Source organism: Neofelis nebulosa, chromosome X (genome assembly GCF_028018385.1).
Source record: "Neofelis nebulosa isolate mNeoNeb1 chromosome X, mNeoNeb1.pri, whole genome shotgun sequence".
Lineage (NCBI taxonomy): Eukaryota > Metazoa > Chordata > Mammalia > Carnivora > Felidae > Neofelis > Neofelis nebulosa.
Window position 1 is genome coordinate 30525239 of NC_080800.1, and position 576716 is coordinate 31101954.

General features: G+C 38.0%; 1 pseudogene; it reads left to right on the forward strand.

The window, feature by feature from the left end:
* The first annotated feature begins 223337 nt into the window (after positions 1-223337).
* On the forward strand, positions 223338-224293 carry LOC131502043 (melanoma-associated antigen B16-like; annotated as a pseudogene).
* The last annotated feature ends 352423 nt before the right edge of the window (positions 224294-576716 follow it).

Here is a 576716-nt window from a genome sequence, read left to right on the forward strand (position 1 = left end):
CTTGCAGATGGGGAGAGAGAGAATCCCTGGGTGTCTCTTAAATATTGCCAATATTATTTTTTTAAAATAATAGGTCTAGGGGCAACTGGCTGGCTTGGTCAGTAGAGCACGTGACTCTTGATCTCGAGGTTGTAGGTTCAAGCCCTACTTTGGGCATAGATTACTGAAAAAAAAACACATCTATAAATAAATAATAGGTCTATTTGGTTGTATACATTTTTTGATGCTATTGAATGACAATTGACTACTTGAAAAGTTATGAATATGCTTTAAGCAAAACAAGATGTAATAGTGCCATACCTCTGAGAGCTCATACTGCCACAGGCTTGAAGGATATGGAAATAGCTGTTTCAGAGGAGCTGTGGATTTCCATAGAGGAAAGCAGGCAATCCACATGAGTCTGTGGGAGGGAGGTTGGGGAGTGCACCAGGGAAAACAGTACTCTGCCCTCACACTGCTTTTGCCTTCCATTTTCTTGCCAGTATCTCTCACTGGCTGAACCCCACTGAAAACCTGAGGGCTAGGGAAGCTATGGATTCAGTACATAAAGAATGGACTTGGAGCACAGAGCAGAGTGTAGAAGTATCCAGAGTGGATCTTGGGGCAAACAGGAAGTACACAGTGCTCCTCTATTTGTATTAATTAGGCTTCTTCGGAAAAGCAGAACCAATAGGATATAGGTACTGGGTCACATAATTATGGAGACTGAGAAGTCCCATGATCTGCATGTACATTGGAGACCCAGGGAAGGAAGCTAGTGGTGTAGTTTGAAGCCCTGAGAAAAAATGCAACCTTTTTCATCATTTTCTTGTATTCAGACTTTCAAGAGAATGGCAGATGCCCACCCACATTGGGGAGGGCCATCTGCTTTACTAAGTCCACCAATTCAAATGCTGATCTCTTCCAGGAACAGCCTCACAGATGCACCCATAAGTAATATTTAACCAGCTATCTGGTCATCTCTTGGACCAATCCAGTGGACCTAAAATTAACTGTCACAGTGGTTTATCCATATTAACTCAATCCTCACAACAACCCTATGAGATAAATACTTCTATATTTATTTTATAAATGAAGAAATCGAGGTCCATTCAGGTTACATAACTTTATTGAAATTTCATAATCAGTGGTAGAGCTGGGCTTTTATTTTTTTTTATTTTTTTTTTCAACGTTTTATTATTTATTTTTGGGACAGAGAGACAGAGCATGAACGGGGGAGGGACAGAGAGAGAGGGAGACACAGAATCGGAAACAGGCTCCAGGCTCTGAGCCATCAGCCCAGAGCCTGACGCGGGGCTCGAACTCACGGACCGTGAGATCGTGACCTGGCTGAAGTCGGACGCTTAACCGACTGCGCCACCCAGGCGCCCCAGAGCTGGGCTTTTAATCCTGGCCAACAAATTGTCAAATCCATACTCTTAAACATATTCCTCTTATGTTTTATGTGATAATGGTGAAATAACATTAATGACATGAATAAATATTGCACTATTCTTTCATTACTAGGTGAAATTTTGATTAAAATTAAATCGGGATTATAAAATAATAGGGTATTTTACATATTTATGATATTGTGTCTTCCATATCACATTCTTCTATTCATTTAGGTTTTCCTTAATAATAAGCTTTGCAATTACCTCTAAAAAGACCTTGTAAAACTTTTGTTAGATGTATTCTTAGCTTTATTTTTGCTGCTATTGTAAAGTTTTTAGAAATAACTATAGAATTTATGTGTGTATAGATTGGGGTATAGTTTATTTTTTGTATATTATTTCCCAGCAAACTTGATAAACACTCATATTAATTGTGTAGGTTTAACTATAATTACTTTTGAGTTTCTATGTAGGCAGTTATCTTAAGTGAATAATGACAATTTTGTGTTTTTCTTTCCAACCATGCTATGTTTAAATTGTTTTTCCTTATATGTGATACTACCTGAGTCCTCCACTATAATGCTAAAGAGAGGATGTGATAGCAGGCATTCTTGTCTTATTCGTTGTCTTTAAAGGGATATTTCCTTTATTTCACCTTGACCTTGACATTTGCTTTTAAAGAAGTTCCTTTATATACCAAATTTGCTAGTAGATTTTTAAAAAATTAAATGTATTTAAATGTGACTGAAATTCATATGATTTTCTCTTTAATTCTGTCACTGGGGTGAATTATATCCCTGAACAAACCTAATTTAACTATATTCTATGCTTTTTCACATTGCTTGATGCAATTGTGTCTTAGTTCAGGAAACTAAAAGCAGACAGATGTTTGGTTACAGATGAATTATTGAGAGAATGCTCTGTAGTAGGGAAAGGGACAGAAACAAGCAAGGATGTAGTCTCAGCTAGTGTTGGTTCTTGGAGCACCTCTCCAGAGGCTTTCTGCTTTGAGACAAGTGGGTTGAGTTTTCTAATTTATCAGTTCCTCATTGGCTGCTCCCAGTAGAACAGCACAGGTGCAGGACAGGTAGATGGCAGGGCATGACCACAACCTGATTTTGTAAATAAAGTTTTACTGAAACACATCTCTGCTCATTCATTTACATATTGTTTAGGGCTGCTTCTGTGCTACAAGGGCATTGGAGACTATCTGGCCCACAAAGCCTGAACTGTTTTCCATTTGGCCCTTTACAGAAAAATACTGCAGACTCTTTATCTGGATTGATGTTGAGATTGATCATTTTAAAAAGCACTTTCTTTTGCTTTGTTGGTTTGCTTTATGGTATCAAGTTTATAATAATTTTGATTATCATAATCAAGTGGACTATTTAACATTTTCCAGTACTTGGGATATTTTTAAGTTGGTAAAAATTTTCTTAGAGCTCACCAGTAAACTTGCTAAACATGGAAAATTTTAAAGCTCTGATCCAGTTTCCTTGAGTGTTTAGCTATTTTGAAAAATTATTTATATTTCCCATATCATTTTGTGTCAGTACTGTTTAATATTTTTGTAAGTGTTTTTATGTAAGCTAAGTTTTACGTTTGTTGACATTTAGTTGTTTATTTCATCTTCTTGACTCTATTTTCTGTAACATTTTTAATGTCCCCCTTTTTTATTTTATTTTGGGTCTCTTATTTTTTTGGTCACTTTTATTAATCTTTTCAAATAATACTGCTGATGTTCTGTTTTATTCTTTTCTTATTTCTGATTTACTAAGTTGTGTTTATACCTGTATTAAGTCTTCATTTTATCTTCCTTAGAGTCTGTTTATTTTCAAAGCTTTTCAGTTGTATATTTGGATCGTTAATTATAGCCTATTTCCCAATACAAATACATGACTTACCGTATTTTAAGTAGTTTTCTTAAGTATCTATCATCTAATTGTCTTTCCAGCATGGTTAATTCATTTACTCATGAGTTGTTTGAAATATGTTGTATAATTTATAAATATACAAGGCTTTCCTAATTAACATTTATTGGTAATTTTTACTTAATTACTTTGTATCAGAGAACATATTGTATATGATTGCAATTTATTAAAATTTTTATTTGCTTCATGATAAAATGTATAGGCATTAAAGAATGTTTCATATATAATTGAATGACTTTGAGGTTTGGTATATTTCAACAATTCTGGAAAATTCTCTGTTAATATTATCTTGAATTGGATTTCCAGATGTAGAGTGTAGAGAAAATAGAAGAGCATTATTCAGAGATACTGAGCCTTCCTACTCTATCTTCCATTTCTCTTAATTTCTAATATTCACTACCTCTTTTCTCTATTATAAATTCTGGATAATTTCTTCATGTGTATCAGTTATTAGTTTTTCCTCATCTCCATTGAATATATTGCTTAGCTGATCTTGAGTATTTAAAGTTCAAATTGTAGGGGCTCCTGGGTGGCTCAGTTGGTTGGACAGCTGACTTCGGCTCAGGTCATGATCTCATGGCTTGTGAGTTTGAGCCCTGCGTTGGGCTCGGTGCTGAAGGCCCAGGGCCTGGAACGTGCTTCGGATTCTGTGTCTCACTCTCTCTCTGCCCCTCTCTAGCTTGCACTCTGTCTCTCTCAAAAATAAATAAGCATTAAAAAAATTTAAAAAAATAAAATTCAAATTGCATAGAATTTTTAATTTCTAGATAGTCCATTTGGCTGTTTTTCTATAATGTGTTGCATTACTTTTATAAGTTCCTGCTGATATTTTTTATTTCTTCTCTTATTTCTTTAGATATTTTAAACATAATTATTTTTATTGTGTATCTGATGATTCCTATGTATGAATTTTTTGTGTATCTAATTCTACCCTTTTACTGACTTGATCATGGTGCGTCATTTCCATGTGTAACATCTTATGAATTTTTATTATATGAACCTACTCTTTGCAATATTGTATTTGTGTGGGTATTTCTAAGGCTTGGAGTACAGTTCATTCCTCTGGGGAGGTTTTATGTTTCCTTGGGAGTAGTGCGAAATTCAGCTCTACACTCACCTGTTTACAATAAGTGTTTAGAAATTACAAGGGGGGGATATTTCCTTCTCCAGAAAGCAAAAGTTGAGCGCAAGGCCTCCATTTAAAAACTGCCCTATGAGGTTGCTCACCTCTCTGCAGTTCTTCCAATTTGTTTTTGGCATTTGAGGATTTATTACTTTTTTTCCTTAGCTCAGTGAGGATTAAGAAACAAAAATATTACTCAGGTTTAGTTTTCCATGGTAGGGTTGCTCACCATACTAATGGAAATGGAATCCTTGATTTATTTAACAGAGTGATACATGGGGAAGGGGAAGGAAAAAAAAGAAAAAAAAGAGGTTAGAGTGGGAGAGAGAGCCAAAGCATAAGAGACTCTTAAAAACTGAGAACAAACTGAGGGTTGATGGGGGGTGGGAGGGAGGGGAAGGTAGGTGATGGGCATTGAAGAGGGCATCTTTTGGGATGAGCACTGGGTATTGTATGGAAACTAACTTGACAATAAATTTCATATAATAAAATAAATAAATAAAATTAAATAAATAAAAAAGAATAGAGCGATACATTTGGTTCCCTAATATGCTATTTAGGATTTAACATTGTATTCCTAAATGGGATTGGTATAAATATTTTGTTTTCCCATATTATCTCTTAATGGTTGGAATATCATAATTACCCTAGCTTTAGTAAATTTATTGAGGAAATTACATTTTCTTTTGTTTTAAAAAGCAATTATTTTTCTAGAAAGGGTTTCTGGGTTTGTGAGTGTACTCCTCGTCTTCTGACAGGGACCTTAGGGTTTTCATAGTAGATGAGTGTTTGACATTAATGTCTAACCACGGGATTCCTCTATGTCACAGGAGATAAGAGTTTGAATCTCCACACATGAGTGGCTGAGTCTAGGATTTTCATTTCTCAAAGAAGTCTTAATTATTTCCTAGCCAGAAGATTGGGCAGATGACCATTTTGCTTGCTGCCTCTCTATTCCAGAAAGTGTAGTTTTTCCAATTCCCTTTATTACAGGGATTTATTTAGAGATTTCAGTTCCATTTCTTCATATCAGACTTCATACCAGCACAAGACTACATCCTCTGGGTGTTACAACCTTAGCCCCATGCTACCAGGACCTGTTTTCAGGTTTGATAACATCCTAAAGTACCTGTAGAGTTAACACTGTGGTTTCAACTTTCTTTTGCTTTTGGAAACTAGAAATATCCTTTTCTCTCTATATAGCTAAGCTATGAATTAACACTTCTGTCCAGGATTTTCATGTTCCTAGACTTGCAGGGGCATTGGGGCCATTCACCACACTGTGCTACAAGAAGCAGCCTTACATTTTCTGCTAGTTGAAGTGAGGCTGTTGAAATGCTGCTCAAATCTCTTCATCAGTGACATAGGGGAAATACTGTCATTCTACCTAATGGTATCATATAGGAGGATGACCTAAATCATTATAAAATCACATTATTCTATGCATAGTGCCCTAAATGGATGACAAAGGCATTGGTACTTTAATTTTCTCTTTTATGTTTTTTTTTTTCTCCCTATACTGTCTACTTTCGAAATGCTGGCTTAACACCCATAAATGTAACGTTTTTCACTTATGTCATTTTCTGATTATAGCATTTCATGTTTCTTAGTCCAGGGGAGATTTTAACACAAGATTTCACTTCAATAATATCCTCGTAAGCCTGTTTGCAAAGTAATGTGGTTCCTATTCTGTTTTGTCACTATAGATGACGGTCCCAGAGGGATTTTGAGTTTGTTCTTCACAATATATATATATATCTTGTGTTCTTCACTATATAGATAGATAAATAGATATAGATATAGATGTTTATATCTGGTCAAATTAAAATAATAGAAAACTTTCTGCATTATAATGAGAGCATTATCTCAGCCTACGCTTACTACTCTTCTAAGGACACTTTTGATCTTATTGCTGCTGGTCCAAGCTCTAACTTCTCACAAAAGAAATTCACAAGGTAGGATTTCTATATTCACTAACTTCTATTAAAAAAAATTTTTTTAATGTTTATTTATTTTTGAGACAGAGGGAGACAGAGTGTGAGTGGGGAGGGGCAGAGAGAAAGGGAGACACAGAATCCAAAGCAGGCTCCAGGCTCTGAGCTCTTAGTGCAGAGCCCGATGCAGGGCTCAAACTCACAAGATATCACTAACTTTTAAAAGGTCTTAATACATTAAAAAATATATCTACATGCTTGTTAATTCACCTTGCTAAGGTCACCTAGACATTCATATGGTCATGTGGTAATCATTTCACACTATATATGTATATCAAATCATCATGTTGTACACCTTGAATATATATGGTTTTATTTTTCTCTTATACCTTAGTAAAGCTAAAAAAATAAAGAAGTGAAGAGACCTTAACTTGTTTGATTAGATCTTGGCCTATATAACTCATGAGCCAATATTGGGTATTGCCCAATTTTTCAATAAAAATTATATTATCTATTGTATATGTATGTTTAGTGGCAGAAGACATACCCTCAAGAGAGGTACACCTTATAGTTTTAGATACTTTAATAGTGATTCATGACCATATGACTCTCTAGGTGACCTTAACAAGATGAATTAGAAGCATGTAGATATTTAGATATCAAGGCAGCCTCAACCCTTTATAAAACAGAAGTGTCGATGATTAATGCTTTTCCATATGAACTATATCTGTCGAGAGAAACATTAGTGGTGGAATACTAATAAATCAGCTATTCTTCAGAAAGTATGTTGTTCTTTGTTGCATTTATAGAAGAATAACATCCACATTAGGGAAGTGATCATTCCAGAATACTCAGTATTTGTTAGGCCATATTTGGCATGTTGGGTTCAGTTGTGGGTACCACATTTTATGAGAATCTTTGAAAGACTGGAATATGTTCAAAGGAAGCTGAGTGGGAGGTTGCCATGATGACATGTGAGGAATTAGTGAAAATTTTGAAAATGTTTAGCTGGGAGAGCAGAACATGTAGAAAGCACATAAAAACTGTCTTTAAAAATTGGAAGGGTTGCCAGTCATTCAGTATACAGTCCTTGAGCAAATATCCCACATCAGGTATCAACTACGGGGCTGTGAAGGGAGTAATTATGAATAAGAAGGGGGTGCTCTTTTCAAGAAATATGCATAATAATTACACTTCTTGTTATAATTATATAAATTCAACCAAAAATACAGCCATGAAAAGTGGTAGGAGGTCATATGAGGAAGGAGTTATTAAAATTTCATTACCTAGGGACATTGGGTTAAAGGAACAAGACAAACTTTCAAAAGCAGTATAATGAAGATCTTTCTGATCTTTCCATTTAAAGAGATTTAACACTGAGCTAAGTCTTGGATTAATTCAAAATTGTCACAACAATCCTCACAGTTGATGCTATTGTTATTTCTTTCACAGATGAGGAACAGGAGACTCAGAAAGTTTAAGAGACTTGCTCAAAGGGTACATAGCTAGCAAGTAACAATTATAATTTGAATCCAGACAGTCTAGCTCCAGAAAATATACTAAGCTAATACTGCCTCTCCAGATAGATTATTGGTCACCATCTCTGGAAATTTTCTTATGTAATCTCCATGGTTATCTGTTAAAAGTGGTAACGCCTGGGTTGAGAGAATGTTCTAAGTAACCTTTGACAACTTACTGTCTTATTATTATGAGTCTGTGATGCTTCTGAGATAAGCTTATGAGCACAGTCATTAGTTCACAAGCTAAGAGTAATACATGTGATCTTTATTTTAGGCCATATTAAGAAATTCTGTGTTTTCATTTGTATTAGGAGAGATATCTGTATATCCCTACTGCTGGCCAATTAGTGTTTTTATCTTCTAGACAGCTCAGTCTTTTCTTTGTTCAATGAAAATACTGCCTGTTTTAATATTCTACTCCCTGAGAATATATTCCTCATGCCACCCAACAATGCTGCACTCCTCATTGTTTACCAGTGTGCTTTCCTACAATTTCCCTTTGTCTTTCATGCCTTAACTGTGGTCTGCATGAGGAGCTGCTCAATTGGGTTCATGATATTCAACTCCCTTTTTTTAAAAAAAGTGTTTATTTATTTTGAGAGAGAGAGAGAGAGAGAGAGAGAGAGAGAGAGAGCAAGTGACAGCAGGCCAGAGAGAGAAGGAAAGAGAATCCCAAGCCTAATGTGGGGCTTGATCTCATGAACCATTGAGATCATGACCTGAGCCAAAATCAAGAGTCAGATGCTTAACCAGCTCTGCCACCCAGGCACCCTTTGTGACATTTATCTCCTAAAGGAATATGCTTGAAACTCATTGATCCTGGTAGCAACAGATTTTTCTTATACGTTGATGAACTAGCACTCTTCCAAGGACAAAGCATGGAAAGATTTTAGTCTTCAATGAGTACTTTGGTTTAGTTGCTTGGTAAAGTTTATAAAAGTATGCCATGTGATAGGTAACAGTGGTGGATCCATGTCTCATTTGCAGAAAGGATGACCCATCACTATACAGGACATTCACCAGTTTGTCCTAGAGCTTGATGTGATTTTGGTGCCATGGTCACCTTTTTGTCCACAATGACTCTCAGCTGAAGACCTTGCTTCCTATTTCAGTGATTCTCCCAGCAAAGATTAACACTTCCACTTGTGCAGATCTAATTTCTTTCTGCTATTCAAGGAGTTTGGTGCAGTAATCTCTCAATGTACATTCATTAATATTAGAAAGTGTTAGGGAGGAACAGTTATGGTAGATGGTGAAATCAAGAGTTCTCTTCTGGAATGTTTTGTGAAGTGTGTCCACAACCAGATATCTAATTTGACACATGAAATATCTAAGTTGATATATCACATTTGTAGATGCATAAATGACTCTGGTGTACCAGGCATGTGTCAGGCACAGGCATGTAATTTTGGGAGTCATAAGTACATAAGTGGTATTAAAAGCCAAAAAAAAGTGACTGTATGATACAGAAAACTAGAGGATAACCAATTGAGTCTTGGAGGCCTACAGAGAAGCCAGCAAAGTAGAGTGAGTTGGAATGGCCCACAGAGCAGAATTAAGTGTAATGAGACAGGGAAGGAAAATATTTCAAGACGGAGGGAGTAGTCAACGATACTGACTACTGTTGAGAGATACATAAAAAATAACAGATGTGACTGACTAATTTCACTTAGCATAATACCCTCCAGTTCCATAAGTGTCTTAGTGTCTGTTCACAAAGTCCAATTTTTATCCGAATGAGGAAAGGAGAAATTGGGTGGTACATGGAGGGGAATATCTGTTATCAAGGGAATGCTGAGGAATGAGTATATTTGGAAAATGCTTAGGGAACTGACAAAGCAGTGAGGAAGTTATATGTAGTATTCAGATGGTAAACCTTGATGGTCTTGTTAAAGGTAATACTGAAAGGGTGAAAAATAGTAAAGAAAGGTTAAGATAGCTTAATGAATCAATCTGTATAAAATTGACAGAATTTTTCAGATTTATGGACAGAGAAGAGCTCTGAGTAATATTCCCTAGTAAGTGGAGACAGACTTTTTTTTTCTACAAGGACAATCAATATTATTGATGCCACTAAAATCTATCTTTAGCATACCTGTTACTAAGAAATATTATACCCTTTAATTTAACTTCAGGAAGGGATATATACCTTCTTAGATCAGACATTTATTTCTCAATTTTAAAAAGATGCATTGGGAGTTTAACATGAAAAATTCATAGAATGGATTCTTCCACCACTATCTTCTTTAATGGAATTCTAAACAGGGATAATGAAATAAATTCCCACTAGTTCATGTATTGGAGTACAGAATTTGCAATGATCACCCCAAACTACTTAGGGTAACTGTTTTCTTTTTTCACTATAACCTGCAGTTATTTGCTGAAAACAAGTAAAAACTTGCCCTGCCTCACAGCTACAAATTAAAGCCACATCATGGGAAAAATCAAGATTCAGCAGATTCCAAGGTTAGAAGATAAGACTTAATTTTATCCTAGTTTAGCTGATTATGAACTTTGATGTAATAATCAGGAATTTACATTGTTTCTATTGTTAATTAACATTATTGAAAACCAACAGTGATGATAATTGTGTGAAGGGCAGTATTTTGTACATAATACATGAGCAATAACGATCTGTCACTTTATGTCAGAAGTGCTTAGAGCTCGTGGCAAGATATTTCATGTTCACTTAGTCATTTGTTTCAAGTTAGGCCTTTGTAACTAGATAGTGAGCTATTTGGGCTAACCTAAATATTAGGAAGCATTTGTATTGAATGTACAAGAGGTAGGGTGTAGCTTACTTTCTACTCAAGCTTGGAGAGACAGCTGGGGTAAATTTGAGTAGTGAAGGATGAAAGTTGATGAAAAGGTGTAATTGAAAGACTGCATTGTAATAATCTTGATCTTCCTTTTATTATCCTCTATTTCTATTATCCTTATAGTCACCCTACCTGGAAAATGGGGCCACTGTGAGAGCCTCACCCTCCTCTCTCGTCTTTAATCCCCACCATTAGAGGGTTTGTAAGGGTAAGTCACCCCCTTAGCATACACACATTACACCAGAATTTCCAGGAATATTAAATTTAGAGCATCTGTTGGGCATCTGTGGGCTTAAAAGGTGAATATCTAGGAGATGGGTACAGTTTCTTCTGGACACATTAATTTGGGGAGACAGTTGTCTATCCTTTAAAGTAATATCACAGTCAATTCCCTTGGTCTTTTATTTTTTTTTTTCTTTAACAGTGATGTGAAAAAAGTGAGTGTACTTGCAAGTAATTTCTAATAGGTAGATTGGAGATACATGATTACAACATTCCCTTAAATTCTGTTACAGTTTCCTTTTCTGGGAAAGAAGAAAACAGAATGATACAATTTTCATATTAGTACAGGTAATTCCATTCAAAGTTCTATAGCCTGATATTGATCATTGGATTAAATATCTAATACTAGTTTTTTTGTTATTCCTTTTCTCTTTTTTAACGTATGTACTTCAGGGAAGTTATGACATGTCTCACTTTCAGTTGCCCCATCTACGAAATGGAGATAAGACAACTATTTTACTTATGTCTCAGAGTTGTAAGGCTCAAACAAGTTAATTTATGAAAAAGCAGTTTATAATTTACAAAGCCTTGAAAACATAAGGTCCTATTTTTGTTAATACTAGATGGATTTAGCCTTTTCTCTATTCTATACATTGCTTTAAGACATTAATCTTATGAAAGATAAATTGGATGGTGTAAAACTTAAGCTAGTTAGTCCAGCTTTTCAATCCATTTATTTATTGTGAGGAAAGTGATGTTCCATAGAAGATATCTAGGGTCATTGCATTTTATAAAGGTGAGAACACATAATAAATATTAAAGAACCATACAAGATATTTGGAAGTATCTACTAAAACATTTTGTTGTGACTCTGAAATATCCGTTAGCATACTTTGAATAACTAATAGATGTTTTAAGAAAAATACTGACGGTAATGTGAAACTCATTCATGTCTTTGGAAACCTTTGGAGTTCCTAGGGATACATCAATATGATTCTAAAGAAATGTATTCCTTTTCATTAAAAAAAGGAAAGTAATTTATGCACTTTTCAATAAGCCATCATTCTGTAATTAGAATATTTCTTTTTTTAATTTTAAATATGAAATGTATTGCCAAATTGGTTTCCATACAACACCCAGTGCTCATCCCAACAGGTGCCCTCCTCATTACCCATCACCCACCCTTCCCTCCCTCCCACCCCCCATCAACCCTCAGTTCTTAGTTTTTAAGAGTCTCTTATGCTTTGGCTCTCTCCCACTCTAACCTCTTTTTTTTTTTTTTCCTTCCCCTCCCCCATGGGCTTCTGTTAAGTTTCTCAGGATCCACATAAGAGTGAAAGCATACAGTATCTGTCTTTCTCTGTATGACTTATTTCACTTAACATAACACTCTTCAGTTCCATCCACGTTGCTACAAGAGGCCATATTTCATTCTTTCTCATTGCCACGTAGTATTCCATTGTGTATGTAAACCACAATTTCTTTATCCTTTCATCAGTTGATGGACATTTAGGCTCTTTCCATGATTTGGCTATTGTTGAAAGTGCTTCTCTAAACATTGGGGTACAAGTGCCCCTATGCATCGGCACTCCTGTATCCCTTGAGTAAATTCCTAGCAGTGCTATTGCTGGGTCATAGGGTAGATCTATTTATAATTTTTTAAGGAACCTCCACACTGTTTTCCAGAGTGGTTGCACCAATTTGCATTCCCACCAAAAGTGCAAGAGGGTTCCCGTTTCTCCACATCCTCTCCAGCATCTATAGTCTCCTGATTTGTTCATTTTAGCCACTCTAACTAGCATGAGGTGATATCTGAGTGTGGTTTTGATTTGTATTTCCCTGATGAGGAGCGACATTGAGCATCTTTTCATGTGCCTGTTGGCCATCTGGATGTCTTCTTTAGAGAAGTGCCTATTCATGTTTTCTGCCCATTCTTCTTCACTGGATTATTTGTTTTTTGGGTGTGGAGTTTGGTGAGCTCTTTATAGATTTTGGATACTAGTCCTTTGTCCGATATGTCATTTGCAAATATCTTTTCCCATTCCATTGGTTACCTTTTAGTTTTGTTGATTGTTTCCTTTGCAGTACAGACGCTTTTTGTCTTCATGAGGTCCCAATAGTTCATTTTTGCTTTTCATTCCCTTGCCTTTGGGGATGTGTCAAGTAAGAAATTGCTGTGGATGAGGTCAGAGAGGTTTTTTTTCCTGCTTTCTCCTCTAGGATTTTGATGGTTTCCTGTCACGCATTCAGGTCCTTCATTTTGAGTTTATTTTTGTGAATGGTGTAAGAAAGTGGCCTAGTTTCATCCTTCTGCATGTTGCTGTCCAATTCTCCCAGCACCATTTGTTAAAGAGACTGTCTTTTTTCCATTGGATATTCTTTCCTGCTTTGTCGAAGATTAGTTGGCCATACGTTTGTGTGTCTAATTCTGGGGTTTCTATTCTATTCCATTGGTCTATGTGTCTGTTTTTGTGCCAATACCATGCTGTCTTGATGATGACAGCTTTGTAGTAGAGGCTAAAGTCTGGGATTGTGATGCCTCCTGCTTTGGTCTTCTTCAAAATTACTTTGGCTACTTGGGGCCTTTTGTGGTTCCAAACAAATTTTAGGATTGCTGGTTCTAGCTTTGATAAGAATGCTGGTGCAATTTTGATTGGGATTGCATTGAATGTGTAGATACCTTTGGGTAGTATTGACATTTTAACAATATTCTTCCAATCCATGAGCACGGAATGTTTTTCCATTTCTTTATATCTTCTTCAATTTCCTTCATAACCTTTCTATAGTTTTCAGCATATAGATCTTTTACATCTTTGGTTAGGTTTATTCCTAGGTATTTTATGCTTCTTGGTGCAATTGTGAATGGGATCAGTTTCTTTATTTGTCTTTCTGTTGTTTCATTATTAGTATTTTAATGTATTAAAATAAGTATTACTAATACTTATAATAAGTAATACTATACTAATACTTATACTAATACTATACTAATACTAATACTTACAATAAGTAATACTAATACTAATAAGTATTAGTATTGTATATGAATACAACTGATTTCTGTACGTTGATTTTGTATGCTGCAACTTTGCTGAATTCAAGTATCAGTTCTAGCAGACTTTTGGTGGAGTCTATCGGATTTTCCATGTATAATATCATGTCATCTGCAAAAAGCGAAAGCTTGACTTCATCTTTGCCAGTTTTGATGCCTTTGATTTCCTTTTGTTGTCTGATTGCTGATGCTAGAACTTCCAGCACTATGTTAAACAACAGCGGTGAGAGTGGGCATCCCTGTCGTGTTCCTGATCTCAGGGAAAAAGCTCTCAGTTTTTCCCCGTTGAGGATGATGTTAGCTGTGGGCTTTTCATAAATGGCTTTTATCATCTTTAAGTATGTTCCTTCTATCCCGACTTTCTCCAGGGTTTTTATTAAGAAAGGGTGCTGGATTTTGTCAAAGGCCTTTTCTGCATCGATTGACAGGATCATATGGTTCTTCTCTTTTTTTTTGTTAATGTGATGTATCATGTTGATCGATTTGCGAATGTTGAACCAGCCCTGCATCCCAGGAATGAATCCCACTTGATCATGGTGAATAATTCTTTTTATATGCTGTTGAATTCGATTTGCTAGTATCTTATTGAGAATTTTTGCATCCATATTCATCAGAGATATTGGCCTGTAGTTCTCTTTTTTTACTGGGTCTCTGTCTGGTTTAGGAATCAAAGTAATACTGGCTTCATAGAATGAGTCTGGAAGTTTTCCTTCCCTTTCTATTTCTTGGAATAGCTTGAGAAGGATAGGTATTATCTCTGCTTTAAACGTCTGGTAGAACTCCCCTGGGAAGCCATCTGGTCCTGGACTCTTATTTGTTTGGAGATTTTTGATAACCGATTCAATTTCTTCACTGGTTATGGGTCTGTTCAAGCTTTCTATTTCCTCCTGATTGAGTTTTGGAAGAGTGTGGGTGTTTAGGAATTTGTCCATTTCTTCCAGGTTGTCCAGTTTGTTGGCATATAATTTTTCATAGTATTCCCTGATAATTGTTTGTATCTCTGAGGGATTGGTTGTAATAATTCCATTTTCATTCATGATTTTATCTATTTGGGTCATCTCCCTTTTCTTTTTGAGAAGCCTAGTCCTACAATTCTTAGGTGCCTGTTCTTTTCTCATATTTTTTTCTCTTTTTATTTCAGTTTAGAAAAAAATTTATTGACCTATCTTCAAGATCACTGATTCCATCCTCAGCCTTGTCAAAGTTTAACCTGAGAAATTCCTAGAAGGAATTTTTCTTTTCTGTTACTATGGTGTTTTTGTTTCTATAATTTACTTTTGGTACTTTCTCATGGTTACTGTCTTTCTGTAGATATCTGGTTTTGCCTGATATCTACCCTTTCATTAGAGCCTTAACGTATTAATCATGGTTATTTTAAATTTTCTGATAATTCCACCATTAGTGTCATATCTGAATGTGGTTCTGCCGATTGCTTTGTGTCTTCAGACTGTTTTTTGTTTGTTTTTGCCTTTGTCATGTCTTATGATATTTTGCTGGAAGCCAGATATGTGGTATAGTGTGTTAAATACTGAGTTAAATAGACCTTCAGTGGGAGGATTTATTTTAATCCGGCCAGTAGTTGGGTTCTGTTTGGTGTTTGTTGTAGTTATGGGTACCAGAGGTTTCAAATTCCTCCAGCATCCTCTCTGTCCAGCTCCCCTTTTGCCTTAAGGGTTTCCCTTTGTACTGCTCTTCAGAGAGAGTCTGTCTCTGTTGTCCCAGGCATAATCCACTATTACTGTTCCTGGAGACCTTATTATGGTATTGGTGGGGTGTAGGCAAGGAGAAGCTTCGTCTAATCATCTGATTAAATTCTAGTTTGGGCATGTGCTATGGGTTGATACCTAGGGCACGTGGCTTTCACAAGTGTTGCTGTCTCTTCTTTAGACATAGAACTTTTCATCCCATGCCCTCTAATCCTTTGCCTACTCCAGGACACTTCTTGTCCTTCAGTATCCCCAGTCTCTGTAATTGACATCCTGTCCCCTATACATTTAATGTTTGAATTTTTTCTTTATGTGACACAGGGAGGCTGTGGTAAAGCACAGCTCCCTTCACCCATCTTTAATTGACTTTCCCTGATGCCAGCTGTCAATGTCAGACCTCTTGGAGATGAAACCTTTTGTTCCCTAAGAGAGAAGGGTCTGGGTGGATTTCACAATGGCTACTCTTTTTCTACGCCGGCTAGAGTCATGTGGTGGAGGGGAGTTTTCTCAGGAATCTTGATTATCTTGAGAGCCTGGTTGGCTTCTGGAAGAAAAACCTATAAACGTGTGGGTCCCTCCCCATGACTTGGGCTTTCGTGAGCTTCTCACTCTCATGATGGTCTATGCTCAGTCTCCAGGAGTTCATCAAAATTTCTAGTTTATTGTATCTTTCTGTCCACTGGCCTCTGCTCCAGATAATTATATGCCTGAGTTGCTTCCCTGGAGGAGCCCATCTCTTTAGATTTGGGGAAGGTAGTTTGGTCTGCAATCTCAGTTTTCTGATGTGTTGAAGAAAAGTTGTTGATAGCTTGTCCAGCTTTTTCTTATTGTAAGGATGGGAATTATGACTTCTAAGCTCTTCATATGTCTGAGTTGAAACCAAAGTTTTGCAATGAAGTTTTAATAAATGATGGCATCTTATTTTTAAATTATTAATCCATGATTACTTGTCTCCTAATTCAGATTCTACTATCTTCTAAGATTCAAACATTCATTATTCCAATCCCCAGTATAGAACATCCATTAAATATTTACCTATCATCAAATTAGTTATTATTATTTGAGAATTCAGATGGATTTAGAGATTATTTCCTCATCCCTTTCATGTTAGATTATTTTCCCCATCCCTTTCATGTTAGAGATTTTCAAATTGATTTGGCTGTATCACCCACTAAAGGTCTTTCAGAGTACATGACATAGGTGAGGGTCTCACTGCCTGGTTTCTTTACTGTATGGATGATAAAAAAACACATTACCTGCCATCACATTTATTCTCAGAAGTTGTCATTCTAAACATATTTATCTTTAACTGCTTTATTAGCCTTCTGTTGTACATAGTAATCATTTTAATAATGATGTCTTCAGATAAAAACACTTTTCTATATGTTATAGTTTTTTTTTTTATTTTTATAATCCAGTTGTATGGAATGATTATTTTCAGTGAGGTTTGAATTCCTACTGGAGTTTACAGAAGGTAAATGTTTTGTCCAAACACAGGGGGCTGAAACAGAGGAAAACATCAGGACTAAAACTCAGTTCTTACAGTTTTAACCTGCATACAGGCTCTTTTCCACTTGAGAAACCAGCTGCCTTTAGCATGATGCTGACAATCTGATATAACTGCCTGCACTATTCTTAGTACAAAAGAATGCACACCTGCCTCTTGGCTTCACAGAGTGTGCTTCCCAGAGCAACCTCCTGTACAAAATGAGTGCTCAAAATTGTGGTCCATTGATCAATTGCACCTTTCATATGCTGTTACTTTTAAAGACTGCATTGGGAAACGCAACAGGAACAAGAGGGAACATATTTTATAATATTTAATATTATTGGACTATCTTGGAGTAATAGGTGAATATTTATTGGAATTAACTATGTGTGCTAAGCTTTTTTGTTTCACAGTTTGGACATAATTACATTTCCTTTTTTGTTCTTACAGTATTTGCTTTGCTACTATGTTTGTTGTCTCTATTTTGAATTGTGGTTAATTGTGCACAGTCATTTTCTAGGACTGGAAACACTTTAAAAGGTATATCATGTCATATTCATCTTTGTTTCTAGGGCTTAATAAAAAAGGCTTATCAGCATGAGTATTTGCTAGTGCTGCGGCTTTGGGGGAAAATGTATTGTTTGTATTATATTTAGTAGATTTTATTAGGTTCTAATTCTCAAAAAGATGTTTCCAACATTGCAAGACCCTTTCAGCCTTAAATGCTCCAGTTAATTTCTGCTTGGGTAAATTCGGATGCAGTAGAGAAAAAAAAGTATAGAAATCTTAAAAGTCCTGTTTCCTGCATACCCAGCCCAAAGACTTAAGGGAATTAGGGTAAATTCACCAAAGCATATATTCAAAGAACTCTGGTTGGGTTCTTTCTTCTGCTTTAAGATTTTGTTTTTCTTTTTCCAGCTCAGACTATACCTTCCCTTATCTGCTCTCATCTGATAAAATACAGTGACTAAGTAGTCTTAATTAATCTTTTACTCTCCTTCTCCCCCAAAATATGTGACCACTTTTAACTTTGCACTTTACCTATACGGAGTGGGCTATTGTAGAACTGAAGTTTTCATACTGATTCAGTGGGGAAGAGCACCTGGAAATCACAGTGCTATCTGCAGAACAGCATGGCATATTCTTCTACTAAATTCCATTATAGGAATTGAAATAATCTCACTTTCTTAAAATATTACTTTGTTGTGTTGGGATTATTACTGATGATGACGAGACTATACAAAATGCTTGGCTAGCTAAAATGTAACATGGAAAATTCTGGTGGGCTGAAGTTAAGCTTGGGAGCCGTGTGGGTCTCTTGGAATGCCCAGGAAAGCATAACTGCCCTGAGTGTGGAATTAATTCCCTGGGGCCTGCCCTCCCAGGTGTTTCTCCAGTCCTTGGGAACTCCCTTATCTATACATTGTATACAAAGTTTAGTAAAACAATAGGACACAGGACTCTTGCTGTATATCTCTGATTTGATTAGTCTCTTGTGATTGTTGACCTTTAAGTCATGCACCCTTTGTTTTTGCATGCCTGAACTGTTATACACCCTCTGTACACAACAAGCCAACTGAGATTTATGATTGGCCTGACACTCCAATAAATGAGAGTACCAGTGAGGGTCTTCTGCGAATGTTGTCCCCCATGCCCTCTCCTCTCTTTCTTAGCCAAGTGTTGAGTAATCTTTCATCCACTGGCACAGGGTTTACTCCCCATTCCCGGCAACTTTCCATACATAGCACATGGTAAAAAGTGTTACTGTATATATTTGAAAAAATTTTTATTTTTCCAAAGTTTTGCCATTGATATACATTCATTATTATTTTTTTTTTCCATTTTCCACCTATCTTTGTAGTATGTTGCACATTTCAACCACACTTTATGAGGGAGTATAATTACTTGAATTGCCCCATCTACTAGTCATCCAAATCTCATTTTAGGAATCTTTATGTACAGTTTTTTAACTCAATGTTTATTTATCCCTGCAGAGTGAAGTTATATACACAAACGTATACACACACCAAACTATACAACTTTACATGAATGTGAACGATATCTGTTCTTACAAGGACTTTTAAAAAAGGTTTTGTTTTGTTTTGTTTTTGTTTTTATTTTAGAGAGAGAGCACAAGCAGGGGAGAGGGGCAGAGGGAGCGAGAGAGAGAATCTTAAGCAGGCTCCATGCTCAGCTCAGAGCCTTACACGAGGTTAAATCCCATGACCCTGGGATCATGACCTGAGCCAAAATCAAGAGTCAAACACTCAACCAACTGAACCACCCAGCACCCTTCTTAAAAGGATTTTTGATGCACTTTTTTCTTTTGATTTTTGTTTGCTTTTCCTTTCCTTTCCTTTCTTACCTTCATGTATTCTCCCAGAAAGTAATCCATATTAATAACTTTGAATCCATTATTTTTATCCACACTCACCTTAGCATATATTAGCGCATGCTCGCCCCCTCTCTCTCTCTCTCTCTTTCTCTCTTTAATTTCTATGGGAAAGTTTTCCAGAAGCCGGCCAAAATTAGTGGAATTTTAACTTTTAATATACTGTATGGGTTGAATTGTGTCCTCTAAAAAATACGCTGAATTCATAACCTGTCTTTGCAGATGTAATCAAAATAAGATGAAGTCATAGTGGATTAGTGGTGGGCCCTCTTGCAATGACTTCTATCCTTATAAGAAGAGGAACATTTATACAGACACAGAGAGGAGGCCGTGTGAAGACGGAGGAAGAAATTGGAGTGACCCACCAACAAGCCAAGGAACATCAGGGTTTGCCAGCAACCACTTGAAGCGAGGAGGTCTTATGAGGCCCTGTAGATACCTTGATTTCAGACTTGGAGCCTCCAGAACGGTGAGACAATACATTTCTCTTGTTTTAAGTCTGTTTATATTGTTTGTAGGACTTTATTATAGCAAACCTAGGAAACTAACACATCTTTCAAGAGTAGTTTCCCTAAAGACAGGTGTTTCTATTTCCTAATTTATAATGGCCGTTGTTTCAGTGACTGTCATTTAGTGTATTTTGTTGGTTTTTGGTAAGAAGCCTACCATAAGTAGTTTTCTTTTATTCCTGTTTTATGTGGTACTTTTATTAATAAGGCTATGAGTTTTATCAAATGATTACCACTTATTGATATTATCATGAGGTTTTCCTACCTTACTTTTAATGGAATGGATTCTGTTAGTATCTTTGATGATAATTTCCCCATCCTTACATTTAGAATAAGCCCTAACTGGACATAATGTGTTATTCTTCTGCCTTTATTTCCTAATATTTTATTTTGAATGCTTCATCTCTATTCATAAGTGACATTGGGCTATGCTATTAACTGTTGTTATCAGGTCTAGCATTAACATCTTGTTGGCTTCATAAAATGCATTAGAGAGTTTTTCATCTTTTTCTATTCACCTGGAATACTTGGGATCACATTAAAATTAACTTTTACCCCCTTAATACCATATAGAAATCACCTGTGAACCACTCTGGTTCTTGTGACTTTTTTTTTAAAAAAATGGTCATTTGAAAATATTTAAACTTTTACTAAAGTACGAAGTATTATATTATGAACCTCTTCATACCCACACCCAGCTTTATCTCACGTTGGAGTTTTGCTTGGGAGGGAAATTGAAGCACCAAGTGATGATTTGTGATTTTTAAAATAAATGTTACAATACCAGTGGATTTCAATTCCTTTCCCAAAGCTAGATATTTTACCCAAGTTATAAAGTTGAAATAATCTGTTACTTCTCCACTTGTCTTCCCAAGTAAGTTCATCAAACATTAATTGAGAGTAGTAGAATGCTACACCATGCCTTCAGCGGGTGTGGACTGAAGGCTTGAATTGGGCTAAGGTACTGGCTCCCTAAGTTACTAATGATTGAGTCTCAGTTTCCTCATCTGTAAAGTGGAGAAAGTAGTGCCTGCTTTGTGGGATGGTGGTGAGGATTAGGGGAGATAGTACATACAAGACACAGAAGGAGGCTGCTGAGGGTTACCATACACATAACCGCTTTAGGACTGAGGCACTCATTTTTAAAGCTGCTGGGAGTTGGCTGCCAATGGCTCACAGATGAGACCTTCTTTGGGACTTGCCCTCACATGAAGGGACTGCATTGAACAAGGTTGTGCCCCATATTGAGGGCCAGCACAAGGCCAAACATTGTTCAGTTTTGTCTGCTCCTCTTGCCTTGAACCAGGACAACTCTTAAGGGCTGTCCACCTTCCAAGCTCCCTGTGGCATTGGCTGTGGCCTTTGTGTAGCTGCTATGCTCAAATTCTCTTGTTGCTCAGTCCTGTTTCCCTCAGCCTCTCACAGGAGTTGGTAACAAGAGATGCTCTGGTAAAACTACCGCGTACAACTTCTGCCTCAGTGTGTTTCTGAGGGAGTATAGCCTAAGATGATACTTAAAACAGGGTCTGGTAAATATTCAATAAGTGCTGTTACTATGAACTACTGTTAAAATTATCATAGATCTCAGATAATGCTGAGCCTTTCCTGCTTACCTCAGATTCTGCCCAATTGTACACTGGTGGGGTTCACTCTCTCTCTCTCCACTGAAATCGCATTCACTTCAACCTAGTGCTTTGTGCTCTCTGAACAGAGTAATGATATAAGAAGTTTTACAGCTGCTAACAGAGAGGATTTTTCCACCTGAGCAGAATAATGGCGATTATTACATAACATCATTACATATTTACCAAGAAGGAGTAGAATTGGGCATTTGTGTTTTGTAATCCAGCACTATGTTGGTACAAGCCAGTCAGCAAAACTCATTGATACCAAAAGGAAAGAAATAATATGGAGTTAAAGTATTGAGAAAATATTGACTAACATCTTCTACAATTCTTATTTAGTCATGAACCTCCTCAGTCTGGCCTACATCGAAATCTGTGTGTGCGTGTGTAACATTGCCCTTTGTGAGTTAAGTGCAGACTATTTGAAATACATAAGCAGATATATTTCATTCAACATATGTACATCAAGGAAGTGAATAAGTCAATTATGTGGCTATTGTAGATAATTGAAGATGGTGATGGTGCCTAAATTTGGTTTGGGGGAGGGATTGGAATATTTTTTAGCAATTGACCTTTTTTCCCCCAAACTGTCTACAGAGCAGATTTAACATCTGTCCCAAAATACTCTCAACAGTAATTTACAGAAGGATCAGAAAAACCTGACTGGCTAACAAATTGACATCAACATGACTCTTTAACTTTATTATTATTATCATATTTAAGCTTTTAATTTAAACTCATCAGCATTAAGCTATGTGGTCCAATTATTCCATGGGCAGTGTTCAGAGTGTCTTTTGTCTATAGCACTTCTTTGTACTGAAAGGAGAACTTAGAAAACACACGAGAGCATTTTTCTTAAATCCTATTGAAAGCTCATTATTAAAGTTTGTTTGTCTATTCCTCACGCTTGTGCTGGAATTTTTTTTAAACGTTTATTTATTATTCAGAGACAGAGAGACACAAAGCCTGAGCAGGGGAGGGGTAGAGAGAGGGGGAGACAGAGAATCTGAAATAGGCTCCAGGCTCTGAGCTGTCAGCACAGAGCCGGACACGGGGCTCGAACTCATGAACTGTGAGATCATGACCTGAGCCAAAGTCGGTCGCTTAACCAACTGAGCCACCCAGGCGCCCCAAGCTTGTGCTGGAATTTAATGGTTTAATTATGTTACTGATCAATTAAATCCATATTAATATTCGTTTCAAAAATCCCTAGAATTCTTGGCAATGCTGAGAGAACAAGTGTGACTGATAGGGCAAAGAGGTTATATACTGACCCCAGGAAACATAATATTTGCATTTTGTATTGAGCATTTCAAGGAGAAAAAAAAAAGGTAATGCCTTTAATTATCTAAACTAGATGTGTATAGATGATGAGACAAATGGAGAACAGGTTCTCTAATCTCTACCAGAACCCTGGATGATATAAAATATGAGGTTCCCAGGTTAAGGATACTGCCAAAAACCCCACAAATTTATTATCTTTTTGCAGCCAATTTAATAATAAAAGCATTCTGATTTTTAAGAAGCCCACAAAACTTTTCAGTAATAATTCAGTATAGGTCATGCAAATTCCAATGTAAGACAAGATGATAAACATTATGTCTCACTTTTGAGACACATTCACATTTCCAAGGGGGGAAAAGAGTTGGATAAATTATTTCAAAACTCTCTCCTGGTCCCTAAAGCAGCAGTTTTATTTCATGAAGAGTGTGGGTGGGCCCTGGAGACAAAACAGACAAAATCTATCGCCATTGATAGATTTGCTTGACATTTGATGTTACAGTCATGCTCCAACTTGAGCACCTTCAAATAAAAAGTAAGGAGTCAAGAGGAGGGAATTATAAAAAAAATTTGGAACTGAAGTAATAGTGGCTTTAGACTGTTTTGCAAATATAATTTCAAGGCCAGGAAGTTCTTTAAAGGATACTATGACATGCGCCAAACTGGAAATTGAAGAGTCAAATATCATGTCCTCTGTGCATCCTGTATGTTCTTTGAAACCAGAGCTATAAAACTAGTGAACTGCCATCTCAGGAGTAGAACAGAAAGGTAAAACATATTCAGAATCCTCCCAAGGACAGTTCAAAATTTACCTTCAGATTTTTTTCTAGGTACATATTTTCCTGCAGGATTGTGGTCATATTTTTTAAATTTTTATTTATTAGGATCTGAAATGGCTTTAATAATAATTGTGGTACATGTTATTCTAAAAAATCTGGATGGACCCTACTAAGAATGATGAACAGATTATGATTACAAGTCAGCAAATATTCTGAAATCACTTGTTATAAACAGGGAGGAAGTAAAAATCTAATATTTATGGAGTATCTCTGCTGGGCCTTTCCTAAGACATTCTATATATACCATATCTATTATTCCTCACAGAAACCCATGGGGGCCTGTATACAGTTCCTAATTTTGACAACTGAGAAAAATGAAGTTTACAGAGTCACAAGTTGAGAAGCAGGAATCACTTTTAGTGTGATATGAGTACCCCTCACCTTCCTCAAAGAATCTATAGATGTATTGCAGAGAAGAGACAGATATTCAAAATAAGAAATTATCTATGTCAAAGTGAACATTTTATTGACAGTGCTTGACACATCATCTGGCGTACAGTCTTTATACTGTATTTGAGAGAAATAGGAATTCACAAAGAACTATTCTGGTGTTCAGCAAAGATACAGTGGACAAAGTGGGACTCAGATTCAACGTTGGTCCTTGAAATCATAGTAGAATTTAAGCAGAAAGGATGTGAGAGGCATTGCCAGTGGTGGGATTCTCATGTGCAAAGGCCCATAGGTGGATAATCAAAGGTGGTTTAGGCAGAAAATGCTTGACCACTGTGATTGTAAGGGTTTAGTCGGAGGAAAAGCTAAGAACATGAACATGAGAGAGAGATCATGGGCATGAGAGAGGAGACAGTGTGGGTGATGTCAGTAAAAATTTTATAAATCAGATATTTTTTCTGTAGATTTAAGATTGAGAGATTTTTTTAAATGGTTGTTGTGTTATACATCTAATTAAACTCATTCCATTTTATTTTTATTAGTTACATATTACCACTCTAGCAAATTACCATGAACCCTGGTATTGTAACACAATCTATAATCATTCACTTCTGAAGGTTAGAAGTTCAAAATGATTCTCACAAAGCTATAATTAAGGTGTTGGTAGAGTTGTGTTCCTTCTGGAAGGCAGGAGATAATTTATTTTCTTGTCTTTTCCAGACTCTAGAGGTTTTCTGAATCCTTCAGCAATCATACTCTGACCTCTGCTTCCTTCATCACATTTTCTTTTCTGACCGACTCTCTTGCCTCCTTCTTTCTCTTACAAGGACCCTTGTGATTGCATTGGGCCCACCCAGATAACCCAAGATAATCTCCCCATCTCAAGATCCTTAATCATATCTGTAAGTCCCTTTTGCTATATAAGTAAGACAACATATTCACAGGTTTCTGGAATTAGGACGTGGACATCCTTGGGTGACCATTATTTTGCCTACTACACCATCACATGGCAAAAACACCACTACTTTAGATCCATCCATCCATCGTCCATCCATTCTAAATGAGGAAACACAGCATGTGAGTAGATATGAATTGATTTTTCCTGTCTCTGCTTTGTGCCGCTCAGAGCATCCATTAAACCCTCTGAGCCTCAATACTATTGTTTGAAAAACTGAGGTATTTTACCCATCTCTGAGTCCTCTTGTGGAGATTAATGAGATAGTGTAGGTGAAAATATATGGAGCGGTACCTATTACAAGCCATTAACTAAAACTAGTAGTAGTAGTAGTAGTAGTAGTAGTAGTAATACCATTCTGTGGGGGTGCCAAAAAATTTTAAAATATTAGTTATACTAAGCCACATAATATGGGCCTGATTGAACAATCATTACTAATTCAAAGGGAATTAATCTGATACACCTGAAACTAATATAACACTGTATGTTAACTACACTGGAATTAAAGTAAAAAGAGAATTAATTGGAAATAAAATAAAACCATTGCTGAGAACAATAGGGTCTTTTTATTCAAGTTTCATATCAATTCTCTCTTGAGGTCATATCACTGATGAAGGTTCTCAAATTTCTTTTTAGTATTTTTGTGACAGAGAGTGGACCTAGATATTTCCAGAATTATATTAGATCATCAGAAATTCAGATTGATCCTGGCATTTGTATACTCAATGTCAGTCTTCTAAGGATGTCTTTGAGTGAATACATGTTGCTTTCAGTTCAGGCACATCCTCTTAAAATTATATCACATCAAGGGTTAAGGGGTTTGGTAGCTTAGCATATCCTGAGGCTTGAATTCAAAGACAGTCACAGATACAACATGATTCATACTCATAAATCCTTCAATATCTTCAAAAATTCTAACATAATTCCCACAAGATAGTTCTAGGATTCTTTAGAATAGGTGATTTCTTTGATCTCAAGGCAGTTTGATAATGGGAAATAAACGTAGTCTCCAGATGTCATCTCCATCCACATGTCCAATTTGCATCTATATACTTGCACTTCTGTGAATAAATAAGCATTCTCTCTTTTATTCCTGCATATTCTTTAAAACTTGAAGTTTTAAAAGTTCATTGTGTCCCACTATCTTATATCAGCAAGAAAGAAAAATCTTATAAGCCACAGGGGGTTCAACAAATTGGATCTTTCTGAAGTCCTTGATTTCCCCCAAAGACTGGTTTACTAAGTACCTTAGTAAAGCTTTTTACCTTAACATTTGACTGCATTAAATAAGCAAAATACTCATACTCTGTCACAACATATTTAAAAAAAAATTTTTTTTAACGTTTATTTATTTTTGAGACAGAGAGAGACAGAGCATGAACGGGGGAGGAGCAGAGAGAGAGGGAGACACAGAATCGGAAGCAGGCTCCAGGCTCTGGGCCATCAGCCCAAAGCCCGACGCGGGGCTCGAACTCACGGACCGTGAGATCGTGACCTGAGCGGAAGTCAGACGCTTAACCGACTGAGCCACTCAGGCGCCCCGTCACAACATCTTAAAAATAACCAGAAATAGAAAATGCAGGACACCTCTAACATCACTCCTGCAATGATTCAAACTGAAAATTTTTCAACACTAAGTTCTGTGACAAATGATTTGATGATAGCCAGGGACATCAACTTTTTCTTTTGGCATAAAACTTTATTTAAAATGTTTTTTTAAATTTTTTTCAAAAAAATTTTTCCATCTTTCAGTATAGGCATTAAGTCTGTGACCATTTGAACCTGTTTCTTCTTTGTTTAATGTAAACATCTAAAATTTTGCACCACCTGTGCATTGTGCTCTACTGAGTACTGTATCACGTGTAATACAGCATACTGGAGGGCCCAGGCCCAAAAGACAGAGAGTCGTAGCAAGTTAGGATGTATTTGGGGATAGGTGAATATATCATTTGACTGTATGGGTGAAATGAACAATTGAGCTGAAGATAATATGAGAGTTGCCATTTATTAACTATCTTATATGATGAGTCCTCTTCTAAGAGCTAACACAATTACATGATCTCTTCCTAACAATAACTCTTAAACATAGTTCTTATTATTGTCTTATTTTAAAATCTGTATTAGGTGTCTTCTATGTGCACCTAATTTATTGTGCAGAAGATAGAGGATCATTGAATAGATGACCAATGACTGTCATCTTGGGCTGCACATTGAATCTTTCCATACTATACCAGGATCCCATTTAAAATCAATTCAATCAGAATTATGTGAATTCCTTAGGTAATTCTAATGTGCATTCAAGGATGAGAATGCCTATGTTACTAGATGAGTATCATGACACTCTGTGTGTACACACACACACACACACACACACATCCTTCTACTCCCCAAGTTTCAAGGTAAGAAATTTAGGGAGTGGAGTTTTGCAGGGAGAATGAACAGGTGTAGAAAAGGTGAAGATGTTACAAATGGACATTCTCGTAAGTGAAATAAGCCAGACACAGAATGACAAATGCTGCATAATCTTGCTTATATGTGGAATATAAAAAAGTCAAACTCATAAAAGCATAGAGCAGGGTAGTGGTGATCAGAGGTTGAGGGTTGGGGGAAAAGGAGAGAAGTTCGTCAAAGGGTACAAAGTTTGAGTTATGCAGGACAAATAAGAGATCTGGAGATCTAAGTTAAAGCAAGGTAACTCTGGTTAATCATACTATATTGTATACTTGAAATTTGCTAAGAGAGTAGTTTTTTCCAGTTTTATTGAGATATAATTGACATATACCTTTGTGAAAATTTAAGGTGTACAACATACTGATTTGATATGCTCGTATATTATAAAATGACTACCACCATAGTGTTAGCTAATACCTTCATCTTGTCATATAATTACTATTTCTTTTTTGCAGTAAAAACATTTCAGATCTATTCACTGAGTAATTTTCAAGTATATAATATAGTATTATGAGCTATAATCACTATGCTGTACATTAGATACCCAGAAATTAGTCATCTTATAACTGAAAGTTTATATCCTTTGATCCACATCTCCCCATATTCCCCACCTCTTAGCAACTGGTAATCACTACCATACAAGAGAGGAGATCTTAACTGTTCTCATCACATGTACACACACACAAACACACGCACACACTTTGTGAGCTGATGGATATGTTAATTGCTTGGTTGTGGTTATTATTTCCCAATGAATATGTATATCAAAACATCACACTGTGTACATTAAATATACCATTTTTATTTGTCATTTCTACCTTAATAAGGCTGGAGAAAATTTTAACAATATACTATACACCAGCAACAAAAAAAGATGATAGAAGTGGCAGGGCATAGTCCTTGATGTGGAGGGCTAGTTAAGGGAACACAGGAATAAATGATGTCTTTCATTTTCATGGTTGTGGTGCCATTATTAGGTTGAAGAACACAAAAATGGGGAAAAGATTTTCTGAAAGAAAATTCTGAAAGAAAGCTCTCTTTCAGATAGTGAATATGAGGCCCCTCTAGGATATCTAGGAAGGAATGTTAATTAGGCAGCTTATGTACTAGGATGGAGCTCCTGAGACAGGTCCAGGGTAACAATAGATACTTGAGGGTCATCAATATATATGGTGGGAAAACCATGAGCATGGTTGAGATTGTACAGGGAACATGTGTATAGTGACAAATAGAGCCAAGGACATAATAATTTGGCAAATGACACTTTGGGTGTAGACTGAGCTAGTGAGGCCTGCACAAGGAACTGCAAAGACATGATCAGACAAGTAGGAAGAAAATGAAGACATACCGTTTTTGAGAAGGTTTCAAGTGGTGTTTAAGACTTGAGGGTTGGGGTGCCTGGCTGGCTCAGTCACTAGGGCATGTGACTTTTGATATCAGGGTCTTGAGTTCAAGCCCCAGGTTGGGTATGGAGATTACTAAAGAGAAATAATAATAAAAATAAATGGTTGCTAAAAAAAAAAAAGACCTGAGGGTTATTAAAGTTTTATGTATGGCAGGGTCTAATTTGTGTCCATAATAGACTAGTGGTTGAGTATTCAGGAAACCAAGAATCGTGGTGAGTAGGAAATTGGATAGAAGATCTGAATGGACATGGAAGCCCTCTAGGATGATGCTGGGGCTTGGCATAGAGAGCAGAACCATTACTTAAGTTCTGAAGTCCATATCAGGTCAAAGAGAATGACATAAACTTATTTAGATGTATCAGAAAGCATTTTTGTGCATTAAAGGTTTGCATCTTTCCCTTGGAATTGTTACAAACCTATCACTATTTATTTCACATTGGAGATAGAGAAAAATACTTTTCTCTTTTTTAAATTTTTTTAACATTTACTTATTTTTGAGAGACAGAGTGTGGGTGGGGGTGGGTAGAGAGACAGGGAGACACAGAAGCTCAAGCAGGCTCCAGGCTCTGAGCTGTCAGCGCAGAGCCTGATACAGGGCTCAAACTCACAGACTGTGAGATCATGACCAGGGCCGAAGTTGGACCCTTAACTGACTGAGCCACCCAGGCACCCCAAATCCAATTTTCTCTTGAGGAGAGTGATAAACATGAGCAAAGCAAGATTCTTTGCCTAGCCATTGGACGACATCCTTATAGTTCTCCAAGCCTATTTATTTTTATTTTTTTTAATATGAAATTTGTTGTCAAATTAGTTTCCATACAACACCCAGTGATCATCCCAACAGGTGCCCTCCTCAATAACCATCACCCACCCTCCCCTCCCTCCCATCCCCTATCAACCCTCATTTGTTCTCAGTTTTTAAGAGTCTCTGATGCTTTGGCTCCCTCCCTCTCTAACCTCTTTTTATTTTCTTCCCCTCCCCCATGGTCTTCTGTTAAGTTTCTCAGGACCCACAAAACAGTGAAAACATATGGTATCTGTCTTTCTCTGTATGACTTATTTCACTTAGCATCACACTCTCCAGTTCCATTCACAGTGCTACAAAGGGCCATATTTCATTCTTTCTCATTGCCACGTAGTATTCCATTGTGTATATAAACCACCATTTCTTTATCCATTCATCAGTTGATGGACATTTAGGCTCTTTCCATAATTTGGCTATTGTTGAGAGTGCTGCTCTAAACATTGGGGTACAAGTGCCCCTATGCATCAGTACTCCTGTATCCCTTGGGTAAATTCCTAGCAGTGCTATTGCTGGGTCATAGGGTAGGTCTATTTTTAATTTTGTGAGGAACCTCCACACTGTTTTCCAGAGCGGCTGCACCAGTTTGCATTCCCACCAACAGTGCAAGAGGGTTCCCGTTTCTCCACATCCTCGCCAGCATCTATACTCTCTGATTTGTTCATTTTGGCCACTCTGACTGGCATGAGGTGATATCTGAGTGTGGTTTTGATTTGTATTTCCCTGATGAGGAGGGACGTTGAGCATCTTTTCATGTGCCTGTTGGCCATCCAGATGTCTTCTTTAGAGAAGTGCCTATTCATGTTTTCTGCCCATTTCTTCCCTGTATTATTTGTTTTTCGGGAGTGGAGTTTGGTGAGCTCTTTATAGATTTTGGATACTAGCCCTTTGTCTGATATGTCGTTTGCAAATATCTTTTCCCATTCTGTTGGTTGCCTTTTAGTTTTGTTGGTCGTGTCCTTTGCTGTGCAGAAGCTTTTTATCTTCATGAGTCCCAGTAGTTCATTTTTGCTTTTAATTCCCTTGCCTTTGGGGATGTGTCAAGTAAGAAATTGCTGCGGCTGAGGTTAGAGAGGTCTTTCCCTGCTTTCTCCTCTAGGGTTTTGATGATTTCCTGTCTCACATTCAGGTCCTTTAACCATTTTGAGTTTATTTTTGTGAATGGTGTGAGAAAGTGGTCTAGTTTCAACCTTCTGTATGTTGCTGTCCAGTTCTCCCAGCACCATTTGTTAAAGAGATTGTCTTTTTTTCCATTGGATATTCTTTCCTGCTTTGTCAAAGATGAGTTGGCCATACGTTTGTGGGTCTAGTTCTGGGGTTTCTATTCTATTCCATTGGTTTATGTGTCTGTTTTTGTGCCAATACCATGCTGTCTTGATGATGACAGCTTTGTAGTAGAGGCTAAAGTCTGGGATTGTGATGCCTCCTGCTTTGGTCTTCTTCTTGAAAATTACATTGGCTATTCGGGGCCTTTTGTGGTTCCATATGAATTTTAGGATTGCTTGTTCTAGCTTCGAGAAGAATGCTGGTGCAATTTTGATTGGGATTGCATTGAATGTGTAGATTCCTTTGGGTAGTATTGACATTTTGACAATATTTATTCTTCTAATCCATGAGCAGGGAATGTTTTTCTATTTCTTTATATCTTCTTCAATTTCCTTCATAAGCTTTCTATAGTTTTCAGCATGCAGATCTTTTACATCTTTGGTTAGGTTTATTCCTAGGTATTTTATGCTTCTTGGTGCAATTGTGAATGGGATCAGTTTCTTCATTTGTCTTTCTATTGCTTCATTGTTAGTGTATAAGAATGCAACTGATTTCTGTACATTGATTTTGTATCCTGCAACTTTGCTGAATTCATGTATCAGTTCTAGCAGACTTTTGGTGGAGTCTATCGGATTTTCCATGTATAATATCATGTCATCTGCAAAAAGTGAAAGCTTACCTTCATCTTTGCCAATTTTGATGCCTTTGATTTCCTTTTGTTGTCTGATTGCTGATGCTAGAACTTCTAACACTATGTTAAACAACAGCGGTGAGAGTGGACATCACTGTTGTGTTTCTGATCTCAGGGAAAAAGCTCTCAGTTTTTCCCCATTGAGGATGATGTTAGCTGTGGGCTTTTCATAAAAGGCTTTGATGATGTTTAAGTATGTTACTTCTATCCCGACTTTCTCCAGGGTTTTTATTAAGAAAGGACGCTGGATTGTGTCAAAAGCTTTTTCTGCATCGATTGACAGGATCATTGGTTCTTATCTTTTCTTTTATTAAAGTGATGTATCACGTTGATTGATTTGCGAATGTTGAACCAGCCCTGCATCCCAGGAAAGAATCCAGATTGATCGTGGTGAATAATTCCTTTTATATGCTGTTGAATTCAATTTTCTAGTATCTTATTAAGAATTTTTGCATTCATATTCATCAGGGATATTGGCCTGTCGTTCACTTTTTTTACTGGGTCTCTGGTTTAGGAATCAAAGTAATACTGGCTTCATAGAATGAGTCTGGAAGTTTTCCTTCCCTTTCTATGTTTTGGAATAGTTTGAGAAGGATAGGTATTATCTCTGCTTTAAATGTCTGGTAGAACTCCCCTGGGAAGCCATCTGGTCCTGGACTCTTATTTGTTGGGAGATTTTTGATGACTGATTCCATTTTTTCGCTGGTTATGGGTCTGTTCAAGCTTTCCATTTCCTCCTGATTGAGTTTTGGAAGTGTGTGGGTGTTTAGGAATTTGTCCATTTCTTCCAGGTTGTCCAGTTTGTTGGCATATAATTTTTCATAGTATTCCCTGATAATTGTTTGTATCTCTGAGGGATTGGTTGCAATAATTTTCATTCATGATTTTATCTATTTGGGTCATCTCCCCTTTCTTTTTGAGAAGCCTGGTAGAGGTTTATTAATTTTGTTTATTTTTTGAAAAAAACAACTCTTGGTTTCATTGATCTGCTCTACAGTTTTTTAGATTTTATATTATTTCTGCTCAGATCTTTATTGTTTCTCTTTTTCTGCTGGGTTTAGGCTGACTTTGCTGTTCTGCTTCTATTTCTTTTAGGTGTGCTGTTAGATTCTGTATTTGGGATTTTTCTTGTTTGTTGAGATAGGCCTGGATTGCAATGTATTTTCCTCTCAGGACTGCCTTCGCTGCGTCCCAAAGCGTTTGGATTGTTGTATTTTCATTTTCATTTGTTTCCATATATTTTTAAATTTCTTCTCTAATTGCGTGGTTGACCCATTCATTCTTTAGTAGGGTGTTCTTTAACCTCCATGCTTTTGGAGGTTTTCCAGATATTTTCCTGTGGTTGATTTCAAGCTTCATCTCATTGTGGTCTGAAAGTATGCATGGTATGATCTCAATTCTCTTATACTTATGAAGGGCTGTTTTGTGACCCAGTATGTGATCTATCTTGGCGAATCTTCCATGTGCACTCGAGAGGAAAGTATATTCTGTTGCTTTGGGATGCAGAGTTCTAAATATATGTGTCAAGTCCATCTGATCCAATGTATCATTCAGGGCCCTTGTTTCTTTATTGACCATGTGTCTAGATGATCTATCCAATGTTGTAAGTGGGGTATTAAAGTCCCCTGCAATTACCACATTCTTATCAATAAGGTTGCTTATGTTTGTGATGAATTGTTTTACATTTTGGGGGCTCCCATATTGGCACATAGACATTTATAATTGTTAGCTCTTCCTGATGGATAGACCCTGTAATTATTATATAATGCCCTTCTTCATCTCTTGTTACAGCCTTTAATGGAAAGTCTAGTTTGTCTGATATAAGTATGGCTACTCCAGCTTTCTTTTGACTTCCAGTAGCATGATAAATAGTTCTCCATCCCCTCACTTTCAATCTGATGGTGTCCTCAGGTCTAAAATGAGTCTCTTGTAGGCAGCAAATAGATGGGTCTTGTTTTTTATCCATTGTGATATCCTATGTCTTTTGGTTGGTGCATTTAGTCCATTTACATTCAGTGTTATTATAGAAAGATACGGGTTTAGAGTCACTGTGATGTCTGTAGGTTTTATGCTTGTAGTGATGTCTCTGGTACTTTGTCTCACAGGATCCCCCTTAGAATCTCTTGTAGGGCTGGTTTAGTGGTTACGAATTCATTCAGGTTGTGTTTGTTTGGGAAGACCTTTATCTCTCCTTCTATTCTAAATGACAGACTTCCTGGATAAAGGATTCTCAGCTGCATATTTTTTCTGTTCATCACATTGAAGATTTCCTGCCATTCCTTTCTTGCCTGCCAATTTTCAGTAGAGAGATCGGCCACGAGTCTTATATGTCTCCCTTTATATGTTAGAGCACGTTGATCCCTAGCTGCTTTCAGAATTTTCTCTTTATCCTTGTATTTTGCCAGTTTCACTATGATATGTCATGCAGAAGATCGATTCAAGTTATGTCTGAAGGGAGTTCTCTGTGTCTCTTGGATTTCAATGCCTTTTTCCTTCCCCAGATCAGGGAAGTTCTCAGCTATTATTTCTTCAAGTACACCTTCAGCACCTTTCCCTCTCTCTTCCTCCTCTGGAATACCAATTAAGTGTATATTATTTCTCTTTAGTGCATCACTTAGTTCTCTAATTTCCCCCTCATACTCCTGGATTTTTTTTATCTCTCTTTTTCTCAGCTTCCTCTTTTTCCATAATTTTATCTTCTAGTTCACCTATTCTCTCCTCTGCCTCTTTAGTCCGAGCCATGGTTGTTTCCATTTTATTTTGCAGCTCGTTTACAGCATTTTTTAGCTCCTCCTGACTGTTCCTTAGTCCCTTGATCTCTGTAGGAATAGATTCTCTGCTGTCCTCTGTACTGTTTCACACACAGTGATTAATTATATGACTATTATTCTAAATTCATTTTCTGTTATATTGTTTAAATCCGTTTTGATCAGTTTGTTAGCTGTTGTTACTTCCTGGAGTTTCTTTTGAGGAATTCTTCTGTTTCGTCAATTTGGATAGTCTGTGGAGTGGTGGGGGACTGCAGGGCACTTCCCCTGTGCTGTCTTGAATAACTTGCATTGGTGGGCGGGGCCGCAGTCAGACCTGATGTCTGACCCCAGCCCACCGCTGGGGCCACAGCCAGACTGGTGTGTACCTTCTCTTCCCCTCTCCTAAGAGCGGGATTCACTGTGGGGTGGCGTTGCCCGTCTTGGCTACTTGCACACTGCCAGGCTTGTGGTGCTGGGGATCTGGCGTATTAGCTGGGGTGGATCAGCAAGGTGCACAGGGGTGGGAGGGGCAGGCTCAGCTCCCTTTTCCTTCAGAGATCTGCCTCGGGAGGGGCCCTGCGGCACCGGGAGGCGGTCAGACCCGCGGGAGGGATGGATCCGCAGAAGCACAGCGTTGGGTGTTTGTTCCCTGAGAGGAACTGGTTCCCTTTGGGATTTTGGCTGGGGGATGGGCGAGGGGGATGGCGCTGGCGAACACCTTTGTTGCCTGCCAAGCTGAGCTCTGTCGTCCGGGGCTCAACAGCTCTCCTTCCCGTTGTCCTCCAGCCCTCCCGCTCTCCGAGCAGAGCTATTAACTTATAACCTTCCAGATGTTAAGTCCCGCTTGCTGTCAGAACACACTCCATCTGGCCCCTCCGCTTTTGCCAGACAGACTTGGGGGCTCTGCTTGGCCAGCAGGCTGCCTCTCCACTCCGACTCCCTCCTGCGAGTCCTTGTAGCCTGCACCGCCTCTCCGCCCTTCCTACCCTCTTACATGGGCCTCTCTGCGCTTGGCTCCAGAGAATCCATTCTGTTCTTCTTCTGGCAGTTTTCTGGGTTATTTAGGCAGGTGTATGTGGAATCTAAGTGATCAGCAGGACGCGGTGAGCTCAGCATCCTCCTATGCCTCCATCTCCCCCCACCCCAGGTCTGTCTATATCTTTTTAAAATAGTGTTTTCATGAACTGAGCTTTAGTCAGATGCTTAACCATCTGAGCCACCCAGGTGCCCGTTTTATTTGTTTTGTTTTGTTTTTAATTTTTTTAATGTTTATTTGTTTTTGAGAGATAGACAAAGCACAAGCAGAGGAGGTGCACAGATAGAGGGAGACACAAAATCTGAAGTAGGCTCCAGACTCTGAGCTGTCAGCACAGAGCTGGACGCAGGGCTTTAACTCAGGAACAATGAGATCATGACCTGAAGTTGCACCCTTATCTGAGCAGATATTGAATCTTCTTATATGCTTTTTCTGCATGTTTTGAGACAACCATATGATTTTTATCCTTTATTTGATGTGGTGTATGACATTAATTGCTTCTGATTAACTTTCATTTGAAGAAAAGCTATCCCAGCAAAAAACAAAAAAAACAAAACAAAACAAAAAAAACCCCACATGTAATAGAATACATGTGTTTCTGTCCTACTTCTCTTCCTTGGCTTGGTTCTGTGTCTAAGAAGACACACTGAGGCTTTTGGGCACTGAGGATGCTGAGATGGGGAAGATGGAGGGGCTTGACTCTCTTCCCTAGGGGCAATTGGCTTGTGGATTTCTGTGTCCTGGGCCAGGATCAGATATGGACATAAGGCACAGTCTTTTGAAATCTTTATAGCCATTCTTAATAGTATTTCTCTGGAAATAGAAATTGCGAGTTATGTGTGTATGTGCGCACACACACATACACAGCAAGACAGAACAGGAGTGATCTCTTTGGTGTCTCTTTTTATAAGCTCTCTTATGTCTTTCTTTTGAATTAGAGTCACACACTTATGACCTCATTTAACCTTAATTACTCTGGTAAAGGTCCTATGACCAAGTATAGTCATATTGGGGCTTAGAGCTTCAACATAGGAATTGGGGGGATAGGGTCACAAACATTTGGTCCATAACAGATCATGATTTTGCAGGTTGTATATTTGAATTGGGTGAAGCTATGCAGTTCTTCTGGTCTGAGCCAGGCCTGGCTGGTTTCATTTGTCTGTGGTCAGCTGGTGGTGACTGGTGTTGACTAGTGTATGATGGCCTCATCTGGGAAGGCTAGGATGACACTAGTCTCTCCCTATGTTGTCTCTCATCATCTAACATGCTAACTCAGTTTTATTCACATGATTTTTGGAGTGCCCCAAGAAGAGCAAGTCCCAATACATAAGAACTTTTCAAAGTCCTTGCTTGAATTATATTTGCTTCTTTTCTGCTGTCCAGAGTAAGGCCACAGTCAGTGTAGGAGGACATTATCAGTGGACTACAGTATCTGGAGGTGTGAGCTGCCATCAGTCTATCACATATATGCAACATGCATATATTTGTTTCCCCAAAACAGGGACAAACTTTGCCTACTGTTTTGTAACATTTTTTACTAAGAAAATATCATATATTTCTATGTTTTTAACATTCTTTTGTAACCACATTTTATTGCTTTTATGTACAGAACATGGTCTTAAAGAGCATTATTAAAAGTTCAAAAAATGTTTTTCCTGAATCATTAGAATGTATTGACTTCAAAAATCAGTATTTGGAAGGGAACAAAAGTCTTTGGATCCATATGTTCTATAATATTTAAGAAATAATCTCAATCAGTTCCTGTAATTACAACTAGCACTAAGAGGTTGCTTGTGATTGAGAAAGGTACAGGGCCTGTGGAAACCCTTTTTACTTTAAGTGGCACTTTTTTATAGTAAACAGAATGGCAAACATGTTGATGCATTGCAGACCATAACATGAACTGATTGTGTGTGTAGATCAGCACCAAAAGGAATAAAATCTGAGATGAAGTAAAAGCCATAGAAGTCATTCTTGGCTCTTTTATCTTTCTCACACCTACATTTGATCTGTCAGCAACTTCAGTTGGATATACCTTCAGAATATATCCATTCTAAACATCTCTTCCACTTCTACCATTCTGGTCCCTGCCATCATTATCTCTTGCCTGGATTGTTAGTATATTAAATGATCTTATCTCTCTGCTTGTATGCTTATCTCCTTAGAGTCAGTTTTCACAATAGCAGCTAACATTATCCTTTTAAAACTTTCTTTTTAAAAAAATGTTTATTTATTTATTTTGGAGAGAGAGAGAGCTTGAGAGGGGGAGAGGGGCAGAGAAAGAGGGAGAAAGAATCTCAAGCAGACTCCATGCTCAACATGGAGCCCAATGTGGGGCTCAGTTCCACAACTATGAGATCATGACCTGAGCTGAAATCAAGAGTTGGATGCTTAACCGACTGAGCCTCCCCAGGTGCCCCAACATTATCGTTTTAAAACATAAGTTAGATTTTGTTACTCCTCTGCTCAAAACCCTCCAATGCCCTTCTGTTTGATTCTGTACAAATTTTGGTAGAGTAGAAGAGATTGCATATTCAAAGTATTTAACTGAATAGAATTTAATGAAGAGGCTATAAGAATTTATGAAATTAAGGAAAAACAAAGAGCACTGAAACAAGCAGGGGCCAGCAACAGCAGGAAGTCTTTCCTTGCCCAGGTCTGAATAAGGAGAATGGAAGTAACAGTTTTATGAGGACACCTTGAGAGTTAGAGCCATGGAACAAGGTTGCCCAAAGGGAGCTTCATCCATCTATGACCAGAACAAAGGTTCTTATTTCTCCACTCTCCTGTCAGTGCATCCTTCCAGTTGGTCAGACCCAAATGAAGGCCACAGGGCAAAGGATCCAGGGTGGTGTATCCTCTCAAGGCAGAAAGGAGAAGGGGGGTAAGGGGACCTGCAGACACAAATAGGGCATGCCATTTCCATAAGGGTAAAATCCATAGCCCTTTGTATATGTGCAAAGCTTTATACACACATCCTTAACTGTCCACTCTCCTTTCAATCCTTGCCCTATTTTCCTGCTACCCTTTCCCCGCACCTGCCAAACCAATCTTCTTATAGTTCCTGTAGCAAACACCAGGCACACTCCTTCTCCATGGACTTTACATAAGCTTTCCTCTGCATTCATTGCTTTTGCTTCAGGTATGTCCCTGGGGCTTATGCATTCATGGACTTTAGGGCTCTATTTAAAGGTAGCCTTTTCTCCCTGCCTACATTCTTTAAAATTGAATCATACCGCTTCCTTCATTCTTTAGCCCCCTTCCTCGCCTAACTGTTCTCTAGGCACTTAACTCCATCTAGTATAACAAAGGTATATGTTTTCTGTGTTTTTTGTTTTCTACCACAAACATGTAAGCTCCAGGAAGTATGTCTGCTTTATACACAGCTCCATGCAGCATCTGGAACAATGACTGGTTCACAGTAAGTGCTCTATAAATATTTGTTGATTGAATGAATGCATGAATTGAACCCAAACTCATTTTATAGTTGTCAAGCAACTATAACTTGATTAAGAGATAATCAAGATAAAGCAGAGTATCCTCTTATATATGTGAAGAAGAATCTTTAATTAGTAGCCCAGCTTCAGTGAGTTGGGATATCCTTGTCATCCTTACAATTTTGCCTAATACCACTGTTTTTGTGATACACCTGATCTGTTAGTATCTCGTGGCCTGCCTCTTGGACTGCAGGACAGTATACTTTTATGAATTCCTTCTTACTTGGCTAACTACCGCTTTTGTTTCCTTTCACTGGTTCTCCTCTTGTTCCCAAGACATCTAAATGTTAGAATGCCCCAAAGCCTTGTCCTTGGATCTCTTTTCTTTTCTGTGTTTAATTTTTAGATGATTGCATGAAATTTCATGACTAATGACTACTATGCTTATGCCTCTAGTTAGTATTTCTGCCTTGAACTCCAAATTGGTATATCCATGTTGCTTATGTGTCTAAACTTAGTGTGTCCTGAACCGAGCTCCTGATAATTCTCCCTAGTAAATAACAACTGCTGTAGTCTCCTCATCATGGTTAATGGAAACACCTTTCTTCTAACTTCTCAGGCCAAAACTTTGTTTATTCCTCTCTTTTGCTCATATTCCATATCTGATCTGTCAAGATACTCTGTTGGCTCTTTTAGTTTTGGAATACTAAAAATGTTATACTGAATGACCTGTTTATAAATAGTACCATTCTTGTAATAGATTCCTGAAAAGAATAACATGAACAAAGGTTCTAAGTTTATTTCACTGCTTTTGACAGCTGCCTGATTGCATTTCATACATTCATTCATTCATTCATTCATTCATTCACTCAGCACATAATTGCTGAGAATATGTGATGTTGAAGAAACTCTTTTAATTGTCAGCATTAGAATTGAGGCCTGAGCCCTCATGATGCTTAATCTACTTAAGTGGAAGACAGAAAGCTGAATTACTAATAACAAACTGGTGAATGTTAGAAAATAAACGAGCAGAGACTGATATAAAATATAACCAGAGGAACATTCATTTTATAAAGTAGTATTAAAGACCTCATTATCCTGAAACTTGTCCACCTTGAATATTTTAACTGATTGTGTCTTTTGCTTATTCCTTGTAATTTTTAATTGCTTTGTTTTTAATTTCAATATAGAGTATCAGTTTGAGAGATGAAAATTGAAAAAAAAATCCCCTCAAATATGGATACTTTGGCATTCTTCACCCTCAGTCTTGGTAATCTAAGATTTAGCCCAGAGTCCTAAAGTTACAAACTGATTAAATGCAAAACAGTGCATATAGTCTTATAAATATTGAGGCAACCATGCATGAGCCAAGAATAAACAGTGCTGCTATTCTTGGGACCATAAAATAAACATTTTCAAAAAATATGAATAAACATGAGAGGGAGACAATGAAACTATGGTGACATGTAAAAGTAAGTACTGAAATTGCTCGTGTTGTAGTGAAAAGGCAGGATCCTCCAGCCACCAGTGAACATGTGTCATTAACAACCTCAAATCTTCATATCTACCACTGCTGTTGTCTCGTAGCACGTGTAAAGGATTTATTACAGTATAGACAGGAAATGAAAATACCCAAAGAGAACACAGATCTAATTGTGTCTTCCCACGGGGTATATGATTTCACTGAGATAACAACTATATCCCAAAGAATGAAAGCTAGTTGTGTTTTCTGTTTCTTCTAACAATGCAGCACTTAACTAGACTATCAAACCCTAACTTGTCCTGTGTGAATATATCAAGTTTTAAACAAAGTTTTTTCGGGGTGCCTGGGTGGGTCAGTCAGTTAAGTGTCCCAGTTAGGCTCAGGTCAGGATCTCATGGTTTGTGGGTTTGAGCCCCACATTAGGCTCTGTGCTGACAGCTCAGAGCCTGGAGCCTGCTTAAGATTTTGTCACCCTCTCTCTCTGCCCCTCCCTCACTCATGCTCCGTCAGTCTCTCTCTCTCTCTCTCTCTCTCTCTCTCTCTCTCTCTCAAAAATAAAATAAACATTAAAAAATTAAAATTATAAAATAAAGTATTTATTTAAAATTACTTAAACAACTTTGCATCTGCTATAACAGGGATGTCACTTGGCTGAAAACATCCTTATTGTCAGATGTGAAACCTAAACTTGGCAGTGACTCAAGGAAGACCTGGCTTCCCTCATGACTCTTGCTCCCTTAGCTCAGTTTCAAGGGTGAATTCACAGGTGGGGACAGATTTGGTGCAGTCTAAAGTCACTTGAACCAGATGGTTACAAACAGGCCAAATGTCCTGTGCCTATTCAGCTCTTCATTTGGGTCTGGAATAGAAAGCTTGCTGGCTCAGTGCTAATAAAACTTTTTTTACTGAAAGGGAGGTCAAACACTCAGCCACACCACCTGGCACCATTAAAAGAATCATCTTGAGCTGACCATGATCAAATGAATACTTTGAGTGTAAAATAAACAGAACTAAAGGAGAAAGAGAAAAAAGTATCCATGTCATAAAAGACATAGTTAAAAGAACCTCAGTAGAGGTCGAAAATATTTTCCATTTGGGATTATAAATGCCAAAAAGGTGACTGCTTCTCTTTACATTTCTTTGTAGCAAGCCAAGGCAGGGCAGAAGTAGATAAGTCCTTAGTAAACAAATGAAAAAAAAAAAAAAACAAACCCAAGGGCGAATGGGGAAAACTAGTGTCCTTTGGGTGTGCACATCCTTCAAGGCCTGGTGGCAGCCATTGTTCTAGATCCAAGTTGGAATTTTAGTTGGTAGGGAAATGCAACACCAAAATGACTGGTATTTTCTTTTGATAATTTTCATGATATCAGTAGATCACCATTCTTTTCCAAAGGCTACATGGTCGCCCAGATACTAAATTGAAATAATCTATGACTCCCCACTTGTCTTCTTAAGTTCATAAAACATCAAGTGGACTGCTAACTTCTAGGGAAGAAGGAAGTATGTCTTGTGTCTAATTATGGGTAAGCAGAACTAGTATTTATTTTAAATGTTTTTTTATGATTCAAGTTTGAGAATAGGGGAGGAATCCAGGAAGCTAGATTCACTGGGATGTTTTGTTTTGTTGTTTTTTTAGAGAGGAGAGAGAGGGAGGGAGGGAGAGAGAATGCACTCATGAGCAAGGGTGGGGCAGAGGGAGAGAGAGAGAATCTTAAGCAGGCTCCATGCCCAGCCCAGAGCCTGATCTCATGACCCTGAGATCATGACCTGAGCCAAAATAAAGAGTCAGATGCTTAACCAACTGAGTCACCCAGGTGCCCCTCACTAGGATGTTTGGGGGCCAAATAAATGAGGTCAACATAGGGAATGTGAATTAATACAAAAGGATGCCCTCAGGGGCATGTGGGTGGCTCAGCTGGTTAAGTGTGGGACTCTTGATTTCAGCTCAGGTCGTGATCTCACGGTTTGTGAGATTGAACCCCGTGCAGGACTTGTGCTGACAACACAGAGCCTGCTTGGGATTCTCTTGCTCTCCCTAATCTCTCTACCCTTCCCCCCACTAGTGTGCTGTCTCTCAAAATAAATAAATAAACTTAAAAAAAAGGATGCCCTTATTGATAACCTGAAGGCCAGACTGGAGAAGGAATTATGATTAATGACAGGACAATTTCTAGTAAATTTGGGAGAAACTTTGTCATTAGTTTGTTTACAGAGGTGTCCTCTTCATTTTCAGACTCTTCAGTGACTTAGTATATAATCTCCACTTCAGTGATGGGTATTTTAGATAGAACTATTTTCTGTGTAATTTTAATTCCATGTGTTACATTTTACATAGGCTATTTCTATTTAGGGCTTTTGGTTCATCCCTAGACAATGAAAGGCTTTATGTTTGGTTAAAAAAAAATAACTAGATTTCTAGGGTCCATTAAAGAAAGCTCACTTTGAAGCTCAGAGCAACCTTACTGAATTGCAGGGGATTGGAAGGGAGAGTAAATGGCCTGGGTGGCTTGGAGTTGCTGACAGGTAAGTAGGTGGAATCATTGGGAACCCACTATATATCTCACATATCTACATCCTTGTTTCTCCATTCCCCATTTTCTTATTCCCCTCTCCCTAGCAGTAGACCATATTTAGCACAGAAAGTAGGTGTCGTGTGCATCTAATATTGTTTCTCTGTGTGAAATTGAGGAGGTGAAGGGTTATTTTCATAAAGATAAATAGTGTGTGGAGAAAGGAAAATTAAAATAAAGAAAAAGAGGGGCATGTGTGTGGCTCAGTCGGTTAAGCGGCTGACTTTAGCTCAGGTCATGATCTCATGGCTTGAATTCGACCCCTGCATCAGGCTCTGTGCTGACAGCTCAGAGCCTGGAGTCTGCTTTGGATTCTGTATCTCCTTCTCTCTGCCCCTCCCCTGCTCGCACTCTGTCTCTTTCTTTCTCAAAAATAAATAAACATTAAGAAATTTTTAAAAAAATAAAGAAAAAGAAACAACTAAAATTATAGCAGGGAGAATTAAAGAAGGAAGATTTCCAGAACCTTTCTGAACACTTCGTTGCAAATTTGGAATCATAGTTGCTGTGCAATAGTTGACTTTCCCTGTTAGAGTAGGGGATAAAATGCATGAAAGAAAGTTTGTGTCTCTTATCCTCAAGAAGAAGAATGAATGAGTGCTATCATTTTCATGTTTATTATGATAGCTATTTCTGGTAATTCTAAAGCTATTAAATGCTATGAAACATAAACTAGTTCTAATACACTGAAGGAGCAGCCAATTTACACAACAGCTGGGAAAGAAAATCAAAGCCACTCCATTGGACCAGCTGAATCTGGGAGAGAGGCATTTCATACCCTTCCAGCTGACGCAGCATGTAGATCAAACTGGCAGCTGTATTTTAGGGAAAATATGTCACAACAGACAAATGTAAGAAAAGGACAGATCCACAAAAAAGATTTTCTGCATATGAATCACACTAGTAGGAAAACTGCAGAATGAATAAGTTAAAAGTTAGGCATCACCCCCTCAATATTTAGAAGGCCCCTCATACCCACTGCAACCACCATAAGATTAAGTAAATTTTTAGAATTCTTTCTCATGGAAACAGAAATCATAAGCCAGAATCTCCTAAATATATTTACCATTGGTCTCTTTGAGCTATCCTTAGACGTAAAATTCTCATGGAACTGTCAATAATGAAATCTACATAAAAGCCAAAAAGATAAAGGCAAGAGAAAAACCCTATCAGGTATATATATTTTTGCATGTAGCTACAACTTGACACCTTAGAAACGTGCTAAATATAAACTGTTGTCAAAACGATCCTGTCATGTTTGCCACGTGTTGCAGAGTGTATTGAGCTTATCGTGTGGCAACCATTATTGCCTGTGAACCTGGTACCTTTTTTTCTTCCACTTGTATTGATGAGGAATGTACAGTGCTTAAGTAGTTTTCCCAGGGTCACACAGAAAGTGGTGAAGATTCAATTCCAGATCATTGGGATTTGAAAGGTTGGAGTCTGCCTCATTTTACTCTACCTGGTGGTTGCCTAGTTTTAATCCAGAATGTCCCCCTGTCTCCTCCACTCATTGTTGATGGCAAGATATTTTGGAGCCACAGAGATCCAATATAATGTGCCCTTTGGATGACAATCATCTGTACATTAGAAGGTGGCCATCAACCTGATTCCTTTTTGCATCCTTCCTTTTCCTTAATAAATCCTCCAACTATTTCTTACATGATGTGTATTGGATCTCTTTGACTTTCTAGCTATTGGGAATGTTACTTATATCTCTGTGCCTCAGTCTCTTTGACTCTAAAATTGGGACCATAATAGGTCCTACCACTCAGTTTTGTTGAGAAAATTTATTACCAGGTTAATACATGCAAAACTCTTAGTATCTGGGACATAGCAAGTGCTCAATAATGTTTGTTATTAATACTATTATTTCTGGTATCATGATTATCCTTAGGGCTTTCGTGGTGATTAGAATGGTGATCACATAGGTAAAGCCATTAGCACAGAACATGGAGCAATTTAATCACTTAATAAATGTAAAGCTCCTCACTTTTTCCCTAAGTATATAATGTAAAGGTAGGCTATATGATTCCTTGTAGGCCTGTGAGAGTTTATTTTCTAATTTCCCACATTTGATAGCTTGCTGTACAGTAGACCAGTCAGAATTCCATCTCAGTATTAGCAATAGAGTTTTGTTATGTATATTCCTTTCTTAGACAACTATACCTCTGACTTTAGAATGAATGTCATTCAATTCTATTGGACAGCAACTGCAGGGGGAAAAAAATCAATCTGTTTCAATGCCTTGATAAATGTGTCTTTCCATGGGCCAGTCATTATGATTCTGAAATGTCTGAAGAATGTTCTTGAAGACACTGGTCGACATTCTCCACACCCACCAGGAGGCTGACACCAGGGCCTTGGCAATGAATTTCTGTCACGGTATAGATGCTCTGGATTTTCATTAGGTTCCACAGCTGCAGCACTTTAAAGGGACATGTTCTCAGAATAAACATAGTGGTGTGAACCTCCATGCTGAATGGTAACATATCTCAGTGAGAATTTTCATAATATAGTTCTCTAGGCTACCTTTTCTTTGGCTTTCTTTATTGGCTTGATTAACTGAATAATGCCTGAAACTATGTCATAGACCTAATCAGCATGAGAAAAACAACAAAAAGTGCAGGGTATTTGCCTTCTGTATTCAATAACTTCCATGAATCATGTGCATGGTAGAAAGATAGGTAAAGCCAAGGGTTGAAAAGTGATCTGGTAGGACCAGGTGTAAGAAGGCCTACATCATGGCTTCTGTTAAGCATATAATTGCATTATAAATGGTCTTAGTGCAGATGAGTCATGGAAACTATGGGCATTTTTTTCTATGTGGCAAGAAGGGGGAATTCTATCACTCATTCTGAAAACAGAATAAAAATCATCATCTCTCTTTACCACTGCTCTTTCTGTACAAAAAAAATATCATATTTAATTCAATCCTTTCAAAGTCATATATATTTCTAAAGAGTAGAAAAAATAACTTTAAAATATTGAGCACACTGAGACATCTAACACTTAACATAGTTAACATTTAACAATGTTAATTAATACTGATTTTTGGCTCCTGGAGTATATATACCTGCAAACCTTTAATTCCTTAACATGGGCCATTATTTTCATAACTCTATAACAATTATTCAATCCTTGGGCTCAATCTAATCTTTCAAAGTACAAGTACTTTCAACTACCACCATTGGTACTTCATGACCACAGATATTTTTACCCATGCTCTCCAAAGAATGATTTCCGAAAAAATATTAAATAAAAATGATAAATACAGTCTTACCCATGTAGAGAAACTATCTCATTCCTTGAAATTTGCTTGGAAGTTGGCACTCAGTTTCATTTTTAATAAGTGCTTTAAAGTTATTGCCTTTAATACACTGGACATATATAAGATCTAGTTCTTTTGAATTTATTTCATGGCCTTTTCCATCCTGTACCTATAAAGAGTTCATAATTTATTTAGCTGTACGTTATAGATGCTTGCTGCCTTGGCCATCTACACTCATGTCTCCTACCAATCCTAAATTATCTCAGAGCCCTTAGCTGAAAGCAAAGGATGATTTGGTGGAGCTGTGTTCTAAGGGTAGCCAAGGTTTGTTTTAATTGGAAATGGTAAGACACACAGATATGGATGTGACTGTCATGAAGGAAGAAGTGTGTCCTACTCATGGATACCTAGAAACAAGAGGCACAGCATTGTTACACTGTGCCACATGGGGGAAGCACCAGGGTCAGTCAGGAGGCTGATGGAGCAAGAGGAAAACATGGTCAGGAGCCTATATTGTGGTTTCCGTGGGAAGGAATAGGTGAGACAGGGTAAGCAGGCTTAGGATTTGGGTAGTTTGAATAATTTCAGTGGGTTCTGGGGCCATAGTGGCTGTCCCTAGTTGTCTCGTACCTGGCTCTGGGGTGATTAGGGCAGGAGGATAGTGATCCAAAGGTAAGAGTCTGATAAAAAGGGATAGTTGGGGGTATGGGCTCTGGATTGGTTGGTTTGGATACGAAAGGCATGTTTCCCAGGTAAGTTGCTTGCTATCTCTAGGAATTAGCTAACTATGGAAGGGTCATTTCCTCCAGTAAGGCCCCAAGATGAGAATATAAAAAGCAGGAGAATATAAAAAACCAAAGTCATGTTTAACACAGGTTGGTGCCCATAGTGAGAGAGACACCTCACCTGTATGATTGATTTGTGAGCTCTTCGGGAGAAACTGTCTTATCTGTCATTACATGCATAGCCAGAGCACAAAGCCTGGCCCATGGGAAGTGATTATTGATATTTGGGGTATTCCAGGGCCTATGCTGCACTACTAGTAAGTTATGTGTGCCTCTTGAACTTTACAAGAATATGTGGGAGTAAAACAAAAGGCCAAGATAGAACCCTATTTTGTTCATCTAATAATAACAATATCTATAACACTAAGGTTCACTAAGTCCCTATATATCCTTCTAAATAATTGACATTAATTCCAAAAGACACATGGGACTCAGCTCTTTGATGAGCCCTAACTTCCTCCCCTTCCCTGTCTCACTTCCTAAATCTGTAAGCTTCTCCCTTTCAGTATCTGTGTTCTGTACACTAGTGCTTAAGAGATCAAACACATCTGTCAGTCCAATAGCAACCATTTATTGAGCATGCAGGAAGTACATAACCCACAGAGTGTATCAGAGTAAATAACAAAAACCAAGCTAAATGACTGTTATCAAAATGAGTACAAGCAACAGGCTCCTCTTTAAGGATGAGCAAATTCAAGTTTTTTTCACTTTTTAAAAGTATATGTTAGGAGTAATAAAATCGAAAGATTTTGTTAAGCACTGTTCCTTGACTTTTTAGAAATTAGATTATCTTTAAAGGGAATTGTGTGCATTCAATTTAAGTTGATTTCATATTATATGATCAACTTATAGGTGTATAAAAGCTGTTTCTTGTTCTGTAAAACCCTTTGAAATGTTTTAGTAAACAGTTTGCTTTTTCAGAAAAGCAAAAAAAGTTAGTAGAAATAAATGCCAATGTTTGAACCTTGGTAATTACTGAATATACCTCTTGTAGTTAAGGTCCAAGCAAATCATGTCTTTTCCAAGAAGGGGACTAAAGTTTGGGGTTTGCTTTGGGAAAGGGTTATTTTGGTTTTGGTTTCTGAATATAGTTCTTAGACCTAACAAGCTGGAATAAAAGTATATAATCTACATTAAATTTAATGACATAGTAATTACTTTAAGGAGTTCTGAGTCCAACATTTTTAATCTCCATTGTTTGAGATTGGTCTGTAAACCTTGAAACTAAATCAGGAGATAAGCATGTACAGCCTTGCTCTGTCCTAACTCACAGTGTGGTCTGGGGCTGATCATTGAACCCCTTGGTATCATTGAATGGAAGTGGCCTGGACTCAATTATCTCTAAATTTCCTTCCTGTGTTAAAGTAATGGTTGTAAGTAGCAACATTAATATAGGTATAAGATGAGATGTATAAACGGACTGAAAGATTCTACAGAAGTTAAATATATCATGATTTACATAGGACTGGTTTCTGAACTACACGAAATCATCAATAAACTACAAAAAAATGCTTCTTACATATAGTGTATTGATCTCCTGGAATCAGTGGATTCTAGGAATTCTCACCCAAGATTCAATATCTGCTTGGAGTAAAATGATCCATCAGCACATTCTTTAACTCACTGCATTATTATTGTTACACAAACACCTGGGAAACATAGTCATTGTAAGGAGAGAATGAAGCCAGTTTTACAAATAGTATATTTAAACACTTAGGCAACTTTAGCCACTTGCAAAAATGGGTTTGAAAATAGACCCTATATACATGTTAGTGTGTTGGGAAGAGAATTTCCACTCATTTGAAGATGGTGAACTAACCATGGAATAAAACCAGTTCATGTTGCTCTTCTACATTAAACCTTTCAGTGAGTCATCAAAGACTTTAAATGCTGCTTAACTTTCCCATACCTGACCTCTGATCCTCACCTAATTTCTTGCTATTCTCTTTGCTTCTTCTGCTCTCATCAGTATGCTGAGCATGTCATCGTGGGGGCCTTCTTTGAATCTCAGATTAGGTTACATCTACCCATTACATTCTCCCTTGGTGGTATTCTGTATTTCATAACAATCATCCTGGTTTCAATGAAATGTTCAATGTCTGTCTTCCCTTCTAGAATATAAGTTCAAGAAGTCATGATTAATGTCTGGCTTTTTTGAAGGGATCTATCCCAGTGGCTTAGCACAGCATCTGTTCTGTGATATGCCCTCAGAAAATGTACAGAAATAAATAAATTAGTGGCTGTTTTAAAATCTCATCTAGCTATGTAGAACATGCAAATAGTAGTACCTAATTATTTGTTAGTTAAAGCTAAAGAAGGGAAAATTTTTAGTTCTTATTCCAGTTACTCCCTAGTTCCCTAAAATTGGGGGATAAAAACATAGAGAAAAACAGGATTGGTTTTGTGTGTGTGTGTGTGTGTGTGTGTGTGTGTGTGTATGGGGAGAGAAGATATTTAGGTAGAAAACACTGTAGATCCCTATGACATTGACAAATGGCTAACATAGAGAAAATATAATCATATGCTATTTTTGAAAGCATATAAGCTAAACTTGGTGAGTTACACAAATAAAAGGCCAATTTACTAATGGCTGAAGAAAATAGGATATAAATCTGACGGAAGGAAAGATAATTACCTTACTTTAATTTGTTTTCTTTGCTGTTTACTCTCTATATGTTGTCTCTTGAGATATTGATTTTCTTCAGTTAGCAAGCAAGGTTAGCAAGAATAGTTTTCTTTAAACTTTGTCTGCAAAATGGTTTATCTCTGGGATGTTTCTCCCACCAGAAGTCTGATTGGTCACACTTACTTAATGGCAGCTGTTGGCTTTGGGAAGTGGCAAGGAGAATAGAAAATGGGGGCTGTTGATATTGGAGAAGAAGGAGCTGAGAGTTTGAGAAGGAAGAAAGGAAGGAAGTGACTCTTTCTAGTTTAGTCAAATTCTTCACAAGTCTTCATGGTACAGACTGAACTGAAGATGCAGCCATAGCCAATTGTGTGTGAATGTACACTGCACATCAGCCCATCCATGCTTAATTATTATGAATTGCCTATTGGTATCATTTAAATTTAAGACTCAGAGTATATCCGCATGGTGCCAAAACACTTTTTACAAAGAGAAAAATCCATTTCATCACAATTTTCTCTTTTCAATGATTCCCCAATACCTCTCCAGAACTAGGGGCATCAGAACCATGTTAGATGGTTATTAAAAATACATAACTTACCTTGTTGGAAACCTTGTGAGTCAAAATCACCCGGTATGTGACCTAGAAATATCCATTTTATTAATCTCTCCAGACAATGCTGATAAGCAGTAGGACTAACAACTCTTGTGAAGTGAGCAATATGATTGATTTTCTAATAATTTTTGGACCATTTATTGTTTTCAAACCACATATTAAAAGTCAGAAACCTTACTTTCCAGAAGTTTATAAAGTGAAAGATTGCCACCCTGAAAATGCAATGTAGTGAAATGGAAAGAGAACAGGATCTGATTTTAGAAGACTTCAGTTTAAGTGGGGTCTTTGGTTTGTTAATAACACTATGACTTTTGGCCAGCAAAGACTAAAAATGAAATTCTGGGTATTTGTGTGTATGACCCACAAAAATGGCGATTTTATATGGTTCAGCTTAATGGTTTAACTTTCTGAGCATTGTTTTCTATGTTTTAAATGGGATCATATTATTATCAGAAGGCTATATTTTTAGGGTTAAATTAGCTTTTACAAGTGATCCCACTTGAAAACTGTAATGTGAGCTGTTCTTTCATCTCCTTTGGAAACCACAGTACTAGTAAATGCCGGTCTTTATGTTTGGGCATTTGAAACATTGAAATATGGTCTGCAGTAATTTTTGTTGCATATACACATAAAACCTCCACACTCTGCAAAATTTAGGGGCGACCGTAAGCCCATGCCATCATATGAGAGTTCTCACAAAGAGCTATCACTTCTTATATGCCTTGGCTGGAATGGCTTCTTGGAGTTGTTGCCTTTCTATATGTCCTTATGCCATTCCTTCAGCCCTAGCCCAGTTCATTTTCTTAACTCAGCAGGCCACAGACCAGCTGCTTCATTATGTTGCTGGCTCTCGTGGTCAGCTGCATCCAAGGAACAGATCTTCAATTCCAGGAAGAGCTCCAATATTAGCATGCGGGCCAAATTCCAGGACCTCAGCATGGTGATTCCAACCAGCTACTTAAACTGAAAGGGGATTCATTGTCATAAGTTACCAAATTACTGCCAGTAATCATTGAGCAGCCATTGATAGAAAAGTGGTGGTATTTGAAAGAAGTAGATGTTCTGATCTTAAGAAATGTGAAGATTATAATCAGTCCAAGAAAAGACTGGTGGACAAGTTATCAATACCCAGAAAACTTTAGAAAATTATTCAGGCAGAGTTGAATTACAGGTACTGGTACCGGGAATTTGTGGTTTTGAGGGAGCCAAAATGAGTTTACCAAGAACAAGTTTAAGGAATGACCAATTGAACTTTCTTTTTCTGAGCAACTTTATTTGACTTTATAATTAATAATGTCTTTCATAATGTCCATCTGAAAAAGCTGGGAAAAATATGTGTTTCTGATTGAACAAGTGGAATCACAGCCAAATGAGTATTGTACCAAATGAGTATTGTTCAGAATGATCCTAAGTGGCCTCTGTGCAGTGATGTGCTGGAGCCATGCTAGCTCTTGAGAGGTTATTGTACACATCTCTTCCTAATGTCTCAGTCAGTGCTATTACATTGGTAGCTTGAAATTGGCCATGGTGGAACTATTCATACTAAGAAAATTGGTCACCGGTACAAACTGGGGCTTTATTTTCCTCTAGGGAATCAATTAAACATTTACCAGTACACCATTAGACCTATTTTTCCCCTTAGTTTTGAATTAAGTCAGTAAAAAAAAAATGCATTTATGAGTCAGTGTACTAGAGTTAGCAGAGAAAAGAATGTCATATGCCTTATGCTTAGGTAGCTCCTTGTCTAGTATGAGAGAAAGACATACGGCCAACAAAGCCCTTCATATTCTACTCCCTTGATTTCTTCTTTGCTCTCATCTTGTACCATTTTCTCTATTCATATGCTATATTCTTCCCCACACGTCTTTTTGCTATTCCAAAGCAGAATAGTAAATAGACACCACAAACTCATCCTTGCCTCAGGTTTTTGCATCTGCTGTTCCGTCTACCAAGGAATATCGTTCTTCAGAATTCTGCATTTTTGGCTCTATCTAGATTCAAGTATCACTTCTTCAGAAAAGCTTTCCCCAACTACCTCTGATCTAAAGTCACCAACATGCTCTGCCTCTCAGTAACTGTATTTTCACAAAACCCAGGTTTTAAATTTAAATATACTGTTAACTTTAGAATAGTTTTAGAATTACAGAAAATTTCCAAAGATAGTTCATAGTTCCTATTATATCCCACATCCAGTTTTCCATATTGTTAACACCATACATTACTGTGATGTATTTCTTTAAACAGAAAAACCAACATTAGTATATTACTATTAACTAAATTCCACATTTTATTTGGATTTCACTAGTTTTTACCTTATGCTCTTTTCTGTTCCATGATCACAACCAGGATGCCACATTATGTTCAGTTATCATGTTTCTGTAGCTTCCTCTCATCTTTAATAGTTTTTCAGATTTCCCTTATTTTCAGTGACCTTGACAAATTTGAGAAGTACTTGTGAGGAATTTTGTAAAATGTCCCACAATTGAGGTTTCTCGGAAGGTTTTCTTATGATTAGACTGAGGTTATACGTTTTTGGGAGGAAGACCACATGAGTGAAATGCCATTCTCACTAGATTATATCAAAGGTACATGTTATCAACATGAATTATCACTAAAAATACTAACCTTGAACAGCAGGCAGAGAAGGTTTGTCAGTTTTCTCCACACATTTCCATCACTGCTTTCTTTGGAATAATGCCATTAACCACAGTCTACAGTTGGGGTGGGAGTTAAGCTCCATTTTCATGAGGGGGAGGATCTATATAAATTATTCTTCTGTACCAGAGATTTGACCCCTCTCCCCCATTTATTTATTCAATCATTTATTTATATTAAACATTTACTAGGACACCATTGAGTCTGTATTTTTGTATAGACTCATGGATATTTTAAATACTTTGGCTATAATCCATTACTCTCATTTTTTTTATTGCTCAAATTGTCCCAGTTTTAGCCAATGGGAACTCTTTCAGATTCACTCCTATATCCCTTTGATATACTTTAATCTTTTTCTTTTGTTTTTTGAGTACTTTCTTACTTTCTGGTAATAAAAGATGCTCCAGGCTCATTTCATATATTCAGTGACCCAGCATTTCTCCAAGAAGCTCTAGTTCCTTTAATTCGAGAATGGTATTAGAAATCATGATCTAGGCATGGAATGTGCTTGTTGCTATAGAGGTATAGTTACTTTGAAACCCCCTTAGTGAACAGAACTAGACAGTGTATGTACACATACATATTAAACCACTTATACACGCCTACCTGTTTTTTTTTCTGTATCCATCTGTATTAAGCAGAAGATGAGTTTATACGGATGTCTGCAACTCTAGTCCAGTATCACAAGGTTTATTCTACTTCCTTGCTTATCTGTAACCTCCTTTTCCAACAGTGAGAAACCTGACTCCCATCATCTGCCATCCATTTACTTGTTTGTCCAGTCCAAGCATACAGGTGTAGCAACTTGAGAATTGTTAATTTGCACTCCCATGAGAAACAACTTTACTAAAAGTAGACTACAGTGTTTATATTCAGTTCCTCTTGGGTGTAGTTTTATATTTTCTAGTCAAAAGACCATTTTCCAAAGTCAAAACCCAGTTTTAAAGCATGATAATGCTCAACATACCTGGAATCACCATATTTAAGTATATATTGTTTGTCTTCCCAAATAGAATATAAACTCCAGAAGAGCAAAAGAACTTGGCCTGTCTTGAACAACATTCTAACCTCAGTTAGCATATCAACAGTAATGCCAAGCATAGTTAATATTTATTACAGGTAGGGATGAACTCATTCACAGTACATGTTTTTATCACTTGATTTTGTTCACTTGACCAAGTGTAATTAGGTACTAGGTGAACAAAACATTCCTTGAAAACGTGGAAAAATGTTTGATAAGTAAAATGTCAGTGAATTAATTTGTACTGAGAAATAAGACTGCCAACAAACATGAAAACCCATACCAAAGGATATGTCTCTTCCTTCTCTGTAGGAAAGTAATTTCTGACACATACTAATTGAGCAAAATCAAACGAGGGTAATGCTAATCACCAAGTGGCTGGAGCTATGAGGCAGAACCCTAGGGCCTGAGTCACCCAATCCTCTATAAATTGAAGTCAGTTTAAGAAAGTTATTGAACAGAGCCTGACCCTTCAAGTAGGTATGCCCCAGCCTGATTCAACTCTTCTCAGAGAGTATCTCTTTATTCCAGATGGATCCACAGTAAGTTTCACAAAATAATGTTCGACCTATAACCTTTACCCTTACATTGTTATTAATAGAACCTATGACCTGAACTAATGTTGAATACCTAATAGCTATATTCTAGACAGTTACTAGATAAAACAATTTTATGCTCACTACCATTCATTATTTGTTATAGGTTCAATTGAAAAAAAAATATTTCAGGGGCACCTGGGTGGCTCAGTTGGTTGAGTGTCTGACTTAGGCTCAGGTCATGAACTCATGGTTCACGAGTTCGAGCCCTGCATCAGGCTCTGTGATGACAGCTCAGAGCCTGGAACCTGCTTTGAATTCTGTGTCTGTCTCTCTTTCTCTCTGCCCCTACCCCACTCGTGCTCTGTCTTTCTCTGTCTCTCTGTCTCTCTCTCAAAAATAAATAAACATTAAAAAAGATTTTAACTATTTAATAAGTGTTGTTTGGATATGTGGTACATATGCTTTTCCAGATAGTTTTAAATGAATTATTAGATTGACATAGCAGAAGATCTGATATGTGGCTCTTATATTGCCTCCCTTCCTGATACTCAAACATGCAGAAATGTTTTCACTACCAGCCTTATTGAATTCAGGACAGTCTAAAAACAACCTTGTTAAAACTGTGTGGTGTTGTCACAGGAATAAACAAATCTATGAAATTATTTTAAATAGAGTCCAAAATTTCTTGTTTAATTAAATCGACATTTCAAACTGGGTGACAGGGATGGGGTAAAAATAAAGGGGGTATTTTTTATCTTTTAATTAATGTTTCTTCCTACCATTTGCTGATTTTTAGTAAAAAAAATTTACTTATTCAATTTAAACTGTAAGCTAGAAAGAAAAAGAAATATTCCAGAACTTCCCTGTGTCGTAACTGAAAAGATGTTCACTTACAATATATAATAACCTCTTTGTATAACTTTGCCCTGAAAGAAAAATAATTCTATTTCACTTTTTATGCTAGGAATAGTTGTACTCCTGGGTAATTGTTTTGTTCAATGTTATGAACCCTGTGAACTATGTAATTGCCTGTTTCATATTTTATTTTGGATCTTAAAGTAATTAGAGCCAAATTTGTGCCACATGTAAAATTTATGCTGCCTCTCCAAAGGATATATTCTATTAAACTTCCTCAAATCTTTTTAGAAATAATTTTGGGGCATATGTATATAACTTAAATAAGAATGATTACATAGTTCCATCAGATGATTGTATGTGGATATCCCCTGTCTCCAGCGCAAGAATATACCTGCCAAATTGTCTGGAAAACTTATGGAAGATGGTCAGATTACACTTTCTCTTAGTGCTGGACACCAACAGGATAATTCTTACTCTTTAGCTCCACATTTCATAGATTATATACAAATCACTTCATATTAAGGAAATATTATACAAAGCATGTCACCATTACCTGCAATCACATGTTGTCTTACATGAATTGTATTTCAGTGTCTCTGATAAAGACTTGAGCATTGCCTTAATCCTTGGAGAAAATAAGCATGCTAACCTTAAAAGGAATGTCTGAACAAGCTACTCTTAGGATCATTATCCTTGCAAATATCCTTATTTCAGTTTTCTATTACTGTATAAAAATTGTCACATACTTAATGGAGTAAAACAACACTAGTCATTTATTATTCTTACCTTTTCATCATTTTAGGTGTTGACTGTACTCAGGTAGGCAGCTCCTTCTTCTAGTCTTTCATGTGGTTGGACAGTAACAAAGACTGGAATCATTTTTTCCAAGTTTTTATTTAAATTCCATTTAGTTAATATACAGTGTAATATTAGTTACAGGAATAGAATTTAGTGACTCATCACTTACATACAACACCCAGTGCTCATCACAAAAAGTGTCCCCTTAGCACCCATCACCTATTTCAAAACCCTTCCCCTCCCCACCCACCACCCTCCAGTAACCTTGTTTGTTCTCTATAGTGAAGAGTCTGTTTCCTGGTTTGCCTCTCTTCCCCTCCCCCTACCCTGTGTTCATCTGTTTTGCTTCTTGAATTCCACATTTAAATGAAATCATATGGTATTTGTCTTTCTCTGACTTACTCACTTAGCATAATACTCTCTATCTCCATCTACATCATTGCAAATAGCAAAATTTCATTCTTTTTTAATGGCTGAGTAATATCCCATTATATATATATATATATGTGTATATATATATATATATACACACACACACACACATATAGATGTGTAGGTATGTATATATAACTGTATATATATATATATATATATATATATATATGTATATAAATAATCATTCTTCTTTTTCTTTCAATATATGAAATTTATTGTCAAATTGGTTTCCATACAACACCCAGTGCTCATCCCAACAGGTGCCCTCCTCAATACCCATCACCTACCCTCCCCTCCCTCCCACCCCCCATCAACCCTCAGTTTATTCTCAGTTTTTAAGAGTCTCTTATGCTTTGGCTCTCTCCCTCTCTAACCTCTTTTTTTTTTTCCTTCCCCTCCCCCATGGATTTCTGTTAAGTTTCTCAGGATCCACTGAGGGGGGAAAACATATGGTATCTGTCTTTCTCTGTATGGCTTATTTCACTTAGCATAACACTCTCCAGTTCCATCCACGTTGCTACAAAGGGCCATATTTCGTTCTTTCTCATTGCCATGTAGTACTCCATTGTGTATATAAACCACAATTTCTTTTTTTTTTTCAATATATGAAATTTATTGTCAAATTGGTTTCCATACAACACCCAGTGATCATCCCAACAGGTGCCCTCCTCAATACCCATCACCCACCCTCCCCTCCCTCCCATCCCCTATCAACCCTCATTTGTTCTCAGTTTTTAACAGTCTCCTATGCTTTGGCTCTCTTCCACTCTAACATCTTTTTTTTCCTTCCCCTCCCCCATGGGTTTCTGTTAAGTTTCTCAGGATCCACCTAAGAGTGAAAACATATGGTATCTGTCTTTCTCTGTATGGCTTATTTCACTTAGCATCACACTCTCCAGTTCCATCCACGTTGCTACAAAGGGCCATATTTCGTTCTTTCTCATTGCCACGTAGTACTCCATTGTGTATATAAACCACCATTTCTTTATCCATTCATCAGTTGATGGACATTTAGGCTCTTTCCATAATTTGGCTATTGTTGAGAGTGCTGCTATAAACATTGGGGTACAAGTGCCCCTATGCATCAGTACTCCTGTATCCCTTGGGTAAATTCCTAGCAGTGCTATTGCTGGGTCATAGGGTAGGTCTATTTTTAATTTTCTGAGGAACCTCCACACTGCTTTCCAGAGCGGCTGCACCAATTTGCATTCCCACCAACAGTGCAAGAGGGTTCCCGTTTCTCCACATCCTCTCCAGCATCTATAGTCTCCTGATTTGTTCATTTTGGCCACTCTGACTGGCGTGAGGTGATATCTGAGTGTGGTTCTGATTTGTATTTCCCTGATAAGGAGCGACGTTGAACATCTTTTCATGTGCCTGTTGGCTGTCCGGATGTCTTCTTTAGAGAAGTGTCTATTCATGTTTTCTGCCCATCTCTTCACTGGGTTATTTGTTTTTTGGGTGTGGAGTTTGGTGAGCTCTTGATAGATTTTGGAGACTAGCCCTTTGTCTGATATGTCATTTGCAAATATCTTTTCCCATTCCATTGGTTGCCTTTTAGTTTTGTTGGTTGTTTCCTTTGCTGTGCAGAAGCTATTTATCTTCATAAGGTCCCAGTAATTCACTTTTGCTTTTAATTCCCTTGCCTTTGGGGATGTGTCGAGTAAGAGATTGCTACGGCTGAGGTCAGAGAGGTCTTTTCCTGCTTTCTCCTCTAAGGTTTTGATGGTTTCCTGTCTCACATTCAGGTCCTTTATCCATTTTGAGTTTATTTTTGTGAATGGTGTGAGAAAGTGGTCTAGTTTCAACCTTCTGCATGTTGCTGTCCAGTTCTCCCAGCACCATTTGTTAAAGAGACTGTCTTTTTTCCATTGGATGTTCTTTCCTGCTTTGTCAAAGATGAGTTGGCCATACGTTTGTGGGTCTAGTTCTGGGGTTTCTATTCGATTCCATTGGTCTATGTGTCTGTTTTGGTGCCAATACCATGCTGTCTTGATGATGACAGCTTTGTAGTAGAGGCTAAAGTCTGGGATTGTGATGCCTCCTGCTTTGGTCTTCTTCCTCAAAATTACTTTGGCTATTCGGGGCCTTTTGTGGTTCCATATGAATTTTAGGATTGCTTGTTCTAGTTTCGAGAAGAATACTCGTGCAATTTTGATTGGGATTGCATTGAATGTGTAGATGGCTTTGGGTAGTATTGACATTTTGACAATATTTATTCTTCCAATCCATGAGCAGGGAATGTCTTTCCATTTCTTTATATCTTTTTCAATTACTTTCATAAGCTTTCTATAGTTTTCAGCATACAGATCTTTTACATCTTTGGTTAGATTTATTCGTAGGTATTTTATGCTTCTTGGTGCAATTGTGAATGGGATCAGTTTCTTTATTTGTCTTTCTGTTGCTTCATTGTTAGTGTATAAGAATGCAACTGATTTCCGTACATTGATTTTGTATCCTGCAACTTTGCTGAATTCATGTATCAGTTCTAGCAGACTTTTGGTGGAGTCTATCGGATTTTCCATGTATAATATCATGTCATCTGCAAAAAGTGAAAGCTTGACTTCATCTTTGCCAATTTTGATGCCTTTGATTTCCTTTTGTTGTCTGATTGCTGATGCTAGAACTTCCAGCACTATGTTAAACAACAGCGGTGAGAGTGGGCATCCCTGTCGTGTTCCTGATCTCAGGGAAAAAGCTCTCAGTTTTTCCCCATTGAGGATGATGTTATCTGTGGGCTTTTCATAAATGGCTTTTATCATCTTTAAGTATGTTCCTTCTATCCCGACTTTCTCAAGGGTTTTTATTAAGAAAGGGTGCTGGATTTTGTCAAAGGCCTTTTCTGCATCGATTGACAGGATCATATGGTTCTTCTCTTTTTTTTTTATTAAAGTGATGTATCACGTTGATTGATTTGCGAATGTTGAACCAGCCCTGCATCCCAGGAATGAATCCCACTTGATCATGGTGAATAATTCTTTTTATATGCTGTTGAATTTGATTTGCTAGTATCTTATTGAGAATTTTTGCATCCATATTCATCAGGGATATTGGCCTGTAGTTCTCTTTTTTTACTGGGTCTCTGTCTGGTTTAAGAATCAAAGTAATACTGGCTTCATAGAATGAGTCTGGAAGTTTTCCTTCCCATTCTTTGTTTTGGAATAGCTTGAGAAGGATAGGTATTATCTCTGCTTTAAACGTCTGGTAGAACTCCCTTGGAAAGCCATCTGGTCCTGGACTCTTATTTGTTGGGAGATTTTTGATGACTGATTCCATTTCTTCGCTGGGTATGGGTCTGTTCAAGCTTTCTATTTCCTCCTGATTGAGTTTTGGAAGTGTGTGGGTGTTTAGGAATTTGTCCATTTCTTCCAGGTTGTCCAATTTGTTGGCATATAATTTTTCATAGTATTTCCTGATAATTGTTTGTATCTCTGAGGGATTGGTTGTAATAATTCCATTTTCATTCATGATTTTATCTATTTGGGTCATCTCCCTTTTCTTTTTGAGAAGCCTGGCTAGAGGTTTGTCAATTTTGTTTATTTTTTCAAAAAACCAACTCTTGGTTTCGTTGATCTGCTCTACAGTTTTTTTAGATTCTATATTGTTTATTTCTGCTCTGATCTCTATTATTTCTCTTCTTCTGCTGGGTTTAGGCTGCCTTTGCTGTTCTGCTTCTATTTCCTTTAGGGGTGCTGTTAGATTTTGTATTTGGGATTTTTCTTGTTTCTTGAGATAGGCCTGGATTGCAATGTATTTTCCTCTCAGGACTGCCTTCACTGCGTCCCAAAGCGTTTGGATTGTTGTATTTTCATTTTCGTTTGTTTCCATATATTTTTAAATTTCTTCTCTAATTGCCTGGTTGACCCACTCATTCGTTAGTAGGGTGTTCTTTAACCTCCATGCTTTTGGAGGTTTTCCAGTCTTTTTCCTGTGGTTGATTTCAAGCTTCATAGCATTGTGGTCTGAAAGTATGCATGGTATAATTTCAATTCTTGTAAACTTATGAAGGGCTGTTTTGTGACCCAGTATATGATCTATCTTGGAGAATGTTCCATGTGCACTTGAGAAGAAAGTATATTGTGTTGCTTTGGGATGCAGAGTTCTAAATGTATCTGTCAAGTCCATCTGATCCAATGTATCATTCAGGGCCCTTGTTTCTTTATTGACCATGTGTCTAGATGATCTATCCATTTCTGTAAGTGGAGTGTTAAAGTCCCCTGCAATTACCACATTCTTATCAATAAGGTTGCTTATGTTTGTGATGAATTGTTTTATATATTTGGGGGCTCCTGTATTCGGCGCATAGACATTTATAATTGTTAGCTCTTCCTGATGGATAGACCCTGTGATTATTATATAATGCCCTTCTTCATCTCTTGTTCCAGCCTTTAATTGAAAGTCTAGTTTGTCTGATATAAGTATGGCTACTCCAGCTTTGTTTTGACTTCAAGTGGCATGATAAATAGTTCTCCATCCCCTCACTCTCAATCTAAAGGTATCCTCAGGTGTAAAATGAGCCTCTTGTAGACAGAAAATAGATGGGTCTTGTTTTTTTATCCATTCTGATACTCTGTGTCTTTTGGTTGGCGCATTTAGTCCATTTACATTCAGTGTTATTACAGAAAGATACGGGTTTAGAGTCATTGTGATGTCTGTAGGTTTTATGCTTGTAGCGATGTCTCTGGTACTTTGTCTCACAGGATTCCCCTTAGGATCTCTTGTAGGGCTGGTTTAGTGGTGATGAATTCCTTCAGTTTTTGTTTGTTTGGGAAGACCTTTATCTCTCCTTCTATTCTAAATGACAGACTTGCTGGATAAAGGATTCTCGGCTACATATTTTTTTTTCTCTTCACCACATTGAAGATCTCCTGCCATTCCTTTCTGGCCTGCCAAGTTTCAGTAGAGAGATCATCACGAGTCTTATAGGTCTCCCTTTATATATTAGAGCGTGTTTATACCTCGCTGCTCTCAGAATTTTCTCTTTATCCTTGTATTTTGCCAGTTTCCCTATGATATGTTGTGCAGAAGATCGATTCAAGTTACGTCTGAAGGGAGGTCTCTGTGCCTCTTGAATTTCAATGCCTTTTTCCTTCCCCAGTTCAGGGAAGTTCTCAGCTATTATTTCTTCAAGTACCCCTTCAGCACCTTTCCCTCTCTCTTCCTCCTCTGGGATACCAATTATGCGTATATTATTTCTTTTTAGTGTATCACTTAGTTCTCTAATTTTCCCCCCATACTCCTGGATTTTTATCTTTTTCTCAGCTTCCTCTTTTTCCATAATTTTATCTTCTAGTTCACCTATTCTCTCCTCTGCCTCTTCAATCCAAGCCATGGACGTTTCCATTTTATTTTGCATCTCGTTTAAAGCAGTTTTCAGCTCCTCCTGACTGTTCCTTAGTCCCTTGATCTCTGTAGCAATAGATTCTCTGCTGTCCTCTATACTATTTTCAAGCCCAGCGATTAACTTTATGACTATTATTCTAAATTCACTCTCTGTTATATCATTTAAATCCTTTTTTATCAGTTCATTAGCTGTTGTTACTTCCTGGAGATTCTTCTGAGGGGAATTCTTCCGTTTCATCATTTTGGATAGTCCCTGGAGTGGTGCAGGACTGAGGGGCACTTCCCCTGTGCTGTCTTGAATAAGTTGCATTCATGGGCGGGGCCGCAATCAGACCTGATGTCTGCCCCCAGCCCACTGCTGGGGCCATAGTCAGACTGGTGTGTGCCTTCTCTTCCCCTCTCCTAGGGGCGGGATTCACTGTGGGGTGGCGTGGCCCGTCTGGGCTACTTGCACACTGCCAGGCTTGTGGTGCTGGGGATCTGGCGTATTAGCTGGGGTGGGTAGGCAAGGTGCACGGGGGCAGGAGGGGCATGCTTAGCTTGCTTCTCCTTAGGTGATCCACTTCAGGAGGGGCCCTGTGGCAGCGGGAGGGAGTCAGACCCGCTGCAGGAGGGGTGGCTCCACAGAAGCACGGCGATGGGTGTTTGGTGCAAGCAAGTTCCCTGGCAGGAACTGGTTCCCTTTGGGATTTTGGCTGGGGGATGGGCGAGGGAGATGGCGCTGGCTAGCGCCTTTGTTCCCCGCCAAACTGAGCTCTGTCATCCCGGGGCTTAGCAACTCTCCCTCCCTTTGTCCTCCAGCCTTCCCACTTTCTGAGCAGAGCTGTTAACTTATGACCTCCCAGATGCTAAGTCCCGCTTGCTGTCGGAACACACTCTGTCCGGCCCCTCCGCTTTTGCAAGCCAGATTCGGGGGCTCTGCTTGGCCGGCAGGCTGCCCCTCCACCCCGGCTCCCTCCTGCCAGTCCGTGGAGCGCGCACTGCCTCGCCTCCCTTCCTACCCTCCTCTGTGGGCCTCTCGTCTGCACTTGGCTCCGGAGATTCTGTTCTGCTAATCCTCTGGCGGTTTTCTGGGTTATTTAGGCAGGTGTAGGTGGAATGTAAGTGATCAGCAGGACACGCGGTGAGCCCAGCGTCCTCCTATGCCGCCATCTTCCGAAAAGCCCTCTATATATTCATTCTTCTTTATCCATTCATCAGTCAGTGGACATTGGGCTCTTCAGATTGGAATCATTTCTGAGAATTCTACTCATACATGGCTGGCAGGTGATTCTGTCCTCATGCTGGGACCTCAGCAAAGGCTGCGACTGGGGCACCTACATGGTGCCTCTTCATGTGACCTACATTCCAGGGGTCAACATCATGAGAAAGAGAGAGCCAGGAGGGAACTATATTACCCTTTTAAAGCTAGCCTTAGAAGCCATGCAGCATCATTCTTGCCACATTCTATTAGAAGCTAGTCATTAAATCCAACCTATATTCCAGAAGAGAGGAATTAGATTTCACCTTTTAATTGGAAAGATAAAAGATAAGAGTTTTTTTGGACATTCTTTCAAAATAACCTACACATCATACTTTTTGCTATTAATTCCTATTTGTTGCAGATGGCTACCTTTCCCTCTCTAGGTTCCCCATTCTTTAGTGGGGTGGCCTCCACTGGGCCTTTGTCTACCCAGAGATTGATGTCACCATACAATGTGCAACATAATGGCCTGGGACTCCATGGCTTCCTGTCACTGTGTTCTGTCTCCAAAGTTTTGCATCATTGCTGGATTCTGTCTTTATTTCTTTTATGCTTAATGTGACAGTGTGTTGTGCTCAGGTTAATTGAAAAGAACTTTCACTCTTTACTGCTGATGGTAGTCTAAAATTTTAAGTCTTCTCTGGGTCTAACAGGTAGAATAATAAGGGATTCTGTACATTTGTAATAATCCCTGTGCCCTTAGTTAATTCAGCAAAGTGGAAAATAGTGTCCAGTGTGTTTTAGTGCCTTTATGCATCAGTCAATAATAGCACCTCATAGACTATGTCACATTCTATTCATTTGGTGAGCTATCTGGTTGAGTAGGGCTAAATCAAAAGACCAATTTATTCATCACACGATTCCAAATATTGAAAAGTATGTTGTTACTGTAGGCACATGGGGTCACTGGAGAGAATCAAAGGATTGGCTTTTGCCCCTATGTAACATGACACTTAGAAATTACTGCCTGGAATAGTATTCCTTGCCCTTTGAAATGTAAAACCTTGAAAACATTCCATAGCACAATATTGCCATTAGTCAAGGCAAGACTCATAATAGTTCTATACTTAGAGAATTACTGAGAATTGTGGAAATAATACAGTATTTTTGTTAAGTGGATATCTGTGGTATAATAAAGTGAATATTTTGTAGGTTCTTTGTGTGCATGTTCATGTAAGTAGGTTTAATGAAAACAGAGCACATGTGTTATATCAGCACTAGTCTATGGCATGTATGTACAAATCAGTCATTTCCAAATGCACGTAACTTGATCCTTCAACTGATATTAAGATGGTTATCCTATTTGTTACTCTACAATCTAATGTTTTATGTGAAACAAGACTGATTTTTAACCTTTGAACTATAAATTTTTAAATCAGGTCGGTGTCCTACAGTATGGGATTAATTTACTTTAGTTAAATTAATATGTCCAATTTGAAAGACAACTCAACTTCTTTTGCTCAGCCCAGCTGTATTGAATTTCCAACAGAGAAGAAACTTCCCACTGTGTTTAAACTTTGAATATATTTACAGAGGATTAAAAATACCAGCACTTTATAGTCACATGCTGGTGAAAATTGCCTTTGAAATAATTCATGAAGTAGGAAAAATGGAGTTTTAGTAATGTAGAATATAAACCAGTTTTGGTTAAGATTTAGTATTTGTACAACATTAAGGGATATTTAGTGTGTAAATATGTTCAATAGCATTTTTTATTACAGACCCCAGAGCATTTTAAATAGACTTATTAAAATCTTCACTTCTCTGTTTTGATTAGGGAAATGCTCCCATCTTATGCTTGGCATTTTCCTCATAGTTCTAGAATAGTCACAGTAGAGAATTATAGAGTAAGTGAATCAGATTATAGATTGGAAAAATGGAATCATTCATTGAGATGACTAGGCAAAGTATTTTTTCACAAATCTAAAATATACATATAAAACCTATATTACCACCATCCGTTGTGCTCACTGACATTAAAAGAGAGAGTAAATCTCTTGGAATATAAAACTTTTATATACTACTGTCTCTCTCAGAGTTATCTATCAATCCTTCCCAGCAACAGAAAAAAAAATCAGGAATCCTTCCTCCACCCCCAAACACTCCAACCCAATATAATATGTCAAGATACACAATGTGAGAAACTCTGGTGCTCTCCCTGGTTGCCATTTTGCTATCACAAATTGATCCCATTATCATAATTTCTTTATCAATCAGTTATCCTGAACTAACATGTTTCTTTTTGACTCCCTCTGTAAACTACATTTGACTTAGTTTTCCCTAGGTGTCCATCTGCGTGAGAGGTAAGTGGTTACAGGAGATCTCGGTAATACTTAATAATATTCTAAATTAATAATGTGCCACAAGGTGGCACTCTTGCAAGTCCGGTGTGGTCTTGAGCAAGTATTTTTCCAAATCTTAGGCTATTGTCAACCTAATCAGTGAGCTTATAGTTAGTTATTCCTTGCCCCACCCACATAGGACTTTAAGCTCTTATACTTCCAGGTGGGACAAGAAAAAATAGAGCAGAGGGGATCTATAGAGAAATAATGCCCACTTCTGGCTAGGAAATGAAGGAAGAGGAAAATGAGGGAGAGAGGGAATGAAGGAAACAGTCTCCAATTTTCCCACTTGGGACTGTAGGAGATAGAAAGAAGGTACTTTTGATGAATAAGGATAACTTTAAAGGCTGAGAAGGAGGCTAATTCTTTTATTCTCCATTGAGAAAGTTAGGAAAACATTACTTTTTAGTCTGCCTCTCTCCACCAACTTTCAACAAGACTCTAGGAACTTGGCTTATAATGGGACTTGGCAGAAGACCTGACATTTTCCTTTCCTGAACCAACCCCAATTCCCAATGGAACAGGCACTGGATTGAGATCTGACTAGCCTGATAAAGCGGGGCTCATTGTACCTGCTGAACCAGAAGATGCAATGGGGGATCAGTTATAATCATTAATCTGCCACCAGTGGAGAGCAAGTTGAGGTCCAATTGTTCTGACCAATTTAAAAGAGACCAGATCACTAACTGAACCAGTCAGAGACTAGAGCCATACTGTCAGCAAGGTCAACACCTGTCCCAGAGACTAGAGGAATAGAGGACATCATACCCGAGGACCTTGGATCTTTATCATGGCAGGGAGATCCTTCTGTTTGTATACCTGGCACCACCTTAGAGAGTTAAGCAGGGGAGACTCCTCAGGGAGGCTCTCTGAAAATTTAAGTATTTTATTCCAAGTCTGATAATCTGCATTTTCAAAAGATGTTCCTCAATATTATTTCATCAGAATAAGTTTAAGTCAGATTGAATATTTAGTGCTTATTATTTCTCCATTGACAACTTGCTGGTTAAGGGTGATATCTAGATGAAAAGTGAACTTCATTTAATTTGCATTACCTGACCTTTTAAGAGTGGAGACAAAGTGATCCACTCAGCTTGCTTCTTTGGACAGGGATCCTCCTTTTTCTTCCCTACCATGTCAGTGGAGGAGAAGAGAAAACACTATAGCATCCTTGTGTTTGTAGCATTCTCTGTGAGTCTGAATTGATGAGCAAAGGTCTATTCATATTTAGATGCAAGAACTTATTCTAAGCCCCATCTTTAAAATAAAAATTAGTCATTAATTAAAGTATAGTCTACTGAGTGCAAGAAGCTGTGCTTGGAGCTATAAATAGTAAGTTCTCAGTACAAATTGTCATCATTCTAGTGAAGTCTGTCTTTTCTTTATGTTCTCTGTCCAAAATCTCATACACACTAAACCAATTCTTCACCCCTGTTGTTAGTTCTGTCCACATCTTTCAATCTATTAGAAGCTTTCTGGTTTCACTTATACCCTCCCAGCTTATATTTAGGATTAATTGTGCTAATGATGAAAATGCCAACTTTTGTGCCTCATGTTACTGTCCTCCAGTGAGAGACCACTAGAAATACCTTCTTATCAACAGAATTAACTTTATTTTTTTACAACAAAGGAGACTAAACCATGAGGAACAGTGGAACATGCTGATAAGGAGTTGGGGGATTATTCTAGGATTTGGGCCTATGCTAATTGATTTTAGGGAGGCTCCAAGGAAGTGAATGTCATGTTCTGGAATGTATACTGTCAGAAAGCAGGAGCAATTTTTTTCTAGATGACAAAAGGAACTGAGGAGGGATAGAATTGTCACAATAGCAGTCACTCAAGTTAGCAGAGAGAGGAAAGTGTTTGTTCAGTTTTGTGGTTGCACAGGGGCTTTATTTTTTGTTGTTGTTGCTGTTTAAATTTCTGTTGCAGCATGGTCATACAGTGGTCTTTGTCTCGTTTTGACACCATCACAGAGAATCCTTGTCCAGTGTTGATGTTCTATGAAATGATGTTTAGCAAGTATGTATAGCTTATCTGGCAGCAACAAGGCCAACTATAAATTGGTAACACTCAGGCCTCTTATTTTCTTTCTCACATAGAAGCTTTCTCACTCTGCACTGACGGGTCTGCCATGCCAATTACGAACCTTTTCTGTCAAGAGTTGATCTGAAGAAAATTATGATCATTTGCTTTGACAATCCACTACAAATTAATGTTTTCTAACACCAAGTACTCCTTCACTGCTCCTCAACAATAAAAAAATACATACTTCTTGTTGAATTTTTATTATAAGGACTGTACAAGCCAATTCACCCTCTTCATGTACTCCTCAAGGGTAAAATTTAACCACAGCATCACTTTCTCTTAATGAATATATTCTTAAATGAATATATCTTACAAAGTACTTGAAAGACTGAGTCCATATAATTAGAAAATCCACTTTTTAACCACCTCCCTTCTTCATTACCTTTATATAACTCTCAATTTCAGCCCTCTCTCTTGTTCCAGAGGTTTCCCACTTTACTATCAATGCTAATGCTCCTGATTCCTTGAAATCTAATAATATGATGTTGTCCAATCCATCCTTTCCTCTGCCATCAAATTTTTTAATTTTTCATGTATTAAATTTCAGTTTCCCCTTATCTACATATATTCCCATCTTTTGCCAAACTAGGAATAAGCTAACCTTGTTCCTCCTTGAGCTCTCATTTCTTAACACATTCATTTACTTACTGTTTATTTTTTTATCTTGAAAAATAAAAAAATCATAAAATTACAGAGAAAAAATATAACACCTGTTTTTTCCAACCAAATATTATCAAGTATTCATGTTTTCTATGTAAAACACTTTTTAATATAAAAAATTTCACCTGGAATTGACAGTTTGTTATCTTAAGATACTGACAGAATTACTCTGGTTAAAAGTAAATATGTCATATAAAGCAAAAAGTTCTTTTCTGTAATTTCAGTTTCTCTCTTACTTCGATCCCCAGGTCACTATTGTCTGAAATTCTGTTCTTCTGACTTGTGTTTTTCCTTCCCAAGACGAGTTCATTAAGTCTTGATGACTTTTTCTTTCTCACAGTCTTTTTTTCTACTCTTCCCATTCTTTTAATATGAAATTTATTGTCAAATTGGTTTCCATACAACACCCAGTGCTCATCCCAATAGGTGCCCTCCTAAATGCCCATCACCCACTTTCCTTCCCTCCCACCTCCCATCAACCCTCAGTTTATTCTCAGTTTTCAACAGTCTCTTATGGTTTGGCTCCCTCCCTCTCTAACTTTTCTTTTCCTTCCCCTCCCCCATGGTCTTCTGTTAAGTTTCTCTGGATCCACATAAGACAGCAAACATATGGTATCTGTCTTTCTCTGTATGACTTATTTCACTTAGCATCACACTCTCCAGTTCCATCCACGTTGCTACAAAAGGCCAGATTTCATTCTTTCTCACTGCAAAGTAGTATTCCATTGTGTATATAAACCACAATTTCTTTATCCTTTTGTCAGTTGATAGACATTTAGGCACTTTCCATAATTTGGCTATTGTTGAAAGTGCTGCTATAAACATTGGGGTGCAAGTGCCCCTATACATCAGCACTCCTGTATCCCTGGGGTAACATCCTAGCAGTGCTATTGCTGGGTCATAGGGTAGGTCTATTTTTAATTTTTTGAGGAACTTCCAAACTATTTTCCAGAGTGGCTGCACCAGTTTGCATTCCCACCAACAGTGCAAGAGGGTTCTGATTTCTCCACATCCCCTCCAGCATCTATAGTCTCCTGATATGTTCATTTTAGCCATTCTGACTGGCGTGTGGCAAATCCATGGCAAAACGATCTCAGTGTGGTTTTGATTTGTATTTCCCTGATGAGGAGCAATGTTGAGCATCTTTTCATGTGCCTGTTGGCCATCTGGATGTCTTCTTTAGAGAGTGTCTATTCATGTTTTCTGCCCATTTCTTCACTGGGTTATTTGTTTTTTGGGTGTGGAGTTTGGTGAGCTCTTTATAGATTTTGGATACTAGCCCTTTGTCTGATACTTCATTTGCAAATATCTTTTCCCATTCCGTTGGTTGCCTTTTAGTTTTGTTGATGGTTTCCTTTGCTGTGCCGAAGCTTTTAATCTTGATGAGGTCCTAGTAGTTCATTTTTGCTTTTAATTCCCTTGCCTTTGGAGATGTGTCAAGTAAGAAATTGCTATGGCTGAGGTCAGAGAGTTTTTTTCCTGCTTTCTCCTCTAGAGTTTCTCCTCTAGAAACCCTAGGGTTTCTCCTCTAGGGTCAAAAAGGACCATTCAGGTCCTTTATCCATTTTGAGTTTATTTTTGTGAATGGTGTAAGAAATTGGTCTGGTTTCATTCTTCTGCATGTTGCTGTCCAGCTCTCCCAGCACCATTTGTTAAAGAGACTCTCTTTTTTCCATTGGATATTCTTTCCTGCTTTATGTAAGATTAGTTGGCTACTTTTGTGGGTCCAATTATGGAGTCTCTATTCTATTCCATTGGTCTATGTGTCTGTTTTTGTGCCAATACCATGCTGTCTTGATGATTACAACTTTGTAGTAGAGGCTAAAGTCTGGGATTGTGATGCCTCCCTCTTTGGTCTTCTTCGTCAATATTACATTGGCTATTCGGGGTCTTTTGTGGTTCCATACAAATTTTAGGATTGGTTGCTCTAGCTTCGAGAAGAATGCTGGTGCAATTTTGATTGGGATTGCATTGAATGTGTAGATAGCTTTGGGTAGTATTGACGTTTTAACAATATTTATTCTTCCAATCCATGAGCAGGGAATGTCTTTCCATTTCTTTATATCTTCTTCAATTTCCTTCATAAGCTTTCTATAGTTTTCAGCATACAGGTCTTTTACATCTTTGGTTAGGTTTATTCCTAGGTATTTTATGCTTCTTGGTGCAATTGTGAATGGGATCAGTTTCTTTATTTGTCTTTCTGTTGCTTCATTATTAGTGTATAAGAATGCAACTGATTTCTGCATTGATTTTGTATCCTGCAACTTTGCTGAATTCATGTATCAGTTCTAGCAGACTCTTGGTGGAATCTATCAGGTTTTCCATGTATAGTATCATGTCATCTTCAAAAAGTGAAAGCTTGACTTCATCTTTGCCAATTTTAATGCCTTTGATTTCCTTTTGTTGTCTGATTGCTGATGCTAGAACTTCCAACACTATGTTAAGCAACAGCAGTGAGAGTGGGCATCCCTGTCGTGTTCCTGATCTCAGGGGGAAAGCTCTCAGTTTTTCCCCATTGAGGTTGATATTAGCTGCGGGCTTTTCATCAATGGCTTTGATGATCTTTAAGTATGTTCCTTCTATCCCAACTTTCTCGAGGGTTTTTATTAAGGATGCTGAATTTTGTCAAATGCTCTTTCTGCATCCGTTGACAAGATCATATGGCTGTTATATTTTATTAATGTGATGTATCACATTGATTGATTTGCAAATATTGAACTAGCCCCCATTCAGGGCCCTTGTTTCTTTATTGATCCTGTGTCTAGATGATTTTTCCATTGTAAGCAGAGTATTAAAATCCCCTGCAATTACCACATTCTTAACAATAAGGTTGCTTACGTTTGTGACTGTTTTTTTTTTTTTTTTTTAAATTTTTTTTTTTCCCAACGTTTTTAATTTATTTTTGGGACAGAGAGAGACAGAGCATGAACGGGGGAGGGGCAGAGAGAGAGGGAGACACAGAATCGGAAACAGGCTCCAGGCTCTGAGCCATCGGCCCAGAGCCCGACGCGGGGCTCGAACTCACGGACCGCGAGATCGTGACCTGGCTGAAGTCGGACGCTTAACCGACTGCGCCACCCAGGCGCCCCTGTGACTGTTTTATATATTTGGGGGCTCCCATATTTGGCACATAGACATTTATAATTGTTACCTCTTCCTGATGGATAGTCCCTGTAATTATTATATGATGCCCTTCTTCATCTCTTGTTACAGCCTTTAATTTAAAGTCTAGTTTGTCTGATACAAGTTGGCTACTCCAGCTTTTTTTTTTTTTTTACTTCAGTAGCATGACAAATAGTTCTCCATCCCCTCACTTTCAATCTGAAGGTGTCCTCAGGTCTAAAATGAGTCTCTTGTAGACAGAAAATAGATGGGTCTTGTTTTTTTTTATCCATTCTGATACCCTATGTCTTTTGGTTGGAGCATTTAGTCCATTTACATTCAGTGTTATTATTTAAAGAAGTTTGTTTAGAGTCATTGTGATGTCTGTAGGTGTCATACTTGTAGTGATGTCTCTGGTACTTTGTGGTCCTTGCAAGATTTCACTCACAGAATCCCCCTTAGGATCTCTTATAGGGATGGTTTATTGGTGATGAATTCCTTCAGTTTTTGTTTGGGAAGAGCTTTATCTCTCCTTCTATTCTGAATGACAGACTTGCTGGGTAAAGGATTATTGGCTGTATATTTTTTTTTTCTGTTCATCACAGTGAAGATTTCCTGCCAATCCTTTCTGGCCTGCCAAGTTTCAGTAGATAGGTCTGCTACTAGTCTTACGGTCTCCCTTTGTAAGTTAGAGCATGTTTATCCCTAGCTGCTTTCAGAATTTTCTCTTTATCCTTGTATTTTGCCAGTTTCACTATGATATGTCTTGCAGATCGATTCAAGTTATGTCTGAAGGGAGTTCTCTGTGCCTGTTGGATTTCAATACCTTTTTCCTTCCCCAGATCAGGGAAGTTCTCAGCTATGATTTGTTCAAGTATACCTTCAGCCCCTTTCTCTCTCACTTCTTCTGGAATTCCTATGATATGAATATTGTTCCATTTGATTGCATCATTTTATTCTCTAATACTCCCCTCATCTCCTGGATTTTTTAATCTTTTTCTCAGCTTCTTCTTTTTCCATAATTTTATCTTCTAATTCACCTATTCTCTCCTCTGCCTCTTAAATCCATGCTATGGCTGCCTCCATTTGATTTTGCACCTCATTTATAGCATTTTTTAGCTCCTCAGGACTATTTTTTAGTCTCTTGATCTCTGTAGCAATAGATTATCTGCTGTCCTCTATGCTTTTTTCAAGCCCAGTGATTAATTATGACTGTTGTTCTAAATTCTTTTTCCGTTATATTGCTTAAATCGTTTTTGATTGGTTTGTTAGCTGTTGCTACTTCCTGGGGTTTGTCTTGAGGAGAATTCTTCCATTTCATCATTTTGGGTAGTCCCTGCTGTAGCTCCAAACTGCAGGGCACTTCCCTGTACTATCCCGAGTAACTTGTGTTGGTGGGCAGGGCTGCAGTCAGACCCCATGTCTGCCCTCAGCCTGCCACTGGAGCCACAGTCAGACTGGTGTGTAGCTTATCTTCCCCTCTCCCAGGGGCAGGACTCACTGTGGAGTGGTGTGGGCCCTGTCTGGGCTACTTGCACACTGCCAGGCTTGTGGTGCTGCTTCCATGGGATCTGGCCAAGGGTGTATTAGATGGGGTGGATCCGCAAGGTGCACAGGGGCGGGAGGGGCAGGCTTAGCTCACTTTGCCTTCGATGGTCCCCTGCTGGAGGGGCCCTGCAGCACCAGGAGGGAGGCAGGCCCGTTGGAGGGTTGGATCCACAGAAGCACAATGTTGGGTGTTTGTGTGGTGCAATCAAGTTCAGTGACGGGAACTGTTTCCCTTCGGAATTTCGGCTGGGAGATGGGAGAGGGAAATGGTGCTTGCCAGCACGTTTGTTTCCCCGCTGAGCTGAGCTCTGTCTTCCAGGGCTCAATAACTCTCCCTCCAGGCATCCTGTCGCCCTCCCCTCTCTTAGAGAGCAGAGCTGTTGACTTTTAACATTCCAGATGTTAAGTCCCACTGGTTGTCAGAATGCACAGAGTCCAGCCCCTCCGCTTTTGCAAGCCAGACTCAGGGGCTCTGCCTTGCTGGGTGGGCTGCCCCTCCACTGCCCTGGCTCCCTCCTGCCAGTCCGTGTAGCGTGCACTGTCTCTCTGCCCTTCCTACCCTCTTCCATGGGCCTCTTGTCTACACTTGGCTCCAGAGATTCCATTCTGCTAGTCTTCCAGTGGTTTTCTGGGTTATTTAGGAAGATGTGGGTGGAATCTAAGCGATCAGCAAGACGAGGTGAGCCCAGCGTCCTCCTACACCACCATCTTCCCAGGTCTACTCTTTCTCATAGTCTTTAACAGGAGTGCTAGCCTTTCTCTTCCATTTTCACCATCAAAACCCAAACCTTATGTCATGCATAATCTATTTCAGTATTTTTCTTATTGGCCTTCTGAGTCTCCTATTGATGATTGCTTTTTTTTATACTTCCAGATTTATTTTCCTGAAATACTTTAATGAAAATGTCTGGTTTTTTTTAAGTCAAATAAACATAACATGTGCCCATATTCTTTAACCTGATCATTAAAATACTCCAACAGGGCTGCTACTGTGGTGCAAGAGTCCTCTGAGGCCAGACTCAAATATTCACCCTTCTCTGATGACACATTTTTCTACTACATTCATTTCTGCTTCTGTGTTGTTTATCTTGTATACAATTAAATCTTCATCATTTCTCTGTTAATACCTACCCATCCTTAAGGCTAGTTGGCTGCCTCCACCTTTTTGACTTTCCTCATAACTACACATCTTGTTAATGTATGACTTAATGTGTACAAATGTATGGTCCTGTCTTATACTGTCAGATAGAAACAATTTTCTTCCTTTCTGATCACAATATTGGAGGAGACTGATTTTGCTGGTAAACATGATCTTACAGTCTCCATTTTTTTCAGGTTTCCCAGTTAATGCTCATAATTCCTTGGCTCATATGTAGTTTTATATTTTCCCATCTAAACTTGCCATTGCTATCACACGAACTCAAATGACTCAATATTTTTGATATTTGATTCTGTAATTGTGTAAAAAATGAGGTATACACAATTTCCTCTTTGTAAGACTAAAACAAGTCATCATTTCAACCATTATAATGCCTCAAAACATTGATGTTGGGAGATAATACAAGAGATTGAAGGAATCTTCAATTGCAGACTGGATCCCATCTCTCTCATTGTTTGGATGGTGTGTTAAGGATCAAGAAATGCAAAATGTCTTCTTGATGGTCAGTCATCATAAGTTAACAGTAAACTTAAGAAATTCAGAAAAACCATCTATCTTTCTGGCATAGCCTAGAGCTTATATGCTGTAAAAAAAAAAAGGAGAGCAGTGGGTGCTTAAATAACTAAGGTATATATTCATCAATAAAGATTATTAAGTTACTTCTAAGAAAAGTGCTACTTAACCACAAATCCCTGCTAAGCAGCAATCTTCTTTAATGTTTGGAATTTTATTGTGTGTTTCACATCCCAGGAATATGAGTCCCCATGCAGCACTGGATCCTCATCACAAAGATTTGTTGCTATTTCTGCTGGCCATATCCCAGCTCGTTTAGTAATTTTTCTCCACTGAACCACAATGAATAATGAAGTGTGTTCTCTGTGCTCCTACATATCTCCACCCACCTATCTTCTGTTCCCAATCAAAAATATAACCCTACATACACTTCCAAATATCTCATGGTGGATTTTCTTTAGAATCCTATACCAGGATTATATGCTCCAGTGCCAAAAACAGCTTTTCTCCTAAAAGTAGTCAGAAAATCACTTTCTCTTTGTAAATTAATTTAGTGTCACTATAAATATTGTTTATCACTTAAGATAAAATTATTCAAACACTGCAGGGTTTTACTGTTGAAATTATTCTTATTTTGAATACCTTAGTACCCAAAAAGAAAACAGTATACTCTCTCCAACAAGTCAGGATATAAAATGGGAAGCAATTTGCCATGAGTCAGGGAGTCTGAGTCACCTGTGTATGCATAAAATTGATAATTCTCAGTAGTTTAAAGATTTGAGCCACCTGTCAAGGACAGCATTGAGGGAGAAGCATTAGAAGCACTTGCTCTTTATAGAACAGAGTGAAGGAGGAAATTAATACCATTTCTCTAAATAGCATTTAGGAATAGTAGAGAATTTACAAGTCCAGAAACTATTAAAACCATCCTGGAGTAACCCCTGCAGGGACATAAAGATTCCTGTTCACAGGACACTAATATTAGAACAAATTTCAAAAGAAATACAGATTACTAAATCAGCACTGACCATCTGACATCTAAGGTGTACTGCCCTGCCCAATTACATACCTTTTGTTGCCTTACCAACAATTTCAACACAGTTGTATTGAGTGATGAGAGAATTAAACCAATGACAAACATTTGTAACACACTGTCATGCTAAAGGTAAGCAAATATCTGACTCCCAAGGAAAAATGAGGATCAGAATAAGCCCATTAATCAGATTTTCCTTTATACTCTTAGATGTTTGGCAGAGAATAGATTGAAATGTGTATGTTTATGGAAATGAACTCACTTTTTACATTTTGGATGGCACAGGCCTTGTCTCCTTGCACTCTGACATTACTGAATTTGTTGGCCTAGGGGAGACACACACCAGGCTAAGTATGATTTCTTGTGGATGCCTTTATTTTCAAATATTATGCCACGCCAATTCAGTTCAATCGCTAGCCTTGAAGGGTGGCAGGAAAACACTTTCCACTGCACAAGTCCAATGGAAAGTAAGTATTGAAGTATCAAAAGGTAGTGTTATTCTAATATGTTTTTTACAAACCCAAGATTATATTGGTAATTTTCTAATTTAACTTTACAGATGTTCTCAGCCCTTACTCTAGGTACATAATATTAACACAGTAGAACCAAAATTGAATTTTTGAAGGCAATTTCATTTTCTCTGCCCCAGAGACATTAAATAATTAACACCTTCATGGGCACTAGAGATCTGACATTCTTTTCTTTGAAATTATTAATAGCCTAAGGCTTACATACCCCTGGGTGAAAAAATACCTAACTGAAACAGTACTAAGCATCCCCTGTTACTACAACCAAGGATCATTGTGTGGTCATAGTTTAGGAACATGTTTGTTGTCTTGGTTTCAGTGACTTGCCATACACATCTGTGTCAAAAGGATCCCTTCCAGGATTGTCCTCAAGCCAACATGAAGGAAATTCTTGAAAATGCAAAAAAGTACAAAATTTGTAGTCATTTATTTAGTTAATCAGTTAAGGTGGGCATTTTGTGATAAGAATTAATTATCAGGGAAGGTATGGATAGGTAGGTGAAGAAAAATCAGCAAATGAAAAAAAAAAGAAATTTCAAGGTTTCAGCTAGGTAGAGTCATCATTTATTTTCCCCTTTCCAACAATGTATGTTCCATGATGTAAAACACAGTTAAAACTATCATATAAGAGAATGAGAATCCCATCGTTCCCACCTAGGGTCAGAGAAACAGGTCCTCAATACCTTAGATGGAAACTCTGTGAAGTTTTCTTCAGACTTAAAAAATCCAGAAACTGGTAGGGAAAGTGAAAAAATTTAGACTAAATGAATTTTTTATTGCCCCTGTGGGAGGGAGGCACAAATGTCTCAACTATTTTAATAAGATTTCAGATTCATTTAGAGAATCTTCATGATTCATCTGCATTTATTTTTTCCATCATAAAACCACTTATAATACTCTTCCCAAAGAGGAGACAGAAATAATAAGGAGGATACAAGCATATAAATATAATGACTAGGAAAATTATTTTTAACACTTAACCATGGTATAGATTTCAGACAGTAAATGTTAGTCTCAGGTTGTTATACATACATATATCTATATCTATATCTATATCTATATCTAATCTCTATATCTATATATAAAGATTGTCATTTTATGGCAATGACATATGTTGCTTAGCTGGAATCAAATTCATTTCTCAGTTTTCAAGATGGTAGTTTACCTTTACGTAACTGACCGCCTCTTAAAAATAGAGGCATTGTAAAATATTTTTAAAGTTGAGAAGTGAAAGTATTTTTTCCCAGTTCAGTGAGTAGACTGAAAATGTACTGGTTTTTATATTTTTCGTTTTCTTTTTTGATTATGTCATTGGACCAGAAACACCGATTCATTTGCTGCTGCTGATTGTGGTGCCTGCAAAGTGCCTCATGTCAACAGTCTGTCTCACTGTATTTATTTACAAGTGGGGACTATGGTATGTAGATGAGATGCTCTGTCATTGATACTTGGTGAGAGATCTTGACAGAACATGGCCAGTGCCTTCTGAACACAAAAAGATACTCCTGGTCATGGACACTTCCTGTTTACCCAGGATCATCAAAAGGAATCTTTTGGATTCTTTTTTTTTTTTTTTCAAAGAACTTTTTCTCATTTTACTGAGGCTGGAGAGCAACCAAATAGAAGTTGGTACATTGAGTTATTTAATTAATTGGCTTCCTAATTCCCTCTTTTTAAAAAAAAATATGGAATTTATTGTCAAATTGGTTTCCATACAACACCCAGTCATCATCCCAAAAGGTGCCCTCCAAACTACCCATCACCCACCCACCCCCCCCTCAACCCTCAGTTTGTTCTCAGTTTTTAAGAGTCTCTTATGCTTTGCTCTCTCCCTCTCTAACCTCTTTTGTTTTTTTTCTTCCCCTCCCCTATGGACTTCTGTTAAGTTTTTCTGGATCCACATAAGAACGAAAACATATGGTATTTGTCTTTCTCTGTATGACTTATTTGACTTAGTATAACACTCTCCAGTTCCATCCACATTGCTACAAAAGGCCATATTTCATTCTTTCTCATTGCAACATAGTATTCCATTGTGTATATAAACCAAAATTTCGTTATCCATTCATCAGTTGATGGACATTTAGGCTCTTTCCATAATTTTGCTATTGTTGAAAGTGCTGCTATCAACATTGGGGTACAAATGCCCCTATGCATCAGTACTCCTGTATCCCTTGGGTAAAATCCTAGCAGTACTATTGCTAGGTCATAGGGTAGGTCTATTTTTAATTTTTGGAGGAACCTCCACACTGTTTTCAAGAGCGGTTGCAACAGTTTGCATTCCCACCAACAGTGCAAGAGGGTTCCTGTTTCTCCACATCCTCACCAGGATATATAGTCTCCTTTTCTTCATGTTAGCCACTCTGATTGGCCTGAGGTGATATCTGAGTGTGGTTTTGATTTGTATTTCCCTGATGAGGAGCGACGTTGAGCACCTTTTCATGTGCCTGTTGGCCATCTGGATGTCTTCTTTAGAGAAGTGTCTATTCATGTTTTCTGCCCATTTCTTCACTGATTTATTTGTTTTTTGGGTGTGGAGTTTGGTGAGCTCTTTATAGATTTTGGATACTAGCCCTTTGTCTGATACGTCCTTTGCAAATATCTTTTCCCATTCCGTTGGTTGCCTTTGAGTTTTGTTGATGGTTTCCTTTGCTGTGCAGAAGCTTTTTATCTTCATGAGTCCCAGTAGTTCATTTTTGCTTTTAATTCCCTTGCCTTTGAGGATGTGTCAAGTAAGAAATTGCTGCGGATGAGGTCACAGAGTTTTTTTCCTGCTTTCTCCTCTAGGGTTTTGATGGTTTCCTGTCTCACATTCAGGTCCTTTATCAATTTTGAGTTTGTTGTTGTGAATGGTGTAAGAAAGTGGTCTAGTGTCATCCTTCTGCATGTTGCTGTCCAATTCTCCCAGCACCATTTGTTAAAGAGACTGTCTTTTTTCCATTGGATATTCTTTCCTGCTTTGTGAAAGGTTAGTTGGCCATACTTCTGTGGATCCAATTCTGGAGGCTCTATTCTATTCCATTGGTCTATGTGTCTGTTTTTGTGCCAATACCATGCTGTCTTGATGATTACAGCTTTGTAGTAGAGGCTAAAGTCTGGGATTGTGATGCCTCCTGCTTTGGTCATCTTCTTCAAAATTACGTTGGCTATTCGGGGCCTTTTATGGTTCCAAACAAATTTTAGGATTGCTTGTTCTAGTTTCGAGAAGAATACTGGTGCAAGTTTGATTGGGATTACATTGAATGTGTAGATAGCTTTGGGTAGTATTGACGTTTTAACAATATTTATTCTTCCAATCCGTGATCACGGAATGTTTTTCCATTTCTTTATATCTTCTTCAATTTCCTTCGTAAGCTTTCTATAGTTTTCAGCATACAGATCTTTTACATCTTTGGTTAGATTTACTCCTAGGTATTTTATGCTTCTTGGTGCAATTGTGAATGGGATCAGTTTCTTCATTTGTCTTTCTGTTGCTTCATTATTAGTGTATAAGAATGCAACTGATTTCTGTACATTGATTTTGTATCCTGCAACTTTGCTGAATTCATGTATCAGTTCTAGCAGACTTCTGGTGGAGTCTATCGGATTTTCCATGTATAATATCATGTCATCTGCAAAAAGTGAAAGCTTGACTTCATCTTTGCCAATTTTAATGCCTTTGATTTCCTTTTGTTGTCTGATTGCTGATGCTAGAACTTCCAACACTATGTTAAGCAACAGCAGTGAGAGTGGACATCCCTGTCGTGTTCCTGATCTCAGGGAAAAAGCTCTCAGTTTTTCCCCATTGAGGATGATATTAGTTGTGGGCTTTTCATCAATGACTTTGATGATGTTTAAGTATGTTCCTTCTATCCCGACTTTCTCCAGGATTTTTATTAAGAAAGGATGCTGAATTTTGTCAAATGCTTTTTCTGCACTGATGGACAGGATATTGTTCTTATCTTTCCCTTTATTAATGTGATCTATCACATAGATTGATTTGCAAATGTTGAACCAGCCCTGCATCCCAGGAATGAATACCACTTGATCGTGGTGAATAATTCTTTTTATATGCTGTTGAATTCAATTTGCTAGTATCTTATGGAGAATTTTTGCATCCATATTCACAGGGATATTGGCCTATAGTTCTTTTTATTTTACAGGGTCTCTGTCTGGTTTAAGAATCAAAGTAATACTGGCTTCATAGAATGGGTCTGGAAGTTTTCCTTCCCTTTCTATTTTTTGGAACATCTTGAGAAGGATAGGTATTATCTCTGCTTTAAATGTCTGGTAGAACTCCCCTGGGAAGCCATCTGGTCCTGGACTCTTATTTGTTGGGAGATATTTGACAACTGATTCAATTTCTTTGCTGGTTATGCGTCTGTTCAGGTTTTTCTATTTCTTCCTGTTTGAGTTTTGGAAGAGTGTGGGTGTTTAGGAATTTGTCCATTTCTTCAAGGTTGTCCAATTTGTTGGCATATAATTTTTCATAGTATTCCCTGATAATTGTTTGTATCTCTGAGGGATTGGTTGTAATATCCCATTTTCATTCATGATTTTATCTGTTTGGGTCATCTCCCTTTTCTTTTTGAGAAGCCTCGCTAGAGGTTTATCAATTTTGTTTATTTTTTGAAAAAAACAACTCTTGGTTTCATTCATCTGCTCTACAGTTTTTTTTAGATTCTTCACTGTTTATTTCTGCTCTGATCTTTATTATTTCTCTTCTTCTGCTGGGTTTGGGGTGTCTTTGCTGTTCTGCTTCTATTCCCTTTAGCTGTGCTGTTAGATTTTGTATTTGGGATTTTTCTTGTTTCTTGAGATAGGCCTGCATAGCAATGTATTTTCCTCTCAGGACTGCCTTTGCTGCATCCCAAAGAGTTTGGATTGTTGTATTGTCATTTTCATTTGTTTCCATATATTTTAAAATTTCTTCTCTAATTGCCTGGTTGACCCATTCATTCTTTAGTAGGGTGTTCTTTAACCTCTATGTCCTTGGATGTTTTCCAGATGTTTTCCTGTGGTTGATTTCAAGTTTCATAGCATTGTGGTCTGAAAGTATGCATGGTATGATTTCAATTCTTGTATACTTATGAAGGGCTGTTTTGTGACCCAGTGTGTGATCTATGTTGGAGAATGTTCCATGTGCACTCGAGAAGAAAGTATATTCTGTTGCTTTGGGATGCAGAGTTCTCAATATATCTGTCAAGTCCATCTGATCCAATGTATCATTCAGGGCCCTTGTTTCTTTATTGATCCTGTGTGTAGATGATCTATCCATTGTTGTAAGGGGAGTATTAAAGTCCCCTGCAATTACCACATTCTTATCAATAAGGTTGCTTATGTTTGTAAGCAATTATGTTTGTTATAATTATTTTATATTTTGGGGGGCTCCCGTATTTGGTGCATACACATTTATAATTGTTAGTTCTTCCTGATGAATAGACCCTGTAATTATTATGTAATGCTCGTCTTCATCTCTTGTTCCAGCCTTTCATTTAAAGTCTAGTTTGTCTGATATAAGTATGGCTACTCTAGCTTTCTTTTGACTTCCAGTAGCATGATACATAGTTCTCCATCCCCTCACTCTCAATCTGAAGGTGTCCTCAGGTCTAAAATGAGTCTGTTGTAGACAGCAAATAGATGGGTCTTGTTTTTTTTTATCCATTCTGATACCCTGTGTCTTTTGGTTGGCACATTTAGTCCATTTACATTCAGTGTTATTATAGAAAGATATGGGTTTAGAGTCATTGTGATGTCTGTAGGTGTCATGCTTGTAGTGATGTCTTTGGTATTTTGTGGTCTTTGCAACATTTCACTCACAGAATCCCCCTTAGGATCTCTTGTAGGGCTGGTTTAGTGGTGATGAATTCCTTCAGTTTTTGTTTGTTTGGGAAGACCTATATCTCTCCTATTCTAAATGACAGACTTGCTGGGTAAATGATCCTCAGCTGCAAATTTTCTGTTCATCACATTGAAGATTTCCTGCCATTCCTTTCTGGCCTGCCAAGTTTCAGTAGATAGATCCGTGACTAGTCTTATCGGTCTCCCTTTATATGTTAGAGCGTGTTTATCTCTAGCCACTTTCAAAATTTTCTCTTTATCCTTGTATTTTGCCAGTTTCACTATGAAACATGGTGGAGAAGATCGATTCAAGTTACATCTAAAAGGAGTTCTCTGTGCATATTGGATTTCAATGCCTTTTTCCTTCCCCAGATCAGGGAAGTTCTCAGCTATGATTTGTTCAAGTACACCTTCAGCAACTTTCTCTCTCTTTTCCTCCTCTGGAATCCCAATTATGCTTATATTATTGCATTTTAGTGCATCACTTGGCTAATTCTCCCCTCATACTCCTGGATTTTTTCTCTTTTTCTTAGCTTCCTATTTTTCCATAATTTTCTCTTCTAATTCACCTATTCTCTTCTCTGCCTCTTCAATCTGAGTTGTGGTCACCTCCATTTTATTTTGCAACTCATTTACAGCATTTTTCAGCTCCTCGTGACTGTTTCTTAGTCCCTTGATCTCTGTAGCAATAGATTCTCTCCTGTCCTCTATACTCTTTTCAAGCCCAGTGATTAATTTTCTGTTATATTGTTTAAATCGTTTTTGATCAGTTCATTAGCTCTCGCTACTTCCTGGAGTTTCTTTGGAGGAGAATTCTTCTGTTTCATCATTTTGGGTACTCCCTGGAGGGGGGGAGCGTGGAACTGCAGGGCTCTTCCCCTGTGCTGTCTGGAGTAATTTGCGTTGCTGGGCGAGCCGCAGTCAGACCTGATCTGCCCTCAGCCCACCACTGGGGCCACAGTCAGACTGGTGTGTACCTTATCTTCCCCTCTCCCAGGGGCAGGACTCACTGTGGAGTGCTGCAGCCCCTGTCTGGGCTGCTTGCACACTGCCAGGCTTGTGGTGCTGCTTCTATGGGATCTGGCATATTAGCAGGGGTGGATCTGCAAGGTGCACAGGGGAGGGAGTGGAAGACTCAGCTCGCTTTGCCTTCGGTGGTCCGCTTTGGGAGGGGCCCTGCAGCACCGGGAGGGAGACAGACCCATAGGAGGGATGGATCCACAGAAGCACAGCATTGGGTGTTTGCGTGGTGCAAGCACGATCCGTGACAGGAACTGGTTTCCTTTGGAATTTTGGCTGGGGGTGGGCGAGGGAGATCGTACTTCCCAGCACCTTTGTTCCCTGCTGAGCTGAGCTCTGTCTTCCAGGGCTCAACACCTCTCCCTCCCAGTGTCCTCTCACCCTCCCACTGTCCGAGCAGAGCTGTTGACTTATAATATTCCAGATGTTAAGTCCTGCTGGCTGTCAGAACACAGTCTGTCTGGCCTCTGCCTTGACAGGGGGTGCTCTGCCTTGCAGGGCGGGCTGCCCCTCCACCGCCCTGGCTCCCTCCTGCCAGTTGGGGTAGTACACACCACCTCTCCACCCTTTCTACCCTCTTCCATGGGCCTCTTGTCTACGCTTGGCTCCGGAGAGTCTGTTCTGCTAGTCTTCTGGTGGTTTTCTGGGTTATTTAGGCAGATGTGGGTGGAATCTAAGTGATTAGCAGGACGCAGTGAGCCCATCATCCTCCTATTCCGCCATTTTCCCCCTCTGAAGCTTCTTTTTCTTTCAAAAGACTGCCAAAAATAAATGACCCCCATCTGTCCTCAAAATTTCTTTATCAAGTACATACAACAAAAGTGGTGAGTAGTTTCTGACATAGAAAACTTTGGAAATTATTCTAACTCTAGAATACTTATAAGATAAATATATTTTTATAGGCTGCACTTTTATTGATTGAGAGAGAGAATGAGCAGAGGAGGGGACAAGAGGGAAAGAGAATCCCAAGCAGGCTCTGCGATGCCTACATGGAGCTGGATGCAGGGCTCCATCTCACAAACTGTGAGATAATTACTGGAGCTGAAACCAAGAGTTGGATATTTAATCAACTGACCCACCGAGGCGCCCCTGGGCTTTTTTATATTTCTATTTTTCCAAATTCTGTAATATTTTTACTATTAGTTTGGACACTCCTCAAAAGAAAACTTCCCAAATGTGGCATTGCAGCAGTGGACGTGTAAATAAGCAGAAGTGTGCTTAGGCTGGACATGTGTCTTCTTTTTTTATGAGAATTTCATTTTAATTTGTTTAAATTTACATGCAAATTAGTTAGCATATATTGCAACAATTTCAGGAGTAGATTCCTTAGTGCCCCTTGCCCATTTAGCACATCCCACCTCCTACAACCCCTCCAGGAACCCTCAGTTTGTTCTCCATATTTATGAGTCTCTTTTGTCCCCCTCCCTGTTTTTATATTATTTGTGTTTCCCTTCACTTATGTTCATCTGTTTTGTCTCTTAAAGTCCTCATATGAGTGAGGTATGATTTTTGTCTTTCTCTGACTAATTTCTCTTAGCAGAATACCCTCCAGTTCCATCCACGTAGTTGCAAATGGCAACATTTCATTCTTTTTGATTGATGAGTAATACTCCATTGTATGTATACACACACACACACACACACACACACACACACATGGACATTTGGGCTCTTTGCGTACTTTGGCTATTGTTGATAGTGCCGCTATAAACATGGGGGTGCATGTGTCCCTTTGAAACAGCACACCTGTATCCCTTGGATAAATACCTAGTAGTGCAACTGCTGGGTCATAGGGTAGTTCTATTTTTAGTTATTTGAGGAACCTCCATACTGTTTTCCCGAGTGGCTGTACCAGCTTGCATTGCCACCAACAATGCAAAAGAGATCCTCTTTCTCTGCATCCTCGCCAACATCTGTTGTTGCCTGAGTTGTTCAGGTTAGCCATTCTGACAGGCGTGAGGTGGTATCTCATTGTGGTTTTGATTTGTAGTTCCCTGATGATGAATGAAATTGAGCATTTTTTCATGTGTCGGTTGGCCATCTGGATGTCTTCTTTGGAGAAGTGTCTATTCATGTCTTTGGCCCATTTCTTCACTGGATTATTTGTTTTTTGGGTATTGAGTTTGAGAAGTTCTTTTTTTTTTTATAGGAATTATGTATCTTTATTTTTTTATTTATTTATTTATTTATTTATTTTTTAATATATGAAATTTACTGTCAAATTGGTTTCCATACAACACCCAGTGCTCATCCCAAAAGGTGCCCTCCTCAATACCCATCACCCACCCTGCCCTCCCTCCCACCCCCCATCAACCCTCAGTTTGTTCTCAGTTTTTAACAGTCTCTTATGCTTTGGCTCTCTCCCACTCTAACCTCTTTTTTTTTTTTTTTTCCCTTCCCCTCCCCCATGGGTTTCTGTTACGTTTCTCAGGATCCACATAAGAGTGAAACCATATGGTATCTGTCTTTCTCTGTATGGCTTATTTCACTTAGCATCACACTCTCCAGTTCCATCCACGTTGCTACAAAAGGCCATATTTCATTCTTTCTCATTGCCACGTAGTATTCCATTGTGTATATAAACCACAATTTCTTTATCCATTCATCAGTTGATGGACATTTAGGCTCTTTCCATAATTTGGCGATTGTTGAGAGTGCTGCTATAAACATTGGGGTACAAGTGCCCCTATGCATCAGTACTCCTGTATCCCTTGGATAAATTCCTAGCAGTGCTATTGCTGGGTCATAGGGTAGGTCTATTTTTTTTTTTTTAACATTTTTTATTTATTTTTGGGACAGAGAGAGACAGAGCATGAACGGGGGAGGGGCAGAGAGAGAGGGAGACACAGAATCGGAAACAGGCTCCAGGCTCTGAGCCATCAGCCCAGAGCCTGACGCGGGGCTCGAACTCACGGACCGCGAGATGGTGACCTGGCTGAAGTCGGACGCTTAACCGACTGCGCCACCCAGGCGCCCCAGGGTAGGTCTATTTTTAATTTTCTGAGGAACCTCCACACTGCTTTCCAGAGCGGCTGCACCAATTTGCATTCCCACCAACAGTGCAAGAGGGTTCCCGTCTCTCCACATCCTCTCCAGCATCTATAGTCTCCTGATTTCTTCATTTTGGCCACTCTGACTGGTGTGAGGTGGTATCTGAGTGTGGTTTTGATTTGTATTTCCCTGATGAGGAGCGACGTTGAACATCTTTTCATGTGCCTGTTGGCCATCCGGATGTCTTCTTTAGAGAAGTGTCTATTCATGTTTTCTGCCCATTTCTTCACTGGGTTATTTGTTTTTCGGGTGTGGAGTTTGATGAGCTCTTTATAGATTTTGGATACTAGCCCTTTGTCCGATGTGTCATTTGCAAATATCTTTTCCCATTCCGTTGGTTGCCTTTTAGTTTTGTTGGTTGTTTCCTTTGCTGTGCAGAAGCTTTTTATCTTCATAAGGTCCCAGTAATTCACTTTTGCTTTTAATTCCCTTGCCTTTGGGGATGTGCCGAGTAAGAGATTGCTACGGCTGAGGTCAAAGAGGTCTTTTCCTGCTTTCTCCTCTAAGGTTTTGATGGTTTCCTGTCTCACATTCAGGTCCTTTATCCATTTTGAGTTTATTTTTGTGAATGGTGTGAGAAAGTGGTCTAGTTTCAACCTTCTGCATGTTGCTGTCCAGTTCTCCCAGCACCATTTGTTAAAGAGACTGTCTTTTTTCCATTGGATGTTCTTTCCTGCTTTGTCAAAAATGAGTTGGCCATACGTTTGTGGGTCTAGTTCTGGGGTTTCTATTCGATTCCATTGGTCTATGTGTCTGTTTTTATGCCAATACCATGCTGTCTTGATGATGACAGCTTTGTAGTAGAGGCTAAAGTCTGGGATTGTGATGCCTCCTGCTTTGGTCTTCTTCTTCAAAATTACTTTGGCTATTCGGGGCCTTTTGTGGTTCCATATGAATTTTAGGATTGCTTGTTCTAGTTTCGAGAAGAATGCTGGTGCAATTTTGATTGGGATTGCATTGAATGTGTAGATAGCTTTGGGTAGTATTGACATTTTGACAATATTTATTCTTCCAATCCATGAGCAGGGAATGTCTTTCCATTTCTTTATATCTTCTTCAATTACCTGCATAAGCTTTCTATAGTTTTCAGCATACAGATCTTTTACATCTTTGGTTAGATTTATTCCTAGGTATTTTATGCTTCTTGGTGCAATTGTGAATGGGATCAGTTTCTTTATTTGTCTTTCTGTTGCTTCATTGTTAGTGTATAAGAATGCAACTGATTTCTGTACATTGATTTTGTATCCGGCAACTTTGCTGAATTCATGTATCAGTTCTAGCAGACTTTTGGTGGAGTCTATCGGATTTTCCATGTATAATATCATGTCATCTGCAAAAAGCGAAAGCTTGACTTCATCTTTGCCAATTTGGATGCCTTTGATTTCCTTTTGTTGTCTGATTGCTGATGCTAGAACTTCCAGCACTATATTAAACAGCAGCGGTGAGAGTGGGCATCCCTGTCGTGTTCCTGATCTCAGGGAAAAAGCTCTCAGTTTTTCCCCATTGAGGATGATGTTAGCTGTGGGCTTTTCATAAATGGCTTTTATGATCTTTAAGTATGTTCCTTCTATCCCGACTTTCTCAAGGGTTTTTATTAAGAAAGGGTGCTGGATTTTGTCAAAGGCCTTTTCTGCATCGATTGACAGGATCATATGGTTCTTCTCTTTTTTTTTGTTAATGTGATGTATCACGTTGATCGATTTGCGAATGTTGAACCAGCCCTGCATCCCAGGAATGAATCCCACTTGATCATGGTGAATAATTCTTTTTATATGCTGTTGAATTCGATTTGCTAGTATCTTATTGAGAATTTTTGCATCCATATTCATCAGGGATATTGGCCTGTAGTTCTCTTTTTTTACTGGGTCTCTGTCTGGTTTAGGAATCAAAGTAATACTGGCTTCATAGAATGAGTCTGGAAGTTTTCCTTCCCTTTCTATTTCTTGGAATAGCTTGAGAAGGATAGGTATTATCTCTGCTTTAAACGTCTGGTAGAACTCCCCTGGGAAGCCATCTGGTCCTGGACTCTTATTTGTTGGGAGATTTTTGATAACCGATTCAATTTCTTCGCTGGTTATGGGTCTGTTCAAGCCTTCTATTTCCTCCTGATTGAGTTTTGGAAGAGTGTGGGTGTTTAGGAATTTGTCCATTTCTTCCAGGTTGTCCAATTTGTTGGCATATAATTTTTCATAGTATTCCCTGATAATTGTTTGTATCTCTGAGGGATTGGTTGTAATCATTCCATTTTCATTCATGATTTTATCTATTTGGGTCATCTCCCTTTTCTTTTTGAGAAGCCTGGCTAGAGGTTTGTCAATTTTGTTTATTTTTTCAAAAAACCAACTCTTGGTTTCGTTGATCTGCTCTACAGTTTTTTTAGATTCTATATTGTTTATTTCTGCTCTGATCTTTATGATTTCTCTTCTTCTGCTGGGTTTAGGCTGCCTTTGCTGTTCTGCTTCTATTTCCTTTAGGTGTGCTGTTAGATTTTGTATTTGGGATTTTTCTTGTTTCTTGAGATAGGCCTGGATTGCAATGTATTTCCCTCTCAGGACTGCCTTCGCTGCGTCCCAAAGCGTTTGGATTGTTGTATTTTCATTTTCGTTTGTTTCCATATATTTTTAAATTTCTTCTCTAATTGCCTGGTTGACCCACTCATTCGTTAGTAGGGTGTTCTTTAACCTCCATGCTTTTGGAGGTTTTCCAGACTTTTTCCTGTGGTTGATTTCAAGCTTCATAGCATTGTGGTCTGAAAGTATGCATGGTATAATTTCAATTCTTGTAAACTTATGAAGGGCTGTTTTGTGACCCAGTATATGATCTATCTTGGAGAATGTTCCATGTGCACTCGAGAAGAAAGTATATTCTGTTGCTTTGGGATGCAGAGTTCTAAATATATCTGTCAAGTCCATCTGATCCAATGTATCATTCAGGGCCCTTGTTTCTTTATTGACTGTGTGTCTAGATGATCTATCCATTTCTGTAAGTGGTGTGTTAAATTCCCCTGCAATGACCACATTCTTATCAATAAGGTTGCTTATGTTTATGAGTAACTGTTTTATATATCTGGGGGCTCCGGTATTTGGCGCATAGACATTTATAATTGTTAGCTCTTCCTGATGGATAGACCCTGTAATTATTATATAATGCCCTTCTTCATCTCTTGTTATAGCCTTTAATTTAAAGTCTAGTTTGTCTGATATAAGTATGGCTACTCCAGCTTTCTTTTGGCTTCCAGTAGCATGATAAATAGTTCTCCATCCCCTCACTCTCAATCTAAAGGTGTCCTCAGATCTAAAATGAGTCTCTTGTAGACAGCAAATAGATGGGTCTTGTTTTTTTATCCATTCTGATACCCTATGTCTTTTGGTTGGCGCATTTAATCCATTTACATTCAGTGTTATTATAGAAAGATACGGGTTTAGAGTCATTGTGATGTCTGTATGTTTTATGCTTGTGGTGATGTCTCTGGTACTTTGTCTCACAGGATCCCCCTTAGGATCTCTTGTAGGGCTGGTTTCGTGGTGACAAATTCCTTCAGTTTTTGTTTGTTTGGGAAGACCTTTATCTCTCCTTCTATTCTAAATGACAGACTTGCTGGATAAAGGATTCTCGGCTGCATATTTTTTCTGTTTAGCACACTGAAGATATCGTGCCAAGCCTTTCTGGCCTGCCAAGTTTCAAAGGAGAGATCAGTCACGAGTCTTATAGGTCTCCCTTTATATGTGAGGGCACGTTTATCCCTTGCTGCTTTCAGAATTTTCTCTTTATCCTTGTATTTTGCCAGTTTCACTATGATATGTCGTGCAGAAGATCGATTCAAGTTACGTCTGAAGGGAGTTCTCTGTGCCTCTTGGATTTCAATGCCTTTTTCCTTCCCCAGTTCAGGGAAGTTCTCAGCTATAATTTCTTCAAGTACCCCTTCAGCACCTTTCCCTCTCTCTTCCTCCTCTGGGATACCAATTATGCGTATATTATTTCTTTTTAGTGTATCACTTAGTTCTCTAATTTTCCCCTCATACTCCTGGATTTTTTTATCTCTCTTTCTTTCAGCTTCCTCTTTCTCCATAACTTTATCTTCTAGTTCACCTATTCTCTCCTCTGCCTCTTCAATCCGAGCCGTCGTGGTTTCCATTTTGTTTTGCATTTCGTTTAAAGCGTTTTTCAGCTCCTCGTGACTGTTCCTTAGTCCCTTGATCTCTGTAGCAAGAGATTCTCTGCTGTCCTGTATACTGTTTTCAAGCCCAGCGATTAATTTTATGACTATTATTCTAAATTCACTTTCTGTTATATTATTTAAATCCTTTTTGATCAGTTCATTAGCTGTTGTTATTTCCTGGAGATTCTTCTGAGGGGAATTCTTCCGTTTGGTCATTTTGGACAGTCCCTGGAGTGGTGAGGACCCGCAGGGCACTTCCCCCGTGCTGTGGTGTATAACTGGAGTTGGTGGGCGGGGCCGCAGTCCGACCTGATGTCTGCCCCCAGCCCACCGCTGGGGCCACAGTCAGACTGGTGTGTGCCTTCTCTTCCCCTCTCCTAGGGGCGGGATTCACTGTGGGGTGGTGTGGCCTGTCTGGTCTACTTGCACACTGCCAGGCTTGTGGTGCTGGGGAGCTGGCGTATTAGCTGGGGTGGGTAGGCAAGGTGCACGGGGGCGGGAGGGGCAGGCTTAGCTCGCTTCTTAGGTGATCCACTTCAGGAGGGGCCCTGTGGCAGCGGGAGGAAGTCAGATCAGCTGCCGGAGGTTTGGCTCCGCAGAAGCACAGAGTTGGGTGTTTGCGCAGAGCGAGCAAGTTCCCTGGCAGGAACTGGTTCTCTTTGGGATTTTGGCTGGGGGATGGGCGGGGGAGATGGCGCTGGCGAGCGCCTTTGTTCCCCGCCAAGCTGAGCTCTGCCGTCCGGGGGCTCAGCAGCTCTCCCTCCCTTTGTCCTCCAGCCTTCCCGCTTTCTGAGCAGAGCTGTTAACTTCTGACCTCCCAGACGCTAAGTCGCGCTTGCTGTCGGAACACAGTCCGTCCGGCCCCTCCGCTTTTGCCAGCCCGACTCGGGGGCTCTGCTTGGCCGGCGAGCCGCCCCTCCGCCCCGGCTCCCTCCCGCCAGTCCGTGGAGCGCGCACCGCCTCGCCGCCCTTCCTACCCTCTTCCGTGGGCCTCTCGTCTGCGCTTGGCTCCGGAGACTTGGTTCTGCTAATCCTCTGGCGGTTTTCTGGGTTCTTTAGGCAGGTGTAGGTGGAATCTAAGTGATCAGCAGGACGCACGGTGAGCCCAGCGTCCTCCTACGCCGCCATCTTCCGGAACTCGCCGAGAAGTTCTTTATAGATTTTGGATACTAACCCTTTATCTGATATGTCATTTGCAAATATCTTCTCCCATTCTGTCGGTTGCCTTTTAGTTTTGCTTATTTTTCCTCTGCTGTGCAGAAGCTTTTTATTTTGATGAGGTCCCAATAGTTCATTTTTGCTTTTGTTTCCCTTGCCTCTGGAGATGTGTTGAGTAAGAAGTTGCTGCGTCCAAGATCAAAGAGGTTTTTGCCTGCTTTCTCCTCGAGGATTTTGATGGCTTCCTGTCTTACATTGAGGTCTTTCATCCGTTTTGAGTTTATTTTTGTGTATGGTGTAAGAAAGTAGTCCAGGTTCATTCTGCATGTTGCTGTCCAGTTTTCCCAGCACCACTTGCTGAAGAGACTGTCTTTATTCCATTGGACATTCTTTCCTGCTTTGTCAAAGATTAGTTGGCCATATGTTTGTGGGTCCATTTTTGGGTTCTCTATTCTGTTCCGTTGATCTGAGTGTCTGTTCTTGTGCCAGTACCATACTGTCTTGATGATTACAGCTTTGTAGTATAGCTTGAAGTCTGGGATTATGATGCCTCCTGCTTTGGTTTTCTTTTTCAAGATTGCTTTGGCTATTCAGGGTCTTTTCTGGTTGCATACAAATTTTAAGATTATTTGTTCTAGCTCTGTGAAGAATGCTGGTGTTATTTGGATAGGGATTACATTGAATATGTAGATTGCTTTGGGTAGTATCAACATTTTAACAATATTTGTTTTTCCTATCCAGGGGCATGGAAACTTTTTCCATTTTTTTGTGTGTGTCTTCAATTTCTTTCATAAGCTTTCTATAGTTTTCAGTGTATGTATTTTTCACCTCTTTGGTTAGATTTATTCGTAGGTGTTTTATGGTTTTTGGTGCAATTATAAATGGGATCCATTCCTTGATTCCTCTTCTTGTTGCTTCATTGTTGGTGTATAGGAATGCAACCGATTTCTGTGTGTTGATTTTATATCCTGCAACTTTGCTCAATTCATGAATCAGTTCTAGCAGTTTTTTGGTGGAATCTTCTGGGTTTTTCATATAGAGTATCAGGTCATCTGCAAAGAGTGAAAGTTTTATCACCTCCTGGATGATTTGGATGCCTTTTATTTCTTTGTGTTGTCTGATTGCAGAGGCTGAGACTTCCAATACTATGTTGAATAATAGTGCAGAGAGTGGACATCCTTGTCTTGTTCGTGACCTTAGGGGGAAAGCTCTCAGTTTTTCCCATTGAGGATGATATTAACATTAGGTCATTCATATATGGCTTTTATGATCTCGAGGTATGCTCATTCTGTCTCTACTTCCTTGAGGGTTTTTATCACGAAAGGATGCTGTGTTTTGCAAATGCTTTCTCTGTGTCTATTGAGAGGATCATATGGCTTCTTTCTTTTATTGATGTGACGAATCATTAATTGTTTTGCAAATATTAAACCAGCCCTGCATCCCAGGTATAAATCCCAGTTGGTCATGGTGAATATTTTTTTTAATGTATTGTTGGATCCAGTTAGCTAATATCTTGTTGAGGATTTTTGCATCCATGCTCATCAGGGAAATTGATCTATAGTTCTCCTTTTTAGTGGGGTCTCTGGTTTTGGAATCAAGGTAATTCTGGCCTCATAGAAAGAGTTTGGAAGTTTTCCTTCCATTTCTATTTTCTGGAACAGCTTCAAGAGAATAGGTGTTAACTCTTCCTTAAATGTTTGGTAGAATTCCTCTGGAAAGCCATCTGGCCCTGGACTCTTGTTTTTTGGCATATTTTTTATTGCTGATTCGAATTCCTTACTGGTTATGGGTCTGTTCGAATTTTTTATTTCTTCCTGTTTCAGTTTTGGTAGTGTATATGTTTCCAGGAATTTGTCCACTTCTTCCAGATTGTCCATTTTATTGGCATATAATTGCTTATAATATTCTCTTGTTATTGTTTTTATTTCTGCTGTGTTGGTTGTGATCTCTCCTCTTTCATTCTTGATTTTGTTTGGGTCCTTTCCTTTTTCTTTTTGATCAAACTTGTTAGTGGTTTATCAGTTTTGTTAATTCTTTCAAAGAACCAGATTCTGGCTTCATTGATCTGTTCTACTGGTTTTTTGGTTTCAATAGCATTAATTTCTGTTCTAATCTTTATTATTTACTGTCTTCTGCTGGTTTGGGGTTTTATTTGCTGTTCTTTTTCCAGCCCTTTAAGACATAAGGTTAGGTTGTGTATCTGAGATCTTTCTTCCTTCTTTAGGAAGGCCTGGATTGCTGTATACTTTCCTCTTATGACCACCTTTGCTGCGTCCCATAGGTTTTGGCATGTGGTTTTATCATTTTCACTGGCTTCCATATACTATTTAATTTCCTCTTTAACTTCTTGGTTAACTCATTCATTCTTTAGTAGGATGTTCTTCAGTCTCCAAGTATTGTTACCTTTCCAAATTTTTTCTTGTGGTTGATTTCGAGTTTCATAGTACTATGCTCTGAAAATATGCATGGTATGATCTCAATCTTTTTGTACTTGTTGAGGGATGATTTGTGTCCTAGTATGTGGTCTATTCTGGAGAACATTCCATGTGCACTGGAGAAGAATGTGTATTCTGCTGCTTTAGGATGAAATGTTCTGAATATATCTGTTAAGTCCATCTGGTCCTGTGTGTGATTCAAAGCCATTGTTTCCTTGTTTATTTTTTGATGAGATGATCTGTCCATTGCTGTGAGTGGGGTGTTGAAGTCTCCTACTTCTAAGGTATTACTATTGATGAATTTCTTTATGTTTGTGATGAATTGATTTATATATTTGGGTGCTTTCACATTTGGAACATAAATGTTTACAATTGTTAGGTCTTCTTGGTGGACAGACCCCTTGATGATGATATAATGCCCTTCTGCATCTCTTGATACACTCTATTTTAAAGTCTAGGTTGTCTGATATATGTATGGCTACTCCAGCTTTCTTTTGTTGACCATTAGCCTGACAGATGGTTATCTATCCCCTTACTTTCAATCTGAAGGTGTCTTTAGGTCTCAAGTGGCTCTCTTGTAAACAGCAGATAGATGGATCTTGTTTTCTTATCCATTGTGTTACCCTCTGTCTTTTGATTGGAGCATTGAGTCCATTGACGTTTAGAGTGAGTACTGAAAGATACGAATTTATTGCCATTGTGTTGCTTGTAGAGTTGGAGTTTCTGGTGGTGTTCTCTGGTCCTTTCTAGTCTTTGTTGCTTTTGGTCTTATTTATTTGTGTTTTTTAAAAATATTTTCTCCCCTCAGAGAGTCTCCCTTAAAATTTCTTGCAGGGCTGGTTTAGTGGTCATGAACTCCTTTAATTTTTGTTTGTCTGGGAAACTTTTTATCTCTCCTACTATTTTGAATGACAACCTTGCTAGATAAAGAACTCTTGGCTGCATATTTTTCTGATTCAGCGCATTGAATATATCCTGCCACTCCTTTCTGGCCTGCCAGGTTTCTGTGGATACTTCTGCAAACCTGATTTGTCTTCCCTTGTAGGTTAAGGACTTTTTCTCCCTTGCTGCTTTCATGATTCTCTCCTTGCCTGAGTATTTTGTGAATTTGCCTATGATATGCTTTGTTGATGGCCGGTTTTTATTGAATCTAATGGGGGGGGTCCTCTGTGATTCCTAGATTTTGATGTCTGTGTCTTCCCCAGGTTAGGAAAGTTTTCTGCTATGATTTTCTCACATAACCCTACTATCCCTATTTCTCTTCCTCTTCTGGGACCCCTAGGATTCTGATGTTGTTCCTTTTTAATGAGCTGCTGATTTCTCTAATTCTTAAATTGTGCTCTTTTGCCCTAATCTCCCTCTTTTTTTTCTAATTCATTATTCTCCATATGTTTGTCCTCTAAATTGCTGATTCTCTGTTCTGCCTCATCCATCCTTGCCTCCACGGCATCCATTCGTGATTGCAGCTCAGTTATAGCATTTTTTATTTCATCCTGACTAGATTTACTTCTTTCATCTCCACAGAAAGGGATTCTAGTCTATTTCCAACTCCAGCTAGTATTCTTATTATCGTGATTCTAAATGCTGGTTCAGACATCTTGCTTGTATCTGTGTTGGTTAAATCCCTGACTGTCGTTTCTTTGTGCTCTTTCTTTTGGGGCGAATTCCTTCATTTTGTCATTTTGAAGGGAGAAAAGGAATTAATGAGGTAGAAAAATTAAAAATTAAAAATTAAAATTAAAAAATATTAAAATTAAAAAATTAAACACCCACACCCACACATACAAACTGAATAAATGCAATAGATCCTAGGTATGTTTTGGTCTGGGTGTTGAAAGTGGTTTGATAGATTAGAGAAAAAAGGGGAAGAAAAAGAAAAAAAAAGGAAATCGTTCGAGAATTTGAAATAATGAATACACTTAAGTAGACTAAAATTAAATGATGGAAGTAAAATAGAATTTGGAAAAACACAGAAAAGTAAAGAATATAGCAGAAAAAAACTAAGAAAAAATATTTTTAATAAAAATTAAAAATAAAAATGAATTTTTTCTCTTTCTGTATTCAAGAAAAAGAATGAGAAAAAAGGAAATAGTTTGAAAATTTGAAAAAGTGAATACACTGTAGTAGACTAAAATGAAATGATGGAAGTAAAATAGAATTTGAAAAAATACACACAAAAGTAAAGAATATAGTAGAAAAAGGAAAAATATTTTTAATAAAAATTAAAAATAAAAATGAATTTTTTTCTTTTTCTGTATTCAAGGAAAAGAAATTGAAAAGAGAAAAAACGAGAAAAAAGGAAATCTTTTGAAAATTTGAAAAAGTGAATACACTGTGGTAGACTAAAATAAAATGATGGAGGTAAAATAGAATTTGAAAAAAATTTACACAAAAGCAAAAAATATAGTAAAAAAATTAAAAATATTTTTAATAAAAATTGAAAATAATTTTTTCTTTTTCTGTATTCAAGGAAAAGAAAATAAGTGAAAAAAAGAAAATTGAATAGATGTTTTCCCCTAGGAATCAGACTATGAATCCCTTTATAGTCCATAAACTAAGCAGGCGGTGAGCCTTGTGTTCTTGAAGAGCAAGGTTGGCCCAGTTGGGCGGAGCTTAGTGTAACAGCTCCATTGTCCACTAGGTGGCGCTGCTAGCCTACTGAGGTGGATTGTTGTGGTGCCCGTAGGTGCGTATGTGCATGTGTAGGAGCGGTGAAAATGGCATCACCCAGCTACCCAGTCTCTAGTATCAGAACTCTGTTCTCCCAGATCAGCAATCGCGCACCCATCCTCTGTCTTCAGGTTTCGTCCACTCCCTGCTTTTTCACTGTGACTCAGCCGTAGGCAGTACCCCTCTCCCAAGTTTTGTCTCAGATGCGACTGTTTTCCCTGGCCACTTACTTCTGAAGGACTGTGGCTTTGACCTGTTCCACCCCTCTGTAGAGGGTCACGCAGAGCAATGGCTGAATGTTGGCTGCACCCAGGAACGCTTGCTGGACCCTGCTGCTGCCAGTGCCCTGAGACTGCGGCTGGGTGACAGTCCACCCCAGAAAAAGTTCACGAGATAGTGTAGCAGCAGCATTTCAGGGATTATGGAAAATCACAACACACATCTGGCACCAGGCTTCACCCTTTTTTTTTTTTTTTTTTAAATTTTTTTTTTCCAACGTTTTTTATTTATTTTTGGGACAGAGAGAGACAGAGCATGAATGGGGGAGGGGCAGAGAGAGAGGGAGACACAGAATCGGAAACAGGCTCCAGGCTCCGAGCCATCAGCCCAGAGCCTGACGCGGGGCTCGAACTCACGGACCGTGAGATCGTGACCTGGCTGAAGTCGGACGCTTAACCGACTGCGCCACCCAGGCGCCCCTAGGCTTCACCCTTAATGACCTCGTTTCAGCACCAGCGAATATGGCTATTCTCTGGGGACTGCTGGGACCAGGTTGCCTTGCAGCCTCTGCCAACTGTCCTTCCAGCAGTGGAACTGCTTGTCCCTGTGTGGCCCGAGGACCTCTGGACCCACTCTTCTCCTGGGGATTCGCCCTTCCCACCAGAGCACTGCCAGGTATCAAGCTGCAGAGTTGCAGACTCTGCGCTCCCCTTGTTTAAAGTCTTAATGGAATTTAAATCCTCTCCTTTCTCCTTTCTCCCTTTTTAGTCCCTGTGGCTGCTTCCAATTTTCCACTTTCTCTCCAGCTGCTTTTGGGGAGGGGTGCTTTTTCCATATTCTCCCCCCATCCTGTCTCCGTCCTGTCTCCACCCGCAAAAGCAGCTCCCTGCCTGCCGCGCCTTCCCTTTCCCCAAGTTCACCAATCCACACTGCATACCTGCTGAATTCTGTGGTTCAGGTTGTGCAGATTGTTGTGTTAGTCCTCAGAGAAGTTTTCTAGGTGTTCAGGATGGTTGAGTATTGGTCTGGCTATATTTCATGGATGTGAGACACACAAAAAACTTCCATGCTGTTCCACCATCTTGGCTCCCCCCTGGACATGTGTCTTAATTATCAGACCATCTCCCATCTCTTCAAGTTCTTTGAATACCTATAAAAACAAAGATTGCCCAGGAAAAGAGCAAAGCTGGTGTTTGGCAGTGATTACACCAAATAAAACATCGATCAGAACAGAAATGCTAAATTATATTGCTTTTATCTATAATTCTTCCATTATTCTCTCTAGTTCTTCTGACACATTCTTTTTTTTTAATCTTTTTTTTAATGTTCATTTATTTTTGAGAGAGAAAGAGACAAAGCGTGAGTCGGGGAGGAGCAGAGAGAGACAGACAGAATCTGAAGCAGGCTCCATGCTCTGAACTGTCAGCACATAGCCCAATGCGGGGCTTGAACTCTCAAACCGTGAGATCATGACCCAAGCTGAAGTCGGACACTTTAACCTACTGAGCCACCCAGGTGCCCCTCTTCTGACCCATTCTTTTTTTTTAAAGTTTATTTATTGAGAGAAAAAGAGAGTGATAGAGAGGAGAGAGAGAGAGAAAGAGAAAGTAAGTATGTATGTGCACGAGCAGGGAAGGGGCAGAGGAGTGAATCCCAAGCAGGATCAGCACTGTCAACACGGCACCTGGCCTCACAAACCATAAGATTGTGACCTGAGTGAAATCAATAGTCACTTAACTGGGGCGCCTGGGTGGCGCAGTCGGTTAAGCGTCCGACTTCAGCCAGGTCACGATCTCGCGGTCCGTGAGTTCGAGCCCCGCGTCAGGCTCTGGGCTGATGGCTCGGAGCCTGGAGCCTGTTTCCGATTCTGTGTCTCCCTCTCTCTCTGCCCCTCCCCCGTTCATGCTCTGTCTCTCTCTGTCCCAAAAATAAATAAAAAACGTTGAAAAAAATTAAAAAAAAAATAGTCACTTAACTGGGCCACCCAGGTGCCCCACTTCTGACTCATTTTTCTCTCCTGCCTACTGTATCTCTCATCTGCAACCAGTCTCCTTTTCAACTTCTCCTGTCCCCTGAACACGATTTCTCAATTTTACTATTTCTCATATTCTGCCCAATTCTTAACACATATTCTTTCTCCTTGTCTACCTGCCTGCACAAGACAGGGATGAGTGACTGCACTATGGTTGTTCTGTTTTCAATTTATCACCTCTGAGAATTCTCAGTTCTGATCCACCCTCTGAAACAGGGAGGCTGCCTAGAGTCTTGGTATGCCAAGTATGGTCTGAGGACCAACAGCATTGGCATCTCCTGGGAGCATGTTAGGAATGCAGAATCTTAGTCCTCACCCCAGAACTGTAGAATTAGAATCAGCTCTTATGTATTTTAACAAGATTCCCAAGGTGGCTCTGTATAGATAGAGCATGAAAAACACTGTGCTAATCCACTGATCCCCAAACTTATTCTTTTATGTTTTACTTTTAATTCCAGTTAACATACAGTGTTATATTAGTTTCAGGTGTACAATGTAGGGATTCAACACTTCCATATGTCACTTGATGCTCATCACAAGTGTACTCCCTAATCCCCATCACCTATTTCACCCATGCTCCCACCTCCCTTCCCTCCGGTAACCATCAGTTCTCTATAATTAAGAGTCTGTTTATTAATTTGTGTCTTAGTTTTGTTTCCTAAATGCAATATATAAGTGAAATTATATGGTGTTTGTGTTTCTGTGATTTATTTTGCTTAGGATTATACTCTCTATCTCCATCCATGTCATTGCAAATGGCAAAAGTTCATTCTTTTTATGGATGAATAGTATTCTGTTACACACACACACACACACACACACACACACACACCACTTCTTTATCCGTTCATCAATTCTATGGACATTTGGGTTGCTTCCATGTCTCAGCTACTATAAATAATGCTGCTGTAAACATAGGGGTGCATATATCCTTTTGAATTAGTATTTTTATATGCTTTGGGTAAAAACCTAGTAGTGTCATTGCTGGATTATAGGGTATTTTTATTTTTAACATTTTTGAAGAACCTCCATACTGTTTTCTAGAGTGGCTGCATCAGTTATCATTCCCACAAACAGTGCAAGAGGGTTCCCGTTTCTCCATGTCCTAACACCTGTTGTTTCTTGTGTTGTTCATTTTAGCCATTCTGACAGGGGTGAGCTGATATCCCATTGTAGTTTTGATTTGTATTTCCCTGATGATGAGTGACATTGAACATCTTTTCCCATGTCTGCTGGCCATCTGCATATCTTCTTTGGGAAAATGTCTATTTGTGTCTTGTACCCATTTTTTATTGGATTATTCATTTTGGGGGTTTTGAGTTTTATAAGTTCTTTATATATTTTGGGTACTAACCCTTTATCAGATATGTCATTTGCCAGTATCTTCTCCCATTTCATAGTTTGTCTTTTCGTTTTGTTGATTGTTTCCTTCACCATGCAGAAGGTTTTATTTTGATGTAGTCTCAATAGTTTATTTTTGCTTTTGTTTCCCTTGCCTCAGGAGATAGATCTAGAAAGAAGTTGCTATGGCCAATGTGAAAGAAGTTACTGCCTGTGTTTTCTTCTAGGATATTTATGGTTTCAGATCTCGTATTTAGTTCATTCATCCATTGTGAACTTATTTTTGTGTATGGTATAAGAAAGTGGCCTTGTTTCATTCTTTGCCTGTTGCTGTCCAGTTTTCTAAACACCATTTGTTGAAGAGCCTTTCTTTCTTCCATTGGATATTTTTTTCCTGCTTTGTTGAAGATTAATTGACCATATAATTGTAGGTTCAGTTCTGGATTTTCTCTTCTGATGTATTGATCTATAAGTCTATTTTTGTGCCAGTACAGCTTTGATTACTACAGCTTTGTAATATAACTTAAAGTCCAGAATTGTGATGTCTCCAGCATTGCTTTTGTTTTTCCAAGACTGCTTTGGCTATTCAGGGTCTTTTGTTGTTCCATTGAAATTTTATGATTGTTTTTTCTCACTCTGTGAACAATACACTTGGTATTTTGATATGGATTGCATTAAATGTGTAGATTTCTTTCAGGAGTATTGACATTTTAACAGTATTTGTTCTCCCAGTCCATGAGCATGGAATATCTTTCTCTCTGTGTCATTTTCAATTTCTTTCATCTGCCCTTCATAGTTTTCAGAGTACAAATCTTTTACCTCTTTACCTCTTTGGCTAGGTTTATTCCTGTCTTACTATTTTTGGTGCAGTTGTACATGGGACTGTTTCTTAATTTCTCTTTCTGCTACTTCATTATTTTTGTATAGAAATGCAACTCATTTCTCTACATTGATTTTGTATATTGAGACTTTGCTGAATCATTTATTGGTTCTTATAAGTTTTTGGTGGAATCTTTAGGGTTTTCTCTATACAGTATCATGTCATATAAAACTAGTGAAAGTTTTACTTCTTCCTTACTGATTTGAATGCCTTGTATTTCTTTTTCTTGTCTGATTGCTGTGGCTATGACTTCCAGTAATAAAAGTGATGAGAGTGGACATCCTTGTTCCTGATCTTAGAGGAAAAGCTCTCACTTTTTTAGCCTTGAGTATGATGTTAGCTGTGGGTTTTTCATATGTTACCTTTATCATGTTGAGGTATGTTTCCTCTAAAGCTACCTTGTTGAGGATTTTTATCATGAATGGATGTTGTCTTTGCAAATTCTTTATCTGCATCTATTGAAATGATCAAATGCCTTTATCCTTCCTCTTATTGATGTTATGTACCATGTTGATTGATTTGCAAATACTGAACCACCCTTGTGTCCTAGGAATAAATCCCATTTGATTGTGATGATTGATTTTTTTAATGTATTGTTGGATTTGGTTTGCTAATATTTTGTTCAAGATTTTATGTCTATGTTCTCCAGAGATATTGGCCTTTTTCTTTTTCTTTTCTTTCTCTTTTTGTAGTGTCTTTAAGTGGTTTTGGTATCACAGTAAAGCTGGCCTCATAGAATAAATTTGGAAGTTTCCTTCCTCTTCTACTTTTTGGAATAGCTTGAGAAGAATAGGTATTAACTCTTCTTGAAATGCTTGGTAGAGTTAACCTCTGAAACTATCAGGCCCTTGACTTCTGTTTGTTTGGAGTTTTTGATTACTGATTGAATTTCAATGCTAGTAACTGGTCAGTTCAAATTTTCTATTTTTTCCTGATTCAGTTTTGGGAGGTTATTGCTTCTAGGAATTTATCCATTTCTTTTAGGCTGTCCAATTTGTTGGCATATAGTTTTTCATAATATTCTCCTATAATTCTTTGTATTTCTGTCATGCTGGTTGTTATTTCTCCTCTTTCATTTCTGACTTTGTGTATTTGAGTCCTCTCCTTTTTGTTTTTTGATGAGTCTGGCTAAAAGTTTATCCATTTTGTTGATCTTTGCAAGGAACCAGCTCCTAGTTTCATTGATGTATTATTTATTTATTTATTTCTAGTTTCTATTTCATTTATTTCTGCTCTGATTTTTATTTCCTTTTTTCTGCCGGTTTTGGGCTTTGTTTTTTTCTGACTCCTTTAGGTGTAAGGTTAGGTTGTTTATTTGGTATTCTTCTTGCTTCCTGATGTAGACCTGTATTTCTATAAATTTCCCTCTTAGAACAGATTTTGCTGCATCCCAAAGATTTTGGACCATTGTGTTTCCATTTTCATTTGTCTTCATGTATTTTTTTTATATCCTCTTTGATTTCTTGGTTGACTCATTCAGTATTTAGTAGAATTTATTTACTAGTAGCATTTATTTAGTAGGAGTAGCATTTATTTTACTTCCATGTATTTGCATTTTTTTTCTAGATTTTTCTTGTGGTTGATTTCTAGTTTCATAGCATTGTGGTTGGAAACAGTCCATGGTATGACTTCAATCTTTTTGAATTTGTTGAGTCTTGTTTTGTTGCCAACATGTGACCTATTCTGAAGAATGTTCCATGTGCACTTGAAAAGAATATGTATTCCACTGTTTTAACATGGAATGTTCTGAATATATCCATTACATCCATCTGCTCCCATGTGTCATTCAAAACCATTGTTGCCTTGTTATTTTCTGCTCAGATGATCTATCCATTGATTTCAGTGGGGCTTTACAGTCCCCACCATTATTGTATTACTATTGATTACTTCCTTAGTTTTTATTAGCTGCTTTTTGTATTTGGGTGCTCCCATGTAGTGTGCATAAATATTTATAATTGTTATATCTTCTTATTGGACTTTGTCCTTTCTGATCAGGTAGAGTCTGTCTTTGTCTCTTGTTACAGTTTTTTTGTTTTAAAATAAGTATTGCTACCCCAGCTTTTTTCTCACTTCCATTTGGGTGATAAATGTTTTCCATCTCCTCACTTTCTATCTGCAGGTGTCTTTAGGTCTGAAGTGAGTTTCCTGTAGGCAGCATATAGAGGGTTCTTGTGTTTTATCCATTCTGTTACCCTGTGTCTTTTGATTGGAGCATTTAGTCCATTTACATTAAAAGTAATTATTGATAAGTATGTACTTATTGCCATTTTGTTACTTGTTTTATGGTTGTTTTTGTAGTTCTTCTCTACAAAGAAAGAGAGTTCCTTCTCTCTTTTCTCTTGTGGTTTGATGACTTTCTTTAGTGATGTACTTGGATTCCTTCCTCTGAATATTTTGCATATCTATTACTGGTTTTTGATTTGTAGTTACCATTAGGTTTATATATAACATCTTATATATATCACATTCTTTATTAAGTTGATGGTTGCTTACATTTGAACCCTGTCTAAAAGCACTAAATTTTTATTCCCCATCCCCACAACGTATTAGATGTATAGTGTGCTACTTTACATTTCTTTATTTTGTGACTCCCTTGATTGATTTTTATAGATATATATGACTTTACTAGTTTTGTGCTAATTTTCTTACTCCTGCTTATGGTCCTTCCTTTCCACTCAAAGAGTTCCCTTTAACATTTCTTGTAAGGCTCGTTTAGTGGTGATAAATTCCTTTAACTTTTCTTTGTCTGGGAAACTCATTATCTCTCCTTCTATTCTAAATGGTAGCCTTGCTGGATAGATGGAGTGTTCTTGGTTGCAGGTATTTTTCTTTTCAGTTCTTTCAGTATATCCTGTCACTCCCTTCAGGCTGGTGAAGTTTCTGCTAAACAATCAGCTGATACTCTTATGAAGTTTCTCTTGCATGTGACTGTTTTCTTTTTTCTTATGGCTTTTAAAGTTCTCTCTTTACCACTACATTTTGCCATTATAATTTTTTACAAGGTGGATAATTGTTTGTTACTTTTAAATTTTTTATATCATTTTTATTATTATGTATGTTGGTGTGGACCTCCTTTGGTTGATTTTGTGGGGGGGGGGGGGGCTCTCTGTGTCTCCTGGATCTGGATTTCTGTTTTCTTCTGCAGATTAGGGACGTTTTCAGCTATTATGTCTTCATATACATTTTCGGCTCTGTTTTCTGTCTCTTCTTCTTCTGGGATTCCTAGAATGCAGATGTAATTTCTTATATTTGATGGTGTTGCTGAATTCCCTATGTGTATTTTCATTTATTATTATTTTTTCTCTCTCCTATTCAACTTTATTGCTTTCAGTTATTCTGTCCTCCAGGTCACTTATGTACTCTTCTGTTTCCTCTAATCTCTATGTATTTCCTCTAGTGTATGTTTAATTTTAATTATTGAGTTCCTCATCTCTGGTTTGTTCTTTTTTTAATATTTTCAATCTCTTTGTTGAGGGCCTGAGATCCTCAACTCTTTTATCAAGTCCAGTGAGTATCTTTGTGGCAATTACTTTTAATTCTTTATCAGGCATATTACTTATCTCCATTTCATTTAGCTCTTGTTGTGATTTTGTCCTGTTCTTTCATTTGGGGGATATTACTCTGTCTCTTCATTTTGTCTAACTCTCTGTGTCTGTTTCTATGTGTTAAGAAAGTCAACTACGTCTTCTGCTCTTGAAAGTAGTGGCCTTTTGGAAAAAAAGATCCTTTTTGGGAAAACCAAAAAAAAAAAAAAAAAAGAAAAAGAAAAAGAAAAAAGGTCTTTTAGTGCCCTGCAGTGCAAGGTCCCCTGTTCACTAGAACCTTGTGTTTCAGGGGTGTCTCCTATTTGTGTTGTATGCATCTTTTGTTGTGGCTGAGCCACATTTGCCCTAGTGCAGTCATCTGCAATAGCCCTCTTTGTTGTGGGTGGGGTTTGGTCCCTTTGTTGTTAGTGGACCAGTCTGGGGCTGCTTTGTTCCTGAGTTGGAAAGACCAGATGTTTGCCAGAGCTGCAGTCATACGAAACGGTATGGCATTCTACTGTGTTGTCCCTGGAAAGGCTTTCTTGGGTGGGCAGGGCCTGCAGTCAAATTAGATGTTTGCCCTCAGCCCACTTATCGGGCTGCAGTAGAACTGGTGTGTATGGTTATCTTCCCCTCTCCCCAGGGAAGGAGTCACTTTGGAGTGGTACTGGCTCCTGTCAGGACTGCTCAAACAATGCCATGTTTGTGGTGCACTTTGGAGAACTTATTTTAGAGAGTCATTTGGATGGGATAGATCCACAGTAGAATGTGGGGGTGAGAGGGGCAGTGTTAACGAGGTTTGCACTGGTCTGCTCTGGGAGGGAACTTGTAGCCTTTTTGGAGAACTACTAAGGATATGTCCACAGGAGAATGGGGGTGGGGTGGGGTGGGGTGTGTTCTTAGCAAGCTAGGTGTACAGTGTGCACTATGCAGGTTCCAGCACTTGTCCTTATATCTAGGCTGGGAATTAGGGGAGAGAAATGGTGTTTGCCAGCTGTTTTGTTCTTTGAAAAATCTCCTTAAGATCCCTGCCTCTCCAGCACATGTTCTGATATTAGTAAACACCTCTCCTTCTAATATACCCCAGGTATTTTTTTCAAACTGCTGCATTTATACTTTATCTCAGCAGGGCTGTATGTTATGCTGTCTCTTTAAGGGTGAGGACTCAGTTTTCTATTGCCTTCTCGCTCTCCCAGAACAGAGACTGCTGCTGCTGCTTTATAAAGTTCCATGTGTTAAGCCCCACTGATTATAAACACTTGAGAAGTTAAGTCTCTCTGGTTTTTAAAGCAAAATGTTATGGGAGTTCATATTCCCAGTGCAGGTCTGCCATGCCTGGGTGCCTGGTGTGGGGATCTGCTCCTCTCTTCTTCTCTGTGCTTGTGATGGCTCTCCTTCCTGTGGTCAATCTTGTGGTTCATTTTGGTTCTAGACTGCATCTCTGCCCTTCTTACCATTTTTTATCTGTGAAGAGTTTTGTCAGTCTTTGGGTTATTTTCTGGGTTATTTATACTCATGTGGGTGTCATCTAGGTGTATCCATAGAATGAGGTAAGCTTGAGATCCTCCTACTGTGCCATCTTCCCCTTGTTCCTAAATTTATTTTTAATAGCACACACTTTTTAGTAAAGTAAACATACTCCCTAATTTGACTGTAGCTGAATATCACCATGGGAGTTTTGACTGAGGCACCAGGACACGATAGATATACCCTAAAGTGTGGTTGTCATACCAAATTCAAATTTTCAATCTTAAAATTCACTAAAATTATTAAAAAGTTGAGATTTTGAAAAGTAGATTTGTGAGGATATTTCTTTGGAGGAAGTTGGTCCTATGCTGTGGTCTTATTCATTGCCTCCCTACTAATCTCAAAGTGTGAATGTCTGGATCCTACCTGAAGCTGACAAGGGGAAAGAAGGTGTGAATATTTTCCATGATACACAAGCAAGAGAGAACTGGAGTTATCCTAATTCTTGCCCAAGAATCCCAACTGGGAGACTAAGAGGACTGACAAATGTGGATTCCAAGAGTCCACCAGAAACATCTGTTAACTACTGAAAGCTAAATTTATTAGACCATTGCATTAGTGGAGAATGCCTGTGGATCAAGGAAAGCTAACTTTACTAATCTTATTGTAAAACTCTAGAGAGTCTTAATATTGTCTCAGAAGAGAATACAGGAGAGAATATTTATAGGAGTTTAGAGTCTGGCTTTGTTGAATTTAAGGTTATCCTTCGGAATTGGGGAACTGTCTAATATTGGACATAGTTGATAATATGAAAGGTTTGGGATATCTTAGTCCACTTACAGTCTTATATTCCAGGAAAAAACATTTCTTAAATCAAATACGTATGTTATTTTTTCTTGTTCTTAGTTTGTGGCCCTTTATGGCCATGTTGCCTAGGACTGGGGGTAGGTGGGAATGGGAAAACATTGAAAACAGGTATGGGTTTCCTTTTGGGGTGACATTGTGGTGATATTTGGACAACTACGTGAATAAGGTAAAAACATCATGGAATTACACATTTTAACAGGGTGAACTTTATGCTATGTGACAGATTAAATATGAATGTGTTTATGTCTTTAAATATTTGTGACGATAGTCACTGTTCATCTCTGAAAATATCAGCATGACACCTATTTTTTTTTTTCCAAAAGCACAGTAAGTCCAATTTCAACTATACTTTTTTTTTTGGTGCTTTGTCAGGAGTTAACCAGTGAACCTCTATAGGGGAACAAAATATTTTTGTGAAAGGAATTCAAATTCTACTGAAACTCTTCCTTTGGGAAAATTTAAAATAATTTAGAAAATCAAAGTCTAGTTTTTAAAGTGACCATATCTCAGAGTTTTCATACATGACATTTTTTTTCAGCAACAAATCTACCCAGAAATGGGGGGGAAATCACCCTCTTTTTTATATAATATTCTCTATGTAGCATGAGGTGTTTTCAACAAAACTACTGTCTCATTCTTTATAAAAACCCACTTAATATTAAATGACAGATTACATGTGAGTCTATGTGTCTAAATGTCCGCAAGGTAACAATGACTGAAAGTCACTGGTTATCCCTTAAAAGGTCAGCAAATTAACTTCAGTCATTTTGTAAAATAACAAGTTGATAACTAATTTCAACTGCTTTTTTTGTGCTTCATCAAGAGTTAACCAGCAATTCTTGGTGGGGGAAAAAAGATACTATGTTCATACCACATTCCAATAAACAATGTTTTGAAGATTCTACTCTTTAAGATGGTAAAAGCACATACCTGAGTACATTTAAATGACAATATGTTGCAGTATGTTGAAAGCAAAGGAACCAGTGGATGGACACCAGGTTTTCTTCAGGACACAGTGTGACACTTGAACATCTGGCAGACAAACCGAGTGTGAATGCCATATCTCAATTGTTACCAAGACTGAATACTTTGCATTTTTAGATAGAAGACTGCTACTGGGACATCTAATATTTTCCTCCAGCACACCACAGGGTCACATAGAATACCCCTGAAAGATATGTTTTGAATTTTGGAGACTTTCATATTCCCAAGAGCTACTTCCATCAGAGTATTATGTACCTCACTATAGAGTCCTGGCTCTGACAGTTAAGATACCTTATTTCTATATAAGGAATCCTGTCAGTGTCCAAGGCTGGCTTATGTGTCCACACTGCAACACTGGTTTTCCTCAGCAGAAGTTCAGCAACTCTTAACAGACTAAACATGATCACATGAAACAACAACAAAGGGCACAACCAGGAGAACTTCTCTGAAGGTTTCACAATTGTGTATTTTACAAACCATGAATTAATCCCACGAGTGATTAAAGTGAAGAATTGACGTCTGTGGAGTGCCCAATTCAAAGCCACCAGCACAAGGGTGCTTCTTAAATGGTTACTGGGTTTTGACACTTTTAACACTAATGAGAACCAAAAGGCAGACCGTGAACTGTTACTGGACTACTTTTACTATGCCAATCAGGAGTCTTTAATGTATGCATTAAGAAAATGAACTTTCCACCCCAAGGCTACATATGCATTCATACCAACTTGCACATCTTGAGATCACTCTGCTATTTTATTTTCCTGATCATTTAGTTTCTCATAATGGAGTGATTTCCAGACAAAATTTTGCATCTTCAAGAAATTGTATATATACATATATATGTATACATATATATGTGTGTGTTTATATATCCTTCTCAATTGATATGCTATAGAGCACTGTTTGCCAACCTCAGTAGTATCACTGACATCTGGGGCCAGATTTATTTTCGTTTTGAGGGTCTGTCATGTATATTGTAGAATGTATCCCTGCTAGCAGTATACCTGTTCTCTGCTCTCTAGATACCACTTGTACACACACCCTCCCCAGTTGTGACAACAAAAATACCAAATGTCCACAGGGGAACAATGGCATATGAATACACAAATAATCATCAAAGGAAAGAAAAAAATAAATGCTGCATAAATTAGCAGTAAATAATTATTACTTATTTTTGCTACATAAATACTTCCTTGACAGATTTTAAACTAACCCTGGTTGTGGGTATATTTTGAAATTGACTTACAAGACTATATTAAGCATTTTTTTCAACAATATACATTTGATCAGCTTCTTCTCTCACCTCTTCACTTCCAAAGCCTTTATAATGGGGCTGATTGGTTGTACCTTGAATTTGGCAGGGAGAAGCTGCCAAGGGAATAGAGTCTCCTAGAATAGTGAGTCTCAAACTTTATTGTACATGAACATCACCTGGAAAACCTTGTTAAAAGTCATGTTCTGATTATCAGGGTTTGGGGTGAGATTTGAAATTCTTCATTTCTAACAACTCCCATGTGATGGTCCTGGGAGCACACTGACAGTTGCAGGGTGCTAGCATACTAGCAGTAGAACTGGGCATGGATATAATCAGATATTGCTCCTGCCTTATTATAATCATCAATATGCCCCCATGGAAACATTTTCTTTTGCTGCTTCTGAAAGAACAATTTCTAACTTGATTCTATCCATTAAATAAACTGTACTGGTATAGAAAGGGCTGAAAGGGACAGTAATCCCCACCCTTGGATGCATGTGAGAATCATTTGGATCTTTTGAAATAGACCACTTCCCAGGCCAATTAAATAAGAATATTGGAGGGGGGGGACCCACATATCTGTTTGTTTAAATCTCTGTAGGTGACTGTCATTAATAAAAGGAAGGATCAGAACCATATGATCATTTCAATAGATGCAGAAAAGGCATTTGAAAAAGTACACCATCCATTCATGATAAAAGTCCTCAACAGAGTAGGTTTAGAGGAAACATACCTCAACATAATAAAGACCACATATGAAAAACCCGCAGCTAACATCATACTCAATGGTGAAGAACTACAAGCCTTCCCCCTAAGATCAGGAACAAGAGAAGGATGTCCCTTCTCACCACTTTTACTTCACATAGTACTGGAAGTCCTAGCCACTACACTCAGACAAGGAAAAGAAATAAAAGGCATCGAAATAGGTAAGGAAGAAGGAAAACTTTTGTTATTTGCAGATGACATGGTACTACGCATAGAAAACCCTAAAGACTCCACCAAAAAACTACTAGAACTGAGAAATGAATTCAGTGATGTCACAAGATACAAAATTAATATACAGGACTCTGTTGCATTACTATATACTAATAACAAAGTAGGAAAAAGAGAAATTAAGAGTCTCATTTACAGTTGAACCAAAAAGAATAAAATACCTAGGAATGAACTTAACCAAGGAGATGAAAGACTTGTACTCTGAAAACTGTAAAACATTGATGAAGGAAACTGAATATGACACAAGCAGTTGGAAAGACATTCTATGCTCATAGATTGGAAGAACAAATATTGTTAAAATTTCCATACTACCAAAAGGAATCTACGTATTTAATGCAATCCCTATCAAAATACCAACACCACTTTTCACAGGACCAGAACAAATAATCCTAAAATGTCTACAGAACCACAAAAGACCCCAAATAGCCAAAGTAGTCTTGAATAAACAAGAACAAATCTGTAGGTATCACAATCCCTGACTTCAAGATCTACTATAAAGCTGTAGTAATCAAAACAGTATAGTACTAGCACAAAAATGGACACATAGATCAATGGAACAGAATAGAAAATGCAGAAATAAGCCCATGATTATATAGTAAATTAATCAACAACAGAAGAAGTAGGAGTATGCAATGATAAAAAGATGGTCTCTTCAAATGGTATTGAGAAAACTGGACAGTTACATGCAAAAGGATCAAACTGGACCACTTTCTTACAGCATACAAAAATAAACTTAGAGTGGATTAGAGACCTATATGCAAGACCTAAAACCATAAAATTCCTAGAAGAAATCATAGGCAGCAATGTCTTTGACATTGACCATAGAAACATTTTTCTAGATATGTCTCTTTTGGCAAGGGAAACAAAAGCAAAAATAAACCACTGGGACTACACCAAAGTAGAAAGCTTTTGCACAGCAAAGGAAAGCATCAACAAAACAAAAAGCCCACTGAATGGGAGAAGGTCTTTGCAAATTCATATCTGATAATGGGTTAATACCCAAAATACATAAAAACTTACACAACACCAAAAAGTAATCTTATTAAAAATGAGCAAAAGACAGGAACAGACATTTCTCCAAAGAAGACATACACATTACCATCAGATACATGAAAAGATGCTCAACATCACTCATCATTAGGGAAATGCAAATCAAAATCACAGTGAAATATCACCTCATACCTGTCAGGATTGCTAAACCCAACACACACAATAAACCACAGGTGTTGGTGAGGATGTGGAGAAAAAGGAACGCATATGCACTTTTGGTGGGAATGCAAACTGGTACGGCCACTGTGGAGAACAGTGTGATGGTTCCTCAAAAAATTAAAAATAGAATTACCATAGTATCCAGTAATCCCACTAGTGGGTATTTATCCCAACAATATTGCAGCATGATTTATAATAGCCAGGAGGATATGGAAGCAACCCAACTATCCATTGACAGATAAATGGATAAAGAAGATGTGGTGTGTGTATATACAATGCAATATTACTCAGAAATAATAAAGAATGAAATCTTGCCATTTGAAACAACATGGTTGGATCTAGAGGGTATAATGCTAAGTGAAATAAGTCAGTCAGAAAAAGACAAATACCATATGATTTCACTCGTGTGGAATTTAAGAAACAAAAGAAATTTTAAAAAGAAACAAGAAAACAGACCCTTAACTATAGAGAACAAACTGATGATTACCAGAGAGATGAGTTGGAGGATGGGTGAAATAGGTGAAGGGATTTAAGATTATACTTACTGTGATGAGTATGATGGGTTTTAAATGAAAGTGTTGAATCACTATATTGTACACCTGAAACTAATATAACACTGTATGTTAATCATACTGGCATTAAAAGAAAAGAAAGAAAGAAGAAAGAAAAAAAGGATAGATCCCTTAGAAGATAGATGGTTGTGAAGTATTAATTTGGTCTTGGAAGTAAAGGTCTTCGTGCATTAAGAGAAAAAAGAGGGGTGCCTGGGTGGCTCAGTTGGTTAAGCGTCCGACTTCAGTGCAGGTCATGATCTCACAGTTTATGAGTTTGAGCCCCACTTCAGGCTCTGTGCTGATATCTCGGAGCCTGGAGCCTGCTTCGGATTTTGCGTCTCTCTCTCTACCCCTTCCCTGCTCATGTGCTGTGTATTTCTCTCAAAAATAAACAAACATTTAAAAAAAGAGAGAAAAAAGAAAATGTAGAAAAATGTCACAAGGGAGAAAATACATTTTCTGTTGAATAACCATTTCCAATGAATACTAACTGGAAAATAAGCAAGCACTGTGTGGGGGTGTGCATGTCTGTGGGGTGTCTGAGAGAGAGGTGGGTGGGTAGAGGGAATTTATTAAAGACAGACAGCATGTATGAGTTTCTTATACACAGACTACTAGAGCTTAGGGCATAACTAATAGTTTGGATGATAACATTTAGCATTCATGTTCAAAGGATCTATTATACAAAAAGGCAGAATTACCTTACAGTTGAAAGGCAAAAACCCAACCAAACCAACCAACCAACCAGCAAAACAAACAAAGCCTCCTGAGTTTTAGTTGCCTAAGAGATCAATATAAATCAAGTATAATTTGGTAACTGAGAAACTCTTAGGCTACTATCATAATAACATATAATATAAATTAGATAAGTTTTGTTGAATCTATCCTGGCTTAGAATTGGAGTAGTGATTCACTAGGAAAATGTTCGAGTTTTATTTCTATTACAATGAGTGTGTTGCTTTTGTTTTACCAATGTATAGGAGCTCATAGTTCATGTGTTTCTGCCATCACTGAGTCCAAAAACATCTTTATATAGAATATGACTTCTCCAGAAATATTAAAATATTATGCAAATATTTTTCAGCAAAGCACAACACAGAGCCTAAGTTGTGACCCAAAGTGTGTATTTTCTTACCCATCTTTAACTCAGTACCTTATTCATGTTTAAAATTTATTTTTATTTTTATTTTTTATTTATTTTTTAATTTTATTTATTTTTGAGAGACAGAGGGGCAGAGATGGAGACACAGAATCTGAAGCAGGCTCCAGGCTCTGAGATGTCAACCCAGAGCCCGATGTGGGGATTGAACCCACGAACTGTGAGATCATGACCTGAGCCAAAGTTGGACACTTGACTGAGCCACCCAGACGCCCCTAAAAATATATTTTAAAAATACAAATCTTTTATATTTTCTGATGATTGAAAGAAAACAATTACCTCTCATTAGAAAAAAAATTTTACAGAAGAAAATAACCATTAAGCCAAGCAAACATTGTAGTTTAGAAGCAGTATGAAATTGGAGGAAATGGTTTGGTGGGTGATAACACCATGAAAACTTGGGCATCCTATTAAGGGAACTAGCAAACAGCTACAGCTGCCACTCTTAAGTATATAAGTTTATGAGGATTTGTTTTCATCCATTTTTGAAGGTAGATAAATGTGTTTTCACTGTTTTGTTGAGCTGGTTTCCTAATTTCATAAGCACAGGGTGGTGATCACCAATGACTTTTGGATGATATATACAAAAATGAAAATAATAGAAGATATAAAAAGGATGAGGAATAGGAAAATTTGAGACTGAGAAGCATAAACCCATGATGATATTATTATCAAATATAACAGCTTTACTAGTTTTGAGCAACTATTATTTCCAGACATAAAGCCAAGTGTGGCTTTCCTTCCTTATTCTGATAAGCATGATCTCATTAAATGTTGCCTATACTATCTCCCCAATGCAAGGATCCTGTGTTTACAAGGTAAATTATGCTAGATGCCTTTTCAGACAAAACAAAGTAATAGGCCATCTTTTTAAAACTCTGTATTATAGAGATCTTTCTAATACTGATGAAAGAATAACTGATCACCAATGAAATGTCTAAGAGTTAAATTTACAAATAATTAAATGATTACAAAAACTGATTATAAAATCTACAAATGATTAAAATTAACTGTGCATTTTAAGTATCTTCCTAAATCACATGGCTTAGGAGAAATTATCTATGTACACCCACTGAAGAGCAGAAAAAGACATTCCCCATCCATGGTACTTTGGTGAGTTCACCAATGTGCAACAAGAGGTTGGAAATGGGAAAGTGATGCACTGCATGCAACACAACCTCGTGAGGTACATGGATCACTGAACTAAAAGTCAGGGGTCCTTGATACTTGATGTTTGACTTTGGGGAAGTTATTTTCCCCAATTTGAGACTTAATTTTCTTATTCATAAAGGAGTTTGAATAAATGATATTTGAGGTCTCTTTTGGCTCCAAAATACTCTGACTAAATAACTGTTAATTTTTATTCTATGCTTTGCATTCAAATGTTACACAGTTTGAAATCTTAATTTCTCAATTATAGAATTTTTGCGTATCCCAAGATGAGAGTAATTTAATTAATACATGGAATGGATTAAATGGTTTTAGACTTGCTTTTCATGCAGTCTTGAAACTTGACAGCAATATGTGCTCCTGAAACACACGTGGGAAGGTTTATCCCCCACACACCCCTCTACCTTCATTCTCCATTTCATCCACGATTACTTCCAGCAACAAGAAGCTGGTTTTGACATATATACTAGTCATGACCTCATATACTTTGTATTTGTATGCTGTTATGCTGCCCAGGAGTCAAAACCATGAAACAAGTCAGCAAGATTGTATTAAATGCCTGCTGTGGGCCCGGCCTGTGCCAGAAGATAGGAAAGACAAATATATCAATGGTACTTCCTCTTCAGGAGCTTAAGTAAAACCTAAGAGTTAGGTAAATCTGATTCCAAGGCTCTTCTTTCTCTGTGACCCCACCCCAACTCTCCAAGCATCTGATGAACACAAAGGTGTTGATGGCTCTGAAGACTATGGTAGACTCTGTGCACAGGGAGAGGGAGAAACAACATTCTCATCTCTGTACCCCTCATGCAGAGGCATCCAGTCACTGTGGGCACTTGGCAACCATACTGTGTTGGATTCTTGGCTTGAGAGAGGGGCACAGATCAATATTTTATCACCTGGAGCTGAAACTGAGCAGGCAGAAGATGCAGTAGCCCACAACTCACTTCTAAATCAGAGGTCTGTCACTTTCTGGAGCATGTTTATACATAATAAAATCACCATTTTATGCTGTGTCATCAGTGATAAATGGACTAATGCTCCCCCCTGACCTGGTAAGAGTGTAGGTAGAAACTATTCTAATTCATTGACTAGCTTATTGGATGTGGAGAGTAATACAATGATTCTGTATATCGGGAACAAACTGAGAGGCACTTTTTTTTTTCAGTTTCCCTGATAGATGACTTTTAACATAAGCCCTTAAAAATTAATGGAACACTTGCATAACATCTTATGTTCATTTAATCTTAAATCAACTTAATTTCTTCATCAGTGTAGAAAATGACATCTGATGAATTATGGGTCCAGTCTTGAAATAACTAATTTCACTCACCTTCCACCCAGTAATTTAAATGTTTATCAATTAGTTATTATATGCCTTTGATTTTAGTGAGATTTACTCCACATACTCAGATTCAAAAGAACCAATAAAAATTATTTGAGAATTATTTTAGTAACATTTTAGGAAATGTAATGGTTATTTGAGACATGATACATGGCTTATAATTTGAGTTTTCAGTTTATAATTGCATCTGGACAGGCACACAAAATATCTGACAGTAAAAATAAAACTTGTTAATGCAGTGTCATCAGCAGTTTTGTGAAAATAGCATTAGAGAGCAGCAAAACTAGACAGAGATGTAAGGTATTTTGCACCATCACCTAATACAGAAATGGCCAACTGGATTGTTTCAGTAACCTTGAGGAAATCTAAAAACTTCAGCATTCATCAAATGGTACTTTCACTGCAGCTTCATTAAAGCCTTGGGTATCAAAATGCGTGACAGTCAGAATTGGGAGTACCATTTCTTGGTCATATATTCCGAATTTTCCTAATTGTACTTACTACATGAAAATGTTTATATACCATTAGAGAAATCCACTATCCTACATGCTTCTATTAAACATTATCTACCAGTGTGATCATTTTAAAAGACATTATTCAACCCTAAATATTTTAACACTGTGTAACTAGCTTTATTTTTGTTTCCTTAAATAAGTCCCTTTTTCAAAAGAACTTTCTTTTATGTCCCTTCAATTACAAGCCACACAGCTAGCAAACAATCCAAACCTCAAAAACAATGATATGGAAAAATGAATTTATAGCAAATTGCCCAAAACCTGCAGAATTGGATCGATGTATAGGGGGGTGATAACACTTGACCTCCTTCTGATTTCCTTTTAATCATGACAAGGGGTTGGCAATTCTCTGCTAAAGTGTGCTGAGCCATGTTGGCAAATATTATCATTGATGTTTCCATCTGGTTTACTGTGTAACAAAGTTTCTTTCAAAGTAAAAGCAAGACCCTCTTGGCTGTAGCTCTGGAATTAATGTTTCCCATCATGGAAGTGTGAGGTCTGGCTTACTCTTCGTGCATTTGCCAAAATGCTGCTACTTCTCAGGTTTGTGTAGGGCAAGGTTCATAATTTGGTTCATAAAATCCAAGAGTTGGAAAGACCAAGAAATCATTTGGCTCAATATTTCATCTCAAGCAGATATCCATTATATAATAATAGCAGGAGGAAGATGCATGGAGAAGATAGGTATTATTGCTGTTGCTGCTGCTGTGTCAATTTGGTACCTGTACGAGGTACTGGGTGCTAGGTACATCCTTTTCCTACATCTTACTATCTCTATGATTTTTGTTGATTTCTTAGCTTTTCTAATTTTAGTTTGTTCACAGTCTAAATGTAGTAATTCCTAACTTTCAGGGTTGTTAAGGATTCACTGAGCTAGTGAGTATACAGTACTTTGCACATTTATTAGCCATGGTTATTGTTCAAAAAATGTTATTTGTGATGATGAATATGGTGATGGTGGTGATGAAGACTGGTGTTGACTGTATACTGAAGGAGCTCTGGAAACTTCATTTCTGATTATACCATGGTAGCTTGCTGTTAGCAGGTAAGAAAAGGGTACTACCAAGTAAAAGTACAAGTAGCCTCTATCTAGTACAAATTATTGGGGCTCACATAGTTTTTGCTGTGGCTATTAGATAAGTTTCTGGGGGAAAGGGCACTGTATTGTAGTTCAAATTGAAACCCAGTGACAAGATGTGCAAATCAATGTGATGCATCACATCAACAAGAGAAGGGATAAAAACCATATGATTATCTAAACAGATGGAAAAAAAGCAAGTGACAAAGAACAACATCCATTCATGATAAAAACTCTCAACCAAGTAGAGAAATGTTACAGAAAACATACCTCAACACAATGAAGACTATATTGAAACACCCACAGCTAACTTCATACTCTGGTGAAAAACTGAGAGCTTTTCCCCTAAGATCAGGACAAGACAAAGATGTCCACTCTCACCACTTTTATTCAACACAGTACTGGAAGTCCTAACCACTATACTCACATGAAGGAAAGAAATAAAAGAAATCTAAATTGATAAGAAGGAAGTAAAACTTTTACAATTTGCAGACGACATGATACTAAAGACTCCACCAAAAAAACCTACTAGAACTGATAAATTCATTGAAGCCACAAGATACAAAATCAACATACAGAAATTTATTGTGTTTCTATATACTAAAAATGAAACAGAAAGAGAAATTAAGAAAAGGATAAGAATAAGAAAGGATAAGGAAAATTAAGAAAATTAAGAAAAGGAAAAGAATAAGAAAAGGATCCTACTGACAAGTGCACCAAAAAGTATAAAGTACTTAGGAATAAACTTAACCCAGTAGAAGATGAAAGACCTCTACACAGGTAACTATTAAACACTGATGAAAGAAATTGACACAAACAGATGGAAAGATATTCCATGCTCATGGATTGGGAGATCCAATGAGTCTGTGCTCTGAGGAATTTGTCCCAGTGACCCATGGAGCATGGGGCACATTTGTCTCTATGTCTAGGTTGATCAAAATTGATATGTTAGAATCCTGGCTAAAGAAGGTAAAAGCACTCAAGAAGCTTCCTGCTATTAGATTATTGCAGACAGTTTTCTGCTCAGCACTATGATGAAGAAGAAAAGGACCTAGATGATTCTTTAAAAGACTGGGCTAGAATGAAATCATCACAATGTACATCTTAACTACCTTATAATTTCATTTGTCAATTATGTCTCAGTAAAGCGGAAAAACGTATCTTTTGGAAATGGCCAAAAATAGAAATAAATAAAAGATGGGCTGGAGTTTAGGCTTCATGATAAACCAGCTGTGACAGCTTAATCAGTATTCTTCTCATCCTTGAGCCTTAGTGTCTTCATCTGCCAGGAGATATTCCCAACCTCGCTATTTAAATTAAATGACAAAGATGGGCTTAGAATCCACAAAACTCCAAACAAACACAAAACAGGGCTAACATTTATGCTAGTGTTACTATGTAATGAGAGCAGTAAGCCAGGAAACAATAAAAGGAGAGTGCAAGGATATAAGGGGAATCAGAATAAATGGGTGATGGAGCAAAGGCAATACCTCAGAAAAAAAACTATATATATATATATATATATATATATATATATATATATATATATATATATATATATAATTTCATGGGAGTTGCATGTTACTTAATGTAAAATGATTCCCTACTCTCTGATTCTCCTAAGTGGATTCATTTAGCTTATACCCATAGACTTGGAGCATGACCCAGGTCCTGAATACAGACTTGTTGTAATCATTGCTCTTTAAGATCCACCAGGAAGTGGCTTAACAACCCTACATGAAGTTATATAATCACGGCTCTGTTATATAACTGATGTTCACAATGTAAACGCAAAGCAAGACAAATGCAATGACAACTAATTAGTGCATAATCAGCCACTAGGTGGAACCAGAGAGAAAGTTAGGAGCAACAACACTCCCCTAAAAGTTGCCTAGTCCATGGGATCATTAGCTATTTGCCATGATATCTGACCCAGGTTAACTAAATACTCTCTGGATATGGAGGTTCAACCAGCTGTAAATCTACGTAATTATTTTTACTGCATGTTTCTCTATTTTCTCCATAATGATTCTGTAAGTTATGTTTCTTGAGTCTTCTTGGAATCAAGAAATACTGCCAAACAGCATTCACTTAGAATACCAACATACTAATACAAGAAAGACATGAAATTATTTGAGTCTTACTTGTTTTCAGTGAACCCACAATGACTCCTTGTGGTCACCGTATTCATTCTATACAAGATTTGGCCAGTTTCAAAATCTTTTGTGTCGTTTCCAGGGATTTTACCATTTCAAGAAAATTAGAATAATGAGAAATGTCTTACTAAACATGTCTTTCTCTGACTTGTTTTGCTTTTCATAATCCACTGTAGTTCCATGCACATTGTTGTAAATGGCAAGCTTTCATTATTTTTGATTGCTGAGTAATATTCCATTGTGTGTATATGTGCGTGTATACACACACACACACGTCTTCTTTATCCATTCATCAGTCAATGGACATTTGGGCTCTTTCCATGATTTGGCTATTGTTGATAGTGCTGATATAAACATTGGGGTACATGTGCCCCTTCAAATCAGTATTTTTATATCCTTGGGATAAATACCTAGTAGTGCAATTGTTGGGTTGTAGGGCAGTTCTATTTTTAACTTTTTGAGGAACTTCCATACTGTCTTCCAGAGTGGCTGCACCAGTTTTCATTCCCAACACCAGTGCACAAGGTTTCTCTTCATCCTCACCAACATCTGTTGTTTCTTGAGTTGTTGATTTTAGCCATTCTGATGGTTGTGAGGTAGCATCTCATTGTGGTTTTGATTTGTATTTCCCTGATGATCAGTGACGTTGAGCATCTTTTCACATGTCTGTTAGCCATCTGGACCTCTTCTTTGGAAAAGTGTTCATGTCTTTTGCCCATTTCTTCACTGGATTGTTTTTTAGGTGTTTAGTTTGATAAGTTCTTTGTAGATTTTGGATAGTAACTGTTTATCCAGTATGTCATTTGCAAATATCTTCTTACATTCAGTTGGTTGCCTTTTAGTTTTTTTGAAAGTTTCCTTTGAAGTGTAGAAGCTTTTTATTGTGATGAGGGTCCCAATAGATAATTTTTACTTTTGTTTCCCTTGCCTCCAGAGACATGTCTAGTAAGAAGTTGCTATGGCCAGGGTCAAAGAGGTTTTTGCCTGTTTTCTCTTGTAGGGTTTTGATGGCTTGCTGTCTTGCATTTAGGTCTTTCATCCATTTTATTTTTGTGTATGGTATAAGAAAGTGGTGAAGCTTCATGCTTCTACATGTCGCTGTCTAGTTTTACCAACACCATTTACTGAAGAGACTGTCTTTTTCCATTGGATATTCTTTCCTGCTTTGTCAAAGATTAGTTGGCTTTATGTTTGTGGATTCATTTTGGGTTCTCTCTTCTGTTCCATTGATCTCTGTGTCTGTTTCTGTGCCAGTACTATAGTGTCTTGATGATTACAGCTTTGTAATACAGTGTGAAGTCCAGAATTAGGATATCTCCAGCTTTGGTTTTCTTTTTTTTTTTTTTTTTTTTAAATTTTTTTTTTCAACGTTTTTTATTTATTTTTGGGACAGAGAGAGACAGAGCATGAACGGGGGAGGGGCAGAGAGAGAGGGAGACACAGAATCGGAAACAGGCTCCAGGCTCCGAGCCATCAGCCCAGAGCCTGACGCGGGGCTCGAACTCACGGACCGCGAGATCGTGACCTGGCTGAAGTCGGACGCTTAACCGACTGCGCCACCCAGGCGCCCCTCGTTTTCTTTTTTAACATTACTTTGGCTATTTGGGGTCTTTTCTGGTTCCACATTCCCCATCTCCTACTTTCATGTAGTACAATTAAAATAATCTATTATTGTATTTAGGCACAGAATATAGAAGTGTTTTGTTGGCTCTAGAAATTGTGAATGAACATAGCATTGTGAACAATTTCATAATTAGATTTATGCATGATAATCACTTTTGTACTTCATGTAGACTCAGTCACAGGTCCCTTTGAGTCTATAATGGTTGGAAGGTACTCTGAGACTGTAATAGTAGGTAGATATGAATGAGCAGTAAATGTGTAGTGTGCTTGCTGGAAATAATGTCCAAAGGATCATGGCATACCCCAGCAGTGTTGAGCCTTATACAGTTCATGGATATAACAGGAATCTACAGGAAGAGGTCACATTTGTGGTGTGATAGGTATATCTTGTCTAAGGAAGTCCTTTTGTTTGAACTAGGAACAGCAGCTCCAACATAAAAGATGGAAGTCTAGATTTTGAGAATGAAAGATTATAGGATTTGGGGAGTTTTGCAGAAGTCAAGGCCCATGGAAGCATTTCTTACGCTGCAGAAATTGGAATGTTCTCTGTATACTAAGGCAGAAGACCTTTCAGGAGAATGGGCATAAATATAAGCGATTAGGTTATAGGTCACAATGTGGTGGGTATACAGGTGGCAAAGCATACTTATATATTCATTGTTTAGAGTATGAAGTGAACTCCTCTTCTCCTTACCCCCACCCTGGCATATATCCTCTCCAGATCCTTGGAAGAAAACTATTGGTACTGTTGTGCATGGGGTTTCTATACACTGACAGTCTTGTTTAGCTTTAGCTCAGCCATGTAAAACATGCCTCCCCAAGGAAAACAACTTGCACTACCTATAGTTGGGTGAGCCCTTGTGAAACATGATGATTTGCCATAAATGCTGCTATTCCTTACATGTGAATAATCCATATAACCTTGGAGAAGTTTTGATTTATATTCTCTTATCATCCATTCTGTTTTCTAGAAACACGTTAGTTAAATAATTATATAACAAGCAACAAATTCAAGCAACGTGAAAAAAATTTTGTCAGCTTAGAAATAGATTTATTTTGTGATATTTTTAGGAAAATAGCTCATTCAGCTGGGAATAGTCATGCCATCAGTGAAAGTATGGTGTTTGGGGAGTTCCATTTTCAGTTTTGGCAGAGTAACTAACATCAGAACAACTCTTTCACTGAGAGGAGCTATAAAAGCTGGATAAAATACAAAGAACAGCTGTTTAAAGCCATCAGAAGCCAATAAAAGAAGTCAGGGTTTGTGAGGCCAAGGTCCTGAGAGTAATAAAATACATTGAGATGGATCTGACCTCTACTGTTTCTTCCCCCTAAGAATCAGATTTTTTTATGAATAAACAAAACTTGCCGGGATTGTGATTAAGATAGAATGACACCACTAATTAACTTGACCTAGAAGACAAAGAATACTGGACCTTAAAGTACAAGATACACTCTTTTCAATATATACTTGGAAAGTTACCAGTATTAACTATATTATGGACCATGAAACAAGCTTTCATAAATGTCAAAGGAGATTATAGTCTCGGCAGAAAGTAGAATTAAACCAGAATTCTATAACAAAAAAATAGAAAAAAACTTCCTTGATATTTATTATTAATCTATATAGTAATAAATAAACCAATGACCAAACAAGTAACTACAATGAAAATCAAAAATGCTTGGAAATGAACGATAACATATTTGGCATATTGATATGCAGGATGCAATAAAGCCACACATTGGTAAAAACTTACAGGCTCATGTGCATGTATTTAAAATAGAAGGCTGAAAAGGAACACGGTATATACCTATCTCAAGCAGCTAAAAGAATAACAAATTAAATCCTAAGAAAACAGGAGAAAAAGTAATAGTGATGCATGTGAAAGTCCAACAAATAAAAAACAAACATACAACAAATCGACAAAATCAAAAGTTGTATCTTTAAAAACAGTAAAATTATAAACCCCTGGATCAAGTAAAAAGGCAAAAAAAATGTTACTATAAATGCTATACATGTTGAAAAATTAAACAATGTTATCTCAGTAATTTCAAAATTTAAATGAAATAAATACCTCGGAAACCCATTTAACAAAACTGTGTAAGAGTAAATGGAAAATGATAATTGTTCTATATGCAATAAAGAATTTGAGTCTGTAATTTGAAACCTACTCTCATAGCAAACTCCAAGTCCAGTAAATTCTCCCAAATACTTAAGGAACAAATAAATGACACTAATATAAACTCTTCCATAAAATAAGGAAGATTCCCAAAGTTCTACAATATAACCTAATGTCAGAATCTGTCAAGGATACTACAAAAGGACAATTCGTGCCCAAATTTATTAATGAATATAGATGTATAAGAAATAAACAGTATATAAGCAAATCAAATCCAAAGAAAAATGAAAGGTCAGAACCAACTGTATCAGGAATGCAAGTGTCAATTAACATTCAAAATTCACTTAATGTAATTCACCAAGTTTGGAGATAAAAGAAGCAGCATATGATCAAGCCTAGAGATGAAAAAGTATAACTTGATATAAACACTAATTAAATAAGTTTTAAAAAATAAAAGAAATATTCTTAGGAAACAAGTCATATATAAACCACAATTTCTTTATCCATTCATCAATTGATGGACATTTAGGCTCTTTCCATGGAAACCAATTTGATAATAAATTTCATATATTAAAAAAAAAGTCATATCAAGAGATAGATGGGAATACTCAAACTAAGAAAGAACAATTGTAAACACAAATCATGGAAACATCATATGTAGTGATGATGTTTTAAAACTTTTATTTTATCATCAGGAAAAACGGCTACTTGGAATTGCCATTTTTATTTAATATTATACTGGAGGTCTAGACAGTGAAATGAGGTGAGAAAATATTTAAAATACATGGATTGGGATGAAACAAATCAAAGTATAATTACAGGTACAGCAAGGTTATATACACAGAAAGTCTAAGAAATCTTAACAGGATTAATAAAGTCACTGGCTGCAACTCAATATGCAATAATCACTTGATTTCTATTTAGTAGTGACAAACAGTAAATTAAAATTTAAAAGTATTCATAATAGTTTTAATATATATCAACTACCTAACAATACTCTAATTTAAAATATGTAAAAATGTCTACTTTAACAACTACACAGTATTCCTAACAGAATTTAAACATACCCAAATAAAGAATCTTGAAGTAAACTCACAGTTTAAGAGACTAAAGAATGTAAAAATGTCAAAGGAAATTGAACCAATATCCCAGCAAGCATTAGTGTATGTGTGTGTGTGTGTGGGGGGGGGGGTGTGTCTTAGTTCATTTGGGCTGCTCTTACAGAATACCATAAACTGGTGACTTATGAACAAAAGACATTCATTTCTCACAGTTTTGGAGGCTGGCAAATACAAGATCACTGCCAGAAGATTCAGTGTCTGATAAGAGCTCCCTTCCAGGTTCATAGACTGTCATCTTCTTGCTGTGTCCTCGTAAGATAGAAGGGAAGAGGGAGCTCTCTGGGTTCTATTTTTATAAGAGAACTAATCACTTCCTAAAGGTCCTACCTCCTAATACCAATACATTAGGGATTAGGCTTTGATATATGAATCTGGGGTAGGGGAACACAAGCATTCATTCCATAGCAGGGGGGTCAGTGTGGCAAGCTAATTCTAAAATTTATATGGAAATGTAAAGTATCAAAAATACATCAAAATAGGCAGAGGATCTGAATAGACATTTTTCCAAAGAAGACATACAGGTGGCCAATAGATACATGAAAAGATGCTCATCATCACTCATCATCAAGGAAATGCACATCAAAATCATGATGAGAAATCACCTGATGCCTATCAAAATGGCTAAAATATAAAAGATAAGAAGTAACAAGTGTTAGTGAGGATGTGGAGAAAAAGGAACTCTCATGAATTCTTGGGGTGAATGTAAATTTATACAGCCACTATGGAAAAGAGTGTGGAGGTCCGTCAAAAAACTAAAAACAGAAATAGTATATGATGCAATAATCCCAATATTGGGTATATACCCAAAAAAACCCAAAACACTAATTCAAAAGCTATACACACCCCTATGTCCACTGCAGCACTATTTACAATAGTCAAGATATGGAAGCAACCCAGGTGTCCATCTATACTTGGATAAAGAGGATGTCATGTGTGTTTGTCACACAAATATATAAGGGAATATTACACAGTCATCAAAAATATGATTTTTTCTTTTTGCCATTTGCAACAACATGGATAGACCTAGAAGATATTATGCTAAATAAAGTAAGTCAGACTTAGAAGGACAAATCCCATATGATTTTACTCGTGTGGAATCTAAAAAATAAAAATGAATAAACAGAATCAAACCTATAAATACAGAGAACAAACCACTGGTTGCCAGAGGGAAGGGAGTATGGGCAAAATGGGTGAAAGAAACGGAGATTTACAGGCTTCCAGTTATAGAATAATAAATCATGGAATAAAAAGACGCAGCATAAGTAATATAGTGATATTGTAACGCTGGTGTATGGTGACAGATGGTACCTATACTTGTGAGGATAACATAACTTATAGAGGTTGAATCACTATGTTGTACACCTGAAACTAATGTCACATTGTATGTAAACTATATTCAAATTAAAAAAAATAATTAAAAATAATAAATAGTAAATGCTAGATTTAAATATTATATTAATGTTTTTTTCATTTTACCAAAAAAGAAAAAGAAAGTCCACTTTCACTATTAAAAGAGTCCTGGCTTGCATAATAAATTATATGGTCAACATATTTATGTATCTTTTAGATTTAGTATTATATAAATGTATTACCTCTTTAAAAAAAATACATAAAATACAACTAAATATAAAAAAGAAAAAGAATAGGTCAGGCAGTCCTGACAAAGAGTAACAGAGTTGGGAAATTTAAACTGCTCTTTAATTAGCACAGTGGGACAGACATATAGACCAATAGAACAGAAGAGAGTTCAGAAATAGCCACATGCATATACAGTCCACTTGATTTACGATAGAGCTGACACTGTATTGGATCATCTTGTTAATAAATTTTACTGGAATAGGTGGATATTGACATGAATAAAATGAAAAAAAAATGCGGGGAGGGAGGAAGTGTCTTGGGGCCAAGAAATCTTGGCCTCTACCACACACCATATATAAACTATATATTATAGATGGATTGTATTTAGCCCTAAATGTGAAAGGTACAATAATAAAACTTCCTTACAGTGACATTGTATAATAACTTCATAAATTGGGTGTAGGCAGAGATTTCTTCATAAATTTGGGGGTAAACAAAAAGCACTAATCATAAGAAAAGAAAGATAAAATATAATTAAAGCTTCTGTCCATCAAAAGATATGTTCTGAGGAGTGAAAAGTCAAGTAAAAAATGGGAGAAAATATTTTCCATGCTGGTGGGAATGTAAATTGGTACAACCATTCTGGAAATTATTTTCAATTATCTGTTAAATTTGGACTAACACAAACCACATGTTACAGCATGTTTACCTCTAGAAACATACCCAGAAGAAATGCAAATATGTCTTCCAAACTGCATCTCCAACATTCATAGTAGTATGAATGTTCTGCCATCAAATGAAGGAACCCAAATGCTCATAAACAGAAGAAAAGATAAATGCATTCAGTATATTCATATAAATGGAATACTATGCAACTATGAAGATGGATGGATCGTTGCTTCTTGCAACATGATTGAGTGAAGCCAGAGTCAGAAGAGCACATACTATATGACTCAATTTATATAAATTTCAAAAACATGCAAAGCTAATTCATGATGAGAGAAGTCCAAACAGTATTCACATATGGATAATTAAGAGGTTCAAGGGAGGCTTCCAAAGTACAGGTAAGATTCTGTATCTCTATCTGGGCAGTTCTTTTATAGTTATGCTTACTTGAAAAAAATACTTTGAGCTATATGCTTATAATTCAACATAAACTTTACTTAACAACAACACAAAAAACACCTCACAAGGATGGGAGCCATCAATATATATTACAAAAATAACTTCCCTGGTAAGATTGCTCTTGTAGTAATTCTGAAAATTAAATGTTTCTCATCAGTTAAAACAGGGAGGAAATTCCACCTCTATGAAATACTATCATGAAATGATTATTTCAACAAAATTATACCTGGGTAATATTATTCTCATATTTGTTTAGTGGAGAAAATTATTTTACTGATCCCCATTGTGGGAAGGTCAGATCTATGGCCCAAAGACTATTATAGCTACCCTGCCCACCAACCAAAGTCTTGCCATGACAGTTAGTGAACTCTGAGAAAGACATAAACCTAATTATGCCTTGGACATAATCTTATATAGATTTTGCCCAGTGTACTATCCAGATTCACCACTAGCCTATTGTAAATGCAATGTGGACATCCAATCTAATGGCCTTTTCTTTTTTTTCATCTTTTTTCCTAAATACATAATATGAATTTGTATAAAACTAAACACTATACAAATTTTGTTTAAGTTTTATTATTTTGAGAGAGAGAGAGAGAGAGAAACACATGTGTATGAGCAGGAGAGGGGCAGAGAGAGGGAGAGAGAGAATCCCAAGCAGGCTCCACGCTTTCAGCACAGAGCTCCAACAAAGGGCTGGATCCCATGAACCGTGAGATCATGAACTGAAACAAAATCAAGAGTTGGACACTTAACCGACTGAGCCACCCAGGGCCCCCTAAAACCTAAACACTATTAAAATCTATAATGTATATGGTGAAATTCCCTGGTGACTTCACCTCACAGATCATTATAAATAGTGTGGTAAAAAAGCCCACAAACTTTTTCTGTCTGTATATTGGTATACTGTGGGGTTATACATATGAAGGTCACACTATAATGTTCTATGATTTTTTTCATATAACACATCTGTCATTTTTATATCAGCACATATAGGTCAACCTTCTTCATTTTAATGTCTTTATGTCATTCCATTATATGACATTGAAAATTATTTGTTCTATTGATGGATATTTGGTTGTCTCAAATTTTCCACTATTAAAACCAATCCTATAATAAATATTCTTGGATATGTTTTTTTGTGAGTGTTAGAGAACATATCTTCCTATTGACTTACTTGAGGTAGAAATACTGAGTAAATTAAAATTTTTAAAAAATTATCATTTTCATACTTATTTCTTAGTTTTTGTAACTTCCACCTCTGATTTTTAATGTCCTTTCTGACAGTGGCTTTGTCAAAGTGTCTAGAAGACATTTTAACATCTTGCTAACACTTCCCAATTACATCCTTAATTGTAACCTTCACAGAAGTCAATTTGCCAGATCTCAGGCTGTGTCTTCACAGAGTTGCTGACAAAAATAATTTAAACATCAAAGAATTATTTTTCAAAGTGAGGAAAACTTTTTTTCCAGTGTTTATTATATACATGATGAATATGGGCATCCATTTTCCTGGAGTTGGCTAGAAATATGAATTTTTCTGTTGTAGATTATTAGTTGGGATTTTGAATGTTAAGTCATTACCCCCTAATTCATTTATTAAAGAATTTTCTTACTGCACTTTTTTGAGAGCACAATTTCTAGTAATGATGTAAGCTACATTTCCACAAGAATCAGAAAAAGGAGACAATAAAATCTAAAAGAAATAAATGTATAATTTAATATGGGAATTTTATGTTTGGTGAGAATTATAATCACTTTATTTAAATATTAAATTTAATTAAATAAAAAATTTGATTACAGTACCAAAATGTGGTTTTTTTCTCTATTCTTACCCTCTATTTAATGGGAAAATCTTGATATTCTCCATTGGTTTATTGGGGCTCAGATCCTACAATCAGTTTTTTGTGCATAATTTAACAGATATTATATAATATTGAACTTATATTTGATACATGGTGTCCTCGTCTACTTCCCAGTGACCTTCTACTCTAAAACTAGGTGCTCTCAAAGAGAAAAAGGGGAAATACCTAATGAATGGGCAGTTTCTACCTATGAATCCTCATTTTAGAGAAACTTATAGAATTGGATTGAAATCTGGTCCTTCAATGTCATCAAAGATCATCAGTAATCATCAATAAGTACTTAATGAATTTCCCTATGGTTACTAGTGAATGAGTTACTTATATTCACAAAAGTCTAAATTTCTGGTTTATAATACTGTACTTTTTTGCTGGTGAAAATAAAACAAAATCTGAATTACCATTCAAAACCACTATTCTGGAGAATGGAGTTAATTAAGATGGTGGCTTAGTAGGAGGATTCTAGGCTCATCTTGTCCCTCTAACACAACTAGATAACTATCAAATAATTCTGAATACCCCAGAAATTGACCTAAGGACTGACAGAACAAACTCCAGAACTAGGGGGACAGAAGAGGCCACATCGAGGAAGATGGGAAATGTGGAGATGAGACATGGTATGAGGGAGGAAAGGGATCCTGGTGCTGTTGAGAGAAGGGAGCCCTGGTCACAGAGAAAGGAGAGAGAGAGAGAGAGAGAGAGAGAGAGAGAGAGAGAGAGAGAGAGACGGACGGAGGGAGGGAGGGAGAGAGATTGAGAGAGATTGAGAGAGATTGAGAGAGAAGCACACAGGGGAATGCAAAAAGAGAAAACTTCCCCAAAGCCATTGGCTTGGGAAAATGAGAGGGGCTGATTTTTATGAGGTTTTGCAACCAGTTGGGCTTAAAGACTGGAGTTTAAAGGTCAGTGGGCTTGACTGCAATAGAGCCCTGAGGGCACTGCCCTGCTCCTGGAGAGAAGTTAGGCAAGCAACCCTGGAGCAGACAGCATGGAAACAGTGATCTGCAGAGCACCTGGGGCAGATGGTAAGAGATTATTTGCTCTTCTTGGAGGACATCACTGAAAGGTGGCTTTCATGAAGACACCTTGAGGAGACAAAGGAGATGGCAAGGAACATTTCCTCCCCACACACCTCAGCATAACCACAGAGCTGCCTGCTAAGGGCAGGTCAGCCCAGACACTGGCTGCTTAGCCTGCTTGCACCAAGTTCTACACCCCTGCACTCTGGTGCGATAGCCCTTCTTGGTCAAACCACCCTCAGTTCCAGTGCAGTGAGACCCTCCCCCCAGAAGACCAGGGCAGCCACCACCCACACCATATCCCTAAAGCCTGGAGTTTAAGAGTCAGCAGGCTTGGCTGTGATAAAGCCCAGACAGCACTGCATTGCTCCTAAAGAGAAGGCTGGCAAACAACACAGAAGTGAACAGCATGGCAACAGCAATCTGAAAAATGCCTGTGACACACAGTGGTGAGATTATTTGCTCTTTTTAGAGTGCTTCTTGAGGAGCAAGAAGCACGGACATCCCTCTTCGGGGACAAAGGAGCTGGCTGGTGCCATTTCCCTCCTCCTGCTCAGCATAAACACAGAGCCACCGACCTGCCATAAATAACACCGTGCCAGCTCTGGCTACCTAACCTGCTTATTCTAGATCCCAAAACCATGTGCTCTGCTTGTACTTGTCCTTCTCAGTCAAGTTTGTCTCAGTCCAAATGCAGTGGGCCTCTTCCTCAGAGGACCAGCAGAAGCCCCTGCCCACACCACAGCTCCCGACCAGAATGTTCAGCAAGCCTTCAGTTCTAAGAGAAGTAGTACCAGGTCTCATTTAATGAGCAGACCAGAGAACACCTAGTTAAAATTCAACACACTCTGGCCAAGGTCCAAACATTGCCTACTGCAGACAAGGATAGCTTCTGCAGATGACTGGCCTAAAGGATAGAGCAGCCAAAACATAGCAGCAGAGCACATACAGCAGACACCAGAGAGTCCCTGAAGCACTAGCCATGGATACTACATGACCTCTTCTTCATAAAATCATTAGTCTCAGGATCAGGAAACATAACAGGCCATTCTAACAAAGAGAAGAAGACAAATACTTAGACAAAATGCCAAGGCAGAGGAATTCATCCCAAATGAAACAAGATAAGATTATGGCCAGAGATATAAGCAAGACAGATGTAAGTAATTATGCCTGATGGAGAATTTAAAGCAACAATCTTAACGATACTAAATGGGCTTGAGGTAAGAATGGAAAACTTCAGGGAAGCCCTTACCACAAAGAGAAAATAGTTAAAAAACAATCAGAAATGAAAAATGTAGTAACTAAGATTCAAAACAGACTGGATGCAATGAACAGAAGGCTAATAGAAATAGAGGAATGAATAAGTCACATAGAAGATAAAATAATGGAAAATAATGAAGCTGAACAAAAGAGAGAAAGATAATGGAACATGAGACTAGACTGAGGGGACTCAGTGACTCCATCAAATGCAAAACAATTGTATTCAAGGAATCCCAAAAGAAGAGCAAGAAAGGGGGCAGAAAATTTATTTTAAGAGAGAATAGCTGAAAACTTACTTGATCTAGGGAAGGAAACAGACATCCAGATCTTGGAGGCATGGAGAAATCCCATCAAAATCAGTAGAAGCAGGCCAATACCAAGACAAATTGTGATTAAATTGGCAAAATATAGTGATGAAAAAAAATCCTAAAAGCAGCAAGACAAAACCCCTAACATACGAGGGAAGACCCGTAAGGCTAGCTGCAGATCTCTCAACATAAACTTGGCAAGCCAGAAGGGGGTGGCATGATATATTCAATGTGCTGAATGGGAAAAATCTGCAGCCAAGAATACTCTTTCCAGCACAGCTATCATTCAGAATAGAAGGAAAGAAAGAGTTTCTCAGACACACACAAAAAAGGAGTTCATGACCACTAAACTAGCCCTGTAAGAAATACTAAAGTGGACTCTCTGAGTGGAAAGATCAAAAGTGACAAAAACAAGGATCAGAGAAAATCTCAAGAATAAATGACAGAACAAATAATAAAATAGCACTAAGTACATATCTAAAAATAATTACTCTACATGTAAATGGACTAAACACTCCAATCAAAAGACACAGGTGTCAGAATGGATAAAAAAAGCCCCATGTATATGCTGTTTATTAGAGACTCATTTTAGACCTAAAGACACTTAAAGATTGAAAGTGACTGATGGAGAAATATTTGTCATGCAAAGAGCGTCAAAAGAAACCTGCAGGGTAGCAATACTTACATCAAACTAGATTTTAAACCAAAGACTGTATAAAGAGATGAAGAAGGGTGCTAGATCATAATAAATAAAGGGACTATCCAGCAAGAAGATCTAACAATTAGAAATATTTATGCCCCCAACATGAAACACCTAAAACAATTAATAAGAAACATAAAGGAACTCACTGGTAATAATACAATAATATGACACTTTAACACCACACTTAACATCAATGGACAAATCATGTAAGTAGAAAATTAACAAGGAAAGGGCACCTGGGTGGCTCAGTCAGATAAGTGTCCGACTCGATTTCAGCTCAGGTCATGATTGCATGATTAGTGAGTTCAAGCCCCATGTCAGCACAGAGACTGCTTGGTTTTCTCTGTCTCCCTTCCTCCCTCTCTCTCTCTCTCTCTCTCTCTGCCCCTCCTGTGCTTATGTGTGTGCATGCACATGCTCTTTATCTCTCTCTCTCAAATAAAGAAACATTTTAAATAAAAGAAAATAAACAAGGAAACAGTGGCTTTGAATGACACACTGGACCAGATGGACTTAACAGATATACTCAGAACCTTCCCTATTAAGTGGCAGAATACATATTCTTTTCAAGTTCATATGGGACATTCTTCAGAACAGATCACATACTAGGTCACAAATTAGGCCTCAACAAATATAAAATGACTAAGATCATACCATGTATATTTTCTGAACATAATGCTATGAAACCTGAAGTCAACCACAAGAAAAAATCTGCAAAGACCACAAATACATGGAGGTCAAACAACATGCTACTAAAGAAAGAACAGATAACTAGGACACCAAAGAAGAAGTTTAAAAGTACATGGAAACATATGAAAATGAAAACACAGTGGTCCAAAAACTTTGGGATGCAGCAAATGTAGTCCTAAGAGAGAAATATATAGCAATACAGGTCTACCTCAAGAAGAAAACTCTCAAACAACCTAACCTTACACCTGAAGGGGCTGGAAAAAGAACAACAAACAAAGCCTAAAGCCAGAAGAAGGAAGGAAATGATAAAGATTAGAGCAGAAATAAATGATATAAAATCTAAAAAAAACAACAACAATAGAACAGATCAATGAAACCAAGAGCTGGTTTTTGTTTTGAAAAAATTAATAGAATTGATAAAACCCCTAGCCAGACTTATCAAAATGAAAAGATAAAGGACACAAATAAATAAAATCACAAATAATAGAGGAGAAATAACCAATATCACAGAAATATAAACAATTATAAGAAAATATTATGAAAAATGATATGCCAACAAATTGGGCAACACAAAAGAAATGGATAAATTTCTAGAAACATAAACTACCAGTGCTGAAACAGGAAGAACTAGAAAACTTGAAGAGACCAATAACCAGGAAGGAAAATGAATACATAGTCAAAAATCTCTCTCTCTCTCTCACACACACACACACACACACACACACACAGATCTTCCAACAAACAAAACTCCAGGGCCCAGTGGCTTCCCAGGGGAATTCTACCAGACATGTAAAGAAGAGTTAATACCTTCTCAAACTATTCCAAAAAAGAGAAATGGAAGGAAAACTTCCAAATTGATTCCATGAGACCAGCATTACCCTGATACCAAAACCAGATAAAGACTCCACTAAAAAAGAGAACTGCAGGCCAATATCCCTGATGAATATGGATAAACAAATTCTCAATAAAATACTACCAAATCAAATCCAACAGTACATTAAAAGAATTATTCACCATCATCAAGTGGGATTTATTTATGGCCTGCAAGGGTGGTTGAATATTTGTAAATCAATCAATATGTTACACCATACTAGTAAAAGAAAGGATAAGAACCAATGATTCAACAGATGCAGAAAAAGCATTTGAGAAACTACAACATTCATTCATGATAAAAACCCTCAACAAAGTAGGTTTAGAGGGAACACACTCAAAATAATAAAGGCCATATATAAAAAACCCACAGCTAATATCATCCTCAATGGGGAAATACTAAGAGCTTTTCCTCTGAGAGCAGGAACATGACAGGGATGTCCAATCTCACCATTGTTATTGAACAAGTACTGGAAGTCCTAGCCTCAGCAATCAGACAACACAAATAAATGAAAGGCATCCAAATCAGCAAGGAAAAGGTAAAACTTACACTATTTGCAGATGATATGATACTACGTATAGAAAGTCCAAAAGATTCCACTAAAAACCTGCTAGAACTGATACATGAATTCAGTCAAGTCTCAGGATACAAAATCAGTGTACAGAAATCTGTTGCATATCTATACACTAATAATGAAGCCTCAGAAAGAGAAATCAAGAAATCAGTCCCATTTACAAATGGCACCAAAAAAATAAGATATCTAGGAATAAACCATAACTAAAGAGATAAAAGATCTATACTCTGAAAACTATAAAACACTGATGAAAAAATTGAAGATGGCACAAAGAAATGGGAAAAAATTCCATGCTCACGGGTTGGAAGAAGAAATATTAAAATGTCTGTATTACCCAAAGCAATTTACACATTATGCAATACCTATCAAATTAGCACCAGCATTTTTCACAGAGCAAGAACAAACAATCTTAAAGTTAGGATGGAACCACAAGAGACCCTGAATAGCCAAAGAAATCTTGAAAGAAAAAAAAAAGCAAAGCTGGAGGCATTACAATTTCATATTTCAAATTGTATTACAAAGCTGTAGTGATCAAGACAGTATGGTAAGGCACAAAAACAGACACATGGTTAGTAGATCAGAAGAGAAAACCCAGAACTGAATCCACAAGTATATGGTCAATTAATCTTTGACAAAGCAGGAAAGAATATCCAATGGAAAAAAGTCTCTTCAGCAAATGGTGTTGGGAAAACTGGACAGCAACATGAAAAAAAATAGAATTGGACCACTTTGTTACACCATACACAAAAATAAACTAAACAATGGATTAAACTGATTAAAGAACTAAATGTGAGATCTGAAACCATAAATATCCTAGAAGAGAACACAGTAACTTCTTTGACATCTGCCACAGAATGTCTCCTGAGGCAAGGGAAAAAAAAGCAAAAATAAAATATCGAGGGTACATCAAAATAAAACCTTCTTCACAGTGAAGGAAACAATCAACAAAACTAAAAGTCAACCTATGAAATGGGAGAAGATACTTGCCAATGACATATTTGATAAAGGGTTAGTATCCAAAATATATCCAGAACTTATACAACTGAACACCCAAAAAAGAAATAATCCAGAGAACTAATCACTTCTTTAAGGTCCTACCTCCTAACACCAATACATTAGGGATTAGGCTTTGATATATGAATTTGGGGCAGGGCAAGCATTCATTCCACAGCAGGGAGGCAGTGTGACAAGCAAATTCTAAAATTTATATGGAAATGCAAAGGATCAAGAATAGGTCAAAATGGGCAGAGGACATGAATACACATTTGTCTAAAGAGGACATATAGATTACCAATAGACATATGAAGAAGTGTTCAACATCACTCATCATCCAGGAAATGCAAATCAAAACTACAATGAGATATCACCTCACACCTGTCAGAATGCCTAAAATGAACACCACAAGAAACAAAAGGTTTTGGCAAGGATGTGGAGAAAGGGGAACCCTCTTGCACTGTTGCTGGGAATGCAAAGTGGTGTAGCCACTGTGGAAAACAGTATGGAGGCTCCTCAAAAAGTTAAAAACACAACTACCCTCTGATCCAGCAATTGTACTACCAAATATTTACCCAAAATATACAAAAATAATGACTTGAAGGGGTATATGTACCCTGATATTTATAGTAGCATTATCAACAATACTGAAATTAGAAAAGAGCCCAAATACCATCTACTGAGGAATGGATAAGGAAGTAGTGTGTGTGTGTATATATGTGTATGTATATATGTATATATATATATGTATATATATACACATATATATGTATATATATATACACACACACACACATATATATATATATATACATACACACACACACACACAATGGAGTATTACTCAGCAATAAAAAAGAATGAAAACTTGCCATTTGCAAGGACATGGATGGAACTACAGAGTATTATCCTAAGTGAAATAAGTCAGAGAAAGACAAATGCCATATAATTTCACTCACATGTACAATTTAAGAAACAAAAGAAAGGAACATGGGGAAAAAAGAGCAGAAAACCAAGAAATTGACTCTTAACACTAGAGAACAAAGTGAGGCTTACTGGGGGGGCAATGGGCAGGCAGATGGGTGATGGGGACTAAGGACGGCACTTGTGATGAGCACTGGATTTTGTATGTAAGTGCTGAGTCACTAAATTCTACACCTGATACTAACGTTACACTGTATGTAAACTAAGGGGAATTTAAATAAAACTTGGGGGGGGGAACCACTCTTATGGAGTAGGAATGTCTTCACACAAAGCCTGCCATCACTATAACATTTTAAAGCCAGCTGCATTCTTCATCCCTATTTTTACCTACAGCAAGCCTTTTTATTTAATATACCATCTTTTCTTCAAATAGGAATAATGTTTAGTCCTATAGTTTTCAAAATTTTCAAAATACATGTAACTTTTTCTATATAAAATCTACCACAATGAGATATAAAACATATGGAACTTTGTAAAGGTGGTGGGCCTTACAGCTCTTTTTGCCCTTTTTCCTCTCTTCTCCCTCACAACACTTAATCTCATTCCTCTCTGGTGGACTCTGAGACACCTTTGTAGAACTTGCAGAAAGCTTTGATCTTAGCCACAGAATAAAGGAAGTATTGGGGGTTAATAAACTTTGGCAGGTAGCCTCCTACCATTACCCTTCTGTATTTAGGTGAAATAAATCATAGCCTATAAGTAATAAAGAAATAGAAATCTAGACTCATCACCTGGGTTTGATTCCCTTTCATGGTTTATTAAATTGAGTTTAATTTCTTAAATACCATATTTCTGATCTATTGCCCATTTTAGTATATTGAAGAAAGGGGAAGAATGTACAAAATAATCCCTTAAATGTTTTAGTTATCTTACTAAGCTTATGAGATTTCACTCAGGAAATGAATTTTTCAGCAGAGTGATGATATCATAGGGAACCTTTCCTCTTTTGGGTTGATTATTTTAATGCCACTTAGTGTGTTTATCGATTGAACACTGTTATCACTAGAATGTTAAGAATCCATGTGACATTAATTGACAGTGTTGATCTAGCTGTTAACATAGAAAGTTCATATTATCAAAGCCAGCATTATCAGAACTAGACCCCTATATCATTTTATACAGACCACAAAGATTAATTTAACTGACTTGTTGACAGATGGTGCTCTGGCTGATAATGGTGGGTAAATCATTTCACTAGACTTCTTACCAACAAAACTGAATGAAGGAAAAAAATAATAAAGGTCTTTGTGGATCTTTCTATAATAATAGTTTGAAATTAGATTATGTAATTTCAGTTTACATATTTTCTAAAATCAAATAATATTAAATATCTTAGTACTATGATTTTCAATTTATGGACAAAGATGAAGGTCCTAAAAATAGTTATTAGCACCTATTCTAGTAGTTGTATCATATGACTTTTTTTTCAACAAAACATAATCTAAGCACATATGGATCATTCTTTGAGCTGTGTAAACAATGTTTAAGAAATAGTGTAATATTTAAAATACTAATAGCAACACCATTAACAAGTCATCCACATTTCTTCCACAGAGATAAAAATGTTGTAAATTATGTCCAATTGTTCATCTTAACTCAGGAGTGTCAGGAGTAAGTGCTTTTGCATAACCAGCTCAAAGGAATAACCATTCTTAGGACACCTCCTATCTTTACAGCTGCCTATTAAAATAATTCTATTATGTTGTTGCTTCAAAATCAGCAATATCTTACCACTTATGTTTAGGAATTGAGTTGTGTTCACTAAGATACCAGAATTGACCCTTGTGCAGTCAGTCCTTCTGCCTCCAATATGCTCTTCTTTAAAAACTTTAATTTAGAGACACCTGGGTGGCTCAGTAGGTGATGCATCTTTTTTTTTAATATGTAATTTATTGTCAAACTGGTTTCCATACAACACCCAGTGCTCATCCCAACAGGTGCCCTCCTCAATGCCCACCACCCAGTTTCCCCTCTCCCCCATCCCCCATCAACCCTCAATTCTCAGTATTTATTTTTTTATTTTTTTTGAATTTTGTAAATATTTTATTTATTTTTGATAGAGAGACATTGAACACAGGTGGGGAAGGGGCAGAGAGAAGGAGACACAGAGTCCGAAGCAGGCTCCAGGCTCCGAGCTGTCAGCACAGAGGCCGACGTGGGGCTCGAACTCACAAATTGCGAGATCATGACCTCAGCTGAAGTTGGACCCTCAAGAGACTGAACCACCCAGGCGCCCCAGTTTGTGCTGAGTATTTAAGAGTCTCTTGTGGTTTGCCTCCCTCCCTCTCTGTAACATTTTCTTTTGCTCCTTCCCCTCCCCTCTGGTCTTAAGTTTCTCAGGATCCACATAAGAGTGAAAACATATGGTATATGTCTTTCTCTGCCTGACTTATTTCACTGAGTAGAACACTCTCCAGTTGCATCCATGTTGCTACAAATGGCCATATTTCATTCTTCCTCAATGCCAAGTAGTATTCCATTGTATATATAAACCACATCTTCTTTATCCATTCGTCAGTTTATGGATATTTAGGCTTTTTCCATAATTTGGCTATTGTTGAAAGTGCTCCTATAAACATTGGGGTACAAGTGCCCCTATGTATCAGCACTCCTATATCCCTTGGGCAAATTCCTAGCAGTGCTATTGCTGGGCCATAGGGTAGATCTATTTTTGATTTTTTGAGGAACTTCCACACTGTTTTCCGGAGCGGCTGCACCAGTTTGCATTCCCACCAACGGTGCAAGAGGGTTTCTCCACATCCTCGCCAGCATCTATAATCTCCTGATTCGTTCATTTTAGCCACTCTGACTGGTGTGAGGTGATATCTCAGTGTCGTGTTGATTTGTATTTCCCTGATGAGGAGTGACATTGAGCATCTTTTCATGTGCCTGTTGGCCATCTGGATATCTTCTTTAGAGAAGTGTCTATTCATGTTTTCTGCCCATTTCTTCACTGGATTATTTGTTTTTAAGGTGTGGAGTTTGGTGAGTTCTTTATAGATTTTGGATACTAGCCCTTTATTCAATATGTCACTTGCAAATATATTTTCCCATTCCATCAGTGGCCTTTTAGTTTTGTTGATTGTTTCCTTTGCAGTACAGACACTTTTTGTCTTCATGAGGTCCCAATAGTTCATTTTTGCTTTGAATTCCCTTGCCTTTGGGGATGTGTCAAGCAAGAAATTGCTGCGGCTGAGGTCAGAGAGGTTTTTCCCTGCTTTCTACTCTAGGGTTTTGATGGTTTCCTGTCTCACATTCAGGTCCTTTGTCCATTTTGAGTTTATTTTTGTGAATGATGTAAGAAAGTGATCTAATTTCATTCTTCTGCATGTTGCTGTCCAGTTTTCCCAGCACCATTTGTTAAAGAGACTGTCTTTTTTTCCATTGGATATTCTTTCCTGCTTTGTCAAAGATTAGTTGGCTATACTTTTGCAGGTCCAATTCTGGAGTCTCTATTCTGTTCCATTGGTCTATGTGTCTGTTTTTGTGCCAATACCATGCTGTCTTGATTACAGCTTTGTAGTAAAGACTAAAGTCTGGGATTGTGATGCCACCCACTTTGGTCTTCTCCTTCAATACTACTTTGGCTATTCGGGGTCTTTTGTAGTTCCATTCAAATTTTAGGATTGCTTGTTCTAGCTTTGAGAAGAATGCGGGTGCAATTTTGATTGGGATTGTATTGAATGTGTAGATTCCTTTGGGTAGTATTGACATTTTAACAATATTTATTCCAATCCATGAGCACGGAATGTTTTTCCATTTATTTATATCTTCTTCAATTTCCTTCATAAGCTTTCTATAGTTTTCAGCATACAGATCTTTTACATCGTTGGTTAGGTTTATTCCTAGGTATTTTATGCTTCTTGGTGCAATTGTGACTGGGATCAGTTTATTTGTCTTTCTGTTGCTTCATTATTAGTGTATAAGAATGCAACTGATTTCTGTACATTAATTTTGTATCCTGCGACTTTGCTAAATTCATGTATCAGTTCTAGCAGGCTTTTGGTGGAGTCTATCAGATTTTCCATGTATAATATGTCATCTGCAAAATTGAAAGCTTGACTTCATCTTTGCCAATTTTGATGCCTTTGATTTCCTTTTGTTGTCTGATTGCTGATGCTAGCACCTCCAACTCTATGTTAAGCAACAGCGGTGAGAGTGGACATCTCTGTCGTATTCCTGATCTCAGGGGGAAAGCTCTCAGTTTTTCCCCATTGAGGAGGATATTAGCTGTGGGCTTTTCATCAATGGCTTTTATGGTGTTTAAGTATGTTCCTTCTATCCCGACTTTCTTGAGTGTTTTTATTAAGAAAGGATGCTGAATTTTGTCAAATGCTTTTTCTGCATCGATTGACAGGATCATATGGTTCTTATCTTTTCTTTTATTAATGTGATGTATCACATTGATTGATTTGCGAAGGCTTAACCAGCCCTGAAGCCCAGAATGAATCCCACTTGATCATGGTTAATAATTCTTTTATATGCTGTTGAATTTGATTTGCTAGTATCTTATTGAGAATTTTTGCATCCATATTCATCAGGGATATTGGCCTGTAGTTCTCTTTTTTTGCAGGGTCTCTGTCTGGTTTGGGAATCAAAGTAATGCTGGCTTCATAGAATGAGTCTGAAAGTTTTCCTTCCCTTTCTATTTTTTGGAACAGCTTGAGAAGGATAGGTATTATCTCTGCTTTAAACGTCTGGTAGAACTCCCCTTGGAAGCCATCTGGTCCTGGACTCATTTGTTGGGAGATTTTTGGTAACTGATTCAATTTCTTCGCTGGTTATGGGTCTGTTCAAATTTTCTATTTCTTCCTGTTTGAGTTTTGGAAGTGTGTGGGTGCTTAGGAATTTGTACATTTCTTCCAGGTTGTCCAGTTTGTTGGCATATAATTTTTCATAGTATTACCTGATAATTACTTGTATTTCTGAGGGATTGGTTGCAATAATTCCATTTTCTTTCGTGACTTTATCTATTTGGGCCTTCTCCCTTTTCTTTTTGAGAAGCCTGGCTATAGGTTTATCAATTTTGTTTCTTTTTGAAAAAACCAACTCTTGGTTTCATTGAAGTGCTCTACAGTTTTTTTTTTAGATTCTATATTTTTTTATTTCTGCTCAGATCTTTATTATGTCTCTTCTTCTGCTGGGTTTGTGGTGTCTTTGCTGTTCTAGTTCCTTTAGGTGTGCTGTTAGATTTTGTATTTGGGATTTTTCTTGTTACTTGAGATAGGCCTGGATTGCAATGTGTTTTCCTCTCAGGACTGCCTTTGCTGCACCCCAAAGGGTTTGGATTATTGTATTTTCATTTGTTTCCATATATTTTTAAATTTCTTCTCTAATTGCCTGGTTGACCCATTCATTCTTTAGTAGGGTGTTCTTTAACCTCTATGTCCTTGGATGTTTTCCAGATGTTTTCCTGTGGTTGATTTCAAGTTTCATAGCATTGTGGTCTGAAAGGGTGCATGGTATGATCTCAATTCTTGTATACTTATGAAGGGCTGTTTTGTGACCCAGTATGTGATCTATGTTGGAGAAGGTTCCATGTGCACTCGAGAAGAAAGTATATTCTGTTGCTTTGGAATGCAGAGTTCTAAATATATCTGTCAAGTCCGTCTGATCCAATGTATCATTCAGGGCCCTTGTTTCTTTATTGATCCTGTGTCTAGATGATCTATCCATTGAGGTAAGTGGAGTATTAAAGTCCCTTGCAATTACCACATTCTTATCAATAAGGTTGCTTATGTTTGTGATGAATTGTTTTATATATTTGGGGGCTTCCGTATTCGGTGCATAGACATTTATAATTGTTAGCTCTTCCTGATGGATAGACCCTGTGATTATTATATAATGCCCTTCTTCATCTCTTGTTACAGCCTTTAATTGAAAGTCTAGTTTGTCTGATATAAGTATGGCTACTCCAGCTTTCTTTTCACTTCCAGTAGCATGATAGATAGTTTTCCATCCCCTCACTTTCAATCTGATGGTGTCCTCAGGTCTAAAATGAGTCTCTTGTAGACAGCAAATAGATGGGTCTTGTTTTTTACCCATTCTGATACCGTATTGTTTTTGGTTGGAGCATTTAGTCCATTTACATTCAGTGTTATTATTGAAAGATATGGGTTTAGAGTCATTGTGATATCTGTAGGTGTCATGTTTGTAGTGATGTCTCTGGTACTTTTTGGTACTTGCAACATTTCACTCACAGAATCCCCCTTAGAATCTCTTGTAGGGCTGGTTTAGTGGTGATGAATTCCTTCAGTTTTTGTTTATTTGGGAAGACCTTTATCTCTCCTTCTATTCTAAATGACAGACTTGCTGGATAACGGATTCTCGGCTGCAAATTTTTTCTTTTCATCACACTGAAGATTTCTTGCCATTCATTTCTGGCCTCCCAAGTTTCAGTAGATAGGTCTTCTACTATCCTTATGTGTCTACCTTTGTATGTTAAGGCCCGTTTATCCCTAACTGCTTTCAGAATTTTTTTATCCTTGTATTTTGCCAGTTTCATTATGATATGTTCTGCAGAAGATAGATGTGCAGAAGAAGACTTCAAGTTAAGTCTGAAGGGAGTTATCTGTGCCTCTTGGATTTCAATGCCTGTTTCCTTCCCTAGATCAGGGAAGTTCTCAGCTATGATTTGTTCAAGTACACCTTTAGCCCCTTTCTCTCTCTCCTTCTTCTCGTACTCCTATGATACGGATATTGTTGCATTTGATTGCATCACTTAGTTCTGTAATTCTCCCCTCATACTGCAGGATTTTTTTTATCTTTTTCTCAGCTTCCTCTTTTTCCATAATTATATCTTCTAATTCACCTAGTCTCTTCTCTGCCTCTTAAATCTTCTCCATGGAGCTGGACCCAGTGGATTCCGTTTGAGTCGTCCTCACTGTGCTGGGGCATAGACGGGGCCATCCTTCCGCTCTGCTAACTCCCCTGACTCTGCGCTTGGCTAGGATTCAAAGTCCTGCTCTGCTCCATGTGCTCTGGTACTGGGGAAGCACCTCTCAGTGCGGCCTAATATGTGGTCCTGGCTGGCTTTCTTTGTCTGTGCGGCTGCACTTCAGGGAGGACAGACTTCTCCTACTGTGGACTGAGAGCTGCCGCCTTCACCACCTCAGGCCCCCCCCCCCCCCGGGGGTGGTGGATGCAGGTAGGCTTTGTCTTTTCCCACAGAACTCCAGAGAGACAGCTGCCTTTTCCTCCTGCAGACTGAACCCTTGGCCCAGCCACTGCGCCTGGGGGTGGCGGACGCAGGCAGGTTCTGTAGTATCACGCAGCCCTCCAGGCAGGGAACCATTTTTTCCAACTGCAGACTGAGCCCCTGACCTACCACCACACACAGGCCCCTGGCTCCCCTCCTCCCCAATTGCACAAACAGGGAGCTGACCCCAGTCCGAAGAAAGCCCCACAGTTAGAGATCGGATCCCTCTCAGTCTCAGTCCAAGGTCTATATCCTGTCCAGATATGGTCCCACACATCCCTAGCTGCTCTTTCTGTTCCCTTTGTCTCTCTGCAGAAGGGGGTCCCTCCCCCCTGTGCCCACGTGGCTTTTTTTTTATCTGCCCCAGTTCACAATCACCCACCTATCTTTTTTCCAGCTTTCCCATTTTCTTCCTAGTAGATTCAGACTCTTTTCCTCCCAGGCTCTGGTGTTCAAAGTCCTTTGGTTTCTATACTTCTTTGTTTGAGAGACGCAGGAAGCATGGATTCCCTCTGCTTCTCTGCCATTTTGGCCTCCAGAACTGATGCATCTGACTTTTGACTTCAACTCAGGTCATGATCTCATGGTTGTGAGTTTGAGTCCTGTGTCGGGCTTTGCACTGAGTGTGAAGCCTGCTCGGGATTCTCTCTTTCCTTCTCTCTGCCCCTCCCCCACTTTTTCTCTCTTTCTCTACCTCCCTCCCTCAAAATAAATAGACATTTTAATCATCAGGAAAATGCAAATCAAAACCACATTGGTCTGCAGTGAAATACTCTACCCCTGAGCTACATACCCCCTTAACTATAGGTTAAATAGGTGATGGGTATTATGCAGTACACTTATCATGATGAGCACTGGGTATGGAATCATTAAATCCCTACATTGTATACCTGAAACTAATAGAACATTGTATGTTAACTGGAATTAAAATAAAAACTTAAAAAAACACAATGAGATATCACCTCACACCTGTCAGACTGGCTGTTATCAAAAAGACAAAAAAAGAAGTGGTGAGGATGTGGAGAAAAGGGAACCCGCATACAGTTGATAGGAAAGTAAATTGGTGCAGTTGCTATGGAAAACAGTATGAAGGCTCCCCCCAAAAGTCAAAATAGAACTACCATATGATCCAGCAATTACACTTCTAGGTACTTCTCCAAAGATAACAAAAATGCCAATTCAAAGAGATATATGCACCCCTATGTTCATTGCAGCATTATTTACAATAGCCAAAACCAGAAACAACTTAAGTATCCACTGATAGATAAATGCATAAAGAAAATGTGGTATATGTGTACAATAGAATATTATTTACCCCTAAAAAGTGAAATCTTACCATTTGAGACAACACGGATGGACCTTGGGGGCATTGTGCTAAGAGAAAAAGTCAGAGAAAGACAAATACCATATGATCTCACTTATATATGCAATCTAAAAAACAAAACAAATGAACCTACAGAAACTTACACAGGAAACAAATTGTTGGTTACCAGAGTGGGGAGGGGTTGGGATGGGTAGAAATTGGTTAAAGGGATTAAAAGGTACAAGCTTCCAGTTAAAAAATAAATAAGTCATGGGATATAATGTGCACCATAGGTAATATAGTCAATAATATAATAACTTTGTATGGTGACAGAGGTAACAAAACTTATGGTGGGGATCATTTTGTAATGTATAAAAATATCAAATCAGTATTTTGTATACCTCAAACTAATAGAATATTGTATGTTAATAATACTTAAGCTTTTTAAATGTGGAAAACAATTTAAAGGCATAAACTATACAATTAAAAATGAAGTCTTAGAACCTACATATCGATTGACAGATAAATGAAGGAAATGTGGTATATGTATACAATGGAATATTTTTTGTCCCTAAGAAAGAAGGAAATCCTGCCATTTGCAATAACTTGGATGTTATTATACTAAATGGAGGGAGTCAGGCAAAGAAAGACAAATGCTGTATGATCTCACTTATAGATGGATTCTAAAAATAGCCAAACTCATAGAAATGAAGAAATAAAATGGTGGCTTTTAGGAGATGGGGGGAAATAGGGAGTCCAGCTCTCATAATGCATAAGTGTCCTTTATGCAGTATATTTAATGGCACATTTTTCAAATTTTTGTGCTTGTTGATGATTTTGTTGTTTATAGCAGCCTCTAAATGTAGCACTAAAGAGTTGTCTAACATTCCTAAGTTCAAAAAGGCCATGATGTGTCTTATAGAGAAAATACATGCATTAGATAAGCTTTGCTCCAGGATGAGTTATAAAGTGTTGTTGGCTATGAATTCAATGTTAATGAATCAACAATATATATTAAATAAGCTCTCTTGTCTAGATTTTTTTCATGTTCCTGAAATATACGGTTCTGTCAAAAGAATAAGTGAGTACTAGTGTTTACGTATACTGCACGTCTGTGCAAGTCTAAGAGAAATTTAGTTATGGCACTTAATTCCACCAGTGGGTAAAATTTTTGAGTTATACCTCACTGTTTATTATTTAGCTAATATTACTTAAGTTCATTTATTTCAAAACTACTTACAATTCAAAAACCCTGGGGTTTATGTTTATTCTTAAATATTGACATTGCTTTTCCATACATAGTTCATTTGGGGAGTTTGAGAACCTCAATGATTTGTGGGAAAGAGCTATCTCTGTGCCTCTAACCATGTATGTATCTGTATCTCTCTATCCATATGTGTCTATCAATGTCTGTATATTCATATTTATGTATCTCTGTATTTTTCTCTCTCTAGATTACTTCAGTGAGAATAATTTCATTCTATGAAACCACCTATGTCAATAATTACTTATTATAAATATATATTAATATGTAATACAATTAAGCATAAATTCATATAATATATGTCTATACTGTGTTTCTTTTTAAAAATTTTTTAATGCTTATTTATTTGGGGGGGGTGGTGGACAGAGGATCCAAAGTGGGCTCTGCACTGACAGCAGAGACCCTGATGTGGGGCTTGAACTCAGTAACTGCAAGATCATGACCTGAGTGAGCCAAAGTAGGATGCTTAACCAACTGAGTCACCCAGGTTCCCCTACACTGTGTTTCTTATCATGATCTATATTCCATCTAAACAGGTAATTAGTAAAATACTAGTCAGAAGTGTCTCATTTCTCTCTTGGCCTGTCTCATCTACCATCATTGCCCTGGCATTTTCATCTTCTGTGGTCCTCTTCTGGGTCCCATACCTTAAAAAAAATCAAAACAGAAGAACAAAAACAAAAACAAAAAAAACCCATGCTATGTTATTCAAATTGATTAACTCTTTATATCAGGAAAAAATATAATTGACAAAAATTCAAAATCTCTTGCATACGCTTAAATTTAGAGTGTTAATGTGCGCAATATTAAAAACTGGACTAATGCAGGTCTTGCTATATATTCCCATTTGTTACCACATGGAGCCTTAAAATATAGAACCTCAGAAATCTCTGTTTCCCCTGATAGGTAAGCATTCTGAAAATTGCCTACTGCAGTTGCCTGTTAATAGATTTTTTTCTGGGGTGCCTGGGGGCGGGTTCAGTTGGTTAAGCGACCTACTCTTGATGTCAGCTCAGGTCATGATCTCGCAGTTTGTGAGTTCAAGCCCTGCGTCAGTCTCCTTGCTGACAGTGCGGAAGCCCGCGTGGGACTCTTTCTCCTTCCTGTCTCTCTCTGCGCCTCCCCAGCTCGTGCTCACTCACTTTCTTTCAAAATAAATAAACTTAAAAAAAAAGAGTTTTTCTTTTCTCTGCATGGACTGAAAATGACAAAACCTTCAAGACTGACACCTACCTCAAAAAGTTGTCCTTAGGGCACCTGGGGGGCTCAGTCAGCTGAACATCCAACTTGGCTCAGGTCATGATCTCACCACTCATGGGTTCAAGCCCTGCGTCAGGCTCTGTGCTGACAGCTTCGGATTCTGTGTCTCCCTCTCTCTCTGCCCCTCCCCTGTTCACACACTCTCTCTCTCAAAAATAAACATTAAAAAGTTGTCCTCAACTTTCCCACTTTAATATCCTAATGTTAATTTATCATAATGTCATGTGTCCCATTAGGGGTGCACCACTGGGGGAATTGTGATGTTTACTTGTGGTGAGTCATTCTCTGTGCTTTATTTAAATGTTTAAGTATCTGTCCATCCCATCACACCATGAGTTTCTCAAGAGTAAGGGTCATATCCTGTCATATCCTTCAGACTTAGTATGATGATACAGAACAGATGCCAAGTTGGTTGAAAAAATTAATATAAAAGGCCTATCAGCAGGAGGAAAGAACCTGAATTCCCAAGGCCATTTCCAAATTCTGTAATTTAGAGCAAGTCACTTGTGGGTTCTGTGCTCCACTCCCTTAACTATAAAAAGGAGGCTGACCTACAACTAGAGAGTGCCAATATCCTTATCTTTTAATAATCTCCTACAATATTGGGCTCTGCAGGTGTTCAGTGAACACTTCTTGATGGATACATTATTACTCTGGCCTTTAAGTTTCTCCTGGTTAGGCAGCAACATTGCCTAGACACTATCCTTGATTGATACCATATTTACAGAGTCACCGATGAGCAGAATGTCATCCATGAGCAGAATGGGCTACTATATTCTAACTTCTTTTTTTGTGTGTATTTGTAGGAAAGAATATGTATTACTGGAACTTTTTTATTGTACTCATGTACTTTAGCATTTTGTTTTGAGAAATGTCCCAGAAATATTTTCTTTCAGAAAAAAATAATTTTCCCAAGGCCTAACCCTCTAATTCACAGGATACCTGAGGACAAAAAATAATATATTTAGCTTTTTTGTGCTATGATGGCAATGAGTGAGCTATGTGAAACGAACTCACTTTACACATGCAAGAGATTAGGGCTGTCGCTGATACAAATCAAGAGATATGTATTAAATATGGAGTGTTCATTATTCTATAAGACACAGAAGAGACTTCAACCATAACTAGGAGGATGAGGCACAAGCTGCCAGAGTTGCTATATGTTTTAATTTTTTAATGTTTATTTATTTCTGAGACAGAGAGAGACAGAGCATGAGTGGGGGAGGAGCAGAGAGAGAGGGAGACACAGAATCTGAAGCAGGCTCCAGGCTCTGAGCTGTCAGCACAGAGGGCAACGTGGGGCTCGAACTCACAAACCGTGAAATCATGACCTGAGCTGAAGTCAGTCGCCCAACCGAATGACCCACCCAGGTGCTCCCAGAGTTGCTATTTTTTAAAACAATTTTAATTCCGTTTACTTGAACAAAACCAAAAAACAGTTGACCTGTTTCTCCCATCAACCACCACTAGTCTCTAGCAACCACCATTCTGTTCTTTGTATCAACGAGCTTAGTTTTGTTTGTTTGTTTTAGATTCCACATATAAGGCAGATCATTTGGTATTTGTCTTTCTCTGACTTATTTCACTGAGCATAATGCCCTTGAGGTCCGTCCATGTTGTCCCAAATGGCAAGATTTCATTCTTTTTAATGGCCGAGTGGTATTCCATTGTGTGTGTGTGTGTGTGTGTGTGTGTGTGTGTGTGTGTGTATAGACAGATCTATCTATATCTATATATAGATATACACATACCACAATTTCTTTATCCATTCATCAATTGATAGAGTTGTTTTATTTTCTGACTTCTTGAAATGACAACTGCTAGGTACAGTCTTTAGTTGATAGGGACAAGCAGATTAAAGCAGTCCTACTTTCATAATGTGTATATGTAGCCATACCAGATGTAAAATTGAGTTCAGAAATCCTAAGAGAAAAGGGCTTACAAAGAATTGCATACGATGCACTAGTATTAAAAGGAAGTTTCACATAAAAGATCTAGTTAAGAAGAATAATTGCTTCCATTTCTTATTCTGCCTGGATGATATTCACATAGCATTCTTATCATCAATTGACAAACTCACTGGAGGTAACAAAATTGCCCAATTAACCAAAAGTATTTGCATCAAACAATAGCTATCCCATATAAGCAACCCTAAGTAGGTCATTTTCCCTGTCTAATTCTTTGAACATTATGCTTGAAATATTTAAATGTAACATATTTCTGTCTCATGATTATGGGTATTTCAGTAAAACAGGGCCAACAACTCTTTTCAATGGTACCCATGCCTATTTTGACAAAATATCATGGAGAAAACATCTTGCTTGATGAAGTAGACACTCTTCTCTAGAGACCTTCCTACACCATTTGTAGTTTTATAAAGTTTAATTATACTTTCTTTCCAAGCCTAACTATATTAAACCTAGTGTCAGATATTTTTCCATAATTAACTCCATATTTTATGATTTATAGATTCAGCTTGAGAAATAGATGAGAAATTCTCAACTGAGTCTATCTCAGTATGTTTACCTCAACTTAGCATGTAGATGCTTTTATTACATGTTTATAAAATGCAAAAAAAAATTTATAAATCCTTGTGAGCAAGAAGTATGCGGAATTTGTTTTTCTGGCTGATGGGTAAATGATAGAAAATCATGGAGCTGTTTTAATACCTATGGTACTTTACAGAGTATACAATTCCATTGTAGGTGTCCCTGTAATTTTCTCCCATTACTGTACCCTATCCTTAAACTTGCCATAGCACATAGCATAATATATTGATATCAGTCAGCTAATGCTCCATTTATTCTATTCTGCATACCAAATCACTCCAAACTCAGTGGCTTAAAACGTTAAATGTATTGATCCTACAAACTTATTTTTATATCAGCTGTGGTTTAAATAATGTCAACCATACTTGCTAGGTTCTGCTTCAAGCTGCAGGTAGGCTGAGCTTAACTGCAAGCAGTGGGTTAGAATAAGGTCTATTTTCCCTTGACTTGTAACCTCTGTCAATAACTATGAAGGGTCTGAGATTTTATCCTACTTATAAGCTAGTAAACTACTTGCTACAGTTCCACAGATGCTGTCAGAAGACTTGAGACTCTGGTCAGTGATAGGACTTTATTATTTATTATTAATGCTCTTATTATGTTAATGTTTTTAGCACATTGCTTGCTGATGTTTAGCAAATTGTTCATAGCACAGCAGACAGCATGAGATTCATGTTTTCCTTGGTTTCCCTTGCCCCCTAAATGGGGTAATGTGGAGGCAAGCACAGCTGGATGCTATGTATCTATTGGGTATGCGTCACTGTTGAGGAGCTCTGAGTATTTTAACCCAGTATTTTAAAAGGAGGGTCCTAGCAAACCTGTCCAAACATCACCCCAAAAGGAGAGGGAGATACAATCTCTAACTTCCAGAGCTGTTTGCTCTACAAACACGCAAGCAAAGATAGTTGAGAACAAAGCTGTTAGTGCCTTTTGCTCAGATGATAAATGCAGATCTATCAAAAATTGTTTCCCAATATCCTCCTTGGACCAATGGCTACCCAGGGTACATCCTTCTTGTGTTGGACAGCGAGGGCACATCTGCTAACATTACATTGGGTAAAATAAGTCACACCATGAAGCCCAAAGTCAGTGTGGCAGAGCAGTATATACCACGCCAAGTGAAAGAGAAAAGTTATTTGCTGAACAGTAGCTCAATGTGTCACTCATAGAAAGAATATTGAAGTTATTTAACTTCTCTTTTAAACTAATGCTAATTGTGGGTAAAGACTATGTTTTCATCACCACTGCCATTTTCTGCACACTGCCAAATTATTTCAGTCTGTGATCAGTTTGTTTTGTTTTTGCTTAGTGAATGAATGTACCTATCAGAATATGTGGTAATAATTAATGTAGTTTAAGAGGCTATCTTTCATCTGTCTACCTTCCAAATAAGGAAAATGAAATAATAAATAAAGTATATATATATTGTTACTCCAGTTGCTATATGGTACCAAAAAGACATTACAAGAGCACAGTCTGTAGGACTTTCACTGTCCTAGTCCCAGGGGTGCCATTCCCATGCCACGGTACTCAGCCTTAATGTACCTCAATTCCTTTATCTGTAAAAGAGGGTAAAAATGTGGTACCTATCTCATAGAGTAGTGATGATCATCAGTTAACATATGAAAAGCACTTAGAAAAGGTCTGACACATGTGCTATATGTGTTGGGCACCATGATTACTAGGCATCTGCTTAGGAAATTTACATGTATTAATTCTGATCCTAACAATTACTTTGAGATTGATATTATCACTATTTTACATATAAATTCATCAACTACCAAATATTTAGTAACTGAAATTTATGTCTCCTTCTACTACCAAGAAACTATTATTTCATCTAAGGTAAAACTGTCATATCTGAACTGGATAGATGTTCAAGGGTGAATTGTGGATATTTATAAATGGAAGCTAAATAGATTTTCAGTATTTGTACTTCAAAAATTTTAAGTATTCTTAGAAAATTATGGGATTCTTTGCCCTCTAAAGGGAGAATATGCTAGTGACAATAATGAGAGTAATAATTATAACAGTAATACTATGATGTTTAAAGTAACTAAAAACAACCTCAATGTTTTTGCAATTTTAATATGAATCTATTTTAGGTTAGTGAATATATACATATGTATTCACTATATACGCTATATTCAGTATATACATAATTTTTTTCTATAATTTGTGCTATCCTTTAAAGTTTTCAAAGTACTTTAAGATGGATTCTAATTTTGACAGTAAGGTAATGATAAAAAATAGCTGCTTTTTTTTTTTTCAGTGCACTGGACCCATTGTAGTGCTGGTTTTCAAAATGGATGTGCAGACATGTTCCTTGTTATTGCAAACGTCTATAAAATGCCAAATAAAGGCTGCTGAGTATGGGCTGCTACTGAAAGACTCTTAGTTTTAAAATCTGTCTTGTTTTTTTTTTCCTATCTACCATGTGAATAGATCATAACTCTTCCTCTAAGATCTCTGTGCTCTGTTGACTGTAATGAATCCAGACTTCCTACTACAACTCTTTCGTGCATCTTGTTAAATTTTAATCTGCATTTTATTAGGGCCAAATATGTATGTATCTCTCACCCAGTTAATTAGATTCGCTGCCAAGATGGTGAACCTCTGTTCTATCAAATAAGAAGTTCACAGTCCTCTTTTTTGTTTTTTTTAATTTCCTTCTTGAGTCAGATTATGGAGGTGAGTGGTTAGGAGTCCACACATGCTTCACTCGAGCAGAGCATGTGGTTTGGACTAGCCTGGGGGATACTGAAAGAGTTTCAATAATGTTCTGCCATCTGGCATGTAATACCCTCTCCATCAGTGCTGGAACAAAGTCAGATTTCCTATGTCATCCCCTCAGAAGATGCCCATGTATGTATATATCACCATGTTCTTTTTCGGTGGGCTGAGCTGAGGTTGCCTTCTGGGCAGATGTGCAGGCAAAGTGACATAGCAATGGAAGTTATTTTAAAACACCTTCGCTTTTTTACTTTAAAGGTTATATATGTGTGTGTGTGTGTGTGTGTGTATACACAGATATGTGTATACAGCAGATATGTGTATACACACACACACACACACACACATATGGTGAGATCACTCATGATCTTAGCATCCAGAAATGATCACAGTTAACATTTTAGGATTTATTCTGCTCTAAGCTTTTGTCTATGTGTTTATATACAAATAGTTAGGCATGGATATATGGATATAAATACATGTAGTGTACATACGTAGATGTGGATATAGATCAATATAGAATTCTGTTTAAAAATGGAATAATATATATGCATTCTGTTTAATATGCAAATTTTATATGTAATAATATGGGATTCTTTCTACATCACCATCTTTTGAAATGGCTGCTTAGTGTCCTCTTGTATGAATATAGCATAATTTATTTACCCAAATAGCTTATAAATTGGTTATGAAAATGGAACCTTCAAATTTCAATGATTTAACTCAATAAAACTTTATTTGTTGCTCTCGTTTCTACTTCATGAAAGTCTTTTTACTTGGTGATTTGTGTCTCTGCTCTCCTTCAGGGTCTTTCAATTTGCTGCATTCAACTAGAGGTTGGGAAAAGAGCATGAGAGATCTCCTTTGGGAGATTTTTATGGATCAGGCCTAGAAATAGCATTCATCACTCTTTCTTATAGTGAAAACCCCTTCACAATGTAAGACAGATGAAATCTGTAACACACAGCTGGCCATCTCTACCACTAAACTATATTGTTTTTTTTTACTAAAATTAACACCACTATGAAAAAAATCTTTAGTATACTGAGTTATTTTACCAATAAAAATAATACCATTTGATTTTTTACATAAATATAACTTTATCTGATACTAATTTTAGCATATTTCCTTTATATTTTTTGCCATCAAATTTACTTTTTAAATTTTCCATTATAATGAATGGGTTTATGATCTAATAATAAACCTGTATGGATTACAAATTATCTCCCGTTTTTTTTGTCACTCATGTATCAAAGATAGTCAATATTCATAATTTACTCTATTTCCTAGCATAATTTTTCTGTTACATTAAGCATATAAATATATAAAATTTTTATTAAAATTATGTTATTATACCCTACTTGGTAGCATACAAATTATTTTCTTTGCTTAACAATAAAATTAATAACATCTGTACCCCAAATTTGTAGGTCTACTTCATTCATTTCAACAGTGACCACCAAGAGTTTATGACATTTTTTTCTCCTTAAATCATCAAAAAACATTTTAGAGGAGGCCCCTTCTAATTAGTGTGAAATGATATCTCTTTGTTTTTATTTCCTTGCTTATTTGGGAGATTAAGTCATTTGAGGGGGTAGGATTAATTTTCCTCTCCTGTTGATGTCCTTTGATGACTTTCTTTTTTGTTGTAGATTTATATGTACTATTTATATAATCTGGATTTTATTTTGTGCTTTGTGTTTTGCACAAGTCTCTTCCCATCTGTCACATGTCTTTAATGTTGTAGGGTTTTGGTCACATAAACGTGCATTTTGATATGGCTTAATTTACAAAAGTTGTCTTTTATGGCCTTTACTTTTTCGATGCTTCTGGAAGCTTCTGTTAGTATAGTTACATTTATCTTTATGAGTTGCAATTATTTTATGTTTAATAAATCTTTTTCCAATCCTGAAGTCATGAAGTGATTTCACATTTTCATAATAGTTTTGATTTTTTTCACATTTGGTTTATTCATCTATCTGGCATTTATGGAAAGTCAGGTGTCCTTGTGTGACTGATTGAATAGTCCATTCTTCGCCCTTGTATTTTCCAGTACATATCAAGTTCTCAGATATGCTTGGGACTCTTTCTGAACATCTTATTGTGTTTCATGGACTTACATGTTTCTCTTTGCCAGTAACACCTGTTTTGGTTAATATTTGATATGCAGTAAGGTAATGTCTCCTTCTTTACAATTATCTTGTTTCTTTTTTGGAGTCCTCTACTTTCCATAATAATTTTTGAGTCAATTTTGTTGTTCCACAAAAATAACTTGTTGGGATTGTTAGTGGAATTATACCCAATTTATAGATTAATTATTCAGAAGAATTAACACTTGAAAATATTTTGTCCTTTATTTGTTTCTAATCCTGCTAAATACTTTTATCTGGTATAGTTCTGTTTGTCCTTTGGAATTCAGGGAAAGATGGAGGAGAGAAACACATTTCTGCCTTGAAACTAGCCTTCTAAAAATAGAGAACTCACTGTCCTTCAATCACAGTTTTTTGTCACAGGATAAAATATTCTATTAAAAAGCTTTGCCATCATTTGTGGGTGTAAGTATGAATCATAAACAACTATGTTCCATCTATGTCCCATACTGCCCACTCCTCCACTCCTCCTGCCACTCGGGCCTCAGTGAAGTCTGATGTCACACAGGCAGCTTGAAACTTCTACAGATATACCTACAAGTCATATCTTTCCAGACTATGTCCTAGAATCTTGATATTTAAAAAAACAGAGCTCTAGTACCTGGGATTTCACAGCTCCTTATTTGGGGCAAATCACTGTAGTGCTAGAACCCTTTTTTATATGGCAAATATACCTCTGGCGTGATTAATCACTGATGCTTCTTCAAAACATTGTATATATAAATCCTAGGATACCAGGCAATGAGAAAAAGACACAGAACAGGAGAAGTCTTATTTTGGGAAGAGGAAGAGAGATTATGAAGCTTCTACTTAGAAAAAACTGCATTGGATGGGGGTAAATGTGGGACGGGAGGGATGCACAATTTGGAGGAACAGCACAACATAGGGTTCACTGTCCTGGTGCACATTTGTGCACATGAAAAATGTGCACAGAGATTCAGAAGGGAAAGACTGAATAGCAGCAAAGCAAGCTTAGCCCCTTTTAATATTTGGTGTGATCCGTGCCCTAGTCTGCTACAGTAAACCAAGCTCTGGGCAGCCAGGTGAGGTCTATGCATCTGTGGCTTTGGCAAGCACAGTGAGGTGAGGGATTTGGGAGAAGTGAGTTGCAAGCTTGGGAGAAAACAAGGTGGAGGACATGTTCCCAGTCTTTCACCCAGAATTGTAGAAATATGCCTTTCTGCATCTATTAAAACTTTACATGCCATTCACTTAGTATGGAAATTCAGGAAGTTTTACAATTACGAATGGGGCATTAAGTAGGCAGAACAGCAACTCTGCAACACGAATTGGAATATGACACTGGCCTTACCACTTCTACTCTTAAAAATATGTGCAGGGAATTTTAATCTCCACATATCATCAGAATTGATTCTAATGTTGGCACAAAATCCATCTCTGACTTAGGTGAACGTGAAGAAATCATAGCAGTTATTTGGTCCTTTCAGTAAGTGTCTGAACTTTATCCCCCTAATGTTGGGCTCACAGTGAAGCCCGCTGGATTTCCCCTAAACGGAATCAATGATGGGGGCAGGAGGAACTTCACGTCAGGGCGGCAGTCCTTCAGCTGTGTAAGGACAGCATTCTGTCAGCAGGCGGTACGTCCTGTCTCCTGAAGCTGCATCCGCAACATGGCATCGCGGGACATCCTGATATTTCTATCTCTTCATTCCGCTGTGGGTTTACCTTTCATAAGCATTTACTGATACTGCAAAACTGTGTTCCTATCAACTATAATAAAGTTACTATAAATATACATCAAGTTTTAACTTTAAAACTTATTCAGAACTTATTATTTCCTAAAAAGACAAACTGAGGACACAGCTCTACTAGAAAGATTTAATTTAATCTCTTCTTCGGGACAGCAATGAGGAAACAGTCTTTTTCTGGTGCACAGGTACATATTCTCCTCCTGGCTTTCCTGGACAGCTTAGGGCTGGGGAAGAAGGACCCTCAGGAGTGGTGATGATGTGAAAACACCTGTAGTGCTGTCCCATGGGGTCATGTAGAGCTCTTGCTTGTTTTCTCTTACTCTCCAGGCAGGGGGCCCTGAACACCTATATCACCCTTCTTTTCAACCCCTCATGCAATCCAGAACCTTTGGTTCCATCCACACTTCCTAGGAAAGGAGTTGCTGCTGCCTGTCAGATTGCAAGATATGTGTCAGGAGCAGGAAGCACTGCGGGGCTGCGATACTGGAAAGCAAATTTCCCAAGGTTCTTTGTTGTTACAGTGAGTTGGATTACAATTTACTGTGCCTTAGGCACTGTGCTATGTCCTAGATATCACATCATTTGAAATTTTCATCTTCCAGGGTAACTTCACATGGTTTTAGAGACGTGAATTAATTCAGATGAGTTGAATGTTATTAAATGATGAGAATAACATCACAACCAAGGATAGGTGTTTATCATGCCCAGGCATCATGCTAAGCACTTAACACACGTTATGTAATTTCACCTGCACACAGTTCTATGAGAGGGAGATTTATGGCTAGCACTCAAAAATGTCAAATCCGCAATTTGAAGGTCACAGATCTTATGAAACTTCCCCCAAGGTCACACAGTGGAGAATTGGTGGGGCTAGAATTTGAACCCAAGGTTTGACTCTAGAGGCTGGGCTCTTAACCACATGCATATGGTCTCCAGGGTACAATGACCACATGTGTCCATCTTATAAACTGTCAGAGAGCCTGCACAGGTTTCTAATACAGCGTGAACTGAACTGTTTAGGAAGACAATTCATTCTTTCTTTCTACAGACATTTACTATGGTTACTCTGTGCCAGGTGCTGCTTTGGGCACAGGAGATATAGCTGCAAACAAGACAGAAAAAGACTGTAGCCTTAGAGATGATACTCTCTGGATGGATGAAAAAATGATAAGTCCCCCAGTTCACCTGGTATATTTTTTGGCACATTCATGAATTGTTTTCATGAATCAATGAATAATCTGGATACTGCAAATTTAGGCTGCAAGAATTAGTGCTTTAATCATCAATTCTCATCATCACTGTGACAAGAACTGTGTCTTATTCATGTAAGCATCCCCCTAACTGAACACAGAACCTTGGTATCTAGCCTCTGGTGGCTCCTCAAAACTTGTTTGTAAAATGGCGATTATGGACTTAAAAATTTTTATGTTACTCTTTCTTTTTAAAGAGAAGAGGGAAATTTGTTTTTGTGAGTAATATAAATGGACTCTGAGTCTTAATACTGGGCCATTTGTTTTTTGAATAATTTTACTGCCAGTCTTGATTGGGAATGTGGAATTTCAAAGCATTAGAATGTTTAAACAAATGCTAGAATAACAGAGGTGTCCAAATACTTTTTATTAACTAAAAGTACCTTATTAACTAAAAATACCTAGACTATAGTTTTATAGTCTAGAATCTAGACTATATAGTCTAGACATGGGAATAGTCACAATTTTTAGAGTTGGAAGACAGCTGGAGATGGGTATTCCTTACTAAGGAAATAGGATGCTTTTCCTTGCCTTCTCATAAATGTGGAAACTAGAGTGAAGGCAGGACTAGAATCTAGACAGCCTGAAACCAGTCAGGTATTCATTCTTCTCTTTATGCGACGAGCTTACTTAGGGATAGCAGATAAGTAGACATAGTCCTTGTATCAAAGAAGGCTATGATCCTGATAAGACGGCCAGTGTATTCTGGTGTGGGCAAGTGTCATAGCAAATGCTACAGAGTGCTAGGCAGTGAAGAGTGGGGAGCGACTAATTACCTGGGATGGGAGTGCCCAGGAAAGGAGACTGTACTGGAGCACAATAGAAAGGATCCTAACAACTGGACCCAGCCAGCCCTGTACTATATTTTGTATTGATCTGCCACACGCATGCGCACACACACACGCACACAGTAACTTGTTTTACTCATAGCTAAATGAATGTTACAACTTTAATCATGAGAAATCAATGTGATCAGGAATATACAGAGGAACAATAAAATATGTGTGACTTCATAGAATCATGGCTGCAGAGTTTCTCAGATCCCTTGGAACATACGGCCCAGAAAGATAAAGTATCTTTTACTAATAAAGCGGGGGGAAATTTACCAGAAACATTTCTTTTTAATTTTTAAAAAAATGTATTTAGAGAGACAGAGAGACATAGAACACAAGCGGGGTAGAGGCAGAGACAGAGGGGGACACAGAATCTGAACTAGGCTCCAGGCTCTGAGCTGTCAGCACAGAGCCCAGTGCTGGGCCCAAATCCATGAACCATGGAACCGAAGTCTGACACTTAACCAACTGAGCCACCAGGTGCTCCAAAAACATTTCTTACTTTCAGAAAACCTTGCATTTCTATCAAAGCACTGAACCCACAATGATAATGGTATGGGGCTCAGATACAAGGATTTCAAACCCACAACGACAAATCCTGCCTTCTCCTGGGACATTCTGTATTGTCCGAGGTCTCATCTACATTCAGTTTATCCCTCCAATGTGTGATGCAATTCCAGTAGAAGTCACCAGATGGGCTTGGGTAATATTAGGCCACCAGAATTCTTTAAAACATTGTGTTAGCTATTAATAACCTTTTACATTAATTATATTCCCACTCATTTTGACTTCTATTAGAAGTGCTTTCAAGTTACACAGATTTACTACTTAAAAGCATCTATTTCCCAGACAATCTTATGGGCACAAAAATATTTAGTAAGTCTTTTCTAAAATTTAATATAGTTAGAAAATCCATAAAATGGGACCAAGGTCCCTAAATAAATATGTAAATATGTAAACTATCTATGCCTGGCCTCTTAGCACACCACTATAATTTTACTTTTACTTTTAATTTTAAATGCTCTTTAATGAATCTATTATTATTTAATATAATAGGCCCCTGCTGTAATTTGAATCAGAGACCTTTCTTTCCTTATGCTGAAACCATTAGTAGAAAAAGAAAATCTGATACAAAGCTAAACCAGAATACAGTGATGTCAGGAATCACTTAGGCCATAACCTTCAGACCTTCTGGAATGTTCCACTCAAGCACTGAAGAAGGGGAGTCTGTGACAGGCATGGGAGAAGCTCTGGGGTGATGGTGGCAGAACTGCTCCTCTCTTCCAAGCCCATGTTCTTATGTCCATCCCTATGGGAATCTTCTTCACACCCAACCCCTCCTAAAGTTCACTGTCTCTTTTTATTTGATTCCAGATTGGAGCATCTGTTATTCCTCAGCATAACCCATGGTACAAATGAACTATTCCTGTTTTTAGCTATTGAGGTTTTGAGATCGTTTTTTTCAGGACATCAAAATTAGTTTATCCCAATGAATTCAGTCACCTTCCACGTGCAAAAGATGTATTAATGAAACTAGCATTTAAGATAGGGGAGGTTATATTGGAAATCTAATTGAAGCTATGGATTTTTTTCTAATTTTATTGCTTATTCCTTTCCGTGTCTTAAAGTATAGTAAGTTTAATAATCACACACATTAATTAGGCCAATCTGTAATAGGATATAGAAAGATTCTGATCTTCCCTCTCTAGGTCACTGCCCTGGATATCAAACAGACTGCAAGTCTCTGTGAGGACTCCTATAGTGTTATTTCTTCAAAAGGTTCTCAAGAGTCTGTAAGAATGTAGTCACTGGACTCATTCTGGGCACTCATGTCACAAAATTTGCTGACAAAATTGACAATGATTGGAAAACTTACTCGTAGCTGGAAATAGGGGAAAGAACTAGAAGCAAATGAACTCAATGATTTTACTTTATCCTTGCCTTTGTAAGTAGAAAGTTGTGACAGATCTACTCACTTGCTCCAAAAGGGAAGAATTCCTGACTTACTGCTTTTCCTATCTGAAATTCTTTTCTCAAAGTCAAGATCTGCTAATCGGGTGCAGAAGGCTGCTTTCTTTGAGGAAATACCAGAGCCTTTGTTCCAGTAGGTTTCTAGAAACCCAGCACAGCAAGGTACATGGGTTTGTAAGTAGGACCGTCTTAGCACAGTCCTAAATTGGGTCTTACTCTCAGCAATCACATCAGTATTTGTTTGAAGATGTCTGGTCTATATTGGTTTCTGCGTGGTTAGTGTTAGTTTTGTATATTATCTTCTCAATGGTTACATTATCACAGTGCTGGGAAATGTACCTTGTGGAGACTGTACTATCAAAAACTGGGAGTTAGCTAGAAAAAGGAATATAGGAAGACTATTGTAAGCAAAAGAAGCAGGCAGTATCAGGCTTTAAGGATTCTGCTGTCAGTGGTACAATTGAAGCTATGCACATAATTCCCACCACAAGCTGCCTGCCTTGGAACTCCCACAGGATCAGGTCTGTACCTCTCATGTACATACTATTTGTGGCTCTATATTATAGTCATTAACACGTGTATCTGATCTTTATTATTAGACAAGAAAATGAGAAGTATGCCTGAATTATTTTTTTAGCCCTAACATTTCCTTTAAAATGTCTTTCATTTACATAGTATGTGATTAATACATGCTTGTTGAATGAATGGCTAATTTTTTCTTTTGAAAATTTTTTTGAGTTTGTTTATTTATTTATTTATTGACAGAGAGAGAGAGAGAGAGAGAGAGAGAGAGAGAGCGCAAAGGAGGGGCAGAAAGAGAGATCCCAAGCAGGCTCCACACTGTCAGCACAGAGCCCAATGCGGGGCTTGAGCTCACAAACCATAAGATCATGATCTGAGCTGAAATCAAGAGTCAGATGCTCAAACGACTGAGCCACCCAAGTACCCCAAATGAATGGATAATTTTAGATTGAATTGTCCTGAATTTTCACTTCAGGAGTACGGAGCATTTGGACTCTTAACTATTTGGTTCATGACTTAGAATGAGGGCTTCCCAATATGCTATCTGAATTTATTATATCCTAAGGATATAACTTACTATATCAAGAGGATAGCTGGGAAGCTATTTAAATTTAAGGAAAAACCATTAATGCTCTGTTAACCATCATGACATATTTTTCTGACACTGTGATATTATACTCAGTATGTTATTGGCATATGCTAACAAAGCAAGTGCCAATTCCCTATCTGGTAATGCCACCCTTGCTCAGGCCACTTATAATACTTTTGGGCCCATAGCAAGACAACAAATAAAGATCCATGCACCATATATCTGTGTACTTAAGAGTTATAAATAACGCCAAGAAACTGTTAAGTAAAACGTGCTCTATGCTCCTGCCTTCACAAGGTACATTCCTAATCACCTGGAAGGGCAGGTTCAGATTCTAAACTCTCAGACTCTGGAGTTCTAGGTTTGAAGGCAGCAGCACAGAAAACACCATCCCTATGCAGGAGCTAGGGGCTTGCTCCCCTCCTCTTCTGCCTGCTTTGCGTCTTCCCACACTGAGAAAGTCCCTGCACTCATGTGGACACCCCCACATACAGGTTAACATCTTATTCATTAATAAATAAAATGTAACCCCCATTAATATCTGCCACTTGGTTACCCCATGGACCTACGGATGTACACACCTGAGGCAGGTCTGCATTCAGCACGATGGCCAAGGAAGAAGCCCCCACAGCCTTGGAAGTGGACTGAGTGCCAGCTAAGAAGAAAATCCTAGGACATGAGTATGCGGAGCGTGGCTAGAAGTGGATTGCTAGTTGTCCCACGGGGCCTAGTCAGAGGTTAAGAAGGGGCTTGTGTTGCCCGGGACTTGAGGCAGTATTTCTGCTCCCCAAGCAACTGCCCCTCAACACACTCTCACTCCCAAGAAGACATAATGACCATCATATGTAAACAGTAGTTCCATATACATTGTTAAGGAAAATAACATTTCTTCCTCTTAGCAAGCAACAGTTCATGAAGTACAAATAATAAACATGTGTAAAAGATTTGAAGTACTTGAAATATACAGCAGAATATTTTGTGAGTAGCTCAGGGATACAAGTAATCAAAATAATGATGATAATCATGTGTGAGACTGATTTATGTTAATGGATCAACAAGGAAACAAAGGATTCTGCATAAATTGTTAAGAAACACTGAGAATCTCTATAAAAAAACTGTAACCAAAAAAATCAAGCTGCAGAAAGTGCGGCACCAGGACAGCTGGTAAATAACTCAAATCGGTCTGTCAAGAATAGCTACAGTTTCCTGATGCATTAGAAAATAACAAGTTCTTCACCTGATAAGGTAAAATCCTTTGAGAGAAAGGCTGTCTCAAACTTCTTTTCATTTCATTCAAAAATAACCATAAAATGGAATTTGGGACACTTCCACTAAAACTGCCAATAGAGCTGTGAGTTTGAGATAAGCCTCTGCTAATTTATGAGGGCAGAAGATTGGTCATCATTCTCAATGATAACTATGAAACTATCTATGATCTAGGTGTCAAAGTACAAATGAATTTGATGAGACTTTTAGGGATAATAGAGCTCTGGAAAAGTGATGATTTGATGTCTGGATGGCAACTGCCACCATTGGGGAAACTACTGGGTTCAGAACTTGGCTTCATTGAAAGGGCAGCAGATGGATGACTTGAGGTGTGGCATGCAAACTGCATTACACCAAAAAACAACTTCTCAAGGTAAAGTAGGGACAATGGTATCTCATACAATTGCCGTGAAGATTACATTGTGCCACATGTGAAAGTACTCTGTAAGTGGAGTCGTGTTGTAAAAGTGTTATATACTAGTATTATTTGTCTTAACTTCTCTCTCAGTAGAATTTCCAACATATTCATATAAGAAGGGTATATCCCTTACTAGCTGATTGACTTCTTTTCAGCTTACTAGCAGTTAATTCCTCAAATCTGACTCACTATAGAGCTCTAATTCAGTCATTAAAATTACTGATCTGAATCAAGGTGTCATCTCGCTAGTTGTTGCTTTCATCTTAACAAGCAATTAGGATCGATTATGTAGTCATCTATTTGACTGTTTGACAACTGAGACTTTCGTAACTAAAATAATTGCTCAGCTATGCTTTCGGTCAATCCTGCATAATCTCTAACATAATTTTAATGATTTTTTTCTTCCAAAGAGAGTTAAAGTGTACATGATTGAAATAACAATACAAAAGGTAAGGAAAAGGCTTATTCTATATTTTACAATGTGTATGTCCTGAGGGAATAAAGGAGATATTTTAAATCAGCAAGGATGTTCTAGAAGCACTAATAACTCATCATATGAAGAAGTCATTCAAAGCAGGAGAAAAATACATTGTTAAATACTCAACAAGCAAGATTAATTAAAGCCACAAACAAACATATGAGTCAATTATGGATTTGAATTAGGACAAGGATTTCAAGGGGTTAATGAAGAGTCAGAATTCAAAAGGAGATCTGTAAAGTTGACATTAAATACAACTAAGCTTTTATCTTGTGTGACATTCATGATGATTACTGTGTGTTTAAAAGCCCAGTCCCACCAAAATCCATCACACAAATAAAGATCTTATTTGGCCTCCACTCAGCAAATTTATGTGGATTCCTGGTTTCTCAGGGTAGCTTAATGCCTTAGACTATGAACTATAAAAATCTGTCTGCCTTCCCTCCCTTTTTGGGGAAATACTTATTTCATTGCTTTTATGAAGAATTTTAAACACACACAAATATAGAGGGACTAATACAGTGTGTACATACCCATCCCTCAGCCCTAAAAACCACCACCCCATGGCCAATCCTGCCCCATCTATCCCCATCTACCATAAACTCTTTAGTTTGCATAACTAAAAAAAAAACTTTAAAAAATATATCACAATACTATTTTTGCACTTAAAAAAAGTTGATGTCAAATGTATAGTTCATGTTAGATATTATAGCGGATTCATACCTCATATTTTTTGGTATAATTTGTTTAATAAAGACCTAAATAATATCTGTATATTAGAATGAATGATATGCATTTCATGCTCATTTAATCTATATATTCTCCCTTCATCTCCCCCCCCCACCATTTTCCTATCATTCAGTAATAAAATAGCTGATTCTTAGTAAGCACCAAGTCCTGTGGGAAATGAATCATTCTCATGTGGCTTCCAATCCTTACAAAGGCACTGCAAATTGGACTTTGATTTCCTCATTTTCTCTTACCCATTACTGTGTTTCAAACGTAGAGGTGTCTTGACTACATGTTCGCAATTTTTTTCTATGCTATCATGAACCTTTTGATTTCACCTCACATACACACGATGATACCAATACCCTCACCTGTACTGCTCAGTGCCCTTAGCAGGCAATTTTCTCCCACAATAAGGCTTTTCAGCAGATAAAGGAGGAAGCTAACACATTTCTTAAGATAAACTAATTCCTGTCAAGAGCTTTAATGAGAACTTAGGTATAGAGTGGTACTTACGAAGCACCATTACGGATTAACTAATAATAAGTCAAGTCAAACTCAAATCACTTCATAATTTTGACAAGATTCATTCTTCACTGGAATAGTCGATGAGGGGAAGAGCACAGAAAGATAGTTCATGCACCTCATTAAGAAAGTTTATTATGCCTTTCACACTACCCTGTGGCACTAATAGAGAATCAGGGGTTGTACATTAATAAAATTATCTACATTCAAAGAGCCAAGACCAATAAAAACAAAAATATTTGAGAAACCAATACTGAATGTAATTACAGTGCCAAATATTCAGCTAGGTTCGAGAAATTGAAACAGAAAAAGAGAATAGGGTGTGTCAAACTTTGAACAAAGAGAGTGTGAATGCTAAGAGAACTTCTCATCCACTGTGGTGTGGCTGGTGTCTTGGAATTATATTCTCTATATGTACCATTCTTCAGGGCTCCCTACTGGTAATATGGTAGATGAATTGTTCATAGCTTCCTTAGCTTGAAAGGGAAGCCATTTTGAGGTTGAGATTCTTCAAGGAACAAGAGCCTGCATCTTGTGTATGAGATAAAATAATAATTTGATATATCAACACATGATATAACAGCATATAATATGTAAATTATAGAGCCAGTATGGCACAGTGGATAATGGGATAGGATTGTAATATTACCTGGGTTTATGTCCAGCTCTGCCATGTACTAGCTGTGTGACCTTGGCAAAGGTCAATCTATGAAATACTAGTGCCTAATTCACATAGTTGTGGGAAAGATCTCATGAGTTAATAAAAGTAAAAGTACTTAATGCTAGTACTCAGTAAGCACTGCATAGGAGTAGGTAATTATGGTTATTACTATCTGTAAGAAAGTGAATCTATGGATATTTCTGTTGGGATACATTCTCCATGGGTCTTTAATGTTTCTCTATACATCTTCCAAGCAGAGATACTTGTTCAGAAGTATTTTTCTAAGATACATTCAGAGTGAACAACCTTGTAAGATCGGGAAAATATCTCTTGAAATAATATGTGAATACCTGAATATTCACTTTCACAAATATGTGAACCTTAAAATTTTAATTTGAAGTGGAATTATCATTTTACCTGTTGATATTCTATTAGTAACTTGAGGTATACAGGTATGTTTATCACTAAAAGAAGAAAATACAATAATTTATAGACATAGTTACATAGTAGTTAAATAATAAGGAAAGTTATTTGAAAGTTAATGTAAAATATTGTTAATGTACATAAGTAGATTTACAAAGGACATTATAACTCTTTTAAGACATCAAACAGTTATAAGAACTTACATAATAATACAATAATGGTGACTAGATGATAAAATAATACTTCACTTTGTAGGGTTTTTTTGTTATACTAGCACCAATAACATTAAATAAGATTTAAGAGCCTTACTTAGCATTGAGCATCCTCAAATGTTGAAAGGATGCCTTAAACACAGAATGTTAACTTTACTACCACACAAATACATTAGTATGAATAAATCTAAAGTCATATGCGATAGTATTCATGATCAATACTGAATCCAGAAATAAAAATGACCATAGTGTGTCTTAAAGAGAAAGTGTTAGAGAAAAATGAGGTAACTCATATCCTTTTTATTCCTGCTAACCACATTTCAAAACAACAGACTTTAGAAGCTTTAAAGAGTCAGTTTCTGATAATAATATGCTTCTGGAAGCTAACAGTTTAAAATTTTATTAAGATGATTACTGTAGACTAACAGTCTTTTTCAGTAGTTGAAGATGAATGATTTTTTAAATTTACCTAAGCTATGAATTCAACATATAAAATTCCTTCTAGAATATATTTTACTGAAGAGCTTGTGGGATGGCTTTAATATAGTAGTAATAACTTCTCAATAACAACTCCAAAAGTAATACCCAACACTAGCAGAGTTATCCAGAAAAAAATCTTGTCTTCCATTGGCCTCGTGGAAAGTAAGATCTATCACAAATGTAAAGCATAATGAATGCAGGAGCAAGGGATAATCCTCAGAAATGGTTTCTACGTTATATCAAAATTTTCCATTTTAATTACTCATTTTAATAATAAAATTAGAATATTTTTGTGATGGAATTTTAGTTTTCTGTTACATCTCATTATTTCATCCCATAATGAAAGCATCAGCTTCAGCAAAATGAGTTTCAATAGTTGGCCAATTGGCATTTGGTGAAAATATGAATTAAAAAATCAATAGCACATCAATGTATAATATATAAAGACTATAAAAAATATTTTTAAAATACTATTAAAGGGGCACCTGGGTGGCTCAGTGGGTTAAGCACCCGACTTTGGCTCAGGTCATGATCTCACTGTTTGTGAGTTCGAGCCCCGCATCAGACTCTGTGCTGACAGCTCAGAGCCTGGAGCCTGCTTCGGAGTCTGTGTCTCCCTCTCTCTCTGCTCATTCTCTGTGTCTCTCAGAAATAAATAAATGTTAAAAAAAAATACTATTAAAAATGTCAGCCACTTACCAGACAATATCCTCATTAAAATTCCTCCATAAGAAGCTTTACTGAATATGTAACTTCATAGTTTGAAATATAGGTTCACAGAAAGTTGCAAAGATAGTACAGAGAGGTCTCATGCATACTTTGAGTTTCTCAAAATGGTAACGCCTATTATAATACAATATCAAAACCAGGAAATTGGCATTGGCATAATTGTAGATGTAGTTTTATGCCATTTTATCACAGTTGTAGATTTTTGTGCCACCAGTACAATAAAAAGATAGAACTCTCTTCAATTATTGTAGATATTGGGATTTCTGAATGATGTGGTAGTTCAATTTTTAATTTTTTGAGGGACCTCCATAGTGTTTTCCACAGTGTCCACATTATTCTACATGGCCACCAATAGCGTATAAGGATTGCAGTTTCTCCACATCCTCATCAACACTTTGTTTTTACATAGAATAGCCATTATAACAGGTATGATGTTATATCTCATTGTGGTTTTGATTTGCATGTCTCTGATGAGTGATGTTGAGCATCTTTTCATTCACCTGTTGGCCATCTGTTGGTTTTCTTTGGAGAAATGACTGTTCAGGTTTTTTGCCCATTTTAAAAATTGAGGTTTTTTTTGTTGTTGTTGTTTTCGTTTTGCTATTGAGCTGTAGGAGATTCTTATGTATTTTGGATATTAATGCTTATAATATAGACAGCTTGCAAATATTTTCTCTCATTCCATAGACTGCCTTTTTACTCTATGACTGCTTTGCTATGCAGAAGCATTTTTGATATAGTCTCATTTCTTCTTTATTTTTTATTTTGATGCCTGTTTTTGGTGTCAACTCCAAGAAATCATTGCTGAGCCCAATATCAAGAAGATTTTCCCCTGTTCTTAAAGAATTTATGGTTTCAGGTCATGCATTTAAGTCATTCATCCATTTTGAGTTGATTTTTGTGTATGGTGTAAAATAATTGTCTAACTTAATTCTTCTGCATGTCATTATCGAGTTATACCAACACTGAAGAGACTGCCTTTTTCCCATTGTGTGTTCTTGGCACATGTGTTGAAGATCAACTGACAGTATATACATTGGGTTTATTTCTGGGCTCTCTATTCTGTTCCTTTGAGCTATATGTCTATTTTTATGCCAGTATCATACTGGTTTCTGTTTTTGCCCAATTTTGTTGAGATATAATTTATTTATAACATTATATTAGTTTAAGATGTAAAACACAATGATTACATATATATATATATATATATATACACACATATACATATATATGTGTGTATAGTGAAATGATTACCACAATAAGTTTAGTAAAGATCTTGCTGATCTCACGCATGTGTTTTTAACATTTACTTTTTTTCATTATTCACAGTTCCTTTATTTTTCAATTTTTTATTTAAATTCTAGTTAGTTAACATGTAGTGTCATATTGGTTTAAGGCAGAGAATTTAGTGATTCATCACTTACATATAACACCCAGTGCTCACACTTGTGTTTTTAACATTTAAATCAATAGATCAAGTAAAGCAGACTCTCTTCCCTAATGTGGGTGGGCCCATCCAATCAGTTGAGGACCTGAATAGTACAAATGCTGACCCACTCCTGAATAAGAGGAAATTCCTCCTACCTGGCTGCCTTTGAGTTGAGACATCAGTTTCTTCCTGCCTTTGATTTGAAACATCAACTCTTCCTATGTCTTGAGCTTTCTCGCTTTTTTTTTTTCCTACCAGTTCTCAGGCCTTTGAATTTGGACTGGAACCATACCATTGGCTTTCTTGGGTCCTCAGCTTACTGACTACAAATCTTGAGACTTCTCAGTCTGCAAAATCACATGAGCCAATTCCCTACAATAAATCTTTTTGTATGTATGTGCATATGCATTGTTCCTTCCTAAAAGTATATTTACATACTTTATAGATTATTTTTTTGAGAAATTACTGGAATGTTGTATTTATATAAATTTATCTGAGCTGTTCCATTCTTTTAATCTTTCCAACCTTTAACAAGTTATTTCTAAAATTATAACTATGTGAGGTGAGTTACCTTAGAAAAATCTGAAATAAGGACAGAGGTGTCAGAACAAAAACAGTGATGGAAAACATGGCGTATGGTGGGGAGGGTCAAATTATTTCTCTTCTGTTAGTCCATGTGTAAGATTTGGGCCTTTATTATAACATAAATTGAAAACTACCACCAAATGGATTTAGGTAGTAGAATAATAGGTCTCCATCTGAATTTCAAAATTTTTAACCTGGAGAAATTACTGGAAGAGGGGAAAAATGGAAAAGAAGTGCCAAAAATAATATATATTCAGTATTTAAAATTTTTTTAAATGTTTATTCATTTTTTTGAGAGAGACAGAGCATGAGCAGGGAAGGGGCAGAGAGAGAGGAAGACACAGAATCCAAAGCAGGCTCCAGGCTCTGAACTGACAGCATAGAGCCCGACATGGGGCTGGAACCCACAAATCATGAGATCGTGACCTGAGCCAAAGTCAGACGCTTAACTGACTGAGCCACCCAGGTACCCCATATTCAGTATTTTAATAAACAGTTTAATTACAGAGAAAAAAACCATAATTGATTGAATTATGCTCCTGTTGATGCCTTTTGTCATACACATCTAGGTAAATCTTAGTTTATTGATTCATTTACCCATAACCTGAGGCATAATTTCCCTCAGCTCCTTGAAATGCAGACACAGTGTCTAGAAGCAAGTAAACCATTTCTGAAGCACCAACCTCACCAACTCAGACCCACACAGTGATGACAAGTGTCACATAGTATTAATAAAAGTACAAATCAGATATCTCCGTAGTTTATTCTCCAGAGGATCTTAGATTAAGGAAGCAAACAAAACAAGAAGAAAATTATAGCTTTTAGGAACTGCCAGACTAAATAGCTTTCTCTGAAAAGACTAGTGGTTTCTTTTGGATACAGTTAAGTGCCAAGGCTATAATTTTCCATTTACTTTCCTTTATCACTGTATATGTATTTACCCAAATTTGATGTCATTTGCTCTTTGTGAAAGAAAGCCCCCCTGCAGATTTTTATTCACCACATTTCTTCTCCTAAAACAGGCTATAAAAAGTATCTCTGTCACTCTTCTTTTGACATCGGCCATTTCCTCATATGGAACTTGGTCGTCAAATGATTGAAGGCCTGTGCAATTTAGCTCTAATGGATTGTGTTTTAAACTGCTCTAGTTTAAAATACCATAGGCCACATATCTTGAAGTACACACATTTCAACTAGAAAAGATCAAGTTCCACTGTCGTTACTGGAATAGCTATGTGACAACTTTTGATATATAGGGTTGGGATTTTTTGTGTGTGTCTGGTTGTGGGGAGTGCTTAATTTGAGTAAAGCCACATAAATCACAGGTGAGCTGAAGGGCCTAGATGTGAGCTACTGGAAGTAGGGTAGTTTGAACAGCAGTATAAGTTCAACTGCTTTTTTCTTGGACCAACTCCTTTTGACTTACTCAAAGCCAATTTCCTTCAATACAGTTAAAAAAAAAAAATAAACCTACTGCTTAAAGACTGCACCTTTTCCCAGAGAGATACGACCATACCTTGACTACAATACTAATTGGAAGTAGGTTGATGTAATCTATATTGTGGCTTTTTCCCATAAAGACCTCAATTATCTCAATGCAATAATACAGATCACTTGAATAAACAAATACTTAAAACACTCTGTACTGCTCTTTCATTCTTTGTCCAAAATACTGAATACGTATATTCTATAAAGTCAGCAATTTTTTGCATATTTTGTTCACTGATGTGTTCCCAGCATCTTTTATTTTTTATTTTTTTTTAATTTTTTTTTTACGTTTATTTATTTTTGAGACAGAGAGAGAGCACGAATGGGGGACGGTCAGAGAGTGAGGGAGACACAGAATCGGAAACAGGCTCCGGGCTCCGAGCCATCAGCCCAGAGCCCGATGCGGGGCTCGAACTCACGGACCGCGAGATCGTGACCTGGCTGAAGTCGGACGCTTAACCGACTGCGCCACCCAGGCGCCCCAGTAAGAGTCTCTTAATTAGTTAAGTGCTTAATATATGGTTCAATTATATAATGGCACTAGGTAGCCAATGTCATGAATATTAACAAGAGTAGTCAATTCATATATTCACATTAAGAAGTTATAAAGCTATTTTAATAAGGACTTACTGACTTTTCACTTAATTTTGTTTTTTTGTATCTCCTCTATTGAGATTGCCTTCAGGGTCAGACTTAGTTTGCAACCATGCTTTTCTGCATAAAACTAACAATACTAAAAACAACAGTGGTCTAATGTAGGGGAACTCAGTGACCTTTTTTTTTTTTCATGAGTTTTAACTCAAAATATGTTAAATTTCCAACTATAAAACTCCCTCTCCCCTAAAATGTTGACAGTATTTCATCATTCAGGAAATTCTAATGAGGGAATACAACTACAAACTCAAATTCAAAAGATTTCTTAAAGGTTTTGAATACTGGAAAATGTTTAACATCACAAATGATTTTTTGGTTGGAAAACACTTATATCCATGTGAAATGTTACATATATATGACTATAGAAACTAGTCATTCACATATTTCATAGTCATGGATCATGCATTTGGGGGAGAGGTTATGTAATTATCATAGTGTTTTGTTGATCTCAAAAATTTAATAGTGGATCTATGTTATTCATCCACTCTTACATAAGACAATTTATACACAGTGATTTGGGTTAGTGTGCTAGGCAGAATAATGCCCCACCCAAAGATGTCGATGTCCTAATCCTTGGAACTTGTGAATATCTTAGACAACATGCCAAAAAGGAAACAAGGTTGTAGACTGAACTAAAATTGTAAATCAGCAGATCTTGAGATGGGAAAATTCTTCCATCCCAACAGGAGGATTGCCCAGATAGGCCCAATGGAATCACATGGGTCCTTTAAGTGGAAGATCAAGGTAAGAGAGAGAACCAGTGAAATGGTAGCATGAAAAGGACCTGACCAAATGTTGCTGGCTTTGAAGATGAGGGAAGCAAGCCACGAGTCAGGAACATGTAAGGAAATGGATTCTCCCCTTGAGTGTCCAGGATGAATGCAGCTCTGCTAATACCTTGACTTTAACGCAGTGAGATCCATTTTAGACTTCTGACCTCTAAAACACCGAGGTAATAAATTTGTGTTGTTTTAAAGCACTACATTTTGGTAATTTGTTACAGCAGCAGTGGGAAATTAAAACAGTCAGCAGGCATTTTTGTAGTCATTATCCCATTGAAATGGTTTGACAAATGATTATGATGTTTTCTAATATCTTCACTGGTATTTGTACACTCAATTATGGTTTGTTAAAATACTTAACATGTCTTGAAAGTGATCAATATATCAGCCTATAAGAGTTTAACATTTTTTTTTGTCAAGAAAGCTCTTTATTTAACTATGAAAAAAGTATCTGATGGGCACACATCTCCCAGCTTTTTATGCTGTTTAGTTGCCTATCTAATATGAAACTTCTAAAACAAAATAGCATCTATAATAGTTGTGAATGTAAGATGAGGGATGATGTCCCTCAATCCACTGAACACTTCTAATTAAGATAAATGCTACCCAGAGCTGTAATTATGACAAAATACACACTGTGGAGAAACCATTCTTTTACTTCAGTAATTAGTTAGCCATGGGTATATCTTGCTTAATAGCTGTATCTAACCTCCGAAAGTTTAATTTTTTCTTTTCTCTAATTACTATATCAAATAGTAAATAGTTTGTATAATCACTAGAGATTTCTCACAAAATTAATATTGAACTCTTCCTTCTCTTTTGTGAATTTAGTCCTTAGTATTTACAATAAAGAGAACTCTAAATAATAAAAGAATTTCTGCAAGAGGACTTCACAGTTTTTTGCCTTTGCAACTCCAGCTCCATGAATTCATCCCTGCCTTGCCACTGGAACCATGCCAGCTAGCACCACTGCAGGTGACCCCACCCTAGGGTCCAGTGCAGCAACCACACATGCCCCCACAGCTGGTCCCAGCCCCTCAGGCCATGTTGCATGCATGCCACCAAAGACGGTCCCAGTGGCTGTGAGCATGAACACTACCAACTTCTGTCCCCAAAGCTGTCCATGCATTCTCAGTCAGCCCTGGCCTCTGCTGGTGGCCTCAGCACTTGCTCACATGTGTACATGCAGCTGATCCCTAAATCCAGATACATGCATACAATTGATCCTGGCCCCCAATACCACCTGTCCCGGTTTTTCACTGCCAGACATGGAGGTACTGCTGAAGACTCCAAAAGCCCTTGGAGCCACTATGGACCCCCCTGAAGCTCTTGCCTCCAAGAACTACAAAGTTACCAACATCAGAGACCCAGCTAACAGAGCTTCTGAGACATTACACCTCGTGGACCAGAGACATCTCATGCCCTCACACATGGCACCCCAGCCACTAGACCTGTTATCACAGTATCTCCAGCATACCACTCACCCCACATCACCAAGTGAAGCTCTTTCCTTACTGAAGCCAGTCCATAAAGCCTAGAAGAAACGATTGCTTCTTCTAATGCAGAGGCACCTATACAAGGCTACAAAAATGATGAAGAATCAGGGAAACGTGACATGACCAAAGAACACAATAAACTTCCATTAACCCACCTCTAAGAAATAAAGACCTATAAACTCCCAACAAAGAATTCTAAATAACTGTTCTAAAGAAATATAGTGGGCTATAAGAATACAATGACTGCAATTTAAAAATGCGATAAAGTTTCAAGAGCAAACCTGATCAGATAGTAGAAAGAATCTGTGAACTCAAAGTATATCATGTGGAATTATCCAAAGGGAAAAAGAAAACAAATGAAAAGGAATGAAGACAGACTATGGGATTTATAAGATGTCATCAACATAGCTAATATTTACATTATGAGAGTTCTAGAAGGAGAAGAGAGAAAGAGGTAGAAAGCTTATTTAAAGAAATAGTGGCTGAAAATTACCCAAGCCTGAGAGGAGATATGTATATCCAGGTACATGACTCAAAGGTCCCCAATAAGGTTTAATACAGAAAAGACTTCACTGAGACAAATTATAATCAAACTCTAAAAAAATCAAAGAATTTTTTAAGTTTTTAATTTAATTCTAGTTAGCTAACATACAGTTTTTTTTTTTTTTGGTTTCAAGTATAAAATATAGCAATTCAACAGTTACATACATCCCCTGGTGCTCATCACAATAGGTGCACTTCTTAATCCTCATCACCTATTTCACCCATCTCCCCACTCATCTCCCCTCTGGTAACCATCAGATTGTTCTCTGTAACTAAAAGTCTGTTTCTTGCTTTGACTTTCTCTCTCTCATTTTTCCCTTGTTTCTGAAATTCCATATGAGTGAAATCATATGGTATTTATCTTTTTCTGACATATTACACTTAGCATTATACTCTCTAGCTCCATCCATGTTGTTGCAAATGACAAGATTTCATTCTTTCTTATGGATGAATAATATTTCATTATATATATATATATATATATATATATATATATATATACACATACACACACACACACACACACACACATACACACACACACACACACACACACCACTTCTCTATCCATTCATCATTCATTGGACACTTGGGCTGCTTCCATATCTTTGCTATTGTAAATAATGCTGCTATAAACATAGGGGCCCATGTATCCCTTTGAATTAGTGTCGTTGTATTCTTTAGGTGAATGCCCAGTAGTGTGATTGCCAGATCATAAGGTAGTTCTATTTTTAACTTTCTGAGGAACCTCCACACTGTTTTCCACAGTGGCTGCACAATTTTGCATTCCCACCAATAATGCAAGAGTATTCCCTTTTCTCCACATCCTCGCCAACACCTGTTGTTTCTTGTGATATTGATTTTACCTATGTTGATGAGGGTATGGTGATGACACATTGTCATTTTGATTTGCATTTCCCTGATGATGAGCATCTTTTCCTGTGTCTACTGGCCTTCTGGATGAGAGACAAAGAATTTTAAAAGTGGCCAGAGGAAAGAGTCTCATCATTTACATGGAAATCCCCATAAGACTATAAGCAGATTTCTCAGCAGAAACCTCACAGGCCAGGAGACATGGGAAGACATATTTAAGGTACTGAAAGAAAATGACTGCCAACCAAGAATACTTTACCCAGTAACAATGTCCTTCAGAAATGAAGGTAAGATAAAGACCTTCCCTGACAAACGACAAACAAAAGCTAAGAGACTTCATCACCACAGACCTGCCTTACAAGAAATATCCAAAGGAATTCTTTAAGCTGGAATGAAAGGACACTAATGAGTAATATGAAAAAAACAAAAAAGGTTAAAATTCACTGGTAAAGATAAATATATATTCAAATTCAAAATACTCTAATATTGGGGCGCCTGGGTGGCTCAGTCGGTTAGGCGTCCGACTTCAGCTCAGGTCACGATCTCGCGGTCTGTGAGTTCGAGCCCCGCGTCAGGCTCTGGGCTGATGGCTCAGAGCCTGGAGCCTGCTTCCGATTCTGTGTCTCCCTCTCTCTCTGCCCCTCCCCCGTTCATGCTGTGTCTCTCTCTGTCTCAAAAATAAATAAACGTTAAAAAAAATTTAAAAAAAAAAAAAAAAAAAAAAAAAAAAAAAAAACAAACAAAATACTCTAATATTGTAATGATTGTATATAAATCACCTTTTTTTTTTTTTTTTTTTTTTAATTTTTTTTTTTCAACGTTTTTTACTTATTTTTGGGACAGAGAGAGACAGAGCATGAACGGGGGAGGGGCAGAGAGAGAGGGAGACACAGAATCGGAAACAGGCTCCAGGCTCCGAGCCATCGGCCCAGAGCCTGACGCGGGGCTCGAACTCACGGACCGCGAGATCGTGACCTGGCTGAAGTCGGACGCTTAACCGACTGCGCCACCCAGGCGCCCCTATAAATCACCTTTAATGCTAGTATAATGGTTAAAAGCCAGAAGTATTAAGAATAACTATAATTATGACTTATGAATAGATACAAAATATAAAAATATGTAAGTTGTGATATCAAAAACACAAAGCGTGTAGAGCATTTATATGTAATCAAAGTTGAGTTGGTGTCAGTTTGAAAGACTGTTTTAACTATAAGAGGTTTTACCTAAGCCTCATGATAACCACAAAACAAAAGCCTATATGTGGTATACAAAAGACAAAAAATAATCAAAGCTTACCATTAAGGAAAGTTATCAAATCACAGAGGAAGACAGCAAGAGAAGAAGGGAATAAAGATCTATAAAACAGAAACTGGTTAACAAGATGGTAGCAATACATCCTCACTTATCAATAATTAAATATAAACAGATTAAACACTCCAATAAAAATACACAGAATGGCTGAATGCATAAAAAAACAAGGCCCAAGTTATGTTGCCTACAACACTTTCAACACAGGATAGACCATCAAGACAGAAAGCCATTAAGGAAAGACTGAACTTGAACTACACTTTATACCAAATGGACCAAACAGACATTCACAGAACATTCTATCCAACAGAAGCAGAATACAAATTCTTCTCAAGCATACACAGAACATTATCCGGGATAAATCATATGTTAGGGTACAAAACAAGCCTAAACAAATTCAGAAAGATTAAACCATATCAAACATCTTTTCTGATCACAATAGCATGACACTAATAACAGGAAGAAAAAGGAAAAATTCGCAAATACGTAGAAATTAAGCAATATGCTTCTGAAAAACCAATTATTCAAAGAATAGATCAATACAGAAATCAGTATTTTGACAAATGAAAACAGAAATATACCAGAACATATGGATGCAACAAATGCAATTCTAGGATGGAATTTTATAGTAATAAATGCCTATATTAAGGTAAAAGCATGATCTCAAATAGACAACCTAACTTTACACCTCAAGGAACTAGAAAATACAGAACAAACTAAGCCCAAACTTAGCACAAAGGAGATAATAAAGATTAGTGTAGAAATAAGTGCAATAGAAACTAGAAAAACAATAGAGAAGATCAGTGGAACTAAGTTGTTTTTTTTTTTAAGGATAAAACCAACCAACTTTTTGCTACACTAAGAAACAAAGAAGACTCAAATAACCAGAAATGAAAAAGGAGACATTACATAGATACAAAGAAATGTAAAGAATCGTAAGAGAGTACTATGAGCAACAATATTCAAACAAAATAGAAATAAACAAAATTAAAAGACAACCTATGGAACGGGAGAAAATATTTGCAAATCATATGTCCAATAATGGGCTAAGATCCAAAATGTCTAAGGAACTCATACAACTCAATGCCAAAAAAAATAATAACCAGATTAAAAAACATGTAAAGGATCTGAATAGATATTTTTCAAAGAAGAGATACAAACAGCCAAAGTACATGAAAAGGTGTTCAACATCACTAATCATTAGTAAGCCAAAATCACAATGGGATAGTCCCCTCACAACCATGAGAATGGCTAATATTAAAAAGACAAGAGGTAACAACTGCTGGTGAGGATGTAGAGAAAAGGGAACCCTTATTCCCTGTTGGTAGGAATGTAAAAAGGCACAGCCACTAAGAAAGACAATATGGAGGTTTCTGAAAAAATTAAATCTGGATCTACCACATGATCTCACTATGGGAGTATATCTAAAGGAAATGAAATCACTATCTTGAAGATATGTGTTCATTGTAGCATTATTCACAATAGCCAAGACATAGAAACAACCTATGTCCATCAATGAACGAATGGATAAAGATGTGTGTGTGTGCGTGTGTGTGTGTATACACACACCTGAGTATGTATAAATATGGAGGTACACACAACTGAGTATTATTCAGCCTTAAAAAAGAAGGAAATCTTACCACCATCAGGATGAACCTGGAAGACATTATGCTGAGTGAAATAAGCTAGATACAGAAAGGCAAATACTCATGATCTCATTATAAGTGGAATCAGAAAAAGAAATTCAATTTATAGTAACAGAGAGTACAATTGTTGTTACCAGAGGCTGAGGGGTTGGAGGAAAAGGGAGATATTGATGAAAGGGTACAAATGTTCAGTTATAAGATGAATAAGTTCTGGAGACCTAATGCACAATATGGTGACTGCAATTAATAGTAATGTATTATATACTTGAAATTAGCCAAGGGAGTAGATCTCCAATGTTCTCCCCCACTTTGTGTGTACTTTGCGTTACACACAAAGGTAACTATGTGGTTGATGGACATGTTAATTAGTTTGATTATGGTTATCATTTCAAAATATGTACCTATATCAATACAATATATCGTATGCCTTAAATATATAGTTTTTATTTGTCAATCATACCTCAATAAAGCTTGGCAAAAAAGAATTCATTCAAAGTTTCTTTTTGATTCAGAATTTGATGAAAACTAATAAGGGTAGTAAAGAGATGAGGAGGAGAGTGTGACTTCCAGAATAATAATGTGATAGGCTTTGCTGATACATTCCCTAGTGACATAGGTGAAAAGTATATAAATCTATGTATCTACATCTACACCTCTCTATCTAAAACCCACAACCTTTAAAAGACTCTGGAAGTGGCCCTAAGGAAAAATAGCTAATAGAGAAACATCTATTCAAGGAAATTTGTGACAATTGGTAAGAAAGGAGGAAATCTGTGATATTTGAAGGAAGATCACTTCTTCCTTCACTCCTTCTAGTCACTGAGGCACAGACCCCAACTCCACTCCTCTTTTGGGCAGTTTATCCAGCTACTCTTCTAGGATCTGACTTTCAGTATAGACTCATCACACCACATGACACAGGTGAATATACCTTGGTCTAGATAGCAACACGCGAAAGAATGAAATTGGACCACTTTCTTACACCATACACAAAAATAAATTCAAAATGGATGAAAGACCTAAATGTGAGACAAGAAATCATCAAAATTGTAGAGGAGAAAACAGGCAACAACCTCTTTGACCTTGGCCGCAGCAACTAACTAGACATGTTGCTGGAGGCAAGGGAAACAAAAGCAAAAATGAACAATTGGGACTTCATTGAGGTAAAAAGCTTCTGCACAGCAAAGGCAACAATCAACAAAACTGAAAAGGCAGTCTATGGAATGGAAGAAGACATTTACAAATGACCTACTGATAAAGGGTTAGTATCCAAAATCTATAAAGAACTTCTCAAACTCAATACCCAAAAATCAAGTAATCCAGCAAAGAAATGGGCAGAAGACATGAACAGACATTTTTCCAAAGGAGACATACAGGTGGCTAACAGACACTTGAAAAGATGCTCAACATCACTCATCATTAGGGAAATACAAATCAAAACCACAATGAAATACTGTGTCACACCTGTTAGAATGGCTAAAATTAACAACATGGGAAACAACAGATGTTGGTGAGGATGTGGAGAAAAGGAACCCTCTTACACTGCTGGTGGGAAACCAAACTGGCACAGTCACTTTGGAAAACAGTGCAGACTCCTCAAATAATTAAAAATAAAACTACCCTGTGACCCATCAATTGCATCATTAAGTATCCCAAAGGATATAAAAATACTGATTTGAAGGGTCACATGCACCTGGTTGTTTATAGAAGCATGATCAACAATAGGTAAAGTATGAAGAGAGCCCAAACGTCAACTGACTGATGAATGGATAAAGAAGATGTGGTGTGTGTATACACACACACACACACACACAATGTAATATTATTCAGCCATCAAAAAGAATGAAATCTTGCCATTTTCAATGATGTGGATAGAGCTAGAATTTATTATGCTAAGCGAAATAAGTCAGTCAGAGAAAGACAAATACTGTATGATTCCATTCATGTGGAATTTATGTAACCCAACAGATGAACATAGGGAAAAGAAAAAAAAGAGGGAGGCAAACCAGGAGAGACTCTTAACTATAAAGAACAAACTGAGGGTTGCTGGAGGGGAGGTGGGCAGGGTATGGGCTTAATGGGTGATGGGAACTAAGGAGGGCACTTGTGTTGAGCAAAGGATGTTGCATGTAAGCAATGAATCACTAAATTCTATTCCCGAAACCAATATTACACTATTTGTTAGCTTACTAGAATTTAAATAAAAACTTGAAACATGAAAAAGAAAAGAAATACTTGGCCTTTTGCCCCACCTCAGCAATGCTTGTGTGGATACCATCAACAGGTTAGGGGGATCACTGAATGGTAATTGGTGATAACATATAGAATGGTATCAGTAAATTAGATGTTAGCAAAGAGATGTTGTTAAGCTGTAAGATGCTTTGTTCATTTAGCAGTTGCCTGTATCCAGCTTACGCAGTAGACCCAGTTTTGGCCCTTTGGCAGCCTGTTAAGAGTATCATCTTCATGCCCTCCAATAGCAACAAAGCAAAGCAGGTGTAGGACCCACTGACAGAGGAGGAGACGCAAAGTAGGTTATTCCAACCATTTTCATTTCTGCTGTTAGTACAAGCCTTTTACCAGTATTCCTCCAAGAGCATCTGAGTAATTCTGCTTTACTTTGCTAGAGTGCAAAACCTCCTGACTAATTATTTCAGTGTCTTCTTCAAGTGGGAATTGAACAAAAAGCAAAGAACATCTTTGCCACAAATTTCAATGAGCAAAATATTGGATTAGGCACAATGTTTGTAAAGTCTGTATTATATGTCTGCATCTTCCCCTGCTGCATTACAGTTTCTTTTTCCCACATCCTGTAACTCCTTATCTTCTAAAGCTAATGAAAACTGACACAAAGTGGGGTGCCTGGCTGGCTCAGTTGTAAGAGCTGCGACTCTTGATCTCGGGGTCATGGGTTCAAGCCCCACATTTGGGGTAGAGAGTACTTAAAACTAAAATCTTTAAAAAAATTGGCACAACAGATTAAGAATATATTTAATTTTTTTTAGAGTAAACATATTATGTTTATCACAGGGCTCTGGAAATTTTGCATAAAGTTAGGTCAGGCTTTCAAATTTTTTATGCTTTCTTAGAACTCTTAGTTCCTAATAGATGAGATTACGTCTGTAGGGCCAATGCTGATTGCTCAGAACTCATGAGCCAAAAAAGAATGTGTTTCACCTACAGATGTAGAGAATCCTTATCTCAGTTGGTGACAAGTGAAGTGGTGCACTCTCCTGTCCTGTCACCTTGGATGTCTGACTATGAAGTTCTGTAAGCTTATTCTGGTCGATTGCCGAAAAATAATGTCACTGAGGCACTGTTGCCTGGAACTGGACACACACCCCTGGTGGAAACATGTTTGAAACAGTGTTTTCTTTGTTCCAAAAAATTTTTAAATGCCAGTTCCAGAAACAAACTAAACCAAAAGAAAATTGAACAGCGCTGCTTATAAAGCAACTTGCAGTTGCTTTTGTGCCAGTAATTATTTGATTCAGCATTGTTTTATGATTCCAGCAGGCTCAGTCCTGTTGTGCTGTGGCTATCAGAGACCACAGCAAACACCTCATTTCCTCTTTGTAATTGTAGCCTGTTGACAACTAAGACATGGAGCGGGGATATTTAAGCCATAATTTTGCAAAGAGGTTGAGTTCTCTGCTCAGTTTCTTCCTACCCTCATGCAGTGACTGTTTTGCTACAGTTTCCTTTTAATTATTTTAAAAATCCCATGCTTTGTTTTGCTTACAAACTGATCCCAATTTGTATCATGTACCCTGAAGGCCGGCAGTGCAGTGCAAACTGGTACAAATGCCAGTAGTTCATTCTATGTGTTATGATGCCCATGTCCTGCCTGGCCATGTATAGAGTCCTTTACCAACAACAACACAACTCATCTTCCCTGTCCACTAACACCATCTTCTAGCTTCTTCCCCCTGCTACCAATTCAGCCTCAAGGGCAGGTCAATTCTATACTCTAAGTTAAAGACCCTTTCCCAACATGACCCTTTAAGTCCTCAAGCAACAAAGTTGGGGAATGAGAGAGATACTGTTTATCAGTAAAGTGAGCTGGGAGAAGATGCATTTATATTGCTTCCAAGAACATGACTAAGCAATACTTAGCTGGTGTGTGGCTCTAAGACAGAGAATGAATGTTTAATTGTCTATTGGTTTCTGAAGTTTTCTGTTGAAACAATGACATTGGAATTTAGGGGTGTCATGCTGCACAATGAGTAACTATCAAATATGGGTAATTTACATTATTTTTTGGGTAATTAAATTGAATAGTTTGCCCAGTCACCTTTCTTGAGGGAGAGCACAGAGCTCTTATTTTGTCTTCGGGCTATTTATGTGGATTAAAGTCAAGCATTACATTCCCCTGTTACTATCTCTTGCCTAATCCTAGGTTACAGTTGAACCATTTCTCAGCCCTCTCAGCCCTAAGCGACCCACTGTTACATGTCAAATGTGAATACTTTTACATGACTAGCATTTTGGATTGGACTTTGAGTGGATGGCTCTATCCTCTGCCCCAATAAGGGCTGCAAGGCAATGACAAGCAATTAGATTGTCTTTGAACACAGAAGTTCACAAGTTCTGAAATCAGAATGCAATCTTTGTGTAATACCTGGTAAATTCAGAGGTAGAAAGCCCAACTGCTTGACCTTAAAGTGCATTCTGTACCCTTGTCAGTCCAGGTAAATGGGAAGTCCCCGTTCCTAAAGCAAACCTGACAGTACCACCTCCTTTACCCTTTAAATCACACAAGCATTGAGCACTGCAGTGTGGTTCGAATTCTCTTCTACGTTAGTAGACAGCAGCAGCAGAGAGACATTTGACCTCCTTCCCTGGATCCCTGCAATCACAGTAGAGAATTTGCCTCTTATCCCCATATTTAAGTAGAAAACCCACAGACACTTGCGAACCAGGAGTAGAAAAATTCACTGAGTCGCTGAGGGGAGCCTTCCTTCTGCATTTATACCCGAGTCAGGACAGTGGAAGTGACTGAGGCAAACCACACACACTCATTTGGAATGTTCCCTGGATTTCGTAGTTATACTGCTTACTGTCAGTCCAGAGGTGGGGCTTAACGTAAACCCTATCAGATTTAAGAACACGAACATTTAACAATTATGAATCAAACTAAGTTTAAGTTAATGGCCCCAAAGAGAATGACAGGGAAAAGTGCATAAAAATGGATTTATGGCCTCAAGTTCTCATGGTGATAGTTCTTAAGGGATTTCTCTTCCATTCAGTTAGTAGCACTAATGCCCTGTCTTGTGCACAAGCCGGGCACCATCATTGTCATTTCCCCAGTAGCTGACAAGTTCCCTTTAAACCATAATGCCTGCACTTGTGACATTTCCCAGTGATTTCTGATTAAAGCCGCCTGGCACCCAGTTGTGTGTGTGCTTTGAGGTTTGATTATCGGGTGGCTTTAGAACTGTGCAGCCATGTGCTCTCAGCCTGGTTGGTGGTCCACTTTTAATGCCAACCAAGGTCCCTGGCTGTCTGAAAACTGTGACTACAAAGAGGGAGGAGGTGGTCTGAGGAAGCTGAGAAGAGAGACAAGTATCTTTCCAGACAAGAAAAGCCTGCCTCCCCGAAGCCCTGTGGCGGTGAATGCTGGCTTTGAGCTTCCTGAAGCCAATGTACAGCATATAATCAAACGTGATTTCTCCTGATTACCTCAGAAGTAATTAGGGAGTACCTCCCCACCCAAGACCTCTGCCTAATTAGAAGTATCTGGTAAGAAGGTATTTGCATATCTTCAAGTCATATTATGTTATGAGGACGTTTGAGCTGATGAAAACTGACATTTACCATACAATAAAAATGCATCCCATTGAAAGCAGGAGTCATGAGAAACTCACAGCTGAGGATTTGGGAGCCGGTTTTAATTGATGAAACACAGCGGCTCTGCCTCAGGAAGCAAATCAGAGCATGAAGTGGGAGGAAGGTAAATATGCAGAGGTCAGAATATGAAGCACAGAGCTGCAGATGCTGTGATCAGCGGAGGTCCCCTGACTTCAGGTTCTAGCTTTTCTCTTCTCTCTTCCCTTGGGATGTAGAAATCAGAACTTAGGGGAAATGCTTCTGTCTCCGGCCATCTCACTCTGTTTTATCTTTGCTGTGCCATTTCTGCTTATTAGAGAATTACCACCAAGTACTATGATTTGGGGACAACAGAGAAGCCTGGAGAAAGAAGCAATTCTGCATTTGATTCTCAGGAGCAGGCCATCATTTCATGTGACTGCATTTGCCTTTCAATAAATTACAAAGAGGAGTCATTAAAATTACAGCAATAACTGTTGCTTACTATATGCCCAGTATTGCCCTGCATCTTTCACATGAATTCATTCATCCAATCTTTACCAAAAAAAGCCTCTGAAATAGCTCTTATTATCTCCATATTAAGAATCATTGCCTGAGTGCTGGAATAATTTGTTCTAGATCACCCAGCTTGTAAATTCAAGACTTAAACGTGGCCAACCTGGCTTCAGAGTCTGAGTTCTAAACACCTGTACTTTTGTTGCTAGTTCCTCAGGGTAATGTGTCTACATTCACTCATACACACACACACACACACACACACACACACACACACACACACACAGAAAAGAGGATTCTAAATGGGTCATCGAGGGCTTTCAGTGATTCCCAAATACATTTTCCAGTTACTCTCACCATGTGTTGGAAAGAAGTCCCACTTCTTATCAGTGATCTAGATTTTGTGAAGTACTTTATTCACTATTTGATAGAAAGGAAAAACAGGTAAATAGGATGGTTACTGCATGTGTTTGACATACGTTACTTTTTTCCAGTTTTATTGAGTTTTAGTTTATATATAACATTGTGTACATTTGAAGGTGTACGACATAGTAATTTAATACCTGTATATATTATTAAGCAACTACTAAAATAAAATCAGTTAATATATCGACCACCTCACATAATTTTCATTTTTGCTGTTGTTGTGAGAACAATGTAAGATCTACTCTTTCAGCAACTTTCAAGTATGCAGTACTATACTGTTAACTACAGTCACTGTGCTGTACATTACTTTCTCAGACTTTGTTCATTTTATAACTGGAAGTTTGTACCCATTGACCAGCATATTTCCCACACCCCCCAGCCACAGGTAGCTGCTGTTTCTATAGGTTTAGCTTTTTTATATTTCACATATAAGTGAGTCATACACTACCTTTCATTCTCTGATTTATTTCAGTTAGAATAATGCCCTCAAGGTCCATCTATATTGTCACAAATGGAAGGATTTCCTTCTTTATTTATGGTTGAATGACATTTTAGTGTGTGAGTGTGCATGCATGCACACGGACACTGTTTTCTTTATCCATTCATCCACTGATGGATACTTTCTTGGCTATTGTGAATAATGATGCAATGAACAAGGGGGTACAGAAATCTCTCTGAGATAGTGATTTAACTTCTTTCTGATATACACTCAGGAGTGGGAGTGCTGGATCACGGATAGTACTATCTTTAATTTTTTGAGGAAACTCCATACTGTTTCCATAGTGTTTATACCAAACTATATTCCCAGGAACAGTGCCCAAGGGTTCCTTTTCCCCCCACATCTTCACCAGCAATTATCTCTTGTCTTTTTGATAAAAGCCATTCTAACAATATAAAGTAATAATCACTGGAGTTTGTATTTGAATTTCTCTGATGATTAATGATGTTGAGCACCTTTCCAGGTACCTATTGGCCATTTTGGTATCTTCTTAGTAAAAATGTCTAGTCAGCCCCTCTGCCCATTTTTGAATCAATTAATTAGCTTGTTTTTATTTAGTGACTAATGAGTTGTAGGAGTTCTTTAAATATTTTGGATATTAACCCATTATTGGATATATGATTTGCAAATATTTTCTCCCATTCCATAGGTTTCCTTTCATTTTGTTGATTATTTCTTTGGCTGTGTAGAAGCTTTCCAGTTTGATACAGTCCTACTTGTTCATTTTTGCTTTTGTTAAGCCATGCTTTTGGGATCAAATCCAAAAAAATCAATGCCAAGTCCAGCATGAAAGAGCTTTGTCCATATGTTTTCTTCAAGGAATTTTATGGTTTCAGGTCTTCTGTTTAAGTTCTTAATTCATTTCAAGTTAATTTTTGTGAGTGTTATAAGACAGTGGTCTACCAACTAGTGGCTGCCAGAGGGGTGGGGGCTGGAGGGAATGGGTGAAATAAGTAAGGGGATTAAGAGGTACAAACTCCTAGTTATAGAATGAAGAAGTCACAAGGTTGAAAGGTGCAGCATAGGGAATATAGTCAATAATATTATAATGGCATTGCACTGTGATGAATGGTGACCGCACTTATGGTGAGCATAGCTTAATATATGGAGTTGTTGAATCACTATGTTGTATACCTGAAACTAATATAGCATTGTATGTCAACTATAGTTCAATGAAAAAAAGATAGGGGTCCAATTTCATTCTTTTGCATGTGAATATCTAATTTTCCTAAAACCATTCATTGAAGAGACTACCCTTTCCCCAAAAAAGTATTCTTGGCTCCTTTGTGAAACATTAGTTGGTCATATATGTGTCTGGTTATTTCTAGGCTCTTGATTCCGGTCCTTTGGTCTATATGTATGTTTTTATATCAGTACCATACTGTTTTGATTATTGTAGCTCTATCATATGTTTGAAATCAAAACATATGATGCCTCCAGCTTTGTCCTTTCTCAAGAAAGCTTTGGCTCTTTGGGGTCTTTTGTGGTTCCATATTAGTTTTAGGATTGCTTTTTTTATTTCTGTGAAAAATACACTGGGATTTTGATAGGTACTGCACTGAATCTGTAGATGGCTTAGGACAGTATGGACATTTTCATAGTATATTCTAATCCATGAACATGTGGTGTCTTTCTATTTATTTGTGCCTTCCTCAATTTCTTATATGAATGTCCTATAAAGTTCAGTGTATAACTACTTATCCTTCCTGGCTAAATTTATTCCTAAACATTTTTTGATGCTCTTATGAATGAGATTGTTTATTTATTTGTTGTTAGTGTATCAAATGCAAGTGAGTTTTGTATTTTGATTTTTGTATCCTAAAACTACTAAATCTTTTTAATTATAACAGTTTTTTGGTGGAGTCTAGGTTTTTCTATGCATATGATCATGTCAACTACAACAATGTTACTTCTTCCTTTGCAATTTTCATGCCTTTGCTGTTTTTTTTTTTTCCTTGCCTAGTTGCTCTGGCTAGGACTTCCAGTACTATGTTCAATAGGAGTGATGATAGTGGACACACTTGGTTTTTCTCCTGATTTTAGGGGAAAAGCTTTCAATCTTTCACTGTTGAGTATGATGTTATCTATGGGTTTGTCACAAACAGAGGGCCTTCATTGTGTTGAAGTATGTTTATTCTGTATCCACTTGGTTAAGGATTTTATCATAAAATAATTTTGTATTTTTTTCCAAATGCTTTTCCTATATCTACAGAGATGATCTGATGACTTTTATCTTTTATTCTATTAATGTGATGTATAACATTTATTGATCTGTATATTTTGAACCATCCTTGCATCCCAGGGATAACTCCCATCGATCATGCTGTATGATCCTTTTAATATTCTACTGAATTCAGTTTGCTGATATTTTGTTGAGAATTTCTGCATCTATATCTATGAGGGGTATTTGTCTGTAGTTTTCTTGTAGTCTCCTTATATGACTTTGGTATCAGGGTAAAGTTGGTCTCATAAAGTATGTTTGCAATTGTTTCCTCCTTTTTTTCATTTTTATTTTACTCATTTTCTTTTATTTCTGTCATTTTTTTACTTTTCTTTCATTTTATTTTTTAAGAGTTTGAGAAGAATTGGTATTAATTCTTCTTTAAGTATTTGGTAGAATTCACTCACAAAGGCATTTAGTCCTGTGATTTTCTTTCTTGGGAAGTTGATTACTGATTCAGTCTCTCATTACCATCCAGTTCATATTTTCTATTCCTCATGATTCAGTATTAATAGGATGAGTATTTCTACAAATTTATTTATTTCTTTCAAGTTGTTAAATTTGTTGGCATATAATTGTTCATGGTAGTCTCTTAAGGTCCTTTGTATTTCTGTGATATCAGTTGTAAAGTCTATTCTTGTACTTATTATTATTTATTTGAGTCCTCTTTTTTTTCTTGGTAAATTTAGTTAAAATGTCAATTTTTATCTTTAAAAAGAACTCAGATGTATTAATCTTTTCTGTTATTTTCCTATTCCCTATTTCATTTATTTCTGCTCTTATTATTATCACCTTCCTTGTGCTAACTCTAGGCTTAGTTTGTTATTATTTCTCTAGTTTCTTTGGGTATAAACTTAGGTTGATTACTTCCAGTGTTTTTTAAAAAATTTTTTTAATGTTTATTTATTTCTGAAGTAGAGAGAGACAGAGTGTGATTGCAGGGGGCGGGGGAAAGAGGGAAAGAGAGAGAGAGAGAGAGAGAGAGAGAGAGAGAGAGAGAGAGACAGAGAGACACAGAATCCGAAGCAGGCTCCAGGCTCTGAGCTGCCAGCACAGAGCCTGACATGGGGCTCGAATCCACAAACCGCGAGATCATGACCTGAGCTGAAGTTGGATGCTCAACCGACTGAGCCACCCAGGCACCCCTCCAGTGTTTCTTAATGTAGGCATTTGTCATTCTAATGTACCCATTAGAATTGGTTTTGCTGCATCCCATGTTTAGGTATTTTGTGTTTTCATTTTTATTTGTTTGAAGATATTTTTTTTAATTTCCCTTTTGATTTCTTCTTTGGTCCATTGGTTGTTCAGGAGCAGGGGAATATAGGGGTAATAAATAAAATATATAGGGTTTATTTTCAAGTGATGAACACATTCTAAAATTGACTTTGTTGACAGTTGCACATATCTATGAATAGACTGAAGACCAATGAGTTATACATTTTAAATAAGTGAACTGTAATGGTATGTGAATTATACCTCAATAACTCTAGTTTTAAAAAAGAAATGAGAAACTTAACAGAAGACCATGGGGGAAGGGAAGGAAAAAAAAAGTTAGAGAGGGAGGGAGCCAAACCATAAGAGACTTTTGAAAACTGAGAACAATCTGAGGGTTGATGGGGGGTGGGAGGGAGGGGAGGGTGGGTGATGGGTATTGAGGAGGGCACCTGTTGGGATGAGCACTGGGTGTTGTATGGAAACCAATTTGACAATAAATTTCATATTTAAAAAATAAATAAAAATTTTTTAAAAAGAGTAAAAAAAAAAAAAAAGAAATGATTAGGATATCTCATGAATGTAAAAAGTTCCCCCAGTGAACTAGACACTACTGAACATGGATTAAGGAGTTGTCTTGAGACATAAACACCAAATCTAGGATCAGAAGACCTAGTTTCAAATACCAGCCAAGCCCATAATTATTTTTATAGCCTTGGGTAAACCATAAAACCTTCTTTTGCCCCACTATTCTCTTCTGTAAAATGGAAATCATGAGACTTGCCACAGGAAGCTCAAAAAGTTGTTTTGACAACAAAATTCATAGAAAACACCCACTTTATCAATAATAAACATATAAATTCACAGCCTTCTTATACAAATTTCTGGATTCTTCAGATATCCTCAAGATAAGAAAGACTGAGCAGCAGTATTTTTCAAATGTCATATATAAACAAATGAGTACTTCATGGTTCATGTTGTGAGAGACAGAAAATGAGTTTTTCCCCTTGTGGAGATACTCTAGCTCATCTAATTATCTAACCTCATTACTTACTCCGAAGCACAAAACACATGTTCTATGAGCATACACAGTACTCTCTGTTCATCTTTTCCTACTATCATAGTGTGTTTTTCAGAACCCACAGCAGAAAATATTTTCGCACTAGTTAAATCAAAGAAGACATGAAGAGCATACATGGCATGAAAAGAATGATATAAGCTATCTTCAGATATTATTAGATGCATCTGATCTAGGAGGTTGAATTAAGTCAATAAGATTCACCCTTCTGTTCTCCATATCTCAACTTTGCTTTTCTCTTTGTTGTATTTATCCCTAGATTATTTTTCCCTTGTGGATACAGAAATGCAGTTCTAAGTACACAGTACTCCTACAGCTAGAAATTCTGGACACACACAAAAAAAACACCTCCTTTCCAATAGTTGAAGCAAGGATACTGGAGTGGAATGTGATTGATCTGACTAGGTCAATCCTCTCCAACTCTGACCCAAACATTATCTGCACCTGAACATATGTGCATGTAGTGTGTGTGCACACATGCATGGATAGGCAGGGGGGAAATAGGATATTCTCAAAATTCAAATTTAATCATGTATCTACTCTTATAATGGCTTGGCAAAATAGGAAAGCAGTACTTCTTTAAAAAGGAGACAAAGTATGGACATCACCAATATGGTAGAGTAGTATATTCTAGCCTCCATCCTACTATAAAAAAAACAACAACTGGACAGCTATCCACAAATTAAAATAGCTTTGGGGGAACTGCAAATTCCACTTCAGAAGCTTCAGCAATACACTATAGCAAAAAATCCCTGTGAATAAATGCATAATAAGTATAGGAAGAATAGTTTCATTTTGCCTGCATCCTCCTATCCCCCAGGCCAGTTCTTCACAGCACTAAAAGGGAATTTTCCCTCCCCAAGAGAGAGTTCCCCTTGCTGGGAAAGGAGAGTAGAGTGAATGTAAGGCTCTAAGGATTATGAAGAATGATACCACTAAACATGACATCACCAAAGGAACACAGTAAACTTCCAGTAACTGACCACAAAGAAATGGAGATCCATGAATTGCCTGATAAAGAATTAAACACAATTGCTCTACAGATGGTCAGACCTAGAAGAGAAGGGAATCAAAGCATACCACTACCGAAAATCATCAAATCACAAAGGAAGACAACAAAAGAGAAAAAAACTAACAAAGATCTATAAAACACACAGAAAATTGACAACATGACATTAGCAACTCCTTACCTGTCAATGATTATTTTAAATGTAAATGGATTAAGTTCTCCAATCAAAGGCCTGGTGGTCAGAAGGGAGGAGTAGACTTCAAAAAGCTACTTGAAAGTGTAATATGAAAAGGTATGTTTATAGCCTACATTTGAAAAGGGTTGTGGTGTTTTCCCAGTAAAACATTAATGATCTTTCATTTTCTTGAGGTTTTAACTTTATTTGGCTAATTCGTGCCATGCATTATGATGGAAGCATTGAGTTTTTTATGAACTCCCTATCTGGAATATATACTCCTTAAGAGGATTATGTCTTTAAATCACCAGTTCTTCCAACAGTGCCCAGTACATAGTAAATATATAATAAATGTGAAATGAATAAATGAAATAAACTTACCTGGGAAATAATAGGTTTCCAAGGAGGTCCCTAATCTTCAATGGTTCTTCTTATAATATCCAAAGTCCTCTGAAAATGGCTCTGCAGTATGAATTGGTGGTATCTGTAATTAGACATAAAATAAAAGTGAATTCTAGGGGCAGACAGTTGGAGAAGAAGCAACAGAAGTCACTTAGAGGGTGAAAGGGAAACCACGAGGCCACGTAGACACGTGTAAAGATAAACTTCTTTCTAATCCAGTAGTGCTTCCGGGTCTGGTTCTTGTTTAAGTTTCTCATGTGCATCGGGCCTGAAGTGTATTAGTGGAAAGCAGTGAAGAGACAAAACAGTCTGCCTGCTCATGACGGATTTGTACGTGGACATCAGTGGGCTGGAAAGAGTAGCCATTCGAGAAAGTCTCAGAGCAGTGCGACTGACCTTCTGTCTGTGATGGGAAGCACTTAGGAGCCAGCACTCCTAGGTTTTGATGGGGTTGTTAATGCGGCCCCCTCATGGACCTAGGGCCATGCAGGTGGTCGCACACAGAATAAAGGGCGTACCTCCTGCAGTTTGCCATTTTTGAGTGAACTTGTCCCTGCACCGTGTTGTCAGCAAAGGGTAAACGTGTAATAGGTGGTTTCTCCATGACAGACTTAGAAAAATACATAAATGCTGGGCTCCACAGAGCAGGAATAGTTCTAGAAAAGCATCATTTCACATACTTCATCCCATGTGAGAAAGACCTAGAGACAGGATTCCAGTCTTATTCCAGGAAACCTCCTCCACGTCAAGAGTGTGGGTGCTGGTCATAATGACTAGTGGGGCCAATCATCTGATACTGGATGTGGGCGCTGAAGCGGTAGCTGACTTTGGATTTGCTGGAAGCAGACCTGAGACCACACTGAAATGCAAGTAGTTACATTTGGGGTGGGATTGATCTCAGGCCACCCAGGAGTCGGGAGACAGGGCAGGGAAGGCAGCCAATACAAGGTACAGTATCAAGAAGTTACCACTGTGGATGATTCCTAGAGCTCAGTCCCACTGGGGAGCCCGGAGAGTCAGTGCAGCGCATGCACCTCAGTTATGTTTTCTGAGACAACGGAGGGCCGCGTCCGGGACATGAAGCCTCTGGCTCTCGCAGCTGTCCTGACTGGGCAGAGTGGGCCCTGGCAGCCGAGCAAAGCCCTCAGGCAGGTAGAAGTCGCAGAGCTTGTGCTCCTGTGCTAAGGCACCAGGGGACAGGGAAGGGGCACCACAGCCTCCTCTACAGGCAGCAAGGACATCAGCAGAAGCCCATAGCTTAGTGGCTGGTATTTCAGAGGGTCCGAGTGCATGGGTCACTGGCACTTCTCACTAGTGTGGCGCTGAGATGGCCAAGGGCTGGCGGACCTGGGTGAGGACAGCCCAAAGTGGGCAGATGAAGGACTGTGCCAACCTATGTCTCTGTGGCTAAGTTTCTCTAGCCAGACTCGGAAATTTCTCTGCCTCATCTTCCTACTGCAGGTGGGTTTGGGCTATAAAAGTCACTGTGGGAGTATGTTTTCCGTTCTTGAGGCTAATGTTGTGGAAAAGAAGATCACAGCCTCGGGGTATCAAATGAGGTACGAGTTACCGAGGACTGTGTTGCAACAAGGGAGGAGGGGAGGGCTGGAGAACCAGTAGCTGGGTTGCTGCGACCCACGAAATTCCAAATGATCCGAATTATCGTAAACTGTCATAAAACCAAAGAGCCCATCCAAGAACTGCCTTGTGGGTGAGGTGCAGGGAGGTGAGATCCTCAGGGAGCAGAGGGAATCCCTCAGGGAGACGTCAGCCGGAGAAAGGGGTGTTGGTAGCACACTTCTGAAAAGTGTGACAATGTCTGCTCAGGACTGTCTTAAGTATCTCTGTTTCTACTGCAACCTGCTTACTTCGTAACTCCTGACACATAACTCCTGGCACAGTCTTTCAGGCAGAGGCTGACTTCTTTAGCGGCGCTGGTTAAGAAGCCCGGCTGAGCCTCTCCCAGACAACCCCTCCGTGGCCACCTCTCAGGGATGCTGCGGCTTAGGAATTCCGAGAGAAAGTGATTGCTGACATTCAGATAGTCATGGATTCCAAGACCGGCCTAAACTAACCTGAACCGGTTAAGAAAATATCCTAGGAGACAGGGATGCAGGCTCATCGGTGTCAGATGTGCAAGTGTATTTCTGAGCCTCTGATTGAGGATGTTATGAGAATTATCTAACAACAAATATTATACATATAAAATGAATAGAAATATAAAACCACAAATATATCGGCACAAGTACTAACCGATCGGTATAACTGGAGAGGGTACATTAGGGGCCCCAGCTCTGTGAGGCACTGACTCTATAGTCACCGGATCCTGGAGAAGGGGTGAGGCTCTGTTGAACCCTGGTTACACTGCTCAAAGTTACTTTCCCCACTTTATATCCCAAACTTATTTCCTCTTCTTTCTTCCACGAGCACCATACCCCTACGTATTAAATATTGTCTAAAGGTTCAGAGTTTCTACCCATTAAAGTTGACTTGGCTTATCTTTTTCAATGTACTTTAACTTTGGCACATTTAATGTAGCACAACTATGTAGGGAGAGACATCTGGCTAACTAGGTGGCTCCGTGGCGAACACAGTGCTGCTTTCGAATGTCAGGTCCACAACCTTGAACCCGAGGCAGCCCCTCCATTCCCAGAGCAGAAGGAGCAGCAGCCAGGAATGGTGTGTGTTCCTGCAAGTCAGTCCGCTAACATCCTGCAGCCTGGCCTGCAGGGGTCACTTCCGGGCATAAGAGGATAATTCAGCGTTCACAGCCCATTGATTTCCCGGCCATGCCTGCAGAAACGTCAATAAGGTGCCAACTGTGGCAGGGGTTGCTTTGTGATCCGTTCTCTTTTCGGCTGAAACTCGGTTTGTCAAGGCTGCCAGACAGTCCATGAAGACTTTCAGTCACAACAACCTGGGCTGGATTTGGGTCATTGACTTGGTTTCCATGTTAGTTACCTCATATTCTAGAGTGTAACCATTGTGCATATTTATATTGTAGTATATATCTTGGGAGAATTACAGTGTTTGAACATTTAAGACCTCTGCTTTCAAAGTGTTCAGCAATATACGAGACAAACACACAACAGGCCCTGAGCAGGACGATGGGAGAATTGGCTGTCCACTAACTAGCTCAATAGTGTCTGCAGATCACTTCACACCCTGGAAAGCAGATCAGCCTACTGCAGATGAAATGTTTTACGATACCATGAGCATAAATCACACCATCTTGAAGGCACACTTACAATTCTCCTGGGGCACTGGAGAAGAGCAATGTAGGTCTTACTGACTCAGGAGGGCATTGCATTGCCTGCATCAAAGCCATCCCTGGCTTCCTCTAAATAGTATAGCAGCGGGAATGCTGAGCCTATCAGAGCAGTGCACAGGTGCTTCTTCCGTGCTCACATTCCCAACCCAGTAACAGTGGTTCCTCCTCTTCCCATTGTTCACTTCTTCCACCAGGTCACATGGCTGCATTAGGACCCGGGCTCCTGTGTTTGCCTGATTCATGTTCTGTGCCCAGATACCTCACTGCACTAATGGCACACTACTGCTCTTTTTCTCTCTCCTGTCCAGTCCCTCCACGGCACAGGCATTTTGGCACTCCTCTTCTTTGTTCCGTTCACATCCCCTGTCCTCTTACCTCTATATGGATGGGGTATAGCTCCGCCTATAACCTGTGACCACATTCTCTGGCCAGTTACCCCCTGCACTGGAAGGGCAGGACTTCTCTCCCTCTCCCCATTCATATGCCACTGCCTCACTGGGGCATGGTTCTTCTTCCTTGCTCTGTTTATGCCACCTATCCAGTTATACCAGATTCCCGAATGCTGTTCTTTGTTCCATTCATATCCTTTGTCCAGTCACATCACTGTGCTGATGGTGCAGGGATCCTCCATTTCACATCCTTTAAATCACTTGCTTAGTTGCCCCACTTCACCATTGGTGTGGACGGAGCTCCTCATCTGTGCCCTATTGGCTGGGGGGAGGTGAAGCTGGGGAGGATGAAGATTTCAAAACTTGTCACTTTAGGGGCACCTGGGTGGCTCAGTCAGTTAAGTGTCCTACTCTTGGTTTTGGCTCAGGTCATGATCATAATAGCATGGCTTTGTGGGTTCAAGCCCCACATTGGGCTCTGCACTAGCCCCACAGGGCCTGTTTGGGATTCTCTCTCCCTCCCTCTTTCTCTGTCCCTCCCCCACTCATGCCATCTCTGTCTCTCTCCTAAAATAAATAAACTCAAAAAAACCTATAACTTTATATTAAAATAGAAAGCAAAACATGCTGTAGTAATTATGTGATTATAATCTAGGGGGAAAATACCTTCCTTGGTAGAGATCTACATTAATGATATATTCCACTATTTGCCTATCAGTATTTCTCCATGCAAGAGCAGAAATATTAAATAATCTCACATTGTGGGTAGCAGGAGACTTTTATCCTTCTTGATAAAGATCCTAGGTTTATTTCAATTAAAATACTTAATGGTTTTGGGGCATTTGGGTGGCTAAGTGAGTTAAGCATCAGGCTTGATTTTGGCTCAGGTTTGTAGAATCAGATTTCGAACCTCATGATTCATGAGTCCAAGCCCTGAACCAGGCTCTGCGCTTGCAGCGCAGCACCTACTTGAGATTCTCTCTATCTTCCTCTCTCTCTCTGCCCCTCCCTTGCTCACACACACTCTCAAAATAAATAAATAAAACATTAAAAAAATACTTTCCAATTTCACAGTATTTAGTTTTGTTTATACTACACTACCTTCATTTCCTACCAGTTTTATTCCAAATTGTTCTGCTTTTTTATAGAACTTATTCCTTCATAGCCCTCTTTGAGCTATGTCAGACATATGTCAGACATATGTGTCTCACATTACTTGTCAGGCTCTTCCATCAATTATTTTCACTGTGACTGGCATCAAAGTCTCAGTTTTTTGTTCATCCTTGATACTAGATTTTATCATGTAACTTTGGATTTTGGTCACCAGACTAATTTTTGAATGGGATTTCTTTTTGTTAGCTTTCCTTGATGTTTTCCTCTTGTTTTCTTGCTCTTGCCTTGGGGTAGGCAGAATTTCTATGAAGGGCTTTATGGTGACTCCAAAAATATATGTCCATATCCTAATTCCTGGAACCTGGGAATATTACTTTATGTTGTAAGGCAAAATATTGATTAAGTTAAGGATATTGAAAAGAGGAGCTTATCCTGGATTATCTGAGTGAGTTCTAAATACATTCACATGTATCCTTATTTTTAAAAACAAAAGCATAACACTCTCCAGTTCCGTCCACATTGCTACAAAGGGCCATATTTCATTCTTTCTCATTGCCACATAGTATTCCATTGTGTATATAAACCACAATTTCTTTATCCATTCATCAGTTTATGGACTGGAGAGTGTTATGCTAAGTGAAATAAGCCATACAGAGAAAGACAGATACCATATGTTTTCACTTTTATGTGGATCCTGAGAAACTTAACAGGAACCCATGGGGGAGGGGAAGGAAAAAAAAAAGAGAGGTTAGAGTGGGAAAGAGCCAAAGCATAAGAGACTTAAAAAATGAGAACAAACTGAGGGCTGTTGGGGGGTGGGAGGGAGGGGAGGGTGGGTAATAGGTATTGAAGAGGGCATCTTTTGGGATGAGCACTGGGTGTTGTATGGAAACCAATTTGATAATAAATTTCATATATTTAAAAAAAAACAAAGGCAGACAGGTTTTGGACAGATACACACAATAGAGAAGGCAATGTAAAGGTGAAGCAGAGAGAGATGTACCCGGAATGCCAAGGAATCCCAATAGCCTCTCGAAGCTAGAAGACACAAGTGATACATTTTCTCTTGGAACCTCCACAGAACGGGCCCTGCTGACACCTTAATTTCAGACTTCTGGCCTCCAGAGCTGTGTGAGAGTAAATTTTAATGGTTTTTAACTACCCAGCTTGTAGTTCTTTGTTATAGCAGCTATAAGATACTAACACAGCCTGAGGACTTAGGCCATATATCCTGGAGCCTGTGAATGTTATAAAATAGTGTGCCTGTGATTGTGTTACGTTGTACAACACAGGTGACCTCTAAAATGGAGATTATTCATGTGGGCCTAATCTGATCACATGAGCCCTTAAAAGCAGAGAACTTTCTCCAGCTGGTGGCAGAAGAAAAAGTCAAAAGAAGAATTCAGAATGATTTGAAGCACAGGAAGGATTTGACACACTATTCCTAGCTTTGAAAAGGGAGGAGGCCAGTGCTGAGTAATGCAGGTGGCTTCTGGAATCTGCAAATGACCTCCATCTGACATCCAGCAAGGACTGGGGGCCTTAGTGCTACAAACACACAGAACCTAATTTCCCCAGCAACCTGAATGTACTTGCAAGCACATGCTCCTCTAGACCCTCCAGATAATATACAAGCCCAGCTGACACCTTAATTTTGGACTTACAAGACTCTAGACTGAGAACACAGTTGAGCCTGCTCAGACTTCTAATTTAAAAACTATGAGCTAAAAAAAATAGGTGTTGTTTTAAGCTGCTCAATTTATGGTAATTTGGAAAGCCAGCAATAGAAAGTAAATATGCCCCTTCTCTGTGTGGTCTTCCTTGCCTATCTAGAGATTGCATGGTTGTTTCCACCTGGTCCACAGGCCCTCTCCACCACCCCCTGCAGAATAAGACTGGACATGGCTATTTCTGGGTCCCAGCCCCACTGTGATTTTGAGGGTATTGTGAATCTCATCTCTCAGCCAGCTAGAAACGTCATGCAGTGCGCATCAATCAGTATGAGGTTTTACTGGACAACAATGACTCCACAACAATGTTTTCAGCCTCCTGAAAAAGTGGACGTGGTACCCCTCAGTCCCTGAATTCAAGTATGGAATCTGAAAAGTGCTCCTAATGCCGAAAATACAAGGAGCACTTGTGTGATTTACCATCTAGAAACTGAATCATTTTGCTCTTCTCTTTATGGTCCCTGATGATTTATCTTGTTACTTTTGGCCTGACTCTACCATTTTTTTTTCTATTTTTAAGCATTATCATTTACTATCTCCTTGGAGCAGAGACATGTGACAAAGTGTGAACTCAAGGCACCATGATGATGAGAAATGACTCATTGTTTTATAAAGGATAAGAAACACGCACACCCTCATGGCCAGGGCCAGAGTATATTATCTGGTTCTTGAAGAATGAGACACAGAATTTGGGCTTGAAACTGAGTCTCTCTAAAGCTACATATGATAGCATATAATATATAAAATTTCAGGACTACACAGATACATATATGTATATATGTATGTGTATCACATGCTTGAAATTGCTGCAATAATTGTATGAATTTGAATGGAGTGTTTCTGATCTATGAATAGCTCATGGCATCCAAGGCAAGTACAACAGAACTGCTAGAAATTCTGGCAAAGGAGAGTGTCTTGCTATGGGTACTGCTGGTTGCTATCCTACACAAATATCTTTAGAATGAAGAGAAACAAAGTATTTTCAAAAGAGAGAAGTTAATTTATATTTTAGCTATTATGAATTCATTTTCCAAGACATCTTAATAACAACATTCATCACCATAATAACATCTTCATTAAATATATGCCCTTGAGTTTTCTATGTTGCAAAATATAATAATGATAACTAAGGGGCCCTGTTCACTAAGAAATAATAAAAACCAAGAACATGGCACAAAATCAAGTAGAAATGATGATAGTTGGTTTCTTCAGATACAGATAAAGCTTTAAAAACCCTTTGTTTCAGACCATATTTAAAGTGTATTTCTATTTATAATTTTCTAACATTTATAAAAAGAGGAGGTATCAGAGAGATGGTAGGGAAGGAAAAATGGTCTTAAGACTATGCAAAGATCAGAAAGACTGAGGGTCTGGGGAGACTCCTGACTAGAGGAAATCTTTAGGGAGCCCTCTGGTATCCTATTGATGAAATGTCATGGCTGCAGAGACTCACAGTTAAACTATTTGAGATGGACAGATGTCCATGATGCAAAGTAATTGTGATGTTCCTAAAGCATGAATATGAATACTAAGTACAGCAAGGCAAGAAACTAGACACACAGCCAGGGAATGAGGGCAGAATACTGCCAGTGGATGTATCCTAAGGCAGTTCGTCTTTTGTCTTCTACTCACCACTGTGTATCTGGTCACTCACAGTTACTCCTTATTCCTCAAATACATACATGTTTAGAGACTTACAGAAGTTTCAGATCCCAGACTATATTCCTTAGGAATGTTGAAAATGTACTGCATTTTATTTTTTCTTCTTATGCACGTTTTCAACAGTCTGCTGGGCACATCAACCTACCTATGCCACAAAACCTTTACATTCTCCTATCCAGACCCAATCCTGTTCCAATTTCTTCATCTTAGAGACAAGGGTTAAACCCTCCTTTTTTGTCACCTGCCAAATCCAATCAGTAGCCAAAATGCTCTGCCATTTCTACCAGCCAAGACCTTTCTACACTGTACATCATACTGTTACTACTGCCACTGTCCTAGTTTACCATTATCTGGACTGTCTTTTAGACCAACGCTTATCCTTTACCTAGTGCTAGCTCACTCACGCTATATGCCATGGATACATAAAAGTCCCATGTCTGGGTAGTGTGTTTTCTGGAATGACTGAGTAAAGATCTTCCCAAATTCCCTCTTGAGAAACATATAAAAGAACTGGACAAATTTGTCAAAAACAGCCATCTAGATAAAGACTGGCAACTGGCTAAGGCATACAACAAATTGAGAAGTACTTATTACATAAAATCTGTATCTTGGTAAGAACAGTGAATCTGGCATTTTATCCAGATTCCTTTTCCACCAAATGCCCCTTCCTGCCACCTATGATGATCTGGTGATGATGGAGGCATCCAGCTTCTCTGAAATCCAGGGACCTCTGCCTGCTACCTGAATAATTTGACATTATTTTAACAGGGGAGGGATAAGCCTAAGCTATAGACAACATGTATAATAAATGTAGGTATATATACTTAATAAACATTTACTCTGAGCCAGCTTGACAAATGTATCTCAATTAAATTTCGCAATCTCAGTTTCTTACTAAAATGCCCATTTTTATATGGGCATTTGATTTTCTTCATTTAGGTGCCTTGATTTCTTAATGACTTTAGAGTTTACTGAAATTCAAATACTGAAAAGCATTATGTATGCCTTTAAAATATATGTAAATTGACATTTCACTACCACTCTTTATTCATTTATTTATTCATTTATAAACTATTGATGGACACCTACTGTGTGTTACACACCATCATAAAGAGTGGGAGATATATTAGTGAAGAAAAAAGACAAATATTCTCATTTTCAATGATCAAATATTTGAAAATAATAAATGAGGGTAGGTAATAAATGAGAGAATGATATATATGTTGGAAAATTATATGAGCTGTTTAAAAATTAGAATAGATTAAGTAATTTAAAATACTGTGTATTAACAGAAAATTCGAGGTACAGTAAGGCCAACAGATCAGCAGATGACTGCCACTGAGAAGATTGTTTCTTATCTATGATTCCCCAGAGAAGCGGGCATGCAATGCCTTGTGGAGCCACATGGGGAAACACCAGTGTCAGTCATGAGGCACAGGGGACAGAGAGGGAACTTTGGCAAGAACTTTTCTTGCAGTTTCCATAAGAAGGTTCTGGCAAGGGAGGATAAGTATGCTTAGGATTGACTAGTTTGAATAATTTCAGCAGGCTCTGGGATACAGGAACTGTACCCAGTTGTCTGGCATCTGGCTGTGGAGCACTTAGGGCAGATGGATAGTGGCCCACAGTGTAGGAGCTAGATGAAGGAGGTAGTTGGGGGCATGGACTTTGGATTGATTGGTTTGCATTTGAAAGACACATTGCCCAGGCAAATCCTCTACTACTTCTAGGAATTGGCTAGCCCTGGGAGGGCCAGTCCCTCCAGGGTCAGCAAAGTCCCAGACAGCAAAGCATCAGAATACAGAAAATTAAAAAAAATATGGCTAATACACTAAAGAAAACCAGGACTTCTGAGGCTAGTCAGAATTCATCTCACTGAGAAGCAAGGTCTGCACCAGCCCTCAAGTGTAAATGCATACCTTAGGAGCAAGAGTTCTGCACCCACTTACCCCTCATCTAGGTGCCCTGGTGTTAGAGCTCAACCTTCACACCCACAGGCAGCATTCCTGGCAAGAAGAAGGTAGAATGAGTTACAAGGATAGCTGGAGGAAAAGCAAGTCAGACCGAAGGAACAGTCATTGCCGAATCACTAATGCAGGAACTCACCTGGGATGTTTGGATAGGACATTAGACCTTGACCAAAGTGAGCAGAGGATATGGTAGTGAGGAACTGACAAATGAGGTCAGAAAGGGATCAAATCTGGGGCGCCTGGGTGGCTCAGTTGGTTAAGTGTCCGATGTTGGCTCAGGTCATGATCTCACAGTTTGTGAATTTGAGTCCCTCATTAGGCTCTGTGCTGACAGCTCAGAGCCTGGAGCCTGCTTCAGATCCTGTGTCTCCCTGCATTTCTCTGCCCTTCCCTTGCTTGTGCTCTCTCTCAAAAATAAATAAATATTTTTTTAAAGAAATGGATCAGATCATACAGGGCCTTGTGAGTTTTTAAATGTTTGAGCTTTTACTCTCAGAGAAACACAGAACCATTGACAGATTTTAGGCAGAGAAATAACATGATCCACTGGACTTCTGAGAGGATCCTTTTAGGTTCTGTGTTAAGACCAGACTGTAGGGCAACAAGAGTAGAATCAGGGAGAAGACTGGGGGAGGCTACCACAGCAATCTGGGAGAGAAACAATACTGACTGAGAATACGGTGGTTGTGTTGAAAGTGTGTTTGTGGCATAAATTATGGTGATGGTTTCACAAATGTACATTTACCCAACTTCATTAAGTTAAATACATTAAATATGTACAGCTTTTATGTTAATTATGCTTCAATAAAGTGATTAAAGAAATAATTCACCAGATTCTGGATATGTTTTGAAAGTAGAATTAATGGATATTCTGACATACTGGGAATGGGGAACTCAGAATAACATCAAGGACTTTGATCTTAGCAACCAGAAGGATAGAGTTGGCATTAATTGCAACTAGAAAAAGCAGGTGCATGGGAAGATTAGGAGTTTGGTGTCAGACATGTTATCTTAAAAATGTCTCTTTGATATCCAAATGGGAGTTATCAAATAGGCAATTGAACATTAGGAGTCTAAAGTTCAGGAGAAATACCCATACTAGAGATATGATTAGGGGTTGCTACAATGTAGATGGTGTTGAGAACTCCAGCTTGAAAGTATGTCAAGAAGAGGAGGGGTACAAAGATTAGAGGTCTCAGCACTAAGCCTTGGGGGAACCCCAGTGTTAAAAAATAATAGAAAAGAAGAGGAACAAGCAATCAAATGGAATTGAGAAATGGTGGCCTGTGAAAATGAAAACCTGGGACTATGATTATGCCAAAAAACAAATGAAGAAGGTATTTTTATGAGAAGGAAGAGATAGGCTATATCAAAATATGCTCACATTTTAAATAAGACTGATTTGTACTTAGCCAGTGGATATAGCAACATGGCGAGCAGTAGCGACTGGTGGGGTTGTTTTGATAGACTAAAAAAATCAAGCATGGATGATGATGAGCCAAATTTACTCAGTGGGTGTTTGGGCTTAGCTGAAACCACTCATTTTTGGAAGTTGGCTGTGTTTGCATAAAATCTAGATGATCAATAATATACTCTGAAGGTGACAATATATTCAGTAGTCCTTATGTGGTCTGCATTTTATATTTCATGTGCTTTTAAAACATAATTCATTAAAGTAAACTCAGTCATGACAAGCTCAGCATTATATTACTACAAGACTAACACAAGAGCCACCCAAGAGTATTTTAACTAAATTTGTTGAAGTCTGGGTCATTTGGGTGGCCCAGTTGGTTAAGTGTCTGACTCTTGGTTTTCGCTCAGGTCAGGATCAGGTCACAGTTTGTGGGTTCGAGCCCTGCATAGGGCTATGTGCTGACAGTGTGGAACCTGCTTACGATTCTCTCTCCCTCACTCTGCCCCTCCGCTGCTCACACGTGCATGCATGCTCTCTCTCAAAATAAAAATGAATTTAAATAAATAAATAAATAAATAAATTCTTTTGAAGTCTTTCCTTTCTTTGCCTTTATCATGTCAAAAGTTGGAAACAACCCAAATCCATCAACAGATGAACGGATAAGCAAAATATGGTAAAAATGTTCAATGAAATATTATTCAGTCATAAAAAGAAATGAAATTTTGGTACATGCTACAGCATGGGTGAACCCTGAAAACATTAGGCTAAGTGAAATAATCGAGACACAAATGACAGATATTGTATGCTAACACTCATATGAAATATCCAAAAGAGGCAAATTCAGAGAGACAGAGAATAGAGATTCCAAGGGGCTGAGAGGAGAGGAGCAGCAGGAATTTATTGCTTAATGGGTACACAGTTTCTGTTTCGGATGATGATACAGTTTTGGAAATAGAGAGTAGTGGTAGTTGCACAACATGACGAACATACTTAATGCCACCGAGTGCACACTTAAAATTATCTATTCAAGTCTAGCAGGGCATTACCTTTTTTTAAGTGGCTTCAAACACATTCTAATAAGTGATCGACTTTAAGACTCAATTAAGTTGCCCATATGAAAAACTCCCACTTAGCAAAACAGCCTTCCAAATCACCCTCCCACCAGGGTGAAAGAACCTGACAGGACGTGAACTGGAAATGTAAACTAGCTTCCTAAAGCTTATCTGGGTAGTGCCTATGACTTTCCAGTTTACCTTCCATTTTCAAGTGCACAACTTCATCAAAGGAATCACCTTGGCATTTGAAGCCCTCACATTCAGCCTTTTTGCTTCACATGAAGTGATTCAGCGAAGGAAGGTGATCTATTCTGGGAACCACTTATCTCGTGCTATTCCTATCACCAATCCCACTTTGTCTTCTTTTAAAAATATCCTGGTAATTGTGGATAAACAGTTAAGGTATATATACATATATATATATATATATATATATAGCCTAGAGGAAATAACAGAAGTGTCAACCCTTGATAAATTCAATGTTATTAAAAGCCCACCAGGAAAAGTGATTTCCTGGTTGCATAAAAGAGCATTCTCTCCCTTATAATTTATAACTTCTAACATTGAACCTATTTATGTAGAAGCACCACAAACTTAACTGTGCATCACTCTTATTGCAGATGTCATTAATCATGTAATGAGACAACTTGGAGTTCAACCTGTAGAACAACTTGGCCCTGAGGCTGAGGACCAAGTCAGTCTTCCATTTGACATGAGCAGAAAGTCTCTAGGGACCACAGAATGAATGCCAGTTTGATGGTTCCATAATGTAATACATTTTCCCTTAACAAAAACCTTCCTTCATAGACAACCAACCTTTTAAACTCAATTATGTCCAGTCTTTTCCCAATTTATTTTTTCTCAAACATATTTAATTTATGGCTTTCAGTCAAACTAGTTCCTTCACAATCACTGTGTTTGGAACAAAACAAACACCAGCATAAAAACAAATGCTTCTCAAGTATTTGTTTCATCCTGAATAAGATCACTGATAATAATAGGTATAACAACTTTATGAGCCATTCTGTGGCTTACAATTAGGAAATTAAATGAGAGCAAATGTGCCTTCCTTGGGATTTAGTTTATGTGATCTGTCTAATTACATTTTCAGACAGAGTATACTATTCACTACCTGAAGAGTGAATATGATGTATATAATTTTCATAACTGGCTATTGGAAATAATGCACTTGGGATTAATTATATGGAAAACTAAATGTGTAATTTTTATTTGAAGGAAAAGATATATCTAAATATTTTTCAAGATGTTACGGAGCACGATATATATTATACGTATATACATATCAAAATGAGCAGTGACCATATGAGAAGTGTTTGGATTTTCTGTCCTTTTACAGAGAACGCATGAGAACTAAGGTAGCATCCTCCATAAAGCACCTCCTCCTGGTTGCTTATGTATTGTTGGGTATAAAGTTTACTACTCAGTGGGGACAACTCTAACTCCAAGATAGGAAAAAATAAATTGGGTGGGTAGATGCATGTGAGAGTGGGCAAAATCAAGTCTTATACTTATCCTGGCTTTTCATCAGGACAAAAAAAAAAAAAAACCCTCAAATTACATTATGAGATTAATTGTTCTAATATCTACCTCCTTCCCAAATGCAAAGCTGGATCAGATAATACTGCCTGCTATTCTGACACATAATCCAGAACCGTATCTACAGTTTCAAACTAGATTAACTAAAGTCTTGGAACATTTGAGTACCCTGGGTTGTGCACTCAAATTCAGCGTCCTGACATCCATGGATCCATTTTTGATACCCCACAGCCTTAGGACCACTTACCACTGACCTGGCTTCTGGACACTACCCAAATGAGATACAAGTTTGCCTCTACTCAAGAAGAGCCTCCAAGCTCAGCCCCACTAGCATGAGAGAAATGGAGGAGTGCAATGACACAGAGGATCTTCTTATGTCTTTTCTGAAAAGACTGTATATATAGTGCAATTCAGAATTAGGATGGATGTGAATGCAATTTGGCTTGTTTAAAAAATTACCCTTTACCCTATGAGCTTTAATTTGGGTTGTGAAATAGCTTAACAACTGAAAAAAGACTAATAGGAAGCAGAAACACTTAAGTAAGATAGATCAACATAATATCCCTTATTTAGTAAAGAGTTCCTTGTGTATAAAACTCACAATGTGTCTGGACTTTGAGGGCCTCATAGTGTAACAAAGGACTCCTCGATACCATCAAACCATACTATCTGAAGTCTTTCTTATTCTTCTTTCATTTGTCTTATCGGGTTTCTTTGCTCCTCAGGCAGGGGATTGGAATCATTAAGTATATCTGAATTTTCCAGGGTAAATAAATATTATGAAGTTAAGGAGAAATAGATTTCACTTCTTATCAACAGTTGTATCTACTGGGGAATTTCCCTGTTGCTACAACAGAAGGCTTTTAGTGAAAAGACGTTTTTCTTTGAGGAGAGTATTAGGGTAAGTATTATGTATTGCCATCTCTACTACATCCAAGTTTAAAGACTGATTATCAACACGATCTAAAATTTTCTTCAACTTAGTATATTAAGTAGAGTCCTCCTATTCATTATTCCAAATTATAAACCATTATAATGCCAGATTCTAATCCCCATTCTAATAATGATACTAGTATTTAATATATGTGAGGCATTTTGCTAACCATTTTACATGCATCCTATGGATTATTATGGGGTACTTACTATTCTAAGCCCATTTTACATCTGAGTACCGTGGAACTTAGAAAGGCTATCTACTTGCCAAAGTCACACTGGTAGAAAATGGCAGAGCAGGTCCCTTACTTTTAACCTACTGAATTATGTGCTAATCTGCAGGTCATTTAATCCAAGCCCTCAGTTTCTTCATCTTTGAAACCAAGTAGTTGGACTAGATAGCCTGTTATTCTAAAACGTCTCAATTCTGCGATTTGTGGAGGCCCTCAAAATTATGCAGAGCCAACTACATAGTTTGATTTAAAGATAACTCTGGATGTTTCTCAGTATTATTTGTAATACCTTCTATTCTAAGCATCTCAAAGCCCTCAGTAATTTTTTGTTTAATTCCCATTAGAAGGTTGTAATAAAGGATTTTTGCTCACCTGACTTTAAATTTGTTTATTTTTATTTTTTCTATCTCTAATGAATTGTTAGGACCCAGTGAGGAAACAGGCTACCTCAGCCAGTAGGGAATGATGAATTTATAAAGTAAGCTCAAGCTGAACAAGTGGACTTTCTAACTGTTCAGGCCTGAAGCTTTCCCCATTCAGCAGGTGATCTGCCTCTCAATTCAGAACTTCTATTCCCCATCTTAACCATAGCTCCTACACCTGATCTTAATATTCCTGGCTCTGATAGTATGGGGAAAAGGTTTCAGACCTCATTTGATTAATTACTATATAAAAGATTAATCAGGACCACCAAAGACAAATGTTGAGTCAAGGCAATTACCAAAAATAAGTAAGGAGCAGAATTTAGAATTCAGCAGGGCCGGGACAGCTAAGCTAGGTTGCAAAACATATTTATGATGCTTATTATGTATAAATTGCCCATTTCATATGCCATTTTCTAACATTACATTGCTGTATCTTTTTTTTTTTTTTGCACAGATCCTCTCTCAGTATTTGGAGTGTAAGCAATTTGAGGCAAGAGAGATCAGCCAGTATTATTTATTGAGCTACTATGTGTTACATGTTTTGTCATTTATTCCAGTTCTCCAGACAACGTCTTCACAACAGCAGTAGTGTATCCATCTCCCAGGTGAGAAAACTATGGCTCACAGAAGTCACAGAAGAGCAGAACTTAGATTTGAACACAGCCTTTTTACTACAAAGTCTATTATATGTCTACTTGGTCATGGTATCAACTCCTATATGTAACCCTTTTGGATATTTAGAAGGATCCTAAGCCTGTGGCAAAACTATAAATGCAAAATTAAAGTTGAAAGTATCTTAAACATTAGTCCCAAACCTTCCTTTAGAAATGGGGAGTCTGAGACTTGAGAAGGTTAAATGACTTGTTCAAAATGGATATTTAATAAACACTTGTCAGAGGACAGGAAAACAGAAAGCAAAACTAGAATTTATTTTATCTACAGTGAGACCTGATTCCATGAAATATTACAGTTTAGATTTAAGACTGTCAGGGACCAAAAAGTTTAAAAGAAAGGCTTAGATGAACAAGTCCTTGCAAGTTATGAAATACAAGGATTATTTCAATTTAAATTGTGAAATAGAAGATGGCGGCGTAGGAGGACGCTGGGCTCACCACGCGGCCTGCTGATCACTTAGATTCCACCTACATGTGCCTAAATAACCCAGAAAGCTGCCAGAAAACTAGCAGAATGGAGTCTCCGGAGCCAAGCGCAGATGAGAGGCCCACAGAAGAGGATCCATCCCTCCGGCGGGTCTGACTCCCTCCTGGTGCTGCAGGGCCCCTCCCCAAGCAGATCTCCTAAGGAAAAGCGAGCTGAGCCTGCTCCTCCCGCCCCTGTGCACCTTCCCAACCCACCCCAGCTAATACGCCAGATCCCCAACACCACAAGCCTGGCAGTGTGCAAGTAGCCCAGATGGGCCACGCCACCCCACAGTGAATCCCGCCCCTAGGAGAGGGGAAGAGAAGGCACACACCAGTCTGACTATGGCCCCAGCGATGGGATAGGGGCAGACATCAGGTCTGATTGCGGCCCCGCCCACCAATGCAAGTTATTCAAGACAGCACAGGGGAAGTGCCCCGCAGTCCCGCACCACTCCAGGGATTATCCAAAATGACAAAAAGGAAGAATTCCCCTCAGAAAAATGTCCAGGAAATAACAACAGCTAACTGACTGATCAAAAAGGATTTAAACAATATAAAAGAAAACGAATTTGGAATAATAGTCATAAAATTAATCACTGGGCTTGAAAACAGTATAAAGGACAGCAGAGAATCTCTTGCTACAGAGATCAAGGGACTAAGGAACAGCCAAGAGGAGCTAAAAAATGCTATCAATGAGCTGCAAAATAAAATGGAGACAACTACAGCTCAGATTGAAGAGGCAGAGGAGAGAATACGTGAACTAGAAGATAAAATTATGGAAAAAGAAGAAGCTGACAAAAAGAGAGATAAAAAAATCCAGGAGTATGAGGGGAAAATTAGAGAACTAAGTGATGCACTAAAGAGAAATAATCAACACATAATTGGTATTCCAGAGGAGGAATAGAGGGAAAGGGGCTGAAGGTGTACTTGAAGAAATCATAGCTGAGAACTTCCAAGATCTGGGGAAGGAAAAAGGCATTGAAATCCAAGAGACACAGAGAACTCCCTTCAGACGTAACTTGAATCGATCTTCTGCACAACATATCATAGTGAAACTGGCAAAATACAAGGATAAAGAGAAAATTCTGAAAGCAGCTAGAGATAAACGTGCTCTAACATATAAAGGGAGACCTATAAGACTTGTGACGGATCTCTCTACTGAAACTTGGCAGGCCAGAAAGGAATGGCAGGAGATCTTCAATGTGATGAACAGAAAAAATATGCAGCCGAGAATCCTTTATCCAGCAAGTCTGTCATTTAGAATAGAAGGAGAGATAAAGGTCTTCCCAAACAAACAAAAACTGAAGGAATTCGTCACCACTAAACCAGCCCTACAAGAGATCCTAAGGGGGATCCTGTGAGACAAAGTACCAGAGACATCGCTACAAGCATGAAACCTACGGACATCACAATGACTCTAAACCCACATCTTTCTATAATAACGCTGAATGTAAATGGACTAACTGCGCCAACCAAAAACAATACGGTATCAGAATGGATAAAAAACAAGACGCATCTATTTGCTGTCTACAAGAGACTCATTTTAGCCCTGAGGACACCTTCCCATTGAGAGTGAGGGGATGGAGAACTATTTATCATGCTACTGGAAGTCAAAAGAAAGCTGGAGTAGCCATACTTATATCAGACAAACTAGATTTTCAATTAAAGGCTGTAACAAGAGATGAAGAAGGGCATTATATAATAATCACAGGGTCTATCCATCAGGAAGAGCTAACAATTATAAATGTCTATGCGCCGAATACAGGAGCCCCCAAATATATAAAACAATTCATCACAAACATAAGCAACCTTATTGATAAGAATGAGGTAATTGCAGGGGACTTTAACACTCCACTTACAGAAATGGATGGATCATCTAGACACACGGTTAATAAAGAAACAAGGGCCCTGAAGGATACATTGGATCAGATGGACTTGACAGATATATTTAGAACTCTGCATTCCAAAGCAACAGAATATACTTTCTTCTCGAGTGCACGTGGAACATTCTCCAAGATAGATCACATACTGGGTCACAAAACAGCCCTTCCTAAGTATACAAGAATTGAAATCATACCATGCATACTTTCAGACCACAATGCTATGAAGCTTGAAATCAACCACAGGAAAAAGTCTCCAAAACCTCCAAAAGCATGGAGGTTAAAGAACACCCTACTAAAGAGTGAATGGGTCAACCAGGCAATTAGAGAAGAAATTTAAAAATATATGGAAACAAACGAAAATGAAAATACAAAAATCCAAACGCTTTGGGATGCAGCAAAGGCAGTCCTCAGAGGAAACTACATTGCAATCCAGGCCTATCTCAAGAAACAAGAAAAATCACAAGTACAAAATCTAACAGCACACCTAAAGGAAATAGAAGCAGAACAGCAAAGACAGCCTAAATCCAGCAGGAGAAGAGAAATAATAAAGATCAGAGCAGAAATAGACAATATAGAATCTAAAAAAACTGTAGAGCAGATCAACGAAACCAAGAGTTGGTTTTTTGAAAAAATAAACAAAATTGATAACTTCTAGCCAGGCTTCTCAAAAAGAAAAGGAAGATGACCCAAATAGATAAAATCATGAATGAAAATGGAATTATTACAACCAATCCCTCAGAGATACAAGCAATTATCAGGGAATACTATGAAAAATTATATGCCAACAAACTGGACAACTTGGAAGAAATGGAGAAATTCCTAAACACCCACACGCTTCCAAAACTCAATCATGAGGAAATATAAAGCTTGAACAGACCCATATCCAGCGAAGAAATTGAATCAGTCATCAAGAATCTCCCAACAAATAAAAGTCCAGGACCAGATGGCTTCCCAGGGGAGTTCTACCAGACTTTTAAAGCAGAGATAATACCTATCCTTCTCAAGCTATTCCAAAACATAGAAAGGGAAGGAAAACTTCCAGACTCATTCTATGAAGCCAGCATTACTTTGATTCCTAAACCAGACAGAGACCCAGTAAAAAAAGAGAACTACAGGCCAATATCCCTGACGAATATGGATGCAAAAATTCTCAATAAGATACTAGCAAATCGAATTCAATGGCATATAAAAAGAATTATTCACCATGATCAAGTGGGATTCATTCCTGGGATGCAGGGCTGGTTCAGCCTTCACAAATCAATCAATGTGATATATCACATTAATAAAAGAAAAGAAAAGAACCATATGATCCTGTCAATCAATGCAGAAAAGGCCTTTGACAAAATTCAGCAACTTTCTTAATAAAAACCCTCGAGAAAGTCGGGATAGAAGGAACATACTTAAACATCATCAAATCCATTTAGGAAAAGCCCACAGCTAACATCATCCTCAATGGGGAAAAACTGAGAGCTATTTCCCTGAGATCAGGAACATGACAGGGATGCCCACTCTCACCGCTGTTGTTTAACATAGTGTTGGAAGTTCTAGCATCAGCAATCAGACAACAAAAGGAAATCAAAGGCATCAAAATTGGCAAAGATGAAGTCAAGCTTTCGCTTTTTGCAGATGACATGATATTATACATGGAAAATCTGATAGACTCCACCAAAAGTCTGCTAGAACTGATACATGAATTTAGCAAAGTTGCAGGATACAAAATCAATGTACAGAAATCAGTTGCATTCTTATACACTAACAATGAAGCAACAGAAAGACAAATAAAGAAACTGATCCCATTCACAACTGCACCAAGAAGCATAAAATACCTACGAATAAATCTAACCAAAGATGTATAAGATCTGTATGCTGAAAACTATAGAAAGCTCATGAAGGAAAGTGAAGAAGATATAAAGAAATGGAAAAAGATTCTGAGCTCATGGATTGGAAGAATAAATATTGTCAAAATGTCACTACTACCCAAAGCTATCTACACATTCAATGCAATCCCAATCAAAATTGCACCAGCATTCTTCTCAAAACTAGAACAAGCAATCCTAAAATTCATATGGAACCACAAAAGGCCCCGAATAGCCAAAGTAATTCTAAAGAAGACCAAAGCAGGAGGCATCACAATCCCAGACTTTAGCCTCTACTACAAAGCTGTCATCATCAAGACAGCATGGTATTGGCACAAAAAACAGACACATAGACCAATGGAATAGAATAGAAACCCCAGAACTAGACCCACAAACGTATGGCCAACTCATCTTTGACAAAGCAGGAAAGAACATCCAATGGAAAAAAGACAGTCTCTTTAACAAATGGTGCTGGAGAACTGGACAGCAACATGCAGAAGGTTGAAACTAGACCACTTTCTCACACCATTCACAAAAATAAACTCAAAATGGATAAAGGACCTGAATGTGAGACAGGAAACCATCCAAACCCTAGAGGAGAAAGCAGGAAAAGACCTCTCTGACCTCAGCCGTAGCAATCTCTTACTCGACACATCCCCAAAGGCAAGGGAATTAAAAGCAAAGTGAATTACTGGGACCTTATGAAAATAAAAAGCTTCTGCACAGCAAAGGAAACAACCAACAAAACTAAAAGGCAACCAACGGAATGGGAAAAGATATTTGCAAGTGACATATCGGACAAAGGGCTAGTCTCCAAAATCTATAAAGAGCTCACCAAACTCCACACCTGAAAAACAAATAACCCAGTGAAGAGATGGGCAGAAAACATGAATAGACACTTCTCTAAAGAAGACATCCGGATGGCCAACAGGCACATGAAAAGATGTTCAACGTCGCTCCTCATCAGGGAAATACAAATCAAAACCACACTCAGATATCACCTCACGCCAGTCAGAGTGGCCAAAATGAAGAAATCGGGAGACTATAGATGCTGGAGAGGATGTGGAGAAACGGGAACCCTCTTGCACTGTTGGTGGGAATGCAAATTGGTGCAGCCGCTCTGGAAAGCAGTGTGGAGGTTCCTCAGAAAATTAAAAATAGACCTACCCTATGACCCAGCAATAGCACTGCTAGGAATTTACCCAAGGGATACAGGAGTACTGATGCATAGGGGCACTTGTACCCCAATGTTTACAGCAGCACTCTCAACAATAGCCAAATTATGGAAAGAGCCTAAATGTCCATCAACTGATGAATGGATAAAGAAATGGTGGTTTATATACACAATGGAATACTACGTGGCAATGAGAAAGAATGAAATATGGCCTTTTGTAGCAACGTGGATGGATATGGCATCCATGTGGTAAAGGACCCGAATGTGAGACAGGAAACCATCAAAACCATGAATGATTTTGTGTGTGGATGGAGAGTGTGATGCTAAGTGAAATGAGCCATACAGAGAAAGACAGATACCATATGGTTTCACTCTTATGTGGATCCTGAGAAACTTAACAGAAACCCATGGGGGAGGGGAAGGAAAAAAAAAAAAAAAGAGGTTAGAGTGGGAGAGAGCCAAAGCATAAGAGACTGTTAAAAACTGAGAACAAACTGAGGGTTGATGGGGGGTGGGAGGGAGGGGAGGGTGGGTGATGGGTATTGAGGAGGGCACCTTTTGGGATGAGCACTGGGTGTTGTATGGAAACCAATTTGACAATAAACTTCATATAGTAAAAAAAATAAATAAATTGTGAAATAAATGGGTTTTAACATTTTATTCCCATTCACTTTTAACCTCAGGTCAGACAACCTTTAGTAAAGCAGAAATGCTACACAACTGAAATTAAACATAAGTGAAAATTTCCTGTCAGTTGCAGGAGAGCAAGAGCAACATTAAACAGAGCAGTTTGAGTTTACAAGGATTTTTGTGAAATCCTAAGAAAAATAAAAAATACTCTTGAAATGTACTGTAAAAATAATAGACTTTTTATAGGCCTCATTTATTATTTCTCCCTCATTCTTGAAAAATAGATAAAATACTCTCATTGTCCATCTTTTCTTCACACACTGTAGAAGACATAATTTTCCAGAAGTGGTTTGTGTGCTTGTTTTTGTTTTGAGTTGCAGACACTGGAAATTCTGTGGCTAAAGTATTTCGATCCAGCTGTTTCAAAGAGTGGACAATGCAAAACATGAGGATAAAGTCAAGCATTTAGGATTGCTGACAGCGTCATGTGCTGGGTTCCAGAGAAGCCATTACCTACGAGGCCTCAATGGTGGACCAGGAAGGGATGAAGTTTGGAATCTTGAAACTTCATTTTTTCCAGGAACTAAAAAAAGTCACCTACTACTTTTATGAGAAGGCATTTAAAGCACACTGGAATGAGTTTGTATGAGCACATACAAGGCATTTAAAGCACACTGAATGAGTTTCACAATCTTCTCTTGTGAAAATTCTTAACTGCAGCTAGTTTGCATAAAATATTAGTTAGGAAAACGCCCGACACCTAGGCACAGATCTATGCATTGCACACATCTGGGAACCTTAGTGTCTTTCCACTGGAAGTAAAATGCCTGTCCTAGTATCACGGTGAGAAAAATGCACTAAAGACATCCTTGAGTTAGCAAGAAGGTGCGACTGAGACCACAGGACTGTAGCATAATGGACCTGCTTCGCAACAGGGCTTCAGTACTCTTGTTGGAAATATACTAATAAAATAAAAACATCCTGCACTGACTCTAAAATGAATAAAGATGTATTTAGAATGGAACACTCTTCCTGACTTCCTTTCCAACTTTCCTGGCTGTCTAAAAGAAAAATATTTTCATTCGTTGGTGGCATACAACCATGATTAATTGCTCCTAACCAAGGAAATAGAACAGCAATCCTGTGGCTCTCAGACTCTGCAATGTTTGTCTTGTTCACAGACTCAGAGGAAGCTCAGAAATGTCTCAGTGTAACCCGTGGCCCTGGCAGCAACGATTTGCCAACATAAATCTCAGTAGGAAATAGGGCTTTCTGTTCTGTTCCTTTCACTGCTCACAGAGCTTATTGCTGAGACTAGAAGAAGCCTCCTGTATGGTCACCCCAGCGTGGCAATGAAAATAATGTTTCCACTTCCCAATTCTGTTTGTATGAAAATGGAAAACAAGGTAACTGATGCTACCAATTCCCACCTTGACGTATCCCACCTGTTTTTATTCCCTGTTTTCATGACCAGAGCAAGGATGGTGGACAGTAACCGGGAATGGCATGAACATCAAGCATTATACTCAGAGCATTGGGAATTAGCCTCAACTAACTGAATAATGGCATGCTATACAACACAGAGCAGTGTGGGGTCCAGCTTAGACAAATGAGTGAGTCTTTTCCATCTGTAATTGGTCTGTCAAAACAGGTTTTTAGCAATAAAGAACCACAGTCTTGGGACAGATGGAATTCACACATTCTACTCATAATATAACATACATAATGGGGTTCAGATGCCAAACTCTCCTGTCACATTCTGTCAGCTGCCAATGCAGGTGGTGTTTACCCCAAATCCATTTTCCCCCAGGATCACCATAATTGGTACTTAGGAAAAAAAAACCCAACTTCCTACTTGGCTCGGATTAACACTTCCAATGTGAAAGTCTGTTTTGTGCAGAATTTATGTTTCTTCCCAGTATAGCCCTGGCATTTTGGATGAAGCAAAGAGTTCCCCTGTGAAGAGCAAGCCCTGCCCTAATGCCAGCCCTGAGTCATTTTTAACCTCTAATGTGGTCCACAGAGACCCAGGTGTGATTTGAGAATTTGCATGCATGTCTCCTCTGTGAAGCCAACAACCTCTCATTGTTGGCTATGGCCCTGCTCATGTCTTTGCTCTCCCCGTGCTTGGTGACACTTCCTTCACGAATTCATGGAGTTTCTCATCCAATCATTACATACCCATATGACAGGCAGTGAAATTAAGTTTTCTTGTTAGTGAAAATGACATAATTGGGACTTGTTTAGTGTTCTATTTTTACTGAAAGGGGACACAACTCCTAAAATAGAATCGTTAAAATCTGTCTTCTAAAAGTAAATAAAAAGCTTTCTTAAAGCTTTCTATACGAATCTCAATCCTCCCACCATTTATTCATATTAAGTTAACTCTTGTTTCTTGTTCAAGGAGTCCAAGTGGGACTTTCATGTGTTTTAATTGTACAAACCCTTGTTGGGGTATTTCTCAAATAAGCACTTGTGTCCACTGGAGTTAGGAGGGAAGAGAGATCAGCACAGTATCTTGAGAAAGTTACATGGAGTAAAGAATGTTCTGATTTGTCTGGCTGGGGATGCAGGCTATATTGATTTGAGGAGCAAAGCCTTTTCTCTGTATTTTCACCATCCCATGTCTTAAAGTAGGGTGGACTCCCCAAAGAATCTTGAGTTTTAATACAGACTTTCAAAAATGTTTTCTCCCTTTTGGAAGTTTGGGCTGAGTCTCTGGTTTCAGACCACCTGGACGTGAATCCTGCTTTTGCTTCTTTCTAGCCACAAGCCTATGGTCATGTTACTTAACCTCTCTAAGTCTACATCTCCCCATTTGTGAAATCTAGATGATTATAGTCTCTAACTCATAGAGTTGTATCAAGCATTAAATGAGAAATGAGATGAAATCATCCTCATCACAGTACCGGGCACAAGCACATTCTCAATAACTGTTTCTTGCTGTTGTACATCTCTAGACATAAAAAGTTGTGGATTTATCCTACTAGGGGCATGGAATAAGTTTGAGAAGCACGATCTTGGAGCCATCAGCATCCAAAGAAAAACAAATGACCCATGAGGTATAAGAATCAAATAAAAATAGATCTTGGAGCAACCTAATAATGGGGTAATTTATAATAAGCTTTTTCGTGGCCTCTCAGAGTGAATGTAAATTAAAATTTCCCTCCTCTTTTTAGACAATGAGCACTAAGTTCATCATCTCTATTTTGTATGGCTCCTCCATTTAAGTCTGATCTGGTAGATCAACATTGATTATCTTAAGAATAATTAGGTAATCAAATCTATTTTTAATTTTTTCCCATAATACCCTTATGGGAAACATCAAAATCTAGCATTCAAATTTGCTTCCTAGGATCTGACTGATTAGAGCAAGAAAAAAATCTTAGGTTCCCTCTTGACTAGTGGTGGAATTGCTAAGTCCCCTCAATCAATCAATCAGTATATATGACTTTTTAAATACACATATACATCAAAAATTTATGATGTGAACTTTAATCCCAGAGTCAATTCTGTGGTAGAGATAGTTGATATTCCAGTAAAATGTGAATTAAAACCACAGAAGTGAAGTTCTATTCAATGACAAGGGAGAACAAAAATTTAAAAAGTAACAAACAACAGTAACAATAAAACCCAACAAGCTGAATCCCACCAGAGCTATGTAAAAACAGGTTCAGTGGTTTCATTTACTCAACGTTCTTTTCTTGAATGCCAACTATGTGACAGGCATTTTCCTACAGGTTCGGAATAAAAATGAAAAGGATTTATTCACAAACATCTGTGTAAGAGATTACCCAAGTAATCTGCCCAAGGTTATACCTGATGAGCAATACCAGAACTTGAACATGTACTTTTCTATCCCTAAAGTCCACTGTTTTCCCCACCATACCAAGTTGTAGGCCCTGCTGGTGTCATGATTCTTCTCAGATCCTTTCCCCTAACTCTGCACACTCATCTAGCTTCTGCTTGTTATGCTACTAAATGCTGCGCCTCTGACCTTGAAAGCATTGCTCTTGGACACTGGAATCTCACAGCCTGAACAGAGTCAGAAAGGTCTTGGACTCCCCATGCCTCGCTCCCTCACCCCCACCCCCTCATCATCCCACGGTGGGACATAGTCAATGCCTGACTGGTGTGGGGATTTAAAAGCCCAGGTCCTTTGCCACAAGGCAAGGCAAACTCTGAAGTTGAACTTAGGCTCCAGAGCTTTCCCCACAGGACCTCACTAAGACCTCACCTAACACTGTATCTTTGCTTGGCTTCTTCTTCTTTTCTTCCATGCTACCTTTACTTTCTTACTGGCTTTACCCAGGGCACACTTCCGCACGAATTTTCCTTCAGGATCTGCTTCTACAGATATACAGATATTTCACTGTAACTTCATCTAGAATTTAACCACAGGATAATGGGGGCATGGTATTAATTTTTTAGATCATGTTATGAGTATGGAATTAAAATTAGTCATTTGAGCTAAGTGTTTAATCAGTTAAATGTGTGTGTACCTTATTTAGTGACCTTGGCTGGGTCATTTCATCTGTTTGGATATCAACTTTGCCCTTTGAAATATAAGCGTTATTTGTCGAGGAGTCATGTGCATATTGAACATAGTATGCACCGGGCCATTTTAGGACACAAAACAATCACGGACTATTTAAACAACAGGCTATATAAACAATATCCACATTTTGACATTTTATCAATCTCAGTAACCAAGAGAAAGTGATTTAATGCTTTAAGTTACTTTTCTCCATAGAACAGATTTCCAGTAACAACTGTCAAGTCTTATAGAACACTGAACATACTAGAACTGTTATTATAAATCCACATGTTACATGTTTAAAAAAAAATTCTATTTCAGCTTTTTGACTCAATGTATAGCATTGGCCACTGTCAGCTTTATTTAATATGCTATTAAAATATATCAAATTAAGCAGTATAATTCAGAATTCTACCATTTTAATGTATACGTGCTTTGAAATGAGATATAGCATGAACTCATATACTAGACAAAATGAAGAAGCATTAAAATTCTAGATGGCATTAATTCCATGTAGTCTATGAATAGTATTTTTCTTCAAACCCCGAAACAGAGAAATTAAATCTATGCAAATATATGTAAGAAATGGAGAAATTAAATCTAATTTATGCTAATAATAATGTCGATGAGTAGATAAAAGGAATCAAATGCAGGCACCAAAGGTGGATTGTCTTACTCTCATATTCATCTCAGAAAAGAAATGTAAATAAACAAATTCATAGGGTTTTAAAATGATTCCATAACAAGATGGATTAGGTGACGAAATCATTTTACTCAGACAGCACAGCAGTAAAATCGTAAACTCTCAAAGTGCAAATGGTAAATCCCTCACTGGATCTTGTCTGGGAGCCTTTGGACATCAGTGTAGGTTATCCTGTTTCATATGTGCTTTCCAATACATTAGTGAGTATCTCATGACCGTGATCAATAAAGCTTTGTGGACTGACCCTGAAGATCAAAAACCCTGAAGACACAAAAACTTATGTGCAATTCCTAGCACACTAACTGTATATCTCAACACTCTTTCCGTTCATGAAAATATCTGAAGACAAATATGCACAAGAGTTTTAATTGTAGACATAGCCATCTATTTTACTTTTTAAATAAAAGGAAAAAATGGCATATATATATATATATATATATATATATATATATATATATAAAAAGCCAGCTTATACAGTCTAGAAATAGAGACAACATATAGAATGCCATCAAGAACATCTTCAATTTTCAAATACCAATAAAATAATACTATCTGGTTTTCCAAACTTTAGGGCCACTCTGAAGACTGATAAGGAACACTACTCAAGATGATTGAATGAAAAAGCAAATAGCAAACCCATACTTACTTTATTGTTATAGTTATGTAATTTACATAAATTTCATTTATGTAAGTCAAATGCACAATTATATCCATACAAAATTTATTCTTAATAAGGTTATATGGTGGTGCAGGTAGCAGAGAGGATTGAAAAGGCAAGAGAGAATTGTTTTTTTTTTTTTTTTTTAATTTTTTTTTTTAACGTTTATTTATTTTTGAGACAGAGAGAGACAGAGCATGAACGGGGGAGGGTCAGAGAGAGAGGGAGACACAGAATCTGAAACAGGCTCCAGGCTCTGAGCTGTCAGCACAGAGCCCGACGCGGGGCTCGAACTCACGGACTGCGAGATCGTGACCTGAGCTGAAGTCGGACGCTTAACCGACTGAGCCACCCAGGCGCCCCAAGAGAGAATTGTTTTAACTGTAATGTTTGAAACGTTTGCAGTGAGAACATAGTCATAGAACACAACTTTAGTATTTTAACTCTGATCAATAACAAATCATTTGAAAAACACTTCAACACTTCTCTATGTTCATATGTGTCTATTCGAGGCTCCCTGTAGAAAATAAGTCTTTTAGAACAGAAGGCTCCCAACTGTCTGGGAAAGGACTCCTTGGGAAAGTGTGTGTTTTTTAAGTGCTGTGCTGAAGCTTCACCACTTAGTGTCTAGCCTGGAACTTGGACTCAACCTCTAGGAGAGTCAGTGGGGCAAATACAGATTGGCAAGGAGGTGGCATTGCTTAGGAAGTAATTAATCAAAAAGACTGGAGCCAAGGTATCGACCCTAAGTGAGGACTAGAGGAACCACTTGCTACAGAAGAGAAGGACCTCATAAAGCTCCGTCCCTGCTGTCAGCCCTGGTAGACTCTCGGCAGAGGTGTCTAGAAATGGCATCCCCTGACTTTGGCTCAGTATTCTAAAAGCAACGAAGGCCATGAGTTAAGGGGGTGTGGTCTTAGGTCAGTAGAGGGAAGAGTTCCAGGTTGAGACTGAGGGCACTCCTGAGTCCAGAATGGAAGTTGCTCTAAGAGTTCCACCATGTTGGCAACAGGAAGCTCCAGAATAACTATCAGAGGCTCCCTCTGACTCCAGCCTCTTGGGAATCTGACAGTGGTGAGGGTCTGGGTGTATGGGGGCACAACCTCAGTTCGGTGGAGGGAGGAATCACTGGGCCTGAAGGGATTCCAGGTGCAGACACTGAATGAGGTTAATTACCCAGAATATAAGGAGCCCCACAGAACCTTACTCCTGCTGTCCTCCTGGGGAGGACCCTGGCACCATGGGGGAGTAAGCAGAGGAGGGGACCGGGAGAAGGAGTGGAAGGCAAGTCCACTAATTTCCACTTTCAATATGGCTGGTGAAGGCCAATACTTAAAGGCATGGCCTCTATCAACAGAAGAAGTCCGAAGACTTGTCAAGTGTCAACCCGAGGACACTGAATGAGGAAACCAACACCACCAGAATAGGGGGGCCCCACTGAGTAAAGCTCTGTCCCTTTTGTCATCCCAGGAAACCCCTTGAGTAACTGTCAGCCTGAGGCACCCAATGACTGGGGCCTCAGGAATCTGAGGGTGTGAGAGCCTTTGTCTGAGGGGTATGGCCGCAAGTCAACAGAGGGACGACTGAGTAAGGACTGAGGGGATCCTTCTGCCAGCATGGAGGGGCCACTTACAGGTCTACTGTCAGCCGTGGGTGGGTCGAGGCTGAGTTGGGAGTAGGGAGAGGGCAGGCCTGGAAGTCCTTTCCCTTTGCTTTTCCTCGGGAGTCTGAGTGCAGCCTTCAGTTAAGAGAGGAGTTGTCCTAGCCTCTACCACATTTAAGGTAAGATGCTGAGTGAAGATTGAACGAACATCCACTCCACACTGGAAAGGACTGTACAGACCCTGAACCCTATTGGCACTCCGGGAGGTGTTGGGCAGGAGTAGCTGTAACTGGCATCCAATGACTCTGCTTTCAGAATCTAAGGGTGGTAAGTACTTTGTTCTGAGGGAGGTCTCAGCAGAGGCAGAAATGGCAGGCCTGCCAACTCTCGCCATAAGGCTCTGGGTGGAGACTGATGCAACTACCCACTTCATAACAGAGGGATCCCCTAGATAAGAGCCCAGTCCCTACCATGAGCTCTGGGAGGCCCTATAATAGCTGTAAGACTGAGTTGCCCCCACCCCCTGACTTCTACTTTGAGTTTTCAGGGAGGGGAGATCTGTTCTGAGGAAGGCAGCCTCAGGTGAGCAGAGGGAGGAGTCCCAGACCCTGCCAGGAGTCAAGGTAAAATGCTGAATAAGGAATAAGGAGGTCTTTCCACCAGAATAGAGAAGGCCCCTCAGAACTGATGTCTGCCCTGGGAAGAGGATGGGGTGGCCAGGAGTGACTTCCCCTGACTTTTGCCTAGAGAGTGTGAGGGTGGTGAGGACATTGTTTGAGAGGTGCGGCCTCAAGTAAACATAAAAGGGAATCCCAGACCCCCTGCTAGGAATCTAAGTAAGATGCTGGTAAGGACTAGGAGGAATCAAACACTCCAGAATAGCACAGGCCCTACCAAGCCCTGTTTATGTTGTCACACTGGGTAGGCCCTGCAACAGTTGTTGGACTTTGGTGTTTTCTGACTTTGGCTTTAGGAGTCTGAAGGCTGTTGTCTCAGATTAGCATACTAAGTATCTTAGTCTCTGTCAAGGTCAAATTTATGACCCTGAGATAGAGGGTACCACACATGCCAGAACAACAGAGCCCCCGAGGCACCTGGGTGGCTCAGTCGGTTAAGAATCCAACTGTCGATTTCAGCTAAGGTCATGATCTCGCAGTTCATGAGTTCTAGCCCCACAGTGGACTCTTGACTGCCAGTGCAGAGCCTGTTTGGGATGCTCTCTGTACCTCTCTCTCTCTCTTTCTTAAAATAAATAAAACATTAAAAAAAAGAATAGAGCCCCAACAGACAGCTGGCTTCCTCGAGCAACTCTGGGAGGCCCAGGAAGGTGTAGCTTAATGAGGCACCCCCTTACTTCTTTTCCCACATTATCTGTCATTCCTGTGACTTTCCTGGCTGAGAGGTTCTGAGAAGAGCTGTGAATCAGAAGCAGGCCCTTTCTTTTAACTCAAATGACTCAAGGAGACTAAGGTCTCCTGAGGTGATAATCCTTGGGTCTATAGATAGAGTCCCAGATACTCCCTGGGGTCACACTGAGGATTTTAATGAAAGACGGAAGGGACTACTCACTCTAAAAGAGAAAAGATCCCACAGAGACTAAGATACACAGAGCCTAATGGATCCTACCTGTCCTATTGTCAGCTGTGGGAAACCTTGGCTGTGTCAGCTGGCTGCACCCTGAGGAGCTTTCTCACTCCCTCTTCCAGCTTCTTACATGACAGCACAGGAGATCTGTGAGGCTCTAGAGTACTGTCCTCAGGGAAGGTGGAGGCACTGTTCATCAGAGCTGCCACAGTTGAGTTTACCAGATGAGGCCACTCACATCCTCCCTTTACTCCTAGGTTATGATCCCCTATCATCCACCCTCCTGCCTGCTCCACCGACAAGAGTGAGGATGTCTCAGGATCAGGAAATTCCATGTTGCACACAGGAACAACACTATGCCCACAATGAGATCCAGGGCCTTGAGGCCACACAGGTCTCCAAGGATGTGGAGGGGACCTCTCCCTCACCCTGTCCTCTTATGCCTGGCAATATGGAGGAAGCTCTGGCTGCTAGAATACCCAGTACTCCCCAGAGTCCTCACAGTGCCTATTCATCTTACACTGTCATCACAGCCACCTCGCCAAGCAAATCAGATGAGAGCTCCACCAGCCAAGAAAAGGAAGATAGTTCAGCTTCTTCATCAAAGGCCCTGTCAGACACTGAGAACTTGCCTGTAGACCCTCTAGATGAGAAGGTGACTTTGTTGGTGCAGTTCCTGCTGCGCAAGTATCAAATGAAAGAGCCCATCAAAAAGGCACACATGATTGATGTTGTCATCAAAGAGTGCAAGGACAACTTCCTTGAGATCCTCAGGAGAGCCTCTGAGCACATGGAGCTGGTCTTTGGTGTGATGTGAAGAAGGTGGACCCCACCAGCCACAGTTATGCCCTTGTCAACAAACTAGGACTTGCTTATGATTTGAGGCTCTGGGGTGAAGAGAGCATGCCCAAGACCAGCCTCCTGATAACTATCCTCAGTGTGATCTTCATGAAGGGCAATTGTGCCACTGAGGAGATCTGAGAAGTGCTGAATATGAGGGACCTATATTCTGGGAGGAAACACTCCATTTTTGGGAAGCCCAGGAAGTTCATCACCAAAGATTTGGTGCAAGAAAAGTACTTGGAGTACCACCAGGTACCCAACAGTGATCCTCCATGCTAAGAATTCCTTTGGGGCCACAGAGCCCACAGTGAAACCAGCAACATGAAATTGCTGGAGTTTTTAACCAAGATCCATGAATCTGACCCCAGGTGCTTCCCATTCCATTATGAGGAGGCTTTGAGAGATGAAGCAGAGAGAGCCTGAACTGGAGGCACAAACAGGGCCAGCACTACTGCCACCGAGAGGGTTCATTCCAGTGCCAGATCCAGCAGCGTCTCCCATCTCTAGTGAAGTCAGAAGCAGATTCTTCAGTTTGTCATTAAAATTAACAATTAGTCTTCTAAGTAGTGGAGGGCTGGGGTGTGGCTATAGGGAACACAATGTATAACGTCTCTGTGTCCCTCTTCTATATGGCTAACATGGAGGTTTATCTTCTTCATGGAAGGGAGAGTTCATTTTCAAATGTTGTTCCCTTTAATGTAGCATTTTATCAGCTCCAGGATCTAAGTTTATGAATAACACTGGTCATACATTTATTGCCATTTATGATATTTAAGAATACTAGTTTTGTTTGTTTGTAAAACAAATTTGTAAAACTGACCATCTTATTTTGTGATCTGGAAAAGATAAATGATATTCAAATAGGCATTTCTTTGGAACTATCAAAGAACTCAGCAGTAAAATAATTGGGGTCAAGATGGTCAATTCTTAGCTTTCCTTAACCCTTTTAATCTCCCATTCTGTAAAATTTAGTGACACATACATGTATTTACTTAGATTATTTAAGAATATATGAGAGAAGTGCATGGGTGTCTCAGTCAGGTGAGTGCCCAACTCTTGATTTTGGCTCAGGTCATGATCCCAGGGTCGTGGGATTAAGTCCTGCATTGGGCTCCATGCTGAGCATGGAGCCTGCTTAAGATTCTCTCACTCTCTCTCTCTTCTCTGCCCCTCTCCCAAACTCACTCTCTCTCTCTTTCAAATTAAAACAAATGTATGAGAAATAAACCTTAATAAATTACATTCCATGTACACAGGCTTATTTTTTCCCCAAATATTAGTTCATCCATCTGCATTTTGGAAAGCACTGTGTTAGTAGTGGGGATGCCAGGATAAACAAGACTCACTGCCTGCCCATATAATTTTAGATGCTAGTATCAACAATCATGTAAAGACAATGGTAGGTATCCTTTAATACCAAAAGAAAAAGTAAAAAGGAATGAAGAGTTGGGGGGTCCATATGAAGGCAGTCAAGTAAAATGTCCCAAGACAAGACAGGCTGTGACCTTGGGAAACAGCAAGTCTTTCACTGGGAGATAATTGTAAATTAAGCTGTAATACATGAGCCGAGGCTATGAGAGTGGTGACCAGGGGTCAGATCCTCAGATGGTATGTCTCACAGTTGAGAGATTAAAGCCTAGGATGGAAAACTATTCTTAGCGGCTTCTTTGGGATTATGGGTTAACCAGATCCCACCTGGAACAAAAAATGGAAGATACCCTGCATCCTTATCCAAGTGCAGTTGAACACAATGCACAAATTAGGTGCTTCATGAACACCATCTTCAAGGAGTTTGTGAGAAATAAGGGTGATACTTCCTTGAGGTGAGATACCCAAAAGCCACAGGGCTGGAACTCTGCCCTGAGTTTGCAGATCCAGAGCCTATACTATTCATTGAATAAGTTATGTTCAGTATAGTTTGGCAAGCTCTAAGCAAGACCTAGATTTTTGGAGGAGGTAATGAAGATAAGGATGGGTTATTGGAAGGACAACTGGGAAGGAGGGAAGGAGTTGGTCCTTGACACAAATTCTAGGAATTCTGAGTTGCATTCAGTTGAGAAATACTCTCCCAAGCCCAGATTAAATAATCTATCCTCTACTGGGTTAGATTTACCAAGGTTTTTTTGTTAAGCAGCCATTTGGACTGGTTTGGTATGCCGTGTCCTACAGCACTGCATATTCTCTGACATCTCCTGGGTAAACAAATCCCAGAGAGGAAGGCACCAATGTCTGGGGTCAAAATAATCATAGTAATAACTGCCAATCATCAAAGACCCAAGGCATACCACTCACTGTACCAAGGGCTTTATATATAATACATACTTTCTAACAGTCACACATACAACACAAGGCTTATCAAGCCCATTTCACAGATGAAGAACATAAGACTTAGAAAGTTTGTGAATGTGCATAAATTCATAGGCTTAGAATGTACAGAGTTGGAACTAGACCTCCTGTTTGGATTCTTCTAGAGCCCATGCTATTCTACTCCTCCCTAATGTTCTGTTAACTCATTTCTCTTATTACCCCACAACGCTTCTCCATTTAAAAAAAGGACCTTGTAGCCAAAGTATGAAAACCAGATAGATACAGAGAAGGAACGTGAAAATGAGAATCACACGCCATTTGGGGGTTGTGACATTCGTTGACCCAAAGTGCTGCTGCCTTACCCCAGGGTTCCTTGAGAGCTGCCTCTGCTCAGTAACTGGCACACGTGTACAGTCCCAACACTTGCCCACATTATGGTGCCCATCCCCTGAGTCTTTCCCAGTTGCCTTCCTGTCCAACTCTGGAAACTGACCTGCTGGCCGGCTCTTCGGTGTGTCCTCCTCTGGACACTGTACCATGCTCCCAGTGGAACAGACTTTCCAGGATCACCTATCTGCCCCCTGACTCATAGTATTCCAATTCCCTGCAGGTATCTCCTGGCTGACCTTCACCATGGGATCCCTCTGCTATACCCCCTTCTCTTTGAACAGTGAAATTTAGGTACATGGTCATTCCCTGACAGGCTTCTTCACCATACTCTCAAAGTGTTTTACAAGTAGGCTTGTGAGCTGAGTCTGAGTAGGCACAGAACATACTGATTCTTTGGATGTAAATCTGAAATAAGAGAAGTTTTTGGAACCACCTTGATATGTGCAGTAGGATTTTAATGGGGTATCATATTTGGGACTAGCCACTGAAAAGATATACCAATGAATGAGCATACCTCTGTGGTCAAAAACCAAAGCCTCACCCTTAAGGGATACATGGGGCAAGACCATGGAAGTCACTGTGTAAGCAAACATCTATAAATCCTGACTCTAATTCCTCTCACTCTGGAAGTCCTAGGAGGCAGGAGGAATTGAGAAGGCAAGGATTGGTTCCTTGGCCTAACATGCTGTACTGATTAAAAAAGAAAAAAAATGGGGGAACGGAAGATGGCGGTGTAGGAGGACGCTGTGCTCACCGCGCATCCTGCTGATCACTTACATTCCACCTACACCTGCCTAAATAACCCAGAAAACCGCCAGAAGACTAGCAGAACGGAGTCTCCAGAGACAAGCACAGACGAGAGGCCCACAGAAGTGGGTAGGAAGAGCGGAGAGGCGGTGTGCGCTCCACGGACTGGTGGGAGGGAGCCGGGGCAGAGGGGCAGCCTGCCAGCCCAGCAGAGCCCCCGAGTCTGGCTGGCAAAAGCAGAGGGGCCGGAGTGTGTTCTGACAGCAAGCGCGACTTAGCGACTTAGCATCTGGAAGGTCATAAGTTAACAGCTCTGCTCAGAAAGCGGGAAGGCTGGAGGACAAAGGGAGGGACAGCTGCTGAGCCCCCGGACGACAGAGCTCAGCTTGGCGGGGAACAAAGGCGCTCGCCAGCGCCATCTCCCCCGCCCATCACCCAGCCAAAATCCCAAAGGGAACCAGTTCCTGCCAGGGAACTTGCTCGCTCCACGCTAACACCCAACTCTGTGCTTCTGCGGAGCCAAACCTCCGGCAGCGGATCTGACTCCCTCCCGCTGCCACAGGGCCCCTCCTGAAGTGGATCATCTAAGGAGAAGCGAGCTAAGCCTGCCCCTCCTGCCCCCGTGCACCTTGCCTACCCACCCCAGCTAATACGCCAGATCCCCAGCACCACAAGCCTGGCAGGGTGCAAGTAGCCCAGACGGGCCACGCCACCCCACAGTGAATCCCGCCCCTAGGAGAGGGGAAGAGAAGGCACACACCAGTCTGACTGTGGCCCCAGCGGTGGGCTGGGGGCAGACATCAGGTCGGACTGCGGCCCCTCCCACCAACTCCAGTTATACACCACAGCACAGGGGAAGTGCCCTGCAGGTCCTCACCACTCCAGGGACTATCCAAAATGACCAAACGGAAGAATTCCCCTCAGAAGAATCTCCAGGAAATAACAACAGCCAATGAACTGATCAAAAAGGATTTAAATAATATAACAGAAAGTGAATTTAGAATAATAGTCATAAAATTAATCGCTGGGCTTGAAAACCGTATAGAGGACAGCAGAGAATCTCTTGCCACAGAGATCAAGGGACTAAGGAACAGTCACAAGGAGCTGAAAAATGCTTTAAATGAAATGCAAAACAAAATGGAAACCACAACGGCTCGGATTGAAGAGGCAGAGGAGAGAATAGGTGAGCTAGAAGATAAAGTTATGGAAAAAGAGGAAGCTGAAGAAAAAGAGAGATAAAAAAAATCCAGGAGTATGAGGGGAAAATGAGAGAACTAAGTGATACACTAAAAAGAAATAATATACACATAATTGGTATCCCAGAGGAGGAAGAGAGAAGGAAAGGTGCTGAAGGGGTACTTGAAGAAATAATAGCTGAGAACTTCCCTGAACTGGGGAAGAAAAAAGGCATTGAAATCCAAGAGGCACAGAGAACTCCCTTCAGACGTAACTTGAATCGATCTTCTGCACGACATATCATAGAGAAACTGGCAAAATACAAGGATAAAGAGAAAATTCTGAAAGCAGCGAGGGATAAACGTGCCCTCACATATAAAGGGAGACCTATAAGACTCGTGACTGATCTCTCTTTTGAAACTTGGCAGGCCAGAAAGGATTGGCATGATATCTTCAGTGTGCTAAACAGAAAAAATATGCAGCCGAGAATCCTTTATCCAGCAAATCTGTCATTTAGAATAGAAGGAGAGATAAAGGTCTTCCCAAACAAAAACTGAAGGAATTTGTCACCACTAAACCAGCCCTACAAGAGATCCTAAGGGGGATCCTGTGAGACAAAGTACCAGAGACATCACTACAAGCATAAAACATACAGACATCACAATGACTCTAAACCCGTATCTTTCTATAATAACACTGAATGTAAATGGATTAAATGCGCCAACCAAAAGACATAGGGTATCAGAATGGATAAAAAAACAAGACGCATGTATTTGCTGTCTACAAGAGACTCATTTTAGCCCTGAGGACACCTTTAGATTGAGAGTGGGGGGATGGAGAACTATTTATCATGCTACTGGAAGTCAAAAGAAAGCTGGAGTAGCCATACTTATATCAGACAAACTAGACTTTCAATTAAAGGCTGTAACAAGAGATGAAGAAGGGCATTATATAATAATTACAGGGTCTATCCATCAGAAAGAGCTAACAATTATAAATGTCTATGCGCTGAATACAGGAGCCCCCAAATATATAAAACAATTCATCACAAACATAAGCAACCTTATTGATAAGAATGAGGTAATTGCAGGGGACTTTAACACTTCACTTACAGAAATGGATGGATCATCTAGACACACAGTCAATAAAGAAACAAGGGCCCTGAATGATACATTGGATCAGATGGACTTGACAGATACATTTAGAACTCTGCATCCCAGAGTAACAGAATATACTTTCTTCTCGAGTGCACATGGAACATTCTCCAAGAGAGATCATATACTGGGTCACAAAACAGCCCTGCCTAAGTATACAAGAATTGAAATCATACCATGCATACTTCCGGACCACAATGCTATGAAGCTTGAAATCAACCACAGGAAAAAGTCTGGAAAACCTCCAAAAGCATGGAGGTTAAAGAACACCTTACTAAAGAATGAGTGGGTCAACCAGGCAATTAGAGAAGAAATTAAAAAATATATGGAAACAAACGAAAATGAAAATACAACAATCCAAATGCTTTGGGACGCAGCGAAGGCAGTCCTGAGAGGAAAATACATTGCAATCCAGGCCTATCTCAAGAAACAAGAAAAATCCCAAATACAAAATCTAACAGCACCCCTAAAGGAAATAGAAGCAGAACAGCAAAGGCAGCCTAAACCCAGCAGAAGAAGAGAAATAATAGAGATCAGAGCAGAAATAAACAATATAGAATCTAAAAAAACTGTAGAGCAGATTAACGAAACCAAGAGTTGGTTTTTTGAAAAAATACAATTGATAAACCTCTAGCCAGGCTTCTCAAAAAGAAAAGGGAGATAACCCAAACAGATAAAATCATGAATGAAAATGGAATTATTATAACCAATCCCTCAGCAATACAAGCAATTATCAGGGAATACTATGAAAAATTATATGCCCACAAACTGGAAAACCAGAAGGAAATGGACAAATTCCTGAACACCCACACACTTCCAAAACTCAAACAGGAAGAAATAGAAAGCTTGAACAGACCCATAACCAGCAAAGAAATTGAATCGGTTATCAAAAATCTCCCAACAAATAAGACTCCAGGACCAGATGGCTTCCCAGGGGAGTTCTACCAGACGTTTAAAGCAGAGATAATACCTATCCTTCTCAAGCTATTCCAAAACATAGAAAGGGAAGGAAAACTTCCAGACTCATTCTATGAAGCCAGTATTACTTTGATTCCTAAACCAGACAGAGACCCAGTAAAAAAAGAGAACTACAGGCCAATATCCCTGATGAATATGGATGCAAAAATTCTCAATAAGATACCAGCAAGTTGAATTCAACAGCATATAAAAAGAATTATTCACCATGATCAAGTGGGATTCATTCCTGGGATGCAGGGCTGGTTCAGCCTTAACAAATCAATCAACGTGATACATCACATTAATAAAAAAAAAAAGAGAAGAACCACATGATCCTGTCAATCGATGCAGAAAAGGCCTTTGACAAACTCCAGCACCCTTTCTTAATAAAAACCCTTGAGAAAGTCGGGATAGAAGGAACATACTTAAAGATCATAAAAGTCATTTATGAAAAGCCCACAGCTAACATCATCCTCAATGGGGAAAAACTGAGAGCTTTTTCCCTGAGATCAGGAACACGACAGGGATGCCCACTCTCACCGCTGTTGTTTAACATAGTGCTGGAAGTTCTAGCATCAGCAATCAGACAACAAAAGGAAATCAAAGGCATCAAAATTGGCAAAGATGAAGTCAAGCTTTCACTTTTTGCAGATGACATGATATTATACATGGAAAATCCGATAGACTCCACCAAAAGTCTGCTAGAACTGATGCATGAATTCAGCAAAGTCACAGGATACAAAATCAATGTACAGAAATCAGTTGCATTCTTATACACTAACAATGAAGCAACAGAAAGACAAATAAAGAAACTGATCCCATTCACAATTGCACCAAGAAGCATAAAATACCTAGGAATAAATCTAACCAAAGATGTAAAAGATCTGTATGCTGAAAACTATAGAAAGCTTACGAAGGAAATTGAAGAAGATATAAAGAAATGGAAAGACATTCCCTGCTCATGGATTGGAAGAATAAATATTGTCAAAATGTCAATACTACCCAAAGCTATCTACACATTCAATGCAATCCCAATCAAAATTGCACCAGCATTCTTCTCGAAACTAGAACAAGCAATCCTAAAATTCATATGGAACCACAAAAGGCCCCGAATAGCCAAAGTAATTTTGAAGAAGAAGACCAAAGCAGGAGGCATCACAATCCCAGACTTTAGCCTCTACTACAAAGCTGTCATCATCAAGACAGCATGGTATTGGCACAAAAACAGACACATAAACCAATGGAATAGAATAGAAACCCCAGAACTAGACCCACAAACGTATGGCCAACTCATCTTTGACAAAGCAGGAAAGAACATCCAATGGAAAAAAGATAATCTCTTTAACAAATGGTGCTGGGAGAACTGGACAGCAACATGCAGAAGGTTGAAACTAGACCACTTTCTCACACCATTCACAAAAATAAACTCAAAATGGATAAAGGACCTGAATGTGAGACAGGAAACCATCCAAACCCTAGAGGAGAAAGCAGGAAAAGACCTCTCTGACCTCAGCCGTAGCAATCTCTTACTCGACACATCCCCAAAGGCAAGGGAATTAAAAGCAAAAGTGAATTACTGGGACCTTATGAAGATAAAAAGCTTCTGCACAGCAAAGGAAACAACCAACAAAATAAAAGGCAACCAACGGAATGGGAAAAGATATTTGCAAATGACATATCAGACAAAGGGCTAGTATCCAAAATGTATAAAGAGCTCACCAAACTCCACACCTGAAAAACAAATAACCCAGTGAAGAGATGGGCAGAAAACATGAATAGACACTTCTCTAAAGAAGACATCCGGATGGCCCACAGGCACATGAAAAGATGTTCAACGTCGCTCCTCATCAGGGAAATACAAATCAAAACCACACTGAGATATCACCTCACGCCAGTCAGAGTGGCCAAAATGAACAAATCAGGAGACTATAGATGCTGGAGAGGATGTGGAGAAACGGGAACCCTCTTGCACTGTTGGTGGGAATGCAAATTGGTGCAGCCGCTCTGGAAAGCAGTGTGGCGGTTCCTCAGAAAATTAAAAATAGACCTACCCTATGACCCAGCAATAGCACTGCTAGGAATTTACCCAAGGGATACAGGAGTCCTGATGCATAGGGGCACTTGTACCCCAATGTTTATAGCAGCCCTCTCAACAATAGCCAAATTATGGAAAGAGCCTCAATGTCCATCAACTGATGAATGGATAAAGAAATGGTGGTTTATATACACAATGGAATACTACGTGGCAATGAGAAAGAATGAAATATGGCCCTTTGTAGCAACGTGGATGGAACTGGAGAGTGTGATGCTAAGTGAAATAAGCCATACAGAGAAAGACAGATACCATATGGTTTCACTCTTATGTGGATCCTGAGAAACTTAACAGAAACCCATGGGGGAGGGGAAGGAAAAAAAAAAAAGAGGTTAGAGTGGGAGAGAGCCAAAGCATATGAGACTGTTAAAAACTGAGAACAAACTGAGGGTTGATGGGGGGTGGGAGGGAGGGGAGGGTGGGTGATGGGTATTGAGGAGGGCACCTTTTGGGATGAGCACTGGGTGTTGTATGGAAACCAATTTGACAATAAATTTCACATATTGAAAAAAAATTTTTTTTTAAATAAAAAAAAAATTTAAAAAAAGAAAAAAATAATAATGCATTATCCTTCTGATATCTGTAACTTGTGTAGTTTCCCCAGAAGGTAATCTTGGTTTTCACTGTGCCTACTAGCACTTTGCAGGCGTTCAGGCACATTCAGTCAGGTGGTGTATAGTAGAGACTCCCAAGTTAAGATACTGACCATGCAGGAAAAAGAAAGAGCTAATTCTCACCTGCTGAAATTATAGAGGTTTTTGCAAAGGGCAGTACAGAAATGTGCTGAGTGAACAAGGGTGAACCTTTCCTGTTGGGGGAGGTTACAGCATTCTTTTATTTATTTATTTATTTATTTATTTATTTATTTATTTATTCATTCATTCATTCATTCTTAAGTTTATTTATTTATTCTCAGAGAGACAGAGACAGTACAAGTTGGGGAGGGGCAGAGAGAGGGAGAGAGAGAGAATCCCAAGCAGGCTCCTCACTGTCAGTGCAGAGCCCAGTGCAGGGCTCGAACTCACAAACCGTGAGCCAAGAGTCTGACACTTAACTGACTGAGCAACCCAAGCGCTCCTACAAGGTTCCTTTAAAAATCAGATATGATCCTGTACTTGAAAGTACTCGTCATATAGTGGGAGCTTAAAAAAGGTGGTACATTGCAAGGCCAATACTGGGCTTCACAGAAACTACTGCAGGAAACAAAGAGGGTTGTTGTCCTAAAAAACTCAAGAGTTGCTCTTTATCGAGCACCTACTACGTAACAATTAAAGGGAAAGACTGCAAGTGCTTACCCACATCCTTTCTTACCTTCTTTCCTGGGTTCACAGGAAGGCTACATTCCCAGGCTACTTGCAGTTAAGAAAGATCATGTGACTACTCTTGCCAGAAGCAGTATTTGTCGTTTCCTGGCCCACCCATTTGAGATCCAGCACACCACCTCCACTCCCTTTCTTCCATTCAGTGGCAAAGGTGGAGATGGAACTGCAAGACAAAGCCAGAAGCCGCCTAAGTCTCTGAGCCACCAGTTGGTGAAGATCCACTGCCAAATCACATCAAATTTTACTTGCACAAGAAATAAACCTGTGTTAAGTGGTTCAGATTTTATGTTTTATGTTTTGCATCAGCTAGCAGTTATTTTACCCAGCTAATAAACAGGTAATATTTATGTTGTTAAGCTTATCTAAAAATTTTAATGACAAAGGTAATAATAGTGCATATATTCTCCTTGCAAACATTTCTAACAACATACATAAGTCTATCCCTTCCCTTTACCATGCTCCTCTACAACTCAAGCTTTCTCCTCGGAGCTAACTATAAGAAAAAAATATGGTGTATATTATTGTAAAGACAATTTTAAGCTTTTTAATGCATACACGTGCTATAAAAACATACTGTGATATTTTAATATACTGGATAGTGATATACATACTGTTCTCCCACCTGCCTTTGTCACTTAATAAAATGAATGTAGCATCATTTCATGACAACACAGATAAATCCCCCTCATTATTTTAACTACTCCCTAGGATTCTAAAGTATGTATGTTCCATAACTAAACTATTTTCCTCCTGATGGACACATCAGTATTCCCATTAGTTTCTGTGCCTAATAGAATGAATCAACATCTTTGGACATTAGTTCTTGGGCAAATGTGCATAAGAAAGATATAGCAAACAGAAATTGGGATAAAGTGAGGAGGGTATGAAAACTATACATTTTTATAAATATTGCCAAAGTATCATCCCACTTATCTGCCAATTAATATTTCATAATTAATATATGTAAATACCCTCTACTTTCATATTTTTTTTAAAATCCCTTAACTTTCTGTCAAACTTATGAAAAAATGTCTCATATTAATTTGTACTTCCCTATTTTCTAATTAAGTTAAGCAGAAGGTGAACTTAATCTTTTCCCCATATAAAGCTGAAATTCTGCAGCAATGTTCTGAGTCACAGGATTCCTCTGATCAAGCCTTTAGAACTCTGATGTCAACAAGATATTTTCCTTTTACCATTGAGGCACAAAGATTTGGTTAGAATAACCAGGTGCCAGAGATTTGGGCCAGACAGGACACTCCCAGATAGAGAGGGGCATGAGGAGGATGGCAGGGGAGGGCAATTTCAGAGTCCATGAAAATGTCCAAAGAACATAGAGGAGGCTAGCAGTTGGGGATCCTAAAGTTCAGCATCATGTGGAGAAGTGACCATAAGGGGAGAAAGTGGTGGATCAGGGTGGGACGTAAAAGGAGACTTATGTAAATAGGCTTGGAAAATTTCTGACTCACTTCCACCAGCTGGAAATTGTCGAGTGATCTAAGTGGGCAGGTCTCCAGATGAAAGAACCCAAAGCCTATCAGACATCCCACCCTACTTTAGAATCCTCTCTACATAATCAGGCATAACTGATTCCTCTGTGTCATCTAATGATGTTACTGATGGATTCTAGTAGAGAAACATTTCCTGATGACCCTGGGGGTTCCAATGTACCCTTGTCAAAGTACCTGGGCTGGAAGCTATCTCTACGTCTCTTGGAGACAACTATTTCCTTCGTTATATACGGCAGACACCCTCCATTGAGGTTGAAGCTGTGTGAATGGGTGCGGTTAGTGAATGATGACACACAGTTGAGACAGGCTGGGAGTACCATGAGTAGTAGAAGAGGATATACAGTGGCAAGGAAGGAGAAATTGCAAGAGGAATGCCTTAGGGGTAATGAGCTCAGTGACTACAAGGGTTAGCTATGGACATGTCTTGAAAGACAATCCAGATGGTGTTCCTAACTCAGACTGCCTTCTCATGCTTCTTGATTTTTTGGCACACAAGAGGTTGGTATCCTGGGTCTGTGTTTGCTGGCCTGTGTCACCACCAGATATTGCCTGGCACAGCAGATTGGGCCGAGGAGCAAATATTTGCAGAGTATGTGATAAGGTGATGGAGATGCCACATTTCCTTGTTACACTGACAGGGGATGATGGAGATATGTGGGGTCCAATGAGTGAAGCATGATGTACCATCCTGTTGCCAGCATCCCCATGTGCGAGATGAGGGTGTTAGGGGCAGTGAAAGAAACATCAGTGATAGCATTCTCAGTGATAGTTTCCCATGGGAATTCACAAGTTAGGTAAGCAGTTCTAACACTTTGGGTTTCTTCCCTGGTAGCCAGAGGCTCTACCTGGTATTATTTTGAATCATTGAATGTTACCTCTAATACTTTGATTGATTGATTGATTCATTCATTCATTCATTCGTCTAGCAAGTATTTATTGAACATATACTGAGGGAAAACACTAAGTAAAGAAAACAAAATGAAATAGCAAGGCACCTGATTCAGGCTATGAATACAATGATGGTGAGGAGGGGACAGATTTGAATTGTAGGATGTTAAGGACTATATGAAAGGGTAGGGGAAAGTCTATAATGACTCTGAGTTCTAAAGATGGCCTATTGTTAGCTGAGATTGAGGATAAGTTTTGAGGAGGAAGAGCTGGTGGCAATTTCAGTTAGAGGTAGAGATTAGGCAGGGTGTAGTGGATCCATCAGCGTGTGCCATGTAGATGGTGAGCTTCTCCCAGCTGTCCAGGTGGAGATGTCCTATGAGTAGTAAACATGGAAATGGCTATCAGGAGAGGGTCCCTGCAGATTAGGTTCGGCTGGATCAAGAGAGGTCATGCAAGGCCATATAGGTGGAGGTAAAATCAAGTGTGGTGCATATGGTGGCCTATATTCTGTCTCCTCCCCAAAATTATTGGAAGCCAAAATTACACAAAACATAATAAATCCAGGGAAGAGTTTAAAAGGAGAAAGTCCTCACCCATAAATCTACTAATTAGAGAAAACTTTCTTATGTTTCCTTAAGCTCTTTTTTCTAAGCATTTATCTGTGCTTTTGACTTTGTATTACCTATGCCTGTGTATTTGTGGCTTATAATATATATGAAGTTATAATGATTTTTCAGTTGCCTATCTGCTATCTTGGTCCTTTGTAGGACTCTACTCTTAACAGCCTTTGTTCAAGGCTGAGCTTACATCCACAATACACACACACTTATCTCCTCTAACTAATGTGTCTGTTCTGGGCAGCTGGTAGCTCAGTAGTAACTCAAGTTTCTCATGACATACAGAGCGAGGAGCTGGTGGCAATCTTGGGTCCAGGGCCCTGGCGGTTCAAACCTTATGACACATTCTTTACCTAACTGGGGGACAGTGATTGTGAAAATTTTAGCCATGTGACTACTTATTCCAGCTGAAGCTTTCCCCAGAAATCTGATCCACGAAAACAAGCAGGAGTGAGCCATCTAGGTAAAATGGGGACTGCAAGCCCGGAGTCCTGTCCACTCAGCTCCTTCTTCCTCCTGGAAGCCATTGAACCCTGACACCCACAGAACTATGGGGTACCCTCTGAGTATTGCTGGAAAAACTTGGTGCTACAAGACCCTGCCTCAGACATGGACTTCATCTAGGACTGACAGTCATCCTGAAAACATAGGACATGTCTTCTATGTGATTTTGTCCTGTATTCTATATTGATTTTGTCTTGACACCCTAAATGCCCTGTATTCAGCTTTTTAAGAAGTTATAAAAATGTAGCAGTTACAACTATTTTTCCAGCATAATAATTGGCAATTAAATCACTTAAGGCAACACTAGCTGAAAATCATACCTCCACAAATAAAGATCTTGTCTCTCCAGAGGTTTGGCTGATAGAAGATCAAAAGGGGAGATTTAGAATTAAAGAAAGAAAATAATTCAAGAAAGAATATTTTTGGCCACAGTCCCAAGTCGTGAACAAGTAACCACCATTAACTACATGTAACTTCCGACCTGTATAATGAGACCCTCGAGGACTGCCTCTCCCCAGTAACTAAGCTTCTGCAAGACAGCAAGTCAATGTCAGTTCCAGGCTCCTGAAACTCAGCCAATCAGTGATACTCCCACAATGAAGATCAGCCAATCAGCGACAGCCCCACATTTCTGACAGCATCCAAGCCGCAAACCCTCTGTCCAGGTGCCCTGCATCCCCAGGTTGGTCCCTAGCAGCCTGACTCTAGGGACCACAGGAACACCCATGAACATCTCTTGGCCCCTAAACACTCTGCTTCTCAATGTCCACCAATCCCTGAATGCCCAATAGCCAAACCTCCTGGAGGGTCAGCTGTGGCTTTGTTCAGAAAGACTGTGCCTTACAGGTATAGTTCTCCCTTCAGGCAAATGGGGAGTTCGGCTTTTTTGCATGAAACAGTAAGTTCAAGTTTTTAGTTCGCAAGTTCACAACCTTTTCAACCATTCATCCCTGTTTATGGACTTGTTCAGACTTGTATCAGGCACACTGGCTGAGGTGGTGAAGAGATGTGCAAATTCAATCTTTTCAGTTCTTGCAAAGGTTGTTTTCTTTGTGTATATTGGAACCTCAAAATGCCCAACACAAGTGTAAATATTGTGACAAATTTTATGGATGGTGGACATTTAACAAATGAGGAACAAGTCCTTTCAAAGTTCTTTCTGCAGTATGCAATGGTTCATTCAATATAGAAAAGGTGGAAAGTCAGACAGAAACCAGCATATGCCTACAGCTGAGCATGAGCAATGCAGGATTTCTTCAAATGGTACTAAAGACAGTGAAAAATAATAATGAAATTTTTTGTTTAAGAGACACTGAGATTAAAAAGATAAAATAATCACAGAAGTTATAATGGCCTTCTATGTGGTATATCATCATCAATCTTTCACTTCAAGTTGGAAACAAATTTCCAAGTGCCAAGACCAAATCTACCGCAATAAAAAATATATATATATAACGGCTCCATCTATTACAGAGATTATCAAAGATCTAAAAGCCTCACCATTTTTATGGTATAGCCACAGATGCATGTAATGACAATTACATAATACCTTTTCTGTTGGCTTGTGAAAGTTTTCTCACCAAAAAAAGGCTTTCTTATAAGGCTATTGTGAGAAAAATCATTTGGAAATGTGACTATATAAGCAACAACAATTTTTGAAGTGACTTCCTTTTTTTTAAGTTAGGAGTTAATTAAAGTGCTTAAAGTTGATTAAAAACATGCATGATTTGATGGTAGATGTTGGTTATCTGTCCATATTCCGTGTCATGCGATTCAAACAGCATCTGATGTCCTTTTTATTGAAATTGAAGAGATAGTTATAAAATGATTCTTATTTCAACATTTACCTTCTTTGAACTGAGTTATTAAAGCTATTAAATCACCAAGAACTTGGGGATTTTTTTAGCATTGAGAAGTCTTTGATTCTCATTCAAACATCCATTGGCTCTCTTTAACAAATGCAGCTGAAAGAATCTTTAGTTTATTTGAAGCATTGATATCATAATTTAAATTTGAAGCAAAGGCCCCCAAAACTCTTGGTGACTTTTTAAATAAGCCCCTGAGCAAAGTCTACTTATTTCTTGCTCATAGTTTTCAATATTTCTCTAGCAAGAGGATTATGTGCACTGAAAGAAGAGCAAACAGTATTATTAAAATACTCCCATTGATTAAAAGAATTTGTTGAATGTGTTAAAGAATTGATGAAAAATGTTCCCTTCTATGTATGGAGTCTCTTCTTAAAATGAACAACATTACTTATGAACAGGAAAAGAAATTCTGACTTGAAGTGGGTAATTATTATGGAATTTGCCAAAACTATAATTTGGAATGGATTTCATCACTCAAAAAATTTGATTTAGTAACATGGATGTTCCTGAATACTATTCCAGCAAGAGAACGATGCTCTTTTTTTTTCAAGGGGTGACTTTTTTTTTTTAAAAGTTAAGGGATACAAAACAATCCTGAAGGATGGAAAAGTGAAAGATGCCATGAAAGATGGTATTGTATGATTCTATAAAGCAAATTTGAAAAGCGGTTGTCAGAATTGTTAACCATGCCAGTACATGTTCAGTATACCAGCTCATAATGCTCAGGTTGAGCCTATGTTCTCATTAATTAATTTTCAAAGGACAAAATAATGAAATAAGCTAAAAGCAACCATTATAAGTTATGCTATAATGGAAATGGAAGACTGAAACTGCAAAGAATCTTATAAGCATATTGTGTAAAACAAGAAACTGTTAGAGATAAATCATAAGGGGAATATAGCTAAATAAAGAGGTATATAATTTAGGTGTTTAGTCAAAATTCCTATGTTGAAGTCCTAATCCCAGTACCTCAGAATACAATTGTATTTGGAGACAGGGTCTTTAAAGAGGCAATTAAGTTAAAATGAAATCATTAGAGTGGGCCCTAATTCACTGTAACAGGTTTCTTTAAAACAAGAAGAGATTCGGATACCTATACACAGAGGGAAGACGATGTGAAGACACAGGGAAAAGAATGCCATCTACAAGCCAAAAAAAGACATACCTAAGAAGAAACCAACCTTTGCTGATACCTTGACCTTGGACTTACAGCCTCTGGAATTTTAAGAAAATAAGTTTTTGTTGTTTAGGCCACCTAGTTTGTGGTACTTTGTTATGGTCGTCCCAGCAAAAATAACATAGACAATTAAAATAATTCAAATTTAACTAGGTGCCCTGCATTTTTATTTGCCAAATCTTGCAGCCCTAGGTAATCTTGCAGCTCTGGTAAGGGAGAACCAGAAGTCAACTTGCCCACAGTGTACCCATCCTCAGGAATTACAAGGAACCCTGCCTGGATGATGAGCAGGAGATGGCTTCTAGTGCTCACAAATGTTCAAGAACAAATGATTCAAATATCATATACAATGATACAGAAATTGGAGAAGAAAAGTACAAAAGGGCCAATTTATAGGTCCATCTCACTCATGAACATGGATGCCAAACTCCTAAATGTGATAAAATTTTACTAAACCTGCAATATATAAAAAGAATAATACACCTGGAGCAAGCTAATTTATCATTAGAAAGTCAGTTAATGTAAATTACTGATTTCTGGTAAGAGAGAAAATTCATATAACTGATTCAGTAAAAACCAGCACTTGATAAATTTGAACATACATTCAGGTTTTTTTAAAAAAGAAAAAATCCTCTTAGCAGCCTAGTAACAGAAGGGAGTTCTTTAACCTGCTAAAGACCATCAGTCTTTGGTGAAGTTCCAAAAGATTTTCATTTGAGACAATGACGTTCTACATGGCAATTCAATATTGTATTTGAGATCCTCACCTCCAAGATAAGGCAGATAATACAAACAAAATATATTGAAATTATACAGGCTGAAATAAAATTGTCATTCACAAATGATATGATTGTGGATGTGAATAATCCAACATAATCTAAGGAAAATATATGAGCTTTCTGGTTATTAATTCTTTATAACAAAATCAATTGTGTTTCTACATATTAGGGGGAAAAAGGCTGAATCATAAAATTAAGACCCACAACTTGCAATGGAATAAAAAAATGCCAAGTACCTTGGGAATGTATCTAATGCAACATGTATATGACCTTTACAAAGAAATGTTGTAGTCTTAATGAGGGAAATTTTAAAAGATGTAAAAAAAATGGGGAGATGTATACTTCATGAAGAATTAAAAAGCACAATAACAACCTTGTTATGTGATCTCCCTCTTGCATTTAATATGTAGTTTAATTCTCACAACATCATATGAAATAGGTTAGGTGTTAGTGCCTTAAACTTAAAGGAACTGTGGGTCTATAAATTCAAATAATTTACCCAAGGTCATGTAGTAAGTAGCAAAGCCAGAGCTTGAATACGTATTTCTCTGTCTCTGAAGTCAATGGTTTTTCCACAATACCCCCAGAGTAGACTCTGCTACTGCCCTACCCAACTATCTCTTTGGGCATCCCTTGCCAGGCTTCTTCATGGTTTGCTGCTGAGCTGTCACACATTTAACCCTCTCAGAATGACCCTTGGGCATTGGAGTTTCCTTGCTCACAGAGAGAGTCAGAAATGTCTAGCAATTTTATATTCCTCCTAGCCTCTCTGAATCCCCAGATAATCCATGGCCTCCTTCCCAGTACAGACATTCAGAATTGGAATAGGAATTTTACATTCCTGCATCTAATCTCAGAATGATCCACAGCCAAGGACAGAACAGCTCCTTTGCCTCAAGGCCAAAACAGTTTTGAGGTGTACTTTATGTTCTAGAGCTCCCTGTAGGATTAAATTAAATCTGAGATCTCACCAGACATTATACACTTACATGGCTTCTTCCCCTTATCTATCCTGCCTCCTTCACTCCCTTAATAATTTCTCCTGGGAGTAAATCCTTAAAACACTTGCATGTGGAACCTTAGTTTATCTGGGAGAACATGACCTACTAAATAGTCTAGAGAGTAGCCCCCAAATCAAGTGAATGTGCTTATTATATGGGCTTTAAAAAATCTATTATGAAATTGGAATTGGAATAATTAAATAATTATTCAGGTAGAATATTAATGTAACAGAATATTCATATGATTCTTTTAGTGATCCCTGCCAAGTACTTTTATCCACCCAGCTTTCAGTTTTCCCATTTGATAAACCACAGTATCTCAAAAGGAGGCAACTTTGTCCTCTAAAATACATTTCATAAAATCTTGAAACCTTTCGGGTTGTCACAGCTGAGGTGAAGTGAGGTTAGTGATTCTAGTGGGTAGAAGCCACTAGTGGGATGCTGCTAAACAATGTACAATACCCCGGGCAGCGCCCTAGAAGAAACAATTACCTGGCCCCACATATCAGCAGTGCTGAGATTGAGAAACCTTAGTCTAAACTCTTATGTATCTCTAAAATTCAGTAAACTATTAACTCAATCTTAGTCTACTGTATGTTAGATTATGATTTCAATGTAATCAATGCATTTTATTTCTATGAGAAATTAGTTAACTCAGTCAGATTGCTTGGTGACCACCTGTCAGTTACTGGGCTCTTTATGAACAATTGATACTCACCTAGGGTAGACTACTTCTGCATGGACACACAGCCTGTATAACCTAACATTCAGCGACTGGCTTGCTACTCTAGAAAATACTCTTTTAAAAATGTGGAACAGAGAATAGAGATAACCTAGTGAAAGCAAATACAATGGCAATGTCTTTTATATAAAGTGGCATGGGCAAATTAAAGCATGTCACGTGCCATTTTATGACACACAGTAATTGTAGACAGTTTAATTAAAAAGCTATATGAGCAGTATGCACTTTTGACTTTTTATCTTAATCTTGGTAACCAAGAGAAACTAATTTAATACTCTTAATTTACTGTTCTTAATAGAGCAGGTTTCCAATCACAGTTGCCATGTTATAGTTTTATAGAACAGTGAACACATTAAAAGTAGCTGTGATTAGAAGTTCATTTGTTATATTTACCAAAAACTTCCTACTTCAATTTTTTTAACTTAATATATATTGTGGTCACTGTGAATTGCACATGTTTAATGTACCATTAAAACACCCTGAATTAAATGAATACAATACTATCCACTTCCGTATTTTATCCATTTTAAAGTTAATCGCTTTATAATGAAGCATAATGTAGAGCCAAATATGGGAGCCAATTCAGAAGTATTAGAATTCCATGATGGAATTATTTCTACAAAACTACATAAAGAATTTCTTTCTATGAAACCCTCATCCTGGAAGAAATAGAGAGACATATGGAAGGACAAACTATTTGGGATTAATAACAAAGTATAAGAGGGTGGACCAAGAAAAAGCAGATAAAGATATAAAGCTGGATTCCAAAGGGAGATATGTGGTTGTGCAGGCTTTACCCTTGTTTCCAGGTTCAGAAAAGGAATGTACATCAAATAAAACAGGCCTAGAGGGCTGTAAAATGATTCCATGGTAGGATGGATTAAGGTAAGAAACTGCTTCACTCAAACACACCACAGCAATGCTGTAACAAGTTCTCAAGGGACACATGGAAAATCCCTCACTGGTCCTGTGTTTAATATTGGAACATTTAAGCCTTTGGAAATTAAGACTAGGATATCATGTTTTATGTATCTTCCTCAATCTGCTACTTGATATTTTATCATCCTATTTCTTTATAATCAGCCGGATTTTGTGAACAGTACCTTGAAGGTCAAGAATTGGAAATGCAGAGTTAAGTTTATATACGGCAGAAAGAGCAGTGCTATGATCTGAATGCTTGTGTTCCCCGGCCCTGCAAATTCATATGTTGAAATCCTAAAGTCCCAAGTGATGGTATTAGGAGGTGGGGCCTTGGAGAGGTAGTTAGGCCAGGAGGGTAGAACCCTTGTGAATGGGATTAGTGCTTACAAAAGAGACCCCACCAAGGTCCCAGGCCCATTCTACCATGTGAGGATACAGCCAGAAGTCTGCAAACTGGAAGAGAGCCCTCACTCAGCCACGCTGACACCTTGAGCTTGTACTTCCCAGCCTTCAGAACTACGAGAAATAAATTTCTGTTGTTCATAAGCTACCCAGTCTGTGTTAGTTTGTCATAGCAGCCCAAATGGACAAAGACAAGTGGTATTCAAACTATGTATTTTTTTCCTCATATTTCTCATGACCCTTGGGAAAAATAGCCTGCAAATTCTCATGAACGATACCTAGCACACTGATTTTGTATCTTAATACCTTCACTACTCCACATAATTTTTTCATGAAAATACATGCATTTTAATTACATGGTTAGCTAGCTAGCTATTCTTTAATAAATGAAAAAATGGTAAAGTCTGGAGATGTAGAAAAGTATATAGAATATAATCGAGGACACCTTCACATTGTAAAATAATAAAATAATGCCATCTGTGTTTCCAGACTTTATGCCTACTGATATAGAGCAATCTCTAAGATGTATTATTAGTTAGGAGGAAAGAAAGTGCAAAAACAATTACATAGTACTATATTTTACATTTGTATAACAGTCAAATGCACACGTCTGCCCATATCGAATGAACTCATAATAAAGTTATACAGTAGTAGGGATGAGAGAGGGGATTGAAATCAAGAGAGAATTTTAACTGGATGTTTGCAATTTTTACAGCTTGAAAATGGGTATACAGCATCACTTCAGATCAGTAACAAATCATCTGCAAACACTTCACACGTGGCCCTGATGTTCCAGTCACTGTGTATCCAAGGGTGGACTGGTTTCATGTAAAGGGTCCTGGGCCAACTGTCAGGGATCTAGGCTCTAATCCTCTCATGGCACCTCGGGGATCCTGAGCTAGTTGCCAGTTCCCTAAGCTGTAGGCTCCCCATTCATAAAATGACAACTTCTAAGGTCTTGTCCTGTTTTATTATTTCAATTATTTGTCAACTGATCAGAAGCCAGGTAAAAGCATACACCAACTCAGTGGACCTATGTTGGCTCTTAAAACTTTTCATGGTTGTGTCGCAATACATTCTTGAGAAAGTGAAACCCAGCAATACTGGTAAAACAGTTTCCCATGAGACGTGGACATGGTTATGTAAACCGTATTTATCACAAGGCCACATTACAGCTAAAAACAGGGCTCATGACCCCATTTTCTGAGTGATTTTTGCTTTCTTATCAATGATGTTCTAAGGCCAGCATCATTATCCTACCTGGTGAACAAAGATTACTGAGAATCTAATCACTCAACTGCTCCTTCTTGATGAGATCTAAACCAAGCCAAGATCCCATAATCTCCCTTGAGAATAATAAACACAAGCCCAGAACTATAAGTGGCCCTTCTCAAATCCCCATGTGATTCCATGTGGGTATGTTCTTATTTGCTGCAGTCGACTAAATAAACCCCCATCATGCAGCTATGGGGAGGTAGAATCAGGCTATGAGAACAAATTTATCTAACACTCTAAATATGCTTTCTATACAAGATCAGAATTTCTAGAGAAAATACTTTTTTTTAAATAAAGGAGAGAAATAGGAATATTTGTTAATTAGGTCCTTACTGGATAACATGAATGTTTATGTACATTATCACAGTTAATCAAGTCCATTCTCTTGTTTAATCAAGTATGTTTATAATCACTAGTCCAGAAATCTCTCCCCATTGGTAAAAACTACATTTGAAAGATTTTGGAAATAACAGTAAACTCATGTCACCAGGACTGCCAAAATTCTCTCACCCATGAGTGAGCACTGAGGTCCCAAGGGGAAGCCATTATATTTAGTCTTGCTATCTTTTACTTCACTTTTCTATGTTCTTTTCTTCCTAAGCACTTTTCTATCTCATTTATTGTCTTTCTGTAGAACAAAGATCAAATATATGTTATGCCTGTTGATAAAATGACTACAGTGAGAAGAAGTTGCAAATATTTTCTTTCTCCTCAGCTTCAGCATTTTGAGGCATTAATTTGTTAGAAGAGAGCAAGAAGAGGACTCAGGGGAAGGTACATCACATAGGATCTAAGACTTTAAATATTTATGTGAAAAAAATGAAGATTAAACTGCACTTAATTTCAGGTAGTATTTTCAACACTGAAAGGCAGATATCGGAGAAGGAACAAACACTGGAGATATAATTTATTTAAAACTATACTAAGATGGGTTATTTGTGTGACTCTCACTGCACTTTTAAATATGTGTCAAGTGAAACTAGGCACATTTTCTTTGATCACAACATTAAACATTAAGCTGACAGTGTAGTGGAAATAATTCAAGATTTGGAGTCAGAAATAAATAATGTCAGGTTCTGGTTTTACCATTACTGGTTCTATAACTTTGGACAACCTGTCCATGACTCAGTTTCTCTGTAAAATGGGAGTAATAACAATGCCTATTTTTCCTGATTGTGGTAAAAATCAGAAAGTTTGCCTAACAGAGTAAAGCTCAGGAAGTGGGCTTTAATTGATCTTAGGTCATCTTTATTTATTGGCTTATAGAAAATATGCTGTTTTAGGAGCGCTATAGAGAAATGTTCCCTCACTTTTTCCTAGTACTCAGTTCTTAGATCTCCAATACTTGACCTCCACCTGCTCTCTGGTCAATTTACCTACACCCAGTAAGTGCTGAAGCCCAAAGTTGCTTTGAGGAACAATTCTGCCTTTTTTGTATGTGTAAAGTTTCCACATATCAAGTGGGCTTGCTTCAATTATGGTTCTACACATTTTAGATATTTATTTTCTCAAGTATGAGCCAGACTTTCAAAATGAGATCCCACCTAAAAATACTAAGATATTCACTTTGGCTAGCTGGATAAAATGGGTATATGTGTGTTTGTGCTTCTAATTCTTGCTGAACATAAAGTTGATCTATAAGAAAAATCCTTTTAAACTTTACAGATATAAGCTTTTATTTGCTCAAAGCCAGAAAAATACCCCCTAAGAATATGTAACTACTTCTTAATCAGTTTTTGAAATTCTTTTGTATAAACAGCTGCCAAAAATCAGTGATATGTTGATAGATCTTTATAGACTAATATTTATCTTACTTGCATGTGTTCAATTGTGGATTGTAAGGAAATGGAAAGATAAACATTCCACTGCCCCCACCAAACTTATAAAAGACTGATTATTGCAAGTCAATAGAGACTAGTTGATTTTAGCAGTAGGAAACTATAAAATCTGGCTTGTTTGAAGATACAAAATTTGAGAAACTTAAAAGGAATTCACTCTCCCAGTTGTCAGCAGGAATTCATCAATCTGTGAGGACTCAGCTTAGTTCCACACAGACTTATATTTTAAACCCTTTGCTTATTAGGTATAGGAAGACCCTTTTTACTAGGAGTAAGTACTTTTTGGCTTTTCCCCAAATCCCACTTTTATGGACTCTCTTGAAGTTTCAGAGCTTGAAAGTTACATTATACTCTGCCCGCCTCTCTCTCTCTTGCCACAAACCAGTGTTGAGAGTACATTTCACCAGGGAGTTAACCCTGAAACATTCATACTTCCTAAACCTCTATTACCCAAGACTCAAACCAGCCTGAACACTATCACACTCCTGACAGCTCTGTACAATGTGACTATGAATATTCTCCTCATATCCTCCTGCATTCCCTGTGATGATAATGTATCCCTCTGTTTATTTCTGTAACAGCAGCACAATTCAGACTAATGACTTTGAATCAGAAATTTGGATCTTAGACTTTGGATCTCAGACTTTCATCTGAGTCTTGCACCTAAGAGCAGGAGGTAACATTCAAATTGCCTATAGTGAATCAACTATGAAGAAAAATGAAACGAAGGCATGGCAATACAAATGGGGTCTAAATTACAAAGTAATAAAAACTGATAAGCTGGACTTCATTAAAATTAAAACACCTCTGCTCTGCTAAAGACAAGCTTTAGAAGAGAAGCCACAGACTGGGAGAAGATAGATGCGAAGATACATATGATTAAAGATTGTTAACCCAAATTACAAAGATTTCTGAAAACTTACCAATAAGAAAACAAACAACCCGATTAAAAAATGGGCAGAAAACCTTGACACTTCTACGAAGAAGATATACAGGCAGCAAATAAGGATAGGAAAAGATGTTCCATACCATATGTCATTAGCGAAATACAAATGAGAACAATAGTAAGATCCTGTCACACACTTATTAGAATTGCCAAAATGCAGAAGACAGGTAGCAGCAAATGCTGGCAAAAATGCTCAGCACAATATAACTTTCTCTCAATTTTATTTGGCCATGAGGAGGGCACCTGTTGGGATGAGCACTGGGTGTTGTATGGAAACCAATCTGACAATAAATTTCATATTTAAAAAAACATTAAACCTAAAGCTGCTCTAAAAAAAATAGTCTTGGGGCGCCTGGGTGGCTCAGTCGGTTAAGCGGCCAACTTCGGCTCAGGTTATGATCTCTCGGTCTGTGAGTTCGAGCCCCGCGTCGGGCTCTGTGCTGACAGCTCAGAGCCTGGAGCCTGTTTCAGATTCTGTGTCTCCCTCTCTCTGACCCTCCCCTGTTCATGCTCTGTCTCTCCCTGTCTCAAAAATAAATAAAACGTTAAACTAAAAAAAAAATAAAAAATAAAAAAAAATAAAAAATAAAAAAAATAGTCTTAAAAAAAAATCCCACAGTTGGGGCACCTGGGTGGTGCAGTCAGTTAAGCGTCTGACTCTTGGTTTTAGCTCAGGTCATGATCTCATGGTTTGTGGGTTCAGGTCCCGTTTTAGACTCCACGCTGACAGTGCAGAGCCTGCTTGGGATTCTCGCTCTCCCTCTCTCTCTGTCCCTCTCCTGCTTACTCTCTCCTCTGTCTCTTAAATAAACATTTTTTAAGTCACACAAAAGAATTGAAGTTCTTGCTAGTCCTTAATGTTTGTTACCTTTGTTGGAATGGAAATTTCTGAAGGTCTTATTCATAGATGTAACATCCACATCCTAACACGATGGCTGACATATAAAAGGGACTGAAGTGAGTTGAAATTCTTGATTCAAACTGAATGCCTTTTTTAGAAAGAAAAACTGACCAAAGTTCATGGAAATCTAAGTGCAGGTCTAACTTCTATTTTGATACCAGAGCTGGCCAGGTGTTCTGGCTGAGCCTCTTGCCAAACACAACCAAAACTGCCAGCTGAAATATAAAAAAATAACCTTCTTAAAAACACTGCTGAGCTGATAAAATAGGAAAGAACGATCAAGCCTAATTTAAGTGAAGGCTAGAACCAGATAATTAACCTGAGCATGGAAGCCAATTTTACCCTGAGAGTGTTTGTTGAATTTGACTTTAACTTTTCAAAATCTTGGTTTAGGATACAAAGGGCAAAGTGCAGGACTGACAGAAGTGGTATTGTAGACTAATAGGAGTCTTCCCCTCCCAAATCTGGTAGCACAGGGCTATGCCGTCAGGCTGAGTGAAAACTGGGGTTAAAACTGCCCTTACCATACCCACCCTCAGGAACTACAAGGAAAGCTGCTGCATGGATGATAAGCAAAACATGGCATCTAATGCTCTTCAATGTTCAGGAAGGAATGATTCTCATTTCACACGCACTTTTCCAGAGAAAAAAGGAACACTTCCCAACTAAGTGTTGGGCTACCAGATCCCTGATACAGAAATCTGAGGAGAAAAATACAAGACCAACTTTAAAAAAATATATTTATTTATTCTGGGGGGGGGGGAGGAGGAAGGGAGGGAGGAGTGTGTGCACATGCATGCCCATGTGAGCAGGGGAGGGGAAGAGAGAGACAGAATCCCAAGCAGGCTTTGAGCTGTCAGTCCAGAGCCTAACTCCACATGGGGCTCCATCTCACAAACTGGGAGATATGACTTGAGCCAAAAGCAAGAGCCAGATGCTTAACTGGCTGAGCCATCCAGGTGCCCCAAGAAGACCAACTTATAAGCCAATCTCACTGGTGACCACAGATGCAAAAACAGATATGATAACAGTTCATTTAACACGACATATAAAAAGAATTACATGCGTGGAACAAGTAAATTTAGCATTAGAAAGTCTGCTAATGTAAATTATTACATTACTATAAGATGGAAAATTCATAGTCATTTCAATAAAAGAAACCATTTGACAAAATGTAACATATATTCAGGATAAAAAAAGGGGAAAAACATTCTACACTTACATTTTTGTCAAGGGGTAAATCTCATGTTAAGTGTTCTTCACACCATAAAATTAAAACAAAAGGGAAACATCCTGCTGGAAACCTAGGAGTAGAAAGGAAATTCTTTAATCTGCTAAAAAGTCATACTTTAAAAGGTTTCCATTTGAAATGATGATGCTCTACATTGCATTGCTGGTCCTCACCTTCACAGTAAAGCTTTAAGGTTAGAAACTTAAAAAAACCAATAAATGGAGAGAGACGCATTTTCAGGAATTGAAAAACGCAGTATTGTCAATATATTAACTCTACCCAAATTGTTTTATAGAGTCAATGGAATTCCAGTCAAAATTTTTTGTGAAATGTGAAGAGTTGATTCTAAAATTTATACGAAGAAAAATAGTAAGGAAATTCAAAATTCTCCTGGAGAAGAACAAGGGGCAGAAATTGTCTGATTAGATATTAAGGCTTATTATAAAGCTGTGATAATTAAGAATGTGTGGTATTGGTGCTTGGAAAGGAAACCAAATAGAATAGAGAACACAGAAAAATACCAACTCCTATATGCTTATTCGATACATGAAAAAAAGGGACAAGAAATAAAGGAATATTTGCTGATCAGCAGGGAAGAATGGACTCCTCAAGAATGTTTCTGGCTTAATTTTGAATCCATGAATTAAAAAATAAACATTGGGGGGGGGGGTGCCTGAGTGGCTCAGTTAGTTAAGCGTCCAACTCTTGATTTCGGCTCAGGTCATCATCTCACGGTTATGAGATCGAGCCCCATGTCAGTCGCTGTGCTCACAGCAGAGAGCCAACTTGGGATTCTCTCTCTCCCCCCTTCTCCCTTGCCCCTCCCCTGCTCTTGTTCATTCTCTCTCTCTCTCTCTCCCTCTTTCTCTCTCTCGAAATAAAATAAACTTTAAAAAAAAACAAAAATGAGAAACAAGACACAGATATCCTTTCTCCTGCTCCTCTTCAACATTGTTCCATAAACCCTAGCTAGTTCAGTAAAGCAAGAAAAAGAAATAAAAGTATACTGTGTGGAAAAAAAGAAAATATCTCTACCTGCAAGTGACATGACTGTCTGTATATAAAACACGAAAAACAAAACAACACAACTTCTGGAACTATAAGCAAATTTAGGTGCTTGGAAAAAAGGTCAATGTTGTCAAGTGCTTTATTACATGCCAGCAATAAAAAATTTTTAATTTTAAATTAAGAAATGGATAATAGCACCAAAATATGAAGTTCTTGGGTATAAATCTAACAAGGTATATATAGGATCTGTATGTGAAATCTGAAAAACACTGATGTAAGAAACCAAAGATGATACAAATAATTAGAGAAACAATCTATGTTCATGGATTGGAAGATTTAACATAGTTAATGCCACTTGCTCCCAATGTGATCTGAAGATTTAATGCCATCCCACTAAAAATCTCAGTAAGCTTTTCTTATAAAAAGAAATCTACAAACTGATTCTGAAATTCATAGAAGACGAAATTACTAGAATAGACAAAACAATTCTGAAAATAAGAACAAAGCTAGAGGACTCCAAATTTATGATACAGTATAAAGCTACAGTAACCAAGGCAATATATTATTGGCAAAAGCATATATCTCTGGATCATTTCCAGATACCAAAATACGTATTAATTTTTAATTTCTGTGAAATAAATTAACACTTAACAGCCTAAAATGACATCCATTTATTAGCTCATGTTCTGTTAGTCCCAAGTCCAGACACTGTATGGCTGAGTTCTCTGCTCACAATCACATCAGACTAAAATCAAGATGCTGGTTACACTGTGTTCTTATCTGGGGCATAGGACAATCTTCTAAGCTTGTCAGGTTGTGGTGGGACTCAGTTTCTTGCACTTTGAGACTGGGTCTCTCTTTCCTTCCTGGCTGTCAGTTGGTGGCCCTTCTTAGCTCCTAGAGCCTACAATCCTTGCTGTGCATCCCCTCCATCTTCAAAGCCAATAGAGACTCACTCTACATTAAATCCCTCACTTTTTAAATCTCATTTACTAGGATGATCCCTATCCCTTTGTAAGTGTTCAATTAAAAAGGTAACACACAGTTATGAACTGAATTGTGTCCCCCATGTACCCCCCCCCAATTCATATGTGGAGGCTGTAACTCCCAATGTGATTTATCCAGAGATAAGACCTTTAAGGAAGTGATTAAAGTTAAATGATTCCTAAGGATGGAGTCTTAATCCAATTGAATTTTAAGAAGAGGAAGAGTCATCAGAAGAATATACCTCAGAGGAAAAAGGTCTTGTGAAACCACAGTGAGAAGGTGATCATCTTAGGAGGAGCAGCCTTAATGGAAAGTAACCCCAGTGGGAAGCTAATCATGGATTTTTAGCCTCCAGAACTGTCCATTTATGTTGTTTAAACTACCTGGTGAGTGGTATTCTGTTATGGAAGCCTGAGAAGACTGATACATCTACTATGAATAATCTTCTTAGAGGGAGCTAAAATAACCCCATCACATAAATGATAGCTCATTCTAGTCACAAGTCTCTCCTCAAGGCCTGCAATTACAGGAGGGTGCAAATCACTAGGGGTCATGGTATTAGTCTGTCTACTGCAGCAGCTTCATTTATTAGAGCTTAAAAATACCTGGAAACAATTCAAATGTCCATCGATAGGATACTGAATAAAGTGTGGTATAGCCATACAACAAGTTAGTATTCAGCAGTAAAATGGAGGAACTATTTATACATACAACTTAAGTGCTGAGTGAAACAATATAACCTTCTCAAAAGATTATATACATTGAATGATTCTCTCTCTATATATAATAACTATATATTTTACTATATATTATATAAAGGGTTATATATTATACATTGATATATACACATTTTACAATATATAATAACACAATATATAACCTTGTATATAATCAAATTATATATGATATACAATATTATATAATAATCATGCAATGTATAGCTAACTAAACATATGTATCACATATGGCATTTAGAAAAAGGAAAAGCTGTAGGAATGGAGAACAGATCAATGGTGGCCAGGGATTTGGTGGGGGAGTGTTTGACTCCAACTGGCTGCATGAAGGAGTTTTCTGGGGGGATAAGACTGTTTCTGATTCTGATTGTGATGGTAGTTATATGAATATATACATGTGGTAAGATTCATATAATTGTACAACAAAGATTTGTAATTGTACTGCATGATAATTTAAAAATAAGGAAAAAATTTACCTCTAAGGGTATCTTATAAATTCCATGAAGTTCCAAAAATCAGATTTAATTTTTAAATTTATTGATAATAAAAAGCAAAACTTTATAGCTACAGTCATGGCACTTGGATAATTAAAACTGAGAAAAATATTCAGTGATACAAAGCCACTAGATTAATAATTTAAAGGCCTTTTTTTCTCCACAAAACACTAAATTTTCAGATGAATTCCTTAGGACACTGCAGCCATTCCAAGCCACATGAAAACATGGCCAACTTCACCATTCAAGAAAAGGACTGACTTGTAGCAAATTTTAATGAATCACACCTCCTTCAACCCCTTGTTGCTATGTGTTAATCCACCAAAGCATTCATGCTGTTGCCCATTTCTCTGCTACTTTCATCATCACATCTATGCTCTACATAAAGATGCCTTTTATTTCAAAGCTAGTATCAGATTGATAGCTGGGTGTGACAATTTGCTGTAAAATCAAGAAAGTAATCACAATTACTTCAGCTGATGTGTTAATGGGGAAATTAACTCTGCCAGCAACACGAAATAAGAAACACAATGCGTTTTGAGCGATCTGAAAGTCAGCTGATCTCCATTTCACTTGTATTTACCCTTGTTGCACAGGACCTCTTCCCAGAGACCAGTGAGCCACCACTACTCTAACTGTAAGGCTCCCAGTCTATCTCTGTAATAAAGAGCAGAGCACTGGAGGAATCTGCAGTCTTCAAGAGACATCTTTCTTCCTACATGCCATGCGGAGCAAGAACAGGGCTTGTTGGTGAGGGGAAAAGTTGCTACTCTATATATGAATGAGGTAGGTATTGTCAATTATATGCCTTTGGAAAGAAGGAAGCCTAAAAATAATAACCAATTTGTCACTTGGAAGGTTTCCCAAGATATTTAAGGCACCATCCTCAGTTTAAAGGCTGCCACCTCCTGCAAATGCCCTGAAAATCTGTTAGATAAGAAATGCTTGACCTAGAGGAGTTGGTAAGTGTAGGAACATGGGAGGAAAGTTAGAAATGCCAACAGGACTCAAAGATACACTGGATAAGGGGCTGGGCCATGCCTTAGAGTAACAATGGCTCTTTCTTACTTGGTCCTGAATTATCCATTTTGTCTATGTCCATTGGTCAAATAATGGCGTCCTTGCAAAAATTCACTACACTCTGTGATCTTAGTAGAACAGATATATCACAACGTGAATCTTCAGGTCTGAGGCAGAGCACACCAACATTTTCACAGAGTAAATGAGGAGAATATACTGAATTCAGAGGAGATTCTCTTATAAATGAGTGCACCATCTTCTGGAGCATTGCCTAACACCAGAATGAGTATGAATGGCCTTGGGTGAAGTATGTAAATAATTCATTAGGTAGGAAATGAGAATCGGCCATTTTACTATTAGAAATATAGTGAGATTTTTTTCTCCCTATAAGAAAGCTTCTCATGACAGATGAGGCTCAATCATCTGATCAAATGCCTTTTCTGCCTTTTGAAATAGCACAGTACTAATGCATTTTCCCTTCTTCCTCTCTGTAAATGTGAATCGTTATTACACATTTTACTGTTGGTAGAGAGAAGCTATGACTCTGGCTTCAGAGTAAGCAGGACACTCTACATAGGTTCATTACAAGTATAGCATATTAGCACATATATTATACATGCTAATTATATATATTATATACCACACATATAGTATATGTGTAGTACATTCTCTGAATTTATCTGCAACAATTTAACCCCTTATACCAATTTTTTGGAAGTATTTTAAATTCCAACACTTGGCAGGTAAAATTTCAATTCACCACAATGGAAGGTGATTTTTTTCAGAGTATCTGAACTGAGAAATCTGTACTTGAGCAGCATCAATCTTCTGAACTCTTTCCCCAGTCTTTCCAACCAAAAGCAATAGTTTTCCCTCTAAAATTCCCTGAGATGAATTCACACCCATACACGCACCTGTATATACTGTGTTACATTAATACTTCCCAAATTTAAATACTGCCCAGAAGGGAAGGTTCGGTTGCTTAATAATTTGTTGTTATTTCTTTAGCCTTGACTGGGATCAAAAGGAAAGAAAGAAGGGTGGGGAAAAAGGAAAAGAATGTGGAATTATGAAAAGTCGACTGGAAAAAAAGAAGTCTGAGAAAGAAGCAACATGAAAGGATTTCCCTATTTGGCCTGGAGAATCTATCACAGTGTTTTTGGTAAAGTCTTGCATGAGAGATTTCTGGAAGATGTGGCTGGAAAAGTCCTGAGGTAGCAACACTGCTTCCATGTGGTCAGCACTCCACTTAACCCAGGTGTACATGGCCCTCAGGAGCCTCCTCCAATGACATGACAACAAAAATATAGTAGTGTCTGTCTTTGGATTTTGTGGGTTTTTTTGCCATTTTCTTTGTGCTATTCAATACATTCTACAAGGTGGGAATTATGCAAATACTTTGAAAAAGATCATTCAGAATCTTTTAGGTGTTACCACTGACCCAACTGTCTTTGGGTCCAAGAAGGGCTCACCATTTAATGAGTTACTCCTCAGAATTGTTAATACCTTAAAAAGAACGCTTATTGATTTTTCATAATTATATAAACAATATCATCAGGGACCTTAGAGAAGCTAGAAGAGTAAAAACAAATTTAAAGGATGAAACTATAACCCCATCACTCCATTATCCATAGCTAATCAATGTTAATATTTTTACATATTTTAATCTTTTAACTATAGAACTAATGATGATGATAATTGGTTAAGTGTTTTCTTTCCATCAGACCAGGTTTAAGTATTATATGTATCAAACTAATTTACTCATCAAATTCCACATGGGGGTTATCATTATCTCCATTTTACAAGTGGGGAAACAGAGGTCTTGAACAATTAGGTAATGTGGCTAAGCTCACATAGTTAAAGATACAGCCAGGATATGGGCTCAGGGGGACATGGCTCCAGAGCTAACTATTTAACCATTCAAGGCTGCCTTAAATGCACAGGCAGGTGTGTGTGCACTTGTGTGTGTGTGTGTGTGTGTGTGTGTGTGTGTGTGTGTCTTGGACAAGTGACTCATGGATGTGACCGATAGACAACTTAAGACTAGCATCCCAAAGCTGCTTTAAAACCAGTCAAAATGGTAAACTAGGTAATCTGCCCTTGCCACTGTATGGACATTTTGACAGATTCTATGATTTTTCTGCACCTTCTCACCAAAGAAGCCTCTTAGGAGGAAGCCTTGACACTCACCATCTGCTTGATTCAAAATCTTCTCCTGCCTATCCATCCTTAATCAAACCTGGATGTTCTCAAACATCAACTATTTTTATCCATCTTCTATATGTTAATTTTGTATATGTGTTTAAATTTGAGCATCTTGTCATATAATTGCATGTGTGTGTAATTCGTGTAACTGAAGAACTGAATTTTTTATTTACATCAATTTATTTTTCTCAGCTTTGTTGAGATATAATTGACATATAACTTTGTGTAAGTTTAAAGTGCGCAATGTGTTGATTTGATGTACTTATATATTGAAAAATGATTACCACTATAGTGGTAGCTAACACCTCCATCGTGTCATATAATTACCATTTCTTCTTTTGGGGTGAGAACATTTAAGACATACTCTCTTAGCAACTTTCGAGTATATAATACAATATCATTAACCATAATCACCATGATGTACATGAGATCCCCAGAAATAATTGCAAGTTTGTACTCATTGACCAGCATGTCCCCATTTCTCCCATCCTCCAGCCCCTGGTAACTACCATTCTAGTCTCTGTTTATATGAGTTTGTCTTCTTCAATTCCACATATAAGTAGTATTATATAGTATTCATCTTTCTTGGACTTATCTCACCTTATGTCTTCAAGGTCCATCCATGTTGCCAAAGGCAGGATTTCCTTCTTTCACAAGGCTGAATAATATTCCACTGCAAATGTATATACCACATCTTCTTTATTCATTCATCATTGGTAGAAACAGGTTGTTTCTGTATCTTGGCTATTGTGAATAATGCTGCAATAAACATGTGAATGCAGATACCTCTTCAGAACAGCGATTTCATTTCCTTTGGATATATGTTCAGAACTGGGACTGCTGGATCATATGGTAGTTGTGTTTTTAATTTTTTGAAAAACTTGGGGAATCCTGGGAAGATGGCGGCATAGGAGGATGCTGGGCTTCACCGCACGTCCTGCTGATCACTTAGATTCCACCTACACCTGCTTAAATAACCCAGAAAACCACCAGAAGACTAGCAGAATGGAATCTCCGGAGCCAAGTGCAGATGAGAGGCCCACGGAAGAGGGTAGGAAGGGCAGTGAGGCGGTGTGTGCTCCACAGACTGGTGGGAGGGAGCTGGGGCGGAGGGGCGGCCCGCCGGCAAAGCAGAGCCCCCGAGTCTGGCTTGCAAAAGCAGAGGGGCTGGACGGAGGGTGTTCCAACAGCAAGCGGGACTTGACATCTGGAAGGTTATAAGCTAACAGCTCTGCTTAGAGAACGGGAGGGCTGGACAATAAGGGGAGGGAGAGTTGTTGAGCCCCGGACCACAGAGCTCAGCTTGGCGGGGAACAAAGGCGCTTGCCACCGCCATCTCCCTCGCCCATCCCCCAGCCAAAATCCCAAAGGGAACCAGTTCCTGCCAGGGAACTTGCTTGCACCACGCAAACACCCTAAGCTGTGCTTCTGTGGATCCATCCCTCCAGCGGGTCTGACTCCATCCAGCTGCTGCAGGGCCCCTCCCGAAGTGGATCTCCAAAGGAAAAGCAAACTGAGCCTGCCCCTCCCGCCCCTGTGCACCTTCCCAATCCACCCCAGCTAATGCGCCAGATCCCCAGCACCACAAGCCTGGCAGGGTGCAAGTAGCCCAGACGGGCCACACCACCCCACAGTGAATCCTGCCCCTAGGAGAGGGGAAGAGAAGGCACACACCAGTCTGACTGTGGCCCCAGCGGTGGGCTGGGGGCAGACATCAGGTCGGACTGCAGCCCTGCCCACCAACGCAAGTTATTCAAGACAGCACAGGGGAAGTGCCCCGCAGTCCTGCACCACTCCAGGGACTATCCAAAATGACAAAAAGGAAGAAATCCCCTCAGAAAAACGTCCAGGAAATAACAACAGCTAACGAACTGATCAAAAAGGATTTAAACAATATAACAGAAAGTGAATTTAGAATAATAGTCATAAAAATAATCGCTGGGCTTGAAAACAGTATAAAAGACAGCAGAGAATCTCTTGCTACAGAGATCAAGGGAGTAAGGAACAGCCAAGAGGAGCTAAAAAATGCTATCAATGAACTGCAAAATAAAATGGAGACAACTATGGCTCAGACTGAAAAGGCAGAGGAGAGAATAGGTGAACTAGAAGATAAAATTATGGAAAAAGAAGAAGCTTAGAAAAGAGAGATAAAAAAGTCCAGGAGTCTGAGGGGAAAATTAGAGAACTAAGTGATGCACTAAAGAGAAATAATCGACGCATAAATGGTATTTCAGAGGAGGAAGAGAGGAGGAAAGGGGCTGAAGGTGTACTTGAAGAAATCATAGCTGAGAACTTCCCTGATCTGGGGAAGGAAAAAGGCATTGAAATCCAAGAGGCACAGAGAACTCCCTTCAGACGTAACTTGAATCGATCTTCTGCATGACATATCATAGTGAAACTGGCAAAATACAAGGATAAAGAGAAAATTCTGAAAGCAGCTAGGGATAAACGTGCCCTCACATATAAAGGGAGACCTATAAGACTCGTGACAGATCTCTCCTTTGAAACTTGGCAGGCCAGAAAGGCTTGGCACGGTATCTTCAGTGTGCTAAACAGAAAAAATATGCAGCCGAGAATCCTTTATCCAGCAAGTCTGTCATTTAGAATAGAAGGAGAGATAAAGGTCTTCCCAAACAAAAACTGAAGGAATTCGTCACCACTAAACCAGCCCTACAAGAGATCCTAAGGGGGATCCTGTGAGACAAAGTACCAGAGACATCGCTACAAGCATGAAACCTACGGACATCACAATGACTGTAAACCCATATCTTTCTATAACAACACTGAATGTAAATGGACTAAATGCGCCAACCAAAAACAATACAGTATCAGAATGGATAAAAAACAAGACGCATCTATTTGCTGTTTACAAGAGACTCATTTTAGACCTGAGGAGACCTTTAGATTGTGAGGGGATGGAGAACTATTTATCATGCTACTGGAAGTCAAAAGAAAGCTGGAGTAGCCATACTTATATCAGACAAACTAGACTTTCAGTTAAAGGCTGTAACAAGAGATGAAGAAGGGCATTATATAATAATCACAGGGTCTATCCATCAGGAAGAGCTAACAATTATAAATATCTATGCGCCGAATACAGGAGCCCCCAAATATATAAAACAATTCATCACAAACATAAGCAACCTTATTGATAAGAATGAGGTAATTGCAGGGGACTTTAACACTCCACTTACAGAAATGGATAGATCATCTAGACACACGGTCAATAAAGAAACACGGGCCCTGAATGATACACTGGATCAGATGGACTTGACAGATATATTTAGAACTCTGCATCCCAAAGCAATAGAATATACTTTCTTCTTGAGTGCACATGGAACATTCTCCAAGACAGATCACATACTGGGTCACAAAACAGCCCTGCCGAAGTATACAAGAATTGAAATCATACCATGCATACTTCCGGACCACAATGCTATGAAGCTTGAAATCAACCACAGGAAAAAGTCTGGAAAACCTCCAAAAGCATGGAGGTTAAAGTACACCCTACTAAAGAATGAATGGGTCAACCAGGCAATTAGAGAGGAAATTAAAAAATATATGGAAACAAACAAAAATGAAAATACAACAATCCAAACGCTTTGGGATCCAGCAAAGGCAGTCCTCAGAGGAAACTACATTGCAATCCAGGCCTATCTCAAGAAACAAGAAAAATCACAAGTACAAAATCTAACAGCACCCCTAAAGGAAATAGAAGCAGAACAGCAAAGACAGCCTAAATCCAGCAGAAGAAGAGAAATAATAAAGATCAGAGCAGAAATAAACAATATAGAATCTAAAAAAACTGTAGAGCAGATCAATGAAACCAAGAATTGGTTTTTTGAAAAAATAAACAAAATTGATAAACCTCTAGCCATGCTTCTCAAAAAGAAAAGGGAGATGACCCAAATAGATAAAATCATGAATGAAAATGGAATTATTACAACCAATCCCTCAGAGATACAAGCGATTATCAGGGAATACTATGAAAAATTATATGCCAACAAACTGGACAATCTGGAAGAAATGGACAAATTCCTAAACACCCACATGCTTCCAAAACTCAATCAGGAGGAAATAGAAAGCTTGAACAGACCCATAACCAGTGAAGAAATTGAATCAGTCTTCAAGAATCTCCCAACAAATAAGAGTCCAGGACCAGATGGCTTTCCAAGGGAGTTCTACCAGACGTTTAAAGCAGAGATAAGACCTATCCTTCTCAAGCTATTCCAAAACATAGAAAGGGAAGGAAAACTTCCAGGCTCATTCTATGAAGCCAGCATTACTTTGATTCCTAAACCAGACAGAGACCCAGTAAAAAAAGAGAACTACAGGCCAATATCCCTGATGAATATGGATGCAAAAATTCTCAGTAAGATACTAGCAAATCGAATTCTACAGCATATAAAAAGAATTATTCACCATGATCAAGTGGGATTCATTCCTGCGATGCAGGGCTGGTTCAGCCTTCGCAAATCAATCAATGTGATACATCACATTAATAAAAGAAAAGAAAAGAACCATATGATCCTGTCAATCGATGCAGAAAAGACCTTTGACAAAATTTAGCAACTTTCTTAATAAAAACCCTTGAGAAAGTCGGGATGGAAGGAACGTACTTAAACATCATCAAGGCCACTGATGAAAAGCCCACAGCTTACATCATCCTCAATGGGGAAAAACTGAGAGCTTTTTCCCTGAGATCAGGAACACGACAGGGATGCCCACTCTCACCACTGTTATTTAACATAGTGTTGGAAGTTCTAGCATCAGCAATCAGACAACAAAAGGAAATCAAAGGCATCGAAATTGGCAAAGATGAAGTCAAGCTTTCACTTTTTGCAGATGACATGATATTATACATGGAAAATCCGATAGACTCCACCAGAAGTCTGCTAGAACTGATACATGAATTCAGCAAAGTTGCAGGATACAAAATCAACGTACAGAAATCAGTTGCATTCTTATACACTACTAATGAAGCAACAGAAAGACAAATAAAGAAACTGATCCCATTCACAATTGCACCAAGAAACATAAAATACCTAGGGATAAATCTAACCAAAGATGTAGAAGATTTGTATGTTGAAAACTATAGAAAGCTCATGAAGGAAAGTGAAGAAGATATAAAGAAATGGAAAAACATTCTGAGCTCATGGATTGGAAGAATAAATATTGTCAAAATGTCAATACTACCCAAAGCTATCTACACATTCAATGCAATCTCAATCAAAATTGCACCAGCATTCTTCTCGAAACTAGAACAAGCAATCCTAAAATTCATATGGAACCACAAAAGGCCCTGAATAGCCAAAGTAATTTTGAAGAAGACCAAAGCAGGAGGCATCACAATCCCAGACTTTAGCCTCTACTACAAAGCTGTCATCACCAAGACAGCATGGGATTGGCACAAAAACAGACACATAAACCAATGGAATAGAATAGAAACCCCAGAACTAGACCCACAAACGTATGGCCAACTCATCTTTGACAAAGCAGGAAAGAACATCCAATGGAAAAAAGACAGTCTCTTTAACAAATGGTGCTGGGAGAACTGGACAGCAACATGCAGAAGATTGAAACTAGACCACTTTCTCACACCATTCACAAAAATAAACTCAAAATGGATGAAGGTCCTGAATGTGAGACAGGAAACCATCAAAACCCTAGAGGAGAAAGCAGGAAAAGACCTCTCTGACCTCAGCCGCAGCAATCTCTTACTTGACACATCCCCAAAGGCAAGGGAATTAAAAGCAAAAATGAACTACTGGGACCTTATGAAGATAAAAAGCTTCTGCACAGCAAAAGAAACAACCAACAAAACTAAAAGGCAACCAATGGAATGGGAAAAGATATTTGCAACTGACATATCGGACAAAGGGCTAGTATCCAAAATCTATAAAGAGCTCACCAAACTCCACACCCGAAAAACAAATAACCCAGTGAAGAGATGGGCAGAAAACATGAATAGACACTTCTCTAAAGAAGACATCCGGATGGCCAACAGGCACATGAAAAGATGCTCAACGTCGCTCCTCATCAGGGAAATACAAATCAAAACCACACTCAGATATCACCTCACGCCAGTCAGAGTGGCCAAAATGAACAAATCAGGAGACTTTGGATGCTGGAGGGGATGTGGAGGTACGGGAACCCTCTTGCACTGTTGGTGGGAATGCAAATTGGTGCAGCCGCTCTGGAAAGCAGTGTGGAGGTTCCTCAGAAAATTAAAAATAGACCTACCCTATGACCCAGCAATAGCACTGCTAGGAATTTACCCAAGGGATACAGGAGTACTGATGCATAGGGGCACTTGTACCCCAATGTTTAGAGCAGCACTCTCAACAATAGCCAAATTATGGAAAGAGCCTAAATGCCCATCAACTGATGAACGGATAAAGAAATTGTGGTTTATATACACAATGGAGTACTACGTGGAAATGAGAAAGAATGAAATATGGCCCTTTGTAGCAACGTGGATGGAAGTGGAGAGTGTGATGCTAAGTGAAATAAGCCATACAGAGAAAGACAGATACCATATGGTTTCACTCTTATGTGGATTTTGAGGAACTTAACAGAAACCCATTGGGGAGGGGAAGGGAAAAAAAAGAAGAGGTTAGAGTGGAAGAGAGCCAAAGCATAAGAGACTCTTAAAAACTGAGAACAAACTGAGGGTTGATGGGGGGTGGGAGGGAGGGGAGGGCGGGTGATGGGTATTGAGGAGGGCACCTTTTGGGATGAGCACTGGGTGTTGTATGGAAACCAATTTGACAATAAGCTTCATATATTGGAAAAAAAAAAACACCTAACCTCCAGAAAGCAAAAAAAAAATTTTTTTTTTTTTTTTGCATCTCCCATAGTTTTCTACAGCGGTGTCCAAATACACACCCCCACCAACGTACCCAGGGTTCCCTTTTCCCCACATCCTCACCAATAGTTTTTAACTCTTGTCTTGTTTTTGAGTATAACCTTTTTTAAAATGGTGAGGTGACATCTCGTAGTGTACATCCTTGCCTTGTTCCTGACCTTAGAGGAAAAGCTTTCAGTTTTTCCCCAGTGATGATGATATTAGGTGTAGAGTTTTTCATAGATGGCCTTTATAATGTTGAGGTATGTTCCCTTCAAGCCTACTTTGTTGGTTTTTTTTTTATCATGAATGGATATTGTACTTTGGCAAATGCTTTTTCTGCATCTGACATGATCATATGGTTTATATCCTTCTTTTATTAATGCAATATATGTTGACTGATTTGTAAGTAGCGATTTATTCCCAAATATTTTTGATGCTATTGCAAATGGGAATGATTTTCTTCATTTCTCTAACAGATCACTGTTAGTGTATAGAAATGCAACTAATTTTTGAATATAGATTTTACATCCTGTGACTTTAGAATTCATTTATTCTCATTGATTCTTGGTGGAGTCTTTAGTTTCTACATATATATCATCTGCAAAAAGACAATTTTATTTCTTCATTTCTGACTTGGATAGGTTTCATTTCTTTTTCTTGTCTAACTGCTCTAGCTAAGACGTCCAGTACTATGTCAAATAAAAGTAGTGAGAATAAACATCCCTGTCTTGTTCCTGATCTTAGAGGAAAAGTTTTAAAGTTTCCACCAGTGAGTATTATGTTAGCTGTGGCTTGCCATATATGGCCTTTGTTCTCTGTATCGAAACTGAACCACCTGTGATTTCCTCATTGTGGCATGCTCTTTCATCCTGAATCCTATACATTATCCCATTTTCTCTCCTGCCGTTTATTTTCAGTATACTTATTTTTAAAATATGAGCTTGGACATATTCACATCTCTATGCTTTCCCATCTCAAATCAAACAGCTGTTTCTATGCACTAGTGTGCACTCTAGGCATAAGCCTTCCTTAGCACCCAGTACCCTGCTGCAGCCATTGAATCACTCTATTCTAACTCTTGCTACAGGATAAGCTAGTTGATATGCGTTTTATACCCATAGTACCTAGCAATATCTGACAAATAGTATTTTATTTATTCATTCATTTGTTTAATGAATGTACAAATGGGTGAATGAGTGAGTGGTTCTAACAGAATATGTTTCCCACTGAACCAAGAAGACACAAACTTGGGAGGAAAAGTGATCCAAATGATTTTACACCACTGGAAAACCTGTTGGACACTGTTTAAGAGAAATCTCCTTCCTGCAGAAAACATAGTTCCCTAAAGGATTACAACATACAGAGATTAGTTCTGTATCTAGATACATGGTCTCTAGATACAAAGACATAACATACATTTGATAGAAACTCTACATGATCTGGGCCATTAGAGAGTAGGCATGATTAGAACTGGGCCAGAGGAAGTTAATGAAGTAAGTTAGATGATTATCCCAGTGAAGAAATAATAAGACACTGAAATAGAGAGATAGCAATGGGAATAGAGAAATAGAGATGGAGTTTAACCAATTAACAAATATTTATTGAAATCTGAAAGCACCAGTGTGAATAGTATAAGTCAAAATTGGTTAAAAAAAATCATGGATTCTTATCCTTCTACCTTTTGGCCCTCCCTGCTCTGTGCCCTGGGAGGCTGACCTCTATGGGCTGTGTCTTGAGAGCTCCATTATCCTGTATTGGTTTTGACCAGTGGGGGAAATCAGCCTAAGATCAAAGAAAGGGAAGATGCTATATTTATTTTCCTTCCCATCCCCAGATCCTTCTGGCCATCAGGGTTTTGGCAGCATCTGCATCCCTCTAAGGCCACAGCTCATTTCCAGCCACCGCTAGTCTGCATGGCCAGGTCTTACCAGACTCCTTCAATACCATTTCGTCTCTGTGCCACCCAGGCCCAAGTGGTAATGTCTCTCAACTGAGACTAGAATCTGGGCACTTGATGATTGATTGTTGGTTCACTAGACCTTTCCAAGCCTATGAAAATTGTCCCCTCATTAAATTATGTCCAATTTGACCATTTGAGGGAGGCTTTCCTCTTCTTTTGGGAACCTGGTGTTCTCATTTATCTAAAGGTTCCTATAAGGAAATAGTAAAAGCTATGCAAAGAGAGCTATCATTAGTAGAATGTAGGCTTTAAAATATTCACTAATAACTGCCACAGAGAGAATACAGGACATGTATCTAGTAGGAAAATTTTCAAGCAAAGAGAACAGATTCAGAATCTCCTATCTATACATTCCTCACCCTTTATCTTCAAGGGATCACCTACAACCAGATGTTCTATATTTTGAAGCCCTCAGGTTAGCTTTACATTTAATTTCTTTCCATCCACATGAGAAGAGCCACTTGCCAAATTTGGCCATATAGTTTGTAGCAATGCTAGCTTTTATACCAAGCCTCTTGTCCAAGTCTTGACTCTGGCTTTCTCTAAACCACAGCTTAGTGAGTCCTGAAATTTACATTACTTTCCATTTGCCATTTTAGATATTTTGTGTTGTTACTCACAGAAATCCCAGAGCTCTCTAGGGTTGGATACACATTTGTAACTCATCTTTAACATTTCCACTTTTGATTTAGTGTCCATAACCTATTTGTCCTCATTTCTATCTTTTTTACCCTATAAATTCTGTTTTTGTTAATCTCTTTGAATGAGGTCCCTTTTTCAACCTGAAAACCTTTGAATAAATTATCCCAAATTTAGGTACAATTCCTAATTTTTTTTTTACTGGAAACCACCTCCATCCATTCCTTTTAAGAATACAGTTTTAGAATTATAGACTCTAGAATACTTTGAGAAAATTAATGGTAGTTTAGTCTAACCATTTACTTTATATAATTTTTTCCATTTAGCTTGCCCCAGTCAGTGTTAATCTTTCAACCAGTACAACTGTGTCTCTGCCCACAGGTTGCTGACCAGGGATCCTGTGAGGGAGGCTACCTTTGGGGATAAGAATAAGAGTAGGAAGTAGGGCTTGCTGCATGCCAAATAGGGTGTCACTGCTAGTTGTTTTAATTCCTGAAGTGCTGTTCCAGAAGAAATGAGACAAAGCTGGGGCATCAGGAGAACAGCGTAGAAGTCTTGGGGTAAAATTCCAGAATGCACCCTTAAACAGTTAAGCAGAGACAAGAAGAAGCCACAAGATGGGATATGAAGTGTAGTGTGCACAATGGAGAAAACCTTCAATTCTCTATACGGCCTGTGTGCTTTAGAAACAAAGGGTGGGACTAGAAAGGGGCTCTCCCTTAACTTGGCAATCCCATGAGGAGCTTCTAAGTCAGTGCTTCTTCAGATCTGTTCACCAAAAGTCTGTTTATAAACAATCACCCATGGGACATTGCAAAGGAACCATGGAAGTCCAGAATGGCCTGAGCTTCCCTTCCTGGGCCTCATCATCCCTTCCCTAATGACTGAAGTAAGCAGGTTGTAAAGAGAAGCAGACAGCTGAACAGCTGTGAAAGATTAGAGTCAAGGTCCATTAGGGCTTAACTGAAAAAAAGGTGAACTAACCTTATTTAAAACAAAAACAGAAACAAACAAAGTAGCATGCAAAATAGGAAACCAGAGCAGAAGCCACTCTATGTCTGGGAAGCTCAAATGTGGGGAGCCTGCAGTTTGGGAACACTTGGCCCATCAGATACAAGGATTAAAGAGGTAATACATTTGACAGATCTGGGTATGAGCCTAATATGTCACCTGTTTTGGCCAAGATCTAATCAAGGTCAGAAGCTAGATGTGACTGAGCCTACAAGGTTGAGCAACATCAGTGTGTGCAACTGAGTGAAGGTGTCGTAAGCTAGAGATCAACACTCTCTATTAAACTGAGGAGCACACAGTGAATAAAATAAGGAGTGGTCAATATTCACTGGTAACCCAAATGGATACTAGCAATTTAATCACAATGCAAACTCTCATTAATTTTTGATGACTTGAAAAAATGCACCCTTACGGGAACTTTTCATTCTTCCTATTTTCCACTTGCATTTCACATTTGTCTTTTGGCATATCAAGCTTGGGAATCCCCAAATGTTTCTCCTTGGAAAGAATTTGAGTGCCTCTAGACAGATGGGGAAATGGACCATCTGGTGTCTGGTGTTTTTGTAGCATGCAGTGTAAGTCTAGATAACATAAGGGTGACTGGCCAACTGCCCAGATACCACCACCAATTCTCTGAATTTACTGAATTTCTCCAAGAACTACACTTCAATATGGTAATTTATTTTTAAACAGAGTACCATTCTGATTTGAAGAAAAAAAACATTAAAGAATGGAAGAGCAAGACTTTAAAATGCAGTATTTGTTTTTTACTGCATGTCTCTGACTAGACTTCCAACTTCCTAGAATCATTAAAGTCAGCAACAGTGGGACCTCAAGAGGATCAAACTTTCTAGAAAGATCTGAACACTACCATCTTGAATGTATATATCTTTTTTCTTATTTGGTATATTTTTTTCAACTAAGGAGATTCCTTCTGCAAGGCTGTCTCAAAATTGTATGAGCAGAATTCCCATCAGATGATCGACTGTACTAGATAAAAATTATTTTCTTCTAATTCCTTACCTGATTAGGCCTCAAGGGGAATAAAAAAAATACACAGCCCCAAGTACAGTGAAAGAGAAGTCTAATGACCCCAGAAATGTCATTATTATGACTACTGTTGTCAAGTCACCTTTAAAGAAAGGCTTGCTCAGTGACCTATAAACACTTTGTGTCTTGAAAGAAACAGACCTTGTGACCTGTTGCTGAAGCTGTCCTTTAAGCGATGACCTAAGCAAGATTCGAAATAAAAGACTCACAGAAAGATTTGCAGACAGTGACCATAGCTCTGAGTCCATTAACTTCTCTGAACATCTAATACAGAACTTGACACAGGGCAGTAAAGGAACAAATGAACAAACTATTTTCTTATCTAATCCTACCATTCTCCTATCTCTCTCTTTTTTTTTTTTTTACCTCTTGTTCAAGAAACTATTTTTTTCCCCATTTTATCATCATTTATTTGTTTTACTCTTTCTCCTGCAAGATTGAATTGCAAATTTAGGCTTCTTGATCATACATGGATGACCTGGTATATGCTCTATTCTTTTCTAATTTGTTCATTATCTATTAATCCCAGAAGATAATTAACAGTCTTACATCCATTTCTTCTCCATTCAGAAGGCTTTAGTATACATTATATGTAATATACCTAAGAAAATGACAACTGTCTTCTTTTAAGTGAATGGGTTTTCACCATATTTTTTTCCATTTTTGGCAAGAGTATTCATGTCTTTCACTTTGAACAGTTTGAACTATACATTATTTTCTCCACTTTTCACATTCTATACACACGTGAGATTTCAAGCAATTAATTCTGTGATTTAATTAAATGAAGGTGGGTCATGAATGTCTTCAACTTGGCAGCACACACAGTAGCTGACTCCAGTCACTGGATGTATTATTTTCAAGACTGTGAACAAAACTGAAGTCATAATTACTCCGGCAAAATATTCTGATTTTCATACAACCAAGTATTTCTTGAATGCCTATTCTACACAAGACCTTATGCAAAGTGATAATCCCATTACTGTGTCTGTATTGTGTGCTGACAGAGTAATTATTGGCTTTTTATTTCCTACAAAAGAGTACTGAGAAAGATTCGTCATCATTATGAGCTACAAAAGCATAGGTAGGGAGGCAGTCATGGAACCTACTGTTCTTGTTAAAATTGCAGGTGAGTCTTTGACCTTATGCAGTTATAGTCACTGGGTAGATAATATTTGCTTTTAATAGTAGGCAGTTGTACTTTATCATCCTCTTTTTCTGCCTGAACGCTACACCTTTAAGTAAACACCAGCGGTAAGAAGTACTGGCCTATGTTCCACACCACCAGCCAGCTATATCAGAATCTCTAAGGGTGTGACCTAAGCATCAGCCACGTGAATCCATTGTGTGGCAGGGGCCGGGCATCACAGCATTAGATGAAGAGACACTTTATGCTCACAAGCAGTGGAGTATTAACATGTTCTTAAATAAAGATGAACATAAAATTAAGAGGGGATGACTATTTCGTATGTGTCTAATAAAATTTGTTATTTTTCTAAAAAAAAGAAAAAAGGAAACAAATGCTGGCCTATGTTGATAATGTAGTATGGTGGGGGTGAACTGAGGTTCCTCTGCCTCTCTTAGACACACTAGATTTAGGCATCAGAGTAAAGCAATCTGGGCATGATGCCCTTTGTTAATCGTTAATCCGAGAAAGTTTATAACATCAGCAGGTCAAGGAAAGGGGAGAAACTCTCTTAATATAAGAAGATACTATTTAGTTAGAAGTCAGGTCAAAGTACATAAGAAAGACGAATTTCTTTTGTGGCCCAGTTGAGAATAATTGAAAGGAAACTGTCTCTGACAAGTTGAAATATGAATCATTTCAGACACATTTTAAGGAAAAGAAAACAGTGGAAGCCTTTCACTGTTCTCAACTCCATTCTTAGGACCGAAGGAAATTCACCACTACCCTTCTGAACAGAACAAACAGTAAATGGGCAGACCAAATGCTGTTTACGTGCAATAAAACCCAAGTGCTACATTTCCAAGTCTTAAGGGGCCAAGCTGATTTCCTTAAGCAGACAGGACAGGAAAATGGAGGTAAATGAAAACACAGAAAAAGCCAGCTGGTGAATAAGAGAAGATGGGAAAGGAGATAGAGTGAGCCAGTTAGGAGCATCAAGAAGGATCTGGTATACGCTCAACGTGGCTTAAGGAGTGTTCCTGGAAAACACTATCCTTCCACTCCCATCCTCCACCCATGGCTCACAATGACCCAGGCAGTGTGGTGCGTGCGTGTGTGTGTGTGTGCGCGCGTGTGCATGTGCACACAGTACATGGAGTGTTGCTGGAGTGCTGTGTTCTTTCCCCACCTGCACCCCTCCCCAGCCTACTTTGTGTTGGAACTATAATCAGATTCAGTTGTGACCTTCCTAGGGCTTCATTTGGGTCAGCATATATTGTGATTCCCAGAAGGGCAGGCCAGAGAGTACTGGGAATAGGTGGAGAGCATCTTTCTACCATTCAAGCCCTCTTTCTTTGTGGTCTGCTGAGCACCCACACTGTGCTTTGCAGGAATCAGACCAAACACTCCATGCTATCCCAAACTATTTATTTTAAATAAACAGCCTACACACTATTCAAGTTGACAATCAATTTTAGTTTCATAACAATAAAGAGTCTAAAGAGATGACCATCTGTTACCAGCACTTTCTGAAAAATACTAGGCTCAATTTAGGTATCCAGAAAAACATCAGCGAGTTAAATATGAACAAACCAAATACTGTAAGTGTTTGGGAAGTTACTTCCCAAAGTCTGGTAGCATGAACCCCTCCACACCCCACACTACTAGAAGCTGGATAAGCATATCAAACACAGGAATGTGAGTGTGAGTGAACCAGGGCAAAAACAAATATAATCATAGTCAGTGACAAGTCAGTGGAAAAAGTCCTTCACTAAATTTGAACTACAGCACATATTCTTTACATCAGTAGTGTTCAACCTTGACTGCCCATTAGCATCACTGAGAAAGCAGTTAAAAATCTGGATGCTAAGGCCACAGTCCACACCATTAAATCTGAATCACTGAGGGCTGTATCCAGTCAGCCATAGTTTTATCAACTCCCTGCGTGATCGCAATGTGCAGCCCATTTTGAGAATCAGGGCTTTACACAAGAGTTTACAACCTTGTTGAGAACTATCCCTTCAATATCTTTTACTGAAGTAATTTATGTCTCTATAATGTACATAATCTAACATAATGTAGACCTCCAAAGATGCAAACGTGATCACATATAAATTTGTGGCAGGCTTGATACTTTCCTAAATTAGATGTTTTAATATGGGCTGTGGTTCTAAGAGCAAATGTTCTTTATCCACAAACTGCTCTCACAGGGCTAGGGGGTTCTGATATGATGCATTCCTCCCATGGTGCATATTAGCATATACAGTAAAAACCCACAGGGGCAGGCTTCATTAGCAGGATGCCAGTGGAGTCAGGGGGAAAAATCAATGTGGCCCACTTACTGCCAGCATTGGGAAGCATTTGACATTTAATATTCGCTAGAGTGCAATGCTGAAATGCCATTTTCTATTGATTTGCATTCCATGGCAAGGCGGCAGGGAGGCACAGCTGTCCTGTAAAAGCTCTCATACACCTGTCAATATGGTTTTCATGCCATTGTGGTATTTAGTGTTTTAACTTGTCTTAGTCATTTTATATTCCCAGATTCTGATGGGACAACATATGCCACTTATTACTTGGATAGAAAGTAAGAGTTCAGTCCTACTTTTCAAGAATCTGGGTATTTCTCCTGTAAAATCTTTATTTTCCAAATCCATACACTGCTGAAATCTGCATAACTCTGGCTGAGACACTGAATTATCCTAGGTGCTCATTCTGCTAGAGTTCTTCGCTCTCCCTCTCCCTTTTTTATTTCTTACCTATTTCCTTAAGTTCCTGTTAAGAAGTGAAGGAAGAAAGGGGAGATAAAATAGTATCATTCTTATTGACAGCTCTCTTGAACAGTTACCACATAAAACTTGGTTTGGCACAAAGAACACTAACAGGTTAGAATTTAAATGGTGTTTTAAACATCTAGAATTTATATTAACCCCCCACCAAATTCTTATACTAGTTATAACATATTTAAGTTATAATAATAAGTTTTATTTTTATTCTCATACTACTTCTCATGATATGACTCAGAATCTTAATAGATTACTGTATCAATTCAGTTTGGAAAACCATCTTTACATAAAAATGTATACAGCTGGGGCCATTCTCAAAATGAAAATGACAAAGTTCTATTTGTGGAAACATTTACTCTTTGATTTGTAAAAGGCTAAAGATGTTACAGCTGGGTTAGAACTCCAAAGTATAAGTGATCTTGAATCAGGGCAGAAGAGATTGATTTAGGTCAAAACACAGAAAACATTCTCCAAGTCCATGTTCCTGGATCCATAGAATAAGTTCTTAGAAGTTATACAAGGTGGGTTGATTCAAGTTCTTACTTGCAATTACTCACTGAATATCTGGTATTTTTCAAAAACTGATCTGGGCATGAGGATACAATATGTATCCGGGACATTTTCAAGATAGAGAGGAAAACAAACATTTAAACAAATCCACTGAATTTGGAATGCAATGGCTGTGTGTATGAGGATGCTATGGGATCCTAGCAAAGGTCATAGCAATGCTTTACTGAGATTCCAGCAACATCTTCTCAGGGAAAATTATAGTTGAGTTGATTTGAAATGCAAAGGCGTTCACAGGAAAGAAAGGAATGAGGGAATTAGAGGGAGAGGACAAAGCATGTGCAACTACAGAAAATGGGAGGAGCTTGACAAGGACCTTACTCTCAGAGTGAAAGCTGGGGAGCTACAGGTGACTGGGCCCAAAGGGCAGCCAGGGCCTCAGAAATTAGGCTCAGGGGTCTGAACTTCATTCATTTGGGAAATCACTGCAGTTCTTCCACTTTGAAAGATAAATCTGACATCAATAGAAAGCTGGAATGGCCCAAAGGGGACAGCTAATTTAGGAGGCCAAGGCAACAGTCCAATTGAGGACCTAAACAAAGCAATGGCTTTCAGTGTAGTGAGAATGTGACAGTGTGAACAAATTTAGTAAACTGAGCTCCACCTTGGAGCCAAGTTTCCAGGTTCTGATTTTGACCCTCCTGCTGCCTGACGAGTTTTAGGAAACAAACTCTATCTCTCTCTCTCTCTCTGGGCCTCAGATCTGTCCTTTGCAAAACAAGAAACCTCTATCAGTCCAGGTGATCTCCATGGTCCCATCAAGTTCACAAACACTATGGTTCTTATGACCAGGCTGCAGGGATCCCAACATGATATGGGGGCACATACAAAACTAGAAGTAGGAGGATTAAGGCATCTCAGGGAGTTGTAGGGGATCATTTATTCTCCTTGTATTGCAGCAAGCAGGGCTTTTGACATATGCATGTCTGTCAAGTTTCCCCTTTCCTCAGCCTTGCCCCACCCCATTGATGCTGGTGGTGAACACTGGGCCGATGCATCTCAGCTCATTGATTCTCCACAAAACCCTTCTCAGGCTACTCCATCTTTATTAGTCTTTGTCCACTGGACTTCAACTTCAAAATGCTCACATTGTAGCAAACATGCGTCACCTTTTGACCTCACAGCACCCAACTCTTTTCTTTAATTTGGAGGAATCCGCCCTAATGGGAATCTTTGTGAAAGACAAGGCCCAAACTGCCAATGAAAAGACCAAATAAGGAGCCTCTCCCTTTCTGTGCCACTGGCAAACAGCCCAACACAACTTAATTTTGTGGTTAGGAAATCTGAATTTTGAGGCAGTGTCACAAAGGTGAAGAAATGAACAATTAGATGTACAGCTCTGGAAACATCTGGCACAAAGGGCTGAGTTCAGCAGCTGGAGAAAAAGCTAGTATCCTTTTGTTCTTATACGAGCATCCATCCCTGTGTTTGGAGTTTCTCAGCCTGGTCCTCCAGACATCCAGTCAATTCTGTGAGCTGACAGATATCCTTGCCATCCATTCACTTTCCACTTAAGTAAGCCAAAGTCAGTTTCAGTTTGCAACACAAAACCCTCACAAATATGTATCAGCTTTTAATTATACTCTTTGCAGATTCTTTGGGTCTTAAATCAGTAATGAACAATATAACACCAGAAACTATATATTTAAGGCAAATTTCATCAAAGTGCTCAAAGCAGTGTAGAATATGTAAGAGGTTATCAATTAATATTTGTTAGCACATAGGTTTATTAATGTTGTCAATTCTTGATGTATGGAATGAGGAGTTTCCATTTCTGTGTATCTACAAAAATATTAATTGCAGATTAATTTCATTTCAATATTTTTATGGGACCTTAAGAGTATTGGAAGAAAAAAATGTAAAAAAACATTATTTTATTTTTATAATTTGATAGACTGAATAAATAATGTATTTACAGCTTGTGCTCCTCTAAAAACAGAGCCACATTTTAAAACTGTTGATTAGAAAGCCTTGACTAGAATTGGGTATTCTATAAGCTTCAAGTTAACATGCAACCACTCTACAGGATAGTTTCCAATTTTCCTATGACCTCAAAATAGCAAAGCATTGTCAGGGAGACAATGACACCTAAAAATAGTTTCAAATATCTAAATGTGCTCAGGGTAGCCTTTAAATGCTAGCTGTAGCTACGTTTCTCATCTTGATATAAAATTCCCAGTTAGAAATTATCCCTTTCTGTAGAAGGGAATTTTCTTATTTTTGCTACCTTTTTGTTCAGAATTCTTCAGAATAATTCTATCTATGCCAGTAAAGTTTTATCTATATGTTAACATAATCCTTATTCTATCAACCAAATGGAACTTTTGTGCTTGATAAATCTCCTTTGAAATAAAGAAATTACATACAAAAATACCTACCTTGGCCTTACTCTAGACATTTCTGAAGGGTTTTCCCAATGGCCAACCTCCCTGAGGAAATACTTGGGGTCTCCACTAAGACTGCACTAAAGTTTGACTTTTCCCTCCCATCCCCAGGTGTTGATCCCAAGGGTACTCCTTACTAAACATCCTGCCTGGCAAACTCCACACCAGATTCTGCTACCTGGGGAACCCAGTCCATGACCTTTGTCCAAAATCACCAAGAAAGTAAACAGCAGAGCTAGGATTTAAAAATCTTATCTGTTGACTACAAGTCTGTTTGAAAAATCTTTACACCAAACTATGACCAATTCAAGATAATGCTTCAATCAAATACATCCACGCTGATTCCATAGTCTGAGAACTACCCAAAAGGCCTGTTTCTAAGAGACAAATAAATGTCTGCAGTTGATACTTATTGATCACCTAAGATGATGAAGAGACTGCCATTCAATCAGTTACAGGACTGACTAGGCTTTCTCAGATTTCAGAACAAGTGACTTGAATCTTCCATGAAACAGCGTAATTCATAGTTCTGCAATTGGCAGGCTCTCTCAGACAATGAGTTCCCTTTTCAGGCACCTTTATCCATCAGTGGCTGCTCCATGGAGTCCCCTATTTCTCTCCCCTGCATTACTGTTTTGCCACTTCCTGATCCTAAGTGATGCTTAGTTTTCTTCTTAGCATTTAACATCACCCATCATGACTTTATTAATTTTGTTAATTTTCTTCCTTCTCCCACACTGGACTGTAGCTCCCTAAGGACTAACGGATTTCTGTCTGTAACCCCAGCATGTAGAGCAAAGCCTGCTACGTATTACACCTAATTAGCATTTGATGAATAAGTGATTGAATGAATGGTCACATCTTCTGTGCAGAATTCCACAGGCCGAATTGTTTTCCCCTATAAATTTCAAAGCTTTTAGTGTTGAACTGGATTATAAGATCTGTGTCATTATATAACACCATCATATGTTTACTTAAACATCTCCTCATTAAGTCTTCTCCACTCTTTTCCAGAGCTTACAGCTATATTTTTGGAACTTTCCTCAGGATCAGCCTCAGAATTTCACTAACCACTCACCTGTGTTGTATACCTATTTTCTCCATTCCATGCCTTCCTCTTCCAGGATTTACCTTCTAACTTTTGGTGGAACAGGTTTTCCAGTAGCTTTCCTTATCCATTAGAGAGTGACTATTCACATTCTAAAATGCCTTTATTCTATCCTCATTTTTGAAATTTGGTTGGGTATACTATTTTAGGTTGGAAATAACTTGTCCTTAAAAGTGTTACAGCTATTTCTTCATGATCTTCTAGTTTGCGATGTGCCCAATGAGGTGTCCAGTGCCATTCTGATCTGTGCAATCCCACCTCCCTGTTATATTTTCAGATTTTCTCTTTACCATTGGTGTTTTATAATTGTGTGTTTGTTTGCTTACTTTTAATTCTGCTGCCACTGAGTGGGCCCTTTCAATTCAAGGAATTCATGCCCTTTTCTTCTGGAAAGTTTTCTTGGAGAATTTTTTTTTTTATAACTTCCTGCCATCTTTTTTATTTTTCCTCTCCATTTCTTTCTGAAACTCTTGTTGTTCAGATTCTAGTCATCCCAGATTTATCTCCTAATTTTCTTTTTTTAAATGTTTATTTGCTTTTGAGAGAGAGAGAGAGAGACAGAGAACGAGTGGGAGAGGGGCAGAGAGACAGAGGGAGACACAGAATCCAAAGCAGGCCACAGGCTCTGAGCTGTCAGCAGGGAGCCAGACATGGGGCTCGAACTCACAAACCATGAGATCATGACCTGAGCCAAAGTTGGACACTCAACCAACTGAGCGATCCAGGCACCCCTCTCCTAATTTTCTTGATTTTCTTCATCCTATTTTGCAACTCTTTACCTTTTTCTTCTGTTTTGTGAAATACTGCTTTGGTATTATCTTCTAACCATTTTATTGACATTTTGATTCCACTTCCAAGATATTTTTCTTAGTCTCTAAAGTTGTTTTTTAAAAAACTGCAATAGCAGAGCACCTGGGTGGCTCAGTCAGTTAAACCTCCAACTTAGCTCAGGTGATGATGTGGTTCCCAGGTTCGAGCCCCGCTTTGGGCTCTCTGCTGACAGCTCGGAGCCTGGAGCCTGCTTCTGATTCTGTGTCTCACTCTCTCTCTGCTCTGTCTCCTGTTCATGCTTTCTCTCTCTCAGAAATAAACATTAAAAAATTTAAATAAAAATAAATAATTGCAATGGCATACATCATACCTTTGAAGGATTTAAACTTTTCCTTATTTTTCTAAAACGTATTATTATTTTCTTTTCCCTGAATTGTTTTTAACAAGTTTCTTCTCTCTCTCTGTTCCTTCTTCCTTCCCTGCTCCCAACCCTCTACTTTTCTTGCTAGTGGCTTTCCCAAGTATCACAATTCTTATTTGTCCATTCATATTTAGAAATGTGATATAAATATGCTGATTACATATACTTTGTGCATGAATGGGGCTTAAAAAAATACTGGTCTTCACAAATCCACAAATCAGTAAGGATTCCAGTAATTTCATCAAGGGCTCTATGAAGGGCAATCTTTGTTGGCCTCTGCTCCTGGGCCAGTTAGGAACCATTTTACAGTTTCTCAGATTACATACAGAAGGGAGCTGTGGGTTTTCACCATTGTATAATGGATCTCACTTAATTTCTCTGTTTTCACTGTGACATCTCACTCCTATCCTCAGTTGTGCCTGGTGTGCTCAAATCCATATCCTCTCTGGTTCAACTTCTCACAAGAGAGTACATCTTAGGCGTAGATTAAGGGATCTACATAATCTTAGGGGTGAAGAAGTTTATATACTCTGTTGGCTAGGGCAAGGGATTTGACAGTGTTGAATTGTAGCTGAGCTCTGTGCTCCTAAGACACAGCAACAAGTAAAGGACTCCTCCCCACCATTTTTGTGCTCTGGACAAGGGCTTACTGCAAAGAACCACCCTTCTCCATATGACTTAGGTAAGATTCACAAATGCTTCCCTTGTTTACCGGTGACAAGGCCAGACACACACCCTCCAAATTTCCATTACTTGTCTCATAAAAAATTAGCAAAACTGTTTGTCCACCTCCACTACCCCACCCCCATCATTGAGAACAAAATGCTTGTTAACCAAATGTTCAGATTCTCTCCTTCCCCCAAGTCCCTGCACTTTGACCCATCCTCAGCCTGAGCCAGCATATAGTCCCTCATTAACAGCCTCCCATGAGAATAGGCTGGACTTAGCATAAAACATGCCCTGATCTTTATCTCACTGCCACCTTTTTTCATTCCTCTTAGCCATACCCAATTTGTTTATTCCTCTCTATAAACTAAAAAACTCCTTTTGCCTAATTCTTGACATTCTTGCTGATTTTATATTCAGAACATTCTCTTTCACAACAACCTGTGCAATAGTCCTTTTGAACTAAACATTTCCTAAGACTGGATTTGTTTTTTTATTTGACAGATTTAAGGTCAAGTTGTCCCTTGTACAAACATACAACCAATTTTATCTTATTTTATACTTACCTGGTGAGCAAAACTTTCAAAATTCTGTCTCCTTTGGTTTAAACTTTCCAGAGTTTTGTTCAAATCATTTTGTTTCATGTTAGCTTTCTTCTTGCAGGCCTGGCTTTCAGTTCTTCTTGCATATTTAGTCAGTTTGATTTCCATGGGTACAAATATATGTCATGTTCATGATTGCTCAGTAGTTGAATAATACTTTTATGATGTTTGGGCAATTTCCTGCATTGTGAAGCTTACGCATCTCACAAACATAAAAAGCAGAATGTCATCTTCCAAACCTCCCTTTCAGCTAGAAAGAGCCATGTGACCAGGCACACTATGGGCAAATATGATTCAAAACTAAGCAGTGTGGGGAACTGGGACCAGTATGGAACTTCCATTCTATCAGCCTTTCCTGGCATAAGAGGCAACAAGCTTTCAGAAAAGGAGTGATGCGCTGTCACAGAAATGGCACTGGTGCTGGAAAGTGGCTGTCAAGTCAGGTTCCCAGTCATTACTGCTGGTGGCAGTTGCTCTCACAGCAGCAGCAACACTTGTCCAATTAGGACAATCGTGTTTTTGAGTTTGGAACCCTAGCCTCTGGACTTTCTCGAGGCCTCCCAAGACTGTAAACTACCCAACATTCTTTAATAAATCCACTTCACTTAAGTCAGCCACAGTGAATTCATCATGCAGAGGTGGTTACTTCTGTTACATCCTCAGTATCATGCCCAGTTTTTAGTAAGCATCAGATAAACATTTTTGTACAGAATGATGAATTGTGGTTAAATCTAATTACTGTCAGAGAGATGGTTTCTTTGCTTGAGCAAATCAACACAGGCTTGGTATGCAGCTTATAATCTAATAACCGCTTTTCCTCTCTTTGCTAAAAGGCAAAGGACAGAAGAATAGCATGCTTTCACTTTGCATGGTAGGTAGTATTCCATCAATTCGCTTCAGATCCATGTCAACCCTCTCTTCCTCTCAGACCACAAGGACCTTAACTGCCTCAAAACTTCTACAGGACACTCAATCCACTATATCAGTAAGTCATGCTGACAAATCCTAAGAAGGATGTAACAGGGATCATAGGTGCTTTGGTAAGACTCCTAACTTTGGCTTCCAAGGTAGGTGACTTGGAGAGCACAGTATACTGCATTATTAGCAAATATTCACATTTCCCTGCACCTTATCTTGTGCTCCACAGAAAAACACAACTCTCTATACCACAGATTTAAGCTTGGCCATAGAATTTGTTTCGGCCGTATGATCTGTAACTAGACCCAGCTGGGTCACCCTTGAGGAGAAGAGTTCATGGTCAGAATGTACCTTGCTATTCATTTCTTTTTTATCTGCCATGAGACTAGGAGTATCTTAGGGCTATAATCAGCCTGGATCCTGGAATAAAGTCACATCTGGCCCATGATAGATATGTAAACTGAATGAAAGATAAATCATTATTGTGGCATGCCACTGATATTTTTTGCTGAAAGTTACCATAGCAAAATTGAACCTGAGTTGACTTATAAAAAACTGCTTTACAACTTTGCTTTTATAATCAAGCAGTTAGCTTTCATCTGTTGGCAGTGTATGGGGTTTTAAAGTGACAGACCCATAGAAAACTACAATACAGATATGAGAAAACTTTGGTAAATTTTTATTTGTGTTAAGCTTTCTAGACAAACTTACCTAGTTGTGCTATGGGAAAATCCTAATAAGCATTCTTTTGGTCCTGAAAGCTTTCTTCAACCTGGTTTAATGAACATATTTATGACTCTAATCTTCTTTATAGGAAATGTCTGGACCTTCTTGAGTACACAGAGACTCATAACCAGTCCAGTGTAGACAGTACCCAAAGCAAATATGGAATTAGTTCACCCCAGTAACTTTAAAATATGGAAAAGAAGATAATTTTCTGAGAACTTAAGCACAAAACCAGCAAAAGAATGATTATTTACAGGAATGTCTCCATTTCAGTAAGATGGTAATCTACCTGAGTAAATGTGCATCTGAAAAATGCTATTGATGAGAATGGGGTTTACTCAGCTGATAAAGTATAGGAAAAGGAGGATGTGTTTTTTAAAAAGCCACTGAGCAGTACCCATCCCGGTATTGTGCAGCGAGAAGATGGCTCTTATGCCAAGCATATTCCTACTTCAAGGCATGGAAGTTGTAGGCAAACTAAACCTGACATTGTAATTTACTTGTATTTTCTGATTTCATGCCAAGCAAGCAGACTGCTAGTTATAGTTTTGCTTTCTGTGTATAAAGAATGCTCCAGTCAATTTCAATTTCGTATGTTCAAGTGCATGTGAAAGTAAGGTCTTGTTGTCAAGTCAGAAATTGGTATTCAGGTTTACACACCAATTTCTATAAAAATGGTGTAGTGTATATTCTCTAATTGCTCCTCCAGACATACTTACTCCATTCATATCTCCACTTTTCTCTTTGTTCCAGAGGATGGATTTTGTAGACTGCATTACCTGGAACCCTTGCTATGGTGTCTTTCACTTGCATATTTGACCCAAGTGTGGTACCAACAGGAAATCAAAAGGGGGTGGGGGAAGTTTTGGAATGATGGAGCAAGGATGACCAAAAAAGCCATAAAAACAAAAGGACAGTGGCCCAAATTGTCAAAACCAACCTTCTCAGAGCCCTGAAAATTAAATGCAGTCCTACAGTAACCAGGGGAGCATTTATTCAAGGGAAACTGTTAATCTGGGAAAGGACATTGAGCTTTGTGAAGAAGGAACTTTCCTTGTTTTCATCCCCCTCTCCAACCCTCCATGGTAGCACTGACAACCACCAGCTTCAACAACCTTGATAGCTATGAAAAACAGCAGCCTAGAAAATACCTGATAAAGTGGAAAAGGTCTGCAGTTCTGCATGAAGCCCCCTTTCTGGAGAACTGCCACTATTTTCTCTCTCTGGCAGCTCCGTGGGAAAGGCCCATGTACAAGGCTTCTGTCAGTCTGATCCATCTCAGAACATGCTCGGTGGAAAGGTCCTACCTAAGCATGTGTATATAAAAAAAAAAAGTTAGTGGCAGTTGGTTAACACCACTGCTGCCTAAAAGGGCAATACCAGGGGCGCCTGGGTGGCTCAGTCAGTTAAGTGTCCAACTTTGGCTCAGGTCATGATCTCATGGTTCGTGAGTTTGAGTCCTGCATAAGGCTCTGTGCTGACAGCTCAGAGTCTGGAGCCTACTTTGGATTCCTTGTCTTCTTCTCTCTCTGCCCCTTCCCTGTTTTTTCTCTCTCTCTCTCTCTCAAAAGTAAATAAACATTATTTAAAAATTAAAAAAAATAGAAAAGGGCAATACCACTTGGGCAAACAAGAGAATGACCAAAAACCTTGAAAGGAAGACCTGGGAAATGAGATGTTTATAAAGGGCTTTCAAAAGCTCTGACATAATTGTGGGGATTCAGAGAACCACACGCATGTGCAGGGATATGGACCTGCCCAGGAAAGACCTGAGAAGGCCCTAAACTCTCATCTCATGACAACTTTGTTGAGATGATCCAAAGAAATATATTTCTGGTTTTCATCTTAACAGCAAATTTTGGGATCACCCTGAGCAGCCACAGGAAGCTTCCAAGCATGTATTAAAGGATGTTCTCCAACCACGACAATGTTTATGGCAAGACAACCTTTATATTTCTCACTGCATTTCTTTGTGAGGACCAGTTCCACCGGGCCAAGGTATGGAAAGAACAGTGTGATGGCTTGTGGAAAAAAGTAATCTGGCCTGAGTTGGCTTTTACAGGAGCAGGATGGCCAAAGTGGTAGGAGAAGGAGCCTGACATCTAGAAGAAAGTTAAAGTTCAAGAAAGAGCTAAGGTTGCCCTAAGCAGTCCTATGAGGCTATTGGATTCCAAGGAATCTAGCTAGGGATTTCCTAGTGTGAAAGCTAGAAGAGAAAAAAATGATGCTCTTGGAGACAGAAAGAGAAAGGTTTTTTTGCTCTTCTTTAAGAATGATGAGGGAAGTTGTTTCTTCTGACAGGATAGAGCCCAGTTACAGGTAGTGTTATTTTCTCTTGGGGACAGTCTTTTTAACAGATTTTTTTTAATCGTTATGTCACAGGAGAGAGAAAACTAGAATTCTTGAGATAGAAAAAAGTAAGATAGTAGCAGGGAAAATTCTAGCCCAGCTGGGGTTGCAGAAATGTGAACTGAATCGGTTGATTTCATTCCATGTTTATCAGTATGGCTTATGGCTCTCAGGTGGACGAGCCACTGTTCAAGTGAGGTCTGTAACTTGTTACAATGACCAAAGGACTGTATCACTACTGGGTGCTGAGGGGAAAAGTCAACAGTTGAGAATTCCTACTCCAATCACCCCTAATGGAATAAAAAGGATAAATATCCTGACCATGGAAGAATTAGAGGTACTGACAGCAGTTCAGAGAAACATTTCAGAGATATGTGAACACAAAATAAATTTGAAAACTGGGAGCAATAATAGTAAGAGCAAACATTGAGCTGTTATTTATTATTACCAGGAACTGTTCTAAGTGTAAATGTCGTACATGTATTAGCGCAGTGAATTCCTACAACAATCTTACAAGACAGATACAATTCTATTTTATAAATAAGCTATTTGAGGCAATGAGAATTTAAATGGTATTTCTAATTACTTAGCATGGAAACCTGTCCCTAGAACCCATACTCTGAAACTTAGATCATAATTACATACAAGACTTTACATTTAATAGAATTCAGTTATAAATCCTCGGTTTCATCAATACCTGAGCATAAACTCTAGGTTAGATTAAGTGATAGTTAATAATAATTAAAATATTTTTAAAAGTTATATAATTGAATACAAAAATACCCCTATAAGTTCTATTACTAAGAACTATTACTTAATTACATTAACATAATAAGGCTTGAAAAAAGTCATTGATAAATACAAACCATGAGTAACCTGAGTATAATACTCTCTATTTAAATAAAGATATCAGAGAAAGGAACATTACCCTAAAGTCCTCTAAATGTTGAAAGTTTAATTATCTCAGATTCTGAGGTGGATATTTGCATGTAAAAATGTTCTCAAGAATTATACCTATAAAGAAGTACGGGAAGCAGGATTGAAAGCAGAGAAAAGAAAATCTGAATTCTGATGCCCTAGTAACATATGCCTTCCTTGGCTGATGTCAAACTGGCATGGCCATTCAAGATATCTCGAAGTAAGGGAACCTCATCTTCATATCCCTGTATTGTCCAGCCACTGGGTGTGAGTTGGCCCGAGGAGGGGGCATAACCTTAGGTGAGAGGCTTCCCTTTGGCTGAGGAAAATTTCTGGGGAGGAACCCAGATATATTTTCAGATACCAGTGCTCCTGGCAGTCATAGGAATGAGAACCTCAGTTGTGAAGAATAGGTACAGAAGGTGTGCACCATAGCATCCGCTGAAGGTTATGTGAAGAGCGAGCAACTGTGATCCTCTTAAGAATAGTCAGTGAACTTGTTCTCTCTGAAATCAATCTCTTTCTTCTTAAGTCTATCCACAAAGCTGCCATGACAGTCACCAACACAAACAAATCAATTCCATCATGTAACTTTCCATTTTAACCGTTCCTCTCATTGCTGAGAGAACAGTCTGGCCTCTTGAGTTTGACACACACAATTCTACCTCTGCTTCTCTCTTTGGTGTTCATTCCAAACACTGTACACAGAAATCCTCCCAGTTTTCCACACCTATTTTTACTTTTCAAATATTGACATGTTATTCTCTCTACCTAAAACTTCAGGACTTCTCTGCCTAAAAATCCTCTATTCATATTTAAATATCAAATTAAAAAAAAAAGGTCTCCTTCCATATGACACTGCAGCAGTGAAGATTCTTTTGTCTGAAATAACAGAAAATGCAACACTGGCTGAAACAAATAGGGGTTCTTTTTTCCCCACATACAGCAAAGGGTATGGGAGTAGGTGTTTGACTCAGCTGCTAAAACATGTCAGCTCTTCATCCTCTGTTCTTCTGCTCTGACATCTTCATAATGTGTTTATCTGATGGTTTCCTATCTCATGACTGCCAAATCACTTCCAAAACCTCCAGTATCATGATCTTATTCAAAACCAAGAAACAGGAACACAGCTACAGCAAAAACACAAGTAGAGGACGAGGAGCATGGAGAGGAGGAGGAAAGAGGCAGGAAAGGGGGGGGATGGAGGGAGAGACAAAGAGAGGGAGGGGGAAGACACACACACACACAGAGGGGGAGGGAGAGAGGGGCAGGGAGAGAGAGGGGGAGGGAGAGAGGGGGAGGGAGAGAGAGGGAAAGAGAGAGAGGGAGGGAGGGAGAGAGAGAGAGGGAGGGAGAGAGAGAGAGGGAGGGAGAGAGAGAGAGGGAGGGAGTGGGGAGAGAGGGAGAGAGAGACAGAGAGACAGAGAGAGAGAGATATCTCACATTAAGGAATTTTTCCCTGAAATAGCCCTAAGTAGATTTTCTCCAATATATAATTGGACATAACTGGGTCATATGCCATCCCTGAAGGACAGATTTGGTCCTTACCTGATATGAAGGTATCTGTACACAATAATTCATTAGAATCAGAGTTTATTGGGGTGCCTGGGTGTTTCAGTCAATTAAGTATCCAACACTTGATTTTGGCTCAGGTCATGATCTCACAGTTCGTAGGTTCAAGCCCTGTGTCAGGCTCTGCACTGACAGCATGGAGCCTGCTTGGGACTCTTGTTCTTCCTCTCTCTGCCCCTCCCTCCCTCATGCTCTCATGCTCTTTCCCTCAAAAATAAATAAACTTTAAAAATAAAAGAATCAGACTTTACTCACAGAGAGGAAGCCAGAAAGAACTGTTGGATAGGTAGCCACAATGTTACCACAGAAGCCACTCCATGGCATTTACTATGTTACACTATAATTTGTTCACCTAACTCTCTTTTTCCCTTGACTATGAAGTCCTCGTAGATATAGATCAGGGCATTCATTTTTAGATTTATATTATCTATCATGAAGGCTAACCCATTATAGGTATACAATATTTTTAAAATTAATTGATACTATACTCAGCACATAATTGTGTAAAGGACACCACTTTGAAAAACACTGGGCTAAAATATTGGAAAAAATAGTCTGGTCTATAGTCAAAAGTAAGTTCTTGTTCGTTATAAATTTTTCATGACTGTAAGGATGCTAGAGAGCTTTCCTTGGGGTCTATCACTCCTGGGCCCAATACATTTGATAGCCACTCATCTTTTGTTTCATAATTTTTCACAAGTGACTTTCTGTAATGGCATTTCATTTTAGAAAATTTAGCTATCTTTGAAAGGAACCAAGATCCAGTTTTGGCGAATAAAAGGTATCATCCTTCATGATGTCATCATAATTGCATGAATATTTTACAAAACTGAGCCAGGAGCACTGCAGTTTTCTCCTGGGAGACTGAGACACTGAAGGTTATGACACAGAATTAAAAAATTTAGCTTCATGTTTGAAGGTGATCTACAAGTTTAAACCTCAAAACAAAAACCACCAAGAAATTAAATATTCATAAAAATCACATGAGTTATGAATATAAAAAGTTTTAAAATACTTTTGTCTTTTGTCATACTCAAGGAAACTAAAAATAAAAAGATTTATTCTTGGTTCCTTTGCTTCGTTTTGTAACCATTGCAATTATATCAGGTACATGTTATTCTGTAAACACAGTGCTGTTATTCATATGTTAGACAAGTTGTCAGAAGAAAAAACTAAGGTGCTTTGGACTATGGTAATTTCTTTTATTACATTAAAACAATTGTTCAATGGGATAACGTTTTGAATAATAAAAGTTAGTGAATATTTAGCCCTATTTGATTTGAAGCGGCATATTCCATCTTAAAAATGCAAGTGTGCCTCTATTTGTTCTATACAGCCAGTGAGTGTGTGGTCTTAGAACATTTTGAATAATAACTGATTATAAGCCCAGGAACCAATTATTTCAAGTAAACATAGTAATATGGCAATTTTGTCAAGAACTTGATATCTAGAAGTGTGGTTCAATGAAGGATCTTAATAAAAGAGAGCTTATTAATCTTTTCACAGAATTTTGTCACCCAAGGGAGGTAAAAGACTATTAGGACCAATATCAAGGGCAAGATATGCCAGCATCAGAATCAAAAGCCAGATTTTTTGAAAATTTCTGTTAGAGCCAGAGACAGAACAGCATCCAGGAGTTTTACTAGAATTCTATAGCCAGTGGCCACAGGAAAATTGTTAGACTATCATTAGGAAGGATCAAAGTGCTCAGATACCAGAGAGTAGAAACACTGGATATCCATATAAGGGGAACAAAGAAACAGGTTTGATTGTTCCCATCAGACTAGGCATATATATATTGGGAAGCCATGCACAGTGGGGTTCGCCTGGGCAAACCCAGTTGTTATCCCTCCAGTTTTGTGTTGTCCAGTATAGGAAGTGATTTTGTTAACACAGAACTTGAAGTTGAACCCTGAAACAGATTCACACGTTTGTTTTTTTTTTCAGCAGTAGGATGCTTACATCTTGAAGTGGACCAACATTGGCATGGTTTAGAGAGCCAAGAAAGACAAAAAACCTCACCAAAAAAAAACCTACCTCATTTCTTTCCAATGGCCTTTACTCACATCTAGGAAGATAACATAGAGGAAACAAGTGAGGTATTTTTGTAACATTCTGGTGTCTTCAGCAAAAGTTGCTCTTTAAAATAATACCTCTATTAAGCAGAATTACTCAAAAGAGTTGAAAAGAGAAAGTAACAACACCGGAATGAGCACAGAGACAGAACTGTCTCAAGAGTGAAACTTTCCCTCAGTGGTAAAATTGTCAGCCATGAGGAAAATACCTTGGGACTGGTTCTCTACCCATAGTTTTTATGGGCAACTAAGAGTAATAAAAAAAGATCAAATCTGGAAATTGTCATGGCCTTCAACAACGCTTTTAATATCTTTGGGTCTCAATTTCCCCCAATGGAAAAACAAAGGGGCTGGAACACAGTGATCTCTAAAATCAAGCATTAACATTCTGAGAGTCTTTTCTTTATTGCTGTCTTTTCCTGTTTTGTGCTTGAACTCACCTTTTGTATTCCCTCCACTGTATCCTGAATAAATCTCCCTGACGCCTCTTATCATCTCTGCCAAGAAGGAAACTTGCCTAGAGAATGTCAGAGATGCTACATAATTACCATCAATCCCAGACAACTGGTCCTCATCAGGGAGAGGAGGGCTGAGCAAGCACGGAAGCAACAGGCACTGGACTGAAATGAATAAACGTGAATATCACCACGCAAAAATGTGTATCACACTGGATTACCTGTTTTTCTTTATTTCAGTGTTCCAATCACCTCCAAACTCCGTGCTGCCAGTAGTGTTTTCTGCTTGTGGTGCTTAAATATGTTGTAAAGTGTGTGTGCATGCGTGTACACACACACACACACTTATTTTTTTGGTCTGTATCAGCTTTAGGAAGTCAAACCTTTCATGCTTGTGCTAAATGAAATAACGGATCATTTTGACATCTGATGGTATTTAAAGATAGAAGTTATTTATACTGGAGAGAACCAAATACAGAGGATGACGAATTTAGTGTGGATATTGCTGTTCTTCCCCTATAAAAGAAAAAATTCTTCAGTGTGCCTTGTTGTCATTGAAATGAGTCTTAAACACCAACTGTGGTCATTTTTAGGAGTATCCAGTCAGTCAGTCATTTCATTTAACACCAGATATTCAGCGCAGTCACAGAAAGATGAAGAGAATGTGTCCCGTTATTGAGTGAAAAGGGATTTACGTTTGTGAAGGGCAGCAAATGTCACACATCAAAAAAGGGGAGAAGTGAAAAAGCATGAATTTAGAGACAAGAAGATTGCCACCATACCCTACTATTAGGCACAAAAACAGAAGACGATACTATGAATTGTTAGTTCCATGTCTCAAAAGCTTGGCAGTGAATGAGAATATTAGGTGGGCTAGACTGAGATTTAGACAATGACAGTTTCTGAAAGAGTCAAGAGTAACAAACGGGCATTTATTAGGACAAGTTAATGTACTGGACAAGTGAATAAAACATATATTCAGGATCTCAGTTGTGCTGGATCCATAGTACCCAAGGGCCTCCAATGAAAGGGAACTTTAACATGAAATAATGGAAAAGAAAGGACAATATCGCTTAACACCATTATCTCGCCTGCTACTTGTATGGATATAGAATAATACACATTTTCAAATCACTGCTTTCTGAAGTCGTGCTGTGCTTCACCAGTTTTTGGTTGTTTGTGACTCAAGCTAGTGCTAACTTCACCAGACTCTGCCACTACCAATAGAACTGTTATTTCATTATTTTTTTAAAAAAGAGCATAAAGGTGACAGGGGGAATAAGGTTGGAGAGGGGGAAAGAGAGAGAGGGAGAGAGAGAATGAATGAATGAATGAATGAATGAATCTTAAGCAGGCTCCATGCTCAGTTCAGAGCCCAACATGGGGCTCGATCCCACAACCCTGGGCTCATGACCTGAGCTGAAATCAAGAGTCAGACGCTCAACCGACTGAGCCACCCAGGCATTCCTGTTATTTTTACAGAAAAAAAGAAAAGGAAAGTACTAGCCAAAATACTAGCAGTAATACTACGAAGTACCTGTTCATTCATTCACTGAGCAAACATCTATTTCCATGTCCTACAAAATTTCCTAGGAACCAGGAGAAAAGATGGAACACTGTGTCCCTCTTCTGAAAGAACACATAGTATTTAGGAGGAGACAGATCTGTCAACAAAGAATTCAAATGAAATGTGCTAAGTGTAAATAGCATCCACAAGGTGCTGTAAGAGCATGACAGGGGGTGGAGGAAGGGAGGTCTGATTGCCTGCAATCAGCATTTTTCACCACCATACTTGATTCCTGAAATGTCACTACTAATTTGTAAATAAAAAGGGAAAAGGGGGACACCTAGTTGGTTCAGTCAGCTAAGCACCTCGACTCTTGGTTTCAGCTCAGGTCATGATCTCACAGTTGGTTTATGGGGTCAAGCCCTGTGTCGGGCTCACCCTGAGAGCGTGGAGCCTGCTTGGGATTCTCTCTCCCTCCCTCTCTCTCTCCCCCATCTCCTGGTCACGTGTACACATGCACCATCTCAAAATAAATAAAAAAAAAAAAAAAGGAAAAGAACCCACCCCATCAAAAAAAACTCCCAAAGGCCAGTAACATTTGTTTGGTTTTTTTTAAATTTTTTTAATGTTTATTTATTTTTGAGACAGAGAGAGACAGAGCATGAACGGGGGAGGGTCAGACAGAGAGGGAGACACAGAATCTGAAGCAAGCTCCAGGCTCTGAGCCGTCAGCACAGAGCCCGACCTGGGGCTCGAACTCACAGACCGTGAGATCATGACCTGAGTGAAGTCGGACGCTTAACCGACTGAGCCACCCAGGCGCCCCAAGGCAAGTAACATTTGTGAATGATTTCCTCTTGTTATATTTTACAATGTGTTCAGGTTTATTTTATGCCCTTACTTGTTTGCTTTCCGATGTTTTCTCAGATGGAGCAAATGAGGAGGTATTAGAGCTAACATGAAGAAATCGCATAGAACCTTTTTCATCTTTTATCTAGTTCACTGCCAGAATAAACTACTTTAATGGCTGAGGGGAACAATTATCACAGTATTCCGAAGTTGAGATTTAACTTTTCATTTTGTCTATGATACATTTTCATAAAGAAAAAGGAAAGTATTACTCAAAACACATATATTTAGTTCATATTTTCTTTAACCCTGTGCAAAAAAAAAAATTGTTGGGGGTTATTAAGTTCTGGGCATGGGCAAGGGGACATGTCACTCATCCAAGTGCCTCATGCTGGAAGAAAATGTGCGACCCAGTCATCTACCAGATTCAGGAATGCCATAGGAAGAGGGGGCATTTGGCAACCTTGGGAGTTTGGGTTTATCAGAATGGAAAAAAAGTTTTAAGCAGGTTACTTATGTGATTAGATATGTACATTAGAGCAGTCTGTGTGTGTGTAGAATTTGATTCTGTGCTGGCTGAAAAGGGCAGAAAGAATATGAAGATATTTTTGTAATACTTTCAGCCATAAATGAAAGTACTTTGTGTTGAGTAGGGTGGGGGTATGAATCAAGAGAGGAGGGGATAAATAGGAGATATAATGGCAAAATGAATATATTAGTAGCCAACTGGTTCTGGTTCAGCCTGTTGCCTTTTGAGTCATAAATATCAGGACAGTCTTGGGGGAAACAAGATAATAGTCAAAATATAGAAAATGGTAGAGTTTAAAATACCTCTGAAATTGATGAAAGCAAAATATGTAGTGTGATGGTTAATTTTATGTGTCAATTTGACTAGGTAAGGGATGACTGAATAACTGGTAAAACATCATTTCTGGGTGTGTCTGTGAGGGAGTTTCTGGAAAAAATTACAATTTGAACTGGTGAACTGACTAAAGCAGAAGGCCCTCCACAATGTGCATGGGCCTCATTCAATTCACTAACAGCCTAGAAAGAACAAAAAGGTGGAGCAAGGACAAATTTGCTCTCTCTGCTTGAACTGAGACATCCATCTTCTCCTGTCTATGGACATTCTTGCTCCTGGTTCTTGGGCTTTCAAATTCAGACTGGGACTTAAACCATCAGCCCCTCTCTGATTCTTCAACATTTGGACTCATACTCAATTACACCCCTGGCTTGCCTGGTTCTCCAGCTTGCAGAGAGCAGATCATGAAACTTCTCAGACTCCATAATCACATAAGCCTATTTTTATAATTAAAAAAAATCCTAAATGTACTGTCTTCCTATCGTGTACACTATAAGTAACAAAGGTGTGCTTTCTATATGAAAAATCATGCAGAATAATCAAAATTGTGTCTTCTAATTGAGAAAATAGTAAAGCACGTTCAAAACATGGTGGGTCCACTCTTCTAGACCTGGTATATAATAAATGGTAAAACAGTATTTGTTGAATAAATGAATAAATACATGAATGAATGGAAAGAAGGATGTGTGGGATGGGGGTTACTGGCAAATAGCTGCCTATTATAAAGTGTTGCTTTTCTTTCTGGAGTATAGGAGAATACTCTTGATGAGCTAGAGTTAGTAAAAACACAAAAACACACCATTTGGTATCAAAATGACCTGCATTCATGGCACTGCTTCTAAACTACTTCATCGTGTGAGGCTGTACAAGGTAGTGAATGAATGTGTACCTCATTTTCCTCAAATTTAACACTGAAACTGGGGTGTTATGTGCATTACATAACAATGTGATATAAAATGTCTGGAATATACTACAAGATGATACATGTAAGTTTCTTTATAACACAATCTTGTTTTCTACCCTAATTTAAAATCTGATTGTTTTCTATTTTGCTATTGAGTTATGTGAGTTCTTCATGTATTTTGGATATTAACCCTTTATCAGATATATGACTTGCAAATGTTTTCTCCCATTCCATAGGCTATTCATTTTGTTGGGTGTTTTCTTTGCTGTGCAGAAGCTCTCTAGTTTGATGTAGTCTCATTTATTAATTTTTGCTTTTGTTGCTTAAGCTTCTGGTATCCTATCCAAAAAATCTTTGCCAAGACCAATGTCAAGGAAATGTTTCTGTCTGTTTTCTTCAAGGAGTTTTATGGCCTCAGGCCTTATTTTTAAATCTTTAATTCATTTTGAGTTAATTTTTGTGAGTAGTGTGAGATGTAATTTCATTCTCCTACATGTGGTTATCCAGTTTTCCTAACACCATTTATTAAAGATTCTATCCTCTCCCCCTCGAATATTCTTGACTTCTTTGTCAAATATTAGTTCTTCCTATATGTGAGGATTTCTTTCTGGGCTGTTGATTTTGTCCCACTGGTCTATGTGTTTATTTTTATGCTGGTACCATATTGTTTTGGTTACTATCGTTTTTTTTAGTATTATTTAAAATCAGGAGGTATAGTGCCTCTAGCTTTGTTCTTCTTTCTCAGAATTTCTCGGGTTATTCAGGGTCTTTTGTGGCTCCATACAGATTTTAAGTTAGTTTTTTTTTTCTATTTCTGTCAATAATGCCATGGAATTTTTATTGAGATTGCATTAAATCTATAAGTTTGGGTAGTATAGACATTTTAACAACATTAATTTTTCACAATCCATGAATAGGAGATGTCTTTCCATTTATTTGTGTCTTCTTTCATCCATGTCTTCTGGTTTTCTGTGTACAGATCTTTCACTTCTTTAATTCTATTCCTAAGTATTATATTTTATGCTACTGTGAATGGTATGTTTTCATTATTTCTGAATACACATTTTTTTCCAAAGAAAACATAAAAATGGCCAATGAGTACAGGAAAAGTTGTTCTGCATCACTAATAATTAGGGAAATGCAAACTGAAACCACAATGAGATTATTTCATACCTGTTAAAGCAGCTATCCCCAAAAAGATGAGACAACAAATACTGGCAAAGATGTAATGAAAAGGGAACCCTTGTGTCCTGGTGGTAGGAATGTAAATTGGTACAGCCACTATAGAAAACATTATGGTGGTTCCTCGAATAATTAAAAATAAAACTACCACATGATCCAGCAACCCTACTTCTCAATATATATCCAAAGGAAATGAAATCTCTATCTCAGAGAGATGTCTGCATTTTCATGTTTGCTGCAGCATTATTCATAATAGCAGGGTACAGAAACAACCTAAATGCCTGTCAATGGATAAGTGGATAAAGAAGATGTGGTATATATATAAAATAGAATATTACTCAGCCATGAGAAAGAAGGAATCCTGCCATTTGCAACATCACAAATGGACCTTGAATTCATTATGTAGAATGAAATAGGCAGAGAAATACGAATATAAAAAAGCCAAACTCGCGGAAAGAGAACAGTGGTTACCAGGGTGTTATGGGTGGAGAAAATAGGGTTATGTTAAAGCATACAAACTTCCAGTTATAAGATGATTAAGTTCTGGGGATCTAATATACAGCATGGCGATTACTGTCAGGAATACTGTATTATATACTTGATAGTTGCTAAGAGTGCATCTTAAACCTCATCACAAAAATAAATGGTAATTATGTGACATGATGAAGGTTTTAGCTAAAGCTATAGTGGTAATCATTTTGCAATATGTAAGTGTATTAAATCAACCTGTTGTACACCTTAAAACTGTACGATGTTATGTGTCAATTATGTCTCAATCAAGTTGGGGAAAAACGGTTTTTTTCTACCTTAGACATTTCCATTATTCCCCTCTTCAACACACACACACACACACACACACACACACACACACACACACAAAACCACCACAGACAATAAGACCTAAAATACTAAAGACCACCCTGATTATGTGTCTTTGAAACTAACAAAAAATTAATAAATTATTCCACATGACGACTTTAAATTATTTATGGTAAATTTCTTCACCATCTTATTTGTTCAAATGGCTTTTTGTAATTTACTGAGAGAAATTAATCTTCCTTTTGTTGTGCTCAAATTCTTCCTACTCTTCCTGACACCTTGTATCTTTTCAGAACACAAAGTTACTTTGTGACTCCTCTACTTTTCTCTTCTGATAAATTCCTTCCTAATTTATGAACACCTCTTCAATCCAGTATTTCTCTCCTCTGCCTTGAAACATGACTCTTCAGTACTCAACGGTTTTGGGTCATATGTAAATTTTAAGTTGAGAAAAACGGAACATCTCATCATTTTGCTACCAAAAGCCTTCATAACGGAGTTAAATACTATTAATTCCAGTGTTAAACATTTCTACTTGTGGCTTTTCCAAAGGCCTTCAGGAGTTGGCAAAAGTAGAGAAAGACACAACAACAGTGGACATAAAATGTGCATAGAATAAGCAAAGATCATAGAAAAGCAACACAAAGTCTTACTACAAATCAGAACAAGAGATTTAGACAAAAGGGAATCATCCTGTTTTTTCCCCAGTTATTCCAATTTCAGCAAAAAGGAAAAAAAAGGAAAAGAATTTCTTTGAATGCACGCATCAGGGAAACAAACAATGCCTTTCAGAAATGAAATGAGTCAAGACTTTGTAAATAAATCAGGGGAGATCAGAAGGCTCTGGATCTCTTTGATGAAGGCTACTTTTCTATTATTACTTGGCCTGTTCTATTTTGTTCTTTAGATCTAGGATATATTCTTGATGTGCAACTGAGATTTACTTTCTTTGTATATTTCCAAGAGTCATTGAAAGGTAAACTCTCGGTTAAAGTTTTGTACAATATTTTCCAAAAAAAAAATTGAAATTTAAATATATTTGAGTTTTGGAGCTCCTAGGTGGCTCAGTCAGTTAAGCATCCGACCTCAGCTCAGTTCATGATCTCACAGTCCATGAGTTTGAGGCCCACCGTCAGGCTCTGTGCCAAAAACTCAGAGCCTGGAGCCTGCTGTGGATTCTGTGTCTCCCTCTCTCTCTGCCCCTCCCCTGCTTGCACTCTGTCTCTCTCTCAAAAATAAAATAAAAACATAAAAAAATTAAATATATTTGAGATCAACTGTGTGAGGATTTGATGTGGAAATTTTATTGCCAAGGAATGCTCCCAAGTGAAACAGGAGACAAATATCTCTTGTCCCTAATCCTGTTCACTATATTTTTTCTCAATCTCTTCTTTGCAATGATTTCTGGATTACTCCCTAACTTTCCATTAAAAAAAAATTAACTCTGTCATTTTGCCCTTTTGCCCTCAATTGCTCCTCTCCTTTTCTTTATTAGGCACTTTGTCATTACCTTTCTTTTTCTCGATGTTGATCTTATATTCCAGCTAGAAATATCCCTATCACTTCCAAACTTCTGAGGAGAGAATCTAGATTTTGTGGAACATAATCTGGGGCAAAAGGACTCTTTAAGAAAAGTTATATAAATTTGACACAACCAGACAGAGCTTTGGAAGAGACCTGTATATGTGAAAGGCCCTGAAGTTGTGGTCATGGTAAATTTCCCATTGCTATTAGTTCATCCCAAACCTGTTCTTCTTTTCCGTTGATTTCTCATTATATATTTACTAGAGGACAAAATATGAGAGGGTTTGGCTATCGTTATTTAGTGCCCCCATTTTCACCAACTATGAGGCAGCCAGTTGTGTGAAGCAGCAGCTGTGAACTTGGTAGAAACTCCCAGAGATAAAATTCTTATCAACGTACACCTGTCTCTGAACAAAATTGGAACTAGATGAGATTCTGAGCTGGGAAGGCAATTGTTTAGCAATACAATTTTCACTTTGAAAGAGAAGGAGCTGGAGATAGAAAGGCATGGATAAACACAGTTGACACGCAAGAAACCAGTTTTGCATTTCTTAGGACGAAAAAATAATGCATAAATACAAAAGGAATTTTGGAAGCAGTGGTCAATAGTGAGTTAAGAGATACACCAACTTATTCATTTAAAATTAGTTAATCTTTAACACTCCTATTCATACTGCTAGAGAATCAGTATGAAGTGATTTAGAAAAACCGCAGGCTTTAAAATTAAATCGACCTCAGTGAAAACCTTGAGTCTGACACTTACTAGCTGTGAGATTCTAACAACTCTGAGGCTCTGTTGCAGCAAATATGGAGAGGGAAATGTCCACGTTGTTGTAGAGATTCATTAGATTTGTGTGTGTACATAATACTAGATATATTAGTCATCATTTTCATGATTATTAAATACACATAAAACAGGTATCTAATGTATACATAGAATGAATACAATTGGCATTTAAATAGGAATTAGAGGTTAAATGTATACCCATCTCTTAGAACAATAAGCATAGTGTTTAAATGCTTTTCACCATAATCCTCTTTGTCCAAAGTATTTTTCCAAAAGATTTCTGCATTTACTGTAATCTTAGTCACAAGTTTAAGTAGTTGTGGATTAATAGATGCATCTTTCTTTCATTTCTTGCATTCCACACCTTGAACCAGAGAACTACACTGTATCACTTTTCCCTCCAAAAGTTGTGTATTAACAACTGTAAACTAAGCTGATATCCCTATTAAGCAATTAGATTCCTAAAAATTATCCTCAAAAGGAGAGTTTTTTCTATCCCCATTAGCATCTTTCTGTTGAAAGTCACAAGCGACCTTGAGCCAAAACTCAGTTGGGCTAGATGAGGTCAAAAAGGAATTTATTTATTGGTGGCGCCTGGCTGGCTCAGTCAGTTAAGTGTCCGATTCTTGATCATGGCTCCGGTCATGATCTCACATTTCCTGAATTCAAGCCCCGCAGCAGGCTCTGTGCTGACAGTGTGGAGCCTGCTTGGGATTCTCTCTCTCCCTCCCCCTCTGTCCATGCCCTGCTCTCTTTCTCTCTCTCAAAATAAACACTTTTTAAAAGGGGAATTTATTGAAAGCCTTATTGAAAAGATAATCTAGAATAAAATACAGTTAGTATATAGTTCCTCAGTCACAGACATGTGTCAATAAGAGAGATCTGTAGACAACTGTTTCTCAACATAAGCCCAGATCATGATCTTGCCCCATACAGTTTCCAGAATTTACCTTATTTACTACAAATACATCATTTTATATATACGATATTTTTAAACTGTCATATAATGTGCATGCAAAACATTCAATGTTTTAAATCTATGCAGTTCAGTGAGGTCTGAAAAATATATACACCCATTAAAACCACCATCCCAATTAAGATAATGAACCTTCTATCATTCCAGAAATTTCCCTCGTTCACCATTTTAAGAAATCTCCCAATTTAGACAGAGGCCTATTCTGTTCTCATTTGTCTTTATCACTTATTTTTTGCAGCCTAGAAATTCATGTGAAAGAAAGCATATAGTATGAACTCTTTTAGGTCTGATTTCTTTTGATCAACATTGTGTTTTTGAAACTCTTCTACATTGCTGTGAATATCCTAAGTTCAAATCTTTTTATACCTTTTTAGTAGTGCACTGAATAAATACAGAATAACATGGATAAACATTTGGATTTTTCCCAAGTTCTGCTAAAATGATTAAAGCTGTTATGAACATCTTGTCACATATATTCTTGTTGCTATGTGTTTTTATTTCTCTTGGTTCTCTAAGAATACAATTGCCTAGTTATTACACTTCCAAACCAATATTGCAGTTTTAGTTTAGTTTTGTTTTATTCTGTGACTAAGAAACTCCCAGTTGTCTTCAAAGGAAAGGCAAACCAGGGGATCAACAGTCTTTCTCACACACTGTTGCTAAGAGTTTAAAAGTGATATGGAGATAAATTGAACAACCTCTAACAAAATTACATGGGTTTTTTTGCATATTGTATTTGCGAACGTGTAATCTTAGAATCCAAGAAATGTGACTGGATTGAAAGGGAAAATGTTTATGAAGAACAATTTTAACCTACCTTAAATCAAGACTCTTTAAACGTTTATTAATGAAAATTATGTAGTGTTGGTACAGATATACAGACCTAAAGAACAGAGATCACAAAACTGACCTGTATGGGTCAATTGATTTATGACATGTCCTATATCCATGGGGACAAAATTGCCTATTCAAGAAATAGTGTTGAAATAATACAAAATTCAAATGAGATAAAAGCAAATCTAAGCCCTATCTCATACTATACACACAAAAAGTCAATTCCAGGTGTAATGAAGACTGAAACATGAAAGCAAAGTTTAAAATATTTAAACTATAAATGTGAAAATGTTATTTAGGACATTATGGTATGTAAGACATGAAAAGCATAATAATGGAAAGATGAATAAATACAGCTATTTTTTGAAAGTTTTTATTTAAATTCCAGTTTACAGCGTAATATTAGTCTCAGGTGTACAACATAGTGATTCAACACTTTCATACAACACCCAGGGCTCATCACAAGTGCACTCCTTAATCCCTATCACCTGTTTAACCCATCCCCCCCCCCCACCTACCTCCCCTATGGTAACCATCAGTTTGTTCTAAGAGTCTGTTTCTTGGCTTGCCTCTCTTTTTTCCCCCTTTGCTTGTTTGTATTGTTTCTTAAATTCCACATATGACTGAAATCAGGTGGTATTTGTCTTTCTCTGACTTTTTTCACTTAGCATATTTTCCAGCTCCATCCATGTTGTTGCAAATGGTTAAGAAAGAGTTCATTCTTTCTTATGGCTGAGTGATATTCCATTGTATGTATATGTATACACATAGTGCACTTATTTATTTGTGCATTTTTTGGTATACACACACACATCTTCTTTATACATTCATCAATCAATGGACATTTGGGTTGTTTCCATAATTTGACTATTGCAGATAATGCTGCTATAAACATTGGGGTGCATGTCTCCCTTTGAATTAGTATTTTTGTATTCTTCGGGTAAATACATAGTAGTGCAATTGCTGGATTATAGAGCAGTTCTATTCTTAACTTTTTGAGGAGTCTCCATACCGCTTTCCACAGTGGTTGCACTATTTGCATTCTCACCAACAGTGCAAGAGGGTTCCCCTTTCTCCACACACTCGCCAATACCTGTTGTTTCTTGTGTTGTTAATTTTAGCTGTTCTGACAGGTGTGAGGTGGTAGTTCATTGTGGTTTTGATTTGTATTTTCCTAATGATGAGTGATGTTGAACATCTTTTCCTGTGTCTGTTGACCATCTGGATATCTTCTTTGTAAAAATGTCTATTCCTGTCTTCTGCCCATTTTTTTAATTATTCACTTTTTGGGTGTTGAGCTTTATAACTTCTTTGTATATTTAGGATTCTAACCCTTTATCAGTTATGTCATTTGCCAATATCCTCTCCTATTCCATAGGTTGTCTTTCAGTATTGTTAACTGTTTCCTTCATTGTGTAGAAGCTTCTTATTTTGATGAAATCCCAAAACCTTATTTTTGTTTTTGTTTCCCTTGCCTCAGGAGACATATCTAGAAAGAAGTTGTTATGGTCAACATCAAAGAAGTTACTGCCTGTGTTCCCTTCTAGGATTTTAACAGTTTCCTGTCTCACATTTGGGTCTTTCATCCATTTTAAATTTATTTTTATATATGGTATAAGAAAGTGGTCCAGTTTTCCCAACACTATTTCTTGAAGAGACTGTCTTTTTTCTATTGGATATTCTTTCCACTTTGTCAAAAACTAATTGACCATCTAGCTCTGGGTTTATTTCTGGGTTTTCCATTCTGTTCTATTGATCTATGTGTCTATTTTTGTGACAGTACCATACTGCTTTGATCACTACAGCTTAGTAATATAAGTTGAAGTCCAGAATTGTGATGCTTCCCGCATTGCTTTTCTTTTTCAAGGTTGCTTTGATGGCTTCTATTCTTTTTTTAAGCCCAGAGTACCCTTATGATTATTGCTTTAAATTCTCCATCAGGTATGTTATTTATCTGTCTTTCACTTAGATCTCTGGCTGTAGCCTTATCTTGTTCTTTCATGTGAGATAAATTCCTCCACCTTCTCATTTTGTATCGAAGTCTCTGCCTTTTCTGTGTTAAAAAGCCAGTTATGTCTCCTGCATCTGAAAGTAATGGCCTTATGAAGAAGAGGTCTTGCAGTGCCCAGGGCCTGGGGCTTCAGGGAGTGTCTCTGGTGCATGCTGCATGCACTCCACTATTGTGTATTGGCTGCTCTATCCTTCAGGCCAGTCTTTTGAAGGGGTGTTCTGTACCTAATGTGGGCAGTGTTTGGTCCCTAACTTGAAGGTGGTGAGTTTTAACTATGTATGCTCTGGTCTGTGAAATGAGACCTGTCACCACCTCCACCAGAAATGAGGCCCTGCAGAACTCTCCATAGTCAGGAGACAGTGGTGTGGGCAAGGGCTTATGCTGGTCTTCTGGGGGAGGGGCCCACTGTGTTGGGACTGAGGCAAGCTTGATTGAGAAGGGTAGTTCCACCAGAGTGCAGTGGGGTAAGGCTTGGTGTAAGCCAGTTAGGCAGCTAGCATCTGCACTGCACTTCTTCATGCAGGTAGCTCTGTCGTTTATGCTGAGGGATGGGGGAAGGAAATGCCACCACCCTGCCAGATATTTTGTTCCCAGAGAGATGCCTCTGTTAACACTACCTCTCAAGGATAGGCTGCAATAAGAATGAATAATCTCCCCCAATGTATGTCCCAGGTGCCCTTCAGATTGCTGTTTCCATACTATCTGCCCTCAGGTTGTTTGCCTGCCTTCTCTCCAGGAGCAGCACAGGGCCCTCCAGGCTCTATCCCAGCCAAGTCCACTAACCTTTAAAACTTCAGATTTTAGGCCCCACTGGTTACAAGAACTCATGAAATTCAGCCCTCTTGTTTTCCAATCTGATGGCTTTAGGGAAACATTCTCCTTCTGAGTTCCCCTGTGTGCTCCTCTCTCTCACATACTTTATCACTATGGCTCCCTCATCACCACAGCTCCCTCCCCTCCTCAGCACCTGTGGTTTGTTTCTCCCCTAAACCATGTCTCCACACTTGCTATCTTCTTTGATGTGGCCTATTCTCTCACTTTAGTTGTGGAGTTTGCTCTGTCAGTTTTCAGGTCAATTTCTGGAGTATTCAGGATAATTTGATAGTTATCTAGTTGTGTTTTTAGGATGAGGAGAGCCTAGAGTCCTACTCTGCTGCCATCTTCCTCTCCATCCACAAAAATGAATACAGCTACTTTATCTTAAGAAGTTCTGTTCATCATCATCAAGAAATGAAAATGCAATTCACACACTGGGTTTGGCTATTTGAAAAGTACATAACCAACACGAATTAATATCTAGACTATATATTTTTAGAATCTTATCAATTAAAACAATCTATTCATTAGTCAAAGGTCAATAACAGCTATTTCATAAATGGAATCATGTAATTTATGTATAAAGAGACAATTTAATTAATAATAAAGAAATCAAAATTGAAGCCACAATTCAGGACCATTTTAGACTCATCAAATTCTCAAAAGTGGAGAAAATATGATAATAACAAATGTTGTCAACAACGAAGACCAATAGGAATGCTTCTAAGATGTTGCTGACAATGCAAGTTAGTTGTCATTAGGTTGCAATGAAAGTGCCAGAAAACCCAACTACCAGTGACCTAACCTAAAAAGTGGCTTATATGTATCTCTTATTGACATTAGAAGTCCATCACTAATATGGAGTTCCATTATCATCTGGGACCCAAGCTCCTTCTATATTTTTAAAAATCTTGTTCCCATTCTTTAAAAACAAGTGTGGGTCAGCTGGGTGGCTCAGTCAGTTAAGTATCTAACTCTTTATTTTGGCTCAGGTCATGATCTCAGTTTGTGAGATCTACCCCCATGTCAGGTGCTGCACTGACAGCACAAAGCCTGCTTGGGATTCTCACTCTCCCTTTCTCTCTGCCCCTCCCCTGCTTGCATTCTCTCTCTCTCTCTCTCTCTCTCTCTCTCCCTCTCTCTCTCTCTCTCTCCCTCCCTATGTCTCTCTCTCTCCCTCTCTCTCTCAAATAAATTTAAAAAATTTTGTTCCCACCATCCTTAAGGCATGATTTATTCCCTTATGATTTAAGATTCCTCCCCCTGCCAGCCATCTTCTCTCCATTCCAGCCAGAAGAAAATAAGAATGATAAGGAGAAGGGTACATTTCTCTCTTTCAAGACTGCATACTATCTCTGCCTACTTTCTTTTTTTATTTTTTTTATTTTTTTTTCAACGTTTTTTATTTATTTTTGGGACAGAGAGAGACAGAGCATGAACGGGGGAGGGGCAGAGAGAGAGGGAGACACAGAATCGGAAACAGGCTCCAGGCTCCGAGCCATCAGCCCAGCGCCCGACGCGGGGCTCGAACTCACAGACCGCGAGATCGTGACCTGGCTGAAGTCGGACGCTTAACCGACTGCGCCACCCAGGCGCCCCTCTGCCTACTTTCTGTTGGTCAGAACTCAGCCACTAGATGAAAGGGAGAGTGACAAATAGGTATTGGATATCCTTACTAACTAGCCTCTACAGGCAGGAACATTTTACATCCTTTTAGAAAACAATGTAATATTACCCGATAAATGCAATAAGCATAAACCTTACAAACCAAAAATCACACTCCTAGGTATATACTCCAGAGATACCTATGTTTACAATGAGAGATAGACATGGATATTCCAAGTAGAATTTCTAGGAAAAGAAAAAGTAAAAATAGCCAAAATATATGTTAATATCCATTGCTTTAAGGATAAACAGTTGCATGTTTAGTGAAATATTATAAAGGTCACAGGAAATTTAGAAACATATTATTGAGCAAAAATGTACATTAGAGAAGAAAGAAATCTTCCAGAAGGCTTTCCCAATTGCTATGCTATGCACCATGGATCTATAGTTTTCAGAGGACATCTTTCAGTTGGATTCACATAGACCTCAGGATGTGCCTAAAATTTGATATTTGGTTCATTTCAGCTTTGGTCTCAGCACTTGGAAAGCTGAAGTGCTCAATGTCTACTTCACTGTTGTCTGTGACACTCTTCAATTGTATTTGATCATGTGATCACCTACTTCATTCTTGTCAGTGTAATAATCAATAATACACACAAGGCATATTATTCAGATTTATTTTCAAGATTGGGAAATAACCACTTTCAAAGATAGATTCCCATGATAAGTATAACATGAGGCAAAAATCCTAGGTGTTTTATGTATTTCAATATATATTTCTGTAAAAGTAAATTTGACAATGATGAGGAAGGATACACAGTTGTTAAGAATTTACAAATTTTTAAAATAAACATTAAAAAAATAATTTTCAAATAGTTAAAAAGGAAATAGATTGCCAATAGGAATATTAAGGGAACATAAGCTAAAACTTTATGGAGGATGTGGTATCTAATTTGAACCAATGAATGTGCATTTAAATTTAAATGTCAATTTCAGGCAGAATAAAGACTATGTCATGCTGTTTGCCATACTTCATTCATAAAGATATAAGCCTTATGAAAATATTTAGTATTTTTAAAGTTTTATTTATGTATTTATGTATGTATGTATGTATGTATGTATGTATTCTGAGAGAGAGCACAAGCTGGAGAGGGGCAGAGGGAGAGGGAGAAAGAAAATCCCAAGCAGACTCCACACCAGCAGCAGAGAGCCAGAAACAAGGCTCGAACTCATGAACCGTGAGATTGTGAGCTGAGCCAAAATCAAGAGTTGGATGCTTAACCAACTGAGCCATGCCATACCCCCAGTTTTATTTTTTTTAATTCCAATTAAGCCATGAGTCTTTCAAGTACAAGTTTCATTTCAAAAAACTTCATATCTGATGAAGATAAAGTAAAAGAAAAATGTTAAATTTGCCACCCCAGTTTTTCCTAAGAAAAATTCCAGAATTATCTACTATACATAATAAAGAATAAAAAGATTATGAAAAAGAAGAAAATGTGAGATGTTCCTCCAGAAACACTAGTTGAAAGTGAGTGTGTAGTGTCACCAATGACCAGTAGTGATTGCTGGAGCAATCCTGAAGTTTGCCATACTCCAACATGGTTACTAAATTTTAATAATTTTATAGTAATTATTAGTTTTAAAACATTTCAGATTTATTCTTGTATTCCAGAGGTTCATTTTATAGCATTGGCCAAACCTTGTTTTTACTGTTTGCTCATGTGGCATTTAGCAAAACCGTATACTCAGAGCATTCTATTTTACCATTAATGACCAGTGCCTGGGCTTCCCCCTTAAAGGTCAATTAGAAACAAAATCATTTTCTTTCATCTTTTATATCTGCCTCATGTGGTTCTAAGTTCTTAAAGTAAATCTCTCTTTATCAGCTTAATTAGTCCATATTCTGTTATTTTCTTTTATTTTCCTACTGTTCCCATGCAGATAGCAAGTCTGAAAGACAGATGTCAAATTACTCTGGACCCTCCTTGCCTTCTTGAATAAATTTGATTCTCTGGGACAAAATATTTCAATAATAGGTATTTATGTTCCTCTAAACTTCTGGTATTTCAATTTCATTCTGATGTTTCTCTAACAACACAAGATAGCACATCATCCTTATTTTAAGTATCTCTTTCTTTCTAATTGCTCATTGACAAAATCTACCCCCTTTCCCAGATGAAAACGTAGTCCGGGTCAAGGAGCACCAACATCTTGGCCCAAATTTGGGTAATTAATAAACCAGGTCCAAGTTGAGGTGATATGGGGAGGTCTTAGACTTGAGCATTAATTCCACTTAATTCCAAAAGACTGGATTATCCACTTTTTTCCTCTTAGCTCTCAATATAATTCAAAATTACATTAAGAGGAACTGAACTTGGGGCTTCTCAATTAGCATTACTTATTTACACCTGACACAAAACACATATTGTTGGCCTCTATCCCCCATGATTCTTTCAGCATTTCCTTCTTTCTCACAGCTGAATAATATTCCATATATAGATCTCAAATCTTTATCCATTCATCAGTTGACACTTAGGTTGTTTCCATATCTTGACTGCTGTAACTACAATAAACATGGGAGCACAGATACCTTTTCAATACCCTGTTTTCATTTCCTTTGGATACATATACTCAGAAGTAGGATTATGGTATCACTTATATACAGAATGTAAAAAAACTGAACTCATAGGGGTACCTGGATGGCTCAGTCGGTTAAGCGTCTGACTTCGGCTCAGGTCAGGATCTCGCGGTCAGCAGGTTGGAGCACCACATCGGGATCTGTGCTGACAGCTCAGAGCCTGAAGCCTGCTTCAGATGCTATGTTTCCCTCTCTCTGTGCCCCTCCCCTGCTTATGCTCTCTTTCTCTCTCTCAAAAATAAATAAAAATTAAAAAAAAAATTTTAAAGCTGAACTCATATGAACAGAATTGTGGTTACCAGGGGCTGGGGGTGGGAGAAATTGGGAGGTGTTAGTCAAAGGGTATAAACTTACAGTTAGCAGATGAGTAAGTTCTGGAGATCCAGTGCCTAGCGCTGTGATTATGTTTAACAATACTGTATTACATACTTGAAAGTTGCTAAGAAAGAGGATCGATTTTAAATGTTCTTACCACAAAAAACAAAAGATAATCATGTGACTCGATGGAGGTATTAGTGAACACTATGGTGTGAATCGTATTACAATATATAAGTGTATGTAACACATTACACCCCTTAAATTTATACAATGTTATGTCAATTACATCTCAAATTTTTTAATAATTCAATATGTACACTTGACTGTGAAAACAGAAGTTTTCTTTTTTTCCCCTTTTCTCTAATGCACAAATGCTTGGAAAGCTCAAACACTTGGAAGACTCAGCTTGTTTTGATATAAGCCTTAACAAGGACTAAATTGCTTTTTCCTTTGATCATTTAATCCTTATGTCAGCAGACCCTGCTTGGTTAAAAGCTAAGCCAGTGTGGGTCAGGATAAGGGCAGTCAGAGTGTCCCATTTTTTATGCTTACTGAGGCCTGTCCTGCCTGATCCAGTTAAAAACCTACTGAAATATAAACTGCTGCAACCAACTAAGGTCAAAAGCTCACATGACATATAAAAGCATTGAAACCTGATGCCTTCTGCTTAGGATGTGCCAGAAATATGATTTTTTTTTCCTCCCCAAATATCAGGGCAAGATTTCTAGCCAAATATACAAGATGTTGAGATATTTGGTGTCCAAGGAATAGCATTCCTATTCCCTATACACATGTTAGAAACTAGTTAAAAGGCCAAAAAAATTTGAAAGGAAATTAATCAAAGTACAGTTTTATTACTCCAGAAGGCTGAACTGGTGGCAGCTATAGAGGGATTCCTAAAACTCTTTGTGAATTAGATGAACTTAACTTTAAAGGGTCATAAAGAAGCTCATATATGGCCAAGCTAAGCATACACACAATCCTGTATGAATTGAAACTGTACAAGTCCTAGAAGAAAGTACAGGGGGAAAAATCCTTGACATCAGTCTTGGAATGGTTTTTGGGATCTGACACCAAGAGCATAGGCAACAAAAGCAAAAATGAACAAGTAGCATTGGGTCACAAATAAAAAATTTATGCACACCAAAGGAATAAAATAAAAAGGCAACCTACAGAATGGGAGAAAATATTTCCAAATCATGTATCTAACAAAAGGTTAATATACAAAATACATAAGGAACTCATATAACTCAATAGCAAAACAACAAACAAATAAACAAACCAGCAACCAAAAAACCCCATAAAAACCTGATTAGAAAATGGGCAAAGGACCTGAATACATTTTCCCAAAGACATACAAATACCCAACAAGTGTATTAAAAGGTGCTCACTCCACTAACCAGCAGGGAAATGCAAATCAAAACCACAATGAGGTATAACCTCACACCTGTCAGAATGGCTATCACCAAAAATACAAGAGAGAGGGAGTGTTGTTGAGGATGTGGGGAAAAGGGACCCCTTTTCCCACTGTTTTTTTTCACTCTTGGTGAGAATGTAAATTAATACAATCAGTATGAAAAAAGAGTATGGACTTTTCTCAAAAAAATTAAAAAGAGAACTACTCATCAATCCAGCAATCTCACTTCTGGGCATATATTCAAGGGAAATAAAATCACTGTGTTGAAGAGATAGCTATACTCCCATATTCATGGCACTATTATTCACAATAGCCAATATATGTCTGTCTACAGAGGAACGGACAAAATGTGTTTTATATAAAAAGGAATATTACTCAGCCATGAAAAAGCAGGAAATCCCACTGTTTGTGACAATATGGGTAAACTCAGGGACACTATGTTAAGTGAAATAATCCAAAGATGCAAAATATTTTAAGATGCCACTTATATGTGGATCTAAAACCAACAAACAAACAAAGCACAATGCTAAACTCACAGTAATAGAGTACAATGGTGGTTACCAGAAGCTGAGGCTACTGCATGGGGGGAACTGGGAGATAAAAAACAATAAAACCAAGTAAAATAATGATTTCCAGAGACTTCGGGTAGGGGTTATGGGAAGCTAATGTTTAGTGGGTACAGAGTTTCAGTTTTACAAGAGATGGATAGTAATGATGGCTGAACAGTATGAATGTCCTTAATACCACCAAACTGTACACTTAAAAATGGTCAAGATGGCTCATTTTATATTGTGTGCAATTTTACCACAGTAAAACAATTGGGGGAAAAAACGAGAAAATAGTGTCAACTGAAAAGTTCCCAGATAAAATTCTTATTTGATATTTATTATGAAACCTGTATTTTTTCTATTGATGACATTAGCAAGTGCCCTATAACCAACTAGGAACCTTAGTTTTTGACAGCATGGACACTACTCAAAATGCTGCCCTGAGCAGAAAAGAAATTTGTAAGTGAAAAACCTTCAGAAATTATAAAAAGAGAACACAAATATCCCATTTGGAAAAAAATGCATGCAATTTTAATACAGAAAAGCCATTTTGAGAATAGTAAATTTGGGAAACGGAACTTTTAGTTAAATATCTTCCGGAAAATTGATATTTGGCCATTTGATCTCCCCACCCTGTGAGTTGTGTTTTTAGCAACACTCACCTCTATCACTTCCTCAGGTAGGTTCAGCTCCTACTTGCTTTTCCTGTGGTCTGAAATTTTCTTTCTCCTTTTTCACCTGAAAAGTTCCTATGCATCCTTCAGGTCACAGTGAGCAACTTAGGAGCCTGTATTATTAATTTTCAATACAAGAAAAGAACATAGTAAGTGTTAAAACATCATGAAGTACACTGAAATGTAATGAACAAAGATAAATTTTCAGAAAGTGTTAGCAAACTTTTAATGTCTTTATTATATGAAAATATGTAAATGTATTTAGTTATATAAAACTGTAAGAAGCACTAAATCCCCTAATTTAAAAATGATTAAAAATAGGAAAGTAACCTAAAAGAATATGCAATGACTAATAAAAAAATAAAGTATTCAGGGATGCCTGAGTGGCTCAGTTGGGTAAGCATCTGATCCTTGATCTTAGCTCAGGCCTTAGTCTCAGGGTCATGAGTTCAAGCCCCACGTTGGGCTCTGTACTGAGCATGAAGCCTACTTTAAAACAAACAGAACTATTCAATCTTGCAATTGATCAAAGATATGTATATTAAAAATCAGTGAGATTCCAGTTTTCTTCTACTAAATTAACAAATAGTTTGTAAAATGCTCAAATTAATGCTGGCAAGAATACATTGAGAGAGACATTCTGATGCACTGTAGTATGGATATAAAAGACTGGTAAAAGCAATTTGATAATATATATCAAGTGTCTGAAATAAATCCTAACTGGTGATTTAATTATTTGGCTTTCAATAATCCATTCAAAAAGGAAAAGAGAGAAACGAACAGAGCACTATTTATAATAGTGAGAAACTGGAAATGGTCCCAAGGAACACTTTTCAGAGTCACAAAGCAAAATCTGTACCAAAATTCAGTTTTCTATAAATCTTACATTTTAGAACAAGTTAAACAAAGGGATTTAGGGGAAACTTTCACCTAGGTTGAATTTTTAGTATATGGGTTACCAATTATTTAAAATATTTTAATTGCTATTTATAGAAATTCTGACTGGTGGGCCTTGAAGTATTTTTAAACGCAGGGTGTGCGGGAGCTTAACTATTCTAATAGGTTTTCTGGAGTGAATTCAGGTATAATTTAAGAAAGTGCAGAAAATATTGGTTAGTTTTCCAACAGTCTGACAGCCTTGCTAGAAATCAGTATCAAAATAAAGGAAGAGGATAGAGAATTTTATATTCAATCTCTTCTTAATATTAATCTAAATGGTTAGATTGATAAATACTTTGTGAGAAGGTAAGAAATATAAATTCCAATTAATTTATAAGTTATTATATCAATGCATTGATACTTTATATGAATATACCAACACAATTTACTCCAAATAGTTATTTTTCTGCAGAAACAAAGTATCTTGCAATTGGAAAAAAAGTTTAAAATAATTACTCACAAAAAGAAGAACAAAGCTGAAAATAACACAATCCCAGATTTCCACATATACTACAAAACTTTAGCATCAAAATAGTATGGTACTGGCACAAAAACAGACACATAGATAAATGGAACAGAATAGAGAGCCCAGAAATAAACTTATGTTTATATGGTCCATTAATCTATGACAAAGGAGGCAAGAATATACAGTGAGGAAAAGACAGCCTCGTCAACAAATGGTTTTGGGGAAACTGAACAGCTATATGCAAAAGAATGAAACTGGACCACTTTCTTACACCATACACAAAAATAAAACCAAAATGAATTAAAGATTTAAATGTGAGATCTGAAACCATAAAACTCTTAGAAGAAAACATAAGCAATAATTTACAGCATCTGTAGAAACATTTTTCTAGATACGTCTCCTAAGGTAAGAGAAATAAAAGCAATATTAAACTACTGAGAATACACCAAAGTAAAAAGCTTTTGCACAGAGAAGGAAACCATCGACAAAACAAAAAGGCAACCCACTGAGTGGGAGAAGATATGTGCAAAGGATATATCTGATAAGAGGTTAATATTCAAAATATATAAAGAATTTACACAAGTCAACACCAGAAAAACAATCCAGTTAAAAATGGGCATAGGACCTGAATAGACATTTTTTCAAAGAAAACATCCAGATGGCCAAGAGACACATGGAAAGATGCTCAACCTCACTTATCATCAGGGAAATGCAAATCAAAACCACAATGAGATATCACTTTTTACCTGTCAGAACAACTAAAACCAAAAACCTAAAAAAATAAGTGTTGATGAGGATGTGGAGAAAAAGGAACCTTCATGCATTGTTGTTGGGAATACAAATGGTGCAGCCATTTTGAAAAATATGGAAATTCCTCAGAAAATTTAAAAACAGAATTACCATATGGTCCACTAATTCCACTACTTGATATTTACCCAAAGAAAACAAAAATATCAATTTCAAAAGGTATATGCACCCCTGTGTTTATTACAGCATTAGAGTAGCTAACTTATGGAAGGAATCCAAGTGTCCATCCACAGATGAATAAAGAAACTGTGGTGTGTGTGTAATATACAATTAAATATTACTCAGCCACATAAAAGAAAGAGATCTTGCCACTTCCAATAACATGGATGGACCTAGAGGTTATAGTGCTAGTGAAATAAGTCAGAGAAAGATAAATCCCGTATGATTTCACTCATATGTGAAATTCAAGAAATAAATAAAGAAAAAGTGAAATTAAAAAACCAGATTCTTTTTTTAATATGTATTTATTTTGGGTAGATCACAAGTGGGGGAGGGGCAGAGAGAGGGGGACAGAGGATCCAAAGTGGCCTCTGTGATGACAGGCTGATAGCAGCAAGCCTGATGTGGAGTTCCAACTCATGAACCGCAAGATCATGACTGGAGCCAAAGTTAGACACTCAAGTGCCCCCAAAACCAGATTCTTAAATAGAGAGAACTGTTGGTTGCTAGAGGGGAGATAGGTGGGTAGAGAGGAGAAATAACGATCACCAGTACATTTGTCTTAATGAGCACTGATAATGTATACAAATTTTGATTCATTATATTGTATACCTGAAACAGTATATGTTAATTATCTTCATTACAAAGATAAATAAACCAACAGTTAAGGGTATATACATACTCTAATCACAGAGTGGTTATCATGTATCACAAAATACACGATTCTCATTTCACAAACTTTAGTAGACAACGTCTTTATTTTCTTAGAATTCACATTTAATCTGACTTCCATTCCACATCCTATAGTGTTGCCTGTAATTTCAATCCCTGTCAATATTGGGAATCCCTAAAACCTTACCCCTTCCATGGCTGCTTCCAACTCAGCATTGTATGAAGTTTCCAGAAAGACAAATAGGTAAATTTCTGTTAATTGGTCCACATGGTTGAGATGCCCATAGTCCAAGTCAGCATGGCTTCTTGGTGTTGTATAGCTTAACTGTGTCTAGCACTTATGATGCATGAAACTTGATAAAAGCTATAGCCAGGGCACAAGGATCAGCCTCCCTATTTGTACCAAGCAGTCGTTTCCCTTCAACAGAACCAACACTGGAGTTAATAAGCCCTACTACTCAGACAATTTATCAATCTCAATTTCCTTCCTATAATCTCCCTTTGCTACTTCCAAAACTATCATCTTTCTTTCCTCTTTTCAAGAAGTTTAATCTTCAGAAAAACAAAAGCCAGGACTATTGTTTTGTTTCCTATTTATAGAAACCTATCGTGAGTTAAGGAAGCAATAAAGATTACCTTTTCCTAGAATAGAGGAGTAAAACATGAAGAAAAGAAAGCATAATCTAATAACTCAATAGCTTTAACCAGCATTATTTCTATGGATGTTTATGTTTGAGAGCCATATAGTTATTGTGTGTATTACCAGCTTGAATAACAAGAATTTTTACATAATTGAAGGAGAACATTTTTCCCCAAAAATGTAAGTTTAGATTATGCATCAAACAAATAGCAATAGCTCTCAAAGTCTGAAGTAAATGCAGTATCCAAAGTGTTTCCTAAAAGATGAAATGAGGTCAAATGACATCTCTACTTGTAAGTAAAACAAGTGTATCTAATTCCTGATCTCTGGAATTCTCTCTGCCTGCCTCCTCCCACCCCCAGCTTTATCTGATTTGCTCCCATGTCGGGACATTAACAGAGATCACTTCACACACTCATTTCTATGGCACTGTGCCTGGCTCACTTCGTCCACTAATTAGTAAAAAGCCATCAATTCTAGCCCCAAAGGAACCAGTTAATTTGTTCTATCTCCAGTGCCACAGACTGTACCATTCATCTCAATCAGCCATTCTACAGTCAGCATCACTGGTCACAGGAGGGAATGGACCAGAGAAGAACAAAGAACAGGAGATGAAAAAAATCCCTCAAAGCATCATGCATTTCCCAGGAGCCAAGAGGTGGTATCAATCCAAGGGCAGAGCTCCCTTTGTTAACTCCCAGCACAAATCATCAGTCAATCCAAACTAAGTATCTCAATAACATTCCAGGAGAAAAAAAAAAAAAAAAACTTCTTTAAGTAAAAATTTGCAATTCCATTTTGAAGTTTCTTTTGCATTTATACCACAACTCAGACATTAAATTGACAGAAACAATTAAGACTCCGGAAGTTGAAGTTACAGTTATTTACACAGTAGGAAAACCAAGTCATGCTGTGAAGCTTTTGGTTCAACAGTAGCAAAGCTAGAATTCCTTTCCCTCCCCCCCCCCACGAGGGGAGATACGATTCCAGGTCTGATCCATTCCCACAGATCGAGTCAAAACATCATTAGAAGTGCCCAAAAATGTTTGATTGAAATATTTCAAGAAGTTTCACCTCACCAATATGTTATTTCACATTTAGCCGGAAAACTTATCTTAGGAATAGAGACATGTTAAAATGTTTACGTCTTACATGAAACAGAAATAGTGCTAGTAATTTTGCTTTTATTTGCAATAGAGTCAAAAATACATTATTGTATTTCATAAGTTTAACACATGGTTTCTGGAAACAACTTGTTTTCATGATCATTGCATAATTAGAATTACAGGTTAACTATCTTCTGACTAAATGTGTAATTACTTATCACCAGGTAACTTTCACTGTCAGCGGTAGTTACTACTTATTTTTAACTTAGAATATCTTATAAAACTAATAAAATGTTCTCAATAAATATTCCCATAATTTAGAAAAGGTATCAACTTGCTACTTTAAGAATTACTCTTTTAAAAGCCCTTTCAAGACATCTGCCTGATGATAGGCACAATTTAATAAAATGTCCTCCTTTTTAGCGGCCCAAAGATAAAATGTCTTAGATAAACTGCATTGAGCTTCAAATTTCAGATGAGGCAGCAGTTTCTTGAGATAATTATTCAAGTTTCTTCTTGAATGGGACAAAATATCTCCGAAACTACCAGGAAGATATTTTTGCATAACAGCGGTAAGTTGTTGTTGTAATTAAATGTTACCTCACCTCATTTTAACTATGAGTTTAAAAGTTACTGTGTTATTAAAAGTCTTTGAAATGCTTGTAACTAAGAGCAGAAAAAAAATTAAATTTAGAATAAGAATGATTTCCTTAATTTTTCCTTCTTGCTTTTGTTTAGTCTAAAACATTATTAAAACTTTGTAAATATTTTGATTTGACATATCTTGGATCTTGCTACTTTATCATTCAAGCCTCATTATCTTAATGCAGAGGGAAAATTTTTAGCAATTTCTTTTTATCTTGCTAACACATAAAGTTTGCCATACAGTTATTTTAGAGCGATCCCCAGCATGTCAGCAATATGCATTTTCTGTTAATGTTTATTTATTCTGAGAGAGGGCACAAGCAGGGGAGGGGCAGACAGAGAGGGACACATGGAATCCAAAGCAGGCTCCAGGCTCCGAGCTGTCAGTGCAGATCCTGACATAGAGCTCAAACTCAGAAACTATAAGATCATGACCTGAGCCGAAGTTGGATGCTTAACCGACTAAGCTACCCAGGCACCCCGGCAATATGTATTTTAATTCACATTATTTCTATTTTAGAGCAGTTTTGAAAAGCATATAATGTGCTACCAATTGTCATATTATTTTTAGAGGCCATAACATAGCCATCAAAATTGATAGTAAGTAATGTTTAATATGGTATGTAAACTTCATGAGATCATCGTTTTCACATTAAATGTAAAAAAAATTAACTTTTTAAAATTATTTTTTAGAGAGAGAGAGCATGAGTGGGGAAGGGGCAGAAAGAGAGGGAGTCACAGCATCAGAAGCAGGCTCCCGGCTCTGAGCTGTCAGCACACAGCCTGATGCGGGGCTTGAACCCATGAACCGTGAGATCATGACCTGAGCAGAAGTTGGACACTTAACCGACTGAGCCACCCGGGCACCCAGAAAAAAAAAAAAATAATGCTTATTTATTCTTGAGAGAGACAGAGAGACACAGCATGAGTGGGGGGGGAGGGGTAGAGACAAAGGGAGACACAGGATCTGAAGCAGGCTCCTGTCTCTGAGCTGAGTTGGGGCTCAAACCCAGAAGCCATGAGATTATGACCTGAGCCAAAGCTGACGCTTAACTGAGCCCCCTAGGCACCCCTAAATGTGAATTTTTTTTAATGCCCAGGAAAAGTACTTTCTGGTTGACTTTCCTGGCTCTGAACCACACATAGAATTTATTCATTAATCCAAGCAACTAAATCCACCTGTTTCTCATTTTTAGGGAGATGCTAAAGGTAGACAAGAGCCTCCATATGAATCCACAGAGCAACTTGCCTATTTGAGAAATATGTCCTATATTGCAATTGAATATTTTCCAAAACAGCTTGTGGATCATATACTCCAACATAAAGTGGATCCATATACTCCGTCCGAAATTATAAAGGATGTTTCATAGTATTCTGAGGCTTGAAGTAATGTGAAATACACCCCTAAGGAAATTGTGATAAAAAGGGCTTAAACTGTGTGCTTTCGATTGCCTTCTATTAGGCTGCAATGGGCTCAAGTGATTGCCATTCTGGAGGCTAATAGTACAGAGGTGTTGAGTAAAGGGATTTCTAGGGCACTGAGAGGAGTAATACCTGTGGGTGGTCAGCAGCCCTTCCAACTCCGGAGTTGGGGCAAGGCTTGAGTAGTAAATGGCTCAGAAGAAGCCTGTGAAGAAAAATACTTGTGAAATGATGAAGAGAGTTATTCCATACTGCAGGCCTTTTTAAACAATAGGTGTGTGGTGGCCTTGGAATGTGCTTTATCAAACGATACCTCCTCATCACCTGTATATAGTTAGTAGGTTGGTTGTCAACCCTAGATTATACATAGTATGTATTATATAATATTAATAGATATATTGTATGATTTGCGTCATCACGGGGACATGAGAACATATGGGGCAAGCACGGTACAAAAGTATGCAATATATGGATTATAAAAGTTATGGTATCGATTTCTGGTATTGCAGTTAATAGTTTAAAAGGAATTTCAGCTTTGGGTGCTGATGGTGGGGCTGCTGCTTCTTCCTTGAAGTCTTAGGGAGGGAATATTAGATATTCTAATATCTAAGGGATATTCTTAGATATCTTAAAACTCTTAAAAAGGGATATTCTCCTTTTTGGTTTACAAGACCAAGGTATGTTATATACTACAAAGAGTCTTCATTTTAAAAGATGATTTTATTAATACCAGAAATAGGTAGGAAGATTAGGAGAGTTGAGAATTATAGGATGGAGGCTAATTAACCAATGGTAATTAAAGGGTATTCTACTGTCCTCCAATTCATGTTAGGGCTAGTAGGTCCACTACTAAGAATCAGAAGAGGCATTGGCTAAGTGGTCAGAATATCATTCCTTGTTATTTTGAAGTGTGAAGTAGCGGAATGGTTGCTAGAATTAGGATACAGAGGATTAGGGCTAAGACTCCTCCTAGTTTATTAGGGATGGATCGGAGAATTGCATATGCAAACAGGAAATACCATTCAGGCTTGATATTGGATCTCCAAATATCCTCTGGGAAATATTTACATAGTTTGGGCTGTTTCTTATCACTAATAACCACTGTATGTTTATAAGAGTCATTCTCAATTGTATGGCCCCAATATTAATACTGTTAAATATGGGCTTCAGTCTCCTTAAAATTAATCCTTATTAAATTGCATACTTAAGTGCAATGGAATAGAAGGACTGCAAACAAATGAACCAAAAAAGAAAAAAATCAAAGGAAGAAAATCAACAACAGAAAAGAGAAGGCCTCTGTTTAACATTAGTCACAGCTTTCGTGTCTTTTCCTCTAAGACAGAATAGCTCCTGCATTAACCATATCCAAGATTCTTCACCTCTTGGCTGTATGCCTGTTCAGCTGCCCTACAAGTGCAAGATTCATTAGTGTCACCTCAAATTTCCCCCAACGTAGCCAGTGACAGATTGGGCAGGTAGCAAACATTGTTGCTCTAATATTTGAGAGAAAAACATGAAATCAATCCTGTGCTAAAATGGATCTTCCAAGAAACATTTTGGAAACTAGACAACTCTTTTGTTATAAAAGCTGTGGCTAATTTTAACATGAATAAAAAGAACACCCTGCACAAATAGACATTACAGTATAATAAATCATTTATGTCACTTAACACAGGATGGAGAGTAGCAGGAAATTAGACTCTTGAAACAGTTTTATTTTACTGTTGATGGTCAGATGTTTACAACAAACTGGCAATTCTCAAACATCAGATATTAATGAACAGGTTATACACCTGCTGCAATATTACGAAGTCACGATGCTTTGCTAAGGAATGAGGTATACACTCTCAAGCAAACTATTAGATTCTCCATAATATACACATTCATAGTTACCTTTAAAGGTCTCTGGGTAGTATTTGCAGTTATAATAATTAAAGGAATAAATGAACCTTCAAATGCATGGTGTAAGAATAGCACCCATCTGGGTTAAGCAAGACAAGAGAGAGTCTTGAGGCAGCGTGTTATTAAATGTCTGGCTCTGTGTGATTGCAGTAGATACATGCAGTCATATTATCTGTTATCATTACAAAATGACAGCAGAGATTAGGGATTTGGATTTATGGCAAAGACAAATGCACTTCTGAAAACTGCAAGTCTACTATGATGTCTTTTGGAATTTCTTAACTTTTATATAGCACAGAATGTTAAGTCATCTGTATTTTGCCCCTTTAAAAATCTTGAGAGCCTCATCACATCTCCATGAGCACCACACTGAACATTTTTTTAGTTCATTCCATGTTTTAGCAGCTGCCAAAAAGGAAAAAGTTTCATCTAAAATGAAGCAATGGTTCACGCCACTTCTTATTCACAATGAAATTCAGGCACTTGGAAGGAACTGAATATAAAAGAGTATGTGTTGAACTTTGTCTCTTTCAATTAGCCTTTGAGATTTGAGGGTTTAAAATCAAATAAATACATTCTTCCAAATATTTCTCTCCTCAAAGAAAACATATAAAAAGAAATCAGACTTATCTTTCCTTTCAAACACGCTTCTCCATCTCTACTTCTATAAAGCACAAGAGCTATGATCCTCTCAATTATACAAACTCAAAGGCTCAAAGTCATCTTTCATTTTTCAGATTGGTCATGCACTGGGCTAGTATCCAGGGATGTAAAGTAGAGGTTTCCTTCCCTTAAAGGAAACCACACTTTGGTAGCCAGCCACCAAGACATCCTCCAATGATTCTTTCCTCCTGGTATCCATACCCTTGTATATTCCTCTCCCACTTTGAATTAAGGCTGACCTAGATGACCAGGAAGATATTGTAAAAGTAACAGTGTGAGACTACTGAAGCTAGGTTGTAAAAGACATTACAGCTTCTACCTTGAAATCTTCAATTACTCACTCTGGGGGAAGCCAGCCACCAAGATGTGAAGATATACTAGCAGGCTTAGGGAGAAACTTACGTGGAGAACAACTGAAACCTCCTGCCAGCAGCCAGCACTACCTCGCCAGCCATGTGAGTGAGTCACCTTTGAGGTGGGTAATCCAACCTCGCACAAGCCTTCATATAGCAGGAGCCTTGGCTGACGTCAGCCTATAAGCTCATTAGGTATCCCGAGCCAAACTTCCCACCCCCACCCAGCCAAACCACTCTTGGGAATTGTATGAGATAATAAATATTATTGTCTTATGCCAGTAAGTTTTGCGAATAATTTGTTACATACACCCCTTACCACCATTCAATCAGCTGCTAAATATTAAAAATTCTACCTCCATGATCCATTCTCTTTCATTCTCCTCATGAGAGTCTTGGTTCAGAAGTTTATATTCTCTCCCTTATACTATCACACTTGCTCCACAAGTGGTAATGATGAGCCTAGCCTTTCATGTCATAATGAAACTGTTGAATTAATGTGAAATGGTATATCAAAAGCTCTAAATAGTTGTCCATTTCCAAAAGTGATTCCCAGTTCTTTATGCTTATAATTGATGGGCCTGATAGTGTATACAATCTTTTTTGCCACTTACATTCCATATTATCATGTATTTAACCAATGCCAGAGCTGAACTGACTAGAAGCTCTATCTTTGCCCCTCTTTTTAGGTTCTTCTCTTCAAAAGCAGGACCTAATTATCCATTATTAGCTACCAAAGCATGGATCAAATGCTTCTTCTTTCATGGAGCCATTCATGTATCTTCTGGGGTTGCCTCAATTGGGATGGGGTGGGGAGAGCTGCAATTTCCTTCATGTATATTGTACGTATTTCTTGTTTCTGTGCATTTTCAATGCTTTTTCTGACTGCTATTGTCTATACGCCCTATAGTATCCCATGCTGGACCTCACTGGTTTCCCTTCAATTACATAATTTAAAAATTGCTCCCTGTAGCAGACTATTACTAAAAGTGTGAGGTAATGGAGGACGATTACAGAATAGTAGCAGCCACATTTACTACTGGATAATGCTTTTCTAACATCATTATCAAAACTCTGTAAGAGACATTTCTGTTTTCCTTTCCATGAACATAAGTTCATGTTTTCTTGTTAAGACTTGGTTTGGGGCAATGCCTGGTGGCTCAGTTAAGCATCGGACTCTGTTTTGGCTCAGGTCCTGATCTCACAGTTGGTAAGTTTGAGCCCCACATCAGGCTCTGACAGCACAGAGCCTGCTTAGGATTCTCTCTCTCCCTGCTCCTCCTCTGCTTGTGGGCGCGTGCACACGCATGCATGCTCACACGCGCGCGCATACTCTCTCTCTCTCTCTCTCTCTCTCTCTCTCTCTCTCTCTTAAAATAAACTCAAAAAACTACTTGGTTTAACACCTCCATCACCCTCTCAGACTCTTTTGTATTCCCATCATATCCCACCTCCTCTCTCCTTGTAACTAAGAGTAATAATAATACAAATTTCTCTTGGCTTACCATCTATTTCCTAAGAAGAAATCTTACTTTTCACAACCAGGTCAAATCTGTCCAATCAGGATGATTTAAGAATAAAAGAATACTTTCTTTGAGATACTTGTAGCCACTCTTTGAGAATAATTAAGCATAACAGTTATTATTCCCAGGTAAAAACTTCTTTCTTTATACCATATGAAATTTTATTACTTTAAAAAATTTTAACGTTTATTATTGAGAGACAGAGACAGAGCATGAGAATGGAGGGGCAGACAGAGGGGGAGACACAGAATCTGAAGCAGGCTCCAGGCTCTGAGCTGTCAGCACAGACCCTGACGCGGGGCTCAAACCCACAAACTGTGAGATCATGACCTGAGCTGAAGTTGGATGCTCAACTGACTGAGCCATCCAGGCGCCCCAGAAATTTTATTACTTTAAAAAAAATTCTCCTTTCACTCTGAACTTTGGCACCCTCAAATCAAAAATAGCATTCTTCCAAGTCTTATTTAGTCTTTCTTATCACAAATATTTATTGGCTGCCCTCTGTGTATGAGGTGCTATCCTGAGCCACAGTATCCAATGAGGTAAGACTTTGAACATGGATTTCTGGCTAGATTTAAGTTAACTTAGCCATTTCTCTTTACTCCAAAGTTTCAGGTACTCCATTACCTCCCTGACACTCTAGTTCTTGAGTATCTTCCACTGATCACCTGCCTAGTGAAGCTCCCTCCTGCAGGGCGAAGCCAAGAACTACGGCAATCACTGCCCACTCCATCTTGAATACATTCTCTGGATCATGACCACATAGGAATCCTTGGCTCATTAACTCTGGTAAGAACTTCCAACTTTTCCCCTTTGCTTCTAGTGAACCTCCATTAAACAGGACAGTAACACTCATTTTATGAGTGTTAACTCAAAGCATAGCCTTTCCCTTCTCAGAAAGATTTCTGTCCTTCCACCACGAACAAATCCAAATTCATGTAGGAGGTCACTTTAGGTGTTCTAGATTTTCAGCTTTGACCACTAGGATTCTCTTTCCAGTCCCTCATACCTCAGCCTTCTTTCTTCCCCACCAGAGCTTTCAGCTAGGATATCTTTAAGATTCTGCTGAGCGTCTGACAAACGTTTCCATCCCTGTATTTCTGGGATCCCACCACTGCCTTATTTGTACAGTAGAATGGCTTCAGATTCTTTAAGAATAGAATTAGCATTTGAGCTGAAATCACCACTCCCATAAAACAGGATTTCTCCAAAAGTAGACAGATGTGCACAAGATGTTTATGTTGCATTAGCCAGTTAAATATGGATACAGATGGGTGTTTAATAAAATGCATGTGAAAGTTGCTAATTATGATAAAACAGAGAGCTGAATAACAAATTAGAAAGTCAATAACAGGACCTACGCTCATCAATAAATTTTACCAATGGGGTTTAACATTTATTCTATTTTACCAAGGTGTGAGCCACTATAGGGAAATCATTACTTCACTTCTGTGGGATTGGTAAAATGGGAAAGAAGTTTCATATCTGTGCTCCCTGGAAATATCCAGGAGGCCTCTGAGTCAAGGAAAAAGCACTGGAGAAAGCTTTGGGAGAAAGGTATTTCAGTTTTGTAGAACATAGTACATTAAAAGACAGATTTAACCCATAGCCACCCCCTATCCCAGCACTGCCCCAATGCAAAGGCCATTCTGAAAGGGTGTAATCACCCAAATGGGGCTTTCCTGCCATAGCACACCAATTTTATAACTTTCAGTTGCCTAGTATCTGAAATTGGGAAATTAATACTGTTATTTTGGTTTGATATACCCATTTCATGTATTTGTCCCTAAAAAAACCCCAATGGTGTAATTTATTAGGATTTTATAAGATAACAAAGAGGAATATAAAAACAAAATTCAATAACTGAGCCAAGTACACTGAAAACTATAAAAAAATTGCTGAAAGAAATTAGAGAATGACTAAAGAAATGGAAAACTTTCTATGATCATGGGTTAGAAGACATAATGGTATAACAGCAACACTCAGTAAGTGATATACAGATTCAATGCAATCTCTATCAAAATACCGAATACCTTTTTTGGAAAAATGGAAAAACTGATCCTAAAATTCAATTTCCCAGACCACAGCAAGAAAAAAAAAATAAAACAAAAAACAAAGAAGACAAAGATTTCCCAACTTCCCATCTTCAAAACTTACTATAAAGCTACAATAATCAGGGCACATGGGTGGCTCAGGTGGTTAAGCGTCTGAATTTTGGTTTCAGTTCAGGTCATGATTTCATGGGTTTTGAGTTCAGGCCCTGTGTTGGGCTCTGCACTGAGTGTGGAACCTGCTTGAGATTCTCTCTCTCTTCACCTCTCCCCACTGCTTGCATGCTCACTCTCTCTCAAAATGAATAAACTAAAAAAATAAAATAAAATAAAATTTTAAAATGCTATAATGATTGAAGAAATATCAAAGAAATTTAAAAAATAAAAATAGAATATTTAAAAAGCTATAATAATCAGAGGAGTATGGTACTGACATAAAGACAAACTTAAAGATCAATGGAATAAAATTCAGAGTCCAGAAATAAATTCCTATTATTTCTGACCAACTGATTTTCAATAAGAGTACCAAGACCACTCAGTGCAGAAAGAATGGTCTCTTAAACAAATGGTACTGGGGCGAATGAATATTCACATGCAAAATAATCAAGTTGGACCCTTACTTCACACTTTATAAAAATTAGCTCCAAATGGGTCAAATGCCTAAATATAACAGCTAACCATAGAAGAAAACTCAAAGGTAAATATTTATGACCTTTGATTTGGTAATTTTTTTAATGTATGACAACAAAATAAACAAGAAACAATAAATGGGATTACATCAAACTTTTTTTTTAAATTATGCGTTAAAGAACACTAACAATAAAGTTAAAAGACAATCTATAAAATGGAAGAATATATTTGCAAATCACGGATCTGATAAGGATCTAGCAAAGAACACATAAACAACTTCTACAACTAAACAAAATGAAAACCCAATTATAAAATGGACAAAAGATTGAAAAATATTTCTCCAAAGAAGATGTACAAATGGCCAACAAGCACACAAAAAAATGCTCATCATCATTAGTCATTAGAGAAATATAAATGAAACCCATAGTGAGATACTATTTCACACCCACTAGGATGGGTATAATTTTTCAAAAGGAAAGCAACAAGTGTTGGTAAGGATAGGGAGAAATTCAAATCCTCATACATTGCTTGTGAGGATATAAAATGGTTTAGCATCTGTATAAAACAGATTGCAGTTCTTCAATAAGTTAAACACAAAGGGGCGCCTGGGTGACTCATCAGTTAAGTGTCTGACTTCGGCTCAGGTCATGATCTCACAGTTCCTAAGTTTGAACTCTGCATCAGGCTCTGTGCTGACAGCTCAGAGCCTGGAGCCTTCTTCAGATTCTGTGTCTCTCTCTCTCTCTGACCCTCCCCCAGTCATGCTCTGTCTCTCTCTCAAAAGTTTAAAAACATTAATTTTTTTTAAATAAGATAAACACAGAATTATTATATGACGTAACATTCCTAGGTATATAACCCCCAAATTGAAAGCAAGTGTACCCCCCCACACAAGAAACTTGTACATGAATGTTCATAGCAGCACTATTCATAATAGCCATAAGGTGTACACAGTCCAAATGCCCATCAGGGAATGAACGTATACACAAGTTGTGACATATCCTTACACAGGACTATTATTCAGCTATAAAAGGGAACCAATTTTGATTGGGATTGCATTGAATGTGTAGACTGCTTTGGGTACTATTGACATTTTAACAACATTTATTCTTCCAATCCATGAGCATGGAATGTTTTTCCATTTCTTTGTATCTTCTTCAATTTGCTTCATAAGCTTTCTATAGTTTTCAGCATACAGATCCTTTTAGGTTGATTCCTAGGTATTTTAGGATTCTTGGTGCAATTGTGAATGGGATCAGTTTCTTTATTTCTTTCTGTTGCTGCATTCTTCTCAAAGCTACAACAAGCAATCCTAAAATTTGTGTGGAACCACAAAAGACCCCGAATAGCCAAAGTAATTTTGAAGAAGAAGACCAAAGCGGGAGGCATCAAAATCCCAGACTTCAGCTTCTACTACAAAGCTTTAATCATCAAGACAGCATGGTATTGGCACAAAAACAGACACATAGACCAATGGAATAGAATAGAGACTCCAGAATTGAATCAACAGAAGTGTGGTCAACTAACCTTTGACAAAGCAGGAAAGAATATCCAATGGAAAAAAGACAGTCTCTTTAACAAATGGTGCTGGGAGAGCTGGACACCAACATGCAGAAGAATGAAACCAGACCACTTGCTTACACCATTCACAGAAATAAACTCAAAATGGATAAAGGACCTGAATGTGAGACAGAAACCACCAAAACCCTAGAGGAGAAAGCAGGAAAAGACCTCTCTGACTTCAGCCGCAGCAGTTTCTTACTTGACACATCCTCAAAGGCAAGGGAATTAAAAGCAAAAATGAACTATTGGGACCTCATGAAGATAAAAAGCTTCTGCACTGCAAAGGAAACAATCAACACAACTAAAAAGCAACCAACGGAATGGGAAAAGATATTTGTAAATGACATATCGGACAAAGGGCTAGTATCCAAAATCTATAAAGAGCTCACCAAACTCTACACCTGAAAAACAAACAATCCAGTGAAGAAATGGGCAGAAAACATGAATAGACACTTCTCTAAAGAAGACATCCGGATGGGCAACAGGCACATGAGAAGATGCTCAACGTCACTCCTCATCAGGAAAATACAAATCAAAACCACACTCAGATATCACCTCACACCAGTCAGAGTGGCCAAAATGAACAGATCAGGAGACTATAGATGCTGAAGAGGATGTGGAGAAACGGGAACCCTCTTGCACTGTTGGTGGGAATGCAAACGGGTGCAGCCGCTCTGGAAAACAGTGTGGAGGTTCCTCTAAAAATTAAAAACAGACCTACCCTATGACCCAGCAATAGCGCTGCTAGGAATTTACCCAAGGGATACAGGAGTGCTGATGCGTAGGGGCACTTGTACCCCAATGTTTATAGCAGCACTCTCAACAATAGCCAAATTATGGAAAGAGCCTAAATGTCCATCAACTGATGAATGGATAAAGAAATGGTGGTTTACATGCACAATGGAATACTATGTGGCAATGAGAAAGAATGAAATATGGCCTTTTGTAGCAATGTGGATGGAACTGGAGAGTGTGATGCTAATTGAAATAAGTCATAGAGAGAAAGACAGAAACCATATGTTTTCACTCTTATGTGGATCCTGAGAAACTTAACAGAAGACCATGGGGGAAGGAAAGGAAAAAAAAATTAGAGAGGGAGAGAGCCAAACCATAAGAGACTCTTAAGAACTGAGAACTGAAGGTTGCTGGGGGGTGGGAGGCAGGGGAAAGTGGGTGATGGCCATTGAGGAGGGCACCCGTTGGCATGAGCACTGGGTGTTGTATGGAAACCAATTTGACAATAAATTTCATATAAAAAAAATAAAAAATAAAAGGCAATCAAGTACTGATACATGCTATAACATGGATGGACCTTGAAAATACTTTAAATGCTTTCACAAGACACAAAAGGCCACATATTTTATGATTGCATCTATATCAAATATCCATAATGAGAAAATCAACAGAGAGAATGTTGGTGCTTATTATTGCTGAAGGGAAGGGATAATGGGAGTGGCTGTTTTATGAGTACAAAGTATTGGCTTTTGGAGTGATAAATATTTTCTGGAATAAGATAGTGGTGATGGTTGCACACATTGTGAAGGTACCAACACTTTTTACACTTTCAAATGGTTAAAATGGTAAATGCATAAGTTTTACTACATTACAAAAAGAGACAGATCCTTATGTAACTATCTAGCAAGTAGTTTATGTTATATGGTCTTTAAAAAGAAAGTTGCAGAAATGTGTACTTAACATGATGGGGCATAGATGCATGCATGTGTGTCAATTTAGAATACTTCTAAAGTTTTAGTTAAGATCATGCTAGCTGTTTTAACAGGTAAATCCCCAAATCTCATTGGTTTAAGGCAATTGAAGTAAATCTGCTGCTCATGTAAAATTCAAAATGTGTTATTCTGTTGTGAGACAAAGTCAACCTCTCACTAGTGATTCTGGCCTTTAATATGTCTGCCATCTTCAATATGGTGAGTTTTATCAACCTGTAGGTGAAGAATATAAAGGTACACATGTGGAGGTTTTTGTGGGTCTGGCATAAAAGTGTCACACACCACTCAGAACCACCTTTCATTGGTCAAAATGCAATGACAAGGCTTACATTTACCTATAAGGGAGACTGGTAAATAGAGTCTAGCTTTTTACTGAGGAAGGAAAAAGAACAGGTTTACTCAACAGCATATTAAACTTTCACACAAAGGCTTAAGAATAAATGGACTCCTCTGGAAATTGAACCAGAGAGGAGTAGAGGGAGATTTTTCCTTTTCACCCTATTACTTTCTGCTTATTTTGAATTTTTCTTATTTAAAAAATTTTTTTTATTGTTCATTTATTTTTGAGAGAGAGAGGAAGGGAGAGAGAGTGCAAGCACAAGTTGGGGAGGGGCCGAGAGAAAGGGAGACACAGAATCTGAAGCAGGCTCCAGGCTCTGAGCTGTCAACACAGAGCCCGACACGGGGCTTGAACTCAGGAACTGTGGGATCGTGACCTAAGTCCAAGTCAATGCTTAACTGAGTCACCCAGGTGCCCCAATTTTGAATTATTTTTAATGAATGTGACTGTTATGGGCTGAATTATGTCATCCTCTCTCAAAATTCTTATGTTGAAACCCTAACCCCCAGAACCTCTGAATGTGAAGCTCAGCCCTTTAAAAAAAAAAAAAAGGTGATTAAGGTGGGAAGTGCCTGGGTGGTTTAGTCAGTTGAGCGCTCAACTCTTGGTCTCTGCTCAGACTTGGGTCATGATCTCACAGTCTGTGAGTTCGAGCCCTGCCTCGGACTACACACTGATAATGGAGAGCCTGCTTGGGACTCTCCCTCTCTCTCTGTCCCTACCCCACTTGTGTGCATGTGTGCTCTCTCTTTCCCAAAATAAACTAATAATAATCATAATCATAATCATAATAAAATAAAAAATGATTAAGGTAAAATGAGGCCATTAGAGTGGGCCCCAATCCAATCTGATTGGTGTCCTTAAAAGAAGAGGGCATTTGGACACACGGAAAGACATCAGGGGTGCACACACACAGAGGAGAGGCCATGTGAGAACACAAAGAGAAGACAGCCATCTGTAAGCCAAGGAGAGAGGACTCACAAGAAACTAAGCCTGCAAATTCCTTAATTTTGGACTTTTAGCCTCCAGAACTAAGAGAAATGAAATTTTGCTGTTTAACCCCTCCGCCCCCAATCTGTGATACTTTGTAATATCAGCTCTAGAAAACACAATATTTTTTCATAATAAAATAAAAATTAAACCTTGACAGGATTACCTAAACTGCATTGTCAAAAGTGAGAGAAATAGCCTCCCCATACCTCAATATCAAAAGCTCTTCCTTTTCTGCTAAGTGCCTAAAATACTCTTTAACAGTTTCACATAAAAAGGTTTACAAGCCACAGTTTAAAAACACCCAGTATATCAATTTCTAGGAACAATTAAGTTTCAAATTAACTAGAAAATTAATTGGCTAACTTGGATTGTGACAATGCCTGTGTACTACACACAATACTGTGTTCCCAATTTGCAGAGATGGAGAGTTCAATCTTTTCATGCTTTTGACTACTTTTTAATTTTTCCAGTTTTATTGTAAATACTGAATATTATGACCAGAAATAGAAATGTATGTCCTTTGCATACAGCTGTTGGTTAAGCAACAAGCAAAAATGTGGCAATCAACAAATACTTATTAAGCAATCACTACAACACACACACAAGCGAAAGAAGATTCTATACATTGTTGACACATAATTAATGTATGCATATAACATGCAACAAATTGCAAATTGACTGCTAACTACTTCTTCCTGAGATATGGAGAGGACTAAGGTATTGTCTTCTGGATTTTCTTCTTCCATTGCTTTGATTCTGGATTGCCTTGTCTAACAAGAGTTACCATGTTCTACATCCAATACAGCTCTGTGCAAGATTATTCTCCTACAGCTCTCAAAGGCAACATGCTGATTACAGAATTGTCAATCCATACAATCCACATATTGTCTCCATCCCACAAAATTCAGCAACTGTATTTGATTTACTTCTCTATTTCCACATCAATTTGAACTACTATTATTCCAACCTGTGCCATGTAGAACTCCACTATGTAACATCGTGCCCCCAAATTCTGACAAATGCTTTTTCTGTGTATCCTGCTTGCACATACCTCTAAAGTTTGCACATACTTCCACAGTTTTAGAAAGAAAAGTATTACCTCTTGCAGGGATAAGCTCTGTCATTCAAAAGCTCTTTAATTTGTGGAGATATTTTTTTCTGTTTCAAGGAAACGAACTCAGAGACTGAAACAAGGGAAGGAAAGAGTGTTCCAATGTTCATTGAACTTTTTTCAGGTTTTACAGGTGATACCGGGGTCTAACATCATAACTGAAGACTAGAGTTCCTATTCCTACTAGCCATATTCCAATAATTCTAAAGATCTGATCCTGTGATCTTCACTGTTCTTTGAATTTAGCCCTGTGGTTTTCACATTTCTAAGAATATTTTACTTTTCCTGTGATCATTATTAATATCCTTCTGTGAAGCTATCATTAGAGAAAGACTGGTATTCTAGGAGCTGATGTGGTCAGTCAGGGAACCCAGTGGTGACTTTTTTTTAAGAGCTAAACACAAGGGTATTGGGTCAGAGTAGATGCAAAGTTTGTCCACATACACAATCACTAACTTACTAAAGCTTCCTCTTAAGACTACTTAAACATTGGAATTTTATTTTGTGCATATGTACATATGTGTGTATATGTATGTGTTTCTTCAGAAAACGCATGATATAAAATTTGCTGACACAAATTTAATGGCTTCCAGGATATAAAAAAAATGAAAAAGTTGGGAGCCCATTTGGAGAGAAGCAGGACATTGTTTATTTTTCTGTAAATGAAATGAAGGCTCCCTTCACCACAAGCAGCAACAGTCCAAGGCTATGATTCAGAGTGAAATTACCACCTGACCCTTGGAAATTGTAAGCGCATCAGCAACAGCACAGTCTCTTCCTTTGTTGTATGCCCAGAGAGGATCTGCTAACCACTCCAGCCCTTCACCCCTGAACACAAACACACACAAGCAGCGAGAATGCCCAGGGTTCAGCAACCCTGGCAACGTTCTAAAAATCAAGATAACAGAGAACGTGATGCCCTCTCTTGAAATAAATAATTCTCTTTGAGTGAAAAGGAAATTACAAAAACAAAATTCAATCAGGAGAACAGATTGAAAGCATTGTACATAGCTTCATTTCTGTTTTCTTGATTTGACATATGAGATCAGTCAGATCATGAGTGTTTACTGAAAATATAAAAAACTAAATCTTGCCTCTGTAATTTTTTCCTGAGAAGTCAACATATCTCTCAATTTACTACAATATAATCATCTCAGGCTCTAATTTACACAACCTAAGGCCCCAGTTATATGTTGTTTTGCCCACGTTTCTTATAAAATCTAAAATTTCCCTTTTTCTACTTTAGTTTACAATAACTTAAAAGAAATACAAGCCAACACTATACACTGAGACTGAAAATACTTCTGTGTAATGATAGTATTTACCATCATGAAACTAACAACTATGTTATATTGTAATAACAGCTTAACAATTAGCTTTGGGTTTTTTGTTTAAAAAGGGTTTCTTCAATCCCCAGAGAATTGGTGAAGCAGACATACTAGCTGTTGTTGTTTTATAATCACATGCTTTTATTCTGCTGCCAATAACTATGGGATACATTTTTGGTGTGGTCAGTAGGGTTCAGATGGTTTATTACATTATACTGATTATAGCCAGTAGAATATTTGAATATCGAGTTCTTATTTGAAAGCATAAGTCTTCTGGGGCACCTGGGTGGCTCAGTTGGTTAACGGTCCAACTTTGGCTCAGGTCATGATCTCACAATTTGTGAGTTCGAGCCCCACATCGGGCTCTGTGCTGACAGCTTGGAGCCTGGAGCCTGTTTCAGATTCTGTGTCTTCCTCTCTCTTTGCCCCTCCCCTTCTCGTGCTCTGTCTCTGTCTCTCAGAAATAAAAAAAAAATAAAAAGAATTAAAAAAATAAAAAATAAATAAAAGTGTAAGTCTTCTGATTTGAATGTGTTGGCATAAATCAACGTGAAATCTCCATTATAGCATTCTGAGAATTAGAATATAGACAGCTGCCTACTTGGGGTGACCTACTCTTGATCTGGTCAGTGGACACAGAGATGGGCAGAACCCAAATCACCTATTTAAACAGAATTAAATAGTTAATAAAAGCAACTCTTTGGGCCTCTGCTTTCATGGAATTGTCTTCATCAGTTATTTTTATTTCAGATAATAAATAATTTGTTTTATGAAAGACAATTATGGGAAATGTTGTGAAGATATGAAGTGCATTTTTAGGCTTTAACAAATAAAAGTTAATATTTATTAAATACCTATAAATTAAATAAAGATTACTCCATATATTTACATATTTTAGCCATTATATTTAATCTTATCATTAAAGTAAGTATAAATTTTCTCTCTTTTCAGCTAGATTAAGTGACTTGCCCCAGATTACACACTAGCAAGTGGCATATTAACTGTCTAAATGAAGATTCTCAAGGCCCTCAAATTCCAATACTGGTTCTAAGTAACTCAAAAACAAAGGAGTCAATCAACTCAATGAAGTGCTTAACTTTCTGCTTGCCATTAAGTAGAGTTTCTAATTTTTTAAACATATTTTTAGAGCAGTTTTTGATTCATAACAAAATTGAAAGGAAGGTAACCAGAGTTCTCACACACACACCACCCCTGCCCCCATCCCCACTTGCACAACCTTCCAACTATCAACATCCTGCACCACAGTGGTATGTTTGTTTCAACCAATGAACCAATAGTGAAAAAAATCACTGTCACCCCAAATCCATAGTTTACATTAGGATTCATGGTGTTCATTCTATAGGTTTGGACAAATGTATAATGACATGTATCTATCACTGTGGCATACAAAATAGTTTCACTGTCCTAAAAATCTGCTGTGCCCTATTAATCCCTCCCTCTCCCAATCCCGCTAAACCACTGATCTTTTACTGTCTCTATAGTTTTGCCTTTTCCAGAATGCCATATAGTTGGAATTCTACAGTATGTAGCCTTTTTATATTGGCTTCTTTCACTTAGTAACATGCATTTAAGGTTACTCCATTCTTTTCCTAACTTCTTAGCTCATTTCCTTTTAGGGCTGAATAATAGTCCATTGTCCAGATGTACCATAGTTCATTTATCCATTCACAGATTTGCTGATGTTAAACATTTACATTAAGCAGCAGAGTGAGATTCTAAGTAACTCTAGAGTAAGAATATATCACCAGCTCAAGTACACATCATGCAAGTCTTCATGGCTAGTCCTGCATGAATTTGCTCCAGGTCTCTACAAACTCTTTGCCCATTATTTGGGCTCTAGAGTATATACTTGCTTGGATCAGGAACCATCCAACAAAGAATATGGTCTCTGATGGCAGTTCCCAAACAACATTTTGTGAAAGAACATAGTTGTACTTCAAGGCACCAACACTAAATATTTTGTCATGGCTCTACAAACCCTGGTTTTTTCTCAGTTATCTGGTAATCAACCACATAAAAATAAAGGTCCCTTAAAGTATACACAAAGACAAAGCAGTCATACATTAATTAATCATATTAACAAGGATGTTCTTGGTTTACTGAGCACCAAAGGACACTTATATCTGGGAGTTATCAAATCACATTTAATGCTGAAAGTGAACAGATTAGATAATTCAAGACTTAAAATAGATTTTAATAACTGATGTCCTTCTTTAATTTCTTTTGCTTTGGATCACCAATGATATCATGTTCTTCTTTCAGAAAACAAATCTGAAAACACCAGGATAAATATAGAAATGCAAAAGTACATTTCTTAGTGTTCATTTGTTTTTTCATATGTTTGGCCTTTTAGTACACATTTATTAACAGAATGGATATAGTACATATCAAGTCTTTGCAATACACCATGCAAATAATGAGGCCAATTCTTTGTAGTTCTGTTCTTTTATCTTCCAAATAGCAAGATTACATTTACATATTTTTAATTGCAGTAAAATACACAGGATATAAAATTTACCAGTCTAATAATTTTAAGTGTAAAACATGGGGGCACTAAGTATATATACATTATTATTGTACACCCATAACTACAGTTTGTGTTTGGAATTTTCTCATGTTCTTGAACTGAAACCCTGTACCCTTTAAGCAGTAACTCCCATTATCCCTTTCCCCCAGGTCCCATCAACTACCATTTTACTTTCTATCTCTGAATTTGACTATCCTGGATGCCTGTTATAGGTGGAATCATAAAGTAGTTGCCTTTTTCTGACTGGCTTATTTAACTTAGCATTAATGTCTTCAAGGTCTATCCATGTTGCAGCATGTGCCAGAATTCCCTTCCTTTTCAAGCCTGAATTATACTCCATTGCATAGACATACAACATTCTGTTCATCCACCTATCTGTTAACAGACAGTTGTGTTGCCTCCGCCTTTTGGTTGTGAATAATACTGCTGTGAACATAGATGTACAAATATTTGAGTCCCTGCTTTGAATTCTTTTGGATGGATATCTAGAATTGGAATTATGGGTCCTATGGTGATTCTATGCTTAATGAGGAACTGTCAGATTATTTTCTTCAGAGGATGCACCATTATTACATTTCTGTCAGCAAGGCACACGGGTTTTAATGTCTTCACATGCCAACATTTCCTATTTTCTGTTTTTTTTAAAATAGCCATATTAATATCCAGTAAGGTGCTTATATATTTAGAGCCCCCAAATCTTATTAATATTACTATCACCATTGGCATCATATTAAAGGCACATTTTGAAAGGGATCTCATGGTATTACAAATATCAAGGCACTATGACTTATTATAAACAGAAAATTAACAAACACCCATCATAGAAAGAATGAGAGGTGCTAATTTCTGTGCCACTCAGAGTTTTCTTGTCAACCTTCTCAAATATGCGCACTCATAATTACGTTCTAATAGGTACATTACTTTGAATTTTTCCTCCTTGGGGCTATTTAAATGCAAATGTTATTACCTCTAATTTGAGCTACTCTCAATGCTCTGAAGTCAGACTGGGCCCATCTGGCTATTTAAAGGCAACCCAAGCACACACATCTGCCAAAGGGCAGGTTTGCATACGTGCTCTTGTGCCGCCAGTGCTGGCTTCAGCCTGTGCCAGGTGCCTTCAGGACACAGGCTTCCAGGGTGAACTTCTTCATGCATCGCAGCTTCTGTTTGGTTGTTTCAAGTTGAGCATATCTGTTCTTTTTTAACCTATCATCCGTTCTTCCATGAGTCTATTGATCTGCTCTTGACAAAAAAAGGACAAGATCTAAAGAGAGCAAAACCAATTGAGCTCTAAAATCTGCAAACAAACTTGTTAAATATAAGCAGTTTGAGAAATGTAACATTTAGCCATTGCTCATCATCGCTAACAGGAACTTCCTTGACACCAAAGCAAAAAAGAGCCCTTTTGGAAAAATTTCCAATAACCCTGTTTCAAAATGGTAAACATCTGGCTGGTCACACAGGAATTCAGCCTTTTAGCCACCTTCTTTATGAGCTCTCTTCTGATGCCTACATGGGCACCTGGATTCTTTAAACATCCAGTACTGTGGGGCTGATGGAATGCCTATAGTGCTCAGTGTTTTTATTGGAGTGCTTTAAAAGTTCCTCTAAGGATAAAGCCTAGAAGACAGTGATTCAAGCTAGAAATTTTGGAGTGTTTCCTAAACCTGCCAACCATTGTAAATGCTGTTAAATCTCAAGTGTGTTATGTACATGAAGAGCAGTTCCTAAATATTTTGTCTTCAGTCTGTGATACTTACTAAACTCTTGGGAAACTCCTTTTAAAGTATAAAATACAATAATGCCCTTATGTAAATGTTAGCTACAGAGAAAGCATGTTCTAATTTTAGCAAGACAAAAGAGAAAGGAATGGTATTTGGGCTCTTTCCCAGAAAGAAATAGAAAATAAGGCCACTGATTCTGAAGGAAAGAAGTGATACCATCTACTGACTATGACTGTCTTAACATTCTCTTTAGCTTGATTCAACTTTAGACAGGTTTCTTCTTGACTATAGGCCCCATGATCTACCTTTAAGGATTTGCTTTAGAAAACTATTAATTGTTCATTCCTCCTTTGCTTCTTTGAAATGTATGTAAATCTTCTCCCAGCCTCTTGCTAGCTTTGCAACTCAGGAAACATCTTGCTCTGTATCTAAGAACCATCTCTTTGAAGAGTAAATATCAATGATGATAGGATGATCGCACCCCTATCTCTCAGTCTCTGTGGGACAGAAGCCGAACTTCAATGGATGTCAATTAGCAAGCACAGATGGTCTAATCACAGTAAAAAAAAAAAAAAAAAAAAAAAAAAAAAAATATTTGCAAACTCAGGAATAAACTCCGTGTGTTCCACACATCCCATTAATTAACCTCCTTCCTATCATCCTCCAGTACTTTTCCACTAGCTCACCCCAGTGCTTAAAAACTCCCACTTTTTGTTTCAGTGAATGTGAATTCACTCTCTCTCCCTTATTTCAACAGCCTGAGTAAAGTCTTCCTTGCCTGTTTGACTTTGGTGCAGTTTTGGCTTTCATATTACATAATGGTGGAGGTGCTAGGTTAGTTCTACAATTGTCAGCTTATCTCAACTTTTAAGTATTTACTTAAAAGGAGGAGAAGGAAATAATCTTTTTTTTTTGCTTTGATATGTATAACATGCTCGACAGTGTGCTACTCACATTATTTCATTCACACCTTCAAGGAGACAAACTGCCCCCATTTGCTCAGCACTGAAGGCTTTCCCAGGAAATGGTGCTCTCAGTTCTAAAACCCAGGAAAACCAGGACAGTTGGTTACCCTACATCCAATTTGGCATTGCATTATGCATTAACACCTGATTTGGGGCATTTAGGAACATTCAATAGCCAAGTGACTATATCATATAGTCAGGTTTCATGGTCTGAATCTTAGGCTCCCAAGGTCAAGCTCCAGATTTGACCACTTAATATATTTAACACATTGTGGGTTTTTTAAATCAACTTATTTAAATTCCAGTTAGTTAACATATAGCGTAATATTAGCTTCATGAGCAGAATTTAGTGATTCATCACTTACATACAACACCCAGTGCTCATCACCACACGTGCCCTCCTTAATACCCATCGCCCATTTAACCCATCCCCCTGCCCACCTCCACTCCAGTAACCCTCAGTTTGTTCTCTATAGTTAAGAGTCTGTTTTCTGGTTTGCCTCTTTCCCCCCATATGTTCATCTGTTTTGTTTTTTTAAATTCCACATATGAGTGAAATCATATGGTATTTGTCTTTCTCTGACTTATTTTGCTTAGAATACATTCTAGTTCCATCCATGGCATTGCAAATGGCAAAATTTGATTCATTTTTATGGCTAAATATTATACACACACACACACACACATTTTCATTATCATCAGTCAATGGACATTTGGGCTTTTTCCATAATTTAGCTATTGTTCATAGTGCTGCTATAAACACATGCATGTGTCCCTTCAAATAAGTATTTTTGTATCCTTTGAGTAAATACCTAGTAGTGCAATTGCTGGATTATAAAGCATTGTTGATAATGGCACTAGAGTTACAAAGACATAAGTGACCTGTCCTGTCATCAAAGAATTTATGTAATGAAATGCCAAATGCTAGCAGATCCCACTTAATACAAGTTGGAATGAGGATGCAATCACTTCCCTGTGAAATAACAGAAACTACTTCAGGAAGAACATGATACTGACCTGATCTTAATGAATGGCATAATAAGGAACCCTTCAGAAAACCCCACATAAACCCTAAAACCTGTTGGCGATACTGCGCTATTGAAACAAGGGAAGCTCACCTCAATGAGAATCAACAGAGGCTATTTGGAGCTTGTGATAGCAAGAGAGTCAGCCAACATCACTTGCTTCTGGCAGAGACTCAAAGGCAGGTAAAAGACTTGAAAAGCTTTGTAGTTTTGAAAAAGAAAGGCTTCAATTTGTCCTGATTAGAAGCTGTTGGCATGCAGAAGCTGAAGATAGGCTATATAGAAGTGAAGCATTGTATATGCTTATTTGGGGAGCACATTTTGCTTTCTCTGGTTGGCCATGAGTTACAAGTAGGTGAAAAATATAGGGAGGCTTCCAGTGATTGACCAAGTTATGACTATTCTGGACTAATTGCCACCAAGGCTATGGTTTGGCTTCCCGTACAGGTTGCTGCAAAGATTGTAGGTCAGAGTCCCATTGGGATAGATGGACTGACAATGTCCTTTTTCCTTCTTTTGGGAACATGTTCTTTATTCTTAGAGAAGTAGGGAAGTCACAGAGCCCTTTCCTGTCCTGTTGTTTCTCATGTAATACAGTAGATAATTAAATTTGAATTCACCCTTGGCCTGTCATTTCTGCCCTATACAAAGGAATAAAGTAAACCTTCTCCCACCATGTCTTTGTATGAACAATGCATACTGTAAGACAGGGTACTCTTATGCCTTGCCATTGCTATATGACTGAGTAATGGCAGTTCAAGGACTCAGGAGTGATCTAGACAACAAAAGATCTCCTATAAGTAAAAGATGGCACAGAATGTGGTAAACACCTGGGTGTTTTTAGGTACTAAAACTGAAGGGAATAAGGAACACTGGCAAACCCCTCTTTTCAGTCTTTATCCCTTATTTTCCTGAAGAATATCTATCTTTAGGATTTTAAAAATCATAGTGTGTTCTGGATCAGAATATGGAGACTGCAGGAAAGTAAAGGAATTTGATATAATCATCTAGTTGAAGCACACTGTGATATGAATTATATAGTGATAATTGCAGACAAAAACCTAAAGCTAGAAAGACATCATGGTATGTATTGGCCTGAGTGTATGGATTTTGAGAGATAATCCCTTCAGAACAACATTGGTGCAATACAAATTCCTAAAAGCAAAATGTAGAGATAAACTCAAGGACCATGAGTATCAAGAAAGTCTGTGTAGAAGGCAGAGTATGGGGTGAGGAATTACAGAGGGTAGTTTTCAGTATCTTGTGAACCTGTCACAAGGGAAAAAGAGGCACAGCAGGACTCAGGACTAGGCTCCATGTACAGGAGAGCATGACAAATAAGAGAAGGGACCAAGTTCAGAAAACAATAGCAGCAAATATGTAATTGCAACCAAAGGGTAGTTAAACATTAAAAGGTCCACATTATTGCATAAAATGTGTTATGTTGGGGCTGATTCATTTTTCCACATATATACGTACAACATATAGAACATTTCACACAAAATCATTCATGCTGTATGCTTGTGTAACAGAGGAGCTCTTTCAAAGAATCGACTTAGATCCAAAGGTATTTGATAGCATGGATAATGACTCGTTAATATTTGGTTATCCCATGTGCCCAGTAAAGTCTCTTATACAGATAATGTGTTCAATACATTTTTGTTAAAATGGCATCCATGTGGTAAAGGACTTGAATGTGAGACAGGAAACCATCAAAACCCTAGAGGAGAAAGCAGGAAAAGACCTCTCTGACCTCAGCCGCAGCAATCTCTTACTTGACACATCCCCAAAGACAAGGGAATTAAAAGCAAAAATGAATTACTGGGACCTTATGAAGATAAAAAGCTTCTGCACAGCAAAGGAAACAACCAACAAAACTAAAAGGCAACCAACGGAACGGGAAAAGATATTTGCAAATGACATATCGGACAAAGGGCTAGTCTCCAAAATCTATAAAGAGCTCACCAAACTCCACACCCGAAAAACAAATAACCCAGTGAAGAAACGGGCAGAAAACATGAATAGACACTTCTCTAAAGAAGACATCCGGATGGCCAACAGGCACATGAAAAGATGTTCAACGTCGCTCCTCATCAGGGAAATACAAATCAAAACCACACTCAGATATCACCTCACGCCAGTCAGAGTGGCCAAAATGAACAAATCAGGAGACTATAAATGCTGGAGAGGATGTGGAGAAACGGGAACCCTCTTGCACTGTTGGTGGGAATGCAAATTGGTGCAGCCGCTCTGGAAAGCAGTGTGGAGGTTCCTCAGAAAATTAAAAATAGACCTACCCTATGACCCAGCAATAGCACTGCTAGGAATTTACCCAAGGGATACAGGAGTACTGATGCATAGGGGCACTTGTACCCCAATGTTTATAGCAGCACTCTCAACAATAGCCAAATTATGGAAAGAGCCTAAATGTCCATCAACTGACGAATGGATAAAGAAATGGTGGTTTATATACACAATGGAGTACTACGTGGCAATGAGAAAGAATGAAATATGGCCCTTTGTAGCAACGTGGATGGAACTGGAGAGTGTGATGCTAAGTGAAATAAGCCATACTGAGAAAGACAGATACCATATGGTTTCACTCTTATGTGGATCCTGAGAAACTTAACAGAAACCCATGGGGGAGGGGAAGAAAAAAAAAAAAGAGGTTAGAGTGGGAGAGAGCCAAAGCATACGAGACTGTTAAAAACTGAGAACTGAGGGTTGATGGGGGGTGGGAGGGAAGGGAGGGTGGGTGATGGGCATTGACGAGGGCACCTTTTGGGATGAGCACTGGGTGTTGTATGGAAACCAATTTGACAATAAATTTCATATACTGAAAATAAAATAAAATAAAATAAAATAAAATAAAATAAATGGCATCCATGTGGAAATAAAACAACAAACTTCCTTAGCCCTGCAAGAAATTACTTATACTCCAAATACTACAATACTTATGCTTGACTTATGCTAAAAATATGAATCAGCGCATTCATCTCTTTTGTCCCTGTTGCAGCAATATGAAAGTTTATTAAGCCATTTATATCATTTCTTTCCATGAAAACATACACATGAACATTTCATTTCAAAATAATAACAGCTTCCATATTATAAGCACTAAAATGTGCCAGATATTTATTGTGCTGTTTTCAATATACATTTTATCATTTATTTTTCACAAGAGTTCTATAAAATAGGCACTCTTCTTGTAACAAGTTTAAAAATTATGGAACTGAGAGTAAGAGATACATGTTAATTTACTGAGGAACAAGTATTTCTTCTAGAGCACTCACCAGGACTTTCGCTTCTTCACCAAAATTCTACACCACTTTAGGACACACTTCCATACCATTCACACAGCTATCCCAGATAAATTTTAATAAATTTCAGCAGTTTGCTCAAATCATACATCTTGATAGCAGAAATAAACTTAGATTTTGCCATAACATGTGGAGCATTACAAGTAAAAAAGATCTTGTAAAAAGAGTAAGCTTCAAGAATCAGTCTTTTATCATAAATCACTAGGAAACTGAGCAAACACATTAATCAATTATTTCCAGACATTGGTCAGCAGGCAGTGCAGGATCGTGGTCCATAAGGTAAAATAAACAAATGAAACTCTGCAGTTACTCCAACTTACTGCCTGGAATCAGTTTCCAGGCCACAGTGTGAGGGAGGATGAAACCAAGTAAGGTCTAATGATCTCACTGAGCTGTTAAGACAGGTATCAATGTTTACGGAGTTTGTAGTCCCTAGAATTTGAGGGACAGGATAATGAAGAGGAGGACACTATACAGAGATAGGCTATGTAGGGCTGGTGAAAGAACTTCTGTAAACAGAAACCTGAAAGTTACTAGAGCTCCTATAAGGATGAGAAAAGTTTGTGCTTTCATCAGCCAAATGGGAGAGACCTCAAAATAAAAAGACATCAGGTAGAAATCCCAGAAGGCTACACTATTTTGGTGAGATTTAATTAATCCTGTAATAAAGACTATTCAGGATCTGCCTCAACAAAGCTTAAAATCAACCCCTGAAAGAATATCTGAATGTTATCTATTCAAATCTAACCTCTGCCTCCCTTTTATAAGAACACTTGGGATAACATTTAGTGTCCACTTGTATAATCCAAAATCATCTCTGCATCTCAAGATCTTTAATTTAATCATCTCTGCGAAGCATCTTTTGTCACTTAACGTAACATTCACAGTTTCCAGAGACTTGAATCTGATATTTTGGGGGCAATTACTCGGCTATCGTAAGGCCCTAATGGCTTCACTGGTGAACTCTACCAAATATTTAATAAAAATTCATACTTATTCCATATAAATTCTTTCAGAAAATAGAGATAGAGCAAACACTTTCAACTCATTATATGAAGACACCATTGCCCTGATAACAAAACCAAAGACATTAAAAGACAAAAAAACTATAAAATGATTTGCCGCATGAAGAAATATTCAGCCAAATGTTAGAAAGAAAATACAGGAAGATACATAAACAATGATGTTTTGTAACTAAAAGAAGTTCATAAAAAGAATGAAAAGTTGATGTGACACTCCAAATTAAAGTAACTAATGTTATTAAAATAAACACCATCAACTGATACAGAAAATGTTTGCCAAAATTAAACATCCATCCATCATAAAAATATGCACTAAACTAAGAGCAGGGACATTTTCTCAAACTAATAATGGGAATCTACATAAGAAGTTCAGGTCATTATATTTAGTGATAAATGACTAAGTGGTTTCTTCCTAAGATCATGATTAAGACAAGAATGTCCTCTCTCAACACTTCTATTGACCATTGTTCTGGAAGTTCTAGGCAGTGCAATAGACAAGAAGAAAAATATTAAAGGCATGCAGATTGATTAGCAAGGTCACAGGTCAAGTCAAAATACAGTAATAATCCATTTCAATATACTAAAAACACAACGATTGGAAACTGAAAAAAAATTTAATATGCCATTTATACTTGTATCCCAAATAGGATATATGTATGGATACATTTAACAAAGCAGATGCAAGAGCTATACACTGAAAACCACAAAACACCGTGAAAAGAATTTTAAAGGAACTAAAATAGAGATCTACCATATTAGTGTATTGGGAGACTTAACATTGTTTTTTTTCAAATACTTTTTTAATGTTTTATTTATTGAGAGAGAATGAGTGATGAGCGAGAGAAGGACAGAGAGAGAGAGGGACACAGAATCAGAAGCAGGCTCCAGGCTCTGAGCTGTCAGCACAGAGCCCAACACGGGGCTTGAACTCACAAGCCATGAGATCACGACCTGAGCCGAAGTTGGAGGCTTTACTGACTGATCCACCCAGGCACCCCATAAGACTGAATACTGTTTTTTTTTTATGAAATTTATTGTCAAATTGGTTTCCATACAACACCCAGTGCTCATCCCAAAAGGTGCCCTCCTCAATACCCATCACCCACCCTCCCCTCCCTCCCACCCCCCATCAACCCTCAGTTTGTTCTCAGTTTTTAAGAGTCTCTTATACTTTGGCTCTCTCCCACTCTAACCTCTTTTTTTTTTTTCCTTCCCCTCCCCCATGGGTTTCTGGTAAGTTTCTCAGGATCCACATAAGATTGAAACCATATGGTATCTGTCTTTCTCTGCATGGCTTATTTCACTTAGCATCACACTCTCCAGTTCCATCCACGTTGCTACAAAGGGCCATATTTCATTCTTTCTCATTGCCATGTAGTAGACTGAATATTGTTTTGAAGCAAATTCTCCACTTATCAATCCATATATTCAATGTGATCCCAATTGAAATTCCAAGAAAATTTTTTGGGTAGAAATTGGCAATTACACCATAAAGTTCATATAAAAATACAATGGACCTGAACAACTCAAATTGTTTTTACAAGGAAAACAAAGTTGGTGTACTATCTCCTTTCTAGGATTTATTATAAAGCTATAAAAATCAAGACCGAGTTTTTGGCATTTAGGAGAATGTGACAGAGTAGAAGTTCTAGAAACTGAGCTCACATATATGATGCATTTATTTTTGACACAGATGTCCTTTAATTCAGTGGAAATGGTGTAGCCTAATCAGAAAATTGTTTTGTAATTATTAGATATTGTATGTAAAAACATACACCGTAACTCTCACCTCTCCCCATACACAAAATTGAAATTGATCATAGACTTAAATATAAGTGAAAACTATAAACTTCTAGGAGAAAATATTTGTGAGCTGGGTTAAACAGTAATTTCTTAAGAAGACACAAATGAACCATAAAAAAAAAGTTTTGCTCTTCAAAAAAACATTGTTAGCATTGGTACAAAAACAAAAAAGGCAATCCACAGACTGGGAGAAAATATCTGAAAACATATGTATCAAGGATTTGTACTTAAAATGTATAAAAGAACTTTTAGATCTCATTCAGAAGACAACCAAACCAATAAAAAATGGGCAAAAGTTTTGAACAAACACTGCAACAAAGAAGCTATGTGAAATCCTAATAAGCACACGAAAACATGTCCAATATGATCAGGCATTCTGAATATGCAAAACTAAAACCGTAATGAGAGACCACTGCCACCTATTATTTAGCAATCACTCCCAGGTATTTCCTCAAGAGAAATGAAAACTTCTATTAAAAAAACACTCATATGTGAGTATTTCTAGAAGCTTTATTCACAGTAGCCAAAACCTTGTAATAATTCAAATGTCACTGAAATGAAAGCAAGTAAGCCAGAGACCAAGACTGCCGCAAGGAGACAGACTACATACCAGCCCTTAGGAACTTTTGGGAATGATGAAAATGTTCTCCATCTTCAATGTGCTGGTGGTTACATAAGTCTATTACATTTGTCAAAACTCATTTTGGGGCACCTGCGTGGCTGAGTCAGTTAAGCATCTGACACGTGATTTTGGCTCAGGTCATGATCCCACGGTTTGTGAGATCAAGTTCTGCATTGGGCTCTGTGCTGAGAGCACAGAGCCTGCCTGGGATTCTCTCTCCCTCTTTCTCTGCCCCTCCTTCTCCTTGCTCTCTCACTCAAAATAAAGAAACTTAAAAAAAAAAACCCTCATTGGTGTATTTTAAGTTGGTGTAATTGTATTGTATATAAACTGAAAGAATTATGTAGATTTAAAAAACTAGAACTCTTCCCCCAAGACAGAAAATTTTAAACAAAACAAAATATTTGGAGCCAGACTTTCTGGGTTTCAATCCTGGCTTTGCCAGTCACTATCTGTGTGACCTTGGAAAAGTTATGTACCCTTTCTGTGGCTGTCATCTAATTATATAAAATGTATGTCCATCACAAAGCAAGTGTTGAGTACATCTTGCTGTTCTCATTTGTTGCTCCTGACACTCCTTACCTGACTAATGCGGACACTGATAGATCATTTCACTTCTACATAATGTTTTTCAACTTTAAAAATGTTGTAATGACATATATCACTATGGTCTTTCAAGTTTTCTGACACCCTTAAGTCTGCAAAGACATGGAAAGACTTTTCACCGTCTCTTACAAGCCATTCTTTGTAACACTGACTCAAGGAAGGTTTCTTTTTTTTCAAGTTTATTTTGAGAGAGAGAGTGTGAGCAGGGGAGGAGCAGAGAGGGAGATAGAGAATCCCAAACAGTATCCGAGCTGTCAGCACAGAGCCCCATGTAGGGCTCGAACTCATGAACCATAAGATCATGACCTGAGCTGAAAGTAAGAGTCTGAGGCTTAACTGACTTAGCCACCCAGGCACCCCCAAAGGAAGATTTCTAAAAGAAGCATATAAACCGTGAAAATGTGTGTGTGTCTAACAGAGAATTGTTTTTAATTTGGCATAAATCTTAAGATGGTTTGCACTGTCAACCTTATGTAAACCAAGTTTTCCCATGGAGGTAAACTAAAAAAACTATACTAATTTGGTTAAAATCTATTGTTTCAACAGTTTGCCAGCAGCACATTCTTTTTGTACAGCTTTGTTTTCATTTCTGGTAATTCATGTAAAATTGTCTCTCAAGTTTAAGTCTCCCAGTTTATTTAACATAGTGTAAGTTATAAGGCTTAAAAATTTCCCTTGATGCAGATTGTTTAAGGCAAACTGAAGAACTTATATCTGATCAGCAACTTTGCCCTAAATACCTCATCTCCCTCTTCACCTAATGATGTTGTCCTTGATAATGTAGTGATGCTCAACAAGGTGGAAACTATGGGTAGTAGAGTACTGACATATTTGAGAAAATTATAAGTTTTCCTATTAAATATGTCTACCTTTAAGTGATTTATAGTGCAACAAATTAAAATCTAATAGTGAAATGCCTGAGTACTCAACAGTTACAGCGATCAGTTATTATACAGAATTGCAGTGAAAGGTCCATTCTATTTGAAAATTCCATCAAAGGATCTTTCACTTTCTACAGAAAGAAAAGGACCTTCTTGAAGAGTTCAGCCACCTTAAAGTCCATACATATAAATCATATACTATCCTGCCATAATAAAGTACAATCCCTGATTTCAAATTTCTTACAAAGATACATCAAGATTAATCTCAATTAATGAAATTTGCTGACATATTCTTGGATTCTGTATGAAAATTTTTGATGATTGACTGCATGTTTAATAAACAAATATATATTATAGCTGTCATGTTCTCGCTAAAACTTGATTTCCCCTTTGGTAATTGTGTGAGGGAAGAGGAGGAGGGTGTTACGCTTCTTGTCAACATTTCCTTGAAAGGTGATTCCGGCAAAGATAACCAAGCTCGTGAGCCTTACTTATTCACAGGCCTGCAGCCAATTTAAGTGTTTGGTGTACTGCCAGGTGCCATGGCACATTTTCCTCCCTGAAGATGAAAACTCCCATGGTTGCTCACCCTCAGGACTCCAGGGGGCTCTCAGACTGCTAAGCTTATGTGTGTTATCTTCTCTGAGTTGTTCCTATCTTTCCAGTGCTCTAAAGAAATGTCCTTCACCTCCTGGCAATGCTCCTTATGTAGTGTAGTCAGGCAGATGAGCAGAGACTTTCCTTCCCTCCAAAGGCTTCCATTATTCTTCTTATAAAAAGAAGAGCACAGAGGTAGCTCTACCATGTTTGACTACATGACAGTAAAATGGCAGTTCAAACTCAGCTTTCCCATCTTAAAAAAAATAGAGAATTAATCTAAATTAGTAAATCATTCACAGGGTGCCTGGGTGACTCAGTCAGTTAAGCGTCTGACCTTGGCTCAGGTCATGATCTCATGGTTCTTGAGTTTGAGGCCCACGTCAAGGGCTGGGCTGACAGCACAGAGCCTGGAACCCAATTCGGATTCTGTGTCTCCCGCTCTCTCTGCCCCTCCCCTGCTCACACTCTGTCTCTCTTGCTCAAAAACAAACATTAAAAAAATTTAAATTAGTAAGTCATTCAGAAATTACCAAGTACCCACTGTGTCCATTTTCTAGAAACTAAAACTTCCAGGGAGATTTTAGTCAAGGAGGGAATATAACTAAAGGCATTTGAAAGCAATTTTATATGTGTGTGTGTGTATAATATAGTTTAAACTTATCTGATTTAAATAATTTATACAGTCCTTTTATGTACTTTCATCTGGCAAAACTCTTTCAGTATCTCACATCCTCCTTCCCTGGCTCCTTTACTCAAGATTGAATATCCTACGAAAGCAGAGAGGATAAGGTCCTCATGGTGGATGCCTCCTCTCTCCTCCAAGTTCCGAGGCAATGACCTCTACCAAACTGGCTACAGCTTACCCACTGTGGTTAGTGTGGCTCATGAGTTGGCCTCTCATGCCTCAGTCAGGGATTGTGGGTTTCCCTGGCTGAACTGATGGCTACACACCCATGAGGGTCAGCTGTGATATCCATACAACCCCTATACTGACACTGCAGTCCAGTTCCTGCTTCTGCTGAGGGATCCCCTCTCACTGCCTTCAGGAATGCACATGCCAGGCCAACCGGACCTCATTAAAGTATCCTGACGACACAAGGCTTGAAGGTGGCTTAAAGAAACTAAACTTCACAGTCCCATTCTGGTGATGTCTGATGCACAACACCTCTGTCTATTAAAATATATCTAGAGCCACGCATTAGCAATAGCATCTTAAAGCGAAGATCAGAGAAGACACTGAAATAAGATCAAAGTGCAATCTCATTAACTGCATCCCCAAGGAGCATGAACTCAGAAACACATTTTTTAAATTGCAACAAGAGCTATGACCATAAGATGATATCAACCTAATTTCAGGATTCTAGGTTGTAGTGACCAGAATAATGGGGATCTGTTTCCCCACCGCAAGGAAACTAAACCCTAAACCAGTCAGAGCCCTCTCCTCTCCTTCCTCCATTTGACTGTAGCCTATTCTGCATTTAATCAAAACGGTACACTAGAGGAAAGTCATTTAAGGTGACATCAGGAAGATGGCGGCCTAGGAGGTCCTGATGCTCATCTCCTGCACATAAACAACGAAAACAATCAAGAACTACCAACTGCTGAATTGCTTTGGGAAAGCTCTGCACTACCATGAAGCAGCAGCAGAGGGGCGCCTGGGTGGCTCAGGTGGCTAAATGTCTGACTTGCTTTTGGCTCAGATCATGATCTCTCGCGTTGTGAGTTCCAGCCCCATGTTGGGCACTGCACTGGCAGTGCAGAGCCTGCTTGAGATTATCTCTCTCTCCCTCTCTCTTCTGCCCCATCCTCCCACCCAATCCTCTCTCAAAAAAAAAAAAAAAACAAACAAACAAACAAAAAAAAAAACTTAAAAAGGAGAAGGAAAAATACTACAGAGCTAGAAACCAAGAATTGCAACACAGAAAAGCATAGGAAGCATTTTACCTGTATTACCCATGCCTCTCCCAGCCAGAGCAGCTCGGCACCAAGAGGGATGCCCTCAGAGGGATTTCACTCCACAGGGAGGAGAGTAAAAAAACCCCAGCGAGCTTCACCACTGGGGACATTTGCAGCCTTTGCCACCAAGGACCAGCCAGTCTTCACCAATGCTAAACCCAGCTGATGGAGCTTCCCAGGATCCCCACTATTTATCTCCTCCCCAGGACAGGAATAGTTACTGTAAGAGTGATCCTGCCCCGAGATGCCCCAGTTGCTGCTGTGCCCTAAGCTTTCTGAAATGCCACAACGCCTCACCATTTACGGGACCAGAGCTGCCACCACTCTGCATGCCACCCCTGGATTCCAAAACGTGGACTTGACCTGCTATTACCAGGTTCTGCACCCCAGCCCTGGGTCCAAAGGCATGACTGACTCCTCATCACTGTTGTATACCCTGCACCTGGGGTTTTAATTTCTGGTTTTGTACAAACATCACTGGGACTAAACTATTGCTATTCTGAAACTGTTCCTTGAGACCAGAGTTGGGATTTAGACCCATCATTCCAAGGGTGTGTTCTTACTGCTCCCTGCCCCCAGGGCACAAGCCATTGCTGCACTTTATTAACTCAGGGCCTGTGCCAATGCCACCCCTCACCCGGGGACCTGAGTCATCATGACAATCCCTAGAGTTCCATGGGAGAAATGCAAAGATTTGCACCTCAGACACTAGTGCCACACACAGCAAGTGCACCTGTGGCCAGAACCCAGGTTCCGTGGTAGTTTTGCACGGGCCTGAATGCAGGCCCCAGCTCCACTACCACTAAGTACCAGCACACCACTGCAACCTGCAAGATCTCTATAGTCTTGGCCACGGAAAGACCTCCAAAGTCTTTGCTGACACTGACCTGAGTTCATGGAGGTGCATGGAAACTACACCATTGTGCTCTCCCAGGAACCAGAGACACCCAACTCCACCCAGCTGGTACCCTTGAAGCCACCTTCAGGGTAAGTCTTTCCCAAATGAAGCCAATCCAAAGAGCCTGGAAGAGGTGACTGCTCCTTCAAATGCACAGGCATTAACACAAAGCCATTATGAACATGAAAAAACAAGGAAACATGGTGCCACCAAAGGAACATAATAATTTCCCAGAAACATATGCCCCAAAATAGACCTTATGTTGTCTAAGAAATAATTCAAAGTAATTATTTTAAGGAAGCTCAGTGAGATTCAAGGGAACACAGCCAACTCAATGAACTCAAGATAACAATCCATAACCAAAACAAGAGTTCAACAAACAGATGGAAATCATTTTTTTTAAAAAAGGACCAAATAGAAATTCTGGAGCTGACACATAAAATGAATGAGATGAAAAATGAAATAGAAAGCTTAAACAGCAGGCTCAGTGAAGGAGAAGAAAGTATCTGCAAAATTAAAGACTGATTTCTTGATGTTATCCAGTTAAGAGGAGAAAAAAGAAAAATGAAAAGGAGTGAAGAAATCCTATGTGAATTATAAGATACCATGAAGCAAAAATAATATTTGCATTAGTGAAGTCCCAGAAAGAAAGCAAAGGGATTTAAAAAACTTAAATACAGAAATAAAGGCAAAACCTTCTCCAATCTGGGGAGAGATATGGTCATCCACAAATGTGAAGCATAAAGATTGCCAAATAGACTCAACCCAATGATATCTTCACTCAGACATATTATAAACAAACTCTCAAAAAAAGAAAAAGCGGGGCCAGATGGCTCAGTTGGTTAAGTGCCTGACTCTTTTTTTTAATGTTTTATTTATTTTTGACAGAGAGAAAGACAGAGTGCAAGCTGGGGAGGGACAGAAGGAGGGGGAGACACAGAATTCGAAGCAGGCTCCAGGCTCTGAGCTGTCAGCACAGGGCTCAAACTCATAAACCGTAAGATCATGACCTGAGCTGAAGTATGACCCTTAACCTACTGAGCCACCCAGGCACCCCAGTGTCTGACTCTTGATTTGGGCTCAGGTCTTAATCCCATGGTTTTGAGATCAAGCCCTGCACTGGACATGGAGCCTGCTTAAAGTTCTCCCTCTCCCTCTACCCTGCACGTGCATGCACACACACACACACACACACACACCCTCTCTCTCATAAATAAATAAATAAATAAATAAATAAGAAAGTAAAGCTTTTAAAAGCAGATTTCTCAGCAGAAACCTTGCAGACCAGGAATCAACAGGCTGATACAAAGTGCTCAAAGAATAAAACCGCCAACCAAGAATGTGTGATCCAGAAGAGCTGTCTTTCAGAAACAAAGGAGAGATAAAGAACTTTCCCAGACAAGCAAAAGCTGAGGGAATTTATCACCATTAGACCTGCCTTACAAGACATGCTGAACAAAGTTGTTCAAACTGAAAGGGTGTTAATGTGTAACATGAAAAAATATAAAAATATGAAATCCATGGGTCAAAGTAAACAGTCAAATTCAAAATACAATAATGCTACAATGGTGATGTTTAAATCACTTTGAGCTTCAGTATATAGGTTGAAAGGAAAAAGTAAAAATAGTTAAAAATAACTATAGCTATACTCTTTTGTTAGTGGATACACAATATACAAAGATGTAAATTATGACAACATAAAATGTGTGTGGGGAAACAAACATGTAGAAATGTTTTACACAGTTGAAGTTATCAGTTAAAATAGACTATTTTAACTACAAAATGTATTATAAAAGCCTCCTGGTAATCACAAAACAAAACCCTTTAATAGACACACATATAGTACCGAGAAAACAATCAAAGCACACCACTACAAAAAAGTTATCAATTCTCTCTCTCTCTCTCACACACACACACAGAGACACACACCCACACCAAGAAAAGAACAAAGGAACTATAGAACAATCAGAAAGCAATTACCAAAATGATGATAGTAATGCCTTACTTAATATTAATTACTCTAAATTTAATGGTTTAAATTCTCCTATCGAAAGACGCAGAGTGACTGGCAGGATGAAAGGGAAAGGGAAAAGGGAAAAAGGGAAAAAAGGAAAAGGAAAAAAAGGAAAAGGAAAAACAAGATTGCCACCATAGGCTGCCTACAACAGACTCACTTAAGCTTTAAAGGCATTCATAGGCTGAAAGTGAGAGATGGAAAAAGATATTTTATGCAAATGGAAACCCAAGTCCAGCTGGGGTAGTCATGTCAGGCAAAACAGACTTGAAGTCAAAAAGCTGTAACAAGAGATAAAGATCATTATAAAATGAAGGTGTCAATTCATCAGGAGGATATGACAAATATAAATGTTTAAGTACATAATATCAGAGCACCTAAATATATTAAACAACTATGAGCACATTTTAAGGCAGAAATATAAAACAATGCAATAATAGTAGGTGACTTCATACCCCACTTTCAACAATGAGGAAATAATGGACTTGAACTATACATTAGACCAGATGGACCTAACAGACATATACAGAACATTCTATCTACAGCAGCAGAATACATGTACTTTTCAACTACACATTTACAGAATATTCTGTGGGATACATGATATGTTAGGTCACAAAACAGGTCTTAACAAATCTAAGAGTGAAAATCACATCACTTATTTATTTATTCCTACTGTAATAATATGAAACTAGATTCCTAAGATAGGGAAAACTGAAAAATTCAGAAATATGTATGAATTAAACAACACATTTCTGAAAAACCAATGAGTCAGAGAAGAAATCAAAAGGGAAATAAATTAAGTAAATTTAAGGAAGATAAAAATTGTCATAAAAAAGAGTCAAAATACATTTTATATATTGACAAAAGATTCAATCCATCAAAAAACAAACTCCAAATAATACATATATGACAATGTAGCCTCAAAATATATCAAACAAAACCTGACATAAATGAAAGGAAAAATAAACAGTTCTACAATAATAACTGAAGACCTCAATATCCTACTTACAGAACTAGACAGAAGAGCAATAAAGAAATAGAGGATGCAAACGACCCTATACAGCAGTTAGACCTGACTTACATAAGCACAGAAGAATACACTTTGTTCTCAAGTGCAAACATGGAACATTCCATATGATAGGCCACAAAACAAGTCTCAATACATTTAAAAAATAGAAATCATGGAAAGTATCTTTTCTGGACACAAGGGAATGAAACCAGACACCAATAATAAAAGGAATACTGGAAAAATCACAAATATGTGGAAACTGAATACATGTAAGCAATTAATGGATCAAAAACTTAAAAGTGAAGCCAGAAAATACTTTGGGATACTTAAAAATGTAACATAAACATTAACAACAGATGTTGGCGAGGATGCAGAGAAAGAGGATCTCCACTGCACTGTTGGTGGGAATGCAAACTGGTGCAGCTACTCTGGAAAACAGTATGGAGGTTCCTCAGAAAACTAAAAATAGAACTACCCTACAACCCAGCAATTGCACTACTAGGTATTTATCCAAGGGATACAGGTGTGCTGTTTGAAGGGACACATGCATCCCCATGTTCATAGCAGCACTATCAACAATAGCCAAAGTATGGAAAGAGCCCAAATGTCCATCAATGGATGAACGGATAAAGAAGATGTGGTATATATACAATGGAGTATTCCTTGGCAATCACAAAGAATGACATCTTGCCATTTGCATCTACATGGATGGAACTGGAGGGTATTATGCTAAGTGAAATTAGTCAGAGAAAGACAAAAATCATATGACTTCACTCATCTGAGGACTTTAAGAGACAAAACAGATGAACATAAGGGAAGGGAAACAAAAATAATATAAAAACAGGGAGGGGGACAAAACAGAAGAGACTCATAAATATGGAGAAAAAACTGAAGGTTACTGGAGAGGGTGTGGGGGGGAGAGATGGCCTAAATGGGTAAGGGGCACTAAGGAATCTACTTCTGAAATCACTGTTGCAGTATATGCTAATTTGGATGTAAATTCTTAAAAAAAAAATTAAAATTAAAAAATTAAAAAAATAAATTTAAAAAGTTAAGTAAAAAATAAAATAAATAAAAAATAAAAATGCAGCATACTAAAACATACGGGGTTCAGTGAAAGCAGTGTTCAGAGGGAAATTCATAGCTATAAAGACTTCATAAAAAAGATCTAAAATCAATAATCAAATTTAATTTTAATGACCTATTCTTGACCTATTCAAAAATTACACATCCTAGTACTCAATTCAGAATGAAATACAGAGTAACTACAGGTGATCATTTGCATGCAGATATGCTTGGTTGCCTAAGAAGCAGCTTTGTAAGCAAGTAAAGATACAGGGTGAGATCTGGGAATAGTACATGCTACATAGTGCAATATTTCAAATACTTCATTTTTCAAAGCAGAATTGCAAATTGCATCTGAGTCACTTGCTGATGTGTGGAAGTTGAAATTCAAAGCAGGAAAAGATCTCACTTTTCTCAAGGATAATCTAAGTGTCTAATTTCTCTTACCAAATATCGCGCTTCTGGACATTTCACATTAACCCACGTGGCATGCATCTCAACCTAACCTTCAGGTTCAGGTCTCAGAAACTAACAGTGTTCAAGTGTGGAATCAGTGAGGCGCGGTTTTTTGTCTCAGTTGAGAAAATGAAGGAATGAATGGTTCTCTACTGATTCAAGGTTAAGAAAGCCAGACAAAAATATAAAATGAATCCAATTAATCCAATACAAAAGACACTGCAGCCTAAGGGGAAACAAGCAATGCGTAGAAAATTTTGGGAAAGTGTGTATGTCTGAAGATGTTTTTCTGGAAGGAACCAAAAACTTAGTATTTTGACTTTTTGTTCTAAAATATATGGAGGAGGGGTGCCCGGGTGGCTCAGTCAGTTGAGCATCTGACTCTTGCCTTCCGCTCAGATCATGATCTCACGGTTCATGGGATCAAACCCCACATTGGGCTCTGCACTGACAGCGTGGAGCCTGCTTGGAATTCTCTCTCTGCCCCTTCTAAATAAATAAATAAATAAATAAATAAATAAATAAATAAATAAAATTTAGATAATAAAAATAAAATACATGGAGGAGAAGATATCTTCTCTGAAATAGAATCCGCAGGTGCCTTCATGAAGAACAAAGTAACACGAAAAGCCAGACCTAAAATGCTACATAATATATTTTTCCATGTGTATGACATGATGGAAAAGTAAACACTATGGGGACTGAAAACACAGTAGTTGCCAGTCCTGTGGGGTAGAGAGAGGGTTTTCAAAAAAAATTTTTATTATTGAAATACAGTTGACATACAATGTTATATTAGTCTCAGCTATGCAACAAAGTGATTCAACAATTCTGTACATTACCCAATGCTCACCATAATTAGTTACCATCTGTCACCACACAACATTATTACAATATTATTGGCTATATTCCTTCTGCTATATTTTCATCTCTGTCACTTATTTATTTTTATAACTGGAAGTTCATACCTCTTAATCCCTTTCACCTATTTTGCCCAAGCATAACAAGTGATAGTTTGAGGTGATGGAACTGTTCTGTATTGAGAATCCACAACTCTAACCCTACATCCAAACTCACAGAACTATATACACAAAGGGTATATTTTCCTATGTAAACTTAAAATAACTAGGGTATCAGAGGAAACCAAAATAGACTGCAAACCAGGACATATAAATCTATAGGGAAAAAGTGCTATGACCACAGTGATGAGATTATGAAGAAATACATGGTACCATATAACTTAAACAATACTGTTTTGTTGGATACTGTAAGACTAAAGACCAAAACAACTGGCACACCAACACTGTACTTTAGTTTATCAATTTAGGTATGCAGGTTAGCAATTCTGAAATGACTCTACATGTATACCAGGTTGGAACAAGTAAGTACATACATTACAGACAATTAAAGTCCATTTCTGAGTCAGAAAAAGAGACGATCATACAAGAATGAACCATGTTGTTGGAATAGAGGTGGTAATGATATCCTTTTAAATTCGTAGATGGATAGGTAGATATGGAAATGCATACTGATAGGAGAGTATATATGGGTTTCTAGGCAAACACACATGACCCGGACTTATCCACTGAGAGACAGCATAGAAACAGTGAACCCCTCAGAAACAAGAAGCACACCTAGTTCCCAGATCCTTGTTTCTAAATGCCATTCTTTAATGACAGGAATGAGGGCTCCTTGAAGAAATGGATGGTGTAGGGCTGGGGAAGGCAAAATCCAAGTCAAGCATACAACTTCTTGGAGTATCATAAGGATGGGAAGTGCTAAAACAGTATACTGGGGCATGTCAGAAGTATAAGAGAAATCAAACAGAAATCGCTCCCAGTAGCCAAATCTGGAACATTTTGGCATAATATAAATAATAAGTATTAGATTCTAACCCTATGATGGTTAGGTTTATGTCTCAATGTCATAAAGACAAGGAAAGACTAAAGAGCTATCACAGACTGGAAGCTTGGGAAACACGATAACTAAATGTAATCAATGTGAGATACTACATTAGATCCTGAAACAGAAAAAAAAAAAAAAAAAGGACATTAGTGTAAAGCTGGTGAAATACAAAGTGCGTGCTTTATTTAGTTGTATTATACCAATGTTAATTTCTCACTTTTGACAATCATTACAGTTAAGCGGGATGTTAGCATGGGGGGAACCGAGTGAAGGGTGTTATGAGAGTTCTGTGCTATTTTTCCAACTGCTCCGTAAGCCTAAAATTATTTCAGAATAAAAACTTTTAAAAGTAATTTGTACAATCCAAGAGAATTTCAAAACATCCCTTGAAGAATCTTATTTTAATAAAACCAAATCTGAGAATTCCAAATTCAGCATTCAGTCTCTCTTCTTCAGAGTAAATCATTTTAATTTCTTGAAACCGTCTTCACTTTAGACATATTATTCATCTTTGTTTTTCTGGTTTGTATTCCCTCCAGATACTCTTTATCTCCCTTAAGCTTTGGTAAATCTGATTGACACAGGCCAAAGCATACAATATTAGCATCAATATTCACTTCATTTTGAACCAGACTGGGGCTCTGTGAGCCTGTCTTGAAATACTAATGAGGGGATGTTGAAGAAAGAAACCTCAGAGTTCTAAAGTTCATATAAATGTAGACTACACTAGAAAGATTATAAAAAAAATAGTAAAAGTCAAGCCTGGAAAGAGTAGACTAAACTGTTAAAAGTATTAATTATAATTAAAATTATAGTTTATAAATTATTAATTTATTACAATTTACTTTTTCACCATTTGTACAAACCAAACTTGCTAAAACATTTAATCTTACAAAAAGGCCACAAATACTTGAAAAAAAATATTTGTCCATAAAGATATTACTCATTTTAAATAAAGTGAATTTACATAAGAGTTACTGAAGGCATTAATTTACCTTAAACAACCAAATATCTGAAATTGTAAGACAATTTCGTAATAGAATATATTGTAAGCAGAAAGGCACCTGGGTGGCTCAGTCGGTTAAGCATCTGACTCTTGGTTTCGGCTCATGTCATTATCTCATGGTTTGTGTGATTGAGCCCCATGTTGGCCTCTGCACTGACAGTGCCGAGCCTGGTTGGGATTCTCTCTCTCCTCTCTCTGCCCCTCTCCCACTTGCACTCTCTCTCTTTCTCCCCCTCAAAGTAAGTAAATATTTTTTTTTAAAAAACAATATATTATGAGCAAAAAGAGCTCTAGCTTCTCATCAGGTGCTGTGGTTAACTATACACATGACTTTAGCCAAGTCACTTCACCTCTCTGAGACAGCTCCGGACAGGTCATGTACAGCCATGCCATATGTCATCACAAAATTCTAGCAGGGGCCCTTCATATATTCACTTCATAGCAAGTGAATATATGAATAGCAAGCCCCCTTGAATTTGTACAAAACAGCGGCCCTTCCTTTAGTGCCATCATTTGTCCTATTAGATGAATAAGTCACGTTCCTGGGAGCTTCAACATGAATGGAAAAATGAGAAGGTGGCAGCCTGGATTGTAGAATTTTATTGAAAAGAAGGAGAATTTCTGAACAAGGATCACAGTTCTGAACAGGTAGGACAATTTCTGGCATGCCAGGAATCTGGTGATCATCTTGGTATCTTTCTTATGGCTATTTTTTATTTGGGAGAGTATATACAGAAAAATAACATAATCTCAAATGTACCGTTCAACATAATGTTTTTGAGATGAACCATTATTACTGCATTTAGCAACATTCTTAATGTTGCTAAAGAGAGTTTCACTTAAGAAACACACTGTTCTTTATCCATTCCACTGATGATTAACTTTTAACTCAATCTTTTTAAGAAGCTATTGTAACTGAGCTAAGGCAATTTGGTTTTACTTAAATATTAGGTTATGTTAGTAGACATTGGTAATCTCCAAAAGTCAGAGATAGATAAGGGTCTCTAGGACTCTGCTCTCAAGACCTTACCACCAGGATAAGTTTTATGTACTAGATAGTATCTTTTACACATACCATATTTATAAGAAAGTAGTCATAATTTTGTTGTTTTAGGCATGTCAGTCAACATTTGCTTTGCTTGTATGCAAGGCAGATATAGCACTACACAGAATTCTCCAAAAGTGACTACACACAAGAACCAGACATAGTCATAGGCGTGGGGCACCACTTTTAAGGGTCCTGGCCTCTCTAGACCTCTTAGCCCAGTTCAGGCAAGGCAGAAATATAGACAGTATTTCTAGCTAATGCACATATGTTGAAACCACTCAAGTCAGCAATTAAAATCATTCTTTACATTATACTAATTAACAAACCATCTGGTGCTGAACAGAGATATAGATAGTTGAAGGATGCTGGGGGAGCCTGGATTTCTGAATATAGACTCTGAAATATGAAGTAACTAGGCCCAGTAGTGTGTACTCTTGATTAGGGGCTTTAAATGTTCTCTAATGAGCTCCAGGGTGTAGACTAAAAGCCAACACACACACATATATTATACATACATTTTCAATAGTTTAAAGTTAATTGCAGACACTATTAGAAAATTTCTAATAAACACCCAAGCCTAACTTGCTAAAACAGATCTAATTCTCTACATTAAGGAGTTAGCCCTGGGAGGCTACTCTGCCTGACAGATTGGGGAAGGTCTCTGGCTGTTCAATTAGTTGACTCTGTCCTGGCTTCTCAGCCCAGGGCCATTTCTAAGGTTTGACGCTCTTTAAAAAATTAAAGGGTAGGAGCTAGTGAGAAAATCATTAACTGTTATTATAGCATATTGTTGAAATAGAGCCCCTGGCAGTTAACTCTGAAAACAATGGGAACATCTGCTATATTCATTAGATATGCCATAACAACACTCAGTGGCACTAACAGAAATTTTTATTTCACTAGATTTGCAGTTGGATGGGAAGACTCATACAAGTCAGAATCAGACAGTCTAGGCTGGATTGACTCAACTCTACCCCATGTCTCATTCTGGGCCCAGGTTGAAGGTGCGGCATCAGTTTATAGCTCAACTCATGCTGATGATTCAGGTGCAAGAGAGCAAGCAGAAACAAAATGAGGCCTCGTAGGGTCTAGATTTAGAACTGACCCTCTGTCACTTCTCCCCATAAGCCATAGGCCAGAGCAAGCAGGCAGGCCAAGCTGAAAGCCAAGGGGTGTAGAGGTGCACTTTTCCCATGATGAGGCCACTGTGAAATGGTAGGTGCAGGGAGGGTTGGAGCATTTGAGCCTGTCATTCAGCTACCGCATTCTCCACAAAAATCAAAATACACCCTTCACTGAATTCATGATTTCCCTTTTCATTGTACCTATATAAATGTTACTGACAAAGAAGGAGAGAGACTTTGCTTTCATTAATTTTTTCCATTTCTTGTCTAAGACTTCTGCAAATATCAGGACTTGATACAGATTTATTTTATAAAAATGTACCTGTTTGTGCACTTGACAGTGAGCACCTGTTGTATACAGATGATCAAGGGAAGCAATGTTAGATATACAAAGGTGGATCAGACGTAGATTCTTTCTCAATGATCTTGAAAGTCTGGGGGTTCAGGAGGGAAGCTTGAAGTGGAAGTAGCATCATGTACTAAAATAGAGTAGGGTGATTAAAACCATCAGTTTTTGACTCAGGTAGACCTAGATTTGAGTCTCAGCCCTACCATTTCAGGCCAGCTATTTGCTGTCTTAGTTTTATCCATTGACAAATAGACAAAACAAGATTACATACATTAGAAAGGGAGGATTACAAATATATAATTTATGCCTGGCACCTCTAAGTGTTCCATTAATAGCTACCATAAGGCATTGGGTTACTTTGACCAGATTGGACAATACCTCCCCACAAGGGTGTTGTAAATGCATTTCCTACTCCATTCTGTTGTCTGAACACTCCTGTGCTAATTTCTGTTCAACAGCTGGCTTTGGTGACAACCTTTGTAATAACAGGCTGTAAAATCCAAACCATAGTAAGTTAAATCTTTTTCAGGGATCTTTTCTTTAATGAAACCAATTAGAAGCAACTCTCAATCACTTTCCCTAAAGAAATAATGAAGTAAATGTTGGCTGAAGCACAACCAGAACACCCGGATAGAACCATCCCGACCTCATGATTTACAGCACAGTCCAGGTGGTAATAAAACCACACAAAAAAATTGTGGACCATTGCCGGTGGCAAGAGTTGATTTTCTGATAAGCAGTTGATTTTCTAGAATCTCACTGCCTCAGAAAACACATTCTCAGTATCAATCAACCAGGAGACAAGATAGCTCCCAAATGCAACAGAACAAATAAGCAAGTAACTCATATAATTTTAGGCTGAGTGGGCATAAACATTACTTCCTATTCTGCACTGGAGTTTGGTTCCTAGTGAACCTCTTGGCGGAAGGGGGGCGGGAGGTGCTATGGAAGCAGGAGACTGGAGCACAGAAACGGTTACTTATAAGGATGTTCACATCATCAAGGAGGATGGAGTAGTTAGGATCGAACATAAACAGAGCCAGATGGAAAAGTCTCAGCGAGCAGGATGGGGAGGGGAGTGGGTGTTGGGGGTCATAGATAATGTCATAGATGACTGGTATGAGATTCAAAGGAGCAGAGGTTTTATTTTTGTTATTTAAACCTAAGATATTTTCTCTCCACGGATTGATATCCAAATCATTTTTTAAAATGTGTGATTGAGAAAGCGTTTGACATCTTGACTTTTTGAGATCGAACGTACAGCAATGGTGATGATAGTTAAAAATACTATTTTGTATACTTGTAATTTTTAAGAGGTTATTTCTTACATCTTAACAACACACACACATACATACATACACACACACACACACACACACACAGGGTAACTATCTATAGGTAATGGATATGTTAACTAACCTGACTGTGGTGATCATTTCACAATGAGTATTTATATCAAGACATCACATATACACCTTAAGTATATTTAGTTTTTATATGTTAGTGCTATCTTAATAAAGCTGTTAAAAAATAAATATAGCCTATAGGAAAATGGGTCTCAGAGGAAACATCAAACAGTGGATCTGAAAAGGCGGGCTGGAGACTCGAAGGCTTTGTGTGACATGCTCAGTGATGTGTAGGACCACAAATATATACATGTGGCCAAAACAAACAAACAAAAAAAAAGTAAGGGCAGGAGGTGGGGGATGTTGCCAGATGACAATGTTTGAGTTAAGATCTCCTGCTCTACAAAGGAATGAAGTCTGCTTATGAAACTAAGGGTATTTAATTTGAGGGAAATGATTCTCCAAATGTTTATGCACATATCTGTAAGAAATCAATAACTTTTTTATAGCAAGGGCTTTACATTTTTCTCAGACATATAAAATGAAAACATCTTTAGTATCAGATAAAGCTTACTTATGTAAGTGACCCACATTTAGCATTTAAGATCTAGCAAGGGACATACTTTTCTTCCATCTAAGATTCAGGAACAGGGGCTACCTGGTGACATAGTGAAAAGTTTAGTGGAAGTTAATCTCCTACCCTGACCCAGATGTAGACCAAAGTGAACAGGAAAAGGGTTTTCACCATTATGTAGGAACATGGCATTTATCTTTTAATTTTTTTTAATGGACAATAAAAAACATCCTTGTGATTTCTATCCAGTAAAACTTTTGGTTGCTTCTATTAAACTGTATGACACATGCATGAGACAAGCTAAAGGCTGGAAAACATCCATGAAAGGTGGTTCAGATTCACTTTGTATAAGATGGACTTTATGACGACAAATCAAATCTTGGCCATAATCTTGTTCTGCACTATTAGTTCCCCCAAGACCAGAGAGTCTCCCTGAGTGCTACAGGAGAAGACTTGGTAGGAGCTGGCCCCAACACTTTGTACTGGACAAACACCTCTTCTGCATTATCCAGGTCCTTTCCAGAGTTAGGAGGAATATTCCCTTCCTTGATAAGGATGATCTCTACTGAATCACTATTTGTGCTTTTGTTTTTAAACTCAGCAGATTGTTATCAATTGCTTAGTTGAACAAATGAGCTCAAATGATCTATTTAAAAAAAACAATGGTGGGGCATCAGGGTGGCTCAGTCAGTTAAAAGTCTGGCTCTTGGTTCCAGCTCAGGTCATGATCTCAGTTTGTGAGTTCTAGCCCTGCATCAGGGTCTGTGCTCACATTGCAGAGGCTTCTTGGGATTCTCTCTCCCCTCCTCTCCCTCCCTTCTCTCCTTCCCTCCTCCCAAAATAAACTTAAAAAAAATTAAAAATAGACCATGGCATTTCCGGAAAAGTAACTGATTGTGATAGGACTAGCCTTAGACACAACTAGAAAGTATAAATTTAGAAAATATAAATTGAGACCTTTTTTTTTTACTGTTTATTTTTGGGAGGGGGGAGAGATGGGGACAGAGGGAGGGAGGGAGTGAGCAAGAGAGCACTATCAAGCGCAGGCACGTGCCAGTGGGGGAGGGGCAGAGAGAGAGGAAGCCACAGAATCAGAAGCTGGCTCCAGGCTCTGAGCTGTCAGCACAGAGCCCGGTGCGGGTCTTAAACCCACAAACCATAAGACCATGACTCCAGCCGAAGTTGGCCGTTTAACCAACTGAGCCACCCAGGCACCCCCTTTCTTAATTTTCTTCCTTGCTTTCTCTTCTCAAACCTCAACTCCTAAGACCTGAGACTCCCAACAGCCTTCCAGAATAACTCTATGCCCTCAACCCTTAATTTTTCCCTTTATCCTCCTCAGTCATTCAAACTTTCACGGCTTTTGTGCCTGTTTCTCACTGTTTTAGAGAAAAACTTTCCTGATGCAGTAAATGACAAATGCTTATTATGTATTAAAAAGGTTTTCATACTAAAGGTTGAATTGTAGCATGAGGGGATGGTAGAAGAACTCTGAGATTATATCCGTTAAATCAGAGTTTCTCCAACAATACCATGCATCACAATTACCCACGGTACTGGTTCCAACAGATTCCTGGGTTTCACACCCAGATTTTCTGATTCAGTAGGTCTGGGCTGGGGCCTGAGATTCTGCATTTCTAACAAGCTCCCAGTGACGTTGGTGCTACTGCTGATCCAGGGACCACACTTTGAAAACTACTGCTTTAAATCCAATGACCTGAGTGACCCCCAGATTTCCAATGGCAGCCAAAAGCCGGCATGAGCAAGACTCCTGCACATTGCATCCAAACCTCTTGCTCCGAATTTGGGATTTTATTCCTCATGCATTGTGAGAGTTATAAGCTGCTATTGGAAGAGAAGAGTAAGATTTGTATTGGTTGTCTGCTGTGCCACTTGCTGGAAATTTCTTTAAAATCTCTGAGCCTCACTTTTCTATTATAAAAGGTTAAACAGTAAGTCCACTCTTACTCTTTCAAGTTCATTTTGGGGCTCAAAACATGTGTGAAGATGCCTGGTAAACTATCAAGTGTTCTACAAATGGTATCACTGTTCTAAAGTAAGTGGTTTCTCCAAGGAAGCTATTAAAAATGGAGTGGTGGAGAACCAAACCCTGTCTTGAAAACTAGAGCTACTGGTATTTCCTATGTCACCAACAAAGCCAGTTTCCTCAAAATTCTTCTGTCATAGGTAAAAAGAAACCCTGTACTAGCTTTAATGTGAGGCTTTTTATGCCCTAGAGAGCATCATGCAGTGCAGATCTCTGTAGAACAAAGAGAAACTTTCTGGCATCCTACATATTCCAAGAGCAACTGTAGTCCGTGTCATGAAGATCCCTGAGAAAACACCTGTGCAATCTTCCTTAGGGTCAATACATTCAGAAAGGATCAGAATAGCATAACATAAACACAATTTATTGAATATATTCCATCCTACTTTTTACTCATCCTTTACATGACACTTATTAGGGGAAAAATATCTCCTGTGATTACAGCACACACTGCTATATATTCCATTTGTTAGACCTAATTCGCATGCTTAAAATCTCTATACCCCCGGCCTCTGAAAATGCCCAATTCTCAAAGTATACTGTCCTCGATACAGGAACAGCTGGGAGGAGCCATTATTATGTCCCCTTAACAATTCTCACACCCAGAGCTAAAGCAGAAACAGATGGTGTGTCTGCGGGGGATAATTGTAACCCCTTGGAGTCATTCTTTGTTGGCAGCAACCCTTACAGAAGGCATAAGAGCTGCATACCACAGGCTGGCCTTTTTTTTTTTTTTTTTTCTTGATTGGTCAGTTCACTAACACTCAAGAGTTTCTCTTTCTATAACATAAGTGAACACTCAGGCCCTCAATAAAGTGACACAGGATCCCACAGAAGGCTGGAAAGAACTAGGGCGGGGGGAGGGTGTAGTGAACCCAACCTATTTGATATCATGGCCGGACCTACCTGTTGACACACCAAATCAGAAAATAAGGGGCAAATGGGAGGGAAAAGCTATCATTTCTGCTCATGTACACTTTCTATAGCACCTCACCTCACCCTCTGGATTTCCCTCTCTCATCAGGGGCAACCCAAAGCTTCTGGGGCCCAACAGGTGATGGATGTCCAAGACTAGAATCATCATGATAGTCTGTGAGGTACACAGAGTTGTGGGGAACTCTACCCATCCTGGCCACCCTTTATGGTTCCTTTCTTCTCTCTTCTTAAGTTGTGTTGTGTTTCCACTCCAGCCACCAGAAATGCTTTGTGGTCCTAACACAGTGTCAGAATATTTGAGAGGAATGGAAGAATGAGACACATGACATCTTTACATCTCGAGTTCATCCAGTCAGTCAACAAATAGTTTGGGTGCACCTGGTACGTGGAAGCCACTCTTCCAAGTGCTGGGAATACATCAAAGAAAAAACATGGGGAAAAAAATATCCCTGTCTTCTCAGAGCTTATATTGTAGTGGATTTATAGCCTAGAATTAAATCCAATTCTGAAATCCTTTGTTTACCTCAAAGGCTGAGTCAAATGTGTTTGTTCTTAAGAGGAATAAGTCCTCATTAAATCAGCATTTCTCAGAGTAACTTATGAGGATGAAATTTCTCACAATCTCTTAACATGTTAGTCAAAACGAAGATCAATGGGCTTCGAGACAGGCCCACGCAGTTCAACTCTTTGAGGGAACCTTAACATTCAAGCAGGAATGTTCCCTAACCTTTGGGAGGGACCATCTGTTCAACTAAGAGGGTTAAGCTCAAGTAGTGGAGATTCAGGTTCTTTCGGGCAAACTGAAGTGTGAGATCTGCTGTTCAAGCAACCAGAGAAACTCAACTGGTGGAGTTTCAGACACCAGCTATAGCACTGTTTTCTCAGCTTCCCATAAAATCCCCCAGGGGAGCTGTTAATACTGGAGCTTCCCTGACCCCTTTCACACATTCAGAGCCAGAGGGTCTGGGGTGGGACCACAGGTGATTCATGGGTTGGCAGCCATGTCTAGGAAATATAGAATGCTAGGATAAAATTGCAAATCAAAGACATCACATTGATTCCATGCTTATGTACACCCCAAGAGTGATATATTAGTCACTTTTATTCACCTCCCCCCACACTTAGTGGCTTTTTTTTTCTCACATGGATTTGACCTTTTTGCCTCTCCATTTTCTTTCTCTGCTAGATAGGTCTTTAAAGCTCAGCTATGTGAGCCCTGGGCTTGAAGGAATAAGTTTTCATCACAAGGCTCATTAATGTTTATACGTATCACCCTGGCTAGCCCCCACTAGATCATTAGATCTTCAAGTATAGAAACTAATTTTGTCAACCCAGTATCCACCTACAGCCTCTCCCCAGTAGGTGCTCAATAAATATTTACTCAATACTGGCTTCGTTAATACTAAAGGATTAGAAAGTGTTTAGATCTAATTTAGACCACATCTTGCAATCCTCCTCCATCCCTGCAATTTTTCACCTTTCAGTAAATGAAGCACCAAGTGTCAGTTCCTTAGCAGAATACCCTGTAACATCTATGGATTCCCCCCACCTTATGTCTTTGTTCCCCCCACCCCAAGGATAATAGAAGAGAACAATATAGACTGATGAACATGATCAGAGTTGCACCTGAAAGAGATTACACCTTTTGATTTGTTGGGTTGGTTTTTTTTTGGTTGCTGATACCAAGCTAGGTAACTTCATCATTGCTCCAGTGTTTTAGTATTAATTAAGAGTGCATTATTTAAAGCAAAGCAAATGCACTTATTTTTCATTTATTGAATTTGAATAAAATCTAATAACCATCTTTTTTTCCATTTCTTATCGGAGTGGCATATTGAGGATTAAAATGTAAAAACAGGGACATCTGGCTGGCTCCATCGTGGAGCATCCAACTCTTTATCTCAGAATTGTGAGTTCAAGCCCCACATTGGGCATGGAGCCTACTTTTTAAAAAAAATAAAGGGGTGCCTGGGTAGCTCAGTCGGTTAGTATCCAACTTCAGCTCAGGTCATGATCTCACAGTTCGTGAGTTTGAGCCCTGCATCAGGCTCTGTGCTTGACAGCATGGAACCTACTTTGGATCCCCTATCTCCCTCTCTCTCTGCCCCTCTCGGCCCCTCTCCAGCTCGCTCACTTTCTCTTTCTCAAAAAAAAAAAATTTGAAAAATTTTAATATTTAAAAACCTATAATTTGAGGAAAAGATACATGATTAAAAATGAATTAAAATATGTTAAGTTTAGGGGTGCCTAGGTGGCTCAGTCAGTTAAGCATCTGGACTTCACTTCAGGTCATGGTCTCATGGTTCCCAAGTTCAAACCCTGAGTCAGGCACTCCGCTGCCAGCACTTAGCCCACTCCAGATCCTCTTCTCCCTCTGTCTCTCTCTCTCTCTTTCTGCCTCCCCCCAACTTGCTCTCTCTCTCAAAAAAAAAATAAACTTAAAAAATGTTAAGTTTAAAGAAAAGAAACAAAAATATATAGTTTGAAGATCCTCTTTTGAAAATCTCTTTGTCTTTTCTGAGTAGAAACCATGGTTGAGCATAGTGAACCAAGAGACAGCTCACATAATAAGATAGGAGCAAAGTTGGAAGATGGAGAGAGGGGAAAGAGAACAGCTCTGAGGCAGTGTAACCAAGGAGAGAATCCAGATTCTCAGAGAATGACTACATGATCTTGGGCAAGTCACCAACCTCTTAAACAACAGCAAAGTGTTCTCAAAGGGACTTTTTTTTTAGATTCATTGATAAATGAATGACAAGATTTGGCACCCCAAGTTTCCTCCCCCCTTGACTGAAGTGACATCAGATGAATTTTCAGAAAGGGAATAATACAGGACAGATATTATAAACTTGTCAGTTGACACAGAAAATAGAGCTAATATGAGCCATTAGCACAGATTCCAGCTAAGCAAAGCAAACAAATCTGTAACTTAGTTGAAACTCAGCTATTAAGGTTATCATATTTTAGTTAAAGCAAAGAACCAAACTGAAGAAACAAGCAAAAAAAGTTGTTTATCACACGGAGAGATTTTTAAATACGTTTTTTTGCCATTTCATTTTGAAGTCTGATTTGCGTTTATTACACTATTATGTCATGTGGAAAGTAGGCCAGCATTTTAGTAAATTTTGAGTAGCCATAAACCAGGCATTCTTACACAGACTGTGAGGAGTCCATTAACCTCTGCTCTGTGCCTTTAGGGTACTTCCTACCTTTTTCACAGAAAAATTAATACTCCCAACTACACAGTGTATTTAGATCTAGGGTTATAACAAAATATTGCTAAATCCCAGTCTTATGCCCCAAATCCAATTTGATAGCTTGGATGACACTGGTAGGTGGGAGCAATCAACAGTCAAGGAGTTGCTCAAGATCACACAGGAAATGTTTCAGTTCAATAATTTATTCCTGAGTTTGTTATCTAGCACAAAGTTGAAGACATAATTCTATCCCGTTTTCTGTATTTCTCTCTTCCCCAACACAGTGCTGACAAGAAGCGTGGATGAGAGAATGTATTTGGAAAGATGAATACTTTCAGATGCTATGGGATGTAGGCTTCTAAGAACTCACATAAATCCAGGGTGCTCATAATTTCAAGTTCAATGAACGTTCAGCTCTAGTCTCTTTGGTAACTGAGATATATTATCCATCTTCATGTGTAAAATAGATATTAAATAAGATTAACTGATTTATTATGAAGACCATTCATCTTCTGCAAAGAGATCTTGCCCTTCTGAAAGCAGCATGTACCAGTAAGAAGTCAAGACATGCATTGGTTAAGAAAAAATATCTCAAAACATCCTACTTGCCATTCAAAAGTAAAATCTTCCAGAAACTGGCCACATCAGAAATTACCTGGCTTATATCTACAACATAAGAGCTAATTTAAAGACTGACACCAACAGATGCCAAAGTATCTTTATTCAGAAAATGATTTCTGACTTGATAAGGAAGCAGTATCCCTGTCTGCCCTTTATGTTACATGGAAATTTTAAGCATGTCCTTGCTGAGGACAGGGACAAAGGAAAGAAGGCAGAAAACTTTGAGCTAAATCCTCGCTTGATGTTATACTCTATTAAAAGGTAAAAATAAAGTGTTTTCTTATTTGTTAATACTTTATAATGATAAACACAAAGTTTTTAAGGACTGGAAATACTACCAGGGACTAAATAGCCTTTTTTGGGCCACTTTTTTTGTATATGAATCCTCTGTAATTAAGTAGGAAAGTGACAGGGTCTTAAACATGCTAATTGCCCTTAGGCAGGGGGCAAATAGTTGAGAATTCTAACTCACTGAACCAGAAATCAGAAAGTAGGTTGCATACTTCTTTATAAACTACTATCTCAAAGACGGTATACTTATTTCAAACTCTGAATTTCCTCCAATTCTGATTTGCCTTACATCTTACCAAGGCAAGTTTGGCTGTTGTTGAGGGTAGTGGGGGCTGATTTCCTAGCTATTTTGAGGAGACTGTACTCATTATGGCGTGACCTCTACTACCTCTTTGCACAGATAATGAACCAGGAAAAAGGTCAAATTGGATAAATCCCATGTTCAAACCAGTAAAAAGTGACAATGGCTGATGTGATGGTTATTTGACCTCATGGTCTCACACCCTGTCACCCCAGACTCCTCAGGCAGAGAAATGGGTAATTTCTCTCAATGTGTGACTCCATGTGGCACACCACAGCTTCATCATTGAAAGAAGTGCTGGAAGGAAGTCCATAAAACCATTGGTCAATAAAATGAATGTATCGTAAAATTCTTCCTCTTTTCCTCCTTTTCTTGTTCTTACTGGTGCAGAATAACAAATTCGTAGAAACAAGGGGCATGGGCATTGGAAGTTTTGTAAAAGATTCTGCTTCCTCAGCTGTGACACATACCTCTTATGTGTACAGTATTCACTGGGACCACTCCACATCAACTCAATGTAACTTGGGGAAACAAGAGGAGCCAATGCAACCATGAAGTTCATCCCTCCTGCTGTGTGTAATAAAGTCCCCTGTCTCTGACCCAGAGGTAGGCTATCTTCTGCCAGCATCCATGAAAATGTAGCAGACTAACTTGACAGTTTATAAGTAGGGTAAACTCTCAGACCCTTCACAGTTCTTTACACTACTGGGGCCCCAAGTATCTTCCCTATTGGCTGCTGTTGAACCCATTGTGCAATCTGTCATTTTTTTTAAAACACTTTCAAGGATATTCAGCACTGGTGAATGCAGCAGGGTGAACACTTCTTAATCTTTCAGATTGAGATAGGTTTGTTAATCTTGAGGTTTTCCTACTCAGGAAGTCTTTAGATTAATGGGGTATGTTAATTTTCCTTCCAGCATCTTTTCCATGCTGGCCATGATGTAATCATGAGATTTCATCAGAATCTCTGACAAAATTAAGGCACACCAGGACTATACATACATTCCTCCTGATCTGTCAGTCTTTAATCATTCAGGACACCTGGTTGTCTCAGTCTATTAAGCATCTGACTTCAGCTCAGGTCATGATCTCTCAGTTCATGAGTTAGAGCCCCAAGCCAGGCTCTATGCTGACACCTCAGAGCCTGGAGCCTCCTTTAGATTCTATGTCTCCTTCTCTCTCCCCCTCCTGCTCATGCTCTGTCTCTGTCTCTAAAATAAACACTAAATATATACTTTTTTAAATAGTAAAACTCATCATTCAGTTTGGGAATGATTATATCTTATAATCTAATGCCATCTTCTATTAGCACTAGCTTCTTTTCTAGCTGTATGTATCCGTGAATTCCATGTACTCCTGCGCACTCGCTCACATGCTCTCTCTCTCTCTCTCGCTCTCTCTCTCTCTCTCTCTCACACACACACACACACAGAATTATTAGGAAATAATAATTTTATTATATATTTATGTATTTTAAAGAGAGAGAACACATGTGCACAGGGGAAAGGAGCAAAGGAAGAGAATGAATCCCGTATTCAATTATTTTGTAAGCAACTGCTAAATTATATAAAACTATAATATAGATCTTTGTTGCTAAAGTAATCAGTAGTGAGAATTCTTCAGAAACGGGATTCCAGATCAACATCTGATAGTCAAAATATTCCTGTAGGCAATGAATAGACGATGATGATAATCCAAAGCAGAAGATACAGAATTTCCCTAGTTCATCATGGAGATTAGATTCTGATTTTTAAGTATTTTCCTGCATGATCTGATATTTGGTACAAGGTATTTCTTTAGAGAATGGAACAAAATATTCTTCTACATCAGTGATTCAAATGAATGATAATATAAAGGTTGTAGCAGGAGCTAATTATTTTTGTAGCTACATTACATTCACCTTCTTTCATGATACATGAAAAACTATTAGACACAGGGGGAGCCTAGACAGATCCATGCAAGTTTCACTTTAATGCCTTTCTGTGGTAGTAAGCTTCTGTGATGACTCCAAATCCTCTCCTGTTTGAGCTGTACTGCAGCCCCAGTGCTGTGTCAAAAGATCACTTCTCTTTTTTTCCCCACTGAAAAAAAAAAAGTGTTATTTTTTTCCAAAAGTTCTTGTTGCTCAATTCACTGATGATCAAAATGACTGTTTATGAAGTAACTGAAGATAGAATTAAGACTGTTCGTCAGCTGACTGTAAAATAGGGAGATTATCTTGGTAAGCCCAATGTAATCACAAGGTTTCTTAAGAGCAGAAGAGAAGGTAAGAGTTATGTGATGTAAGAAAAACAGGGCTGTCCTTTGCTGGCCTTGAAGCTAAGGAAAGAGACCAGAAAGCCAAGGAATATGGACAGCCTCCAGAAACTGGAAAAGACAATGAAATAGATTATCCCCTAGAATCTCTAGAAAGGAGTGCATCCACGCCAATACCTTTCTTTCAGTCCAGTGAGACCCTGTTGGATTTTCAACCTATGGAACTGTAAGCTAATAAATCTGATTATTTTAAACCAATGAGTTTATATATAATTTATTACAGCAGTGACAGAAAACTCTAACAGCATCCATTCTCACTCCCTCTGGTTATATCTTATCTGTTTTAATGTAAATCCTGAATTCCCCTCCTGCCCCTACATGATGCCTTGACTTCCTCTGGCCAAAGGAGAACATGTTACCCAAGACAGGTCAATCAAAACCTTTCTCCACAAAATTTGAAACCTGACCAGAGGAAGAGAAGGTTACAAAGTAGTGAGGCTTTTTTTTTTTTTAACAGACTTAAGAGAATTTTATTTTGTTTATTTATATTGAGAGAGAGGGTAGGGGAGGGACAGAGAGAAGGATAGGGACAGAGAGAGAGGGAGAGAGAGAGAGGGAGGGAGGCAGGGGGAGAGGGGGGAGGGAAGGAGGGGGAGGGAGAGAAAGAGGGAGGGGGGAGGTAGGGAGGGGGGAGGTAGGGAGGGGGGAGGTAGGGAGGGGGGAGGTAGGGAGAGGGAGGTAGGGAGAGGGGAGAGGGGAGGGGGGAGGGGAGAATCCCAAGCAGGCTCTGCACTAGCAGTGCAGAGCTGGATGTGGGGCTCTATCTCACAAACAGTGAGATCATGGCCAGAGCTGAAATTGAGTCAGATGCTTAACCAACTCAGCCACACAGGCACCCCAAGGCTGTATTTCTCTTAAAGATACTGTTCCTGTTCCCTAGTTCCCCACAGCTTCCTAGTTTTGTCCTTCTGATCCAAATTTGGTAGAATTTCTTCCCATCTATTTTTTTTCTACCGATACTGTGTTCTTGAAATGAATATGCTTTGCAATGAAGTTAGCCAATGTCATCTTCTTTTGGCTGAATCTCTAACACTTGAATTGACTAACACTCCCCGGTAATATATTTGCATCTTCATTCATTCATTTTCATTAAGCTTCTATTACATGCCAGGCAGTCTTCCAGAGACTGTAAGAAAACTCAAAGGAGTAATTCTCATGGTGGAAATTTCAAATACTAGCTTCTGTATTTTGAGGAAGGGAGGAAAAAATTTACAACATATAAGTGGTTGTATCTTGGTGTTTGTATAGCACCTGACATATGGAAAAGAATAGGAGGCATCAGTCCCCTAGAACAGTACCTAAAGCATAGTAAGCACACAGTTTCTACCTATTTGTTCAATGAATGGATCAACATATGGGATTTAAACTTAGGACACTGTGATGGGCATAATTAAAGTAAGGCAGGAGAAAGTTCAAAAACAATGAAAAATGAAACTGTATAAAGTAGGATTTATCAACTATTTCTTTGACTTGAGGGGAGAAGACCTGAGGAAGAGGCAGGAGGAGTGAAATAAGGACAAATATAAGAGATGCATGTCATCAAAATGCTAAGTGAATTTAGTACTAAGTGATTAGAGATCTCACTGAAACATGGTGCCAAGAGCCCATGCCTTCTTGAATAACAAAATAATTCCTAAAGAATCGACATATACAAAACAGCAGAAAGAATAAAATTTCCCCACACCTTTTTTATTTTGAAAAAATGTCAGGGGCACCTGGGTGGCTCCGTCAGTTAAGCATCTCATGGCTAGTGAGTTCAAGCCCAGCATCTGGCTCTCTGCCGTCAGCACACAGCCCACTTCAGATCTTCTGTCTCCTTCTCTCTCTGCCCCTCCCCTGCTCATGCTTCCTCGTACTCGCTCTCTCTCTCAAAAATAAATAAACATAAAAAAAGGAAAAAGGTGAAACTCCTGGAAAAGTTGTTAATAAAAATATTCATATATCCGTTACCTAGATTGTTAATAGCTTGCCCCATTTCTGCTCCTGTCTCTGTATATCCATAATACACACACACACACACACGGCATATAAATAGGTTCGACCCATAAAGATGTTTCAGAACAATGAAAATGAAACCAATATGTGACACTTTGTAATTTTTATGGATATCTGATGTATCTTCATTTTCTTCAATTTCTGCCTCACTCTGTGTGTGTGCGTGCACGCACACGTGTGTGTATTACAACTAGGTTTTAACACATAAATAGGTTTCCAAAAAAAAATGAAAATTTGTCATATATCATTTTTATATAAATCTGATATACATTTTTGGCTGAAAAATTTGAGGAATCATGAAAACTTCATGCATAAGTATTTTAGCCTATATCTCCTACAGACAAACCATTCTCTTATGTATCACACAAAAAACTCACTCTGAAATTCTAGTGCTGATAAAATACCATTATCTAATATTGAGAGTTATCACACAAGTGATGTCACAAAGATGACTGAATAGGAGGCCTTGCGCTCATATCTCCTCCATAGCAACACTAATTTGACAGTCACTCACAGACCAAAGTGCCATTGTGAGAGATCTGGGATCCAGGAAGGAGGCTGCAAAACCCTGGTGGAATAGTCTGAGACTATTTTGAAAAGTCTATCTGTGGAACAAGAGAAAATATTTGCATAGCTTATATCCGATAAGGGATTAATATCCAAAATATAGAAAGAACTCATCCAACTGAATAGCAAAAAATAATCTGATTAAAAGACTGGGAGAGGCCTCCAACAGATTTATTTCCTCACAAGATTACAAGGTCCATGAAAAGGTGGTTACCTTCACTAGTCCTCAGGAAAATACAAATCAAAATTACCATGAAATATTACTTCACATCTGTTAGGATGGCTATTAACAAAAATATAAGAGATATCAAATGCTGGTGAGGATGTCAAGAAAAGGAAATCCCTATATACTTTGATGGGAATGTAAATTGGTACAGCCATCATGGAAAACAATATGCAAACTGCTCAATAATTTAAAAACAGCGTTATCATATGATCCAGTAATTCAAATTCTAGATACATATACCCAAAGAAAATGAAACCAGCATCTTGAAGATTTATCTGCAGTCCCACATTCACTGCAGCATTATTCACAATTGCCAAGTTATACAAATAACCCAAATGTTTTTCCATAAATAAAATGTGATATATACAGATATATATGTGTAAAATGGAATGTTATTTTAGCCATAAAATGAAGTTAATGTTGCCATTTATGACAAAACGGATGAACCTATAGAGCATTATGCTAAATGAAATAAGTGAGGCAACAAAAAAAAGACAATTACTGTATAGTATCACTAACAGTAGTATTTAAAACAAAAAAGCTATTTCACCAAAACACAATAGAATGGTGGTTTCCTGGAGGAGAGGGGAGAGGAGGGGAAATGGGAAATGTAGGTCAAAGGGTAAAACTTCAGTTCTAAGAAGCATTCTAAGGATTTAATGTACAGCACAATGAGTATAGTTAACAATACAGTATTATAGACTAGAAAGTTTCTGAAAAATCTTAAGCATTCACACCACAGAGAGTTAACTATGTGAAGTGATCAATTTGTTGATTATTTTGATCTTGGTAATCATTTAACAATGTATATCAGGTAATCATGTTGTACACTTTATGTATATACATTTGTCCATTATTCTTCAATTAAGTGGAGAAAAATGACAAAATACCTAGTTTTCCAAAGAAGATACACAAATGGCCAACAAACACATGAATGGATGCTGTCACTAATCATCAGGGAAAGGCAAATGAAAACCATAATGAGATATGATCTCATACCTGTTAGGATAGCCATTATCAGAAAATCAGAAAACAAGTGTTGGCAGGGATGTGGAAAAAGTGCAACACTTGTGTACTGTCACTGGGAACGTAAAATGTTGCAGCTACTATGGAAAACAGTATGGAGTCTACTCAGAACATTGAAAAAGAAAACTACCCTATAATTCAACAATTCCACTTCCAGTTATTTATCCAAAAGAATTGAAAACAGTTATGTGAAAGGTATTTGCACTCCCATGTTCATTGTAACATTATTCACAATGACCACAAGGTGGAAACAACTTAAATGTCCTTGGATGGATGAATGGATTAAGAAATATAGTATATACACACAAGAGAATATCATTTGGTCTTTAAAAAGAAGGAAATCCTGCCATATGCTACAACATGGATGAAACTTAAGGACATCCTGCTAAGAGAGGTAAGCCAGTCATAAATGGAAAAACACTGCATGATTCCACATATATGGAAGATCTAAAGTTGTCAAACTCTTAGAAAGTAGAATGGTGGTTATGAAGTACCAGGGAGACAGGAAAATGGGGAATTGTGGTTGAATGAGTATAGAGTTTCCATCATAGGAGATTAAAAAGTTCTAGAAATCTGATCTACAACAACTTGCATATGGTTAACAATGCTGTTATCCACTTAAAAATTTCTTAAGAAGGTAGACTTCATGCTATTTTTTATCTACAAAGAAAATAAAACAGAACAAAACATGTATCTATCTACCTCCCTAGCAACTTTTACCCAATGGCTATAGCATCCATTCCTGGTTGAAGCAATTATTATTATGGTTGTAGTAAAATAGTAACTTTCCTTTTTATCATCCTTTCTAAATTAGCTGGCCTTGTTCTATGAAATACAGCTATTCCTCTCCTTGTCTTCTATTATTTTAGTATCAATATAGAATCAGTTTAATGGGCTATCATTCAAAGTTACATTATTAACACTCCAATTTTCCCCAATTTGGACAGTGAAATCACCTTCAAAGTTACTTTTTTTTTTTTTTTAACATATCCCTGTTTGCTTTCTAAAACATTTCCTTACTTTCTGACTCAACAAGATTTATCAGGACTTTCCCTGCCCCAGCCCTTGATTCCAGGGCCCAGAGTCCTTTCAATGGGGGAGAGGTAACCATTTCACCAATCATAATGGACCTATCATGGCAGACCTCAGGCTCTCTTTCCCCCACCCTGCTTCCTCCTTTGCTTCATTTCATTCTTTGACTTTTTTACAGTTTCTAAAACACTCAAAGCTTTTTCTTTACAATTGTCTTCTACAAATATTAACACGGCCTCTTCAACTTCCTTCTGATCTCTGTTCAGAAGAAATCCCTGACCAAGATCTCCATGGGTACCTTATCTAAAAAACACCTTCTCATTTCTGTCCTTCAGCCCCCTTCTCTGATATTTCTTCCTAACATTCATCACTACGTGATGTCACATTATATATTCATCACATATTTGTGAGAGTCCTGTGATTCATGAGGTCCTTCTGCCAGGCACCTGAAGAGTACCTGGCACTAAACAGGAATTAAATTTGCATTAACTACATGAAGCTCAACAGTTAAACAATGCATAGAATTATTTTTCATAAACATCAAAATTTAAAGCATAAATTATTTTACAATAATTTCTAAAACTGTCCATACTTTAGAACTTTAAAATTCTATGCCTGCTATCCAAAAAAAAAAAACAAAAAAAAATAGAATCACTATCTGCAGGTATCTGCACTCACATGTTCACTACAGCATTATTCACAGTAGCCAAGAAAATGTGATACACATACACATACTTACACACAAACACACAGAGGATTATTATTCAGTCTTACAAAGAAGGAAATCCTGCCATTTGTATCAACATGGATGAACCTGGAGGACATTATGCTAAGTGAAGTAAGCCAGACACAGAAAGACAAATACTGCATGATCTCACTAATATATGGAATTTTGAAAAAAAAAAGCCATATTCATAGTAGCAGAGGATAAAATAATGGTTACCAGAGACAGGGGGATAGAGGGAAAAGGAAGATACTGATCAAAGTTTATAAACATTTAGTTGTAAGATGAAGAAGTTATAGAGACCTAATGTACAGCATTGTGACTATAATTAATAATTTAAAAAGGAATAATTTTGTGTCCTCATTTGTTATTAAGCACAGGGTAATTCTATCACAAAGAGAGAAAGTAAGAAATTAACATGTCTGAACTTTCTCTGCAATTTATATGGTAATAGTGCATTTGTAATATACAGGTATAACATCTGGGATTAAAAGACAAGAACACAGCTGATTACTTCCTTTTTTCACTCTTTTCTTCCTCCTTCCCTCTACTTCCTTCCTTTTTTTCCTTCATTTCTATCAAAGAATAGGTACAAGCTACAAAATTCATAATCAATGCATAGTTAAAAGATAAAAGAACATCATTCTAAAATCTATATCCAAGACTGGTTAATCTGTCAGTACAAGATAATGATCTGTCAGTCTCCAGTGTGTTACAAGTGTGATTTTAATACATTTAAATGTGTGTGTTAGTTACCATTTTAAAATAGTTTAATATTGTATTAAACTTTAAAATTGAAACATTTTTAAAATCCCTAACACAAACTCCAGAATTCAGATGGAAAACTCTTGATATTACTCCTTCCCCTATCTTTCTAATGTGTTTCAGAGACAAGATAGTTCCTTCCTAAAAATTACCTAGGAGCCTGGAGAGTAGCATAATGTTAAGGAAAATTACAAATATCATTTTTCCAAATATGATTTAACTTAATTTGAATAGAATTTATAAATCAGAGTTTATTGCTAGAACTTTTTCAGGGCATCTGATTCTTGTTCAGTATCAGATTCAACCAAGCAAAAGAGATCATCATTGACCTAGAGGAAATAACTATTAAAATTAGCCAATCAGAGAAGCAAAAAGAAAATAAAATGAAAAGGAATGAAGAAAGCCTATGGGAATTAGGAGACACCATTAAAGAAAATAACACCATGTATCACTAGAATCAGATAAAGACAAGAGAGGAAGAAGTGGGTTAGAAACTCATTTAAAAAAAAATAATGGCTGAGAACTTTTCAACCTTGGGCAGAGATTTTGACAATTGAACTTTATGAAACTAACAGCTCATCTAAAATTTTCAATCCAAAATTTATCCTAAGACACATTACAATGAAACTGTCTACAATCAAAGAATTTTTAAAGAATTTTAAAAAGAGAATGAAAAAAATCTCAACCTTATGGGGTTTTCTTGGTTTATTAGTGGATTTCCCAGCAAAGACTTTGCAGGCCAGAAGAGACTGGTATGGTATACTCAAAATGCTTAACGAGTGTCACAGACTGTGCGTCTGGAGTTCTCATTTGTCCTGCAAGAAACCAGATGCAGAATTGCATACAAAAGGCTAACGTCCAGGAGGAGACAAGAGGCCCAAGCAGGGGTTTTGTCTCCGTGTTTACTGAGCTCACAAGATATTACCCACGTGATGAACATGAAGAAAACAAGATCTTACACAGGTAAACTTGTAGAAAACAATCAGATAGTAATCATTAACTTGTGTGTGTAAAAAGCAAAGGGTCCGGGGGTGGCAAGTGGAGCTTGTGATCAAGGTACATTGGTGGCAGACAGAAATAACTTCCTAAAGGTGATATAACAAGTTACTCGTGATTCCCATTACAACATCTTGCTAGCTAACCTCGGGCATTTTCGCCGCGTGGTGGTGACTTTCCATCCTAAGCTTTTTTCTAACCCATTTATGTAAGTAGAACTTATTCTCCCACAAAAGAAACAAAATACCAACTGAGAATACTTTACCCAACAAGTTGTTCTTCAGAAATAGAGGGGAAGTAAAGATTTTCCCTAACAAACAAAAGCTGGAGGAGTTCATCACAAGACCTGTGTTTCAAGAAATTCTCAAAGTAGTTCTTCCAGTTGAAATGAAAGAATGCTAATTAGTAACATGAAAACATATAAAAATATACAACACACTGGTAAAGGTAAGCACAGATTCAGATTCCGAGCACTCTCATGCTGTAATATGGTGGTGTGTTAACTATTTAACCCTAGTATGAAGGTTAAAGAACCAAAGTATTAAAAATAGTTATAGCTACAGTAAGTTCTTCATGGATACACAATATAAAAAGATGCAAATTGTGACATCAGAAATATAAAAGGGAGGGGCAAAATGGTAGTTATATATTTACAATTTAAGTTAAATTGTTACCACTATAAAATAAACTGTTATATCTATGTTTGTTTTTTTTTTTTTAATTTTTAAGTAGGCTCCATGCTGGTGGAGCCCATTGTGGGGTTTGAACTCACAAACCTGAGATCAAGACCTGATCTGAGATTAAGAGTCAGAGGCTTAACTGACTGAGCTACCCAGGCACCCCTGTGAGATATTTCATGGAAGCCTCATGGTAACCAAAAGCAAAAACCTACAGTATATACATTAGAAAAAGAGGAGGGAATCAAAGCCTACCTTATAGAAAATTATCAATTCACAAAGGAAAGCAACCAGAGAGGAAGAAAGGTACAAGAAAATGATAAAACAGAAAGATGGCATTAATAAGTCCTTAGCTATCAATAATTACTCTAAATATAAATGAACTGAATGGTCCAATCAATAGACATAGCATAACAGGACAGATTAAAAAACAAAATGAAACAAAACCCAAGACCCAACTATATGTCACCTACAAGAGACTGACCTCAGCTTTAAGGACACATATAGGCTCAAAGTGAAGGGACAGAAAACAATATTCTATGCAAATGAAAACCAAAATAGAGTAGGGGTAGCTATATTTATACCAGAAAAAACACACTTTAAGCCAAAAAAAGTAAAAAGAGACAAAGAAGATCACTGTATAATGATAAAAGGGTCGATTCATTGAAAAGATATAACAATCTTAATTATGTATGTACCCAGTATCAGAGCACCTAAATATATTAAACAAATACTAACAGATCTGAAGTGAGAAGCAGACAACAGTACTATAGTAGTAGGGGACTTCAATACTGCACTTTCTACAATAAACAGATCATCCATACAGAAAATCAACAAGGAAACATTGACCTTTAATCATCCTTTAGACCAAATGGACCTTGAAGACATATACAGAACACTCCACCCAATAGCAGCAGAATACACATTCTTCTCAAGTGCACATCAAACATTCTGCAGGTTAGATTATATAATAGGTGACAAAACAACTCTTGGCAGATTTAAGATTGAAACCATACCAAGTATCCAACCAGAGCAATTGTGCAAGAAAAAAATAAGACATCCAGATTGGAAAGTACAAAGTAAAAGTATCTCTATTCACAGATAATCTGACATCTGAAAAATACTAAGAATACACAAAAAAAGTAATTGAGCTTATAAATTAAAAAAAAGTGGAGGATACAACATGTGTAAGATCACCAAGTATCAGTTATATTTCCACACACTTGCACTCAACAATCTGAAAATGAAATTAGAAAACTGTTTTATTTACAATAGTGTGAAAAGAATACTTAGAAATAAGTGTAACCAAAAAAGTGTAAAACTTGTACACTGAAAACTATAGAATACATAGATCTATAGATAAATTCAAAAACATCACCTCTTCACGTTTTAGAAAACTTAATATTCTTGAAATGACAAATATTTGCTGAATTGGTCTACAGATTCACCACAATCCCTATCAAAATATCAGCAGGCTTTTTTTAGGGGGGGTTAGAAATTTACAAGCTTATCCTAAAATTAATAAGGCAATATAAAAAGCCCAATTTAAAAATATACTATACAGGTACAGTAATCAAGACATTTTGGTACTGGCATATGGATAAACATATAAATCAATAAAATCAACAGTCTAGAAATAAGCCCATATGTATATAGTCAATTGATTTTTAAAAGGGTGCCAAGATAATACAAAGGGAAAAGAATAGCTTTTCCAGTAAATGATGCTGGGAGAACTGGATATCCACATGGAAAAGAATGAAGTTGAATTCCTGGCTCATGCCATATGCAAAAATTAACTCAAATTATGTAAAAGACCTAAATTGTAAGAGCTGTAACAATTTAACTCTTAGAAGGAAGTATAAAATTCTTTGTGACTTGAATAAGGTAACAGTTTTAGAGGACACTTGACTTTATCAAAATTAAAAACTTTTGTGGTTAAAGGACACGATCAAGAAATTGAAAAAAAAAAAAAGACCATGTAATGGGAGAAAATAATGCAAATATTACAATTGATCAGGATCTACCATCCCAAATATATGAAGAACTCTTAATAAGAATTCAATGACAAAAAGTCAACCCAATTTAAAAATGAGCAAATTACGGGGCACCTGGGTGGCACAGTCGCTTGAGCGTCTGACTTCAGCTCAGGTCATGATCTCACGGTCTGTGAGTTTGAGCCCCACATCGGGCTCTGTGCTGACAGTTCAGAGCCTGGAGCCTGCTTTGGATTCTGTGTCTCCTCTCTCTCTCTCTCTCTCTCTCTCTCTCTCTCTCTCTCTCTCTCTCTCTCTCTGCTCCCCCCTACTCATGCTCTGTCTCTGTCAAAAATAAACAAACAATAAAAAAGTAAATGAGCAAATTACCTGACGAGCCATTTTACCAAATAGGATATACAAATGGCCCTTAAACATATAAAAAGATGATCAATATCATTAGTCACTAGGGAAATACAAATCCAAACTACAATAAATAACACTTCACACACACTAAGATGGCTATAATAATTTATTTAAGTAGAAAATAACCTGTTTGTGAGGGATATACATAAATTAGATCCTTCAAACCTTTCTGGTGGGAATGTAAAATAGTGTATTCACTGTGGAGGATGGTTTGGTATTTCCTCACAGGGTTAAACATAGAGTTACCATATGACCCAGTTATGCCACTCCCAGGTATATACTCAAGAGAATTTGAAACAAGTGTTCACAGAAAAATGTTTATACAAATGTTCCTAACAGCATTATTTGTAATAGCTCCAAAGCAGAAACAACCCAAATGTTCATCAACTGATAAAATGTAGTATCATCTCAAAATGGACTATTATTCAGCCATAAAAAGGAATGAAATTCTGGTACATGATACAGCATGGATGGACCTTGGAAATACCATGCTAAATTAAAGCAGTCAGTCATAAAAGCCCAGAAAGTGTATGATTCTGTTTATATGAAATGTCTACAACAGGCCACTCTAGAAAGACAGAATGTAGATCAGTTTGCATAAGGCAGGAGATGCATACAACAGAAAGGGACTGCCAATTTGGGGGTGGTAAACGATGTTCTGGAATTTTATTACCGTTAAAGATAATGGTAATGGTTGTCCAACTTTAGGAACATCTTGAAAACCACTGAATTGAACACGTTAAAATACTGAATTTTATATTATGTGAATTACATCTCAACTTCAAACATGAATAGCAATCTTTCTGAATCCTAGGATGCAAATTTTGCTTCCCATATAGTTTAGATTTCTAATTTTCCCCAAGCACTTTCTCAAATAATTAACTTTGACTTGGAAACAGGTATGATTCACAGAGATAACAGTGCTCGATAGTAAAAGCAGAAATGGTGACATTTTTCTATGATAATCATAGAGTAGGGGAAGAAAAATGGAACCCATCTGTGACAGTAAAAGATGTCAGAAATTCCCACAAACATCTTTTTTTAAGTTTATTTATTTTGAGACAGAGAGGGCAAGTGGGGGAAGGAGGGGGGAGGGAGGGAGAGGGGGAGAGAGAGGGAGAGGGGGAGAGAGAGGGAGAGGGGGAGAGAGAGGGAGAGGGGGAGAGAGAGGGAGAGGGGGAGAGAGGGAGGGGGGGAGAGAGGGAGGGGGGGAGAGAGGGAGGGGGGAGAGAGGGAGGGGGGGAGAGAGGGAGGGGGGAGAGAGGGAGGGGGGAGAGAGGGAGGGGGGAGAGAGGGAGGGGGGAGAGAGGGGGAGGGGGAGGGAGAGAGAGAGAGAGAGAATGAGAGAATGAGAGAGAGAGAGAGAGAGAGAGAGAAAATGAGAATATATCCCAAGCAGGCATACACTATCAGCGTGGAGCCCGATGGGGGGCTCAAACTCACAACTACAAGATTGTGACCTGAGCCAAAACCAAGAGTCAGATACTTAACTGAGTCACCCTGGCACCCCCACAAACATACTGACACTCACAGGTTCTTTAACATTCTACACAGTAGTGGGTTCCTTCAATCTGGGGCCTTCACTATGACAGCACCTCATAGTCCATGCCTGTTTTCATGAAATAAGTATACTGTTCAGTCTATTTTGAAATGATATATTCTATAATAATAATAAGAGCTTTTCTATGGTATACTAAAGCCTTGCTTTGTGATCTCAGTCTGGCTATTAGTGAAATATACTCCCCCTTTGTAAATATGTCTCAGGGAGGTTTGGCTTATGCTGTATTCTGGGATGGAGGCCAGGGGGTTATGACCATATCTCAGGGAGAAGAGGGTAGGGTCTTCCCACAGGGGCAGACATCCTAGATGGGTGTTTGGACAGGAAGTGCGAACTTGGAAAATGTGCCTCAGACAGGTAACAGGACGAAGTTGCTCTATCTCTGTCACATCCTCCTGTGTTCGGAATTGGGAAATCTAAACATACATGAAGACACTTCTTGGAACAATTATAATAGTGAAACCTACTGTTTATTATGTAAGTTGTTCCAATGACTGTGTTAAATGACTTTTTTATAGTAGATCATTAGTTCATCCAGTAACTGTGTATGATGCTAAACTGCACTTTGCAGATAAACGCACTCAATGTGTGGCAGGCACAGGCACTGACAGTCTCACTTTTAACTCTGTTTTTCATTACCTTCTTCTCTCAACCATTCAGTCACATAGGATTCCTTGTCAGCTTGTCTTGCCCACTAAGAAAGAGTTGCTCAGAAATGGCGATGCCTCAGGAAGCCACTCCCTGACTTGTTAGATCTGTGACCCTATCTGCTATCTTCAAAATTGATTTTATGCTAAAGAAGTAATCTGAAGTGCCAAAGTCTTTGCGCAAGCTACTGGTTAAATAAGGTGCTTGAATTAGCCATGAAAAGGACCTTAGCTTTCTTTTTAAGGCATCATTAAGATTTTGTGTATTTGTTGAATCCCAAGGCTGCTACTTATTAATTATGCAACTTTGGGCTAGTTATTGAACATTTGAGTCTCATTTTCCTCTTTCTACAAAAGAATCCATGATTTGTGAGAACAGCAAATTGGGATCTCAAAGAGCTGTTTCGGGGATAAAATGTATAAACTTAGGTACAACTTTTAGAAAGGTGCTTGGTAAAGAAGTCTTCTTCAAAAATTATGCATTTTTATTAGCACTGGAGGAGGAGGGGCTCTGCTAGCTAGAGGGCCGGGGGATGAATAACAAAGGGAGCCTGAGCCAGTGCCTATGGAGGGAAAAGCCTGGATGGAGTATCACTCACTGTACAACATTCAGAAGGCATGAGTAGCTGCGTAGACACTGGAAAACTGAAGAAGTGAGAAACCCAGAAGTGGAGATTAATGGAGAAAAAGCATCTAGCACAGAGCCCACCTCCCAATTTTACCCAGCCCTGGCCCTTTCTCTCCATCTCACTACCAAAATAATATCCTGTCACTTTTTCCTCTTTTCTTAACACCCAGCAGAGGTCTAAGATTTGGACCCAGATAGAAACCAATAGGTAATGGAAAATTCTTTTTAAAAATCCCTCTAAACTATTCCGGAAGTACTCCTAACACCACAGTTCAGCTTAATACCAATTGGCCATCAGCTACTACAGCTGAGGAGGCTATTTATTCTTTGAAATTGAGGTTTCTTTATTTGACCTTAGCAGCTGTCCTCCTTCTTTGAAATGACTTTGACGTTTCAACCCAAATTTCTCTTAAAGAAAAGGACCAATAACCCAGAAGATATAAAGACATGGACTTTCACAGAAAACACATATAGGAGAAAAACACATGGAAAGGTGCTCAGCCACATTAGTGACCAGGGCAATGCAAATCAATGCCAGGATCAGATGTCATTTGCTACCCATTTTATTGGTAAAATTAAGAAATATGACACTGGTCCAAACAAAATGGTGTAAATTCATGTCTCCCTGTTCCACTGTGCTAAGTACAACTATAATCTCTGGTGATGCCAAAGACCAACCAACCAACCCAAAACAGAACTCTTAAAGGCAGAAAGGAAGACTCCAGAAATGGAGGAAAAAGCTAACTTCAGAATGTTTACAACTCTCCCATCCAACAGAAAAAGGTTACTCAGGCTTGGCATTTCCTGACCCTCTAACCCAGGCTAGCACAATATCCATTCCCACACACCCCTCAATGAACAAAAGTCACACCAAAAATGCCATGTGAAAATGGCAGCAGTGGCATGGGGGCCTACCAGAGCCCCCACTGACAACATGAGGTTAAAGGAAGCCTTCTCCTTTATTTGACCTCTCTTCCACCCAGAGATACTGCACAGTCAAGATGCACCAGCAAAGAGGAACCTGCTACAACATGTTAACATGGCTCGGTAAGTTTTCTCATCCTCTTGGGCCTGAGACTTGCCTCTACCACCCAGGAACATCAAGATGGTGGCCAGGAGTGGAAACAAGGGCTTATTCACGATCATCCACCCTTTGGCTTCCTACTGTCTAGGCCATAGGGTTAATACTTTTAGAACATCCCAACTGTCAGTGCAAAGGGTTAATGGCCAGGACTCATGAGTGACCATCATCCAAACCATTCTGAGTTCAGACAAGTGGCTACCATGGTCCATTCCCGTTTCCATCCAGATGGTGCCTATACTGGGATGAGTGGTGACTGTGGTCCATGTGAACACATTGTCCTCACTAGATCCATCCGTACAGCAGGCACTCATAGGAATTTCCACCCTCTCCCTGTCTCAGATTTTTCCCACAGTCTGTACCCATTCAGGGGATTTGCCAGTCTCTCCCAGATCAATAATGGATTGCCCATTATAAATATCTTGTCCCATGACTGGGTGCAGAATGGATATCAGTGTCCAATACCAAGTGCTAGAGATGGACTAGAGTATCTTGGCTTTCATTCCTACAGTGAATGTGGCCAAGTCAGGGGCTTCGAAGATACAGGTGTAGATTGTTTGTGTCATTCCCCAACCCTTAAGAATATATTATACCTCCTTTATAGATTCCCAGAGTCCCACATGCCCAGGGAGGTCCCATTCATTGGGCCAAGCCTCCCTGCAGGCTAGAATAATCCAATTAATAAGAGAATGGGTATCTTGAACCCCAGAGCACTCCACAGAAACTGCTGGACGTCAGATTGGGTGATGATGTGGCTCACTTTCTCTGCCCCTCCCCCCACATTCCTTAGCCACACTAACCTAACTGTGCCTGGATACTTTCCCTGGCCTTCTTCTGGAACTTGGCAGCTTTATCGATGAGCTCAGTGGGAGTATATTCTCTCATGAACATTTCCTGAATTGGGGGCTACTCCACTGGCTGGCTGGTGTTGTGCTTTGCTCTCCTTTACCTTAGGGGTTAGACAGCTGGGTGGTGTTTTGTAGGTTTCGCTGTCAGACACCACAACATCCTCACTTTCCTAGGGATTCCACCTCTTTAGTGTCCCAATCAGGCTTTGTCACAAATGATCAGATCTTAATCCACAGCAGCCTGCACCCTCCTGGCTTTAAAAATAGCACACGAATGTCTCCAATTTATTATCTTGCTCTCCCACATTGCCTGCCAGCCCCGAAGCTAGGAGAGGAGCAGACACCCATGGGTCCTTCTCTAACCTCTGCTCTTTTTCCAACTTGGACTTCGGCCTCTAATTGGGCATTGGTGACCAGCCGAAATGCCCACAGCTGTGACCAGCCCACGGCACGGCCACGCTCTTCCCTTCTCTGTCGCTGTGCATTCCATGCGATTCCTCAAACAAGCACATTAGACCAGCTGGCGTTTGGCAGGGGGGGGGGGTGTCCCCGCACCCACGTGGTCCACAAACATCAAACATATAGGCCACCCCTCTCCACAACTTGGTCCATGGCCATCCTCGTACACACAAGGCAAGGTGAGGCCAAAGAAAAAGACCAGTCATTGCAGATTGGTAGAGGGCAGGTTTAATAAGCAAGGGAACTTACTTATAAGGCTTGTTTCGGGCAGCTGCAAGACGAATAGATCTCTGCACCAGCTTGCCAGAATCTTATAAGTTTTTATACACACTGGAATGAAGCTCAGTCACCAAACAGATCAGGCGTACTCAAAACCACACCGTTAACTCACAACGGCGTCCTTGAGGAAGCTTCTGGTATGGGGAAGGCAAGCAGAAAGCACATTTAAAGGCAAGGGGAGGGGGCGAGGAGTTTCTGATTGGCTAGGTCCAGTTCGTGGGTCAGCCAGAGGTCATGTACTCTCGACGATCTCCTCCAACAGGTGAAATTATTTTAGGAATGAAGAGGAAAGAAAGACTTTCCCAGACCAAGGAAAACTAAGCGTGTGGCTGCTATCAACCCTACTCTTAAAGAATGTTTAAAGGAAAAATTCTAAACAGAAAGGAAATAATAAAATAAGGAACCTTAGAGCATCTGGCAAGATGGAAAAAAAAAACAATGAAAAGAAATACAAGTCCTCCAATATATTATCCTTCTTCTCATGGGACTTAAAAATCATATTTGACGACTGAAACAAAATTATGACAACATCTGATACTCAAAAAGTAAGGAAGGTAAACAGATCCAAAAAAAAGTAAGGTTTGCACACTTCACACAAAATGGTGAAATGTTGAATCCAATAGACTATTATGTCACATAGATACTATAATAACCAGAACCAGAACAACTAAGAAAACTATATGCCAAAAACATACTCAAAAACACCATAATAAATCAAGATGAAATCCTATAACATGCAAGTAACCCACCAGAAAGTAAAACATGACAACCCTCACTATGTATGTGCCAGACAGCCTTGAACAACATGAACCAAAAATGACAGATCGAAAAGAAGAAATAACAAATCCACATTTATAATTAAGAATTCAACACCTCCCTCTCAGCAACTGGTAGAAGTAGACAGAAAATCAGCAAATCCCAGAACCACTAAAGAATCTGAATTTGTAATTTAAGGGCTCCTGAAAAAGAAATTTCCAGGTCCAGAAGGCTTCACTGAATTTTTTTTTCAAATATTTAAATAATAATTCACTTTATCTCTTATAGATGATAGAAGCATGGGGGACACTTCTCAAATAGAACAGTATCACCCTGATACCCAAAACTGAAAAAGACAGTGCAAAAAAGAAAATTAAAGATTAATATGTCTCATGATCTTAGATGCCAAAAATCTCAACAAAATATTATTAAATTGAACCTGAAAATACATAAAAACAATGATATACCATGGACCAGTGGGGTTTATTTCAGGCTTTCAGCACTCGATCATCATTGGAACATTACCGGCCTAAAAAATATATAATTACACGATCTTATCAACTGATTCAGAAAAAGCACTTGACAGTTAAAAAAAAAATGGATGAATGATGCATTTTTATTTATGATTTTAAAAACTCTCAGGAAGGTTGCAATAGAAATTATGTCAATGTAAGAAAGAACATTTACAAGAGACTTACAGCTAACTTCATGCTTAAGCGTGAAAGACTGAATGCTCTCCACTTCCAAGATCAGGAATAACACAATTATGTCTGCTCTCATCACTGCTATTAAACATAATACTGGCAGTTCTAGCCACTTCAATAAGTCAAGCAAAAGACATAAAAGGTATACATATTGGAAAGGAGTAAATAAAATTATCCCTATTTGCAAATATCATGATTTTATATGAAAAACATCCCAAGGAATCTACAAAACGATTGCTAGAACTTATAAGCATGTCCACCAAGGTCACAGGGTACAAGATCAATACACAGAATTCAACTGCATTTCTGTATACTAACAACGAACTTGCATAAACCAAAATTAAAACTACCATTTACAATTACTCCAAAGAAAATAAAATGTTGAGTATGAAGTTAACAAAACATGTATAGAATCTGTATGCTGAAAATTACAAAATGTCGATGAAAGAAATCCAAGAAAACCTAAACAAATGGAGAGATACTGCATCCATGGACTGGAGGACTCACATAGTAAAGACGTTAATTCTCCCCAAATGGATCTATAAGTTTAATGCAAGTCCTATCAAAACCCTTGCAAGGTTTTTTCTGAAGACCTAACCAACTTTATTTTGGAAAATAGTTTAGTAGTTTCTTTAAAAAAAATAATAAATAAACAACAACTACAAAAGACCAAGCATGGACCATAGGACCTAGCAATTGTACATTTGGACATTTATCCCAAAGAAATAAAAATTTATAGTCACACAAAAATCAATGGGTGAATGGCTAAACAGACTGGTAAATGCATACCAGGGAATACTCAGCAATAAAACAGAATAAACTATTGACAAATACAATAACTTGGATGAATCTCCAGGGAATTGTATTGTTTGAAAAAAGCCAATTCTAAAATTATACGTGCTATATAATTCCATTTACATAACACTTTTTAAAAAGACTAAGTCTCAGAAATGGAGATGAGATTACTGCTCACTAGGGATTAAAGATTGTAGGGTGGGGTGGTGAGCTTGTTTATAAAAGGTTATAAAAGGGCAATGGAACTGTTCTGTCTTGACTGTGATGTTGGATACATAAAACTTCACATGAAATCAAGTTGCTCAGAACTAAATACACACACACAAATGAGTGTAAGTAAAATTGGTAAATTTTGAATAAGCTGAGTGGGTTGCAACAATGTTAATACCATGTTTGTGATGTATTATCATTTTGCAAGATGTTAACATGGGGGAAACTGGTTACAAGGTACATACACTCTCTCCATATATTTCTTACCACTGCATGTTAATCTATGATTATCTCAAAATAGACAGTTTGATTGAAAAATCAATTTTATTATTTCTCAAGATTTTATGGAATGTGTGTCCACATGTCCGGTGGGCCAGCTATCATCTGGGGCTCAACTGGGTGGAAATGGGGACTATGCTAACCATGTGGCTGACAGGTGATGCTGACTTTTGTCTAGGATCTCAACTAAGAAAGTTCACCATGGCACCTTGGCTTCCCTTCACATGGCTTCTCCTTGTGGGTAGGCTTCTCACATAATTGCAAATAGCTTCCAAGAGCCCCTAGAGTGATAGCTGCTGGGCCTTCATAGATTTAGGTTTGAAACCAGCACAGTGTCACTTCTGCTGCATTCTATTGATTGCAGCGAGTTTCAGATTCTGCCCCGTTTCTTTGGGAAAACGTAAATCGTCCTTTCCACTAATTAACATTGCTTCCATTGAGTTACGCTCCTTGAGGAGGATACTCTACAAACGATGTGCGTGTTGTGGCTACTATATTCGGCGGTACAGTCATCTAGGAACTAGAGGTACAAATCATCATATAATTTTTTTACCCAAACTGGAAAACTTTTGAGAATGGAAGTCAGTATATTTACAAAAAAGAAATGATAATTACATGACATGATAGAGGATATTCACTAAGGCCTACGGTAGGGATCCTATGGCAACATATATAAATGTATCAAATTAACACATTGTACACCTTAAACTTACCCAATATTATAAATTGATTACATTTCAATAAAACATAAGCAAAATATTTATTCTTGGTACAAATCCACGCACTGTAATCAATTTCTTAGCCAAAACTAGCTCTAATTGAAGAAAATTGTCTAAAATTTGCTTTTTATGATTAATATATTTGAAATTGTGAACATTAAAAATTGACCTTCACTTTGTGCCATATTTTTAATTAACAAAGTTATCTATTTTTAGGTGTTGAAATACCTAGCAAGCTCAGGAAAAATCCTACTGAATAAAAAACAATCTTGATTCTATTTTCTTTTTCTACTGTATACATATACTTGGGTTTTCTTTCCATTTCCCATACATACTATATATTTTATTTGTAAATGATAGTTACTATATTCACTTTAATTAATCTTAGTTTTTTTTGGTTTTGTTTAACTTAATATATATTAGAAATGACTCTATAATAGGCTAGGAGATGTCCTGCATTCTTTTCTACAGTTGTATGTGCTCTGTTATTCGGATACACCATAGCTTAATCAAGCAAACCACTATTAATAAATATTTTGTTTCCAGTTCATTTGTTATAACAAATAGTACAAATATTACAAATAATGCAATTTATAATCCTGAGCATACACTATTTTGTAGCTTTGCTTGCATTTTTTAGGAGTATAAGAGAATTGTTTAAAGGATAAATGAACATGTAATTTTGTTAGGCATTTCCAAATTCCCCTTCACAGGGCATTTCACTGTTTTTTATTTTCACCAACAATATAGGATAATGCTCATATCCTCACTAATTTGTCAAGTCATCAAATTTTTGGATGCTGAAAGTCTTGTGAGAAATAGCATCTCAATGTAATTTTTAAAAATGTTTTATTTATTATTTTTGAGAGAGAGAGACAGAATGCAAGTGGGTTGGTGCAGAGAGAGAGGCAGAGACACAGAATCTGAAGCAGGCTCCAGGCTCTGAGGTGTCAGCACAGAGCCTAATGCAGGGCTCAAACCTCCAGACAGTAAGATCATGACCTGAGCCGAAGTTGGACGCTTAACCGACTGAGCCACCTTGGTACCCCTCAATGAAATTTTCATTTGTATGTTTCTGTTTATGAAAAATGTTGAACATTTATTCAACGGCTAAGTGTTTTATTTTTTTCTTTGTTCTCTTTTTAGAACATTTTAATATATTAGGAATTTTAATTCTTTAATATTTTTAAAATTTCCTAATATATTTCCCATTTTTTTTCATTTCACTATTTGCTTTTTGTTATTTTTTTCAGGGAGCTTGAAATTTTAATGTAATCAAATGTATCAACCTTGCCTTTTATTGCTTTTGGAATTTCAGTCATATACAGGAAAGATTTGTCCACTCTTTAATTTTAGAGGAATTCACCCATAGCTTTTTACTAATATGTATATATGGCTTAAAGTTCTGATTCATTTGGAACTTTTCCTAGCATACAATGTAATGTGAGGAATTAACAGTCATATCTTCATCCATATGTTTATCTAGTTATTTCAAAATATTTATTAAACAAGATGGTTTTCTCCAATTTCTTGAGATGCAGTCTATTTTCAATTTCCATGTGAACTTGGATCTATATCTGTTTTCTGTTTTTTTCCATTTATTTATCCATCTACAAATGTGCCAATACCATAGTTTTTGTTGCCCCTCTTTCTCAGGGTGTTCACAGCTACTACTGTCTGCTTTTTGTATCAATGAATTTGTAATCCATGTACACAGCTCCTTTATCGGGTTCGTGTAAACATTATAAATTTAACTCAAGGAAAATTGACATTTTCACAAGGTAAAATTTTCTACCTAAGTAAACGGTGTGTCCTTTTTGTTAAAATCTATTTTTATGTCTTTCGGGAATATTTTACATTTTTATTTTTATCATATGGGTTTTAGACATGTTTTATTTTTTTAATTTTAAATGTTTACTTATTTTGAGAGAAAGAGAGTATGTACATGCACAAGTGGAGGAAGGGCACAAGTGGAGGAAGGGCGCGCGCGTGAGAGAGAGAGAGAGAGAGAGAGAGAGAGAGAGAATTCCAAGCAGGCTCCACAGTGTCAGTGCAGAGCCTGATGTCGGGCTCAAGTTCATGAACTGAGAGATCATGACCTGAGCCGAAATCAAGAGTTGGACGCTCAACCAACTGAGCCACCTAGGTGCCCCAGACATTTTTTTTCAATAGCTAACCTATGTATTTTCCATTTGTCATTAATTTAGACGTTCCCACTATATCTTTGAACTGATTTTTTGTTTGAATAGATAAAAAGTATTACTTTTGCTATGTTGGTTTTACAACCTGCTTTAATAAAAAAGCTTTTAACATTTGTACTGGATTCATCAATAACTAATTATTTTCTGGGGTTTTTTTGGTACATGATAATATTGTTTTACATCTTTCTTTAGATTATTGTTCTCTTAATTACAGAACAAAATTATAGAATTTCAGAAATAAAAAGACCTTGCACACCATTTACCATTTAAAATCTCCAGTTATTTCCCAATTTTGGCAAGGATAAATTTCAATATCTTTCTGCTTGCAAGCTTTATTTTAAATAATTCAACTTTGTTGAAAATTTTCAGAGCTAAAATCGTTGATTCTTTGCTAAGTGAGTATTTCAATGAAAAGATTCCCAAGAATAATTTTAATAGAATACAAAAAATTGAAGGATTCACTCACAGAAGAGTTCAATACTAGTTTAGAATACATAGGTTAACTAAAAAAACAGCTCACATATGATTGATCATGGACAACAGACAGAATAAACACTGTCATATTTTGTATTAAACCTTGGTTTTAAACAAACATTTGTAAGCTTTTTGACAAATATATCTCCCGGTTTGATAAATTACAGTTTGATTGGATGTAATTATGAATGCACTTTTTACAGGTCAGTAGATTTCATCTCACTCTCTTATTTGTATCTTTAGTCTGTAAAAACTATAGTACTTTTATTATAAATATATAAATCTATGTCTTTAATAACCCATGTGGTCAAAAGAAACATTGAGGATGAAGGTGAGCAAAATTATTTTAGAAGGGCAGGCATTTGGGGCGCCTGGGTGGCGCAGTCGGTTAAGCGTCCGACTTCAGCCAGGTCACGATCTCGCAGTCCGTGAGTTCGAGCCCCGCGTCAGGCTCTGGGCTGATGGCTCAGAGCCTGGAGCCTGTTTCCGATTCTGTGTCTCCCTCTCTCTCTGCCCCTTCCCCGTTCATGCTCTGTCTCTCTCTGTCCCAAAAATAAATAAAAAACGTTGAAAAAAAAAAAAAAAAAAAAAAAGAAGGGCAGGCATTTGGTCTAAATGCAAAGGCGTGTTTTATAGAGTGACATGCAAACGAAGCTTTTGTGACTGCAAATGTTAAACTGTAATCTTTCTTAAAATAACTACTAACTTTGAATTAGACATTGCTGCTTCTTCAACATATGTGTTTTGGGACTTTCATGAGGTCAATGATAACACTGCAACCACCCAATGGTTGATGATAAATTTCAACAAGCATATGGTACAAGTTATAAGTTCATCACCAATTTTCCTAAGAAACAGATATTCAGCACTTAGATTTTCATCAAGCATGAACTTTATTAGCTCACTGTCACTCAAATAATTTATTCAAAATTAAAACACATTATCAAAATAAATAGTTGTAGACCTTACAGCAGATATTCACAACACTGGGCCTTTATATTCTACAGATGTTTCATGTCTACCTTAACCTGTAATTCCCATGTATACCACTGCTCCAATTTCCCAGGGTTTTTTTGTAGAGTTAGGCCTTTCTTAGACCACAACTCAGTCATGAGTGGGTACACTACTAAGTAGCAGCTTTGAAAATTATTCCTACCTACTCCTGAGATCTGATGGAGGCATTCATTCCCACAAAAAGAAAAATCTCAGGGCACCTGGGTGGCTCAGTCAGTTGAGCATCTGACTTCGGCTCAGGTCATGATCTCGCGGTCTTTGAGTTTGAGCCCCGCGTCGGGCTCTGTGCTAACGGCTCAGAGCCTGGAACCTGCTTCGGATTCTGTGTCTCCCTCTCTTTCTGCCCCTCCCCTGCTCATGCTCTCTCTCTCTCTCTCTCTCTTTCTGTCAAAAATAAATAAAACATTTAAAAAAATTAAAAAAAAATCTCCTGTATGAATATACTTTGTTTTATTAGTGAGTACTCTGCATTCTGTCCTTGAAAGAGAGGTAATGTTAATTACATTTTTCCTGAAAAGGTCAGCACAAGAGAGGTCTTAGATATGGTTGATGGTTGTATTTTAGATTTAACTGTATGTTCACATAAGATATTTTTACCTGCATCTCTCTTTATATGCATCTGAAACACTGACAAGGAGAACATGTTAAAAGCTGAAAAGTAAATAGTAGAGATGTTGGTTTCCCACTTAAGTCAGCTTAATTTAATATATCTATTAATAGTAATACTCTGATAAAGGTTAAAAATGCAAGACAAATGTTAAAATGAAAAGAATGTTTTGATAATGGGCATATACCAAGATGGCCTGAGAAAATAGGAATTATGGTTGCTTTACCTATAGGGGACAATTCATGCTCCACATAAAATGAACACTTTTTCCCTCCAATAGTTCTTCATTTGGTCCTCCAGACCAATAAATTAACTCTCACAATCTCCCTCCCTTTATCCCTTTCCTATGACAATTATAGCAGAAACAGGGGCACAGTTTAATAATGTTTGTTTATGTTTTGAGACTGAAAATATCCTGCCAAAACTCAGTGCTTTACTACGTGGGTTATGTCAAAGCTAGTTAACACTGAAGTGGCGGGTACCAAGGAGAGCTGTGGTCCCCAAAGGACTTGTTTATTAAAACTACTCCCCTACATTTTTGTTTTGTTTTGTTTTGTTTTGTTTCATTAAGCTATACGTGGAAAATGAAAGAAATTTAATAACAATGGTACCTTGTTTTAAAACATAGATCCACTGGGGCGCCTGGGTGGCGCAGTCGGTTAAGCGTCCGACTTCAGCCAGGTCACGATCTCGCGGTCCATGAGTTCGAGCCCCGCGTCAGGCTCTGGGCCGATGGCTTGGAGCCTGGAGCCTGTTTCCAATTCTGTGTCTCCCTCTCTCTCTGCCCCTCCCCCGTTCATGCTCTGTCTCTCTCTGTCCCAAAAATAAATAAAAAACGTTGAAAAAAAAATTAAAAAAAAAAAAAAACCATAGATCCATTTCTTGTTGGGGCTTTAAAAACAAGTCAAAACAAAGTAATTGGCCCTGGAACACAAAAGACTGTTCTACCACTTAGAGAAATGTTCATCTTTGTAAATTAAAAAACAATCAGAGAAACTGAGAAATGAACAAATTAGCCAACAAAATGTGGCTTTTGGCAAAAGGGCAGCAGTTGGCAAGTTTTCATTTCCTGGGTTTTTTTCTTCAATACTTTATCCTGGATTTAAAACTTGTTACTAATACTTTGACACATTTTAACGTAAGTGCATCAGGCAACTCAAAGTTGCCACTATGAATAAAGTTATTTTTATAGGAGTCTGTTGAGAAGAAAAAAACAGACTCTCTGGAATCATGTCATATGACTTCTGTTATTTTGTGGATGTGTTTTTTCTCTTAATCACCAGACACTTCTGGAAATCGAAAAAAATAATTATATTAAACACATTGTCATTAGCTCCCTACTAATGACTACCAAGAATGATTCCTTTTTATTTTATTCTCTTTAAAAAATAATATATTGCAAATATGGCAGGTCAAATTCCTGTGGATTTTGTTTCAACAAATTTAAGGCCTAAAAGAAATGTTGAATTAGAATTTTTTTTCATTTCCAATCCACATGAAACCCATAAAATGCATTAATCCCAATCTGTTTTGGAATAATAAATGTTCACATAGATAATAAGTTCCCAAGATATGCTCCTTTAAAAAAAATCAAAACTATGTGATGATACTAGACTTAATGGTCTCAAAGTTCTGCACTATTTTTTGTATCCTGATTCTTTAAAAAAAATTTTTTTTTTGTTTAATGTTTATTTATTTTTGAGAGACACAGAGACAGACCATAAGCAGGGAGGGGCAGAGAGAGAGGGAGACACAGAGGGAGACAATCCAAAGTAGGCTCCAGGCTCTGAGCTGTCAGCACAGAGCCTGATGCGGGACTCCAACCCATGAACCGTGAGATCATGACCTGAGGCAAAGTCAAACAAGCAACCAACAGAGCCATCCTGGCACCCCTTTCCTATCCTGATTCTAAATGGATTTTTTTCCTAAATGTTTTATAACCTGGCTCAGTACCCAGGTAATTCTAGAAAAGCTCATTTATACTATACTGTATCTGAAGTACAGTATCCAAAATCCTACTACTATATGAAATAATACACTACATTTTTAGAAAAAACAAACATTTTTGGAAAAATGTTTTTGAAGCTCTAATGAGGAAACCTAGGCATATATATGCCTCATCTACAATAGGTAGGGGCCTATAAGTGATTACAGATAAGAAAGTTCAGAATCTTGCCAGTCAAATGGAGGTTTGCACACTCCTGGAATGAGCACCATCTGGGATAAAATATAACAATTTGATTGGATGCAGTTATCTGGGAACTTGTTATAAATGAAGAATCTTAGTCTGCACCCTAGATTTACAAATCTGATTCTGCATTTTAGCAAGATTCTCAAGTGAATTCTATGCCGAGTGGAGAAGCACTAGTATAGAAGTCATCCCTAATCTGCTTAAACCTATTCCCCTTCTCCTTCTTTTTAAAATTTTTTAATGTTTATTTTATTTTTGAGAGAGAGAGAGAGAGAAAGGGTGTGAGTGGAGGAGGGGTGGAGAGAGAGGGAGACACAGAGTCCAAAGCAGGCTCCAGGCTCTGAGCTGGCAGCACAGAGCCTGATGCAGGGCTCAGATTCATCAACCCTGAGATTGTGACCTGAGCTGAAGTTAGATGCCCAACTGACTGAGCCACCCAGGTGCCTCTATTTCCCCTCTCTTCTAAGTGTCTTTCCAAATACCTGGTTTCTTTTACTTTGGCAAACATTTCCAATGAATGATCTGGTTTTCCATTTCCTTTAGCCACCAGAAGTTGCAGATTACCAAGGTTTTTCTTATCCTTGGTCCTCTCTATACAGAATATTATCTTACAAATTTTCTCCCCTGTTTTTACCCCCAAAGAAATCATATAGCACTTGGGAGTTTTTCTGAAGGTTTACATTTTACCTATGATGGAAAAACACAATAAAGAAGATTCTTTCTAGGTCTTTAACCTATCCTTGTTTTCTTTCATCAATTTCCATCTTCCATTCCCTTCCTCCTTCCTTTCTGCTTTCTTTCCTTCCTTCATCTCTCCCTCCCTCCCTTCTTCCCTCCCTTCCTCACTTCCTTGAAACATAATTCACCTACACTTAGAAAAATAGCTGTGTTGGGGTGCCTGGCTAGCTCAATTGGTGGAGTCTGCTACTCTTGATCTTGGGGTTTTGAGTTCAAGCCCCATGTTGGGTGTAGAGATTATTTAAAAATAAAAATCTTTTAAAAAAATAAAGAGAAAAACAGGTTGGCTAATTTGTTCCTAGCATTTAATTATAAAAATAAGGCAGAGAAAAAAAAACTGGAGAAGAATATTTGGTGTAAGAAATGGGAGTAGGAATAAGGAGATACCATGGAGTCCATTGGCATTCTCCTTACCAGCAAAATAAAACATCTCATTTCTCTATTTCTTCCATTTCCCTTCACTATTACCAGATGTCACCCTGTACCCATCACTCTGGGCTAATTCTGGGGTATGATACGAAGCTGGACTCATGAAAAAGAAGATGGGAAATAGCTTGAGGAGATAAAGGACTAGGATGGATGAGAAGGGTACTGCAGAATGAAAACTGAATAGAAAAGAAGTTTAAATATGTTTGAATAGCAAAGAAGTCCTTATGAAGAAAAGTTGTGAGTTATCCACCTGATTGGTCATTTCTGTGTAGTCATTTATTTAAAGCCCACCAGTTGATCAAAGATGGTTTGTCTATTTATTACCATGAACAATGAACCATCCCTGGTATAGTGTATTTTGAAGACAGTGCATTGTGGGCCACTCAGAGGCCAGAGTTAATTTCTCAGCAAGGATCCTGAAACACCAGTAGTTGCTACCTGAGTGAACTTACATCTACTACACATTTCTATCATTAAAAAAAGTATATATGGAGCAATACAGGGAAGATGGCGGCATAGGAGGACGATAGGCTCACCGCGTCCTGCTGATTGCTTAGATTCCACCCACATCTGCCTAATTTACCCAGAAAACCACCGAAAGACTACCAGAATGGACTCACCGGAGCCAAGCGTAGACAAGAGGCCCATGGAAGAGGGTAGGAAGGGCAGAGAGGCAGTGCATGCTACATGGACTGGCTGGAGAGAGGCTGGGCTGTGGAGGGGCAGCCAGCCCACCCTGCAAGGCAGGCCCCCAAGTCTGCCTTGTAAAAGCAGAGGGGCCGGACCAAATGGGTTCTGACAGCCAGCGGGGCTCAACATCTAGAATGTTATAAGTCAACAGCTCTGCTCGGAGAGTGGGAGGGCTAAAGGACAACGGGAGGGAGAGTTGTTGAGCCCTGGAGGACTCAAATTGGCAGGGAGGGCTCAGCTTGGCAGGGAACAAAGGTGCTGGGAAGCGCCATCTCCCTCACCCATCTCCCAGCCAAAATCCCAAAGGGAACCAGTTCCTGTCACAAACTTGCTTGCACTGCTCAAACACTCAACGTTGTGCTTCTGCAGATCTATCCCTCCAACAGGTCTGCCTCCCTCCCGGTGCCGCAGGGGCCCTCCCAAAGTGGACCACCAAAGGAAAAGCCTGCCCCTCTCGCCCTTGTGCACCTTACAGATCCACCCTGGCTAATATGCCAGATCCCATCAAAGCAGCACCACAAGCCTGGCAGTGTGCAAGTAGCCCAGACAGGGGCCACACCACTCCACAGTGAGTCCTGCCCTGGGAGAGGGGAAGATAGGATACACACCAGTCTGACTGTGGCCCCAGCAGTGGACTGGGGACAGACATCAGGTCTGACTGCGGCCCCGTCCACCAACGCAAGGTACTCCGGACAGCACAGAGGAAGAGCCCCGCAGTTCTGTGCCCCTCCAGGGACTATTCAAAATGACGAAACGGAAGAATTCTCCTCAAAAGAAACTCCAGGAAGTAGCCACAGATAATGAACTGATCAAAAACGATTTAAACAATAAAACAGAAAATGAATTTAAAATAATAGGAAATTAATCGCTGCGCTTGAAAAAAGTATAGAGGACAGCAGAGAATCTATTACTACAGACGTCAAGGAACTAAGAAACAGTAAGGAGAAGCTAAAAAGTGGTATATATGAGCTGGAAAATAAAATGGAGGCAACCACGGCTCGGAGTGAAGAGGCAGAGGAGAGAATAGGTGAATTAGAAGACAAAATTATGGAAGAAGAAGAAGCTGAGAAAAAGATAAAAAAAATCCAGGAGTATGAGGGGAGACTTAGAGAAATAAGTGACATAATTAAATGAAATAATATATGCATAATTGGGATTCCAGAAGAGGAAGAGGGAGGGAAAGGTGCTGAAGGTGTACTTGAAGAAATCATAGCTGAGAACTTCCCTGATCTGGGGAAGGAAAAAGGCATTGAAATCCAAGAGGCACAGAGAACTCCCTTCAGACGTAACTTGATTTGATCTTCTGCATGACATATCATAGTGAAACTGGAAAATACAAGGATAAACAAAGAATTCTGAAAGCAGCTAGGGAAAAACATGCTCTAACATATAAAGGGAGACCAATAAGACTCATGACAGATTTGTCTACATAAAATTGGCAGGCCAGAGAGGAATGGCAGGAAATCTTCAATGTGATGAACAGAAAAAAATGCAGCCAATAATCCTTTATCCAGCAAGTCTGTCATTCAGAATAGAAGGAGAGATAAAGGTCTTCCCAAACAAACAAAAACTGAAGGAATTCATCACCACTAAACCAGCCCTACAAGAGATCCTAAGGGGGATTCTGTGAGGCAAAGTACCAGAGACATCACTACAAGCATGAAACCTACAGACATCGCAATGACTGTAAACTCATATCTGTCTATAATAACACTGCATGTAAATGGACTAAATGCGCCAACCAAAAGACACAGGGTATCAGAATGGATAAAAAACCAAGACCCATCTATTTGCTGTCTACAAGAGACTCGTTTTAGACCTGAGGACACCTTCAGATTGAAAGTGAGGGTATGGAGAACTCTCTATCATGCTACTGGAAGTCAAAAGAAAGCTGGAATAGCCATACTTATATCAGACAAACTAGACTTTAAATTAAAGGTTGTACAAAAGATGAAGAAGGCCATTATATAACAATTATAGGGTCTATCCATCAGGAAGAGCTAATAATTATAAATGTCTATGCGCCGAATACCGGAGCCCTCAAATATATAAAACAATTGATCATAAACATAAGCAACATTATTGATAAGAATGTGGTAATTGCAGGGGACTTTAACACCCCACTTACAGAAGTGGATAGATCATCTAGACACACGGTCAATAAAGAAACAAGGGCCCTGAAGGATACATTGGATCAGATGGACTTGACAGATATATTGAGAACTCTGCATCCCAAAGCAACAGAATATACTTTCTTCTCGAGTGCACATGGAACATTCTCCAACATAGATCACATACTGGGTCACAAAACAGCCCTTCCTAAGTATACAAGAATTGAGATCATACCATGCATACTTTCAGACCACAATGAGATGAAGCTTGAAATCAACCACAGGAAAAAGTCTGGAAAACCTCCAAAAGCATGGAGGTTAAAGAACACCCTACTAAAGAATGAATGGGTCAACCAGGCAATTAGACAAGAAATTTAAAAAAATATATGGAAACAAATGAAAATGAAAAAACAACAATCCAAATGCTTTGAGATGCAGTGAAGGCATTCCTGAAAGGAAAATACGTTGCAATTCAGGACTATCTCCAGAAACAAGAAAAATCCCAAATACAAAATCTAACAGCACACCTAAAGGAAATAGAAGCAGAACAGCAAAGACATCCCAAACCCAGCAGAAGAGAAATAATAAAGATCAGAGCAGAAATAAACAATATAGAATGTAAAAAAAAAACTGTAGAGCAGATGAATGAAACCAATTTTGAAAAAATAAACAAAATTGATAAAGCTCTAGCCAGGCTTCTCAAAAAGAAAAGGAAGATGACCCAAATAGATAAAATCATGAATGAAAATGGAATTATTACAACCAATCCCTCAGAGATACAAGCAATTATCAGGGAATACTATCAAAAATTATATGCCAACAAATTGGACAACCTGGAAGAAATGGACAAATTCCTAAACACCCACACTCTTCCAAAACTCAAACAGGAAGAAATAGAAAGCTTGAACAGACCCATAACCAATGAATAAATTGACACAGTTATCAAAAATCTCCCAACAAATAAGAGTCCAGGACCAGATGGCTTCCCAGGAGAATTCTACCAGACATTTAAAGCAGAGATAATACCTATCCATCTCAAGCTATTCCAAAACATAGAAAGGGAAGGAAAACTTCCAGACTCATTCTATGAAGCCAGTATCACTTTGATTCCTAAACCAGACAGAGACCCAGTAAAAAAAGAGAACTACAGGCCAATATCCCTGATGAATAAGGATGCAAAAATTCTCAATAAGATACTAGCAAATCGAATTCAACAACATATAAAAAGAATTATACACCATGATCAAGTGGGATTCATTCCTGGGATGCAGGGCTGGTTCAACATTCACAAATCAATCAACATGATACATCACATTAATAAAAGAAAAGATAAGAACCATATGATGCTGTCTCTCAATGCAGAAAAAGCATTTGACAAAATTCAGCATCCTTTGTTAATAAAAACCCTCGAGAAAGTCGGGATAGAAGGAACATACTTAAAGATCATCAAAGGCATTTATGAAAAGCCCACAGCTAACATCATCCTCAATGGGGAAAAACTGAGAGCTTTCTCCCTGAGATCAGGGACAAGGATGTCCCTGACAACAAGGATATCCACTCTCACTGCTGTTGCTTAACATAGTGTTGGAAGTTCTAGCATCAGCAATCAGACAACAAAAGGAAATCAAAGGCATCAAAATTGGCCAAGATGAAGTCAAGCTTTCACTTTTTGCAGATGACATGATATTATACATGGAAAACCCGATAGACTCCACCAAAAGTCTGCTAGAACTGATACATGAATTCAGCAAAGTTGCAGGATACAAAATCAGTGTACAGAAATTAGTTGCATTCTTATACACTAATAATGAAGCAACAGAAAGACAAATAAAGAAACTGATCCCATTCAGAATTGCACCAAGAAGCATAAAATACCAAGGAATAGACCTAACCAAAGTGTAAAAGATCTGTATGCTGAAAACTATAGAAAGCTTATGAAGGAAATTGAAGAAGATATAAAGAAATGGAAAAACATTCCGTGCTTACGGATTGGAAGAATAAATATTGCTAAAATGTCAATACTACCCAAAGGTATCTACACAGTCAATGCAATCCCAATCAATATTGCACCAGCATTCTTCTTGAAGCTAGAACAAGCAATCCTAAAATGTGTATGGAACCAAAAGACCCCAAATAGCCAAAATAATATTGAAGAAGAAGACCAAAGCAGGAGGCATCACAATCCCAGACTTTAGCCTCTACTACAAAGCTGTCATCATCAAGACAGCATGGTATTGGCACAAAAACAGTTACATAGACCAATGGAATAGAATAGAAACCCCAGAACTAGACTCACAAACGTATGGCCAACTAACCTTTGACAAAGCAGGAAAGAATATCCAACTGAAAAAGACAGTCTCTTTAGCAAATGGTGCTGGGAGAACTGGACAGCAACATGCAGAGGTTGAAACTAGACCACTTTCTCACACCATTCACAAAAATAAACTCAAAATGGATAAAGGACCTGAATGTGAGACAGGAAACCATCAAAATCCTAGGGGAAAAGCAGGAAAAGACCTCTCTGACCTCAGCCGTAGCAATTTCTTACTTGACACATCCCCAAAGGAAATGGAATTAAAAGAAAAAATGAACTATTGGGATCTCATGAAGATAAAAAGCTTCTGCACAGCAAAGGAAACAACCAACAAAACTAAAAGGCAACCAACGGAGTGGGAAAAGATATTTGCAAATGACATAATAGACATAGGGCTAGTATCCAAAATCTATAAAGAGCTCACCATACTCCACACCCGAAAAACAAATAACCCAGTGAAGAAATGGGCAGAAAACATGAATAGACACTTCTCTAAAGAAGACATCCAGATGGCCAACAGGCACATGAGAAGATGCTCAACGTCACTCCTCATCAGGAAAATACAAATCAAAACCACACTCATATACCACCTCACACCAGTCAGAGTGGCTAAAATGAACACATCAGGAGACTATAGATGCTGGAGAGGATGTGGAGAAACAGGAACACTCTTGCACTGTTGGTGGGAATGCAAACTGGTGCAGCCGCTCTGGAAAACAGTGTGGAGGCTCCTCCAAAAATTAAAAACAGACCTACCCTATGACCCAGCAATAGTGCTGCTAGGAATTTACCCAAGGGATACAGGAGTGCTGATGCATAGGGGCACTTGTACCCCAATGTTTATAGCAGCACTCTCAACAATAGCTAAATTATGGAAAGAGCCTAAATGTCCATCAACTGATGAATGGATAAAGAAATTGTGGTTTACATACAAAATGGAATACTATGTGGCAATGAGAAAGAATGAAATATGGCCTTTTGTAGCAACGTGGTTGGAACTGGAGAGTGTGATGCTAAGTGAAATAAGTCATACAGAGAAGGACAGATTCCATATGTTTTCACTCCTATATGGATCCTGAGAAACTTAACAGAAACCCATGGGGGAGGGGAAGGAAAAAAATGGTTAGAGAGGGATGGAGCCAAAACATAGGAGACTCCTAAAAACTGAGAACAAACTGAGGGTTTATGGGGGGCGGGAGGGGGGGTGGGTGGGTGATGGGTATTGAAGAGGGCACCTGTTGGGATGAGCACTGGGTGTTGTATGGAAACCAATTTGACAATAAATTTCATATTAAAAAAAAAAATATATATATATATATACATATATATATTTAAAAACTGGGGACTCAAGTACAATATAGGTCAGACCCCTTTAAATTTAGTTTGGGAAATTATGTTTGTATATTCAAATAAGCATAGACAAAATATAAGTTCAGTTCTAGTTCAAACAGGGTCACTAAATGGTTGGCTTTGGTTTTCTAATTTGCAGGTTGTGTGCACATTTCAAAAAAATTTCCAGAGTTCAGCAAATTATTGTGGTCCATTCCAATTTTTGACTCATATTTCAGTACAATTACAGTTCCTGTTTAATATACCCAGGGGTGGTGGTATATTGTAGAGGGTGGTTTGTTTTTGTTATCTTGGTTTGGCATGCATTCTAATCCATAACATGACACCATTGTTTTCCTTCTCACTAGACTCCTGGTTAATTCCAAGTATCTAAACAGAAATCCGAAGTTCTCTGTATTTGCCAAAACAAATTAGAATCTTATGTTTGTCAGGTGTTCAAGAGGCCAAGTAACAAAATGTCAAAAATTGGCATAATGTCTGAATTTTTATGCTGGCTGTGTTTTTCCCTTCAGAGATCCCATAAGGCAAACATTCCTGATTGAAATTATCAGATGTTAAAAGCTTAGAATGTCAGTTTTGAGTGGTGGAGACCTAAATGTGTTGAGCAAATACCTAAATGTGCCTTAGCAAATACCATTCACATAAACTCATCTGGACCCACCTTACTGGTTTGTGATTTGGTTGCCTTTTTTCCTTTTAAAGTCTTGGCAACTGTAATTTTGTTTTGTCCTCAAACTTTAGTGCTTGCTTTTCACCTGTTCAGATTTAACTGCTGCTGGACTTGATTTTATTGTCTAACATCAGCCAGTACTTCCCAAAGGTGAGCCTTTAAAAGCGTATGCAATGCAGTATGTGTGACATTGTATCATTCCTAAGCTTTTTATCCGTTCCTAACGTCACGCTCACTACTTAGGTCTCTGATAGTACCTTCCCCGCCAGTTTTTTCTTCTTTCTTCACCAATTTACTCACTGTTCAGGTCTCTACACAATGTCAACTCCTCAGAGAAGCTTCTGCTAACTCTTCCTTGACTGGGTTATGTACTTTGCGATGTGCTTCCATTTCATCTTGAAATAGCTATACTGAGCCTCTTATAATACAGTGCCATAATCACAGGTACTACGATTGCACCTGAAAGGTTCTTGAATAATGAGACTCTTATCACTTGCCATCCTAATCCCAGACCACAGTGCAGCCATTTTTCAAAGCGTGATACCCAGACCAATAGCAACAGCACCACCTAGGAAACATCACCTGAAGAAATGAGAGTTATTCTTAGAAGATTAATAAAGTTTGGATGGATAATAAATGAATGAGGTTCAATATTAGGATATTAAACCCCTGTTTACTCCTATGAATAACTGGGCAATGATACCTGTAGCCAATATATAGGGAGAAGCAGAGAGAGCACTCCTTGAACACAAGGAAAAAAATAATAGCCCTCTGAATATTATTCAAAGACACATAAAAAGAGATTATGTGTTAATTAGAAGTGGAGCAGGTCAGCAATGGGTGTATAAAGCAAAGAGAGACAAAGTTTAGCAATGATCATCCAAAGTCTACCCAAGGAAGACGCTCCTTTGACCAATGAATTTGAGCCATTAAAGTCCCACTGGGAAGTCTATTACTTTTATAGATTATCTCAAACTGACACATGTTATTAACTCTTCATAGTATACTAATGCATTTCTGTGTTCTGATAATTCTCTATATATCTTTTCATGCATGTCTATGCACTGGAGACCAGTCACCCCGCTCACTTGACTACTCTAAATGGAACCCATCCTCAGATGTCAAAGTTCCCTGCCTACAGTGGGCAAGTGAAAGTTTGTTCTCACTATTCTTTTGAGTTCTACTCTGAGAAGACTTTTTGTTATGTTTATCTTCACAACAATCCTATGAGGCAAGTATTGCTATTATCTTTGTGGAGGAGGAAACTGAGGATCAAAGAGGTTAAATCATATGCCTAGACTGCAGAGCAAAACAGTGGGAGATCCAGGACTTGAAAATAAGCCAAAGAACGAATGAAACTCTTGAGTGAAGTGGAAGTGCGATGGCCAAAAGGAAAACTAAATTCGAAATGTCACTGAATTTAAGAACATGCGATAGGAACTCAAGACAAGTAAAGGCAACAAGAGAGCAAGAGAAACCTGCATGTTGAAGAGTTTCTTATATTTCAAGTGGACCACAGCAGGGGTACCTGGGTGGCTCAGTTGGCTAAGTGTCCAACTCTTCATTTCGGCTCAAGTCATAATCTCACAGTTAGCGGGATCAAGCCCCATGTTGGGTTCTTTGCTGTCACCTGCTTGGGATTCTCTCCCCTTCTCTCTATGCCCCTCCCTACTTATGCTGTATCTCTCAAAATAAATAAATAAACTTTAAAAAAAAGTGGACCATAGCAAATTTAAGCTATTTTCTTGTTCAGTTTTAAACCTAATTTTCCCTTGAGTTGACCACAGTTTATTCATTTGAAACAAAAGGGAAGGCTGTATCTGTGACTTCCAATGGTAGTGGGATCACCATGAAGAGGTGTTTGGGGAAATGTGGAATGATATTTTCATGGCCAGAATGATCAGAAGGCACACTTGGCATTTATCAGGAGAAAGCATTCATATTGTACATTGGGAAGATCCACACAGTGAAAGCTTCCCACATTCTCTCCACAAATTTCAGTGATCTCTCTGGATATTCTTGCAGGTAAAAATCCCATCTCTGACTGAGCCTCGAACCTAACATAATCTTCTTCAAAGGAATACTGTATACGTGGCTCACCATTTTCAAATAATTATATCATCTGAAAATATGCCAATCATTATGAACTCACCTAACAGCACTATTATTTCAGGCAACATTTGTATACATGATGACTCTCAGTCTAAGAACAAGCATCTGACTATAGTCATTAGGTCTTCTGGTCTGGTTGTGCTGAGGAAAAATAAGCATAATATTTTGGGGTACCTAGATGGCTCAGTCAGTGAGCATCCAACTCTTGATTTCAGCTCAGGTCATGATCCCAGGGTAATGGGATAGAGCCCCACACTGGGCTCTGCCCTGAGCATGAGGCCTGCTTAAGATTCTCTCTGTCTCTCTCTCTCTCTTCCTCTGCCCCTTGCCCTGGCTCTCACGTGCTTGCTCTCTCTCTCTCTCTCTTTCCAATAAAACATTTTTTAAAAAATTAAAGCATTAATATTTTTATTATGAATTTATTTTTCTTTTTACATTACACTTTGGGTATTAACACATACACAATTATGTTGAAGGTACATTAAATTACCTAAGAATTTTATTTTAGGCTGATAAAATATGTGTTTTTAAAGTGGGGCCTAAGTTCTTTTTAAAAAACATTTTTAATGTTTATTCGTTTTTGAGAGACAGAGAGAGACAGAGTGTGAGCAGGAGAGGGGCAGAGACAGAGGGAGACACAGAATCCGAAGCAGGCTCCAGGCTCTGAGCTGTCAGCACAAAGCCCTATGTGGGGCTCCAACTCATGAACCATGAGATGATGACCTGAGCCAAAGACAGTCACTTAACCAACCGAGCCACCTAGGTGCCCCTGGGGCATTAGTTCTGCTGGGGTGCAAAACATATCTGTAAAATCCTCTGATAAAATCCATTACATGAAGCAAATGTCTTTTCATAATTGTTGTCCAATCATTATTTTGAACAAATAATACTTACAAGGAAAAAGGCAACTCTGCAAAAGAAAAAAGGCAATTTCTGTGTAAAGACAGAAAATTATACCATCTAGTATTTATTGGTCAAAAATTCACTTTGGAATTGAGATTTGTATTTGTGGGGATTATAATTATTTTTCCTATGTTTCAAATTCAGTCCACGGATACTTTGTTTATAATCAAAGGAAATTTTAATCTGGCAACTCACCAGGACTTCGGACTAAGAGTTTACACAAAATATATCCGCTTACACTCTCAGAACTGCCATGTGCATGTTTCCAAAACACATAGGTTTCAATTTATACACAGGCCTCCGTTTAGCAACGTGAAATCAAAGTAATTTTTGTACGGTAAAAGACAAATTATAAGGTGTGACCAGAGAACGTCATTCTTTAGATCATCAGACTTTCAAACTGCAGGCTCAGAGAGAATTCGCTGATGGACCTTGACAGGAGAGCCTCTTCCCCAGTATCAGAAGCAAAAGGAAGATTTACTTAACATTTTGGAGTCTTGATGAAAATGACTTCGTTTCTTTCGTCGTGCATATTTATTACCCTTCAGATCACTGCTTTGTAGTGCCAACATGTGACTCCTCCACAGGATGGAGCACAGGAAATTCTTGTTCTAAAACAGTTGATGAGGAAAAATCAGACAGCATTTGAAACAAGAACACGAAGATGAACAAGACCTTCCCAAATGACATATCACTGAAAGTAGAGTAAAATAACACCAACAGTGCTGATTGCCGAAAGGGGAATTACAACAATTAAGAACATCCATGAGAAAGTAAGAGAGTGAAATGCAGCAAAACATTTCTGGGAAGTTTTGGAAGTCTGGGTACTCAAACCCAGCTGCACGGTAGACTCACCTAGGGACTTTTGAACACTGCCAACACCTGGTCCCCAATCCCAGCATTCTGATATGAATGGTCCAGGGTGGGGCTTAGGTGTCAATATAAGCTCCTTGGGTGGCCCTAAAGTTCAACCAGGTTTAAGAACCACTGACCAGCCATCAGTATCTCTGTGGTGCTGCCAGAAAGAACCTATGGGAGATTTGTACTAATTTGAGCATCTCTCTTGATCCAGCTATAATTATGCTGTGTATATTCGTGTCTATGTGACCATTTTTTCCAAATAGTAATGGCATTTGCTCCTTCCCTTCCTTCCTTTCTTTTTTAGTATTTATTTATTTATTTTGAGAGAGAGAGAAAGTGCAGAGGAGGGGCTGAGAGAGAGGGAGAGGGAACCCCAAGCAGGCTCTGCATTGTCAGCATGAAGCCCTATGTGGGGCTCAATCTCATGAACTGTAAGATCATAACCTGAGCCAAAATCAAGAGTCTGATGCTTAACTGACTGAGCCACCCAGGAGCCCCCTTCCTTTCTTGCAACTAGTATATTTACTAAGTGTTTTGCTGTTGTTGGCAATAGTCCAGTCACTGTGTTAGGTACTGGGGAAATAAAATCTAAGAAGCCCTATTCTCTGTCCCGGAGGTACTCACAATCTAAAGTTCTCAGGAAGGGACAGAGGTGTACCAGGCTATACTGTACAAAATTATATATTAAGTCACTACACATATTGAAGCACTCCATCAAAAATAACAAATCTATCACATTTTGTCAGGAAAACTATAAGTTTCTTTACCTTGGCTCTTATTACCTTCATAATGTAACTTGATTGGCATTCTCTTAGTTTTACCCTGAATTTATGATAGTCCTTCAAGGAAGGAGATGTCTCATACATAACAAAAGGAAAACTTAGGGTCTATAAATGACTTTTAGGAAGTAATCAAGTGGTATCTCAAGATTTTCATGGGTAGATGCAGACTTCTCCCCATTTAAGTTTAATTGGAAGTTACATCATGTGCTATTAAAAAGGCATTAGCCTTAGATCTTTACCAAGGCTATACAAATGGATCCCTGTGCTTCTCTTCTCAATCAGTGCTTTCTAATTTTACTATTTTTAAAATTTAGCCCTTCCTTCTTTCTAATTTGCATACTTTCCACAAATATGGAACTTCTTTGAAATTAAAAACAGAAGGCACTTCAATTATCTTGATGTTGTGATAGTATCATGAGTGTTTGTAAATGTCAAACCCATCAAATTGCACACATTGAATATGTGTAGGTTTTGTATATCAATAAAGCTGTTAAAAATAAACAAAATAGAAAATAATGAAAATGATACATAAAGGCTGTGATGCCAATGGGAAAATTTTTAAAAATGAATCTAGGGTCAGGTAGAAACAGAGGTGTAACATAGATAAGGTGACAGAAGGAAATTCCTATAAGAACCACATTAAGATCAGGGCACCTGGGTGGCTCAGTCGGTTGAGCATCCGACTTCAGCTCAGGTCATGATCTTGCGATTCGTGAGTTGGAGCCCTGCATAGGGCTGTGTGCTGACAGCTGAGAGCCTGGTGCCTGCTTCAGATTCTGTGTCTCCCTCTCTCTCTGCCCCTCCCCTACTGTGTGTGCGTGTGTGTGTGTGCACACATGCGTGCTCTTTCTCCCAAAGGTAAATAAACTTAAAAAAAACACATTAAGATCAATACGAACAGCTGAGTACTATCAGGCCTTGAAATTATACTCTCTTACATTTGCTACAAAGATTAGGAAAGTATTTTTACCTGGGACTATTGTTCTACTTTGTCCTCATGTGCTGGAGCAGAGCTAAGATCATTAGGCAGGGAATTGGAATTGTTGACCCAGCTGCACCCAGCTATGCCCTAAATGAAATGCTATAATAATAAGAAGAATATAAATACCCTGCTAAGTGCCTGCAAACTTTAAAAATTATTTATCTCATCAATTAAAAACATTTGAACACTTCTCTTAATATATTTTCATTTATATATGCATTTATATACACACACATATAATAAAGCATAAAAATTAATATAGAAATGTAAAAGAATGAGATAAAAATGTAAATAGAATTTTATGATTTTCCTTCTGCACTCCAGTACACCTTTTGCAATCTCTACTTTGAAAACCATTCTATTTCTGAGGCCACAACACTTAGGGTCAGATGGAGGAGCTAACAAAGGCTACCTCCTTCCTTTGTAGACAAAACTGAATTTAGAAATTTTAAGGAAACTATTAGTATTACAGTGGTCAAAAATATAGGACAAACTCAGCTTTCTATACCAATACTTGCTCTAGTCTAGTCCTGTTTTCCCTCTGAATTTTCATTTGTAACTGCTTTATATTGCTCATAATTAATATTTTTCTCAGTATGAAAACAAAACAATGTTTGTTTGGTCTTGGAAAAGAGAGATTTTTTTTTTATTGACAGATAAGGAGAGAACTTTGACGATATTATCACATATAGCAGAAGTCCTTCACCTAGAACCTTAGGATCAGATTGGCAAATTAAGCAGGCTTAGTGGGGTTTATTCATATGTAGGTGAATCACAAACTAATCTTCAAGTCATAAATATTTGACTATAAATGTTTAAACATCTTCATCTATAAGACATTTTCATAGCCAGAGTCATAACTTTTACACCAGTCTTGTCTTCTAATAATCTCTGACATTTATTACATGGGAAGTTAAAACCACATGATTCATTCCAACAAAAACGTGAGTTCTTTGATTTTTTTTGTTATTGTTTTATTGCAACTTCAGTAGCAGAAAGTGGAATGACAAATACACTTAGGACATGGCATACTACACTATGGTTTGTCCACTTACGTAGCATTTTCCTTTTCTTTTCCTACTTTAAGCCTCAAAACCCTTTTCCATTTTCCTCCTATAAATATTCACTCTACTTTGTTCGACATCTTGTATATACTTATAAAATACATAGCAGTAATTTGTGCTTGCATGTGTTTTCTTTTGTAAATTATGTAGAGTCTAGCTTTATTTCCTCTGAAAAAACTAACCAGTTCTGGGGTGCCTGGGTGGCTCAGTCAGGTAAGCATCTGATTCATGGTTTCATCTCAGGTCATGATTTCATGGTCTGTGAGTTTGAGCCTCATGGCGGGCTCTGCACTATGGTGCAGAGCCTGCTTGGGATTCTCTCTTTCTGTCTCTCTCAAAATAAATAAATAAACTTAAAAAAAAATAGTTAATTAACCAGTTCTCCCAAAACTAAGCAATTTGTCTTTTAACCCCAGTGGTTCTTAAAATTTTTGTTTCCAGCAAGACTTTATACTTTTTTTTTTTTAACGTTTATTTATTTTTGAGACAGAGAGAGACAGAGCATGAATGGGGGAGGGACAGAGAGAGAGGGAGACACAGAATCAGAAGCAGGCTCCAGGCTCTGAGCCATCAGCCCAGAGCCCGATGTGGGGCTCAAACTCACGGACCGTGAGATCGTGACCTGAGCTGAAGTCGGACGCTTAACCGACTGAGCCACCCAGGCACCCCAAGACTTTATACTTTTTAACTGAGGAAACTAAAAACCATTTGTCTATGGTCAGTTATATCTCTCAATATTTATACTATTGTAATTTAAAACTGAAAATAATTATTAATTTGTAATTCATCAAGGAATGCTTCTGACTTTGCGGACCTCCTGAAGGAGTATCAGAGACTCCCAGTGTTTCCATGGACCACTTATTATCATACCTCACATTTTAGGTCTGGTTCTAAGCTCTCCTTTATGCTCCACTGGTCTATTTATTTCTTGCCCTTTGGTTGTATAAATGAAATGAGAGAAACTATAAATTATGTAAAAGTTATGACGATGTACCAGAATTGAGCCCTGTATTTCAGAAATTTTATGTGACCATTTGTGATTTACCTGTCACCTATGGAAATCAGTTCATTCACCTGTAAATCAGGAGATGAAGAAGCTATTTCATAAATACCTTCCTGCTCTCTCATTCTTTGATATAAACAAAGTTCAAGAGTAGCCAACATCACAACTCACTGAACACTGAGCAAAATATTCATCTTGCCCTCCACCCACCAGTTGCCATTTCCTCATGAATATTAATCTATTTTCAACATTAATGTTAATTTGCATCGATAAGTGTTCTGAGGATTAAATAAATTAAGGCATGTAAAACACTTAGAACAGTAACCTCAAAGTAAACCAGACACAGGACGACAAATACTGGATGATCTCCCTTACAGGCAGAATGTAAAAAAGTAGAAATTATAGAACCAGAGAGTAGAATGGTGGCTGCCAGGGGCTAGGGGGTGGGAAATGGAGTGATGCTGGTCAAAGTGTATAAACACTCATTTATGAAATGAATAAATTCTGGGGATCTAATGTACAGCATGGTGATTATAGTTAATTGTACTGTATCGTATACCTGAATTTGCTAAAAGAGTAGAGCTGAAGTGTTCTCACCACACACAAACAAAATGGTAACAATGTGAGGTGATGGATGTGTATAATTATGAGTTAGAAAAACTCAATTATGAGTTAGAAAACCTTCAATTGCCACCAACTGAATAGTAGGAAAAATTCCAGTTTCCCTCCTATACATCTTTCTTCTTTACTTTTATCACCAGCAAGACCCCAAGACCAGACCTTTACTGCCCACTTGCTTGTACTCTCCGACCTTTGTCCCACATTTTTCCTTAAACTCTTCTTTCCAGCTAATCTCAAAAGTCAGGCAAATGGATAGTGAAACTGCCTTTTGAGCAATAGTGACTACCCTGACAAGACCACCCTGACCAGTTTGAGCTTAACCCCTGACTCCTGCCTGTGCAGATGGACCCTGAAGTGACCTCTAGAATGACCGATGACCAACTTTACCTCATTATAATACTAAAATCTCCACCCAAAGAGGAGCCTCAGCCTCATTTACGTAACAGTATGTATAGGCAGTTTCCTTAAGGCACATGCACAGTCTTATGCCTGCCTCTGCACCAGATGACACGGCACGGCTCCCCTTTCCAAATATTCATCCTAACCCTAAATAAAAGGAACCCATCCACACATACTTGGAGTCATGGCTTTGGAAGCCATTCTTCATGATTTCCTCATTAGCTGCAAAGTCTTCTTTGGCAACAAATCTACCTGGTTCAGTTTCTAACTCACCAAGTTGTGAACTCATGTTGGTTCGGTTACACTTTCACACTACTACCACATTCACACAGAATTGTTCCCTTCTGACACTTCAACTCACCAACTGTGGGGTTTTCCCCACATCAATCAGTTCTCTGTGGTTCCAGCTGAGTGTCCTGCTGATGCAGGCTGGCTGGGTCCAAGTGATGCGGTTTTGGAGTAATGGTGGGGATCCAGAGCTGACAGCCAAAAAAGAATTCTTGAGGTGCCTTTGGTACAAAAAGGTGGTTTTATTAAACTACACAGACAGGACCCGTGGGCAGAAAGACCTGCAATGGGATTGTGAATGGTGACTGATTAATACCTTCAGGTTGGGAGGGGGTTAGGGATAGTGTAAATCTCTAAGGAATTTGGAAACAAGGTTTCCAGGACCTCGAGGGGCTAGCTGCTGTTAGGATAAAGTCATTTATTACTGTCTGGTAAAACCTTAGTCATGCACCCCTACAGATGTGTATCAGCAGGCTGTATGCTTGGAGGATGATTGCTAACATACACTTGGGGGGTAGAGATAAAGGAAGTTGTCAAAGGAATTTTTATATGTTAAAGGAGACTTGGAGGATCTTTGGGGGTTGAGATTATGTTAAGCTAAATTTGCTTTTTGCCTTTAGCCAAGTGTCATTGATGAGGTAGCATAAGGCATGCTGACACCCCACAATCCAGCCCCCCTCCCCAGGTGGGTATTGTGACACTCCTCAGGCACTCCTGGCTGCCCAAGAACAAAGGAAAGGACAGAAAACAAATGGTTAAACTGATAGAGTCTTCATCAGGTTACAAATATTTTTAGTACAATTATAAGAAAAGGGCAATTTATCAATAGCCTAATCTCCGGGAACTCCCTGCTGTGTTAATGATAATGCTTTGCTAGAGGGTAAAACAACCTTAGTTTGACAATAGATAGGCCTCCAGTAATCTGTGAGCCTTCTTAAGCATATGGAAATCCATTTAAGAAACTTCCTCCTGACTTTACATCCCCCAACTCCACAGTATGTAACCAGTCATTCTTCACAACCCCAGTGCAGCTCTTTCTGCCCATGGCTCCTATCCCCCTTCCTTAATAAAATCACTTTTTTGCACCAAAGATGTCTTCAAGAATTCTTTCTTGGCCATCAACTCCGAACCCCGCCATCACTCCAAAACCTCATCATCATCAAGGCAGCTGACTTCCTAGAGGAATGTCACTCTGCCTGTCTCAAGGACTTGTCAATGGGCTGTTAAATGGCAAGAAAAATTATTTTTTTCTTTTGCCTTTGTTTCCCACATCACAATCACAAATGCAGGGCTTCTGACTTATCCTTCTGACCCATTGGCTATAAATCTGAGGTTCCCTCCATCCTCTCATTGGATTTGATTCATTTGCTAGAGTAGCTCACAGAACTCAGGAATACTGTTTACTTACTTTTTACCAGTTTCCTATAAAAGGTTATGATAAGGGACACAAATGAACATTCAGATGGAAGAGATAAGTAAGGGCAGGGTATATGGGAAGGGGCTCAGAGTTTCCATACCCAGTTCAGGCATGCCATCCTCCCCTGTCTCCATGTGTTCACCAATGTGGAATCTCTCCTAATCCTGTCCTGTTTAGTTTTGATGAAGGTTTCAGTATGTAGGAATGATGGATTAAATCATAGGTCGCTGATGATTGATCCAACCTCTGCCCCCTGCCCTCTCAAAGGTCTGGGTATGGAGGGCTACAGGTGGGGACAAAAAGTTCTCACCTTCTAATCACAGGGTCGGTTGCCCTGGCAACCAGCCCCCATCCTTAGGTTTACCCAAGGTCTTTCCACCAACCAACTCATTAACTTCACAAAAGATACCTTTATCACTCTTATCCCAGGAAATTCCAAGGATGTGGGGACCTCTGTGCCAGGAACAAGGTAGAGGACCAAATATGTATTTTTTATTACAAATCACAATATTACAATTAACTTGATTGTGATGATCATTTTGCAATGTATATGTACATGAAACCATCACATTGTACATGGTGAAAAAAGCACGTTGTACAACCTAAATATATACAATTTTTGTCAATCTCATGTGACATATCTCAAAGTTGGAAAAAATAATATAATAATGTAAAATAAAAAGAACTGTAGCTGGCATATGTTATGTTTTCAGTAAATATCAGATCCTGGTTTTGTTTTTATCAATGATGTCATTGTAATCACATAATTTGGAAACATCTATTCAGGAGGGACAAGTTAGAAGGTCCAGCTCATGAACTTCACCATTGCAGAGTTGTGGAGTACAATGGCCAAGAAAGAATGCTCAAGACGTTTTATGGTACAACTTGGTAAGTTTATTTAAGTAGTAGGGAGGCAGGACCCATGGGCAGAAAAATGCATTTTTGGCTGTGTGAAGCTAGTGGTTATATGCTTAGGGCTTAAGGGGGAGGGGTCGTGCAGGGAGTATTAGATCATAAATGTCTTTTTCGAATTTCTACTTGTAAAACTACTTTCGCAAGATTTCTCTGGTGCTTACCATTTAGCTCCATATTATCAGTGAGATTTATAGGCAGTCGTGAGACCCTTTAAGGATGGGGCAACCAGCACGTATTTGATCCTTATTGAAATGATGCAGGCTATAAGTCAGCCTTCTGGGCTAAAGGTGAACATTTTTCTGCTTCCATCCCTCATCATCATCATTTTCTTTATATATTATATACTTACTGAACACATATTGTCAATTTCACAACTTATACAGAGTCATATTATGATAGGGAAAGATAAGATAAAACAGGTAGAGAGGGAAAAGTTAGGACCTGAGGATGCTGGGTAGGGAAAAATATATTTTGGAACAATGCTGGGAGTGTCTGACCACAGCAAACCCCCTTGGGCATAAGGTTCCTCTTAAGAATGTAACAGACGTAACCTACTCCCCCTCAGATTCCCCTCAGGAATTTGACAAAAGATCTTACTAAAAATAATTAGTAGATCCTAAAACCTATGACCCACAAGGAACAGTATGGCCATAGACCACTTTTCACACAATGGAATCAAGCCAATCAGGAATGGACAACCCAGCACCTAGAGTTATCAAGCCAACAAGGGTAAGAACTGAGAGGGAACAAGGGGGAAGGAAAAGGAGTGCTGACCAGAACCTTACAAAACAAAGACCCTTGCCTACTGTGGGCATTTGCCTTCGAATGTCCCCTCTCTATAAAGAGAGCTTTCATACTATTCTTACTTTCTGATCTTATACCTTAATAAACTTTTGCCTGCTGCTCATTTTATTGTGTCCACCTCTTCATTCTTCAAGGTGGCAAGACAACGAATCCCGGGTACTGAGGTAAAGAATCCTGCAACAATATTCTCACAGTGTAAGGGTTGAATTGTAGTGTAGGGCTAACCTGTAGCCTTAAGAAATAACAGCTTTGTTTTAACACTGTAGATTAAGAGATAACAGCCTTGTCCTATCAATCAAGGGAACAAAAGTTTAAGGAAAATCAACTAGTTTAGTGTTTGATTGGATTGGGGCAAGGGCATGTCTGAACTGTTTCCACCCCCATCTGGGAACTATTTCTTTGTTCTGTCCCCGGGTGATGATAAGATGATGTGGTTGGCTATAAAAACTTTGCGCCCTGGCTGTTCGAGACCGCACTCTGGTCAAGAGTGTTGGTCCCGATCGGTTGGCCTTGCCTCTCATTGCAATAAATTTTGTTGTGACTGTCACTGGTGCCCGTAGCATTCTGTTTCAGAAGTCGTGTGGATGCAACAATAGCACATGTACGTGTTATTAAAATTAAACCTAATATACCTCTGTAAAACCAAAAGTATATCTCTATTTGTTCCATCAAGAAACAAAGGTCTTTTCCTTTGAAACAGCATTTTCTTTGAGTGTTAACTTTCTAAGAAATAATTTCTCCACATGCGGTCAGAATTACTGAAAAAAATAATAAAGCTCGTAGCTTAGTTAATAGTGATGTACCAAGGCTAATTATTAGTTTTTGATGAATGTACCATAGTTAGGTTAAGGTATTAACATTAGGAGAGACTAGGTGAAGGGTAAACAAGAACTCTGGTCTATCTTTACAACTGTTCTGTACATCTGAAATTCTTTCAAAATAAATGAAAAAAAAGTCTTTTTTTTCTCTCTAGCCCCTGTGCCTGATATAGGTACTTAATAAAAGTTTGAGGAATAAGTGGAAGTATCCATGGTCCCATTTCTTTATTCATACTCTTTCTTTTCCTCTCCCTTTTTAAGAGGTTCTCCCTACCTACACCTTCAGTCTTTGAGAGGCAAGCCTGGAGGGGATCATGGACACTCCCAGTAGCACTCAGGACTAAGGATGGTTTGCCATGACACTCACCTCCACGAAAGTTTGGTAGGTTAGAGAAAGAATGGGCTTTGAAACTACACCATACATGGGTCCATATTTCAGTTCTGCCTTTTTTTAAGACCATGGCAAGGCAGGTAGCTTCTCTGAGTCTTAGCTGCATTACCGTAAAGATGGAAATTATATTTGCTTTGCAGAGCTGATGTGAAAATACAATATGCAATTGGTTGGCATGTAGTAGGTAGCAGTAGGTATATGTTAACGTCCTTTCTTTTGGGTTTTATATTGATTACAGGGAGATGACTTCATTCTTGGGGAGGAATGGCAGTTATTCATTATGAGGCTGGACAATGACAACATGGATCTTTGGAAAACACTGAATTCCCTTGCCCAGGTAGAGGAGATACAATGTCAGCCTCCCAGCATACCCACACTCTCAGTATCTGCCAAGGGAGGCCAGACCAGCCAAGGCAAAATGTGAGGGGACTGAAGTATCCCTGCACCGTGCCCTCCCAGTTCTTTTTGTTCACTTATTCTATCATTCATTAATCCAATACTCTATCTACTTGGGTGCCTACTGTGTCCAGGCAAGGGCATGGGTGCTGGGACTCAGTGGTGAACAGACCCGGCCACTGCCTTCATGGAACTTTCAGTGTAGTTTGTTGATGAAGGTGAAGGGAGACACTGACAGAGCACAATAACCTTATCTGCACTTGTGATAAGGGCTACTAGACAGGGAATAACAGGAGGATCTAGCATGGTCCAGGGGATGAGAGGGCTTCCCTGAGGAAGTGATATTGGAAATGAGATATAAAAGACAAATGGGAGTTAGCTAAGTATGGGCTGAGTTGTGTCCCTCCCCAAAATACATATGTTGAAGCCCTAACCCCTGACACATCATACTGTGACTGTATTTGGAGATAAGGCCTTTAAAGAGTGATTAAGTTGAAAATGAGGCCTTAAGAGTGGGCCCTGTCCAACCTGACTGGTGTCCTTATAAAAAGAGGAAGTTCATGAGGTGCCTGGGTGGCTCAGTTGGTTAAGGGGTCAACTCTCGGCTTTGGCTCAGGTTATGATCTCATGGTTTGTGAATTCGAGGCCTGCATGAGGCTCCATACTGTCAGCATGAAGCCTTCTTGGGATTCTCATTCTCTCTCTCTCCCTCTCTGTCTACCCCTCTCCTGCACTTTCTCTCTCTCAAAGTAAATAATAATTTAAAAAAGAGGAAATTTGGACACACACAGAGACACCAGGGATGAATGCACACAGAGGAGAGACCATGTGAAGACCCAGCAAAAAGGAGGCCATCTGCAATCCAAGGAGAGAGGTCTCAGAAGAAACCAAACCTGCCAACACCTTAATCCTGGACTTCTAGCTGCCAGAAATGTGAGAAAATGAATCTCTGTTGTTTAAACCAAAAAAATAAATAAATAAATAAAAAATAAAACATAATCAAATAAAAACACAGAGGTTCACCTACATTATATTGATCTGGGACAATGTTTAAAACACCAATTCCTAGGACTCACGTCAAACCTAACAAAATCAGAATCTCAAAAGTGGGTCTTAGGATGCCCTTTTTTAAACAAGATTCTCAGGTATTGCTTTTCTTTTTCAAAGTCTCAGAGCTATCATCCAACAGCCTTTCTCAACCACAATTGCCTAAGAGAATTAAATCCTACAGAAAATTATTTCAGTGTCTATTTTATCATTTCTCTCAAAGACAGTATATACCCAGTACCATTATAGACATATAGGAGCTAATATTGTCCATTATATACTGAAGGGGAGCAGAATTTGCCACCCCAAAATACATCTCTTTGGCATAAGGATTATTTTGAGCTGATTTTTTTAAGAAACTGCAAACACAGGAGAAGCTCTGAAAACTGAGTAGAAGTTATGCTTTTATAAGAAACATTTACATTTATAAGGAAATGTCCGTTTGTAAGACTATCTCCCTTTCAGTACCTGAACAGAACAACTCTAAATCTCTAGAAACTCTTATCAATGGAGAAGATACTTAAGACTTAACTCTGCATAACAACCATAATCTTGTTTACTGTGCTTTGCCTGGTAATCTCCCATAACTGCCTCCCTCAAGCATCTTTTGTTTTTATTTTTATTATTATTATTTTTTTAATATATGAAATTTATTGTCAAATTGGTTTCCATACAACACCCAGTGCTCATCCTACATCTTTTGTTTTTAGCTGGAGAAGGTATTTAAGGTGGTGGCTTTGGCCATTTCAAAAGTTCTTCAGCTTTCCTGGTTCTTTCCCATGTATACAGGAAGTATAAATTTTATTAAACTTTGTTTTCTACCTCTTAATCTGTCTTTTTATTTCGGGGGAGGGGGAATCTCAGCCAAGAACCTAGAAAGGTAGGGGCAATTATTTTTCCTCCCTCACAATAAGATGGATGCCTTAGGGCAGTAAGGCTTTATTCCTTCAAGAAATCCTGGTTGAGAAAGCCTGCTAAATGCAAAATTCATGGCCCAGTAATGGTTTTCCATAAATCACCCAAACTGTAGCAATATTAGTTACTAGCCAGCATTCTGATCTCAACTTTACTATTAACCAGCTATGTGTCATTATACAACTCCCCTAACTGCTTTTAACCTACCTCCTCAAATGAAATACCAGTGGAATTAAGAAAGGACCATTAATAAATTTTCTAACTGACCACTTGTAAATGGGAAAAAAAGGTACTTGTCTCAGTGTGGTGTGGGCTCCAAGTGAAATAATAGATAATAGTGTTCAACAGAGATCTTATCACATAGTAAGTGTCTAATAATCATATATTCTTGATGTGGTCTGTTAATTATATTATATCTCTGCAAAAGATATTTGACACCTCAAATATGCCTGGGAATGAATCTTACATAGTAAAACTAGAAAATTCTCCTAAGAAGGGGCAGTAATGAAGGTTTTTTTAAGACAAATATAGCTGCAACTTCTTGTTTCCATACTTCCTGTTGGCCTAAGCTAGAAATTGAAGACTCCAAGGCAATAAAAGATTTTTTTTATTTAAATTCAAAATTCTCAAAATGGGTTGAAATTACTCTCTCCTCACTTATATATCACAGCACTAAAAGGGCTTTGTTCTTCAGAATAAGCATAATTCATTGTTGATGTTTTGCACCTTTTATTTTGTCCCTCTCATGGTAGAGCAAATATTTTTACCCCCAAGTGGGGCCTGTTTTCAGTGAAAGAAAAGAGCTCATGTTGTGTTCTTGATGTATGCCTGGGGTCTCACAGCTGCATAGAAGACAGCTTACTTCAAAGCACATCAACGGAGCTTTGAAAATTAAGTAGGAAATATTAAATAAATGTAAGCTTTCTTTTTTGTTTGCTCTGTTTTGAATCTTTGGATAGTGTATTAGACAGGGTTCTCCAGAGAAACAACCAAAAGGATGTATAAATGAATAGAAAGATATTTATTTTAAGGAATTGGATATGAATATGGAGTGAATATGGACACTGGCAAGTCCAAATCTGGAGTGTGGGCCAGCAGGCCTGAGACTCAGGAGAGGTAATGATACAGAAGTCTGTAGGCAATTGGCTGGAGAAATCTCTCTTGCTCAGGAAGGCCAGTCTTTTTTAGGCCTCAACAGAATGGATGAAACTAATCCACATTTTGGAGGGCAATCTGCTTACTTCAAGTTCACCTCTTTAAATGTTAATCTTATGTGAAACCACCCTCCAAGTTGACACATAAAATTAAACATCACAGCTAGTATGTAAGTGGAAATACAATTTGCAACATCTATTTTAAAGAAATGTGCAACACAAAATTTCATAATGTAAAGCTTGACATTCCTGAATTCTTAATTGTGATTCTATTCTTGACTTGTTGCATGATGAAGATGAAATCATATGCACATTTGAGGATCCTCAGATAAAGATGGGCATTTAAAGTTACATTACATGAGACTTCCAAGAGAATAAACATAGACTGAGAAAAGAGGAGCCCTGAGACCTAAGCTACATGGCTTTTCAACATCTAGAGGTTAAGGAATTCCAACCCTGGTAACAGATACAGCAACAAGTGAGGTAATAGGTTATATGACCTGGTTGCCAAATAAAGCGTCAGGAAGGAGGGGATCAACAGCATCACATAATATAAGAATAAATGGGAATTGAGTAACGGTCATTAGATTTAACAGTGGGGATATAGCCAATAACCTCACAAGTACAGTTTCTGTCAGTGGTAGAAATGAGAGAATTGTGCAACCATCCAATTCTGGGACAGTTGGTTTCCCTGTCCTTTTGTGGTCTTCTCAGATTTACTTTTCTGACCACTTGACACATAAAAAGCTTTTTGATAAAGGGGTACATAATTCAGATATATTTAGAAATACTGTATACCACATCTCTCCTTGGAGAGTCATGAAGCAAATGAGCATACTTACATGACCTAAGAAATCCAAAAATAAACCTGTTTACCTCCATTTCCCCTAGAAAACTTAATTCCCATAAAGCTCATGAATGTGTATGTGTGCGTGTGTGCGTGTGTGCGTGTGTGTGTGTGTATTAGGTCCATGATTTCTGACCTATGGATCTGAGAGTAAAAAAAACATATCTTTGGAATAAAATATCAATGTGGATACTCGCTAAATAGTGTTTTTAAATTTGAGCATATGCTATTAGACCCAAAGAGTGTTATGAATTCATGCCATGAGAAAATAATACAGGGGGTGCTTAGGTGGCCTAGTCGGTTGAGTCTGACTCTTGATTTCAGCTCAAGTCATGATCTCATGGTTTGTGAGATCGAGCCCCCCATCAGGCTCTGCACTGACATTGAGGAGCCTGCTTGGGCTTCTCTCTCTCCATCTCTGCCCCTACCCGATGCTTGTGCTTTTTCCCTCTTTCTCTCTCTCTCAAAATGAATAAATAAATTACAAAAAAAGAAAATGATATAGCTTCATGCTTTATAAAATAGTATCAAATACAATGTTTACTTATATGTGTATATATATATTTTGTATTAGACACACACACATATATACATACATTTTTTCAGCATATTTTGGTTCACAGCAAAACTGAGCAAAAAGTAAAGAGAATTCTCATATATGCCTTCCCCATTTCCCACATAGAGCCTCCTGCACCATCAATAACCTGCACCAGACTGACACATTTGTTACAATGAACCAACATTGATTCTTCATTATCACTCAAAGTCCATGGTTTACATTAGGATTTACTCTTAGTGTTGGACACTATGAGTTTGGACAAATGTATAATGACATGTATCTACCATTACAGTATCATGCAATATAGTTTCACTGCTCTAAAATCCTCTGTGCTCCACCTATTCATCCTTCCCTCCCTCTGAAATCTTGGCAGTCACTGATCTTACTGTTTCCATAGTTTTGCCTTTCCAGAATGTCATACAGTTGGAATCATACTGTATGTAGCCTTTTTATATTGGTTTCTGGGGATGCCTGGCTGGCTCAGTTGGTAAAGCCTGTGACTCTTGATCTCAGGGTTGTGAGTTCAACCCTCACATTGGGCATGGAGCCTACTTAAAAAAATAAAATGCAATAAATAAATTGGCTTCTGTCATTTAGTAATATTCATTTAAGTTTCCTCTATGTCTTTCCATGGCTTGGTAGCTCATTTCTTTTTTTTTTAATGTTTATTTATTTATTTTGAGAGAGAGAGATAGAGAGTGAGCAGGGGAGGGGCAGAGAGAGAGAGGGAGAGAGAATCCCAAGCAGGTTCCATACTTGTCAGTGCAGAGCCCAATGCAGGGCTTGAAGTCATGAACTGTGAGATCATGACCTGAGCCAAAATCAAGAGTCGGATGCCTAACCGACTGAGCCATACAGGCACCCCTGATAGCTAATTTCTTTTTAGTACTGAATAACAGTCCATTGTCTGGCTGTACCATAGATTATTCAAGCATTCACCTACTGAAAGATATCTTGACTGCTTCCAATCTTTAGCACTTATGAAAAAAGCTGCTATAAACACCTATGTGCAGATTTTTGTGTAAACTTGTTTTCAGCTCATTTGTGTAAATACCAAGGAGTGTAACTGCTTGATCATATCATAAGAGCATGTTTAGTTTTGTAAGAAACCATCAAGCTGTCTTCCAAAGCCTCTACCATTTTGCATTCCCACCAGCTTTGAATGAGAGTTCCTGTTGTTTCACATCCTTGCTGGCATTTGGTATTGTCAGTATTTTGGGTTTTAGCCATTTAAATAGGTATGTAGTGATATCTCATTGTTTCAATTTGCAATTCTGTATTGAAACACAATGTTGAGCATCTTTTCATATGCTTATTTAACATATGCATATCTTATTTAAGGTGTTATCTTCTGTATTTTAAAAATGAAAACTAGGGGCTCCTGGGTGGCTGAGTCAGTTAGGTGTCTGACTTTGGCTTGGGTCATGATCTCACAGTCCATGAGTTTGAGTCCTGCGTTGGGCTCTGTGCTGACAGCTCGGAGCCTGGAACCTGCTTCGGATTCTGTGTCTCCCTCTCTCTGCCCCACCCCTGCTTGCTCTCTGTCTCTCAAAACTGAATAAACATTAAAACAATTTTTTTAAAAATTAAAAAAAAATGAAAACTAAAGTAATTAAAGTAACAGAAAAATCCTGAAAAAATAATTTTGAAGATAAATCTGGTCTTCTCAGATTTACTTTTCTGACCACTTGACACATAAAAAGCTTTTTGATAAAGGGGTACATCATTCAGATATATTTAGGTGCTTCTTCATAAAAATAAGACTTAAAATCAATAAACAATTATCAAATGCCTATTTTTTTACAACATTATATTTAGTTATGATAGATGGCCTAAACAAACAAATAAACAAATGAAAACAGCTACTGGGAATCCCCTGGAAAATACACCTAATAGGATATCCATTACCTTATAAATTTACCAACATCAAGCTTTACAAAGCCCCTGGTAAGGAAAGACCCAGTCCTCGGAAAACCAGTGCCAACCTATTTAAGTGAACCATCCTGTCTTAGGCTCTTGACTTCATTCAAGTAAATCAGTCAAAAATAAACTTTTGGGTGCCTGGGTGGCTCAGTAGGTTAAGTCCAACTTCAGCTCAGGTTATGATCTCATGCTCTGTGAGTTCAAGCTCAGCATCGGGCTCTATGCTGTCAGCACAGAGCCCACGTGCAACCCTTTGTCCCCCTCTCTTTCTGCCCCTCCCCTGCTTGCACTCTTTCTCTCAAAAATAAATAAAAACATTTAAACATTTTTTAAAAACTTAAAAAATAAATAGATAAATAAAAACATTTAAAAAAAATAAAAAACTTAAAAAAATCCTTGTACTTTTAAACTAGCTTCTATAAGAAACTTTCCTCTCAAATGTGATGAATTGTCCACAGATGCAGCCAGGATGAGATCCAACAGATGTAGGCAGGATGTCTAATTTATTAACCAAAGCTTAATGGAGGGAAATTCCACAGGAATCTGTGAAGAATCTGGAAATAGCAGTTAAAATAACTTAGTCCCACTTAGTTTACAGGGGGTCCCTGGGGATGGCAGAGAGAACGATGGGATTGGAAGGGGAGAAATGAGGGCCTCTAGTTCCAAAATGAAATACTTTTCTATACGCATAAAATAAAGGAAAATGGGGGCCTACACGTAAGAAAACATGAGCCAGAGAGGTTGTGTGACTGAGGAACTGAAACATGGAATGACAGAATGCCGTCCCTTCCTTTTCCCCTTGCGCTCATCAGGTTGCCTGTTGTGGTCACACAACCTTCAGATACTTTCCACACATAATCATTCTGCCTGATTTGGTGCCTCCTCGTGACCACAGTCTAAATAGTTTGTGGAAAGTTCCATAGGTATAGTGAGAGGTTCAGGAAAACTGCAAGAGGCTTCAGGATGAGTCAGTCGGAAGGCGGGATTATGAGTGGTTACGGAAAGTCTATGTATGATTGAGCCTCCACTTGACGACAGGGCACTCATTAAGAAGAAATAACCTGATGTCAACACTTTCCTCAAAGGAAGAAGGTGTGGAGATATCATACTAAAAAGTAAACAATGTCAAACACCTGTGAGAAATGTTTTCACCAACAATATGCTGTACGGGGGGAATTACACATTTTAATGTGATGAATGGAATTGTATCTGGAGGTGGGTATTGACTGATGAGTGAAAGCCTCTGAAAGGACATTTGTATGGGTCCCTTTGTCACCGGTCTGTATTGTTCTCTCCTATCTCTCAGGATGCAGCACGTTTTAGTCATCCTTCGAAGACGTGGCAGCCTCATGAAAACAATCTATTGCACTGTGTGAATTACATTTTGTCTTTCCTGGAGAATATCAGAAAAGGAATGTATCTAAGAACCATTCTACAAGACATGCTCACTACATAAATTAAGTCTGATAAAGTAATGAGCAGCTTGGGGGAAGAATAACACATTGGTCAGCTTTCTTGATTCCCCAGAATGCCAATGGCATCCAGAATTGGTGCTTAACAGGAATATGAGGGGAAGGCGGGGAGGAAGAAAGAGACGGCTACTCTCCTGAAACCCTCATGAGCGAGAAGAGACCTTTGGCTTGGCAAGACTTCCTCCTGATTGATTCTTAACACTGTTCCAGGAAACCACCTTCAAGGCTATATTTTCTTGGGTTATAGTAGAAATCCCTTATCATTCATTGTTGGGTTGCTTGAGAGTCCAGAAGTTTAAACAGAGAGGCTAGATCAAAACCCTATCAGACAACAACTACTGACAACTTGTTTCTCCAGCTAGTTTATGAAGAGTTGAGTGGTGGTGTAGGAAGTGCACAGCCCGTGGAGCAGAAAGTGTGATATGAGGATGTGGTTCACTGTGCACTGGACCTGGTTAATGTGGACTAACTCCCAGCCCTTGCTGAGACTCAGCTTTCTTGTTTATGAAGTGACAGTATTTCCCATACCTACTTCCCAGAATTATTGTGAGATACACATGAGAAAGTGTGAGAGAGCCACTTGTATAGGGTAAAGCAACAAACACTCGTCAGAATTTATTTTAAAATTTGAAATAAAACAGAACAAAATTCAACTGGGATATAGACCTAATCCTCACAGAAAAAAAAATGGAGAAAACTGAATTTAAACAATTATGGTGCTTGTTTCGAAATTTTTGTATCATCTCCTTTCTTCAAGGGCAAACTAATGACTTTTTTGCATACTATACTCATTCTCCTTGCTAATCTTTAATTCACATTCTTCCAGGGAAATGGAACCCTAACCTCTGTAACTCACTGTCTAGACATCTGAATGACTTTCTTTGATCCTTAATTTTCTAATACTATCAGTAAAATGTAATTGATACACAGGATCTCAAGAAATAGTCTACTAATCGATGATAAGTGATACCAATATTCACTGTCATTGTGTAGGGGAAAGGTAATGTTTTACCAAATGCCTTGAAAGGGAAGAAGATGCAAGGTTAGAAGGTGCTTCAAAGATCCTTCCTGCTGATGCTTTGGCCTTCAGTCAAGAAAATATTTAAATCAGTCTCACAGATGGTAATTTAATTTTTATGGACCCATAGGAAAACAGATTACACATACATACTTAAATACACATAAACTTTTCAGTGATTAATAATTCTAAAGATAAAATAATTATAATGGTTATGCCTAAATAATATAAAAATTGTGAGGCCCTATATATCACTATACTTGAGAAATTATGTAAATTTTTAAAACACTTTATTTTTTAGAACAGTTTTAGGTTTATACCAAAATTGAGTGTAAGGTACAGGGATTTCCCGTATAATCTTGCCCCCATGTGTCTATAGATGGCTTCTCCCTATTATCAACATCTATGTGAAATTTTTATGAATATATTGAAAGCAGAAAAATAGAAAAGACAGTTTTGAGAAGAGAGAGATCACCCAAGGACTATTTAGAGGAAAAGAGTGAAGGGAAATTTAAAGGGGGAAATATTTGATATAATACCAGAGTGAGAATTCAGCAGGGGTGTGGACTGGCAGAACTTTCTGCTTTCTCTGCTTTTACATTGTCTTGTGTTTTAATGGTTCTTGTCTGAGGGTGCATATTCTCCTGAGAAAGTGAGAGATGCAGGATTCTAAATATACTAGCCAGTGTTCATTTGGTCCCGGCCCAGTTCACCAGTGCTGATGATACTGCTTCTATCTACATCACTGACCTTAGTTACATTTGTCATATATTTACTTGTCCATATTTATGCACTTTTGGCCAAGCTCTGAACTTGTGGAGGCTCAACAGTGTGTCTTATTCTTTTTATATTTCCCCAATACACTGTCTCAGGCTTCTGAACAAACGATGCACCTAGAACTTTCCTGGAGAAATCGTCTTGAGACCAAATAGACCAATATGGTGTAGGAACTTGGAGGTCATCTCATCAGAAGGGCAAAAGCCTAGATCTCAGAGGGAAGGCTGCAGAGAGCCATCAGGATGTCAGATGGGATGCTGGACCTTCTTAGTGCATACTGTCACAAGGAGGGGCAGGATGAGAGTATGTCTCGTTACTGGCAATGCTAATCTTGATCCCTCCATTAAGGTGGTGTCTGTCAGGTCTCTTTACTGTGAAGTTACCATTTTCCCCTTTTTACTAATATGTATCTTGTGTGGAGGTACTTTGAGACTAGGCAAATATCATGTTTACTGTCATACTTTGTCCCATTAATTTTAATTTTTTTTAAATTTTTTAAAATATTTATTTATTTTTGAGAGAGAGACAAAGTGTGAGCAGGGGAGGAGCAGAGAGAGAGGAAGTCACAGAATCCGAAGCAGGCCCCAGGCCCCGAGGTGTCAGCACAGATCCCGATGCGGGACTCAAACTCTTGAACCATGAGATCATGACCTGAGCTGAAGTCAGACGCTCAACCGACTGAGCTACCCAGGCGCCCCAGTCCTATTAATTTTAACATCCAATAATGATTGTCTGGGGTTTACCGAGAAGTGGATATTTTCTATTTTCATCATTCAAGAGCCAATCATTCATTAGAATTCTGGTTGTTAGGAAGAATTGTCCTCTCTTGATTTTTTACCTTATGGATTGGTTTCAAAGAAGGTGAAACATCAGAATTCATCAAACATATTAGAAATGCCAATATATGAAAATGCTGTATCAAATGCTTTCTAATAACTCATTCTCACTGATTTCCATACATATGTCAGTGTGTGTGGCAGGGGTGGTATATATGTGTACCTTGCAAATATAGGCCCGTTTGAAGTCATGACTGACAAAGAATAAATTGTCACATGTTTGGAAGATCCAAGGGGAAGTACATGCCAGCATTGCAGACCTTCTGTTGGGTAACATCATATAACATAATGGGAGACACAAGTCCAGCATATTATATCCCAAGACAGTCTTCAGGCAGAATTGAAAGAAAAAAAAAAAGGTAACAGTTCTTTGAGAAAAAAATAGAATAAACTGTGGGACCTCAGAAACCTGTTGCTTGAATTTATTTTTTATTTCATCTCTAAAGTAATGAATGAATTTTAATCTAGGCCTTTCTTCTCAAAGTACTCATATTCTGAAAGTGTGAATCCATTTCACAGAATCACACTCTAATTGTCTAAAACAGAGTCTTAAGTGACCTCTATTTTTCAGATGAACTATCTTTGCTTCATTGAAAAGAGTGGCATCATGGGACCTGGTCTACACCTTCGATAGTTAAGAAACAAAAATACATACTTTCTTATTGTACCAATTGTCTCAGTATAAAGCCTGATAGAAACTGGGCACTGAGCCAGAGAATGTTCTGCCTCACAAGTGCAACAAAATACTATAAGAAAGTTTTCCTAGCCATGATCATACAGCACATTCTAAAGATTTTGCTGTTGTATAATTTTCCCAAAGGCACTAGTCCTTTTCAAGGTATTTCTTCATGTGACAAAACAATGAACCCATTTGGTTCTTGCCACTAAATTTACGATCAGTTATTAAATTTTCAGGTTTGATTAGTTGTTTCACTTCATTCAAAGGGCTTTCAGCTTGTTCCAACAGGTGAACACATGTCTGCAGACTGGCTCCTCAAAAGCTATTTAAAACCTCTTCTCCTGTGCTCTCCTTTACTAAAGTGACTGGAAAGCTGAGTTAATTACTGGTTCAGCCTCTCATATAGCCAGAGTGGCCAGAGAAGTGGTAGTTTTGGTGGTTAGTGATATCTATGTAGTAGTCTTTCCAAAAAGAAAGAAAGAAAGAAAGAAAGAAAGAAAGAAAGAAAGAAAGAAAGAAAGAAAAGAAAAGCTTCTGAAAGAGAAAGCTTTGACCATTCCCTTTCTTCCAGTCTGATATATAAGGGTAGGATAATAGGGTGGGAAGATGGAAGGAGCCATGATTCCCTGGTGGCAATCTATTGCACGGGCTAACTCCTGTGACAGATTAACTGATACAAATACCTGCCACCTCCCCTGCCGTGTATTTAAGCCATTGTTGACGGGTTTTCTTTTTTTTTTTCTTTCTTTATAAAGACAATTGCATTCTCACAGATATGAATATCCTATGCACTCTCCCAAAATATCATGACCAATAAATACTTCCCACCAGAAATTCAGCAGCTGGAATAATGTTCATAGCTTCTTATAAAGGAGGAAACACAGATAATTTTCAGCAGTAGAGATGAGCTGTTGATGCCTTTTAGATCTGTTTTAGTTTCTCCTGTTGGAAGAAAATCTAAGCTGAATATGTTTAAAGGAAAATTATGGAAAATAACATTTTCCTTCTTCTGTATCCCCTAGGAAATAATATCCATTCTCAAGTACCTAAATTGCTAGTAAAACCTTCCTTTCTTCCCCTTTAGTTCTTGCACTTTTGGGATACTTGAATGGATGTACGGGAAATAATTAAATTACTTGAAAGCAGAAGCAAGTGTAATTTAAGGCATGGAAAGATGTGGCAACCTTAGAAATCCTCCTTCTCATATTTCCAAAATTGCTCAAATGTTATTATTATTACTATTTTATTTCTGATTCAAAGATTGAAGCTTGGCCATTTTAACCATCTTCATAATGTACATTGCTACATGATGATTTATCTTATCAAATGAATAAACAAGCTAGAGTGACACTACTAAAAATTGAAAGTATTTCCCTTTCAACATGAAGTATAAGTTCTAGTCAGTAGCAACCAAGTTTTAACCTATATTTCATAATCTTTAGTGCGTTTTTATAACATTTTGATCATCATTATCTGCTGATAGGTATTTTGTCATTTGAGCTATTCAAACAACTTTTAGGTCAGCATTTAAATGAATTCCTGTTTACAAGTGATTTCAGTAAAGGTTTTTGATTCAAAGTGGCAAAATATAACTTTGGCTCACTTAGGAAATTAAGTTTTAAGAAAAAAAGTAGAGACTCAGCCCAAAAGATTGAGAATCAAGCTCAAAAATGTCAGGAAATGGCCAGGCACAGCCAGAATCAAATGACATGCTGTTACTCATTTTATTGACACTGGGTACCCACTTTTGAATTCTTGGATTTCATCACCACCTTTGAAGGACTTCCATTTATCTTGGAAATGTCACTCAACAAAAAGTAGTGTTTTACTTGGCAATTTAAGTGATTTTCAAAGTTTACCTACATACAAGATCTGAATTTAGATTGCAGAGGTCATCACACATCACAAATCTTTGTGTTGATTTACATTACAGGAAATCATTACATTACAGAAAAGTCACCAGATGATTTCACTGGCCACTTTTACCAAACCTTTAAAGAATTAACAGCAATCTTTCTCAAACTTATTCAAAAACTTGAAGAGAAGGAAACATTTCCAAACTCATTTTATGAGGCCAGCATTACCCTGATGCCAAAACCAGACAAAGACACCACGAGAAGAGAAAACTATAAGCCAAGATCCCTTGTAAATATACATGCAAAAGTCATCACCAAAATACTAGCTAATTAAATTCAACAGCACATTAAAAGGATCATAGGATCGGAGGGAAGATGGTGGCATAGGAGGACGCTGGGCTCACCGCGCGTCCTGCTGATCACTTAGATTCCACCTACACCTGCCTAAATAACCCAGAAAACCGCCAGAGGATTAGCAGAACCAAGTCTCCGGAGCCAAGCGCAGACGAGAGGCCCACGGAAGAGGGTAGGAAGGGCGGCGAGGCAGTGCGCGCTCCACGGACTGGTGGGAGGGAGCCGGGGCGGAGGGGCAGCTCGCCAGCCAAGCGGAGCCCCCGAGTCGGGCTGGCAAAAGCGGAGGGGCCGGACGGACTCTGTTCCGACAGCAAGCGCGACTTAGCGTCTGGGAGGTCATAAGTTAACAGCTCTGCTCAGAAAGCAGAAAGGCTGGAGGACAAAGGGAGGGAGAGCTGCTGAGCCCCCGGACTACAGAGCTCAGTTTGTTGGGGAACAAAGGCGCTCGCCAGCGCCATCTCCCCCGCCCATCCCCCAGCCAAAATCCCAAAAGGAACCATTTCCTGCCAGGGAACTTGCTCGCTCCGCGCAAACACCCAACTCTGTGCTTCTGCGGAGCCAAACCTCCGGCAGTGGATCTGACTCCCTCCCGCTGCCACAGGGCCCCTCCTGAAGTGGATCACCTAAGGAGAAGCGAGCTAAGCCTGCCCCTCCCGCCCCCGTGCACCTTGCCTACCCACCCCAGCTAATACGCCAGCTCCCCAGCACCACAAGCCTGGCAGTGTGCAAGTAGACCAGATGGGCCACACCACCCCACAGTGAATCCCGCCCCTAGGAGAGGGGAAGAGAAGGCACACACCAGTCTGACTGTGGCCCCAGCGGTGGGCTGGGGGCAGACATCAGGTCGGACTGCGGCCCCGCCCACCAACTCCAGTTATACACCACAGCAAGGGGGAAGTGCCCTGCGGGTCCTCACCACTCCAGGGACTATCCAAAATGACCAAACGGAAGAATTCCCCTCAGAAGAATCTCCAGGAAATAACAACAGCCAATGAACTGATCAAAAAGGATTTAAATAATAAAACAGAAAGTGAATTTAGAATAATAGTCATAAAATTAATCACTGGGCTTGAAAACAGTATACAGGACAGCAGAGAATCTCTTGCCACAGAGATCAAGGGACTAAGGAACAGTCACGAAGAGCTGAAAAGCGCTTTAAACGAAATGCAAAACAAAATGGAAACGACGACAGCTCGGATTGAAGAGGCAGAGGAGAGAATAGGTGAACTAGAAGATAAAGTTATGGAAAAAGAGGAAGCTGAGAGAAAGAGAGATAAAAAAATCCAGGAGTATGAGGGGAAAATTAGAGAACTAAGTGATACACTAAAAAGAAATAATATACGCATAATTGGTATCCCAGAGGAGGAAGAGAGAGGGAAAGGTGCTGAAGGGGTACTTGAAGAAATTATAGCTGAGAACTTCCCTGAACTGGGGAAGGAAAAAGGCATTGAAATCCAAGAGGCACAGAGAACTCCCTTCAGACGTAACTTGAATCGATCTTCTGCACGACATATCATAGTGAAACTGGCAAAATACAAGGATAAAGAGAAAATTCTGAAAGCAGCTAGGGATAAACGTGCCCTCACATATAAAGGGAGACCTATAAGACTCGTGACTGATCTCTCTTTTGAAACTTGGTAGGCCAGAAAGGCTTGGCACGATATCTTCAGTGTGCTAAACAGAAAAAATATGCAGCCGAGAATCCTTTATCCAGCAAGTCTGTCATTTAGAATAGAAGGAGAGATAAAGGTCTTCCCAAACAAAAAAAACTGAAGGAATTTGTCACCACTAAACCAGCCCTACAAGAGATCCTAAGGGGGATCCTGTGAGATAAAGTACCAGAGACATCACTACAAGTATAAAACATACAGACATCACAATGACTCTAAACCTGTATCTTTCTAAAATAACACTGAACGTAAATGGATTAAATGCGCCAACCAAAAGACATAGGGTATCAGAATGGATAAAAAAACAAGACCCAACTATTTGCTGCCTACAAGAGACTCATTTTAGATCTGAGGACACCTTTAGATTGAGAGTGAGGGGATGGAGAACTATTTATCATGCTACTGGAAGCCAAAAGAAAGCTGGAGTAGCCATACTTATATCAGACAAACTAGACTTTAAATTAAAGGCTGTAACAAGAGATGAAGAAGGGCATTATATAATAATTACAGGGTCTATCCATCAGGAAGAGCTAACAATTATAAATGTCTATGCGCCGAATACCGGAGCCCCCAGATATATAAAACAATTACTCATAAACATAAGCAACCTTATTGATAAGAATGTGGTCATTGCAGGGGACTTTAACACCCCACTTACAGAAATGGATAGATCATCTAGACACACGGTCAATAAAGAAACAAGGGCCCTGAAGGATACATTGGATCAGATGGACTTGACAGATATATTGAGAACTCTGCATCCCAAAGCAACAGAATATACTTTCTTCTCGAGTGCACATGGAACATTCTCCAAGATAGATCACATACTGGGTCACAAAACAGCCCTTCATAAGTTTACAAGAATTGAAATTATACCATGCATACTTTCAGACCACAATGCTATGAAGCTTGAAATCAACCACAGGAAAACGTCTGGAAAACCTCCAAAAGCATGGAGGTTAAAGAACACCCTACTAACGAATGAGTGGGTCAACCAGGCAATTAGAGAAGAAATTAAAAAATATATGGAAACAAATGAAAATGAAAATACAACAATCCAAACACTTTGGGACGCAGCGAAGGCAGTCCTGAGAGGAAAATACATTGCAATCTAGGCCTATCTCAAGAAACAAGAAAAATCCCAAATACAAAATCTAACAGCACCCCTAAAGGAAATAGAAGCAGAACAGCAAAGGCAGCCTAAACCCAGCAGAAGAAGAGAAATAATAGAGATCAGAGCAGAAATAAACAATATAGAATCTAAAAAAAACTGTAGAGCAGATCAACGAAACCAAGAGTTGGTTTTCTGAAAAAATAAACAAAATTGACAAACCTCTAGCCAGTCTTCTCAAAAAGAAAAGGGAGATGACCCAAATAGATAAAATCATGAATGAAAATGGAATTATTTCAACCAATCCCTCAGAGATACAAACAATTATCAGGGAATACTATGAAAAATTATATGCCAACAAATTGGACAACCTGGAAGAAATGGACAAATTCCTAAACACCCACACTCTTCCAAAACTCAATCAAGAGGAAATAGAAAGCTTGAACAGACCCATAACCAGCGAAGAAATTGAATCGGTTATCAAAAATCCCCAACAAATAAGAGTCCAGGACCAGATGGCTTCCCAGGGGAGTTCTACCAGACGTTTAAAGCAGAGATAATACCTATCCTTCTCAAGCTATTCCAAGAAATAGAAAGGGAAGGAAAACTTCCAGACTCATTCTATGAAGCCAGTATTACTTTGATTCCTAAACCAGACAGAGACCCAGTAAAAAAAGAGAACTACAGGCCAATATCCCTGATGAATATGGATGCAAAAATTCTCAATAAGATACTAGCAAATCGAATTCAACGACATATAAAAAGAATTATTCACCATGATCAAGTGGGATTCAGGGCTGGTTCAACATTTGCAAATCAATCAACGTGATACATCACATTAACAAAAAAAAAAGAGAAGAACCATATGATCCTGTCAATCGATGCAGAAAAGGCCTTTGACAAACTCCAGCACCCTTTCTTAATAAAAACCCTTGAGAAAGTCGGGATAGAAGGAACATACATAAAGATCATAAAAGCCATTTATGAAAAGCCCACAGCTAACATCATCCTCAACGGGGAAAAACTGAGAGCTTTTTCCCTGAGATCAGGAACACGACAGGGATGCCCACTCTCACCGCTGTTGTTTAACATAGTGCTGGAAGTTCTAGCATCAGCAATCAGACAACAAAAGGAAATCAAAGGCATCAAAACTGGCAAAGATGAAGTCAAGCTTTCGCTTTTTGCAGATGACATGATATTATACATGGAAAATCCGATAGACTCCACCAAAAGTCTGCTAGAACTGATACTTGAATTCAGCAAAGTTGCAGCATACAAAATCAACGTACAGAAATCAGTTGCATTCTTATACACTAACAATGAAGCAACAGAAAGACAAATAAAGAAACTGATCCCATTCACAATTGCACCAAGAAGCATAAAATACCTAGGAATAAATCTAACCAAAGATGTAAAAGATCTGTATGCTGAAAACTATAGAAAGCTTATGCAGGTAATTGAAGAAGATTTAAAGAAATGGAAAGACATTCCCTGCTCATGGATTGGAAGAATAAATATTGTCAAAATGTCAATACTACCCAAAGCTATCTACACATTCAATGCAATCCCAATCAAAATTGCACCAGCATTCTTCTCGAAACTAGAACAAGCAATCCTAAAATTCATATGGAACCACAAAAGGCCCCGAATAGCCAAAGTCATTTTGAAGAAGAAGACCAAAGCAGGAGGCATCACAATCCCAGACTTTAGCCTCTACTACAAAGCTGTCATCATCAAGACAGCATGGTATTGGCACAAAAACAGACACATAGACCAATGGAATAGAATAGAAACCCCAGAACTAGACCCACAAACGTATGGCCAACTCATCTTTGACAAAGCAGGAAAGAATATCCAATGGAAAAAAGACAGTCTCTTTAACAAATGGTGCTGGGAGAACTGGACAGCAACATGCAGAAGGTTGAAACTAGACCACTTTCTCACACCATTCACAAAAATAAACTCAAAATGGATAAAGGACCTCAATGTGAGACAGGAAACCTTCAAAACCTTAGAGGAGAAAGCAGGAAAAGACCTCTCTGACCTCAGCCGTAGCAATCTCTTACTCGACACATCCCCAAAGGCAAGGGAATTAAAAGCAAAAGTGAATTACTGGGACCTTATGAAGATAAAAAGCTTCTGCACAGCAAAGGAAACAACCAACAAAACTAAAAGGCAACCAACGGAATGGGAAAAGATATTTGCAAGTGACATATCGGACAAAGGGCTAGTATCCAAAATGTATAAAGAGCTCACCAAACTCCACACCTGAAAAACAAATAACCCAGTGAAGAAATGGGCAGAAAACACGAATAGACACTTCTCTAAAGAAGACATCCGGATGGCCAACAGGCACATGAAAAGATGCTCAACATCGCTCCTCATCAGGGAAATACAAATCAAAACCACACTCAGATATCACCTCACGCCAGTCAGAGTGGCCAAAATGAACAAATCAGGAGACTATAGATGCTGGAGAGGATGTGGAGAAACGGGAACCCTCTTGCACTGTTGGTGGGAATGCAAATTGGTGCAGCCGCTCTGGAAAGCAGTGTGGCGGTTCCTCAGAAAATTAAAAATAGACCTACCCTATGACCCAGCAATAGCACTGCTAGGAATTTACCCAAGGGATACAGGAGTGCTGATGCATAGGGGCACTTGTACCCCAATGTTCATAGCAGCACTCTTAACAATAGCCAAATTATGGAAAGAGCCTAAATGTCCATCAACTGATGAATGGATAAAGAAATTGTGGTTTATATACACAATGGAATACTACGTGGCAATGAGAAAGAATGAAATCTGGCCCTTTGTAGCAACATGGATGGAACTGGAGAGTGTGATGCTAAGTGAAATAAGCCATACAGAGAAAGATAGATACCATATGGTTTCACTCTTATGTGGATCCTGAGAAACTTAACAGAAACCCATGGGGGAGGGGAAGGAAAAAAAAATAAAGAGGTTAGAGTGGGAGAGAGCCAAAGCATAAGAGACTGTTAAAAACTGAGAACAAACTGAGGGTTAATGGGGGGTGGGAGGGAGGGGAGGGTGGGTGATGGGTATTGAGGAGGGCACCTTTTGGGATGAGCACTGGGTGTTGTATGGAAACCAATTTGACAATAAATTTCATATATTAAAAAAAATAAAAAAATTAAAAAAAATAAAAGGATCATATATCATGACCAAGAGGATCTATCTGTGGAATGCAAGGATACTTCAACATATTAAAATAAATTAGTGATACACTACATCAATTAAAGATAAAAATCACATGATCATTTTTTAAGTTTATTTATTTTTTATTAAAATTTTTTTAATGATTATTTTTGAGAGAGAGAGAGACACACAGAGTGTGAGCAGGGGAGGAGCAAATAGAGAGGGAAACACACAATCCAAAGCAGGCTCCAGGGTCCAAGCTGTCAGCACAGAGCGTGACACGGGGCTCGAACTCACAAGCAGTGAGAGATCATGACCTGAGCTGGAGTCAGATGCTTAACCGACTGAGCCACCCAGGCGCCCCTTTGTTTTGTTTTGCTTTTTAAATAAATTTTTTTAAAAATGTTTAGTTTATTTATTTATTTTGAGAGAGAGAGAGAGAGAGAGAGAGAGAGAGAATCTTAAGCAGGCTCCACACTCAGCACAGAGCCCAACAAGGGGCTTGATCTCACAACTGTGAGATCATGACCTGAGCTGAAATCAACAGTCAGACACTTAACTGACTGAGCCACCCAGGTACCGCACATGATCATCTTAATAGATGCAGGGAAATCATTTGACAAAACTCAACACACTTTCATGACAAAAACTTGGAACAAACTTAGAAGGAAAATATCTGTACCTAATAAAGGCATGTACAAAAAGTCTGCAGCTAGCATCATACCCAATGGTGAAAAACTGAAAGCTTTTCCTCTAAGATCAGAAACAAAATAAGGATGCCCACTCTCGGCTATTTCTATTCAACCATGGTACTAAAAGTCATAACCAGAGCAGTTAGACAACATAAAAGTCATCCAAATCAGAAAGGGAGAAATAAGTTAGTTATCTTTGTTTGAAGATGACATGATCTTATACATAGAAAACTCCAAAGATGCCATTAAAAAAAAAAACTGGTAGAACTATTGAAAAAAATAACATTGAAGTATACAAAATTAATGTACAAAAATCAGTTATATTTCTAGATGCTAAAAGTGAACTATCTGAAAAGGATATTAGGAAAACATTCCAATTTGTAATAGTACCAAAAAGAATAAAATACTTTGGGATAAATTTAACTAAGGAGGTGAAAGATTTATATACTGAGGACTACAAAACATTGATGAAAGAAGGAATGGAAGACTTAATATTGTCAATATAACATTACCACCCAAAGCAATCTCTAGATTCAATGCAACCCCTATCGAAACTCCAAAGGTATTTTTACAAAAAAAAAAAAAATGATATCATATTTCTTATCAGAAACCACTGAGGCTAGAAAGAAGTGGCATAACATCCTTCAAGTCTTAAAGAGAACTGTCAGTTCAAAATCCTACATCCAGTGAAAATATCTTACAAAAATGAAGGGAAATAAAGACAATTAAGCGAAATGAATAGGTTTTGTTTTTTTGTTTTGTTTTTTGTTGTTTTTGTTTTTTCTTTTTATTTGCTAGCAGAATACCCTGAAATAATGGATAAGGAAATCCTCTAAACAGAAAGGCAATTAAAACACAAAACTGGTAACATCAGGACAGAATAATAATAGAAAGATAAGAATTATAAGTTAATACAATAGGCTTTCCTTCTCTTTTTGAGTTTTATAAATTATGATTAATAGTTCAAGCAAAAATTATACTAATGTCTTATGTGATTACTAATGAATCTAAAGCTAATATTTAATACAGCTATATTAAAAATGAGAGAACACAAAGGGAAATAAAGGGAGATGATGTTTATATAGTTCACTCAAGCTGGTAAAATGTTGACACCAAAAGACTGTGATGTATAGAAAACTTTTTTGTATACACTAAAAAGTCTATACAATGACATACACTAAAAAATACTGTAGCTAAATCAAATTAAATACATAAAAATGAAAAAAAATCACGAAGTTGTTCAAGTATCTCACAGAGAGGCAGAAATAAAAGTCAACAGAAAAAGAGAAAAACAAACAAAATAAAAAAATCACACACATACACACACAAATAAAATGGCAGTCTTAAGCCTTAGCATATTAATACTTACATTAAGTAGTAGGCCGAAATATATCAAATGCATATTACCTAAATATACCAAATAAAACATAGTAATCAGCAGTGAGTTAGAAATCCTGAGTCATCTATAGCATGTGTGTGAGAAATTCACTTCAAATACAACAATGTAAACTCAAAATGCAAAAAAAAAAAAAAAGAAATCCAAATAAAAAATGGGCAGAGGACCTGAACAGACATTTTTCCAAAGAAGACATGCAGATGTCCAACAGACACGTGAAAAGATGTTCAACATCATTGATCATTGGGGAAATGCAAATCAAAACCACAATGAGATAGCACCTCACACCTGTTAGAATGGCTAAAATTAGGAAGACAAGAAACAACAAGCATTGGTGAGGATATGGAGAAAAAGAAACCCTTGTGTACAGTTGGTAGAAATGTAAATTGGTACAGTAACTGTGGAAAACAGCATGGAAGTTCCTCAAAAAATTAAAAATAGCAATATCATATGATCCAATAATTCCACTATTAGGTATTTACCCAGGGAAAACAAAAACTAACTCAAAAAAAGATATCTGCATCCCTATGTTTTTTGTAGCATTATTTAAATAGCCCAGAAATGAAAGCAACCTAAGTGTCCACCAATAGATGAATGGATAAGGAAAATGTAGTATATACACACAATAGAATATTACATAGCCATAAAGAAGGATGAGAATGCTCTATTTGAGACAACATGGATGGACCTAGAGGTATTATGGTAAGTGAAATAAGTCACACTGAGAAAGAAAAATACCATATGATTCCACTCGGAAATGGAATCTGAACAAATGAATAAATAAACAAAAAGCAGAATCAGACCTATAGAGAACAAACTGATGGTTGCCAGGGGGATGGGGAGTGGGAGGTAGGGCAAAGTGGGTGAAGGGGAGTGACAGACACAGGCTTCCATTTATGGAATGAGTAAGTCACAAGAGTAAAATGCACAGCATAAGGAGTATAGTCAATGATACTGTAACAGTGATGTAATGGGACAGATGGTAGCTACACTTGTGGTCAACAGGGCATAATATATAAACCTGTCAAATCACTAAGTTGCACACCTGAAACTAGTATAACATTATGTGTCAACTATACTAAAAAATAAAAAAAAAAACAACATAGATTGAAAATAAAAGGGTGGAAAAGGATATGCTAGGCACACATTAATCGAATAAAGAAGTTCCTATATTAATAATAAACAGATTAGATTTTACAGCAAAGAAAGTTATGAGAGAGGAACTTTCACCCAAGAAGATACAGTGATCTTAAATGTGTTGTGCCAAACAACAATAAGAAAATAAAGCTGCAAAATAGGTGAATCAAAAACTGATAGAACTGAAAGAATGAGTAAACAAGTTCTCAATTTTGTCAGTGACTCTAATAACCTTATTTTGACAGTTATTTGAGCAACTAGACAGAATCAACACAAATATAGAATAACGCCACAATATATTAACTAAACAACATATGAACTGGTAGGATCTAATTGACATTTATAGAAATAACAGTAAAACATACACATTCCCTTCAAGCACTGAGGGTACACATACCAAGTTGAACCATATCCTGGAATAGATACATAGATAAATAGAGAAACAGAATAGAGAACATAGAAATAGCCCACTCATGTGTAACCAACTAATTTTTGACAAAGTTGTAGAAGCAGGTCAATTTTAAAAAGGTAATCTTTTCAACAAATGGTGCTTGAGCAACTAAATAGACATAGGTTAAAAAAAATCAAACTTTGACCTAAATCTCACATTTTATTAAAAACATTAACTCAAATGGGGTGCAGACTTAAAAGTAAAACACAAAATCATAAAATTTTTAGAAAACAAAAGCATATGAAAAAATCTTCAGGATCTATCACTAGGAAAAAAATTCTTGGACCTATCATGAAAATCATCATATATAAAAGATAAAACTGACAATTCAGACTTCATAAAAATGAAAAACTTCTGCTTTGTGAACGATCCTTTTGGAAGGATAAAAAGACAAGCAACATGCTAGAAGAAAATATTTGCAAACTATATATCTGACAAAAGGCACACATCTAAAGTGTCTAAAAGATTCTCAAATCTCAACATTAAAAACAAAGCAACAATCCAATTAGAAAATGGACAAAAAGCATGAAGAGTCTTTTCACTGAAAGAGATATACAGATGGCAGATAAGCGTGCAAAAAGATGTTCAACATCACTACCTTCAGGGAAATGGAAATTAAGTCCATAATGAGATATTATAACACACCTATCAGAACAACCAAAATAACATCTAGTGACAATACTAAATGCTGGCAAGGGAGTGCAATAAGAGGATTTCTCATATATTGCTGGTGGAGATCTAGAATGTTATGGCCTCTCTGAAAAATTGTTTGGCTGTGTTTTCAAAAATCTAAGCATACACCTCATACAACCCAGCAATTACACTCTTAGCCATTTATTCCAGATACATTAAAACTTACGTCTATACAGGGGCACCTGGGTGGCTCACTCAGGTGTCCAACTCTTTTTTTTTTTTTAATTTTTTTTTTAACGTTTTTATTCATTTTTGAGACAGAGAGAGACAGAGCATGAATGGGGGAGGGTCAGAGAGAGGGAGACACAGAATCTGAAACAGGCTCCGGGCTCTGAGCTGTCAGCACAGGGGCCCGATGCGGGGCTCGAACTCACGGACCGCGAGATCGTGACCTGAGCTGAAGTCGGCGCTCAACCGACTGAGCCACCCAGGCGCCCCAGGTGTCCAACTCTTGATCTCTGCTCAGGTCATGATCTCATGGTTTGTGCACAGAGGCTGCTTGGGATTCTCTCTCCTCTCTCTCTCTCTCTCTCTCTCTCTGTCCCTCCCCTTGCTTGCATGTGCACACACACACACTCTCTCTCTCAAAATAAATAAATAAAACTTAAAAAAAAAAATTAGATCTATAGAAAAACCTGTATATATTGCCCATAGAAGATTTATTTGTAATTATCAAAAACTCAAAACTGCCATAATATCCCTCATTAGGTGAGTGGTTAAACAAATATCATTCATTAATTGAGTGGTACATCCAGACCATGAAATACTCAAGAATGAAGAGAAATGGACTTTTGATACACACAACAACTTAGATGGATCACAAGAGTATTACGCTGAATGACAAAGTCAGTCTCAAAATGTCACTTAGAGTATTATATTCCATTTATATGATGTTCTTCAAATGGTAAAATTATAGAGATGGAGAACAGGTTAGTAGTTAGGAATGGTTAAGGATATTGCCATGGTAGGTGCAATTATAAAGGAAAAACATGATCTTTGCCTTGATGAAATACTTCTGTGGTAGTGGTTACACAGTTCTACACAAGTCATAAAAAGACAGAATTACACACAAATATTTTACCAATGTCAAGTTCCTGTTTTTGATATTGTATCCTAATACTGAAATATATAACAATTTGGAAAAATTGAATGAAGTGTGTGTACATGGGACCACTCTCTGCTATTTTGTTATTTCCTGTGAATCTCTATTTCAAAAATGTTTAAAAATGGAAAAAACACAAATGGTCTAAATAGATTAAAAACCAAAATTTGTCAGTTTGGATTAAAGAGCAAGTATATGATGTCAACTAGAAATATACTTCAGCTCTAAAGATATAAATTGGTTAAAAATAAAAGAAGAAAAAAGTTATTGGATGGTAACGGTAGTCAAAATGAAGTTTGAGGGGCGCCTGGGTGGCGCAGTCGGTTAAGCGTCCGACTTCAGCCAGGTCACGATCTCGCGGTCCGTGAGTTCGAGCCCCGCGTCAGGCTCTGGGCTGATGGCTCGGAGCCTGGAGCCTGTTTCCGATTCTGTGTCTCCCTCTCTCTCTGCCCCTCCCCCGTTCATGCTCTGTCTCTCTCTGTCCCAAAAATAAATAAAAAACGTTGAAAAAAAAATTAAAAAAAAAAAAAAAAACAAAATGAAGTTTGAGTACTGATAGTAATATCTCACAAGATATCAGAGCAAAAAATATTACCAGGAAGAAAGAAGGTGTTTTCATAACAATAAAGGGTTCAAATTATCAAAATGTCAATAACAATCTTAATATGTTCATGCATCTAACAACAGAGCTTCAAAATACATGGTATGAGAACTGATAGAACTACAAGAAGAATTAGATAATCCAAAATGATAGAGATTTCATTTCCCTTTTTCAATAATTGATGAAGCAAATTTGGCAGAAAATCAGTAAAAATATAGAAAAAACAACACTATTAACAAATTTGACTTCACTGATATTTATAGAATATAGCACTCAACGACAGCAGAATACACATTCTTTTCAAATGCATAGTGGGTGTTTACACAGACTAGTGATATTCTGGGCCATAAAATAAATCTTGATATATTTACAAGTATTCAGGTAATGGGAAGTATGTTCTCTGACCACACTACCTGAATTCAAGACTTCTATCAAGCTACAGTAATCAACATCGAGTGGCACTGGCAAAAAGGTACACAAACAGATCAGTGGAAATGAATGGAGATTCTAGAAATATACTCACAAGTTTTTCAAAAAATGGTTATAACGCAGGTACAAAGGAAATGTAGTAGAGAAAACAAAAACTACTCAACACATGGTGTTGGCACAAATGAATATCCACATGCCCTTCTTCCCCCTAAAAATATTTTGTGCCACACACACACACACACACACACACAACCTCAAAATGCATCATAGTCTTTTTTTAATAGAAGTTCACTTTTTTATTTTGACAGAAACAGAGGCAGTGGGAGAAAGGGACAGGAAGATAGAGAGGGAGAGAGAGGATCCCAAGCAGGCTGGAGCTGCAAGGGCAGAGGCCCAGGCGGGGCTCAAACCCAGGAATATCTGAGATCATGACCTGAGCTGAAACTGACTGAGCCACCCAGGCACCCCGAAATGCATCATAGTCTTAAATGTAAAACCTAAAACTACAAAACTTCTACATGACTATCATTGTGAACATGGGTTAGGCAAAGATTTTTTAGAAATCATGCCAAAGACATGATCCACAAAGGAACAAATTGACAAACTGTGTATCATCAAAATGAAAATTTTGTGGTCTGTGAAATATTCCATCAGGAGATGAAAAAAGCAACTTACAGATTGGGAGAAATTATTTGCAAATCGCACATCTGACAAAGGGCTTGTGTCTACAATATATAAATAACTCTGAAAAGTAATTGATAATTGGGACTCCTGGGTGGTTCAGTCGGTTGAGCGTTGAACTCCTGGTTTCGGCTCAGGTCATGATCCAGGGGTCGTGGAATTGAGCCCCATGTGGGCTTAGCGCAGAGCCGGCTTGGGATTCTCTCTCTCTCTCTCTCTCTCTTTCTACTCCTCTCCCCTGCTCATGCTCATTCTCTCTCTAAAATAAAATAAAATAAAATAAAATAAAATAAAATAAAATAAATTGATAATAAATTAAGCAATCCAATAATAAATGGGCACAGATTTGCACAGATACCTGACTAAAGATAGAGGGAAACCAAGAACAAGAAAAGGTGTTCATCTTCAAACGTTAGTCCAGAAATGCAAAATAAAGCCACAGCAGAGAGTAACATTACACATGTCAGAAGAGCTAAAATATTTATTTCAAAAATTATAATAACCAAATGTTGGTGAGTATGTGCATGTACAACTGTAATGTATAATTACTTTGGAAAACAGACCAGCAATAGTTAAATATGTATCATATCTGTTTCATTCTTCGATACTTACCCTAAAGGAATAAGGCATAGAAACATATTAATAGTTGCATATGAGTGTTTACAGCAGCTTTATTTAAAATAGTCTTCAGGGGTGCCTGGGTGGCTCAGTCGGTTGAGCATCAGCCTCCGGCTCAGGTCATGATCTCACGGTTTGTGGATTCAACCCAACGTCAGGCTCTGTGCTGACAGCTCAGAGCCTGGAGCCTGCTTCAGATTCTGTGTCTCCCTCTCTCTCTGCCTCTCCCCCACTTGTGCTCTGTCTCTCTCTCTCAAAAATAAATAAAATGTAAAAAAAGAAAATAGTTTCCAGGGCATCTGGGGGGCTCTGTCAGGTAAGCCTCTGATTTTAGCTCAGGTCATGATCTCATGGCTGGTGAGTTGAAGGCTGGCATGGGGCTCTGTGCTGACAGCATGGAGCCTACTTTGATCTTCTGTCTCCCTCTCTCTCTGCCCCTCCCCCACGTGCACATGCATGCTCACTCCCAGTCTCTCAAAACAAATAAACATTTAAAAAAATTAAAAAATAAATAAAATAGCCTCCCAAATGAAACAATTGCAGGGTCCATCAATAGGCGAAGGAATAAACAAATTGTGGTATTTTTTATTGATACAATGGAGTAGTATTTGACAATAAAATGAATGGATTATTTTTAAATTTTACAATAATTTTAGATTTATTTCAAAAAGTTGCAAATATAGTTCCCATAAAGCCCAAACTCATTCTCTTCTAATGTTTTTTAAGCAACTCTACTAAAATATAACTGGCATTTACAGAACTGGACATATTGGGGCACCTGGGTGGCTCAGTTGGTTAAGCATCTGACTTTGGCTCAGGTCATGATCTCACCACTGGTGAGTTCAAGCCTCGCATCAGGCCGTGTGCTTACAGCTCAGAGCCTGGAGCCTGCTTCGGATTCTGTCTCCCTCTCTCTTGGCCCCTCCCCTGCTCGCCCTCTATCTCTCTCTCTGTCTCAAAAATAAATAAACATTAAAAATTTTAAGAAAAAATAAAACAAAAAATAAAAAACTGGAAATATTTAATACATACAATTAGATGAGTTTGGAGATATGCATACACCCATGAAACCATCGCCACTGCAATCAAGATAAAGAACATATCCATCACCTCCATCGATAGGTGAAGGCATAAACAAATTGCCATGGATCTATACCCTGGTATATTACTTGATCATAAAATGAATAAATTATTGATACATTCTGCAACATGGATGAGTCTCAAAATAATGATGAGCGAAATAAGGCAGGCCAAAATGACTGCATACTGTATGATTTCATTTACATAATATAGTAGAAATTGCCAACTAATATATACTTACAAAAAGGCCAGTGGTTACCTGGCAACAGGAGTGGGGTAGGAAGAAGAATGAGGGAGGAATTACAAAGGGAATGAGGAACCTTTTAGGGGTGGGTGATGGATAAGTTCTTTAACTGAATTCTATTTGATATTTTCGGGGATATATGTCAAAATTTATCAAATTGTACAGTTTAGATACATGCAGTCTATGGTATGTCAATTACACTTTAATGAAGCTGCTTAAAAAACGTATTAAAAAGTTAAACAAATTCTGGAATTTGGATGGGCCTGGCCAGCAAAAGTTGACAATGCAGAGATTTCTGAAAATGCAACAGTGACTCAACAAAAACTGTGAATCTAGGAGCTCACTCTACTTTTCCACCCCCAGGAAACAGAAATGATAATTAGCCCAATTAGCTTTAGCAGGTAATTAGACATATGAGCTCCTCAATGCCAATTAATTTCATTTGAGAAGTGAACTACAAAGACACCCTTATGATTTTAAACTTCCAGTATATAAGATATTAATTTACTAAAAACATGGATTTCAGCAAGAGCAAAATAATGCTTATATTTGGAATAATGATGGAATCTAAGAAGATGAGACCATGCCAAAAAAAGAGACACTTCATATTAAAGTTGCTATATTCATTCACAAAATAGTGTTTCCTAAATGGAAATTCTCTGGGCAGAAGAGTGTGAAATGAGAAAAAAAAAAAAAAAAGGTTTTTATCTGAGTGTAAGGGAATGGGAAAAAAGAGAAAGAAAAATATATGCTAGCACTTTGGGTTTTGTTAAATTTATTTGTTTTTTTTTAACTCCAGTATAATTAATGTGCAGTGCTAAATAGTTTCAGGTGTACAATATAATGATTCAACAATTACATTCATTACTCAGTGCTCATCATGGTAAGTGTACTCTTAATTCCATTCACCTATCTTAATCCCATTTCACCCATCCCTCTACTCACCTCCCTGCTGGTAACTACCAGTTTTCTAATTTTCTATATTTAAGAGTCTTGTTTTTTGTTTGTTTGGTTTCTTAAATTCCACAGATGGGTGAAATCATATGGTATTTCTCTTTCTTTGATTGACTTATTTCACTTAGCATTATACCTTCTAGATCCATCCGTGTTTTTACAAATGGCAAGATTTCATTATTTTTTATGGCTGAATAATATTCCATTGTGTATATATAACACTTCTTTATCCATTCATCTATTAATGGACAACTGGGTTGCATCCACACTTCGGCTATTGTAAATAATGCTGCAATAAACACAAGAATGCATATATCTTTTTGATTTAGTGTTTTCATATTTTTTGGGTAAATATACAGTAGTGGAATTACTGAATTATATGGTAATTTCATTTTTAATTTTTTGAGGAATCTCCATACTGGTTTCTAGAGTGGCTACACCAGTTTACATTCCCACCAACAGTGCATGACAGTTTCTTTTTCCTCACATCCTCACCAATACTTCTTGTTTTATGTGTTGTTAATTTTAGGCATTCTGACAAGTGTAAGGTGACATATTATGGTTCTGATTTGCATTTCTCTGATGACGAGTGATGTTGAGCATCTTTTCAAGTGTCTGTTGGCCATCTGTAGGTCTTTGGAGAAATGTCTGTTCATGTCTTCTGTCCATTTTTAATTTAATTATTTCTAGGTTTTTTGCTGTTGAGTAGTATAAATTCTTTTTTTTAATGTTTATTTATTTATTTTGAGAGACAGAAAGAGCATGAGCAGGGGAGGGGCAGAGAGAGAGAATCCCAAGTAGGCTTCATGCTGTAAGCACAGAGCTTAATGCGGGGCTCGATCTCACAAACTGTGGGATCATGACCTGAGTTGAAATCAAGAGTTGGATGCTTAAATGACTGAGCCACCCAGGTGCCCTAGTATAAGTTCTTTAGAAATCTGGGATAGGAACCCTTTACTGAATATTGCATTTGCAAATTTCTTCTCCCATTCAGTAGGCTGTCTTTTTGTTTTGTTGATGATGTCCTTGCTGTGCAGAAGCTTTTTATATTGATGCAGTCCCAATAGTTTATTTTTGCTTTTGTTTCTCTTGCCTCAGGAAACACATCTAGAAAAATGTTGCTATGGCCCATGTCAAAGAAATTACTGACTGTGCTATCCTCTAGGATTTTTGTGGTTTCAGGTCTGACATTTAGGTCTTTAATCAAGTTTGAGCTTATTTTTAGATACAGTATAAGAAAGAGATCAAGTTTCACTCTTTGGCATGTAGCTGTCCAGTTTTCCCAACACCATTTATTTAAAGGCTTTCTTTTCCCCAATGCAAATTCTTGTCTCCTTGTCATAGATTAATTGACCAAATAGTTGTGGGTTTATCTCTGGGCTCTCTACTCTGTTCTATTGATCTATGTGTCTATTTTTGTGCCAGTATCATACTGTATTGATCACTACAGCTTTGTAGAATATCTTGAAATCTGGGATTGTGACACCTCCAGTTTTGCCCTCCTTTTTCAAGATTGTTTTGGCTATTCACGGTCTTTTGTGGTTCTATACAAATTTTAGAATTATTTCTTCTAGTTCTATGAAAAAACGCTATTGGTATTTTGATAGGGATTGCATTAAATCTGTAGATTGCTTTGGGTGGTATGACATTTTAACGATATTTGCTTTCCCAATTCATGAGCATGGAGTATCTTTCCATTTGTGTCATCTTCAATTTCTTTCATCTATGATTTATACTTTTCAGAGTGCAGGTCTTTCACCTTTTTGATGAAATTTATTCCTAGGTATTTTATTATTTTGGCACAATTGTAAATGGGATTATTTTCTTAATTTCTCTTTTTGCTACTTCATTATTAGCATATAGAAATGCAATGGATTTCTGTGTATTGATTTTGTATCCTTCCACTTTACTGAATTTGTTTATCAGTTCTAGTATATTTTTCATGGAGTCTTTTTTGTTGAAGATTTTTGCATCTATGCTTATCAAATATTGGCCTATAGTTCTCTTTTATTGTATTGTCGTTATCTAGTTTTGGTATCAGAATAATACTGGCTTCATGGAATGAATTCAGAAGATTTCCTTCCTCTTCTATTTTTTTTTTAATAGCTTGAGAAGAATAGGTATTAACTCTTCTTTAAATGTTTGGTAGAATTCACCTGTGAAGCCATCTAGTCCTGGACTTTTGTTTGTTGGGAGTTTTGGAATTACTGATTAAATTTCATTGCTGGTAATTAGTCTGTTCAAATTTTGTATTTCGTCCTGACTCAGTTTTGATAGTTTATATGTTTCTAAGAATTTATCCACTTCTTCTAGGCTGTCCAATTTATTGGCACATAATTTTTTCATTATATTTTCTTATAATCCTTTGTATTTCTGAGGTATTAGTTATTTCTTCCCTTTCATTTCTGTTTTTATTTCAGTCCTTTTTCTCTTTTTTTAAGTCTAGTCAATGGTTTACCAATTTTGTTGTTTCTTTCAAAGAAGCTACTTCTGGTTTCATTGATCTGTTTTTTTGTTTTTGTTTTTGTTTTTTTATTAGTTTCTACTTCATTTATTTCTGCTCTAATCATTATTATATCTTTCCTTCTACTGGTTTTGGGTTTTGTTTGCTCTTTTTGCAGTTCCTTTAGGTGTAAGGTTAAGTTGTTTATTTGAGATTTTTCTTGCTTCCAACTTTATAGCAATACAGGTAGGCATGTATTGCTATAACCTTCCCTCTTCAAACAGCATTTGCTATATCCTAAAGATTTGGGACCATTGTGTTTTCATTTTCAATTGTCTCCATGTACTTTTTTATTTCCTCTTTGATTTCTTAGCTGACATATTCATTGTTTAGTAGCGTGTTATTTAACCTCCATGCATTTATGTTCTTTCCAGATTTTTTCCTGTGGTTGATTTCTAGTTTTATAGCACTAGGGTTGGAAAAGATGCATGGTATGACTTCAGTCTTTTTCAATTTGCTTAGAGTTGTTTTGTGGCCTAATATGTAATCTTTTCTGGAGAATATGTTTATCTCTAGCAATTATTCCAGTTAACTGAACTGACTACTAATTAATTCCCCCCCCCAAATTATTTTGGGCACAAACAAGAATTTATCTATACATTCAGCAGAAATTTTATGTGAATTCTTGCTGTATATAATTGATAATTGGCACATGAAACAGAATTGAAAGACAAAAGTGTGCAAAATTTCCACAAATTAGAGATAAAAGTGGTATACATTCCCCCCTTTCACAGGTGAGAGGCTCTTAAACCACTTGAGCTGTGCTCCCCATAGTACTTATAAACCATATTCCTATAAAAATTGAAGTATCAGTATTCCCTCTTCATGTAAAGAAAGACTGGGGTGTCTGAGTGGCTCAGTTGGTTAGACGTCTGATTCTTGATTTTGGCTCAGGTCATTATCTCACAGTTCATGAGTTCGAACCCTGCATTGGTCTCTGTGTTGACAGTGCAGAGCCTGCTTGGGAATCTCTCTCTCTCCACTCACTCTGCCCTTCCCCCACTTGCTCTCTCTCTCTCTTTCTCTCTCTCAAAATAAATGAACTTAAAAAAAAAAACACCAACAACGCATAGGAAGAACAGAACAAAACGAAGAGACGTGAAGTTCAGGGAGGGCTATAAGCAAATTTTCAAACCAATATTCATTGTTTTATCCAAATAAAAGAATACTCCTACGTATATTTCAAAAAGTCATATTGCTTTTATATCTGTATCTATATGTCATATTGCTTTTATGTCTGTATCTATATCTATCTATCTGTTTCGACTGACACATACGCTCATTTCTCAGTTCTCCTTTACATATTTCTAGACACTGAGTCACTAGTTTTTTTAAAACCCATATCATTTATTTATTTATTTTTTTTTAAAACCCATATCATTTAATAAAAGATTAAAATGAAGCAACCAATAGATATTTAATAAGAACAATAAGACTACCAAATTCTTGGTCAGATTCCACTGATCACAGGAAGTCACATTGTGCAAATGACCCCTTGAAGGAATGAGAAATATAACCTCATAATTCACTCCTTAGAGTTGCTTTCCTTCAAATGTCCTTTAGTGACATAATTTCCTCTGCCTGCTTATTATCCCTGGAGGCAGCACCTACTGCACAAATATAAAAGGTCCCTCTGTTACTACCACATTCTTCATTCAGTTGATTATTCAATCATGCACACACATTAACAGTCATTTATTGCATGTCTATTATGAGCCAGGCCCCAGTGTTGTGTTAAGTAATGGGGATATAAAGATGAAGGAAATACAGATCTGTGTCCCATCCCTCTGAGAGTTCACAGCCTATCAGGAATGAAAATTGTGGGTCACAAAATGGGGTCAGTAAATGAATAATAAACAAAGCCAACTTTTATTGAGCACTTCAAATGGGCTGCTTACTGTGTTAACTGCTTTCTGCACTAACTCAGTTAATCTAGCCAATAGGCCTTGCAGTAGGTATTATGTCGTCTTACTTCATGGATTAAAAATTGAGATGTAAAAAAAGGAATTTGTTCAAACAGCAGACAAACAGTGGCGCTCCCACTGCAACCTAGGCAGTGTGGCTCCAGAACACACGTTCCAAGCCCCTGGTCCAGAGGACAGAGCACTTGCTACCTGAAATCCTAGTGTGCCCTTGAACTTTACTAGGGAGTCCCACGAGTTGGATCTAGAAGACAGAGGACCACAAAGGTGCCTGAAAGTGTCTTTCTGGCAGAGGGAGAAATCAAGGTAAAAGGAACTTAAATAGCCTTGAAGGATAAAAGAAGTCACTGAACTGTGGAATGGATGTGATACCTGGGATGGGGGGTGGTGCTCCCCGGGGAAAATGCAAAAGGAAGGGGAGATTTGACAGCTGACAGGTGGCTGCTTAGAAGCAGGGTCCTAGGCCACTTAACTATCATCCTGTCCTTTCTAGTCCTCACTTAAGGCCCCTGCAGAGGCTGGGGATGGGCACTGCTGCTGCAGGATTCCTACTTCCATGGCTGGATAGTTTTTCCCCTTCTTCTGGACAACATGAATGAATCAGAGCCCGTGTTGCTTCTGCTGGTTATCACTGCTGATGTTTCATGCCATTTTCTTCACTGGTACCAAATCTCTATGAAAAATTTAGGGAGAATTTCTCTTCCCTTCTGGGTTATACATTGTTAGGTAGGGTAGAAGGAGTCCAAGTTGGGTAATGCAAAGACCCCACTGCATTCTGCTTTTGTTTCATAAGGAGGTTCTAGTGAAAATAGCTCTCTGAGAGTTTACTCACATTTTCCCCCTCAAGCTTAGACTTGAAATCATAAAGCGCTGCTCTTTAGACACATCTGAATACCATCCTACACTAGAATTAGAATTATAACTCTGTTAACAGATTAAGGCTTAGTTTACCTGCTTGATTAAGGCTTCCTTTAAAAAGAATTATCTCTTCTTGTAAAAAGAACACTGGTGGCCCACTTAGCTGGTTTGTTAGACTGCCTGGATGGGTGTGAATTGTGTAATGCACAAAACACAGGCTTAAGCCTTTTCTGCCACCCCTGTAAATCCATCCATTGAATGTGAAACAGTGTAGAAAGGTGGCCCATCCCCATAGGCCTCCTCTCCCACTATTCCTCTGTCAAACACCCCAAATCTCCCACTACCTTTTGCTCAGCACTGAAAACACAAAAATGCAGTCTCTGAGAGCAAAGACCTTACAAACAGAAGAGGGACCAAAATCAACTTCAATAAAACATGAAATCCTAGGTACGCACTTACTAGAGCATTAGCACTGAGGAAGGAATCATCCTCTCTAGCAGGAATCATCATCTCTAGAGGGAGGGGCATGAGTGGGTAGGAAAAATGAAGGTACTATTTTACCAGAGTCTTGAAGGATGAGTTGGAGATCATGAGGGCACAGGGGTGGGAGTGGTGTGTGTGGGTAGGACCAGGGAGGGAGGAGAGATTATCAATGAAGAAAAGGTCCAGAGGCACGTGGTGGATGCTTAATAAATACTGAATGGGTGAGAAATGAGGAAATGGGTAATAATAAACTATACTTCTATAACATTTTACTGCTTCTAAAGTGTGCTTACATAATTACTCCATTTACTCTTCACAATACTCATGCAAAAGAGCATGGATTTTGGGTCATGTTTTACACATGAAGAATTTGAGGCCCTAAGAGGTGTAAATGACTTACTTATTCAATGTGACAGGAGTGACACAACTAAAATGCTACCAAAGCCCCATAACATGCCATTGCCACTTCAATGATCGTAGAGCATCAGTAATGGCATCCATCAGAAGCAGCAAAGGGCGGCAGCGGCCCCTTGACTCCTCCATCTCTGGATATTAGTGCTTTGGCTTCCACTTTAGCTCTTAGGTTAGATATATAAAACAGCAAATGCTTTGCTTGGAACGCTCTTTGCTGTTAACATTCCTGACATCACACTCAGCTACCTGAGAGGCCAAAACATTCTCTCCAGCTTTGAGAGAATCCTTGCAGCCACATCTGAGTTCTGAAATGTTGGTATGAAGCCAACGAGCTATAATCTTAAACCCAATTCCAATACTGATAGGAATGATAGGATCATTCCCTGATAGGATGAAACCCTGTCATAAACTGATTATTTCTTTTTAATGTTTCTTTATTACTGAGAGAGACAGAACACGAATGGGGGAGGTGCAGAGGGAGAGGGAGACACAGAATCTGAAGCAGGCTCCAGGCTCTGAGCTGTCAGCACAGAGCCTGACGCGGGGCCTGAACCCACGGACTGCGAGATCATGACCTGAGCCAAAGTCAGATGCTCAACCGACTGAGCCACCCAGACGCCCCATAAACTGATTATTCTATTGGGAGGTATTAACATTAAGGTCTGCCCTCTGAGGAAGAACAATCCCCTTTGCTCTTTAATAGGTACCACTTTCTTCCCACTGGATATTGGTATTGCCCCCCAGTGTTATGAAATCTTGCAGAAATCACCAAGGATCATCACGAGTGCCAGCATTAATGTCAGCCACGGTTGGCAACAAAGCCAGCATCTGGGAATTTGCAGAAAGGGAGCAGCCCACTCAGGAAAATCAGGCAGAGTACTGTGATGTGCCTGTCAAAATTCACATCAAGACTGATGGCATACAATAAGAAATGAAGGAAACCTAAAGGTGGGGACATCATTAATCAGAAGAATTAACAGATTGCCTCTCTAAACATTATTGTTAGCTCTGCCAGAAAAATACACATATCATAGAGGAAACACTGATAAGAATGCTGCATGACCCTTCTTTCAATATGTTTAGGATAGTCATGAAGCCAGAAAATGTGAAAGTTAACCCAAAAGTCTGGCAGGGAGAATACTCCAGTCAGACTACTAAGTGGAATGACAAAATGATCCATGTGACAACGAAACAGAAAGGACTAATTTCATGGAGGAAGATTGATGACAGGATTACTTTGAAATACATCTATCTCTTTTATACAAATCAATGCTTACAGCTTTATAAAGTGTTTTACTTATCCTGAATATATGAATTGCAAAATTATATTCTTTTTAGTTTTCCTGATCTGTTGCCATAATAGCATTTATCCCATATCAATCAAAAAGCACAGGTCACCAGCCTTCTAGGACCGAAGTATTTCCAGACCCATACAAAGCAATTTTAAAGGAAATCTCACCTTTTAAATTGGCTAACACAGAATCAAGGAATTATTTTTGATGGATAGGGCTTTCATAGTGTTCTTCAAATTTCACTACATCAGCAACCACAATCATTTATCTACAGAAGCCTGTATCTAATTAATTTGAAGTTGGTGATGATGACAGTAGCAACGGCAATGAAGTAATGAGTCAGGCTAGTCTTTGAAATGAGAAATTTAAGACAATGGCAATTCACTCACTCAAAAAGCATTTATTGAACATTTACTTTTTCTGGGTCCTGAGGAAAAAGAAAGAAAGCATATCTTACTCTAGCAAGAACAGAGTGGGATTGAGAAAAATGGGCGCCCTGTAGTATTCAAATATTAGCATCATTTCATGGGAAATGGATAAAGCCAATTTTTTGGCCACAAGCTTTTGTTCTCACATCTTTATACTTAAAATGAGAGATTTAAGGGGTGCCTGGGTGGCTTAGTCGGTTGAGCTTCTAACTTCAGCTTAGGTCGTGGTCTCACAGTTCATGAGTTCCAGCTCCACACAGGACTCTCTGCTATCAGCACAGAGCCTACTTCAGATCCTCTGTCCCCCTCTCTCTCTGCCCCTACCCTGCTCTCTCTCTCTCAAAAATAAATAAACTTCAAAAAAATTAAAATAAAATAAAATAAAATGAGAGATTTAATATTGCATGCATACTTTTTTATTTATTTGGAATTATCTTCTATTCCTAATACTTATAACCAGATAACATTATTTTCACTAAGGATAAAATTATCTTGGATATAGTTGCAAAATCTTGATCAAAGTATGCTTAATTTTTCTTTCTCCTGATTTTCAATCTGGCAATATCTTTTGGAGTTTTACATAGGTTTTTCAAACCCTAATTCTCCATTTTGATTTCTATTTTCCAGTTTTATGTTTCAGGTTTCTGAACAAGATATCTTAAAAACACTTTAAAATATTTTAAATAAGGTAAGAAAATAAATCACCCACTCCCAGACAAAAAAGACTTTATTTTTGCATTACTTGATTTCAGAATTTCAGGGGTTGCCACTGTTGATGACACTCAACTACTAGCTGACCAATATTAGGGATGGTAAAAGGTCATGCAGCTACAGAATGAAATTACATGTGAATGACACTAAATATAAGAATTACAAACTGACAAAGGGTTTTTCCTCTCTCTTCCCTCTCTCCCTCCCTCCCTCCATTCCTTCCTTTCTTTCCTCTTTCCCTCCTTTTTCTCTTCCTCCCTTCCTCTCGCTGCCTTCCTCCTTTCTTTCATTTCTTCCCTTCATTTGTAATCTCCACTCTGGAGTGCAGGCTCTATTGGTTTATGTCCTATCATTTGTGCAAGCAGTTTTGGGCGAGACTGAATTAACTAGCAAGCCAATTCTAATTGTTTACAGTGGTATTTTATCATGCCCTCATATCTTGACAAGAATGTGCTTGGATGGTCTGTTCCTTGATCAAATTCTGGACAGTGAGAAGCACATAAATAAAAGACTAACTATAATGCCACATGTGAGTACTCTAAGGGAGCTGTATACAACATGCTATGAGATGATAGGAAAGAAGGCAATTGATCCTGAGGGAATTTAGGAGACCTTTGACAAGAGTTAACATTTGATCTTCCATAGAAGGAGTGAAGTGAATATTTTTGTGAAATCTTATTTTTAATTAAGTATCTCTATAGCCAAAGTCTAGTCCTATTTAGTCCCTGATAGAGTTAAGCAAGACATAAATGTTCATATTGAGATCACATTCAAAGGATGCTATACTTAGTCTGAAAGAACAAGAAAGTGCTGTTGACAATCTCATAATGTTGTCAGAGTGGCCTGGATTACTTTCAAGGTGAACAAAGGAGATCCCGGAAGTGCCAGTAAGTCAGAATGGCAAAAGGTTGAGGAAGCATTCTGAAAACTGGCATACACGGATATGTGTACTCAGATTTGTGAGATTTCTCAGAAATCTGAAACTGCTTTATCTCTATTATAATATCAAATGGTTTGTGTGGGGTATTATTTGAGACATTCAAATATTTTGTTATGCTTCCCATAATATTGATGAAAACCCTCAAGTGTATGTGGTATTTTCTTTTAGTAGTACGGAAGGAGTACTCTCCACGTTTTCATGAGATGCTTTCTTTCCCAGACTCCTGGTATCCACACCTAAATATTTTATATATCTTCCAGTTTGCATACATTATGAGTTAATTTTTTGTATAAATTTATTTTTATATACTATTTCTTAACTAGTTTTTATATTTCTATAAATACAGACTGAAACTCTATTCATAAAACAGGTGCATAGGTACATAAAATTGTGAAAAAAATGTTATTTATTGCTATATTTCCTTTACCTTATTGACATGGAAATTGAAAATCATAAACTCAGGAGTAAAGTGATCCAAAACCATCTGAAAGCAGTGAGACCCAAATGTTTTAAAGTTGTAGAATTTTATAGCTGAATGTCATCTTAGAAATGCTCTACTCCAGTCTCCTAATATTGAAAACAGAAAAGTGAGGTGAGGTTACATGAGAGTGTAAAACTTCCTCCAGATTCCTCACTTGTAAAAATTCCGGGATTAGAATATCAGTTTCCTGACTTCCAGCCTCATTTACTTCCCCAGATCTATTGTCGGTACCCATATATAACTCTTCATTTTTTAAAATATAATCATAAAATAGACATTTTGAAGGGCCTTCAGGGCACCCATGTGGCTCAGTTGGTTGAGCATCCAACTCTTAATTTTGGCTCAGGTCATGATCTAACCATTCATGAAACTGAGCCCCAAGTCAGGCTCTGTGCTGGTAGAGTGTAGCCTCCTTGGGATTCTCTCCCTCCCTCTTTCTCTGCCCCTCGTCCACTCACGTGTGCATGGTCTCTCCTTCTCTCTCTCAAAATAAATAAAAAAAAAAAAAAATTAAAGAAAATCTTTTAAAAATAGGGTATACTGTGCAGAAATGATACAGGTTAGTTTGTCAGCAACACTATCATTCTAAAGTAAATTCATTACTCATTACTATCCTGGAAAGAGCAGTGTCATTAAAGGATGTGTATAAATTGTCTCAAATGCCAAGGATTCATCTAATCGAAAGGAGTCATGGGTTAAAAGCTTTTTTCTAGATATATCCCTGCAAAATAAGAAGCAGACTACTCAAAGATGTGGTGCCATCAGTTCCCTACAGTTTGTAAGTCAACTCACAGAAGCACCAGGCATAATTGCACCTATAAAATCAAACATTCTTCAGATAACCTAAAACCCTGCTAGAATCAAATTGGTTGAATGCACATGGCTGACATTGCTACATTATTCAACAAGTATCTAATGAGACCACCTGCTGTGCAATGAATGCACTTTTATACTTTGGGCTTCATTCTTCATGGGCTTCATGCTGTCTGGAGCCACGCTCCCCTACATGTTAGAGGGAGGACTGTGGAGGCAGGATGTCTGGGTTCCATCCTGCATATTCTAGCTGAGCAACTCCTCTCTAATCCTCAGGGTCCTGATCTGTAAAAGAGAAATAAGAATACCTATCTCATAAGGTTAGGGAAGGTAAAATAAGATAACACTTGTAAATTACCTAAGCATAGTACCTAGAATGTGATGTGGAATTGGAAATATATAAGCACCAAACACTGTGATTCACTTTGGTTAAAATAAAACCATAAGTCAAATATTTTGGTGGTATTTAATGAGAAAACTCAAGGAGGGGCAACTTTTTTTTTTTTTTTTTGATACAGTGCTTTTGAATATCCAGGATACAGAGCTCTTGCTCAGTCCTTATTGAAAAGATAATAGAGAAAGTTGAAAAATATTTATGCATCGATTATCATAGAGGCACAAGCTATAAAGAACATAAGATATATACTGATTTAACTAAATCTATACATATTTTTTATCTTGTCATTATAAAATTGATTTTGGGGCAAGTTTGCTGCAAATGAAAAAAAATCTCCTGTAATGCTCTGTTTGCATTTTCAGAGTTTTATTTTCAGTGTAATGTACTCCTTAACCTCAAGACTACAATTATTAAGAGCTTGTTGTATGTGCTTTTTAATAGAATATTTATTTGTTAGAGTATTTTTTACAGGAAATTGAATTTACTCACCAAAATCGTAAAACACTAGCTCTCTGATGTGCAGTTCAATATCTACGTCTATCTTTCCTAAGTGTTGTAATGCATCTATTATAATGTGGAATTGATTTGCTTGTCCATCAGAAAGCTTTTTAATTAAAAATTTTTCTTTTCGGAACTCTTTGCAAAGATACATTTTTGACACAGTGAATTAACACATTCATCAAACAAAACAGAGATTCTTTCTTCTATATCGAATGTTAAGTACACAACCAATGCTGACTCTGACTAGTGACATTAGTATTTTCATTACTTATGCTCTCTCCCACCATTTGACAACTACTCTAAGCCCAACAGAATTATGGAAGTGGAGCCATATGTCTTCTCTTAGGGGAAAACAGAGTTGAACACACCAGGGTTCAGGATCAAGTTAACTGTTCTGCTGCCACCTGGGCTTTTGTCTTCATCCTTGCCTCTACCTTCCTACAACAATTGCCTGCAAGTGCTAAGGCCCCTCTTGGAATTTAGGGCCATGTCGGCCCTTGCTATTTCCTTCACTAAATACTGGTGTCCTGGAAAGAAACCCAAGCTTATGGCCACCTGCTGCGAGTTCTCCCCCAAGTCCCATTGTCTGCTGGTCTGTCTACATGTCTGAACAAAGCCTTGCACAAGATTCCCTGGGCGCTCCTGCCAAAGAAATGACAACCAGACACTGGCTTTTGTTATATTGTGCCTTGATTACATCCCACAGTGAATAAAAGTAAATGTACGATCCTGCAGTTTAAATCAGGGACCTGGTGTTGCCTTTCCCTTGAAGCGTAAGGATCATCCTAGCTCATCAAGACAGAAAGTGTCAGTCCAGTAACTGACCAGCCTCGGGAGCAGAAAGGTAAAGAGAAACTCAGTTGGTGAACTTGCTGTTTCCTTTTATCCTCACTCTTGGGAAGAACCAGGGTTCAACTGTGACATGAATAAACCTTAGTTAAAGAGCAAACACAGCCTAATAAATACAGAGATCCTGACTTCAGTGTCCTACTTCAGCAAATGAAGGCTAAATTACTGACACACTAAGTTCCCATCACTAGTGTTAGAGGTGAATTTCTGTTTTCCCCTAAATCTTACTTTGCGAAGAAACTTTATAGTTCTAATATATTTATGGAAAATGAACATAACTTACTCATTTTTGAGCACAATATCATAATCAGGACACGGAAAAGAATCACCTTAGCTATTGAAGGACAAACTGGAAACTAATCTATGAATTGACTCTTGGCGTCACCGCCGTACCCCGACCGGCTCCTGGCGGCCTGAGAGCTCTCGGCCTCAGTTCCCACAAGTCACATAACCTCTTCGGGCCTCAGTCAACCCATCTGTAAAATGGCACTTTAAAACTAGTTTTCTTAAGAGACTAAAAAGCGGAAACACGCGTGAAGGGCCCTTCAGGTGCCAGGTGCCGAGTAAACCGTGCGTGAAGTCACAGACCACAGGGCTGTCACACACCTGTCCTCCGTGCGTCACACCCACGTGTCACACTCTCCACGTCTTAAGTTCCGAGGCTCCAAACGCGCTCTTCCACCTTCTGCGGTCGGCGGCCCCAGATCCCATCACCCGTCTCATCCCTGCTTCTTACTGGACACTCTGTCCGCGCACCTGGGTTTGCACACAGGTCTTACCCCCAGGGCAGAGGAAGCTGTGGACTCAGCAAGCAGAAGCGATGCCCCTTCGAGCTGCTGAGGCTCCCAGCTCCCCTGGGTCTCACTCCTAGGCCAGTCCACTTCCCTGACAGTCAGCCTTTGAGTAGCTCAGGAGGGGAGAAGAAAAAAAGAAATTCCTGCGCTCTTTCTGTTGGTTTTGGTAATGTTTTTGGCAATGTTGAACTTTATCTGAACCGTATGCTCCTGGAAAACAGCAACGGGTAAAGAAATGCATCCCCCTCCCCAACCTTGTGTTCAGAGAATGGTTTTTTGTTTTTTTTTTTTAATTTTTTTTTTAACGTTTTATTTATTTTTGAGACAGAGAGAGACAGAGCATTAACGGGGGAGGGGCAGAGAGAGAGGGAGACACAGAATCAGAAGCAGGCTCCAGGCTCTGAGCCATCAGCCCAGAGCCCGATGCGGGGCTCGAACTCACGGACCGTGAGATCGTGACCTGAGCTGAAGTCGGAGGCTTAACCGACTGAGCCACCCAGGCGCCCCGAGAATGGTTTTTTACAAAAAACATCCTTCCCCATATGACTTAGATAAGGCTTACACATGCTTCCCATATTCACTGAAGACAAAACCAGACAGACTCTCTAAATTGCCATTCTTTCTTTCTCATTGCCAAGTAGTATTCCATTATATATATAAACCACAATTTCTTTATCCATTCATCAGTTGATGGACATTTAAGCTCTTTCCATAATTTGGCTATTGTTGAAAGTGCTGCTATAAACATTGGGGTACAAGTGCCTTTTGTAGCAACGTGGATGGAACTGGAGAGTGTTATGCTAAGTGAAATAAGTCATACAGAGAAAGACAGATACCATGTGTTTTCACTCTTATATGGATCCTGAGAAACTTAACAGAAGACATTGGGGGAGGGGAAGGGGAAAAAAAAAGTTAGAGAGGGAGGAGGCCAAACCATAAGAGATTCTTAAAAACTGAGAATAAACTGAGGGTTGATGGGGGCGGGGAGGGTGGGTGATGGGTATTGAGGAGGGCACCTGTTGGGATGAGCATTGGGTGTTGTATTGGAAACCAATTTGACAATAAATTTCATATCAAATTCCCATTCTTTATCTCATAAACAGTTAGCCAAATTGCTTGCTCCTAATGATTCAAGGAGTAAAATGCTAGCCAATCAAACTTCGGTTCCGTTTCTTTCCTTTCCCCCTGGCTCCTGACATTTGGCCCACCTCAGCCTATACAGCAGTCCTCTCACATATTCTAATAGTCCCTTTCTTCCCTCTTGCAATAACCTTTTGAACAAAGTCTCTTTTTAGCTGCATTCTGGATGTCTTTTTTTTTTTTCCCACCAATTTATTGGTTTGCTTTGTGGAAAGGGAGCAGGGCATGAAGGGTAGACAGGGAGTGGTTGAAAACTATCGGAAGATAGAAGCAATGAATAAAATTTGTAGGCATTGTGTGTTTGTTTTCATAGACAATCTTCCTGAAGGAAATGAGAGGTTGAGTGGGTGCAGAGTTGGGAAGGGATTCCCAGAAGGCTGTGAGATAGAAGCAGGCTCTGGATCTCTTAGTCCCAAATTAGGTTCCACACTCAGATCTGTGAGTACAGCAATCTGCCTCCTGGAAATAAGGGATGCCTCCTAACATTGCTCTTCCTCATCCTTCAGCCCCTGGGAGTCCAAGTGCAAATCTTCTCTTTATCCTCGCAGGACTGTTCTTGATGCTGCATCCCCCTAGCCTGTGTTGTACATGCTTCCACAACAGACAGACCTTTTTGCCACTGTTTATCTGATTCACTTTCCTCTAATTTCCATTTACTTGGGGGGGGGGGGGTTCCTTGGAAAAACAAAGGAGAAAAATGAGGAGTATTAAAGAAAAGTGTTTGTTTCCTTGTTTGTTTCTTTGAAAGGGCATTAGAAATATAAGTCCTTATTTCTTCCAGACTTGATTAACCCCGCGTTTTAGTCCATTTCGGGCTGCTAAGAACAAAATGCCAGGGACTGGATGGCTTATAAACAACAGAGATTTATTGCTCACAATTGTAGAGGCTGGCAATACGAGATGGGGGTGCCCAGATGGTCTTATGAGAGCCCTTTTCCAAGGATGCTGATTCCTCTTGTACCCTCACATTGCAGGAGCATTCAAGCTCTCTGGGGCCTCTTTTATAAGATGCTAATCCTATTGAGGGCTCTGCCCTCATGACCTAATCATCTCCCAAAGGCCCCACATTCTTTCTTTCTTTCTTTCTTTCTTTCTTTCTTTCTTTCTTTCTTTCTTTCTTTCTTTCTTTCTTTCTTTCTTTCTTTCTTTCTTTCTTTCTATCCAAGTTAGTTAACATATAGTGTAATAATCGTTCCAGGAGTAGAATTTGGTGGTTCTTCAATTACATACAAACCCGGTGCTCATCCCAACAAGTGCCCTCCTTAATGCCCATCACCCATTTAGCTCTTCCCTTCACCTAACACCCCTCCAGCAACCCTCACTTTGTTCTCTGTATTTAAGAGTCTCTATGGAAAAAGGTCCCACATCCTAATATCATCACCTTGAAGATTAGATTTCAACATATGAATTTTGAGGGGGACAAATATTCAGACCAGAGTACCCCAGAGTTGCTGAATAAAACTGCATTTTAACCAGATCCTTACAGGAGTCATATATGCATTCATGTTTTATAAGCACTGACTTAGAGCATTATCATATTAATATTATGTTCTCTATGACTGAACCGTGTATAAAAGTTCAACATTTCATTGAAATAGGGAAGCTGAAAGATAGCGGTTTGCATTTACTCAAGGCAGCACGTGAATTTAAGACCACGGTATCCCTGTATCATCGCTTGAGTCACGAGAGGACATGGGCATCCTGTATTGCCTCAAGAGGATATTGTGTATGGGAATGAAGGGAAGAACTTGGACCTCATCAGTAGTGAAACCAGAAAGGTGTGGTGCTACTCTCTGCCTTCTCTGTAGAAGAGGCTGATCCTAGACAGGAGTGTTTCCTGTCAAGTCAGCAGGAGCCAGGGGAGACTAGAGGAAAACCTCAGGTCAAGCTGGTTAGCCAAATTTCAGAAAATTCCAGAGGTATGCCCAAGGGACAGTTTTAAAAAATGCCCAAGGACCCTTGGAGTTTACAGTTGTATTATTTTGAAATTTAGTCTTATCACTTCCTTCTCACATCAAGGGCAGAATCCAATCTAAATAGACCATTTTCTATTGACAGCATAATCACATTCTATTCTTATCATTCTTTTTACTGAATTTGCATTGTAGAGACTAACACAGATGGTTCACTTCCTACGCCCCAGGCGCTACCAAGGAAATGTCCTATTCGATCTACATAGTACAAGAGGCATCATTAAAACATCAATGCTACATTTTACAGATGAGGAAACAGAAAAGTTTATTTGCAAGAGATTCTAGAGCTAGTTGGCAGTGAAGCAGAAACAGATTACTACAATTTATTGTATTTGACTCAAAAAATCCTGTTTTCATTATATTATAATGTTTTACCACATATCCAAATATGGCCTCATCTTCAGTTTACACAAAACGTTTACTTTTCATTTTCTTTCTCCATATCTACATAAATAATACCAGTTTAAAGCCATATGCTATTTAACCATTTTATAAAGCCTATTCATATATTTTGTTTCATAGTACTTCTCAACATTTCTGTGAAATGGGCACAAAAAATACTACTTCCTCCATTTTAAAGATGAATTATTTGAAATTTAGATTGGTTAAGGAATTTTTTATAAATTGAGACAGCTACAAAAAAGGCAAGGTCCAGATCTGAACCTTAAGACTTCATATTCCAAACCCCTGGCCCTCAAAAAATATCACACTAACTTGATTAATTCTGTGTGTCTCTTTGGATACTGTGGTTTCTAAGGTAACTTATTTTATTTTAAATAAATTATTTGTTTATTTTAAAAATAAATTTATTTTTATAATTTTATTTAGAAATTTTAAAATTTATTTTAAAAATATATTATTGTTAGACAAACTACATACTTTGGGGGGAGGGGAGACAACAGTGAAATTATGTATTATATGTGGTGTCTAAACGTGGTGTCTCCCCCAATTGGACGGGGGCCTCCAAATGTGGGGTGACAATCTGATGGAAGCCTGTGGCAGGGTCAGAACAAAGAAGATAGAAGTTTACTGAATACACTGCAAGGGAGCTGGGGGCAGGACAGCAAAGGAGAGGCTGTCTGCCAGGAATTAGTGGGTGGAAGCTATTTTTATTTTTATTTTTATTTTTTTAATGTTTATTTTTGAGAAAAAGAAACAGAGTGTGAGTGGGAGAGGGGCAGATAGAGAGGGAGACACAGCATCTGAAACAGGCTCCAGGCTCCAAACTCCAAACTGTTAGCACACAGCTCCATGTGGGGCTCAAACCTAGGAACTTTGAGATCAAGACCTGAGCCAAAGTCAGAGGCTTAACCGATTGAGACACACAGGCACCCCATGGGGGTTGTTTTTAACAAGGGAAGGTGAGGAGTATGGCAACATATGGAATTTTTCCTTTTTTGGTAACCGTGTTTAGATGTAAGTAGCCCATTGGTCAGTTAGACCCTATAGATATTTTGAGGTGTGTCGCCTAAGGAGCCTGTATGTATTCAGCCAGAGGGTCGCTGTGGGCCCTGTCTCCATTCCATTGCTCAAGCCTATCTGCCTAAAAGCGGCCTCTACACTATCTGGGATGAGAGTAAGCTACTATATTAAAAAAAAATATTTGAAATAATATCTAAGGTTATTATTTTTTTACCTTCTCTGATTTTATTACTATATTCTATATGGAAAAGTAGATAAAACATACATGTACTGTGTAATAAATGATTAAAATGTAAAAATCTAGTCAAGAACTAGAAATTGCCAGAACATTCAGACTATAGATACACCTCTCCGGGAAGAAAAAAGAAAAAAAAAAAAAAAAAGATTCCACATGGAAAATCCAAGATAAAAGAAGGGAATAAGAATGAAAAACAGTAAATAGATAGATGCACACTGACTGCATTAAAATGTAGAATTAAATGCACGACATTGATAATTTGTAAATTGAAGTGGGATAAAATAAAGAGCATTAAATTCCTTGCATCATTTGGGAAGAAAGTAAGTTGTTGATTGTTCTTTTTTTTAAATCAACTTTTTTTGTGAAATGTAATGCACATAAAGTCCATAAAACATAAATGCATAGTTTAATGGAAAACTGAAATACCTGTGTATCCATCCCATTTCTTTACCAAGCCCAACCTCCTGTCCCTCCCATACCACAGTAAAGCTTACTCTGTGTAGTGTAAATACCTGACAGTTAGCTTTCTAGATTGTAATATAAGTGTCTGACATTAAGCTTTTAATTGCTGAGGCATCCACTCCAAAGACTTGCATCTCAAGTAAACACATTGCCAGCTATGCAACTAGGCAACCTGACAAAAGACAGGCCACCCTACTCCTGAAGTTCCCCTTTTAGAAAGCCCTGGCGGATTTAGATACCTTACCTTTTGAGTGACCCTGCCTTTCCCTTCCCATGGTTTAATTCCTGCTCTTATATTTTAAATTCACCAATTAAGAGTGTACCTGTAGAAACCGAGGCATCCCATTCTCAACCTAGTTCATGCAGAACCCTCAGGTCTGCACTGTCCCTCTCCTCATGAACCCTGCAACTTTGCTGTATGGCCCCGGGGCATGCTGTGTATACTCCAGGACATGTGAGTAATAAACTATTTGTGCAAAGTTCCCGGATGACTGTTGCTGAGATGCATCTTGCAATCAGAGTAAGAACCACAAGTGCTGGCTGTTTAGGTTTCTATATAATTCATTGTTTTTCTTTCTCTTTTTTCTTCCATTCTGCCCAGCACAATGATGATTTTCCTGCATCCTCTGGGGATAAGTTTAGTTCTGGTTTTCTCTAACACTAAGAATACAGTCCTTTTGAATCACAGACTACCCCCCCCTGCCCCAACACCCAAGCAGGCCTTGACTCTTGACTTCTGTACCCCTCCTTTCTACTTTCCCTCAACTTAAGCCAGAGAATCTAATTCCCCAAATGAAGGAAGCACAAAATCTCTCAGGGTTGAGAAGGCAGTGAGGCAGGACTAAGCTCTATGTGTTCTCACTTCACAGTAAAACCCTGGCCTGGAATTTTTCCGTCATCTTACGTCCTCTTTATTGTTTTTAAAGTGATGTTTTATAAATTTTAGCCAATGTGTTATTTTTAGTGGGAGAGTTCATCTAAATAATTTAGCCCACCTTAACCTGAAGCCAAAATTCAACAATACAGCATTTTAGCACAAAACAGAAAAGTTAACTGCATTTCCAAAGAATTTCAGAACTCTAACATATTATTGATATACCAAAGCTTTTGACTGTAGGAGATGAGCTGCTTGAAAAAGTGTTTATTGAGTTCCAGAAGCTCTACTTCGAATGCTAAGAGGTGAGAGACCTAAAGCAATGAGCACAGGTTTGAAGAAACCATAATGGTGAGATATGGTCTTCCCTACTTGTAGGAATGCAGCTCAGTGGAAAAGAAGACAGAACTGGGAGAGCAAAGAAATAGTAATTGATGCAGGTCCTGGAGAAAAAAAGCTGCTAAGTGGAGCCAAAGGGTTCCCAGTTTATGACAAGACAGGATCACAGGCATGATTTACTGCCCACTTTCCATTTGGAACTCCAAGACCCAACATGCCAACACCTGCAGCCTCACTGTAGAAATGGCCACAGGGAAGGTATAACCATAAAGAAATTCTGACTGTTCCATGTTGCTTACATCCCCAGATTTCCTGCAGTATAGTTGGCTGTATGAGAATGAGGTAGATTTTGAACATCCAGAGATTCCTAGTGTCCACGAAAGAAGATAATTTGAGGAAGGCTCAGTGGATTTGAAGGGATTCAGTGTTTTACATAAGGAGGATGAAATAAATCTTTTGTAGTTCTGGCATCAGAGATCAGGTCAGAGAGTGGACATCAGCAGATGGGGTTGATGACAGTCAGAGGCAGCTCAGCAGAGGCAGAAAGTGGGCAGAAAGTGGCTGTGGACCAAACACAAACCCTAATGTAACAACATAAAATACCCTACCAAACATAGTATATGTCACCCAGAGGAAAACAGATGGTGAAGATGAAAATCCAGAATTTCCTTCCTAAATAATACTGAGAAAAGCCTGGAAATTACTGAGTTTTCTGTAAATGTTCAAATTTATGTGTCCTTTACTTGGCAAATTGGAAAATAGAGAGTAAAATTTGGTACCTCAACTGGTAGCACAAGTTACATTTCTGCGCATCAAGTGTTATGATTGGGCTAGTTGTAGTACCCTAAGTGGGGGCTGGTTTGATATTCTAAGGGTTTTTCATTTTTATTGAGGTGAGATTTACATGACCTAAAAGTAATGGTTTTAAAGTGAACATTTAAGTGATATTTCATACATTCACAACCACCATCTCCATCAAGTGTCAAGATCTTTTAATCCTCCCCCAAGGTAACTTTGTAGCCCATTCAGCAGGTGCTTAACATTGCCCTCAATCACCAGCCCCTGGCCACGACCAATCTGCTTTCTGTCTCTGTGGATATGCCTATTCTGAATTTTTCATGTAAATACAATCATACAATATGTGACCTTTTGTGTCTGGCTTCTTTCATTTAGCACAATGTTTTTGAGGTTAATCTGTGTTGTAGCAGAATACAGCTGAATATTCCATTGTATGTACATTTGTTAAATCCATTCATCTGCTGATACACATTTGAGCTGTTTCCACATTTGGTTATTGTGAATATGTAAATATGTGTATTTGAGTACTTGCTTTCAATTCTCTTGGGTTATACAAATGCCGAGGAGTGGAATTGTTAGGTATGTGGCAATTCTATGTTTAACTTTTTGGACTGTTTTCCACAGTGCAGAGCTATTTTACATTGTCACCAGAGATATACAAAGGGTTCCGATTTCTCCACATACATGCCAACACTTGTTATTTTCTGTTTTGTTGATTATAGCCATCCTAGTGGATGTGACATTGTACCTCATTGTCATGTCCTGTGCATTGCTCTAGTGACTAAAAATGTTGAGCGTCTTTCCATGTGTTTGTTCTTCATTTGTATATCTTTGGAGAAATGTCTACTCAAGCTTCAGCCATTTTGTAATTAGATTGTTTGAGTTATTGTTATTGAGTTTTAAGAACTTTTGATGTATTCTGAATACTAGACTCTTATCAGATATACAATTGAGCCTTGAACAACACAGGTTTGAACTGTTTGGGTCCAGTTATATACAGATTTTCTTGTGATAAATACAGGACAGCACTATATATGCATTCTTATTTCCTTATGATTTTCTTAATAACATTTACTTTTTTTCTAGCTTACTTTATTGTAAGAATACATTAGGTGATACATATATCATGTAAAGTATGTGTTAATCAACCGTGTATGTTATCAGTAAGGCTTCCAGGCAATAGTAAGTTATTAGTAGTTAAATTTTGGGGAATCAAAAGTTATATGCAGATTTATGACTGCATGGGGGATCAATGTCCCTAACCCCTGTGTTGTTCAAGGGTCAACTGTAAAATTTGCAAATATTCTCTTCCATTCTGTAGACTATCTTTTCATCTTCTTGATAATGTAAGTTTTACATTTTGATAAAGTCCAATTTGTTTTTTATTGTATTGGTCATTCTTTTGGTATCTTATCTAAGAATCCATTAGCAAATAAATTCAAGGTCATTAAATTTACTCCTGTATTTCTTTATAACTTTAGCTGTTTCATGTCTGTTGTCTATTTTTGATTACTTTTTATACTTGGGGTGAGGTAAGGGTCCAGTTTCAGTTGATGTTGATATCCAGTTATCCAAGCAGCATTTGTTAAAGAGAATAATCTTTCTACTTTGGATGGTGTTATGGACTGAATTGTGTCCCCCACCTCCCCCCTGCCCTTGCTGCCCCTAATTCATATGTTGAAGTCCAAACTCCCACCTTGATTGTATTTGAAGATAGGGCTTTAAAGAAGGTAAGTAAGAATAAATAAGGTCATAAGTGTGAGGCTCTAATCCAATATGTCTGGCGTCTTTATAAGACAAGAAAGAGACATCAAGGATGCATGCACACAAAGACAAGCCCACATGAGGACACAGCAATAAGACAGCCATCTCCAAGCTACAAGAATGGCCTAAGTAGAAACTAGCCCTCTAGCACCTTGATCACAGATACCTATCCTACAGAACTATGAAAAACAAATTTCTGTTTTTAAAGCACCTAGTCTGTGATATTTTGTTAGGGCAGCCCTAGCAGACTAAGAGAGATGGTCTTGACATTATTGTTAAAAATCAATTGACCTTAGATGTATAGGTGTATTTATGGACTCTCAGTTGTATTCCATTGGTTCATATGCCTCTTCTTGGGCCAGTGGCACACTGTTTGAGTTTTTTACAAGTTTCGAAAAGCTGTAGCTTTTTAACAAGTTTTGAAATCCAGAGGTGTGAGTCTTTCAACTTTGTTCTTTTTTTTTTAAGATTGTTTTGCCTATTTGGAGCCCCATACAATTCCATATGAGTTTGAGGATTGGCTTTTTCATTTCTGCAAGAAAAGTTGTTGGAATTTTTATGGAAAGTACATTGAATTTACGGATTTCTTTGAGTAGTATTATTGCTATTTCAACAATATGATGCCTTCTAAACCATGAACATAGGATATTTTTCTATTTCTTTAGGTCTTCATCAATTTTTTAGCTCTTCCTGATGAATCAACCCATTTGTCACAATACAAAATCATTCTTTGTCCCCTGTAACAGATTTTTTTTAAGTTTATTTATTTATTTTTACAGAGAGATGCGTCCATGAGCAGTGGAGGGGCAGAGGGAGGGAGAGAGAATCCCAAGCAGATTCTGCTCTAATAGTGCATATCCCAACATGGGGCTCAATCCCATGAATGATGAGATCATGACCAGAGCCAAAATCCAGAGTCAGACACTTAACTGACTGAACAACCCAGGCACCTCTGGACCTAAAGTCTTATGTAGAGAGCACATACTTGGATTTTGTTTTTGTTTTTGTTTTTAAATCCATTGTGCAAATCTCTGTTTATTGCTTGTGGAGTTTAACCCACTTACATGTAATTACTGATGAGGAAGGATTTACTGGTGCCAACTTTGCTTTTTTTTTTTTTTCCTGGATTTCTTGTTCCTTTTTCCCCTCATTTTCTTCATTTCTGCCTTGTTTTGTGTTTAATTTTTGAAGCACACTGCTTTGGTTCTTCTCTCATTTCTTTTTGTGTATATTTATAAGATACTTTCTTGGTGGTTACAGTAAGAACTACAATTACATACTAAATTTATAGCCATCTAGTTTGAGTTAATTCCAATTTAGCTTTAGTAGCATACACAAACTCTGCTGCTATACAACTCCTCTCATCTTTAAGTTATTGTTGTCACAAATTATATCTTTATACATTGTGTATGCAATACCATAGATGTATAATTATTATTTTATACATATGCATTTAAATCATGTAGGAAACAAAAAGAGTTACAAACAAAGAATTTATTTATACTGTATGAGCTGTTTGCATAAAATAGTCACTATTTGGGGGTACTAAATTCTGGATAGAAACTTAATTAACATATTCATCAAAGAGTAGAGACATCTGGTAAAAAGTAAATATTTTTTCTTTAATTGGAAGGAAAGCAGAATTGTCCTAGGTAGAGAAATATTGAGTGTAGTCAACAACCACAGAAGGGCAAATATGTCCCTATCTTTTTGCCTTTATAAGTGAACTTAAATTAGATCTTGAGCTTTCGTTTCAGCTCAGCAGTGAAAAATTTAATCATTCAAATTGAAGGTAAATTCTAGTTTGAAATTCAACCTCTTTTAGGGTAGCACTCTCTAGCACCCTCCTTATTTCAGGAATTTCCTGTTTTCCCTCTCCTTCTATTTGCTCTGGAGGTGATATGTGTTCCAGGGGGATTTATAAATAAGCTGAAGCTTGGGGATATATATTATGTATATGTGTATTATGTATAACTTAACACTGGAACCAACAAAAACTGGCTTTGGCTCACATGAATAATACTAAATGGCATTATTGGTTGACACCTATCCACTGCCCTAAGGGCTCTAATGTACATGCTGCTCTGCTCTGTGGTGCCGAGTTTATTGAAGATCAATATGTGTCCTCATGTTCCCTTATTTTGAGGTTCTCTAAGTCTCCAGTGTACTTTTAGCCACTTTTATGTCTTTTGAAGGATGTAAGCCACTTTTGGATATTCCTCCACTTACCATATTGAGGACATACACTCACAACTTGCTGCTGTAAACCAAGATGATAAAGTAGCCTTGGGACTTTCTCAGGGGCCTTTCACTAACCCCTCTTTGTGTTTGGGTCCCACTAAAGCTTCTGAATATCAATCACACAACAAACCCTAGAAAATGGGCCAGGGACATTTAATCCACAATTTAACTTCCTCAATCACTTCTGCCAATTATTTTTCTTTCCCTACAGCAAATTCATGGGTTCTTTATCGGGACAAGGCCAGGAAACTGTTCTCACATCCTTATAGAACTCTTTGTGTGGAATACATATAGCATAAATTCTAGGTCTGTTTCCTTCAATGCTGAGTTTAGTAAAATTTCAGGTTTTCCTAACTCATTTGTGTTCTTTCAGCTTAAAAACTTGACTCAGAAACTAACTTGACTTCTTTATTCTCAGTTGGATTAGCCCCCCTCTTACTTAAATAACACCGATGACCCAATGGGTGAAGGATTCCAGGTTATCAAAAAAATGGGAGAAAGAAAAGCCTTGGTTATTATCAAAATATTGTCTCTTGCCACACTTGTAACAAAGATGTGTGACTAATTGGATGACTGGACTTGGGATAACATTTTATCAGGATATCTGTATTAGCTTGTGTCTTCTTGTGAGAAAACTGAAGTGATGTGTTAAATTACTTGTCTGAGAAACCAGTGCTAATTAACAACCCTAGGCACAATATTTTTCTGTTGCTGGAAGCTATAGAACTGAAGCAGGAGAAATGGAAAGTGGCTTTTGGCTAGCCTGGTATCAGTGATTAACAAACATGACTGTACATTAGAATTGACCAGAGCTTTTGAAAAACATGACTCCCATAGCAAGCATGCAGATTCAGCATGTCTGGGGTAGTTTCCACACCTATGTATTTAAAAATAATCTCCCCTGGTGCAGCCACTCTGGAAAACAGTGTGGAGGTTCCTCAAAAAATTAAAAATAGACCTACCCTATGACCCAGCAATAGCACTGCTAGGAATTTACCCAAGGGATACTGGAGTGCTGATGCATAGGGGCACTTGTACCCCAATGTTTATAGCAGCACTCTCAACAATAGCCAAATTATGGAAAGAGCCTAAATGTCCATCAACTGATGAATGAACAAATTGTGGTTTATATACACAATGGAGTACTATGTGGCAATGAGAAAGAATGAAATATGGCCCTTTGTAGCAACATGGATGGAACTGGAGAGTGTGATGCTAAGTGAAATAAGCCATACACAGAAAGACAGATACCATATGTTTTCACTCTTACGTGGATCCTGAGAAACTTAACAGAAACCCATGGGGGAGGGGAAGGAAAAAAAAAAGGTTAGAGTGGGAGAGAGCCAAAGCATAAGAGACTCTTAAAAACTGAGAACAAACTGAGGGTTGATGGGGGGTGGGAGGGAAGGGAGGGTGAGTGATGGGTATTGAGGAGGGCACCTTTTGGGATGAGCACTGGGTGTTGTATGGAAACCAATTTGACAATAAATTTCACATACTGAAAAAAAAAAGGAGGGTAGAGGTGGCTGTATGTAGTTAGAGCAATAATTATTTACGATGTTGACATGAAGGAATTTGACCCTGTATAGTTAATATGGTAAATTTAACCTAAAGTATTACATCTCTTTTGGTGCTGGGAATATAAAATGTAAGAGTGTTTTAAAAATATGTAGTTCCCAATTATGACATAGATAAAGATGATGTAACAATTCAGCATAAATATAAAGTCTTATAAAACATGTAAATACTGGAATGTTGATGGAATATTGGAATGCAATAAAAACTGCTATCAGATTGCTAAAAAAAATAAATAAAAATTAAAAAATAAATAAATAAAAAATAAAAATAATCTCCCCAGGGGCGCCTGGGTGGCTCAGTAGGTTGGATGTCTGACTCTTGATTTCGGCTCAGTTCATGATCTCACAGTTTGTGAGTTTGGGCCCTACATTGGGCTCTGTGCTGATGGTAGGGAACCTGCTTGGGGTTCTGTCTCCCTTTCTCTCTGACCCTGCCCCGCTTGCTCTCTGTCTCTCTCTCTCTCTCTCTCAAAAATAAAAAAAAAAATAAAAAAATAAAAATAAATAAAAATAATCTCCCCAGATCATTTGTATGCTTTATATAAAAAAAGCTTAATAACACGTGTAATGCACATCCAATCTGCCTAAAATGTTCTTTCCTGGGCATCCTTCCATCAGTTCTTTCCTGATTTCTTCCAGCTCCCAAAGACCAAATGGGAGGCAGCTAAAGCAGGCATCGACTCTGATATTTGCACAGCTTGAGGTAGTAGTTTTAACAGTTTTGTATGTTTCAGGATCATCTAGGATACTTGTTTTAAAATGTAATTATCAGATGCCACTTCCAAGTTGCATTAACTGCTTTATAGACACTTGATAATGGATAATTAGTAAATGGAAATATGCTAGAATTTGATCAGAAGCTGGCATTTATAGTAATCTGGAAGTGAGGCTTTATAGTAATCTGGGAGTGAAGCTTTAAGCCCTACTCAACTCTTACCCAAGTCAAACCTCTTGGCTCTTGTGTATGTACAAAGAGAACTTCATAGATGTGGGTGCCAAAGTCAGTTTAGGTCATAGGGCTTATTTCCCCAAGCATTTGCCTTTAGCAGTTGAGCCCTCCTTCCTTTGGAGGCTGCAAACAATCTGTTTCCTAGTCCTGGCTTTGGAACATAGCCTGGCAGTGGGTAGGAAGTGAGCATACTTGTCTACTGGGGAATTTGGCAGGACAGCATGTAAAAACATTTCCCGAAGTATTTCTGAACCTGCTCCTGGAAATACGAACTGTCTTCTAAGCCTGCAAAATGAGCCGTGATGTTTGCTCAGTGGAGAACCTGAAATCACTGAATTTGCTGATTGATAAATGCTTGTTTGGAGAATGAAGAATACCTTCCAAGTACAATCTGCCTCTCAATAATTCTCAGAGAATACAGATGGCAAGAAAGTTTGGGTCTCAAAAGCTCTGGCATCCCAGGATTTTGTATGGAGTTTAATTACTTTGCAGGTAAAACAGGGGACAGATGTACAAACACCGGGTCCAGCAGTAGGGTGAATCTCGGTATCAGCCCAAACCATTATTTCTTGGCTTCTTGTACAAATCCCTCTGAATAAAGAGATGGGAGGCCAAAAATCTGTGTGGTGAGCTCCTCTGCTTTTATTGCCAGATGAGGCAGGTGAGAAGCATTAAGAAAAATACCCCTGTCAGGAAAATTATTGGGGCCACCTCCTGAGACCCAGCAATCTCTATCTCTGTATTGCTGTGTGTGTGTGTGTGTGTGTGTGTGTGTGTGTGTGTATCCAGGAATCTGAGAGACTATTTTTATTTAAGTTTGGAAGTAAGAAATTTTAATATAATTTTATTTTGGAAGAATTTTAGATTTACTACAAAGAGTTTCTGTTACCCTACCATCTAGTTTCTCCTGTTGTTAGCATCTTAAAAACCATGGTATGTTTGTCAAAACTACGAAACTAATACTAGCCAAGCTTCTCCACTGAAAAGTTACTTTGCCTCCCATCCATACTCTTTTCTTTGGAATCAAGTCATTAAGACTAGTCCATACTTAAGGGGAGTGGGGAGAACTTAGGTCTATTTCCTGGGAAGTACTTACATAAATATTTTGGAACTATTCTGTAAGGAAAATTTGTCTTCCTCCCTCATATTCATTCATTCATTCATTCAGCCAGTCATTCTTTGAATCACTTATTTATTATATCAGTACAAAAATTACGTATCAGTATAATCACATATATATGTTTACATATATAATTCCTTTTGAGTTAAATTTTGGGTAATATGAGGAATATTTCAAAGTTTATTTATTTTTTTTACATATGGATCTTAATTGTTCATGCACTATTTGTTGAAAAGATTTGCCTTCTTCTATTGGATTTTCTTCACTCCTTTGTCAAAAATCTGTTGACTGTATGTGTTTGGATCTATTTCTGAGCTCTCTATTTTCTTCTATTAAAATATGTGTCTATTATTTCACCAATATCACACTGTCTTGATTACTGTAGCATTATAGTAAATTCCTAAAATTGGGTAATGTGACTCATCTGACTTTGTTCTTCCTTTTTTGCAGAATTGTTTTGGTTATCCTAGTACCTTTGTGTTTCCATATATATATATATATATATATATATATATATATAATTACTATTATTTTTTAGAAACAGCTTGTCAATATCTAAAAACAATCTTGTAGTGATTTGGTTAGAACTCTGCTGATTTTACTTATCAAAATAAGGATAATTGACTTTTTAACAATATTGAGTCTTCCAATGCATGAACATGATGTAGCTTTCTATTTGTTTAGAATTTCTTTGATTCTTTTGTCAGTGTGTTTTCTACATACAGGTCCAGCACATATTTTGTTAGACTTATACCCAAGTACTTCATTTTGGGGATGCAATTGTAAATGTTATTACCATTTTTAAAATTTTAAATTCCAATTATTCTTTGCTGGTATATAAAAATACAATTTACTTTTGTATATCAACCTTGTATCATGTGACCTTTTTAAACTCATTTTTTTTGGATTTTCTACATGTTATCTATGAAAAAAGAAAGTTTTGTTACTTCCTTCACAGTCTGTATGTCTTGTATTTATACTCCTTGCCTTACTAATCTTGATGGTACTTCTAATAAAATGTTGAATTGCAGTGGTCAGAGAAGGCAACCTTGACCTATTCCTGATCTTGAGGTAAACACATTCAATCTTATACCTTTTAGTATAATGTAAGTTGCAGGGGAGTTTCCCGTAGATACCTTCAATGAGACTAAAGAAGTTTCCTTCTGTTACTAGTTTTTGAGCATGTTTAAATCATGAATGGATGAAAAGTTTGTTAAATGATTTTCTGCATCTATTAATATGATTAGTGTGTGAATGTGCTGAATTATATTAATTGGTTCTTGTATGTTGAAACAGCCCTGAATTCCTGTGATGAACCCTACTTAGTTGTGATGTATTTTCATTTTATATGTTGCTGGATTGGGGCGCCTGGGTGGCGCAGTCGGTTAAGCGTCCGACTTCAGCCAGGTCACGATCTCGCGGTCCGTGAGTTCGAGCCCCGCGTCAGGCTCTAGGCTGATGGCTCGGAGCCTGGAGCCTGTTTCCGATTCTGTGTCTCCCTCTCTCTGCCGCTCCCCCGTTCATGCTCTGTCTCTCTCTGTCCCAAAAATAAAAAATAAAAAACGTTGAAAAAAAAAAATTATATGTTGCTGGATTTGATTTGCTGTTACCTTCTTATGGATTTTTGCACCTATATTAAATACAGAAATTGCCATGTAGTTGTATTTAATTTTAATGCTCGTGTTAGGTTTGGGTATTAAGGTAATGGTGACTTTATAAAATGAGTTGGGAAATGTTCTCTCTTTTGTTTTCTGGAAGAGGTTGTGTAGAAATGTCTTATTTATTCCTTAAACTTTGGTAATGATTCTACAGTGAAACCACTTGGAACTGCAGTTTTCTTTTGTGGAAGGGTTTTACCTACATATTCGATTTTTAAAATATATTTGGGGGTATTCAGGTTATGTATTTCTGCTTGAGTGATTTGGGTACTTTGTGTCTTTCAGGGAACTGGTCTATTTCATCTAAGTTATTGAATTTATAGGCATAGAATTAATAGCTTTCTCTTATCACTTCAATGCCAGTGGAATCTGGAGTGTTTACTTTTTCATTCTTGATATTGTTGATTTGTGTTTTATCTTTTATTCTTATTATTCTTGCTAAATGGTTATTAATTTTGTTGATCTTTTCAAAGAACCAAGTTTTGTTTTTATCGATTTTCTCTATTTTCTATTGATTTCTGCTCTTATTACTTCCTCTCCTCTTATTATTCTGGATTTTCTGTACATTTTTTCCACTAGTTGCCTAAGGTAGACCTTGCATTCTGTATTGAAACAAACCCTCTGATACATGTTAACATGTTAGAATGGCTGGTTAGTGTGATCAAATTCCTTTTTTCCTGCTGGGCTGTCCTGTGAAGATTGATCCTCCTCCACAATTTTATTCCACACTAATGTTATTTAAGTAATTATAAATGAGAAGACCTCCTTCTACTTGTACACAATGTCACTACCCACTTGCCCTAAACCTCATATGCACAAGATAATTTCAATGAAAAGCAATTCATTATTGAATTATTTACTTCATTGCTACAGACTGTGGCTTTCTAAGAGACTCTCTGGATGTTTCCTCTTTCCTTAATTCTCTCCCTTTCTTCCTCTACTTCTCATAGCTCTATCCTTACAAAAACTTTTCTTTTTTTTTTTTTTTTTGGGACAGAGAGAGACAGAGCATGAACGGGGGAGGGGCAGAGAGAGAGGGAGACACAGAATCGGAAACAGGCTCCAGGCTCCGAGCCATCAGCCTAGAGCCTGACGCGGGGCTCGAACTCACGGACCGCGAGATCGTGACCTGGCTGAAGTCGGACGCTTAACTGACTGCGCCACCCAGGCGCCCCTACAAAAACTTTTCTATCCGTAGTCCTCATTCTTTGCCCCTTACACTGGATGCCTCACTCTTGCAACAGAAGAAAGTCTCAGTGTCTATTTCCTCCATTCCTCCAAGTCATGCCATGAGTGTTGGAAAGGTTATGACCACAGGTAGCTGCTGAGTTTCGAGGATACTCTCCTCACTATAATTACTCCTAGCATTACCAAGAGGAGGAACTTCACATTTCTCTGTGTTGGTGTCTCTGCCTCCTTGACTGGAGGTTGGGAATATTGAAGGGGTGAAAGATAAGCTCTGGGGTCTTCAATGTCACTGTGTGTTAAGAGAGAGAGAGGGTAAGAGATGAAGACTTCCACTTTCAATCTGCAGCTAGCCTTCTTAAGTATTCAAAATAAAATACACATTACAAATGCACTTCTAAAAGAAATGTGTATCCCTTCTACAAATGTAATTTCATTCTACACCTTTTTGAATAATAATGCTAGTGCTCTTATATAGAAACATTTCTCTGGCTCTAGGTTATACTACACATTTTCTCCATATTAATCAACAAGAAATGGCCCCACATTGCTTTCTACCCTCTAGGCTCCTCCTTGGTCATATGAGGGCATCAGAGTTTTCCCTTATCTTACTGCAATCTATTTTTCTCTTACTGCATTGCATCTGTGAGCTTTCTCTCTTCTTCTACCACTTCTTCCATTATAATTGATAAAGGTTCTCAACAGCTACCTAGTAAATTAGAAGATAAAAATTTGAAAACCATAAGAAAGCACCATCTGCACTTGTGTGTATGTATGAGTGTATACATATAAAGTGACTTATTTACTCACTCCCTTTTCAGAGGACATCTAGATTCTCTTTTCTTTTTCTTTTTTGTCATTACAAATAATGCAGCAGTGATCATTCTAGTATTTATTATCTTTGTATATATGTGAATTTGTAGAATGATAAGTATAATCGCTGGACCAAAACATATGTGTATTTAATATTTTGATAGATATTGCAAAAATTGCCCTTTAAATATTGTGAAAATTGCCCTTTAAAAATTTCCCAATCACACTCTCCTAACAGTATGTCATAACACTACATTAGCGTACCTTTTTACTTACAGCTTCACCATTAAATGATAACAAAAGATATTACATTATTATAAATTTTATAGGTAAAAATATCCCACTCTTGTTTTATTTTGAATTTTCCTGCTAATCAGTGAGGTTGAATATATTTCATATGGCAACCTATCATTTATATTTGCTTTTTTGTGAATTTCATGTTCATAACCTTTGTAATTTTTCTATTGGATTGTTTGGCTTTTCCACTTAATTTGTAAGTATTTATTGTGTATTCTATATATCCATCCCTGTCTGTTGAATATGATAAAAATGTTGTTTTCCAGGCTTTTACCTTTAAAATTCATGAATTATTTTGTAATACAAATGTTTATTTTAATAAGGCAAAGTCTGTCAATCTTTGTTTATAGATTTTAGATACTGTACTGTGTTTTGCTTTAACAAAACATATGTGCTGGGGTGCCTGGATGGCTCACTCAGTAGAGCCTCCAACTCTTGGTTGCAGCTCAGGTCATGATCTCACGGTTTGTGGGATTGAGCCCCAAGACAGGCTCTGTGCTGGCAGCCTGGAGCCTGCTTGGGATTCTCTCTCTCTCACTCTCCCTGCCTCTCCCCTGCTCACACACTCTGTGCATGCAAGCTCTTTCTTTCTCTCTCACTCAAAATAAATAAACTTAAAAATAAATACAAATATATATGTACTTAATGCATATATTCACATGAAAGTACAATAAATAAAACAGAAGTTTATGCATCAATTAGTTGATAGTGGTTGCATGTGAGGAGGGAAATACAGATGGATGCACAGAGACTTTTAAGTTAGCTTTGTATACAATTGTGATGCAATGCATAGATATTTTATAAAATACTATATCTGTAGATTAGTTGTATAAAAAAAAACCTTTAAAAGCTAGATTTAAAAATGAGTCTTTCCTCTTCCCATTTTCTTTATTCTCACTATGATTATCTTTCTCCTCATTCCTCCATTGATACTGCTCTTGCCAATATTATCAATGATCTCTAATTCTCAATGCAGTGGACACAGTTGTCATATTTTCTGACTTTATTTTGCATTTGACACCAGAATCCATTCCCTTCTTGAATGTTACTGAATTTGACTTTTTGTAGTACCATTTCATTCCAGTTGTTTTCTAGCCCCTCTAATCACTGTTGATTTTTCACTGTTTATAACTGAAGAGTTAATTTCCTCAGAATTCATGGTACAACCTTCTGCTTATTCTTACTCTATAACTTCTCATTCAGTGACTTGGTCTACAATGATGTTATTAATAGCCAGTTATAACTGGATGACTCTTAAGTCTCAATCTCTACCACAGGTAAACTAAACCAGATCCTTTATTCTAGTTGAGGATATTCTATATGCCTCCTTCTATTTTGTAACAGGTTCTAAATTCACTCAATTTTCTTTCTTTCTATCCCTCACATCCATTCTTCTTTCCTCAATCATTCTGATCTTACCCTAATGCAGGCTCTATTTCTCCTTTGGCCTCTGTACTTTCTTACTTTGTCCACCTTATTTCATTTCCTCTCCATATTATTTTGCTAAGATAAAAATCTAATCATATCACTTCTTTGCTTAATATTTTCACTTGTCCATTGTTGACTAGAAGAAAACTCAAATTTCTAGGATGGCATAATAGTCCATCTATGAGTAGACTTCTACCTCATCTCATTACAGGCTCTTTTGAATCCATGGATCTGGTTTCTATTGAACTACCTAAAGTTCTACGTGTTCCTCTCTTACGTATTTTGCACGTGTTCTTTCTCAAAGGATCACCATTCCTCAGTTCTTCCATGGGTGAAATCTTACTCCTCTTCCTGATTCAATTCAGTAACTCTCTTATCAATAGTGTTTATTCCCTACTGCCTCTAAACTCCAGATACAACTGATTGCTTTCTAAGCAATAATAGTACTTAGAAGATGTCACTTTATTGTAATGATCACTTTACCTGTTACTATAACTACTCTGAAAACCTTGAGAGGAAGTATGATGTCACATTTATCATATTATTCCCAGCACAAAGCATGCCATTTGATATATAATAGGTGCTTAACAAACCCTTGATGAACAAATGAAGAGATTGTACATATCTTGTTTTTGTTTCAGGGGAGATGTTGAGTGAAGCAGAAGATAATATATGACTTCTACATGTTGTTATGGGATGAATTATGTCCTGCTGAATTTATGTGCTGAAGCCCTAACCTCAAGTACTTCAGAATGTGACTGTACTTGGTGATGGGCCTTTTAAAGAGGTGATTAAATTGTAATAAGGTGGTTAGTGTGGGCCCTAATCCAATCTGACTGGTGTCCTTATAAGAAGAGGAAATTTGGACACAAAGAGATGCCAGGGATGCATGAACACCAAGGAGTGATCGTGTGAGGACAAAGGGAGAAGGCAGTCATTTGCAAGCCAAGGAGAAGAGCCTCAGGAGAAACAAAATCTACTGATACCTTGAACTTGGACTTGGTGGCTTCCAGAACGGTGAGAGAATAAATTTTTGTTGTTCAAGTGACCAATATTATGGTATTTTGTTATGTTGGCCCTAGGAAACTAATAATACTTAATAATACTAATATTTACATGTATTTCTGCCCCTGACTTCTTATATTAGCTTTCTAGGGCTACTATAACAAATTACCACAAACTCTGTATCTTAAATCAATAGAAATTTATTTTCTCACAGTTCTGGAGGCCACAAGTCCAAAATCAGCATCCTTGGGCCAAAATCGAGGTGCCCACAGAGTCATAATCTCTCCAAAGGCTCTAGAAGAAAAAACTATTTCTTGTTTCTTCTGGCTTCTGGTAGCTACTGTAATTCCTTGGTCATTACTCCAATCTCTACCTCTATGGTCACACTGCCTACCCTTCTGTGAGCTTCTTTTCCAACTTCGTTCCCTTCCACCTTCTCTCCCTTCTTCTGGAAATGGCAAGGCAGAAGAGGCTGAAAGGGGCTAAATGATTCTTTGCCAATGTTCCTCCACTAAGGTCATGACAGAGCTGTGACAAGACCCCCAAGCTAGGTCTCTTTTTCACAACATTACATACACTGTCTCTAGTTTAGAATTATGTAAAATCAAAGACAGCCAAGCTGTCACCACAACACTGAATGAAGATCCTCATTACTCTCTATGCATTGCTGAAAGTATTACATCTTAAGAAATTAGAGGCATGTCACACTCTGCTATATCTCAGGCAGAGGAAACACTAGATTGTGATGATCATTAAAAGGATAGCCATGAATGAGAGGAAACAAGTTTTGTTAATGTGTGTCAAAAAAGACAATATGTAGGTATTATCAACACAATGAGTGTTTTTCAAAATTGGCTACTCTGGATTTCAATTACTAACTTAGTCTTTGTCACACTTCAGCTATATCCTCACAGAATCCAAATCAAAATGAAAATATTAAAAAAATGTCAGTTCATACATTTGACTATACAGTGCCATAAATGTGCATATGCTTTTCCCCCAGCTGAATCAATCTGCTACTTTGATATAATGTAGACACATCCATAGTTAAAATTTTATTTTTGCATTGTCAAGTAAATATTTTGGGAGGCAAAAGACTTGGCTACCCTTAGGACTTTAACAAACTCTCTATAACCTGGAGACAAGTTACTTAGCCATAGTTCTAACCCACTAACATTAAAACTAATAATAGATAGCCTTACATTCAATAAATAGGGGAAATTTTCCATGAACCAGTGACAATCATTTATTCATTCTGCTTTTTTAAATTTTTTTTTAACATTTATTTATTTTTGAGACAGAGAGAGATAGAGAATGAACGGGGGAGGGGCAGAGAGAGAGGGAGACACAGAATCAGAAGCAGGCTCCAGGCTCTGGGCCATCAGCCCAGAGCCTGACGCGGGGCTCAAACTCACGGATCGCAAGATCGTGACCTGAGCTGAAGTCGGATGCTCAACCAACTGAGCCACCCAGGCGCCCCTCATTCTGCTTTTTTAAAAAGTTTATGTATTTATCTTGAGAGGGAGGGAGGGGGGAGAGAGAGAGAGACAGAGAGAGAGAGAGAGAGAGAGAGAGAGAGAGAGAGAGAGAGAAAGGGTGGGGGAGGGGCAGAGGGAGAGGGAGAGAGGGAATCCCAAGCAGGCTCCGCACTGTGCGCTGTCAGTGTTGCAGGGCTGGATACCCCTGAACCGTGAGATCATGACCTGAGCTGAAATCAAGAGTCCCACGCTTAACCGAATGAGCCACCCAGGTACCCCTATTCATTCTGCTTTTTACATGAATAAGAAATGGTAACAACTGCTGAGGGAATGGGAAGCAATGCAAGCCATTGACCAAGTTGATTTTTCTCTCATGCATATTCTTGTTTTCACTCTAAATAAAGTCTGACTCTGCTCAGCAACACTGAATAATCACATCTGAAGTTCTACTTAAATTTTGCTATACTGTTACATTTTTCCTTTTATATTTATATTTTTCATATACATTTATTTGCTTGTATATGGGGGGCTTATTAGAAATTGCCATTTTTGTTGGTGGGAATGCAAACTGGTGCAGCCACTGTGAAGAATAGTATGGAGGTGCCTCAAAAACTAAAAATAGAGCTACCCTATGATCCAGCAATTGCACTATTAGGTATTTACCCAAAGGATACAAAAATACAGATTCGAAGGGGTACATGCACTCCAATGTTTATAGCAGCATTATCAACAATAGCCAAACTATGGAGAGAGCCCAAATGTCCACCAACTGATGAATGGATAAAGATGATGTGGTATATGTATACAATGGAATATTACTCAGCCATCAAAAAGAATGAAGTCTTGTCATTTGTAACAATGTGGATGGAGCTGGAATGTATTATGCTAAGCAAAGTAAGTCAATCAGAGAAAGACAAATACCATATGACATCAGCCATATATGGAATTTAAGAAACAAAACAAGGGTGCCCCGGTGACTCAGTTGGTTAAGCATTGGACTTCAGCTCAGGTAATGATCTTATGGTTCATGAGTTCCAGCCCTGCATTGAGCTCTGGGCTGACAGCTCAGAGCCTGGAGTCTGCTTCAGATTCTGTGTCTCCCTCTCTCTTTGCCCCTTCCCTGCTTGTGCTCTGTTTCTCTCTCTCTCTCTCTCTCTCTCAAAATAAATAAAACATTAAAAAAATTTTTAAAATAAAAAAAACATATGAACATATAGCAAGGGAGAGGAGTGAAGAAAAGAGAGGGAAACAAACTACAAGAGACTCTTAATGATAGGGAACAAACAGGATTAACAGAGGGAGGTGGGTGGGAGATAGGCTAGATGAGTGATGGGTATTAAGGAGGGCACTTGTGATCAGCACTAGGTGTTGTATGTAAGTGATAAATCATTGAATTCTACTCTTGAAACCAATATTGCACTGTATGTTAACTAAAATTTAAATTGAAAAATAAAAATAATAAAAAATTTTAAAAATCATACAAAGTAAAAAAAATGTGCTTTAGGGAACATGTTTAATTTTTTTTTTTTTTTTTACTTTTACTAATGATTTTCACTTGATGCAATTTAATTGAAAAGATTGGAAGAGGAGAGGCTGTGGACAAGGAAGGTAACTTGGGGGCCACTAGCTTATACTTAACGTTCCTTTTGAGCGATAATCAAGAATGTGGTAAATTACAAAGAACATAGTGCCAATTTTTAAAATTTTGATCCAGAATTACCTATTACTCTTTTAATGATCTTTCTAACACATGAGGAGTAAGTTGAATATTTCCTAAGTCTAGGAACTTTAGATGGGGTGTTTAGAAAAAAAAATGTTATATCTAATGAAAAATACCTGTCCAGTGCCCATCAACCTTCTCCTCCATTTTATAGGAAGTCTCAAACTGTAACCACAAAAAAGACACACAGAAAAATGAATAATAAAGAAAAAAGTAGGTAGTTGGAGAGAATTTGCCAACATAATCTGCCTAGAAATTGCTCCCATAACTTGCAATAATTAGAGAACACAGCAGAGTTGAATCTTGGAAGAGATAGAACACCTCAAGTCATTGGGAACCACTAGAAAATTGAATAAGATGTGAGTGAAGAGGTGATGGAACCACTTACAGTGTTTTGCTGGGTTTTGAGGAGTCCGACGTGAACTTACCCTGGGAGGAGCTAATGTGCTGTTAAGTCTCTACATCTGACAGTATTTGGAAAATTACCCATGAGTATGCACGGAGGTTTCCATTGGCCAAACAGATATAGGGCTTGTTAATAACATTTTAATCAACCCCTTTCTAATGTTCATTTATGATTTCTGTAGGAGACAGAACTATGATCCCATGTGGAAATTAGTAGAAATGCATTTCTTTTTGAATGGTACACCTACCAGATTTAAATCAACTTTAAGTTAAACACCTTTCCTTCCCCATAGTTTAAGAACTTCTGAAAATGACATTTTGTATGTATTATCATATTGTGTTATTTAATGCATTATTTGCTCCTTTTTATCTCCTATGATGTTACACAGTAAAATTCACATTAACCTCACTTAAGTAAATCACCTTTTAGTTTTTGTTTTTGCTTGTTTGTTTGCTTTGGCTTTTATCTTTTTTTTAAGTTTATCTATTTATTTTGAGAGAGAAAGAGATCATGCAAGCAGGGGAGGGGCAGAGACAGAGAATCGAAGCAGGCTCTGCTTGCTTAAACCCATGGAGCTGTGATATCATGATCTGAGAGTCAGTTATTCAACAGACTAACCCACCCAGGTGCCTCTGCTTTGGCTTTTATCTGATCCTATAATTTCTAATACCAAAGACTTTGAAGCAGTCTGTTAAATCCATGGGCCATGGACTTTATCTTATGGTAACCCATTCCCACCATTGACTAGAAAGGCACCCTTAAGCTACTTTATTAAAGGCTTTCTTTTAGTTTTCTTGCTTGCTGTACTGGGGGAGGAAACTGCTATTTGGAATCCTGATTAATAGGATTGTGAAAATTTCATTATATACTTTGTGTTGGCCTTATGGTAAGCATTCAAAAAGGGTTAGCTATTATAATACTCAGTGTATAAAACTTACTGCTCTTCTACCAGTGACTTGATTCTTATCATAAAACAGGAGGTGTCTACATCCTGACACAAGTTGCATATCTGGATTTTTACCAATTGCCTCTTGTATAAAAGCTTGCATAGAAAGAAAAGAATGTTAAGCCTGACCTACCTTGTAAAGATGAATTTCTCATTTCCATTTAGAAGTAATTGTTTTCCTTAGATTATTAGTGTATTTAGCATATTACTTTATCTTGAATATTCATTCAAGAAAAAGAAGGCCAGGGTCAGTCAGTATTCTAGGCCACTTTTCTTTTTATTTTGAGTTTCCATTCTCTGCTAAACATTGTATTAGGAGAAGATTAAAACAAGACAAAAAAATACCCGATAACAACAATAAATAAACTCCATAGTTTTTCCCCTTAAAGATCTTGTTAGGGACTACGCTAGAAACACAACTTGACCAAATTTAGGCACAAAGACGACTTTACCAGTTCCAGTAACCAAAGGGAAGGTGGGCAGTGGTGCAGCCAGGCCGTGGAGACACTGGGAACAGTGGCGCCCTCTTTGCCAGCCCCCGTTTCTCTGTGGTGGTCCCTTTACCTCCTGCAAGCTGACTTCTTCCATGAGTTCTTCAGTCTGGCTCCAATGGCTCTTGTCCTTACCGCTTCACCATCTGAGAGGGGCTGAGCAGAGCTGAGGTCCCAGAGAAGCACTCTGACTGCCTGGCACAGAGTCTACACCTGTCATTGTGTCCAGGGAGGTGCATGACTGTGACTCTCAGCCTCCACTAGAATCCCGTTGTTCCAAAGAGGAAAGATGAATGTACCAGAAAATTAGAGGTGATGCTTCCAGATAATTTGGGTAGAGATGGAGAATGCTGGGGCAAATAAACAGTATCTATATGAAGGTAGCTTTGGTGCATGACTGCCTGAATTTCTGTTCTGAATTTCTAGTTTTCAGTCCATGTGAGCTTGGAGCAGTGACATGCCTTCCCTGAACCTGTCTCCTTTCCTGAAAAGTGGGGATATATAATAAATGCCTCATGCACATAGTCTGGCATGCTGTAATCACCCAATAAGTGAATTTTCCTATTTTTTTAAGTGAATAGATTCTCTGGGGAGTTAGGGGGGAAATACTTTAGTTTTTTTTTTTTTTTTAAGTAAGCTCTACAACCAATGTGGGGCTCAAACTCACAACCTTGAGATCAAGAATTGCATATTCTACTAACTGAGCCAGCCAGGTACCCCAATAAGTGAATTTTCTTATTCTAATTATCATGTCCTCTGCCTTGGCTAAATGATCCCAATCTCTCATTTAAATGAAGCTAATATAATTTTCCATTCTGAAAACAGATAGCTGGGTTAAATTCCCATTGGGGTTCCTGCTACCAACTTTATGACAAGAGCTGAAATAATAGCCACGATTGGTAGCATGGGAGATAGCCAGTCTTGTTTTCCAGGAATTCAGTTACCTCCCAAGGGAGAGTGACATTTCTGGGTTCCTGTCAGGAGTTGTCACCATGTACACAGTCTGTTGGATTCAAATTGGCAAAAACTTGTAGAGGTATCCAGTTTTACCACAAACCTTTAGATCAGGTGATAGGGTAGGGTCTGGGGACATCAGATAGCTTTTAGCAATTCTCACGTTGACTTTTTCCTGATGACTCTCTTGGGAGACTGCTTACGGCAAGGGCTTCAGGGCAATTTAAGCCTTCTCCAGAGAAGTTATCTTAGCTTGTGAGTGGGTAGCCAATATGCTGGCAAAGAGACAGTAGGATTTTGCCACTGCACACATCCCATGTGAGATAACAACAACAACAACACAAAAAGTATATTTCTAAAGCCCTCAGAAACGTAAATTTTTCCGAAATGTCTGCTAGAAATAGCTTTAGATATTTCTAGGCTTGAGAAGGCTGGTAAGTTCATTTATGTTCAGCAGAAAGCATCCTGTGCAGCCATTTGCAGCTTCTCTAATGCCTGCATTACTCAGAAGCATGGGATCCTCAGTCTGTTGATAAGGGCAGCGTACCTTCACCGCTTACATCATCTGAAGGGAAAGGGTGTTTTCTTTATTCTAAGTGCAACAGACTGGACTGTGGCTTATGCTTTGAATGTTGATAACAAGTATTTTGTAAAATAAAAATCGATTTAGAGACAAGTCTTCAAATCCACTGGGCCTATGTTTACTTGAGGCAGAAAGGTGTGGATGGATGCTAATGTGATCCCGTGGGGGTGTTTCTCAAAATCATTTTTCAACCATATACTATTCCACTTCTAGGAGAAAGTTTAAAACAGCCTTGCTTGGAGTTAAATATGTAGTTTTCTATCTGAACATAATCATTTTTCTTTGAATGATCATTCACCTGTAAGTCTTTGGTTTCAAATTACTGCTTGGATCCTGTAGTTTTCTCCTCCTCCTACCTTCCATCCAATACGTGGCTGAATATTGCTTGTGATGCTTGCCAATTAGTCATCTATTCAGGTCATTTTGGTCAACTTATTCCCCACAGGAAGGATAAAATCATTTTATAGAATGTTGTGCACAGCATTCATTATAATTTCCCTTCATATGAATAGTTGCAGATTTTTTTTATGTAACATTGGTTTGGTGATAAAGTGCAATGTGGAGATTTACAGATCTCTTTCCCAACATATATATATATATATATATATATATATATATATTCCCAAGAAATATATATATATATATATATATATATATATAATTCATGAACTCTAAAGCAATTAAAAAAAAACATTAGAGAATGTAGCAGAATGTGGGAGAAATCTTGATTCCCGCCCCACGCCCCATGCCCCCAGCCCCAATCTCAGACATAGTGTTTTGGTTTGTTTGATCCAAGGGGAACAATCTGAAATGGTGAGCAGCATTGGGCTGAGGGATTTGCATGACAATACTGTGCACTGAAAAGTAAACCTCCACGTGACAGGTGTTTGACCCAGGCCACAAAGGGCCAATTTAATGTGAGAGACTGATTTCTGCATTGTGGAAACAACCAAGGAGCTTGTGCTGGGAAAACAATGCCAAAAAGGCAAATCTGCAAATCCATTATGATTGTCAACTCTGCCCTCTCGAAGCATAATCTGCAGCCAAGGGACCCCCTTTTTCTCCCTGGTAATCACAAATGGCTTTACCATGAGGTTCTGTTACTTTACCCATGATTTGCTACAGGTGGTTGCGAAAGAGGAGTCATTTGTGAGCACCATGAGGATAGAAACCTCAAGACTCCGGTGCCTGGTTTACTGATCACTAAACTCCAGGTACGGCCGCCCCTAGTGGTAGCAAATGTCCAGGCAGCCTTATGGGTAAACAGAGAAAGTCCCTTTCCTTCTCAGTCTTATAGATGTGACCCCATCTTCAGCTGCCAACCACCAGGCTGTTGATGCCTGGTCAGGGTGGGAATTGCTTGCTTATAAGAAGCAAATGATAAATAATAAGCCCTAAGAACATCCTCCCGAAAAACTACTCATAAATATGACCAGCAGATAAGACTGCCCCTTCTTTCCTTACAAGAAAATTTAATACTCTATTCCCAAGGAATAAAATGGGATCTGGGCCCATCAACTCTAGCAATTTATGCTTTTGTGTAATCAAGCCTTTTATCTTTTTTTGAAAAGGGTGTAGAAATGTAGCAGACTATCCCAAGCCGATTTATTAGTTGGCTTTATTCTTCTTGTACTTCCTGTGCCTTCATTCCAAGAACACTTTGAAGGTTTTTCCTTCCCCTTCACCCACAGCCCCTCATGCTTCTGCATCACCGGGTCACGTGCTCATTTAGTACGTAGGAAAGACCAGGCACTGAGCTCCCTGACTTTGAAGATGCCCCGCAGTGGGAAGAGGACATGTGGAAGAAAACCAGTCATTGCAGCGCTGGACCGTGAGACGAAAGCATCTCTGGGTCAGCCTGAGGATGTTGAGGATGCCCATGAGGAAGGGTTAGCATCGACTGAGCTGGTTCTTGAGCCGCAGGTAAGGCTTAGCCAGAAAGCCTTACTGCTTACAGGCAGAGGAGGAAAAGAAATCCTAACAGATGGAAGAGCATGGCCAAATGCTCAGAGGTCTGAGGGCTCTTAGCACACTAAAAGAACTGAATATAGGCAGTGGATGTGAAGCAAGCAATGTATGCGTGTGTGTGTGTGTGCGCGTGCGCACGCACGTGCGTGTTGCACATGTTCACACGCATGCAGCGGTGGCAGCCGTGAGGGCACAGTGGAAGAGAAGTCTGTGACCTTCTAGGCCATCTGGCTGAATACAGTGTTCACGTGTTTTCAGGCCACAGGGGATAATCCCATTGCAAACAAGTCGCATAAAAACATTTCTTTCCCTCATTACTATGAACATCAAATACGAGGAAAAAAAAACTGAATCAAGCATGTCATTGCCTTTATTATTGGCATAAATCCAAAAACAGATGGAACAAGTTGAGGACTAAGGGAGACGGGCAGTTTCTAAGCCCCTGTTGTTCTGAATCTGTATAGTGTGACTTTATTATATGAAGTCCTGTATGTTCATACTGCTTTCCATGTCAGCCTTAATATTCAATTAAAAATTAAAATATAGACTGATTCCAATTTATAAATACATTATGCATCCAAATCCCATTTCTAAGTTTGTTGTTTGCTCACAATGTGTTCGCCCACAGAAACAGCATTACAAAACCCACACCCACATCCCAAGCTCATTTTCCTATTGTGTACTTGAGGAACAGTGCTCCTGGGTCCTTACCACTATGTATGTCTAGATGTCTCATGTCCTGCATGACCCAAAGGCACTTCGGTCAACATACATACAACCACGTCCTCATTTTCTCTCATGCTCCTGACCTCACACTTGCTCTTCCTTCTCTGTCTCTGCCCTGACTCACTGCATTTTTGTCATCCAGACATCTGAGTTGGAATACTTGCAGTCATTCCTCTTCATCTTCCATGTCCCATCAGTCACTAAATCCACTAATCTGCCTAAGGGCTACTCTCATCTATTCCTTCCTCAGCACTTCACTGCCCTAACCCAAGCCTTCATCTTTCTCCCCCGAATGAATGACTACAATTGCCAGACTTTCTTGCTTTAGGCTCAGAGTGACCTCACTAAGACGTACTAACTTCACATCTTACATCCTTCCAGTGGCTCCACATAGCCTTCCAGGTGGCAGCCAATCTTATTAATTCCTTGCACAAGGCATCTCTGTGCACACCAGCTTGTGCCCTACATCCCAGTCCCATGAAACAAGTGGTCGCCTCCCCCCTTCAGATATGCTGGCTCTCTGCTATCACTCTTCTACACCTTTATGCATTCCTCTCACTTTACCGCCTACCATTTCCTTGTCCTCTTTCAGAAATTGGCCCAGAACATCACATCTGAAAGTCTTCGTTATCTATTTAACAATTATTAACCAGTTACATATTGAACCCATGTTGTCTGGCACTGTGAGAGAACCTGGAGACTGAACGATGAACAAGAAGTCTCTGCCCTCAGGAGTTTTCATGGGAAATAGCTGAGCAAATAGACACTTAGAAACGGGTAATTAGATCAGGGAAAGAGAGACTGTATTGGAGCAGTTGGGAGTACTTAATCAAAACTGGAGAGGTAGATTCTGAGAAGTGACTTCTAAGCCAAGACCTGAATAATAAATAGAAGTGACCACCAGGCAAATGGGGAAGGGAAAAGGAGGGAAAGTGGTGTTAGCTAAGGCTTAAAGACAGACACAGCAACGTAATTTACAGAGTCTGGTGCAAAATGCAAATGTAGGGACTTTAGGTCAAAAGAGCAGGAAAATAAAAGTGCTCTTAATGGTGTTAAAATATAAACTGTTTCTTCCATGGTCTCTTTGAACCTGTCATGGTGTTTCTTTTTTTCCCCTTCTTTTGGTGCTATGTTACATTTCCTCCTATAAGGACACGCTGGCAGTACAACTGCAAAACATCATAGGTGCCTAGGAGCCTGGTCTGAGGTTAGGATCACATGTGACCCACAGGCTGCCTGTTCCATCTTCCACCAGCAGAGAAACCAATGAGACTTTCGAGAGTAGGGAAGTTAAGCTAGGTATCTCACTTCCCATGGGTCATAAATGAGCAATCCCAGAGGGATTTCAACCTCCACACTGAGATGCAATCAGTTCTTACTTGAATCAGAGGTGGCTGAAGGGCATCACCCCTCCAAGATGACTCTGAATGGGCTATGGCACTGATAGCCTGGGGCATGTAGAGGCATTGCCATGTCCTGTCCTAGAATGCCATGGACACAGACACCTGACTCCAGTCCTCTCTGTGCCTCTGGCCAGGTCCATGCTCCACAGGGTGGAAGGCAGCATCAATTCCTGGATGGACACGAGGAGGGAGAGACTGTGTGGGGCATAGAGCACCAGGGGTGGATATCCGGTTCTCCCAGAGAGGTCAGGAGGTGACAAGAGGTGGGGCAGTCTGAGTGGAGGCTTCAAGCACTGTTACATCCTCCATTGACCCATGGGGCTTCAAATAAAAACACAAATTCAAAGATAAGTTTATTAAGAATTTCAAAATGGAAAGTTGGCATAAGGAGATGAGGAGCTTTATGGATCCTCTTCCAGTGAAACAACTATAACTGGTGAAAATCATGTGTACACACACACACACATATAGTATTGAAGCAACCATTTAAAGTCTCTAGAAATTGTTCTAAGGACATGCATCAAATTAAATATGTTCAAGAAAACTGCCAAATCTCAATCAGCAGAGTACAAGTCCATTTGAGAGAACATTTGAACCACAACTTCTTCCCTACATCCCCCTCTCAGCTCAGTAATAAGGAAGCTCCACTCTAATGGGATGCAGTCAAAAACACAGGGCTTTCTTTCCTCCCAAGCCCCAGTTCAGGACAATGGTACCTTCCAAGATAGACAGGCTACCAGCATTTTTTAATCCTAACAGCTTGGAGTTGCAGGGGCTCTATTCTAGGAAAGACCAGTCTGAGACCTAGGGGATCTCTTCCTCCCTCCAACTCCCACTTCTAGGGCAGAGCCTCACCCCAACTTTGGGCAAGTCCCTCCAATAGTGGGGCTCTAATCACCATCACCCCAGCTCACTCATTGGATGGAGGTTCTATGCTGGAAGAAGTAAATCAAAAAGACCAGAGGACTGTATCTTAAACCAGTATCCTGCTTATGAAGCAGAGGTGTCACTCTGAGAGAAGTGAGCCACATTTTGTGCCCTCAGCTCTGGATCAGTAATGGTTTTGCTCAGGGGAAGAGGCGGGTTGTAAGAACAGAGAGCTTTAAAGCTCTCCCCAAAGGAAATTATTTTGAACAGAATGTTGATACTTCAAGGCTAAGGGTGCTACCCAAACCAATGAATATATTAGTGGTAATCAATTACAAAGAAGCTGGTCGCTGAATGAGAACAGCAAGCTAAACTCTAAACCAGCTAGATGTGTATCAAAGAGAATCAAGGAAGGCGATGGCTAAGAGACATCATAGGGTTGGAACAAACCTCAAAAACTAGCCTCAAAGGTTACTTCTGCAAAGAGACAGACACTAGGGGCGCCTGGGTGGCGCAGTCGGTTAAGCGTCCGACTTCAGCCAGGTCACAATCTCGCTGTCCGTGAGTTCGAGCCCCGCGTCAGGCTCTGGGCTGATGGCTCAGAGCCTGGAGTCTGTTTCCGATTCTGTGTCTCCCTCTCTCTCTGCCCCTCCCCCGTTCATGCTATGTCTCTCTCTGTCCCAAAAATAAATAAAAAATGTTGAAAAAAAAATTAAAAAAAAAAAAAAAAAAGAGACAGACACTAATGGGATCAGACTGTGGAGCAATTTATGCCTCAGGGCAATATTGAAACCAACAGCAAAATCAGCCAGTAATTAATGAAGCCTAACAGGTACATGTGAATCCAACTGAAGCAAAAAACTTAGACCAGGAAAAGAAACAAGACTCCTGCAGAAGCCACTGTCATCCCAGGGTGAATGTGTGCATGTCCAAGACTGTACTCTTTGAAGAATTACATCACAAGGTACATCCTGATGGGGAAATAAGACTTCACTAAAATAGTTCAGCCAAGCCACTAAACAAATAAGCAAACAAAAACAATGAACCTGAGAGGAGGGTATTAGTATGCAGAATTGCTACATTGTCTAAAATGTTAAGTATCCAAGAGAAAAAAAAAAACAAGAAAACATGACCCCTACATAAAAAACCCACATCAAATATTGTAATTAATTGTAAATGACTAAATGTCTTTCCATTAAAGATATTCACTCTCAACACTTCTATTTAACATTGTATTGCCCCATCTCGGACAATTAAGCAAGAAAATTAAGTAAAAGATATCCAGATCAGAAAAGAAGAAATAAAACTATATTTCTTTGTGGATAATATGACCTTGTATACAAGAACTTATAAGGAATCCATTTATTAAAAAAACTACCAAAATTAATGTATGATCAATTTCAGCTAGGTTGCAGGGTACCAGATCAATACACAAAATCCATTTGATTTCTATACACTAACAATGAAAAATCTGAAAATTAAATTAAGAAAACAATTCCATTGGGGCGCCTGGGTGGCTCAGTGGGCTGAGCTTCGAGCTCTTGATTTCAGCTCAGGTCATGAACCCAGGATAATAGGATCAAGCCCCATGTTGGGCACCATGCTGAGTGTGGAGCTTGCTTAAGATTCTCTCTCTCTCCCTCTGTCCCCTCCACTGCTTGTGCATTCTATCTTGAAAAGAAAGAAAAGAAAAGAAAAGAAAAGAAAAGAAAAGAAAAGAAAAGAAAAGAAAAGAAAAGAGAAGAAAAAAAAATTTCGTTTATAATAGTATGTTAAAAAGGATGATACCTACAATACACTTCACAAAAGAAGTATAAAACTGATATTCTGAAAACTGCAAAATATTGTTTTAAAAGAAATTAAAGAAGACTTAAATGAATGGAAAGACATCCCATGTTCATGATGCAAAAGACTCAATATATTTTGGATGACAGTTATCTAATTTAATCTATAGAGTCAATCCAATCCTTGTTAAAAACTCAATTGGCTTCTTTTTGCAGAAGTTGACAAGCTGACAATAAAATTAATATGCGCATTCAAGGAATGCAGAATGGCTAAAATGATCTTGAAAAAGCAAATCAAAGTTGGAGGATTCACACTTCCCAACTGTAAAACTTTCTATAATGCTACAGTAACCTAGACAGACAGGTCCTGACATACTTAGACATAAAGATCAATGAAACAGAATTGATAATCCAGAAGTAAGCTTTTAAATTTATGGTGAGTTGATATTTGACAATTATAACAAGACAATTCAAAAGGAAAAGAATAGACTTTTCAACAAATGGTCCTGGGATGACTGGATATCTACATGTAAAAGAATGAAATTACAGCTCCTTTCTTACACCATACACAAAAATTCACTCAAAAATAGGTCATAAACCAAATGGAAGAGCAAAAATTATAATAATCTTAGAAGAAAATAAAAGAGTAAGTCTTTATGACTTTGGGTTAAGCAAAGCCTTTTTAGATAGGACCCTAAAAGCACAAGCAACCAAAGAAAAAAAGAGATAAATCATACTTCATAAAAAGCTCAAAAGCATAAAAGCATAAAAGCTTTTGTACTTCAAAGGACACCATAAAGTGGCGCCTGGGTGGCTCAGTGGGTTAAAGCGCCCGACTTCAACTGAGGTCATTATCTCACAGTTGGTGGGTTTGAGTCCTGTGTAGGGCTCTGTGCTGACAGCTCAGAGCCTGGAGCCTGCTTCAGATTCTGTGTCTCCCTCTCTCTCTCTGCCCCTCCCCGGCTTGTCTCTTTCTCTCAAAAATAAATAAACATTAAAAAAATATTTTTTAAAAAAGGACACCATGAAGAAAGTGAAAAGACAACCCAAGAATGGGGGAAAGTATTTGCAATTCATAATTCTGATATAGTTCTTACATCCATAATACATGAAGAACTCATATAAATCAACAATAAACAACAAATAATCCAGTTAGATTAATGCAAGGACTTTCCTTTTATTGTCCATTAGAACAGCCATTAGAAAGTTTTGAAAAATGATTGACATGATCTGTTTTATGTTCTTAAAGATCACCTTGTATGTAGTGTGTATAATTAACTGTACAGCACCAAAAGTGGAAGTAGTGAGGCCATTTAGGGAGCTATTGCAGAAAACTAAGGGGAGATGGCAGTAACCTGCATGTAACATGATAGCTGTGGAATGCTGAGAAGTGGTCAGATTTAGGATGCATTTGAATGTAAAACTGACATACTGCTACACAGTTAAGATTGAAGTTTGCCTGTTAAATTTCTTAGTGTTAGTCACCTACATAATTACCGTTAGTGTGGAGTGAGTGTGTGTATTTATAAAACTTCTTGCAGACCCGTGAAGTTAAGACCAGGATGCTACCTCTATAAAATATTTGATAATGCCCCAGAATTCTGGATGGACTACTCTAGAAAAGAAGAAATTATTTCTAAAATAGCATGTCGCAACGTTCTAATAGAATTGAGTTTTACCTAGGCAACTAGCTTTCTAACAGTGGCTCAGAGGATTAGAACCAAAATCTGAGCTTTGTCCCTTGCTTGCTGTATTATCTTGGCTAAATTATTAATATTTCTAAACTTAAAGGTATTTTCTATAAAATGGATAAAATAACAACTTTTTGCAGGCTTGCTGAGAGAAGTGTATTTTTTCACATATTTAAAAGACGTGGTACAGAACAAAAAGCTCAGAGTGATAGCCAATATAAGTCATCCTAATGTATTACTAGATCAAGGATGCTTGGGTTTTCAATCATCCTCTTTATATATAAACAAATGTACCTATTGTGATTGTGACATGATATGACTATTCAGTTTACAAATCTTACAAAATTCTGAGTCATTAAAAACAATAGGATAATAATCATTGACCTCATTGCCTCAACATCTTTTCAAAATCCATTGTTCGATTCCTCAGATTTTGAGAGAGTGAGAGAAAGTTTTAGAAGCAAAATTACAGGGAGGAGCCAAGATGGCAGAACAGCATGGAAGTTTTTTGTGTGTCTCACACCCGTGAAATACAGCCAGACCAACATTAAACCACCCTGCACACCTAGAAAACTGATATGAGGATTAACACAACAATCTGCACAACCTGAACCACAGAATTCAGCAGGTACGTGGCATGGAGAGATGAACTTGGGGAGAGAGAAGCCGTGGAGGTCAGGGAGCCGCTTTTGCATGCAGAGAAAGGACAGAGATTCGGTGGGGGGGAGAATATGGGAAAAGCATCCCTCCCCAAAAGCAGCTGGAGAGAAAGTGGAAAATTGGAAACAGCCACAGGGACTGAAAAAGGGAGAAGGAGAAAGGAGAGGGTTTAAATTCCATTAAGACTGTAAAGAGGGGGAGCACAGAGTCTGAAACTCTACAGCTTGATACCTGGAAGTGCTCTGGTGGGAAGGGCGAATCCCCAGGAGCAGAGTGGGGTCCGGGAGGTTCTCGGACCACATGGGGAAAAGTGGATCCGCTGCTGGAAGGACATTTGGTAGAGTCTGTGAGGCCACCTGGGCCCAGCACAACCCAGAAAATGGCCACATTCACTGGTGCTGGAACAAGGTCGTGGGGGTGAAGCCTGGTGCAGGATGTGTGTTCTGATTTTCCATAATCCTGAGGTGCTGCTGCTAAACTGTCTTGCAAGCTTTTTCTGGGGCGGGCTGGCACCTGACCACAGTCTCTTGGCATTGGCAACAGCATGGTCCCATAAGCGTTCCTGGGTGCAGCTGTCACCTGGCCATTGCTCGGTGAGACCCTCTGCAGAGGGATGGAGTGGGTCAAAGCTGCAGTCCCTCAGAAGTGGGGTCCGGGGAAGGCAGCCGCATCTGAGACAAAAATCGGGAGGGAGGTGCTGCCTGGGGCTTGGTCACGGACAGTGTGGAAGTGGGGAGTGGATGGAAGCCCAAGACAAAGGCCAGTGTGAGACTGCTGATTGGGGAGAACAGAGTACCAATACTAGAGACTGGGTAGCTGGGTGACGCCATTTTCACCATTCCCACGCATGCACACACACACCTACAAGCTCCACAACAATCCACCTCAGTAGGCTAGCTGTGCCATCTAGTGGAGAACGGAGCCGTCACACTGAGCCCCGCCCAACTGGGCCAGCCTCGCTCTTCAAGAACACAAGTCTCACCGCCTGCTTTGTTTGTGGACTATAAAGTGCTTCATAGTTTGACTTCTAGGAGAAAACAAAGTAATTTCAGAAGTATTTCAGTCTGTTAGCCGGTCCAACTATTCAACTTTTTTTTTTTTTTTCGTTTCTTTTCTTTTTCTTGAATACAGAAAGAGAAAAAAAATCATTTTTATTTTTAATTTTTACCAAAAATATTTTTAATTTTTTTCTACTATATTTATTACTTCTGTGTAAATATTTTCAAATTCTATTGTCCTTCCATCATTTAATTTTAGTCTACTTCAGTGTATTCATGTTTTCAAATTTTCAAATAATTTCTTTTTTTCTCTTTTTTTCCCCTTTTTTTCTCTAATTGATCAAGCCACTTTCAACACCCAGACCAAAACACACTTAGGATCTAGCATCATTTATTCAACTTTGTGTGTGTGTTTAATTTTTAAATTTTAATATGTTTTTAATTTCAATTTTTTTATTTTAATTTTTTTACCTCATTAACTGCTTTTCTCCCTTAAAAATGACGAAATGAAGGAATTCACCCAAAAGAAAGAACAGGAAGAAACGACAGCCAGAGACTTAACCAACACAGATACAAGCAAGATGCCTGAACCAGAATTTAGAATCACCATAGTAAGAATAGTAGCTGGAGTCAAAAATAGATTAGAATCACTTTCTGCGGAGATAAAAGGTAAAAACTAGTCAGGAGGAAATTAAAAACGCTATAACTGAGCTGCTATCTCGAATGGATGCCGCAGCGGCAAGGATACATGCGGCAGAACAGAGAATCAGCGATATAGAGGACAAACTTATGAAGAATAATGAAGCAGAAAAAAAGAGGGAGATTAAGGCAAAAGAGCACAATTTAAGAATTAGAGAAATCAGCGACTCATTAAAAATGAACAACATCAGAATTACAGGGGTCCCAGAAGAGGAAAAGAGAGAAATAGGGGTAGAAGGTTAGTGAGCAAATCATAGCAGAAAACTTTCCTAACCTGGGGAAGACACAGACATCAAAATCCAGGAATCACACAAGACCCCCATTAGATTCAACAAAAAACGGCCATCAACAAGGCATATCATAGTCAAATTCACAAAATACTCAGGCAAGTAGAGAATCGTGAAAGCAGCAAGGTAAAAAAAAAAGTCCTTAACCTACAAAGGAAGACAAATCAGGTTTGCAGGAGACATATCCACAGAAACTTGGCAGGCCAGAAAGGAGTGGCAGGATATATTCAATGTGCTGAATCAGAAAAATATGCAGCCAAGAATTCTTTATCCAGCAAGGCTGTCATTCAAAATAGAAGGAGAGATAAAAAGTTTCCCAGACAAACAAAAATTAAAGGAGTTCATGACCACTAAACCAGCCCTGCAAGAAATTTTAAGGGGGACTCTCTGAGGGGAGAAAAGATGAAAATAAATAAATAAATAAATAAATACCAAAAGCAACAAAGACCAGAAAGGACCAGAGAACACCACCAGAAACTCCAACTCTACAAGCAACATAATGGCAATAAATTCGTATCTTTCAGTACTCACTCTAAACCTCAATGGACTCAATGCTCCAATCAAAATAGGGTAATAGAATGGATGAGAAAACAAGATCCATCTATATGCTGTTTACAAGATATCCACTTTGGACCTAAGGACACCTTCAGACTGAAAGTAAGGGGATGGAGAACTATCTATCATGGTAATGGTCAACAAAAGAAAGCTGGAGTAGCCATACTTCTATCAGACAATCTAGACTTTCAAATAAAGACTGTATCAAATGATGAAGGGCATTATACCCTAATTAAGGGGTCTATCCACCAAGAAGACCTAACAATTGTAAACACTGATGCGCCAAATGTGGTAGCACCCAAAAATATAAACCAATTAATCACAAACATAAAGAAACTCATTGATAGTAATACCATAATAGTAGGGGACTTCAACACCCCACTCACAGCAATGAACAGATCATCTAAAAAAAAAAATCAATAAAGAAACAATGGCTTTGAGTGACACACTGGACCAGATGGACTTAACAGATATATGCAGAACATTTCATCCTAAAGAAGCAGAATATACATTCTTCTCCAGTGCACATGGAACATTCTCCAGAATAGACCACATACTGGAACACAAATCAGTCCTCAACAAGCCACAACACTATGAACTCAAAATCAACCACAAGAAAAAATTCGGAAAGATAACAAATACTTGGAGAATAAAGAACATCCTACTAAAGAATGAATGGGCTAACAAATAAGTTAAAGAGGAAATAAAAAGTTCATGGAAGCCAGTGAAAATGATAACACCACAACCCAAAACCTCTGGGATGCAGGAAAGGCGGTCATACTAGGAAAGTATAATAGCAATCCAGGCCTTCCTAAAGAAGGAAGAAAGATCTCAGATACACAGCCTAACCTTACACCTTAAAGAACTGAGAAAGGAACAGCAAATAAAACCCAAAACCAGCATAATACAGAAAATAATAAAGATTAGAGCAAAAATTAATGCTATCAAAACCAAAAATACAGTAGAACAGATCAATGAAACCAGAAGCTGGTTCTCTGAAAGAATTAACAAAATTGATAAACCACTAGCCAGTTTGCTCAAAAAGGAAAAGAAAAGAACTCAAACAAATAAAATCAAGAATGAAAGAAGAGAGATCACAACCAACACAGCAGAAATGAAAACAATAATAAGAGAATATTATGATGAATTATATGCCAATAAAATGGGCAATCTGAAGAAATGGACAAATTCCTAGAGACATATACACTACCAGAACTGAAACAGGAAGAAATAGAAAATTTGAACAGACCCATAACCAGTAAAGAAATCGAATTAGTAATCAAAAATCTCCCAAAATACAAGAGTCCAGGGCCAGATGGCTTACCAGGGGAATTCTACCAAACATTTAAGGAAGAGTTAACACCTATTCTCTTGAAGCTGTTCCAAAAAATAGAAATGGAAGGAAAACTTCCAAACTTTTTCTATGAGGCCAGCATTACCTTGATTCCAATACCAGACTGAGACCTCACTAAAAAGGAGAAATATAGACCAATTTCCCTGATGAACATGGATGCAAAAATCCTCAACAAGATATTAGCCAACTGGATCCAAGAATACATTAAGAAAATTATTCACCATGACCAACTGGGATTTATATCTGGGATGCAGGGCTGGTTCAGTATCTGCAAAACAATTAATGTGATTCATCACATCAATAAAAGAAAGGACAAGAACCATATGATCCTCTCAATAGATGCAGAGAAAGCATTTGACAAAATACAGCATCCTTTCTTGATAAAAACCCTCAAGAAAGCAGGGATAGAAGGATCATACCTCGAGATCAAAAAGCCATATATGAACGACCCAAAGCTAATATCATCCTCAATGGGGAAAAACTGAGAGCTTTCCCCCTAAGGTCAGGAACAAGACAGGGAAGTCCACTCTTGCCACTGTTATTCAACATAGTATTGGAAGTCTTAGCCTCTGCAATCAGACAACACAAAGAAATAAAAGGCATCCAAATCAGCCAGGATGAGGTCAAACTTTCACTCTTTGCAGATGACGTGATAATCTATATGGAAAACCCAAAAGATTCCACCAAGAAACTGCTAGAACTAATTCATGAATTCAGCAAAGTTTCAGGATATATAAAATCAATGCACAGAAATTGGTTGCATTCCCATTCACCAACAATGAAGCAACAGAAAGAGAAATCAAGGAATCTATCCCATGTACAATTGCACCAAAATCCATAAAATACCTAGGAATAAGTCTAACCAAAGAGGTGAAAAATCTATACACTGAAAACTATAGAAAGCTTATGAAAGAAACTGAAGAAGACACACACAAAAAAATGGAAAAACATTCCATGCTCCTGGATAGGAAGAACAAATATTGTTAAAATGTTGGTACTACCCAAAGCAATCTACATATTCAATGCAATACCTATCAAAATAACACCAGCATTCTTCACAGAGCTAGAACAAATAATCCTAAAATTTGTATGGAACCAGAACAGACCCCAAATAGCCAAAGCAATCTTGAAAAAGAAAACTAAAGCAGGAGGCATCACAATCCTGGACTTCAAGCTATACTACAAAGCTGTAATCATCAAGACAGTATGGTACTGGCACAAGAACAGACACTCAGATCAATAGAACAGAATAGAGAATCCTGAAATTGACCCACAAACCTATGGCTAACTAATCTTTGACAAAGGAGGAAAGAACATCCAATCGAATAAAAAGACAGTCTCTTCAGCAACTGGTGCTGGGAAAACTGGACAGCGACATGCAGAAGAATGAACCTGGACCACTTTCTTACACCATACACAAAAATAAACTCAAAATGGATGAAAGACCTCAATGTAAGACAGGAAGCCATCAAAATCCTTGAGGAGAAAGCAGGCAAAAACCTCTTTGACCTTGGCCGCAGCAACTTCTTACTCAACTTGTCTCCAGAGGTAAGGAAAACAAAAGCAAAAATGAACTACTGGGACCTCATCAAAATAAAAAGCTGCACAGTGAAGGAAACCATCAGCAAAACTAAAAGGCAACTGACAGAATGGGAGAAGATATTTGCAAACGACATATCAGATAAAGGGTTAGTATCCAAAATCTATAAATAACTTATCAAACTCAACACCCAAAAAACAAATAATCCAGTGAAGAAATGGGCAAAAGACATGAACAGACACTTCTCCAAAGAATACATCCAGATGGCCAACCGACACATGAAAAAATACTCAACATCACTCATCATCAGGGAAATACAAATCAAAACCACAATGAGAGACCACCTCACGCCTGTCAGAATGGCTAACATTAACAACTCAGGCAACAGCAGATGTTGGTAAGGATGTGGAGAAAGAGGATCTCTTTTGCATTGCTGGTATGAATGCAAACTGGTACAGCCACTCTGGAAAACAGTATGGAGGTTCCTCAAAAATTTAAAAATAGAAGTACCCTACGACCCAGCAATTGCACTACTAGGTATTTATCCAAGGGATACAGGTATACTGTTTCAAAGGGACACATGCACCCCCAAGTTCATAGCAGCACTATCAACAATAGCCAAAGTATGGAAAGAGCCCAAATGTCCCTTGGTGGATGAATGGATGAAGAAGATGTGGTATAGATATACAATGGAGTATTACTTGATAATCAAAAAGAATGAAACCTTGCCATTTGCAACTATGTGGATGGAACTGGAGGGTATTATGCTAAGCAAAATTAGTCAGAGAAAGACAAATATCATATGACTTCACTCATATGAGGGCTTTAGAAGACAAAACAGAGGAACATAAGGGAAGGGAAACAAAAATAATATAAAAACAGGGAGGGGGACAAAACATAAGAGACTCCTAAATATGGAGAACAAACACAGGGTTACTGGAGGGGTTGTGGGAGGGGGGATGGGCTAAATGGGTAAGAGGCATTAAGGAATCTACTCCTGAAGTCATTGTTGCACTATATGCTAACTAATTTGGAGGTAAATTAAAAACAAATTAAATTTAAAAAGAGCAAAATTATTCTTGCATTAAATGAAGAAATTCCAGAGATTTTTGTGTATAATACAGATGAAAATTATAAACTAATATTTGAAAAATACAATAAAATATTTTAATTTTAACTATTTTTATTTTTAATCTTTTGTTTCTTTATATTAAAATTGTATAGAAAATATAAAACAAAAGCATAAGTTAGAACTAGAAAAATCAGCCAGATGATGTGGGATAGTGAGCTGACAGAAAGGAAATAGTGTTTTTGAAAAATGAACTGAAGATTAAACTCAGAGAAACATTAGACAACTAAGCATCAGGGGCACCTGGGTGGCTCAGTCGTTTAAGCGTCTGACCCTTGATTTTGGCTCAGGTCATGATCTCACAGTTGGGAGTTGGAGACCCATGTTGGGCTCTGCACTGACAGAGCCTGCTTGGGATTCTTCCTCTCCCTCTCTCTCTGCCCCATCCCCCTCTCAAAAGAAATAAATAAACTTTAAAAAAGAAAACTAAGCATCATGGAAAGTGCCTTAAAATATATAGAAGATAAAAAGAAGAAAATTTCTAAATGAAAAAGAAACTAAGAAAGATTATAATGAATGTAAAAGGTAATAGATATGGAAGATAAGGAAAAGTCCAAAATACATGTAAGATGAAGAAAAAGAAAAAGTAATGGAACTCAAAATAAGGAAATTAATACAATCTTCAATTCAAGAAAGCTTTTAGTTTTAAAAAAAGTACTATACTAAAAGGACACACTATATATCTGGGAAAACTGACACAAAATATTAAACACTGAGATATTCTACCAAAACCACTGTACTTTAAAGGAAAAAAAAATCATTTGCACATCTAAGTAAAAAGATCAATTCATTTACAAAGAAAAAACAATTAGATTGTCAAAAAATTCTTAATTAGTTTTGCTACTTTATGTCTGGAAATGATGGAGTTAAGAAAATTGAAAGAAAAGAAACAGGTCAAAAAGGAATTTTAATATATCTATCTGTAGTGTGTTGAATAGTGGCCTACAAAATATAGGTCCAAGTCCTAACACCCAATACCTGTGAATGTGACCTTGTTTGGAAGTAGATTCTTTGTAAATGTAATTAAGTAGATGATCTCAAGATGAGATAATCCAGGATTAAGATTGGGCCCTAAATCCAATAACGAGTGTCCTCATAGAGATATTAAGATGACACAGAGATGCACAGAGGAGAAGATTTTATGAAGGTGGAGGCAGAGGTTTTCATTTGCTACAACAACTCAAGCAACTCTAGGAGTCACCAGAAGTTAGAAGTGGCAAAGAAGGATTCTCCTGTAGAGCTCTGGAGGGAGGGTGGTCCTTCCTATATCTTGATTTTGGACTTCTGGTCTCCAGAACTGTGAGAGAATACATTTCTGTTGTTTCAGTCTACCCAAGTTTATGGTATTTTGTTTATGGCAGCCCTAGGAAACCAATATAGACTTTGGTAGCTGGAGGTATCATGCTTCTATAATAAATACCTAAACATGTGGAAATGGCTTTGGAACTGGTTAATGGGTGGAAGTTTGAAGAATTTTGAGATACATGATAGAAAAAGCCTACATTACCTTGAAGAGATTGTTGGTGAAAATATGGACATTGAAAGTGCTTCTTATAAGGTCTCAGAAGGAAATGAGGAACATGCTATTTATTGGAAACTGGAGGAAAGGCAATCTTTGTTATAAAGTGTTACAATATTTGGTTCAGTTGTGTTCTACTATTGTTTGCAAAGCAGAACAGAAAAAATAAACATTTAGCTGAGCAGATTTATAAGAAAAGTGTTGAAGGCAGAGCCTGGTTTCTCCTTGATGCTTATAGTAAAAATGATAGGAAAGAATTAAATTGAGGATATAACTGTTGAGAAAAACAAACTAATAGTCGCTGATTTGGGAGGTTTTTGTCCTAACTAGATTGAGAATGAACTAAAATTAAGAAATCCACTGCTGTAAAGGCATGCACTGGATAGAGAATCAAGGGTTTGCCTGGATAACCTTTTAGTGAAGAGAGTAGTTGTGTGATTAATGGATCCACTCCACCATCTCAACCGAAGTCAGAAAAAAAATATGGAGTTACTAAGGAAAGACTTGTGGAGGATCCTCTTGTCTAATGGAATCAATACCATAGAAGACATGGGAGAACCACAATGTATTTTTTGAGAATGTAGGATCAGCAAAAGCATTTCCAGCTCAGACTGAAGGGGACAGAGACAGGACCAAGTGAAAGAGGGCAATCATATTTCAAAAACTGTATAGGCAGGAAACAGGTTGATAGAGCTAATCACCTACAAACCTGTAATAACCTTCAAGAAAAAGGAACCATCTCCAAGAGCAGAACTGTGGATGCAGAGGAAGAAGCCAGAGTAGTGGACCCAGAGGGCAAAGCCTCCATTGGCCCAAAGGATGAACTCCAACCCATAGAGGATTAATTCCAGTTCTTAAAACATGATAGAATTTGCCTTGCTGGGTTTCTAACTTGTTTAGAACCAGTGACCCCTTTATTGCCTCCAATTTCTCTGTATGGGAATGGGCATGTTTAACCAATGACAGCTGTGCCATTGTATTCAGGAAGCAGACAACTTGTTTTCTAGTGTCACAGACCCACAAATGGAGGGGAATTTTTCCTAGAATGGATCATATCCAGAGTGTCACCCATACCTGATTTAGATGATTTAGGAGATGAGATTTGGGAACTTTTGAGCTGATGAGATTTAGATGAGATTTTGGATTTGGACTTGATGTTATAATAATTGGTTGAGATTTGGGGGCATATTGGGTAGTGTGGATGTATTTTGCACATGGGACAGAAATAAAGTTTGGGGGTCAGAAGGGGGACTGTAGTGATTGAATAGTGGCCTGCAAAAGATATTTCTAAGTCATAACTTCTGGTGCCAGAGAATGTGACCTTACTTGAAAACAGGGTCTCTGCAGACTAATTAAAGATCTCAAAATCTTTAACTTAATTTAGAATGGGCCCTAAATTCAATGATAAGTATCATTATAAGAGGCAAACAAGGATGTGTGGGCAATCTGGCTGTGACATCTGTCACCCCATTGATCACGAGTGCTGATTTGGCTGATCTGGCTGGCATGTTTCCCTGTCCTTCCTCACCACTCCATGTGCATCCTTCCTGAAGCCATGAACTCCAAGAGGAAGTCCTCCTGCAATGGAAAAGTCGAGGGTATATGAGGAGCTCTGATCCCATGCTAGAACCTCCAATCAAGCTCTCAAGGTCCATTTTTAGGGGAACATAGAGCAGTCAAGCTCTCTAGACAGTAGACACATCCAAACGAAGCACAACATGCGGCAGTCTGTTTTTCCTTTTTAAAAAGAGAGACACAGGGGCACCTGGGTGGCTCAGTTGGTTAAGCATCCGACTTTGGCTCAGGTCATGATCTTGTGGTTCATGAGTTCGAGCCCCACACTGGGCTCTCTGCTGTGGGCACAGAGCCCGCCTTGTATCCTCTGTCCTGGTCAATCTCCCTCCCCTCCCCCGAGTGCTCTCTCTGTCTCTCAAAAATAAACATTTAAAAAAAAGGGAGAGAGACCAACAAGAAGACACTGAGACACACATGAAAGAGATCGGCATTATGCTGCCACAAGTCAAGAAAAAGGAGGAAGCACCAGGAGCTAAAAAAGGCAAGGGAAGATTCTTCCTTAGAGACTTTGCAAGGAGTATAGTCCTGCTGACACCTTGATTTCAGATTTCTGGCTTCCAGAACTATGAGAGAATATGTTTCTGTTGTTTTAAGCCACCTGATTTCTGCTAATTTGTTACTGCAGCCCTGGGGAACTAACCTCCCCATCAAACACACCTCCAAAAATAAAAGCTCAGAGGATATTATTTTCACAAGCCCTTCCTGATTAATCAAATAAAGAAAGAATTTCAGGCAATTAAAATGACTGGAGCAGTGTTAACAAAAGCATGAATTATATTTCTACCTATAAACATTAATCTAAATGACGTTATAAGGAAGAGATGATAGTATGTAACAACTATACCTGCAGACACTATAGACAGAGAATAGAAATATACAAAATAGCAAAATTAAGCAAGTGTAAATAAAATATGTTAAATTCCCAGGTTGCCTTACGACTATGAACTGTGAACAAAAATATATTACTTCATATTAGATGATGAAGAGACGATAATTTTAGCTAATTTCAATATTGCTCACAATGCCAAACTAAAAGAACAATAACTAAAAATTGGATGTAATAAACATATTATCAAAAAGTAGTAGTTTAATGATACCAATTAGAGTAAAAGATATACATTTTCTTACACACAAAAAGAATCTAAAATGTGTGTGTGACAGAGACAGACACACACATGAAGAAACAGAATGAAACAAATGGCATAATGCAAAACCATATATATGTATGTGCATAGAAATACACAATTTTAAGAATGTCAAATAGGTTTATTGTCCTACTTAAAGGAGAAAAAAATAAGTTTTGCTTACAAAATAAAACATAACACTGTGAGGTATAAAGAAAAGACAGCTAATAAGTCTTCTTAGATTTAGGCATGGATAAACACATAAATGCAAATAAAAAGAAAGTAAAGGTCCTAAACCTAATAACTGAAAAAGTAGATGTCAAACAAAACATTAAAAAAGACAGATAAGAATGCTTTATAATGCTAAAGGTGACATTCTCAATGACTATAAAACAGGTATTAATATTTATGTACCTAATAATTTAGCAAAACCAAATTCATTTTAAAAATCTGAAAATATCAGGAGAAACAGAGTGAAACTGAGTATCACTAGGAGATTTTAGCATACCTTTCAAAAAGACAGATCAAGTAAACCAAAAATGTTATGTCTATAGATTTCAACAACATTATAAGTCAGGTATATCATATTGATATAAATATTAAACTCTGAGAATCATGAACTCACCTTATTTTCAAGTGCATACAGAAAATTTACAAAAATTAACCATGGTTTACTTAAGACATACACACACACACATACACACATACACTTGATTCATATGTCAAAAACAGCTTTCTCAATCCATAATATGATAACACCAGAAAAATGTCACCAGAATACCTACCTTAAAAAAGTGTTCAAAATAACTTTTCTAAAAAGAAAAAAAAAATGATCAAAGAAGAAACCCTGGAACATCAGGAAGTGTGAAAATACACGATAAACAAAAATATGAGTAAATATAATAAATCTTCCTCCTCCTCTCGAGTTTTCTAAATTGTAAATTACAGTTGAATCAAGTTATGACACTGTTTAATGTGGTTCTAAGTGCATGTAGAAGAAATATTTGATAATCATATTATAAATGAGGGAGTATAGAGGGATGAAAAAGGAGGTAAGATTTCTATATTACACTCAAGATGGTAAAACAATAATACCAGTTTACTGTGATAAATAATATATATGTAATATGATTCTTATAGGAACAACTAAAGAAACCAAAGGTAAACACACAGAATCATCATTAATAAATTAACGTGGAAATCTAATAATCAAGGCATGTATAGGAAGATAGGAAGAGAAAACAGAGAAATGGAAAATGAAACAAACAAACAAAAATTTTTAAAATACAATGGTACATTTAAGCCCTCATATACAAATAATTGCATTAAATGCAAATGATTTAAATATGTTGATTTTTTAAGTTTATTTATTTATTTTGAGAGAGAGACAGCCCAGGTTGGGGAGGGGCAGAAAGAGGGAGAAAGAGAGAATCCCAAGCAGACTCTGTGCAGCCAGTGCAGAGCCCAACATGGGCCTTGAACCCAGAAACCCGGGAGATCATGACCTGAGCTGAAACCAAGAGTCAAACACTCAACCGACTGAGCCACCCAGGCGCCCTTTAAATATGCTAACTAATGGAAATAAATTAGCATGGTGGATTTAAAAATATGACCCAACTATAGACTATAAGAAACTCATTTCAAATATAAACAGGTTGATACAGTCAGGTAAAAAATAACAGGGTGGGAAAAGGCATATCATGCAAACATAACTAAAGGAAGCAAGGAATGATTTTGTTAATATCAGATAAATGATATTTCAGAGAGAAGAAACTTACCAGAGAAAGAGAGGTACATTAAATAATGATAAAAGGACCAATGCACTAAGAAAAGAATGTCATCCTAAATGTGTATGTACCAAGCAAGAGAGCTCCAAAAATGTGTATTAAACACTGATAAAAATGAAAGGAAAAATAGACAAATACACAATTATAGTTTGATACTTCAACATCCCTTCTTAATCACTGATTGAACAACTAGACAGAACATCATCAAATCTATAGAACTCAACAATGCTATGAAACAACAGAAAGTAATCAAAATTTATAGAATACATCATCTAACAAGAACAGAATACAGATTTATTTTAAGTGTCCATGAAAAATATACCAAAACAGACCACATCATGGGTCATAAAATGAAGGTCAACAATTTTATTTTTTATTTTTTAAAAAATGTTTATTTTGAGAGAGAGATAGAGAGTGGGGGAGGGGAAGAGAGAGGAGGAAAGAGAGAGAGAGAGAGGGAGAGAGAGAGAATCTCAAGCAGGCTCCATGCTGTCAGTGCAGAGCCCAACATGGGACTAAAACTCACAAACCACAAGATCATGACCTGAGCTGAAATCAAGAGTCAGATGCTTAACCACTGAGCCACTCAGGTGCCCCTGAAGGTCAACAATTTTAAAGGCATTGAAGTCATACAGAAAGTGTTCTCTGGCCTGAATGGAATTAAAATAGGAATAACTAAAAGATAAGAGGAAAATCTTCAAACACCTGGAAACTAAATAGCATACTTTTTTTTTTATTTTTAGTATTTTTTTGACTTATTTTTTTTTATTGTTTATTTATTTTTGAGGGAGACAGAGACAGAGTGTGAGTGGGGGGGGGTGCAGAGAGAGAGACACACACACACACAGAATCTGAAGCAGGCTCCAGGCTCCGAGCTGTCAGCACAGAGCCTGACACGGGGCTCGAATTCACAAACTGTCAGGTCATGACCTGAGCTGAAGTCAGACACTTAGCTGACTGAGCCACCCAGGCGCCCTAAATAGCATACTTATAAACAATCAATGATCAAAGAAGAAATTCCAAAAGAAATTTTAAAAATAGAGAACAAACTGAAGGTTACCAGAGGGGAGGTGGATGGGGATTCAGTTAAATATGGGATGGGGATTAAGGAGTGCACTTGTCATCATGAGCACAGGATGATGTATGGAAGTGTTGAATTACTTTGTTGTACACCTGAAACTAATATAACACTATGTTAACAAAATGGAATTAAAATAAAAACTTAAAAATATAAAAATAAAATAAAAATGAAAATACAACATATAAAGTCTTGTGGGACACAGCTAAAGCAGGGATGAGACAGAAATTGATAGCACAGAATGCATACATTAGGGCCCAGAATAATAATCTTAAATTCCCTCTTAAAGAATGTAAAAAGGAAGAACAAAATAAACCCAAAGCAAGTAGAAGGTAGGAAATAAGTAAGAGAAGAAATCAATGAAATTGAAAACAGAAAAATGATACGGAACATGAATGAAATGAAGTGCTGGTTCTTTGAAAAGGTCAATACAATTGATAAATTCCAGCAAAAATGACCAAAAAAAAAAAAAAAGAGAGAGAAGATACACAAATTAGCAATATTAAGAATAAAACAGGGGCCATCACTGAAGACCTACAGGTATCTGGAAGATAACAAGGGAATATGTGAACAATCCTACACACATAATTTTGAAGACTTAGATGAAATTAGCCAATTTCTCAATATGGGGTGTGCCCCTGGAGACTACATGACTTTGGAAGATGCCAAGGACATATGTTAGGAGGAATTCTGCACATAAATTGCATTAGCAGCAGTATTAATCCCCATTTCCCTAATCAGCTTACTGAAAATTATCTCTGATATCATATCTACATTTCTCAGAATCTTTTCAAAAGATTTTACAGGCCAGTTATGACAGCAATACACATATTTAGATCAAAAGAAAAGTATTATAGCCTTAAAAGGTAAAGAAAGAGAAGAAAGAGAGAGAGAGAGAGAGAAAGAAAGAAAGAAAGAAAGAAAGAAAGAAAGAAAGAAAGAAAAAGAAAAGCAGTAATAGTAGTGTGTATTTTTGAATAACAAAATGCAACACATAGTTTCAGAAAACAGAGAAAGCACTCTGCAAAGAATTAAGAATCACCTGGCTAGTACTGAGACATGCATTGCTTAGCAACCTTCTGTGATTTGCATTAAATCAGTAGGTTCTTTGATACCAAGGCACAAACAGATGTCTGTACTATTCCTTAAAAAGTGTTTGTTTGTCTGTCTGTCTGTTTGTTTGTTTGTTTTTGGGCTTGCAAAGCTTATACTCAATTCTTTTAACCTTCATGTTGCCCTCCTGATCTTGCCCAGAATGACATCCCATTTTGACTATCTATATCTATATCTATATCTATATCTATATCTATATCTATATCTATATCTATATCTATATCTATCTATATCATATCTATCTATATCTATATCTATATCTATATCTATATCTATATCATATCTATATCTATCTGTATCTATCGATATATACCTATATCTAAAGATAGATATAGATATATACCATATGTTTTCAACAAATACTATAAATCTGAGCTTTCTCTGAGAACACGATTACAATTACTATTACTATTACCATGCCCCTACTTTAATTTTCCTTTTTGTACAGCCTCATCTTCCCAAATAATATTTGCCTCACTTATAAACTATACCAGGGGTACTGATTTTTCTTCATAATTAAAACTGGAGCCTCTTGTTTTTTATACTAAGAGGTCATCTATAGACCATTTGCTAAGGAAGAGCAGAACTCAGAATAAACCACTCAAGTGCTTTCATCATTTAAAGTGAAGTCACACCTTCTTACTTTCTTTTTAGAGAACCACCATTTGTTTTTCTTTGTTGGGTCAAAATATAGGACAGATATATCCCTGAGTGGATGACTTATCACAGTCCTCTTCAGAGAAGAGCATTTACGTCCTTGCCTTAGCATGCATGCCAAAGCCTGTGGCCAACAGAGTAATGTCCCTTTCCTGCTTTCTTTTCACATTGCTGTCTCAGGAAGGCTGTGGAAAAATTAAAAGGGTAAAAAGGTCCTTCAAATTCCTAGCACTCTCTGTGCTACTCTCTGCAGAGGTTTGTTCTCTTAAATCACCTTTAAATTCTAAATTCTTCAGCATGAAAGCCTTTGGCATTCCATCATGACAGTACTGGCCAGCCAGCCAGTGTAGTTACAGCAAGGCTCAAGGCTGGCCTTTGTCATGTGCAGAGTTCAAGGCTGTCAAGCTTGAGCTCTGTCTCTCCATCCACCCACCCTGCACACACTAAAAGATTAGAAAGTAGATCTTCACTTGTCAAGTTCAATAGAAAGATATTTCTCAGGTATCTGGTTTCAGATAGAAGTTTAAGTATCTAGTTGAAGTTTTTTAAAGCTGTGAAATTCAGTCTTAGTCATAAACACATCTTTTTTCACTAGAAGCTTGGCAGAAATCCCAGCTATAAATGAGCAAATGAAAGCCATAAAGACAAGAGCACATTTAGTAGAAAGGGATGCTTATATGTTTATGTGAAACTAAAGAAGTTTTCTTATTTTTTATAAACATTTAAATAATTTTAATAGCTTATTAAATTTCTTCTTACTTAGGTCATTACTGATGGTTGAGAATTTTTTCTTACACATGTTTTTCACTTCTATTATTTAGAAAATTGAAGGCATACTGGAATTTAAGCAGAGATTATTTACTACCTGAACTTAGCGGACAATTGTAAATAAATAGCTATAGTTTGAGTTATAAAGACCTGTCATAAGACAGAATGAAATAGAACTTGACAGCTCTCTAGTGAAAACAGGCCTGTCTTACCGTCCAACTGCTTTGGTTTGAGCTTTCTTGCAGAACTCACATCCCTTAAAAAGTACAGCTGTCAGCAGTCTATGCATCGTTTTTCAAAATCATCTTTCCTTGTCCTGTATTTACTGATCTTTGAACACAAACTGCATTGCTTTCAGGGCCTCTTCACCTAATCCCTAAACTTGAAGAATGTGCCCAGAAGAGCACAGAAACAAAACAAGCAGGAAAAACCAAAATAAGAGAAAAACCCAAACTAAAGAATCACCATCTGCTTCTGAATACTACTTGTCTATGTGCCTCCATCATTTCTTAGAGCACATAACCTTTCCCATATTCCAAACTCTGAAATCTGGTGCTACTTTTTAAAAGGATCAGCCTTTGGCCTGCCCATTTTACCAACGGTCAGGTTAACCCATTTGTATTCTAAATCTTAGGGATCACAGTCCCTCATTGGCTGATGTTCAATACCTAAAGAAACTTGTTTCATATATTTTGGCCAGTGCTTTTGGTTCATTCATGCAAGAGGGTGAATATAGCCCGTTTACAGATCTTTTGCCATATTTTATGATCATCCTTTACCCATATCATCAAGAGTAAGATGCAGGTCTCTTTAATGTTATCTAGTGATCACCCCTCCTTTCTGAAGGCTTTTAGTTATGCCTTGGATTTGCCAGAAGAGTAACTAGATTCTTTTGACCTGCTCTCACATCTTCGACCTTAACACTGTTATTCCATGAGGTTTGACATTACCTCTACCAACAGAAAATATAGAAAACATTAATAGGGGCACCTGGGTGGTTCAGTCAGTTAAGTGTCTGACTCTTAGTTTCAACTCAGGCCATAATCTCATGGCTTTATGGGTTCAAGCCCCGTGTAGGGCTCTGTGCTGGCAGCACAGAGCCTGCTTGGGATTCTCTCTCTCTCTCTCTCTCTCTCTCTCCTCTTTCTCTGTCCTTCCCCCACTCATGCTGTCTCTGTCTCTCTCAAAATAAATTAACAAACTTAAAAAGATAAAAAATAAATAAATAAAACATTAATAAGTGAGAGCATGTTCTTTAAAATGTTCATTGTTTTACAAGTTTCCCACATGACAATGAGATCCAGGGCTGTACTGTTACTAGTTATGAAATATGTTTGGATTTTAAACTTTACCTCACGTCAAATTGTCAGTAAACAAAGATAACGTGGCTTTGCTTCTGAACATGTTGCCTGCAGAATATTAATTCTTGGATGACTTAGGTTAAAGATTAATTGTAGAAGAGCCTCAGGCAATATCCCCATTCTCCTAAAACAGATTATAAGAAACACAAACATGTATGTCCTGTGTTCCCAAGCTTCCAGAATTACACTAGACCTCAAAAAAAGATGGTAAAGGAGAAAATAATACTGTGGTTCCATAGAGTTTCTCTGCTAGGACTACAAATTCTTACAGCCCCTAGACTAACTATCAAGTTTCTATTTCCTGATACTTATCAGTAATTTTAAGCTATTTAATTATAGAATTAATGATCGGTATAGAAAATTTGGAAAATCCAGAAAAGTATAAAGAAGAAATTAAAAAACCTGAATAGTTTCATACTTTGAAGTTAACTTCAATTATTGTTGGGGGATTTCCTGCAAATATTTTGTATCTTTTTGTTTGGTTTTACTATAGTAGCATGACCATCTTTTCATATCCTTAAAACATTCTAGAAAAAATCTTGAGATGATTGTATAATGTTTCACTGTATGCACACAATAATTTATTCAACCTTACCACTAACCTGGGTATCTGTTTTTTGTTTGCTTTCATTTGTATACCATTTTTTAGTATTATAATGTGATGCATCTCCTTGAACATAATCCTCTAACTCACATTACATATATGATTTTTTATGCATTTGTTTTTAAACTTCTGGAATCCTTGTCTTAGCTTACCAACATTCTACCCAGCTCTCCTGGAAGCAGTGATTAGTCCAGAGGTGTTCTCATGATTTAAGTTGCTTAAATACTTTTTGTGGTTTTACAGGTGCTAAGAAAATAGGGGGAAAGGCTCTTTTACCTCTGGAGTTGCAAAAGCAGAGAAGATGGGAATCTTCAGCTGCTGGGGGCCACATTTTCTCCCTCAAGAGGAAATCTACCTGAAGAATGAAGTTAAGTGAAACCAGCAGAGAGGAAAGACAGATGGAGACTGCTCCTTACTGTCTGATCTTGGGTCCTTAGTGCTGCAACCCTTCTTTCCATGTTGTGACATTCTTCCATATTCTTTCAACTCTAACAACAGCTCATTTCCGCTTTTTAAAGTTTTTGTTTGTTTGTTTGTTTGTTTTTGGGTTTTTTTTTTCGCTTGGTATCTATCACTTACAACTGAAAATGTGTCTTTTTTTTTTTTTCTTTTAACATCTCTAATTCCCTTTTGGTAACTATCTCTAGAAGTAAATTGTCTGGCTCAAAGAATAAGAATGGTTTAAGATTCTTGATGCATATTTTCAAATTACATTCCACAATACTATTAATTTGCACTCTGGGTAATGAATTATGGTTTGCTATAGATAGGTTTCTGAAATATCTCCAAATGATGATTCATCTTTGGGTTTGAGATTGTTTATAATTTTGTGTCTTCATTGCCCCCAGTATTTATGAAGCAACTACAATGTGTTAGAAATTGTCTGTAATCTAGAGTACAAAGATGAAGGAGATACTGGGCCTGTCTTAAAGGAGTTCCCCAATAGGGGAGGCACATGGAGGCCCATATTAATATGGGGATGTGATCAGTGATATAATGATACTATGAATAAAGGACCCTGGAAATACAAAACAGGAAGAAATGGTCTGAGGTCAGTAGCAAAGTCTTCAAAAAGCAAGCTGAAATTGACCTTAAGTAAAATTTCAACCACTATCAAAGTGGGAAATGTAGAAGAAACTGAAGGAGATAAACTGTAGGGGCACGAAAAGGACTATTCTATTACATATGAATAATTTAGTGTAGAAGGAGATATGTCAGGATATCAGACTCAGGTAGAAATCTGGCATTGTGGGTCAATGAAAGTGAGACTCTAGGGTTGGTTCCTTATGCTATAGACAGGGGATTTATGAATGATGGCTGGAAGTGAAAAGTTTTAAGTACAAATGCAACAATATCCTATTTGTATTTTAGCATATATAATCTAGTAACCATATGGAGAAGATGTTGAGGATGACAGTATCACACATAGGAAGACTTATCAGGAAACTATTGCGATTGCTCAGGGGAATGATGACAAGGGTCTGAAATATTTTTTTCAGTGTCGGGGAGGATGGATGGGGTAATATCTTCAATATTACCTCTGTATTAATTTGTTGTTTATTTATTTTTGACTAATTTATCTGAACATTCATCCAAACACTTCTTTTTGTCTAGGCTATGCCCTGTTTGGATAGGCTGGAATATTATAACTTCAGGCTATGGCAAAATGGGGAGAAATCTGAGTAGTCTTAGTAGTAAACCATGATGGGCTGGCTGGATGTCCAGCTGGAAATCTGGCTTATGGCAGTTTTCTGGTACTTCAGAACAGTCAGGGTGGGTACAAAAAACAGACCTGGAAGGAGGGATGGAAAGAGCTCAGTAGCATATTAAGCTCTCCTAGCCTTCTGTTGGTATTGAGTTAAGGGATATGAGTCGTGGTTACCAGGAGAAATAACATAAAGGAGACTTAAGCATGTGCCCAGTTATAAGCAAAGAGAAATGTTGGCATCTAGGGGAAAGAGTAAAAGACTTCACGCTAGAGATCAACATGGATACTCAGGCTCACCCTGACACACCAAGTCCTGGGCATGTGCAGCTGCCCTGTCCTGAGGGAACCTGGCCATCATGGCTTTTACGTGTGTTCTAGCCCATAATGTGATGGAGCCACACAGAGGATGGGACTCATCAATGCATCCATTTCAGGAGCCTTAAGAAGTGGAAAACAGGCAAATACTGAGAATATGCTTAATTTCTTGCCCAGTCTTGGGTACAGGATAAAAGGACCAGATTAAAGGCAGATTTCTCCAAGAGATTATAATAAGAGCCTATGGGCAAGACCCTTCAAAGCCAGTGCACCTCAGGGAGAGTGATGGGAACATAAACATTCCCAAGTATTTTGCTTTTCCTTAGTGTGCTTGACCACACCTCTCCACTGGAGATAGAAATCAACCACACCGCCCATGTTCCCACACACAGAGGTACATACTATTCCCTACTGAAATCACTGATACAAGGTTATAGTTTCCCAAACCAGTAGGGTTAAATATGAAACTCAATCCCTGAAGACCAATGATAAGTTAAAAATAAACTATTTACCAGCCTGTCTTCTGTGGAGTAACTCGGTGTTCAAGAATCTGACTTTCCACTTATATCCCTTTCCTTGAAAGTATGTCACAAAGGAATTAGTCATGGTCACTTCGTACAATTACTTATGAAGGTAGTGTCTCACCCAACTAAAAGGAGGTACAAAAATGATGAGTGTGGAATGGCAAGAAAGAGAGGTGGGAAAGTTAGATGTGCTTAGGAAGTGGATTTGCTGCTTTGTCCCTGACCCATATGGCTAGGAAAGAAGAGAATTGAAGACAGAGAGCTGTGATGTGAAGAGAATGTACAGTTGTAAGTTCACCTGCACTCTCACCATCAGATGCAGGGCAGTTATAGGAGACTCTACTGGGCTCACTGGACACTGTGGATGGTAGTCAATCTTTTGCCATCTTGCTCACATAGCGTACCTCAGAGAAAAACCCATAGCAAGAGAGGGCTCCAGCTGGAAGAAACTGCTGGTAATGGGAGCTGATAGGTGGTGAATTGATGGGGGAGGGGTGAATTTGGGCCAGATCTTGCCTTTGTGCACCTCTCTTTGTGTCAGAGATTTGTGCATTGAGGAGGCCTTAGAGGTCCCTTTCAATAACCCCCTGAACAAACACATAACTCAAAAAAGGGCCACAAAGAGGCCACTGAGGTCCAGCTGGAGTCAGCAAGAAAATCAGGAAATAAAATACAAAGTGACCTACAAATGTAGGCAAGTTAGACATGGAACCTCCTGCCCCAATCTACCACTGTCCACCTCACCCCAACATATTATAAGAGCTAGAATCTGGAAGGGGAGGCTGCTAGGGGAAAATGTAACAGGTTACGAGATTGATAGTTTTATATTAGATTAGTCTTCTTAATAACCAATAATGACCACAAATGATGGGAATGTCCCAAGATATCGTTAAAGAGGACAAAGGGGAATTCAAGAGAGTGTGTTTAGGAGCAGAGAACAAAAGCCTCTTTTCTGCGTGTAATTCCAATACGTTGAGCCTCCTCAATAAACCAGCTACATATTCCTGTCACAGGATAAAACAGGATACAACATGTTTCCACATCCACTAACTGGTTTACCCTTTCATCACATCTATAACTTATTTAGGAAGGACATCATGACAGCCAGTTTTCAGATGAAATAACAAGCTTACAGGCTCTAAGTGAGTTGACTTAAGTCACAGAGCAGTTAAAGGGTGGCACTTTGACCCAAATTAACTCCAAGTCTATGGCTGGTTTGACAGTATTAATATGCCCAGATACCCAAAAGCCCCTATAATTTTAAATCAAAAGGACCCTGGATTAGCCCTCATCTGAGCAAATTCAACAGAACAGATAAAGTCAGGGGCTGTACCTGGTCCACCTATCCCACTGGAGCATCAGCTCTGTATCTAGGACAGATAATTCTCTTCTCAGAGCAGAACCAAGCCATAGAGATTTACTTGGAACTCAACCTAGAAACCTGGCCATGCACTTCATAAAACTGGCTGGTCACTTTGAATAGAAAGAGAAAACGGTAAGAAAACAGTCTTAAATTGTCCTGTAAATATAGGCACTTTACAGATCCTTTTCCAGAGTTGTTTTTAGGTAATCAGAGAGTGAGCTGGTAATTCTGTGGAGGACTCTGTAGAGTGTCTGAGAAAGACAGGAATCAAAGGATCTATCTAACCTCTATTTTTCATGGCTCTGCCAAGTATATGATGGTAACAGTTGCTTTCCCCCCCCATGAATCTTGGTTTCTTAATTTGTGAAACAAATGAAATAATATACCCCTTGCCTATCACACAATATGGTTGTTGTGAAAAAAAAGAAGAAATATTCTATTAATTGACATAGAATATATATACACGCATATATGTATACATATGTGTATACATACATACATATATATATATATATATATATACACACACACATATATATAGGGTGAACTGCAAAAACCCATACAAACATTTCTACAGGTCTTTCTGATGTATTCATCCTTATTCAGAAATCTCTTTTAATTTTTTTTTAATTTAAATTCAAATTAGTTAACTTACAGTGTAGTATTGGTTTCAGGAATAGAACCTACTGATTTATCACTTACATATATTACCCAGTGCTCATCACACATTTAGTGCATCCCCCCACCCACCTCCCGTCCAGGAACCTTCAGTTTGTTCTCTACCTTTAAGAGGCTCATATGGCTTGCCTCCCTCTCTGTTTTTGTCATATTTTTCCTTCCCTTCCCCTGTGTTCATGTGTCACATTGTAGGCTCCACACTCAATGTGGTGCTCGAACTTAGGACCCTAAGATTGAGTCAAATGCTCTATCAACTGAGCCAGCTAGGCATCCCCCAGAAATCTCTTTTATACAGTACTATTTGGGAGAATGGGTATATGCTTACTGCCCCATTTTCTTTTCCCGGGCACACTGGGAAACTACATTTCCCAGCCTCCTTTGCACTTAGGTTATAGTCAGAAGCACGTTCTGGGCAATAACAGGTGGGCAGAAGTGGTGTGCTCCACATCCAAGCTCAGTTACCAGAAAAATCTCATTCTTTGTCTAGCTGGACGCACTAGATGCACCAGAATATGGTGAGGAGCTCCAGGAGGCACTGGCATTATAAGATGGAAACTGTCACGGTCCTCTTCCTTGAATATTACCATCAGCCTACAAATTGACCTTAAAATAAATCTTCAGTTTGGTTAAGCTATTGAGATTTTGGGTGGTTGGCTGCAATATCTAGTGCTAATTAGCTGGGTAATGCAGTAGTTGACAAGCTTATTACTCATTTTTCAACACCTGTCATTTAGTAGTATTTATGTATCAAATCAACCACTGGAATATCATAGTAATCTAGCACCCAAGGATGAACTTCTGCTTTCTCCTCCACAGAAGCCCATTGTTAGGTATATCTGTTAGTGTGTGGTATACTAAGTGCTTGGATTAAAATTCAGAAGTTTAGGGAAAATATTACATCATCAAAACTAAAATATACTGCTATCACTACCAATTCCCTAGGATTTGCTAAAATGATTTTAATCGATTATATTTTTTTTCTTTCTTAAAGCAACACAATATTCACAAAGTGCCTTGTGCTGTTAATTTCTAAGTGACTTCCCTTAACCATGCTTTCTAGCTAAGCATGCAAATCTGAGAGTGTACAATAATTTGAGGTATCATGAACACAGTGAAATAGGAGTATCAATTGTTTTCATTCTTTCAAAGGAAGAAATAACTTAATTATGTTTATTGGAATGCAAGAAAGTTAAGCTACATGAATCCTGACGCTTTTGCCTGATAGGTTTTCCTGGGAAAAGCTTATTCCAGTAAAACTGTTGGCAAGCTCCTTTTGAAACATCCTTTGATGCCAGAAATATATACCTCATGTGTTGTTCTGGGTTTGAACAACACCAAATGAGAAAATGAACAAAAATACATGCTTATTTTAAAAAAAAAGAAGTTTTTTTGGAACATCTAAAATTTATGTCTTACTTTTGCTGACCTCGTTATTCCTTTTGTTCTCCATTTAATTTACTCCTGCACTGAGTACCTCATCATCTCATCGCTTACCTCACCTTAAATTGCAATTTTCAGTCATTCTGTGGGTAATAGGTCTCTGTCTTAATTTATATTTAATTTTACTAAAGTTTATTGAATTTCTAAGAGGATCGCATTTTGTAATATGTCTATTTATATATATATATATATATATATATATATATATATATATATATCATCCTTTTTCAAAGTGGCAGAATGAAAGATAATTTACATATAATTTTATCTTTCAACAATTTTGTGATGCTCAACATTTCATCAATCTCAATGAATATTGGAACATTTTTTAAAAGATAAAAAGAGGAGGTCACTAGTAAAGTAGAAAGAGTGACCTACATCAAACACGGTCCTGGGCAAGGGTCCAAAAATTATAGGGGCATTCCTCTAATGAAACAATACTAGCTTAATCAAACAGATTCCTCTATGAAAAGGAAATTCTGTTTAGTATCTAGTTAACAGCTAGTCAATTAATCACATCAGTTCTTGGTGTGAAAACAAATGAGTTGGCAGGAGTTAGGGGAACATACTAGATATGTAGAAAGGTCACTTTCCAACAAGGCCATTCTTCCTTTTATCTGTCCACATTCAAGGGTGGGTGAGGAGACAGTAAGGACAGAGACAGAATATTCCAATACAGAACATACACCATAAACTAGCTCGAGTTGTTTACAAACTGTCCAATGGGAAAAACACAAGCTGAACAAAGGAATTAATTGTTTCTTCCACCTTTTCTACTCAGAGATTTTCAGTATAGAATATATTTAAGTCAAATTGATTATGTGATTTCTTACCAAATGAAGAAAAATATATTATAAATTTTGGTTTTATACAGTTTTCAAATATGGGGGCATAGCCCTCCAAAATACAAGCATATCATTTGTAAAACAGTTTTAGTTTTGAGAGTAAAAGTTGGAGAAGTATGACAGCTTCCATGGTCAGGGACCACCATGAATAACTGATAAAACCAAATGCCATTTCGTATCCTGGAGACTTACTAAGGGCCAGCTGTGGGAGAAATCTGTCTACTCCGAGCATCAGCACTAAGAGGATACATCACCTGTGGAGATTTTACAAACAATAGCAAAATTAACTAAAAGTCAGTTGCCTTTGTATTATATATTATAGATAATTATAAATATTACCTAGGATAAAATACTGCTATCCTAAGAAATCTTCTTTTGGTTGATGTAAGTCCTAAAGTCGTCTGTGGTCATTGTTGAGTTTTAATGCTATAGATGCAATCTTAAAATAAGTACATTTTTAAATTATTTATCCTATATAAACACTGCAAGTTAATTTGGAAAAGCCATTACACAAGAAATCCTAACACATAGTACTCAGCTACATGTGTTCTAAGAGAAAGTGCCTGATGTCCTCAGTAGTGTTCATATTTAAAGGGTAGATTGAAATTGCATAATGCTATAAGTGATTAATCAAGCAAAAATAAAACTTAAATTACATTAATCCTACCATTTTACCTGGCCAATCAAAATTTTAATTTGTGTTTAAAATTTAGAATAGCGAAAGAGTGTTCATAGCAGCATTATTCACAATAGCCAAAAGGTGGAAACAATCCAAATGTCTATTGATGGATGAATGGATAAACAAAATGCAGTTTATATATACAATGGAATGGTATTCATCCTTGAAAAGAAGGAAACTCTTACACATGCTACACTATGGATGAGCCTATAATACATTATCCTAAATAAACTGAGACAGACACAAAAAGACAAATATTGTATGATTCTACTTATATGAAGTACCTAGAGTAGTCAAGTTCACAGAAATAGAAATTAAAGTGGTAGTTGCTCACAGGAGGGAGAAATGGAGAATTATTATTTACCTGGTAGAGAGTTTCAGTTTGGGAAGATGGAAAAGCCCTAGAAAGACATGGTTATGCTTACATAATAATGTGAATGTACTTAATGCTTGCCTGTTCAGAACCCAGCCAGAAGGACACAGAGGACAAGGAGAGCCAGAAGGTAAAGGCAGACCTCTCTAGATTGGTTGGTGGAAGAGATTTAATTAGCAAGGTAACTAACATATAAGGTTTATTTGGGGCACCACAAGATGAGTAGATCTCCACACCTGCCAGAATCTTAAACTTTATGTAGAGGTCTTAAGAGGGTTGAATCACGTACACAGTCCAGATGGTCTCAATAACACCTTACTATTTGAAGGCTATGTCCTTGAAACAGCAACTAGTGTCGGAATGGTGGGCAGGATGGGCATTCCAAGGACAGGGGAGGGGCTGAGGAGCCTCTCATTGCCTGGGTCCAGATTGTGGGTCAGGCAGTGGTCACATGTTCTTGATGACTTCCTCTAACACTGCTACTAAAATAAACGTGTACTAAAAAATGGTTAAAAGGGTACATTTTACGTGGTGTATATTTTATCACAATAAAATAAAGATTTCAGATCTTTTATAAGCTGGCAAAATATATATTATGTTCAAATTTATCATAGCATGATTTTGGGGGTCAACATGATTAATATTCCCTGCTAATCTTCATTAAATAACAAATAATAAATTGGTCACCTGAAATAATACAGGAATAAGACTTGTCCATTTTTCTGTAATATAAACTCCCTCCACAATTTGTCCTTCTAATGGTTACTTATGACCAACCACTTGTTCATTATTTTTTTTATTTTTTTAATGTTTATTTATTTTTGAGAGAGAGAGAGAGAGCAGGGGAGGGGCAGAGAGAGAGGAGGACACAGAATCCAAAGTAGGCTCCAGGCTCTGAGCTGTCACCACAGAGCCCGATGCGGGGCTCCAACCCATGAACCGCAAGATCATGGCCTGAGCTGAAGTCGGAGGCTGAACCAATTGAGCCACCCAAGTGCCCCACACTTGTTCATTCTTTAAGGTAGATTAGGTTATTCCGGGACACATGACCACAGCTGTGCCCACAACCTACCTTCTGCTCCTTTGCCTTTCTCATGAGTTGAGTCAGGACTGTGTCATTTCTGTCTTTCTCTCCCTCAATGCCCTTTCAAGTTATGCATAGTCATTTTACTCCCTTCCCTTCTCCTTGGTAATTTTTCCCCCCATAGTAAAGTGAAAAGTAGGTTTTCTTTTGGGAAAAAAAAATCTTGGTGACACTGGTTTTATAAGTTTGATGGTTCTTACAAATAACTTTTCGTTTAGAAAAAAAAGATGGCTCCCTCAACATGTTGTGCACAATACATATATTTAGAAGGATCAACCTCTTGAATTTTCACTTTAAAAAAAATTTAACGTTTACTTATTATTGAGAGAGACAGAATATGAGCATGGGAGGGGCAGAAGACAGAGAATCTGAAGCAGACTCCAGGTTCTGAGCTGTCAGCACACAGCCCGATGTGGGGCTCGAACTCACAAACGAGATCATTACCTGAGCTGAAGTCAGATGCCTAACCAACTGAGCCACCCAGGTGCCTTGACTTTAATTTTCACTTTTTTCAGCCCTTCTCTAATAATACCATCTTTTCCTTTGTGACTCTGTATCTGTGGATGAGGCACACAACAGTTGTAAGAATATCTTTCGTAGGGGGGTGGGGGATACGTGAAACAGGCAAAGGGAATTAAGAGGTACAAACTTCCAGTTATAAAATAAATAAGTCACAGGAATGAAAAGCACAGCATAGAGAATAAAGTCAGTAATACTCTAATGACTTTGCATGGTGACAGATGGTAATTACACTTACTGTGGTGAGTACTGAGCAATGTATACAATTGTTGAATCACTATGTTGTACAACTGAAACTAATGTGTGTCAGGTACACTTCAATAAAAAATAAAAAATAAATTTCCAATTAAAGTAAAGGATGGATGAATTGCTAGATGGAGAGATCTGTGATAAAGCACATATAACAAAACATCAATTGTAGAATCTAGGTGGTGGGTATATTGGAGCTCACCATCCACTTCTTTTAATTTTTCTGTGTGTTTGACATTTTCATAATAAAATGTAAGGAAAAAAAAATTAAACCCAATGGCTCCATTTATGCTTCCTTGCATGGGTGCACCACAAATCAGGATAATAATTAATGAAAAATTATCCCCTCACCTGACTACACAATCTCAGAGTAACCCAAGTAGTAAGACACTCTTGATGACCTGGTCCCTCAAGGACTCCATCCTTCTAAGCCTGGGCCCCCAATCATTTTGCTTTCTGGCTTTCCTTAGAATGTAACTAATACATTGAGGAATGCTTCCTCTCTCTCTTCATTATCACTATCTTCTTGTAGGATTTTATGGGAATCTACACAATAAATCATCCTAGATGGATGTAAGACCTTTACTTTGTATGGTCTTTTATATGTTGTGACATTTAAAAATAAAGACTGAAACTTGTCCTAGTAGTTAGGACCACTATAAAAGAGCAGAGAGCCCCGTTTACTAAAATGATGGGTGCACTGAAAAGGTTTTACACCAGTTTGCAAGGGACAAAAGGATGCTTTTATTTTGATTTGCTTTTTATTCTTGTTAAGTAAAATTAAAAATCACTCACAAAATATTCATGGTCGTTGCACTTCTTAAGAAAGGGGTAGGGGTGCCTAGGTGGCTCAGTCAGTTGAGCTTCCAACTCTTGATATCTGCTCAGGTCATGATTCCAGGGTCATGGAATCAAGCACCACATCGGGCTCCACGCTGAACGTGGAGACTCCTTAAGATTCTCTCTCTCCCTCTGCCTCTCTCCCCTCCTTTCTCTCTCTCTAAAATAAAAAAAAGAAAAACAAAAGAAAAAGAAAGGGGTAGTCTGTTAGTAATATTTCCATGGGTATATGAATAAGCAAAGGCAATTTATAAACAAAATTATGCACTATTGTAATAATAATCACTGTCATCACCCACAATGCCCTATCGCATAATTCTCAATTTTAGTGTTTATGTACATTTTCAGATAAATTTTTAAACTCCTCTAACAAAAAGAGATAGTCTTCATTCTGTGCTTTATTTTTATTCAATACACCTAGCAAAGGTGTGTGTGTATTTACAAACAAGTATTTACATAAAAGGATATATACTAAATATAGCATCAATATGCATGTATACATCTTATAAATATATATTTTATATCTTATATACCTTCCATATATGTATATATTATATAACTTATAAAATACACATACATATGTCTCATATATAATTAATATTTTCATACTCAATGTGATTCTTATTTTAACAGACTAATTTAGTATATTAAATACTAAATTAATATGTTAAATATAATATTTTATTAAATATAACATTTTATTAAATATAATAATATATTAAATGTAATAATTATAATTTAATGCCATATATTATATTATATATAATTAACTATTATTAAATATGATATAATGTAAATAAATTGTTAAATATAATATATTATTAAATATAATAAATTATTTAATATAATAATATAATATATTATGATGCAATAATTTTTAATTAAATTGATATATTAAATTAATATTTTCATAATTGTGATTCCCCCATGTACTTACATAAATGTATATATACTAAATACATCACATATATCAACTGTATCTCTATCACATTTCTATATCTTACGGTATATACCTTACATGTATGCATATCTTATATACCTTATATTATAAGACACATATGCATATATTACATCTCACATATATCTTATAATTAATATTTTCATACTTGGTGTGATTCTTATTTTAATGGACTGGTTTTTTTCACCAGGGAGGGAAAGCCAAATAAAAAAGTTTAGAATCTCAAAAATTCCCATCTTAGACTTTTAACAATGATACTATGAATTCCTAAGCCGAGTGCGAACCAAACGATTAAATGGGTGAGGGCAAAAGAGAGGACTCGAGTTGGTGGACGAGCTCCCACTCTGGGGCAGTCAGGTGAATTAAGGACCCTAGAGCAGGTGACCTGATGTCTTGTGCAACTTCTCCCGGGGGCAGGATGCCAATCCCTCCCTTTGTATACTCTGAGGCCGTAAATGGGGCTCATTCACCAGAACTCCAGAATTCCCCAGGACTCTTGCACGACGCTGCAGACACAGAGGCTGAAGCTGGTTGACGTGGAGCCCCTCAGTCTGGACGGGCGTGATTTGCCTGGGTGTTGAGAGGTGAAGGGGTGAACCCGGAAGGCTCCCTCCTGAATTCCGCAGGCGGGCCTTTAATCCGCTTGCTTGTGGGACATGCCAACTGAAATCAGCGCGTGAGGAATGAAAGCAGCCGTCTAGGGAGAGGCTGGCATGCCGGCTTCACTGCGGCCCCGATCAAGTGTGAATGACTTTTAATGTGGCGGAAGTAACTCCAGACAGAAAGATGAACTGTGGCAACTTGTTTGCTTCCAAGATTAGACTTCGAGACTTGCCGAAAGGCGTGAGCTGGGCCGAGTCCCCCGAGTCTCTGCACCACGACCTGTGTGTGGACAGCTGCCCTGGTGTGCTGCCTGTGCATTTGCACATTCTCAATTGTGGCTGTCAACCTGTCATCCTCAGCTGTAATTAACCCTTTTCCAGCTTATTCTCTAATCAGCATGCTGTGTAAGTCTACTTCCTGGTGCACATCCTTCATCGCTCTCTTGGTGACTCCAATACACAGGATACTGCATTAAACACACTCAGAGCCCCGGACTTCATTGTCAGTGCTTTTGAAGTGGGTTCTCCTCGTGCCTTTCCCTTCCCTCCTTCCTTCTCATTTCGAGCCTTCATCTATGAAATATGGTCCCCCTAAGACCTAAAACTGCATTGCACCATACACATTATCTTTGCCTTAATCTCCTCCATTGGTAAGAGGTAGGATGATTAGTAAAATGAAATATTGCCATTTGCAATGACAAAGATAGAGCTAGAGAGTATAATGGTAATCGAAATAAGTCAGAGAAAGACAAATACCATATTATCTCACTCATATGTGAAATTTAAGAAACAAAACAAATGAGCAATGGAAACAAAAAACGGAGAGAGAGGGGGAGAGGAAGAGAGGGAAAGGGAGAGAGAGAGAGAGAGAGAGAGAGAGAGAGAGAGAGAAACCAAGAAGCACTCTTAACTATAGAGAACAAATGGATGGTTACCAGAGAGGGGATGGGTGAGGGTATGGGTGATATAGGTGATGGGGAGTTAGGATGCACTTGTCCCGATGAGCACTGGGTGCTGTATGGAAGTGTTGAATCACTATATTGTACACCTGAAACTAATACAACACTCTATGTTACCTATACCGGAATTAAGATAAAACTTAATAAAACAAGAATATTAGGGGAAAAACGGGTAGGAGGAATTAGTATAAGGAAGCCAGGCTGGACAATGAACCCAATTCCTCCACATTCCACATTTTTCCAAACACATTACTAAAGGCATATTGCTAATCACATCATTTTGTGTACCTAAAAAAGTGTGTGAGAGAGAATCAAGATGTTGTTATCCACTGCTAATTACAGATTAGAGGATTAAGTTGGAAAGAATCTCACTGCAGGGAAATGGCAAAAGAAAAAAACAAAAAAGAAGCCTAATATCGTTATTATTCAACAGAGACAACAAATAAAGAAAAGAGAGTTTAAGCCTTTCTTCCAGAGAACTATAGAAGCAATTTGATGGATTTTTACAATCCAATTAGCTGGTCTTTTTTCTTTTCTTGTTTTTTTTTTTTAACAATCACAAGTTCAAAGTCCACTGTAAGTACATTTCTGAAGCAAAAGAAGCCACCGAATGGCAACATCTCCCTGACACAGACAGAAAAGTAAAGGGGCTCCATAATCTCATAACAATGGGTTCCTTACCATGAAATTCTGGATCCCTGTCCCCGCTGTGCTTCCATAGTATCTGCTACTCCCATGTAACATCATATGCTTTACACCCGAGCCATCTCAACAGGAATACTTTCCCAGGGGTACTTTGAAACCTTGTTGGTCATGCTAAATTAATCTTAACCTACAAAGCAGAATACATGTTCTTGTGCCTCAGAAATGGATTTCTTCCTTTTTAGGTGTTTCAAGGAATAAATCATATCACTGCATAATGCAACATAACAATTCCATGCCTCATTGTGCTCTTTATACTGATTGAACTTGTCTGCTAAGAGAGGGGGTTTGAAAGTTAACAGCTTCAAATCTCCAAACCCAGGGAATTGATATTATCTATCAAACAAACATGGTGTGACCTGGAGAAGTGACAAGGAAAAACAGGTGGGCCTTTTGCTGAAAATAAATAGCATTTAAATTCTGTAAGTCTCCATCGTTTAAGAAGAAAATGATTCTTTTAATTTAAACTAACAGTTTTAAGTGGGATAGTAGAAAATAAAATGTTCTTACAATTTTTGAAATTATATTGGCACACCTCATAATTTACTTGATTTGTGTCCTATAATATAGCTAGCTGGTCTAAAACTTCCATTATCCTTCAATAAATATGGAAATATAGCTATTTATGAATATTTAATAAAGTGAGAATAACATTTCTTTGGAGAACTTATGATGAATTGAGTTTTGTGGGAAAACAAGCAGAACAAACTGAAAGCTTAATGAGATGTTATTTTGTCTGCTAATGCAGATAAAGCTGCCCCTAATAAGAACCGCAGGTTTACTGTTAAATGAAGCTACAGAGAAAAGTTGATTATTATGTAAATGATATAATTTTAGCTCGTAGAGGAAGCACAGATAATTGAAATCTTTAGATCATTTCCATAATTTATTTTAGATACTCATCTCTACCTTTTTCTAAATTAAATATTGTGCCATATCTATAGTGTTGTAACTCTGGAATCTAAATATAGTGATAAGAGAGTGACCTGGATGTGATTTTTAGAATTGACAAGCCATTCAATCATTTATTCTGAAGATCCTCAGGGAGCACCTACTATATGCCACACGTGCTGAGGGGACAGAACTGGAAAACATTCACAACCGGAGCCCTAACACAGGTTACAGCTCAGTGGTTTTGAGTAGGCACTATTTTTCCAAGTCTGACAGTCACCCCAATGTCCTTTGCCTAACAGCTGCCTCCATGCTAGATGTGTCACCTATGGCTGGGGCAGAGAATTTTCTCTTGGAGAGTCAGAGATCTCACGGGGTAGGGGCATGAACCCGTCAATGCTGTCAGCATCTCTGCCCCACAGATGCAGTGACACAGCAGATCAACCCCGGCAACTTGGAATCAAAATACCACACTTTGGGCTTCATTTTCTCTTTAGGTTAATTTGCATATCAGGAGGAGATGCTAATATTCTAAGAACAACCCAAATTCCTATTATCTTCTTTCATTCTATCTCCTTCCATTCTAGATAGGTAGTGACTTCTCAGGGGACTCTGCCACACGGCTGGCTGAGTAAGAACATGCTTCAGAGGGGAGAAGATAGTACTGTTTTCTGTTTGTGCTACCTCAGACATGTTATGTAACATTCCATCTGATTCTTACAGCTTTAATGACGAATAATTGACATACAATAAACTGTGTGTTTTTAAGTTCTGGCACTTGTGTATATCCATGAAGCCATTATCACAGTTCAGATAATGAACACATCAATAACCTCAAAAATGTTTCCTCATGCATGCTAAGCTCCAGGTTCTTCATCTATGAAACCAGTATGAACATAGCAATCTCATGAGGCTGTAGTAAAAATTTACAAAATACGGTAAAGAGCACACTGTGTGGCAGGTTATTAGACTGTGTCAGATGATTACACACCCTTTGCATTTAGCAAATCTTGATGAATAAACAAGTTCTGACTGGATCTACCACTTAATGTTTCTTTTTCTCTTCCCCCAGTGACTAGAATCTCCTTGCACCATTACGCACCAGAAATCAAAGACTATGAGAGTTCATCATAAGTTTGCTTGAGCTAGCTAGGGGAGACAAGAGAGCTGGACACCTTAAACTATCCAAGAAATGAACTACGGTAACTATGGACATAAGCCCTACTGCCGGCTGACAGCTGAGCAAATGTCTGTCTGTGAGTGTGGAAGGGAGCAGAGTGCCAGGGGCGCTGATGTCACTGCCTGAAGGGAGTCTGACTTTTTCATCAACAGCTGATACCACGGGATGGTGATTTGCAAAATTCGGTCAGCAAAGAAACCACAATCTGATGGAACACAAAGTGTAGTGGGATACTTGATGCTCAGGATGAAGCTATGTTGACCTGAGTTGAGTCTCAGGTCTACTTCTGGAAAGACAGTTTATAAATTTTGCTTTTTTGTAAAGCCTCTCTTTGCAATCATAAGGAATGGCACGAGGGGTGCCTGGGTGGCTCAGTCAGTTAAGCAACTGACTTTGGCTCAGGTCATGATCTCAGGATTTGTGAGTTCGAGTCCCGCAGCAGGTCAGCTTAAGCCCTGCTTCAGGTAAGCCCCGCTTCTCTCTCTCTCTCTCTCTCTCTCTCTCTCTGTCCCTCATGGGATTCCCTCTCTGCCCTCATGCCCTTTTGACCACTCTCTCAAAAAAAAAAAAAAAGAAAAGAAAAGAAAAGAAAAAAGAAAAGGTGCGTGAGCATGTCCAATGGCAATCACACTCATTCATACCTGTGTGACTACTCTTGCATTACTTTTTAAAGTTCTTGAAAGGATATGTGTTCATGTTTGTTTTTTCTAGACTTTTTAAAGGTATTGTTGTTGATCTTCATTTCTATTTCCATTGAGTGATGTGTCCTATTTATGGTGTAATCCTAAGATTAGAGTTGAACAGGTAGCTTGTTAAATGAAGATTCCTGGGCCCTGTCCCAGACATACTGGGAGTGGGAACAAGGAATTGCCACTTTTAACAAACTTACTATTAAATACCATAACTTAAGTTTTGAGACCATGTTATATTCATTTTAAATGTTTTCCTAAATTAAGGTTTATAGCAAATTCTATGTGGTACATTTAAAACTGATTTTAAGAGGAGAAACTAAAATTCAGCAAGACTAAGGAATTCAGCAAAATGAGACAGCTACAAAGTGCACACTGGTTCCCAAATATGTGATTTATCTACCATGTCTCAATGCATCTGAATTTTGTGAAAGGTTAAGCTCTTTGCAAGCCTTTTAGTTTTTATCCTTGTGAAAGCTATCATACCTCAGTCTAGGTCGAATAGCAGTATGTATTGAAGCTGAGAAAACCCTGGCTGCCTGATAAGAATAGCTGTGTCCTGGGCAAAACAGATGGGGCTGGCTAATTCTAGAATGGGGCAAAAGGACCATAGGAAGAAGTCATCCAAAAGAACATAAAGACAGGCATTTGGACAATTTTCATTATGATACTTTGTTAGGCATCTACTGATGTTAGGAAAACTATAGGTCCTCTGTTTATGAAGGCAGAAGTAACCTGAATATGGGCTTAATGACATACAATTTAATGGACACTGATTTTATAAGGAAGGCATGAAACATTTGCTTCTGTACGTTGGAGAGCCATGATATAGCCTTTTGCCACTGAGTTCTTCCCTTCCTCTGATGCCAGGGCACTGCTACCCATATCACTGACTCACGTGAGAAACATCATGCCATGGTTCCCCCATTGATGCCAGCTGCTGTTCTGGGAACAGCAAGTCTGCTGCTTCAGCTACTGAACTGGAAAATCCTTGCTGTCCTCATTGAATTGCACCTAAGTGAAGGCTCATTTTGCCCTCAGGATCTTGAATACCATCATGGGAGAGAGCTTTTGTTTAAGACGTATATCCTCATTGATGACACTCAGCTGCTGCCGGGGAAAACCTCCGAGATCCAGCATGCCAAGAAATAAGCAGCACACCAGACAAAAACTGACTCGGCAATGATGAAAACCCTCAGGGAAAAATGTATGTCTGCTGTGAAGCAGTCCCACCAGATATCATTAAATTGCACAACACAAATCTCATTTTATGAGTTTGGAAATGGGGAATCTACTCTAACATTACATTAGATTACAATATTTTCTGAATGTTGAATAGAGCTTGGAACAACCAGGATACAGGAATTTAATGTAGAGAGGAGACAGAGGAGGGTCCTCAAGAAAAAAATAGATATCAGAGATAATGTTTTAAATTTTGACGCTTTCAAATATTGTTACTATATTGATGCCCACCCTCCTGTTTTGTGGTTGTGATACAATTGCATCTTACTTATTTTGCTGCAGACTTTCAACAATGATTTGTAGATTCCAAATGTTGTCTTCCAAACACCTAGTGTTTGTTGGTTTTACCAATTATCCTTCAACTTCAGTAAGTCATTCAATCTCTTTGAACCTTAGCTTCTGTGGCAAATTGTATTTGCAAAAGATGCTGCAACAATATCCCATATGCCACATGCCCATCTAGAACACTGCCACTCCTTTTTCAATATGTGGACTCTAATCCCCCTCCTATTTAATCTGGGTGGGTTTGCGACTCATTTTTAATGAACAGTATAAGTTGGAAGTAATTCTGCTGGACTTCTAAGGCTCAAACGTGAAAGGCAATGCTCTGTCTGCCTTTTTCACTAGGACACTAGCTCGTGAACCCTTGGGCATGCATGTAAAAAGTCCAATTATCCTGGGGCTTTCATGCTCCAAGGATGCCAAGTCATGAGGGGGGCTGTGTATAGATGTTTTTTTTTTTTTTTCTGTTGGCAGCCTTAGTTTTCAAGTCCTGCCAGCCCAGATGAATGAGACTCACATAATAATAGCCCCTGCCATCACTTCACCCTAAACCTCCAAATTGCCTAGCTGTTTCCAAATATTATGGGAAAGAAACAAGTATTCCCTATTGTGCTTTTTCCAAATTTCTGACCCACATAATGTATGGGCAGAATAAAATGGTTCTTTTACAACATTAAACTTGTAGTGTTTGTTGTGTTATGTTTGTAACTGGATACAGTTATAAATGGGACAGCCTTCAAGCAATGTTAAGGGAGTCAAATGAGTTTGTGCACAGAAAAACTTCCTAAATTGTAAAGTGCATCTGTCATATGTGAAGATCATTCTCTTTGGGCTGCCATGTAACTCAAGGCCTATAGGTATTACAGGTACCTACTCCAACACAACTTCCACATTCAAAAACCATTTTTCCTTCATCCTATAGAAACCTTAGCTTGTTGGAAGAGCTTGTCATCAATCCAAAATAGTAATTTCTGCATAATTATCAAATCATACATATATGCACTCTTATGTACATACATATATGTGTATATATAATATATACACACATATATACAAAGACATCTGCATGCACAGGATATATTGTCATGTTTTTCACTGACAAATTAATCTCATTAGGAAGTGCATTTACTAGAGAAACATTTTTGCAAGTAGAGGCAGTCAGTAATAATCTAATATATATATAGATTGAACATGAAAAAAAATTCATGCATTTTTGTATCAGAGAGCTTTTTTTTTTTTTTTAAAAAAAAAGAACTTAGGGGCGCCTGGGTGGCGCAGTCGGTTAAGCGTCCGACTTCAGCCAGGTCACGATCTCGCGGTCTGTGAGTTCGAGCCCCGCGTCGGGCTCTGGGCTGATGGCTCGGAGCCTGGAGCCTGTTTCTGATTCTGTGTCTCCCTCTCTCTCTGCCCCTCCCCCGTTCATGCTCTGTCTCTCTCTGTCCCCAAAATAAATAAAAAATGTTGAAAAAAAAAATTTAAAAAAAAAATAAATAAAAAATAAAAAAAATAAAAAAAAGAACTTAGGTTGATTTCGGCTCTGCTAACATTTTTTTCACTAAAAACATTTTTATAATTTTATGTAAAAGTATTTTCCTCCTAAGATACATTCTAAATGAATAGTCTTCCCTTTTTTCATTGCTTCTCTGGCCTTGTAAAAGCCCCCAAGGCATATAAGGCCTTGGAAATGACTAGAATACAAGTTCTTGAACAGCTTCAGGATCCTTCTTCAGTTTTCGTCCATGATTTTACTTTCTTTCTAAGTTAGCTTCATTCTTTCCTCTCTCTAAAGATGAATCTTTTCCACATCCAGAAACCTGAGTCATAAGTATACTCAAGAAGTACGTCTTATAGCATTAGTCACTAGACATCCAAAAGTCCAGGAGAAGTTCACAATGGTGATGGTTAAGTCGGTTAGGTGTCCTACTTTGGGTGAGGTCATGATCTCACTTTGACCTTGACCCCGCATCGGGCTCTCTGCTGTCAGCACAGAGCCTGATTCAGATCCTCTGTCTCCACCTCTCTCTGCCGCTTCCCCTCCCCTGCTCTTGTGTGTGTATGCATGCCCTCTCTCTCTCTCTCTTTTGGTCTCAAAAATAAATAAACATTAAAAAAATAGTTATAGGAAAAGAACAAAATTTTTTTGCCATATGTAGAATTACCATTTTCTTAAAGGCACCCATATCATTCCTTACATTTTAAGTTAACTGGGTTTGGAATGGTATGGACATGTCACCTATCATAGACCTACATGAAGGTTCTTTAAAAATAACATGTATTTTATTGCTAAACCTCTATAGGCACACTGTTAGAAACAGTCTTCCTATATCCTCTCGGTTTAGCTTTCTGTGTTATTCAGCTCTGCCAATGCTGCCAGTGGGCTTTGGTCCATGTGCATTTTTAAATGTATCCTTTCTTAGTGCCAATCTATATGATATCATGCCTTCTCTGTAACACTTACAACTTTGGCCTCAATATTAATGCATAGATCAGGATTCTTCTGCACTTTTAGTTTAGGTTGAAATGCCAGGAATTTAACATAATAAGATCAAAGACAGCTCAAATAGTTGTAGGTTGTTTTTGCTATAGGTTATAAAGTAAAGCATTTCTAAAGACATTTGCATGTTAGGTCTGCCTTGACAATAGATAGGCAGTTACTCTCCGGGGCCCACAGCAAAACTTGTCACAATTTTCACTTATATGTTTTTATGATGTGCAGTAAAAGGGTTGGCCTGACTAGTGAAGTATAAAGGAGAGATGGGTAACAGGATCCAAAAGAGGAAAAGGAGGCAGAGCTAAATATTATCTTTAGCTCTTTGGGTAGACATTTATCAGATTCTCACCTAGAGTCTTTCCATCCAAATTTGCAAGAACACCTGGTTGCCCAAAGCAATAATTTTAGATAGACACAACTTCAAGATTTAAAATAGAAACATCCTGAAGAAGGCCTCCTTTTTTTCCACTTATGCCATTGCTTGAAGTCATTATTCTGTATCTCTGACAACCATTTCACACATGCTAGAGAAACCTAATATTAGTGTACTTCCATTTCTCCCTTTATGGCCATTGTGCTATTGCTTACATGCATTTTATTCTTACACACATAATAAAGCCTACAATATATTATTATTCTTGTTCAGAAAGTGAGATTCTATAGCTAAGCTTGGTGGAAACATAGAACAGCCCTTAATCTCAAGACTTCATCTTTGTCCCACTAATGCACCACTCTATGTATATTCCAAGTTTTCAAAGGAAACGTTCTCAGATTCCAAATGTGTTGAAGGGGAAGAAGAGGAGAAGAAAGACTGCTGGATTTAAGAATTAGTGCTCTTGTATTCAAGTTAGGCAGGGAAAACACATAGGTATGCTCAGATTGTGAAATTCCTTACAGTATGCATTTACAATTTGCGAACATTTTTGTATGTGTTCCATAGCTCTACCAAAAGTTTCAAATTTTCAAAAGCCATATTTGGAAAAAGTTCAAAGAGAAAAGAGAGAAGAAAATTCTTTTTATCAACTGAGGTGTCAGACTTAGCAATTTATGATGATGTATGTTAACAACTTGTAAATTAATTTGCTGCATGGATTTGTTTAATGGAAAATTCATTTCACAAAAAAGAAAAAACGAGTTTCATATCAGATCACAACACAAAATTGGTTATGGGTGTTCAAATTGTGACTGAATGAAGGATCACATGATGAAGCAAATGGGAATTTGGGAATCAGATATCAAGATAGCCTAAATTAATTGGCACAATGAGAAGATTTGAAGATACAATATAAGGAGACCCAAAGTCAATGAGACTTAGTAGAAGGAAAGTTAAAAAAAAAAAAGCAGATAACCTCTTTTCAATATAAAATTCAAGGCCTTTGGCATCCTTTACAGTTGTCATGTGTGGGAAAGTATAAGACTTTAGTGGTGAGAAACATGTGTCTATACTCAACTGACTTACAAGGCAGAATGCAATCTAGATGTGTTGCTGAGAGAAAATATTTGCACTTTAGTCACTGTGGACCTGGTAGTCATACGAGTAGATAACGTGTGTCACAAAACCTGTAACTTACTGAGCAAAGTGTTGGGCCAATAAGCTTGTTCTCATCCAATGTGGCCAATGCTTCTGCAAGACAAGAGATACTATTTCCATACTATAGATGAAAAACATGTGTAGGTGGATTGGAGGTAGCCCAATGAAGAAAGAAATGGGTAACTGATCTAGTACTGAAAGAAGAAAATTGAGAGAGGAAAGAATAGAAGGCAACCAGAGGCCAGAAACTGAGAGTCAAGAACTCAGAGAGAGAAAAGACAATGTCCACAGTAGGCCACAGTTAGTCTTGGCCCAACAACTCTCTGGGCCATGTTAATGCATTCACATGCCCCAAGGCTCATTCCGTGGGACAAGATGAGGGAGAAAAATACCTGAGGTATAGAAAGAAGAGTTTTAACAACCATAGGACAAAACCATAGTGTGAAACACACTTTATCCTTCTGCCTTGTGATTTCACTTCTAAAGAGTCCCAGGGTTACGGGAGTCACATATGTAAATGGCGACCAATTTGATAGTATTTTTAACATTACCAGGCATCACGAGTGCTGCGTGTGCATCTTTAAATTATTGTTAAAAATACTGTATCAAAATAGTCGCAAAATCAGTTGACTATGTTATCAGTGCTTTCTAGTATTTCATTCAAAAAAACACGGCAAACTGGTTTAAAGAAGATAATTTGAAAAATGATCTTCCTTAAAGCTCTTAGATGTCTTTTTCATTTAACATGCTTTCACTTCTGCAAGAGAATGGTTATGACAACGTTTTCCATTCTTTCTATTATGGGGCACTGGGAAATATAATGAAGGTATATATTTAAAACAATAAATTATATGCCATTTTTATAGCTCTTACTTTTGTATATTTAAAACGAAATGAGCATTTCCAACTTAAATTCTGCATTGGTCAATTAAAAGTGAAACATTTCCCTACTTTTCTTTAAGACATAGTCAGGACCCACAGCATCCTTTTGGTTGTCATGTGTGAGAAAGTGAAAGACGCTACCTGCAAGAAACACATGTCTATATTCGCTGACTAGAAAGCCAGCATGCAATCTGGATGAGTCGCAGAGAGGAGACAAGGCAAGGCCACAGACATGCATGAGCTCTCTCCACTGCATCCTGAGCAGTTTTGCTTTGACTTGATGGTTTTGAGATTCAGAAGCTAAACATTTTAAAACCTCAGCCAGACAAAATAATGTTCTAGATAAAAATAATGTTAATGGATTGTCAGTCCTCTAGAGAAATGTCAGAGAAGTTATTGACCTTTCATTTAACAAAACCTAAGCCCTAAAATCTCAACAACACGTTGTACGTAGTTCTATGTATTTTTAAAAGTGGCACTACATAAGTTATCCAGTTTCATGGTTCCAGTGTCTGTATAATGTAGGCACTGGTCAGCCTCGTTTGACAGAGGAGGGAATTCAAGTTCTAAAGTATACTGTGATTTACCAGCATCTCCAGGGTTAATGTCCAAAGCACTGGAAAAAGAACTGAAGGCTGAATCCTGCAGAATTCTGTGCTGTATTTTTCTACCCATTTGCCTCCCTTGAAATAATGTTGGAGGCATCAAAACAATCTGAATCATGAAAAGTTTGGTAATTATTTTTAATCTAGAATTAGACGTAAATGGCCATTGTGAGATCTTATTGTGGACCAGCCTCTGGCTGGGTACTCTGCGTGCTGTGCTTACTAGCTCTCCTCACTGTATCTCTAGAAAGGACTCTGATTATCATCTCTAATTAACAGATAGAGGGATGTTTTAGGCAGTTGGTTAGTGGACCAACTATGAATGTCTCTGGCTTCAGTCATCTCTGAGGAAACTGTGAGCATGACATATCGATCACATATAAATAAATTAATCATTTTACGGGCTTTCTTGTCTATAGACAAATCTTGGAGGCTTTTGTGTACATGAACTAAATCTACTGTCATCTGTCACTTTGGGAAGGAAGTGTCAAGGTGCTACTTTCAAATGCCGACACTGTGGTCTACCACACTGAAGGTGGGTACCTATGCATGTCCAGTTAGGAGCCCTTCTTTAGCTTTAAGGGAAATAGAATATGACATCTGCATACTCACAAATCCCTGCACATCCCTGGGTTAACACTCTTGAGGAACTAGGTAGATAGAAAGTTAATAGAGGTTAACTAGCAAGGAAAAACTATGAAAGTCTGAACAAATCTCTTAGTCTCAGGACAGCATCCCCTGTGAGTTGAAAACAAGACTAATTTATTATAGTCTTATCACACAGAAGAGGTAGGTGGCCCTTGAGCATCAATTAAAAGAAAGTGTTATTAGTTTTATTTACCCAGAGTGATTTTATCCTATTAACAATGGAGTTTATGGAATGAACATTCCATTTATATTGTGTTCAGTGTTATTAGAAAAGCTCCTGGCTCATCAACTCTTGTATGAGGATGGAAGATCAGCTAGAATCTTTAATGTATGGTGGCTTTTAGAACCCCAAATGGCAGCAGAATTAGTTTAGCCTGCAGTGTTACATGCCACCATTACTATGCAGGGGAGACATTTCCAAGATGGATCCCTGACTGGTAACAAGTTAATATCTTAAGTGAATGCCACAAGCAGGATTAATAACTCCACTGGCAATAATTCCCCTTGCTGTACACTTGACACAAATTTTGCTTTTAGCAAATACCATTTGAATGTTTTGGATTTCCTGTTTGCATTGGAATGGCATGACCCACTTTGACTTTTAGAAATTATCATTTCATTTGCTTCCTCTGAATGTCACTGATTACAGTCATACCTATGTCAGTTCAAAACACGTCATTAGGGACTGCCAAATTCGGTATAGAATACAGTAATGCCTATTAGTAAGGCCTAAAATGGTATTTTAAAAGTTTATCTCCTGAAGATTTATTTTCCAAGCCTGCCTTAATTTTTCAACTGACATCTTTTGGGTTAAAGTACTACTTTCTAGAAGGCTTTGTGGGAATTAATAGATGGTACATAGAAGAGATAACACAGAGCTTGGCATACAGCAGGGGCCCAATAAAATTTGCTGAATAAAATGTTCACTAAATGGCATCACTCTTTTTTTTAAGTTTATTTATTTATTTTTGAGAGAGACAGGGTGAGTGGGGGAGGAGAAGAGAGAGACAGAGAGAGAGAGAATCCCAAGCAGGCTCCATGCCATCAGCACAGAGCCTGATGAGGGGCTTGAACCCATGAAAACATTGAGATCATGACCTGAGCTGAAACCAAGAGTCAGACGCTTAACTGACTGAACCACCCAGGTGTCCCTAAATGGCATCACTCTTAAGCATGTTAATTTGGGTTAAGTCCAGAATTCAAGATCATATACATGCACCCCTATGTTTATAGCAGCATTATTTACCAAAGCCAAGATATGGAAGCAGTCTAAGTGTTCATCAATTGATGAATGGATAAAGAAGATGTGGGCTATATATACAATAAAATGTTATTCAGTCACAAACAAGAATGAAATCTTGCCATTTGCAATGACGTAGATGGAGCTAGATTGTAATGTTAAGTTAAATAAGTCAGAGAAAGACAAATACCATATTATTTCACTCATATGTGGAATCTAAGAAACAAAGCAAATAAGCAAAGGGACAAAAAAAGACAGGCAAACCAAGAAACAGACTCTTAACTATAGAGAACAAACTGATGGTTACCAGAGGGGAGGTGGGGTGGGGGAAGGGTGAAATAGGTGATGGGGATTAAGGAGTTCACTTGTTGGGATGAACACCAGGGATGTACAAAAGTGTTGAATCACTATATTGTACACCTGAAACTAATGTAACTCTGCTTATTAACTATACTGGAATTTAAAAAAATATATATATCATAAAGAAAAATCCAATGAGGATGGGACCCAAGGCAGAGGGATATCAGTCAACTGGGGCACGATAGAAACCCTAAAGTATGTGGGCACTCAGGGCTGCAAGCATCTACCAGAATTAAGCTTCAAAAATGTAAGAATCTCGACTGACCTTCTCCTCATAGATATCTGGTGCCAGGAACAGTGCGTTGCAATCTGTAGGGTGTTGAGTAAATAGTTTTGGAGTAACAGAAGGCAAAATTCATGCACCTCAAAGTTTTGCACATGTGTCTGTTAGTGGTACTGATGTTGCAATATGGGTTATTTTTGCAGAAAATGAGAATTTAAAAACGGGCCAAAGACTCAGCAGGAAAGAAGGTTCTTTCTCTAAGGGCTTTGAAAAGATGATCATTTGGAGAAGTCAAGGTCAGGGGAAGACTTTTAACTTTCATATATTAGTGCTGTCTTCCTATTGGTTATATATTATTTTCTGATAATTAAACATTTCAAATATACCTCTAAAAGTACTCATTGAGGGTGGTGATATCTGTGGCATGGCAGGTTAGGGGATAACATGAGGAAAAAGAAGGAGATCCCAAGAGAGACAGAAACATTCCTTAGAAGCCCCAGACTATTTGCACCAGACTATTTGCATATTTTATTTCATTTAATCCTCAAAGATAAAAACTAAAAAGGTAAAGCTAAAAGTTTATAAAATAATAATTATTAGCATAATTAAGAGTTGAGATTTACTTTGTCTCATAAAAGTTAAGATTTTTCTAAGGTCAAATAGCTAGTAGATAGCAAAACCAGAACTTGCCTTCTGAGAAATAAATATCAGAATAAATAACAATGAGTTTGTGTTGGGTTGGCTGATTATTAACGTTCTTTTTGTTTTCCTTTCCAAGTTTTCTATAATGTGGTTAACTAACTTTCAAAATGAAAAGGAGAAAAGAAAGTATCAGATATAGGTCTAAATAGAACCATCAGCACCGGCAACAGCCACATCATAACAAGTTACCAGATTTGTTCCCAGCTGAAACTAGGGAGCAGGGATTATCACTCCACAGGAAATGAGTTTGTGAACAGCTGCTCTCTGTTACCATGGCAACCCACAGATCCTGACTTCCTGAAACACAGCACCAAATCAAATCTACAAAATCCATGCTGGAGAAACATCTTCTATCTCTCAAAAGTCCTTGTAACAGAATCACAGTCAATAGCCTGTTCTCCCTGAAAGACACATGCCTCAATCCTCTGATTAAGCTGAGGACAATGAGAAGCATAAGGTGAGACATGCTTTTAATTGAATGAGCTAGATAATGGTGGAGCTGTAGACCCTAGAACATTATCTCAGCAAAGCACTGACCAGCTGTGTGACCTTGGAGAACTTACCTGACTTCTCTGAATCTTGGTTTCCTCCTCTGTTACCTGTGGCTCAGTGGTCCTGAGGACTCGGGGCCACATTAGTGTGCAAAGTGCTTAGCTTTGTGCCAAACCCCTAATGAGTGTTTAATGAATATGGCTGGTTAATAATTATGGACTTTTATAATTCCTTTTATTTCTTTGATAAATATGTATTGATTGCAAACTCTGTGCCAGGCACTGTTCTAAACACTGGGAAGACAGCAGGAAACAATACAGATAAAAACCACTTACATGCTGGTGGGGGTGCACACAAACAAGAATTTAAAATAGTGTATGTAGTAGATTAAGTAGTGTTAAGTGCTAAAGAGAAAACATTCAAGACGGGTATTAAGTGTCAGTATGGACAGTTCGGGTGGCCAAGAAAGGCCTCACTGAGATGGGACTTTTGGTCAAAACATGAAGGAAGCGATGAAGAAGCCATGCAGGTATCTCACAGAACACTTCAGGTAAAGTAAACAGAAGAAAAGGGTCCTGAATCGGGGGCTTGCCCAATTCAGGCATGTTTGAAAAATAGCACAGAAACCGCCTTATTGAGATCAGACTGAAGGGGACAGAGAAGAAGTGGAGAGCTCTGTTCAGGAACAGGAATTCAGACCAGAGAAGAACTGGGACCAGGCTGGTGAAAGCAGACATGTTGAGCTGTGCTCAGATGCTGGATGTCTTCTGAAGTGTATGCTGATGGAACAGCCTCATTGTGAGACGTTTAAAGGCCAAGGCTCTATGCTCCTTTGAATCCACTTCTAGGCTGGAAATAATGACTTACTCATGGTAGGCACTTCAGAAATATTTAACATTCTCAGAATCGGAAGATACCTTCAAGCCTTCTAGTTAAGACATGTTGTTAGTTCTTGATTTTTCTTATAACCACTTTCTGGCTTTAACCAAATTATACCCCCAACAAATGCCAGAGTAAAGCACTATTTCTCAGGGCAATTGATTCTATCCTCACACAGTTCTTACCATGCATGTAACCTATCTCACTGTAGCATTAGAAAATAAATAAATACAAATATGATGTCCATTTCACCTTTCCAACTTCCAAGGCTTTTTTGTATTTCTAGTCTGATACTGAACATAGTCTATATCATACCAATTACTGTGATCTACACATAGAAGGAATCTTTAAAGCTTTATCCAAAGCACTGCTATAAATAAAGAGGGAAACATGGAGAACAGAGACCTATGGAAATGCTTCCATGGTGGACTTTTATCACAGCAATTCCAACTCATTTGTCAGTACTGATTTAGTCAAGATAAATCAACCTGTTACAAAATCCCCTACATTTAGCCAATAGTTTTCCTATTCCCCCCACCACCACCCAGGAGGATGACAGGACTTTCTAATGATTTCTAGAAATCAGATATATTACATACTCTTCATTTGATTAGTTATTCTTAAAAAAAAATTGACTTTTTGTAATTTATTTAATAAACACATGTTGGATTCTAGTGATTTGGGCTTAAAATTTTCTTTCTTCCTTTTTTTGAATGTTTATCTCAGAGAGAGAGAGAGAGCATGTGCAAGTGGGGGAGGGGCAGAGAGATTGGGGGCAGAGGATCCAAAGTAGCCTCAACACTGACAGCAGTAAGCCTGATGTGGAGCTGGAACCCATGAACTGCAAGATCATAACCTGTGCTGCCAAATTTAGACGCTCAACTGAATAAGCCACCCAGCTGACCCAGAGCTAAAATTTTTTTTACTGAAATATTCTTGCATTAGAGTAATGGGAAAGCAATTTTTTTCCAACATGTACAAAATTATAATTTACATACACTCAAATTCACCCTTTTTAGTGTATAGTTTTGTACAGTTTGACAAACATATACAGTTGTGTAACCAAAACCAAAATAAGGTATAAAGCAGTTCCATCAACCCCAAAATTCTCTCAAACATTTTGTATCCAAACTTAACCACAACTCTGCCTTTCTTTTGAATTAATCAGATTTTTTAAAATGATACTATTTTACCTCCATTATTGGTTATTTATACTCTTATTTTTTCAGTGATTATCTTAGAGTTTACAGTAACACCTGTTATTAGAGTCTACCTTCAAATAATAGTGTACTATAAATGTCTTATTAACAATATATTCTCAACTATATCCTTTATGTTATGGTTGTCATTCAACACTTACATATACTTTAAAAAGAATTTATTGCTACTATTTTTGCTTTAGAAATTATCTGTCTGAGAAATCAAAGTAATAACAAATTACTCAATATTTAACTTTCAATTATCCTGTTTCTCTTGATATCTAAGTTTCTGTCTCATATTCCTTCTTCCTGAAGAGTTTCTTTTATTTAATTTTGAGAGAGAGAAGTCACAAGTGAGTGAGGGTGAGAGAGAGAGAGAGAGAGAGGGAGCGAAGTGGGGCTCACCTGAAGTGGGGCTAGAGCTCACCCAATGTGGGACTCGAACTCATGAACATGAGATCATGACCTGAGCCGAAGTCACAAGCTTAATGACTGAGCCACCCAGGGGCCGCAAAGAGCTTCTTTGAACATATTGTTTGTAGTTCATGTCTGCAGGCAAAAATTTCTTTCAGTTTTCCTTTTTCTGAACAAGTGTTGTCTCTCATTCTTTTTTGAAAGATATTTTGTTTGATTATGGAAATCACTGATTTCCATCATTGATTCTTCTTTTTAGCACTTTAAAGATGACTCTATTGTCTTCTGGTTTGGTGAATTTCTGATGAAAAGTCTGACATTTCCTTATGTTTGCCTCTCTATATGCAATATAACTTCATTTTTTTTTTTCTCCTCTGCTGGCCTTCTAGATGGTGTTTTTATTTATTTATTTATTTATTTTTATTGTATGAAATTTATTGTCAAATTAGTTTCCATACAACACCCAGTGCTCATCCCAAAAGATGCCCTCTTCAATGCCCATCACCCAGCCTCCCCTACCTCCCACCCCCCATTAACCCTCAGTTTGTTCTCAGTTTTTAAGAGTCTCTTATGCTTTGGCTCTCTCCCTCTCTAACCTCTTTTTTTTTCCTTCCCCTCCCCCATGGGTTTCTGTTAAGTTTCTCAGGATCCACATAAGAGTGAAAACATATGGTATCTGTCTTTCTCTGTATGGCTTATTTCACTTAGCATCACACTCTCCAGTTCCATCCACATTGCTACAAAGGGCCATATTTCATTCTTTCTCATTGCCACGTAGTACTCCATTGTGTATATAAACCACAATTTCTTTATCAATTCATCAGTTGATGGACATTTAGGCTTTCTCCACAATTGGGCTATTGTTGAGAGTGCTGCTATAAACATTGGGGTACAAGTGCCCCTATGCATCAGCACTCCTGTATCCCTTGGGTAAATTCCTAGCAGTGCTATTGCTGGGTCATAGGGTAGGTCTATTTTTAATTTTTTGAGGAACCTCCACACTGTTTTCCAGAGCAGCTGCACCAGTTTGCATTCCCACTAATAGTGCAAGAGGGTTCTCGTTTCTCCACATCCTCTCCAGCATCTATTGTCTCCTGATTTGTTCATTTTGGCCACTCTGACTGGCATGAGGTGATATCTCAGTGTGGTTTTGATTTGTATTTCCCTGATGAGGAGCGATGTTGAGCATCTTTTCATGTGCCTGTTGGCCATCCGGATGTCTTCTTTAGAGAAGTGTCTATTCATGTTTTCTGCCCATTTCTTCACTGGATTATTTGTTTTTTGGGTGTGGAGTTTGGTGAGCTCTTTATAGATTTTGGATACTAGCCCTTTGTCCAATATGTCATTTGCAAATATCTTTTCCCATTCCGTTGGTTGCCTTTTAGTATTGTTGGTTGTTTCCTTTGCTGTGCAGAAGCTTTTTATCTTCATAAGGTACCAGTAGTTCATTTTTGCTTTTAATTCCCTTGCCTTTGGGGATGTGTTGAGTAAGAGATTGCTACGGCTGAGGTCAGAGAGGTCTTTTCCTGCTTTCTCCTCTAGGGTTTTGATGGTTTCCCGTCTCACATTCAGGTCCTTTATCCATTTTGAGTTTGTTTTTGTGAATGGTGTGAGAAAGTGGTCTAGTTTCAACCTTCTGCATGTTGCTGTCCAGTTGTCCCAGCACCATTTGTTAAAGAGACTGTCTTTTTTCCATTGGATATTCTTTCCTGCTTTGTCAAAGATTAGTTGCCCACACTTTGGTGGGTCTAGTTCTGGGGTTTCTATTCTATTCCATTGGTCTATGTGTCTGTTTTTGTGCCAATACCATGCTGTCTTGATGATGACAGCTTTGTAGTAGAGGCTAAAGTCTGGGATTGTGATGCCTCCTGCTTTGGTCTTCTTCTTCAAAATTACTTTGGCTATTCAGGGCCTTTTGTGGTTCCATATGAATTTTAGGATTGCTTGTTCTAGCTTCGAGAAGAATGCTGGTGCAATTTTGATTGGGATTGCATTGAATGTGTAGATACCTTTGGGTAGTATTGACGTTTTAACAATATTTATTCTTCCAATCCATGAGCACGGAATGTTTTTCCATTTCTTTATATCTTCTTCAATTTCCTTCATAAGATTTCTATAGTTTTCAGCATACAGATCTTTTACATCTTTGGTTAGATTGATTCCTAGGTATTTTATGCGTCTTGGTGCAATTGTGAATGGGATCAGTTTCTTTATTTGTCTTTCTGTTGCTTCATTGTTAGTGTATAAGAATGCAACTGATTTCTGTACATTGATTTTGTATCCTGCAACTTTGCTGAATTCATGTATCAGTTCTAGCAGAATTTTGGTGGAGTCTATCGGATTTTCCATGTATAATATCATGTCATCTGCAAAAAGTGAAAGCTTGACTTCATCTTTGCCAATTTTGATGCCTTTGATTTACTTTTGTTGTCTGATTGCTGATGCTAGCACTTCCAACACTATGTTAAACAACAGCGGTGAGAGTGGACATCCCTGTCATGTTCCTGATCTCAGAGGGAAAGCTCTCAGTTTCTCCCCATTGAGGAGGATATTAGCTGTGGGCTTTTCACCAATGGCTTTGATGATGTTTAAGTACGTTCCTTCTACCCCGACTTTCTCAAGTGTTTTTATTAAGAAAGGATGCTGAATTTTGTCAAATGGTTTTTCTGCATCGATTGACAGGATCATATGGTTCTTATCTTTTCTTTTATTAATGTGATGTATCACATTGATTGATTTGCGAAGGCTGAACCAGCCCTGCATCCCAGGAATGAATCCCACTTGATCATGGTGAATAATTCTTTTTATATGCTGTTGAATTTGATTTGCTAGTATCTTATTGAGAATTTTTGCATCCATATTCATCAGGGATATTGGCCTGTAGTTCTCTTTTTTTACTGGGTCTCTGTCTGGTTTAGGAATCAAAGTAATGCTGGCTTCATAGAATGAGTCTGGAAGTTTTCCTTCCCTTTCTATGTTTTGGAATAGCTTGAGAAGGATAGGTATTATCTATGCTTTATGTCTGGTAGAATTCCCCAGGGAAGCCATCTGGCCCTGGACTCTTATTTGTTGGGAGATTTTTGATAACTGATTCAATTTCTTCACTGGTTATGGGTCTGTTCAAGCTTTCTATTTCCTCCTGTTTGAGTTTTGGAAGTGTGTGGGTGTTTAGGAATTTGTCCATTTCTTCCAAGTTGTCCAGTTTCTTGGCATATAATTTTGATAGTATTCCCTGATAACTGCTTATATTTCTGAGGGATTGGTTGTAATAATTCCATTTTCATTCATGATTTTATCTATTTGAGTCATCTCCCTTTTCTTTTTGAGAAGCCTGGATAGAGGTTTATCAATTTTGTTTATGTTTTCAAAAAACCAACTCTTGGTTTCGTTAATCTGCTCTACAGTTTTTCTAGATTCTATGTTGTTTATTTCTGCTCTGATCTTTATTATTTCTCTTCTTTTGCTGGGGTTGGGGTGTCTTTGCTGTTCTGCTTCTATTTCTTTTAGGTGTGCTGTTAGATTTTGTATTTGCGATTTTTCTTGTCTCTTGAGATAGGCCTGGATTGCAATGTATTTTCCTCTCAGGACTGCCTTCGCTGCATCCCAAAGCGTTTGGATTGTCGTATTTTCATTTTCGTTTGTTTCCATATATTTTTAATTTCTTCTCTAATTGCCTCGTTGACCCATTCATTCTTTAGTAGGGTGTACTTTAACCTCCATGCTTTTGGAGTTTTTCCAGACTTTTTCCTGTGGTTGATTTCAAGCTTCATAGCATTGTGGTCCGAAAGTATGCATGGTAGGATTTCAATTCTTGTATACTTAGGAAGGGCTGTTTTGTGACCCAGTATGTGATCTATCTTGGAGAAGGTTCCATGTGCACTCGAGACAAAATTATATTCTGTTGCTTTGGGATGCAGAATTCTAAATATATCTGTCAAGTCCATCTGATCCATTGTATCATTCAGAGCCCTTGTTTCTTTATTGACCATGTGTCTAGATGATCTATCCATTGCTGTGAATGGAGTGTTAACGTCCCCTGCAATTACCACATTCTTATCAATAAGGTTGCTTATGTTTATGAGCAATTGTTTTTCTCTTAATTTTTTTTAACGTTTATTTATTTTTGAGACAGAGAGAGACAGAGCATGAACGGGGGAGTGGCAGAGAGAGAGGGAGACACAGAATTGGAAGCAGGGTCCAGGCTCCAAGCCATCAGCCCAGAGCCCGAAGCGGGGCTTGAACTCACGGACCATGAGATCGTGACCTGAGTCGAAGTCGGACCCTTAACCGACTGAGTCACCCAGGCGCCCCATGTTTGTGAGTGATTGTTTTATATATCTGGGGGCTCCGGTATTCGGCGCATAGACATTTATAATTGTTAGCTCTTCCTGATGGATAGACCCTGTGATTATTATATAATGCCCTTCTTCATCTCTTGTTGCAGCCTTTAATTTAAAGTCTAGTTTGTCTGATACAAGTGTGGCTACTCCAGATTTCTTTTGACTTCCAGTAGCATGATAAATAGTTCTCCATCCCCTCACTTTCAATCTGAAGGTGTCCTCAGGTCTAAAATGAGTCTCTCATAGACAGCAAATAGATGGGTCTTGTTTTTTTATCCATTCTTATACGCTATGTCTTTTGGTTGGAGCATTTAGTCCATTTATGTTCAGTGGTATTATAGAAAGATATGGGTTTAGAGTCATTGTGATGTCTGTAGGTTTTATGCTTGTAGCGATGTCTCTGGTACTTTGTCTCACAGGATCCTCCTTATGATCTCTTGTAGGGCTGGTTTAGTGGTGACGAGTTCCTTCAGTTTTTGTTGTTTGGGAAGACCTTTATCTCTCCTTCTATTCTAAATGACAGACTTGCTGGATAAAGGATTCTCGGCTGCATATTTTTTTTCTGTTCATCACATTGAAGATTTCCTGCCATTCCTTTCTGGCCTGCCAAGTTTCAGTAGAGAGATCCGTGACGAGTCTTACTGGTCTCCCTTTATATGTTAGAGCACGTTTATCCCTAGCTGCTTTCAGAATTTTCTCTTTATCCTTGTATTTTGCCAGTTTCACTATGTCGTGCAGAAGATCGATTCAAGTTATGTCTGAAGGGAGTTCTCTGTGCCTCTTGGATTTCAATGCCTTTTTCCTTCCCCAGATCAGGGAAGTTCTCAGCTGTTATTTCTTCAAGTACACCTTCAGAACATTTCCCTCTCTCTTCCTCCTCTGGAATATCAATTATGCGTAGATTATTTCTCTTTAGTGCATCACTTAGTTCTCTAACTTTCCCCTCATACTCCTGGATTTTTTTTTTTATCTCTCTTTCTCTCAGACTGTTTTTCCATAACTTTATCTTCTAGTTCACCTATTCTCTGCTCTGACTCTTCAATCCGAGGTGTGGTCATCTCCATTTTCTTTTGCAGCTCACTAATAGCATTTTTAGCTCCTCCTGGCTGTTTCTTAGTCCTTTGATCTCTGTAGCAATAGATTTTCTGCTGTCCCGTATAGTGTTTTCAAGCCCAGCAATTAATTTCATGACTATTATTCTAAATTCAGTTTCTGTTATATTGTTTAAATCCTTTTTGATCAGTTCGTTAACTGTCATTATTTCCTGGAGGTTTTTTTGAGGGGAATTCTTCCGTTTTGTCATTTTGGATAGTCCCTGGAGTGGTGCGGAACTGCAGGGCACTTCCCCTGTGCTGTCTTGAATAACTTGTGTTGGTGGGAGGGGCCGCAGTCAGACCTGATGTCTGCCCCCAGCCTACCGCTGGGGCCACAGTCAGACTGGTGTGTACTTTCTCTTCCCCTCTTCTAGGGGCAGGATTCACTGTGGGGTGGCATGGCCCATCTGGACTACTTGCACATTGGCAGGCTTGTGGTGCTGGGGATCTGGCATATTAGCTGGGGTGGGTCGGCAAGGTGCCGGGGGGCAGGAGGGGCAGGCTCAGCTCGCTTATCCTTCCGTGATCTGCTTCGGGAGGGGCCCTGCGGCACCAGGAGGGAGTCAGACACGCTGGAGGGATGGATCCGCAGAAGCACAGTGTTCTGTGTTTGCGCGGTGCAAGCCAGTTCCCTAGCAGGGACCATTTCCCTTTGGGATTTTGGCTGGGGGATGGGCGAGGGAGATGGCACTTTCGAGCACCTTTGTTCCCCGCCAAGCTGAGCTCTGTTGTGCGGGGCTCAACAACTCTCCCTCACATTGTCCTCCAGCCCTCCCGCTCTCTGAGAAGAGCTGTTAACTTATAACCTTCCAGATGTTAAGTCCTGCTGGCTGTCCGAACACACTCTGTCCAGCCCCTCCGCCTTTGCAAGCCAGACTCGGGGGCTCTGCGTGGCCGGCGGGCCACCCCTCTGCCCCGGCTCCCTCCTGCCAGTCCGTGTAGCACACACTGCCTCTCCACCCTTCCTACCCTCTTCTGTGGACCTCTTGTCTACGCTTGGCTCCGGAGAATCCGTTCTGCTAGTCTTCTGTGATTTTCTGGGTTATTTAGGCAGGCGTGGGTGGAATCTAAGTGATCCACAGGATGTGGTGAGCTCAGTGTCCTCCTACACCGCCATCTTCCCAGAATCCTCCCAGATGGTGTTTTTAATCAACATGTTAATTTGATAGATTTATATATTGTAATATGTTTGCCATTTTAGCCATAAGCAGCAACTCAATCAATTGCATAATGATCCTTTCTTTTTAGTGGTTGGAATCATTAAGTTCTAGTCTCTTAGCAAATTTGATGATCATAATATAATATTGTCATTTATACACACTATACTGTACATTAGATTTCTAGGGCTTATTTACTACTTGTTGTAAGTTAGTACCCTTAAACAACATTTCTCCCACTCCCCTCCCCCAGTCCCAAGTAGACACCATTTTACTATCTGTTTTATAAGTTTGGCTATTTTTAGATTCTACATACAATTGATATCCCACATACTTGTCATGTGCTGACTTATCTCAGTATAATATGCTCAAGGTTTTGTTTTTATTTCTATAGCTTTATAGTATAGTTTGAAATCATGGAGTTGTGATACCTGCAGCCTTGTTCTTTTCCCTCAGAATTGCTTTGGCTATTTATAATTTTTCTGTGGTTCCATATGAATTTCAGGATTGTTTTTGTCTATCTCTGCGTAGAATGCCATTGATATTTTGACAAGGAATGTACTCAATTTTTATATGGCTTTGGGTAATATGGACACTTGAAAAATATTCTGATCCATGAACATGGGATTGTCTTTCCATTTGTTTGTGTTTTCTTTGATTTTTTTTTTTTTAGCAAACTCCTGAAGCTTTCATTAAACAGATCTTTCACTTCCTTGGTTAAATTTATCCCTAAGTATTTATTATTGGTGATGTTATTGTGAATGGGATAGTTTTCTTTATTTCTTTTTCATACGTTTCATTGTTAGTGTATAGAAATGCAACTGATTTCTGCATGTTAGTTTTATATCCTGCAACTTTACTGAAATCAATGATTAGTTCCAACAGTTTTTTTTGGTTGAGTCTTTGGGATTTTCCATATATAAAATCCTATCATCTGCAAGTAGTGACAATTTTACTACTTCCTTTCTGATTTGGATGACTTTTATTTCTTTTTCTGGCCTAATTGCTCCAGCTAGGACTTCCACTACTATCTTGAATAAAATTGGTCACTCTTGTAATGTTACTGATCTTAGAGGAAAAGCTTTCAGTTTTTCACCTTTGAGTATGATGTTAGCTGTGGGTCTGTCATATATGACCTTTATTATGTTATGGTATGTTCCTTCTTTAACCAACCTGTCAATGGTTTTTATCATAAAAAGACATTGCATTTTGTCAAATGATTTTTCTGTATCTATTGCAATGATCATGTGATTTTTATCTTTCATTCTATTAATGTGATGCATTACATGTATTGATTTGTGTATGTTGAACCAGCTTTGTATCCCAGGGATAAACCTCTTGATCATAGTGTATAATCATTTTAATGTGCTCTCGAATGTAGTTTGCTGATACTGTGTTGATAATTTTTGCATCTATATTCATCAGGGATATTGGTGTATAGTTTTCTCTTCTTCTAGTGTCTTTATCTGACTTTGGTATGAGGATAATCCTTGTAGAATACATTTGGATGTGTTCCTTCTGCAATTTTTTGGAAGATTTTGGGAAGGATTGGTGTTATTTTTCTTTAAATGTTTGGTAGAATTCACCCATGAAGCCATCTGGTCCTGGTCTTTTCTTTCTTTGGGAGGTTTTTGATTACTGATTCAATCTCTTTGCTTGTTATCGGTCTGTTCAACTTTTCTATTTCTTCTTGATTCAGTCTTGGTAGGTTGTATGTTTCTAGGAATTTATCCATTTCTTCTAGGTTATCCAATTTGTTGACATAAAATTGTTTATGATAGTCTCATATGATCCTTTGTATTTGAGAAGTATCTCTTGTAATATCTCCTCTTTGATTTCTGATTTTATTTACTTGAGTGTTCTTTTTTTCTTATTTTGTCTAGCTAAAGGTTTGTCAATTTTATCTTTTCAAAAAACCATCTCTTATTTTTGTTGATCTTTTCCATTATTTTTCTGGTGTCTATTTCATTTCTTTCCATTCTGATCTTTGTTATTTCCTTCCTTCTGCTAACTTTGGGCTTAGTTTGCTCTTTTTTTTCTAGTTCATTGAGGTGTAAGGTTAAGTTGCTTATTTGAGTTCTTTCTACTTTCTGAATATATGCATTTTCCACTTTAAACTTCCCTCTCAGAACTTCATTTCAGCATCTTATAAGTTTTGGTGTGTTGTGTTTCCATTTGTATTTGTTCTGAGATATTTTTTTATTCCCCGTTTGATTTCTTCTTTGACCCACTGGTTGTTCAGGAGTGTATTGTTTAGTTTCCACATACCTGTAAATTTTCTAGCTTTCCTCTTGTTGTTGATTTCTAGTTCCACCGTATTATAGTCAGAAAAAATACCTAGTATGATTTCTATCTTCTTAGATTTGCTAAAATGTGTTTTGGGGCCTATCATATGATCTATCCCAGAGGATGTATCATGTTCATTTGAGAAGAATGTGTATTCTGCTGCTGTTAGATGGAGTGTTCTAGAAATGTCTGTTAGGTCCACTTGGTCTAATATATGGTTCAGGCCCAAAATTACCTTGTTGATTTTCTGTCGGGATGACCTATCTATTGATGAAAGGGGTATTGAAGTCCCCTCTTATTATTGTATTGTTGTCTATTTCTCATTTTAGATATGTTAGTATTTGCATATTTAGATGCATATATATTTCATATATATCATATATGAAATGTATATTGTATAATATAATAAATTTTATATATAGATATAGATGATATAGATATATAGATATAGATTTATATCCTCTTGAGTGTAAGTGAGACCTGTAAATATGATGGGATATGACTCCTATTATTAGGTTACATTATATGGAAGAATGAAGATATTTTATAAATGTAATCTAGTCCTTAATAAGTTGATTTTAAATTAATAAATAAGGATATCACCCTGCGTTGGCCTGACTTAATTATGTAACACCTTTTAGAGTCTATAAATCAGATACAGAAGAAGTTAGAGAAATTAAAAGTACGATACATGCTGTCCTGTTGACCTTGAAAAAGCAAACTGCCATTTTGTAGAAAGGGGCACAGGGCAGGGAATGGTTGCTGGCTTCTGAGAGTTGAGGACCTCAGTCCAACAACCACATAGAAGTGAATTCTGCCAACAACTGCTGAACTTGAAAGAGGACTCTGAGACTTAGATGAAATCACAGCTCAGGGTGGTACACTGATTTCAGCCTGGTGAGACCCTGATTAGGGAACACCATTAACCTGACCCATGGGAAACTGTGATATAACGTATTTATGTTGTTTTTAGATGCTAAGTTTGTGGTAATTTATTACATAGCAATATAGAACCAATGTACACTCTCAGACTGATTTAATTAATAGGGGATGAAGTGTGGGAATCATGTTTGTTAAAAGTTCCCATATTATTTTACTGTGCAGCCAAGGTCAAGATCATTGGCCTAGAATATTTTTTTACATACTTCCTTTTGAATCATGGAGAATAAGAGTTTTCTCATGTCACATCCCTTGCAGCTTAAATTTTTAAATAAACTCTATCTTATGGTACAACTGCTATCACTGTAGTTAATCTTTCAAAACAGCAACTTTTCAAAGTCTCTTCAATTTCTGACAGATAAAAGTAATACAGGCATCAGTCTTATTTTAAGAAAAAAAAGTAATATGTACATACATGTGTCAGTAATGCTTTTCCAGTATTGACAGAAAGAGAACGTCAAAAAAGATCTCAGTTAATTCACTCAGATGTTTTTCCCTAAGTATTTTCTTCATGCTTATATAATAGAAAAAAATTTCATAGGACTCTTTTACACATAGAATGGCAACATCAATGCTAGCTGTTATGAAACACTTTTTTAAAAACTTCTTTCCAAAGTTCAAATAAACTAAGTGAGAATAGATTTTTTGCATTAAAGTATAAAACTCTATAGGATATGATTGACCTTAAATTTCAAATTTGTTCTTCAGACAGTCCCCCATAGAGATTTAACAACAGAATGTCTTACTTTTCAATGACCATGAGAATTCTTAAAATTACATCTTGACTAGGCTGTAACTTCACTCCTTCAAATAACATACAAGAGTGGTTTTCAATTTTGTTCCAGGGATCAGAAATATGCGCACTACCTAGAAACTTGCTGGAAATGCAAATTCTGCAACTCTTGTTCTGACCTACTGAATCAGACACTCTGGGGTTGGGGGAGGCCACAGTGTATCAAAACAAGGCCTCCAGGTGATACATGTAAAAGCTTGAGAAAAAATAACCTCTCTCTCTCTCTCTCTCTCTCTATATATATATATATATATATATATATATAGAGAGAGAGAGAGAGAGAGAGAGAGACAAACCTTTTATATATATATATAAAAGACATTGACATTTACATTCTCACCACAGAAAACTTTTTGTCTTGATTAGGCTATAAATAAAATTTTGGAAATTAGTCTCTCTATTGCTGTCCCTAAACCAAGATTCAACAGACTTGTAGAGAAAACCCCTAAAGTATCCAGGACCACAAAGCCATTGCATTATGGTTTTAATATTTCTTGACTTCCATTATTTTTTTTTGCTTCTTGTTCATTTTACATGAAACTAGTGAAGGTCACACACCATGCTTTTTCTTTATCTCAACTTATAATAATGTTGGCCTTGATATAAATATCTGCATGAAATTCTAAAGAAATCTACCAAGGTAAAAAAGAAGACAGATTCCTGACAGCCTGCTGTCTTCTGAGAGTTCATTTGTTCTCTTTCTGTCAACAACACTCTTAATTTCTTATTCCAAATTTGTTACTCTTCCTTGTCCCTGAAAGAAATTTCAAGAGAAACTTAATGCTTAAATTTGGTAATTTCCCATCTTCATGCTAGTCAGGTTTCTCGTTTTTTTCTTCTTCTGTTTCATGCATCTCACACCACCTCATTTCTCTTTGTGATTTTCCTTACAATTGACCTCCTGTTCCTTTTCATGACAAGAAATCTCCCTCATTTTCTCAGGATTCCCTCTTATAGACAGTCTATGAATGCATGTGCAGAATCATTAAATGTCCCTATCTCAGTCCAAGTTTCTTAGAAAACAGAGCTTGTAGCAAAGATTAATATACTAATATTTTATCAGTGAGGAGTTCAGAGAACATGTGAAATTCCAGGGTAGAAATAATTTATAAAAGAGAACTGATGCAAGGAAAAAAATACAATGCATAACGATCAAACTGGCCACAGCTTCCTTAGCAAGTGTAGCCATTTGATCAGTCACATGGACTATCCTCTGAGAGGCCACAGAGGGCCACTGCACCTCAGAAAATATGTGGGAGATGAACTATTGGGACCTCATGAAGGTAAAAATCTTCTGCACAGCAAAGGAAACAATCAACAAAACTAAAAGGCAACCAACGGAATGGGAAAAGATATTTGCAAATGACATATCAGACATAGGGCTAGTATCCAAAATCTATAAAGAACTCACCAAACTCCACACCCGAAAAACAAATAATCCAGTGAAGAAATAGGCAGAAAACATGAATAGACACTTCTCTAAAGAAGATATCCAGATGGCCAACAGGCACATGAGAAGATGCTCAATGTTACTCCTCATCAGGGAAATACAAATCAAAACCACACTCACATATCACCTCACGCCAGTCAGAGTGGCTAAAATGAACAAATCAGGAGACTATAGATGCTGGCGAGGATGTGGAGAAACGAGAACCCTCATGCACTGTTGGTGGGAATGCAAACTGGTGCAGCCGCTCTGGAAAACAGTGTGGAGGTTCCTCAAAAAATTAAAAATAGACCTACTCTATGACCCAGCAATAGCACTAGTAGGAATTTACCCAAGGGATACAGGAGTGCTGATGCATAGGGGCACTTGTACCCCAATGTTTATAGCAGCACTTTCAACAATAGCCAAATTATGGAAAGAGCCTAAATGTCCATCAACTGATGAATGGATAAAGAAATTGTGGTTTATATACACAATGGAGTACTACATGGCAATGAGAAAGAACGAAATATGGCCCTTTGTAGCAACGTGGATGGAACTGGAGAGTGTGATGCTAAGTGAAATAAGTCATACAGAGAAAGACAGATACCATGTTTTCACTCTTATGTGGATCCTGAGAAACTTAACAGAAGACCATGGGGGAGGGGAAGGAAAAAAAAGAGGTTAGAGAGGGAGGGAGCCAAAACATAAGAGACTCTTAAAAACTGAGAACAAACTGAGGGTTGATGGGGGGTGGGAGGGAGGGGAGGGTGGGTGATGGGTATTGAAGAGGGCATCTTTTGGGATGAGCACTGGGCGTTGTATGGAAACAATCTGACAATAAATTCCATATTAAGAAAAAAAATATGTGGGAAGAAGAAAAAGAGTGAGATTTATGTAAGAAAATCTTCCTGTTTACTCTATCACATTGGTTCAAGCTTGCCACAAAGAACATTAACTCCCTAAACCTCCAGATTGTGTTATTGAGCTTCTCTAGGAAACCACTAGATCAGACAAATTCCCCATTCATGATTGTGAGACATTATCTAAAGCTGGAAGGGGTGGAAGTAGCAATAACGTCTGAGAGTTGTAGGACTGGGGTATCTGAATTGTGGCAGCGACTTCTCTGGGACATGTGGAAGCTTTCTATTACCCTGGGATGCTGAGACAGACAGCAATGTCAGGAGATGTATCCATGACAGTGATCGTTGAAGCTCTCCATCAGCAGGTGGTCAAGTCTTCAGGTGGTGGGGGTGAGAGGGTAGCATATAGTGCCAAGAGAATCTGAGATGTATAAATTGGGTCAATCAATTTAACACCTCCAGTACGTAACTGGAAAGTGGAAGTGAAAATCCAATCTTTGTCACTTGTAATCTCCTAAAAAGTTACAAAGACTTTCATGACTGTTGCTGTACCTGGTCCTGAGGCCATAATAGATACTCATCTTCTTCACCAGCATTCTGGATTACTGTCCCCCTGTGAGAACACTTAGTCTCATTTGGGTTGCTTGCCTGGTAGGGCAAGCCAAAAATTCATCCCCAAGGGCTAAATGCTGCCTTTGCTGAGCTGGTGTTGCTAAAATTTCTAATTTGTATTAACCTCTTCATGTGGAAACATCAAGAAACGCCCCAGGGACACTTCTGAATGTGAAATATACTTCTCTCAGTTCCCATTTGTGCAGTAGCATCCTTGCTCTTCATAGAGTGTTTCCCTTCTGGAAACTATGACTTCTAACAAATCATAGCCTAAAATTGTGAGTCAGGAATCACAAACTGCACAACTGGATCAGTTAGATGTTGAGATGGGCCTGTCCTGTATTCCAGGCCTATCCTGTATTTCACTTCTAATTCGAAACCACTGTATTCTTGCTATTAGAGATACCATACCATATAATGATATGTATGTTCAGGGCATATACTGCCCTTCATGGTACTGCTATGCACCTGTCTGGTGATTCAGAAACCCGCCAATTTTGAGTGACATCCAATACAAGAGAAGGTTGTGAGTAGGTGCAGAGTGAGGAATAAGTCATTGTACCATTTGGAAAATATGATTTAGCACATTAATTTGTGCTGAATGCTCCAGCATGTCAAGGATACTCTGTAGAATCTCTGGAAGGCCTTGATAGGAGAGCCACAGAGTGAACCACTATTTCTAGGGAAAAGCCATCCTCTATCCCTGTGCTATCTAATAGGGAAACCACAGGTCACCTATGGCTACTTAAATTTAAATACATTAAAATTAAATAAAATTAAAAATTCAATTCCTCACTCTCAGTGCCCACATTTCAAATACTCAATAGCCACATGTGACTGATGGCTACCATATTGAGTGGAGTAGATATAGAGTATTTCTATAAAGTTCTATTGGACAGCTCTGCTCTGCCCAATAAAAAATATTCTCCTTTAAGAAAGATGTTACTGGTATGCTACTGGAATCCTAACAAAGACCGAAAAATTGACCATGGACATCAAGGCACCATGCAATGAGAGCTGCTTATCATGAACTTGGTGTTATCAAATCCACTGAGTTGTAAATTGGGGCTGGGTAAAAAACAGTGGGAAGTTTATCAATAAGTTTAGGGGAAAAAATGTAAGGGACAAAAGCTTACAGACACAGAAATAGAGAATACTAGCAATAGAAAGGATCTTTGAGAAGTCATCGGTTAATTTTATACATAACTTGCAGAGCTCTTCAAAGTCTACAAAAAATAAGAGGAAAAGAAAATCCCTAATGTCCCAGAGCTAGCTACTATTTGAATGTGACTAACTCAAGGTCAACCCTTAGTCCTCCTTCCATTAAAGCACCTGGCTGCATTTAAAGATACAGAATGTGAATCACAATCTAGAAAGCTCCATTTCAAAAAACTGGCTACTGGGAGGACAGCATTGATGATTCAGTTTAACAAGCTCTTCAATTCCTCCAAGAATGTTAGCAAGAAAGTTTCTAATGAAGTAACAAAGCATAATATTTATATCAAAACTATGCTTTCAAATTTATTTTCTTGGAACTGTACAAAGTAGTTTCTTTTAGTTTTTTTTTAGTTTTTTTTCACTTTTTTTGTATCAAAGTTATTTCCAATTCACATATAGTTTATGCTCTCTTCCTCTTTCTTGATTAAATTAGCTCATGGTATTTCTCCCCCTATATCACTAAATTTGTGCAAAGAACCAAAGTTTTTATTTATTAATGTCATCTCTTGTTTCTGTTCTCATTAAATTTTGTTCTTATATTAGTTCCCTACTGGTGCTTTCTTGTGATTTACTTTTTATACCTTATCTAGCCTTTTGATTTGGCAATGTAATTTATTTTTATTCTTTTATTTTTACTGATGTAAGTGTTTAGGGCTTTGGAATTTCCTCTGGTCCCCACTTTTTTATTGAGATATAACATTTTGCAAGTTTAAGGTATACGACAGGTTGATCTGATACACTTATATATTGCAAAATGATTATCACTGTAGAGTTAGCTAATACTTCCATCACCTCACAAAATTACCGTTTCTTTTTTGTGGTGAAAGAAGTTAAGATCTACTCTCTCAGCAATTTGCAAGTATATAATACAGTATTATTAACTATAATTATCATGCTGCTGTTAGATCCCCAAAACTTATTCATCTTATAACTGGAAGTTCATATTCTTTGACCAACATCTCTCCATTTCCCCCACTTCTCAGCCCCTGATAATCACCATTCTACTCTGTTTCTTCAAATGGCTTTTTTTAGATTTCACATGCAACTGATATTATACAGTATTTGTTTTTCTTTATCTGATTTATTTTACATTTCATAATGTCCTCAAGTCCATCCATGTTGATACAAACAGCAGGATTTCCTTCTTTCTCATGGTTGAACTCTCAATCTATTATATATATATATTTAAATATATTTATATATTATATATTATTTATGTATTTATATATTATATATATACTATATATATCTCATTTTCTTATTTTCTTTATCCATTCACACATTGAAGAATATAAGTTGTTTACATGTCTTAGCTATTTTAGCTATTGTGAATGATGCTGTAGTGAAAATAGGAATGCAGATATCTCTTCAAGATAGTGATTTCAATTCCTTTGGATATGTACCCAAAAGCAGGATTGCTGGATCATATGATAGTTCTATTTTTAATTTTTTAAGGAATTTCTATGCTGTTTTCCATAGTGGCCATAGCAATCTGCTTTGCCACCAACATTGCACAAGGTTTCCCTTTTCTTCACAGCCTCACAACACTTGTTATCTTTTGTGTTTTTGATGATAGCCATTCTAACAGGTGAGAGATGATATCTTGTAGTTTTGATCTACAGTTCCCTAGTGATTAGTGATGTTAAGCATCTTTTCATGTACCTGTTGGATATCTGAATACTTTAGAAAAATATCTACTTGGGGTGCCTGGGTGGCTCAGTTGGTTAAGCGTCCTACTCTCAATTTCTGCTCAGGTCGTGATCTTAGGGTTCCTGAGTTTGAGTCCTGCTATAAGTGTGGAGCTTGCTTGGGATTCTCTGTCTCCCTCTCTCTTTGCCCCTTGCCTACTCACTCTCATTATCTCTCTCAAAAAAATAATAAATAAATAAACATTAAAAAAAAGAAAAAAATATCTACTCAGTTCCTCTGCCCATTTTTTAGTTGAATTTTCCAGGTTTTCTCTCTCTCTCTTTTGCTATTAAGTTGCATGAGTTCTTTATACATTTTGGATATTAATCCTGTATCAGATGTATGATTTGTAAATATCTTCTTCCTTTCCATAGGTTGACTTTTCATTTTGTTGACTATTTCTTTTGTTATGTAGAAGTTTTTCAATATGATTTTTTTTTGATATGACATTAAAGCACAAGCAACAAAAGCAAAAGTTAATTAATACGTAGAACTACTTCATATTTTTTGATATGTAACTATCATTACTGATGAGGGTACTTATTTTTTTAGAAACTCTGTAATTTCTGTTTGTATATTCTCTTTAATCCAAAAGTTTTTTAATATCATTTTTTTTCCAACTGAGGTAAACCTTTCTTGTTTTGGTTTGTTTTCCTTTATGATTTCTATTTTGATCTCTGTTTGTTGGCATTGGAATCAGATAATGTTGTTTTAATAGTTTATAGAATTGATCTTTGCTTTCTTGTGCTATACCAGGCATTCTATTTTTGTGAATGTAACTTGTGGACTTAAGAAAAAGATATAGTGTCTATTATTAGGGTTTAGAATTCAATTATAACCAAAATATGTGCTTACTAATCATGTTGTTTATGTGTTTATATGCTGACTTTTTCTCCTGCTTGATATATTTTGTATACTGGCATATTGGTATATGAAGACCCTCTGTTAATATTGTAGATCTATCCAGTTTTCCATGCATCTCCTGTACATCTATTTTATATAAGTGTTTACTGTGTTATTTAGTGGATAGATACTCATAACTGTTGTAGCTTTATTGTTAAATAAAACTTTTAGCACTACAAAGTGTCCTTCTTTATTTCAGTTAATGGTTTTTTACTTAAATTTCACTGTGTCTGTTGCCAAGATAACAATTTCTGCTTTTATATTTTCTCCATTTACCTAGTAAATCTTGGTCCATCTCTTTATTTTTAGTGATTCTGAATCACTGCGTTTTAGGTACGTCTCTTATTTTGGATTTTTCTTGGATTTTTCTGTAGGAATTAACTTAAAAAATATTTTTCTTTTCAGTCAATTTAAGGTCATTTACATGTATTGATATGATGCATATAGTTGGTCTGAATTCTGTCCTATCTTTGGTTTTAATTACTGTGCTTTATGTTATATACTGCTTCTTCCTATTTGGTGATTCTTATTGGCTCATTTCAAACAACATTGCTTTTGGTGTTTAAAAAAAGTTTCCATTTCTTTTGGTATTAAGGAAGGATTTTTACTAATAAAAAGTAAATATCATTGTATTAATATACTTTAAATGCCCTTAATCCCTTTTTTCTTATTAAATGTTTATGAACCAATATTACAGCTTTAAATTGACTCCTGCCTTTAACCTATACACTAGTCAATGATCTTATTCTATTTTCCCTTTTTCTATCCTGTCTACTCCCATATTTCAGTTGGATTTCTTTTTTATTTTTAAGAATACATGTTTAAATACTATCCTTCTACCCAGCTACTAACCTTTTAGTTTTAGATCTACAATTAAATAAATGTAATTCTCATCATATGTCCTTTTACAAATGTTTCCTCAGTCATTTCTTGGTTGGATGAATCTTATCCTCTAGTTGATTCTGCAAGAAGAGTTTATGAGTTAAAATTCTCTGTGTTCCTGTATATTCAGAATTAACTTAGAGCTTCTTTACTTAACAGAAAGCTTGACTCTATGTAAAATTCTCAGTTTGTATTTTCAGTACTTAAGTGTTTGAAAAATGTCATTTCACTGTTGCCTTCATTTGTATGTTATTTTTGAGAATTTTGACACCACACTAATTGTCTTTTCTTTGAAACTTTCTTCATATTTTGCCTAAAGGCCAGGGAAATTCTTACTTATCTCAAAATATGAATAGTTGCATTAGGATACTTACCCTGACTTGATTATTCCAATTCAATTTTACCCACTACACTATACTCAGATTTTTTTTTTTTTTTTTGGCGGGGTTTGGGTGGGGAGGATATTGGGATAATTATTTTAAATACTAGTTCCATTCTACTGTATTAAATTTCTTCTTCAGGAACCCAATTATAATATTTTAGAGCTTATATTTCTGTATTCCATTTCCATCCCTTTCTCTCTGAGAAAGAATTTTTTATTGGACTTTTTTCCCAAGTTTTATTTCAATGCCTTTTTAATTAAATTTTCATTTAAACCTATTATTCCTTAAGTAACCTATTATTCCTTGGGTAATTTCATCTTCTTATCTAATGTAATTTTTTAAAGTTTATTTATTTATTTATTGAGAGAGAGAGTGAGCAAGAGGGGGAGGGACAGAGAGAGATGGAGAGAGAGAATGCCAAGCAGCTCTACACTGTCAGCTAGGAGCCTGTCACTGGGCTCAATCCCACCAACTGTGAGATCGTGACCTGAGCCAAAACCAAGAGTCAGATGCTTAACTGGTTGAGCCACTGAGGTGCCCCACTATCTAAGGTAACTTCATACAAAGATATAGAACTGTCTTTCCTTAGTTCAAACAACTCTTGTTTTTTCCTTGGTTTATTTTCTTTTTCTGTAACTAGATTTGTATTTCTGACTCAAGATCTCCTAATGCTTGCATGAGGAGACTTAATTTAATTTACAGGGCTGAGCTACAGTCTTCTTAAACTTTATGAGTTTCTATTTGGGGAGGCAGGGATTGTTATCAGTAGAAATGCCTTGCTTTGAATTTCCTGCTTTCTTACTATATTTTTGCTGTGTGATTGTTTTCCATTTCTATTAATTTAATGAACGCAATTAATACTTTTAGACTGTCCTTTTTGTGTGGTTTTCATTTATTTTTATTTTTATTGTTTTATTTGAGAGAGAGAGAGAGAGAGAGAGCGAGTGCAAATGAGTTGGGGAGAGGGGCAGAGGGAAAGAGAGAGAATCTTAAGCAGGCTCCACGCTGAGGGGGCTCCATCTAACAACTCTGGGATCATGACCTGAGGCAAAATCAAGACCCTGCAACTCAGCAGACTGAGCCACCCAGGTGCCCCTATTCTTCTTTTTTTTTTAATGAATGACATTGTTAGATCACTTGACATGACTTATTTCCCTTTTTTTTTTCCTGCAGGATTTCAAATTTCCCGTTCTTACTACCTACTTCCCCTTCACAAAGACATACTCCAGGGAAAGCACTTTCTCTATATACCTATTCTCCTGAAGCAATGTTTCTCTGATGCTTCCACTTCCAATTCCACTTGATTTGAAACCCCTTCTTTGTAGCCAATTCTGTAAAGCACCAAATCCAATCCACATTTAGTATTTTGTCATTTGGTGTAAATTTTCTCTTTTAGGGAGTGATTTTATCTATGCTTTGTCTAAGACTTGTGGGTCCTACAATTTTTCCATTGAGTTCCTTAAATATCCCCTCCCTAATCTCCATACCACAGCCTTGCAGTGACTAGTGATGGAAACTCTGTTGGAAGTTGTTTTATTATTCTACCTAGAGGTGATTTGTAATGCATGGTATTCTCTGTCTTCTAATAATGATGAAGGTATGCATTATGCAAAGTCTTATTTGTTCTTCCTGATGATGTTATATACATATTTGTGTGTGTGTGTGTGTGTGTGTGTGTGTGTAGAATGTGTGGGGAGAATGAACATCATACAACTGTCATTAAACTCTAGACCCATATACCACATCTGAATATTTTCTATTGACTCACAGAACCTGATTTCAAAACCAAACTCTCAATTTATACTCCAAATCTGCTCCTCATACAATATTTACCATCTTCATAAATGGATCTCTATTCTTCAAGTTATTCAGGCCAAAAAGATATGGATAAATATTTGACCACCCTTCTCTCTCAAAACTAATCCACAAAATCAAACCCACAGAATGTATATCAAATTCATTCACATTATTTTTTTGCCAAATCAACTATGCCACCTCAATCCAAGCCACCATCATGTCTTATCCAAATGTCAGCAGTTGCTTATAACTCCCATTTTCTGTTCTTGCTGCCCCCAAGTATGGTTACTAAATAGTTGCAAATGCAGCCTTATTAAATGTTCATTAGAACTTAGAATAACATTTAAATCACCTGCTCTGCTCAATACAGATCTGTTCCCTATTAATCTCTCATACTTTTTACCACTCTCTCACTTGCCCATGTGCTCCAGCCACACGGGTCTTAGCACTATACATATAAAGGAATGTTAACCAGCTTTTAAAAAGAAGGAAATTCTGTAATATGAAACATGATGGACCTTGAGGACATTATGTTAAGTGAAATAGGCCTGACATAGGAAGATAATACTGCATAATTCCACTTACATGAGTTATCTAAAATAGTCAAATTCAGGGCGCCTGGGTGGCTCAGTCAGTTAAGCGTCCAACTTTGGCTCAGGTCATGATCTCATCGGGCTCTGTGCTGACAGCTAACTCAGAGCCTGGAGCCTGTCTTTGGATTCTGTGTCTCCCTCTCTCTCTGTCCCTCCCCTGCTTGAACTATCTCTCTCTCTCTCTCAAAAATAAATTAAAAAAATTTTTTTTAATTAAAAAAAATAAAAAAAATAAAATAGTCAAATTCATAAAATCAAACATAGGAATGGTGGTTACCAGGGGCGGGGGCAGGAGGAAATGGAGAGTTATTAATCAACAAGCATAAAGTTTAATCAGATGAATTAGCTCTGGAGATCTGCTGTACAACATTGTACCTATAGTCAACAATAATGTATTGTTCCCTTAAACTTTGTTAGGAGGATAGATCTCAGGTTAAGTGTTCTAACTACAATAAAATAAAAATTAATGAAAAAATCAAAGATGCATATGACTAAACTCAAGAATGAAACAAGGGAAATCACTACAGACCCTGCTAATACCAAAAAGAGAATAATAGAATACCATGAACAACCCTATACACACAAATTTGACAATTTAGATGAAGGAGACCAATTACTCATAATATACAAACTACCATACCCAATGCATCTGAAATAGATAATCTTAATAGCCCTATAACTACTAAGGGAATCCCATTTTTAATTTTAAAAACTTCCTAAAAAAAATAAACTTCAGATCTGGATGGTTTCACTGGAGAACTTGAACAAATGTTTAAAGACAAATTAACAATAATTACATCCTATCTCTACCAGAAGAAAAAGGTGTTAACACTTTAAACTCATTTTTAAGACAATATTACCCTAATATAAAAAAACAGATAAAGAACAAAAAAGGAAAAATATAGACCAGTATTCTTCATAAATATAGACCAAAAAGATTATTGACAAAATATTAGCAAGTAGAATTTGGCAACATGTAAAAAACAATTTTAGAGGATGGCCAATTTGTGTTTATTCCATGAATGCAAGACAATATTAATATTTAAAAATCAATCAATATAATCCATCATATTAATAGGGAAAAGAAAAATCACACAATTTTTGTAATATAGAATAAAAGTGATAATATTTAACACCCATTCAGATAAAAAGTTCCTAGAAAACTAGGAATAGAGGAGTGTCTGGGTGGCTCAGTTGGTTAAGTGTCTGACTTTGGCTCAGGTCATGATCTCATGGTTTATGAGTTCATGCCCCCCCATCAGGGTCTCTGCTGTCAGCACAAAGCCCGCTTTGGATCCTCTGTCCCCTCTTTCTCTCTGCCCCTTCTCTCTCTCTCTCTCTCTCTCTCAAAAATAAACATTAAAAAAAGAAAACTAAGAATAGAAGGGAACTTCCTCAACTTGATAAAGAATATCTACAAAATTGATTACAGCTAACATACCTATTGATTTCACTTACGGCAGGAGGTAATCAAGACAATTTGTGCACAAGTTTGAGAATGTGTACCCTAGAACTGTGATTCTATAAAATATATAATTTTTTATGGGAGAGAAAGTATTGGGAGATCATTAAATCTGATTCATTTTCACAGGCTATAATGAGGGATACAATTCAAAAATTTCAAAATTAAAAGAGTTCAGCAAAATGATCTCCAGTGTCACTTCCCAATCCTTGAGAGTGTTTCCCAGGATTAACTTCCATAAGATTTATAAATGATAAGAAAGGTAGTGCTCTTTTCACAACACACTTAACTGTTCTGTCTATAAAGCAATGCTACGGCAAAATAAAATTCATGTTTTCAGTAGCCTAATTATTAGTGAAACTGTTGTAAAAATGTGTGTGAATTTTTAAAAAATGTCTTCAAATTGCAGAGAAATTATATGCATACATTTATTAGATACCAATTTCCATCAGTAAGAGCACACTATTTTATCTGAGCTGGGCTTTCTAATATTACTACTAAGATACATTTCTTGGAGGGAAAAAAAAACCCCTATTATTCTCAAAGTTTCCCTGATGGAAAATTAATTTACAAAGACAATAATGATAATGTTGGGAAAGTTTCTCATCTGGGAGACCCAGTGGGGGAGAAAACCATCCTACTAGCTATTGGCATGTTGGGTTAATCAGTGGACCATGATACAGAATAATAACCTTCTACGCACTAAGCATGTGGCTGAGTAATTGCCACACACTGGAATTTCCCAGTGACTCTGAGATGTCAGGGAAAATGTTAAGCAGCAAATTTCCTAAATGGGTATGTATCTATTGTACTGCATAGAAATGACAATACATTTTGCACAAGATTGTAACTGATCTTCATCTCCATTATGTGTCATACTTGCCACAGAGAAATCCAATTGGCACATTTAATGGTCTTGCAGAATACAGGCTTTCAGAGATTTCTATCATTAAGTCTACATAGTTCTGGGTGGGAAATGGGAGTTTTTGTGCTCTCAACTCACTTTTGTTTGTGTCCCATGGTTGATACTGATAAAGGACTTGTATTTAAAATATGAAAATAACACTTAAAACTCAACCATAAGGAAACAACACAATTATTTAATGCAATTATAAATAGTATTTTTATTTTAATATAGAATTGTTCAATGCTATTATAAAGAAATGCAATTGATGTTTATATACTGCTTTTGTATCTTGTCTTCTGGCCAAACTCACTTATTAGTTTTAGTAGTTCTTTTTATACATTACTTAGTATTTTCCACATAGATGATTATGTCATCTGCAAATAAAGAAGATTTACTTCTTTTTCTATCCGAATGCTCTTTATTTCTTTTTCTTGCCCCACTGTGTTAGCTAGAACCTACAGAATAGACTTGATTAGAAGTGGTGAAAGTGGAGATCCTCACCCTGTTAGCTGTACCTTTTTTTGTACATGTTTCTTACAGGATTGACAAAGTTCCCTTCTGTTTTAAGCAGTTCGGGCTACTAAAACAAAGTATGATAGACTGAGTGGCATATAAACAACAGAAATTTATTTCTCACAGGTCTGGAGGCTGGAAGTCTGAGATTAGAGAGACAGCATGAAGTTCTAGTGAAACTCATTCTTCCAGGTTGCAGACTGCTGACTTCTTGCTGTGCCCCCACATAAAAGAAAGAAGGCAAGAGAAATGTCTGGGGTCCCTTTCCTAAGGGCAGTAATCCCCTTCATGAGGGATCCACATTCATGACCTAATCACCTCCCAAAGGCCACACCTCCTAACACCATCACATTGAGGGTTAGGATTTCAACATATGAATTTGGGGGGACACATTCAGTCCATTGCACCTTCTATTTCTAGCTTTCTGTATGTTTTCATCAAGAGTAAATGCTATACTTTTTCAAATGCTTTTTCATCATCTATTGAGATGATAATATGTTTACTTATATTTTCATTCTATTAATATGGTCAACTAATTCTTCTTAATTCATCTCGTTGACTAATTCTTCAAGTTTGAATCTGCCTTGAAGTCCTGGGATGAACACAAAAATAGTTGTGATGTATTATCATTTTTAGATATTGGTGGATTTGATTTTCAAAATTTTGAGGGATATTGGCTTGTGGTTTTCTTTATGTATGATGTCTTTGCCTGGTTTTGGTATGAATAATGTCGGCCTTATAAAAGGACTTATGACCTATTCACTTGTCGTCTGTTTTCTGAACTCAAGTAGCGTTTCTTCCTGAAACACTTGCTGAAATTCACCATTGAAGTCATCTGCTCCTGCATTTCAATTTGTGAGATGGACTTTACCTACAAATCCTACTAAATTCTATTTAATAGAGTGTTAGTAAATAGGTTTATTTCTTGATTTGCCTTTGATAGTTTGTGTCTTTCAGGGAATTTGCCCATTGTCAACTAAGTTGTCAAATTTATGGGCATAAAGTCAGAGAAAGAAAAATACCACATGATTTCACTTATATGTGGAATTTAAGAAACAAAACAAATGAACAAAGAAAAAGGGACAAATCAAAAAACAGACTCTTAACTATGGAGAACAGACAGATGGTTAACAGCAGGGAGGTGGGTGGGAAAATGGTGGCAAAAGGTGAAAGGGATTAAGAGTACACTTATCATGATGAGCACTGAGTAATGTATAGAATTGTTAAGTCACTATATTACACCTGAAACTAATATGACACTGCACGCAAACTATACTGGAATTAAAATTTAAAAAATAAGATAAATAAAATAAAATGGTAAAAAATAAAATTATATATATATACTTATTTTAAAAATTATTGGCATAAAGTTGTCCTTAATATTCATGTATTACTACTTTGATAATAATTGAATATACAATGAGGTTAATTATGTAATTCCAGACATTAGTGATTTATGCCTTCACCTTTTTTTTTTATCACTCTGGCTCAAGACATCAATTTTATTCATCTTCTCAAAGAGTCAACTTTTACTTTCACTGATTTTCTCTATATATTTTCTGTTACATGTTTAATTTATTTGTAATGTGATTCTAGGGATTTCCTTTCTTCCAGTTACTTTGAGCTTATTTACTGTTTATTTTCTAAAATTTAAGTTGGAAGATGAGTCATTGATTTGAGACCTTTACTCTTCCAAAAGCTAGGCATTTAATGTTATAAACTTTCCCCCAATACTGATTTAGCTTCTTGTATGTGTGGGCTTATGATTTTCATCAAATTTACAACAGTTAAGGGGCACCTGGCTGGCTTAGTCAGTAGAGCATGAGACTCTCGATCTCAGAGTCATGAGTTTGAGCCCCACGTTGGGCATAGAGATTACATTTTTAAAAAATTTTTATTTAATCAATTTTTAAAAAATTTACATCTAAGTTAGTTAGCATATAGTGCAACAATGATTTTAGGAGTAGATTCCTTAATGCCCCTTACCCATTTAGCTCATCCCCCCTCCCACATCCCTCCAGTAACCCTCTGTTTGTTCTCCATATTTAAGAGTCTCTTATGTTTTTGTCCACTTCCCTGTTTTTATATTATTTTTGTTTCCCTTCCCTTAGGTTCATCTGTTTTGTATCTTAAAGTCCTCATACAAGTGAAGTCATATATTTGTCTTTCTCTGACTAATTTCTCTTAGCATAATACCCTCTAGTTCCATCCACGAAGTTGCAAATGGTAAGATTTCATTCTTTTTGATTGCCAAGTAATACTCTATTGTATATATATACCACATCTTCTTTATCCACTCATCCATTTATGGACATTTGGGCTCTTTCATTACTTTGCCTATTGTGGATAGTGCTGCTATAAACATTGGGGTGCATGTGCCCCTTCAAAACAGCACACCTGTATCCCTTGGATAAATACCTTGTGGTGCCATTGCTGGGTTGTGGGGTAGTTCTATTTTTATTTTTTTGAGGAACCCCCATACTGTTTTCCAGAGTGGCTGCACCAGTTTGCATTCCCCCCCAGCAGTGCAAAAGAGATCCTATTTCTCTGTATCCTTGCCAACATCTGTTGTTGACTGAGTTGTTCCTGTTAGCCATTCTGACCGGTGTGAGGTAGTATTTCATTGTGCTTTTCATTTGTATTTCCCTGATGAGTGATGTTGAGCATCTTTTCATGTGTCGGTTGGCCATCTGGATGTCTTTTTTGGAGAAGTGTCTATTCATGTCTTTTGCCCATTTCTTCACTGGATTGGTTGTTTTTTGGGTGTTGAGTTTGATAAGTTCTTTATAGATTTTGGATGCTAACCCTTTATTTGATATGTCATTTGCAAATATCTTCCCTCATTCCATCGGTTGCCTTTTGGTTTTGCTGATTATTCCCTTCACTGTGCAGAAGCTTTTTATTTTGACGAGGTCCCAATAGTTCATTTTTGTTTTTGTTTCCCTTGCCTCAGGAGACGTGTTGAGTACGAAGTTGCTGAAGCCAAGGTCAAAGAGGTTTTTGACTGCTTTCTCCTCGAGGATTTTGATGGCTTCCTGTCTTACATTTAGGTCTTTCATCCATTTTGGGTTTATTTTTGTGTATGGTGTAAGAAAATGGTCCGGGTTCATTTTTCTGCATGTCGCTGTCCAGTTTTCCCAGCACCACTTGCTGAAGAGACTATCTTTATTCCACTGGATATTCTTTCCTGCTTTGTCAAAGATTAGTTGGCTATACATTTGTGGGTCCATTTCTGGGTTTTCTATTCTGTTCCATTGATATGAGTGTCTCTTTTTATGCCAGTAGCATACTGTCTTGATGATTATAGCTTTGTAACACAGCTTGAAGTCTGTAGAGATTACATTTTTTTTTTGAAATTTACAAAAAAATTGGTCGCTTGGGTGGCTCAGTCAGTTAAGCATCTGACTCTTGATTTTGGCTCAGGTCATGATCTCATAGTTTGTGGGTTCGAGTCAGAGCATCAGGCTCTGTGCTGACAGCATGGAACCTGCTTGGGATTCTCTCTCTCCCTCTGTTTCTGCCACCCTCCCCCCACTCTTTCTCAAAATAAATAAACTTTAAAAAAATTATACAAAAATTAAGCTTCCTAAAGATGTTCCACTACTCACTGATGATCTGTTAAATTTTTTCCTGTCTTTCTTTTTCCCCCTGTATTCTATTTGGATACTTTCCACTGTTATGTCATCAGGTTCACTAATAGTTTCTTCTGTAATGTCTAATGTGTTGTTTTTCCCATCTAGTGTATTTTTCATCTTATACATAGTCATCTTTATATCTAGATGTTCAGTTTGAGTCTTTTACAATCTTCCATGTCTCTACTTAAGATGTTCAATCTTTCCTCTGGCCTCTTGGTTATATGGAATGCAATTATAGTAATTGTTATAATTAATGCCTTTGTCTACTATCAACTGTGTTAATCCTGGGTTTATTTCAATTTAACAATTGAGCAACTTTTCTTGTCATTAAAGGTTATATCTTCCATCTTCTTTGCATGCTTGGTAATTTTTTATTGCCTACCAACATTGACATTTTTACCTGATAGGTAGTAGATGTTTGTATGTTTGTATTCCTAAAGTTTTTTTTTATATTATATTTTACCCTGGATACAGTTAAGTTACTTGAAAAATAATCTTCGGCCTTGATTTTAAGAGGAGTGTTTAGTCCATGGCTAATTTTTAAATCTGTTTTAAGTTTATTTATTTTGATAAGGAGAGAGTGCAAACACAAGCGTGGGTGGGGCAGAGAGAAGGAGAGGCAGAATCCCAAGCAGGCTCCATGCCATTAGCAAAGAGCCTGATGTGGGGCTTGAACTCATGAACTGTGAGATCATGACCTGAGCCGAGATGAAGAGTCAGCTTAACTGACTCCACCACCTGGGCACCTGTATGGCTAATTTTTAACCACAACTAGGGCAAGATACTTTTGAATACTGTATTTTATGCCCAATGAATTGTGAGGTTTTCCATTCTAGCTGGTGGAAAAGGAAATTCTTCCTAGTCACTTGTGAGCCCCAGGTATTGCTACCTCTCATAACTGTAGGTAATTCTCCTTCTAGCCTTAAGGAGTTACCTCACATGTGTTTACTGATTTCACATGATTACTTAATGAGGACTCTCAGCAGATCTCCAGAATTCTCTCTGTGTACAACACTCTTGTCTCTAGTACTCTCTCCTATTAACTCCAGTTGTTTTAGCCTCCTTTGTTTTACTGCTATGTCACTCTAATTCAGAGTTATGATGGGCTCCACACTGCTTCCTGAGTACGTCTTTCCCAAAAATTGTAGGATGATCCATCCACTTAGATGGTTAAATTATAGCCCCAAAGGTTTGCAAGCCTACCATTCCTTCTCTCTAATGTTGGTTTAGAGAACAGATTCATGGGGAACTAACTACATAATATGTACAAACAGAGTAACTCACTATTATTTCCCAATGGCAAGAACCAGTCAGGCAATGGGACCATGCCATTGCCACTTTTCGATTTCATTTCTTTCACTAATACCCACCCAAAGCTGGAAAGTTGTATAATTTTATGTTGTACGTTTCTAGAATGGAAAGGAGTGATGTTCCCTGGCTAGTTTGGGTTCTCTGGCTAAGAGCATAGAAGATCAAAAAGTGATAGCAAAGCTATATGGTTAATGGACATCAGAAAACTTTTGGGATTTTCCATTCAGTAGGTGGGATTTAATCAGTATCCTTCATCAATGCACTAGCTGCTGAAGTTCACAAGAACCCTATGGAGAACATTCTGTCAAAACTGACACTCTGGAAGAGTGTGACATCAAACAGATGGGTTTGGTGCTGGGCTCATATGTTGGTTATCACATTTCCTGGTTTTAACTATGTCACTGAACATATTAGGTGAATAGGATAAAGCTGTACACAGAGACTAGAGAAAAGAAACAGGAAACTACTTTAGCAAGTTCCTGGCAATGTATTTGACTATCATTTGGGATTTCAGTAAGATTCTTAAGCCAAGTTCTGTTTACACGTGTGCAAGTTTAGGCAATAGGTATTACATTCATCACTGCTGACAAGAATAAGACATCTTCATTGCATGTGATCTTATTAAATGTGGCACAGCATTTGTAGTCACAAGAAGAGCACTGCCCAGGGAAAGGGCAGTAGTTAACAGTCTAGGCCAGGTCCTGACATAAAAACTCATGACAGGAGAAAACACAATTGGAACTAAACAGTGTAGACAGAACACTGTAAACAGAAGAACATTGCTTATATTCGTTTCAGCAAAATTGTGAAATCTACAAGTGAGCAAATTATGAGATTCATAAAATTATTTTTAAATTTGTATCCTTAAGTAGAATGGGATGTTTAGCTAAGTAAGATGATCCACTGGAATAACTCTTCTCAACTTATTAAAAAAACTTTTTAACTGAACTTGGCTTCTCTGTTCACTTCATATACTGCTGCTTTGAAATTTTTGGAGATGGTTCTTTAGGAGCCAGCAAAATATTTTAGCATAATATTCTAGAGTAAAAAAAAACCTTCTGTATTTAAATTTTGGTTCTATCATGTACTAACTATGTGACTCTGGGTCTCAGTTCCTTTATCTGCAATATGGGGATAAAAATAGTACCTCCATCATAAGCTTCTTCTAAGGATTAAATGGTGGCTACAAACTAGTATTCTTTTAATTCTGATTGATTTATTCATCACTCCCCCTCAATGAATTGCATTGCATACAGAATTACTTAAATTATTTTACTTTCTTGAGACTTTGAATTACTAGGGAATTCCATTTATTCTTCATACATTATATAATTCCTACATCATAAGCATTTGTATCATATTTTCCAGTCTTGCAATCAGATATATTTGACATTGAAAGACCTAGCTTAATTTAATCGATGGAAATTCTTTAAAAACATATCTATTGAGCATTGAGAGACATTATAAACACAGGAGATAAGGAAAGACAAGCGAGATGTTATGCATCAGCCCAATGATCTTAGAATGTACTGGGAAAGATGGGAATGTATGAGATAAATAGAAGCACAAGAGAGGAAGGCTATCTCCCTTGGGGGAAGGATATTTAGATAACTTTTCACAGAGGAGGTGAGGTTTGAGCTAAGGGTAGATGTCCCAGGTCATTAGGAAGACAAAGATGAAATTTATTTCTGACAGTGGGAATAGCATTTACAACATCATGGCATTGTATAAAGGCATGGAGGTTTGAAAGAACAAAAAGTAGGGTGGTGCTAATGGAGCAAAAGTTATGTGAGGGCATGTGGGGGAACTGAGATAGGAAAAGTAGGGACAAATCACAGTATTTTAAATACAAATGAAAAACATTCACTTTCATCAATCATCACCAGTATAAATAATAATTATGCATGACATTAGGTTGAGTATTCAATGGCAGAAACCTGAAAGTGCATGAAGAACATGTACCAAGAACCTATTATGTGCCTGTCACAGGACTAAGGAGTTTTAACATATAATCATATTTAAGTCATATAAACAAAATATTTGACGAATTTCATTCTCATCCACACTGTCACAGGTCAAGTCGCATGCAAAGGTTCTGAGACAAACACGGAATGGAGAGTTGTGCCTGTTGGCTGTTGCTGCTGCTGGCTGAGCTGTTTAAGAATATCAGGTCACCTGGTGAAGTAGAGCCAGCATCAGGTGACAATACCAGAATTTATGTCCTGGCTTTTGGCACTGAGTAAGTCATTTACCCTCTCAATGTATGTTTCCACTACAAAACATGAAGAAAAGGACCAGGTGATGCTGGGTATTGCTTCTTGAAAAAAAAAAGTTATTTTCCAAACACAAAGTTGTACTAAACTACAGAGAAACTTAAAGAATGGACTCATTTATTACTTGAACAAAACAAACAATACTTAATCTATATTTCTGTGGAGACTGGAATCACAGGGAGACATGAGGAATGAACAGTCTTGCCAGAGAGACAGGTAAATGAATAGATCGCTATAGCATCCACTCATAAGGATAATGGCAGAGATGAGGCAAAGCTCTCAGGTAGGGCCCCAAGTCATGACTGAGTATGGAAGAAATCAGTGAAGATTCCTGAGAAAAAGCTATCTCTAAGTTGAGATCAAAACACTTGTTCTAAGTTCCTAGATAAGAAAGCAAGAAGGCATTCATTTATCTGTCTTCCCAGCTAGACTGTTCATTCCATATGTGTGCCTGTGTTTCCAATCCCCTTAGAGGGCTCTAGACTAAGGATCATTCGTTTTGCTCAGGTAATAAATGAGTCCATTCTCTGAGTTTCTCTGTGTTTTTAGGCATCTGTGCAGGGGCAGCAGCAAGTGCAGACATTGGATGGTTAGAGAATTTGGAGTGTTCAGGTAACTATAACGTGCTGGGTAGGGCTAGAGCAGAGGGAACCAAGGGTCCTAAGTCATAAAAAAATGAGTCTGAGGCCAGCAGGGGTGAGCTCATGAAAATTCATGTAAATCATACTCAAGAGATGAATTTATTCCAAAGGTCACAAGGTGCCATGGAATGACTTTTAAGCATGAAGTCACATGATGAGCTTTGCATTTTAGAAAGCTTACTCCTGAACAGTGAAGAGATGAGGAAAGAGTGTCAGCATGTATAGAACTTCAAAGAGAAACTGATGAGAACAAGTACTAATAACAGAGAAAACAGAAAAGAAAAACAAAAGAAACATATTTTGTCTCAAGTTTAAGGGCAATTACATGGTTGAAGTCTATATTGGTGTCTGCTTTGATGTAAGAAAAAGAGAGAAGACAAGAGAGGAGACAAGTTCCACTCCCCGGTTTCTGGTTTTGGCACTGGGGAAATGATGAGGTC